This window comes from Dryobates pubescens, chromosome 8 (genome assembly GCF_014839835.1).
Source record: "Dryobates pubescens isolate bDryPub1 chromosome 8, bDryPub1.pri, whole genome shotgun sequence".
In the NCBI taxonomy this organism is placed as follows: Eukaryota; Metazoa; Chordata; class Aves; order Piciformes; family Picidae; genus Dryobates; species Dryobates pubescens.
This window is the reverse complement of record NC_071619.1, coordinates 6,887,348-7,464,063: the sequence shown is the minus strand read 5'-3', so window position 1 is coordinate 7,464,063 and position 576,716 is coordinate 6,887,348. Positions and strand designations below refer to the sequence as shown.

Genomic DNA, 576,716 nt, shown 5'->3' with positions numbered 1-576,716 from the left:
CCAGAGTAAGAAAAGCCTCAGAATTCCTTTTCCACACATTATCATCCATTCTTTGTGTAGCTGCTTTAGACATCTTTGGAGTGAAGGTTATACAAATTCTGTTCCTAGTTCCTGGAACAGGAGCTTGTTTCTCTGCAAACAGCTGAGACCCTGATATATATTTAACAAAGCACGGTTCAGAGGGGAGAATGCAATAGCTGCTTAGAACTATATATAATTCAAGCCTGATTGTTTGGAACCTCTGCTTGATAATAACATTGTGCCTTTGAAGATGTCAGTCTGTATTCTAAGGAAAATAGTGTGTTTCATATGAAGGCACAAACATCAGGGTTGATTTTACTTCAGCTACTCTTAAAAAAAAAGACAGACTTTTCAAATGGTCACTTCCAAGAGTTTCAAAGTACTTAGTGCAAATTTCATGCCTGCCAGTCAAAAAGGCAGCAGTCAAAGCCCCGCAGAGTCCATAATCGTCAGGGCTTCAGGGAACTGTCAATGCTGAGGTCAGAGGCAAAGTACAGCAGAAATGGGAAAACAATCATTTATGCAACCTACAGGTCTTGGTGCAGTTTCCAGTACTGTAAGAGTGAAGACTGGGAGCCTTCCAAGCACTGTATTTTTATTGGGTATTTAAATAGGCAATTAAAAGCAATATACATTAATAGAGCAGACCACCAGATGAATGGAGTATAATTTCTCCACAATAGGGTGCTTGGTTGCATGGTTTAGTTGGTTAGGTGGGTTGGATAATAGGTTGGAAGCAATGATCTTGAAGGTCTCTTCCAACCCTGTCTATTCTATTCTATTCTATTCTATTCCATTCTACTCTACTCTACTCTACTCTATTCTATCATACCTGCATAAACATCCACTTGCAACCTGCCTAAATCAGTAAACCTAGACTGAGGAAAGAAAGCTTTGGAAACTCATAATTAACACAGAAAAACAAACAAGCAAATAAACAACACCAAACCCCACAAAAAAACATTTAAACCATGATTTTTAACTCCTTCCTCATGATTTGCTGAGCAGTGATTTGTCATATTCAAATATCTGCAATGATACAGAGCAACCTACTGCTCTGGCAGTGTCGTATTCTTTCCTGGTGCCAGTGATGCTGCTTAAAAGCTCTGCTAAGTGGTGCCTTACCCTCACACACTCATAGTTGTGGCTCTTCAAAGAAAAAGCTATCATAGCCCAGTCTAGGAGCAAGAAACAAGTTATAATAGAGATAGTGGCTAAGACCAAGGACAGAAATGGATATTAAGGCGTGCAAAACATATATCCCAGTTAAGAATCACAGAATGAGCCAGGTTAGAAAAGAGCTCTGAGACCATGAAGTCCAACCTATTACCTAATACCTAACACCTCATGACTACTAAACCGTGGCTCCAAGTCCCACATCCAATCCCTTTTTGAACACTTCCAGAGATGGTGACTCCACCACCTCCCTGGGGAGCCCATTCCAATGGTCAATTACTCTTTCTGTGAAGAACTTTCTCCTCACCTCGAGCCTAAACTTCCCCTGGTGCTGCGTGAGACTGTGTCCTCTTGCTCTGTTGTTGGTTGCATGGGAGAAGAGGCCAACCCCCAGAAAGCTGTAGACAGCAGTAAGGTCACCTCTAAGCCTCCTCTTCTTCAGGCTAAACAACCTCAGCTCCCTCAGCCTCTCCTCATAGGGCTTGTGGAAAAGACAAGACCCCTAGGAAGTGAAGGATGTAAAATCATAGTTGCACATGTAGAGAGTAATTTGGAAGAACTTGTACTTAAAAAAGGCAAAAAAACCCAGACCAAGAGAAAGCTGGTAAAGACCTGAGGGGCTCTCAGTTTTATGCTTTCAAATGGGAAATGCATGTTGTTATGAAACAGCAAATACACTGGCCAGATTCATCACTGTGCTGAGCCATTTCTTTGCTGATGTAAATGCCAGTAAGTCCAGAACAGTAGCTGGGAGAATTGCACACCCTCAATTTTCTCTTTTCTGCTGGATGGCTGCATAACACACTGTTCCCAGCTACTAAATTATTTAGAACATCATCTGCAAACACCTGGAAATATATTTCTTGCTTGAGTTCAATCACTTGTTTTTTATCCCCTCTCTTTAATTTACTGGCAAAGAAAATAATAAAAGCTGTTATTCCAAATGACTCCTTCAGATCATTCTGAATTACTTCAGTAATGTGTTACCTCAAAGCCATTTTTTTTTAAAGCAATCATTTCTCCCTGTCCTATACAGGACATAACAAAAAATTCTGAAATTGGAAGTGTGTTTAGAGGCTAAACTTCCTAAATAGTTAATGACATATTGTTATAGTTAATGGAATAAAACTCAGGGGAATAATAATGACAAATATATCTGTGGTATGCCTTTGTGAAGTGGAATATATGCTGCAGGATAAAATTATAGTAACACTCTTCTATTCAAGGGAAAATTGTCTCTAGATCACTGCAGTCCCTAATGGTGTAAAAAGAGATGCCAGAGGACCTTCAGTGAAACATCAGCACTGAGCTGAAACTCATGTATCCAAATCCATGGTCCTTTCCCTAAACCAGATACAGCTCAATGAACATGCAAGAGGGAAGCTGCCCATAGGATAGGCTAAAGAGATGTGTCCTAGCTCTTAAGGTTTTGTGTTCTGGAATAAAAACCCATTTGGGACAATGTCAAAACACAGACCAGAAGTGAGGAGTCCTGAGGCAACTGATGGCTGTTTGTCTTGAGGAGCATGGAACTGGGTTTTGGGGAGAGGTCTTCCTCAGCCTCATCTGTTGGTGCTTCTTGCCTGGGAATGCATTCCCACAGCTCTGCCAGCTCAGGGCCACATGAGAATCTCTGAATTCACTTCAGAGACACCCAGCTGAGCTTCTGAGAGGCCCAAAGGCTGACACTAGCCTAGGTGAACCTCCTGGTGCAGAACAGGGAGCACTTTGCCCTTCTCTTTCCACCAGTAGCATGGAGGGAATAGTGAGACAGAAACCACCAGCTGGATGGGCAAGAGGGAGTCGTTCGTCATTGGAATGTGCTGCCCAGGGAGGTGGTGGAGTCGCCATCCCTGGAGGTATTCAAGAGGAGATTGGACGTGGCACTTGGTGCCATGGTCTAGTCGTGAGGTCTGTCGAGACAGGTTGGACTTGATGATCCTTGGGGTCTCTTCCAACCTTAGTTATACTGTGATACTGGAGAGGTGCTTGTGTTTCAGATGTTACAGTGAAAATCAGTAAAGGATGTCCAGCCACAGCCTGCAATGTCTCTGAAATGATTCAGCTGCATTTGACAGCTGCATGTTTTCAAAACTGTCTTTAATCGGCAAGCCTTTGTACAATTGGCTGTTCTGGAGCACCACATAAATGTTGGTCATAGATCAGGTACTGCCTTGAGTGTTGGAAAGACAGGGAAATCTCATTCTGCTCACTGGAAAGTAAGGCAAATTTGTAAAGGCCAATAGAAAAGGAAAAGTTTGTGCAGTGGTTAGCAGCACCATGCTTCTGGTCTGTATACCACTCTCTGTCACTGACATCTGCCAAAACACGTCTCAGCCATGGACATCTGTATATACAGAGAGTGAAGAGAGGGAACAAAGCCAAGAGAGTATCCAAGCTAAGATGGACAGAAATGCTCGCTACCAAGATGTGTTGTCCCATTCTTCAGTCACACTGGCGTGCACAAAGCTTGGTAACATAATTTCTCATTTGACAGCCTTCAGCTCTTTCTGAGGCTGCTGAGGAGCATCCCTGTGACAAGCAGCTCAGCTCACACTGGGAAAGACAAAAAGACATCTCTGTCAAAACAGTGGCCTGGTTTGTCAAAGCTGCTGGCCTAACACATTTCAAAATCCATATAATCTCACACACATGGAAACAGCATGAATTCAGAGGTAGTCATCACCTATAAAACATAACAAGGACAGTGAGAGATAGGGAAGGAACAGATGATGGTTGAATACTTAGAGTCTTGGACATCTACTTAGAAGCCTGAATTTAGAGCAAGTATTTGTGAAAATGTTGGCTTTTATAGGCATAGTAATAAACAGTGCTCTGAATTCTTCTGACTTGCAACAAATACCTTACAGCAGCAGCAACAACTTTGAAGCCTGCCTGCACTTACCCTGTTGTAGTAACATGGATCTTGGGCAGAAAAGGACGGCACTGCTCACACAAGTTCACAAAGGAAGCTTGTACAGTAGTAGACAACCATGACAAGCTCTCATCATTACACAGATTGCAGCATTTTTCAAACCAAATCAGCAGTCCTCACACCATCCAGCTCTTTCTTGCTTTGCCCTTGTTCCCATGCCATCCTCTACCTTGAGTCAGCTCTGACACAGGTCGGATCCCATAGCACATCAATTCCACTTAATAAAAGAACAGAAAATTACTTTGGCAAAACCTAAAAGCTTTAGGTAGGTTAGAGAGGGGAATTGGCTCTCCATGCAACAAAGTGCCAAAGCTGAGGAAGGAGAGAGAGGGATCTCACTCTTGTGTGTCAGCAATCTGTGACAAGCTCAGCTGCCTCTTGGATCCACATCCTGAACATCACTGCATAGAATGTAAGAGCAAATAGCCCATTTTGTCTCTGAAGATATCAGTGCAGACAAGGATGATGTGAGAGGGATTAGGAAAAACAACATTTGCAGGGGAAATATTTGCTTGCTATCACAGAACCATTTGATGATAGAGCTGTTTACCAAGAACCCTCACACAACAGTGTCTGAACAAAGCCATTACACTTGCTCTCAAATGAATTTCCATTTTCTTTTTGAGAATATAAATTTTCCATCTTTTCTGTTTGAAATAGCTTCTATCTTGATCAGCTGAGTTTGGTCACAATATGTCAGCTGCCTCACAAATCACACATCCCAACTTGCCAAAGGCTAACCGTCAGAAAACACACTGGAAAACTTCAGATAAAACACTGAAAAATAAGAGTCATAGAGAAACGTGAAGGCATTTCCCTCAGTATAGAAACTGCCACTTTAGCCTTAAATTCAGACTGGAAATTGTTTGAAGCAATCAAAGTGAGGGAGATTGGATCTGTGTGGAAAGGAGGTAAAGCCAGCCCACAGAAATGAACGTGGTATTCTTCAAAACGGATCAAGTTTGAAAGGCACGCCTGAAACCCCCACATCAAATTGATCTTGGCCAATATTTGCAACTATTTCTTCTGTGAAAGAGCTGCAGAGAATTCCACCAGGATGTTTTCCAACAGCTAAACTTTAAAGTGATTCAACAATCATGTGCAAACTGTGAGAGGAAGAATAAAGAGTATACCTGGCCCACCTAAGATTATAACATTATAAGGCTCAAACTTTATAAATCTGTAGCAACTGGCAAAAAGAATTATTCTGCCCTTGGGCTACTAATGAAAGGCTTGGTTTAGCAGCATTCAAAAGAGTATTAGACATTTATATGGCTAATGAGAGCATTCATGGTTATGTAAGAAGGGATAAATAAAATTAAAGCTATAAGCCTTCATCCTCCAGGGCTAAGGGGAAAAAAAATTCTTTGGTGGCAAACTATTTTATGAAGACCTGAGGTAAAATCTTGACCTTGTTAAAGTTACTTATAATTCTTCCCAAGTAGCTACGATTTTACCCCAACCTTGCTTAATTATGCAGCTTCCCCTGACTTCATTAGGTTATTCATCATCTGCAGAACTTCTTATGCTCTTTCACAGCACCTGAAAATAATGAGTATGGCTACAGATAAGCAGCTAGTTAGAATGTAGGTATAAACCAAGATGACAACTGCTGTTTTCCTTTTATGTCCATTTTAGAGACCTGGGATTAAATATCTGATTGGGAACAGTCATGCTGCTCATTTGGCTGGCTCTAGGACTTATAAAGTGCTTGGTATGAAGTGGCACCACAGTGCAGTACATTCCCCATCACACTGCGTCATCCTGCTCCCAGGGAGCAGCAATAGGTAGGTGTTGATTTATTCATGGAGAAATACTGCTCCTGTTCCACTCTGAATTCTTTTGCATTACCATCATAGCAGGATCCCTGAAAGTCCCCAGCGTTGCCTGATGTGTGTCATTAGCCCAGACTGGCATCTTGCAAGTATGGTTCTCCCAACTTCACTCTCTTTGTCATCTGTTCCCCGGGGAACAGACAAGTACCAAAGCCCATGTGGTGGCTTAAAAATTCTCTCAACATAAAATTGCCAGTTAGGAAAGAAATGAAGCTGCATTTATAAGCAAAACTGCAATCTAGAAATTAAATGCAATGAATATGTACAAAATATATGATATTTACACATAGGTACAATTTATAAACAACACAAGAACCCCCCTGGACAAACCAGGGGCCTACTAATATCTTTCCCCTCCCTGCTCCCTTCCCTCCCACTGTGCATGGAACAAGAGAAAGAGCAGAGAGTTGCTGTTCATTAATGCTTAGCCACAACAAGAATGCATTCAAGGCAAGCAAACCCAGCAGAAGCACAAGTTAGTATCTGCCAGAGCAAGGAAGCCAAAGAGAGAGAGAAAGCTAGTGTACAAAACTAACTTTCTTGGTAGCTCTCTGTCCAGTGGGATTATTTAGAACTTATCCTTGTTTTCCTTTTCACATCCAATAGTGATTTATTTACATTTTCTACTTTCTGTTCAAGATCTGTGGACATTTTTCTAGGCACAGCCTGAAACTACCACAGCCAGCTAACTCCTCCTCTATTTTCCTTCAGGTTTCCTACCTTCTTGTTTCCCTCACAGATATGCATGCATCTCCCTCCTGTTTCTTCCCCAGCGATTCCACCTCCAGCCAGTTGCTTTACTTCTGCTACAGATGTGGCAGATGCACAGTAAAATGACAAGGCTTATGCAGGGTGGGTAGCTCATGAAAGCCCCTCTGTTTCAGCTGGAACTGCTAGAGCGTAGACCCATGCTGGTCTTTGGTAGCTGTCATGCAGAGCCAGATGCTGAAGTTTCACTGCTTGCCTTGGTAGTGTATTCAGTTGTTTATAGTGTGACATCTCCAGCAGCCTACATAATTCATCATGATTATTCACTGCATTGTGATAGGATTTGGGATTACTCTTTTGATCTTTGTCACAGTATGAGCTGGGATTACACTACTCATGGAGCATGACTCCAAATGGTATGTAAAGAGGAGGAAGCATTCTCTTCCAGTGCTGCTGGTGACAGCATCACCTCTGTTTAGCCATGCACCATCTAGACTAGACTAGACTAGATCATCACCCAGTACCATCTAATTGACTAAACCATGGCACCAAGTGCCTCATCCAGTCTCTTCTTAAACACCTCCAGTGATGGTGACTCCACCACCTCCCTGGGCATCCTGAAGTATTCTCCCTAATAAAGCACTAAATAAGATCATTTAATACTAGAGACCTGAAGTGATGTATTAAATAAAACCCAATGCTTACTTCCTTTGTGTGCTTAAGCCCTATTGTGCCTTCTGTAGAGGTAGAAAGCAAGAGAAATCTAGTTGACAGTTAAGACATTTAACACAGAGTAAGAGCTGAAATGGGAAATTCTTTGTGTACCTCCTGCTTGAGTTCTGTATCAGGGGCAGAGAAGTTGACAAACTTGTGAGCATAGTGAAATACTTTTATAGTCTGCAGAACCAGACTCTACAGACTGTTCAGTCTTTTGCTGACTACCAAGAATCTTGTACAAATTGTTAAGGATCATTCTCAAAAGCTATCAGAGAAATAGGTGCACATTACCTTTTTTTTTTCCCCAAAGCTTTGAAAAATCTAGGTTGCTGTGAGCCTCTGATCACTAAAACTGAGCTTTCTTAACAGCTGCAAGACCTTCTGTATCCATGCATGAGGGTTGTACAATGCTGCTTTCAGAATCCAAGTATGACCAATAGCAAATTAAAAACCCAACAACAAACAAGCTACACCAACTTCATTTCTGAGGAAAGCTGAATGAAACCATTCATTTCCCTTCAGGATGTTCATCTTGGACTCGATGATCTCTGGGGGTCCCTTCCAATCCCCAATGTTCTGTGATTCTATGATCTTAAGAGGCAGAGATTTTAACACACAAGCTACCTTTTGTTTTTGTAAGGTGTGCTTTGGAGCTACCCTATCTGTTTATTGCTAAATATTCCTCAGAGATAGACAGCAAGATTAATGTGTATGTTGATTGTTACTGACTTTAGAGGTGATATCACAGAGCTGATAACTTCCTCTCTTGAGGCTAAATAAGCTTAGGGCAAAATTGCCTGATGGCCAGTCAGTGAAATACCATCACAGCTGGTTGGCCAAGTGTGAGTCAACAGTGACACTATGCCAGCTTTATGGACAATATATAAATAATTCCTTGAATGGAGAAGATAACTGCTCTGGAGTAACTCATGAGTTAGTTCCACTCTTGTTTCCAGCAACATGAAGCACTGTTTGTTCTTTCAACTCTATTGAAACTAGAAACTCCATTGGAACTAGAAAAACAAAGAATTGGCACAAATTTATTTTTTTCCCCAAAATAAGGGAGCATTGGTACTGTAGGAAGTAGACTTTGCTTGAGAAATCCTTTTATTGCTATTCTCTATGCCTTAGCATGGATATGAGGTTATGTAGTTGAACCAACATTCAATTCTGAATCTCTCATTTGTCACACTCAGAGATGATAGAACAATGCCAGGAAACAGAGCTCTCAGCCAAAGCCCATCTGCACTGTCATGAAGTTTCACAGAAGGAGATATCAAACATAAAATAATCTTGCTGTAACAGCTGGGAGGGAAGCTCTCAAGAGAGGGTGATGAATTGCAGCCCTGCTCCTCCTACTTGGGTGGCCCTAATTTCTTTGCAAGTCTCGCAGTGGTTCAGTGCCTCTTGGATGGCATCAAATATAGATTTCTTTTTCACTTCAGACAGGGAAAAGTTTCATTTCTCCTCCTTGGCTTGTACATAATGCTCAAATTTCTGAAGACAGAGCAGTAGCCTAGCACTGGCCTGTGCCTTCGCTTCAAATTCGATTTGACAAAAGGGAAGAAAAGACTAACAACCCCACATGCATTTTTGCTGTCTTGTCAGAAAGAGTAGTGTCTCTGACCAGTCTGGAGCTGTTATCACCAATTGCTTCTACCTCCCGGGGCAAGGAAAGAAACTGAAGAGGCAATAATGAAAGAAACTGACATTCCTCCTATAGGTTTTGGGGGTTTATCTGGAGGACTTTTTTTGTTTGTTTGTTTGCTTGGGTTTGTTTTTTTTGTTGTTTGTTTGGTTATTTGTCATTTTTGTTTGCCTGGGCTTTTGTTTATTTGATTTGGGGGCACTTTTTGTTTTGGTTGATTGGTTTTGCTGCTGCTGGTTTTGGTTTGGGCTCTTTTAAATAATAGCAGTAGGAGTAAGAATGATTCCTACAGGTAGGTAGTAAACTATTTATGACTTGGAATGAATCCCTGTAATCTACACTGAGAGTTAAATATGATGGCAATCCATCTCTTGCTTTCCCTCTGGCTGCTTGTCTGGAGCTGGAATGCCAAGTGAAAGCTCAAGTCACTTACTGAGTAAGGACTTTATTTTGGCTGGCTAGTCAAAACATTGGTGAGGTTTAACTAAGAGCAGCCATAAACAGTGTCTGAACAAACTATCTTTGGAATCAGGTGGTTTATTAGAGAGCCCAAACAGATTAACATTCCAATAACAGCAACTTTTTTTGCTTCAGCTTGGCAGTCTCATACTCTAAATGTATTGCTTTCATTTGTATCACATTTTTGAGGAATTTCAGCTAGGACCTGGGCACAACTGGTCAATGTGAAACTGGATTCCTTTGGGTCCAGTGGGGGAATTTCCAGCTAATGGGGAGACCCTTCCATTCTTCCTGAAATGCATTTCCTTCCTGTTTGTGAAGTGACAGTCACACCCTGAGCCAGCAAAGTGCATTTTCAGACTTGCAGCTTCTCTTCTGAATAGAACTTGACATCTGCTTATATCTGAGCGTAGTGCTGAACTTCTTCAGTGGTTGTAAGCCCAAGTTTTACATGAAGCCCACTGATAGGAGCACCTACCTGAGCTGAAGCCTGCCTGTGCCTACAATTTCCTCAACATATGAATTTCTGGCACCTCTGTCTCCAAGAACTTTTATAACTCTTAAAATATGGTCTGAAATTGAGCTCTTCATTAACATGTATGACATGTGCAGCTTCTTCTCAACAGTTGCTTACAAATTAGATGTATCAGGGACCATCTCTGACCTCCAGTTAATTATTTTATACCACTACTGAATTTCAAGAATTCCAGGGGGTATCTTTTAGAAAATATCTGCTGAATATTTGTGGAGCAGCAAATGACACAAGGTCAGCCATTTAATAGGATAGTATTAGCATCCTGTTCTGAGAACTCAAAAGCTACCCTCCATGCAGCACCCCCGGTCAGAGGGCAGCAGTGAATGACACACAGGGAAGAGGAATAATTTTTCCTTTTTCAGAAAGTTCCATGGCACAAACTTTAACAAATCATTAAGGGTATCTTTTATACACACCATGACTTAAAACCTGTTGACTTTCTCTCTGGACCAATAGAGCAGAGACGACTCAGTCAGGTGAGAACTTTCCTGAGCACAGCAAATGTAGAAATGATGGTATTTATGGGTACACCTCACCTGGACTCCTACTCCTGAATGTGGTTTGCCTTGTTTCACCCACCCCACGTGCAAACTGTCAAACAGAGGAGTACTCAACTCAGCAGCAATTTCCTCAAGTCCTAGTAGATAAGCAACCACCTTGGTGCACACACAACTGTTACAGCCTTGTTAAACCCTTGAGGGAGCTCAGTCAAATATTTGAAAGTGTCATGGTAATACCAGTAGCTGTGACAAAAATTGGGGTACATGAGTTTATGCCAGTAACCTTTATTTGATTGCCCATATATTTGTAATCTGCCTTTCAAAGACTATTCTGCACTTTTTATTTGATCTTATTCATTCTGTATCGAGCAAAGAAAGAAAGAAAATCAAAACAGCCCAAGAAGCTCCCAAAGAATTAACTGTGTTCCAGAAAACGTGATTGGAGTTGATGAAAGCATATACTCAACAGAGAAATAACTCTCTAAAGATACGGAATCATAGAATTGTCAGGGCAACCCCCCTACCATGGGCTGGGACACCTCACACCATAGCAGGTGGCTCAGAGACATGTCCAGCCTAGCCTTAAAAACCTCCAGGGATGGGACTTCTACCACCTCCCTCATGGGGAAGAACTTCTTCCTAACATCCAGTCTCAATCTACTCACTTCTAGTTTTGTTCCATTCCCCCTAGCCCTGTCATTACCTGACACCCTAAAACGTCCCTCCCCAGCTTTCTTGTAGGCCCTCTTAAGATACTGGAAGGCCACAATAAGATCTCCTTGGAGTCTTCTTTTCTCCAGACTGAACAGTCCCAACTCCCTCAGTCTGTCCTCACAGGATAGGTGCTCCAGCACTCTAATCATCCTTGCAGCCCTTCTCTGAACACGCTCCAGCATGTCCAGATCCTTCTTGTAATAGAACTGGACATGAAGTACCCCAACTTCACTGAGGTACGCGCGTGTTCCCTGCAAGGTGGAAATATGGGATAACAAGTCTGGGCAGGAAAATGGATTAGAAATACTCAGGAAAAAAACCCACATCCCTATCAGGTACCATCACACTGCAAAAAAGAACCACTGACATATCTTGCACATCTAATTCTCTGTCAAAAAAACAAAAAAAAAAAAGAAAAGAAAAGAAAAAATAGGTGAAAATTACTGCATTGAGTAGAATCTGTAAGGATAAATTGTGCTGAGCAAGATGTGGGACTGAAGGTGATTTCTCAGACTATGCTAGTTCACACCAGTGTTTTGTCAGAGATACGCAAACAGATCCATCTTCCATCCTCTCGAGAGCTTTCTCCCAGTCTTTGCTACCTGACCCACTGTTCTATCAACAGTTTGTCACCCTGCAAACCCTTAGCACGTCATCCACACCAACACTAGAGAACCTTTTGGTTCATTTGACTGAGAGAACCATCCCTGAAGCATTGCAGCAATTAGAATAATCCCTAAAGCAATAACAGGTTGGACTCGGTGATCTTTGAGGTCTCTTCCAACCTTGGTGATGCTGTGATAACTGGAGAACTGTATAAAGGGGAGAAAAAACAAACCAAACACCAAAAAAACCACAAGCAAGCAAACACCACCCCCACCACCCCCCAAATCCAATAAACAAAAGCCCTGGCAAACAAAACCAGAAAAACCCAACCAAACAAAAAATCCTCCAAACAAAACCCCAAAACCTACAGGAGGAATGTCAGTTTCTTTCATTATTGCCTCTTCGGTTTCTTTCCTTGCCCCAGGAGGTTGAAGCAATTGGAGATAACAGTGAAGGAGCTCCAGGCTCCACACAAAAATCCCACAAACAAAACAAACAAAAAACCCCATCCAAACCAAACAAAAAAAAATAACAAGCAAACAGACACAAAAACCTCCACAAACCCAAACAAACACCACCACACTTCAAAAAGTAACATTTTCAGGAGAACTTTTCCCATCAGCCTACAGAAGAGGAGGTTCACAGGAGACCTTATTGCTGTCTACAACTACCTGAAGGGAGGTTGTATCCAGCTGGGGGGTGGTCTCTTCTCCCAGGCAACCAGCACCAGAAGAAGAGGACACAGTCTCAAGCTGCGCCAGGGGAGGTTTAGGATGGATGTTAGGAAGAAATTCTTCACAGAAAAAGAGACTGGACATTGGAATGGGCTGCCTGGGGAGGTGGTGGAGTCACCATCACTGGAGGTGTTTAAAAAGAGACTGGATGAGGCTCTTGGTGCCATGGTTTAGCTGATCTGGTGATGGATGATGGGTTGGACTTGATGATCTCGAAGGTCTTTTCCAACCTGGCTAATTCTACTTCTATTCTATTCTATTCTATTCTATTCTATTCTATTCTATTCTATTCTATTCCATTCCATTCCATTCCATTCCATATTCTATTCCATTCAATATTCTATTCCACTCCATTCCACTCCATTCTATTCTGTTCTATTCTATTCCATTCCATTCTTTGCTGAACAAAGCAACTCCAATGGCATGTGACAGCTTCTTACAATAGCTTTAAAACAGCTTTATTTTGGTGTAAGTCTTGCTTTGCTTTGCCTGAACTTGCTGTACACCAACACCAAGAGACAAAAAGGTGGTAGCAAGGTTTAAAATGCTCAGGAATCCACCTCCAGCTTTTAAAAACAGTACTGAAGGCACTGCAGTTTTCATGGCTGCAGTCCAGCTGAGTGATCAGGAGACATCTCCAGACTTCACAGGCTGGGGACTAGCCCTCTAGGACATAGGCATTGCCTGCTGATAGAATGCACCGAGCTTGTCACTGCTCTGCTCCAACAGGCAAATACAAAACAATCTTTTATGCATCCAGCCTGACACACCATGCAACAGAAAGCACAGTCAGTCGCACACATGAAGCACAAAATAACAGAAGATTAATGAATAGAAAGGAAATAAATGAGGGGAAAGAAATTTGGGGAGAAAACACTGATGCTGAGACTGTCAAAACTGAATAACAGAGCTGATTGCTTAACATCTACTAAAATAAATCCTTGTGGTACTTTCAAAAAACCACAAATCACTTTCAAGCTCTGATTCAGAGTGCTGTGAAATCAATAGGAAGATGTCTAATGCCTAAGAATGTTAACAGATTAGAGCATGCAGAAGACAAACAAAAACATTGATTTTGCCCAAGGCTGTGCACATATATTTTTTTCACTTCACTTTTCCTCACAAGTGACAAGATACACTTTGGCAGACAAGGAACCTGAAACATTTGTGCACTGCTTTGCAGGTTATTACTGACATTTTCTACAGTGGTGCTCGCAGTTTTATTTAGAAGCCTTATTTAATTTAAGTGATTTTTACTTTAAGTGATTTTTCCCTCAGCAGTTAGTGCAACTTTTTATCCTCGCTACGATTTGATTTTTTCTGGATTGATCCAACTGCTACAAGGAACACAAACCCAGAATTATACAGTGAAGAGATTAGGAGTACTTCAAACAAAAAAAATCACCAGAGAACAAGCTTCTTAAAACAGGAAGCTGGGTTTTAAAAACATTCAATTTTTATAAGTATTTGTACAAATAACTTACTGAGACTGACTTAAATACCACAGAATCACAGAAACATTCAGACTGGAAAAGACCCTCAGGATCACCGAGTCCAACCAATAACCCTACTCTACAAAGTTCACCCCTAAACTATATCCCCAAGCAGAGCTTGGTATCAGGTTACAGTGTTACAGCCATGATAATCTGGCTAATTGAAAATCTCATTGATAACCTATGTAATGGTACCTACAGAACTAATCTCCTCCTCAGCTTCTGATTAAGAAAAGAAGAAAGAAAAGAAAGAAAGGGAAGAAGAGGAAGGAAGGGAGGGAGGAAGGGAGGGAGGGAGGGAAGGAGGGAGGGAGGGAGGGAGGGAGGGAAGGAGGGAGGGAGGGAGGGAGGGAGGGAGGGAGGGAGGGAGGGAGGGAGAAACAAACAACAGATCTGGCTTTAAAAACTCAACCAAATAAACAATTACTCAGCAATTAAAACAAATCATTTCCCACTAAATATAAACCAAACTATATTCACAGATTTAGGAAAGTCAGAAATAAATGTTAGTTGCCTCCTGTATGCTTTCATCTTCAAAAATTCCAGAATAACCACATTCTCTTGGCTAGAGTACCCCATATTCAACTGCCTCCAAAAAGCCACTTGTTATTTAACTAAAGGCTCACAGACATTATCACTGGAAACAAAAACATGGCTAAAGCAGGTGATTACCTGGAAATAGACTAAAAGAGCTGAATGACCAAAATATGGCAATATGTCATGCTGACTTCATTAACTTTCCCACCTGATCCACTTTATTCCTGGAAATTGTTCTTTGACCAGCTACTGTTAGTGTGGTTACATAGCTTTCTAGGCTGATACTTCACACAGGAGCATTAGTGAGCAGGCAACAGACACAAGGCAGTAACTCTCCAGGGAACACTGGAGCTGAACTCCTGCATATTTTAACCCAGCTGTCCATAAGGGAGTCCCAGCAGCCTGAAGGAACAATCTCCTAGACAGAATAGAATAGAATAGAGTAGAGTAGAGTAGAGTAGAGTAGAGTAGAGTAGAGTAGAGTAGAGTAGAGTAGAGTAGAGTAGAGTAGAGTAGAGCAGAGCAGAGCAGAGCAGAGCAGAGCAGAGCAGAGTAGAGCAGAGTAATGCAGACCAGACCAGGTTGGAAGTCACCTTTGAGATTGAGTCCAACCTATCATCCAACACTATCTAATCAACTAAACCATGGCACCCCAACCACCCCAGCCAGTCTCTTCCCACACACCTTCAGTGATGGTGACTCCACCACCTCCCTGGGCAGCACATTCCAATGGCTAATCACTCTTTCTATGAAGAACTTCTTCCTAACATCCAGCCTAAACCTCCCTTGGCACAGCTTGAGACTCTGTCCTCTGAATGATATCTCCGTGTCCTAACATAAGGGGTGCCCCGCTTTGGGGAGGGAAGCAACAGGTAGGTAAGCAGAGGTGCGTAAGTAAAGCACCCTATGAATCAGTTCAGATCACAATGAGCTACAACTTGCTTCCACTTGACAAAATGAGATCTGGGAGTATTTGTATTTGCAAAGCTGAGAGTAGGTATTAAAAAAAGGTAACGAAAGTACTCTGGACTTGTTGATTCAAGCTGACAATTAGGCCCTAGAAGGAGAGTAAGGTTGCTGTGCTTTCAAGTCCACTTTCCTTCCCAGCAGGGTGGTCCCTTAGATGTTCATTTCTTTCAGAGGCACTGATTTTTCTCTGGATCCCTGGGCATAAAGGGAAACCATATTGTAGGACTGCCGAGTGTGGCTGTGCTCTGTTCTCATTCCACATGAAAAACCTGGTCTACTCTCAAAACCTTTCTATATATTCTGTATATTTTTTTTTAATCAAAATATTCCAAGGTGTTCTTCTTCCCTCTGTTGTAACTGATAGGTTGTAACTGATAAGTTGAAAACAAACCTTTTGGTTTGCTGCCTTCTTTCTTCACCATCGTTCTTCATCTCTACTAGCATCCTGAAATAGATCCACAGCATCTCTACTTGCAACTCCATGCTACCCAGGTACCTCTTTACTAATGTGGAAGTTGTCCAAGTGCAAATAATTGGACTTTTAGACCAGAAGGGTCAGAGAACCTTATTTTGGGCTGCAACAAGGGCAGCCTCCTGTCAACAGAGCTTTCATTACGTTGAGCTTATAGAATATGTGATCCATCTTTGTTCAACAGTACAGTTCCTGATTCAAGCCTCAAAGACTCATTGCTGGTGAAAAAAGGGTGCTAACAATCTAATGATGTGATTTTTATTCTACAGCAGCAGAGCTCTTGAGGATTTATTAAGGAAAGGTGTTGTAGAGCACAAAATAATACAGACACTTGGTGAGAAGTGCTCTCCTGTCTGCCAACACCTTCAGGTCTTACCGTGGTTTAGTAAACAAAGTGAAGAACAGAAATTAGAGTATTCAGGCTGCATAGGTTCAACTCTCTTTCTACAACCCTCAAGCATGACAGCAGACAGTTAGGAACAGCTCAGCATAATAACCTATTTTCAGTGCTAAAGACTACTCCATCTGCAAACCATTTCTTCACTGAGTTCTTTACCTTACCTGTCCGAGGGAAAACAGTCCATGCTAGATAAATGAAAGCCATGCAGTTTATCTGTATAGAACAGAAAATGATAGGAAAGTAAAAATGCAGGAAAGGAAATCCAGTCACTGACCTCGTATAAGGGTTGGATAAATTCAGCTTTGGAAGAAGAAATACTTTCACATCTGATAAGGTGGTGGGCAAGTGTAAGGGACATATGAAGCTGCAGAAAGGCCAGGTGGCATTAAAATCATAATTACACTGTGCAGCCAAGTCTCACAGAAAACCCTTCAGTAAGATCAAAATAAATAAATAGATGAATAAAGAGAAAAAAATAGGAGTTGCTAATGCATGAATACTTTCCAACATGATTAAACAGGAAAGCTCCAGATAGATTGCTAACATGTTAATGGGTCTAAAGAGAAATACAGGTGGGATTTCTAGACAGGTGCCTAAGAAAGTCTCAGCAAGTGTCAATCTGAATCTTTAGTTGTCTTAAAGGCATGCATGCTCCATAGGTCTTGACAGGAAAGGTGTCTGGGTGTCTGTTTATTAATCCTAACTCCTTTCCCAGTTGGGCTTAGGCACGTAGATAAATAAGAACTGCATTCAGTCTTCACCTAAACCCAAGATTAACCAATGTAAACCTCAAAGCACAACCCCAGCAGAGAGCAGGTTTTGTAAGTGATATTATTTAGTTATGATTCCCTAATATCCATCCCATTCTGTTGATATGAGAGTGAAAAGTGGCCTAATGCTTTAAATATTTGATGGAATTTTGGGACTTCAGAATTTAAGCTCTAGTTAAAATAAAAAACACCCCCAAAGATATTTTCCTAAGCTTCAGGCCCCCTGATTGTCAAATGCTGGGTGGGTTTTTTTCCCCCTTTTTAAAAAGAAAAGGACTAAGTTTGGTGTCAGTTCATTTTCATCTTTCAAATCTCTCCTTGTAAAAGATACAGCTTTAAAAGAAGTGAGAAAAAGGATTTTGAAACTCCAAAAAGTGCAGTTTCGAAACAGCACAAAAGGAAACACATCAGCAGTACCAAAGGAATAAATTTTTGTAAAGGCCAGGGGAAATGTGTTAATATTTCCAGAATCATCACCATTTATATATGTATTGTCTGAAAATGCTCGTGGAACATGACTCAGCTTCCCAGATACTTTCATTTCTTTATGATGCTGCCTTCCCCCCACCTCCTTCCCCCCCACCCCCCTTCTCCTTCCCTTCTTGTTTCTTTGAGATAAAGTAACTGTTCTTTAGGGAAATGTCATCTAGGTCTAGCTGTGAGAAGATGAATCATTTGGCCATGAATACCATTAAAAACAGAAACAACTCAAACAATAACATCTCTTTGGAAATACAACTCAATTTTTCCGGTATCTTTTGTGTGCATTGCAAGCCCTGTTGCTGTTCACAGACTCTGGGGCCTAAATGTCATGCCTGTTGGCTAAAGCACGTTTAGGGTTATTCTTCTTTTATGTATTTGTATTGCGTTCTTCTTTTCTTCGGTCTAGAGTGACTCATAAAGATGTACATCTTTGGAGATGACTTAGAGGGTGGTGTGAGAGAGCAACATGTGCTCTTGATGAAAGAGACTGATTAATCCATCACACAAGTATTGAAAATAAAACACAGAATCACAGAATTGTCAAGGTTGGAAGGGACCTCAAGGGTCAGCTAGTTCCAACCCCCCTGCCATGGGCAGGGTCACCTCACACCAGATCAGGTTGCCCAGAGCCACATCCAGCTACCTCCACACTTAACAGGTGTGTCTTAAGAAGACAGTTAAAAATGCAAACTCACAAACTGGAAGGAATATAATTTCTGTACCTGTTTTTCCACAGCAAGAGCAATATTTCTCTGCAGCTAGCCAAGTACCTGGCTGCCTGGACAACTGTGTCAACTGCTCCATCCATTCTGTTTTCTAAGGCAATCAAGGAAAAGAGAAGCTCTAGATAGAGCTTGACACATCTTCTCAATTGCTTTTCTTCAAGAAGAAGGAGATAAACCAGAGTGGGACTGGCATTAAAAGTGGTCGATGCAGCCAGCCATCAAGTGTTAGAATATTCCCCTCTCTCAGGGCACTGAGTCCATCAGCCTCCCACTCCACAGGAGCCAGAGGCACAGCTCTGCTAACACCTACATGGAGAGAATGTCTGTGGAATTCCCATAGCAGCTTCCAGAGCCAAGCTCAACTGAGGGAGCAGCTGTTTCAGTCTCACCACTTTTTTTCCTGACATAGTTGGTTCTTTCAAAAACATAAGATAAAGAAACATATGGCATGAAGCAAGAGAATAAAACCAGACAGGCGCATCTATTGAGGTGGCTTACTGTACACTTAATCTTGCCAGAGACAGTGGTGAAGCAGATTAATAACATCTCAGTCTTTATTCCTGACACAAGGGTAATGACTGGGTTATGGACCTTTTTCCCTGTGAGCACTCAAATCTCCCATTCTCCACATCACCTCTTAAAATTGGTCACTTGCAATGGTGGTTCACTGATGAAGGAAGAACCATAACTAAAAGCAATAAATATCCAAAAGGATTCAGTAAGAGAATTTGGAGCTTTTTGAACATAAGGCTCCTGGAAGTGATGTGAAATACCAGAATTCGGGGATATGGAGAAGTGAATGATATTGGTGGCTTGGTTTGCTCATTCCCACAGTCAGGAAACACTGCAGTTTAACTCAGACTTTCAAAAGCTGACAAGCAACAATAGAAAACCTCACTCAACTAAAGCCCACAAACATTTAACCCCACACATATTCATCCCATCATGTATGGTTATGGTCATGGTGTGGTAACCATCTGTCATATGGTTAACCACTGATTGTTTTAGCCCTAGACACACTGGAGATATTTGTCTTTCTCACAGAGGAGAGAGACAGAACAGATAGATTTCCAGAAACAGACTTTGTCTGCTACTTTAAGGTACTTCTTGTCCATGTCTCTCCTTCAAAAAAAACCATCTTCTAGTTCAGTTTCCCACGTAGGGAAGATTGAGAAAAAGAAATGTAAAATCCTGCCCAGAAAGAACTTGCAAACAAGAACTGTACATCCAGAGAATGACACAAACCTCTGGGAGGCTAAGAGTCTCTGTCTATCAACTGAATCAAATATATCTGGTAATGCCTACTGCCAGGTACCTGAATCAGAGACAGCAGGCAAATAGCTCTGATTTCTCGTTGCTCAAGCCCTAAAAGCACATTTTTGAAAGCTGACCTATCTTGTCCTGGAGCTCATAATTATCCATACCCACTGTGAAAACTGAATGGGCAGAGCTTTTAGGAAACAGAATCCAAGAGTGTAACTCTTTACTGATGAAAAATTGAAATGATGAGGCATTACCCCTGTGAAAATACAGCAAGAAAACCTGGATGAAGGCTGAAACAAAAACTGTGAGAGAGGTTATTTCAGAAATTATGGAAAGGGCAGGAGTCAGTAATGACATGAAGAGTCTAGAGGGACAAGAGGATTTTTCTCTGAACCTTGCTTGTTTTCTGTAATGATATTTTCCTTTCATGTACAGCAGAGCTTCCATATGGGCAGTTGCTAATATCTCTGAATGAACCTTGGTGCCTAGTACTCCTCAAGCATTCTATGGCTTTTTCTATTAGTGAGATAATATTTGCTGTGCTCTCTGTCGAGCTAGAAAAACTCTCACGGGTATAGAACCAAAACTTGCGTTCCCTGTGTCAGGGCCTTCATTACAATAATAAACAAAGGCTATTTACTGTCTTCAACTAACATGTGCTTTATGGAGAGGGAGGATGCTTCACAGGACAGGTCAGGTTTTCCTTTTGGCATCAGCTGAAAAAAGAAAATTGACAACTCCTTTTTTTTTTTTGCTCTAAGCATCAGAACACCTCTTAAGGTGAGATGCATAACTCAGTTTGGAAGAAGTGAATAGCATGAAAGCTACCTGAGGAGTGGGTGTCGAGTGGAGGAGGCCAAGATCTCTTCAGTGGTGCTCAATAATAAGCCAAGGAACAAAAGGTTCAAACTTGAGCATGGAAGATTTCACCACAACATGAGGAGAAACTTCTTTACAGCGAGGGTGACGGAGCACTGGAACAGGCTGCCCAGAGAGGTTGTGGAGTCTCCTTCTCTGGAGACTTTCAAAACCTGCTTCGATGCATCCCTGTGCAGACTACCCTAGGTGATCCTGCTCTGGTAGGAGGGTTGATCTCAATGATCTCTGGAGATCCCTTCCAACCTCTAATGTACTCCGATATACTACGTACTTTTACCTGGCCACTGTCACCAACTGTGGCTGGTTGCCTCTTGCTCTATTGAAGCATTTATTTGAAAATCTATTAGAAGAGTTAGTTCATAAGCTTAAATGCATGAGATTTCAAAATGGCATATTTTGTTTTCTTCACTTAATTCATTCATGGGAAAAGAAAGCATTGAATTCCAGAGAAAAACACCCCTCACATCCTCAGAAAAGAAAGAAACCTTGGTTAAGAGCAGAGAACACTGGCTCTGACACAACAGAGAAACAGCTCTTTCTCCTTGTCTTTCATAGGTGAAGGACTGTGCACACATACACACATGAAGGACCACATAACATCATGAGGAGTTAGAGGAAAAAGAGAGAAAAACCCAAACACTAATGTCATCCTGTACCAAATAGGAAGCAAGTTGCATCTAACTCCAGGTTCTAACTACTGGATTTGCTTTCTCCCCAGATTAAGAAAAACAAATTTCCATTGCTAGCCAAAAGGAATACAACATCTGTCTACATTCAACCCATTGGAGATAGTTCCTTCAACAAGAGACTATTTGCATAACACGGTTTCCCTTGTCAGGTTCACAACAGCTGTGGGACTTATTAGACTGACTTTGTTTTGAATATTCAACAGAAACTTGCTAGTCAGCTGAAAGGCCTCATAGGAGTCAAAATGTACCTGAGCTAAGAATGATGATTTACACTACACCCCTGTCCAGATTTTGAAAACAAAATGCATTTTGTTCAGGAGTGTGAAGAATGGTGTGCACTTCTCCACTCAGTGTTGTGGTTCCTATCCTGCTTGGCTGAATCACCACGGAGAGCTCCGTGGCTCACTTGTCATTGCTTAAATCTTGCCCTTTTATAGAGAAATAAGATAATTCCCATTAAAAATAAAGGCAAATATTTACTAAGGCAACTATAAGAGAAAAGGACTGTGTGTACTTTTGTCATTAGTGTATATTATCAGACACAGCTGGAATAGGCAACTTGGCTGTGTGTAAACATGGCAGGACAGAGGCAATGCAATCCTATAACATCCTACAGAGCAAAAGACCATAATGTGATATAGAGGAATATAAATTTCATGTATTGTGAGCAAAAGGAGCCCTCGGTGTGATGAAAGCCTCTGGCTCCAAGGAAAGTGCTTGCTGGAAGATGGAAAAGGTCTAATCAGACTCAGACATGCTCCAGTGAAATTAGGTATATCCCCTCTGCTATAAGCAAGACCTACAGAAAGGTCCCCAAGAAAGAGGCACCTAGTAAGGAAAAAAGAGCTGAGTGACAAGCAGGCTTCCCCAAAAAGGCTACATGGGACTCAGAAGACAAGGGTTGAGAGAATACCTGACAAAAGCTCTGGAGACAGCAATGCCCTGCTGAGAGATAAGCTCTGGGCAGTATTAGGAGAAATGAGGAGCAAGGCAAGAATTAGAAATTTACACCATGCTTTGGAGAAGAACATAATTCTAATTATCTAGGGACATGACTTAACACTTGAATAAATTCAAAGACCTTTCCAAAGCGTAGCCTCTGCCCACACCTCACTTCCCCCAAGGTAAGGTGATGAGGCCAGCTCCTCTCTCTGCACTTGTTTGCACTCCCCTTGTCCCAAGAGCTGTCTCTCTACAGCTTTATCTGTAAGCCACACACTGGAAGGGGACCAAGAATACCCATCTGGGTCCAAATCATACATTTTACCAGCCTCAAAGTCTATCCAGATGGTAGTCATCTACTGCCAGTGATACACTTCACTACAGTAAATTGATGACAAGTCATCAAGCCATCCCTTTACGAGAGCAAAAAAGAGCAAGGCTATACAGATGTTGGTTTGTGGGGTGTTTGGGGGGTTTGTTGTTTGTTTGGTTTTTAAATAACAAGCCAGACAGGGAAACAAAAGTAAGAATTAAAGCCTGTAGGGCTGCTACAGAACACAGAGTCATTTGGTTTAAAATCAGGCAATTTGTTAGTACTTTCATTTCTGACAAATGGCAAATGCAGAGGCTGTGGCTACTTGCCAGCCCAGCCCACTCTTTCTTACCTGCTGTGAGCTGAAGTGTTTGCAAACTTTGCTCTTGCCTTCTCATTACTCCTTCTAGCCTGGCTCTTAAATAGTTAGGAAGTTTTATAAACATCCCTCATCTCTCTGTTCCCTTAGTATATGAATCTTCTCCTGAAGAAGATCCTTTCTTGATATTCCCCAAGTGATTTTAGCTCCTCTCACCTTTTCTTCCTTAGGCAAACTTTTAAGCAAACAAATAGAGTCCTGGGAAATCAGGTTTTGGCAAGGTTAAATCATTTTAGAGCTGGTGAAGCAGTTCCTTACAGAAGTTTACAACTCCTATCAACAAGTCTTGGCCAAAAGGAAATTTTGGGTGATTTCCACAGCTGTACACCATTACAGTGCACCAGATTTCTGATCTCACGCTCTGGAACAGCCTCTCTAGTAGCAGCTGTGAACTTCCAGATGTTCAACACAAGACTCTTGAAATTATGTTGAAATACAGAAATAAGCTCAGTAACTCAGGCATGTGAAATAAGATCACAGAATCACTATGGCTGGAAAAGACCTTCAAGATCATTGAATCCAATCATTATCTAACACTACCAAGGCCACTACTGCACCATATTCTTGAACACCATATCTAGATGGGTTTTAAACACATCCAGGGACAGGGATTCCACCACTTCCCTGAGCAGCCTGTTCCAGTCTTTGATAACTCTTCCAGCACAGAAGTTTTCCTCATATCTAACCTAACCCTTCCCCGGTGTAACCTGATGCAATTTTCCAGTTCTATATTTTTTTTCCCATCTCCTGAGAAGTCACACAGCATAAAATCCCTTTCCTTCCTTGTTAGTGAAAAGCTTTATGCAGTTCACACACTATTTGATGTAGGAGGACCCACAACATCATTTCATATGTGTAAATGCCTGCACTAAACCATCTCCTCCAGGATTTTCTGATATTGAGAGTCTGAGAACACAACTGTCCCTATCTAATTTCTTCATGATCCCAAAGCCACCAATGGGAAAAAGGCTGCAGGTTGCAAAGGAGGATCTGCAGAGCCAGTAGCAGTGTGTTGGCACACAACCCCATACAGAATCAGGATCACAGAAACATTCAAGTTGGAAAAGACCCTCAGGATCACCATGTCCAACTGATAGTCTACAAAGTTCACCCCTAAACCATATTCCCAAGCACCATGTCTAAATGACCTTTAAACACATCCAGACCTCTAAGCAATTCAAAAGTTTGAGTATAAGGGTATAACCCATGAACACTGAGTTTTACTGATTGGTTGGGATTGTCCCATAAATCAGCAGCAAATGACACTGGACAGCCTTGCACCCAACAGCTTGACCTGAGACTGGATTGTCCATAATGTTTTCAGTTTCTGAGTATTTTAACACAAGAAGAAAACACACAGCCCATCTGTAACAGCCATAAAACCAATAGAAATGTCATAATGTGTGTCAAGCAACCCAATATTTGGGAGCAATAAGTGTGATTTAAATACAGGAGCAGAATCAGGAAAGCAAAAGAAATTACTGCAGCAGATATCTTCTTTTTTTTTTTCCCCCCATTTCAGTCCTGAAAATAAAGAAACAAACCTAAGATCACTGCATTTCTTACTAGAGTTTATTAAAAGTAATAAATCCTGCCTATTTTGCAGTTGAAATCATGAATCTGACATTCCCACTATGAAACTGTTTTCTCAGTACAACAGCAATAGAAAATCTGTAACTCTCACCAAAACCAAGCCACCGCTGGCTGCCAATTGCTTGCCTGGTACAATGTTCTCATTTCAATATGGAGAAAATAAGAACTAGGAGATGGGAAAACTCTCAGGAAGTCATGGTTGGGTTTCTTGTTTGTGTTTTTGTTTGTTTGTTTGTCAGGGGTTTTCGGTTTGGCTGGGTTTTGGTGGTTTTTTACTTTTCCTGCTGTCGCAGTTTTATTTGCGGCAGCATCTTAGGTTGCAGGTGCAACAACTGCTAAGGGAATAAATGCCCAGAAGTCCAACTCTCAATGTAAGCTATCCTTGAACTCCAGAGAGTGATGGAAGCTGTACTGAAAACATCAGAGCCAGAAACACTATCCCAAGAGGTCTCATTATACCTGCTAGACAGCCCAGAAAGCAGAAGGAAGTGCTGTGGTTAAAACACAGAAGTAGGACTATGGTCAATTCACTCCTCCTAGACTGCAACAGCACATGTGTCTGAGTATAGTCTGCACTTGTGAAACAGATGAATTCTCTCTTTTTCTCCAGCCTGCTCTAAATGGTTCAACTTCTGCTCTGCTTTTTCAGCATCAGAACACATTTGGGAAGTCACCCTTGCTCACCCAGCCTGGCTTCTGTATAAGGTTTCCCTGCGCTCTTCCACTCCAATGTCTTTGCCCAGAAGGCAAACCTAAAACACCTAAAAGCTTTATACATGTTTTCTGACTTCCAGGTTTAAGTCAGGAATGTATTGTAATAACTGTTTTGGTTCAGACAGGAGTTTTGAAACAGCAAGTCTAATAGTTTTTAATTTAGTGTAAATTCTCTTGATACATTTCTGAATTAGAGGAGGCTTCAATTAACATAAATTGCTGGAGAATATTTAGATTTTCATTTTTCTCCAGCAGCACAGGCTTTAAGGTTTGACAAATGGGACAAAGTTTACTCACAGAGGTATGTTTGAAAACAATAGTTTTCATACGCATTTCTGAGGAGGAAGCAAGGTCTGGAGAGACCTCATCAGTAATTGGAAAAAGAAGACAAAACCCCAGACTCACAACAGCTCCCTAGGCTAGAGAAGCACAGAAATCCTTCATCTCTGCTTCCACATATCTCTTATCTAGCCCCTGCCTTGCCTTCATTGATGTAACCACTAAGGACCTTGCCTTGCAGGCTCCAGTAACACTCCTCACGCACAGAAATATGCAAAGCACCAGGACAAAAGGGTGTTCACAATGAATTTCCATCAGTGCCTGCTTATTGACTGGCAAGAGACAAGAAAAAAAAAAGAAAGTAATAATAATTAAAACCAAGCAGCAGCATTTTCTAGAAATTGCAGGCAATAAATGGATAACACACCAACACAATCTGAAAGCAGCAGAGGTGTATAGGTTGGTTCAGATGAGTGCTACCAACTTCATCCTTCAATTCCTAGCAGGCATAAGCCACAGCTGACAGGAGACATCAACATTATACCATCCCCCAGCTCCTACTTTTAAGGCACAAGAGCATTGAAAGTGTTCAGTTCTTTTTTTCTTTCTTTTTTAAGCATCTGTTTGTAGATCAGGCTGTGACCTCCCTATCTCTATAGGGAATTAATCTCCCTGGCTTCACCATGTGAGATTGACCAAAAAAAACCCCAACCCAGCATTCACTAATAGCAGTTACAGCATGGAATGTGCACAGGTAGTGTCCAGATTTTTACCTGAAGAGGTAGAAGATTATGGAACAGGTCACCTTGAGTGCAATCACTCAGCACTTGCAGGATGGCCAAGGGATCAGGCCCAGCCAGCATGGGTTTAGGAAGGGCAGGTCCTGCCTCTCCAACCTGATCTCCTTCTACGATCAGTTGACTGCCTGGTGGATGTGGGGAGGCCTGTGGATGTAGTCTACCTGGACCTCAGCAAGTCCTTTGACACCGTCCCCCGTAGCAAGCTCCTGGCCAAGCTGTCAGCCCATGGCTTGGACAGCAGCACTCTGCTCTGGGTTAGGAACTGGCGGGAAGGCCGAGCCCAGAGAGTGGTGGTGAATGGTGCCACAGCCAGCTGGCAGCCAGGCACTAGTGGTGTGCCCCTAGGATCTCTGTTGGGCCCCATCCTGTTCAGTATCTGATGATCTGGATGAGGGCATTGAGTCCATCATCAGTAAGTTTGCAGATGACACCAAGCTGGGGGCAGGAGTTGATCTGCTGGAGGACAGAGGGGCTTTGCAGAGGGACCTTGACAGGCTGGGCAGATGGGCAGAGTCCAACGGCATGAGACTGAACACATCCAAGTGCCGGGTTCTGCACATTGGCCACAGCAACCCCATGCAGAGCCACAGGCTGGGGTCACAGTGGCTAGAGAGCGGCCAGGCAGAAAGGGATCTGGGGTTAGTGATTGACAGCTGGTTGAACATGAGCCAGCAGTGTGCCCAGGTGGCCAAGAAGGCCAATGGCATCCTGGCCTGCATCAGGAATAGTGTGACCAGGAGGAACAGGGAGGTCATTCTGCCCCTGTACACTGCACTGGTTAGGCCACACCTTGAGTCTTGTGTCCAGTTCTGGGCCCATCAGTTTAGGAAAGATATTGACTTGCTGGAACACATCCAGAGAAGGGCAACAAAGCTGGGGAAGGGTTTGGAGCACAGCCCTATGAGGAGAGGCTGAGGGAGCTGGGGTTGCTTAGCCTGGAGAAGAGAAGACTCAGTGGAGACCTTATTGCTGTCTACACCTCCCTGAAGGGAGGTTGTAGCCAGGTGGGGGTTGGTCTCTTCTCCCAGACAACCAGCACTAGAACAAGAGGACACAGTCTCAAGCTGCACCAGGGGAGGTTTAGGCTGGATGTTAAGAAGTTGTTCTTCACAGAAAGAGAGATTGGCCTTTGGAATGTGCTGCCCAGGGAGGTGGTGGAGTTGCCATCACTGGAGTTGTTTAGGAAGAGACTGGATGGGGCACTTGGCGCCATGGTTTATTTGATTAGATGGTGTTGGACTTGATGATCTCAAAAGTCTCTTCCAACCTGGTTAATTCTATTCTATTCTAAGTTACCTCAGGTAACTTCTGTAAGACACAGTCTACTTTGGCCCATGACATTTATGTTTAGAACTACACTCAACTTGTATTTTCTCCAGAAAATATTTTCAGCTACTCAGGCTCACGTTTCTGCTCCATGAGTTCTAAAGGTGATATCTGAGGGAGAAAGGGAAGAAGTATATTTATATCCTAATTCAATTTTACAGTGACCAGAACTCTTCAGGCCTCAACTTCGTGACTTCTACAGCAGTTCAGCCTTTTACAAATGACGTGGAAAAATCAAAACAAACACTCTAAGATCATGAAAATCCACTTGCCTTTTTCAAAAGAAATCACATCACTCTGTACATAAAGGCAGACAGAAAACATTCCTGTAAACAATAGAGTCAAAGAAAAAAAAAACCAACAACCCAACCCACAAAATTTAATGCAGCATTTCAAATGCTGGCTTAGGAGGCATGGTTTGAAAACTAATTTTCAGCCCAGAAGGCCCCAAGTGGTAAACAAATTCCCAATACAAAAATGTTTCAGATGGAAATTGCACAAAATGAATGATGCTTATTCATGGCCACAGCAGGCTGAGAAAAAAAAAAAAAAATAAATAAAAAGTGTGATGGTTTGGGTGTTTGGTTGTTGGTTTTTTTTTTTTCAACCCAGCCCTAGAACATCTGATTTCTAAATCAATAGCTGTCTCTCGACAAGCTGAAGTGCTTGTGCAACTTCAGGCAGGTAATTATTTACAGGGATTGGATGAGGAACAAGCACATCAAGGGATATTGCTGTGTCAATCTCTCTTCTTTTATGTTTTATTGTAGCTTTTCTGTTGTCTCAGGGATTAGAGCTGAGAACTGATTTTGTCCCCTGGTAGGTGCAACATAAAGAACTAATCCACTAGGTACATATCTTTGATGTACATATCTTTGATTTCAAACTGTTTTAGCGTCACAGCTGAGGGGCAAAGTTTAAAGGAGAAAGACAGTTAAAAAGGTTAAAATCTAAATCTCTTTTCTTTTTTTTGACTGATGGTCCAAATTGAGCTAAGGTCCCTGGAAAGGCAATAAAGAAGATGCTGTTATGCAGCCTGATAATGACTTACTTCCAATAAAAAAATTCATTTGTACATTTGGCATGTGCATGGAGAAAGGTTCACAGGATCACAGGAGGTTAGGGGTTGGAAGGGACCTCCAAAGGTCATTGAGTCCAACCCCCCTGCCAGAGCAGGACCACACAATCTAGCACAGGTCACACAGGAACACATCCAGATGGGTCTTGAAAGTCTCCAGAGAAGGAGACTCCACAACTCCCCAAGCAGCCTCTTCCAGTGCTGTGACCCTCACGGTGAAGAAGTTTCCCCTCATGTTGAGGCGGAACCTCCGGTGCCATAGTAACACTATTGCATTTCATTAGAATACATTAACATGACAGAGAATCTTCTCTTGAACATGTAAATTACCTTGTGATGGTGGTGATTACATTAGGAAATGCGGAGTATCTCAACAAAGACAGGATCATCCAGAACTCCTGATGTGTCATCTCTGCCTACCTAGACAGCAATTACCCAGGAAGTGTGGTGAAGAAGGCAAAGAGGGGCAGAGGCAACTTGGCAGTGACCCCTGCAGACACAATGGAAGACCCCCTGGAATTCCACTCATGCACTGTTGACATGAACCAGGTGGAGATAAGATAAATGAACAATATGAAAAAAACCAAGTCATGCCTGCTTTAGCAGAGAGAAAAACACCACTGGAAACACTACAAGATGGAGTGATGCCACCCAGGACATCACAAGCTGAAGGGATGTCTCTCTTCTCCTCCCCACGGAAGAGGGAAAAGAACCCTGGGGTGGTAATTACCTCTCTTCACCTCTCCTGCTCTCTCTTTCTTCATTCACTCTCTCCCTTTTCTTTCTTTCTCTGTTTTGTTTGCTCCATTCTCTCTCTTTCTGATAATCTCATGGTGATATATGACCTCATTTGTGGTCTTAATTTCACTCACAGGAATGTTCAGGAAAGGGCTGTGTCTCCTTCCTAGCCTTCAGATCGAGACAATGACACAGTTACCAAACTCAAATTCTTCTATTTACTTCTCCATTGATGAAGACACATAACATACACTCAGCCTAACCACCAGCTGATATGGCCACTTCATATTTATTCCACTATTAGTAGAGTGAAACTATTATTTTTCACTGTTATTAGGGTATTTGAGGGATTCACTAAAACTCATCTGAAGTTTTATTTTCAGTTTTTTGAAAACATCTTAATAACCAAAAGATTTGGCTTTGTTTTTTATCAAAAGTATGATCTTCTCTTAATATATCTCTGTGTGTGTGTGTGTGTGTGTGCACACCTATCTATGTGTGTGTATTGCCTAATCCAACAGAATTTGCAGTGGGAAAATCCTATTCCATGCAGATCTAATTTTTTGCATTAGAGTTTTGGGGGTTTTAAGACTGAGAAAGCTTCTGTTTCCAGAATTTACTTTTAACAGCAACAAGTAAAAATCACATTTATTTTTGCTAGTTAAAATAACTTTCTAAAAACAAGCCACTAGGATATTTACTGCATAAGAGTAATATAGTAAAGAGAGTAGAGTAGAATAGAATACAATTAACCAGGTTGGAAGAGACTTTTGAGATCATCAAGTCCATCCCATCATCCAACACCATCTAATCAACTAAACCATGGCACCAAGTGCCCCATCCAGTCCCTTCCTAAACACCTCCAGTGATGGTGACTCCTCCACCTCCCTGGGCAGCACATTCTAATGGCAAATCACTCTTTCTGTGAAGAACTTCTTCCTCACATCCAGCCTAAACCTCCCCTGGTGCAGCTTGAATCTGTGTCCTCTTGTTCTGGTGCAGACCAACCCCCACCTGGCTACAACCTCTCTTCAGATAGTTGTAGAGAGCAATAAGGTCTCCCCTGAGCCTCCTCTTCTTTGGGCTAAGCAACCCCAGCTCCCTCAGCCTCTCCACACAGAGCTTGTGCTCCAAACCCCTCCCCAGCTTTGTGGCCCTTTCCTGGACACATTCCAGAAACTCAACATCTTTCCTAAACTGAGGAGCCCAGAAAGCTCTAAGCTTGTGCAAGACCTCCAGTTTCCTCCAGTTTCCTGTGCAGAAACTCTTGGCAAGACTTTCTTCACAAAGAAGCAAGCTCAGACACACAACCCTCCCGAGATACTGATACTTTTTATTAGAAGAGGATGTATTTTAATGAACTGGATACATTTAGTTCCTCTAGTGTTTTCTCTGGTGTTCACTACACTCCCAAGTGATGAGTCAAAATTTGCATTTTAACAGAGGCTGCACACTCTGTTGGAAAGGGATCATGCTCAACAGCTCATCAGAAGAATTTTGTGTATTATTTAGTGTATTTTAATTTCTTACCAAATTTCCAGTCCCTTGTTTAAGGGATACATAATGCTCTTATTAATGAACCTAAATTAACACCTGTATTTTTGCATTCAGTTGCAAGATGCTAGAATATAAACATGATGACCAGCTTCGCAGAGCAGTTACTTCACCTGTTTTGCACCAATCTGACCAAAGCAGGTAGAAACCTCCTGATCACTCAGAAAATGTGCTTATGCGACGGGGTTTTGACTCTACAAGACCTGTACTTGCAAAGAGTTTCAGCAACAGTTCAGCTACTGTAGAGAGTAATTAGGTGTGCCACCCACCCTGACAGCCAAGGCAATGCTCCTGAAGGGAATAGAATCATAGAATCAATAAGGCTTGAAAAGACCTCAAAGGCCATCAAGTCCAACCTGTCACCCAAGACCTCATGACTACTAAACCATGGCTTCAAGTGCCACATCCAATCCCTTTTTGAACACCCACAGTGATGGTGACTCCCCTGAATCTCCTCTTCTCCAGTCTAAGCAACCCCAGCTCCCTCAGCCTCTCCTCATAGGGCTTGTGCTCCAAACCCCTCCCCAGCTTTGTTGCCCTTCTCTGGACACATTCCAGGAAGTCAACATTTTTGCTAAACTGAGTGGCACAGAACTGGACACAGGACTCAAGGTGTGGCCTAACCAGTGCAGTGTACAGGGGCAGAATGACCTCCCTGCTCCTGCTGGCCACACTATTCCTGATGCAGGCCAGGATGCCATTGGCCTTCTTGGCCACCTGGGCATACTGCTGGCTCATGTTCAGCCAGCTGTCAATCACTATCCCCAGATCCCTTTCTGTCAGGCCTCTCTCCAGCCACTCTGACCCCAGCCTGCAGCGCTGCATGGGATTGTTGTGACCAAAGTGCAGCACCTGGCACTTGGACTTGTTGAACTCCATCATGTTGGACTCTGCCCAGCCTGTCAAGGTCCCTCTGCAGAGCCCTTCTACCCTCTAAGAGATCAACACCTGCTCCCAGCTTGGTGTCTTCTGCAAATTTACTGATGGCTGACTCAATCCCATCATCCAGATCATCAATAAAGATATTGAACAGGGTGGGCCCAGAATTGATCCCTGGGGGACACCACTAGTGCCTGGCTGCCAGCTGGATGTGGCACAATTCACCACCACTCTCTGGGCACTGCCCTCCAGCCAGTTCCTAACCCAGTGCAGAGTGCTGCTGTCCAAGCCACAGGCTGACAGCTTGGCCAGGAGCTTGCTGTGGAATGAATGGAAGAGCACAGAGAATGGTCTCCATGTATAACTGCACATACAGTTGGTCCCTAAAGTTAATTGGCTAGATAAGAACAAGCATTTCTCATTTTTGATGTCATATAATTTTAATTTCTCCTTCCCAAACTCAGATCATTCTAACAGAACTAGAATGGAGGATGTACCTATGCTTGCAGGCATGGGAGAACTTCTCCGGTGCCAGGCACATCCCTCTTTGCCCGGCACAGCTGCAGTTAAGGGAAGGCAAGCGTCCAGAACCAGAATTATTCCTATGGCTGAGAGGGCAGCCAGCCAAACCTAGAAACATGAAGAACACTTGCTGTGTCTTCCTATTGAAGAAATTCTTTCCACTGACAGAATGTTTCCTGTGAGTTTTCCAGCAGTCAACATAAATCCTAAGGAAGGGCTTGGGGACACAGCACAGCAAGCTTTCATGTGATATATGCCTTTACTGTATTCTCAAGTCATTTAGATTTTTATTGTTTATTTTCTTTATTGAGTGTGTAACAGAGCTTTGCCTTAAAACTAAAGCCATGGAAGTCTGATGGTCCTGACTGAGCGTAGGAAAACTGTTTGGAGGATGAAACTAAGGCTCGTACATGGTGCCTGGTTGTTGAAAAAAAGCAGTTTCTTACACCTTAAACTAGACCTCTGTCCTGCACACCCATTCACAAGCACATACTTTCTTCCCCATGTCAAATATCTTCTGACTTGGGCAACAAGGAATTTTACACTGGTACATTATTTCTAGTGACCCGGAGGGCAGAACTGGAGTGCCGTGACCTGCTGCAACCCAATGCAAAGGGTTATTTGTCAGGGTAAAAAGTTTTACAGAGAGATTTTTCTTCAAGAGAAGAAATTTCTGACAGGAATAATAAACATCCAGGTTACAGAGAAAAGCTGGTAACAAGGTCCCAGCATCCCCACTGTAGGAATCTGAGAACTAAATTCTATACTTGGCCCAGTTCTAGGCTGGTCAAGCAGACTAGACACCAATTGCCAGTTCAGTTACACAAGATGCACTCCCAGACCATACCTATTACATGAACTTAATCAAAAAATAAGACTGGTCACATCCTTCAAGTGGTTCCTGGATGTGAATATTATGTGAGGACAGTCCTACGATTCACTTCACAAATGTTCTCCTGATCTAAAGCAAAAGGATAATACAGAAGTACTCCTAGGCACCTTTCTTTACAGAAGGTGAGAGAAGACAATACTCAATGTAGAAAATGAAAAAAATTACAATTAGTTGGAATAGAATAGAATTAACCAGGTTGGAAAAGTCCTTCAAGATCATCAAGTCCGACTTATCATCCAACACCATCTAATCAACTAAACCATGACATCAAGCACCCCATCCAGTCTCTTCCTAAACACCTCCAGGGATGGTGACTCTACCACCTCCCTGGGCAGCACATTCCAATGGCCAATCACTCTTTCTGTGAAGAATTGCTTGCTAATATCCAGCCTAAACTTATCCTAGTGCTGCTTGAGACTGTGTCCTCTTGTTCTGGTGCTGGTTGCCTGGGAGAAGAGACCAACCCCCACCTGGCTACAACCTCCCTTCAGGTAGTTGTAGAGAGCAATAAGGTCTCCTCTGAGCCTCCTCTTCTCCAGGCTAAGCAACCCCAGCTCCCTCAGCCTCTCCTCACAGGGCTTGTGCTCTCCTCATAGGGCTTATGAGAGCAAAGCCCTCACCAGTTTTGTTGCCTTTTGCTGGACATCTTCCAGCAACTCAACATCTTTCTTGAAGCTGAAAACATTTTTTTTAAGATACATATTAAATCACTAGGAAAAGAAAAGCATAGGTGTAATAGAAATGTACTGAAGCAATGAGGCTTTTTCCATGGACACAAATATGACATATTCATTACAGATTGGCCAGCCTGACACTCTAAAAAAATAACAAGTCATGAAGTGCTAACACAACAAAAATTAATAGAATAGTTAACTGCTTTCTGCAGGGTTTTGGTGCCACAGCAGTGGGTGGAAGCCTGGGCTTATCAGGATAACAAGACACAGATATCAGTGTCACAGCCTTCAGCACGCCAATTCCAGGGGCAACATGAGGGCAAAAGGGGAACAGAGATGTAGGAAGAGATAAAAATGCTCTCCAAGAGGGCTAACCTGTAAGTTTCCTAACTGAACCACAGGGGAGACTTCAATGTCACAGAAGAGTATCTGGGCAATGGGAATGGAGCAACTGCCTGCATCTCCTCTGGATTTACCAAGGGGGAGAAATTAAGTGGTCTGGTAACAAAATCATCCATGGAGGCTTTGGATGTTCTTACTGCTTAGTAAAAGCAGGGAGGGTTTCTGTGCTTCTTCACCAGTGCAGTCAGCAGCAGCTTACTTGTAACATTTAACTGATACTGTACAACACAGAAAAACCAAATCAACAAACAAAAAAAACCAACCACCCCAAAATATTATTTCTAAAGTAAATTATCACCTGTGCTGCAATCATTTCAAGTTAAACACCAACAGCTGTATAAATCTACCATCCCTGACCTGTCAGACGTCAGCAAACAACTTCCCCCTTGCTTTGTGAGGTGAAGGCAGGGGAAGAAAGATCTTTTTCCCATGTCACCCTGGCTGCCCACAAGAACAAATCCTGCAAGAAGAACTACGAGTTTCCTGCCATATGCCCTGGAAACAAGCTCAGCTTACAATTACTGAAATCATGGACATTTTTTTGTAGGACGGTCATCACTCTGTTTTCTGCAGCACAAAGGCAACAGAGAGTGTAGCTCTCAATATCACAGGATTACAGGATGTAAGGGATTGGAAGGAACACAAAGAGATCATCAAGTCCAATCCCCCCTGCCAGACAGGACCTTACAATCTAGCTCAGGTCACAGAGGAACACATCCAGACAGGCCTTGAAAGTCTCCAGAGAAGGAGACTCCCCAGCCCCTGTGGGGAGCCTGTTCCAGTGGTCTGTGACCCTTACAGTGAAGAAGTTCCCCCTTGTGTTGAGGTGGAACCTCCTGTGCTGCAGCTTCCATCCATTGCTTCTTGTCCTATCACAGGGAACAAGTGAGCAGCGCCTGTGCCCTCTCTCCTGACCCCCATCCCTCTAAGGGCTCTAAGTCTTCTCTGTGCTGTCACTGAATGAGCTTGTATAGCCCTCACCAACCAGAAAGGACAGTCTGCCATCCCACTTGTGTTCCACCATCCCATCTTGTACTCAAAGGAACATGGCCTCCTCACCAGCACAGCACCAGAGGGATCACTCAGGACCCTGTAACCAGGAGCCCTCTCCCCTGAGATCCATCCCTGCCCACCTGCTTCCAGCAACCTCATTTCTGATCTCTGTAGCATCTGCTATGCTGGTCCTTCCATCAACTTCCATGCCTTTTTTAGAAGAATGAGCTTGTTTTCCTCACAAGCCCATTTTCATGCAATCAAAATGAACAGCATTTATAACCAGGACTGAGCATTCACAGGACACAGCATTCGCAGAGTGGGGCGCAAGCATAGAGCAAAAGGCAACTCGCACAGCTATGGTTTGCATATACATGTCCAGAGGCACTGGCTTCTGTTAAAAATTAAACCAACCCACAATTTGTAGCTGATCTAATTTTAAAAAAAAAAAAAAAAAGGGGTTAAAAAGAAGAAATATTGAAGAAATATTTTCTCTAAAGTGAAGCTTCACTTGCTGAATCACCCTGACATGACTATGCAACCACTTAGAATCATAGAATCAGTCAGGGTTGGAAGGGACCACAAGGATCATCTAGTTCCAACCCCCCTGCCATAGGCAGGGACACCTCACACTAGATCAGGCTGGCCAGAGCCTCATCCAGCCTGGTCTTAAACACCTCCAGGGACGGCACCCCAACCACCTCCCTGGACAACCCATTCCAGGGCTTCACCACACTCACGATGAAGAACTTCCTCCTCACCTCGAGCTTCATTCCATTCCCCCTAGTCCTATCACTACCTGATATCCTGAGAAGTCCCTCCCCAGCCTTCTTGTAGGCCCCCTTCAGATACTGGAAGGCCACAATTAGGTCACCTTGGAACCTTCTCTTCTCCAGACTGAACAGCCCCAACTCCTTCAGTCTGTCCTCACAGGAGAGGTGTTCCAGCCCTCTGATCATCCTCGTGGCCCTTCTCTGGACACCTTCCAGCACATCCAGATCCCTCTTGTAATAGGGGCTCCAGAACTGGATGCAGTCATAATGATTCCTTTTTTATTAATGATGAAAAAGGGGACAGATTCTGGTGGCTCCAAAATCCTTCATTCTTTCTCATGCATTATTTACATACAAGGATTCTCCCTTGAACCAGGACACACATTTCATCTCCCTTTTTCAATTTGAAACTACTTCAACTGCAGCTGCAAGACAAAATTTAAACACAACATTAGAAAAGCACAATTTATGGGTGAAATCCTGAATAACTTGTAGTGAAATAACTGACAGTCTTCAGTTTATGGAAGATGCTTTCTTACTCTTGTGTTGCTTTTTTTGAATTAGAAGATGTTTCACTTGCAAATCTACTTAAGATACAAAGTCTACTGAACTGAGACATTATAATCATATTTGCTGATTGCTTTAGCAGTTGTCTCCTGCAATCTTCTAAGCCAGTCATTAGACTCCCACTGACTGTGTCCAGGATAGGAAAAGAAAACATGAACATCCAACAATTATTTTTTTTAGTCCATCAATGCTCACATCCCACATTCACACTTACTAAGGTCTGAAGACACCATAGGCTGCTATTGCTATGCAAGGAAGAAAAGATAATGAGCTGACGGAGTTCAGCCTTCATTTTTAGCTCTTGACATCACCATGAATCAGAAATCCTCAAAACCCTGCAACCATGAGAGGAAAAGAGAAACCACAGACCCAGGAGCTGCAGGTTTAATCACTGTTCTCACCTCCTAGCTCCTCCTCAAACCCTGTAGAACAGCTCAGCATCGATAATTGTGTCGCAGAAGTGATACCATGCCCTCAGGAGTTCAACTTCCCTGGGAAAAAAGGCCAAAACTCATTTCCTCTCCCTCTATTACCAAAATCAAGTTGATAAGGGTTGCTTCTGATTGATAAGGATACCTTGCAGCTGCATGCACCAAACAAGCTATGAGTAAGCCAAGGATGGTTTACCCTCAGAGATGCAGCAGTAGCTGCTTTGGGTGTTGGGTTTCCTGGTGGTTTGGTGTGTTGGGATTTTGGGGAGCTGGGTTTCTTGTGATTTCTTCATTTTGTCAGGTTTTGGGGGTTTTTTGTTTGGTTTAGTATTTGGTTTTCTTTTGTTGTTTTCAGGTTTCTGATTAGGGTTTTTTTATTATTATTTGGTATTGGGGGATTTGTTTATAATTTTGTTGTGGTTTGGGCTTGGTTTTTTGTTGGCTGTGTGGTAGGGGGTTTGGTTTGGTTTTAAAGGCAGTTAGTTTATACATAGCTCTCTAATGAAACTCCAGGATCTGGTGCAGAGCATGAACAAAGTGAACTAATGTTACTGATTGCTATTCTACTGGGTGGATAGGTTAATAGACTAATAAGTGGACAATAGGATTAGACAGAAAGCATAGTTTGGAAAGGTGAGGAATGGTTTTTGAGATTTCTTACCATCTTATCTCACTTTTACAAGCTTCCTTAGCTAAACCAGCAAATAATGGTAATGCTTAGCTCTTTGTTCTCTACCCTCCTGCATGACCTTTATTACCTAGTCTAACAGGACAATATTCTAGCTAACTTTCAGTTGTAATTTCTTAGGTCCCTTTGGACTGTAACATATATTAGCATGATGATTGAATCTTAATTAGATCTTTTTCTCCTTGATTTGCTAGCTTGTTAGCATCTGCCCTTCTTCTCTCACCTGCCTCTGGCAGATTGAAGCCAACTTTTATATATTAGAACTACAGCCCAGTCAAAGTCATTCCTTATCATATTTAATTATTTCACACACAGAGAAGTATAACACAATCCAAAAGGGAGCTGGCACAACACTGGTAACCCTGGTCAGCTTTCCTACAGGAAGAGTGGCTGTCCAGGGTTTCACAGCCCTCTCCTGGTGGAAATGCAGCATCCCCCTAAAATGGAATGACAGAGAGAGTAGAGATCTGGAGACATATAGAAAAGTGTGCTAGTAGTAAGGACTGCTAATAACAAATGATACTGAACAGTGAAATGAACTGTTGATAGGGATTAAATATTACTTTTAAGAACAAATAATGCAGACAGTGCCTAAGAATGTGTATGCAATTATTCCTGTTGGCGACAGGCTGATAGCCACATGATCTTCTCCCTAGATGTGGTGGCAGGAGAGAGGTTTTTCTCTCTAGACAGGAAAAAACCCACCAAACAACCCTCTTCCTCTGAAGTTCCTCCATCTTCCTCTCTGTGAGGAGTTATCCACCAACCCTGGAGACTTGATAGGGTGCTGGAGTCTTGATAGGGTGCTGGGGACCCGATAGAGTTCTTGGTTGCATGGTCTAGTTGATTAGGTGGTGTTGGATGATAGGTTGGACACGATGATCTTGAAGGTCTCTTCCAACCTGGTTTATTCTATTCTGTTCTAACCGTTTCTACAGCCAGACAGCATAGCAAGGGACAGGGCAGAAGAACCCTTCTCAAATATAAGACAACCTTAGAGGGCAGATCCAAGGATGCAGGGGTTTCCATGGCCTCACTAGCAGGACTCCAAATGGACTAGGTTTTGCCTAGGTAATCCCTCCTCCCAAGAGTTTGGCCTAATTTGCCTCCAGAAATTCGACTCACTCCCATTTTTGGTCAGTTTAGCAGGCACTATGGCTGTCAAAGTATTTTAGTAGAAGAGCAGAAGGAAATAGTAAATCAGTCTGAAAACCCACCAAAAAGTGTGTCTTCATTGCTCACCAGTGAAACAGCTTTTCATCAGGGCAAGAAGCAATTGCTCCTCTATGTGCCAAGGCCAGCATCAGCAGCCATTTGTATATTTGTTTAGCATCAGCTGGGCTGGGCAGTTAGCACTTTGTACTGCCATTGAGCTATGGAGAAACAAGAGACTTGTCATTTCAATCCCAGCACTAGGCGCTGGTGGAGACCAAAATTCCGCCTGCAGTGTAATCAGAGATGTTCCTGGCATCGAGACAACTGTGGCTGGTCTTTTTCCCTCTTGTGGTTTAACTTTACCACAAAATAGCCAGATACCATGCAGACTGCTTGGTAGTCTATAGAATAACCTAGGCAACAGAGCTCTGATTGCATATTTTTTTTCTCTGCTTTTTGTAAATACAAGCAAGAAAAAGTAATTACCGCAGTGTGACCATCCCCATTTGTTCAGTGAGGCGTGGAGGAGGAAAGAATATCCCACTACTGAGAATAGCTTTTAAGTATATACATCATGTATTTATTAGCTTTGTTTACCCAGTAGAAGGACCATGCAGGTAAGCATTACTGTAGCTGGATGGATTATACAAATATATTTCTTAGTTCAAAGGCCCACTGAAGGGGGGGAGGGGGAAATAATGGTTCTCACCGAGAGAATGTTTTCCCAGCAAAATAGAAAACCTGGCAAAAGCTTGCTCTCATTTTTGTATTTACCACTTATTTATAATCTTTTACTTCTTCTAAGTACATGCTCAGCTTTTAATCATAGTGTAACTGCCCAAAACAAGTCAACACTTCCATTTTATCATCATAAAATCATAGTATTGTCACGGATCACAGTATCACTCAGGTTGGAAGAGACCCCAAGGATCATCGAGTCCAACCTGTCTCCACAGACCTCATGACTAGACCATGGTGCCAAGTGCCACATCCAATCTCCTCTTGAAGACCTCCAGGGATGGTGACTCCACCACCTCCCTGGGCAGCACATTCCAATGACAAACGACTCGCTTGTGAAGAACTTTCTCCTCACTTCAAGTCTAAACCTCCCCTGGCACAGCTTGAGACTGTGTCCCCTGGTGCTGGTTGCCTGGGAGAAGAGACCAACCAGGTTGGAAGGAACCTCAAGGATCAGCAAGTTTCATTCCTCTGCCATGGCCAGGGACACCTCACACTAGAGCAGGCTGCCCAGAGCCACATCCAGCTTGGCCTTAAAAACTTTCAGGGATGGGGCTTCTACCACCTCCCCAGGCAACCTGTTCCAGTGTCTCACCACCCTCATGGGGAAGAACTTCTTCCTAACATCCAATCTGAATCTACCCATTTCTAATTTTTTCCCATTGCCCCTGGTCCTATCACTACCTGACACCCCAAAAGATACAGAATTTCAGTATTATTTTCAATCGGGTCAGCAACCTGCCAGTACAATGGGCCACTGAGTTTTCAAAACCTTTTCTCCCTCAACTAAGGAAGAACACAAGAGATGACAGAAAGGTTTGCGTGGTCAAATAGCTTCTAAGAAACATGCCAGATAAAAATCAGTCAGGAAGAGATTCGTCAGCTTTGCAGCCATCAAAATGAAAGATCTTATTGAGGACTTTATTCATCAGGAATTAAGAGGAGAAATCATGCCTTCTGTCCTACTTGAAGATTTAGGTGGAACTTTCCATCAAAAGAGTTTAATTTTGGCAAAGATTTCCCTTGCCTCAAAACAAACCTCAAAACTTTCTGCCCTGACTCAAACCGAGGAAGCTAAAACCACTGTAGAGGATAAGCTTCTGAAATTTCTATTTAAAAACTAAAATAAAAATCAGTTTAAATATTGCATTAGAAATCAGTAATAAAGTTTTGACAGTCCAAATTTACACTTCACCTGCATTCTAGGATGCAAGATGTGCAAAAGCACAGCATCTTCTACAATGCACCAGCGGTGTTATGAGAAATTAAAGCATTTTAATAATACAAAGGGTAAGTATTTTCAAAGAAATGTTGTGCCCTGAAAAAAAACCAACATCTCCCTTTTCCTGTTGTGCTAAACATTCTAAGCAGCTCTTGCACCGCCTGGATTCCTGATTTCCCACATGCCTAATGCCTGCAAATGATTAAGTACATTTTATATTCACTCTAGCTTGCTAATAAACTAATTCTTTCTGGCAGCAGAAGGCACAAAGCCACCAATGGCTCCTTTCTGTGTTTTGCAGCAGAAAGGCAGCATAACACATTAAACTAGAATAGAATAGAATAGGAATAGGAATAGGGATAGGATAGGATAGGATAGGATAGGATAGGATAGGATAGGATAGGATAGGATAGGATAGGATACGATAGGATAGGATAGGATAGAATAGAATAGAATAGACCAGACCAGACCAGACCAGGTTGAAAGAGACCCTCAAGATCATTGCGTCCAACCTATCATCCAACACCACCTAATCAACTAAACCATGCAACCAAGAACCCTATCATGTCTCCAGCACTCTATCAAGTCTCCTGAACACCTCCAATGATGATGACTCCACCACCTCCCCGGGCAGCACATTCCAATGGCCAATCTCTCTTTCTATGAAGAACTTCTTCCTAACCTCCAGCCTAAACCTCCCCTGGTGCAGCCTGAGACTGTGTCCTCTTGTTCTAGTGCTGGCTGCCTGGGAGAAGAGACCAATCTCCGCATGTCTACAACCTCCCTTAAGGTAGTTGTAGAGAGCATTTGAAGGATGGATATATTTACATCCTAGATCAGACTCTGAAAAAGGCCTTTCCCTTATGTTTACACAGCCTACAAATGCTGCATTTCTGTACTTTGGCAATTTGGGCAGCAGCTAATGACAACACTCGGACTCCCCAGCTCCAGGTATATCCAGGCATAGAGTTAAGGACATTGTTCACCACTTCCATTTTTAAAATGAGGTAATAATCCTTGGCCAGCAGTAGATGATGGCACTAAGCTGGTTATGCAGAAGAGTATTTTTCATGCTGCTTTGCAAGGGAACAGGCAAGGAAGGGCATTGGCATTATCATCCTGACATTAGAGGGATGAAACAGGAGTAAGGAGTTAAAGGAATTTGTCTGAATAAGAAGTTTCTCATATGATCAGGAAGAGCCAGGACATTTTTTAAATGTTCAATCCATGCTGTCAAATTGTTCACCCAAGATTTATCACAATTTTTACCCATGGATATTAACAAAAAAAAAAAGTGCTTTGATTTTTAAGTCTGAATAAAATACATTGGTAGCAAAACAGTTTCAACATCTTTGGTCATTTCTACATCAAAAAAATATAGTCAAAAATCATAGTGGGCATTTCTCCCCCCCCATCAAATACAATTCAAGCAGGAATTCATACTTGGAAAACCTTTGTGTCATACTGCTCAAGAAGTTAGAATAGAATAGAATAGAATAGAATAGAATAGAATAGAATAGAATAGAATAGAATAGAATAGAATAGAATAGACCAGACCAGGTTGGAAGAGACCTTCAAGATCATCATCTCCAACCAATCATCCAACACCACCTAATCAACTAAACCATGCAACCAAGCACCCTGTGAAGCCTCGCCCTGAACACCCCCAGCGACGGCGACCCCACCACCTCCTCGGGCAGCCCATTCCAATGGGCAATCACTCTCTCTGTGTAAAACTTCCTCCTAACCTCCAGCCTAAACCTCCCCTGACGCAGCCTGAGACTGTGTCCTCTTGTTCTGGTACTGGTTGCCTGGGAGAAGAGACCAACCTCTGCCTCACTACAACCCCCCTTCAGGTAGTTGTAGAGAGCAATAAGGTCACCCCTGAGTCTCCTCCTCTCCAGGCTAAGCAACCCCAGCTCCCTCAGTCTCTCCTCATAGGGCTTGTGAACTCCAGGCCACAAAGCTTGAGGTGCAGGGAGTGCAGAAAACAGTGAAACATTGTCCACAATTTAAACAACTCAAACCTTCAAGAAACACTCACAGGGGACAAAACCCTTCTATTTTAGCAGGTTGATCACTTTTTAACTCTGCACTGTGAAAGGTGTTTTCTACTGACATCTGACAGAAAAGGTACTTTTATGAGTGAAGGAAAAAAGTCAGTAAATGATTTCCCTATTCTTTTGCAGACAATATCTTTCTGTCATTCAGCAAGTCATTTTCCATTAATGCTACCACAGTAATGTAGATACTTCTTTTTTTTTTGTACTCCTTGCAGAGAATATTCATCATTTATACATACCTTCACTTGTTTCTTTTCATCTCTCACTAATAAGATCCCCTCCAAACTTCCATTTGCTTTGAGATTCATGAAACTTTCATGTCATTCTTGTTCAGAAAGTCATCTGTAACTTTCTGCATCAGCCTCATAGAGGCTGAAGCAAGTTCCTCCTGAAATGAGTTCCCTGAGTTTTTCAGCTCTAAGTTGTTAGGCTCTCTACCGGTGATATGTTCCATAACATCAAGCACTTGTTCAAATGTTTGTTTACTAGGAAAAGGAATATTGAGCTACAGGACCATTTTCTTCTTATAATGGGAATGACCTCAAAAGACCTCCTATTCAGACCCTTCTTCTGTCAACTTATTGACAATTTGTTAATTACAGTCTCTTTTCCTGCCTTCCCTGAGGACTCTGTTTCCCCAAATTTCCCTCATTTTTGGGAGAAAATGAAAGAGGTTTTTCTCAAAACACCTTCATATCACAGAAACACTTTTGTTTCCCAGTTCTGAGTCTTATTCTTATAGACAATTTGGAGTCTGAACTGGTTTCCACCCTTGCTAGTGACATCATATGATGTTTAAGTGGCAATGAACTAGAAAATTTTGAATTACTCTTGCCTGATGTGGAAAGTTAATACTTTCCAACTGAAATACTTTGTACAGAAGTACACTAAAAGGTTACCAGCCCATACCAGGTGCTATTAGCAACTGAAAGCAGCCTTTCACAGAATCACAAAATTGCCAGGCTTGGAAGGGACCTCAAGGATCATCTAGTTCCAATCCCCCTGCCATGGGCAGGGACACCTCACACTAGTTCCCGAGTTCAGAGCCACATCCAGCCTGGCCTTATAAACTTCCAGGGATGGGGCTTCTACCACCTCCCTGGGCAACCTGTTCCAGTGTCTCACCACCTTCATGGGGAAGAATTTCTTCCTAATATCCAATTTGAATCTACCCATTTCTAGTTTTACTCCATTCCCCTAGTCTTTTCACTACCTGACATCCTGAAAGTCCCTCACTTGCCTTTGCCTTATGGCAAAGTGGTCATAGCAAAGCTCATTAGACAAGTTGTTAGCTGAAGCACTAGAGGAAACAGTTGTGTTTAAGATTTGTCCTTCCTTTTGCTGTACTGATCTTGCTAAAGAACTTCTGCATTCCAGCTTGCAAAAAACCACACAGATTGTTTCACATTTCCCAGAGACCCTATGCACAAGAAAATTAAATCTGGATTTTTGCAAACAAATGAAGCAGGATGCTCTAAACCTTTCAGTAGTTGCTTGTAGCAAATCAGAGTGTGGATTTTTCTCTTGGAGTACCAGCTTCTGGGCGTCAGGTACCATACACTTAAAGCAGACATAGCATTATGCCTCCTGGTCTGTGACCTACACTGCCAGCAAATCTTTTGTTGGGAAAAGTTAAGAGCAGGAGTTTGCCATCCTCTAGGAGCTCTTACTTCCATGGCCATCTGCCTTTTGAAACCCTCTCTGTTTCTGCCCTTGAAAACAGAACCTATGCAGCACCTAATTACTTTGCCAACACTACCAAAGTCATTTGCCTTTAGACCTGAGGATGGTGAAATCCTGCTGCAATAGTTTTAATTTTATCTATTTTTGTGTCAAGTCTCAATTCTCTCCCTTCACTCCATGTTATTATGAACATACAGCTTCACCCATTCCACTGGTTTTAAATCTTCAAAAGCCATCTTTCACAATGTGCCACATGATCATCAGTGATTGCTCAGTTACTACAAAAATCTATGTCTGAAACTAACCAAAAGCTTTCTTAGGAAACCAGCTGTAGCACAGTACCAGATCATTTTCCTCTACCAATTTATTGCCTGGTATAAAACATCAGGTTGCAGCTTCCTCATGAAAAAAACCAAACCAAACCAACAAAAACTATCCAAACAACAACAAAACAACCCCACACAGTTAAATCAACAGATACACTGACTTGTGTTTTTAACAATTAGTAACCCAATAATTTTGCATTTTCTTTCTTTCATAAATCTTGATCAAGCACACCCACCACAGGTACTTGCCATTCACCCTCTTTTTAAAACTTTATTGGTTTCCTTTTGAGAAACAAGGGGTAGGTCTTCTTTTCCCTCCCTTTGCCCGTAAAAGCAGCCTGGGTTTTTTTTTTCCCTAGTTCCAGTAAGAACAGCCTGTTCTTTATCAAATTATAAAAGCCTGTGTGGGAGAGAAAAAAAAAACCAACCAGCAAAAATAAGGGGAGGACATGGTAAATTAAAAGCGGTAAAGGATGCATGCTGAAGAAAAGAAAGGCAAACCAGGTTTAAATGCTCTCTTTGTACTTTGATGCTGACTTTTGAACAGCTTTATGTAGAAACTTACTGTTTTCTTTTGGGTTTCTGACAGATTTTCTTGGGCCAGCTCTGGCTCTGATGCTTGACAAGGAGACAGCCATTTTTACTGGTCCAAAAGAGATTGGTGGGCTTCATCCTGTTCCCAGAAAAAAAAAGAAAGGAAAAGGGGAATTGTTTCCTTGTAGCACTGATAACAAAGATAGGGAGTTTTAAACAGAGCCAGAGCCAGTCTCTAAACCTTGAGTAAGTGTCCAGTTTAGCTCCAGCTGCTAGGCTGCAGCAGAAAGTCTGAGCATGGCTACTGCCTTAGAGCTGTTACCGGCATATATCTATGTCCAAATATATTATCACTGATAACATTTTGTTTCTCTTTTTCCATTTCATATGCTTTTTTCCAATGTTTGGCTAAATCTATGAAGTTATGACCAAATTGTGTGAAAAGCATCAAAAGCTAAGAGAAGAGAAGAGAAGAGAAGAGAAGAGAAGAGAAGAGAAGAGAAGAGAAGAGAAGAGAAGAGAAGAGAAGAGAAGAGAAGAGAAGAGAAGAGAAGAGAAGAGAAGAGAAGAGAAGAGAAGAGAAGAGAAGAGAAGAGAAGAGAAGAGACGAGACGAGACGAGACGAGACGAGACGAGAAGAGAAGAGAAGAGAAGAGACGAGACGAGACGAGACGAGACGAGACGAGACGAGACGAGACCAGACCAGACCAGACCAGACCAGACCAGACCAGACCAGACCAGACCAGACCGGAAGAGACCTTCAAGATCATTGCATCCAACCTATCATCCAACACCACCTAATCTACTAAACCATGGCACCAAGCACCCCATCCAGTCTCTTCCTAAACACCTCCAGTGATGGCAACTCCACCACCTCCCTGGGCAGCCCATTCCACTCTCTGTGAAGAATTTCTTCTGAACATCCGGTCTAAACCTCCCCTGGTGCAGCTTGTGTCCCCTTTTTCCCCTTGTTTAGCCAAGCTTGATAGGGTACTGCTGACATCAGAAGCTGGTTCACCCACAGACAACATCTGGGATCCACTCGAACGGAAAGAGGATGTGAGGCAGAGAAGATGACACCTCTTATTTAACACAAAAACAATCCCAACACAGTTCTCAAGGATAACAAATGGGACAAGAGATACATAAAAGGAGATTGTTCCCTAGGTACAATTCTTACCACCTATCCACCAGATGCAAAGTACATTAATCCCTGAAATGAACACAGCTAAAGCTATAGGATCTGTATTAGCTGCAGGGGTAAGGCTAAAGTTGTCGGTCAGTTCTAGTTAACCGGATGACAGTTGTGAATGGGACAAATCTAGAACCTGAGGTTGGACTCTGGTCATCACTGTCATCTCCCACACCACTTCTTTAAATGTACTTTATTGCACAGATAGTGTAAGGGCTTTGAGGTAGCGCTTGGTGCCATGGTTTAATTGATTAGATAGTGTTGGATGATAGGTTGGACTCGATGAGCTCAAAGGTCTTTTCCAACCTGGTTAATTCTATTCTATTCCTTTTACATGCTGATAATTGGAGTGCTATTAAGTCAATGGGGGGAAAGGAAAAAAAGAAAAATGTTTGACTGATTTTGATTGTATACTTTTGAGGGTGGAAGAAGGTGCTGTTTTTCACAACAGGAACAACTTTTATTTCCAAATAAACCAGCAGTAGACACAAGCCTAGATTAAAGCTGTTAAGGCCGCTGAACTGCAGACATCTATAAACATTACTATATTTAGAGCAGTGCAAGTATATCTAAATCTCTTTTCCTCTTCAGAACAAGAAAGATTAGCTTAGCTAGCTTTATGAGCATAGCTATGTGAAAGAGAAAGGCAAGTAAGCCAAAGGAAATCTTTGGAGGTTGTTGTGCATTCACTCCTGGAGCATTCTGTAACTCACAGAACAGTAACTGAAGTGAGCAGTGCAGGCTTCTGGCTCTAATCACCAGCGAAAAGGTGAACACTTAAGAGAAACAAATTATATAATCAGTAAGAGTGCGTGTAAAGTGATTTGGGAAAGGGCAGCTTTCTCTCTAGACATTCTTGATGAAAGCTGGCAGTTGGCAGCTAGAAGCTCTAGGCACTGCCTGGCAGCTTTCAGAGAGCTATGCCTTTGAAGAAACTGCAAACCTGTACTGAGTGACGACAATAATCAGTCAGAAGAGAGCATGTATTGTACCTTATCGAATCAGAGTGTGCTAATGGTTCCACAGAGCCTTTAAAACAAAAAATATCCAGACCATTTGCATAAATAGCTCAAAAAGCATCAATGACAGCCATTAAAATGACTTACAGCACAGTCATTCACTATAGATAGACACTGAAATGAGGCATTTATGGGGGGGGGGGGGGGGGAACCACATTAAAATTAAGGAAATATAAACTTGTCAAGTACCTAAGGATCTTCAACAGAATACTTCTGGTCAGACAGGAAGCAGCAGAAGCACTACTGACAGGAAATATCCACTGGATTGTAAAGATCCCTGTTAGGGTGGTCTTTTGTCAGTGAGAAACATACATGCACACATCAGTGCTTCCATCAAAAGACAGGACTGAGCTGAGGAGCAGCTGAGCTCAGCACCTCTCCATATCAGGAGTGTCTTCAAGGCAATGAGGTGGCTCCATGCAAGCAGAACAAATCAAGAGTTTGTATTTCTGACATCAAGTCCAAGTGACTAATTTCAGAAATCATTAATTTTTTTGTCTTAACAAAGAACAAGTACATGCTCCTTGCAACCCCTCTGGGAAGCCAGGAGATGTATTCATGTCAGTGGTAAGGAAGAACACTGCTACAGCTATCATACACCTATTGTTTCAATGATGCTTTCTTTTCAGTTCCCGGAATTCTTGGAAATTCAACTTCAGATAGAATAGAATTATAGAACAGTTTGTGTTAGGAGGGCTCTTTAAAGGCCATCTAGCCCAATTCCCCCAGGCAGTGAGCAGGGACAACCTCAAAAAGAGCACTTTGCTCAGAGGCCAGTCCAACTTGACCTTGAATGTTTTCAGGGATGGGGCTTCTACTAGCTCTGATCAAGGGTTTCACCTCCCTCACTGTAAAAAGCTTCTCCCTCATATCTACTCTAAATCTACCCTCTTTTAGTTTAAAACCACTACCCCTTGTCTTATTGCAACAGGTCCTGCTAAAAAGGTCATATTTATCTTTCTTGTAGGCTCCTTCTAATTATTGAAAGACTGTGATAAGGTCTCCCTAGAGCCTTCTCTTCTCCAGGCTGAACAAGACCAACGCTCTCAGCCTGCCTTCATTGGAGAGATAAGGCACATTATGCCCTGTGGCTAAGCAAAATATTCCTCTGTTCATGACTTCCATTGCTTAAATTCAGAAGCATATGAGGAGAAACAAACAGCACCAGGGGCCAGACTAATCCCCCTTAAAGAGGAAAATCCAGTGAAATCAGCAGCTAAGCTGTACTCTGCTGCAGAAAGATTTTTGAACCTGCTGTCAACTGAGAGCAGTTCAAGCAGGGGTGTCAGGGGTTTACCCTTTTCATCTCTGCAACCAGCATACACAGATGAGCACAGCAGTGATGCAGGTGAGAGATGCTATCACAAATGTTTCCAGTAGCTGTTGTGTTGCTCATCTATTGCTGCCTCATCCATAGGCCTTACTGTCTGGTCAGCCTCAGCCCCAAACAGCTTTTTCCTTGGTTTGCTCCAGTGTTTCTGTGTCTAGAGTGCTGACCCTGGGAGAAAGGCCAGTCAATGCAAGTGGGTAGCTACATCTCCTGTTACAAGCCCACTATGTTGCAAGAACTTCTTCACTTCCTGCCTTTTATATAGGGTCTTTTACCTTGTATCTCTCTGATCTTCTGCTCTCCCATCCCTTCTCCCAGCCTTCAATCATGCATTGATCTACCTTTTCAACAAAGATCTTTGAAAATCATCCCTTCAGACTGACTCTAGGGATTGGTTTTCCCTGATAATAGCATCTAAGCTCCTGTTACTGTACACCGATCCCGGTCAGGGTTTTCCAACAATGCTGACATTGAATTAACTTGTCCTTGATCATGTTTCTCACCCCCCTGAAAGTTTTGGAGCTTAATGTTTTAACATACTGAACTAGAGCAAGACAATAGAAAACATGGTGCTGCAAGCAGGAGGAAGATTTATTCCCATTAGGAGAAATTAGCTACTAATAATTAATTTCAATTTACAAAACTGTTCAGGAAGATGCACTATAAAACCAGGCCTTGTTCTGCCTGGATAGAACAGAGACAAAAGAGCAGCTGAAAAATCTTTAGTCATTGTTTTGTAATTCCCTCATATTAACATGTTAAATATATTGTCTTCACTGATGTCACAACAGGCTTGCTATGCTAACCATTGCAAAGTCATTCATTATAGCCTACATCAGACATGTTTTGGCCTAGATGAGCATTTTCTTTAGAGAACATTAAGCCATTTCAGTGCATTAAACCCCTTCTGAAACTTCTTCTGATCTAATGTCAAAATTAAAGCCCTGTGATTGACTGTCGACTCAAGGTGGTTTTATTTGTCATGCAGGACACCAGGTGCTCAGCCAGTTAAGCTTACACCACAAACCATTTCAGTTTAGGCTATCCAACAAAGATGAATGGGAATTTTCTGGACTAGCCTTAAAAGCCTTTAAGAAGTTTACAATAATTTATTTCAATTTTTACAAGGAACAGTGCAGTAGGCTGGCAGAAAAGAGCTGCCACAGACTCCAAGATGCACCCCATGGTTTGATCAAAAGCTGAGTAAGCAGAAACACAGAAGAAAGTTGGAATCTTTGTAGTAAAATCATGTTGATTAATTATTCTACTGAATATTAGAGCAATGTGGTGCTTCTTTTTTTCCTGAATGGAATTCCCATCACAATTAAACTGAAAAGATAAGTGGCCCAACACTTCACAGATGAGGTGCTTCTTACTCAGCGAATTGCTCTGAGTAGCAGAAGCAAAGCTCAGCTTCAAGCCCTGATCCCATGAGAAGAACCATGAGGTTCAATAGTCAAAAGTCTTGGCATTGGCAAAGCCTCAGCATTGCCAGTGGGATCCTAGGAGAAAACTGTGATTTCTCAGGCAGACAAAACTGTATTTCCAGCAGGGTAGGTATTTTCTGACACAGTCCAGCCTAAATACTTGACTCAATCTGCTATTAAATCTGCAGAGAAGTAATGTGTTAAGTTTTGGATCAATGCCATGCAATCCCAGAATAATTTCTTACATGATTTGAGAATAACTGCTGAAGTGTTGTGCCACTCAGAAGTGGAAAGCTGAGCCAATTCAGTTAAGCAGATGTCTATTCTGTTCTCTATGGGTTATTTCATTACCTTCATTAAAGAAGCATTTCCTACTAGTGAATTACAAGATGCAGTTGATACTTGTTACATATAAAGGAAGAGGAGATGTTCCTTCATCTTCTTGAGACACCATCCTCCCTCCCCTCCAAAAAAACCAAAAAAAGCTCAAGTTTAATTCCATACTGACAGAAACTTAACAGCAAGAATGGCTGGAATTACATCCTCCAGTGCATGTAAAGGTGTCCCTGTTAGGGAACACTCTAGTCTGAAAAGCATCTTTTATAACATGTGCTGGATAGCCAGTGGTATCAAAGCCTCCAGCCAGGAAGAAAACAGCAATACTAAGGACAACACATGGCAAGCCTCTTATGAAGGAGCAGGGACTTCCACAGGCTTTAAGTCAGTGAGTTTCAGAAGAGGAAAGGGAAGCATTTGATGCAAAATTTGAATCCCATCATCTTTAATGTCCCGCTTCTATTTTAATCTATGCCCAGCTGCCTAACATTTTGGGTAGACAGAAAACTTCATCTCAGACCTTGGTACTTCCAGTCCTTTAAGCATATTACTTAGCTTGATTGCAGGCATTCATTCACCTGTCAGTGGACAAGTCAGAGCCTCTAGTGATGTAATTGCTTCAGGTAGGTAGAGGGACACATGCCTCACTGGCAAAATTTCAGCGAAGTGAACTGGAGAGAACAGCAATGACAGGTCCAGAAAATCTACAACAAGGCTTCCCAAACTGCTTTTGCTGTCTGCAGTATCAGCAAATACAGACAGCACCTGCAAGCCTTTAGCTTTTACAGGATGGCCACTCCTTGTACAGCATCAAGCTGGGGAATTCATGCTCTAAAAGCTAACACTTTATACAGTGGTATTTCAAGAACTGTTTGAAGAAACAGTTCCCAAGACTTGGAGCTCCCACCATAAACCAGCTTTTTTGCAGTACCATGAAAAGAAGCCTAGGAAGGCCACATATCAATAACCATTTCAGTTGGCTCTCAGTACATCAGTCTCTATAGAATGCAAGGAAAGACATTGTGTGCAGCAATTATCACATGGTTCAAAGCTTCACATGGGATCTGCTCACCAGTGCTCTTTGCTCAGGGGAACCATGCTTCCCAACACATATATAGCAAGTCCTGTCAGATGAAAACAAGCAGAAGTTGATCTGTTGTAATATGTACGCAGTCAAATGCCAGGTACCAGGCTTTTAGATTTAACAAGCAGAACTGAAATAAAATCTACAGACAGAGTTGGCAAACTGACCTCCTCTTTAGGAAGTTTTTCCAGGGTGCCATAGTTCTGCTTTTACTCTTCAGCTGTGCTAATTTTTACACCAACACTTGCAGTGGGCTTGTATTTCCTACAGAAGCACAGATAGCTAATATTTGTTCAGTTTCAGAGTAAAGCAGAGCTGTACTGACATTTGGTTGGTCCTTTTTGACCTTCCTCCAAAGAGTGCCTGAGTAGGTCAAACACCAGCTTTCAGACCAATACAGAGGCTTTGAAAAGCACAGGTTTCTGATCACCCAAAGCCTCTCATTTGATGGCCTTCATTTCCACAAGCCTCACCTTTCTTACCTTACCCTTTGATTCACACAGATGCTGACTTGAGGCATATACACCTGAGCAAAATTAAACACAGCACCAGGAAAGTAGCAGATGAGCTTCTGTTTACAGAGTCCATGGATCAGCTGTCTGTTAAGGAGCTGCTTTCCTCTGCCCACAACTGATTCTACAGCTTCATTAGGAAGCCACACACTCCAGCATTGTTTCACAGTCACAGATGTTCTACTTAAACCTTAATTAACTCACATCAATATCAGTTCAAACAGCTGCCATAAATAAGATTATTGCTCAAGTTACCAGGCTTCTGATGGCTACTGAACTCTCCTCAGCAGGCTTCTCCTTCTAATATTAAACACTTAATTCTAAACATTTTTTTCCCCTGTTAAGATTTTAGAAGAATAATAATTCAGAAGATTTGGCTTTCATTACACAACAAATGCAAATGGCAGAATCTGGAACAGAGCTGAACTGCTTCTTTCTAATAATCTTCGAGCCCATGCTTTACACCATCTATTAATCTTCTCTGAGGAGTCCCCTGTGATAAATTTGTAGGCATTTAACACAAGATTAGCTTTCATTAGATTACAAGCAATGTGAGAAATTCACTGCAGCATGAGGTCTGGGTCCTCCTCTTGGTGTGAGAAGGATGTAATTGTGCAGATCACTATTGCACAGTGGCCTGAACACAAAGATGCTGCTAGAAAACGACAAAAGCTGTTATGATTGTTTGAGGCTGTGCCTTTAAGACAAAACAGTGCTGGGACACTCTGGCTGAATGTTTTCGCTACTAGAACAAAAACATTCTGATATTCTAAACGAATTTCATTGGTGAATAGACAAAATGCAACTTTAAATTGTTGAGCAGTTGGAATTATTTTTCTCTCTCAGTTCAGTCTGGTTTGGGAGTTGGGGGAGTTTGGGTTTCAGCGTGTTCTCCCTGCCCGCTTTCTTCGCGGACTAGCTGGAGTTGGCCTTGAGATAAGCAAAAACTAATCCTGCGTGGGCTTTTGAAAGCTTTATAATGATTCCTTTCCTTAATAACTTGCCTTTCTTTCTCTCTAACCCCTTTTTGGGGAAAAAGGGAGGTAGGGGGGGAGAGAAGGGGTTATAGGGAGGGGATCCCTCCTTGGGGAGGGATTTTTGTTGTGTTATTTCTCTTTGCAGTATATTTCTGTGTATATATTGTAAATACCTGTATATATTGTGTTATATATAACCTGCTTTCCATATATGCTTGTAAATATATAGCTTTGCTCCTCCGACTGGGTTAGCTGTGGTTTCTTACTCTGTGGTGGAGGGAGAGCTAAGCCCTCTCTCAACCTACCACAGCTGTCCACATGAGATCACTGTAAGCAGCACAAGGCTGTCATGTCATTTAGCCTTCCTGGCTGCTGTCAACAATTCCAGTGCAAAAGAGAGGTTTTACACTTAAGCTGTCTCAGCAGAGTCTGTCAAAAGCAAGAGGTCCTGCCCACTGTTACCAGCTTCGTCAGTAATGCTGCTCCACAAGACACGTGCATAACAGTGATCCTGTTAAACACGAGGAGGACTGATCCTGGGCAGTCTCATCTGTCTGTGCATCTCAAAGCTTCATTGCTGGTGGTCTTCAGGCCTCACAGAATTATGAACAACACAATTGTTGCCAACAGTGCATTACACATTTTTTTGGTGAAGTTTCCTGGGTCTGGAAACAACAACAGAAGGTCCATAAGACCTTTCCTGGACAACCAGCAAAGCCAAGAATGAAGAAAGAATGTGATCCAGAGGGCCATGGCTGCTTTCTTTGGTTTGCTAGGTCAGGAAGTTTTATTTCCTTTAATGTTTCCTTTCTTGGCAATTCTGAAATAATTGGAAGTAGAAACAACTCATAAAATTTCAGCTCATCCCCGGAGATGTTATAACATGCTTTAACTGTAGCAATACTGACATACCACATGTAAGCCAACGACTGTCAGCTTTAGTTTCAGTGAAGCTGTGCAGGGTTTAGAAAATCAGGATTGCTGACCCTAATCTGCAACCAGAGCTTGTGTGAGAGTCAGGCACATTTATTCACTTGAAGATAATATTTAATTAATCTCACAAATAGGAGGTCTTGAGAAGCACCTATTTCCAGACTAGCCAATGTATCCTGTATCACACAAGCCACAATTATCTCTACAATCTTTGCCATTTTCTCTAGCAGAGGAGATAGTGGAGGCTGCTTTGAGAAAGGAGAGCTGTTGCTCAGTATTTTACAAACACAAAAAGATAAACCCTGCTCTGCAAAGAGCACACTATACTTGACAAAAGGCAATGACAGAAGAAGGTGGTTAATATTCAAAGAACAGAACTTAAGCATATGAAACAAGCACATTATTAGTGTATTTCATGAGTTGTACTGCCCCGAGAGTATACAGCTTACTTCTAAATTATGAAGTCTATAGTGAGGATATGCTTTGCCTAGCCCTTTCCCACCCATTGAGCAGTGTTGTATACACTTTTGATGCTTTACAGCAGAATAAACAGTGATAAAGCCATGTTATTTCCTACCCACTAGCCTTTAAAAAGTAGGGGAAGTAAAGAGCTTTTTATACTGTCTCTCCACCGCCATACTCCTGCCATTTACTTGGTTGTCATTCCAGAGGAGGCTGTGGGTGTACCCATCAGAAGGAAAAATCCATAGGAGACAATATGACCAAAAGTAGTCTACTTGGAGTGTGATTATACTGTTGCTTCTCACTGATTTGATGTGTGTGGGGAAGAAAAGCTAAAATAGATAGGACTGATTTAGTTTATTAAAGGATATGAGCATTCAGGATCAGATCAGGAGTGAAATGCCAGTTTCCACCTGTGATTACTCAAAGTGCTCAGAAAAGCTCATATATGTGCTATTACCCATAGATTATGGTTGCTATTGATTACTGTAATGGTGGATAAGTAGGTACTAATCGACATTCTTACAGTGGAGTCAATGATGTGCAGCATTACCATAGTAAAACTGCAGCAAATGGCTGGAACCTTCACAGTTCCTGTGTGAATTTGCACACTTTTGTGTATTGCAACACAGACAAGGCTAATCATTTACTCACGCTAGAGCTTGCAGGAGCAAGAGTCTTTTTTCTTAACAACATAGTTTGTATAGGATTGACACTTACATTTAGTCACCTTTTCAAGCATCTTTAAATGCTTAAAATTGAAGTGAACTGGGACCTCATGGTTTGATATGACCAAAAATGTTTTGTTCAAATACTACTTCATTTTTATTAAACGAGAGTTCACTTTTGACAACAGGGTTTAAATCTTTCCCAAAAGCAAGTTCACCAAGCCTGTTTCCTTGTGGGTATTTGGCAACAGAAATTTCCATTCGTTCCCTTCAAGAGCTTCCAGCTAGCTCATGTTTCAGGGTTGGATTTTGTTTTGTTGGGGGTTTTGTGGGTTTTTTTTGTGGTGTTTATTGGTGGTGGTTTTTTGTCTTGTTGTCTGATGCCATCAGGTGAATGATTTCATAGTAAAGTCCAGCCACCAGCACAGCAACAAGCTGGGCAGGTACTCCACGGTTCCAGTAGCTTCACAGTCTGACACAGCCCATTAACCATCTAATGCAGTAGAAGCAAGATTTTCCTTGTACTCAGATAGAGCTGCAATATATTTTTGCTAACAATAAGTTCACAGTGTTCTCACTTTTAAACATACCAGATGACTGATGGAGCTCTGAGCAAGCTGGTGGCTTTCTACAGCTATTCTATAACAATATACTAAAGCTTAAATGTCCTTACCTGAAAGTTTTGTTACATTCGCATGAAGGCAGCAAGAGATTTATATACTCTTGCCATTAAGATCATATCACCTCATCTTGCTGGTCATAACTTCTATTTAGCAGCAAGGACACAGTGTCAACACCAGCTGCATGGTCCCTAGGAAGCACAGCAAGTCCTCAGTAAATACCTAGTTGTGAGCCATAACCTCTGTGAAGTTTTGTACCAGTATGTTCCTCACAGAAGCAGTATGTTCCTTACAGAAATAATCCCTCATGGTTTTCAAGAATCTGCTTTTCTGTAGATTGTGAAAGCTGTTTGCTGTCAGAATCGCCCCTTAATAAACTACAAGGAGCAATATCATAACCAAATCTCCAGTCTCTGTAAAAGCCTCAGGAGCAACCATTCATTAACATCATCTCAACTTTAACAGGTCAGATGTGCAAAGACATTATAATCCTTTACCTGAAAGGGTTTCTTTTTCAAGTATCTCAAACTTTGGAGTATCTTTGCATCTTGCAAGTTGGCAGCACTAAGCAGGAAGATTCACGTTTCATAGACTATGAGTGACAAGAGTTATCAAAAGCTCACAGAAATTCACTTGCAATAGAATGATTCTAACTTGCATTACCAGCTGCTCCATTTAGTATTCAGTATCACTAAGGTTGGAAGAGACCTCAAAGATCATCGAGTCCAACCTGTCACCACAGACCTCATGACTAGAGTAGGGAGGACACTAGTGCCCACTGCAGGCTTGAACTCACAACCTTCCCCATTAAAGGTCTTATGTGCTACCAACTGAGCCACATTTACTTTCACTTATGGGGGGTGTCACCAAGATTTCCACATCTAGAAGCAAATATTCTCTGTTTCGATGGTATGCTAGAAAGAGAGAAATCCACGTTGGGTGAAATGACCTTTCTCAACTTGAAGTCCCTATAACCACAGTTTGAATTCCAAAGGCATTTTGTTGCTAAGGGTACAGGTATGTATTGACAGGGAGCTTCACAGAAAATTTTGCAGTCTTCAGCTCTAAAGTCAGAAAATTTCTGAGTTCTCTGAGGAAGTTGTTGGAATTGCTACCATCAAAAGAGTTTGCCCTGTTCTCAGTCTGATGAACAAATGATCTGCCAAGAGTAAGTTACAAAGATCCAGTGTTGGTAAACAGAAAGCCAGACTGTTTATTTGTGCCTTCCTTTCATCTTTTACACACTAAACAATCCCACTTCAGAAAGGCAACACTGCACATAAATATTTCTAAGTTAGGACTTCTTGACATAAGAGGTCACTTCAAATAGGAACTAGTGCAAATGTTATCTGCAGCTTTCAGCTGAAGGAGCACTGGAGTAATTCTTGGCTGTTTTCAGTGGATGCAGAGAAAAGTAGCATTAAGCTATGAGCATGCAAACTCCTGATAAGATGGATTAACTTGTAGAAGACTCATTTCTGAAAAATCCTGTTGCCTGGTGTTGAACTCTTGGTGCGTCTGCCAAGTCTAGTCTCACCTTCAGACCTAATGCTCAGCTTTCTCCTCCCTACAGCAAAAAGAAAGAGGACACGAGGCCTTATGCTATTCAATTCTTGCATCTATAACTGAAGCAACTGCAAATTTATTCCTTGTGTTTTTACTGCAGCCTCAAAGGACATCACAGCTACTGAAAATACAACATTTTGCAAAAGCAACCGATGAAGTGGTTTTAAGCTGCAGGAACTAGAAACTGAATACAGATATCCTAGATCAGTACCCACTATTTTGCTTCTAAAAATACCTGTTTTTCCTATATCATCTCTGTTCTCACCATGATTAAAACTATCCTCTTGCCATCTTTTCTTTAAAGCTGCTATATGTGAGAGAACACTCTCCAGAATCAGGCATCTAACAATCCAGGGAGGACTAGAGCCAGTCTTTACAGCAATATTAAGGCACAGCTTTTGTAAGGCTACAGTCCAGAAGAGTGATAGATTTGGAATGGCTCAAGCATCAGCTCAACATCTAGCAACCATGCTACAGCAGCTTGATCACTTCAACCAAAGAAGTGCCTCCATTGGCCTGACAGCTCTGAGTAGTAGGATGAAACAGTACCCACTTCCCTAAAAAAAGCTACAGAAGTGTAAGCTGAAAGTCTCCACCTTTGAAAGCTTCCAGAAAGTCCCACACATCACATGCCTTCTGGGGAGTGTTGGCAGAACTAGGAACCTGAGCTTCACCTGGAAGAATGAAGAAAGCTCATAGATTTTTCACTAACTTCAACAAAATTTCACTTCAGAGTTCCAATGCTAAACACAGGAACCAAAGTCAATGAACCTGACACCACCTTACTCCCATCAGTTTTGTTAGACCTTTGGAGTTGGGCAAGTTATGCAGTTTTGTTTGATAAAACTTACTTTCTGTGATGCTGCAAGCTCATGATGCATTGGCCATTGGAATGGGCTGCCCAGGGAGGTGGTGGAGTCACCATCACTGGAAGTGTTTAACAAGAGACGGGATGGGGTGCTTGGTGCCATGGTTTAGTTGATTAGATGGTGTTGGATGATAGGTTGGACTTGATCTCAAAGGTCTTTTCCAACCTGGTTAATTCTATTCTATAAGAGGAATGTTCCCCTGAGACACAAACATTTCAGAGCAGTCTGGAGAGAAACAAAGTGAGCAAAGAGATCCATTGCCATTTTCTTTCTTCAAAGCCTGACTGAAGAGGACTCATCCAGTGTTATTCTCTCTGGTAACACCCATGATAGCCATCTTTGGCCCATCACATAGTTATGCCTTCATCTATAGTTGTGAACTTATTTACACCACAACATTACTTAAACTCCTAGGAGAAACATCCACTGCATCTCCTAATACTTAATCAGGCCTTCCCAAAACCTAAATCATCTCAGACTTTGTTGTAACCACATTTGCAAAACTTTCACATTTGAAAGCAATTCAACGATGATCTGGTTTCTGTATCAAGATTTCCCACCACTGAACTCTGGCAACCCAGTTGGTGGTTTCAGTACAGGCTTAGCTTTGTTTTCCCCACAACTATTTGATATGAACATGAATAAGTATGGACAATGTTTTACCAAGAACATTTATGTAATGCCAAGAAAACCAGGAAGTGATAGTTTTCCACTGTACCTGCAACTGTAGCTGTGCAGTATGGCACAACCTAGGCAAAAGCAAAGTGCAATAATAAAGCCCAAGGTAAACTAGGAAAAAACCAAAATTGGATTTGATTTTAACATACTTAGTATAACAGCAAGCACTATTTTCAGCTCAAGACAGCTGCTCAAAATGAAATGTAACTGTTCATGCTTTATGGGTATGTTGGGGGGTTGTGTTATTGGATTTTTTTCTTTTTCCTCTTGATTTCAGTTGTGCAGAGCACGAGACTAAATGCAAAGAAAGGCATAGCTTGTAAGGGAAATGCCAAAACTGAACTGTAGTCAGAGCTGGGTGCACTCTCCCCACTCAGTGGTATAGATGCCAGGACCTCATAGCACAGGGATAGAATAGAATAGAATAGAATAGAATAGAATAGAATAGAATAGAATAGAATAGACCAGACCAGACCAGACCAGGTTGGAAGAGACCTTCAAGATCATCGCGTCCAACCCATCATCCAACACCATCTAATCAACTATGTTGATGTCTCATCAGCATACCACACATCTAGACATGAACCTCCAGAGGAGCTTTGTATAACTACTTTCTTCCATTTCAGAATCAGCATTTTCATGTGGCAAAGGGTGTAGTTTTACTGGGCTTCTTCCCATTGTTATTCATGCCAGCTGCTGCACAGTATCTTCTAAAGATTTCCTGTGATGTTTATCAGGAAACGCTTATGCTCGTCCAAAGATGGGGGGAAACCTAACAGTTGCATGGCCCTTAGCTTATTATTATTAGGATATGAGGAAAATGAGTAGTGAAAACCCCACACAGGAGAACAAGGGCCTGCCAAATGGACATTGATACATGGAACTCAGGGTTAACTCCGTCTCAGCTGTGTCCAGACCGAGAAACAGGAGGCCAGTATTGGTGCCAGGCTACAGAGCAAGCATATGGGCATCATCTCACTAGTGACAACGAAGTAATTTGGCAGACTACCATTGCCATGCATTCATTACCATCCACCACCTGCAGATCATCCTCCCTTTCCATTTATGTCACACTGATGCTCATTAAAGCTTTTCCTAGCTCTTGTCATCACAACTAGCTAATAGTGCTCCTGAGAGTGGTTTGAGCTAAAGTAGCTGGCTTTGCTCTGTTTAGTCCTCAGCATGTGTCCCACCAGCTGTGGAAATGGTAGTTGCTCTGAGACTGTCCAAAGGTAATTTGGAGTTTGGTTTGGTTTTGGTGGGGTGGGTTTTGTTTTGTGGGGTTTTGGGTTTCATTGGGGTTTTTTAGTTGGTTGATTGGTTGCTTGCTTTGTTGTAGTTTTTGTTTGCCGTTCTTTGGTTTTTAAACTAATTGGTTTTGAATCATTAAGAAACTATACTTCCTGATATGCTGCAGAATAAGGAAGTTGCAGGATTTTGAAAAGTGGAATAAATAACAGCTAACCACTTATATCTCAACTTGTATGTCTCTGTTTTTCCAAGACTTTTACACCAATTTGACCTCAACTGAATCATAGAATCAACCAGGTTGGAAAAGACCTCAGAGATCATCAAGTCCAACCTAATACCTAACACCTCATGACAACTAAACCATGGCTTCAAGTGCCACATCCAGTCCTTTTTTGAACACCTTCAGGGACAATGACTCCACCACCTCCCTGGACAGCACATTCCAATGGCCAATTACTCTTTCTGGGAAGAACTTTCTCCTCACCTCAAGCCTGAACTTCCTCTGGTGCAGCTTGAGACTGCATCCTCTTCTTCTGGTGCTGGTTGCCTGGGAGAAGAGACCAACCTCCACCTGGCTACAACCTCCTTTCAGGAAGCTGTAGAGGGCAATAAGGTCTCCCCTGAGCCTCCTCTTCTCCAGGCTAAATAACCTCAGCTCTTTCAGCCTCTCCTCATAGGGCTTGCACTCAAGACCTCTCTCCAGCGTCGTTGCTCTTCTCTGGACATGTTCAAGAGTCTCAATGTCCTTCTTATATTGGGGAGCCCAGAACTGGACACAGTACTCAACGTGTGGCCTAACCAGTGCTGAGTACAGGAAAAAATGACTTCCCTGCTCCTGCTGGCCACACTATTTCTGATAGTGGCCAGGATGCCACTGGCCTGCTAGGCCACCTGTGCACACTGCTGGCTCATGCTCAGCCAGCTGTCAACCAAGGAATGCTTAAGGGTCCTCTTTGCACCTCCTGGATTGGTTAGAATTGTTCCTTATGACAAAAGCATGAATTTTTCTGCCAAGTTTTTTTCCAAAAGGTTTGTGATCACTAAATTTCAGCTAGCTCAAATTAAAGTGTGCATTACAGTCCAAACAATGCTACAAAGAATTTCCCCCTCTGTACCCCTCTAGTATGCATACCACTAGCAAAAGAATAATGATGGGGAATACACAATTCAAAATTGCACAATTAAAAGGGCAAGAAAAACCAAAGACATTTCAAACCTAAGTTCATAATCCATAAAATACTCTTAGGAAGGGAATGGGCAAGTCACCTGAATTGGAGCTTGGTTCTTTGGAGTTTAACATGGGAAAGAGGAGGAGGGAAAGATTTACCTGAAACCCTATGAGGGAGTTACGGTCAGGGCTGGTGAGCAAAGGGCTGGCTAAGTATGACAGGTATGAAAGGGAACACTAAATTAAGTGGTTTAAGTGCTGTTACCTCGAGCATATAAGTGCTTTTGTAAGTCTGCAAGTACCAAAATGAATGCTTGGGTGAATTTGGTCTCACTACTGAATGGAGCAAAGGACTTTTTTCACTACACTATTAAGTATTGAGACACTACTCCTGAGTACCTATGTTAATTGAAAGGTTAAAAAAAAAAAAACAAAAAATAATCTAATTTCACAAATTCTCCCTATATTCCTTGGGAAAGCCCAGAAGCTTGGAAGCATAAGAACAGTTGTTTTCAGTAAGAACACTGCCATTGATCTGAGGAATAACTCTGTTCTCTGATTTCTCTGTTTTCTGATTTCCCCAGGGTCAAGCATCTGGTGAAATCAGAAAGTTTCCTGAAATCCACTGTAGGCTCTCTATACCCATTGATTCTGAGAGGGGGGCACGGTCATCTCCCTGAGATATTCTAATTTCACTGGCATTTTTATGATTGAAACTTACTGGTTATGTCTCAAATAATAGAAAAGATGACAGGACTAGAATACACTCTCTGTCTGTAACAGAGACTGTCAATTACCTATAAATATTCATGGTGCAGTTATGGTAATTAGTTCAAAAAAAGTAGTGATATAGCTATAGATGTTCCAGGAACACAAGTGGAGAGCCAGGACTGACAGATGGGTTATTTTTTTGCAAGTTACTTGTTCAGCATACCACTGCAGGAAATTCAGGGAGAAGGTAACACAATAGGATCATGTAACAATTATTCAAAATCTGTGTAGTTTAGAAGAAATTACTTCTCTTTTGTAGCTCTACTGTACTACACCTTTTACTTCTCTAGCAAGTTCTCTCAGGCAGTCCTCTTCAGAAAAGAGCAGCAGGAAGTTTCAGATTGTAAAACCTTATTCAATTCTATAACAGAGTTCTCTTTAAAGAGTTAGAAAGAAAAATACATTATGTTCTCATTCTAAGTACAGCTTTTTATAAAGCCTGGCCTTTACCTGCTAAGGAGATGTGGCAGGAAAGAGGTTGCACATGCTGTCATAGCTACACGGTACATCCAAATCTAGCCATGAAAGCTGCATCAAGTCAATCAGTTCCTAAAATGAGCAGGCATTTTTAATCCAGGACATCATCTTGTACCTGCAGACATCACTCCTGGAGCCAAGTTTCCACTTCAAATAGAGCAGTCTTAGAGTCATCATCCAGAATCTTTAAAGCATCACAATCCTAAGATAAAGGAAACTCTTGCTATAAGTGAGGGAGGTAGAGAGATAATTTCATTTTACACATATGGTCAATACAGGAAAATTAAGTCCTACCTTACTGTTTCAATGGTCTAATAGCTGTGGTACATTATAGTATATTAAGTAATACGGCCAGAGACCTAAAGTGCAAAGACATTCTCAGCTTGATAAATTATCCAGTGATACTGCTAAATCAAACATAGGAACCTGACACCTACACTCTAGCACTGATAGACAGCCAGGTAACATGATCTGGACTCATACCTCTACCTTGTGATAGAATCAGCAAATGCATTCACTTGGAAGGTAACCTTAGAGATCACCTATTCCAATCCCCTCCATAGTAAACAGTGACATCCTCAATTTGATCTGGTTGCTCAGAGCCCTGTCAAGCCTGACCTTGAATGTCTCCAGGCATGGGGCCTCTACCACCTCCCTGAGCATCCTGTTCTAATGTTCTACCACCCTCATAGTAAAGAGCTGCTTCCTAATGCCCAACTGAAATCTACCCTTCTCTAGTTTTAATCCATTGTCCTTGTTCTGCTGTTACATGTAAAAAGTCCTTCCTCAGCTTTCTTTGGGTACTAAAAGAACACTATAAGGTCTCCCCAGAGCCTTCTCTTGTCCAGGCTGTTCAACTCCATCTCTCTCAGCCTGTCTTTGTAGGAGAGGTGCTCCAGCCTTCTGATAATTCTTATGGACACCCACTAGACCTACACCATCAGGTCCATGTCCTTATTTTGAGGGCCCCAGAGCTGGACACAGTATTCCAGCTGAGATCTCACTGGAGCAGAGTGGCAGAATCACCTCTCTCAGTTTGCTAGCTTTGCTTCTTTTGATGCAGCCCAGGATGCAATTTGCCTTCTGGGCTGCAAGTGCACATTGTTGATTCATGTCCAGCTTTTCAGTCACCAGTAGCCCCAAGTTCTTTTCTTCAAAGCTGTTCTTTACCACATTCTCCCCAAACCTGTATTGATAAGCAGGATTCCCCCCATCCCAGTGCAAGACCTTGCACTTGGCCTTGTTGAACCTCATGAGGTTCACTTGGGCCCACTTCTCCTGCTTGTTTGGCTCCCTCTGGATGACATCCAATCCTCATATCTTGTGGCTGTGTGAAAATCCAAATCCTAGAGAGCCACAGCTCTCCATGCAGGGAGACTGAAACTGAAGGCTCACTGCAAGTGCTCAGACTGCAGACTACACACAAGCCACCTCCAGAGGAGCTGGCACCATGCTCTTACCAGGATCATCTGCTACAGGAGATGAACATAGCTTAGTGTTGTCTGTAAGTACCAGTATTCCCTATAAAACACAAAGCAAGTATCTTGCTTTCAGGACTGTGGAGGAGGAAAACTTAAAATATACTCTCTGTGTCATTACAAAAACAGAAGAGAGCAAGAAGATTTTAAGCATAAAGATTAAACATTAGTCACAGTATTGCAGTACATTAGAGGTTGGAAGGGACATCCAGAGTCCAATGGCCCTGCCATAGCAGGATCACCTAGGGTAGTCCACACAGCAATTCATCCAGGTAGGTTTTGAATGTGTTCAGAGAAGGAGACTCCACAACCTCTCTGAGCAGCCTGTTCCAGTGCTCTGTCACCCTCACTGCAAAGTAGTTTCTCCTCATGTTAAGGTGGAATCATCTACATTCAAGCTTGTACCTGTTGGTCCTTGTCTTATTATTACACTCTACTGAAAAGATTGGCCCTCTCCACTTGCCACCCACCCCTCAGATACTGATACACATTGATGAGATCCCAGTCTCAATCTTCTCAAGACCAAACTAAACATTCCTATAAGTTTTAGATCAACAGTATTGTAGCAAAATCACTCACATTCTTAACATTGGCCCTGTTTGCAATAGCTTTTTGCAGATACTTTATAGAACATGGTGCAGTTTGCAAAATCTGATGTTACTTTGTTATAAAAATTCAGGCCAATCATCAGTTCCCAGCAGAAATGTGTTTCAGAGTAGTGACATCAAAGATCTCAGCCTGGAGAAGAGGAGGCTCAGGGGAGACCTTATTGCTCTCTAAGTATGTAATGGGTTGGGGCAGATCCCCTCCCCACCACAGGCAGAAGTAACGACTCAGGCAAACGGATTGCAAAAGTGATGAAAGTTTAAATAGAAAGCAGTGAATGTTACAGAAAACCCAAAGCGCAGTGACAAAGAAAGATCCCAAAGCAAACCCAGAGGCATCCCATTCCCACCTGAGGGTACACCCGAGACCCTCAGGGCTCCTTCTTCCCCCTCCCTCTGCTGGGCTAGTCTCAGCTGGCCAGGCCTGAGACTGCCCATCCCCCTGTGGCCTTGGGCCTAATCAGGCCCATGGCCGGGAGATCTCTCCCCCAGTTACCAAGTCTCGGAGAGGGAAGGAAAAAAGGAGCCCTGAGGGTCTCGGGTGTACCCTCAGGTGGGAATGGGATGCCTCTGGGTTTGCTTTGGGATCTTTCTTTGTCACTGCGCTTTGGGTTTTCTGTAACATTCACTGCTTTCTATTTAAACTTTCATCACTTTTGCAATCCGTTTGCCTGAGTCGTTACTTCTGCCTGTGGTGGGGAGGGGATCTGCCCCAACCCATTACATTTTTGGCGCCCAACGTGGGGCCCGAGTAATTAAGTAATTAAGTTGATTTATTGCTTGTCTCAGCCGGAGAAACGAAATGAAGGTGCTCTGGGTTTTAGAACGTTTATTCTTCTCGGTTTGTGGCATGTTGGTCTACCGGTACTGCATCGGGTTGATGTTAGACCAGATAGGTAAATATTTAATGCGTAAAATCTATTTGTGGTTTATGCATAGGATCCAGCTGTTGTATAAACACTGTTTGGGTTTTTTTCGGCTCACTAATTATGGCAATAGAACGTCTTCCACTTTGCCGATCGAGATAAGGGAGTTTAACGCTTCAGGAGGTCAAAGAGTAACTTTGAGTGCTGGCTGGGATCTTAAGGTGATTTATTTGACAGGTGTAATCCTGCTGTTGCTGATAATTATTGTGTGTCTGCTGTGGGCTCTATATAGAGAGAGAAAGGTTTCTCGACCATGTTTTGTGATTAAACAAAAATCTAGAAAGCGTAGGCGTTCCTCTAAATCTGCCCCAGAGTCCTCGAGTGATGAGGAAGGGGCTGCGTCAATTAGAAAAATAGCAAAACCTATTGGAAAAGCAGCCTTAAATGCTCCACTCTATGACTTTGGCAAGCAGCCAGGGGCGGCTCCCATTCCCAAGATGGCGACCGGTAGTGAGGCAAGGTCATTTCCGTCCGCCATGACAGGACCGGAAGGGGCCCCCACGGCGGCTGATTTAGATCAGGACCTGTCAGCTTCTATCAGGATGGCTGTAAATTCAAACACAGCTCCAGTTAAACAAGTAGCAGTCTTAAAGACCAGAGGTGGAAAGGCCAAAGCTGATCCAGGAGCTAGTGGAGCTAATGGAGGAGAAGAGCAGGAGACTGATCCTGGTGAGGGAACCTCTGCTAGGAAAGTGCCTGCTGAAGATGAGGAGAAGATTTGTCTTAGAGATATAGCTGAGTTATTGAGATCATCACAGGATGGAGATGCAGCTAAGACAGCAGCTGGCAGTGGTGCTTTTCAGCTTAAAGAGGTCCTTAGGAGAGTGACAGCAGGATTATGGGGACAAAAGGTTCAGGAAGATGTGATAGATGGAGAGCAAGATGACATCACCGAATGCTCGTCACCGAGGGAGGAGATTCGCAATGTCCGCAAAGATTACCTCAGAGCAGATAAGGAACCCATCCTATCTTGGCTTGCTAGGTGTTATGATACAGGTGCTCCAGCTCTAATAGTTGGAGACAAGTCAGCAGCTCAGCTAGGAACTCTCTCAAAGGATAATGGAATAGATAGACATCTAGCCAGGATTCTCGGTAAGGTTAATCTGTGGATACGCCTTTTAATGGCAGTTTCCCTGAGGTACCCTTCCCGAGATGATCTTCCATGGAATCCTAAGCCCTGGACTACCATAGATGAGGGAATTAAGCGTCTGAGGGAGTTTGCCATTAGAGAGATACTCTATGGTGACCATGATACTCTGAATCCTGATGACATTCCTGTGGCAGCTGGTCTTGCTAAAAAGCTTATCAAACTTGCTCCTTCCAATTATGCAAACATTCTGGCAAGTAGAATTGTGGCAAGAAATTATGGTGGAGATCCTCCTACGGTTGGCCAATTCACCGATCAACTAAGACAATTGGATGATAGCATGACACGTGTTTCTTTGGTTTCAGCCATTAAAGCTCTGTCTAGTGAGATAAAGGATTGCATGAGAGAGCTGAAGGATGAAATCAAAGATTCCATATGCCAATTGGCACAAAGAGATAATTCCAATTCTTCCTCCAGGTGGGTGCAGGTTTCAGCTGTGAGGAATAGACATCCTCCAAGGAGGTCATTCCAAAACAGGCCAAACCAAAACAGACCACCAAGGCAATCACGTAGGACCATTTGGATAACTCTACGTGATCAGTTTGGTGAGAACATGAACAGGTGGGATGGCCAACCAACTTCTAATCTTTTCAGGAGACTGAGGGAACTGCAAAGTGGCAGAACCCAGGGTAGCAATACCAGAAGGGTAGCTGTTACTTCCACAGTTCCCCAGGACAACAATGACAGCTCCAACAGTGACTCCAGTTCTAACACTGCACAGTGTGCTCGTTGCACCTGTGGAAATGTTCCCCATAATTAGGGGTGCCCTGCCTCCCGCCAGGGGGAGGAGAGGGATAATGGAGATAACAGAATCTATTGGGATGTGTACATCCAGTGGCCTGGCACTTCACAATTTCGGAAGTACAGGGCCTTGGTTGACACAGGAGCTCAGTGCACCATATTGCCATCAAATTATCAGGGATCAGAGTCCATAACTATTCTGGGAGTCACTGGTGGATCTCAAGAGTTAAGTAAGGTAGAGGTTAATATAAGTTTAACTGGTAAGCAGTGGAAGAAGCATACAGTTGTGACCGGACCTGATGCACCTTGTATTTTGGGAATTGATTTTCTGAGAGAAGGGCGTTTCAAGGACCCTAAAGGTTACAAATGGGCTTTTGGAGTAGCTTCTGTAGAGATTGATGGACAAAAACTGAAGCTGTCTGCTAGACCTGAACTCTCTGATGAATCTGCAGTTGTGGGACAACACAAGATTCAGGACATTAAGTTGCCGGTTGCTTCTCAGACTGTGCATCACAGACAATACAGAACCAACCGTGACTCTTTGTTGCCCATTCAGAATCTGATTCGTCAGTTGGAGAGTCAGAAAGTCATCAGCAAAACTCATTCACCTTTCAACAGTCCAGTGTGGCCTGTGCGAAAGCCGAATGGAGACTGGCGTCTGACAGTGGACTACCGAGCCCTGAATGAAGTAACTCCACCTATGAGTGCAGCAGTACCAGACATGATGGAACTCCAGTATGAGCTGGAATCCAAAGAGGCCAAATGGTATGCTACCATAGACATTGCTAATGCATTCTTCTCTATTCCCATAGCAGAGGAATGCAGGCCTCAGTTTGCTTTCACCTGGAGAGGAATCCAGTACACTTTCAACCGACTGCCGATGGGCTGGATCCACAGCTCCAGCATCTGTCATGCAGTAATCCATGATGCTCTGGAGGAAGGTGGTGCTCCAGAACACATCCAGTTCATCGATGATATCATCGTCTGGGGTAAAACTGCTGAGGAAGTCTTTGAGAAAGGCAACAAAATCATGGACATTCTTCTGAATGCAGGTTTTGCCATCAAGAGAGACAAAGTGAAAGGTCCTACCACAGAGATCCAGTTTCTGGGAGTGCAGTGGCAGGATGGACGCAGACACATTCCAGTGGATGTGGTAAACAGAGTCTCTACCATGGCAAATCCCACCAACAAGCAAGAAACTCTACGTTTCTTGGGGATAGTGGGATTTTGGAGACTACACATTCCTGGATACAGTCAGATTGTGAAACCTCTGTATGATGTGACTCGGAAGAGGAACAGTTTCCACTGGGGACCAGAACAACAAGCAGCCTTTGACCAGATAAAGCAAGAAGTGGTACAAGCAGTGGGTCTGGGACCTGTGCGAGATGGTCCAGACATTAAGAACATTTTGTACACGGCTGCAGGTGACAATGGTCCAACCTGGTGCTTGTGGCAAAAAGCTCCAGGTGAGACACGTGGACGACCTCTTGGTTTCTGGAGTCGAGGTTACAGAGGTTCAGAGGCTAATTACACTCCAACAGAGAAAGAGATTCTAGCTGCCTATGAAGGAGTGAAAGCAGCTTCTGAAGTGATTGGAACTGAATCACAGCTTCTCTTAGCTCCCAGATTGCCAGTTTTGAATTGGATGTTCAAAGGCAAGGGTTCCACACCACATCATGCTACAGATTCCACCTGGTCTAAGTGGATGGCTCTGATAACACAGAGAGCTCGAATGGGAAATCTTGAAAGACCTGGTCTGGTGGAGGTGATCTCAAGTTGGCCTGAAGGTACCAACTGTACTAAACCTCCAGAGGAGAGAGTAACTCGTGCTGAGGAAGCTCCTCCTTACAATGACCTTTCAGATGATGAGAAGAAGTATGCTTTGTTCACAGATGGTTCCTGTCGTCTCGTCGGGAACAAGCGAAGGTGGAAGTCTGCCGTGTGGAGTCCAACACGCCGAGTTGCAGAGGCGAAGGATGGAGAAGGAGAATCCAGTCAGTTTGCAGAGGTAAAAGCTGTCCAGCTAGCTCTCGACGTAGCTGAACGTGAGAGATGGCCAAAGCTTTATCTCTACACCGACTCATGGATGGTAGCCAATGCTCTATGGGGTTGGCTAAAGAACTGGAAGAAGAATGGCTGGCAGAGGAAAGGAAAACCCATCTGGGCAGCCGACCTGTGGCAAGACATTGCTGATCGAATCGAGAGAATTCCAGTGAAAGTGAGACACATTGATGCTCACATTCCCAAGAGCAAAGCTACTGAGGAACAGCAGCACAACCATCAGGCAGATCTAGCTGCAAGAGTTTCTCAAGTAGACAAGGACTCTGAACTTGATCTCGACTGGAAACACCGAGGTGAGATATTCTTAGCTCGGTGGGCTCACGATTCGTCAGGACATCAAGGCAGAGATGCAACATACCAGTGGGCTCGTGACAGATCCATAGACATTTCCATGGATGCTATCACACAAGTCATCCATGACTGTGACATTTGTGCTGCTATTAAGCAGGCAAAGCGAATTAAGCCCTTGTGGTATGGTGACAGATGGTCCAAGTACAGGTATGGTGAAGCCTGGCAGATTGACTACATCACTCTACCACGTTCTCGTTCTGGTAAGCAGTACGTGCTTACTATGGTAGAGGCAAACACTGGATGGCTGGAAACTTATGCAGTTTCACATGCAACTGCACGCAACACCATTCTTGGTCTGGAGAGACAGATCCTGTGGAGACATGGAACTCCAGAGAGGATTGAGTCAGACAACGGAACTCATTTCAAGAACAACCTTGTAAAGAGCTGGGCAAAAGAGCACGGTATTGAGTGGATTTTCCACATTCCTTACTATGCACCAGCTGCAGGGAAGATTGAACGCTACAACGGTTTGTTGAAGACCACTCTCAAAGCCATGGGAGGTGGATCTTTGAAAAACTGGGAGAAACATTTAGCACAAGCAACCTGGCTGGTGAATAGTAGAGGTTCAGTGAACCGAGCTGGACCGGCACATTCAGATTTTGCTACGGAGAGTAGAAGGTGATAGAGTTCCTGTTGTTAGAGAAAAGAATCTGTTAGGTAAAACTGTTTGGGTATTTTCGCCCTCAGGAGAGGCTAAACCTGTCCGAGGGGTGGTTTCAGCTGAAGGTCCGGGTCACACTTATTGGGTAATGCAAGAGAATGGTGAAATTCAGTGTATTCCACAAAGAAATTTAACTTTAGCTGAAAGAGTTTAATTTCAGACTGTTGTACAGCTACAACGCGCCCAACGGAAGAATCCCTGAGGAATCTACAGTGCACGAACCCTGAGAACCCTGAGTCAACTGAGAGTCCCTGTGTTCCTGTTTGCCTTTTCTTCACTTCGTCTGCGGAGAGACAAGCTGGTTTCCATTCTCTTATTTCCTGACTTTTTTGGACTTATGAATTATCTACATCTGAGTATAGCCGGAACGGACTATGAACTTTACTCACGAACTGCAAATATTGTTTCCGATTGGATGGACAGTGTGAACAACCAATGAAATTGTTTAGAAGGGGTGGATAGGTTCCCTCACCAAGGCACAGCGTCAAACGGCCACAAAGTACCTGAAAGAAGGCCAATGGCATCCTGGCCTCTAACAGGAATAGTGTGGCCAGCAGGAGCAGGGAAGTCATTCTGCTCATGTACTCAGCACTGGTTAGGCCAAACCTTGAGTACTGTGTCCAGTTCTGGGCACCTCAATTTAAGAAGGACATTGAGATACTTGAAGGACATTGGGATACTTGAATGTGTCCAGAGAACGGCAAGGAGGCTGTTGAGAGGTCTCAAGCACAAACCCTATGAGGAGAGGCTGAGGGAGCTGAGGTTGTTTAGCCTGAAGAAGAGGCTCAGGGGAGACCTTATTGCTCTACACAGATTCCTGAAAGGAGGTTGTAGCCAGGCGTGGGTTTGTCTCTTCTCCCAGGCAACCAGCACCAGAGGAAGAGGATGCAGTCTCAAGCTGCACCAGAGGAAGTTCAGGCTTGAGGTGAGGAGAAAGTTCTTCCCAGAAAGAGTAATTGGCCATTGGAATGTGCTGTCCAGGGAGGTGGTGGAGTCACTGTCCCTGGAGTTGTTCAAAAAAGGATTGGATGTGGCACTTGAAGCCATGGTTTAGTTGCCACAGAGAGTTAGGTATTAGGTAATAGGTTGGACTTGATGATCTCTGAGGTCTTTTCCAACCTGGTTGATTCTATGAGTCAAATATTTACCAGAGATATGATGAAAAATAAAATAAGTAAAACCAAAACCAAACCAAAACAAACAAAACCCAAACCCACACTAAGCCAACAACAACAACAAAGAAACCCCCACAAACCACAGCTGATTCTAAATAAGTAGCAGTAATAACACTCTGAGGGGAAAAAGAAAATAAAAAGCCAGCAACATGCCATTAATCTCCTGCTCTGATTTGAAAGGAGGCACAGCATGCCTTAGAGCCAGGTGAAAGATTTTTCTTATTTCTGCTGCAGGTCCCTAGTTATTAATTTCCAAGGGAAGTCTACCATAGTCGAACTGAATCCCTGACAAAGCCACAGCTGCAAGTCTGTGTAGCCTAACTCAGTTCATGTTGACTTTTGCAGCAGAAAGAAATAGTATTTGGTCCTTTAGGATTCAGTTTCTCTTACTAGATTCATTTGATATGTATTTAGTCCAAACAGTTCAGCCAGATTCTTTCCAAAGGCTAGAGAAATGGAAACACATCTCTGGAGAACAACTCATTGCATTCTTTCTGGAGGTGTCACCTACCGACCATACAGGGAGCCTAGAAGTTTAGCTTAGGCTTTATGCATAAAAAAAGGAAATATTCCAACAAATGACATTTCTTGATAGTTTCATTAGTGACACAAGTGAGTTTAATTTTAGCTACCAACACGACAGTAAGTTGCTTAGTATACACAGAACGCGTGCAAGAATGATTTCATTCGTATGACTGTGTTAGTGGGTGTACTACCAATAAATATCCAAAGTGGAGGGAAAAACTCCTACCACCTCTGAAACAGTGAAAGGTTATCATACTCTAATAATCATGTCTCCAAAGGCTGACACTGGATTGCTTCCCTCCAGTTTCCTATTAGCATGCTGCTAATGGAAAATTGCAAGTCCTCTCTTTTGTTGGGCATCTAATGAACCCGATCTGTTTCAGCCAGCAGCCTATGGCTCTGTACAATTTTACTTCACAACACTGAATGTCAAGTGCCACTCCCATCCCTCCTTGTGCTCCTAAAAACCTAGCCAACTCATCCTCTGGGAGAAAGGAAAATGCTAACAACCAAAATTACAAATACTTCATTGTCTTATTACAATATGCTTATTTACATAAATGCCTTCTATTTCTCTTATTAGATCAGCCTGACCAAAACAAAATTTGCATTTAAATAGTACTACTGTAATTGACATCAAGTACCTGGACTGATTTTCATACTCTTATTTCCACACATAAGAGGCAGGGGGATGGGGGGGGAAAGCTTTCTCTGCTCAGAGAACAAAAGATCAGTATGAGATAATAAGCAGAGCAATCATTCGCATTTTAATTTTATTTTCCAAATTTTCCAGGGGCCCTGCACCTTTCTCCATTTCAAGACATATGGCAGCTAGAGAAACAAACAGCAGACAAAAATCAGGCTTGATCTAGCCAAAGGAAGGGTGAATCAACTTGCATAAGCTTTTAACCAAGACTAGAGATCCTCTTCCAGAGCATCATAGAATCGGTAAGGTTGGAAAAGACCTCAGAGATGATCAAGTCCAGCCTGTCACCCAACGTCCAATCCCTTTTTGAACAGCTCCAGGGATGGTGACTCCACCACCTCCCTGGGCAGCACATTCCAATGGCCCCTAAGTAAAAACACCACAGCCAAAAGTTGCAATAAAGGGAGGGCACCAACCATTGCTTTTTTGGGGTGTTTTTTAATAAGGGCAACTATGCACCAGCAGTCATACACTGACGTGCAGAAACACAAGTCCAAGTTGAAAAGGTTTAGTTATCAGAGACTAGAAATTCACTGGGAGGAAAAGCTGTCACTTTAGAAGTGAAAAAGATTGCTGCAAGAAGAGTTACTGTAGCTGGAGTACCACTGCTGCAGAAAGGTGAATGAATTACACTTTACAGGTAAGATACAAAGTCTTAGTCCCATTCTCCACTGGGGGGCAGTGGCAATGGAAGGGCAAGTGGAACAAGGACTAAACTCCACCAGCTACAGGAGCTAGAATAAGTTCATGGAAGAGTCTTCTGTTTTCAGGCAATTCAAGGGAAACAGCCCCTCTGAATACCAGCTAACTGTAGATTAGTAACCCTACAAACTGAAAGCATTCTGCAGACCTACGTTTTACTACCTGAAGGATACCAATTAGCAATTGCTTTGTCACCTTAAGAGAAAGTCCAAAACAAAAGGAACTAATGAAAGCTTTATGTCCTACAGCTCTGGGATAAAACAAAAAAAAATTATTGCTTGAATGAAGAATAGCAGTCCAGCAATAATTATGGGATAATGATTATGTTTTTATTTGAAGTTGTTCTTGCCTTTTTCCCTTCCTCTTCCACAGAAGCACAGAACTGTGTCATTGCCACATGACAAAGCTGCTAAATGAAGCATTTCAATGTGATGGAGATTCATTAATTCCAGAAAGCAAAATATGTTGCAAAATTCACAGAAGAAAACCTTGAAGCAAAGAGTTCTCTGAACACAGCTGAACTGCTCCAGCTGAAGCCGTGTTTCTCAATCCATAGGCCAGGAAGCACCTAAAAGGCTTGCAAAGGACATCCTTCTTCAGACAAGAGGATTACAGACATTTCCTCAAAGGATGAGACCAAGAACAGCAGTTCTGGTTATGGGCTGCAGGAGTTTCACCAGGAAAGGAAGGGTTAGTTGCCTCTGATTGCTAGTCACAACAGCTTTTAAACGTTTCAAAAGTATTTGGAGTGGGGAGGGCAGACAGAATATACAAAGCCTTAGACAGGTGGGCTGATGTATACGACCCTTAGAGAGCCCTTCTTTGTGTTAGCCTCAGTAACACATAAGCACAAGCATGTGAACTGAGTGAGAGTGATCTGCTTGCTCAAACGCTTTGTGGCTCAATAACAGAAAGAGGGTCCATGACTTCTAAATAAATTCAGCTCTCTCCTTGCAATGTCAAAACTTGGTTTGTGTTTGATTTCTCTTTTTTTCATGGTGTGGGTTATTGGGTTTTTGTTTGTTTTTAATCCTCATAAGGAGAAATAACATTTCTGGGGACAAAAAGAGAAGAAAGAAAAATCATTTCCAAATATCATCCAAAGCTAACATTTGTGTTTTTCCAAGGCATTTTCTAAGTAACCAAGATGTGATGAATATTAAGTTCAGACAAATAAAATACTGGCAAGGCTCAGACCTCAGCTTAACATCTTCCAGCTACTTGGCCAATCTCAATACCATCCTTTTTTCCTCAGTGCAGTAGGAGCTACTGCAAGGCATGTCTAAGACATACAAGTCAGGAGTCACTTCCACAGCCCAGTTCATTAGAATGCACTATTTTTCCATCCCATCGTGCCTGCTGTGACAGAATCCTTGTAAAAAGGCCTCGTTTGCTCATTTTGGTCTTGCTAGAGATGCCAGCTGTTCATGTAGTACAGTTTCAGGGTGTCAGTTCAGGAGTCCAACTGTACTTCACTGGGAAGCAGAGCAACTGAAAGCTAATCCTTTCCAAAGTCTGCCCTGAGATGCTGCTCCAGCATAACCATGTTCCAACAAGTTAAACCATCCTGGTTTAGTCCTGTTGCTTTTATTACAAACCCAGCAATAAACACCTCCAGGATGGTAGTCCTGCATATTCAAAATTCAATACTCCTCAAACATTGCTGGGAAACTGACTCCAGTCCACTGGAGGTAAAGGAGCTGTCAGGTTCCAGCATTAGGTTATCTTTATAAAGAACAATTTTATGCTGCATTTATAGTTATTCATTTACACAGCAGGCTAAACCCTTTCTTCCCAAACCAGAGCTGCTGAGCAGCAACGTGAGAGTCCATTACTACACACAGCTATTGTCCACCTCCTTTTATGTACCTTGTCACCATCATTGTGGCATAATTTCCCAAAGGAGTAATTGCCACAGCACCTTAGGAAACATTTAATCCACGCTGGCATGTTTTTAAAAGGGTGAGTCTGGGGTTTGGTTGGGGTTTTTTTCTGTGTGTGTGTGTGAGGAGGTGGTGGTGATGATATTGGGGTTTTGTTTAATTTATTTTGCTGCTTTTTTTCAGTTTTGTTTTTAAAACATAATTAATTCTGCTGGGTTTTCCATCCATGAAGAGAACATTTGTCTGGGCACTGACAATGTTTGGCAAACAGAACAGTGTAGGAATGCAAATGTTTAGTGTTGCCTAAACTGTTCTGCTGAATACAAGTTTCTGTAAGAAGGCATCTTTATGCTCTACAGTGCAGTCAGTAAAGGTCTTCCCAGCTTCTTTCTAACTTCTCTGTAGACAATTAAATGAATATATAATTAATCACAAGCCTTGTAATCCAAATCAAGTCCAATATCAAGACTTGCACAGGTTTCAGACTGCAAATACCAGGAAAAACCTCAAAAAATTTAAGTAGGTTATTTCTTTATTGTCAATACAGGACACTGGTCTTAAAGGACCAGTGTAACAGAGACACAGGTCTCAGGTACAGACTTTTGTTTGAACCTCTGCCTACTTCATACGTGCTTCATGGTGTCTTCTCTGGAGCTCCAAGCCTAATATTAGTTCATATTGTTTACCTCCAATAGCTTTATTCAAGGTTTTAATTCTAAAAGACATTGCTTACATTGCTGTAAAGATCAAGTGGGATGAAGCTAGGTTTTAAGAATGAGGCCCAGACTCCACACAACACAAGAAATCATACAACTACATCCACCAGTGCACAAATCTCATCCCAGACAGTCCTAAAGCACAGGTAAACCAGTATGGACATTGCCATCAGATATTTTAGTATTCATATAAACCTGTATTCTGAAAGTGTACTGCTTGATCTCAGAGTTGTCTTACTTACCTACCTTGCTAGATTCACACCTATTTTCAAATTATCTTTTGTTCCTCAAAACTTCAAGAAAAAGAAAGACCTCAGCTGCAAACCCCCCCTGTATTACCCAAGATTACCAATTTGATGTGTAGCCTTTGGAAAGCACGAACATGAGACAGGAAGAGTGAAATGCCCCAAGTCCAGAGCACTCTGCAAATTATATTAATGTCTTCTGATAACTTCAGATATGCTCAATATTACCTGACCATGATCAAAGACTTACAAGTACTCATTTGCAAACCTGGTCTTCAAATTCTTGCCTCTTCAGAGCCTCACATGCAGGTATTAGCAAAAGAATATGCAGAGAGTTATGGCTTGCAGCATGCCATACAAAATGTATTGGGAAAAAACCCTTCCAAAGCAGCTGGACTAATTAATCTCATTCCTCATGAAGAATTAGTGCCTAAGACTCCAGCAGCAGTAACTGTCTCATTTAAGTGCATATGAAAAGTGCTAGTGGTAAAACATTTCTCTGTAACTGAAATTTAAAGTCCACGAGTGAAAGTGCCAACGTACTCCTCTGCTGCTGCTTGAACATCTACTGCAGTTTTGCACTGATAGCTTTACCAAGAACCTGAGTCAAAAGAATGTTTAATTCTACTCCATTTTGGTTCCAAAGCAGCTTTAGTAGATGTTTCAGGTCTTTTATCAATAGTATATTTTGGGGGGGTATTCTATGTCTTAAAGACATGCAATCATTTAAATTGATGCCGTTTCCACTGAAGTCAAAATGGCCACATAGAACTCTCCATTGGCCACAAATCTGTCAGTCCAAGGACCTACTAAAACTTATGATGAAAATTAACTCTCCTTTCCTTTAGGATTCAAGTTTTCACTCATCTTTTACTGAGCCTTCATATCCTCCAGCTAAGCTATTACATCCAGGGAAATGATCTGCCTTGTTCCCAGAGCTACTGTGGGCCAATGCCCTTGCCAGTTCTGACAAGTACAGCAGTGATCACTTTTCTGCCAGAATATGGAATCCAGTTGCAAGCTGAGTTGTTGCTTTTTAAAGTCAGTTCCTTATCCTCATACTCTTTAGAATGAAATGATCCACAGACACACAGCTATTTCAAGGTTCCAAATAACAAGACTGCTCAGCTTTCAGTGCTGTAAATGAAAGCCTGCTTCATAGGGATAAAAAAATCAGTACTTATATATTTTAGCAAGTTCATGCTCCATACATTGATGACTCTCTTCACTCGAAGGCCTTTACATGACACCATTAGTTATTAGGTGATTTTTACAATTATTTTTAAACAAACCTGTCTTGGCCTGTTCTCCTTCACCCACATATCAAGCAATTAACTTCAGATTTGGCTTAGTGACCCAGTTAAATCAAGTGACAGGCACGTGGCTGTGAGCACTCAGCTTTGGTATACCATGAGTTAAAATTGTGCAGCCATGAAACCTTGCACGAACCGGAGTCTAGGAATTGCATCAGGTAACTGATCATCCTTTTCCTGTTTCTCCTTATTTGATATTTATCTGGTCAGCTCATCCTAATCAAGACAGAAACCTGGCAGCCAAGTCACATTTCTTGTGACCCAGTTTTCCCCCCTTGCACTCTGCATGCAAGGTGACTCCTCATTCCTTTTCATACTGGAAGACTCCCAAGAACTTTCAAATGTGACAGAATATCTCTATCCTGAGGACAACAGGACACTGTACTGCTGGCACCAGCTCTTTTGCTAGTCTCTTCTACAAGGCAAGTAAGTTTCAACCTGATGAAGACCAAACTCCATCCCCAACTCATTAATTCCACAGAAATAAGTAGCTTCAAGTCAGCTGAGGCACATCTGTATTTCAGGGAAACATGTTACGCTAGTCTCTATAACCCAATAGATATGAACTTTGAATGTCCATAACCGAGGATGAAACCATTAGCAGTATTTTATAGCACTTTAATTCAATCCTTTTCTCACTCTTCCTCCTTCTGCTTTTTTATATCCTTAATGTCTAAAGGACATGTTTAGTTCCCAGAGAATAGTAGGTTCTTAAATTACTTGGTTCCATTTGCAAGTCATCTTGTCCTTTCCCTTCACCTTGCATATCACCATCAATTACCTTATTTTTTGTATTCTGGCAAGTAATTTCTCTGTTCCTTTTTTACCCTTCCAGTCCTCTTTTTCAGTCTCCCAGCTCCTACTTGTCAGTATCATGACCACTCTATTTCGGATTCACCAGGAAACACCATCTCACTTTCCACCACTGCCCCAAGTCATCACAAACTGCCAAAAGTACCTCAGGAACTCAAGAGGATTTTGTCAACTTTAGTAGGAACTGTGGTTAAAAGCTTCAGTAAAGATTCTGAAAGATCTTCTCAAAATTATATCCAGTGATGTCCAGGCCCTAGTTCTTCAAAGACAGACAAGCAACCAACACATCACATCCAGGAGTTTGCAGCAGTGTCCAAATCAACACCTTTGGATCAGCTATTCATGGCCTTCTGTGGAGACAAGGGAACAAGAATCTTGGAGTTCATCTGTACTGGAGAATTTAAAGTCCTATATCCACAGAAGATATATCCACAGCTTTGTGGGGAATTGTTAGGCTGGTCTGTGGATGCAGGTTGCCCAGAGCTGTAGAAGGCTGAGAACAGCAGTCTTTATACAACAGTTAGAAAAGATGAGGAGCAGCCAAAGTTCCCCTTCACTGCACCTGTACAGGTATTTAAACACTCCCTGACCTGTTTCCATGGGGGGGGGGGGGAGGGGAATATAAAATAAATCAGCTGACTTGCATTACTTGCTTTAAAAGTCTGAGCACAGAGATCCTCACTCAGGGCACAGAGATCACCCAGGAATTTTGATATCCAGATCTTGTGGATTTGCCCTCCAAATTGCAGGCTTTCTTGAAAAGCCTCAAGTCTTTCAGGTGAATTGGCCTCAATACCAAGGAGAGCAGAGGTAACCAACACCCAGCAGACTGATGAGCAAACAGGTTTCTGTAGCACAGTATTTCACATGACACCATTCTTGCTTGCCACATTTCCTCTAGAAATTGTGTATTCTAAATCCCTGCAACTTTGGTTGACTAAATTCTTAGAGGGACTAAACAACTAGAAAAGATGACATAGAATCATAGAATTGTTAGGGTTGGAAGGGACCTCAAGGATCATCTACTTTCACCCACCCTGTCATGGGCACAGACACCTCACACTACATCAGGTTGCTTAGAGCCACATCCAGCCTGGCCTTAAAAACCTCAGGGATGGGGCCTCTACCACCTCCCTGGGCAACCTGTTCCAGTGTCTCACCACCCTCATGGGGAAGAACTTCTTCCCAACATCCAATCTGAATCTACCCATTTGTATTTTTTTCCATTCCCCCTAGTCCTGTCACTATCTGACACCCTAAAAAGTCCCTTCCCAGCTTTCTTGTAGCCCCCTTCAGATACTGGAAAGCCATAATAAGGTCTCCTTGGAGCCTTCTCTTATGCAGACTGACATGCACCTGGCAAAACCAACTCACATGTTGAATCCAGCTGGTTACAAGATGAGAACACAGAAGAATATGCATCATAACACACCTACCACACTCTAGCCCCCACACTTAGCCACAGAGAAGCAATGTGCCTCAGCTGTCATTTACACAGTGCTGTACATACAAATCCAATTGTTGGCTGGGTTTGAGGGGGGGAAAAAACAAAACAAAGCAACACTAAAATTTGTGTTGATCTACCGCTAGCAGGGGCTAGTAAAAACTTGAACATAACTGTAGATGATAACACTTAAAAGTGTATCACTCAAAAGGGAAAACTAAAAGCAGAGTTAAAGCACTGAAGTGCAAGGTCAGTTGAAAATGAACTGGTTAAGATGAGCTATTGATGAGAATTCTGATTGTTTCTCCTGTCATTTCTAGAATGAAGCCATCTGGAAAAATCTCCTGCAAATATTCACACCGACCAAACAGTCCCATTGGTAACAATTTGACAGGAAAAGCCCTGAAGTTGTGCAATTACTACTGCTAGAACAGTGGAATAGTCTATGACAATCTGCTCTGATGTGTGGAGAGAACAGAGCTTGAAGCTACTACAGCATCCTCGCCAATAGCTACCTGCAAGGAAGAGACTGCTTAGCTATTTTTAAATTAAAAAGGGGAAAGGAGGAAAGTCAGACAGTAAAAGAATCTGCATTCAGTCCTTAATCCAGGCCTGCAGACAAAAAAGCTAAGAGGTGTTGGAATAGACCTGGTGCAACTGCCAATCTACGCTGCCAATTTTTGCCTTAGAATGACTAGAGGAGGCAGCAATATGGGACAAAATGGCAAAGCTCTACAAAGACCATTAAAGAGTTGCACACTAGAGTTCAGCCAGCCATCCCACACAGAACCAAATTTAGCCCATACATCTTTTTCCATCCAGGTCTAAGTGGCAGAACTACATCCTTCAAGCAAGCCAGTGGTGCATGTGAAGCAGAAGAGGCAGTAGTGGAGGTCAAACCACCTTAGTCACTATGTCTCATTGTACCATTTGTTCCCTCTGCTTGTGCTCAGCAGCCTAATTCAGGCAGTTATTTGTCAGCCCACTTATATGGGCCTTTATGCAGTAAGATACTAAAGCCTGTGACTATAACCATTTTAAAGCCAAGCACAATAAAACAATGGGCTGCATCTGCACATAGTATTAGATTTTCTTTTGGTGAAATCAAAGCCAGAGAAGCCATCCACAGAACATACAACCCTGATGCAACATCCACATTCTCTCCCACATTTCTCGGCTCACTCTTTACCACCACATTCACCCAGATCAATCATTTTTTGCATTAGTCTCTGCCTGTTCTGTTCCCTCCTGCCATTAACATCAGGGAAGAAATTAGGCAACAGAGCAGCCAAGACATCTTTTACTTCAGCCAGGGAAAGCTTGGCATTGCGTTTCCCCTGATCTTTATTATTAGGGAACCCTAAAGCCTTAAAAATGTCATTACTGATGGACCTGAATAGGTTTGTAAATCTATTATACCACATATCACCTAGACAACTTGTCTTCCCAGGGTTTCACTTGCATGATCAATCAAGAAAACTGGAGGAGGGTGAGAAGGGTCTGGAGGGAGGAAAAAGGCCCTTCTGCCTGCTACTTACACCATAAATAATGGTGAAGAACAAGAGACATTCATTTTCTGCGTAGAATCAAACCCCCAGGGGTTGACCTCCCCTTTCCATAAACTTCACACTGACAGAGTGCAGTTTCATCAAAAAGCAAAATGAGCCATGAGAAATAAAGTCTTTGAGATCTATATATTGACATGAAGAAACTTCAAAATGCCTTGGTTTGATAATGCTTGGCTAACAAAATGCTTTTTAAATGCTCATTTCAAGCTTGGTGATAAATTTTCCCACAAAGACAATGACAAAAGTTTCAAATCTGATCTTTTTTTTTGTTTGTTTCTTTTGCAAAACAAAGTTGTTGTTGGGTTTTTCTTTTAAATCCTGCATTATCCCACTTCATGATGGATATGGTGATTTAAGAGAACTAGACTTTCCCCACAGAAATATTTTTTACCCATGTGCATGGCTCAGACTAGAGAAGGCAAGCCAGGGTTTTGCACAGGAGGCAACATTGTTAGTTTTTCTCCCCATAGTTTGCTGGGAAAGAGTGACAGCTCTTGAGCCCCATAGACATCTCATATGCATAGCAGTGGGAATCCCACAAGGGGAATGGCAGCTCTTCAGCCAGCTCAGGCAGAGAGAGACATTAATGCACTCTTTTGTCGAGTTCTGATACAATATGTTAGTTATTATTTGACATTCACAGAATTACAGAATTAACTAGGTTGGAAAAGACCTGAGTGATCATCAAGTCCAACCTATCACCCAACACCATCTTATCAACTAAACCATGGCACTAAGTGCTCCATCCAGTCTCTTTTTAAATACTTCCAGCAATGGTGACTCCACCACCTCCCTGGGCAGCACATTCCAATGGCCAATCACTCTCTCTGTAAAGAAGTTCTTCCTAACATTCAGCCTAAACCTCCCCTGGCACAGCTTGAGACTGTGTCCTCTTGTTCTGTCACTAGTTGCCTGGGAGAAAAGACCAATCCCCACCCGGCTACAGCCTCCCTTCAGGTAGTTGCAGACAACAATAAGGTCTCCCCTGAGCCTCCTCTTCTCCAGGCTAAACAACCTCAGCTCCCTCAGCCTCTCCTCATAGGGCTTGTGCTCCAAGCCCCTATACTGAAATAATTGAAGGCTCCCTCCCTCAGATACCTCCCTATTTTTCTGTCTCTTCCTTTATTTCAGCTGCTGATAATACTTCAACTCTTACTGAGTCACTTTATTTTCCCTTGTCTCCCTGCTAAGGAATTTTCTCCTCACTCAAGACATATGCAAGCCTTTCCTCTCCTCACACGTAGTCCCATTCTTAAGGGGGCAAGAGAGAGGAAAGAAGAGAGACGAAAGTAAGGAGATGCTTGCAGAAGTCATCTCTAAGGAAATTAATATGAGCAATGCTGCTGCTTCTCTCTAATCGCATTGTGTTTTATCCCAAGTGTCTCACTTAGACCATAACTAACAAATAACAACAAAAAAGGCCCCCAACCATAAGGCAAGTCCTGCAGCAATATCTCTGCTATGGTATCAGGTGGCAAAGTTCATCGGCCCCCATAGCTATCCCTAAGACTCAAAAAGAAACCACAATCTCCCTTTCCAATTTATTTCGTGCCAGTCAAAGCCTCAGGCCTATATTTAAATTTTGTAGTCTAGGTTTACACACAGAGATAAACCCCCACCAACTCCAGAGGCAGCTGTTTCATTAGAAGCTGAGTGAAAACATGTCAGCAGTTGACAACTGATTAGTGCCTTGTTACCCTGAAGAAGTGGAGAAGGTTTCCAGCTAAACCAACTTACTACATAAAATACATAGAGGCAGGTCAGCTAAGTGGAGAAAGCAGTTTTGACAGGAAAATGTAAGCCCCAGTTCCTCACTAAGAAGTGAGGCATTTTCATAATGGCAAAACATTGGCTAAGGGATCACAACAGCTTGGTTCAAATCCTAGGGGCATTTTCTTAACATCAGGGTCTCTCCAAGTGGTTATTGTGGAAATTTTCTGGAAATGCATCCACATTTTCTTACCTTGGATCATGTCTTGGTGGGTTTGGAGGGAACTGGAAGACATACTCCAAGCCATAACAAGAAGCATTGCCAAGACAATGAAAAATAAAAGGAAGAAGTATGCATGCTAGAAAGGTTTTGGTTTGCAAAAGAAGTCATGAGATATCATTTGTTGTTGTTGATTAAATTAGAACTTCATTCTCAGACCATTCAGGTGAAATATTTCCTCCCCATTCTTACATGATGTATTTTTATACCCCAGCTCACAGGTCATAAATGCCTCACTGCTTAGAAGAAATGACAGTAGTTAATGAAGCATGCAAGCTCCTATATAAAATTAGCTGCTTCCTTGTTGAAGGCACAAAAGCTCCTGAAAACTGTAAGAGGTGTTAGTAGCAGCTTCAAGTCTTCAGATCTTGGATTCTGCATCTGACTTTCAAATTCATTTAATTAAAGAAAAGGAGCTACTCCAGAAGCTGGTTGTCAGCATCTGGGTGATTTATTCAGTTCAACATAAGCTTCTGGGCCAGAGAGCTCTGCTCTAGCTCAGCCCATAGTAGATGCAGACTCAGTTCTAACAGCACCAGGAGAACACTATGCAGGCTTAAGTGATTTATTTTCTCCAGCCTTTTGTTTATAGATTAGGGTAACACTCCTATTATCCCAGAGGGAATAATACCACATGCAAATGTTGTACACAACTTGAACTTGCTCTAGAAGAGATGAGGAAGAAGCATGCATAAAAATTAGAGTTAATCCATCTCCAAAATAGAATTAGTCCTCAGACCTGGCTGCAACCGCCAAAGAGGACTCCACTCATATTGAACATGCCCCACAAATTCTCAGTTAAAGGTTTACCTCATTTTCATGCCATGTAAGCATGGAGGGGAACTAGTTTTAAAACCACAATTCCCTTGATACACAGCAAGAAACAGAGGACTACTCTTACGCACTAATCTCGCATCTTTTCATTGTGTGAGGCAACAGAGGCAAGTCAGACCCTCTGCAGTAGCAACTAATGAGCTGATCAGTTACACAATTATTTGCTGTTATTAAAAAAAGGATCATCACTATGGCAACAGGAGCTTCTATCAGATTTGATTTCTCCAAGACACAGAGTGCTTCTTGGGAGTACACACAGTGGACTGACAAACTATCAGAGCTTTTCATAGGGTCTCCTCGGAAATATTTTCACTTGTTTTCCATTGCAGAAAGTTCTGCTGCTTGCCAGTCATTTTTTTTACTAACTTCATAAGCCTCCCTCCATAGCTCCTCACAAAGAAGGAGGAGCAGAGAGAAGGAAGTGCCTAAAGCAATAGGGCTGTAACAAGATTTGTTGCACTTGTGGGACTAAATCCAAGGTGAGAGTAGTTTGTACGATGTCCCAGAACTCAGTTCCACTGTTCTTATTTCAGCCCAGCTTCCTTCCAGCTCACATCACCCCTTAAGTATCAGGGCCCTAGCATCAGACACTGCACTTCAAGGACTAAAATTCTTGCCTTTATGAAAGGTCAAGCCTGCATTCCAATGCCTTATGCAACGCCATGGAAATATCCTCAAAAATAATCAAGGGGTCAAAACGGGTACTAGAAGTAGCAGCACCAAAAGAAATGCTGATGCATTTTTATGCACAAATAGACTTACAGAACAAATGATGCAGACTGATGGAAGAGTGCCTGCAAAAAACGCACTTCTTTCCCTCTCTGCACATTTCCATCTCCTCCTTTGCTGGGCACAGGGAACCTGTGGATATAAACCTGACTATAATAGTTTACAGACCAGACAGATCTAATTCAAAAAAAAACAACCCCAAACAAATTAGTTCTTAGATCAGCTAGCTGTTAGAAGCTCACTGAGGCCTCATTTATTTCTGATGCAAAGTATTTGATCACAGTATGGAAGTGGCCCAGAGTTACACTGAACCAAGTCTAAGAAAGTCATGCCTTAATGTCTACCTGCAGTCACTGAAGTTACCTTAGATCACTACAATGTTGTTTCAAACTCAGTAATGACAACCCTGAGGCACCTCATCATTGTGGCAGCTTTGAGCACAGAATCACTACCTTGGAAACTACATTCTGGGGTATTAGAATACATAGAATACATAGAATAAACCAGGTTGGAAGAGACCTTCAAGATCATCGCGTCCAACCCATCAACCAATCCAACACCGCCCAAACAGCAAAAGTCTATGCAGTTCTTCAAGAAGCTAATGGGCAACATGGGAGCCAGGCAATTTCAATAATTCTAAAAAATAGTTAAACAATTTATGTTTTAACATTGTGAGAGCACTAAATATACATCAAGACACTTTATCACAAACAGAAAAGTGCATGCAGCCACATAGGCCTAAAAGTTTCCCATTTGAAGCCCAGAGGAATTTGGTCCAAAACCATCTAAGATCACTGAGTCAAGCCCAAGAAGAACCTAAGCCTTCCCAGGATCCAACTAAGCCTTCCCAGGATCCTTGGGATCAGCAGATTTGAGAGTAGCCAAGAGTAAAACCAGATTAGCAACTGTGCTGGGCCTAAAAACAAGTAGTATTTCATGGAAGAGATGGCCTGAAAATTTTTGTCTCTAAAGTAAGAGATTAAAGGAAAAAAAGTGAGCTCAGCTGATCAGGTTGTCCCTTGAAAAGGCTGCTATTCATGATTTCTGTTATGTTATATAGATCTGTAAGCCAGAGTTTCTGACAACAGTTCTGGTCAGCCATTCAGGAAAAAAAAAAAAATAGCCACAAAACAGCAAACAAACAAACAAAACCAACAACAAACCCACCAAAAAAGAAACAAATAGTAATTAAAAACAAAGAAACCAAAAACCATACAGAACATTCCACAAGTCTCATTAGAATGTTCTGGTTCAAGACAAAAGTAGATATTCAGACCAGATAATTTTTCCAAAGACAGAGAGCATAAGAAACAGTTTTCTCCAGTTAAGTAAGGAGGAACAAGTAACAAAAAGTGATTTCTTAAAAGCATGGTTTTAAATTCCTTTAACCTTTTAGCTTTCCTTCAAAACCCAGACAGTAGTTTATAGATAACAAGGGGAAGAAATATCTGTGCCTCCAGTAAGCTCCTAACACGTACTTGTGAGCTATACTTCTGACACAGACCAAAATAGACCTTAAGAGCTCTGGAGCACTAACCCAAGCATGGTTCTGCTTACTCCTTCTGGCCTGAAATGCCCACCTAATAAAGTAAAACAAAAGCACTTTTCAGACTCTTCTTGCCATCTCCTGCTGTCATCACAGAAGAGGGAAAAGAAGACATGGCACAGCAGTTCCCTTCTCCCTTCAGGACAGACCCCTGGGCCATTCAGGGCTTGGGCAAGAGCCCAGCAGTAGACTCTTTACACATGGGGAAAGCAGGTGGCCAAGAAGATCAAAGAAATGGAGCAGCTGGAGATCTTGGAAAACAAGACATTAATGTTTTCAGTTCTACAAGTCCATTTAGGAGAGTGCAAAGAAGACACCACTGGGCTGCAGGACATGGGAACAAGAATTTCTCTCACAGCATAACTAAATGCAGGTCCTTCAAGAGGTCAAGAGATCAGTGCTCAGACATAGTTATTCACAGAAGCACACCCTAAAGAGCAAGATACAGGTGTCTCCAACTGTACAAGGAATTTAGAATGTTTCACAGTCATAATACCAGGGGCCAAACACTAGTGGCCTACATTTGCATCATGCGTGCTTGAATACTGCCTGGGGCAGATATAAATCCGAGGTACAGTTTCAAAGTCACCAACACTGCTCTGGAGGTACTTCTAACATCATGAAAGATGACATTATTTCATCCTCCAGGATGTTGTAACACTGTACAGCACTAACCTGACACAAAATTTTGTCAGCTCATCGACCAAGACAGACTTCCCCCTTGCTCTTATTACAAAGGATTCTCCTGCATCACGCCCAACTTTTTCACCACACATTTTCCTTTCACTTCAAATCTGAGATGTCTTAAGTGAAAAGCACATTGCTAGTAGTATCACTTTTATTATTTTTCCTTCTTTTTGTTGGTACAAGTATGCATTAGCTTTCATTTGTGTCCTGCTGGGAAACAGGAATATGCCCTCCCAAATTTGGTTCCCAAGGCCTAGCCACAGCCTTACCTACCTTTCTGCTTCTGACAGCTCCCACTTAAAAAGTACTTTCATGTACATGCTGTACAGAAGCGCTTCTGCCCCCACAGTTTGCTCCATAACCACATTTGCAAGGAGCCACCTTTGCAAGTGAATTCTTGGAAGCAGGATAAGTTGGCTCAGGACCTGTATGCTCTACCTAGCTTCCAACTCTCTTGTTCTCTCCATCCTGTCACAACAAAGAAAAGGAGGTTTGGTGGGGGTTTTGTTGGTTTGCTTTGGTGGTGGTGGTGGTGGTTTTGTTTCATGTTTTGTTTTGGGGTTTTTTATTTGGTTTGGGGTTTGTTTGTTTTTGTTTTGTGTGTGTGTGATTTTGCTGTTCATTTTTTAGTGTTGGGCTGAAAAATAGAGGATATTAGAGGTAAATCACTACCCTTCCCCAAGCATTCACTTATGTCACTGCCAGACTCAGAGTACAGGGACCCTTAATATGGACATTAGTAATCAAAGCCTGGCGTGATGGAGCTGACGCAGCCTAGTGAAGTTATCTTGAACCTGACCACCTGAAATGTGCCAAAATATGAAAGATGTCAATTTACCAGTTGAGACTAGTGATAAGCTTCCATAAACTGGCCTTGAATATCTTCTTTCCATTGGCATCTTCTTTTAGAAGCTTAGTGGCTCTGTGTATAGAGGATTTAAGTGAAACAAGGGAGGAGCAGTGAAATAAAACACAATCCTTCCTTCTTACTGGTTGCTTACAGTAGCCCTGCTACTTAGCTGAAAATGTGATATCTCCCTGGGGTAGGATTTTGTATGTAGACACCATGAACCCTTTCCTTCCTTCCATACAACTAACAACAAGGCTGTCAGGCTGCATAAAGGGCCATCAAAGTGAACAGACTGACAGGGAATCAGAAGCAGCCCAGTAACCTCATCAGTAAGAGCTGGAGCAAAGTAAGAAGTGCGTGGCTTCTTCAAAGACAAAAAGGAAAACCATTAGACCAGCAACTTTATGTGAAATCTGCAAGGATAAGCCAATGTGAAAAGCTCTCCCTTGGAAGTTCTGTATGCTGGAGGGGGTTATTGGCTCAAGGGTGGGAGAGGGAATTAGGAATTTTTGTAGGAGGTGGGTGAAATATGTTTAGGGTTGTGCAAAACTTACCATAGATCATCCAGGTGAAGGACTCTAGAACATATCCAGTAGACAGAGGCTACAAGCAAGTGAGCTATCAAAAAACCTTCAGATGGGAATTTGTATCTTATTAAGCATCACAGAAAGCCACAGAAAACAACCTCAGGCCACTCTGGGATCAGCAGAGCTTATTCTAATTCATTTAGTAGGAAAATTCCAGTGGAAAACAGCCTGAATTTTTGACTGGAAAGCAGTCAACATGGAAAGAGTAAACAAAATAACCAGGTGTCACAGCCTGACTTAAATCACTGGGGGATATGAAAATACTTGTTTTGTAGAAGCACCGTTATACCCTTTGGTCTAGGTCTTCAGAGCTATTTATCCCAAGGCCTTTCTTTACATGCAATCAAGTAATAATTATATCTCAATACTCCACGCACAATGCAAGTGCCTTGCAATTTTCTGTGTGCATAATTAAAATTATAGGCCAAAAAAAAAGGCAGCTGTGGATATGAACACAATGTTTCAGCATTAAGTTTATTATCAGCAGGCAGGAGAGTAATTAGTTAATGGGCATGCAGAGTTTTTCTTAAAGGGCAAAGGCAATAATTGCTATTTCTTCTATTTTATATCGCTCTAATAGACATATTCCTTCCCGAGTACATCTCAAGATTTATTTCAGTTCAGGTATTGTTTTATACAATTTAAATTCAGGCTTAAAATTAGCCATCACCCTGGGAATTGGTAATGACTATTATTCCTAGTGGTTTTGTTGTTTGGTTGGTTGGTGTTTTTTTTTCCTTGAGAAGTAAATACCATACTCTTGAGCAGCAACTCACAAAAGGCATTAGTGATTCTAATGTTATCAAATGCACTAATTTGCCTGATTCAACTACCATTTCCAAAGCAAGTTTTTCTTAAAGTGTCCCTGACCACCCCATGATCCTTCATTCACACTGTGTTTAGTACACACTACAGGTTTTCTTTGTTGCTGTTGTCCTTTCTTTTGTTTTGTTCCAGCAATTTACAGGATCAGCCAAGTTCAGATCAAGGTTACCCAAATAAAACCACCAAAAAACCCACAAACACAAAAAAATAACAAACAAACACACACAGGCAGAGTAAACAGATCAGCAGCAAAGCTTCAGAGAGGTCAGGGAGTTGCGCTCTCTTCGCAGAATCACAGAATGTTAGGGGCTGGAATGGACCTCGAAACATCATCTAGAGCAGGCTCACCTAGAGCAGATCACACAGGAATGCATCCAGGTGGGTTTTGAGTATCTCCAGAGAGGGAGACTCCACAACCCCCCCGGCAGCCTGTCCCAGTGTTCTGTCACCATCACAGTGAAAAATTTTTTCCTCATGTTTCCATGGAACTTCCTATGCCTCAATTTCCACCTCTTGCCTCTTCTCCTGTCATTGGGCACCACTGAGCAGAGCCTGACTCCATCCTCTTGGCACTCACCCTTTACATCTTTATAAACATTAATGAGGTACCCCCTTAGTCTCCTCTTATCCAAGCTAAAGAGCGCCAGCTCCCTCAGTCTCTCCTTGTAAGGAAGACGTTCCACTCCATCATTTTTGTGGCTCTGCCCTGGACTCTCTCAAGCAGTTCCCTGAGGTGCTTCTTGAACTGAGGGGCCCAGAACGGGACATAATATCCCAGATGCAGCCTCTCCAGGGCAGAGTAGAGGGGAAGGAGAACCTTTCTCAACCTACTAACCACAGCCCTTCTTATCCACCCCAGAATGGCATTGGCCTTCTTGGACACAAGAACACATTCCTGGCTCATGGTCAACCGTCCATCCACTAGGACCCCCAGGTCCTTTTCCTCTTCACTGCTCTCCAACAGGTCAGTCCCCAGCCTATACATGAGGTTGTTCTTTCCCAGGTGCAAGACCCTACACTTGCCCTTGTTGAATGTCATTCCATTTCTCCCTGCCTGTCCAAGTCTCACTGAAGGACAGTACAACCCTCAGGTGTGTCAGCCACTCCACCCAGTTTTGTGTCATCAGCAAACCTTTCCATTTAGCGTTGGTGAGTCTGTTCACTATTTCACCCAACCAATACATGATTCACAGCATTATGTTTTTATATATGGGAAACTTTCATAAGAGTCACACACGTAACAGAAATTACATTATGACAATCCAGGGCCAGCAGGAAACTTTCCCAATAGGAGACTCTCCCATGAGAGGTGATGACTAACATCACTTTAGGGAAAAAAAGAGAGCTCCTGGTGTGAAGATGTTGAAGTTACTCTAAATTTCATTATGCCAACTTGTTTCCTGGCATCCCCAATGAACAGCAGCTCTATATGCTAAGCCTCAGCCGCTTTAGTCGGTAGCAGAGCTGCATTTGTCCAAGGGGGGTTCTTGTGCTGTTTATAAATTGCAAATATATGTAAATGTTGTCTATTTTGTACATATTCATTGCATTTCATATTTAGATTGCAGTTTTGCTTGTAAATATAGCTTCATTTGCTTCCAGCTGAGCTGGTCTGGCACTTTCACGTGGGGGGACAGGGGGGAATTTTCAACACAACATACTGACACACAGCCAACTCTCTGACCTCTGAATCTTGCGTGCCACAGGACCAAGATGGGAGCTCTGATCCTACACAAGCCCTATAAGGAGAGGCTGAAGGAGCTGGGGTAGCTTAGCCTGGAGAAGAGGAGGCTCAGGGAAGACCTTATTGCTGTCTACAACTACCTGCAAGGGGGTTGTAGCCAGGTGGGGGCTGGTCTCTTCTCCCAGGCAACCAGCACCAGAACAAGAGGACACAGCCTCAAGCTGCACCAGGGGAGGTTTAGGCTGGATGTGAGGAAGAAGTTCTTCACAGAAAGAGTGATTGGCCATTGGAATGTGCTGGCCAGGGATGTGGTGGAGTCACCATCCCTGGAAGTGTTTAAAAAGAGACTGAATGAGGCACTTAGTGCCATGGTTTAGTTGATTAGGTGGTGTTGGATGATAGGTTGGATTCGATCTCAAAGGTCTCTTCCAACCTGGTTATTTCTTTTCTATTCTATTTTTACAGCATGGGTTGGTTCCCAATAACTGATATCCCAGAGTTCTGCCCCTCACCCCTTGGGTCCCTGTCCTTTGCTAAGGTTACTGTTGTCGCAAAGCCCTTCTCAAACGGGAAGCTCTGAGATACATTAATCCTGCCAGGTAATGAGTTATATTTGGGAACAGCCCAGGTGACCCCTGCTAGGAAATTCAGGCTCCCACTCTGCCCCAGGATGACTGGTTTTACAAAAAGACAGTTCTGATTTCCAGAGCCATGGCTGCATTTAGAGTACAAAATGCTTGCAGTGCCATAGCTGCAGCAATCGAGGGGGAAAGGTATAATAATAATAATGCTCATTATCCAGCTGCTGGGGTGAGGGGAAGCTATACCCACCAGCAGAGTAAGAGAGGAGTTGTTCCAGACAAGTTTTTATGTCTGTTATCTATATTCTCCATCACTACCAGGCTTCCTTGTGTATATATACAAACGGAAGGTTTTATGTTCTCCTTCAGAGGCTGTTAAGTATTCCCTGTACTATTTCTAGACCTGCAAGAGTCTAGGAAGGTGTAAAAACATAGACACTGATTCATACTTGCTAAAGACTTCACCATTGTCACCTAATTATTGCTGGTACTAATTAAAATACTCTATGCAGACAGTCAACACTGTAAGTGACATTAGATTGAGAGCACCTAAGCGATTCATCGTATTGCTAAAACATGCAGGCATGTTTCTCGGCACCAGAATAATTTAGAAGTGACTTTTGCTGCCAGATAATTGCAAGACACTTTTCCTGCCTTCTTCTGTTTTCAATTTGTAATTACTGCAAGAAGTTTAATGGCAGCTGTAATTCTGTGCCGCCCCAGAAGTCCCCAGGGGGCAGGTCGCGAGGCCAGTTTCTCAGAAGTAAACCATTACAACTCACTCGCTATTAAGATCGGGATGCAGAATAAATGTGAAACAGAATGCAATTAAGAACACTTTCACCAAGAACCATTTCCTTCAGGACATTATTTGGAAATTCTGAGTGTTTTGATGAAAAGCAGTGAAATAAAAACCCACCAATCCCCCCACCAGGTAGCAAGGGCTACCTCTCAGGATTACTTTCGTGAAAAATTAAGCATCCACGTCAATTGTGTCCTCACAGTAGATTAGGCTGAAACACAAAGTTTACCAAGTTGCTTAATGTTGAGTCACATTGTTCAATTCGCCACAGACAAGTACCTAAATTTCCTGTGAAGTAGCTTTGAATAAGGAAAGACAAATTGGCTTTTCAGAGTATAGCCATTTGTCCAATAGAAATTAGAAGGCTGAAGGCTAGAAAATAATCCAAGGGTTTGGGGCTTTCTTGGGTTGGTGCTTTGGTTTTGTGGGGGTTTGGGGGCTTGTTAGTTTTGGTTGGTTGTTGCTGTTTAGCAGGGTTTGGTTTGTTCTTTTGGAGGGTGGTGGCAGTGGTGTTAAGTCCTACGAATGGAATAGAATTAGAATAGGATAGAATTAGAATTAGACTAGAATAGACCAGACCAGACCAGGTTGGAAGAGACCTTTGAGATCATCGAGTCCAACCTAGCATCCAACATCATCTAATCAACTAAACCATGGCACCAAGCACCCCATCCAGTCTCTTCCCAAACACCTCCAGCGATGGTGACTCCACCACCTCCCTGGGCAACACATTCCAATGGCCAATCTCTCTTTCTGTGAAGAAGTTCTTCCTAACATCCAGCCTAAACCTCCCCTGGGTAGGGGATTTGTTGGGTTTGTGTTTTGGTTTTGGGGGGGCTTGGGGGGAGTTTGGTTGGTTGGCTGGTTTGCTGTTGTTTAGCAGGGTTTGGTTTGTTCTTTTGGTGGTGTTAAGTCCTACCAGTAGTGTTTAATAGCCTTGAGCAGTTGTTTTTAGTCATTTATTGATAAAAATTAATTCTTTATTTTATGATACGATTGAGACTAATTAGAGAATCACAGAAGCAAGAGTATAAGCAGGATCTTGATACTTATCTGTTGTACATCTCTAACAAAAAACCCAAACCAAAACAAAAACATATAACTGGGATCAAAGTGTAGCTATAGAAACATTGGAACTGTCACAGTTCCTGGATGATCATCTCTTCCAAGACACTGGGCTATGTTTTCAGGAGTGATGAAAATATTTTAAATGCCATTCCTGATCATAGAATCATAGAATTGTCAGGGTTGGAAGGGACCTCAAGGATCATCTAGTTTCAACCATGGGCAGGGACACCTCTCACTAGATCAGGTTGTTCAGAGCCACATCCAGCCTGGCCTTAAAAACCTCCAGAGATGAAGCTTCTACCACCTCCCAGGGCAGCCTGTTCCTGTGTCTCACCACCCTCATGGGGAACAACTTCTTCCTAACATCCAATCTGAATGTCCCCATTTCTGGTTTTGTTCCATTTCCCCTAGTCCTATCACTACCTGACACCCTAAAAAGTCCCTCCCCAGCTTTCTTGTAGCTTGCTTAAGATACTGGAAGGCCACAATAAGGTCTCCTTGGAGCCTTCTCTCCTCCAGACTGAACAGCCCCAACTCTTTCAGTCTGTCCTCACAGGAGAGGTGCTCCAGCCCTCAGCTCACAAACATCATAACAAAAGCTTCAGGTACTTGATGGTGCCAAAGTATTCGGAGAGTACATTCCTAAATAGGAATAAGGTCCTGGAAAGCCCCAAAAGAAGAGTAATGAAGGCATGCCATCTGAAAAGAAAATGAAAATTTTACCTGTGACCCTGTTCTAAAGCCTATTGTTACCTTTCTTCACTCCAAGTTTCACATCAGCTCAGCAGATAAAAGCAGAGCTCTCTTACAAGTCACTCTTTTTATGGTTTTTGCCTGACAGGATGTGCATCCATAATACAGCACCTTTCTTTAAGGGAGTAGAAATACATAATGCTTAATCTTCACAAGGGCTTTAACAGCTTCAGGGAACAGCCACCGTTGCTTTCAGCACTCTGGGCAGGAAGTCTCCCACAACCAAGATGACTGTTCAAGACAGAAATAATCCCATATAATAATGCTGCACTTGGGCTTCAAAGTATGAAGAGAGCTGACATTTCCTAACACCAAAGCGATGAAGACAACATGGGTGTACTGTCTCGGCCAGACCTGCAGGCTTCACTGCCCTTTGGAATGGTGGAAATGCCTGCAGAAATCCATGCCACCCTAGTGACAGTTTGTGAGTGTTCATTAAAGACAGGGTTTTTCAGAAAGTTTTGAAATGCTGGAGATTTGGACACACTTGAGCACAACTTGTACCCAGACTGCCACAGATACTTTGGGGATGCTCAGCTGAACACACTAGACACAAGAAACTCATATGGGGCAGCTCTTGCTGGGACATCATTTTGTCAGGGCTTGAGATGACTAAAGCATTGAATCAGAGAGACACAATTTAACTGACAGCCAGCACTGCACTTGGAGTGAGGCATTCCTGCTGCTTGAGTCTTCCCATTGTTCAGCCAGGCCTCATGGGTCACATACCACATTGCATATGCAAGCTCATACTTTTCATTCATTTAAGGAGTAGCATTAAAATCCTTCAAAGTCCTTTCTCCTATGCTTCAAGAGTAAAAGGGAGTATTCTACTGCAAAGAATTAAAAGCTTCCCTCCTCCCTCTGTGAAAGAGCTTGGAGAACATAAAATGGAAGAAGATACACAGGTGTCATGTATTATTAGAGAATAGAGGAGATGCAATTAACTTACCAGGCAGATCCTTAGTTTATTAGACTTACACAATGCAAGGAATTCAGTGCAAACCTCCTCCAGCTCTGCAAGAATTTGGGTGACTGTAGTTAACAGGCACACAACTTGTACTTCTACAGCAAGGGAGTTTAGCCTCCTAGTTGAAGCAATGAATGAGAACTGAACAGAGCATTCAGTGCTGTAGTTTTTGGGTCTACTGAACTGATCTGTGTAGATACACAGTAGAGTGAGACCATGTTAAGCAAACCTTTAACAGGGGAAAAAAGCCAAAAACATTTCTTAAGGGAATAGTAAATTAAACACATGTTCAGAAGTCACATCTGAGACATGGTAAACAAGGACAGATTATTTTTTTCCCCATGCATCAGGGACTTTTGTTTATATGAAGAGGAAAAGTTACCCTCACCAGGTTAAAGTCAACACTCCCAGAACAAGGGGAAACAGCTGTATTCAACACAACACTATAAGGTTAGAAGTACCTACCAAGATAATAAAGCGGTCATCCATGCTTGCCACCTATTTGCTTATTTGCCCAACTTTTCAAAGTTTGCTTGCTGATAAAATTCTTTGCCCAACATTCCAAGCATTACTCACACAGCAGCATCAGAGACCAAACCAACGTTACTCATACAAAATTTCTCTATTCAGTCAGCCTCCCCCCTCCAAGAGCTCACTTTTCCTATTTAGCCTAGCACAGCATTTTCCTGAAATTGGGCATAAGGCTGACATTTTTTATGATGTACATCTGTTTAAGGCCACTTCATACTTACTAGATTAAAAGCAGCCCTACCACACACAAACGTGAAAGAGCCTTAGTTCCCTTCACTCTTGCTGCATTATCCTTCTTCTCTTTGAGAAAGGCCCACTCCCTGCTGGGTAACATGCTCCATTTATCACAGCCTGCAGAGAACCCTCTTACAGAACTTGTCTCTGCGCTGCAGCACCCCACTGTCTGCCCTGCAGGTGACAGAGGAGTGCAAGTATGTAATTAATTATACCTAATGCTTAACATATCAGCTTCCATCTATTAATAATCAGCTGAACAGCCAAACTGAACCAATTTGAAAGATGCCTGTTGTATTTCACTAAACTTAAACCTGAATAGAGAGTTGAACAAAATCCTCTGGCTACTACTATAACTAACATGCTGATGCAACAAAGTGGGGGTTTGATTATGATTTAATAATTCACAATACATTGACAAGAAACTGTCATTCAGCACACAAGGGGGAAAGCAACAGCACAAAATACAAAGCTCCTGTCTCCATGATACAACAGAGATTCAAGCACTAATAAGTGATTTGTACTAATTGAGTTCTGTCTTCACTATTTTGAAAAGTAGTTGGATACATTCTTTGTTCTTCACCTCTCACAAAGGTTGACCTGCTCTAAGCTTTACACCCTCCCCTCTGAAACCAGAGCAGGTTTCAATCCGCCAGGTCCAGTGGACAGCATATAACAAACCACTCAGTTCATTTGTCAATCTTCACCTCAGAGTTCAGTCTGTATCTTCCAACATCTTATCAATTGCAAGCAAAGGTTTCAAGTCACAAGTGAAGTGAAAATCAAATAGTTAAGATACACTGAAGGTGGAAGCAAGGCTTACATCCCCGGATAGCACTGCTTCTGCAGCTCCCATCACAAACCTCAGGTTAAAGAGAAGCTTAGCACAAATTTTGTAATTGCTTACTTTCTATTCTGAGAAAATAATAAAGTATGTGGGACAAGAACTCACTATGACATTCATGGCAGGTGCCTTGCAAATAAAAAATGTGATTTGTTGCTTTTATTAGAAGTCTTACCTAAGAGAGAGAATGTTCCCTGCCAGAAACAGTGAGGTGTCATCCTAACGGGAGAATCTTAAAGATCAGCTAGTAACCCACATTGTGAGATGTACACAAAACTAGCTCCTACAAAGCTGCACTTTGCTGAGGCTTACAATTACCCCAATGAACCTTGATATAAATACTCATACTGGAATATTTACTTTTTTTCCTCAGGAAAGATGAAAGGGATCCCATGGGTCTCTGCAGGTTTTAGTCTCTATTTTGGAACTATGCAGAGGGGCAGGCAGTAACCTAACAAGAAAAAGCTTGCCTTAAGTAGACTCTGAAGAGCACCTGGAGACAAATAGATTTTAGTTACCAAATCTCTTCTATATTAAGAAACAAGCAAAATACAGTGCTTGAAAGCTTTGCCACATCTACTTTTCACGCTTGCCTGGAGCTCTGTTACGGGCATCAACACCTCCTGTGAGAGATTAGCTTCTAGTACAAGCAATCCAAAGCAAGTAGGGCTATAAAGCAGGTACTGCAGCCTACTGGTTAGAACTGCTTCTGCAGACACAACTATTTTAATGAAAGAGGAACTAGCTCTCCTTTATTCAGCGGGGTGGGAAGCATCTATGTGTGTGTGGAGTTTCGACAACTACTTTCCTGACTAGATAAAAAGCTTCCAAACCAGTCACTTAACAGGATCCAGTGGCCAGACCTAACATCTAATTTTCATCAGGACTAATTACAAATTAGGTGTAGCTCACCACCAACACCCAACCAAGGCAGAATATTTACATCTATGCCATTCAGCAACACTGAGATTACACATCTGCAGAAATTAGTAGGTATTAAGAGTATTCAGGCTTGTAATTTGCTTGAGTACCTAAACTCCAACCATATCACTATTTTAGTCCACTCCCCACCCCCAACACGATCCTATAAAGCACTTACTTTCTTCCAGAAGTCGTGGAAAGTGCATGCACCTTCTCCCATCAGAACCTCATAGGAAAGTGTAGCCACTCTTTCACAGCCCAAAACTTTATTTCTTCCTCCAGACTCCATCTTCTTTGATGCAGGGGCTTACTGAGCCAACAACTCGGCTTTACCTGGAGCACGATAAGGAAGGTCTCATTCTGCAGGAAGGAGCAATGAGATAATCTAGGAGGTCAAACCACAGGAATGTGTGGTTACATAATGTAACATGGATAATATAGGAGTCTTTACAGAACTCAGGACAAAATGCATTGGAAGGTGACCTTAAGAGAAAAGGACTGGCTTCATACGGACTGGTTTCATATTTGTTAATACAACTTACTTGTTAATACAATATTAATACTAGTAGCACTTAAGATATACAAGTTAGATATAGATACTTAAAGAAGTATAGGATTAACTGAAGGATAGGACTAGGCTAAAGGGAAAGGAGTTTGCAGACCAGGTAATCTCTCCAAAAAAAAATTAACACAAGACAGCCTTAAAGTTCCTTTCCCTGCAGGAAAACTACAAGGAAACTTGATTCAAGTTAGCAGCTAAATCAGAGCGCTGTGAGCATGTTGGCTGATCAGCTGGAATTTATAGTCTCAATAAGGATAAGTGATTCACCTGGGTATATCCTCATTCTCAAGCTTCACTTCCAAGAGTTAGCTATTCATAGTTAGCTATATGCTTTCTTTTTCAGGTGCCATGAATGTGTTTGCAGAAGAAATATTTTGGGCCTCCTTCCAAGGCCACTGCAGAAAACAAAAGCATCCCCACAGACTTTCCTGGGCTTTAATCCTAAATAAATCATGAGCATTTCCAACCTGTCTTTTATTTTATCTCTGCTGGAAACCAAATCCCCTCTGAAAATTATTTACTTTTTCTAGGACCCTACAACCTCTGTGAACTCATGCCCCATGTGCTGCCAGTGCAAACTCAGATTAAGGCTCAAGCTCTCCACCTGTGAGAGTAACAGGGGGTCTGATTTTTAGTATCCTTCAAGATGATCTCTTTTTTACTTATGAATTTGCCTAGATGATAAAACATAGCATAGCATTTTCATATTGGGCTGAGCTTGGTTTTGGATAGGACTGATCTCCACATAGTGCACACAGAAGTTCTTGCCACAGCAATAGAACCCTAAAGCCCTCCAAAATATCTTCACTGACCTTTTCTCTTCTCTGTCAACCCATCCAATTTAACTTCCCCTTTAAGTACTTGCTTGTGCTTACAGAGAAGGTTTCCCCTATCTCCTTCTCATAAATTCATGTGCCTTTTTCTTGTGATTATCTAACAGAGTGGTCAAATGTCTTGTCTTTGTCTCTTAGCCACAATTAATTGTTTCATGTTCTACACAGAGTATTTCCTTTGATTAATTAAAACACACACACAGAGGAAACCATATAGTAATTTTATTGCTGTTTTTTTCACTAAATAGCTTTCTTGTGTTCTGGATATTATCCAGCAAGTGTTCCAGTTAATTTAAGAACTACAAAACAGAACTGCAAATTAATGCAAACTAGTTAATGTCATAGGAAAACTAACACCAGTGTCATCAGTTGCAAAGATGATCATGACATGCAATACATTACTCAAGGAATCTGCCTGCTTTTTTTCTGTTATGACTGCTGCAGATCTAAAATATGGTGCATTGTTTTGATGACATAATAGAAATGCATCAGGTTGCCCACACACTGCCTGAGTTGATGCAGACAATTTAACATTCAATGGATACATTTAAATCCTGTGTGCATTGTCATCCGTTCCAGGTGCAGTGGGCCAAACCGTGCATAACAGACCTCAGCATACAGGAGCCCTGCATCATTTGGAACACAGCAGAAGACTTGAATCTTTCTGCTGAGTCTGCATCTAGGAAAGACCTATCCTAACACTAGGCTAGTGCCCAGGTGGCCAAGAAGGCAAATGGCATCCTGGCCTGTATCAGGAGCAGTGTGGCCAGCACGAGCAGGGAAGTCATTCTGCCCTGTGCTCAGCACTGGTTAGGCCACACGTTGAGTACTGTGTCCAGTTCTGGGCCCCTCAGTTTAAGAAAGATGTTGACTTGCTGGAACATGTCCAGAGAAGGGCAACAAAGCTGGTGAGGGGTCTGGAGCACAAGCCCTATGAGGAGAGGCTGAGGGAGCTGGGGTTGCTTAGCCTGGAGAAGAGGAGGCTCAGAGGAGACCTTATTGCTGTCTACAACTACCTGAAGGGAGGTTGTAGCCAGGTGGGGGTTGGTCTCTTCTCCCAGGCAACCACAACAGAACAAGAGGACATAGTCTCAAGCTGCACCAGGGGAGGTTTAGGCTGGCTGTTAGGAAGAAGTTCTCCACGGAAAGAGTGATTGGCCATTGGAATGTGCTGCCCAGGGAGGTGGTGGAGTCACCATCACTGGAGGTGTTCAAGAAGAGGTGCTTGGTGCCATGGTTTCATTGATTAGATAGTGTTGGATGATAGGTTGGACTCAATGATCTCAAAGGTCTCTTCCAGCCTGGTTTATTCTATTCTATTATGGTCACTTTAACCCATGTGGGCAAACAAATGTCTTTCTTGTTGGATGTGGATAGGCCTCACGTTCATTACCTTGAAACTTCACCACCACAGTGCCCTCAGCTAGATTGCAGCAGGCCTGTGCAAGGAAGTCATGCCAGTGCAAGGAAGACAAATCTCTGCGGGAAAGGACTTGTTTCTATAAGGTTATTATTCACGCCCTGTCTAGCCTTGATCACCCCAGGTCTGCACAGAGTCATCTTGCCACCTGGCTCCACAGTCCAGCTTTCTGGAACCAGCCTTCCTCCAGAGCAGTTTGTTCTGATCACTGCTGGTTTTCTATGCCTCAAAACTAACCTCTGGATAATGAAAACTGAAGAGTTCATACAACAAAATAGGTCATAAGAGCCTGGCTTGGTCTGCAAGGTCCATGTGTCTTTCAAACTCCAAGTTTCAAACTCCCAAAAGGAAGCACAAACAACTCTTAGACCAAAATGAGTGTGAGACATAGAGCCAGATACCAAGGTATATGGCTGTGCAAACCCAGAGTGCATGCACAAATGCAGAGCTAATTTATTCTAAAAGTACTAAAGAAGCATATGTTAAATTCTTTGCACCTGGTGTTTCAGGTCTTTTTTCTTTGTTTAATCTTTCAGTGGTAGCTGCTGCTAGTACCAATAAAACATCATTTGGATAGATTTGGCACTTTAAATATCACAGACAAGACTTTTGTCACCGTTCCTGTCTGCACTGTTTTCTAAGTGGCATCTAAAACTGGTTGCCTTTTATTTTCTCACTAAAGTGTGGAGCTGTTTTCAAAAATAATTAGCTCACTGGGAGGCAAGTAGGAATTAGTATAGCAACTGACATCACAAAACCCACAGCAGTCCATGAGAGAATGGCTTTTGAAACAAATCACCTAAATCTTCATAAGGTCTTGATCCTGAGGAGTCAGAGAAAATTACCACAGAGATTTCCTGTATTAAAGGAGTAGCTCATATGCAGGAATCTACTGTAATTAAATTAAAAGTGAAAATTGCTTTTCTGTTCTATGAAATGACAATAGCCCTGTAGTGACAAAGACACAGAGTCCAATTCTCCTGTACCTGTAATTTTCCCCTTCTTGAAAAAAAAAATAGCTCAGAGACACTTCCATCAGCTGCAGACAGACAACAAGCACAAAGCAAATTTCTGTTTCTCCACCCTGCTAACACAGAGGCCATCACCTGGGTTTGGATCGAAGAAAAGCTCTCTAACATCTCGGGAGAGCTGCGACTGTGACTGATGTGGGGCAAGCAAACATGTTGTAAGATGTGTTTCAGCATTACTTATACCATGCATTTGAAGAATATATGAAAGTTGCAATTTTTTATGTGCAGTGTTTCACTTGCAGTTAAATGAAGTTTCAGTGTGGGGAAACATAGAATACATAGAATAAACCAGGTTGGAAGAGACCTTCAAGATCATCATGTCCAACCCATCAACCAATCCGACCCACCTAAACAACTAACCCATGGCACCCAGCACCCCATCAAGTCTCCTCCTGAACACCTCCAATGATGGTGACTCCACCACCTCCCCAGGCAGCCCATTCCAATGGGCAATCACTCTCTCTGCATAGAACTTCTTCCTAACATCCAAACAAACAAGCAAGCAAACCAACAAAAAACCCACAACAAATCAAACCCCATTTCCCTTCCTCTAATCCTTAAAGCGATTCCATTTTGTCCCAGCCTCTAGAAACACTGCCCTTTTCTCTGCAGATGTCACTTTTTAATTAACTTGTTTTTCTGAAGTTCCCAAGTTAAATGCTTATTTGGGAATTCCTTTCTCTTTCCTTGAAATTTAAGATAGTTTATAACTTCCTGTTTTCTCCAGATACTACAGGTACCTTCAATAAGAAAGCATATCCTTAACCATCCAGCTACCATAACTGAGTAAAGCTCCATTGACACAAATTGGGTCCCCAGAGCCCAGTTGAAAATTCATATACTACCAAACAATATTACCATCTAGAAGTGACATCAACAAAACACCTGAATGTTCTATGAAGAAAGAATGTGAGATACCTTCTCTCAGCAGTTCCTTCCTGGAGGGTACTGAGATGTCCTCTGAAGGGAGCAAGAGGTGATCAAATGGGTAGAAGCTGCACTCCACCCAACTCCTGAGCAGCTACAGCTGTGCTTCACAGCCCCCAGCTTCATGGGTCTTTTCTACCACCTGTCTGTTGCAAACTGGCAAGAATTACTCAGCAATCAACTTATTTCCCCAGCACTCAGAAACTTTGAGCCTGTCTCTTTCTACCCTCTGTCTAAGACTGGTCTGCCCCTGAGCCACTGTTTGCATCCCAGATGACCTTACTATCTGTCCATAACAAGCCCATAGTGAGCTCTGAGTGTTGCCTGTGTCCTTTTCTTCCATGGTACTTAGGTGCACCTGCTTCAGAGTGTTTTAGCCCCAAAAGAGAAAAACAGTCAGAAGCAGGAAATCATCCAGCACTGGGGGTTCAGTTTAATGGATTTCTCCTATGTCTAGGACAGGGCAGCAGTGACCATTTCAGAAGAACAGGACTGCAGACAAAGATATGATATTCCTAAGGGGTCAGTTCAGGAGACAGGCTACCTACACATCAAGTACGTGAAAAAGACAGGGTGATAGTCAGGCACACCTACAGATAGATACTGACACTCGCTGGCTGACTGAAATGCGTCTCATGGGCCACAGGAGTGTGAGAGGCCCCAGGGAAGGCTGGACAGGGTCATGAAGGGCCATTACTACCCTCAAGGGCCCGACAGCGTGACCCATCTCTTCATTTGAAAGGTGGCATTTGCAAATGTTAATGCCAACATAAAAGCCAACCTCAAATTACTTTCAATTTTATGTTCTCAGCAGCTTTCTGAGATCCCCTTGAACTACAAGTAGACTTGATGGTAATAATTTTTTCCCTTTTTTTTTAATCTATTGGTAGACAGCTATCATCAGTACCACATCAGGTAACTGACTCAGCTAACAGCTCACAAACCTAGGGAGTATTCCTTGCTCATCACTGACACTCAGTTAGTTCACCAGCTGACTGAATTATTGCTTGTAAGCACTTTTGGATTGATTCTCTTTTTCACCACATTTTGAGCTGTTTGAATCAATGCAGATTAGTTTATGTAGCTTAAATTGTGAGACATAACAGTATTGAGCTCAAAAACACCCAACTTTATGCTATTATGTTTTATATACTCTGCCTCATTTACAAGGCTACTTCTGACCCCTAGCTGGAGTGAAATACATATTCCAAAGTATTGTGTCCCATTTTACAGGAAATTAAGGTACAATTTAGATCCCTGACACCTCTAAAGTTTATTCCTTTTGCAGAACTGGAATGTTAATCCAAACCATGCAGATTTTGCTTTACCTCTGCTCCACATAAGATTTTTTTCAATGAAGAATCTTATTTCTTTAAGATTCACAAACCCAGGAGCCCGTTGATTTGTGTGATGCAATCTGTGCTTGAGAATGCAGGTCGTTGGTGAATTAACATACAAGACATCGAATCTGCATTTGGCAGATGTAGGCTTTTGTACCAGGGTAATGTATGCTGTGGTTTCTGGCCAGTCTCAGAGCTGCCAGACCTATATGAGTTAACTCTTAGAAGCTACAGTAGCTGGTTTCCATCTCTGCTTCTGGCCTCCCAGGCATCCTTAGGGCTCTCTCACATCTCTGAATTCATTGACTTCATTTATCATTGCCCATCACATGGGAATAACAATGTTTAAAAACATATTGGAAGGATGTGATAATGACGCATGTGATAATCACATTTGTCAAACCAAGCATATAAGATACAAAAGAAACAGCAAATGTTATGATACACTTCTATTCTTCTATTCTTCTGCAGAAGGCAAAGTTATCAGCTGCTGGGGTGAAATGTTTTGGTGGAGAAAACTTGTGTCTAACATTGTGGGATTATGAGCACAAGATTTCCCAAAAGAGAGCTGCAGCAAGGAATATTCTCTCTGGTACAAGGAGATGGATTTGCAGGGATCAAACAATTCACTGCTTTAAAAAGATCTGTTTGCTGCCTGCCATTGGTAGCTGCATTTCTGTTCCTGTAGCTGCATTTCTGTTCCTGAATTTTTCTGGAAGCACAAAATCTGGTTGTTCTAGAAGTAGCAAGAAAGAAACAATTCTATTTGGAAGGTCTTAAGTGACAGAAGATCAATATGAAATCTGCAGGAATACATTATTTTACAGTTGTCATACAAACATTTCTCAAGAATGAGTTCAAAGCTGGACTATCAGAGCAGCTAACAGAACAAATACATCTCAGTTTGGAGATTAAAGTTCCTGATTTTTGCCAGGTTTTAATAAGGCTTATTCTGCTCTTTCCATCATGCCACAATGAGTAGTTCTGCACATCACCTTTCGCATTGCAACAGCCTCCAGCGGTGCGACTCAGACAAGACACAATCTCTTCAGTTCCATCTTCTTCTGGAGAAGAGGAGTCTGAGAGGGGATTTAATAAACATTTATAAATATCTGAGGGCTGGGTATCAAGAGGGAGGGGACAGGCTCTGCTCAGTTACACCCTGTGATGCAAGGGGTAATGGATATAAACTACAGCACAGGAGGTTCCACAGTATCACAGTATCACTAAGGTTGGAAGAGACCTCAAGGATCATCCAGTCCAACCTGTCACCACAAACCTCATGACTAGACAATGGCACCAAGTGCCACATCCAATCTCCTCTGGAACACCTCCAGGGATGGTGACTCCACCACCTCCCTGGGCAGCACATTCCAGTGATGAATGACTCGCTCGGTGAAGAACTTTCTCCTCACCTCGAGTCTAAACCTCCCCTGGCGCAGCTTGAGACTGTGTCCCCTTGTTCTGGTGCTGGTTCCACCTCAACATGAGGAGGAACTTCTTCTCTGTGAGGGTCACAGAACACTGGAACAGGCTTCCCAGAGAAGTTGTAGAGTCTCCTTCTCTGGAGACTTTCAAGACCCATCTGGATGTATTCCTGTGTGACCTGTGCTAGATTCTATGGTCTTGCTCTGTCAGAGGAGTTGGACTCAAGGATCTCTGGAGGTCCCTTCCAGCCCCATACATCCTGTGATCCTGTGAACATTTCAAATTGTCTGTAATCCTTCTGATTTAGATGTAAATATTTGTTTCATTTTGGCTAAATTGAGATTCCATTCCCCATCTCCATCCTCTTCAATTTCTTCTGTTCTAGGCTACAGTCTGTGTTTAATGCAACATCCAGGACATGTGTAGACCATCTTTCCTTACTACAGATCCTGGCTTAGCCTAATTAAAATTAGATTGCATGCAAGAAAAAGGGCTGACATAGTAAATGCAGCATTAAATAAATACATAAATAAATAAACAGCCTTGTGAATCTTCAAAGCAGGCATCACAATGAACTGCCACTTTACATGGAACAAGCTGGAGTATGTAATTTGAATCAATATTGTGGGCATTTGGGCAGATTTCAAACAAAGATAAAAGCAAATTGCCAGCTGTTACCAAAATATCCCCTGTATGAATTCTCATTCCAAGGTTTACATGAAATGTGGCTTTAATAATTGCCCCACTATTTCTTATAATAGGCATGCCCAGTAATTATCCCAACTGGAACCACATCTTGCAGATCACAGTTGCTAAATGGAGGGATCGTCTGCAGTGCAGAATCCAACAGTATGAGATTTAACACACCCAAGTGCCAGGTTCTGCACATTGGCCACAGCAACTCCATGCAGTGCTACAGGCTGGGGTCAGAGTGGCTGGAGAGCAGCCAGGCAGAAAGGGACCTGGGGGTACTGGGCAATGGTAGGGTGAACATGAGCCAGCAGTGTGTTCAGGCGGCAAAGAGGGCCAATGGCATCCTGGCCTGGATCAGGAACAGTGTGGCCAGCAGGAGCAGGGAGGTCATTCTGCCCCTGTACACCTTATTGCTCTCTACAACTACCTGAAGTGGGGTTGTAGTCAGGCAGAGGTTGGTCTCTTCTCCCAGGCAACCAGCACCAGAACATGAGGACACAGTCTCAAGGTGCACCAGGGGAGGTTTGGGCTGGATGTTAGGAAGAAGTTCTTCATAGAAAGAGTGATTTGCCATTGGAATGTGCTGCCCAGGGATGTGGTGGAGTCACCATCCCTGGAGGTGTTTAGGAAGAGACTGGATGGGGTGCTTGGTGCCATGGTTTAGTTGATTAGGTGGTGTTGTATAATAGGTTGGACGCGATGATCTTGAAAGTCTCTTCCAACCCGGTTTATTCTATTCTATTCTATTCTATTCTATTCTATTCTATTCTATTCTATTCTATTTTATTCTAAGGTGGTCTTGGGATGAAAGGATTGCAGAATGTTAGAGGTTGGAAGGGATGTCCAGAGTCCAACCCCCCTGCCAAAAGCAGGATCATCTAGGGTAGTCAAGGAAGTCTCTAAGCACTGCCAAAGTTTAAAATAGAAGCTTTGGTCCTCAAGTAAAGTCACACAGCAGACTTGTGTAACCCAGAGCAGCTGATGCATGTGAAAAGTGCCATTGAAAGATAATTGCCTAATTAATTAATCAAAAGCTTCAGCAACATATGAACAGCAGAGTATAAAATGAAACATTTCATATATATATATATATATGTATGAAGGAGCACATATTCCTTCTTGGCAGCTGCTGGCATTCTGAACTCCCAGGAGGTCCTGCCAGTGCTCACTCTGAGGAATCTGAGATGAACTTCAGCAGTTTAAGTAATAGTCAGTGGGGATGTTCAACACCACGTAAGGGATTTACAGCCCCCAAATCCATTAATTTTAGAAGGAACTTCAGAATGCTCCAAAACCTTAGGGACCATCAAGCATTTTACCCTCATTTTCATGCATAAGATTTGTTTTCAAGGAAAGCTTTTGGTAAGAAATGTCATGGGGGAAAGCACTGACACACAGCTGTTGCTGCAAGCAATGAGTACATGACTTCTCATTGTGCTTTCTTGTTAGTTCTGTGTCCTGTTTGTAAAGGTGATTTTTGTATCAGTTCTGGATTGTCCATTGCAGGTGATAATAGTAAAGTGGGATGAAGAAGGATGGCTTGTGCAAAATGTGCTAGCAGAAGTTAAGGGCTAAAAGTTTTAAATCACTTGCCTACAGCAAGCAGGACTCTGTGACTAAGGTTTACTGCCTCTCCAACACAGCAATTTATCACTTCTGGCCGTACTCTCAGCTTGCCTCCAGCAGGTACAGTGCTACTAGATAGGAAGCAAAGGACAGTACAAGTTCGCACACATATTTCAGTAGTGGCAGACACAAGGCACTACCACAACCTTTAGATGTTTATCCTGGTCTTTCAAGGAGCCTAGGTGCTCAGATCTCAGCTTTTATTTCAGCTTATGCTAAATATGGGGATTAGCCATGTCAGCATCATTTGCTGTTGGGCTGCCAGGACAGTCATAGAAGATGTTACAGGAAATCACTAAGACCAGGGTACATTTGACAGTCCCATTTCAGATGCAGAGAGATGACTTCTACATAATCACAGAACCAGGTTGGAAAAGACCTTCGAGATCATCAAGTCCAACCTATCACCCAACACCATCTAATCAACTAAACCATGGCACCAAGTGCCTCATCCAGACTCTTTTTAAACACTTCCAGGGACGGTGACTCCACCACCTCCCTGGGCAGCACATTCCAGCGGCCAATCTCTCTTTCTGGGAAGAATTTGTTCCTCACATTCAGCCCAAACCTCCCCTGGTGCAGCTTGAGTCTGTGTCCTCTTGTTCTGGTGCTGGTTGCCTGGAAGAAGAGACCAACCCCCACCTGGCTACAACCTCTCTTCAGATAGTTGTAGAGAGCAATAAGGTCTCCCCTGAGCCTCCTCTTCTTTGGGCTAAACAACCCCAGCTCCCTCAGCCTCTCCTCACAGGGCTTGTGCTCCAGACCCTTCACCAGCCTTGTTGCCCTTCTCTGGACATGTTCAAGTCACAGAATCACAGAATCAACCAGATAGGAAGAACTCTCCAAGATAATTCAGGCCTTTCTGAAGTCTGTGAAGTCTGTCACTCTGGAGACTCATTGTGGAGCTCACACATTACAGCTTTGCACAAACAAGGCTGAAGCCCATTGCTCTGCTCAGCAGTGCCATGCCTCCCCTCCAGTCCTGTGGTTCCTCTCTGGGGTAATCTTATCTCTGCATTCAGGGATAGAGCACTGTATTGGTGCCAGCAATCACAAGAGCCTCACTCAAGGACACAGTTTTCACATTATTTAATTAGGTGGGGTTTAATATTCCACAGAAGACTGAACTTGAGATGTGGTTTGAAGCATTCATTAACATTAGCAGACAGGTATTGCAAAGTCCCAGTGGAAGTAACCTCACCTCCTGCTCTCTTCCTTATCCAGGCAACAAGAAATCTGCTTCTATGACTTTCTTCTCAGGGTTATTTCACTTGGTGTTTTCAGACAGTCCTCCACATGAGCTCTGCCAGGTGAGGTTTAGTTTGGATATTAGGAAAATGTTTCTTTACTGAAAGAGTGGTCAGGAATTGGAATAGGCTGCCCAGGAAGATGGTGGAGTCACTGTCCCTGGAGGTGTTTGAGAAATGTGTGGACATGGCACTTTGGGACATATTTTATAGCATGGTGGTCTTAGGTTGACAGTGGACTCACTGATACTTGAGGTCTTTTCCAAATGAAACAAAAACCTAGATGCCATGATTCTATAATATTGGAAGAAAATATATGTGTCATTTCTTCATAAAACATCCAAATAACATAGTTTATTTTCTAACAGAACAAATAGTAACAAGAAAATGTTGGGTTTCTGCCATACAATCACTTTCACAGGAAGGGAAAAAAAAGGGAGGGGAGCTTGAGGTACCTCCAATGTCCTGATGGATTTGTAGAGCTCTCCTCATGGACAATTAAAGTCATTAAACATGTCAGCTCGGTGATCATGCCAGGAAGGCAACCCAACTGCCTAACTCCTGAAGAACTGGAGAGAGAAAAAAACCTCACAGGCATTTAGGACAGTATTGTGATCAGTAGGAGAGATGTATTCACAGTGCTGTGGTCTGACACCAGGCAAAGATCTGACCCAGCCACTCTTGGAAAGGAGTATAGAGACTTCTGCAGCCTGTTAGACTGGTGACACACTCATCAGCTGCTTCTGAGAGGATGCCAGGGGGGAATAAAATGATGAGAGAATAAGCTATTTCTGAAGTCAAACTTTGGTTTTGAAAGAAATCTTAATTCCATCTAAAGCAGCAGGTAATAATGCAAAAGTGTAACATCACCCAGGTTGTATGGGGCCTGCTGAAAGGGGGTTAGAAGGGACTGTATATTACTGCATACACAAGGCTATCACATGCAAAGTACATCCATGCTGTCCAAATATCATCACTGAGTGAGAGCTGATACCTATTATACCGTCCTCTCCTATGAGGACAGACTGAAAGAGTTGGGGCTGTTCAGGCTGGAGAAAAGAAGGATCCAAGGTGACCTAATTGTGGCCTTCCAGTATCTGAAGGGGGCCTACAAGAAGGCTGGGGAGGGACTTCTCAGGATATCAGGTAGTGATAAGACTAGGGGGAATGGAATGAAGCTGGAGGTGAGGAGATTCAGGCTGGAGGTGAGGAAGTTCTTCACCATGAGAGTGGTGAAGCCCTGGAATGGGTTGTCCAGGGAGGTGGTTGAGGCTCCGTCCCTGGAGGTGTTTAAGACCAGGCTGGATGAGGCTCTGGCCAGCCTGATCTAGTGTGAGGTGTCCCTGCCCATGGCAGGGGGGCTGGAACTAGATGATCCTTGTGGTTCCTTCCAACCCTGACTGGTTCTATGATTCCTTTGACTGAGTCTCGCTTCCCACCATTACTGAAATCCTTCCCTTTTGCAGAAGTAAAGGGTAGTCCTGACATTTGCTTAGAAATACACCTGCAGCAGTCTGGGACAGTGTGTGATTCTGCCCAGCTCAGAGGCAGACTGTGAGAAGATTTGAGTATCAGAAACAATACACTTCATAATATATTTCACTATCAGAAACAATAAACTTCACAACTATATAGGTCACAGACAGGCCTGTTCCATGATAAATAATTCTTTCACATGCACTACTGGGCACTTCAGCATCTCATCCAAGATCAGCTCCAGAGCAGGAATGGCAGGTAAAAGAGAAGAGCAAGAGATACAATAGAAAAATAGGTAAATTATCAGGTGGCATATGGAAAGGGAAACAGACCTCTCCTGTATATATCCTCATGAAAGCAAAGAGATAATCTAGTTAGTGTGAATTGGGAACCTATTGCAGGCTGGTTGTAGGAAATGCATATCAGTTTGCCTGGGCAGGAGCAATTCCCACAGATGCTAATGAGCCTTTGAAACTCATAGCATTGTTTGATGCCACAGCACTGAGGGATACAGAAGATCTCACAATAAAAGCCATCCGGCATTTCAGCCTGTGTTTCTCAGCAAAGAACTTGGAGATCTGGGAATGAAATTCCCTTTTGAGTGAGTTATTTAAATGTGGGGTTACTTGGATTTACATCTTAACACATGTCCCTGGTAGCTGTCAGAGGCAGGATAACACTGAGGCTTCCTTCTAGCAGCACCAGTCTTGCATTTCTATACTGCAAAGGAACTAAAGAGTCACGTTGAAAGCTGGTTTATGAACTCCACAACATCAGACATAATTCCTGAACTTTCAGCTCCTATGAGCAAGTGAAAATCCTGCATTCTTGCCCTTCTGGAAACCAAATTCCCTCAACCACTTTGGAGATGCACTGTGCAGAATTAAAATCCTCCCCAGGGAGATTTTGTAGATACAGTAACACTGCTTAAGGATCTCTGCCAGCTAGCTCATGTCATTCAAAATCCTTCCGGAAATGCTGAAAACAAGTGGACCGGAGAGGCTGAAGTAAGGGAAATGTGAGAGTCGAGCAAATATACAAGTATGCAATAACCTTACTGAGAGTCCTGGGAGTATGGTGATTATTTGAGTCAAGAATCAGTTTCTAAGGCAGCAGAAACAGTAAGCTTGCTTTTTAATTTGTGACAAGCAGGAATAAAACTATAAAGAAGCTCTGATAACAAATTCATAATATGCTTCATAATGAATTCACTAATGGAAGTGAATTAAATACATATTTAGTATAGTTTTCTGCTGGAGATTCAATAGAGTAAATCCTGAAGCAGAGCCTAACATATTTGCATGAACTTATAAAGTGTTTTAAAGGAGTTCCTGAGCAAGACCCTAGAACCCAGACTTGAAACCTGAAACAAATATTGTTTTTCACAATTCACATATACAAACAGAACCAGAGGTTTTCTATGACAGTGCTGACACATTGTTAACTAAAAGAGAAGCTGATAGTGTTAAAAAACAAAAGGGGGAAGAAATTAAGAGAAAGAATCTGCTGGGTACTGAGAGTACATACAAGACAAACGAATAGAATAGAATAGAATAGAATAGAATAGAATAGAATAGAATAGAATAGAATAGAATAGAATAGAATAGAATAGAATAGAATAGAATAGAATAGAATAGAATAGAATTAACCAGGTTGGAAAAGACCTTCAAGATCATAAAGTCCAACCTATCAGCCAACACCATCTAATCAACTAAACCATGGCACCAAGCACCCCATCCAGTCTCTTCCTAAACACCTCCACTGATGGTGATTCCACCACATCCCTGGGCAGCACATTCCAATGGCAAATCACTCTTTCTATGAAGAACTTCTTCCTAACATCCAGCCCAAACCTCCCCTGGTGCAACTTGAGACTGTGTCCTCTTGTTCTGGTGCTGGCCGCCCAGGAGAAGAGACCAACCTCCACCTGGATACAACCTCCCTTCAGGTAGTTGTAACCTAACTGAGCTGACCCCAGCACTATGTTTTGCTATGTATGCAGTTTGTTTCTTTGCAATGTAAGAAAGAGAAGCGACTGGTGTTTGTGTGATGCTAACTATGTAGTAGCATTGCTCTACACATGCAAAAAGGCAACAGAAAACCTTCCCAAGATGTATGGATCCCACAGGGGATAATACAGAGAAGCCTACCTAATAACTAAATTCATTTTCACTTACTTAATCAAGTCTTGTAAGTTTTCCTGTCCCAATATTGTGTATAGGAAAACAACTGCTGTAAAATGAAATACATTAAACCAGTGTCAATCCTCTAATTTCCCAGAGCCAGTCACTGATCCAGTTATCATGCCAAGAATGCAAAGAATTCACTGAGCTGGGACCATTTAAACAAAACCAAATTCACTTTCTCCTCCTTCTTCCATCAATTTTCAGGTAGCATGCCTTGCATAAGGCAATAAGAGACTCATTGCAGCCATGCTGTAAGTGACTGCTATAATTTTGCATATATGCTGATGTATATTAAGCAGTAATATCGCAGCTTTCAGGATTGACAGATCTGTGCTTTGAATTTGCATTCAAAGTCCATGCAATTCTTTACACAGGTGCTTCAAAAGAAGGTCTACAGGAAGCAAAGCCAGAACATTCACAGTAGATTAAAACTCAGCAGGGGTGAATTCCTTTGTGGTGAAGAAATGAATTAAAAGAAGAAAATCAGTCCCACTTTTAATTCAACAGCAACAACAAAAAAAAGTAGAACAATCCTGACCTCACAATGTTCACAATTCTTGCAGCAACAAAAATCTTAGTGTCTCAAAGGCTGTTCATGTCCTTTGTCCAAGTATGGCCTAGAGAACTAGAAAATGCAAACTCTACAGGTCTGCTCCAGTTCTCAGCAGGAATAAAATAATGGAATAATTGGGGAAAGCCAGAAGGTCCAACACCACTATGTCCTGCCTTCAAGGAGGGTCATCTTAGGACAGGTTGCTCAGCACCTTTTCCATTTTGGTGTTTGCAGCCTCCAAGGAGAGAGATTCAGCAGCCTCCCTGAGCCCTTGCTGCAGTGCTTCACTGCCCTCACTGTAGGTTTTATTCTTCATATCTGATAGGAGTTTCTCTCCATGCAGCTTCTGCCTGTTCCTCTTGAAAGCAGAATATAGCACAAGCCATTGTTTTGGGGATTGAGGTAAGAGAAGGATTTGGCACATCATTCCAGATGTGGCTTCTTAAGTGTTCAGCAGAGGGCAAGAAGCACCTAGGCTCTAGTTAATGCAGTTTATGGTGCAGTTGGCCTTTATGGGCTGGGCAAACATTGTTAGTGCACGAGCAGTTTGATGCCCACCAGGCTGTGCAGGTAATTTCCATAACTAGTTTCTATATAGAATCATAGAATCAATAAGATTGGAAAAGACCTCAGAGATCATCAAGTCTAACCTGTCTCCCAACACCTCATGACGACTAAACCAAGTGCCATATCCAATCCCTTTTTGAACACTTCCAGGGACGGTGACTCCACCACCTCCCTGGGCAGCACATTCCAGTGGCAAATCACTCTTTCTATAAAGAATTTCTTCCTAACATCCAGCCTAAACCTCCCCTGGTGCAGCTTGAGACTGTGTCCTCTTCTTCTGGTGCTGGTTGCCTGGGAGAAAAGACCAACCCCCACCTGGCTATAACCTCCCTTCAGGTAGTTGTAGAGAGCAATAAGGTCTCCCCTGAGCTTCCCCTTCTGCAGTCAATTAACAGCACTGAGAAATAGAATAACATCTCTAGCACATCCTCTGTGCTCACTACAATTTTAGAATGTCCCAAGATTGCTTTGATATATCTGGTACCTGAATTTTCCAACACAAACAATTTTTTTTTGTACTGTCAGTATAATCTGGTCTGCAGTCACCTTGATCCAGAGTGGCTTTAGATGACACATCTGGAGAAGTCCAGCTGGAGATATAATTAATCCAGAGCCTTTCTCAAGCATCTGAATGAAAAAAAGAGAATAATTTCAGGAGATGAAGAAGTTGGAGTAAATAACTGATGCCCCTCTGCTTTTGATAAGTGCCAGTCTCTACTTTGAGTTTGAACTAGAGTCCAACAAGGTTGGCGAGGGGCTTGGAGCACAAGCCCTATGAGGAGAGATTGAGGGAGCTGGGGTTGCTTAGTCTGGAGAGGAGGAGACTCAGGGGTGACCTTATTGCTCTCTACAACTACCTGAAGGGGGGTTGTAGTGAGGCGGAGGTTGGTCTCTTCTCCCAGGCAACCAGTACCAGAACAAGAGGGCACAGTCTCAGGCTGCGTCAGGGGAGGTTTAGGCTGGAGGTTAGGAGGAAGTTTTACACAGAGAGAGTGATTGCCCATTGGAATGGGCTGCCTGAGGCGGTGGTGGGGTCACCGTCGCTGGGGGTGTTCAGGGCGAGGCTTGACAGGATGCTTGGTTCCATGGTTTAGTTGATTGGGTAGTGTTGGATGATAGGTTGGACACGATGATCTCAAAGGTCTCTTCCAACCTGGTTTATTCTATTCTCTTCTAAATACAAACTCTTCAGCTGGGTGTGGTGTAATTTATCTAACACCTGTATGAAATTGGCAGGTAGTTTGCCTTGAGTTCATCTATTTTGGCGAGCCTCTGTGATCCTAACATTCCTTCCTAAATAAGCAGCAACCACATTGAGGGCCTTTTAAATCACTCTATTCTGCTGTTTTAAAATGTTTCCACATCGTGCCTGGCTTCACCCTCCTGCTCCCAGCTGCACGCTGCTCCACAGAGCTCATTTAACCACTGCGCTCCCCAGGCACCTCCATTCTTCTGGTCCAGCCTATCTCTTCCAGCAGTTTCATGTCAATATCTGTCAGCCATCAGTGATGTCTTGGGACTGGAAGAGAGTGGGAAGATGTATAGAGAGTTCTCCCTTTAGGATTCTTCCTTGGTAAAATCATAATTTTAGATAAAGTTCACCTATTACCTATTTTCCCACAAAGCAAAGGGAGAGACAGTAGCAGAGTATGGGGAGGTAGCTCCTCACGCAGGCCTTGTGGTAGTTTTAGGCTATGCCTTTAAAATTTTTCACAGATATTGAGCAGCAAAGTAGTAAAATGTAAATAAATCACTATTGGGTGTAAAAAAGGAAAATAAAGATCCTTCTAAACTACCCCACTGGAGAGATACCTTCCATAAGAGTTGGTTCAAAAGACAATTTCTCTTCTCTCGCTTATTCGCTCTGGGAGAGATACTGACTTTGTGCTTCTGCTGGCTTCTATTTGACCTTGGCTGCGTTGTTTTGGCTAAGTCTAACCTCCCTCTGCTCCTGTCTCTTCTCCATTTTGTACAGGGCAGGTAAGGAGGAGGCAAGGAGGGAGATGCTAGAAGAAATTCCTCACAGAAAGAGAGATTGGCCACCAGAACGTGCTGCCCAGGGAGGTGGTGGAGTCGCCAGCACTGGAGGTGTTTAAAAAGAGACTGGATGAGGCACTTAGAGGCCATGGTTTAGTTGATTAGATGGTGTTCGGTGATAGGTTGGACTTGATGATCTCAAAGGTTTTTTCCAAGCTGGTTAATTCTATCTGTTCTATTCTATCTGTTCCGCTGGTCCATGGCCGGGGGGTGGTTCTTGTGCTGTTTATTAATGGCAACTACCTGTCAATCTTGTAAACACTGTATATTTGTACATATTCATGGCATTTCAGTGTAGATTGTAGTTTTGCTTGTAAACACAGCTCTTTCATTTGCTTCCAGCTGAGCTGCTCTGACAAATTTAATGGGGGGGGTGGGGGGGGGGAATTGTCAACCCACCAGAGGCCTTCATGATCTAGCAGTACTTTTTTACAAGGGTGGAAGGATGCAGTCCAGTTGCTTAACGTTTTCTTCTATGGAGAATTTTCAAGTGGGCGTTATTTTCTTCCTCACTGAACTGGTGTCATTTAACACTGTCTCAAATTGTCAAGCAGCTTCTGGAACTTCTTTTCTGATGGATGAGGCAATTCTGTCTTTATGTAATTCAGAGGAGACACATGAGACAATTAATATTTATAAAGCATTGAGGATGATCTGAAAGCTCTACCAAAACACTCCCAGTTTTTCAAACTCTCTGATGCTGCAGGTCAAGTCAAAGACTCATTTTCTCCCTTCATTTTCCTACAGCAGTTCTGTCCCTTTTGGGTTGCATGGAAACAGTCGATGCCCAGGAGCCAGTAACAGAGGGAATCTGAAAAGAGAGGGTGATCTAATTATGCTTGCACAGGATGGCATCCCATGAACAGCAGAACCAATGAATCGTTATTTCCTGTGTCTTTATGTTCTGTCTCCTCTAACCACCACCTCGTCGTACATCTTCCCCCATCTTCCCTTACATCTCTCCTGGAGCACACGATGGTGGAAGGAGTAGATGATCTGAAACTGCCAAGGGGCCAGGCAGCTGGCGTGTGCTGCTCAGCCACACGACTGCTGCGTCTTGAAGCAGCGAAGAAGTCGAACTGCGCAGTGATGATATTATGGCTTCTTATTACATCCGCAATTACTCTGACTCGTGTGCAAGTTGGTTCAAATTGTCTGGAAAAGAAGACAGACATCTCAGCTGTCTAAAGAACCTCATTTCTTTAAATTGCCAAGCACAGCCCCAAGCAGACGAGACTGGACTGAGACTCTCGAGGCCTCTCAATGATGTCTAGTTTTTACCTATGCCTCGCTTTTGCAAACAGCTGTTGGTGCCAGCAAAGATAAAAAGCTGCTCAGCTGAGCCTGGAACGGAGCGGAAACTGTCCTGCCCTGCTGCAGGGCAGTAACTAAAGAGATGCAACAGGGATCACAGTCACAACAGCAAAGGCACTGGACTGGAAGGGATGTGTTACAGCTGGCAAACAAAAGCGCCAGTCAGAGAAATATCATAGCCCATAGGGAAACGCGTGCTTATTTTTTTTCATCTACCATGCAGATGGAAATTATAGAGAAAGCGAGTGTTTGTGCATGTCTGTATCTCCACTCAACCATGCTGGAAAAGGGAAATCATCCAGAGCACAGATCTGTCTAATGCAGAACGATTTGATGGCACATGATGTAATTCAGCGAGCAACCTGAGGCAATCTTCCCCTCCACCCCTCCCACTCCTGCCACACAGGGCCCAAACACTTACTCCTTGCAGCCACCTTCAAATGTTGCTCATACCCCTTGTGGGGAGCCAAGGGGAAGTGAAGCAGCTGCTCCTAAGGTGGAAAGTTGGAAGTTGTTTAATTTCTTAACATGCAATGCTCACAACTGCTGTCAGAGACATTCAAATGATTGTGTCCCTGCAGTGTATGCCCCCAGGGATTGCCAGCTCCAAGCTCCTGGACTGCCATGCCTCAGATCAGAGCACTGGCATTCATGGGAACAGTTTGTCTTTCCTTCCCTGGTGCCAGCTCCAGGGTATTTCTGCCCCGGTGGTGGGCTACTTCAGCTCTGGTAGCTGGCAGAGATGTCTGCACTGTTTTGTTTTGCTGGGTTTGTTCCAACACACTGTCAAGTCCGTCCTCTTGTTGGCTTCTGTGCCCGGAACAGTCCTTTCCTGCTGTACCTACAATTGTAGGCTGTGACAGGCAAGATCCCTGCCTGCCACATCACCATGCTGTTGGTAAGGGGTCTCAAAAGCCAGCCCTCTCTGCTGCTCCTGCCTCTGCCACTGTTTGACATCTCCTGCCAGGCTGCAATGTGCTGCAGCTGATATTCACCACAGCATGCATGACATCTCTCTTCCCTCTTTTTATTTCTGGGACACATTCAGCCCCCTGAAGGAGGAGCTTTAGAGCTGTAAAAGGCTTTTAATCCTCAGCATCTATTTTGCCCACTGTGCTCAACGTCCTGTAGGGTGACAGAGAAGCTCTAGCCAAAACAGCAGGGAGACTTGGTGCACAGACCGAGGAGGCAAATGCTCGGGGACAGGGTAAGAATGGTTGTTCGTCCAAGCTGGTGTTACCCCTAGCATTGGCTGCACCACTGCTGGCAGGTGCATAGGGGAAGCTATCCCCCTGTATACTTGAAAAGCTGTGGGATATGAGAATCATGGAATGAGAGGAAAAAGAATGTAGGAAAGCAAAAGGGAAATGTTCACTGCAACAAGATAAGCCTGAAGTGGATCGTTTGGGGACAGATTAGTTTAGTTGATACAAGGGCAGTTCTGAGTTTTACAGCTGCCCTCCAGTGGCTGTGTTATAGAATCCATGGATCTCCTCCTGGCTTGATGAGCTGGTATTTCAGATGTGGAAGAAACAATTTTGAAGTTTTATTTGTGCCAGATTGACCACTTCTCTCACAAGCAGTTCAAGACAGAGGAGTTGATTCCTTGTCATTTTGACAAAAGGAATCGGATTCTGATCCCAAACACGTTAGTGGCAGAACAAGAAACCCAGTTTTGCTTCTAAACCTGTCAGCAGGACAAGGCTGCAAGGGCCAGGCCCAGGGAGTTAAATGCAGTCTCTTCCAGCTCAGAGCATGCCTTGAATTTACAGCTTCTGGATTGGCAGAGAGAACCATGTTCCTTCTCCCTTTTAAACTATCTCTAAGGCAATTGCTATGTTCTTGGATCTAGACCCACATAGGAGCTCTGCCCTGCACATCATCTGGGAGAAGTGAAAGGCCATAAGGATCCTGTCTCGGTTGCTTCATTGCCCACACTTTGCTTTTAGGGTAAGATAGAAATTACTTGAATTGCCACAAAACTTAAAGCTTTAAGGGTAGAAGTCTCTTTAAAATACTTGTGTAAGTTATTTCTGCCCTCCTTTCAACCTTTCTAGGTCATTTGTTGTTGTCATCAGCTTGTCTCACTCCACCATGCTAACAGTGACCGGTGGTGCTTCACAAGGAGCCAGACTGGGACTTTGATCCACCTGAAATGTAATCCAGAAGAAAAGGGGAGGAAGGAGGAGGAAGCTGCAGAATTTGATTCACCTGTGCTCCCAAGCTCCTGTGCCTAGGAATAGGGACATGGGCACTGGGGAGGGACTAAGGAGGGAGAGGGAAGGGGAAAGGACAGGATTTGCCAGCATCAACACTGCTATCAAGAAATGAGTGCAGACTGTATCTTCTGGACTCCACAAAGCCACTTGGACACCAGGGTAGAGGTGCTCAGCAGGGCATAGGCTATCTCCCTGTCCAGGCCCTGCACTTTTGTGCTGTGCAGTAGGGTGAACTGTGCTGCCTCCACTCCCCTGAGGGATTTCTTAAAGTCAGGGGACTCCTCAGTTAGGGCAATCTGCATTGTCCTGGTGGGTGCATCAGGAGGTTTTTGTGTTAAAAACACTGTGCTGACAAATTAGGCTGTTCACTGCTGTTTTAATCACTCTTCTTCCTAGGACACGAGTTCAAGAAGGTTATCTTCACAAGGAAAAGACTGCAGGACATTTTTAAATTGAATTAATGCTTCTAATGCTTTGCAGAATATTTAGGAGCTGTAGTCAGGCTATGAGGGCACCTTGTACTCACATTCAGGCAAAGCCTCGGAGTTCCCCTCCAGCATCAGAGGAAAGTTTACATCTAAAGGGGGACAAGCTGAGCTGTCAGCCCTGCTGGGCTCCCTGAAACACTCTATTATATGACACAGCCTCTCCTTTCCACCTACCTTGCAGATGGTTTTGTTTTCTGCTTCCAACAGCTGTAGAGGGTTATTCGTTTGCATGGGGTGGGAAGGTCTTGCATCTGGAACACATTGAAACTTGAGGCCTGCTCAGGTCTGGACTTGGGTGTGATGGCTTCATTTCTCAAAAATGCCTGTCCAAACCCAAGGTTTCAGGAGGAAAATGAGGGGAAGAGATTCTCCTCTAATGCAGATTTTTCTTGAAGCAGTGTAAACAGCACTGCATGCCTACCGGCATTATAGACGGTCTTTCAAGGTGGTGGTGTTTGTGTCAGGTGCCAAACAGCCTGCCTCCTGCACCTATAAAATCAGTCAGAGCAACAGATCAAATCAGCTCCAAACCAAATGCCTTCCTTGCTAAGAAAATATTGCATCTGGCTGCCAAGGAAATAATGTTTTGTTTCTAATGGAGAGCCTGGGGGCTCAGGTATGGGAATGGTGCTGCCCAGGCCCTCGACAGGAATCACAGCTGTAGATGAAACTGCATCACCATCTGCTGGATACACTGAAGATGGAACTGGGCTCACCCATGCTTGTCTATTAGCAAAATTACAAAATCCCTCTAAAGACAGAAGTTTAAAATGCCAGGATCAAAATCCTTTACCCTCTGTTTTCTGGTCATCAGGAATTTTTCTGCCTATAGACATAAGTGGCAACTAAAGATCTCCTTTGAGAAGTCTGTTTGTATTTATTGCAGCCCTGATAGATCTGTGAGGCAGTCCTTACTTCACCAACCACAGTCTGAATGTAAAAGCAACAAACAGCAGGGAAAGAGTGGGTTTTTAAGCAGTTTATACAAAACACCCTTATGTGGTTTATGCAGCATAGAGCAGCCAGACTCAGGGTTCCTCCTCTGTATGAGAATGAGTTGGGAGAAAGAAATCACTGGGCCAGAGCTCCTGTGGACAGTGAAAATAGCTACAGCCACACAGTCATAAACAGGGAGAACTGATTTTTTTTTTCTATTAAAGAAAACCAGCCTGAGCTAATTGGATCAAGAATCTCACTGGGGCTCCTCTTATTTATTCCCACTTTCTGTGATGCTTCTGTGTGCAGCCAGAACCTGGCCAGACTGGCAGCCATTTGTGCGGGCCACATGCCCCATCCTTGCCGTGCTCTGGCTGAGCAGGTGCCACTTGCTCCACTCAGGGACAGGGATGGGGCAGAGGTGTCCAGTGCAGACACACACCTTGAGATTGCCAGCACAGTAGGACATAGCACTGTGTAGGTTAATACCTGTGCAACTCTGGAGACGTCTGTACATTGTCCGCCCCTGCTCCCAGGACCTGGGTCCCACAGGCCACCACACGCTCACCTCCTGGGCACCGAGGGACTTTCTGACATAAAGAATTAAGTAGTCTTTCTAGGGTCACATTTGGAGACAATTTCAGAGCCAGGAGGCGAGTTCCATACCATCATGTACCAGTGATGTCCCTCCAATCCTCCAGTGCAACAGCCCTCCCCATTCTCCCTGCTGTCTCAGCCACTCACCTCTTTACAAGACCTACAACAACAATCCCCAACGACAGGACTAGGCTGGCTCCAGCAGGACCTGCTCACCAAATTTTCCTTCACTGAGTTCTCCTTCCAGCTTATGCCAAGCCTGCAGCAGGAGAAGGCTATTGCAAGAGCAATACCTCAAGCCTGCTGCATCGTTTAGATCTGATTTTTTAATAAATGAATTGAGGTTTTAGTAAGAGATAAGGAAGCCTTGCACTGTCTTGTTCAGGCTAATCCTTTAATGGTTGCAAATGACAGACAACTCGCTTCAACTTCTTATCTGGCATTTTGCTTTCAATTATTAATAACCAATTTGTACTTCATTTACTTTGCTCAGAAAAGTAACTACATGTATCACTGGTTCCAAGAGTTTCCAGTTATAATGCCTCCTGCATGGGTAAAAGGGTAACTTTATATAGACTAATTAAAAGACAAAACAGACACACAGCCTCCTGTCCCCCTTCACTCTCCTAACTCTCAGGAGTATATCCACAAATACCAGCTTCTAATATTCCTGTGCTTCCTTGATTCAGACTTCCTTAAACTACAACTTGGGTTAACAATTACAGCTGGTAAAGGGATAGAATTCTCTTAATAGCCAAAACAGTTTTCCCAGACTCTTGGACAAAAGGAAACATTTTGAAGTAGATGTGGCAGAACCCATACCTTTGAGGGGAGAATGGAGGAGTTCTAAAGCCTACACTGTGGTTAATTCACATGATATTTAAGTATTACCAAAATGTAAACACAAGACATGTAGACATCTCCTCACCTCCTGGAGACAGGGAACATTCACTTTATTACATTATTCTCTCTGGGGAATTAAAAACTCTTCCAAGGAATGTGCCCTGGGATACAGCTTCATTTCTTTGCACAGAACATACTCTTCTGCAGCAGAGCTTTGAAGTTCAGCTCATTGAGCCAAGCTCATCACTTTAAAAAACATCAAATAATATTTATTCACAATTACAAGTATTATTGGATTCATCAAGCTTGTCTCCATAAAGAAGAGAAAATTAATTACATTTCAATGACAGCTGAAAGGAACATCATAAACATTTAAAATCTGGATGTTCTGTTGCACCTGCTTGGACAGCAACACTGCACTGACTTAGGAACTGGCTGCAGGGCCAAACCCAGAGAGTGCTGGTGAACGATTGCCACTGCCAGTTGGCAGCCAGTCACTAGTGGTGTACCCCAGGGATCAGTATTGGGCACCACCCTGTTCAATATGTTTGTTGATAATCTGGATGAGAGGATTGAGTCCATCATCAGTACATTTACAGATGACACCAAGTTGGGAGCAGGAACACTGTGGCCAGCAGGAGCAGGGAGGTCATTCTGCCCCTGTACACTGCACTGGTTAGGCCACACCTTGAGTCCTGTGTCCAGTTCTGGGCCCCTCAGTTTAGGAAAGATGTTGAGTTGCTGAAACGAGTCCAGAGGAGGGCAACAAAGCTGGGGAGGGGTTTGGAGCACAAGCCCTGTGGGGAGAGGCTGAGGGAGCTGGGGTTGCTTAGCCTGGAGAAGAGGAGGCTCAGGGGAGACCTTCCTGCTGTCTACAACTCCCTGAAGGGAGGTTGTGGCCAGGTGAGGGTTGATCTCTTCTCTCAGGCAACCAGCACCAGAACAAGGGGACACAGTCTCAGGCTGCACCAGGGGAGGTTTAGGCTGGATGTTAGGAAGAAGTACTTCACAGAGTGACTGGCCATTGGAATAGGCTGCTCAGGGAGGTGGTGGAGTCACCATCCCTGGAGGTGTTTAAAAAGAGACTGGGTGAGGCACTTAGTGCCATGGTTTAGTTGATTAGATAGTGTTGGGCGATAGGTTGGACTCAATGATATCAAAGGTCTTTTCCAACCTGATTAATTTTATATTTCTGTGTGAGGGATGGGTTTTCACTTGTCACAATGTCCCTTTCTCAGTGATCCTCCCTGTAGAGAAGTGTGAGTGAGATTGCTAAGGCCAGCTTGAACTCCCCCCGCCCCCCGCATTTACCACCATGAAATATAACCACAATGGAGAAGATGCAGCCTTTTCCTGTCTGTTCTTTATGAAATTCATCTTGTGATTCTCACTTTCTAACCTGCTCCTCTTCCTGAAGGCTTCCTGTTCAGAGTTGATTGATAAGTGAATGCATTTTCCAGATATGCTTTATTGCTTTTTTCCCTCCTTTCCTTCTTTATTTCTGCAAAGAAGCAGTGAGGGGGGAGAAGTGGTCTGTAAATGAGGCACAAAAGCAGAGACTTATTGAGTGGGGAGAGCAGACTCAAGGGGCCTCCAGGTAAAAACAGTGTCCTTAGCAGAATATCATCTGACTAAACAGCTCCTGCACCACCCTTTTTGCACCCATCCAGAGCCAGGGACAAGACCCTCACCAGCCAAGATACCACCCAGAGGAGCTCAGCCCCAGTAAGGAGGCCCAGCCAGCACCCGTGGATGATACTGGAGGAGTCATCAATCATTGCCCTAACAACCGGGGGGCCACCAGGCCCCCCGGCCTTTGTTGTCACCACCACCATCACCCAGTGCGCACCAGGGGCACTCACCAGTGATGAGAGGAGGATCCCTCAACCCAGATGGGCTCAGCTTGGGGCAGCCGCCTTTCCTGGGGGGGATTAAATAGGGGAGTGGGTGGGGAGGGCCAAGTGGCCACACCTGGGGTGGGAGGAGACTCCAACAGAGCCCAGGTACTCTGGGATTTGAGGGGAAAAAGGGGGGAAATGGGGCAGGTGAGGGACTTTTAGGGTGGCAGGTAATGACAGGACTAGGGGGAATGGAAAAAAAAAAAACCACTAGAAATGGGTAGATTCAGATTGGATGTTAGGAAGAAGTTCTTCCCCATGAGGGTGGTGAGACACTGGAACAGGTTGCCCAGGGAGGTAGAAGCCTCAACCTTGGGAGTTTTTAAGGCCAGGCTGGTTGTGGCTCTGAGCAATCTGATCTAGTGTGAGGTGTCCCTGCCCATGGCAGGGGGGGGGTGGAACTGGATGATCCTTGAGGTCCCCTTCAACCCCAACAATTCTAATCATTCTAAAACAGTTTTGCAGTTTAGGCTGGGTGTTAGGAAGAAATTTTTCCAGAAAGAGAGATTGGCCATTGGAATGGGCAGCCCAGGGAGGTGGTGGAGTCACCATCACTGGAGGTGTTTTAGAAAGACATTAGATGAGGCACTTAGTGCCATGGTTTAGTTGATTAGATGGTGTTGGGTGACAGGTTGGACTTGATGATCTTGAAGGTCTTTTCCAACCTGATTAATTCTGTGATTCTGATTTTCATGGAAAACTTGGGGCGGGGGGGAACGGTGTGGAAACAATGACTTGTTCTACCTTCCCTTTCAAAACACCTAAAAAGAACTTTCAAAACCCCAAAGAAAGCCACTGCCTTCAGTGCAAAACCTTTCTTCAGATCTAATTCTTTCACAAACACCTTGCTAAAACAAGGAAGCATGCTGATTTTTAAGGAAACTGGATTTTCTGATAGGAAACCAATACAAATATTCATTGACTTAAGTTACTGTGTCTGGATCTCAAAAGGAGCTTATTTTCATATTTTGTGGGCTCTTTTTGAAGGAGAAAGCTGAGTCATCCAACCAAAGAATTGCTGTTAAGGAAAACGAGAAGGACCTGGGAACAGGAATGGTCACGAGGATGATGAGTCTCTAAACCTGCAGCACGCCAGAAGAAACTGTGGAAACCGGAGGCTATAAATGGCCAACCAGACAGTGAGACAAAGGGACAGATTTGTAAGCAAAGCTGCTGGATTGTGATAATAATGTTTAATGAAGGGGAAATATCAACACTGAAAAAGGCCTTTTGCCGCTTTCTGACAGGTAGCAGCTTAATTGGCCTTCTCCACCCTGCAGAGACAAGAGGAAGGCTGATTCAGAAAGGTGCCTAGCACCACTGCTAAAACTGGGCTTCAGCTAAATTTGGAGCACACATGCATTAACACAGACATAAAGTACAATTTTCCACAAATATGCAAAATGCTTAACTAGGCAACAAAACCCAATCTATCACCCCCTTCCTGACTCTCCTCTGAAGGAGAACAACAAATCAAAGGTGAGACACTGGTTTTACAGACATGCTCTAGCTAGCTGTTAAGCAGCCATCTTGGGTACCAATTACACACCGTACAGAGCTCACTGAAAGAGGTTGCTTTTGGGGGCATCCTGGAATTCTTCCAAAGAAAATGCATTATGTGCCACTGACAACTCTGTGGCATTTATAAATGTTGTTTTCTTTGGGTAGATACAATCACTGGTGCCTGAACTCCTGAGATAACAAAACAGTCAAGGCAGCAGTAAACCCAAAACTCAGGAAATGTCACTTGGGTTTCAGCATTTCCAAAGCAGGGTCAGAGCTAAACTGTTATCTGTTAACGATTAGCAGATTACAGGGTTAATTTGTAATTGTAATCTGCCAGGAAGTCTGGAAGGTGAAAATGCCAGAAGCAGGATTCCTTACCCATTTTCCAGAAACTTTACTGCTGCCAGAGTTAGGAGACCCTTCCACATTCCCCTATGAAAATGCTCATGCAACACCCAAGACACAGTGCAGAGGCACAGTGATGTTACCCAGTTTCTTCTCTATTCCTTTCCTTGTCACAGCTGGCACTCCACGGGCTTTTCTGGCCAGCACAGACACTAAGCAAACAATTTCACAGAGTATCCTTAACAAAGCCATCAAATCTGTACTAGAGCTGCTCCTGAGCTTGCGACTCAGGGATGAAGTCAGCCAGACCACCAGTCAAAGCAGCCTGATCAAGCTGCTTCTCCACTAACCCATTTCTGTTTCATCTAGGAAAGATGCCCAGACCTGGAAGGCTGAGTTTCACCTTCCATCCATTGTGCTCACCACCACACAGCATGGCACTACTGGCAAGGAGAGGAACACAATATTCAGAATAAGGGAAACATCGGTCTCCTTGACCATCTATCTGTGTTTCCCGTTGCTTACAGTAAAAAGAACTCCCAGTATCTTTTCAGGTACTGCAGTGATAGCATCTGAAACTGTTCAGGTATTTTAGATTCTTTTCAGCACAACTGAAGACTGGATCCACTACTTTTACTCAGCCTGGGTTTTCCCGTATCCAGGGAATAATCCAGATTCTTCTTTCACAAGGAGGGAAAGAACAAGCCTTTTTCTTCACCACCCTTCCATTTTGCTCATTGTCATCCTTCAAATAATGCTCCTCAAACAGAACATCGTATCCCAACTGAGACCTTACCAATCTGAACGGACTGGAAAGTTTTGCCCTGTGTTTGTCTGTGGTGTGCAGGAACCCGGTGTCTTTGCAAGATGTTTGACCTTTTCATAAGAGCATGCCACTTGTGACTCCTGCTCGTGATCTGCCTTAGTAAATCTTGATTAACTCATCAAAGTTTTCTTCAAAGAGTTGCTACACAGTCAGTTTATTTCCTGTCCTGTGTGTTTAGTTTTATTTCTCTGTTGTAACACCTTATACCTTCCCAGTTGAATTTCATCCTTCTTTTTGCCTTCAGATCTTTCCAAAATACATCATTACCATTGAGATCATAACAACCTCCAGTGCACCACCTGGCTCCCCCAGACTTTGTTACCTACAAATGGAAAAAGCAAACTGTCTCCTCCATTCCCCAAGTCACTAATGCAGATAGTGAACAGATGAGACTAGACTCCAAACAGATTCTAGTGGAATTGTCTCCACTACTAATAGTAATTCTTCTACTCCATAATTCTTCCATTCTGACTGTGAACTGTAATTTAAGGAGAGAAAAAAGAACCACTCAGTACCCATACAAATGCAGCTTTCCTTAAACTACAATTGCTTGGAAATTAAATACAAGACAGCATCAGAAGTAACATGTAAATTAGGAGCAAAAGGATGGGCTCATAGGTGTCACTGACCTCCAGAGCTAGGTTTCCTCATCTGTCAGGGATTGGTGCCCTGTGAAACACCTGAGATCAAGTGACTGCAAAAACTCTCAGCTTTATAGCATGATTACTGTGCTGGAGAAAACTCTTTTCATGCCAGTAACTCATAGCTATAAAGCCATGCATCTTTTATTGAAACCTGGCATTGCATAATACAGATCTATTTGTACGACTAAGAGTTACACAATGCTTCATTAAATACCTTTTGTTTCTATGTCAATGCTTCATGGCAGATGAAATCTGAAAGTCTCTCTGGGGTTTGTGGTCTCCCAAGCCTGAACTCCAACATAACACGCAGCAGTGAACACTTCATACATGCTTCTTTTCGAGAGCCAGGAACTTCCTTGTTGTGATGACAGCATCAACTACAATACTTTCTGTTCAATTGCATTAACAGGTGGACCACTTACAGAAAAATTAATAAGGATGGCAGCTCTCACCCAGCAAATGCAAATAGAATTGGGTCAGTGTGGGTCTTACCTTGGAAACAGAGGGCTGCTGAAAATTTGGTGTACCAACAGACAGAACAAAACAGAGCCCTCAGATCAAGTGATCCTCCTAAACAAGCCTGACAAGGTTTTATTGCAAGAAAACTGAATTAAGCAAAAAGCAGAAATATCTGACATTTGGGGGTTTAAAAGACTGAGAAATAGGAAGACATTTAGGAAAGAATACCATGTAGGGTCATCACCACTAAGAATTGGGTTTTATTCAAGCTATTGACAATAATTGAATTTTTGTTTCCTGCCTCAGCCAGAAGTTGTCAATTAATCGAGCCTTGCTTGCATGTGAACATTGCTAGAGGCCTCTTAAAGAATCAGTTGATCACTTTTTGTTTTCTCCCCCTGAAGAGTGAAAGTGCATCCCTCCTTCTCACTTTAAGTAACGATCGTCTACGCAGGTTCTATCGTATTAAAGCCCCACACCAATTGATTCAGATTTACCAGCTGCTGTCAGGATTGCTGACAGGAGCTTTATTGTACTACAGGTCAGCTTGACGTTGCCATGAGAACGGACAGTCTGCAGCATCAGAGTCACCCCAGACACCCACCACTCCCCTGGCTCCCTGTAAAGTGAGAGGCACATTTAAAGATGAAGCCACATACAAGAGCCTTGCAGGGGTGGGGAAACCAAGATGAAAAATGGCACCATCATTTCACAACTCAACAAAGAGTGACTCAGGAGTCAGGATGTCACCTCCCTGATTTGTGGCTCTGAGCAACCTGATCTAGTGTGAGGGGACCCTGCCCATGGCAGGGAGGTTGGAACTAGATGATCCTTGGGGTCCCTCCCAACCTTAACAATTCTAGGATTCTATGATTTTTAAATGGTTCTGTCACAGTCCATACACTGATACAGAGATACAGCTACAGTGCTGGTGGAGTCACCATCACTGGAGGTGTTTAGGAAGAGACTGGATGGGGTGCTTGGTGCCATGGTTTAGTTGATTAGGTGGTGTTGGCTGCTAGGTTGGACTCAATGATCTCAAAGGTCATTTCCAAACTGGTTAATTCTATTCTGTTCTACAATGAAAGATTTTCATGGTTTAATTTCAGAAACTGCCTGGAGTAAGGCAAAGTTGGTGAGGGGTTTGGAACACAAGCCCTATGAGGAGAGGCTGAGGGAGCTGGGATTGCTTAGCCTGGAGAAAAGGAGACTCAGGGGTGACCTTATTGCTCTCTACAACTACCTGAAGGGAGGTTGTAGACAGACAATGTTGGTCTCTTCTCCCAGGCAGCCAGTACCAGAACAAGAGTACACAGTCTCAGGCTGCACCAGGGGAGGTTTAGGTTAGATGTTAGGAAGAAGTTCTATACAGAAATAGTGATTGCACTTTGGAATGGGCTGCCTGGGGAGGTGGTGGAGTCGTCATCATTGGAGGTTTTCAGGAAGAGACTTGATGGGGTGCTTGGTGCCGTGGGTTAGTTGTTTGGGTGGTGTTGGATTGGTTGATGGGTTGGATGCGATGATCTTGAAGGTCTCTTCCAACCTGGTCTATTCTATTCTATTCTATTCTATTCTATTCTATTCTAAAGCTAGCAAATGAATTACTTTAGATTATTAAAAAAAACAAACAACAAAACACAAAACACCACCACAAAAAACCCCACACTTGTTAAATGTCATATTAGCAAACAGTTTAATTTATTAAAATGACTCCAGTATACCTCTGTGCTTCTACAACAGACACAGCATTACACATAACAGGTAACATGTGGTACATTCTCAAGGAAGCAGTATCAGCCTCATTAGCAGAGAAACAACAGCTACAGCATCATATTTCACCTCCCAGCTCAATCACCTTCTACGTGATGATTCTGATACTTCTCCGTGGAGCAGGCAGTCAGCTGAACACAAGTGTGTGATATGCTTCCTAAGCAAAGACAGGTGAATAAAGCCCTATACTGTGAAAGAGAAGGCAGGTGTGCCTCTGGTGTCAGTGGGAGTAGAAAGTAAGTGTATTAACAGGTTTATAATCCCTGGGGGCAGGCTTGGGTAGAGGTGGTGGCACAGGAAGTGGAATTCTACATTTTAATCACTCTGAAAACGTGAGACCTACAGGAAGCATGTGGGAAGATTAAGTTTCTCGTATCATGAAAGACCCTGGCCTAAAAAGACTTTCACACCTGAGTAAAATGCTCATAAGACTCATGTCAGTCTTTGTAAGAGAAGAGTCTTAAAATACACCTGTGGTAATTCAAGGCCAGTCCTTCCTTGTTTACTGGTTAACTTTACTGAAATTAACCTGGCATTCCGTCAGCACAGGTAACACGAGAGGTTAAGATAATCAGAAGACACTGGAGGTATAAATACAGTGCAAAAGTGTTGGGTTGACTGTTACAGCCTGATAATGTTATATTCTGTGCTTTATTTTCAGGGCCCAGCATCGTTACCATGTGTTTAGGACACACACACTTGCATGTAGATACACAGAGACACGCTTGCTGCAGAATGCAAAAGCTTCCAGGGCCATACGACTCACGGTGCTGAATCAAACCAGTTTTAGAGGTGCCTCCTCCCTCTTGCATACTAAATGGAATCATTAATGTGTCTTCACATGCATTAATACCCTACCCACGCACTGCCTCATATTAACCAGTTTTATTTTCTTCATTCTTTTAACATAAGACGTGAATATTCTTAGTTGTAACTCCTAGCCAGAACACTCCCAGCCACCACAGCACTCCTGGGTTTTGTGGTAACCAATACATCAGTTGGCAGAACACTCCAAATAAAATGACTCAAGTTTTTTGTTTGTTTTTGCTTCATATTGCTTCATTTTAAAGAATCTATTTATGTACAATCTTTGCTGTTAGTACACTTCAGAGCTACTGAAATGCAGTAAACTGTAAGAGCTCATTATTTAGAAGCACCTCATCTTTTTTTCCTGTTTTTGACATTAAATGGAAGCCATCAGCAACAACCATTGTATGAAACATTCATTAGGTTAACAAACAGTGCATGTTAGTAGTATGAGATGAAACTGTATTTCTAAATAGCCAGTAGACTTCACAAAAATTATGTGTGATGCAGTCGTGACCCTGCTGAGACAGCAGCAGGACATAAAACCAGAAGTGACTCTAGGGTCAGTTTCTATCCATATTAATGCAGCTTTGGTTCAGAAAGTCTTTTAAGTGTTGTAGAGCACCTGGTTTAGTGACAGAACACATGCGTCTCACAGTGCTAACAGGATCATATTAATCAACTATAAACTGCAGCTTCCCAATACTCATAGCATTTGATAAAAAAGGTACAGAAAGAGTCTGGTTGACAAACGTGCAGTACAAATGCAAGCTCCTTGGCCACAAACTCAGATCTGATGCATCAGTTTTGTGCTGGCATTAACAGTGCAAGTGCTGAGATTCAAGTATGCTTTCCCGGATTTATGTTAAGCAAAGAGAGGCTGCATGATGAAGGCTGGGGGGAGCTTTCTGCTCGCAAGGCCAGGATGCAAGGATCAAGAGTAGTGTTGAAATGTTTGATTTCCCTCACGGAGAAGGCAATCAAAACGAGATAAAGCACGTTTCACAAGCAAACCAGCTTCACATACCACCGAGTTATTGCTTCAGCTAGATCAGCTGTACTAAAACACAGGACCACAGGTTGCAATCGAACCTCTGCTCACATGAAGAGAAGATGAAATCTACAGTGCAAGTACTCCATGCAAAAGGATCAGATTGCAAGACCAGAGTCCTGATCCATAGGACAGAATTTATTCATCATTCAGTTTTGTCTATCAATTAATTTTGTTTTCTTAAGTCAGTTAGATTGGAGTCAAATGTACACCGCTCATGATGTTTCTGTCTTCCTAGAGGTTAGTACTTCATGCCAGTTTAGATCTGCTCAACAAGAGAATGCAATATGAACACTTGCTTCCAAGGAACTGCAGAAATTATTGCTGAAATTTTTAGGGCCAAAATTAATTTATTATTATTTTTTTCCCCATAAAATCAAGTTTTTACTCCATAAAAAAAAAAAAAAAAAGGACATTCTATTATGAAACAAACCAAAACAAAACCCACCCAAACAACAACAAAAAACCCCACCAAACCACACAACAAAGAACCAAACTTAATAGGTTGTTGTTGTTGTTGTTTTTTTTCAATTAAATAATAATCTAAGCTTTTACAAGCTATTCACATTCAGGCAACTGTCTCCTGACTTTCACCTGGCTGAATGGCAGACACCATAATGAACACAAGAACGCTCCTCTGACGCTCTTCGTGACAGCAGAGATCAGTGCAAATTACCACTGCACCACACAGCTGCAACAGTGCAAGGCGTGCCTGCTGACCTTGCTCACAATCACCTGCTACATGATCATCATTCTCAGATGTCTGTGTTACTCTCATTAGAATTTTGGCATTTATGTTAACAATTGTGAAAAACTATGGCTTCATCCACGAAGTATCTATCATGTGTAAGCAAAATTTTTTCATCTTTTATTTAAAACAATGAAAGTGAAGTGGAATCAGAGTTACTGTTTTATGCCATAAGCTGTGTTGCCACTAAATTCAAGATCTCAGGGTTAGCTACAGATCACTGATGTATGGATTTGTGCATCTGTTACAGTCCTTAAAAGTATATTCAAAATGTAACACTGATAAAACTTCATTCTGAATTTTAAACCTAATTCTAAGAGTTCCTCTTATTTTTTGCAAGGTGTTTGATTACTCGTATCCAAAGCGTCATCTGAGTATCACTGTATTACAACAGGATTGGGACTTAAGAAACCCATAAATGCATACATAAGAAGGCACTTGTCTTCCAGTAGTTCAAGTCAGAGAAGGCCTTACACAGACAGTGGCACCTTACGCTTTGAAGGATTAGCAAACGTCCCCAGGCTTTGACACGGTCTCAAAGCCTGTCTTCACGTCCACGGACAAAGGTGCTGTATGTGGTTTATATTACCATGAAGCTCATGACGAATTCCAGTAGTCTCTGCCTGTTGCGCTGAGGTAGGAACATAGTGCTCAGTTCCAAAATGGTGTCTTGTCTTTGTTTTGTCTGATTGAAAACCTAGAGCACAACATGTCAACATGTTAAAGGAACCTCCTTGCTTTTGTGATTGAGACTTCATCTCCCATATTAAATTTGCCCTCATTTACTTTTTTTTCTTTTCATAGAATCACAGAATGGTCTGGGTTGGAAGGGACCTCTGAAGGTCATCTAGTCCAACCCTCTCTGCAGTCAGAAGGGACATCCTCAACTAGATCAGGCTGCCCAGAGCCCTGTCGAGCCTCACTTTGAATATCTCCAGAGATGGGGCCCCAACCACTCCCTGGGCAACCTGTTCCAGTGTTCCATTACCCTTACGGTAAAGAACTTGTTCCTACCATCCTCTTGAAGGCTTAGATGGCAATGCCTGTAGCTATTAGAATTCATTCAGTGTTGAAGCCCTTCAAGTGGCACAGAAGAAGAGAAACTGAGAAATAAGCAGTGTGTATGATGAACAGCCTACTCCTAACAGTGAGGAATAAACCCCACATCTGAACTGCAAGTACAAGCACTTTGAAAACAAGAATTCAGATGCTTTGCTCTGAATAGATACTCAATAGATGCCACATAGTTCCACTTTTTCAATGGCAAAATCAACTAGAATTAACAGTATGGATTTGATATGTGCTTTCTTTATAGTTCTTACTGTCCCTAAGAAGAGGTCTTTGCTATAAAAGCTTCTCCACAGGCTAACTATTTTTAGATTACTTAATACTCCAAAATCCTTACCTAGCAATACTTGGCCTAAATGCTGATGTTTTCAAAATCATAATGCTAAATCCCATCTGGCATTCAGGAAGCCACAACGCTCCCATGAAAGAAAAACTCTTATTCTGCACAATCTGGATAGGTGATTCAGATTTCAAAATGCTCATGGTTAAACTGCAAAACTGATTCTTTGTTTTAAGGAGCATTTGCATCCTCACAGTGGACACTGAAGGTCTATTAGACTTAAGCAGGTCTTCAAAATTAAATTTGAGCTGTTGCTAAGCATAGAAGATGCTCTCAGTCTTTCAGCATGGTCACTAATATCCAATAAGGACATGGAGTAGAGCAGAGGAATTTCATTTGGACTTGATGATCTTTAAGGTCTCTTCCAACCTTGGTGTTCCTGTGATTCTGTGTGTGATTCTGAAAAACAATGTCTAGTCACCTTGTGCTCACCTAGACAGGTTTTCTCAGGGGCAAGAAGTGCCCTGATCTGCAATGTGTGCTCTTCTCCTACAGCCCTGAGCCTTAAGGAAAGCAAAATGCTCAAAACTCACAAAACTTTTGCAGGTACAGTCACAGATTCTTAACTGACACTCGAGATGTTCCCTGAATTGTCAAAACTGTGCTCATTAAAATGAAACTTAACAATCTCCAGCTTTGATCAGCAAATACTTACCCCAATGTCCTTAAAGACTTTCACTGCGTTTTTCACATGACTGTAGGTAGCACTCTCAGCTGCGAGAAAACAACACAGAACAGATATAAACAATCTGCCATTGACTTTGAGCTACCTTGTGCTAGGAGGAATAGTTCCAAAATTAGTTTAACATACCATAAACAGCAACATTCTTCTCTGTCCTGCTTATTAAGTGCCTGTGTAACTTCTGAAGGTATTCAGACTCTGAAACAGGACCACTAAAATTGTGCACAAAGATGACAGCAGAGCTGTATGCCTCCAGTAAAGGTCCCAATAACCTCTGCAGGAAAGTGATATACTGCTGATGCTCTTGAGACTGGCTCACCTGAAAAAGGGAAACAAGAACTGAAGCAACAGAGACCACTGCAAACAAGAAATGACCTGCAACACAGCATGTGACAAAACAGCAGCCAAAATAACTCTCAGTACAAAAAAGGAGTGTGGGGGCACAACATGTATGAAAATCTAGCCAAAAAGCAGATTAGTAGGAGGGACAAAATAGACACTGCACATCACAGATGAATGCTACTTGTTCTCTCCTCCATGATTTAATAACTATTTTCCTAAAATAAACTGAAAAACTTTAGGCTGTTCTGCAGCCAACAGAATGGCTGCCAAACATTTACACAGATGGACGTAAGTTTCCAAGCATTAGCAAGATGCTCTGAAGTTCTGTGTGTGTGTCAGCCCTGAGAGAAAACTGGTGATGTCCAAAATCAACATGATCAATCTGTGAGGTGAAATTTAGGCTGAAAATAAATACCAGCCAGATGTGCCCCTTTTAGAGTGTACACTCTCAGTCAAGAATAAAACATATAGACACTAAGATATTTGAGCCTTTCTCAGTTTTCATGGCACTAACCATTGTCCTTCCACTTTCCTGAAGGATTATTTGATGTGTCCTCAGCTCTCCGCTGCAAAGGGACTTTTTACTAGGGCTTGCAGTGACATGATGAGGGACAATGGCTTAGAGCTGGAAGAGGAGAGATTTAGACTGGAGATTAGGAAGAAATTCTTTACAGTGAGAGTGGTGAGACACTGGAACAGGTTGCCCAGGGAGGATGTGGATGTACCCTCCCTGGAGATGTTTAAGGCCAGGTTGGACAAGATCTTGAGCAACCTGGTCTAGTGGAAGGTGTCTCTGCCCATGGCAAGGGGGTTGGAACGAGATGACCTTTAAGGACCCTTCCAACCTAAACCATTCTATGTGTCTATGAAATAAAGTTGTTTTACTGACTGTAGTAAAATACACCAGACTAACATCATGAACCAGTGGGAAAAAAACCCTATCATTACCCCTTTCAAGCTAGCTGAGTACTTTGTACCTCTTGCAACGGCCTTCAACACTACTAGCCTTAAGATGACATTACCTTCAGGTAGCAATCTCTCTGCTCTTCTCCAAAATCACTGTCTTCATCTTCCTCATCACTTCTCCAGGATAACGGCTCAGGGAGTTTTTTATCCCATTGCTGTTCTGTAAGACCTGGGCTAACATCCTCCTGTTCATCCTGCTTAAATTTGAAAGACAAAGTGGTAAATATGTAAAAAATCCAAATCCAGGCAACCAGTAGGTTCATTCTGTAATCTCATTTGGCTTAATCAATCCATCCATTAACCAATATTTGTTGAACACAGAGATCACTATGTGTAAGGAGTAGTTCTTAGTTTTTGAAGAAGGCAGCAGAGGAAAAGAACTGGGTTTTTTTTAAAGCATGAGTCAATCAATTAATGAGAGATTTATCAAATTTCCATGGAAGCAGTAAACTGACATAATTTGAAGGGGCAGAAGCTAGCTACCCTGCTTAGAGAACAGGTTGCAAAAACACTTCCAGCCTCTCTGAAGTCGTGAAACGAAAACTGCTTCCAGTGTTTGCACTGCTTATGCAAATTCTTATCATTTCAGAAGCAGTAAGAAGGTACAGAGGTTATTTAAGAAATTTCCTGAGGGTATATAGCTCCATTTTTAAGCCTTCAAATGTTGCATGGGTGGTGCATATCAGACAACACAGACAAGTATTTATGTACTGCCTAGTAGTTACCTACATCCCAGCTATAAAAAGTAAAGTATCAGCTTAGCAAGCAAACCTGAGAGAAGGACCCTCAAGAGAGGCTTCATGCTTGGGTAGACAGTGGTGTACATCTACTGCTCTCCACACTTATTTTACCTATTTTATTCAGGTCCCTGCCTAATCCTTATTCAATTAGCATTTATTTTTAGATTGATCTAATGATGATTATAATCCAATAAATGACATGGCACTTCTTTATAAAAAGCAAGCAGTAGTAACTGCAGAGAAGGAGAGGGTTTACTATCCAGGGGTATCACGTAAATAGCACCTGTGGTTATGTGTATTAAAAATGCAAGCAGTAAAATTAGAGTGGGATGGTGGTCATTAATGAATACAGGAAGGACATGGACATCTTGGGAGTGGGTCTGCAGGAAGGCCACAAAAATGATCAGAGGGTTGGAGCACCTCTACTATGAGGACAGGCTGAGGGAGCTGGGGGTGTTCAGCCTGGAGAAGAGGAGGCTCTGGGGAGACCTGATAGGCACCTGCAGTACCTGAGGGGGGCCTACAGGAAGGATTGAGAGAGACTGTTTACAAAGGCCTGCAGGGACAAGATGAGGGCTAATGGCTTCAAACTAGAAAAGGGCAGATTTAGATTGGATATCAAGAATAAGTTCTTTACTATGAGGGTGGTAGAACAGCGGAACAGGTTGCCCAAGGAGGTGGTTGAGGCCCCTTCCCTGGAGACATTCAAGGTGAGGCTCAACGAGGCCCTGGACAGCCTGATCTAGTGGGGATGTCCCTGCTGACTGCAGGGAGGTCGCACTGGATGACCTTTGAAGGTCCCTTCTGGCCTGGACAGTTCTATGATTCTATGAAATAGACAAGAAGCAGCTTTAGCCTCTTTGAAACTGGATTGCTGCAAGAAGAAAGCAGCCAAATATGTAACTCCTTTTCATTGTGCTCCTTACATTTTGTTGCTTCCTCCTGGGCACCATGGTTTGTTTACTGTGCACACACACACACACAAAAAAAAAAAAAGCTTGGGAAACAAAACTATGTTGAGTCAGCTGCCCCCTGGTCTGCAGGTTTCTTTACACAATATGCCTCTGGCAGACTGCAGCACACAGCAACTCCACTACATCCCTGATACTGTGAGTTGTGCTGGCAGAAGAGGTTTACAATAATTTTGTGATCAATGAGAAGGAACCAAAGAATGACAAAAGATCTGGACTACTGACTCCTGTAGAGTATAAAACAAACATTCAGGCAGCTATGCTACAATTTAAAATAGATCCTCACTTTACAAGGCAGTAAAAATAAGTCTTCCTTAGTAGGTTTAATGATACAATGAGATTGCATACAGTCATTCACAGCACCTCTGGACGACTATACACAAACATCTGATGCTTTCAAAGGTAGAAATGAAGTAGTATCAGTCCTGGACCTAGTTGTTACAAACTTTCAGTAACAGTATATATTCAGAACAAGACTCCCAGCTAAGGATAAACTACCTACTACTGAAGCCAAGGACAGGAAACAAATCTCATTCAGTATCTCCACTGCCTTACCTCAGCCACCAGAAGGATGCCGTATTGTATCAGCCTTTCCACAGATTCATGGCAAACTTGATATATCAACTGGCAAGGCTGCACAACATAAAAGAAATAGACAGAAAAAAAATCATATCTTTACAGCAACACCAATTCCCTTTTGAGTTTGAATGTTTTAAATACAGCACTATTATTCCTTTTAAGCAAGTTAGTAAACTTTTAATACCATAACCCTAAAGCACCACTCATGTTTACCCTGGCAGACATTAGAAATTACAGTGGAATAGAATATTTAAAATTGGTCAAGTGTTTTGAGGAAATATATTACTACACTGAGAGTTAAACACACTAAATATTCTTCCCTTTCAGAATAGAATAGAATTAACTAGGTTGGAAAAGACCTTTGAGATCATCGAGTCCAACCAATCAGCCAACACCATCAAATGAACTAAACCATGGCACCAAGGGCCTCATCCAGTTTCTTCTTAAACACCTCCAGTGATGGTGACTCCACCGCCCCCCTGGGCAGCACTTTCCAATGTCCAATCAGTCTTTCTGTGAAGAACTTCTTCCTAACATCCAGCCTAAACCTCCCCTGGCACAGCTTGAGACTGTGTCCTCCTGTTCTATCAGTGGTCTAATTAAATGTTTGGGTTAACAAGTCTGGAATAAAATGATTATAAAACTGAAATCATTGAGATTTGTGACAGTGATTTTTTTTTTACTGTAAAGGAAAGCACACTTTCAAGAAATTCTGTGTTTTGCAACTGAATTAAAACACCCAACCTCTTTGACATTGCTCATAATCATGTAAGATATATTTTCTAATTAAAAATAATCATAAATTCAAAATGCACATCTGGCCAATGAAATTCATTTGGAACAATCTCTTCTTTTTTTGCTTTTTACACCCAGCTGTGGATTTGTTTATATTTCTCCACTCTTCTGCTCGAGAATCTGCAGGTAGCTTTTAAAGGCCATAGCCTGAAACTGCCACAATTATTAATTCTGAAAGCAGATGGATAAGGTTATTAAAGAACTCCACCATATGACCTACATTAGTGCCCAGACAAAAATACTGGATTTGGGTTATGCTTCTATCTTACAAATGCACAAGGCACAATGTGTACAAACTTAAGAACTGATTCAAGAACCTGTAGAATTCCATGTAACTTCTAAACTTGAGGGGAGAAAAAAAATATGTAGCACTTAACATTGCAAGTATATAGAGTCTTAAGTATGCAGTGTCTGGAAACTGAGATAGAATCATAGAATCAACCAGGTTGGAAAAGACCTGAGAGATCCTCAAGTCTAACCTATTACCTAATACCTAACACCTCATGACTACCTAAACCATAGCTTCAAGTGCCAGGTCCAATCCTTTTTTGAACACCTCCAGGGATGGTGATTCCACCACCTCCCTGGGCAGCCCATTCCAACAGCCAATTACTCTTTCTGTTAAGAACTTTCTCCTTCCCTTGAGCCTAAACTTCCTCTGGCACAGCTTGAGACTGTGTCCTCTTGTTCTGTTGCTGGTTGCCTGGGAGAAGAGACCAACACCCACCTGTCTACAACCTCCTTTTAGGCAGTTGTAGAGAGCAATGATAACATCATTGCTCTTCAGTGCTTTGTAACAAAACAAAAACCAAAGTCATGCCATGTTTAATATTGCCACTAAGTCCAAGGTGTGGCACACTGTGACTATTGCACTCCTACACAAATTAAGAATACCTTTAGAACCTGGAGCCTGAGTTCCCAGTGTAATGTCAATCATCTATGCAAACTCTTGCAAGTTGGGTACTTTCAAAGGCTTGCATTTGTTTAAGTAAAAAAAGTAATATTGAAATAGTTTGGGCAGGATGCAGATAGTTGTGCTGGTTTAATGACAGAAGTGACACAAAATCTGTTTGAAAGCATTGAGAAGCTCAGCTTCAAGTTAGGGAAGCTGACAGAGAAAGCAGCTTTTCTTTCTCAGGAAAGGCCTAAAACCAGCACGGCAGAAATGCATCGCGCACGTATTTAGCGTGCACCCCTGAAACCAGATCAACTCTTGTCTCACCTTGTCAAGGAAACAAGGTAGCAACAGGAGTTTGGCAAGGGAATTCACATGTGATCTTAGGCCAGACATCTCTTGGATGATCTGATTATCCTCAATCTCTTGATACCCATTACCCTCAGACTGTACTTACAGAACTGTGACTTACAGATTTACAGACTGTATCAGAACTGTGACACTTAAGAAAGCATCAATTAATTTTGAAGTGATACACACTGTTACACACAGAACAAAAACCTGAATCATAGACAGTTAATGCAATTACTTACCAAAGACACAGTAAATTCATTAGAAAGCAAGTAACACAAGCTGGCAGCTTTTCGGACCAGGTGCTCTTGGCTTATCAAACTGGGAGAAACACCATTGGTACCACTTCTGTACCTCCTGCTCTGAATTGCATGAAGGCTGCAGGCTACAGCAGAAACAAACAGAGACAAAATTTATTATTTCCAAAGAGTTTTAGAGTAAACAAAATTCAGAAATTTTGTTTTGTCTATTTCTAGGCTTAAAAGCAGTCAAATATTCCATTCAATTGAAGACTAAAGACAAGAGTTCATCAATATTTTGTTTCTGACCAATAGATGACAGATGAACCCAAAATCTCATTAAAACATTGCTGATGAAAGCAGAGTTTTGCCATGTTGGCTCAAAACTCTGATATTGCCTTGCCTATGGCAGTGACCAAAGCACTTTAAAATTGTTTTTGTTAGGGTAAACAGAGGCTGAAGCAGGGACAGAAGAAATATATTGAAGGAAATTACACCGAATACTGATGGCTTTTTGTGCAGATACTTTGATTTCACACATTGGACACAGTCTCAAACTGCATCAGGGGAGGTTTAGGCTCCAGGTGAGGACAAAGTTCTTCACAGAGAGATTGTTAGCCATTGGAATGGGCTGCCCAGGGAGGCTGTGGAGTCACCATCCCTGGAGGTGTTCAAGAGGAGATTGAACGTGGCACTTGGTGCCATGGTTTAGTAGTCATGAGGTGCTGGGTGGCAGGTTGGACTTGATGATCTCTTAGGTCTTTTCCAACCTTATTGATTCTATGGATTCTATGAATTACAAATCCCAAAACATACCAATAATGGCCTCTTTAATGAATACATGGAACACTCCATTGCTGTAGAAGTTGAGTTCAAAGACGGCAGGTATCGTTGTGCTGGGAGTGATGAAGAACTCGTTGTTGCGGCTAGTGTTTGTGATGTTCACACAGTTCCCCAACAAGTGGATGGCATGCATGACAACATCATCTGAATTCCCTGAAAACCCCAAGTCAAAGTCACGGGCTAAAACCTCCTCCTTCATGGAGAAGAAATCTTCTACCAATCTAGAAAGATCAGTTCCCTGGAAATAAAAGCAGAATCACAGTGTGAAACAAGTTTTCTGCACCATCTAGCTGTGTATATAGCAAACACATAAACAGAACACTCATGGTCAGTAACCCAGTGCACAACAGCCATGTTAGAAGAAAGTCCTATTCACTGAGATTTTCCTGTAATACTCCACAGGTACATACAACTATATTTTCAAGCCATGAAGCTATTTGAGTATGCAAGTATTATATTTGCTTCTTGGTTTATTTCACAACCTGCAGAAACCTGAGCTGTTCTTCAAGAACATGTTAAGAGATATTTCCCTTACCTATGCTATAAAATGAATGATCAGTTATCTGAGAATACTGTCATTAACAGAACTGTTCAACTGGTTGGAGACATGAGGAACTCAAGGCCAATGGCATCCTGGCCTGGATCAGGAATAGTGTGGCCAGCAGGAGCAGGGAAGTCATTCTGCTCCTGTGCTCAGCACTGGTCAGGCCACAACTTGAGGACTGTGTCCAGTTCTGGGCCCCTCAGTTTAAAAGGGACATTGAGACACTTGAACGTGTCCAGAGAAGGGCAACAAGGCTGGGGAGAGGCCTTGAGCACAGCCCTATGAGGAGAGGCTGAGGGAGCTGGGATTGTTTACCCTGGAGAAGAGGAGGCTCAGGGGTGACCTCATTGCTCTCTACAACTACCTGAAAGGTAGTTGTAGCCAGGAAGGGGTTGGTCTCTTCTCCCAGGCAACCAGCACCAGAACAAGGGGACACAGTCTCAAGCTGCACCAGGGGAAGTTTAGGCTGGAGGTGAGGAGAAAGTTCTTCACCGAGAGAGTCATTCGTCATTGGAATGGGCTGCCCAGGGAGGTGGTGGAGTCACCATCCCTGGAGGTGTTCAAGAGGGGATTGGACGTGGCACTTGGTGCCATGGTCTCATCATGAGGCCTGTGGTGACAGGTTGGACTTGATGATCTTTGAGGTCTCTTACAACCTTAGTGATACTGTGATACTAACTGAAATACTAGGACTCAGACTAACTGAAGTCCACTTGAATTTAAATACAGCTTTCTTCTTTTATTAGTATCACGCAATGGTAAACTGCATACTGGTTTTTTAATTAACCAAGGCCAAAGCAGCCTGGAAGCCTTACCTGCCTGTGTCTGTACAGCAGCAAACAGGCAACGATGTGGGTAGACATCACAGCACAGGACTTGTTAGCAGCTAGAGGTAAACAAGATAAACTTGTCACGCACCTCAGAAGTTCAGAACACCATTACAAGTGAAAGAGCACTCATTATTTACAAAAATAAACAGTGATAGTGACACAGAACTGCATATTCTGAACAAAACACAAAGTGCATTGTGTCTCTACATTAACAACATTAACCAAATTGAACTTGAACTAAGAAGGGCGAGTAAAGTTTAAATGTTTACTAAGCTAAGCACCATTTGGTATGCATCTCTTATGCCACAAACCACAGATCTACTGACTGAAGCCTGCACTGCATAAGCTATAAAACCTGGCTACACTGGTCCATGCAGCTTGGTGAGTTCATGCAAGCACGATTTGAAATAACAAATGCTGTTAAGACACTACAATAACTTCATATATGAAGTGGCAAGAAATCAGTGTATCAACACAACAGTCGCACACTTCAAGGTACAGAAAGTTCAGTATATTAGTGCAAGGAATACAGAAGTTAACAAAACAAACAGAATACAAAGCTTATCCTTAACCAGAAGGAGTTTAATTAAACTTCAAAGGGGAGGGAAGAGAGACAAAGAAATCAGCATTTGCCAAGAGAGGATGTGAAGTCATGAAATGATCACCTCAATGGAGAGATCTGGGACGTGTGACATCACCAAAGAGCAAGTTAGTTCATGCAGTCAGCAAACAAAACAGGTACTTGACAGTGATACTGTAACACTTACTAAACAAAATATGCTCAGCCAAGTTGGCTATCAGCTCTCTTCTGAAGGGCTCACTGGTGATATCCCTGGAGTTGGGCAGTGAGGCCTCTGTACCTTCATCCACAGTATCATTAGGTCTGCATACAGAATAAAAATTCACATTACAACATTTAGATTTTGATCAAAATGCAAAATAACCTAGACTGATTTGTTTGGTTGGTTTATACATTGACTGAACTATAATGAAAAAAACCCACTATGCAGCCTGGCAAGGGCACAAAAAAAGTGATGCATAACAAACTCCACAAAAAATGTAATAGCTATTAAATTTCCAGATTACTTTGTCACACTAAATGATAATCATAAGACCACTAAAGAAAAATTTCAGCGTTGTCCTATAGTTATTCATGACTTTTGACTTTAGATCATTTGCACTCCAATGCTCTTTTCTCTTCAATGAATATGGACAACAGCAGATTAAGCAAATCTGCCTAAAAGGCAGTTACCTGCCCAGCCTCTTTACAAGCTAGAAATGATCTTCTGTACAGACCTATAACTTGCTAAAGATAAATGACTGACTTTGCCTCTACTAGGACCACACAGGTTTGTACAAGTCCAGCAAAGATCTCAGCTAAAATGAGTATCTGTGTAACAAATGTAGATCCAGCCCTCAAGCACAGTTTTGCAGTTCTAAGTGACCCTCACCTCCTTTAGCAAGGGGCACTCCCTTCCAAGCCCTATTTGCTTTAGAATTACACCAAAACCCACCTGAAATATTTCTAAGCTTTAAAACCAAATCCTTTTTTTTTTTTTTTCCATTCTTGTTTCCCTAAGTTATTCCATAAACTTTAAAGTTACACCAACCAAGGTCACTGAAATTTGAAAAAGGGGAGGGAAAAAATTGAAAAAGGGAAAAAATAACAGAGCTGCCCAGAAAGAATGCAACTCTCATCACAAACCGCACAGTTACAACTGTCAAGAGTTTTCAGGTTTTCTATACACAATTAGATTACTCTTGGGGAGTTCAAGCCCTGCTCAGAACGTACACAAAGTAACACCAAAACAAACCCAGGCCCATCCTCCCTAACATCAAAAAACAGTATCTCTACCTTGATGGAAGTATAGCTGGTAACAAAGCTTGTTCCAAAGAACGTGGAGCAGGCACAGGCTTTTGGCTTTGGCTGTTTACATATTCCTGTTAAGAGGAAATTTGTTATTTTTTTTTGTACTTCTGTTCAACTGGTGATGTCATTACATGAAAATGGCAAGCATTTAAAACTGTAACTATGATTACAAATAGCTCACACTAACAGAGTAGCAAGAAGGTCACAGAAATTCAAACCTTTCAACAGTTTATTTGCGTGTGATTTTGGTTTATGAAAAGGTAAACTTTCCACAGCAAGGAATCTGTACTCCATGAAAAACACTGCAACAAAAACAATACATAGCCCCTTAGCACTCTGCTGGGAACAGCTCCTTGGAGACCAGCTACCCCATGATTAAATTAATGAGAACTGCCTTCATTAACATGACTGAGAGCAAAGTCTAATACTTATTCAGAACCAACATGGTGACTAATTATTGCTGGCTGCTGCCAGGATAGGAAACTTCTCCATCGGTAAACAAACACCAGGGTAGAAATTCCAGTTGCAAGGCCCCTCACGGTGTCACAAACTAAAGCACCCAGGAAGCAGGCAGGGTGCCTCATGCTTGGAATTCCTGCATTCTGAATTTCTCAAAAGCCAGACATCTCTCTTACACGTTAGCATTTACATTGTTCAGTTTTCAGGACGCTGTGTTCTCTAAGTTTCTACAAAGGCTGATGTGGGAAACTAAAGAGCCACTTAACCTGCTGGTCAGGAAAAGAGTTCCCTCCAAGGAAAGCTGCTTAAAAGACTTTCACAGCCAGCTCACTCTCTTCTCCTTCTAAGCCTGTGCTCACAGAATTGCAGATGCCCAAAAGTAACCCACAAAGCTCATCTCCTTTAGAAAAAATCTGCAGGGATGTAACTACAGCAATTTAAAGATCCAACATCCATTTTAAAATACTTACACATCTGTGAATCTTGGTTAAAGCATACTTAAACCATTTATGTCATTTATTGCCCCCTCTGGAGTACAAAAATGATTATAAATACAAATGAGACCTGACAGAGGTTCCTAGGAAGGTATAGTGTGATTAGCATTTCACTAGATTAAGAGAGCAGATAACCTTCTTTTCCTTATACTGATCCAAGAACAATTGTTACCTCCCTACCAAGAATAGCCCAAGCCTTCTCCTTTGCAACTGAGTTAATATTTTTCCCTACTATGCCAATTATAATGCAGTGTAGACGGTCACAATAATTTCATGTTGTGGTAATTGAACCCTCCAAAGCTCTCCAACCTCCTGCTTTACTGAGAGAAGTAGGGCAGAAAGAAGAACACCTAATTAATTTGAATAATGTTCTAGGAGGTTGTTGTTACAGTAGTTAATCTTATTAAAGTCACACTTGAAAATAAGATACACTGTAGCAGAACATGGCTTCGTGAAATGCACTAAGCTAAGCACAGTAGTAGGTTCTGCAAGCACATCAGAGAAAATCTAAGTGAAGGCAGATACTACTACACCAGCCCATTCCCTGAGATACTACACAACACTATTTGGTGAACTAGTGTCGGCAACAGTTGTAAAGTAGGTCTTTTAAAGACTATGCAGCTTTTTATGGCGTGTTATCCATACTTTTATAGCTACTAATTAGCTTAGCAATTCTAAAACTCCAGTGAGATAAATGTTCTTCCTCAACCACAGCGTTAAGTCTTTTAATTGCAAACTGGAGAACAGTATTCAGTTTCCTTCAACTCCAAATAGTTCTGCAACATAATTATTATTACATGCTACAAGGACCATTCTAAAGATTGCTTGTTGAAACAATCCAAAACAAAGAAGCCCAGCAAGAATACTTACCCTTTGCATCACCTCTGAGACTATTTCAGCTTAATGTAACTGTGTCCTAAGACAACAGGTATACTTTTGTCCCACCAGGACGGGCTTCACTAGATGGTGTGAGGTAATAGGTTGGATTGGATGATCTCGAAGGTCTTTTTCAACCTGGTTAATTCCATTCTGTTCTATTCTGAATTGGAATTAGAATTAGAATTTACCAGGTTGGAAAAGATCTTTGAGATCATGAAAGCCAACCTATCATCCAACACTGTTTAGTCAACTATACCATGGCACCAAGCGCCCTATCCAGTCTCTTCCTGAACACCTCCAATGATAGTGACTCCACCACCACCCTGGGCAGCCCATTCCAATGACCAATCACTCTTTCTATGAAGAACTTCTTCCTAAAATCCAGCCTAAACCTCCCCTGGCACAGTTTGAGACTGTGCCCTCTTGTTCTGTCACAGGTTGCCTAGAAGAGACCAACCCCCACCTGGCTACAACCTCCCTTCAGGTAGTTGTAGAGAGCAATAAGGTCTCCTCTGAGCCTCCTCTTCTCCACACTAAGCAACCCCAGCTCCCTCAGCCTCTCCTCATAGAGCTTGTGCTCCAAACCAGCTTAGTTGCCCTTTTCTGGACATGTTCCAGCAACTCAACATCTTTCCTATTCTATTCTATTCTATTCTATGCTATGCTATGCTATGCTATGCTATGCTATGCTATAGTGGTAGTGATAATCCACAAAGAGCAAAATCAATGTGTCCCACTACTGAAACATCAAAAAATATCAAATTTTGAAATGATCTTCAAAATACCCAACTTACTTTTAAGGAAAATGGTTGTGCAAAGTCCACTCTGACACAACCATAATTCTTCCGCAGCATTCTGAAGACTCCTCTAGCTATACCCCAGAGACTTTCATTCTTCTTAGGCTTACCCTGGAAAACACAGATGGCTGCTTAGCACTTTTTTTTCAATTTGCAGTGAAAAATTACAGTATCACAGTATCACCAAGGTTGGAAGAGACCTCAAAGATCATCAAGTCCAACCTGTCATCACAGACCTCATGACTAGACCATGGCACCAAGTGTTATGCTTAAACTTACAAGTTATGCTTAAACTTAAAGCGCATGCCACAGCAGACAAAACAAGGATTTGGAGGCACCTTTTACCTTTGATTTGTTGTGTCACGCATTTGCATTCAGAAGTATGTCACCCATACCTTAGCACTCCCTGTCAGAGAGGTTTTGTGATTCATAGTTCTGCGCTCTTCCAACACTAACACCCAAGTACAAGGGACAGAGGACAACTAGTGCAGCATTTAGCCATGCAACACATTTCCCTGCACATCAACAGAAAATCCCCTAGGCAAAACCAGTTGTAAAATCGTTCTCACCAGCTGTTCACTGTTATAGTGACCTTCAATTATGCGATCATAGGAGATTCCCACAGGTATAATTAGGACGTCGGGAGTAGCATTGGAGAAGAGAGCATCCACCACCACGGATAAAAGGCCTGCTTTAGCTCCAGATGTCTTTCCACTTCGAGACCGTGTGCCTTCCAAGAATATTTCTAGAAACTGCTGCTGTTTCAGCAATTCTTCTATGTGCTGAATACAAAAAGATGGGAAAAAGAAGGAAAAATGAAACAGTTACACTGGTAAAGTCACATTGGGAACATATTTTCAGTATCCATTTCCTTTGAAAAACACTGGAGGATTACGATTTAGCATGAATACTTGTGGAAAAAACAAATGCAATAATTAATGCTTGACATTAACCCAGACCAGACTGCAACTGAGCTTGCATGAATATAGAAGCAGTATTAATGCCATTTGTTCAAGAACAGCATGTTTAGCAACAGTTGATCTAGCCAATTTGCATACAACTCTCCTTCTGCTTACCCAGGACAACCCATCTTCCAAGATGCAAATACAGCTATTACACTGAATGGCACAAAGTATTACATCAGGCCATCATAGAATCATAGAATCAATAATGTTGGAAAAGACCTGAGAGATCATCCAGTCCAACCTATCACCCAACACCTCATGACTAACTAAACCATGCTACATCCAATTCTCTTCTGAACACCTCCAGGGACAGTGACTCCACCACCTCCCTGGGCAGCCCATTCCAATGGCAAATAACACATTCTGTGAAGAACTTTCTCTTCATCTCAAGCCTAAACTTCCCCTGGCACAGCTTGAGACTGTGTCCTCTTGTTCTGCCACTGGCTGCCTGGGAGAAGAGACCTGTCTACAACCTCCCTTCAGGTAGCCATAGACAGCAATAAGGTCTGTCCTGAGTCTCCTCTCCAGGCTAAACAATCCCAGCTCCCTCAGCTGCTCCTCACAGGGCTTGTGCTCCAGACCCCTCCCCAGCCTTGCTGCCCTTCTCTGGACATGTTTGAGCAACTCAACATTTTTCTTAAACTGACGGGCCCAGAACTGGACCCAGCATGAAGCATGGAAGCTAAGATGAATTCAAAACAGCACACCCAGACCAACAGAACTCACTTTCCCACTTACCACCTGACTAAAATACTAGAGAGATAAGAAATACATACCACGTGGAGCAAAGCTCTGTAGAGGAAGTCCTTACGACCATCAGGAGTCTGATCCAACCTCCGCCGAATGAAAAATCCTCCCAGCTTGCGGATCAGTGTGCTACATAGTGAAGAAGAATTGTACTCATTGCTTTTACTTGGCAGAAAAATACTCCACAGCTCCCAGAACACAACAGGAACTAAAATTACTTAAAATTCTCTGAGACTAAAATGTTTTACACTACTTGCACATGATAGGACCATACAAGTATTACTCTAACTTTAGAAACAGGCTTCTCTGTGCTGTCTTACTCCATTTCACTCTCTTGACAGACCACTTTCTGTCTGTAATAAACCACCTTGACCAGGAGACTATTGTACACTGAGCTGAGCTGGCCCAAGTCTGTGCTGTGCTGCACATGTAGCACAGCCTTTGTGCCCATGTTGTGCTACACATAGCCCTGCATAATCAGCTCAGTCAACTAAGCAGGCAGCTCTCACTCAGCACCAGCAATTATGCCACTTGCATGGCTTTGCCTTTATCTAAGTGTAGCAAGAAGTTCTCATGGGAATATCCTTTCTGCTTGAGAGAAGAAATGATGAATTGAGTTGGTTTTTTGTACAAAAATCCTGTATTAGCTCAAATGATCAAAATGGGATAACACTTTCTGCAGGCAGAAAGGGTTATGCACAGCACACTCTGCATGAATCACAGGCCTGCTGGAGGCTGCACAACTTGGGATTCCCAGTGTCTAAAGACATTGCCAAGGCTAGTATCTCTTTCTTTATACTGCTAGGCCTAATAGCATTTTAGCCAATGCTTTGTAGAGTCTGAATGCCTCTTAGTGGGATCATCAGTGACCAGCACCTACTGGTGCAAAACACCCTCTAAGTCAAGGTGTCTTCCTTCTTTCCTCGTTGTTTCCTGCAATATGTCCCCAAATCCTGCCTCACTGGCAAAGTGCTACCTAAAAGACCATAGGCTCTTCACCACCACAAATATAATTTAAACAGAGACCAAGTGGAATACTTTCCCCCAAAGAATTATTCACTCAGTGCTGTTTCTGCCCATTGGCCAGCTCATTAAACTTCATGACGAAGAGTTGTTCATTCACACACTTTTTCACATACTTACCTTTCCTTAGTCACCTACCCACTCTGACACTCCTAGAAGAGAGGAGTATCCTTCCTTACCCTACTTAGGCTATTAAAGAGCTTCTCAGAAGGATTTTGATATGCTCTCTCTGAGCATGTAATAGGAACTAAAGAAGTTCTACAAGCTGGTGCAATAATACTCAGATTATCTTACACCTGGAAAGAAGATATATTGCGCAATAGGTAGCACAATCCCTTCCCCCTCACTCCCCCATCAACAATTTTTTTCAAATAAGAGGTTATTACCTGAAGATGGGGATGTTGAGATTGTTCCCTGCAGCAATGTAGGGTGCTTTGATGTTATGGCAGAAAAGAATGAATGTAAGGAGCAGGTAATCTATGTGGGATTTGTGAACGGGTAAGAAGATAAGAGGCAAATTCATCTGACGGGGAAAAAAAGATAGAAGGCAGTTGGTAAAAGATGCAGAGTATTATTTCTTTTCTACAATCCACCTCTGAGATTGCTAGCATCATATTAGCAGAACTGATGGTATTTTCCAGTTACCATCACCCAGTTTGTTTACTTCTGATTTTCATTCAACCATGACAATAAGATAAAAGTCAACTGCATGTCTTAATTTTCATTTTTCAGTTGTATGCATTATGTTACCAATGATTAATACACCCAGTTCCTCCAGACCCACAGTACTGAGACAACAATCAATTAAAGGGATGTGGTTAAATCATCAGTGTCACCAATGTACTGCTCTTTCTCTCTATTAGGCTCCCAAAACATTGGAATCAAAAGATAGTAGAAAGTTTTAGGAACCTTTTTGTTTGTTTCATTTATCTACTCCATCTTTCTAAGACAAACCCTGCAAAAAGAATCAGCTCCCTGGAGTGCAAAGAAAATGGTACAACTGAGGAGTTATTTTGATAAATGTGAAAAAATATCAAAAGACTGGAAACAGATTGCTAGGAAGTAGTAGGAAAAGTTTACTTCTTAAAAAGATTTTTCTTCCAAATTAAGGTGAGGGTGAAGAATCCTAATTAGACCTACGATTTATTACTGGCTGCGTCAGCACAACAAAAGAAATCATGCTGGACAAAGCTTATCCAAGATAATCATTCAGCCTGACAGTTAAACTTTGATTCTGAAACAAAGGTGAAATCAGAGTTCACATAGAGTTTTAGGTTATACAACTGAAAGAGCACTGTATTTATTTAAAAGCACTATTTCACAGACATGGGACAGTTCTGTCTACAATCTGATTATCACATCGACTTAGAACTCTCTTAAAAAGAGAAAGATTTGAAAATATTAATAGAAACTACATCAGAAATCTACCTTAGTAAATTCTTTCCCACATTCCCTTACCTCTGTTGCTGCTTTCACCATTTCTATTTGACCTCTATGGATCTGAATATTCCAGAAAAAGCTGTTGAACAGCTTCAGTAATACCCAGCCAGTCAACCTGAGGGAAGAACAAACAAACTCAAAAAGTTTAATTCATCTTCTGCTTCTATTTTACATTGTTTCTGTATATTACTAAAGGCAAAGCCATAAAATTTGATTACATAGAATACACAGAATAAACCAGGTTGGAAGAGACCTTCAAGATCATCGTGTCCAACCCATCAACCAATCCAACACCACCTAAACAACTAACCCATGGCACCAAGCACCCCATCAAGTCTCCTCCTGAACACCTCCAATGACGGCGACTCCACCACCTCCCCAGGCAGCCCATTCCAATGGGCAATCACTCTCTCTGTATAGAACTTTTTCCTAACATCCAACCTAAACCTCCCCTGGCACAGCCTGAGACTGTGTCCTCTTGTTCTGGTACTGGCTGCCTGGGAGAAGAGACCAACATCCGTCTGTCTACATACATTACTTCCTATTAAAACAAAATGACAGTAAAACAAAACTGCTTAACAAGTTTTTGCCCATCAGCTAAGCCATGGCTAGCAACCACTTAACAGCACTGATTGAAGTATCACCAAGGTTGGAAGAGACCTCAAAGATCACATTTCAGCCTCTTGCAGTTATGACACAAAACTGAGTGTCAGCATCAGTGTGAAGGCTGTGCAAAGGGCAGAGACCACTTTACATCTGGGGCAAGTTAATGGCGGTTCTGTGTTCAACTATAATGGCTAAACTAGTTAGGCGACGTTAGGTGACAGCATGTATCTGGTCTTGTGGGACAATTTAACATAGTTACAAATAATACAGGGGGAAGGGAACTAGCAACATGACAAGAGACAAATTCATCCTTAGCAGTAAAAGTGGACATCACATCCCTCTGAGATATTTGTAACTGCAGGTTATGATAGTCGATGGCATACTAGAAAAAAGGTTTGTCACAGTCTAAGATGCTGCAGCTATCTGCTCCTCAACAAAGGATGCTAATGTTGGTCAAAGCATTAGCACAGAATCTATTTTCAGAAGAAAAATGGAAAAGAATGTATTTAATCTTATTGTAAGATTTTATCCCTTGGAAAGGCAGAGGGTTTCTGCTGCATCTGGAAATGAAGAATAACTACCGTTTCATTCATTAACACTAGAAAAGGACTTTTAATGAATAATGTATTATTTTTTACGAATAAATATTCATTACTTATGAATAATGTGTTACAAGCCCTGCTGGTATAACTTGGAGAGAGCTTGGCTGCCCTTCTACCCACTGACATCACTCATAAGATGTTTTCCTTACCTGATTAAAGCAGGTGACACATTTGCTACCATTTCCTGGAGAATTTTTCTAGCTTTTTTCTTCACTTTGTTGATAGCTTTAGGATCTGTTTGAGCAAAACCACCTGGAGCACTTGGTTCAGAAGCTTCCTCTACAATGGCCTTCTGGACTCTAACATTAAAAAGTAAAACTTATGAGACGGTCCCACAACAGGAGAGTGAAAGACACAGACTACAACTACTGGCAATTATCTATGTGTTACTACAGGAGTTAACTTGCAAGCATAAAAGAACATGCACACTGTAAGAGTGTACTCCAAATGCTTGAAATTCAACTCAGTAATGTTCTAAGGTCTCATTAATAGGTAGACAATGGATGAATGCACTCAAAGTTGACCACACAAAGCAGTGTATATGCAGTTCACAGGTACTGACATCAAGTGACTGCCAATTTTCAGAAAGGGTTAATAAGGTTAAAAATGCAGAAAGAACAGCTGAAATCTCCTCTTTGTTAATGCTTTCTTTTTCCTACCATGGCAATTTCACTTGCCTCCTTAGAGAGAATTATTGCAGTTGCTATTTTGCACTTTTAAGATACCTTCCCCTTTGAATTCCCAGTTTTACAAAATCTGACTGTAAGGGCTGTTTTCCCCATTTAAAAGATCTCTAAGAGAGGTTAAGTGGTTTAATACACCAGAACTGTGGCACAACACTGTCTGCTTTACTTTTCAACAGCAATACTCTCTTCTGCAGATGGGACTCGAACATTAAAAATTCAGGAGAATTAGCAATGTCAATGTAGGCAGCATGTGCCCTCTAACAAGTGAAAAGTAGTCTCAAGGAGTGCACATCCACCTGAATTTCCCTGTTTCCAGGGAAAACTGATACCTAAACAGCTAATCAGGGGATCAGCACACCATTTAAAATGTGGTATATGAATCTGAAAACAAGCCCCACAAAGGGTAGGTATTGCATGCTGTAGCCTTTTTTCCAGTTGCCTCACACTCTTGGTATACACTCAGGGTACTCTGAAATGCTGCCTTCCTATAATTTCTGAAACACTGACAATTTCTGGTGACAGCAATATGACTTTATGGATAATGATTATGATAAATTCAATAAAACAAACGTTTGAAGAGTTACCATATAACAATTTATTTTTCTCTGTACTCTCTGCTGTCCACCCACGGAGCATCATACCTTTGGAGATTCAGAATTCTTCAGCTCCCCTCTTTGCCTAGCCAAACCTTAGAAATTGCAAATTACAGCCCTGAAAGGCTGTGCTGAAAGATACTGCTACCTTCTAAAATTTTAAATAGCCTGATTTTCAAGACCTGCCATTTCCAAATTCTTGTATCACATTATAATGTATCAGTCATTAAAAAAGAAAAAGAAGTCCTTTCTTTTGCATCATCTTACCTGCTGTTATTCAGCACATTTTCTGTCAGATTCTTGGCAAACATACCCTTATGAACATCCCTCTCTTGCACAAAAAGGACGTAACAAAAGCGTCTCGCAAGCCACCCTCTGTACCTACAGAAATATGAAGGGTGTTTGAGTGTGACTTTCAAAATATTTCAGTGCCATAAAAAAAGAGTATTCAAAATACATTAACATACAATTCAGAAGCAAAAGTAAGTGGTTTTATGAAGGGCTGCCCAAAACCTTCTACATCTTCCAGCAAACTGCCAATATGCTAGTGTTACAGATTGTGTTACAGATTAAATAACCAATGCATAGCACAAATTATCTGAGACAACTGAAGTCTGCATTACTTCAATTCAGGGTGATACTGGCCTGAAAATGTTCATAGTATCACAGGAAAGTAGCTAGAAACCAGCACATACATTCTGTCTTGTCTGCTCAACTCCCTAGAGCTCAGCGAGGATAAAATAGGAGGCAGTGCTGATTTCTGAGTCAGTGACTTTCCATGAAGGAACACAAATGCCCAGCTAAGAGGTTTGTCAGCATCTTCCAAAAACACCAAGTCTTCTTGGGAAACTTGTTCAGGTTGTACACACAGGATATACTCTCACAGCCACTTCTGAAAAATGTTTGCCTTAAGCCACCAACCTGAGAAACACTTTCTTCCAAATCTTTGCTTCCTTTCTCTTGTTTTTAAACACCAAGCCCTATGTGCCTTCTACATACCCTCTCCTTGCAAAGTTTTAACAAGAGTAGAACCACTAAATAGTAAATCTCTCTAAGCATTTGAGTATTTAAGTAGCTTATGCAGCCAGTCTCTTCCCTTTAAATTAACCCTCCTCTAATCATACCAGCAGCAGTCACCTGAGAAAATGTTATTTTGAACCCTTTTCCTAATATCACAGAAGATGCATGTGACATGGGAAAGGACAAAACCCAGTCCTCAGCAATGAATATTCATTACCATTTTCTCTCTTTGCCACCCTCGCTCATCAGGCCAGGACTGGACAAGTCACCACTTATGCAAGTCACTCCACAAACCAAACAGAGCTGAGACTTGTGAACAGCAGAGCTGACATGAAGGGGCAAAATTAAGAGCTGAAAGGAAAAATTAAATTCTGGCCATTCCTAAAACCAGAGCACACAGTATTATGCAAGAGGACTGCTGGTGCAATGCATCACTAATGCTCTGGAGAGCGTCCCAAACCGAACCGTAGGTGGCAATGCTCACGTTGGTTTCCATGCTGGAGCGATGCCAAGGTCTCACTCCTCGTCATTACACACTGATCTTGGCTGTTAAACTTCCCTACCATATTTCAGTAAATTTATGCATGTGTTAAAGCCAGCTAGGAAAGATGTGAAGGAACCTTTACACTGCAAAAGGCCAAACCTCCTGAGCACAGAGGTAACTTGCAATAAAACTGAGACAAGTGCACACGCACAAGCCACCAGCACAGTCTGACACCTAACTGTTACACAAACATTCACAACATTTCAAAGAGCAGAATTTTGCTATTCATGCTGTCAGGGAAGTAGAGTTGTGACTGTTTCAATTGCTCTCCCATTCTCCCCTTCTCCTCAGAGTTTGAGAGCCTTATTATTCCAAAAAGCTGAGCGAAGGATATGCTTCTTTCTGCCAACAATTTTGGTAGCCATGAATTATATCACCACAACAGCATACAGCTACTGCAGGGATCTGTCAAGGTATAAAGGCTTCTACACTCATTTTACAGGTTAGATTTTTCTAATTATAATGCATTATATCTGTTTTCTAATCATGTAGCAAAGATAGAAGACAAAAAACCATGCAGAATGGAGCCAGCCAAGTTGTGTTATAAAACTGGCATATTCACACCTCAGGAAAAGGCTGTCTCAATATGCTGGCAGCTAAAGAGAATCTCTCTTGCTTCCTAAGGCCAAGAAACTGTGGCTATGTAACCCCAGAGGATTTCAGAACTTCATTAAAAGTGTCCATTTTCGGACTACAATGACATTCTGAGCTAAAGCTTTTTCATTTCAGAATAACTCATTAACCCATATTTTGTTGCCCTTATATTTCTAATTTGAGTAACTCTGACCATTCAAAACCACTCAAGCAGAAGACTTTTGGAACTATTTTTTTTTTTTAAGTTAAACACTATTTCTGTTATTTTTCTGTATTCTAAACTGCAAGCTCAACCTCTTAAATAACCTAATTAATTCAAATTAGAGAATGAACATCCTCTAACATTAGCTTCCTCCTTCTCAAGCACAGCACAATGCTGCCTTTCTTCCACTCAGACACTTTGGCTCGTTTCTTTCAGGCTGCTGGCCTCTCTTTGTTTGCTGTGACTATGGCAAACACTGCAAGACCTGCTTATGCTAATGACTACTGTAAAAACCTTAGCAAGCACTATTAACTTTTCAGAGAACAGAATGAAGATTTTTCTATGTATTTCCAGTATCTTTATCCTAGAATACAAGATAGCCTTCCCATAGTGCAAAGATACATCATCATTTTTAGGTCATATTCACCATCATTAATGAGCTGCACTCTGCCACCAAGGCAGAGAAGAGACAGTGTTGTAAGACATATTCAGATTTAATTGTCATTAGCGGTATTAGTCAACGTCTACACTGTGAGCCCGATCTGCTCAGTAAATTAAAATGCAGCCTGGAGTCATTCCTGAGCATGGGAATAACACAGTTCTTCACAGCATTGTGCTACAGATGCTGCCATTTTGCACTAAAGGAGAAAGGATTTAAACATGCTGTGTTTTCTGTGAAACAGGTTTGACCCTTAAACTCCTTGGCTATAACCCCAAAGGACTTTGTCCAGCTCCCAAATACACATGGCCAGATTTAACAAGTACATTACTTTCCTGAAGTCAGCATCAATTCCTGCATTTTAGGACAGTAGTATATATTCAATCAGTCCTAGAGTTTTCTCCTGTTGTAAGACCAGAACACATAGAATTTTAAGGGCAAAAGAAAGCCTTGCTACCTTACCTCGTGTGTGTTTCATTGATATATATGACATTACGTAGACCCAAAGAAGGAATACTGGAATTGAAGAAGTTATCCTGTAAAACCAAGTCAAAAAGGATTGGTGGACCACTTTGTTACATATGAGTAACTGTATCTTTACATTCACCAAAACATTTAGGACAATGCAATGTTTTTCACCTCTATTATAAACAAAAGCCAAAGCACAGAAGTGCTGAACTCGCTCACAAAGTACACACAAACTGCTCTGAAATGAAAATGACATTCAGAAAGTCCCTATTCCTGACTCCAATACTTTCAAAGTATTCTCTAGGCTTTACTGCACACAGGAATGGTTGTATGGGTTGCATTCCTCAAGCCAGAATATTTTACTGTATTCTGATGTAACATAAACCAGGACCTGTCGTAATGCAGAGCTCATCTTTGAGACAGAACTTTAACAAGCCACATTCAGCGTTAGTATAATTACAAGCCTTTTGGTGCTCAGTCTGTGACAAGCAGTTTGCCAGCAGATCAGGCATCACATAACAGCAGACCAAGGGTCAGGATATCCATCCAGGGTTAGGTGGCAAATCTTCACGTTCCTGCTCTGCCTGAACAACAAACTTAATCCTGCCTGCAACCTTCCCAGTACAGACTCTACCTGCCAGTGCACTAACTGTTCCAGGAGGCATTTTGGAGCAGCTCATCTTTAGATAACTGCTTCTTGGCAGGAAAAACTAAACTTTATCCTTTCATATTTCGAGACCAAGAGGCTAGTTTCGTTCTGCCCAAATAATATTTAATTACGAAACTGACACCAGGCCAGTCCTTCACCTCTTGACTTGTACCACCTCCAGCACTCATCACATCCCCTAATAAGTCAACCTCATTCAGGCAAGGCAGAAAACTAAGACAGCCACACTAAATGAATAAATAAAGCAGGTAGTTTTCTGCTTGGTTAGTGAACTTGATCAGCTCCCAAGAGAGCAGGGGAAGTACAGGGGGGATATGTAAGTCTTCCCACTCTCACCTTTGACAAGCTGATACTTTGTCCAACACTTAAGTTTGGCCAACTTCAAGAAATGTCTCACTCACTCACCCTTTTTCCTTAAGAGAATTATTGAAGCAGGCAGCTCAAAAAAAGTGAAATACCTAGAGTCTAATGACAGGATCTGCTTTGTTAAAGTCTACTCTAAAGATGGCACTTTCTCCTTGTGGGAGAAAGCAATAAAGGGCTTAATCACATAATACCCCTTTCTTGAGTGGGATCTCTGGATAGTTACTTAGTTTCTTATTAAGTGGACAAAATACAGAACAAGATTTTTACTTTTAAAGCATAATTCCTGACTTGAGCAGAGAGCCTAACTACTAACAGATTAATGAAAATCTATAAAGCCTTAAATTGAGGACTCCTACACAGACTTTTACAAGTCAAACCCTGTATCTGATAGAAGTAGTCTTGCACATATCACAGACAGCCTTCACATTATGCTTGGATCTCCATCCCACATTTCTATTCTGGCATAGGAACAACAACTTTTGCTTGGTCAAAGAAATGAGCAGATTTTCACTCCAGTCCAGCCAATCATGGAACTTAGTGCAGGTGCAACCAAGTGCAGCTTGAATCCTGGGGTGTACACACATTCAAATTGTATGATGAACTTGTTGCAAACTCCATTATGCCATCTACCAGCATTTAGCATCTTCAGCTCAAGGAAAGTCTGCCCAATGCAGTTCAATAAAATTCACATTTTAAATCAGTTTGTGCAACCTCTCTAGAGTCATCTTGACACTGTTCCCAGCAAACAAATATCCCCACCGCTGTAAGTGGCACTCCTTGTTTCCAGGCTGGCAAGAGAAGTCAGGAATCAGCCACCTGTAGGAAACTAACTTTTCTTCTCAAGCAAAGGACTGATCTCTTCAAGTTTGAAGGGAAGCACATTGCTTCCTTTCAGAAACGTACTTATTCTATAGATAGAGAATTAGGCATCCTAAAAGTAAGCTTTTACACTTTAACATGCATCCAATTCCCATTCTTCATCTAGCAGAGCAGATAATTTTTCCACACAATTTCCTAATTGTGTGGAAAATTTCCTAATTCTGAAGAGCTGGAGAGTTGTGGGAGACAAAGCATCACAACAGCTCCATGTCATCCACTAATTCCATAACTTCAAAGACACTTGAAAAACTGTTCCTTTATGAAACAATAACACTATGACCTCAATTTTGGAAGTAAGAAAACTACTGAAACTCTATTACACTGCAACTATGTGTTACTGTCAAACATAATCCAGTCTGTAATCTTCTTACCCGGCTCTGGGGAGTGCATACGTAGCAACATCGTCCCACAAATGGCCTTTTTCTGCTCAGCAAAGTCTCTTTCCATTTTAAAGTGGCAGATCGGAAGAGAGTGGGCCTTGAGTTACACTCTCCCTGCAGAGCAAAAGATCACTGTCTGAATATCCAGAAATACACATTTGACTGGCTACGTGAACACTTTTGAGTAAAAGGAGTTGTCAGACACACACAAAAAAAATACCACCACCACCACCCACCCTGGTCCAAAATTCTGTGAAGCATCATTTTTTTCCTTAAGATTTTTGTAAAACACATTATACTCTCTCCAGAGGATGTGATTTTAAAAACATAACACCAAAATCACGGTGTTGCATCTTTGTATCTTAAGTGCTGCAGCGTTTGCTGACAACACAAAACGTTAAAATACCTAACAGCTCTACTGAGAAGCAGCCAGGAAACTTGCTAGCTGAGAAAAGTGAAAGAAATTCACAGCAAATTACACTTTCAGTAATGTCAGAGTGATTATAACATGAGGAATGTCTTTTAAGCTTTAACTGGACATTACTCTGAAGACTTGCAAAAAGCCTGAATGTAGGCAAAACATTAACAGTTCACTCTGTAGTCTCTGTTTCAGCAGCTTCATGCAAAGTGACATGAAACAGGGAGCACTGTGCCTTCTCCAATGTTATGCTGTCCTTCTGGAGGTTATAGAGACAAAAACTCCAAGGTAACTGCATTCACAGAACACATTCTCTATGTCAGGACACAATGAAAATAGACTTAACAAGTTTTTACTAAGATATTGATTGTTCCTGTTAAAGTCTACTGAATTGTTGCTCAGAATGAGCACTGCATTGTCATTCTCTGAACCATATACATAGTAAATTTTTTATTAAAAATGGAAATTACAGAAACAGACCAAACCAAAAAGTTGTTCAAAGTTACATATTTACGTGGAAGAAAAGCATGGTAGAACCAATAGCTCAAATCAGCATAGGAGTTGGAAAACACCAATACAGAGAATCACATACTCAGCTAGAAAGCCAGCCCAGTCAGAAACAACCTGAAAGTCAAAAGCAATGCTGAAGATACCTGAAAACTAAAATGTGCATATAGCACATTTGGCAATTGAGTTGGCAATTATTCCAAGATTAAGTCTTCCATCTGAAGTAAATAAGCATCGAGCTGCCAAGCCTGCTCCAGTCACCTACCACTTTCCATAATGCTAACTCCAAAATTAACCACTAACAAAAGTCTTCCTTCTGCCCTGACTGAACTCACCACCATGTCCTTACAAAACCTCCTTCCTATGTTTACTGTTTTGCCTGCCTTTATCCTACTCTCTCACAGATCTCTTGGTTACCACAGCTTGATGTCTGAAGTAACTTGGATCTAGCTAGATAGCAAACCCAGCTGCCAGGACATCTGTTCTTTCCCTCAACCCTGACCATGTCTCCAATTCTTCCTCTGTCTCAAGTTCAAACTCCTCCTCTCCAGAGCCATGTCTAATTCTTCCTGACCTATCCTTCTAAACCAGCCAGTACTAGTTCAGTCCCCATGTGGCTCTTTTTGCTCCACCCAGCCCTCTCTGCTTACTGCCCCTTTTATCTCCTCCAAATCCCAGGACTCACTCAAGAGAGGACAGAGTCTTTTAATAGGCTCTTATTTATATCCACCAATTTTTCTCTGCCTCCCATATTGCATGAAAAGCTCCAGCTACAATGGCAACATGGCCAAGCATCTTTAGCTTCACATTCCTTTTCACTTGTGCACTTCAAACTGTTTCCTTTAGAATATCAATGAGTTTTGTTTGACCTCAGTCTACTGTAGAATGGGATTCTGCACATTTACTGCTATATAAAGCGATTAGTAACATCACACCAGAAGACTGCAAGACTATCAGAAGGTTTTAACAGGATTTTTCTTGTAGAGCAACGTTAGTCTTTGGCCCAGCACTGAAGTGCTGGCTCCTTCTTTATACTTCAAGTTATTAAAATTAATCTGTATCATTCAAGAGAGACATGATGCCTTATTTTCATTCTTCATAATAAAAAGTGTCTACTTTCAGCTTGAAGGAAAAAAATCAGACAAGTATGACCAGTAACAGTCACAATATTTTCTTACCCATTCTTCACTGGAATGCTTGCATCTACTGATACTGCACTCTGCTGAGGTGGATAAATAGGAAACATCTATTGTTCCAAGGGACAAAGCTGTCTCATCCATGACACAGGACTTGAAGTGAAGACCAGAAGCTGTAAAAAGTAACACACAAATATATACATACATATACACACACACAGAGAAACACATATAAACACAAAAAACCCTCAGGGATAGATATTTAGCCAACAAATTAGCAAACCATTATTTTTGTACCCTTCAGTAAAAGTTAGGCTCTGAGGAAGTTTCATTGCATTCAGAAATCAGCATGGTTTTAATATGATAAAAACCCCAGCAGATTTGATGCCCATGAAAAACAACATGCCAATCAGCTACCTGCATGTTTTTCTCTCCCTGCTCTTCTTCCCATTACAGCTCAGTATATCCCCTCTATGGTTTTCCACTTCAGTGCATGGTTTAAATCATTCAGCCGCAAGGATACACATTTCAGCTACTTTCAAAAGTTTACTATTCTCTTGCACTCCATGACCTCACTCTTTCACAATTTGCTTCTCAAGGACACCTCTTATCTACAAATAATTTCATTAATGGTCTGTCCCAGCCCCATCCCCAAGTATATTTTGTATGTCTGATCTAGCTGCAGTCAAACCAGTTTGCAAACTCCTTGGATGGAGGAGTGTTCTACATAACAAGCACATTCCTAAATATGAACATTCTGCTGACTAAGTGGCATTGCAGAGTTCTGGGATTAAAAAGTAGTCAAGAATTATAAACTTACACTATTATTTTAAAAGAGAAGTTTTATAGTCCACGCATATAGTAAGCCCAGTTAATAATGCTCAGTTGGAAAAAAAAAAAAAGAAAGACAAGACAAAAACCAAAATAAACTTAGCATTATATAGTGTATCTGCAAATGACTGCAAATTAAACTGCTTTGTTATGAAGAGTCACTGAGACAGGGATCCCGGCACGCTCGTCTGGAGAAGCTGTAAAGTGGCAATATCGCCTCTTCCATCTGTCGCCACACAGAAACTTGTACCACAGCCAAGCTAGGAGCCATCAGGAAAGAAACTGTTCCCATCCTGCATGCTAACATTTGCAAGAGCAAGGCCTAAAACTTTAGTTCAACGTTTTGTCTTTTTTTACTGTCCTGCACAATCAGACACAAACCTCTACTGCAATAGCTCCCCACGTACAGAGCTCTCATACAAACTGGGTTTGAGCTGGAATATCCACGCACATACTTATCTTCATGCAGCCCAAGGAGATAAGTTATCCTTTCTTCTTTGCTGGCTCTTACGCTTAATTTGCCTTTTTCATTCTTATTATTACTAGTGCTCAGGCAAATTAAACCACCCAACAAAGAGAACAAAAAGACTCATGAACGGTTGAAGAGAAAAGCGTCTTCCTTGTGCTCAAGGTGACCTTGGCTGTACCAGCACATATCAAAGATTAGCCTTTTACAATAAATAAATAAATAAAAAGGGTAATGAAAAACCTGCCTGAGCAGCAGCAACTCCATACGTACCTCTGACAAAACCTGCCTTGCCGAGTTCCTGCTCTCCGCCGCGGCGCTTATGCTGTTACCGGCTGCAGCACGCCGGCATCCTCACGGGCTCGGCACAGCTCGGGGATCCCTCAAGCTCACAGGATCTGCTATAAATAAAACGACTGAGCGCCGGTATCGGGCGCTGAGCCTCCCCGGGCTGGGCCGTCCCCCTTCGTGCGCCCAGCAGTCGCGAGGGGCGGGGGCGACCGCAAAGCAGCCTCTGGCACCGGTCCCCGCAGGGCCCAGCTCCCTCGGAGCCCTTTCACCCCCCAAACGCGGGGGTTTCCCGTGCCCACTTGCCCTGTTCCTCGGTTCCAGGGCAGCAGCGCCGCCGCTTCCATCCACTCCTCGCTCCCTGGGCACCCTGAACACGCACCCGAGAGCGGACACACGGGGCCGGTCGCTTCTCTGCCGCGCCGCGCAGCACACGCGCCCCGGCTCCGCTGCCGGCGGCGAGCCCCCTCCCGCCACGCGGCAGCCGCTGCCCTGCCCCGCCCCGCCGCCGGGGGCAGCACCGACGAGCACCGCCACGGCTCCAGCCTCAGCCTCGGCCTCGGCCTCGGCCCTGGCCCCGGCAACCGTGCCGATGCCTGCCTGCTCCACCGCTGCCGCTGCACCCCTGCCTGCTCGCCGAGCCGCGCGGCGGCGCCGGGCCTGACGCGACTTCCTGAGCGCCCGTCGACATGGCGTGGGTCCGCGGCCTCCCGCTCTGCCCCGCGGCCGCCTGCCCCTCGCCGAGACCCGGCGGCTGCAGGCCAGGGGCCCCTCCGCTGCTCTCCCGCTCCTTGGCGACGCCGTTACATCCCCGCGCGCCCGCCGTGCTGCCCGGCGCCAGCGCTGCCCCTGAGCGGCTGCGTCCGGCCCAGCTCTGGACCGCAGCCCAGCACAGCCTCTGCGCTTCGGTGCCAGTATCACCGGCTGCAGCCACCGCAGATGCAGGGGCATCGTTAAACTGCCGTATCCTGCACCAAACTGCTTCCCCCGCCCTCTCCTCCCCTCGAGAGAAGTGACTGACGATTATTTTGCTCTCAGAGCTGCTATAAACACCGGGAAAGTTATTTTAAATCGTGTTTATGTGAATTTACAGTGACTCTTGAGTTGCTACTGAATGAGGAGTTTGCAGAAAATTCGGGACGGGTATCGATCTGCCTGCCTGTCCTTGCTGCAGTACCAGTTTGCCTTTTACTGAGTCCAAAAGTAAATGTTGATTGAGATTGCCGCATATAAACAAACACGGGCTGAGAGTATTTCTTGGCTTTGGCACTCTTGGGCTATTTAAAGACACTCATGTAGCTTGAGTTGCAGACCTGTGGAAAGGCTAGCACTTAGATTTCTTCTTTGAATGTCCAAGTCTTCACAGTTATTGAAAACAGTGCAACACAGGAATGAAGTGATAAAATACAATACATCGTTTTGTGTTAATGAGAATACTCTGCTTACAATTTTCAGCAACCCAAGGAAGTATTCTCCTCCTAGAGGTCTCACATCTGGTCTTGCTTCCAGATGTCATTTTGAATTTCTTACAGATGAGAATTGTTAAGCAAGTATTACAAGTGCTCTTGACAGGTGGAAGGAGGTGCCTAAAATGTGATAGGCTAAACCCAAACTGATAAATGCATACGTGAGTTGCCCTGCCTCCCGCCACTGAGTGCCATCCTGGGGGCTAGCACTGGGGTGTCAGAGTTGATATTTTACAAAGAGCATTCTGCAGTTTATGGGTCAGAATATGTTTTTTCTGCATTTTGCTGCAAGGTGGACTTGGGAATATGAAGTGTCTACTATACAGTGCAGCATTTGTGTATAGCAAAGCACGTTTTCTAGGGCATCACATTTTGTATTAAAAAAGGACAGTCTCCAGTTGTACTTCTTATATTCACACACTAACGTTTTCTATCTGTTTTCTCTTAATCTGTGTTCATTTCAAATTCCATGAGCAGTTCCATGCGTCAGCTCTAGTGAAGCAGAGTCGGTTGAAATAGTGCCAAACACTCACTTTCAAGTTTTGCTCTCAAAAATCAGCATAGCTGGAATCTCTGGCCAGTTCTGAAATAGGAGCCCATAACTGTCCAGCTTTAGCACAAATCTTTTCACTTTGTATCAGCTTTTTCTTGAATTGATTTGCTGAAGGTCAGCCTGTAAAAGAGGGGCAGATTACCAATTTCATCTGGGTCTGGAGCAGCTATGTGGATTTGTAGCTGCTTTGCTAATTAGAGCCTAGCCCTGAGGCCATCTATATGGAAAGAAACAACATAAGGGGGTTCACTGACAGAGTCACAGATTTGTGTGATCTCAGTTATGAGATCTCATCTCAGCTTCACTTGTAATAATGAGCATTCCACTGATGTGGTGGAGTTGTAGACGCCAGAGAAGGAGATTTCTGCCTCCAATCCTGTGGCCCAGCGGTCAGCAAGGCCACATCCCACAGTCAGGATTGCACAGAATTTGTCCTAAGTGCATCGGAGGCATCAGAAAGGGAAACTCTGAACTCCATTCAGAAAAGTGAAATCCAGTGTTTCATCATGTATTTTTGCAACTCTGTCTGAATAAAGGGTAGATCACAGAAGCAATCAAAGTCCCAATATAATGCTGCAGCCCGCATCCTGATCGTTGATTCCAGCCTATGTAAGACTGTGTGCAATGGGGGAAGCCAGAGCTGTGACTCAAGAGGCAAAATTACCTCAGAAAGCGCATTGGAGGAGGTGATTCAACAGCTGGATTACATGAAAACTGAATATAGCAAGGATGGCAATGAATGGTTACATCCAGAGTCTAAGAAAATGCATGAAATGTGAGGCAGTTAAAATTCTTCTTAGTGTTGTCCACTGTTTTCATTGCTCCACTGCATTTGTATTGTCACTTGGGAAGTCTTAGCAGGCACTTTACACTAGAAAGGACCATAGGTATTGCTTATGCACAACTACCTTCTCTAGGTATGGAATTGCTTTGGTGGTTTTTTCTCCCCTTCCATGCATAAAAATAGGGAATCAAACAGTACAGTCATTTTCAGTGTGCTATAATGTAACACAGAGCAAACTCTCAGCCCCTATAGAAGATGAACTGTAGTATGGTCAGAATCTAATACAGGTCTTTTGGCATGTTTTTTTTTCCTTGCATGCTGTTACTCTGGTATATTTTTCAAGTTGCAAAATAGTAATTTCTGTGATAGAACTAATAAATCAGAATAACGGCCTCAGTGGCTTTATCATGACTTGACACAGTCTAAGTGCCATTTGTGAGAAAACTGCTGAGGTTATTCTCTAGGCTGTTTTGAAAATAATGGTAAATAGAATGTTTTACTGAAACACAGTGATTCTATGTGATAATAAAAACCAAGATGCTTCTGGGATGATTGTAAAGCAGCTTTCTCCTTTTTTCTAACCTTAGAAAATTCCTGGTTTATTGTATAAAATAAACCCAGCAGTGATTTTGTCATTCATCTGAAAAGGATGCAGAATTAGTCCAATGGCAACTTGCATCTCAGCAAAATCTTTTTACAGGATACACTTGTAGAAATCCTGAGGCTTAGTGGTATAATCTCATTTCAGTGTTGAGAGCTCAATGGTGGTGGTGTGTTGCCATGGAGTCAAACTAATAGGAAAAATTTTGGAATGCACCAAAGGAACAGGCTTTCAGATCTCTATGTGCTCCAAAAAGCTCAAATACTGCTGCGTCTCACTTCTAGAAAAGAGACTCTATCCCTCTTCCACTGAAGCCAACGGGAGGCTTGCCACTGATCTCAGTAGGAGCAGGAGCATGCCTAAGTTTTGCAATCCATCTTTTTAAACTTCTTAAACTGAGGTGTTTGCTGTGCCAGTGAGTCCAGGGAGCTAATTTACATATGATGGCAACTCAGCAGAGCCCTGGCTTTCTGTGAATAAGCTACTGACCACACCATGCATAGCAGCCTGCAGATGAGAAAGAGCTGGCAGGATTCTTTTGTTTAAAAATAATCATTAGTCCCTCTTCTGTTAAAATTCATCCTGAAGCTTCCAACAGAGTTCAACAAAGTACCTGTTTGCTAGACAATGCTGTGGGGAGGAGGAGCGGGAAAGGACAAGAGGGACTTCTTTATACATCGCCTCTACCCTGGGTCTGCACTCCCAGCTCTCTTCCAGCGATTCCCATGATGTCACTTTTAGTAATGGAGACATGTTTACAAAAGAGTACACAGCATCCTCTTTAAAAAGAAACTTTCATCCCAAGGAGTGCTACAAAAGTTAGGAGACAAAAAACTGCATGAGGAGTGAGTAAAGATCCAGACAAAGGTTCTCTGTTTGCAGTGACCGAACTCGACCTCCCATGACTATGAACAATAATGAATATGCAATAATGAATATGCAATTTGGCAGTTTGCAGAACTCCATGTCAGCAATATTGCCTTTAGCATACAATGCATTAAGAGCATCTAAGAGTGGCAAGTGGCCATGAAATGGACTGCTAAGATTGTGCATAGACCTAGTTTGGGTATATACTATATCTCCTTTCAAGACAAATCTATTTCATCTTCTATTTCTTATCTTTGAGAACAGATGGAAAACTCACTGAAGGTACAGTGACTCTGTCCTATGTACTATAGCACATTGTGCATTGTGTTTCTGTAATTTCTTCTCATTCAAAGATCATATTTATTACTGTAATTTGGGAAAGATAAGGGTATTTCAGACAGAGCTGCTTCTAACCTTTCCCTTTAATTTGTTACATTAGCACAAAAAAGGCTTTTATTCTAACAGTAAGGCACTACTGGCTTAAAACCAGTGTAACTAACTTGTACAATTGCAAACTTAGCACCATTTATCAAGCATTTGCACACATACTTGTATTACTTACAAATCAGAAAATCTCAGCTAGGCAAAGGAATTTGCCAGCATTTTAATTTAGGAGCATGGACAGGCTGCCAGAATTTGGAATAAGATTCTCCCTTACTCACTCAGATCTTAAACAATTATCTACCATAACAATGCAAGCTTCCCTGGAATAAGGGGGGCACTTTGTATGGGTGGTTATTTCAGTCCTCTGCTTTTGTTTGGTGAGAGTATTTGCACGACATTGAACTGACTGGTTTACTGAATATGAGCCCTCAATATTATTGGATACCTCAAAAATATTATTGGATACCTCAAAAATATTATCCATCTGTAAATCCCTAAAAATCAGTATGTGTAGGGGACTCTGGTTATATAAAGGCTAAATCCAGTTTTGTGCTTGCAGATATTTCAGGATTCATTAATGGCTTTCTTTTGTGTCACACTCCATGAACTTGTGGTCAACTACCCCACTGAAGACAGACGGGAGATGAGTTTCTTCTCATGTAGAAACATGAGAGCAGAGCTATTTTCTGTCCCTCCATAGAAACAATCAAGGAACAGATATAAAGAAATCTGAGAGCTAAGAGAAGTATGGACTATTCTGACAAAATCACATATTACAAATAAGAAATCCCAATCTCACCAAATTTGCTGTGACTCATCCTTGAGGGACAGCAAATTGTTCTAGAGTAACACAGCCCCTAATTATTATGAGATGTTAGGCAAGATATTGATGTCTTTCATCAATATCTCAAAAGGATAAGACAGTTTTCACTGCACAGGTTTGCTCTACTGAGCAGTTGTTGGTCTTAGATGGGCTCATCATATCTTATTATTTACAGCACTGTAGGTATTGGAAGTTGGGATCACATACAGCTCCTTCAGCCACCAGTGCACAAGAGTCTTTGCAGCAGAGGACATGACCCAGGTGTTGAATCACACAATGTCCCATCCCCTCCCCACTATTACAGGTATATGGGACTTTAGTCAAGGAGTTACCACTGGAAGAGTCTTAGTGCTTTTGATATGGAAGACATACGACCTGTGCATTGGGAATTTTCTCAGAACTTTGGGGACATCTTTTGCAAACACCTTGAGAGGGTTCGGAGAGTAACGTAATGATGTAATACAATGAACCCGATGCAAACTGCCATGTATTCCAATGGAGGCCTTACAATCCCAGCATTTTCCAATATCCTATTTGATTGTCTCTTCTGCAGATCAGCAGAGAACTACCTCCAAAGGGCAACACACCCTGCTCAAACTTATCCAGGGAAACACAATGGATTTGCTGGTTTAGGTTTTGTAAAGAACAAATAGCACCTAAAACTTCCCATAGATGTCTAGATTGATCTTTTCTGTGTCACTAAAAAGGCAAAACAAAACAAAACCAAACCCCAACAACAAAACCCAATGTCTCCAGGCTTTAATTTATCATACATCTATATAATTAACTTTATGTAACTGAACTCGGTGATCCTCGAGGTCTCTTCCAACCTTAGTGATACTGTGATACTGTGAAATTTTATCCATGAACACAATCAACAAACAGTAAACTATAACTTTTGTTTCAGTGTGACAAAATTAACTGAGAATTCTGGGGGGGGGGAAGGCATTTTTTTGCCTTTGGCCTTTTCTTTGTACTAATCTGCCTACAGCAGTTGTTACATTCCAATTCTGACATTCAAATCGCATTGAGCAATTTTCCCACAGTGTGTTTCCCAAACAAAAGCATTTTTTTCCCCCCACTCCCACTTGTGTGTCTCTTGGATCTGGAAACTGCAGAAAAATATTCTCATTTAAGTCCTAAGACCCAGCCAACAACTGTAGCACTGTGCTAGATTTCACAAGCTATCAGTGATCGTTCAAGCCAAATGATACCAAGAGACCTGGCAAAAGTATACCTTTCAGTTACTAAATAACAGATATTCAACTCATAACATAAAACCTTACTTCATTTGTTGCAGTTTTTTAACTATTTGGAGCATCACCTAATACTTTCCCAAGCACCTTATACCTTTGTGAGTGCAGAAATATTTTAACATGTATACCCTAAACTATTAAATTGCTTAATTATTGCAGGATATTCACCTGGAATAGCAAAGGCCTTGTAAAGGATCACAGTCACAGAACATTAGGGGCTGGAAGGGACCTCAAAAGATCATCTAGTCCAACCCCCGTGCTGGGGCAGGATCACCTAGAATAGGTCACCCAGGGATGCATCCAGGTGGGTTTTGAATGCCTGCAGTGAAGGAGAGACCACAAGCCTCTCTGGGCAGCCTGTTCCAGTGTTTTGTCACACACAGTGACAAGGTTTTTCCTTATGTTCACATGGAAACTTCTGTGCTCCAGCTTGCACCCATTGCTCCTTTTCCTATCACTGGGCGTCTCTGAGAAGAGCCTAGCTCCATCCTCCTGACACTTACCCTTCATGTATTTGTAATCATTAATGAGGTCACCCCTCAGCCTTCTCTTCTCCAAGCTAGAGACCCAGTTCCCTCCATCTTTCCTCATAAGGGAGATGTTTCACTGCCTTCAGTGTACTTGTGGCTCTCTCTTGGACTCTTTCAAGCAGTTTCCTGAGGTCCTTGAGCTGAGGGGCCCAGAACTGGACACAATATTCCAGGTCTCACCAGGGCAGAGTAGAAGGGAACAAGAACCTCTCTTGATCACCTGGAGATACATTCCCCTTCTAATACACCCCAGGATTCCACTGGCCTTTTTGGCCATTAGGGCACATTACTGGCTCATGGTCAAAATGAAGGCCTTTCCCCTTTATTAAAGAAGAGTGTATGTTACTAGCTTGGTATTTCACACATGACCAACCATTGCTTCAGGAGAATTAGATGGAGCACAGTATGACAGACTGGTTTCATAAAGCTGTTTGTGTCTTAGGACTAAGTCACTCAATAGCTCTTTCAGATTTAGCATAATGCAGGATCATGTATGTCTTCTTTATTCTTACTGCACTTTCCCCTTTCATTCTCTCCTTAGGAGGGTTAAAGCAGCACTGGATTATAGAGGTTTTTTGCTTGTGTAACCTTTACTTGCAATGAGTGGTTAGACTACATATTCCCTACAAAGTACTCTGGGCTGTAGGACAGAGATGTTTTGAGCCAAAACATCTTTTTGGGAAGAGGAGTGATTGATTAGGACCTAATCAGCTTAACCTGAGGTAGAATAGAATAGAATAGAATAGAATAGAATAGAATAGAATAGAATAGAATAGAATAGAGTATAGTAGAATAGAATAGAATAGAATAGAATAGAATAGAATAGAATAGAATAGAATAGAATAGAATAGGATTAACCAGGTTGGAAAAGACCTTTGAGATCATTGAGCCCAACCTACTGGCTAACACTATCTAATCAACTAAACCAATGCACCAAGAAGAGATAGTTTTATCAGCTGTTGCCTTTAGAACATCCATCTTGCAGAGACAAAAAGGTAGTAAAAACATCTCATCCAGCATAAAAAAAAACAAAAAATGAGGCAAATTGGATCACCTATCAGCATGGTTTACTAAAAGTGTCACAGCAGTTTAAGGAAAATAAAATTGGCTTAGAAGTCAGGTTGAAAGGCAAGGTGAGGAGCCTCCTGAAGCAACAGTGTCTTCCTCTGAGGATCTGGCAGGAAATACAGATCCCATTCCTGTGTTTTGTGATTAAACTTCTTAATTTTCAGACTGCACCACTCTGCACCACTCTGGTTTTATAAAATGCAGAAATGAATGAGCAGGCCAGCACCTTTTGCGTATGCATTCCGGAGTCTGCTTCAGTGGTTCAGAATAGGCTGGGCATGCATCTGCCTCAGGGTCTTCCTTGCAAAACCAAAAAAATCCTTCCCATTTTTCATCTGTGCTCCTGCAGTGCTTCCAAGATCCAACTGAGCTCTACTGCTCAAGCTGAGTGGTGCTTCCCCACCAGCTTTTTGGACAGAAGAACTTTCTCTGCATTTTAGCCTATAAGATTTCTCAGACATGTTTTTTGTGCACAGCTGGTATTTAGCATTTCTTGCATGACACAAGCTTAGAATGTGCTAATTAAATTAAAGAATACATTAAAAAATAATAATAGAATAAAAAACAACACTTGAGAAGCACTGGCCAGATTGGAAACCAGAGAAGGTTTGTGAGTAGTTAAGAAGCAATTTCTGGAATAGCCTTCCAAGAGGATTATGGGGCAAATATCAGCCTCAAGTCCAACCTTTATCATGGGACCATCCTGCTAATTTTGGCCATTCCTCGTTCAGCTTCAGCTCCTCTGGTAGATCATTAGTACATATAGACCAAGAGGTACCACCAGCACTCCCAGTATGATGAAACATGGAGGAAAATTTCATCGTTTGTTTACCCTAGGAACACTTGTTGCTAAAAATGTCTTAGTTACTATATTTTAACTAATACTTCAAGCACCAGCATAGATATGTTATCTGTTCCGTATCAGACCTCAAAGTGAGAGCCAATATATTTTGAAACCTGATTTATTTTCTAATGTACACCTTGTTAAAACTCAAAAAAATGGGCTCAGGCAGATTTGGGGGAAAAGTCATCCATACAGAATCATAGAATCATAGAATCAGTCAGGGTTGGAAGGGACCACAAGGATCATCTAGTTCCAACCCTCCTGCCATGGGCAGGGACACCCCACACTAAATCAGGTTGTTCAGAGCCTTATCTAGCCTGGTCTTAAACACCTCCAGGGATGGGGCCTCAACCACCTCCCTGGACAACCCATTCCAGGGCTTCACCACTCTCATGGTGAAGAACTTCCTCCTCACATCCAGCCTGAATCTCCCCACCTCCAGCTTCATTCCATTCCCCCTAGTCCTATCACTACCTGAGATCCTGAGAAGTCCCTCCCCAGCCTTCTTGTAGGCCCCCTTCAGAAGGCCACAATTAGGTCAGCTGGGAGCCTTCTCTTCTCCAGACTGAACAGCCCCAACTCTTTCAGTCTGTCCTCATAGGAGAGGATGGTATGATAGGTATCAGTTCTCACTCAGTGATGATATTTGGACAACATGGATGTACTTTGCATGTGATAGCCTTGTGTATGCAGTAATAAACAGTCCCTTCTAACATGCAGTGTAATTTTAATTAGGCTAAGCCAGGATCTGTAGTAAGGAAAGATGGTCTTCACATGTCCTGGATGTTGCATTAAACACAGACTGTAGCCTAGAACAGAAGAAGAGGATGGAGATGGGGAATGGAATCTCAATTTAGCCAAAATGAAACAAGTATTTACATCTGAATCAGAAGGATTACAGACAATTTGAAATGTTCACAGGATCACAGGATGTATGGGGTTGGAAGGGACCTCCAGAGATCCTTGAGTCCAACTCCCCTGCCAGAGCAGGACCATAGAATCTAGCACAGGTCTCACAGGAACACATCCAGATGGATTTTGAAAGTCTCCAGAGAAGGAGACTCCACAACAACCTCTCTGGGAGGTTGTTGCCTTTTTCCAGTGCTCTGTGACCTTCACAGTGAAGAAGCTCTTCCTTATGTTGAGGTGGAAACTCCTGTGCTGTAGTTTATATCCATTACCCATTGGCCTATCACAAGGTGAAACTGAGCAGAGCCTGTCTCCATCCCTGAAGGTGTTCAAGAGGAGATTGGACGTGGCACTTGGTGCCATGGTCTAGTCATGAGGTCTATCGAGACAGGTTGGACTTGATGTTGGACAGGTTGATCCTTGGGGTCTCTTCCAACATTAGTTATACTGTGATACTGTGATACTGTGATACAGATCCTGATTTAGCCTAAGTAAAATTAAATTATATGCAAGAAAAAGGGCTGACATAGTAAATGCAGCAATAGATAGATAGATAGATAGATAACCTTGTGAATCTTGATTCTTCTCATGTCTTCTCTATCTACATATTATTGTGTTTTATTTTGTGTAGCCTGATACACTTGGGGTAAAAGCATGGCATGGCAGAAGTCAGTGATAGAAGCCCCACAAAAGTCCCAATCAGAACAGAAAAGCTGCATCACACTGGTATATAGTAGGAATATCACAAAACATATATACAGCATTACAGAACAACAACCTGCTTGCTGAGACCTCTTTGAACTTCCACTGTACACTTCTGTATTAATCAAACATTTGATTTATACAGGGAGGATTGTAATTAATGCAAAATTACTGAGAGTAACCTTTGCAACCATGCTTACATTATCAGGTGTGATTTGTGCAGGATACCTCGTGGAGCGGCAAACTCTCATTATGTAACAGGCATTAAGAAGCAGTTACACAACTTAATGCAAACACCACTGACCCATGAAAGCCCATGGCACAGGCAGGACCTTGAGTAATCATCAAAGCAGTGCCAGAAAGCAAATTCTACCTGCAGAAAATGTGGGGGTTTCATGCTAAATGCATTTGATGAGATGCCCTGCGTTTTAGTTTCTGGCAGCCTTAATACAGAGAGGCTGCCATGAAGTAGCTTTTTATTGTAAACTTTTTGCCCTCCAAAACCTGTTAATACAAACTTTGACCAACACTGCCACAAAGTGTGTGTGCAATTCAACTCATATCTTTACTGACTGCAATAATAAACTTTTGGTCTAAAACAAACAGGTCATTAGCAAACAGATACTTCTTTGCGCTGTGGTTACTTGAGCCTCTCTCCTCCTGCCATCCTGTTTTTCACTCACTCTTAACATGCTTAGAGTTTGATGTCATGCTGCTTTCTCAGATTTAGTACAGGTGAAGAACATAATTCATTTCTCTGTGCACAAAGTTTATTAGTGTCCCTTCATTATAACTGTTCATTGAGGCAATACTTTTATCTTGGGTGTTAATTCAGGCCACAGGCAGCCATGGAGCCACGCCTGTGGATGCATACTTGCTCAATTCCAGAAATGTTATCCAAATCTCTTTGTACTGCCTTCAGAACATTTATTTTTCTTTAACTGATGTAATTTCTTGGTAAATAAATTTCATTTTGTACAAAAGGAGCATTCCCAGACCCTTTTTAGACACTTCATATTGCAGAAGCTGAAGTGCTATACAAACTATTTTATGGGCCAGGTTCTGGTCATTTTTATGTCAGTGGAATTTGGGATAATTCCAGATTTCTGCTAGTAAAGCAGAATTTTCTTCCTCAGCCATTATAAAAGACTCACATGCATGGCAAAAAAAAGAACTGTGTGATCAGAAATACTTTTTTGTAAGATGTGTAGTTTATCACAGTTTAACTACATCACATGTTTAGTAAACACTTAATTTTAACCACCATCAGGCCTGGAAGAAGTCATCTAGAAGACATATTCTGGTTTGTTATTTTTTTTTTCACTCTATGGCATTGCCAGCTTCCTCAACTGAGGTCTTAAAAGTGGTTTAAGAGATAATGTGTTTGTTTGAATGAAATATATTCAAACAGCAGTAAAATAACAGCATTGGAGGACTTGGGCACACAGAATTGGTGGGACAGGAATGCTGCAAGAAGGGCAAGTTTGTTTTTTTATCTTTTTTTTCAAGGTCTGATAAGGATCTGCCCATCCAGCTTTACTTCTAACCCACTAACCTCAGGAGGCATTTTATTTCCCCTGATGACTCTCCTATTTTTAGGATTCCACTTCTCTAAATATAACCACTTGGAAATACTTAAAATACATTCATTCAGTCACAGAATAGCCTACCCAACAAAAAGCCCAAAGACCAAGTTTAAGAACCACCTGAAAATCTGACCCTTCCTGCTTTACCTTTTTCATTGTTTCTCCCTCGTCTCTCCACACAAGGAAAATACACCATTCTTTTGGGGTTTCTTGGTTAAAACTTGCTAGTAGCAATAAATAGATAGATAGATAGATAGACAGATAGATAGATAGATAGATGATATAGATAGATAGATATAGATAGATATAGATATAGATGATATAGATAAAGATATAGAGATAGAGATAGAGATAGAGATAGAGATAGAGATAGAGATAGAGATAGAGATAGAGATAGAGATAGAGATAGAGATAGAGATATATCCCTCAGCTGGGTGGTGTGCAGTGAGCAAGATGCAGGAAACAAGTGAAAAATAAGTCAGCATCAAAACCATCTTGCTGGTCCAATCATAGAGGCAGTGGAAGGGTGGGAGTACTAACTGAGGGATAAGCAGGAGCTGTGCAAAGTAAAAGGCATGTATGTGGAATTGTGCTCAAGGGGTCATATCCTACTGCTTGTGAAGAACAGCATTGCTTCCTGCTGCTGAATGAGAACATAAACACAAGGGAGGGAGAGCTCCATGATGAAAGCAGACCTCATGATGAATGAGATTAAATCACAACTTTTAAAAGTACATATTTTACATGCTGATAATAGGAATAGTGTGGCCGGCAGGAGCAGGGAAGTCATTGTGCCCCTGTATTCTGCATTGGTTAGGCCGCACCTTGAGTACTGTGTCCAGTTCTGGGCCCCTCAGTTTAAGAAGGACATTGAGACACTTGAAAGTGTCCAGAGAAGGGCAACAAGGCTGGGGAGGGGTTTGGAGCACAGCCCTATGAGGAAAGACTGAGGGAGCTGGGGTTGCTTAACCTGGGAGAAGAGATCCGCCCCTGCCTGTCTACAACCTCCCTTCAGGTAGTTGTAGAGAGGAATAAGGTCTCCCCTGAGCCTCCTCTACTCCAGGCTAAGCAACCTCAGCTCCCTCAGCCTTTCCTCATAGGGCTGTGCTCCAAACCCCTCCCCAGCCTTGTTGCCCTTCTCTGGACATGTTCACAGTATCACAGTATCACAGAATCACCAAGGTTGGAAGAGACCTCAAAGATCATCGAGTCCAACCTGTCACCACAGACCTCATGACTAGACCATGGCACCAAATGCCACATCCAATCTTCTCTTGAACCCCTCCAGGGATGGTGACTCCACCACCTCCCTGGGCAGCACATTCCGATGACAAATGACTCTCTCAGTGAAGAACTTTCTCCTCACCTCCAGCCTAAACTTCCCCTGGCACAGCTTGAGACTGTGTCCCCTTGTTCTGGTGCTGGTTGCTAGAGAGAAGAGACCAACCCCTTCCTGGCTACAACCACCTTTCAGGTAGTTGTAGAGAGCAATAAGGTCTCCCCTGAGCCTCCTCTTCTCCAGGCTAAACAATCCCAGCTCCCTCAGCCTCTCCTCATAGGGCTGTGCTCAAGGCCTCTCCCCAGCCTTGTTGCCCTTCTCTGGACACGTTCAAGTGTCTCAATGTCCTTCTTAAACTGAGGGGCCCAGAACTGGACACAGTACTCAAGGTGTGGCCTAACCAATGCAGTGTACAGGGGCAGAATGACTTCCCTACTCCTGCTGGCCACACTGTTCCTAATGCAGGCCAGGATGCCATTGGCCTCCTTGGCCATCTGGGCCAAGCAAGTTCCAGCAAGTCAACATCTTTCCTAAACTGAGGGGCCCAGAACTGGACACAGTACTCAAGGTGTGGCCTAACCTGTGCTGTGTACAGGGGGAGAATGACCTCCCTGCTCCTGCTGGCCACACTGTTCCTGATACAGGCCTTTTTGGTTTGTTTTTTTTGCTACAAGTTATACCCAGTTCAGCCATGCTTGAAAACTCTGTATATATGTTGGTCAGGAACATTTTAAATGTTTTTTCTTAATGAAATAGGTTTCCAAAGTGGTTTGTACGACCTGCAGTTTGGAAACCACTGTACTGTCACACAGGCTATTTTCTTCCCTTCCCTGCTAATTGGCAAGCAGCCATTTTACCTCTACATCCATGGTACAAACCTCTGCATTACAATCTAAGGATCTATGAGTGCAGAAGAAGCTGGAAAATGTGATGAAGCATTTATTTACTATTGTCTCAATTATTTATATGCTCATCTCTTAATTTTTTTAATGTGTCTCTGTACTGGTTATTCCAGAATTGTCTGTCATCTGCAACATCCTAATTGTATTGCTTAACTAACAGATGAATAGGAAACATCATTCCAGAGACTTATTTTTAATTGTGGATTTCTCCTCCTCCATTAAAAAAAAAAAAACCAACAATAAAGGAACACATAAAAAGATAACTGTAAAGCAGGCAGTGATTTGGAAAGAAATCTCTGCCCCAAATCACTCCATTCACTTTGCCCCTGTAAGACTCCTGAGAACCATTTATTTCCCCCCCTTCCCTCTGCCTGCAAGTATCCTGAGCACAGCAGGGGCACTTCTAAATGTATTTTCCTTTTATGCAAACAATAAAATAATGACAAAACAGGCAGTGTCTCACCACATCCAGCCCAGTTCTGACAAATGTGAACAAGGACATAAATAAAAACTGCCTGGATGAAATATGATTCATATTTAGAGGAGAGGTATCCAGGAGACACACCAGGGATGACTCTGTCCTTTGCTATTTTATCTGCCTTGCTAAGGCATTTACACAGCTCCCATTACTATGATGGCAGAATTATATGGGAGCACATGCTATTCTTACAACACTCAAGTAGGGTGGGCAGATTACATGGGTTATCCCAGGTCAGAAGATTGAAACAGAACAGATCATTGCACAAGCTTCACGAGCTCTTGATCAGTAGAAGGTGTTTACTGACCACTTCTATATAAATCAACATCTAACCCCATTCCCAAATTATCCAAGTGTTTCTTGAGTATTTATAGTCAAGGAGCTGCATCTTGGAGGGTTTATGGGACATGAGCCAGTGGCTGAAATGAAGTGGTGTTTGACTTTATGTAGCAGCTTCTTTTGCACATCAAATGTGCTTCAGCTATGCCTGTCAAGAGAAATATATTTCATAACAAGACTTCTAAATTTCAGTTTTAATCATTTTAATCACAGAGTGCCTAGTAAGACTGCATTTCCCCCATTTCCCACATGGTTATGAAACTGAGTTAATTTCTATTAGAATCATTGAATTGTTAGGGTTGGAAGAGATCTCAAGGATAATCTAGTTCCAATCCCCCTGCCATGGGCAGGGATACCTCACACTAGATCGGGTTGTTCAGAGCCACATCCAGCCTGGCATTAAATACCTCCAGGGATAAGGCTTCTACCACCTCCCTGGGCAACCTGTTCCAGTATCTCACCACCCTCATGGGGAAGAACTTCTTCCTAACATCCAGTCTGAATCTACTCATTTCTAGTTTTGCTTCATTCCCCCTCATTCTATCACTACCTGACATATATATTGTAGATGAAGATGTCACTAACCTACTCATGCCTTTAGGTTTTCAAACTCTCAGAATAACCTTTAAAGCAGCCTTGTACCTGAAACTGGTTTGGATGCAAAACATACCTCTTTACATGCATGAAGAATTTACCCCTAAATTCTATAAATATATGAATATGATCTTGTTAGTTTACTGAAGCCAGCAGTGAGATTTCTACATGGGACATGTGCATGTTAGCATCTACTATGAGTGATGGAAGTTCAGGCTGATGGATGGATGTCACCTGTACAGGTACTCCTTGCTAGCTGCCAGGTAACACATTGTGTGCCCCTTGCTCCACAAACTCTGTACACCTGCTTTGCCACAAGTGGAGGAATAATGCTCTTTGTACCTTTACACCATCTTTTATGACTCCCATATCACATTTTACAGTCAGAAAGTATTATCATGTTTATAATTACCTTTATCTGTAAATTGGCAAAATACATACAAAGCTGGAAAGATGCTGGGAAAGATAATTAACTGTTACTGGGAGAAGTTCTTAAGACTGCTGAATGCTGAGTCCTGCAAGAGAAATCTATGGTCCACAGACACTTGGTTAACACACATCTATGTCATCACCCATGCAGGTTTTATGGCTTCCTGGCGCCTGGTAGTCAAAAGAAATGAGCAAAGCTGGACTGCTTAAAATTAGTAATGAGTTGGACAGCACTTGGCATGTTCACTATGTTGACATCTTTTCCCTTAAAATATCTAGTATTCCAGTTTAATCTAAATATTTTCCATCTAGTACCATCCTTCTAACACAATACATCACTGTCTCTCCCATCACTTGGGAGTTGTACTAGATTCAGCCATTGGAATGGGCTGCCCAGGGAGGTGGTGGAGTCACCATCCCTGGAGGTGTTCAAGAGGGGATTTGAGCCATGGTTTAGTTGTCATGAGATGTTAGGTATTAGGTAATAGGTTGGACTTGATGATCTCTGAGGTCTTTTCCAACCTGGCTGATTCTATGGTTCTATGATCCTAGATGGCTTTTAAAGGTCCCCTCCAATCCAAACTATTCTATGATTCCATGATTTTGCCTATATGAGTTCATGCTTGGTAAGCTTAGTCAGCAGTCATTTGCTTCAGATGTCATTCTGATTTTTCTTCTAGCCTTTTTATTTTCTAAACCAATTTTTTTTTTGTCCTTTATTTAAAGTCATAAGGACATGTTGTAGATACCTTGTGTTTGGAATACAAGCCCTATGAGGAGAGACTGAGGGAGCTGGGATTGCTTAGCCTGGAGAGGAGACTCAGGGGTGACCTTATTGCTCTCTACAACCACCTGAAGGGAGGTTGTAGACAGGCAGATGTTGGTCTCTTCTCCCAGGCAGCCAGTACCAGAACAAGAGGACACAGTCTCAGGCTGCACCAGGGGAGGTTTAGGTTGGATGTTAGGAAGAAGTTCTATACAGAGAGAGTGATTGCCCATTGGAATGTGCTGCCCGGGGAGGTGGTGGAGTCACCATCATTGGAGGTGTTCAGGAGGAGACTTGATGGGGTGCTTGGTGCCATGGGTTAGTTGTTTAGGTGGGTTGGATTGGTTGATGGGTTGGACACAATGATCTTGAAGGTCTCTTCCAACCTGGTCTATTCTATTCTATTCTATTCTATACTATACTATACTATACTGTACTATACTATACTATACTATACTATACCTAGACAAAATCTTGACAGAAAACCTGTGACCTGTAAGGGTACCAAAGGAAACGCATACAAGAAGTAAATACCATGAAATTCCAGATGCAAATGGCGTTTTCTGCAGCAGCAGCATTGCAGCAATGCAATGAAGGAAGGGTGTTTTCAGCATGTATGTAATAAATTTCAGCTGTTAGTGGTGACAATTGGAGCTTAGTAAAAATCAGAAAACTTGGGCTGGAATTGGTGGCCACAAGGCTAGAGTTTGGAATGGAATGGAATGGAATTAACCGTGTTGGAAAAGACCTTTGAGATCATTGAGTCCAACCTATCATCCAGCACTATCTAATCAACTAAACCATGGCACCAAGCACCCCATCCAGTCTCTTCCTAAACACCTCCAGGGATGGTGACTCCACCACCTCCCTGGGCAGCCCTGTCCAATGGCCAATCACTCTTTCTGTGAAGAACTTCTTCCTATCATCCAGATGATTTTGGGAAGTCCTGAGCTCCACCTTTTGTGTCTTCATACTGAAATACCTTGGCTATTTCATCTGTAATCAATGTGAGCTTTAAGATTAATTTAATACATTAACCTTAATATGGTGTAGTCAGATGTAAGAGCTAACCAGTTCTACAATGCCCTTAGCTGGTATCTTGGCCTAAAGGTGGTAGGATATTTTGCATGAAAGTGTGGATGGCAAGCATTATGTAAAGTTAGTCTTTAGGGAAACTTTTGTGGTCATTCAACTCTCATTTAATCTGGAAATACAACTTACTTGGACCCAATTACTTGCTGCAAAATGAAGATGTCAGCTCAGAAATAACTGCACTACTGCCTTATAGAGATGGAGGGCAGGCTCACATTTTAATAGTGTTAGCAACATCATTCTGTAGTTCAAATGCTTCCTGCCTTCATTTGCCCTTTCTGCAACATTTGCCCCAGCATAATGTAGCCTAAGATAGAATTCATGCACTGCATTGCATCTCTCCAGGCCTCTGCAGCTATATTCCTGAACAGACAAGCATTTCAAGTTTTTTTACTCTAAGAAATCCTTGGACAAATCTCTGAACATAGTCTAACTGTGCTCTGTTCTCTTTATAGAGACAGCTCTGCACATACACAGGACAATATTTTCACTAAATTCAGCCACACAGGGCAGTTTGTGGCAGAAAAGTATTAATAGATAAGATAGATATGAATTCAAGCCCTGACCCTCAAAACATTTGTTCAGCTGAACAGTCCCCTCTCAGGAGAGGAATCTCAGTGATGCTGAAAAGGCTTGTGACATACAGATTACTCACAGGAGCCATGGTGCAAGACTGGAAAATCACTTCCTACTTATTATGCATGTATGGTTTCTGGTCTCTTAATGGCAGGCTTACATAGATACATACATTTTAACTACATAGCAGTGGGAGTAACAAAAACCTACAATCATTCAATTCAAGTGTTACAGCAATATACTGAATAGATACCTCTCCACAACAACTGGGGTGAACTGGTAACTGCTGCTGGGCCATACTTCAAGACAGACTTTCTTCTCCATGGAGAGGAAATAGAGCAGAATGAAGGCTAGGAGGAGCTCTCACGTTTTTAAATCATCTCTAATTGTAACAGGCCTTCAAAATTTCCATTTCAACCCATGGATCTTGGAAAGAATAGGGCTCAAGGTACAGGAAACATAAGAGGCAATATGAATGAAATCTGTGCATGAATAAGAGGAAGTAAGAGGTTCACTGTTCAGTGGAGATGGAAATCTGATGAATAAGGCTGAGAATGCTGAAATGCGTTGTCTTTTCCTTTTCCACAACTATCACAAGTAACTACACTTCAGTGACTGTTTTGCTAGTTCCTCAAATACCTTGGAGTTGTTTTTTTCATATTCTGTTTCTTTATGCGTGCTTTAAAATATTCTTTAACCTGTTCTTCCTGGTTTCTATCTGAACCTGAAGCTCCCACTGCATAGTTAGAATAATTTTTGCTAACTTCCTGGACACGACTAAACTTTAGATTTAAATCCCTGAATAATTGTCAGGCTGAGAGGGACCTGGGGGTGCTGGTCGATGGTAGACTGAACATGAGCCTGCAGTGTGCCCAGGCAGCTAAGAGGGCCAATGGCATCCTGGCCTGCATCAGGAACAGTGTGGCCAGCAGGAGCAGGGATGTCATTCTGCCCCTGTACACTGCACTGGTTAGGCCGCACCTCGAGTACTGTGTCCAGTTCTGGGCCCCTCAGTTTAGGAAGGATGTTGACTTGCTGGAACGAGTCCAGAGAAGAGCAACAAAGTTGGTGAGGGGTTTGGAACATAAGCCCTACGAGGAGAGGCTGAGGGAGCTGGTGTTGCTTAGCCTGGAGAAGAGGAGACTCAGGGGTGACCTTCTTACTCTCTACAACTACCTGAAGGGAGGTTGTAGACAGACGGATGTTGGTCTCTTCTCCCAGGCAAGCAGTACCAGAACAAGAGGACACAGTCTCAGGCTGCGCCAGGGGAGATTCAGGCTGGATGTTAGAAAAAAGTTCTATACAGAAAGAGTGATTGCACATTGGAATGGGCTGCCTGGGGAGGTGGTGGACTCGCCATCACTGGAGGTTTTTAGGAGAAGACTTGACGGGGTACTTGGTGCTGTGGGTTAGTTGCTTGGGCGGTGTTGGATTGGTTGATGGGTTGGACGCGATGATCTTGAAGGTCTCTTCCAACCTGGTTTATTCTATGTATTCTATGTATTCTATGTATTTCACTTTCTTATCACCTGCTATTTGATCTCTTTTCATCTCAAGTAGTACACTTTTAACTTGCCTGTGTCTTCCCTTTATATTTTCATTATGCAGTCTTCTCTTCTTGCTTTCTGTATACACTCTCAAACATGTATAAGATGTGTTAGCCTTCCTCATTTTATTCCCATATTTTTGACTTTTATTCTCATCCTCAGATACATCTCCTTGCTTCATTTACATATATATATATGTTTCATTTTGATTTTCAAGTCACAGAAGTGGACCTGATGCAGCTCTGTCGATGCGGGAGGGTCACAGAGATACTCCAAATCAGAAGATTCAGTTTTCAGCCTTCTTAAAGATATTCCTAGAAGAAATTAGGTTATGAGATACCAATACCTAGGAAAATCCAGTTGCTGATATGATAAGATATGCCTAGTAGATATGGAGATGAGTGAAAACATATTTGGTGTTAATTAGGCACGTAAGTCTGGAACAGCAACACAGAAAACCGTTGTGGGTTCTTAATCTAACCTGGGACAGCACTGCATATATCATCACCACAATATTGTAACCCTAGCTCTAGCCCAAGGAGAGCTGTGATTCTATCACCCTGGCCATGTGTTAGACCTACAAGTTCTACAAGGTAGCAGATGTTACAATCATTGAATTGTTAGGGCTGGAAGGGACCTCAAGCATCATCTAGTTCCAATGCCCCTGCCATGGGCACGGACACCTCACACTTGCTCAGAGCCACATCCAGCCTGGCCTTAAAAACCTCCAGGGATGAGGCTTCTACCACCTCCCTGGGCAACCTGTTCCAGTATCTCACCACCCTCATGGGGAAAAACTTCTTCCTAACATCCAATCTGAATCTACCCATTTGTAATTTTTTTCCATTGCCCCTAGTCCTATCATTACCTGAAACCCTAAAAGTCCCTCCCCAGCTTTCTTGTAGGCCTCCTTAAGATACAGTTGCTCTAGTATACTCAGAGGCAACGATAACATGGAGTGGATGTTCTTAAAAAAGCATTAATAACACAAAAGAGGAGTGGACTTAGAGGTCTGATCAAGTTATACAGATGATTTGAAACACTCTGCTTTTCTGTCTGCTTCCTCTGTGCCTCCTAAAAAAATTGTTCTAAGTCCTGCTTAGTCCTGCTAATACTAAGAGATTATGGAGAGCTGAGCTGGACTGAAGGGCAAATGTGCTGGGTAAGTTTCATTCAGCTAAGCTTAGACATCTATATCTGTACCCCACTATGGAAAGAAACACTCACTTCTAGGGCACAGTTAATATGATCCCAAAGCAGATGCCTCCAACATTCAGGTGCATTGCTCATAACAAGCTCTGAAGAACCCTGTTTCTCCACACTCAATACAACATCAGTTTAAGGTCACTAGTCCAAATATAGACAGAACACTGACTTCTGGTGATGGGCAGGGTTAATCTAGAGGCACAGGCCTGACATGAAGCCCTGACATGTTTGTAGTTACCTGCTGGAACAGCTCAAGAAAGTCAAAGTCTGGACTTTCTTTCCCAGGTCATTCTATGATTCTATGACTTTGAAATATGAAACTGTAAACTTTAGACTGATCATCAAAGGCTTTAACCAGCTCAAATCTACTCAAGCAGATGGGTTTCCATCTTCCCTGTAGTGTTGCTTCAGTCCTCCCACTGAAGATGTCCAAAGATCTAGCTGTGGTGCAGCTAATTGTAGGTAATCTGCTCACCAGCACAATTTGCAGGTTGTGTGGTATGCTCAGCTACACCAAGCAAAAGGATCTGATCTTGAACAGGAACAAATACTAGCTAAGATTGCAGGAGATTAGTGATTTGAAGCACCTCTTGTGTGACAAAGATATTCAGGCTGGGATACCAGTTCAAACAAATTCCCTTAAACAAGGATGCCTTGGCATGTATGCGTTAAGAAGTCACTTTTCAATATTTGCTTTTTACTACAGACCAGAGGAACTGGACAGAACTACTAATCCACCCCAAATTCTTTCCCTGCAGAGACTGGAAGCTAAAAATACAAAGCAGAAGCTGAAGGGCAGCCAAAAGCACAGAGTAACACTTTCTGTGGCTGGTCCGTGCTGAAGGACTGTTCTCTGTCCCCACAGAAATGCTTAAATACAGCCCTGAGAGTGACAGTGGAAATGAGAAAAGCCTCTGGAGACTGCGGGGAAAAAAAAGTGGCATAGAATTATGTCTTTCACACTGTCCACAAGTTAAGACAAAGCCAAAGATCTAATCAGTGCAAGACGGTATGAGTTGATGGCTAATTTTCTGCCAGACAAACAGCAGGATCTTCTTCTGAATGACTGAGCCTACCAGCACTGTCTGAGGAGTGAAGAAACCAGTAGTGGGATTCGATTATGAGCAGCCTCAAATTGGATCAGAAGTTGCTTTACAGAAACCATTGTGCAAATCACAGAGCAAGCCTTAGGAGAGGTCTGAGGCACTGCAGAAATCCCTGTTGAACTTGACACACAGGCCTGGAAAGGGGCTTTGTGCTACACCAAAGTTACCAGAGTGCCTCCAGCCTGCCTACAAGGATCTACGAGCAACAGGAATAAGTGATTGTGACATGGCCATCTACCAAAATGTAACCAACACAAAAAATAAACATACCTTAGGTGATGAATCCTGGTGAGAAAATCGAGGGGAAATTACGTCCTGCCACGCTTCATACGCCTTTCAAAGACACCCAGAGCTCAGAAATACACAATAGACCCACAGTGAGCATGGGGAGGTTCAGAACAAAGTCCCAAAAGTCATTTCTTCAGAGTTAGCATCAAAAATGAAGCAGCCACATGGAAAATAAATAAATAAATAATAAAATGCATCCAAAGAAACTTACAGGAGGCTTCTGATTCCCTGCGCCAGGGCTGGCGTGCAGCAAGTACGTACTTGAACGTAACAGGATTTGTTCCTATCTATGGACTACTCAATGTATTTAGGTTTGAAATTGATCTATTGCACAATGCAATGAATAACACAGTAATAACAGGGGATAAATCAGTTTCCTTGGCACCAGGTTCTGCAGAGTAATAATCTGCATAGCACATGACTCACTGGCAATTCCCTTTCATATGCCAGCTTAAAGGGAAGAATATTGGAGTTCGTGAAATGAAGCCCATGAAGTCAGCTATATCCTATTCTGATAACCAGTTTATATAGGTGTTGGCTGTGAGCTAGATTGTCCACCAATGTGGGTCCTGAGCCAAAGATTGTTAACCAAAACAGAATGATGAATATGATGCAAATAACCCAGTATCTTTAGACAATTACATTTATGACCAAAAAAAATGCTATGACATAAAAGCAGAATTTAATTCTCTATAAAAGATTACAGAATTAACCAGGTTGGAAAAGAACTCAGTGATCATTGAGTCCAACCTATCACCCAACACCATCTTATCAACTAAACCATGGCACTAATTGCCCCATCCAGATTCCTCCTGAACACCTCCAGTGATGCTGACTCCACCACCTCTCTGGGCAGCCCATTCCAATGGCCAATCACTCTTTCTGTGAAGAGCTTCTTCCTAACATCCAGCCTAAACCTCCCCTGCTGCAGCTTGAGACTGTCCCCTTGTTCTGTCACTGGTTACCTGGGAGAAGAGACCAGCCCACAGCTGGCTACAACCAGGGTCATTTCAACAAGAACTGCAGAAGACATGCCATTATATCACAGGAGAATTCCTGGCCTCCCTGTGACATTCCATCAAGAAAAGTCTCAGCCTTGCTTTTTACTCCTGTTTGGGTTTGTAAGAACAGCACAGGGAGTAGAAATTCCACACAGGGGAGGGAGCTGGCGGACACAACAGACTTCCAAACATTGCATAGTTAATTACAGCCCTGGAATCACACTCAATTGATAGTGTGGGCCAAATAGATTCTGTGTTTGTTAATTGCTTGTTGCTAGGTTAATGTTACTTTTGCAGTGGTTAGAAAAGATCTGACTCAGAAATGAGCCACCACAGGAATGACAAGAATGTCAAACTGGAAAAAAATGCACTGGTCTTTCCTGATGCAGATCCACCAGGTGGTAAGGCAGTGAAAATGCAGATAAAGTATGTTATTAAGCTCATGCTTAATTAGGTATCTATTAGACATGAGCACCACAGCATCTCATGGGGAGCAAAACCAATGAAGTCAGGTCCACTGTGCAAACAGTTCAGAAAGACCAGATCCTTCTAGAGCTGAGAACCTGAGTGAGCAAATCATCATTCTCTCTGCACTGTTGATTCACATATCTGCAGGTGGGTGTCTAGCTAATGGGGGTACTTACACCCACAACTGAACACTTGCATGCCATCCTGATTGAGGATAATGCAGCTACACAGCATCATACCCTCACTGAAGAAAAACCCACGCCCCTCCATGGTAATTTTCTGGTCTGTGTTAACAGCATCTTCTCCCATTGCTCTGTGCTAATATAGCCCCCCTTCCTATTCCTTTCTCTCATTCACTTATCTGCTTGTATTTTGGTTGGGAATGGGAAAACCAGGAACACCTTTCAAAGTTTTTCAAAAACAAATGCTATGCAAAAGCTGTGTTAGTGCAATGTTTACCCAGCAAAGTCAGGAAATGGCAAAAGCTACCTGGCGTGCAAAGATGGGGGAGAAGTGCAAACAAGAGCAGTCATGCCAGACACTTTCAGAAGCATAACCAAAGGCAGGGACAGAGAGACCACAACAGATAAAATTAGTTAAAATGTCCTGTCCTAAGCACTGCAATAAGGCTCAAGGGATACTCATGTACATTATTGCCAATCTCAAGAGACTAAAAATGTGTTTAAATTTTCCCTTGCATTGTGTAAAAGAAAAACTTCTCACATCAGATGCAGCTATTCCCTATTTTGGCTACAAAACATTGTCTAGATCTCCTAAAAGTATCTCTCACTTTAGGGCAGAAATAAAAGCAGGATGCAGAGGCTGACTGTTCTTCCACTCCCTATCAGCTGCTATTTGGCTATTTAGAAACTCATTAACTTCCCCAGGAGACCTTGCCCTTAATTAGTGCTTTGGCTGATCACCCTGCTCCTTTCTCCTTCACCTCTGCCTCTTGGAACCTTCCACTGTGGTTAAATGAAACCCCATTTTTACAATGGAATTTTTTGAGCTGTCAGGATCTGCACACAACTGTTAAATTCTGTTCTGCCTCAGAGCTTAACAGACCACTCCAGAATTCTCCAGCTTGATTTGACACCCTAATCCTCCGTGTGTATGTGCATCACTCTTAAATCCCTCCCCAAACCAGGGTCTGTAGTTTCCCTTCCTTTGCCCTTTGTACAATATAATCTTTTTTAACTGTGATTGAAGTGTTGGCCATTCAGCCAACTCTAAAACTGATGCCAGTCCTGCAGTCTTTTTAACACAGTGAGAAGGAAATGAATGAAAAATTGACTCATTCCATCTTCCAAAATTATAGTATGTTTTGCTTGTAGATATGTACCCACAAGCTCCACAATGATGACAAAAGAACTTATCAGTATGATAGAAAAACCTCTTCCTTTCATTTCTGCCTAAATGGATATGGTTAGCAATGCTGAGTTCAGTAAGTATGGGAACTGAAAGATAAAGTGCAGAAAGCAAAATGACAGAAGTTGTGATTGCAAAGCCCAAGCAGAGTCTCATGCAGGTTGTTACACAGTTTAATGCATGTGATCAGTTTATGCCAAATGGTTTTTATTTCCTGAATTTCTTCCAATTTCTCACAGATACATTCCACATTCAGCACGGCTCCCATACCCTGAAATTAATCTCTTTGGATGACTGGACATGGCTTGCACTGGTGCTCAAACACGGGTGCACTCAGAGCCCAGCTAAAGCCATCCTCTTCCCAGCGACTGTGATAGTCCTTATTCCCCAAAATGAGGGGAAGTGTTGTCCTTGCACATGAACTATCAAAATTGTCAGTCCAAGGGCTATACAGTAGTAATACTACTCTAACATCTCTCTAATTAATATAATTACTGCAAATGCCACTTAAAGACTCTTATCTTATTGTGGATATGCACACAGATCTTGCACTGGCATTACAGGAAGGCAAACTGAAGCCATCATAATTCATTATCATAATTATATATTAATGACAACCCTAGAGGTTTTTTTCCAAAACAATGTTTGAAGAACATCATCACTGCAACAACAGAAATCCCAGCAGGAGTGAGGATAGCAATCTCCTAAGGTTATCCAAGCTGGAGCAATTAAATGAAATTGTAATCAACAGATTTCTCAGCTCAAAGACAGCCTGGTGAAAATACTGAAATACTTTAACAAAATCTGATCCCATGACATCCAAGGAATTTCTTCACACTATGTCTAAGGGAGGCATGAGGCCACAAGGCCCATTTAAAGCAAGAATCAGTAGCTTATTAAAAATGTTCCTGTTCTGGCATTGTTACCTTGAGTAGTCACTTATTTACCAAACTTGAGCTGCAGCTATGCTCCAGCCACTGTTTAAATATTTCCTGAATTCTATTGCTGTTTTCCTTAGGGTTCCATATATGTGTGTACCCAAACCACACTTGTCTGTTTCCTGCTTTCTCACACTATCATGCATAGATTTCCAGTTCTATATTATAGAACCACAGAATTGTCAGGGTTGGAAAGGACCTCAAGGGTCATTTACTTCCAACCCCGCTGCCATGGACAGGGACACTTTCCACTAGATCAGGTTGCCCAGAACCACATCCAGCCTAGCCTTAAAAACTTCCCACAGGTGGGGCTTCTACCACTGTCCTTTGTGGTAGAGTTTCACTCATACACTCAGGCCATTTCTATTTCTTGAGAACCAGTCTTTACAAAGGAAAACAAATAGGTGGATGTTTCCCTCCTAAGTAAATGTTTCTCTTCCTAAGAAAAGATCCTAAGCACAAGAAGTTCTTCCATCTTTGTTAGCATAACTGATCAGATTTTAGAATTGGCATCCCAAAGAACACTGCAATATTCCCCATTTCATTCTCTGAAGAACTTGGGTGAGAAGTTGAAATAATGAACTCTAAGGAAATACTGGTATATCCTATAGGTCTACTGTCCTGATGGAATGGAGCATTATCTACTTAGCATTTCTCTTTTTTAACAACTTAGGGGCAGCAGATCATCTTCAGAGTGAACACTGCTTTTCTGACTGGCCTTCTTTGGCAGTGTTCTCAGGGCAATGAATCTAAATTACCCTCAGAAATGGTAGAGGCTCCCTCTACTGGAGGGTGAAGACCAATCTGAATCATAGAATCAAAGAATCAATAAGGTTGGAAAAGAACTCAAAGATCATCAAGTCCAACCTGTCACCCAACACCTCATGACAACTACTAAACCATGGCATCAAGTGCCACGTCCAGTTCCTTTTTGAACACCTCCAGGGACAGGGACTCCACCACCTCCCTGGGCAGCACATTCCAATGGCTAACAACTCTCTCTGTGAAGAACTTTCTCCTCACCTCCAGCCTAAACTTCCCCTGGTGCAGCTTGAGACTGTGTCCTCTTGTTCTGGTGCTAGTTGCCTGGGAGAAGAGACCAACCCCCTCCTGGCTACAACCTCCCTTCAGGTAGTTGTAGAGAGCAATAAGGTCTCCCCTGAGCCTCCCCTTCTCCAGGCAAAGCAACCCCAGCTCCCTCAGCCTCTCCTCATAGGGCTTGTGCTCAAGGCCTCTCCCAAGCCTCGTTGCCCTTCTCTGGACATGTTCAAGAGTCTCATTGTCCTTCTTAGATTGAGGGCCCCAGAACTGGACATAGTACTGAAGATGTGGCCTAACAGTGCTGAGTATATGTGATGGGCTCAACCACCTTATTGTAAAGCAGTCTCACCGCAGGCAGCTTCACCAGAAAAGGGAACTTGTCAAAGATAGAACTAGTTTTTAAAAAGCTCTTCTGTGTGAAACTCAAAGTGCAATAGATTTATTTGGCAAATAGAGATGGAGAAGTTTCCAGTGTGGAGTAACAGTGGAAAGATGACCATCAGTTGTGCAATCCTGAATACCACTAGGTTTAGGCTCCTAAATAATTTCTTTTGAAATTATGAATTAGCCATCTGAATCACTTTAATCCATTGGTTTAGATGTATTTAGGTGCCCAGCCTCTCCTATGAGGACAGACTGAGGGAGTTGGGGCTGTTCAGTATGGGGAAGAGAAGACTCTGAGGAGACCTTACTGTGGCCTTCCAGTATCTGAAGGGGGCCTTCAAGAAAGCTGGGGAGGGACTTTTTAGGGTGTCAGAGTAGTGATAGGACTAGGGGGAATGGAAAAAAATACAAATGGGTAGATTCAGATTGGATGTTAGGAAGAAGTTGTTCCCCATGAGGGTGGTGAGACACTGGAACAGGTTGCCCAGGGAGATGGTAGAAGCCTCATCCCTGGAGGTTTTTAAGGCCAGGCTGGATATGGCTCTGAGCAACCTGATCTAGTGTGAGGTGTCCCTGGCCATGGCAGGGGGGTTGGAACTAGATGACCCTTGAGGTCCCTTCTAACCCTAACAATTCTATGATTCTAGAAACAGGAAGATTTGAACAAAATAGCTATGTCATTTAAAAACAAAACAAAAGTAAAAATCACATACTGGCCGAGCAGAACAAGCTATTAGCAGTACAATAGTCAGCCACATACATAAATCAGCATCATTGATCTCTGTGGCCTTTAATCCTGATGGCTCTTTTCCCAGGCCACCTAGGGCACTTTGTCCAGAACATTAAATCTAAAAGATAACTATTGTAGATAACACAGGTATATGCAGCATTTAGATACAAATATCAGGGAATGTCAATGCACAAGAATTATATTGTCCACTAGTCAGGATGTCCCCAGCTTTGGCATGGACAGACAGATAAGAGATAACAGGACAAGAGAAAATGCTCCTTCTTGTGTGATCTGTGCAAAATGAGCAGCAAGGACAATCCATGCATCAGGGAAGGCTGGGACAGGTCCCCTTGCACACTGAGCCATGGAAACATCCCCAAAGAAGGCAGAGCAATTAAATATCAAGGTACAGTTTCCCTTTTTCTTCTTTGAGCTTCTGGGACCTCTGAGCAGCAAGAGAGCATAGTTAGACCAAGAGTAAAGTGTCCAGGCTGGCTTTGATAGTGCAGTAACACAGGAAGCATTTCTTTGTCTTTGGGTGGTAGTGATTGAAATAGCTGATAAAGTGCAAAAGCCTGCACACATAACCTGGGGTCACAGCAGCAGCCTGATGCCAAGGACCCATGTTAGCTGACCACCACTGACTGCCCAACGTCAACTACTGTCTCCTGCTTGCAGGGCCTTTCCTGGCTGATGGCTTAGTCTGGTGAGAGGACAGAGGCAGAAGAGTGATCAGGAAACCACCACTGAAACCCTGCACAAAGTGAGGGAGTGTTGAAAGGAAATATTTACCAACAACACCTCATGCACAAGCATATTCCAGCAGCACAGACAAAGTCATGAAGTGAAAGAGACTGTAAGAACGTCAATGTTTGCTGAGCTCAATGGAAGTGGTAACAGAACAGAAGGGTGGTGGGAGAGGAAACATTAAAGGAGGTGTGAAGATGAGAAGGCAGCTTGCAATACCAGAAGGTGGCATTACATAGTAACAACTGCAGACAATGCGATTTTGCTGACATATTGGACAGACTAAGGGTTGCAACTCCAGGAGGAAAATGAAGGCTAGAAAGTGGAGAAATGAGCTGGCACAGAGATTTACCACACTGAAAGAAAGGGGACTGAAAGGTTTGAGGTCACTCTGCCACAGGGGATCTCAGCTCAGCTGGCTTCTGACAGGAGTTGAAGGAAAATGGGAAGATGTGGCATTTGTTGTCCTGAAAAGGAACATCTTTCCAAACTAGTAGTTCCTGGCCACAAGATTAAGGCTTGGAAGAGAACTCAATCATGTCTGCATGACTGAATTTATTTCACTCACATCTTCTCTTCCTGAGCACTGTAGGTTTTCACCTATTCTATTTTGAATTACCTCATAATAAATTATCTACATTATTAGTTAATGAATGTAGCCCCAAAGATTAAAGGAAATTATGTTTGCTTTCCTATGATTGCTTGCTCACCATATCGAAACAGGCACACTAAATAATAATTATTATGGCTAATGCAAATGATCAGAACAGGCCAATGAAAGGTCCAAGAGATAGAACAGAACAGAACAAAACAGAATAGAACAGAACAAAACAGAATAGAGCAGAACAGAATAGAATAGAATAGAATAGAATAGAATAGAATAGAATAGACCAGACCAGGTTGGAAGAGACCTTCAAGATCATCGCATCCAACCCATCAACCAATCCAACCCACCTAATCAACTAACCCATGGCACCAAGCACCCCATCAAGTCTCCTCCTGAACACCTCCAATGATGGTGACTCCACCACCTCCCCAGGCAGCCCATTCCAATGGGCAGTCACTCTCTCTGTATAGAACTTCTTCCTAACATCCAGCCTAAACCTCCCCTGGTGCAGCCTGAGACTGTGTCCTCTTGTTCTGGTGCTGGCTGCCTGGGAGAAGAGACCAACATCCACCTGTCTACAACCTCCCTTAAGGTAGTTAATATAAAGATAAGGCATATATAAGATAAGGATATATAATAATAGACAAGGCAGCACTCAGAGGAGTGTGAGGTTTCTTCACCAAATTTCATGTGAGTGAGTCACTTTGCTTTTCTGTGTCATGTGCTGCCTGTGTGTAGTACACCACTAACACCATCTCCTGGCCAGTCGGTGTATGGAGTTAAAAGCTTTATAAAGGTCTCAGAGTCTGGAGTGAAAGGTATTACAAACTTGATATTCATTGACTTGACTTATGCCAAAATAACACCACCCACTCCCCACCCTGAATTATATGCAGGGCGCTGGCATTTCAACTACTTATTTTTCTTTAATCTTTTATTTATCCCAAAGTTTATTTGTTCCAGACAGATGTATCTGAATACTAAAACAATCAGCTTACATTTTCCCAAACCAACTATTGATTTGTGCATATTTTGCTTTGGAGACCTGTGAGGAAAAGGACCCTGATACTAAGGAAAAGCCTGGGAAAACCCACCTTTCCCCAGTGTTTCAAGTTCAGCACATCAAACCTTACCACAAATCTGAAAGACCATTACTGTATTTTCTCCACCTTTTGCTGTCAAAGATTCAGCATTCCCTGTTCTTTTTACTCAATGTTTAGATATCAAGAACATCCAGAGATGCAATAAATATGACATCAGGAGGAAGGGGACAGGCTCTTCTCACTTGCTCCCTGTGATAGGACAAGGAGCGATGGATGGAAGCTGCAGCACAGGAGGTTCCACCTCAACACAAGGGGGAACTTCTTCACTGTAAGGGTCACAGACCACTGGAACAGGCTCCCCACAGAGGTTGTGGAGTCTCCTTCTCTGGAGACTTTCAAGGCCTGTCTGGATGCACTCCTCTGTGACCTGACCTAGATTGTATGGTCCTGCTCTGGCAGGGGGGTTGGACTTGATGATCTCTTTGGGTCCCCTCCAAGCCCTGACATCCTGTGAATAACTCTTCAACTTTATGTGCTTTTGGTACAGGCAAGCAGCCAATAGACTGTTCACTGATTGGATTTATCCAGTTGTTCTCATGCATTTTAAATAAGGCTTTAACATCATCTTGATCTTTCAAAACAGATCAAAATAGATAGTAGATGTCCAAAATTACATGTCCTGGTTTTGCTGGGGCAGAACCACAGACCAGCCATGGGACTGCAGGCCATTAGCAGCTCTGAGTCATCCAGGACAGCTGACTTGAGTTGGCTCACAGGTATATCCCAGACCATGAGCCTCACACTCAGTATAAAGGGGGAAGTTCACCTCCTGTTTAAGCTTGTCCGCTCCTTACTTCTTTTCCTTCTCTTGCATTTGCTGACTGCCTTCCTGTATATTGTGCTGGGCTAAGTATAATTTTGTATGGACACTGGTATACCAGGTTGACTACTTCATTAAATCTGGTTTTGTTTCAACCTGTGAGTCTCCCTTTCCTAATTTCTCTTCTCTGCTGGGGAGGGGTCATCAGGTGATAGAGCAAAAACCACAGATATGGCCTAAATGTAGAGAACGTGTTAAGGAGTTACCTTGAGAATTGCACAGGGGTTATTGCTCATATGTCACCTGGCCCAGTCACCTTTCATTTCAAATTTATTCAAGAACTGACTTGCAGCTCAAGGACAATGCCTTCTGACCTTTGGCTTTAGAAACTGTATTTCCAGAAACATCATCAGAATCAGTAACCTATTTGTGCTTTTAATTCAGGAACATTGGGTCAAATGCTAATTTTAGCTAATCTCAGAATAAACAAACAGCAGCAGAGCCTCCTGTGTTATTAATAGCACAATCAATGTGGAGTCTTCAGTGCAGTCTGTCCCAAAGAACTGAGTACTTGCAGTGGGTTTCTGAGGATAACAACTCTATGTCTTCCTTGGAAAGTATTCAAATTGTAGCCACAGTATCAGTATCACCAAGGTTGGAAGAGACCTCAGAGATCATCAACTCCAACATGTCACCACAGACCTCATGACTAAACCATGGCACCAAGTGCCACGTCCAATCCCCTCTTGAACACCTCCAGGGACGGTGACTCCACCACCTCCCTGGGCAGCCCATTCCAATGGCTAACAAATCTATCAGTGAAGAACTTTCTCCTCACCTCAAGCCTAAACTTCCCCTGGTGCAGCTTGAGACTGTGTCCTCTTGTTCTGGTGCTGGTTGCTTGAAAGAAGAGACCAACCCCCTCCTGGCTAAAACCACCCCTCAGGTAGTTGTAGTCCTATGGGATTCTCATAGAACTGCTGTGTCCTACTTTCTGGAATAGATTATAGGAAACATTATGTGAATGCTGTTGGTATATTACAATTGCAAACATTTTGCAGATGACCAAATGCTCTGTTCAGCTACCTTAGATTGAAATGATCACTTTCTGCATACTTCATCCAATTCCATTACTGTGAGCCACACCAGAAGACAGAAGCTGTCATTTTAAAAGCTATCAAATAGTACTTACAATCAGCAGACAAGATGGCCAAATTGATTTTCAGTGAATAGGTGCAATGACCACAGAAGAAAAAGCAATGGTGTCAACTTTCTCCCACTTGTCTATCAGAGAAAGCCTGTGAAAATCTCTGCAGTGCTGTGCCTGGGCAGTAACACAGCCACCTCTTGCATTTGGGGCTTCCGTGATGCTTGCTATCTTCTAACAGCATTTGCTATTGGTTCAGTGGTAAAGTAACAAATATACAAATATCTAAGTTGAATACACTCAAAGCTATGTCTTGTCAAAGTGGTAAGAAAAGCTTTATGGCATCTGAAGAGGAAAATCCACTGAGGCACTCAGCTGGTGATGAATTGTGAGTCATCAAGTCATCATTAATAAGCCATTAGGCTTATTAATGGCTAGTGTGAATAGTAAACAGATAAACAGAGGTAATTCAGGTGGTAAAATGGCCACTGAGATAAGTGTGAGTCCTCTGTTCCAAAAGACACAGCCTGGTGGTCCAGGCAATCATCCTGCAGCTTCCCAGAAAGCTTTTCTTATTCACAGGACATACCCATCCAAAGTTTGCTTGGATAGCTTCTGCTCCAAGCTGCTTTATGGTTTCAGTGACACAGTGAAAACAAGTGCAGTACGGCCAGCTCAAGAGCCCTACACTGAGCTTTGCCTTTCTGTGGCTCAGTTCCATCATCTGCAAAACAGAGATAACAGTACTAAGATCATGATAAGCTTTATTATGTTCACTTTACAGGCCTAGCACAAGCTAATTAATACAGTTAACTTTGATATATGTAACTCTCAAAGCCATGTAATTCTCTGTAAGAAAAAGATCCCTTTCAGAGCAAGAGGGACTGTCTCCAAGCAGGATGCTATCAGACTGCTGAAAAATCACAAAGTTTTTAAAATGGGAACACCACCAGTATAAAGGATACAGTGTGCTAAGAAAAATAGGTCTAAGAATGAACTAGCAGGATTATGTAGCTTGGGAAACTAGAACCGTGATTTTAATCAGCAGCTGCTACTGATAGAAGCACAGAGATGTGTGTTTGATTTGACAGGGCAGAACTACAGATACTGTAGGATTATTTCATAAGGAAAATGAATGGTGGTTAACTCTTCAAAGGATAGGAATTATGGTATTTCTAGAATCTGATCTTTACCAGCCCTTCATGTGTGCAGTCCTATCTGGATTCCACAAAGCAGGTTTGTAAGTCAGCTGGTTCAGACTATTGGAAGCTGGAGGCAGGCTCTGCAGCTCAGTTAAGGGCAGAGATGTTATGAAGGGATCAGGAGTACTCCAGGCTCCAAGGCCAACACAGACTGCAAATCTGAAGAAATTTTTCTGGGCTTGGGAATGTGAATGGATGGTGGCTCTTCCAAGCTAGGTGGCAATCAAGTCCTTTATTGTAATTCTGCATTTCTCCTGCTTCTGAAATTTATCACTTTGCCTCTGCAGGATTTTTTACTTTGTTTTTCTCTTACTTAGGCATATTTTTCACACAAGCAGCATACATGTAGGGACAGTTCCTCAGCAGTCAATGCAACTGCCACTGAGGGGCACCAAAGGAGAAATTTGCCTTTAACATGTTTTTGATGCCTCATTGCACTTCAGTCCTTTTTTTGTCAGCTTTTCCATAGCAAAGCATGTAGGCTGGGTGACCAGCATTATATATGGCCAGAAATCAGGCAGCTGCTACAGTCTCTTTCAAATTTGTTGTGACATACCCCAGCCCAAGCTGAGAAATATCATATTCCAGCACTTGTAGGACAATGCTCAGAAAACTGAGCATTACTGGAGCAAGAAGAGCGACGGTTAATGCGTCAGAGCCAGCAGCCAACCTATAAAGATTAAACTAAATGACACAAAGAGTCCATTCTACCTTCTTTCTCACCTTTCTCTTAAAATTTCCTGCCCCTCCACCCCTTGCTTGACATTGCCAAGAGATCAAGACCTGTTGTTGAGATAACAAGAACTAAAAGGCTTACAAGGTGTTATACAGGATGGCGTGGTTGAGATCCAAAAAAGCACTTAAGAACCTCAGAAGCCATTTAGGTCACTTTCAGGCAATTCCACAATGCTGTTTCCCAGCAATATTATTCTGCTACCAAACATTTAATCCATGAATATTCACCAGAAAATGCCTGCAGTTCTGCTATGGCACATACTGAGTGGGACAGCAGTGCTGATTACAGCTGAATCCAGCAGCCACAGGCAAGGAACAGCTGGAGGAGACAGGCCTGGTGGTCAGAGCTCTTGCTCAGGACTACAGGAGACCCAGATGCAATCTTCTCACCTGCAGAATTCAACCCTATCTCTCCCAAGAAGTGCTCTAATTTCTATCTAGAAGCTAGCTTTGGGCACTCAATGAATAATTTGAGGGCACTGTGCTAGCTGGAGTGGGCTCAGCCACATGTCTTGCAGAGCATGCAGGGGTGCTTAGACTTCCAAGGCAGTGTTCCTGGTTGGCCTCAATTCTGATGCCCATACACAGACACCCAGTGCCATTTCAGATGTCCTTGAGTATCCTGCCTGGCCTCCAGGTCCCACTTCAAAAGAGCATAAGTCTCATTCAGGTCATGTGTCATAGCTATGGATATCTTGGCCAACTTACACCACCTGTTAAGTTAACACATGCCTCACCTAGGCAAATGAATCAGGTGCCTAGCAAGTTTAGGCACCTCCCAATAATGGCAGCCCAAGGACATCTGCCGTCTTACATGATCAGTGTAAGTCATCGGTTTCAGTCTCACCTGACCTGTTTTACATGTTTCATGCCTTTATTAAACCAAGCCCAAATACCTTATCCTGCACAACTAGCTAGTCCCAAGACAGCCCACTAAATAAAAATAAATAAATAAAATACACTAAAGCAAGCACTTACCCACACACAGGCTTCAAGGAAACTCAGCTGGAAACAGATGTTTTGTACCAACACAGTAGTGAACTCCAGGCTGGCGTCTGCAGGAGAAGCTTCTGCAGAATATTATTGTGACTATGCTGGCAAAGGTAAATAGCAACAGGATCAAGCATTCGAAAGAACACAAAATATGATTATTTATTTCATCCACAACTCTGTGCTCGTCAAGATGTGCTGTTGCAAATGTCTGTGTGAACGTCTTGGACAGCAGAAATGTCAAGAGGATGCTTCTTCAGCTGAGAGTCTGCACTCACCCACACCCCAGGGAGTGCATGTAACAAGAGCAGAACTGTCTCGCCAAGTGTATGGCTGCAGGTAATTGCTGGGAAGTTATGATTCAGTGTTGCATAGTTAGACAGGTGATGCATACGGAAGTTTAGAGCAGCAGACCATCTCCTCCAGTGGACCAAACTTCCATTTCTGATTTTTATGTGACTCCCTCTTCCACAAGCCTGATTTCCTCTGATTTCTCCTGCTTCTGATTTATTTGATGCAGTTGTGGAAGAACGTCAGCCACCTGAGGACTTAGGGTGCAGGGTGTCTGTGGGTCCCAGATGCTCTGTAACACACCTGCATGGTTCTACTCCCTGCTTATAAGAATAGGATAGAATCAGAAAACCATTTAGGCTGGAGAAGAACTTTAAGATCAAGTCCAGCCATCAACCTAAGCCTGCCAAGTCACCACTAAGCCATGTTCCTAAGTGCTACAGCTACAGATCTTTTAAATACTTCCAGGGATGGTGACTCAGTGGTGCTGAAGTGAGTGACCAGCCACGTGCCTTGAGTAACTAACTATTGGAAAGGTATTTATTCCATAAAAAGCAAAATATTGCTGAAATCCGTGAGGTATTCATGACTTGAGGCAATAAGTCTGCACAACATAGCTCACTGTAGACTTAGGATCCAGGACAAGTTTGACTTTACCAACAGAGTGCTGCATTTCCAACAGCAGCCACCAGCTCAGATGAGGCTGAATATAAATGCAGTTACCACGCTTCCAGATCCAGCATGGAAGCCTCCAAGCCTGTAGGATAAATACAGTCCTTATCTCAGACAAAACTGAATATGTCAGGGTTTGGCACATGGTTGGAAACACCACCATCCATACATTGCAGCCTCTAGGGGACTATCACCAGATCTCACCCCTCCTGGAATCACAGTATCACAGTATTACAGTATCAATAAGGTTGGAAGAGACCTCGAGGATCATCGAGTGAAACAGCTGTCTCCATTAATTCTCATTACCCCACAAAGTCCTTCCATACAGCTAAGAGGCTTTTCAGGTTCATTGTTTTTATCCAAAACAATGCAAACTGGATTGCCACAATATCCCTTGCAGAGTCAAACGGGAGAACTTTCTCTTCTTCATGTAAGAACCAGACAGTAGATACCTGCAGAGCTTTCCACCGCAATGTGAGGGAACAAAGCCAGAGAGACAAGCTGCCCTTTGAGGTAAAATTCACAATAAGGCCTTCATTTGCTCTTTGTTGAAATCTTTACAGATACTTAGATTGCTGAGATTATTCAGTGGGTCTGGAAAGAATCAGGGAAATGCAACAATACTCAATGGTCTGCTTTGCAATTTAATGGATTTCCTTTTTCTGTGTGTGCAATTACTTAGAGAAACCTAACCCTTCTCCAAGCCCTCACCTTTGATCAGAGCACATATCAAATGCTGGTTGGTTTAGGTACATTTTGTGCTCGTTTCTTATGCAAATGCAAACTACTATACACCAACTGGCACTTGTGACAAATTTGTTTCATGGATTTCATCTGTTTTCTATCTTTCACCTAAAAGGACTATTATGCACATAGAGATTACTTTTCTGGGAGAAGATAACAAAGGATTTATTTTGTTTCCAAAATTATGGGACTAGATCCATCTTGGAGGAACTCCACTGAAACCTGTAGCAATTACATCAGTGATAATTTAATTACAGTATTTGCCAAAAATCATCAGAACAAAGCTAATCTGTGTTTCAAGTGCTTTGTTAATCTTACAGCGAGGTTGGCCACTTAGATCATTTCTAGCAAGGCACTCACACTATGCCTCATCAAGGTTAGCCAAATATTTTATGCTCCAAATCAGCCCTGTGTGGGCAGACCTGAGAGACCAAGGCCAGCTCCAGGGCTGAATCTGATCCCTTGGGCTTGAAGAATCAGTTTGTACAAGGTCATGAGGCCTTTCTCATGCCCCAGGTCACAAGCTTTCTTCTGTAAACCTTCTCTTGTTTCTGGGCTATATATACTTGATAACAGGGTGGGTCATAATGTCTCACCAGGAGCCCTGGTTTCTGGCTGCAGACCAAGAGGGCACTCACATGCATGGAAAGAAAAACATAAGCAAATTTTTATACAGTGTATATTCAGAGCTGGACTTCAGAAATAAAATGTGGGCCTCAAAGCCTGCAGGACTTGGGGTGAGGCTGTGAAACAGACACTTGGTGCCAATTCTTCCTTGTTTTAGGATTTCTGATGAGGATAATCCTATTCAGGTCACACCAAATAACTTACAAGCTTTGATTCTTGTTCAGTGGATTATTCTTTAATTCAGTTAAAACAACAACAAAGCCTGACTGAAGGATTTTATTCAACTTTAAATAATTTCATTTAAATCAGAATGTGAGGGCTTGCAGGACTTGGCTGACAAGAACAGTGAGAACAGCCTCTTATGTGCTCTGCATTGCAATCCTTATGAAGCTTCAGCTCTAGTCTCATTTTTTTAATCCGAAACTAAACACAGACATTTAGAGGGGTTTTAACCTTCTTTAGGGCTCCAGATCAGTTTGCAAGAAGAAGGAGTCACCCTAATTACTTATACATATTTTCCTGTCATTTATCTGCATGCCATCAACACTGGGTGAGGGACAGTAGCCCCTACGATGCCTGGTGTAGTCATTGCCATGCTTTGCTAATGCCAGCTGGCTTGAGACACTCTGTGCAGTGAATGCTCTCCTGAAGGTGAACCCACAAAGCTCACCCAGACAAGAGCTGAAAACTTTGAGATCCCCTCTGTTTTGTGACTCAAGACAGATATCAGAGCATAAGTAGCTCAACAGCACTGTTTACAGTCTGTTTACAACCCACAGTTTTAATACAGGCAGGTGAAATGGCACTAGGGACTTGAGTCCTTTTTATGAGTCTGTCACTAAAAGCTGACACAAACGGGAAGAAACAGGTCACCAGAAAATCTTACCAGCTGACCCAGACTGTCATACAGCAACCACATGACTGATGGTCATATGAAGAGCAAATCTGTTCCAGTTTTTGGTGCAGTAGTCAATTTTACACACTCTCTAGTCTAATATTTAATGTATGTTACAGTCTTGTATGCATGTAGTAGGTACTATAATTATATAGCATACTTCGGTTTCTGAAAGATCCTGCCCATACTCCAATTACATGCCTGTGCACTTTTAGAAAAAACATAAGTAGCCAGCCTCAAAGGTGGCATGTAATCTGTTGAAATTACTTTTAACCATTTGCATGGCACAACAGGTTAGCATTATCAACAAGCCATTCAGACAGGCGTCTCATCCCTATGCATACGTGTTCACTGAATTCTAGAACCCAGCTGTGGTTTCACCTCTGCAGGAAAATCTACATTTTCCTAAGTAACTTGTAAAGCAAACAAATTGGTTTTTTGCTAGTGTCATACCTTCAGCAAGCTGCTGTTCACTTTCAAGAGCTGTTAAAAAGCCACCACAGGAAAAAAAAAACCAAATAGCAGCAACACAGTCCTGTCTGGGGAAAGAGAACAGCTTCTCTACAACCTGTTGTTTTTTTTCCCTCCCACACTGGACAATACTGGCAGGTTGAGATTTAACCAGAGATGGGCTCCTTTTACAAGATTGCTTATATAAAGCGAAGATAACACCAGCTGGGTTCATTTGAAAGAGGACATCTTGGGAAGAGCTGACGGCGCAGCTATTGGAGTAAGACCGGAATGAAAATCTGAAATACTTTGCCCCTTCCCTTCCACGTAGGTACAATACTTAAACTTCTGGTAGAATGCATATGATTTCCAACCTTGTTGAGTCTATGATTCTATTATTATAATTACAATCATGTGAGTATAATCAAATGAAATTGTCACTGAAATGTACTGTGTCAGCCTTTTCATATACATATTTTTTAAACAGAGACTGAGTGAGAATGTGGGAATTGATTGTTTTGTTGGAAATACTTAATTTGGAAGGTTTGGGTTTTGTTTTTTTCTTTGCCTGAATGATGGGTGTCACTTCTGACAGTCTGGTCAGCGATGTGCATGTGAGGGCAAACACTGAAGAATGTCTACAAGCAAAAATATGAGAACTCCAGCCCAGTCCCACAGGCTGTGCATGCTTCTCCCTGTGGGAAACAGCTTGCAAGTTTGAGGCCTGAAGTGGAAATGCAAATATGTTTTCCTGAAAACTATACATTTAGCAGTAAAGGAGGAAATGCCTAATTTACCAGAACTGAGTTATGTGAAGTTAAGCTTATGTACATCAGGATAGCCATTACCACAGAGGAGAGTTTCAGCATGATATCTATAAGCACAACCTATATGTTATTGCATCATCTTTCTTCTTTTTTCAGATCCCAAAGTTTCATTTGATTATACTTGCACTTCAGGTTTAGACTCTTGAGAAGAACAGAAGAAAACTAGCATAATGGAAAGCCACCACTAAACTGAAATAGTAAAATTGCCACAATAGAAACCCAGAAATAACAGTCCTGGAACTATTTATCCTGATGATGCTGATAAGTTGTGATACCGAATATCGGTCATGTTGTTTGTTTCTTTCTCTAAGAAGAACATATTTAACAGTATCTACAGTTTCAGGTCTGCAGTCAATGCATTGCTTTTATTTCCAGTTTTAAAGACAGGTTCAGCTTTTATTCCCTGTGTCCTCAGATCACTGCAAGAAATGGTGACTCATACTATTTATCTGCTGGTCATCTTGGCTCAAGCCCTTGCAGGACCTTGCAATCCAAATAAAGCAGGTAAAATAATTTAATTCATCTATGCTCTTCTCATGTAATTCAACTGCTACAAGGTGTGTGTGTGTGGGGGTCCTATTTAAAAATGGAAAGGTTTTTTTCTTCAGAAAGGGAAACTGTGGATTCTGGAAAGCAAATCCTTACATTTCCTTTATTGATCTGCTTTCATCTAGCACAGTCAAGTAGATACATACCACTAAAGTCCTAGCTCCACAGAGAATAAGGCATATACTTAACTGCACAACGAACTTAAGCTCAAGCAGAATTCAGGCATAAAATGACAAAGAAGACAACAACAATTAGAAATTATTTGCAGTAGCACAGACTAGATGAAGCATATCTTTGCTGCCCAAGCTGGCCTTGAGTTCTGCCGACTGCAATCAGATGACTTGTGGGAAATGAATGTGCTGGTCTGAACTGAACATGAATGTGCTGGTCTGAACTGAACATGAATGTGCTGGTCTGAACTGAACCACACTGCCAAACTGAATAAGAAAAATCAAGGAAAAAATCTAACTGAATACTGCCTATAAACTCAAATGATCTGGTGCTAGACCTATATGTAATGTAGAACCACACAATCAAGAAATGTACTTTAGAAGTATGCTGTAAGTCACCTCAGTATAGAGGATTTGCTTCATATGTGCATGACTGGTGTCAGAGCACTGTTAGTAATTTAATGGTGTATCTTAAATTTTTAGCCCTCTAGCCATTTATTTCAGCACTTTCATTTGCACAAGCAGTTTCTCTGAACTGCAGGAATCTTCACAGTTGTGAAGTCTCCAGAGTTCCAACTCTGACCATCAACACAAACAGAATCAGCCTGCCTGTGCTGAAGGTGTGGCTGCCACAAAGAAGTGAGCTGTTAGGGACTTTCTCTGAGTATTCCATAAAAGAAATGGAAAGGCTGCAAAACGAGGCTTTTATCATAAAAATGAAAGTGTCAAGGTCTCTAAAAGAAGCAATTGAATAATTCCAGACAGAGTGCCTGTAGCAATTGGATTGGGAGTCTTTCTCAATTTTCAATAGTCAATATTTAGCCTTTAAATTCCCATCAGACATTCAAATCTGTACTGCCTGATTCTCTTTGATAAATGTTCAATTATCTATCATGAAGCAGTCAGTCTGTAAGTTATGGCATTCAGTACTCATGATCACAGAATCACAAAATGGTAGGGGTTGGAAGGGACCTCCAGAGATCATCTGGTCGAACCCCTCTGCTAAAGCAGGTTCACCTAGATCAGGTTGCATAAGAAAATGTCCATGGTTGTAGTACCAGTCACCATGTTTGGAAATACAGTGCACAGCTATTAACCATAGCTCTCAGCAGGGCTAGGATTTCACTATAGTTCTTTTACTATTGCTATTAGAAGGTCTAGGCTTCTCAGTTGATTTTTAGATCTTAGGTTCTACCTTGGGAACGTGAAAATGCAGTTTTGCTGGCACTGTAATGCCACTGCAAGGAGAGAAAGGGCAGAATGGCTGTTGTGACCTAGACTTAACGCTGCTGCAAAAAGGTGCAGATCTACTAAAGCATAACAAACAACCTCAATGTTGTTTTCACAGAATTGGTAGCGTAGCAGAAGCCAGCCCTGCAGATCAGTTAAATTAATCTGACATTTCACAGAATCACAGAATTTTAAGGGCTGGAAGGGAACCTCAAAAGATCATCCACTCCAACCCCCCTGCCAGAGCAGGGTCACCTAGAGCAGATCACGCAGGAACGCATCCAGGTAGGTTTGGAATATCTCCAGAGAGGGAGACTCCACAACCCCCCATGGCAGCCTGCACATGGAAGTGCAACCATTTTTCACTTCAGGTTTCTCAGCAGTGCCTGTGCTCCTCAAGCAGCTATTCCAGACAAATAAAAAAGTTACATGAAGTTCTACAGTGATTAGAAGGCAAAGGCCAAACTCTTCCAAAGAGGACAGAATTTAACAACCCAAAGGTCAGTTTTCTGTAGCTAAAGTTGCTCATGTTAGGGGACTTTCCAGCAAACACCCCCACTCACAGAAGTTTAATCCCAATTGAACGTAGGTATGCAGACCCACCTCTTTGAAAGAAAAACACCACTGCATATCACTCTAGGGGTATTGTTTTCCTTTCAGATGTAATTCTAGTATACTGCTATCCTAAAACCATCATTACCAGAATTCCAGAGTGTCCTTATGGATGGGAGGTTAATCAGCTGGCACTTGGAGGCATTTGCTACAATGGGATCCATGATTCGGGGTATTACCAATTCACAATCCCAGACCTGTCACCTAAAAACAAATCCTACTGTGGGACACAGTCAGAGGTAAGACTATCAAGGTCAGCATTTCTGAGCTGGCCTTGGAAGTTGGCTGGGCTCTCTTGAGAGAGATGCATTTGCTTCAGGTAGGAGTAGGCTTTAAGTACTGATGGAATGAGGAGGCAAACTCCATTATCAGAGAGAAGGAAAAATCAAACACTTGTGCTTTTATCTACAGACAAAATACTTCCAGGCTTAGTATTAGTCTGTGTTAGTCAACCATTTGCCCCTGTATTACATATAATGTGTAATACATGTATATATATTTTATATGCATATACATATGTGTGTAGTAAGGCATCAGTATAGGTAGTGCAGCATATAAAGAGCTACAAACCCCTGTTTTCCTGGGGATGGCATTTTGTCACCAGATAGGGTCTTCATGTTTTGTAGCACAAAACTGTTCCTGATGCCTCAAAGACTCAGTACTTCCTACATTTCTCTGTCCTGCCAACCACAGTTCAAGAACCCTGTTTATCACTTCTACAACTCCATCGTCTCCAATGACACCTCAATAATTGTGAAGAGCCAGCCAGTGAATTACTCATTCACCTGCTCATACAATGCCAACTACCTGGTGAACCAGGCTGCCTTTGACCAAAGGTATGTCCTCTTCTGGGATTTTGCCTCACTCCTTCTTCAGCACCACGTCTCACTCATACTGAAACTTTGTTTTGTCCCCAGGGTGGCCACTGTCCACGTGAAGAACGGCAGCTCTGGTTCATTTGAGAGTCAGTTGTCCCTCAACTTCTATGTGGTAAGTGCTCTTTGCCACCCAGCTTTTCACCTTCCACAGATTTCAGCCCAAGGGCTGGAGGGGAAAAAAGTCTGCTGCTCCTGATTTACACATTACTTGCCTGGAACAGATAATTACACAGGATTTGCAGGGCCCTTTTTTCTGCTTATTAACAGGGATATACTTAAACTGAACAGAGCAGACACATGCCAGCTTTTCTTTTAATCCCTCTAAATCAAGCAGATCTTTCTGCTAAGAGGTACATTTCCAACATGCTGGAACATGTTGAACATCTAAGAAAAAGAAAAACTTGACTGTAGTCCCACTGCTGCTACCACAGAGTCTCTATAGATACAGCAAAGCTCCATGTGTTTCTTTTGCAGTTTGCCTCCTGGTCCCCTCACCTGACAGATACTTTGTGTTCCCCAGAGATCCTTAGGTCATAGTGGAATTATGTTTCTAACAAAATATTCTTCCTGGATATCAAACTGATCTTTTCAAATGTCCTTCTCCACACACAGCTCTGTTGTGCTGCTGGAGCAGCCAACTCCTCATCCTGGAGTCTTTTTTTTCCCACCAAACCACAGTCAAGAGCACCGAAAGAGCTTCTCTATTCTAGTATGGCTAGAAAAACCACAACTAATAACATATTAATGTGTTAAATTTATAGGCCAGGTAGAGTAAGTATTTACTACAAGGTGGATGGATGGAAATCTCCCCTCCCACACCCTGCATTTTGGTCACCAATTGATCTCTAAACATTTTGTTAGGCTGTGGGTGCCACATTGCCCCTCTGGTCTTTTTATCTATGGCACACTGGTATTACATCCTGGTAAGGTTCCAGGAAGTACCCCACTGTTCCTGTCAGCTCCTGACAGAATGGTTCCAAAACCAAATGAAGGATGGTGAGCAGTGGATCCCTGGTACTTTGCATTTTTTTGCCAAATGACTGTTTTGCTCTAATGGCCATGAGGCTCTCAGGAGCCAAGGAGGGAATGGCTGAACTGTACTAATACATTTTCCCACCAAGCACAAGTACAGAACAAACTTGGAAAGCTAACAGACCACTCCTTTGTTAGTTCTAACACATTTTCACTGAGGGGAAAAGGTTTACTTCACAAATGTTCTCTCCTTTTGTTTCTGGATAAAATGCAAATTCAAGATCTATTTTGCCTTGCTATTCTCTCTGCCTGACACAGCCCTCTGTTTCTGGTGGGCCACACTTCCAGGTGCTTCATGTGCCCATTTCCTCATCCAGCAGCAGTGCTCAAGCTGCAGTGTAACCCAGTGGAAACACTTCATTCTCACCTGCCCTTTAGTCTGTGACACACAAGAAAAAGCAAAGGACTGCCTGTGATGCAGCATGAGGGGCTGGGACCTGAAGAGAAATCAGACCTTCAGCACTGCAATCTGATGCAAAGAAAAGCAAGCTGGTGCCCTAAACCAGTCCAGAGCAATGAAGCTTGGAAAAAGCAGCATTACAGCAGGTTCAATTTAGCACAAGCTAATAAGGGGTTTGCGACCATACTTCTGCAGGTTCTCTGCTTTGGGAGAAATCTTTGGTCAAATGAGAATTTCTCAAGGCACTTAACAGCCATGGATCACTAATCTGAATGCAGCCTTGATGTTGCAGTGGGAATACTGTAGTGCCTCACAGCCACCTTGCTGTGAAGTGAGGAAAGATACGTAAGAAAATCAGTACCAGAGAACTGAACACCACAGCAGGGAAAGATTGTCTAACAGCTCCAGAGCTACACAGATCTGAATCCTGCTGTGTACATTTAAGTAAGTAAAGCAATGCTATGACTAAACATGCTACTCTATATGCTTCTGGTGCTAGCTTCATTACGATCTTAGGCAATAAAAAGCAGCAGGATTTAAGGTAGATACGTCAGTGTATTTCTAATTTAGGTTTGTTGGGTTTTGTTTGTTTGGTTTGGTTTTTATCCTGGGCACCATGCACTGCACTATTTTGAGCAGGCTGGCTTTTTACTGGATGAATGACTATAGCTGGCAGAGCTCTTTCTGCACAGTTGTGCCCCCCTCAGCTCTCACCCTGCTGGCCACCACAAGTATCAATGGCAGAGTGCTGAAGCTTTGGGTAAAGGCATGTGATTTCTGCTTGTCTTTATTCCTTTTCCCTGACATGTGGCCACCTCCAGTCTCATTCCCATTCCATGCAGACATCTCCAATTTCTCACTCTCACCAGCCTGCCCCAACACCTCTGGTGTACCAGAAGCAGCAGGAAGCTTGCTTTCCACCCTTGTGCTAATATATACCACAAGACAAATATAATCAAATTCTGTCATTTGTTAACATTATAAACCAAATATGAGCAAGAAGATTTTTAAATGCCATCCTGAGCTTGTAAGAGTCCTGCTAACAGGTGTAGAATTTGGAGCTTGCAGGTCATGGGAGCCCAGACTTTGGGAGTCCATCCCCCCAGAGCTGTCTGAAGTTGCCACGTGCCTTTGCTTTGCATGTTACCAGTAAGGTGTCTTTCCCTTTGCCTCTCAAAGAATGCCAAGTTTTCAAGCATAAAAGAAGCTCCTTTCGTTGTCGAAACATCAGAAATTGGCTCTGACATATTCGCTGGAGTGGAAGCTAAGGGCTTAAGCGACAGGTAAGCAAATGTAGGAATGAGAATTAATAAACAGGCAATCAGGACATTTCTGGGTAATCTGAATTTGTCTCTCCCCAGGTTCAAAGTTGTTCTCAACAACTGCTGGGCAACTCCCTCCTCCGAGTATTTCTACCAGATCCACTGGCCTCTGATCACCAAGGGGTAGGTACCGGTGGGACCCAGAAGCACCTCTCCGCAGCCCAGTCCTGAGGATCACAGTATCACAGTATCACAGTATAACTAAGGTTGGAAGAGACCCCAAGGATCATCAAGTCCAACCTGTCCCAACAGACCTCATGACTAGACCACGGCACCAAATGCCATGTCCAATCTCCCCTTGAACCCCTCCAGGGATGGTGACTCCACCACCTCCCTGGGCAGCCCATTCCAATGACGAATGACTCGCTCAGTGAAGAACTTTTTCCTCACTTCGAGTCTAAACTTCCCCTGGCACAGCTTGAGAATGTGTCCCCTTGTTCTGGTTCTGGTTGCATGGGAGAAGAGACCAACCCCTTCCTGTCTACAACCACCTTTCAGGTAGTTGTAGAGGGCAATGAGGTCACCCCTGATTCTTCTCTTCTCCAGGCTAAACAATCCCAGCTCCCTCAGCCTCTCCTCATAGGGCTGTGCTCAAGGCCTCTCCCCAGCCTTGTTGCCCTTCTTTGGACACGTTCAAGTGTTTCAATGTCCTTCTTAAACTGAGGGGCCCAGAACTGGACACAGTACTCAAGGTGTGGCCTAACCAATGCAGAGTACAGGGGCACAATGACCTCCCTGCTCCTGCTGGCCACACTATTCCTAATACAGGCCAGAATGCCATTGGCCTTCTTGACAGAAAGCTGGGGGGGTGGGCAGTGAGGGAGCTCTAGAGAAGCTGTTCCACAGCATGGCAAACGCATTGATCAGTCTATGACCTCGGGAGACGTTTCACTGAAGCCAGGCAGGCTCTGACACTTGTCTCCATGCACAACACAGGTGTGCCTCGGACAGCTCCATCCTCGTGCACGAGAACGGGAAAACGAACCGGGCGACATTCCAGTTCAATGCTTTCCGCTTCCGTAACATCCCCAAGCTTTCCAAGGTCTGGCTGCACTGTGAGACACATGTCTGTGACAGCGAGAAGTTCTCCTGCCCAGTGGTAAGTAACACATTGGCCACAACAACCCCATGCAGAGCTACAGGCTGGGGTCAGAGTGGCTGGAGAGTGGCCAGGCAGAAAAGGACCTGGGGCTACTGGTTGACAGTAGGCTGAACATGAGCCAGCAGTGTGCCCAGCTGGCTAAGAAGGCCAATGGCATCCTGGCCAGCATCAGGAATAGTGTGGCCAGCAGGAGCAGGGAGGTCATTCTGCCCCTGTACTCAGCACTGGTTAGGTCACACCTTGAGTACTGTGTCCAGTTCTGGGCCTCTCAGTTTAGGAAAGATGTTGAGTTGCTGGAATGTGTCCAGAGAAGGGCAACAAAGCTGGGGAGGGGTTTGGAGCACAGCCCTGTGAGGAGAGGCTGAGGGAGCTGGGGTTGTTTAGCCTGGAGAAGAGGAGGCTCAGGGGAGACCTTATTGCTGTCTACAACTACCTGAAGGGAGGTTGTAGCCAGGTGAGGTCGGTCTCTTCTCCTCGACAACCTGTGACAGAATAAAAGGACACAGTCTCAAGCTGCACCAGGGGAGGTTTGGCTGCTGGATGTGAGGAAGAAGTTCTTCACAGACAGAGTGATTGGCCATTGGAATGGGCTGCCCAGAGAGGTGGTGGAGTCACCATCACTGGAAGCATTTAAAAACATACTGGATGAGGCACTTAGTGCCATGGTTTAGTTAATTAGATGGTATTGGGTGATAGGTTGGACTTGATGATCTTGAAGGTCTTTTCCAAACTGGTTCATTCTGTATTCTGTATTCTGTAAGCCTCTCTCCCAGCAAAGCAAACAGTGCTAAATTTAGACAGGATGTCGAGGGCAGAGACAGTGTCAGAAGCACAACCATACATGAATGCAGTGGCCAGTCATGCCCCCTGACCCTTGTCATGGCCACAGGCACTGGATGCAATATTGGGCAACTTGTTTAAACATATTGAGAAATAAGGTAGCCATTGAAAAACTCGGTTCTCATCGATACACCAGACTACAGCCCTGCTTGACAAACAGCCACTGTTAAACACAAGCCTGAAAAAGACAGATAAACTAGAGCTTTTCCATTTTACTAAATATCTGGGTGCTGAGGGTACCCTGAGGGCTTCAGGAGAACCTGGCTTAAAGCTCACTGCTTGTCAAATAGAACCTCAGACTCCCCTTTCCCAGTGAAGGTCCATTCTACTATCCTGCAGTGCTGCAGTAAGTTACTGCTCTTCAGCCATCCTATTCTGCATGAAACCAATTATCCCTGGAGAAGGAACTGAGGTCAAAGAGTGGGTTTCTGTGACATTAGGCGGGTGCCGTAGAGGCATGGGGAGGTGTGCGCTGTTTGCACCAAGTGATGCAAGAGTGAGGGTTACTAAAGTTCCTTTCTTTAAAATGTTCTCTCTCTCTCTCCTTTGTTAAGCCAGAGCTTAGCTATTCTTTCTTTCATGCAATGAATGTCTCATTGCTATAAAATTAACTCAAACTTTATTAAACCTGAAATAAAAGCCCAAAATATTCCTTGGTTGGCATACTGTCATTTCAGCAACAAGTATTTCTTGCTGGAGAAGAGAAAGCCTCACTCCCAGTGAAATCAACTCTTCTTTCTAAACCCTTTCTCTGCTGAAGAGATAAATTAAGATAGCAATTTACTACCCAGCCTCAGAACTAAGCAGGGGCCATTGGCTTGTGCACAACCTGCAGGGCTGACAAGAACAGCTTGCTAGAAATTTTGAGTTTCAAAGGCCAAACAAACCAAATAAAACCAAACCCCTTCAGGCTTACATTTGCTGTTTGCTTTCAAAGATTACTTCAACTTTTTATCCAGCCACAGCCCAGGGTTGAATGAAAACAAAAGCCAGTATTCTGTAGCTGTCTTTCTGACAGTACTGCCAAACATCTACACCATCCTTTCGGGCACAGGGTGGAATTCCCTCCTGACCCTCCAATGCAGCATAATTGCTCGCTCAGGCTGACATCCCTAGAGTCCACTTCCAACCCAAAAATGCAGCTGGTGGTCTGTTGCAATTAACGTTGAACCAAGCTGGAGCTCTATGCTTACAAGCAACTCATAACAAGAATTACCACACACTGAGTTTGTAAAATGAAAAGCCCACAGCTGGGGATCTGCAAAGGTCAGGGGACAGACAAGGACCTTTAATCTGTAAAACATTGCCTCCTATCCAGCCCTTGTCAGCTGTGACAGCATCATTAGTACTGGACATGAAATGATCTATATGGAAGGGATTTGGTGTTTCCTGTTTCTACCCACTGGGCAACACTTACAATTAGCAATAAACAACAACAGAAGTCTTCACAGAGGTCACAGGTTAAATAGATGGAGCTCAGCTCACCCTTTCTTTCTTGACAGGAGTTTTGTTTAAGGCAGGGTGAAAAGGGCAGCCCAGGAGGACCTGTGATTAGCAAGCAGACACTCATCTGATGTATCACAAAGGAAAAAACCACTTTGCACTGACAGTCCCTCTAAGGGCTATGGCACACCAAAATCCTCTGAAAAAGCACTGTACAGAAATCCAATAATACAGGGGGGAAAAATCCCTTAGAAAATATGCAGCAATGCTGACACAGATTTAATTTTCTTGGTTGGAAATGTCAGAACTGAGTTTGGATTTATTTATCTTTTAAATTATTTGTAATTGTTTTGGTATATGTGGCTTTCTGTCTGATCTCTTCAGATGTGTGACAAAAGAAAACAGCACATGGAACAAACTGGAGGTGTTTTAGTGGCAGAGATCTCTGTACGCAGTAAGTGATTTGGTTTCTGGGGTGCTTCTCCCTTTGGGAATTAATGAAGTTGGAAGCCACCAGTAGCTCACAGCACAGGAGCAACCAAAGGGAACCAAAGCCTTCTGCTAGAGCCCTTTTACCCCATGGCAGCAGAACTGTTGAGCAGAAGTTGGTTTCCTCCAGGCTCTGGACTGTGGCAGCGTAATAGGGCCACAAGGATGATCAGAGGGCTGGAGCACGTCTCCTATGAGGACAGACTGAAAGAGTTGGGGCTGTTCAGTCTGGAGAAGAGAAGGCTCCCAGGTGACCTAATTGTGGCCTTCCAGTATCTGAAGGGGGCCTACAAGAAGGCTGGGGAGGGACTTCTCAGGATCTCAGGTAGTGATAGGACTAGGGGGAATGGAATGAAGCTGGAGGCGGGGAGATTCAGGCTGGATGTGAGGAGGAAGTTCTTCACAATGAGAGTGGTGAAGCCCTGGAATGGGTTGTCCCATGGGTGGTTGAGGCCCCGACCCTGGAGGTGTTTAAGACCAGGCTGGATGAGGCTCTGGCCGGCCTGATCTAGTGTGGGGTGTCCCTGCCCATGGCAGGGGGGTTGGAACTAGATGCTTCTTGTGGTCCCTTCCAACCCTGACTGATTCTATGAATAGCTGAGTGAAACTCTCCTCATTAACACAGTGAGCAAAGGCACCCATCTGGTGTTAACAATAAATGGCCAAACCACTTACACACCAACTCAGCAATGTAGACTCTGCTCACCTGCCCTCAGGAACAGCCCAGACAAGTTCTGATCATTTGCACATGAGTGGTACAGGGCTCAAGCTTAGGAGCAGCAGCTTTTCTTCACACTGTGGGCTGGTACTTCAGCATACCCATAACTCTGATAGATGAACTCTTCCTGCCCATCTGTCCCGATATGCAAATTAACTGCAAACAGGTTTTCTCATTATAGACAAGGCTTCTTTCCTCTAAGTGCTGCCTCCTGCAGGCACCAGAAATATTTCCCTGAGCTGATCTAATTCTGCAGATCCAGCACATTTTGAAACAGGTTCTTGGAACAAGACATGCCTAAAATTCTCACTAGAGCTCTTTATATTCGTTTATCAGGTACACCTACATGAGCTTGATAGCCAGTTTAAAATTACAAGCACACACAGGACAGCATTTTTACAATTCACTATGTTGCACCACTAAAGCCTCATCCATTTTAGGAGATGAAAGAACTGAGGATCCTTTAATAACTTCAGACAGCAGATCCAGGAGGGAAAAAAATATCCAGAATTTCAAAATGTGGCAGATGTTATCTGCCCTGCTTTATACAAAGCACACTGCTGTACTTTGCCCTATCTTAAGCATGCCATCCCAATGTTATCTTTTTCTCTTCTTTTATACAGGCAAAGGTTTATCCAGATTTTGCACACACTCAGGTAAATAGCAAAGTACCACAATGAAAACATCCATTTCAAATATGGATTTTGAGTGACTCTGTCAGCATCAAATTCGTAGCTCAAAGAGCGAGCTGACAAATCGAGCAAACTTGGCAAAAGGGGGAAATGTTTGAAACCAAAACTTAATTTCTCAACGTTATGCACTTTGTTTTCCTCCTGTTGGCACATGTGAACAATAAAATCATACCCATAACTTTCAATGCTGAACATTACATTCCCTTATTTTCAGGCCCTCTTCCCCAAAAAGGGCACAGGCACGTTTCACTGGGTTAACAGAGATGTCTGAAAGCATTCCTGCTTGGAGAGGGTTTGAAAAAAGCCCTTGAAAGCCTATTTGTTAAAATCTGATATGGTGACAGAGCCACATTAGGGGCATTTTGTTGCATTCATGGAGTGGGTTGGGAAGAGAACGTGAAAGGCAGCTGACAGGGAAGCACTCACATTTAGCATGTGTTTCTCTTGCAGATATCATCTTCCACCTACTCTTTGCAATTGGATTTCGTGCTGTTTTATTATAAAGCACAGCCCAGCTGTGTTTCTTCACTTTTCCCAATCCTGTTTGGACCTGGACTTCCTTACTAAAGATGTTTATTTTACAGAGGAAAAATTACAGCCTTGACAATACCTTGTGCTCCATTTTGCCAGATAAATAAAACATTCCATGAGCTTTGTGCCTTGAATATTGGAGAATACCACAGCAGATTTGCCTCTCCTCAGTCTCTACAGGCATTTAAACTAGAGAAATCCCAAGGGTTATGTATCATACTGATGCCTCCTTTTAAAGAGTTTTGCTGCCAACAGTACTTGTTTCTGTAAGGAACATAGGCATATGCAAATTCAGCATTTTTCAATGCCAAATTCACCTTCAGGGTCCCCCTTAGCTGTCAGTCTCAGTCTGATACCTAACTCCCCTCCAGCCCTGGTCTTGCAAGGTCCTAGCTTGATCTTTGAAGCCTTTGAACAAGATGAAAACTAACCTAGCACATCAAGGATGGGAGAAAAGGATGCTTTTCATGTAGCAATAGTTAGAAGGTCCTCAGAATTAACTGCATGGCTTTTCAGCATTGCCAGTAACAATTCATTGGCTTAAGCAGAGTATGACACATGCTGCATAAGGTAGAACACTATTACGAGCACGGTCTCTTGCTGACAGGAGAAACTGACTGCTGGAGAGCTGCAAATTAAGTACATCTGAGGTTGAAAAGCAAGCTAATGAGCCTTACACTTCCTTGAAGACATAGGTGGTGTCAGATACAACAGCTTGAAGGCTCAGAGGAGACCTTATTGCTGTCTACAAATACCTGAAGGGAGGTTGTAGTCAGATGGGGGTTGGTCTCTTCTCTCAGGTAACCACCAACAGAACAAGAGGACACAGTCTCAAGCTGCACCAGGGGAGGTTCAGGCGGGATGTTAGGAAGAAGTTCTTCACGGAAGAGTGATTGACCATTGGCACGGGCTGCCCAGGGAGGTGGTGGAGTCACCATCACTGGAAGTGTTTGAGAAGAGACTGGATGGGGTGCTTGGTGCCATGGTTTAGTTGATTAGATGGTGTTGGATGATAGGTTGGTCTCAATGATGTTGAAGTTCTTTTCCAACCTAGTTAATTCTATTCTATTCTATTCTATTCTATTCTATTCTATTCTATTCTAAGAAATCACTAGAAAGGGAAACTGTGGTTTCTAATGAGCAGAACCTGAATTTCCATGCATCAGTAGTGGTAGGTTCTTTACTAAATAATTACTAAAGCAATATTGAACAAAACTCTTGAAAGTGTAAGAAAAATTGCTAGGCCTTTTCCGTGAAACTGCCAGGCTCCTAAATGTGAAAGAGAGAAGAATGACTGCAGCTGTTACACCTCATGTTAATGAACACAGTGGATGTAGCTGTGTCTTCACATACTGCAGATTAAGTACATTATAGACATTTTTGCTATTGTTTGTGGAGAGGAACTGTAAGCTCCTTTTTGAAACTTCATTGATATTGAGATCATATATGGCTAGAACAGTCACACATTACAGCCACAGTTTTTAGACACACACAGATCCCCCCTTCCCGTGGACTCTATTTGCTCCTCTCAGTGTAACCTCAGTCCTTAAGTATTTATATGTAACTAAGAAAAACAGAGCTGTTCAAAAGCTGAAATAATAGCAGCCAGCCTGACGAGCTGCAGTTGTGCTGGCATGCATTTAGCCATTGCATCCAACAGAGGGCACTCTCTTGACAGAATTGTCAGATTCTGACAGACCAGCGTTAGAAGACCTGGCACTTCCAAGTATTTTTTAGTGGTGTGAGTTTCTAAAGCACCATAGAGCGTTTTGATCAGAGATAATGACCCTGCAGGGTTGTTTTTTCCCCCTGATTTGCCTCCCTTTCCCCTTCTCTCCTCCAACTAACACCCCAAGATTCAACACCTGCCAAGTGGCTGTACCTCTTCAAATTCTTGTCCTTGCCAGATGAGATCAGTGGCTTCTTCTCCAAAGCCTGTTTCTTTTGCTTTGTCTTTGAGACAGTCCCTGCTCTCCTATCATGGCTCCTTTGTGCAGAATGCCTTGAACTGAGTTTCTTTGGTAGCCTGATTAATTTTCTTCCTGATTATGCAATAAATGTTGCTTTGGAACAAATCATACAGCATTGCAGCGGCTGTGAAGTGTGCCTGTGCATTCCCAGGCCACCTCCCTGCCTCCCGTGGGATGGAGCCTCTGGCCACACATATCTCGTGTATGTGTTACTGCACCGAGTGGGGCTCATGCCGAGCTGTAGAAACAGGATGGGCAAAGTCCTATTACCAATTCTTGTCTGGATCATTATCTCCCTTCAGCCCAGAAGTGGTTTACTGCAAAAAAACCCCAAACAAAACACAACTGAAAAACAGCTCCCAGAGGTCCTTGGAGCAATATATGAACAGATTTTAGCTCCAGAAGGCCTGTTCCTTAAGAAAGCACAAGCTGTCCATTCTAAATAGCTTACTTAAACAATATGGACTATCATTTACCTTTGTTTTCCCCAACATATATGGCTTATTGCTATTTATTGTACTAAATGCTGTTTATGATTGCAAAAGATTTGAGCACAAGATGAAGCTTGGCAGGCTTCATTTTAGATGCACTGTACGGTGGATCTTTTTCAGCTGGTAGGGCATGAAGATGCTCACCTTGATCTCTGCATCTTGAAGTCCAACTCTGGGACAGTCATGGAAACATATGGAAAGGAAGTTTAGTTACAGAGGATGCAGGTAATGTGTTTAGAGGACAACTTTCATTTCCCCAAAGATTACATTTTGGTTTGGTCTCAATTCCTCTTCCCATTTGGACAAACTTCTACGAGGCCTGAGTTTTTTACGTGCTTCCCTTCACATAGTTTGATATTGCAATGGTGATGCACAAGGTCACTGAGCTCATGGCAAGAGAAGTAGGGAAGAAATGAAGACATACAGGTGTCAAGATGATAACACTACAGGTTGCAGCACAATATTGTTAGTACAGTGACACACATTTACACAATGTTTTGTTCACTAAATATAGGTCACTTCTCACTTGCAAATGGTAAACACTATTAACCTGAGCAACCTTTGACAGTCACTGTGGATGCAAATAACGATTAAGAAGGCCTGTCAGAAATTTCTAATGAAAGAGTCAGTTGGATCTAACACAAAATCCTCAGAAGTACAACCCAGCAAGCATGCCACATATACAAACTGGCATTTTCCATCCTTGATGCTCTGTATTTTGTGTTCCCAAACAAGAAATGCTGTGGTGCTGCAATTCCTTCCCCTCCTGCTACCCCAGGTCCAATAGTGAGGAAGAAGGAGCAAGGTCTGAGACTGCCAAGAATTCATTATAGCCAGGCATTATGTATTATATCCTGTGCTGTGTTCCCATGATTTCAAATTCAAACTTGAGAATGAATCGTCAGTAGCTGGTTATGAGAGGACATGCAATCGATTGTGCTGCAGAGATGCCAGACAAAGTCTGACTTGTTATAGCCACCTAGTGCATCCCTTGTGAGCTCACCTCTGAAAAGAGTGAAAGCTACATCAGGGCTGCACACCTTTCTATAGAAGGACCTCAACGCAGTAGCACACTGCATACACTACCACAATTAGCAATATAGTACACAATTAAACACAGGCAATGTCTCAGAGCCAGATAGCATGTATAGAAACCCCTACCTTAATCCTGAACACCAACTTCATCTCTTTAGTCTGTAAATCCATGACATTTTGTCAGGAACAAGGGAAAACCCTACTCATCTCAGAATAGTATCGCAAGAGCCATGACTTGACACATACAAAACACATCACAGAAGTACATAGCCTGTTTTAGGAATGAACTTCTTCACTCTGTTTTGAACATCAAATCATTTCAAGTTATCTCCATCCAAAGGGCATCTGTCACTCACAGGTGCAGAGGGAAAAATAGCTATTGACAGATTGGACTCCACAGTCCTTTCATGCAGCATATCACTGTGGCCCTGCACAGGCCAAGTCCAGGGGCTACAGAGAAATAAATAATAATTCTTGTCAGTAACATGGCCCTGAAATATGTTTGGAGAAGAACTTGCAGGTTTAAATTGCATTCAGCAGAGTCCAAATGATGCAGTTCTGTATGACAGGAAGTGGAGAAAGCTTGGTGTCAGCATGAAAGACGAGGTCTACCACTAAAGCAGAGGTCTTATTGCTGCAAAATGTTTGCACAGCACTAGAAATTTACATGGTGATTAATCACAGAATCATAGAATGGTCCAGGCTGGAAGGGACCTCCAAAGGTCATCTAGTCTGACCTCCCTGCAGCCAGAAGAGACATCTCCAACTAGATCAGGTTGCCCAGGGCCTCCTTGAGCCTTACCATGAATATCTCCAGGGAAGGGGCCCTGATAAAACATTCTGAGCACTGGACATTGTCTATGTCCAACAATTCTGTCCTGGCATCTTTTAGTGAATACCTCCAAGTATTCTAAATCCAGTAACTAAGTTGGAAGATTTAACCTCCCTTTACAAACAGAAAAAAGGAGACAGAAGAATGACATGAACGAGTCACAGCAGGGAGGCAAGGCAGATTGGCACCCATTCCAGTAGAGGGGAAGGGTACTGGAAAAACAGAAAAAGTCATCAAGAAAAAATATGTAGCCAGATCTGACACTTCTGAGGATGAATTGTGACTGGAGAAAAACTGCAAATTTTTAATTGATTTGATCTGCATTGGGAAGAGAAATTCCATTTATACAGAAGATCAAAACAAAAAAGAGTTCTGATGCACAATTTACTACGTTCCTGGTGACACGCAGTAACAAATCACCAGCACCCATAGCACACACGAGACAAAACTCAAAGTTCATTTGCCTGGAAGGAAGTCTAGACCAACAGGTTTTACCTCACACTTGTGATAGGTGCGCCAGCATGCCTCAGTGGGTGGCAATCCTTACCCTCTGATGTACCCAGACCTCCACTCCTAGCTCACAACCAGCCAGGCTCTGGGGTGTTTACCTGTGTGAAGGCAAATAATGCAGTCCCAGCTTCTCTCTGGTTACGTGGCCTATCTCCAAAGTAATCACAACGCTCAGAAATTTCACAGACACAATACCTATAATAGTTGGCCCTGTTCAGAGTGGAGTAGAGAAGGCTCCAAGGAAACTTCATAGCAGCCTTCTAGTACGTGAAAGGGGGCTATAAGAAAGCTGGGGAGGGACTGTTTACAAGTGATAGGACAAGAGGGAATGGCTTTAATCTGGAAGAGGGGAGATTTAGACTGGATATTAGAAAGAAACGCTTTACAGTGAGGGTGGTGAGACGAACAGGCTGCCCAGGGAAGTTGTGGATGCCCTGTCCCTGGAAGTGTTCAAGGTTGGACAGGGCCTTGAGCAACCTGATCTAGTGGGAAGGTGTCCCTACCCAGGGCAGAAAGGTTGGAACTACATGATCTTTAAGGTCCTTTCCAACCCAAACCATTCTATGATTCTATGATTTCTTCAGTGTGGTTGATCCCACTGTGAATGGATGGGCTGCTAGCCACCATAAAAACATCACCTGGGAGTTCTACTTTATCAATCAAAAGAGCAAAACTATTCTTACTGCATATCCTTGATGCAGGGTGCAAGATGCAAGTAAATGTGAACCTTTAATCCTGCAGTGACTATTTTCCAAAACATAAAGAAAAGCAAAGAGAAAGAAAAAAAAAGGTTCCAGAGTTACTATATCAATGGCCCTTCACAGGAAAAAAGAGAAATGTTATTCTTTTTTTTCCCCCTAGGAGAGATTTCAACCACTTCACAACCTTCTTTGGCAGATGGGGAAATCAACTTCCATCCTCACCCCCATGACTAGATTATTTGCTACTAACCTGCCTTCCAAGTTATTCTAGCAAGGGGTCCCTCTCCAAGGTCAGCAGGAGAGTCATGAAAACGTATTTGCTGTTCCATGACTTTTTGCTCAATATCCAGATATGCCAGACATCATGTGTTTTAAGGATGGTACGGAAGAGACTGTAGAGGTCACCCCAGAAACAGACCACTTGAAGGGAGGAGGTGAGAGCACAGAAGTTGCAGCTCCACCAAGCACTGAGCCACTCTCTCCAGTGAAGCAGGGAAGTAGGAAAAAAAGTGTTCATTTATTTTGTGTCCACTGTTTCTTTTTATCCACTTCATTTGTCCTGATTTGTTTTGGAGATAGGCAGAAGTTACTGAAAGCATTTTCCAAAACTTCAGTAGGAATCACAGAATCATAGAATTGTTAGGGTTGAAAGGGACCTCAAGGATCATCTAGTTCCAACCCCCCTGCTATGGGCAAGGACACCTCACACTTCACATCCAGCCTGTCAGGGCTGAGGCTTCTGCCACCTCCCTGGGCAACCTGTTCCAGTGTCTCACCACCCTCATGGTGAAGAACCCCTTCCTAACATCAAGGAAAGAGATTAATAGACATCATGGAGATCACTGCCCATTATTCTGACCACTATTGCCTTTCTATTTCTTCCCCTGATTGTGATGTTAACTTGCATCCTCCATTGGCTTTCACTTTTTAATGTCAGGAATGTTAGAGCAACACTTTGATCACCAACACATTTGCAGAATGTCAGTCAAAAAACTCAGGCAACAGTGACAACAAATTTTGCCACCAACTGCACTGGTCCTTCCAACATATTGTTCCAGTTTGCTCATCATATTCTACAAGATCTTAATGTACCTACAGGTTACATATACAACAAGGTTACATTTGTTTATCATCTGATGCCAAGCAACACCGGTGTATAGTTTCAGATTCCAGGAGTTTCCTCCTGGTGGCTGGATTTCATGGCAAGGAAAGGAGCAACTTGTCTCTTCCACATTCCAAGCCTTTTCACAAGGTGCTGCAGTTTGATCATGCTTGGGTCCTCCTAACATGTCTCTGCAGAATCTATATGCACTGCAAATTATGTAGTCATCTCTCATGCTAGTTTCAAGGGTAATTTGCTGCAAGGAGAAATAATTTTGAAAGAAAAGAATTTTCTCCTCTGGCATAATTTAACTCTTGCCTCACTGGGGCAGAACAAAGGTTTGTCTAATTCAAATGCCTCCCTTTGACAGAAGTCACCTTGTGCACGGTGAATCTTAGGGTCCCCCATAACAACTATTGTAACCTACAGCTATCTTGCAAGACAGAGCTTTGCATCCTGGACAAATTCTATCACAGAATAGTATATAGTAAAATAGTGAGATAGTGAGAGAAATAAAATGCAATTACCTGAGAGAAGTGGGTGCAGGGGGGGGGAGAGCAGAGGTATCTACTTTATAGTAAGAGTAAGCACAACTTCAAAGGATGAGGCACTGTTGTGTAGTTTATCTTTTTGCTTATTTTGAGGCTTTTTTGTATGTAGCAAGATTAATATGGCCTATTTTGCTTCAAGAAGAGACTAGATAAACATGTGAAATTAGTAGGGGGAGTATTGACCACAAACACAGAAAACTATACAGGAGGCGCTCTATCACCCACGGTGCCTGAAGTCACCACTGTCTGTATTAAAGGAAGAGGTAAAACTTACTAGTTACTTAATTAACATGACATATGGTTTCAAAGGGATATTGATAGTCTTCATTCCTTGCTCTAAACCACCAAATATTGTCATTCATCCGCTGCTATTTCCCTTCTCTACAACAACTGCATCTGAATGGTGAGCAAACAACTAACCGCACATTTCACACAGTCTACAAAACACTTTTGATATCTGTCAGTTGAAAAGTACAACCTATTTGTGGTAATAAGCCTTCCACAAGCGAGTAAAATTCACCCTTCATGGCTTGCTTCTATTGACCACTTTTTCCCAGAGAAGAAAATTAGTCTCTGCTCTGTATTTTCATCCCAACAAGCTCTTAACGCGGTGATGATCCTTGCACTGCACTCCTCCACACACACTGGATGGCTGTAAGGATGAGTCCTTGTTTCTCTTATCATCTCTGAACACAGCTAGCATGATTCATCATGATCCCAAGTCCCCATATGGCTATTCTCATTTCAGTATTGTGCATAATAGATTGAAATTGCACATAACAAGAAAAGGGATGTGAAAAGACTGGATGAGGCAGCTAGTCCCATGGTCTAGTTGATTAGTTAGGGTCAGGTGACTTGATGATCATGGAGATCTTTTCCAACCTGGCTGATTCTGTGATTCTGTGATTCCTATAAAGGGTTCCATCTCCCCACTTAGGAAAGCTTCCAGGCTGAGGATTGTATGCCACCAGAGAACTATTAAGGAATTAATGCAAGAACCTACACAAGTAAGGATTTCAAATAAAAAGAAATTGCTGTTCAAATATGCAGAGGACAGACAAGAGGATATCATGTGAGTGCTGTGATACACTGGAGAGAAAGAGTGACCATGGTTGCTAAAACAGATATAAAACTGTCATGCTGTTTTGCTGAACTGCTTTAAATTTTGGGCATGGTGGAAGTGAGGGGGATTTGGATGGGTGCATGTGGTCACTTTTGGATAACAGAGCTTCTAATCAGTGATAGGATCTCCATCTAACATTAGAAATACAATAACATAATTACTAATAAGCTTAGGTTATTTCTATAATCTCATGGAATATTTATCAAAATATTTCTCAATCTTGTATAATATTTACCAGAATATTTATTACAGAGCTTCAATGATGAAGGGTGACATCGTTAGTAAGCAGGGAGATACACTACTGTATTTACTGGGAGGCGATTTGGCTGAGGCATCTGTGCACCTTGAATACTCTTCAGCTCCCAGCAAAGCCCAAGAAGGCATTAGAGCAGTTTTCAGGATAAGACTTGCTTTCCTGACCCTCATACTGGCTTTTTTTTTTTTGCTGGAACCAAGGGGACTTTAGTGGGACTTGAGACAGATGGAGTAACTACATCACTTTCCAAAGGTGCGTTGTGCTTGTGCATGTTCAAAAGAAACAGAAAGCACTGGCCGAGGGAGACAGGCACCAAAACCAGCCTGCCTGGGATGTATAGCTCTGTTCTCATGTCACAACTCTCTCCTCCGCTCAGCAGCCTCTCTCAATGTGCTGTGGGGTTTTTTCTCACCAGAACAAATGGGCTGATGAGAGTGGTCAAGGCATGACACCTATGCTCCTATTTCCAGTTTTGGATTACATCAGAGCACCAATTTCTGTAGACCTCCTGGAAGTCTTCCAGCAAGGTTTGTAATCTAATAGAAAACACCCAAGTCAGACAGATCACTGTTGAATTTCCTCAGCTGATCAGTGGAGGGAAGGAGAAGAGACATTCAAAAATTGTTTTCCTAGAATGCCAGGCAGGGGACAGCCTGCATGCTGGCTGAGGAACTGTCTGAACCACACAGGACTGGCACCAAGCCAGCAGTCTGTGATGCTGCTGCAGCTGGTCAGACTATAAAATCATTGCACCTTACTCAGCTTCCACTGCCTGCCTACCCTCCAGCAGCACCTCTCCCTAAATCAGCAATCTGAAAACAACCTGGAGTTAAGAGGCAAAATAAAAAGGTATTCTGGGAAATGTCTAGGGTAATCATGTCATTTTGACAGACCTGCCTGGATCCAGTTTGGAGGTACTGATCTTAACCTCATTTAGTGACAATTAAACCAGCACATTTAGCTCAGCTGCAAGTGATATTTGCTCAGAAGCCCTGAAACCACTACCACCACCCCCCAGCTACAACTGATGATGGGAAGCAGTCTGTTGGTTAACTCCAGTCATACACAGCTGAGAAGATCGCCTCACTGAATGCTTACCACATGAAAGGATTTTATTGCAGTTTCAGATTCACAGCAAGTGATCTTTGATCTCAGATGTTCCATCAATTAACTTCTTTATTTTACAGGTAGGCATTGCCCCATGATTTAACATTTTCGTTACTGGCATGGCATGCAGCAGGACTGCATCATGCTGGTAGGCCAAGTAAGATCATACCTTAACCAGCAAACCTAAACCAAAGTGCAACAAAAATGCAGCAGTCTCAAGATGCTTCTTGGGTTTAGCATTTGCCAAATAATTTTCAGTTAAAGGCACATTTAATTTTCAATAAATACATTCCAACTTTGTACCAAATGTGCTGTGATTCCACACCATAAAAATAAACAGAAAATCTACACCTAGTATCATCCTTCAACTGGGAAGGAACAAAAACATGCTAGAAGGGCCCTATGTCACTCTCACATGGAATTAGGGATTCCTGAGTCCTGGAGGAACCACACAGAGGTGCCTCAGATGCACTTTAGTTGGAGAGAAACTATTTCAAGCATGCAAATGTGGGTAAGTCACAAACCAGGAAAAGGCGGTGGCTTAATTAGGCTATCACATTGGGTAAGTGCTGTAAGCAGAGAGCACAATATCAAATTTGTTCCTCTGAAAAAAACAGAGCTATGAAAGGCTTTCCCAGTGCTCTTCCAAAAAAGCTAAACAGCAGATTCCTCAGCAGAAATGAAGGTGACCAGGGACACCTGCTCATAAGCTGGGAGAACACTGCTTTTTCTCAGAGCATCTTCCAGGAAGATGTCCTGAAAACCAGAATCAATGCACCTCCACTGGTGTGGGATTAGAAACTCCAGCATTTAATCCAATCAATCTACTAGAAAAGGCTAGAAATTAAGGCCAGCTCACTGCTAAGTTGTGAGAACTTTAACACATCAGTTTATTTGGTGATTTCTCCTACTGATCAACAGGTACATAACAAAGAACTTCAGCTAGACTTAGTTCATTGCTGCTGACCTTCAAACTGTTTCAAAAACAAGTTTCCCATTTAGCAGATCTGTTTAACTTCTAGCAGAACTGACTTGAAGATTAAACCAGTGATTGCAAGAGTGAAGGGGAAGTGAAGAAGCACACAGAATCATTTCCCTTCCAATTTGTCACAGAGCAGAGCTACTGATCAGTACTCATCTTATGTGAATTGAATTTGTCATCACATAGCAAATACTTATGTACAGAATTTAACCACAGACATGTCCCAGGAAAGCCCACTGGGCTGTAAACAAGGATACAAATATGTGTTGCTTGCTATCAGTTGCCTGATGATCGGTTAAAGATGTTGTGATGACAGCACTTTGTGGCAGCTGGAAATGACATCAATATTTTACCCGTTAATAGTCCTGAAAGTAAACTGCCTGGAGGTAATACAAGAAGGGGTTGCTTTTTATACCAAAGGATTGCCAGCCAGAGGCTTCTATCTGCTGTGCAGAAAAATTATGTCTTCTAGAATATTAAGCCAAATCTATCAAGTGCTAGCAAAATGACAGTGAAAAGCATTTCCTTAAGTGATGGTGAGTAGCAACCTAAACCAGCACAGAAACATCAGCAAACAAGACATCAGTGACAAGACCAAGAAAAAGCTTGATTTGTCCTCTTGTCTTCTCTCTCCTCTGCTTTTGTGGAGTAAAACCAATATTCAGAAATAAATATTTTACTAAAACCCTGTAAAATACTTATTAAAATGCTCTTTGTTGGTTGTTGGTTTTTTTACCTCCTGGTAGCTTTATTTCTGTTACACGAGTGTCTGGAGAGTGCAGAATGGGGAGACCACCTCATTACAGTGGTCATTAACTGATGCTGATGAACAGGCATGGTTTGAGCCCTACACAAACAAGTGAGTCATGGAAAAGCCCAGCAGGGCTAGTGCAGATTCTGTTCCTGCTCCACTCAGGCAATCAGCAACCTGGCAGGCAGGCACACCTCACCCAACACTCTTCATAACCCCTACCTACCTTTCAAGCCACAAACCCCCACCATGGTGGAAATGACTAAAATGCAGTTTCTGCCTTCTCTTCTTCCATTGAGTAATTCTGGCCTGGCTCTAAACATTCTGACAGATGGAGGAGGACAGTTTTCTGCCTTCTTCCTGATCTTCTGCTTTGACATACTTTTGTCACTTTTTGAACACTTTAGAGAAGACAGAAAGTTACCATTCTGATTTGCACTGTTCAAGTATCGAATGTGCAGTCAGCTAAGGTCATGTGTGGGGGTGACACAGGTCAATTTGTTATACTCCTAGTTTCATACGTGAACACTTTTCTCCTTTCCCTCCAAGTAAGAGTAAAATGCTTAATCTACAGTAAGCAGAGCAAAGTTCTCCTGCACAGTTAGGAAGCGCCAAGCAAAGGAGGAAAGAGTACATGATATCAGGATGGTCTTGGGGCCAAGTACAGTGCCAGCAAGAACTCTGTCAAAAGATCAGTTATTTGTGTATAATTTACACAGCTTGACTCAATGGCCTGTGCTTGGGCTGCCTATTGCTGCAATATAGAATGATATGCCTTTCTAAGGTAACATTACAGAAGATAGTATATCAGCATTTCAAAGAAGACATAATAATGAGTTTGGATAAGAGACATCTTCAGTGATCAGAGCTTCCAAAAACAGTGGACTTGCAAGATTCACATAGCAGCTTCCTGCAGAGCCTAGATGCAGACTGCAATATGGCAATATGGCATCAAATAGCATCCTGGCCTGGATTAGGAATAGTGTGGGCAGCAGGAGCAGGGAAGCCCTTCTGCCCCTGTACTCAGCACTGGTTAGGCCACACCTTGAGTATTGTGTCCAGTTCTGGGACCCTCAGTTTAAGAAAGACATTGAGTTGCTGGAACATTTCCAGAGAAGGGCAACAAAGCTGGTGAGGGGTCTGGAGCACAAGCCCTATGAAAAGAGGCTGAGGGAGCTGGGCTTGCTTAGCCTGGAGAAGAGGAGGCTCAGGGGAGACTTTATTCCTCTCTACAACTACCTGAAGGGAGGTTGTATCCAGGTGGGGATTGGTCTCTTCTCCCAGGCAACCCGTGACAGAAAAAGAGGACACAGTCTCAAGCTGTGCCAGGGGAAATTTAGGCTGGATGTTAGGAAGAAGTTCTTCACAGAAAGAGTAATTGGTCATTGGAATGTGCTGCCCAGGGAGGTGGTGGAGTCACCATCACTGGAAGTGTTTAAAACAGGGACCGGATGAGGCACTTAGTGCCATGGTTTAGTTGATTAGATGGCGTTGGGTGGTAGGTTGGACTTGATGATCTCGATGGTCTTTTCCAAACTGGTTAATTATGTATTCTGTATAAAATGGTCCTGAGTATAGATATTTAACTAGAAATAGCCCAACAACTGGATCAGATATCCACTTAAATTTAGAATTTTGCTTCATGTGGATCAACTATGGTTTTAAGCTACTTGTCATTCTGGATGGAGATGCCATTTGTGTTACACACAGTAATCCTTGCTGAGTGTTCCAACTTGTGCCCCGCTACTAGGCATGTAATGTAATGTAGTCCATAAAACAAATTGCAAAGAGGATGGTTGCAGTATTAGTCACAATAGCAGTTTTCAGTATTCATTAAGAGCCTGGTACCTGGTCTGTATTTTAGCACAGAGGGGAGCAATGTCTGCCTCACACACTCTATGCAAGAGCTATTAAGAAACGCAAATCATCCTTTAAACAGTAAGGACATGTGGCTTTGGAAAAGCTAGAGTCTTTGGCATCCACATATAGCATCCAAAACTGGCAGTCTTTGTCCAAGTACTTATGGCACACTTGAATGGTAACCATAACAAACTTGGATATATTTCTTTACTGCTAAAAGCTAAAGATGCACTAAGGAAATAATCACCACTAATCAACACTATCTTATTCTTATGTTCCATAGCATAAAAGACAAATATTGTCCAGGTAAGAAAGGTGTGTAATGCACAGCACTTTCTTACTTCCCTGGGTTAGAAAGGCTGAGTAAAATTCTGATAAACCAAGTTGATTTGTACATGGTTTTGCTCCTATAATGGATGCCCACTGAGACTTTGCAAGAATACCACCAACTGATTTGACAGACAAAGGAAAACTATATTTAAACTGAAACTTACTTCTATCAGCAGATGGTAGATACTTGACATTTTCCTGATGAAGGGTTGCATTATTTTGTGCTGTATCTGAGCTTAGCAGCAGTGATGACATTGCCTGGTCTGCTCTTTCACAGAGATCCACAATTCATCTGCTTAATTCTACACATCAACTCCGGGTGAGCTTCCAAGTAATGCAAGAGGTCCAGCCAGAAGATGTTAGTAAAGTATTTCTGCTAATCTCTTTAGAGGGACAAGGGACACAATTTTGACAGAAATGTCAGAGAAGGGCATTTTCCAGCTTTGCTGTCTAATCAAACCCAGACATAGGGATATTTCAGTCAGAAGGCCATAAAAAGTACAGTGACAAAAAGATGGCCTTTTATTTTGTGTCAGAAAATAGAGGGTAAATGTTATCCTGTAGTGCAACTCTAAATTGTTCTGTGGTCTTCATTAATCACAATTGCCTTTGGCTTCTGCATTTTATCTTAGAGATCCCTTTCAATAGTTTTCATATTTCATAGCATCATCATCAATTGCCAAGAGAAATCCTAGGCTATTATCTTATACAGTTGCCATACAGCTGAAAATTTACCCAAACTGGCCTCAATCACAAAAGCTGTGATTTTTGTGTTTTACAGGGCAAATTCATACCTGGAGTAAATCCACTGATCAACGAATCATAGAATCGTTAGGGTTGGAAGAGACCTCAAGGATTATCTAGTTCCAACCCCTCTGCCATGGGCAGGGACACCTCACATAGACCTACATCAGATTGCTTAGAGCCACATCCAGCCTGGCCTTAAAAACCTCCAGGGATCAGGCTTCTACCACCTCCCTGGGCAACCTGTGCCAGTGTCTCACCACCCTCATGGGGAAGAACTTCTTCTTGACATCCAATCTACCCATTTCTATTTGTTTTCCATTCCCCCCAGTCCTATCACTACCTGACACCCTAAAAAGTCCCTCCCCAGCTTTCTTGTAGCCCCCTTTAGATAGTGGCAGGCCACAATAAGGTCTCCTCAGAGTCTTCTCTTCCCCATACTGAACAGCCCCAACTCCTTCAGTCTGTACTCATAAGAGAGATGCTCCAGTCCTCTGATCATCCTTGTGGCCCTTCTCCAGATCCAGGTATTTCCTTAACTCTTCAGTTAACGTCTTCAAGAATCTGGAGCAACCCAAAATGTAAAGATTAGAGCTGTATGTGTGGTACTGCTTGATCTGGAACATTCAAAATCTCAGCACCTGTTAAACTCCAGAAATGTCTATTGTCACTGGGGTTTTCGCCAGATCTTTAATCCATACATATTGTTTGATTTCCTCTACCAAAACATTGCTGTCCTTTGTATTATTGGAATACTTAGATCAAAGATGACATGTAGATGTTTTTAGCCTGACATCCACACCAGAAGGGGCGACATTGAAACTGAAGAGCCTGCAGGATCGTTAGAGGATGTAACAGTGGAACAGATGACAGAGATTAAAAATGGAGGGCAAACATGTGGGATTATGTGTTACCTAAGTAACTCTTATGCAACCAGCAACAGATCAATATTTTCCTATTATGTGTCTCTCTACCAAGATTTATAGCCAGTAATTCCCAGGGGATAAAGAAGTTTTGTCCTAAAGTAGCCCCTGAGTAAAAATAAATAAATAAATAATCATTTGTCTGGGGGAAATGAAAGGAGGGAAAAAAAGGCAACCGAGAAGACAAAAACGTTGCAAGATGAAAGTTAAGCACTCTTGCAGAGAAGCATGCCATGCTGTTTGCACCAACCCTCAGACAGCACACAGAACTGCATATTACTCTCTGAAACCTGAGCAGGAGCCCAGTAAGATAGACATGAGCAGGAACAGCTACATTAGCTGCTCATGGACATCCTCTGCCTAGGCTTAGTAGTAAGGCTCATTAAAACACTATAGCAAGACCTCTCAGAGCATGGAACCGCAGCCCACACTTTCTAAAATCTCTGCTGTAACAGAAAACTGCTCAAGATTCAGGTTGTGCAAACTGGGGAAGAATAGAGAGGGACTTCCCCCAGCCTCCAGCAGGAATAGGCAGTCCTTTAAATGCATTGTCTTAAGATGACTGGAACCAACAATCACAAGGGCTCTCTGGATCAAAAGGTTACTTAGCTCTTCAATTTTAAACTGCATTTTAACTCTGGGCAATGAACCTCCACTAGAGCAGTTTCAGTGTCTGCAAAGCATATGGAAAAGTGGCTTCACTGAAAAAAAATCTCTTCCCAAGTCATTGCAGCTTAATGGGGAAAAAGCCATTTCAGACTGAATTTTTCCTTTACCTTATAGATCTCTAGCAAATCTGTACCATTTTCTATAGATCTTTAAAACCCTGCTTGAGGTGATCCTGTAATATCACCAAAGATACCACTAACAGACTAGAACACCAGTTGGTAGGCAGTGTTCCATTAAACCAGTGCCTTCAGGTTTGTAAGCTCGTGAGTAGGCAGGGTAAATCACTACGGTGAGTGCGCTGCACAAAAACAAGTTGTTATTACGTGAGGGTGTAGCTGTCACAGTATAAAAGATGGTTGAGTAAGCAGATTGAATAGCAAAGAGTGAGAAGCTAACAACAGGGCTAAGGAGTCTACAGGAACAACAACGGATACTCTGCTGAAAGAGGTGAGTTGCTGAAGAAAAAACCCACCTCGATTTTAAACTCAACATTGCTTGTTTTGTCCACCTCGTGGGCAAAGGTGCTCAGCTGATGCTAACAACTTCCTGTTGCCACAGAATTAAGACTTCAGTGATATTAAGAGAAGGCTCTGAGGAGACCTTATTGTAGTTGTCAAGTATCTAAAGGGGGCTACAAGAAAGCTGGGGAGGTACTTGTTAGGGTGTCAGGTAATGATAGGACTAGGGGGAATGGAGCAAAACTAGAAATGGGTAGATTCAGATTGGATGTTAGGAAGAAGTTCTTCACCATGAGGGTGGTGAGACACTGAAACAAGTTGCCCAGGGAGGTGGTAGAAGCCCCATCCCTGGAGGTTTTTAAGGCGAGGCTGGATGTAGCTGTGTGTGAGGTGTCCCTGCCCATGGCAGGGGGTTTGGAACTAGCTGATCCTTGAGGTCCCTTCCAACCCTAACGATTCTATGATTCTATGATCAGTGGATTTACTCTAGGTATGAATTTGTCCTGTAAAACACAAAAATCACAGCTTTTGGGATTTAGGCCAGTTTGGGTAAATTTTCAGCTGTATGGCAACTGTATAAGATAATAGCCTAGGATTTCTCTTGGCAATTGATGATGATACTATGAAGTATGAAAACTATTGAAATCTGCAATAAGCCCCAAGGGATCTATGGGATAAATGCAGAAGCCAATGGCAATTGTGATTAATGAAGACTATAGAACAATTTAGAGTTGCACTACAGGATAACACTTACCTTCTAAAAGATGCTAGGAGAATTTTATGGTCTTGTGTATGAGGAGTATCTTCTCCAGAACATCTAATTCCACATACCAGTCTTGACTGACAGCTACTATATGATAACTTGCTTTGTACACTTGCCCTTTGGGGATGGACATGGGGGGAAAGAAAGGGGATGGAGAAGGGAAAAGAGGAAATTCTAAGTTCCTAACTCTTATGACAACTATTTTATGCATGGATACCCGTGACATAAGGAATCAATGTGTGCTGGTACATATTTTTGAAGAGCATTTGGACATACTGCAAGACTGGAAGAATGCAAATGGCACTGCAACCCACGAGGCAAAAAAGGAGACCCCAGCAACAACAATGAAGTAGCACTAGGGAATATAACCTGCACCAGTGGCTACACAGAACTAAGTGAAGCCATCAACTGCACTGCCTGAATACATCTCCCAAGTCAGTTATCATAGGTCTGGGTTGGCTTGGTTTGGTTTGGTTTGGTTTTCCCTTATGTTGGTTTAGTTTTGGTTTTGGTTTGGTGTTGCTATTTATTTTTTTAAATAAACATGGATTGCAAAATTTGAAGAGAATGCAAATGAGATGAAATCTAGCTGGGTGTTACAGAGGTGTTTCCTAATGTGTCTTCTTGCAAAAACTCAACAACAAACAAACAAACCAACAAAAAAAGTTAATCCACCAGTGGGGACGACTTTTTAATGAAATAGAAGATAAGGAAAGTAAAGAAAGACTCATTTCCAGCACTTGGCAGAATCTCCAGAGCTCTGGGTTCTCTTCCAGCTTTGTTGGGAGGCTGAAGTCAAACACTTTCTGCCTTATCTCCTGCTCCACCTTTGAATGTGGGACACTCTCCTTACATTTGGTCAAAAAGCTGGGATCTGAATGCATTACTCCAATACTGCAATAATTGATGACATTACTTCTGACAAAGCTATTACAACAATATGTGGGTGTTAAAAATGAAGTATGGCATATCAGGAGGAAGTCTTGCAATGACCTATGCTCCACACCATGAGCTGAAACATGAGTAAGCTTAGGATCTCAGCACCCAGAAGCGGAGACAAATGGTGTTACCACATAACAATTCTTTTTTTGGGGAAGGACACACAGCATGTGGACCAGATACTGCTTACAATTATCTGCCAAAAACTCATAATTAATGAACCATTTCTCACTGGTGATACTGATTTGACATTTGTAGAGTGCATGCTCCTACATCAGAGGCACAGACTGCACATATGATATAGACATGTGCCCTGCTTGGATGCCCTAATTGCCTCAGGGAAAGTTTTAAGTTGGATGTTACCAGCTATAAGCAGAGATGAGATGTTGCAGGAATATTTTTGATCATTTGCTTTCCTGTTGCATACTTCTCCCAGGAAGCGCCTTCTTTGGATTGCTACAGTGAGTCAGAATGCTGTGATTACAGTCAGAGTGAATTCATTTAAAGCCAGAGACAGTCAGAGGAGCTCAAAGTGCAGTCTCGGGGCACACCATACTATGGCAGGTGTTCTATCTGAAAGGTTAAGAAAGGAGCAGGCTGTGTTCCAGAGAAGAAGGGCTCCAAATGGCTTCAAAGGCAGTCTCATCCCAAGGTACAGAGATTAATTTTGGCAGTGCACACTGTGGTCCTGATGAAAGAGCTGCTTCAGGCTTAAAACATACATAAGGCAACATGAGCTAGTACCTGAAGTGCCATCACAGGACGTACGAGACTGGGGCTGAAGACAGAGCCTGCTTCTGACTACTTAAAGTATTTCTCAGATACAAATCAGACAAACCCAGCTACAAAGTGCCAAGACAATGTGCTACAGAATTTCAGAGAAAAATATGCAGTTCTGTTCTGCTAAGATTGTACTCTTGCTTTTAAAGGTTTGAAAGATCCTCAGAGCAAAATAGAGATGAACCAGCTTTCTGAAACTGCTAGAGACAGAAGAAAACCCCTTCTCAACCAACTCTAACATTAAGATCTTCTAGAATTTACTGAGGAAACAGTATGAGCAGAAATTAGCTCCTTGTAAAAGCAAATGATAGAGCTGACTGCAAAAAGACTTTGGAAGCAACCATGGAGGGCTGAGGAACTCAGTACAGCTGAAGAGCACTTCTTGCCTGGGTTTGCTTTTACATGCTTTCCTTTCTTGTCATTTGTTAGAATGCACAGACAAACAAGCCCTCTTCTCCCCCACTTCCTAACAGAAAATACCAACATCATAGCACAAGAAACATGCTTCAAGATTTGGCTCAGGCACAAAGCAATCCACATCAAAGTCAGGTTTCACCTTGAGCAGATGGAAAGTCACAAGAGCACTGTGTTAACACTATGTTAACTAGCACAAAAAACTTACACAGAAGCAGCAATTTTCAACCTCCTTTCCACCTCAGACTTCCCAGCTTGCTGTCACAGTCTCATGTCATTTTAGCAACTACCAGCAAGATCACTGGAGTGTCACTAGAATTTCAGTATGTTTTACTGAGGGAGAAAGTCTTTGAGATGTTTGCACTGCAATAACCTATGAGTTCAGAGGAAGAAGAAACATGTCAGATGAGAAAAAAAATACTTGATAAAATCCTCCTGGCTCCTAAGAAAAATTCTTTTCCTCCAACTCTCTACTCAGAAATGTCTGGAAAAGGAACACTATTTTTTCATCTATTGGAAAGCAGCAGTCGAGATGGATCTTACCAAAGATGACATATGCAAGGCTGAGTTAAATCGTAGGCAAAAGCTTCTCCCATGCCAGCAGGTCCCACTGAAATTGGGAAGATGTTGGTCCAAGCACTATTTTCAAATGAAAGAACCTCAGAATCAAAGGACTGGAGGAAAAAAAGGAGAAAAAAAAGAGCATACCATAGAAATCCACACTCCAACTCAGCTGCTTTTGAACAATCTGGTGCAAAAGGGCTGAAACATTCTCCTGCTAAACATGGCAGGTGAAGGCATAAAGAGACTTCTTGGCATTGCAAACAATCAGTATAAAAAAAGCCAGGATAAAGTTACCTAAGGATGACTGGTCTGAAATTAGAGTGTTGATGGCAATCTGGATGGCTAAACCCAGCTTCTTAGTACCATGTGGGTAGGAAGCACGCCAACATGCTTGAAACACCACAAGCTTGAAGGTATATGGCCCATTAGCCACGGCATTGGCAAGGTTCACCAGAGCAAGAGCTACTGCATCACTGTAACAGACAGGAGCCATTCTTTGGCCTTGAAGGGCACACTGAGACCAGCAAGTCTTGGTTGCTGTAACCAAGTGGCAGTACTCCTGAGCCTCAGACGCTACACTTTGGTCTTATTCCTCTTTCTACTCTGCTGGCTCCAACTTCTTTGTCTGTCACCAGATCTTAATTCAAACAAACAAAAAACCCCAGCTAATTAATCAGAGCATTTTGGTTTAATTGTTTCAATGGAATCCTGAGTCTGTTTGGACTCAATATATATTGCAACTCAGGGCAGGTCAGATTTTACAGCTTGTCATGTATTGTTTATCACACTTCAGCTGGAAAGAAAACAAATAGGTATATGAGATGCAGTGCAACAGTAATTGAGAGGTGAAGCAAGTACCACTAGCAGTGGAGTGTGAGATTGCCTCAGTGTTAATATTCATCTCTCTCCATCTCAGCTATAAGTTGCATCATGTGTAATATAGGCAAGGTAAAAATTCTCTTCCTGGACAGAAGAGTCTGGCAGGTGATAGGGGAGAATAACAGCAATCTTAGTTATGGTTTATTTGCTTGGGTCTTTTTTTTGTTTCTTTGCTTTTCAAATATTTCCCTTGGTTCTCCAGTAAGAACTGAATGAACATATGCAGCCTTGTGAAGTACTGGACATACCCCTCTGCTCAACTCACCAAGAGACACAACATGCATTTTATGGAAGATGAGTGGTTTAATTTGCTTTGAAACTGAATGCAACCAGAACAGTTGAAGAAGTTCCAAATCCTCCAGCAACCTAGGTAAATAACTACAGATACAAGCAAAAGATCCAGGAGATGCAGTAGATGGAAATGGATGTCCTCTGTGTTGCTCAGGGCACCAGCAGTGTCCTGCAGAAAGGGGCTACCAATGGCTGCTCCAAGCATGTTTTCTGCCCAAACAATTTTCTTTGACCTTCACCAATACCACAGGTGACAAAAGGTGGAACAGGTTGCTTATATGTTCATGGCCAGCATGAATATTTTCTATCCTCTTGCATTCTCTTTATTTAGTACTGTCCCCTATTTCCTCCTCCTCCTGCCCCCACCCCCTTTTGTTAACAGTTTTAAGCACTGCATATTCTTTATTAGACACCACGGCAGGGATGTAGTGACCAAGTCTCAATTTATCTTGTTGACATGAAATATCTCATGTGCTCCAAAACAGATGTAATCCAAAGAATCTCTCTGGGCTTGCCCTGAACAGACTCTGACAAAACACAGCCATCTGCCCCATCTAAGGCCTAAAATCTTCTAAGAATTGCTTACAGCATGAGCAGTAGGCCCTCTCCAAATTATTTTGGGCTGTGACACAGGTCTTGAGGTAACTTAGCAGTATATCAACAGTCATCTCAGTGGGTTTCTGGATAAGATCTCATACTGTTACCAATCAAAACTAATTAGGTGATTGCAATTCAAACCACAAGGTCATATAAAGTGTAGAAATTTGTGATGTGTTTTTGTCTTGAATTCATTTGCTATAAGAATCATTGCAAGATGAGCTGCAAGTTGGGATCCTCTAATGTACCTCCTAGCCAAGCTAGGATTTGGTGCCATGGGTTAGTTGTTTAGGTGGTGTTGGATTGGTTGATGGGTTGGACGCGATGATCTTGAAGGTCTCTTCCAACCTGGTTTATTCTATGTATTCTATGTATCAGCTGTACCCTACATTGGCATATACTTACAGTGTCATCATAACCCAAGAAAAATCCCCATTCTAGTAACATATTTATTGCTGAGACCTCTCTCTATCCACAGCAACTTAAATCTGGAAAACATGCCAGCTTGAAACACAGGAGAAGCCCCACTGAGCACAATGGAAAGTCAAGTAAAATGTCTGTGCTTAAGTGCTCACCATGACAAGTTTGTTTAGTGATTTTTCATGACTTACCACAGGCTGAAGTGCCTTTTGAGAATTACACTTACTGTAGCTAAAGCAAAAACCATTTCGTTCATCCCTTTTGTAAGTCTCTTGCAGTGGTTGCAGTGTACCTGCCATAGCTGTGCTGCAGAGTGTGTCACACACCTGTACATCATATGCTGATTAATCAGGTAGGCAAAGGCATTTACTCACCTCATTCCAAACCCTTTCTAAACATGACCCAGGGGTTATAACTTAGCCACAGGAAATACTGATTGACTGAGTTTGAATATCACTACCTTCTTTCTCCATGTATTTCCCTGAACTGCAATATACAACCATAGCAGAGTTTTTGTTTGTTTGTTTGTTTCGAGTTTAGTAGCTTCAGCTGGCAAAAAATTGACATTTTATCTGCACAACCCCACTGAAAGCTTTGTGTGCTACTGACATGACCTCAAACACAGTTCCTTACATTCTGAACCTACTTTAAGGCGCCAAAACACAAGTGCCTTCACTACAATAAGCAACTTCAACAAGAGAGACATAATTTAATGGAGAAGAGGAGGCTCAGGGGAGATCTTATTGCTCTCTACAGCTTCCTGAAGGGTGGTTGTGGCCAGGTGGGGGTTGGTCTCTTCTCTCAGGGAACCAGCAACAGAACAAGAGGACACAGTCTCAAGCTGTGCAGGGGGAAGTTTAGACTTGATCTTAGAAAGAAGTTCTTCACAGAAAGAGAGATTGTCCATTGGAATGGGCTGCCCAGGAAGGTGCTGGGGTCAGCATTCCTGGAAGTGTTTAAGAAAAAGCTGGATGAGGCACTTAGTGCCATGGTCTAGTTTATTAGTTAGGGTTGAGTGACTGGTTGGACTTGATGATCTCAAAGGTCTCTTCCAACCTAGTTGATTCTGTGATTCTGTAAAGCCGGATTTAAAGCAATGCCTATTTTTGTGATCTTGCACCATGATGATAAAAAAAACCCTGCTAAATACTACCTCCAGTGGACTGTTGCCACAGATTCCTATAGAAATACATGCAGTCACTTTGGAAATTAAAGACCATGCCAGTACTCATCAGACAGCATCATTCTTTAGCCTTTGAAATCTATGCATCTTACAAAGTCCACACTTCTTATACTCACCCTGGCCTTTATCTGGGACAAAACTGACTCAGTCAAGGGTTGAACTGAAGCACAGGTAGAAAGAAAAGTTTTCAGAACATTATAGACATTCTGCATTGTTCCAATAACAGTATATATAAGCAGATCTGCTGTATTTTATAGGCTGGTAGTTACAGATGAACTCTGTATTGGTTTGTAATGGCACCTAGTCAACATCAACATCAATTATCTCTAGTCTCAAATGAAGAAACAGGCACTATATTGCAGAGTTTCTAAATTAGAGATGAAACTCAAATTAGGGCTCCTCAGAATATTAGAATAAGAGCTGAACTCAAAACACAACACATGAAGGACTGCAACAGACACCTTAGCAAACCAATGTATTTACTGCTCCATCATCATTAAGTGCTGTCTCTTAAAACAAAAACCAGCCAACCAAAAAAACAATCTCCTGGCTCTCATATTCATCTACATTTCTCTGGATTGACATTAACAAATCAAATCTTCATGGCTATCTATATTATAACTGGAACTTGGTTGTTTCAACAGAAGTTTAACCACCTAAACAAATTACAGCACTGTGATAACACTTAGAAGCAATTCAAGTGGTCTTTAAACTTTCCTCATCTAAATATTACACGTCAGATATTGCTCACTGTGAACATTAGCTTCTTTGCTCTTTTATTAGATCCAAAGTCTAAAGTCACTGAGAAAGATTTGCTCAGGTTTTTCACTTCCAGATTCCATGGCCAATAGTCAAAGTGTTTCTTTGTTATGGTCTTGCCCACATTGTACCCTGGCAGTAGGGGAGGTTAAGTACAGCGAAACACTTAAGTAAATATGTAAGCAGAATAACAAAGCCAAACTATGAAAATACTGATTCAGAAGCTTCAGTTCTCAGATCATGTTTCAGGATTGATTTTGAAAGTCTGGAGTTGATGCAGAAGCCAAGCTCTGCGTGGTCACAACAAAACTGTGTTGAGCTTCAAAGAGTCAGCAGATCCTCACGTTTGGCAGGCAGTTTTCATTTGCATCAGGAGTTAAATACTGTGAAATCTTAATGAGTTGCTGTAAGTTGGATCTAAGCTCATTTGTATCCGTTGTGCCTTCCCACTTCATGTTTCAACAGGCCCCATTATGTCACTGACCTTTAGAGGAGGACCTGTCCACAGATTTTCATTAGTGCCTTGCTGTCACAGCCATGCAGCAAGTGTTCTGGATGGTCTCCAGAGCTAACACGCAATATAAGGAGTTCAGTGCTCTTGAGATAAGAATGGTTTTACTTTGTTGGAGATGATGCAGACATACCTTCATTAATTTTTCATCTATGATTCTTATTAGATGGAAGAGAGATGCTCAGTGCCAAACTTTTTGGTTGTTTTTATGTTGGAGCTCACAAGAATTAGTCTTTTGGGGGACAAATTCTGATCTCGAATAGACCAATGCAAACCCACAGTAGTGCATCATTTCCAGTCAAAACCAATAGAATTATCTGACAGTTGTCATGCTTAGAGTCAGCAAATTAAGACACATATCAGATGCTTTTATTTCTGGCAAAGTGACTAGTGCCAGCTCATACCTGTGCATATTTAACACACAGTTATCTTAGAAGTCTGTTTCATCTGGTTTTAAAACCATAAATGCTTACTGGGACACTCATAACGCGAGGTGAATGCAAGGTTGTCACTAGTAACTTGGAAGTAGCAAATTCAATCAGATCCTTCAGTTTTATGCAGAAGCCATACCAGCCAAGAAATAAGACTGGTGCTGCTCTTGGGCACTGCAGATCATCTGCAAATATTCAGACACTTTAACTACACTGACACCAAACTTTACTACTGTCAGTAGTTACTGTCAGCAATTATTTAGGCAAAGGGTTAGGGTTTGTTTCATGTTTATCACTCAACAACCTATTGCATCTGAGTAATTTCACAAGACCAATAAAAAGAAAGGCTTCTTATATGTTACTTAGAAGTGACTAAACTCCACCTTTGTGTAGGAATGACCTTTAGCTCCACTCTTCACAGCTTAAACCAATTACACAACCTCAGCAAGAATAATTTTTGATCAGCATACAAGGATATCCCCCAGTTTTACGTTCACTGTCAGGTATTTAAAACATGCCTGTGTGAATCCTGCTGTCAGTGAGAAAGCTGGAAGGAACACTCATTTCAGCTTCTTTTGCTCTCTTTTGGTGCATATTCTTAATCAGTCAAACATCAAGTAAATTGCACAAAGGGAAAATAATTGCATTGCTTGTGTGATATTTGAAAGAAGTGGTAATGTGACTGGTGTTCATTCATTCAGATAAGCACAAAAAAATTCAGCTAAACAGAGAAGGCAAAGTACTGAGCTTTCACAGTATCACCAAGGTTGGAAGAGACCGCAAAGATCATCAAGTCCAACCTGTCACCACAGACTTCATGACTAAACCATGGCACCAAGTGCCACATCCAATCCCCTCTTGAACATCTCCAGGGACGGTGACTCCACCACCTCCCTGGGCAGCCCATTCCAATGGCAAATCACTCTTTCTATGAAGAACTTTCTCCTCACCTCCAGGCTAAACTTCCCCTGGCACAGCTTGAGACTGTGACCTCTCGTTCTGGTGCTGGTTGCCTGAGAGAAGACACCAGCTCCCTCCTGGCTACAATCCCCCTTCAGGTAGTTGTAGACAGCAATGAGGTCTCCCCTGAGCCTCCTCTTCTCCAGGCTAAACAACCCCAGCTCCCTCAGCCTCTCCTCATAGGGCTTGTGCTCAAGGCCTCTCCCCAGCCTCGTTGCCCTTCTCTGGACACATTCAAGCGTCTCGCTGTCCTTCTTAAACTCAATGAAAACTAGCAAAAGACAATTTGGATTATCAGACTCTCAAAACCCACATGCACAGAGACAATTCTGTCATGAATTCCTACTTTGAAAAATTATTTTGAGCCATAACCTGATCAGAAAGTTTAACAATCTCTAGCTTGATACAATTCACAGAGCCCCTGCTGGCCTACAGAGAATTCTTCATATCGTTTGTCATTTGTTTTCTTCATATTAGAATAGAATAGAATTAACCAGGTTGGAAAAGACCTTTGAGATCATCGAGTCCAACCTGTCATCCAACACTATCTTATTTTATTTCAGTCTCAAGGGGGGGGGGGGGGAATTGCCAGCATTTTTATTAACTGAAAGCATATTTTTCAATTTTTACAGAAAAAAAACCTCAAACCAAACAAACAAAACCCAACAAAAATCCCAACCAAACAAAACCCAAACCAACCAACCAAACAAAAAATACCCAACAAAAACCAACAAAACAAAACAAAAAATCCAACTATGTGAGTAGGTTTGACTTGAGCTCCTCTTTTTCAGAACTGTGACACAGGTGATGTTTCCACAGCTGACCTGGTCTGTTTTATGCTATTACTCATGTGCTTTGGTCACTGAGATCACAAACCACAGCATCACTCATTCAGAAACAACAAGGAACACAGATAAGCCTGCACTACAGAATGTAAGCCCATGTGTCTTCTAGGGCTTGTAAGCATGTTTTCTCACACCCTCTTTCAAAATATGCTGAAAAAAGGTTCTCCACCATTAGCAATTCAGCAAGACTTTTGACCAAGAGCCCAACCTACCTGACTCACAGATCATAGAATTGTCAGGGCTGGAAGGGACCTCAGGGATCATCTAGTTCCAAACCCCCTGCCATGGGCAAGGACACCTCACACTAGATCAGGTTGCCCAGAGCCACATTTAGCCTGGTATTAAAACCTGCCAGGGATGAGGCTTCTACCACCTCCCTGGGCAGACTGTTTCAGTGTCTCACCACCCTCGTGGTGAAGAACTTCCTAACAACCAATCTGAATAGACCTAGTTTTGCTCCATTCCCCCTAGTCCTATCACTACCTGACATCCTGAGAAGTCCCTCACCAGCTTTCTTTTAGGCCCCTTAAAGACACTGGAAGGCCACAATAAGGTCTCCCTGGAGCCTTCTCTTCTCTAGACTGAATAGCCCCAACTCTCTCAGTCTGTCTCCATTGCAAAGGAGCTCCAGCCCTCTGCTTATTCTTGTAGCCCTTCTCTGAACACACTCCAGCACATCCAGAGCCTTCCTGCAGTAAGGGCTCCAGAACTGGATGCAGTACTCCAGGTGGGGTCTCACCAGAGTGGAGCAGAGGGGGAGAATCACCTCCCTTGACCTGCTGGCTACACTTCTCTTGATGGCTTTCTGGGCTGCAAGTGCACACTGACAGCTCATATTCAGATGACAGACTGCTCAGAGTTGCTTAGGACTCCCAGAATATTTTTTAACAATGAACTAATCAATGGTCTTCATTTACTGGGAAGCAACTGTATGGGTGACAAAACACCGCAACATGGACTAATTTATTCTTCAAAAGAGGTAAAAGGACATGCACTTTAAGTATCAGGGAGAAACAGTGGAGAGGGGAAACCAGTTACAGCTTTACACATAGAGATAGCTTGGCTAATTAGATTTTTTCCCTCCTCAAGTGACTCTGCTATGCTTCCTCCCCACACTGGTCTCTAAGATGCATCTGGGAGCCAATCCCACAGATGTTGTCAGTCATTTCACCTCTTTTGAGGCAGTGAAGCAATATTTGCTTACTCTGAATGGCAATCTGCCCAACTACTAATTATTAGTATCTAATGCATACCTCATAACAGCATTAAATCAGCTGCTTGGTTTCCCACGTGCAAGAGGCATCACAGACTGCAGCCAAGACACTTGCATGCCAATATTGTCTCTTTAAATCAAGTTTGGAACTCTCTCACTCATTTTCTTTCATCCTTCTCAGACTAACACTTTCTAAAAATCTTTAAGGAGATTGCAATCAGAAGGTCTAGGATGATAATTAGTGTTGCACAGATGCTTCCACTTTTATTCATGTCCACTGATACAGGCAGGTTACCCCAGCCCAATCAAGAATAATTAAGATAAGTGAAAAGTGTTAATATTGTTCTATTCTTCAAATACCATCATTGAATGCTAGGGCTAAGAAGGGACCTCTGGTGTCCAACTTCCCTGACAGAGCAGGTTTGTCTAGATCAGGTTGCACAGGAGCACATCCAGGTGCATTTTGAATGTCTCCAGAGAAAGAGGCAAAGATATTTTTTCCCTTATGCTTAGGTGGAACTTCCTGTGTTCTAGTTTGTTCCTATTGTCCCTTGTCCTATCACTGGGCACCACTGACATCCTCTTGACACCCACTCTTAAGGTATTTATAAGCATTGATAAGGTACTCTCTCAGTCTTCTCTTCGCCAGGCTAAACTGCCCCAGGTCTTTCAGCCTCTCCTTGTAAGAGGGATCCTCCAGTTCCCTAATCATCTCTGTAGCCATCTGTTGGGCTCTCGCCAGCAGTTCCCTGTCTTTCTTGAACTGGGGAGCATAGAACTGTACACAACACTCCAGATGTAGCCTCACTAGGGGGAGAGGAGAACTTTGCTCACCTGCTGGTCATACTTTTATTAATGTACCCTCAATCATACAGGAGTCAAATTTCAGCACCAGTCAAACTAGGTCTGGATCAACAAAAGCTTCATGATCTTGACCAGTCCTGAGAGTATTAAGTGAGTGCTGAAAGGACTTTGGTATTTAGCCTTATTACTTGGATTATGAGAAGCGAACTTCTTTCAGAGATCACATCCACAGCCTTTGGAAGAGAAGCCAAAACACTCCACCTTCCAGCTTAGCCTGCATATCTCTCCTCACAGCTGAGCCTTTCTCCAGCAGCATTAAGCACTGCAGCTCTGTTGCTCTCATTACATAGACGAAGACAAAGATAAATCTTAACACAAGAAATCTCTGATGAAGCAGACATGTCCTACATGACAGTCCAGCGTGCACAATACCCTTTGCAGGTGCACCATGGTAAAATGACCAGCCTCCCATATACCCCAACTACCATAAAGTTGGGGAACTACGCTACTTCACAGACCTCTTGAGCTGCAAAGGAAACCCATGCCTCAGCAGTCAGATTAAGGAGAGGCCCCTACACAAAGCAGTAGAACAAAAACTAACAGAAAGTGTTTGCTTGCTCAAAGTGCAATCTAAGAGGCACCTTTTCTCAGTGGCACCAAACTTACTCAGTGTCCCATGCATGCATGAGAGCAAATGAGAGTCCTATGAAAACCCCTAGCGTGCAGCTTTCACAGGGCTGGGGCTGGCTTTCACAGTCTGCTCCTCTCTTCTAAGGCTATTGCGCAAGAGCTGTGTGCTTAACATTTCTAAGCAGACAAAATTGCTCTTCATGTTTGATCAGGAATAATTCTTTCTTTTTTTTTTCTTTTTTTTTTTTTTTTCTTTTTACCTTTGAACCTGCATTGCAACAGGTTCAAAGGTTACCTGGGTGCAGTGTTGTCTCTTTATTAAAGCCACACACCGATGATTCGGGGCTTAGTCCTGCCACAGGCGTCGAGGAAGCACCAACCCTTGAACACCCACTTGGAGTTGTAAAGCAGCAAGGGAAGGAAGCTGCGCCGGCCCCTCCACCCTCCCGCGGTGCTGAAGGAAGGTAAGCAAATGTCTCCTGATCAGAGCCTGTTCCCCAAGTGCTCGGCTTCCTGCTCCTGCAGAGAGGCTCTACAAGTGGGACAAGAGCCGTCATTCGCTGCAATGCCTGGATCCAGGGCACCCTTCTCCTCCCACTCTGGGCTGTTAAAGGCAATGGATGTGTAACTGGCTGCACAGTATTTAAAAAGGCAAGTTAGGGCTCGAGGGTGGCATACAGAGAAATCACAGCCTGAGTGAGAGCAACCATCTGAACACTCCCTGTTGTTACAGACTGGCTAGATCTTGAAACCTGACTACCATCCAGGCTGAAGCCATTTTCTTATCAGTTCCTTAGTTATATTTATTTAAAGATACAGAGTACGAGTGCCAGGCTCCCATTCAGACTCACGTTTAAAACAGAGTTCCAGAAATAGAAGAACCCTTTGATTCTACAACATCAGAGACAGGTTTTGAAATCTTCTGAGTAAAAACTTGTTATATGCTACATCATTCATACACACAAGCTCATTGGCAACATTTACTACAATGGGACCTTAATCCCTAACTAAGAACACAGAAACTGGCTATAATGCCCTTTCTAATGTGTTAAAAGTACAGATCTTAAAGTATGGCACACCAGACTGCTGCTGTTCCCTTGGTAGAAGTGCTTGATGTAATGACAGAGGTGGATCCACCTCCAAACTCTTGCTTGCATACAGAGCTGTAACAATGGAGAGGCTATCAGAGACAAAGATTAAGCAGAAATCAAGCTACAAGAGAAATGGCAAAATGCATGCTGCTCTTCCAAGTCCTAAACCCATCGTCCTGTCCATACTACTTTCTCTGAGGAACCCGTTTATGCTTCAAGAAGATTATTCATGTCCCGGTGCAGTTACTGTGCTTTATAAAAGCCAGAAGGTTGCCCTTGAAAAGGGTAGCAGAGCAGTAAAGAATTATTATTTTCCTAGCATTAAGAAAACCAACTGGAGTTCAAAAATTCTTCAAATAAAGTAAGCCCATGCTTCCCACAGACTCACAAAATTTAGATCCAAATCTTGAAGTGAAAACTGTACCCTGAGCCAGTGCTTCCTCTTCATTTATTTATATCATCTGCTATTTGCAATAGGTAGATGGGCTGTTTTGGCATCTTTGCATAGGAAAAGATCATGTTGTGCCAGGATCTTAGGGTTGTTATAAAAGCTCATCCTACCCATCCTTTATGCAAGCCTTTTGTGACAGTGATAACAGAAAGGAAACAACTTGAACTCTTTGTACACATGCTCTACCTACTGCTCATCTTAATTCCCTATCAGGAAAGGAAGATGCAGGTGTACATTTTATATACATGTACCAAAATGAGCAAAGGTTGAGTAATTCATGACTGCTCTGTTTTCTTGCAGAGAATGACTAGCAACAAATGAATCTGGAGTTTATTCAGATCATTGAGGTGCTATCAAAAATTAAAAGCCTCCAAATTTGCATGTTGCTTTTTATGTGTATTGGGGAAAGAGCATCAGCTGTGTTCTAATTTATGAATGCTAAACAGAACCTGTCATTAAGGAAAAGCTATCCTCATCGAGGCTTTTCAAGGCAATTTATGGTGGAGTTGTGAGATCCACTGAGGCAATAGAGAGATCCAGGCAATACAGAGTAACCTTATCAGTCCAAAGACCTCCACATCACATGCTGGGCTTCTGGCAGGCCAGTAAGGACAGTGCTCTGGGCATGTTCTTTCACACCTGCAGCCAAAGTCAATGCATCTGGAACACACAGCATTGCTACTCAACAGGTGATCAGAGATAGGGCAAATTTAATGCTTTTTCTCTTCCTCCTGGAAAAATAGCAGCCTAAGGCTAGATATCTGAAAAGAGAAAATCCTCTGAGAGTCACTCAAGAAAGGTGATAATGGAGCTGGCTGGCTGGGAGCCTGGCCTTCTTTCACTTCTCTGTAAGGGGCACTGTCTTTCTCTAAACACTGGTGCACCTGAACTGGCACTATTAAAGCTGAACCTCACAGCCACGGGAACTGTGGTAGGCAAAGCCAAAGGAAGAGGAGTTTCATGCAGAACCTTTTGTGACAGTGACAACATGAAAGGAAACAACTTGAACTCCATATATACATGATCTACCTAGTGCTCATCTTAATGCCCTAATGAGTATGAAACTATTTCTTTTTTATCTTCATGTAATGCTTACAGCAAAATCAGTGGCTCCAGCCTCAGTTTCCCTAAAGGTATATCTGCATCACTAAGTGATACCATAATGACAGTGTAAATGAGCTTTACTTAACAGCATAATGTTTATAGCAGCAATAAAAACATATCTGCAATTATTAAAGGCTTTTTCTTTTTCTTTGTTTTTTTAGCAAGACAAGGTCCAGGATAGGTTGTCTTCTGGATGCATGTTTCTGCTATGTTATCCCATCACAGCTAGTTAGTCTAGATAAGCAGATTATTCTGAAATCACACAGCATAGGGAAACTTTCAGCTGGGCAAAATGTTACATGGGAAAACAATTCCAAGCTCTAAGGTCCAAGGCATGAAAGAAAATGGATGGGTGAAGCTGCTCTCTTCCCATCCCTCCTATCCTGCAGCAAAAATCTTGTTGTATTAGACAAGTATCAGAGAGAAAAAGAGAAACTGCAGCAGCTATAGACCTTTAAGCAAAGAAATGCCAACAGTAAAGCCATAAAGAAAATCCCTGTCATAGCAGGAAACAAAACTGAGGTTTGAAATACGGTTTCCTGTTACCATGTGCAAATAATTGCATATATAAAAACTTACACCACAGCTGAAAGAACTAGGTAGCTTTTAGGGGAGGAACAAGAAAACCAAACCAAACAAACTCTCAAACCAAAACCAAACAAAACCCAAACCCAACAACAATAAAAACCCAAACCCATCAAGACCAAATAAACTAAAACCAGCAGCAGAAACAGGGATCGAAGCAGCAGCAGAAACAGGGATCTAGCCCATAGCAAGCACGTTACAAACACCCCACTCAAAGCATTTTGTTGGTATTACAGGCTACAAAGCTCTGCTCAGCTTAATGCCCACACACCTCTAGAGAAAATTGCTAGTGTTGTGAGCACAGTCTATGCCCAGAGAAAAGCACAGCAAATAGATTGTTGACAATAAATGATGATTATGATTTCAAAAGACTTTGATCTACTTTTCACCTAGCTCTTCAGAAATGTGCAAGCTTCAAGCACTTTTCATCAGCAAAAAAAACCAACTCAGCAACTTCCTCCAAGGCACTTCATTTATTTATTTATTTATTTTCTCCTCTTAATCCCTTCAGTTCCCCCATGCAAGTTCCACCCACTTACAAGCTCCCGGCATGCTTTTGTGCTTGGTGATTTATTTAAACTGGGAAGAGGGAAGTAGCTGCAGGTTTTAGCATGAGAATTACTTTTTAGGGGTTACATTCTCCTGGTAAGCCTCCCTTCTACTTGAGAGGGGGAAAAAACGGTTCTCATCCCATCTTCAAAATGGTAGGAATTTTGAACTCTTTTGTTTGGTTCTCATCTCTATATTTGCTCTGAGATTTTTCTTGTATAAGTAATGAAGTTCTGTTTTTATTAGTCTTATTGTTTATGGTCTCACTTGGTTTTGCTCACATAGGCAATACTATACTGAGGTGTCCTTATTGTGGCCTTCCAGTATCTGAAGGGGGCTACAAGAAGGCTGGGGAGGGACTTCTCAGGATCTCAGGTAGTGATAGGACTAGGGGGAATGGAATGAAGCTGGAGGTGGGGAGATTCAGACAGGATGTGAGGAAGAAATTCTTCACCATGAGAGTGGTGAAGCCCTGGAATGGGTTGTCCAGGGAGGTGGTTGAGGCCCCATCCCTGGAGGTGTTTAAGACCAGGCTGGGTGAGGCTCTGGCCAGCCTGATCTAGTGTGGGGTGTCCCTGCCCATGGCAGGGGGATTGGAACTAGATGATCCTTGTGGTCCCTTCCAACCCTGACTGATTCTATGATTCTATGATTCTATAACATATGTGCAAGTGCAGGGATTAGCTGCAAGGCTCAACATAATGAGTTATTCGGGAATCTGATAGAATCTCTTGGTAGCGTGCTATCAGTTAGATATTAACCTTAGGCTGAGTTAAGTTCAGATATGTTTGCTCTTTGCTCTTCAAAATTATACATAATAGTAGATAGTGATTAAAGGCATTAATAGATATATAAATTTTTAATACAACCATGTAGCTTTCTTAAAGAGTTATATCTGAATTTTCAAGTTGAGCTTTAGTTCCAGATCTTTAAATGATGCTGGTTGTGTGTCTTAGAGATAATTTCCTATTAACACAATGTAGATGAAGGCATCTTTTGCAAGAATGTGATCCTGTATTATCTAAGAGGATAAACAGCACCCATAGTCCTGATTGTTTTTGAACCATTTCAGAACTGTAAAGGGCTGTTTGACCAGGTTCTGTCTTTGTGAGTAGGGAGTTTTCCAGGAGTAAACGTTATATAAAAAATAGAGTCAAGCTTAGCATTTTGATTTAGGGCTTGTAGTCCTAAGTAGTGCCGTGCCGTGGTGTCATTGCCCTCTCAGTGGAGGACAGTAATATCAGACATAGTAAAATTCTTCATTAAAAAAGGCTTTTCTGTTTCAAGTAGACTGGAAGCTCAAGTTCAGCAGGCTTCATGAGCAAGGCCCAGAAACAGCCTGTAAGGTGCAGGCCAAAACCACAGGGCACTACGCTTCCTGAAAGTAAGTTACTAAGGTCTCATTCTTTCCCACCCTCTAGCAGAGTGCTTCTCAGCCAAGATCAAAGGGTACTTGCACTGTTTGACTCTCATAAGAGGTACTCTGAAAGCAAAGCTGAACTATAAAGTGTATCTTGGGCTTAGTGCAAGTTACTGTGGATATTGCTTTGTGGTTTTTACGTGGCGCTGTTCAGCATCTGAGCTTTTGCACTTTAGCTTCTCTCTGGATGCTAAAAGTTAGCTGTTCCTAAACCCTGCAGGACACAAGACTTCTCCTCACTGCTGCTGGAGGAAGATGGGATGTAATGCTTCCGAGGAGTAAGAACTGGCATAGTGGCTCACAGCTGCAGGACACCAGGGAAGAGCTGCTCTGTGTAAGCGAATGTGAAGAGTGAGCTGCTGGCAGTTAACTAATTAATGATCCTGGTGTGGTTGGTTCCTACTTGGAAAGAGTCAATGTTAGCATACTGATCTGCATTAGTAAGTTCTCATGATTGCCTCAAAAGCATATGAGGGGTTTGGAGCACAAGTCCTATGAGGAGAGGCTGAGGGAGCTGGGCTTGCTTAGCCTGAAGAAGAGGAGGCTCGGGGGAGACCTTATTGCTGTCTTCAACTACCAGAAGGGAGGTTGTAGCCAGGTGGGGGTTGGTCTCTTCTCCCAGGCAACCAGCACCAGAACAAGAGGACACAGTCTCAAGATGTACCAGGGGAGTTTTAGGCTGGATGTTAGGAAGAAGTTCTTCATGGAAAGAGAGATTGGCCATTGGAATGAGTTGCCCAGGGAGGTGGTGGAGTCACCATCATTGGAGGTGTTTAGGAAGAGACTTGATGGGGTGCTTGGTGCCATGGTTTAGTTGATTAGATAATGCTGGATGATAGGTTGGACTCAATGATCTCAAAGGTCTCTTCCAACCTGGTTAAATCTATTCTATTCTATTCTATTCTATTCTATTCTATTCTATTCTATTCTATACACAAACTGTGAACTTGAGATAAAGAATATAATTTGAGAAAACATTCTCCCAGGTATTGCATGACCATTGCTTCTGAAATTGTGCAAGTATCAGAGTTTGTTTTGCTGTCTGTAAAGCACTCTGTGATGGAGTTAGCACTGATTTCTTTCTTCATACATAGGTGCTTGGTAGTACAGAGCTCAGTCACTTTCTGGTGGAGATCATGTCCAAACTTGGAGAAAATACAGAATAACTGTGAATAGCTAGTGAATTAATCTCTCAAGAGGTTGAGGGAAGAAAGGGGTACAGTAGAAATGAGAACATGTACTCCTGAACTCAAGGTTGTAAATGGTATCACTGTAATCTCTTCTGATAAAAACTAAGCCTTTGCACTCTGGAGCCTAGTGTACCTTATCCTTGACCATTGGTCAGGTCAGCCAACATAAGCACACTTTAAATGTCCAGCATCTTATTGCACAAGAGGCCTAACAGGTTGCTTGTGACATCCTGAGCAGTGTATTTTTCTGCTCACAGGGAGCTGAGCCTTTCAAAACTCAGGGAGTTGTGGCATTCTGTCCTTGCCCCTTACATGTATGAGAAAGCAGCTGGTGCTCAGACTTGCCCTACAGCGCAAGGTAATGTCTGTTAAAAATGTTGTGGCTTTGTCTCATGCTGAGCTGAGTTTTCACTCAGCTCTTGCAGGTCAGTTATTCTGTGTGTATTGGACATCTGGATGTGGGTTAAGCTCTGGCTGTAGTCACTCCATGAGAAAGATCTAACTTAGCGCTTTTCTTTTCCCATGGGCAGAAAATTGTCAAGTACAAGCTCCTGTCCTCTCTGCTGGCTCTTCTGCTCTGAGCCACTTAAGTGGCTGTTGGAGGATACCGGAGATGATTAGCTAGCAATGACTTGGGATTCAACAAATAGTTGCAGTAGAAGCTTTAAGCATTCTGTGATTCTGTGATCCTATGAAATGGCTGTCCTAATGCTGGGAACTGAGGCATCTAGATTTGCTGACAGCCTTTCCACAGCTTGAGTAACACACCCTATGCTGGAAAGTAAAAGCAAACCACTATGACTATTCTGTAGAGAAAGCAGAGGAATTGAAAACCATTTTTCTGTACATTGCAAACAAGATCTGGGTGTCTGTGATTTTCTTTTGACACAACACAAGCTTCTGTAGTGCTGAAGGATGTTAGGGTTTTGACTCCCACATGTATGGTCTCATTTAGTGCTGCAAGCAGGCTAACAAAGACAGGTATTTTAAAACCAAGCTCATCACCAAGAAGCAAATGAACTTTTTCAGGCTTTAGAGATGAACTTGTTAACAGGACTTTCTTTAAATTAAAAACTTGTTTGGCCTAGCTGAAAATGATCCTTGACTAGCTATAGGGATGCTGGTTACATTACACTGGGATTAGATTACTGTCTACATTCTCTTTCTCTCTGTGCAAGAGACTTATGGAATTAATTCAGAATCCAAAGGCAAAAGCTTTCCTGCATTTAATAATTTTCAAGCTTTTCTCAATTTGACTGGGTGTTCTCTCTGGACTTTGTGTTCTCTGCTCCAAACATCATTACCCTCCATGGCCTGATGTTCAGTTTTCCTAGATGGCTTGGCAAGAACTGCTGGGATATTTTTAGGCTACGCCTTTAAACATTTTTCTTGGCAAATTTAATGTTGGGAGGGAATTTTCAACCCACCACAACTGCCTTGCATGTGAGTCAGTGAGGAGACAAGAATACTCAGATGGAAAGATTTTCACTGATTTATCTACTGCTGCAGAAAGAACAGGTTTGTCCCTCCCTAATGACTAGAACTGACAGTCAGTGCAGAGTGCCAAGGGCAGTTCCTGCCTGCCTTGCTCTAGGACAGTTCTGTTGGACTCTTAATACATGAACTCAAGGTCAGGAGTTTGAAGGGTACATGCTGACTAAGGCCTAGAATAGAAAAGAGGTCTAGGGAGTTGGTACTTTTCAGATTATATAGTTGACATGCTTTTGGCAGGCTGGACTTGAAGACCCTTTCTGAGGTACCCTTTCTTACCTTGATGTTGACCAGGCAAGGCATGCCTTCCCTCACCAAGGAATGTGTTAAGATTGCTGATTATCACAGCCACTGGAAACTGAAAACTACAAATCTATAAACCAGACACAGGCCATGTAATTCTGGTCGGTCTGGGATCAGAGACCTGAATTCTGACTTAGAGACCTGGCTGAATTTACTGACTGTGGAAAATACCTTCAACTTCAGACTTCACTTGAAGGATAACTAGAGCCCATTGCTCCAGAACACCTGGTATTCTTGTACAAGGATTTAGTTTGTTGCTAGCTGGCATACTATGTACTGACTGGGTTCACTAGATTCTGTGTGAAGGAATTTCAAAGGCTGTGGTTATTCACTTTGCCAAGTGTGATGTGTCATCCTGCACAGCCATTTAGATACTAGCAAAGATATGTTGGTGAGAGCTGAGTTGATTAAGATGAAACAGCCACTGGACAGTCACTGGGAAGTCATTCTGCCCCTGTACTCAGCACTGGTTAGGCCACACCTTGAGTACTGAGTCCAGTTCTGGGCCCCTCAGTTTAAGAAGGACATTGAGACTCTTGAACATATCCAGAGAAGGGCAATGAGGCTGGGGAGAGGCCTTGAGCATAAGCCCTACAAGGAGAGGCTGAGGGAGCTGGGATTGTTTACCCTGGAGAAGAGGAGGCTCAGGGGAGACCTTATTGCTCTCTACAACTACCTGAAGGGTGGTTGTAGCCAGGAGGGAGTTGGTCTCTTCTCCCATGCAACCAGCACCAGAACAAGAGGACACTGTCTCAAGCTGCACCAGGGGAGGTTTAGGCTTGAGGTGAGGAGAAAGTTCTTCACAGAGAGAGTTGTTAGCCATTGGAAATGTGCTGCCCAGGGAGGTGGTGGAGTCACCATCCCTGGAGGGGTTCGAGAAAGGATTGGACATTGCACTTGGTGCCATGGTTTAGTAGTCATGAGGTCTGTGGTGACAGGTTGGACTTGATGATCTTTGAGGTCTCTTCCTTATTGATTCTATGATTCTATTCTATGAGTAGATTTGTCTTGGTTGTTCAATTTTAAACATACCAGAACATTTTAGAGATCAAAATACTTGTTTCTAAGGGAGAAGGCTAAGGTAGGTATCTCCATCTCTTATAAGAAATCCTGCATTTTCAGGTTTTGCTTCCTTGCCCTTGAAGGAAGAGACTCTGAAGGATGCAAGCAACAGAACTGCTCCTGCATTTCCCATCTAGACTTTGACAGCAGACATTGACTTCACTACATCCTAGTGGAAAGTGACTTTCACAGTTTTGACTTGTGCCAGATCTCATGCTAAATATGATTCACTATCTGAAACATTTTCCTGCATAAACACTGCTTTCCAGTAAGAGCTGCTGCTGCTGAAGATACTACTTGTCCTGCAGACTGATATATGTAGTTGTAACAAATATGTGATTTAGTGATGTCCCTGATGTCTTAGCAACAGTCCCTCCAATTGGATGGCTATAATACTGAGGAGTTTTCGTACTTCCATTATTCACATCACTGAATTGTTGGCAAGTTTTGGCTATACTTAATTGGGGAATTACGTCTCGGTTGTCCCTAGGCAGATTTTGATTCCTGAGTAGAAAGAATTTACATCTGTCCCTTGTCTGACTACATCAAGCTTCAGATTTTTGTGGAGGTGGATGCAGCATGGATTAAGATTAATGGGAGGCAGGTGACTTGAGATCTCTTAAGAGTCTTAAAGCATTGCATAAGCATGCTTCATTATTGTGGCAGGTTTAGGCTATGCCTTTAGGGTCAAACTGCTGAAATTATTTATGGTATTGCTTAACAAACTACTTAACTAACCATGGCTTATAAGTAGTGAGTGTTTCTAACTCATGTCCACTAAACCTCCTGTTTGTTTCAGGTTCAGCTCTGGCTCCACTGATCCAGCACAATGATCTGGATTCTTCAAGTCTTGTTTTCACCGCTCCCAACACCAGCATTGATTAGTCTTATAGCATTTGGAGCTGGCATCATCCTGTGGGTGATAAGCAGGCCAAAACCTGTTTTGCCTCCTGTTGACTTGAACAAGCAGTCAGTAGGAATTGAGGTAATGCTTACTCTGCTTGTGGGTATGGACTAATTCTGTGCTTAATCTGAATACTGATCTATTCTGATTCTGGGCATCAATGGAAACTCTTCTGATATACATAGCCTTCTGTCACAGGTGTATAACTGAACAGTATGGCTGAGAGAAGGGAAGCCACTAAGACACTAAGAGCCACAAACAGCAGCTCTTGGCAACAGGGTTAGGTGGGATTTTTACCAGATGGCCTTGGACATCACTGAATTCCTTCAGTATTTTAAATGCTTTGCATCAGTTTTGAGGCTAGTGCTACTATTTACACTTCATGTAAATAGGCAGGTGGTAGTACTCAGTCTTAGTCAAGGTCTCTGTAATAACCTCTAATTCAGTAGTAATTTAGGCTACCTAGAAAATTCATCTGTGTATGACTGATGACTGAGTAGATCAAAATCAGAAGGGAAAAAGATATTTCCCTAACAATACTGAACTGCTTTAAAGGGGATTGCTGGGAGAATGGTGGAGGAACAAAGGACATTGCATCTGTTCTGCACTCTTTCATAAGTATGCTCTGTTCCTAGGGAGGAGCCAGAAGAAGTGCACTCTTGACAGACAATAAATTGGTTTCTTATTACTTTGAAGATGCCAAAACCTTGTATGAAGTTTTCCAAAGAGGAATGCATGTTTCTGGTAAGCTTTGCCTCTGCTAGGTAGTACTTGCCTGTCACAAGTAAATTAAACTATTTCAAGCTCTTTCACCTTACCTCTTGCCTAGTAAAAACTTTCCTAGCCTTCTGTGGGGTGGAGTGACAAGTGGCCATATGTATTTGTTTCCTCACCACTGATGTAGAAACGGTCTTAACTGGCAGACTGGGCAGGAAAAACACATCAGAAGCTTAAGATGGTAAAGCAGTGAAGAACGAGTGGATATAAGCATCAGGCAGTTGGAGGGAAAGAGCTCTGTTTTGTCTTGTGTGCATTGCATTGCAGTGTAAAATTACTGCCAGCTTACATGTGTGTACATGTGACTTCAGGGGTCCCATGTATGGAAGTATGTGATAGTTTGCAGGGTATTTCAATCTCACATGAGTTGTGAAATGAGAAAACTTTTGAAGTATTGATTTTAATCCTTAAAATCAACAGCTCTACAGTCTTGGTTTGGGCAGAGTACTTAACTGTAGACACTGCATTCCATGCAGTTAGCTGGATGACAGACTGAAAATATTCCCCAAAGTATTGCATTCAAGTGCTACACAACTTCAGACACTGAGCTTTACAGTGGCTTCTCTGAACTCTCCCATTAGGAAATGGCAACTGTTTAGGCTACAGAAAGCCCAAGCAACCTTATCAGTGGCTGACATATAAACAGGTGAGTATTGTACCTGTTGGATGATTTACTCTGGGATACTGCCTTGTGGCGCTCAATTGAGGGAAAACTATCTTGCAGGTTTTGGACAGAGCTCAATACCTGGGATCAGGGCTGCTGCAAAAAGGATGCAAGCCATCACCAGACCACTTTATTGGTATTTTTGCTCAGAATAGGCCAGAGGTAAGCAACAAATTGAATATTCTGGCACCTTGGGAAGAGAGGAGGGTCTGTATTTAAATAGCTGAAGGCCACATGAGGAACAATCGCAACTGGCTTTTCCCATTCCAGATGCCTTGTTGCTGACTATGCACATACCCTGCCTTTCATGTAGTACGATGATCTTGACCCCTCACTACTCTAACAATCTCAAGGACATGCTCCTTACACAACCCCCACTACTAATGTGTACATGGGCTAGTCAAGTTCTGTGACATCTATAGGTAATCCTGTCTTGTGAGATGCACTGTTTTCTCTCTTCAGTGGATCATTTCAGAGTATGCCTGCTACACTTACTCAATGGTTGCTGTTCCACTCTATGACACTCTGGGGCAAGATGCCATTGTACATATTGTTAACCAAGGTAAATATTGACTTACACTATTTCATAATGCTTTCTCTAAGAAGCTTTGGTTTGAGTAGACTGAAATTCACAGGAATTTGATGCAAAAGCCAGAGTAGCCTTAACCTTACTTCTCTTATACTTTTATAGACAATTCCTGTAAATTAAGTTCTTTTGCAGAGGACATGGTTCAGTAACTAGAAGCAGCCAGTGGGCTTCTCATGCTTTCTAGTGTCTTGAAGGCAAGTCCACTGAAGACTTGCCAGATCCTGTGGACCATCCTGAAATCAGAGCGGGCAGCTATTTGCTGTCTGAGACTTTGCAATCTTGAACTCCCACACTGCTGAATAATCAGGCAACACAGACAAGCATGGCAATTTAAGACTAGCTGTGTGTCTCTGATTTAAAGTTGTAGGCTGTAAAGAGTGAAGGAGGGAAGGGGTAAAGATATTACAGAATGGTAGCGGTTGGAAGGGACATCTGGAGGTTGTCTTGTCCAACCCCATGCCTAATAAAGAGACTTATGCCTAAATCTCTTTTATCTATGTGGTTAGAGCCTGTTGCTCTATGGAAGCAACAATTAGTCTGCCATCATGTAAGAAGATTTTGAGAAAGCTTTAATAGTTTCAAACTTCCCCCAGTCTTAATGAAGTGGGGGGGGGCGGGGGGGGGGCAAAAAATGGCCACTGCTATCATAACCTTCCAATCCATAAAGAGGATTTGCCAAGCAAGAGCACTTCAACAATTGTGCTGGTCAACCTTGCAAACAGGTCTTGCCTTGGGACTACACAGCTGTGACTTACTAGGCTAATGGGAAACAAGCTTGTTCAGGCAAATCCAATTCCTCTGCTGACTTCATAGGAAATGCTTTCATAATTGCATAGAACTTTCTTGCACATGCTGGGATGCTGAGGAATTGACTCAATTTTAGTTACCTCTTTCAAACAGGTCTAAATTTCTTTAGATTTAAGGAAGATGACTCAACCTAAAGAATGAGTGGGGACAATTATGAGCCTTTTTGGCAATAGCAAAAATTTAAATGCCAGTCTTGATTTTGACTGAAGATATTTGGCTTCAGTTCATCAGTGTTTGCCTTCACTTTGTCCAAAGTTGAGATTCTAGCTGTAGAATCATTTGGCCACGGCAGGAGGAACCTTCTTAGCACTGTAAGCCAGCCACTGAATCTATATGAACTGCAAACGGCTTTAGAGCAAACAAATGCTACATTCTAAATGTATGTGCTACTGAGCTGTCACTAGACTCATGTCTTCTAAACAGACTTCTGAAATGTAATTTTTTTTCTGTAGCTGACATAAGCATAGTGGTCTGTGACAAGCCTGAGAAGGCAAAGATCTTGCTTGAGAACTGTGAGCAACAAAAGACCCCAAAGCTGAAGATTGTAATTCTCATGGATCTTTTTGATAAAGAGCTCAAGGACAGAGGAACTAAAGTGGGAGTTGAAATTCTAGCACTGCAGGAGGTTGAGGTAGGTGACTAAAGCTTCTGCTTGATTTTGCAGAGGAATACCTTGCCAGTTAGACATCTGGACCTTCTTTGGCAACAATGACACTTTAATGTAAGCATTGTCCAGTTGTCATACCTGCACCTGAGATCTTGTTGAGTAGTCATTTTGATACTTGATATATTTAGCCAAATGGAATTGCAGAGTTCAAACCATTGTTGTGGACAGCTAGTATGAATTAAACTGAAGACTTCCTTAGCTTTATTCATAGTGTTTTTCTAACAGGATCTTTCAGGCTGCAAAGCTGACAGTTGAGTCTAATCAAAAGCCTAAGTGCAAATCACTGGCTGTTTTTACAATCCAGTACTAGGCTTAATCTTCCACACATGATGCACAAATGTAAAGTAAAAGAGATGTGGCCTACATCAAATGGGGTGAATGTTCCAAATTCATAGAATAGAATAGAATAGAATAGAATAGAATAGAATAGAATAGAATAGAATAGAATAGAATAGACCAGGTTGGAAGAGACCTTAAAGATCATCACATCCAACCCCTCAACCAATCCAACCCACCTAAACAACTAACCCATGGCACCAAGCACCCCATCAAGTCTCCTCCTGAACACCTCCAATGATGGTGACTCCACCACCTCCCCGGGCAGCCCATTCCAATGGACAATCACTCTCTCTGTATAGAACTTCTTCCTAACATCCAACCTAAACCTCCCCTGGTGCAGCCTGAGACTGTGTCCTCTTGTTCTGGTACTGGCTGCCTGGGAGAAGAGACCAACATCTGCCTGTCTACCACACACTCAGAGCCTTACTTTTCATAACCACAGGAATCAGCTTTTCCAAGCCTGTGTGTATTAAATTCAGGAAGACTGACATCTCTGTCTGAATGAGAGAGAGCAACAAAAGGCACCACAAACCCAAGTGTTGCATTTGTAATGCAATTACCTATTGATCTAATGTCATTGCATGTCTTTAACATGTATTTTCTCTCTAATACAGGAGCTGGGAAAAAACAACATCAGAGAACCAGTTGTAAGTATTTTTGTGAAACAATCATAAACTTGCAGAACTACTCTCTGAACACACCTCTTGCCACAGCTGCTAGTAGAGGAGGCTGGCAGATTTTTTTTAATCTTGTCTTTCCAACTGGAATTCATGGTTCATTCCCCTTTGGGAAGTTTATGTACACACCAATAAGTAACATAATTCTTACTCATGACCTTATGTGGCTTTTTCCCTCTAGCCTCCTAAGCCTGAAGATCTTAGTGTTGTGTGTTTTACCAGTGGAACCACAGGTAAGAGAAAATGTAGTGATACTTCCACACAGTCCCCCCTGTGCAGGAAAGAATAGCTTTCCAGCACACAAAAAAAAGAAATGTGACCACCACAGAAGGAAAGCAGTAAATTAGAACAGTGTCAAGCCACTCCTGCAGTTTTACTTGGGACATTGTCACTGCAAGTCGAGTACACTAACACAAAGCTTAGAGCTGGGAGGAAGAATAGCCAAGTTCATGTTATCTTACCCTATGAAAAATAGTCTCTTCATATTAAAGAGAGTAGTTGTATAACTGTCTTTGCTCTTATGCACAGGGGCTAGAGAAACATCTTGTTTCAACACTCTCTATGCTACTCCCAATTACTCTGTTGTTTCAGTAGACATTTCATTTATATAACATTCATAGAGGAAAAGGCTCAGGATGAGGCATATTTGTCATCTCTTAAGATAATGCATGCTGTGAGTGATCACAGTACCAAGATAGCTCAAACAGAACCAAACAAGACACAAAGTGACAGAAGCAGCAGTCAGAGCCACATCTGATTTTGCTTGGTCTCTCCAAAGGTAACCCTAAAGGAGCCATGCTGACACATGAAAACATTGTTTCAGATGCTGCTGCCTTCCTTAGAGCCACAGAGGTAAGCTACTTCTAACGGTGATCTCTAGGCTACGTCATTCAGTCATGAAACTAGCTATAATGTGGGCATCTTTTGCCAAACATTCACTCCCAGCCAACTTTCCTAAATACCTACATGTCAATGGGACAATAGTATTGCAAGAAATTCAGTTTAACATTGAGCAATGACTTGTGTACAGAAGTTATTCTAGAATGAGTCAGAGTCCCAAGTGCCAAGAGTACTGATCTACCCTATTGCAAGTCTTGCTAAACTAATCTTGATCCAGCATGGTTCAGTTGCAGCTGCAAATTTTGAAGAGGTGATGGATGAGCCTGAACATTTCAAATGACTGAAGCAATTCAAAGTACTCAGACTGATCCAAACTTTATTCACTTTCTACTTAAGAGTAACTCAGGCATAAGGACTGCTAAGATAATTCTATTTCTTCCCTTTCTAGAACTCAGTTGAGATTACAAGTTCAGATGTCTCCATATCCTATCTTCCCTTGGCTCACATGTTTGAGAGAGTTGTACAGGTATGTACAGATCTCTGCATCTGAGTATCCATTGGTACTTCCTCAAAATTTATTCACACAAGATCTTTCCTACCACTGGACACTGAGAATCATGCTGCTTTCAGGAGACAAATCATAGAATCAATAAGGTTGGAAAAGACCTCAAAGATCATCAAGTCCAACCTGTCACCCAATACCTCACAACTACTAAACCATGGCACCAAGTGCCACATCCAATCCCCTCTTGAACACCTCCAGGGACGGTGACTCCACCACCTCCCTGGGCAGCACATTCCAATGGCTAACAACTCTCTCTGTGAAGAACTTTCTCCTCACCTCAAGCCTAAACTACCCCTGGCACAGTTTGAGACTGTGTCCTCTTGTTCTGGTGGTGATTGCCTGGGAGAAGAGACCAACCCCCTCCTGGCTACAACCTCCCTTCAAATAGTTGTAGAGAATAATGAAGCTAGGAATTATCCTTGACTAAATTTAGTCTGGTCAATTTTCAGACTGTTGCCTATAGCTGTGGAGGTAAAATAGGCTTCTTCCAAGGAGACATCAGGTTACTAACAGATGACGTGATGACCTTGAAGCCAACAGTGTTTCCAGTTGTACCAAGACTGCTCAACAGAATATATGACAAGGTATGTGAGCAATTTTACCTAAATTAGCTGTGTTCATCTATCTAAGCAAGCATAGAGGTTTAATATTGATGGAATTAATATCACCGCTAATTGATTTACTCCTCATCAGGAAGAATTCCTTAAAAATCCTTTGAGGAGATGTAAAGAATCATCAGTGTAATGAGTGTAAGAACAGTATTATCCAGTCATGACTAGGCTAAGTCTGTTGCTGTTCAGAAGTGAAAAATGTGTTTACTTTTTGGAATGCAAATGAAACAAGTGCAAAGCTAGAAGGATCCCTATCCCTCAGCTATGACTAAGGTATGTCAGCCATGATGCAAATTAGCATTGCCCTTTGGTTTGTCTCCTAAACCATGGCAGTAGTAAAGACAGACCCTAGCACATCAAAAGAAGGTATGATCCCTCCTGACTAAGCACAAACTGGAGGAACAGATGTGAGTTTAGCCCAAGGAGTCACTGATACATTCCTTGCAGATACAAAGTGGTGCGAAGACCCCAGTGAAACGCTGCATCTTAAACTTGGCTGTAATGATGAAGACAGCTGAGATAAAACAGGGCATATTTCGAAATGACAGCATTTGGGATCAGCTAGTCTTCAAAAAAGTTCAGGTAAGTTACTCCAAGTGTAAATAAGCTGAGCAATGTAGTAGTGGAGAAACTGATGGCTTCTATTTTACTTGTAGAAAACAATGGGTGGAAGAGTGCGCCTAATGGTAACAGGTGCAGCCCCTATATCTCCCTCTGTCCTGACATTTCTTAGAACAACATTAGGCTGTCAGGTAAGATGTGTGTGTGGGTTGTTTGTTTTCTTAAACTAATACCTGTTTTCATTACACCCAAACAAGTGACACAGCTATAGTTCAGCCCAGCTTGTTCCTGGCAAGATTTCTGTCAGTCTTTGGGTTTTACAGGACACGTGATTTAAGTTAACTATAACCAGAAGAAAAGTCTGCAGGGCTGGCTTCAAAGGATACTACCAGAAAACTATCCTGCAGGCACTGGAAAAAGGAATTGAGCAGCAGAAATAGGAACATACAGCAAAGTCAGGCAGCTGCCTCTGAATGTGTGGCACTTCCTGACAGTCAGTGTGCTCCCAGCGTAGTACCTTTTTAGAACAGAGTTCAGAGAATGAGGTGACCAAAGCAAAGTTTGGATAGGTAAACATGAAGAATATCTGATTATACCACTAACACCAAAGGGTCTTACAGACTAAGATTGTCTTGGCTTCCTTCCTAAGAATATGATTTGAATACAGGCATAGTTGAGCTCTTTCATACCAAGGACTTGATGGTCAAAGAACATTGATCCTTTCTCATACAGATCTTTGAAGGTTATGGCCAGACTGAATGCTCAGCTGGATGCACTTTCTCAATGCCTGGAGACTTTACAGCAGGTATGGTAGCAGAGACTTGGAAACTCTCCCCCAGGTGGCAAGAGAAAGTTGAGCTTATGTGCTCTACTACTTTTAGTTCAATGAAAATTAAGTCTGGGTACTTAATCTTGAAGGGATTCTTGGTAGCAACAGTCATCTGTATGCTTAATAGGCATCAAAATGCCTTACTCAGGTATGTGAGAATCTCTTGTGCAAAGTGACAGAGGCGAGCTTAGACCCTGCCCCAGTGTACAGGAGAGTAGTGTCTGTACAGAGCTGAGCAAACTGAACTTCACAAATGGCTTAAAGAAACAAGCTTTAGCTCCCAAATAGCTTGTTTTACTTAGAATTATGAGCAAAATGTCAGACATAATACCTGCGTATTTTCCTGAATGAACTACCTGATCTCGAAGACTTAGCTTTCATTTTAGCAAGGGTGTTTTTATTATTGAGTATTCTAAATTCAAGCTCAAGTCATCATCTTTGAGAACACAATAACTGCAGAGCATAATGAGGATGAAATGTAAATGAATATGACAGTCCATGAGGGAATTCTGTGGATGCAAGTGTGGTCATCATCAATTACACCAGCCATGTACAGCAAAAAATGGCTCTTAGCATTGGGATCTAGCTGCTACTTATCCTGCATTAAGTGCCTGAAATGGCATTACAATAACTTCTTTGGACACTTGGTGTAAGACCCCTTTAATTGTAACTGGTTCTTGCTAAAGCAGTGAACAAATTGCCATTAAGTATCTGCTGTCCCTGAAGTCTTTCAAATGTGGGGGGCACCCAAGTTCTCCTATCATACTTCAAGGCATAGTCTTTCTAGCTTTGCATAAAAATAGGGTCAACTGCTAGCAGAATCCCTAAAACATTTTGTGTGTGTGTTGATTTGTTGTTTTTTTCCCTCTTAGGCCATGTTGGGTCCCCCCTAGCTTGTAATATCATAAAACTAGAAGATGTGGAAGAAATGAACTACTTCTCTTCTAACAATGAAGGCGAGGTAGGTACAACCTCCTGTGTGCCAGGAAACATTGAAACATTAGACTTGGTGACTAACAAGTGCTCTGTGCTTGCTGTAGGTCTGCATTAAAGGACCAAATGTGTTCAAAGGTTATCTGAAAGAACCTGAGAAGACAGCAGAAGCAATTGATAAAGATGGCTGGCTTCACACTGGAGACATAGGGAAATGGTTGCCAGTGAGTAATTGCTTAATACAAACCACCCCTTGGATGTGAATCCCTGGCTAGTTTACAGTAATCTGAAAAGCTGGAGAAGTGAATTCTAGGATAAAAGCCTCACACAGTACTTTTATCATTCACCAAGTAACTCCAGGCAAAGCTCCAAAGATCAGTTAGATTACAGGATCTCAAATAACACCGGCTAGGCCAATAGTTAAGACTATGTCACTTCCATAGCAAAGAACAACAAGATGTCTTGATTTCTGTCAAAGGAGAATAAAGGAGATGTCTAATCATGTCCTGAGCTAACTGGGAAAATGAGACAAAGTGCCCCTTTTCCCTGTGGGGACTTAAGATCAGTTCCAGATTAGCATGTGGCTTTCATAAAACCAAAGCAAACCTATTATCTTCTACTTATAGAAGCAAGACAGAGACTTGAAACTAACGGCCTCCACCTTTTAACTTCTAGAATGGAACACTGAAGATCATTGATAGGAAGAAGAATATATTTAAACTTGCACAAGGAGAATACATTGCTCCTGAGAAGATAGAAAATGTCTATGTTGGAAGTCTTCCTGTAGCCCAGGTCTTTGTGCATGGGGAAAGCCTGAGGGTAAGTGATGTTGGGAGTGAGTATTCTGCAAGACTCCTCACACAAGGAGTTCTGGAAGATCACAAATGTATGCATACACACGAGTTTTGGAACAGCATCTGTTTCTGAGAATGGCATGCTTATAGGAATACCCTTTCAGATTTAGCCTTCCCAGTTGACATTGAAGAAAAGGAGATCTTGGCATTAAGTTGCAAGCTGGGTTAAAGAGGCTAATCACATACTTGTATGGGTTTAGTGTGTCAGGTCCACTCTGTGGAGTTCAGAATTGCAGAATAGTTTGGGTTGGAAGGGACCTTTTAAAGGTCATCTAATCTAAACTCCTTACAATGAGCTGTCTTGAACTAGATCAGGTTTCTGGGAACCCTGCTCAGCCTGACCTCGAATGTTCCCAGGGATGAGGTATCTACCACCTCTTTGGGCAACATGTTCCAGTGTTTCACCACCTTCATCATATAAAACCAACTGACCAAAAAACTTCAACAAAGTGTTCTTACAGAACCCCTTTAAGTACAGGAAGGGCTGCTGGAAGGTCTCCCTGGAGCCTTCTCTTTTCCAGGCTGAACAACCCCAGCTCTCTCAGCCTTTCTTAAGGCTGTTTCTTCATTCCTTTGCCACCTGTGCTAGCAGAGTCTAGTCTTCAATCTGTAAGCCAGCCAAAAGTTATTACTGGAGTGGTCAGCACACACAAAATAACCCTGCATTAGTACTGTCAGAACTTGGATAAGTGACTGTGGAAATGAATGGGGATGCAGATGTTGCTTGCTACTGTTCACAAGGAAGTTCATGTAGACAGTCAAGGTAATTTCAGATGTCTTGGTCTCAACATGACCACTTCCACTTGTTTTCAGTCTTGTCTAATAGGTATAGTGGTTCCTGATCCTGAAACCCTTCCAGAATTTGCAGCAAAACTGGGAGTAAAAGGCTCCTATGAAGAGATGTGCAAAAATCCAGTGAGTGGTTTTATGTTTTTAATGGTTTTTCTTCTACCCACCTTTTTTGTAACTCAAACTGCCTTAATGCTGGGTGAGTCAGGCAAGCATCCTTACAGCAAAAGATGGAACTAAGTATAGATGTTTTTTGATGTTTCAAGGGGTATCACTACTTCTTTTACAATGAGAAGATAGACATGACCTTGTAGCGGCCTTTATGTGAGATCTTGAATGTTGACATATGTGCATGTATTCTTGCCAAACTCAGTCATACCTGAACTGGGCAATGGTTTTGAGCTGCAATTATGGAATGGCAGTTTTACCCACTCTGCTCCTGCTGTTTCTTCCAGGCAATAAAGAAAGCTATTTTAGAAGATATGATCAGACTAGGGAAAGAGGCTGGCCTTAAAAGCTTTGAACAAGTAAGTACTTCCAAATCCTGCAATGGCTGGGAAGCCTTCCTTCCTGTTACTGCTTGTACCTAAGACAGCTGCTCTGGACAACTGATTGGAGTAGGCCATCAAACATCGATTGGCTGCCTGTCTCTTGAGCAAGAGAGAGATGGCTGTAAGAGACAAGAGTAGCAATTGTCATGAGATGGGGTGGAGGTTCACTATAAGCTGTAGTTCCAGCCTACCCTCTTGCCCTGTCAGACAAAAAGCATTTGGCTTGCAGCAGAAAACAGTTTAGTTACTGGAGCTCCTGAGACAAAGCAAGTTCTTGCACTGAGCTCAGGGAAGTTTGGGAGGACTGTTGTTTTGTCCTCTAAGTAATCATGTAAGTGTCACATGCTAAGTTTTGGTTGGTTTTTTTTTTCTGTTAATAGGTTAAAGACCTGTACATTCACACAGAGATGTTCTCTATAGAAAATGGACTTTTGACGCCAACACTGAAGGCAAAGCGAGCAGATCTTGCTAAATTCTTCCAGAAGGAGATTGAGGCTCTTTATTCAAGTATGCAGGAATGAGTGGCAAATTCAGTTTCAACTGCTTGAGTACCCAAACAAATCTGTGACACTACATGACCTATGGAGAGCACAGGCATGACTGGAGGGGAGAAAGAAGAGCTTTAATACATTGTTTCTGGTGTCCTGGGAAAAAATGACTTTCAGATGAAGACAGCTATAGCGTAACTGACAACTGGCAGTGTTCATATCTTGTGGGACTAAGCATCAGCTGTCTAGGCAAAGCCAGAACTTTCATCTTCCTTAGACTGACTGAAGTGCAAAAACACTCAAGAGCCCCAGCCTTTAAAATGCAGCTGCATGAACTTCTCACTGTCAAAGGCAAATCAGTGTTTTCCTGCTTCCCTCTGAACTCCATTTTGACCTTGTGCAGATTGATCTGCAATCAACCTGAACTCTTTCATGCAGTTACACGTTTTGTAGCAGGGTCTTAGGGGAGATCAGTTCAAAAACCAAGTGCAGGAAAACAACTTTCCACTCAGGGTGCTGCAACCGCAACCTGTTTCAGCTCCAGCTGGGGGTTGGAGGTTATGAATTGGAACTTTGCATGTTCGGCAACTGCAGAAGTGAAGTTCCTAGCCCTGGAGCACACAGTAGAGGTTGGTTTTCATTAAAAAGAGCAGTCTGGCATCAACTGGTATACTTTGTAAATGTGTCTGTTATGGGAGTGTGGTATCAGATCAGGTTTTGCACATGTTCTGAAATACACTGGCAGTGAAAAAGTGCTACGCACAGAAATTGAATGTGGTAAGTGGAAAAGTTCAGCTGTCATTCCTAAGGATAGAGGATGCAATAAACTGTAACTGCACAATCAACCCAAAAGATGTGTGAATGACTTCTTTCTCAGCTGCAATGACTGTCAGCAGCAACCTTTACTGCTGCCTCAGTATGGATAGCTAGTCAGAACACAACCGCTGCAGAAAGCTGACCCCTGACTCTAAGCCCTAACCCTTAAGCCTGACCCCAGCCCTAAGCTTCCCACTAACCCTAATGACCTTAGCCCCTAACATTAATGACTCTAACCCTAACCTAATACTAACCTTTACCCTAACCTCTTAACTGTAACCTCCTAACCCTTAACCCTAATTTGTAATCCTAACCACTAATTCTAATCCTAACCCTAACCTATGCTGTCACTGCTTAGTCATAGCCCAGACCATGAGACAATAAAGTTAGTGCCAGATCAGGTGAAGCTTGTCTGTTCAACTTTTCTTGTAGTATGGCAGTATGTGCCAGTCAGTAGCAGAAATTGATTTTACTTCAGCCTATCACATGAAATAAGGCATCAGACACAATTTTCTAGGGCTAAAGTTGCTGCTTTAGAGAACTATTTAGGCAAGACAAGTACTGTTTCTATCTCTGGAAACACCTTCAATAAGCATATCCTGCCTCTGCAGATAGTTCTTCTGTCCCAGTTCTTCTGTCCCTGCAGTTGTCAGTCTGCTGTATCAGTCCAAAAGGCAATGCAATGGTAGTAAGGATGGAGAAATACATGTAGCTTTTCCATGCCAATTCTCTGGCTGCACCAAATTCTTACAGCTAGTCTTTGTTCCTTTCTGTATTTAATGCTCTTGGTCAGAAATCCCAAAATGAAAGCAACCAGTGGATTTGTTGGTCAAGAAGGACCCAGCCTTTACTGTAAGGTATCTCTAATTTTGAGTAGTAAGAGAAATGGACCCAAATACCTTTTCAGGAAACTGTTGCATCAATTACTGTACTTGTCATAACCTGAGGCCAAAAAGGTTTTAAAGACTGAAAGTGCATCTAACTATGCTGCTCATTTTTCCTGTGCATCCTTAAAGCAATGCGACTTAAAAATTACTGATGGCTTAATCTTTGCTTTAGATGAGACTAGGCAGAAAAAGAGGGACAAAGGGAAGAATGTATACTGAAATTGGTTTGGGGTTCTGATAAGCAATTTGGTTGAGGACAGTAAATTTAATGCAGCTGAGATGTGTATAGATGAGGCTTCATCCTGTGATGCCATCTGTGGCAGTGTCCAGAAAGTACTTTGTTTATTGTATCACTAAGTGAAACTTCCCTAGAGAGATCTGCTTGGAAGTTGAAGCCTGGCATCATGGTGAGTCCTTCAACAAGCAGCATTTAGACACCAATTGCAGTGCTCCAAGCAGCTTAAAGAGATCTGTTCTTTATGAAATGACTAGAGAAGGGGTACTTTTCCTGCCACATCTCAGAAAGTAGTAACTGTACAGGTCAGCTTCTAGTGCAACAGAGAGACCTTTTCAGAAGAGAAAATGCCTCAATCTCTGAACTTGGTTTGCTCTTAATAGTAATTGAGTCTCTTCTCACAGTGGCAAACTGCAATGCTTTAGATACTTCATGTCTGTGGCATTTGCTAGTAGCTGCCACAAGGAATTGAATGGGTAATGACACTAAGCAATAAATTGTGCACAGCAATTAAAGCATAAATTAGTGTGAAACTGGTCTTGGGTGCCTTTCCTGCCATATGATCTGCTTCTACAATATCAATCTGACATGAAAACTAGAGTACTTTAACTATGTTTGCATTTAAATGGTGTAAATATTACTTCAGCCTATTGTTTGAGCACGAGAGAAAGCTACAGCAGGCTTGAAACACTGTTGGTGTTTCAAAGATTTGAGGTAAGGGTGGCTATAGGTACAGTGAAGTCCAATTCTCTGCTATGCTTTTCCCATGATACTAAGACTGGTGCCAAAATAACACCCAGTCTTCTCCAATTGTTTTGAAAAGCTGTCACCTAGTAGCTGTCCATTATGAATTCATCCAGTTGGCCTGCAGTACAGATGTGCACACATGCTGAATAATGAGATACCATGAGTAATAAAGATATGATTCACACAAGGCAGATTGGAAACAACTCATAGGTACTGCATCAGGAATTAGACTGCCCTGATTTCAGCTCTCCAAATCATGCGAGACTTGCATACCATTCATTAAGTGTATTTTCTACTCCTATTAAACAATCCCTGTACATGCAACTTGAGAAGGGTTCAGAGGACAATATGAACTGTTAAGAACCTCATAAAGGGCATTTTTTCCCCTTTAAATAGCAGAGCAGCTATTTCAGGTTTCAGCAGAGTATGTAGTTACCTGTACTCTTCATCATCCTAGAGCCTGAGCTAAGCTAGTATGGAATTACAAGTCTATACTTGCTGTTAGATGGTGGAGAGGATGCAAAGCTCAAAATTTTAAGTAAAGAGAGTGATTTGTCCCTCAAGGAAAAAGAAATAGCTTAACAGAGCTAATTAATGTGTGAAAAAAGACATTTGCTTTTTGCTTCCCTTAGACTTGGCTTTTCTAGGGATCTGAACCTATTAATCACAGCTCTTCTGTGTTCTGCAATGTCAAACCTATACCTGCTCTTTTCCTTGACAAACAAAGGTCTTCCTGGAGCAAAAAGCAAGGATTAGGGAATTTAAAAAAAAAAAAGAATGGGATGATAGGAAAAAGAATGACAGAAAGGAAAAAGAAAACTACCAGTACAAAAAAAAAATCAGTCTTTAAACTTCATGCTATAATACAGTTGTTTCAGCAGTGAAAAAGCTTGCATTTCCTTGCCTGCAGAATCTCTGGCTGCCTTTAAGAGGTATGCATTGTTTTGTCTGTTTGTAGGCAAGTGCTGCTGAGTGAAGGTGTTGGAATGGTAAATAGAAACATGGGTTACCTGTGCTACAATGGGATGAGGTAGGAGTGAAGGCACAACTACAAGGAAATAGCACATAAAACTGGTGTGTGAAGGCATACAGATTCCATCTCAGATTGCAAGTGCACTTCTGAAGATGAGCTCCTGGGCATGCTGCCCAGATCAAAGTTGAAATAGACTTGAATACACTCCTCAACTACTAAAAGATATCCAGTCCTCTATAAATGGACCACATCTTACATAAATTCCCCTTCCAATAGCTAATGACCAACTGTGGTCATTACTGCTGTTAAATCTGTTTCTATCACACTGCTAACTGCTGCCTGCTAATAAAGATAGCAGCTATTTCATCATTTTAAAGTCAGGAACATAATGACTTAAGCTGCCAGCTTGCTCAGCTGGAAGACAAGCTTATTTTTGTAATCTTTCTTGGGTTCTAGACTCCAGGCACCTAACAGAGGCAGAGTATTTCATACACTCCAAAACAGCTACATCCCACCAAGTTACGGCCTTTCAGCTCTTGCTAGCAAGTAGACCAGGAATAAGACACAGTCAACTACCTCTCATGAAGCCTGCTTCTAGAAACTCTAAGCACTTGGCTTTCCAAGGAGGCAGAGCACCTGCTTGTAAACTACTGAAACTGAACAATCCTCATTGCCACAGCCCAGAAACAGCCTAAGATTATGGCCCACAATCAGCAATAATGCACAGCAGGCTGGAGGCAACAAAAACCTGGCTTTGTGCTGGAAGAGAAAGTCTGAGCAGGAGCATACAGCAGCAATGCTGGCTTGTCTGTATGTAGGTATTTCTATAAATGCTCATCTGCCTGAGACAATGCATGCAGGCGGAGGTAAACCAGGTCCTGGTTTTGAATAGTCATTTGCAAAAACTCTCAACATGTGACCTGTAACTAGACCAACTATGAGAGAATAAACACTGCTGCATTTAGAATACATTTAGAAAGCCTTCAGCTGGTACAGGCTACTCCTTTTAAAAGTCTTCCTTGTAATAATTGATACCAGATGCTACATAAAACCGCTTAAGGAACAGTGTTCATCACTTAGTAGCAACTAGGTTCACAAAAATTTTCATTCCTGGTACTGCTGCTTCAGTCTAAGATCAAGAACTTCAGTCTCTTGGGGCTTAGGTTGCTGAGGGCACAGATTAAGCTGGATGTATCTTCTTGTCAACAAAGGCATAGAACATTTTTAAGGAAGTGCTGAAGTCTTTCTAACCTTGAAAAAAAAGATGTCTAACAGTGAAATCTTTACTTCTTAGTTTGTATCCCCATGCTTATAAACAATGCCTTGTAGGATTAAGGAAAAATTAAATCCACAAGTGAATATGAATGTATCATTTATTTGAGGTGGACAATTCACATCATTAAAAGCCACAGGTAACAAATTTCATCTTGAATCTGAATCAAGTGTTTATTTCAGAGCTCTCAAGGGCAGCTTCAGAGAAAGTAAAATACAAAAGATAAGCAGCACACAGCATGATTGGATGCAGTTGAGGGAAAAACCTAAAATATGAACCCTCAGAATGCAATTTAAACAGGAAAAAAAGGGAGACCATTGTCTTTGGATGATAAAGATGAATCTTGAAGGCAATCCATTGAATGGCTTCTCCAGTTATTAAGTGTTCAAAAAAGTATGGGAACCATGGCACAGGCATATCAACCCCTTTCAGCTGCAAGGAAAAGAAACCCTTGTCCTACCATATTCATTGCATAAGTCTAAAGTAATACACAGAAAATTTCAAGTAAAGGATTGTGGTTTGAAGTAAAAACTCCATCTCTCATTTAAAAAATAAGAAGGCTATCTGTTCTTCTTCTCTCCATCCACTGGTTGATCCGTTTCAGAGTCATATTGGCATTTTTCCACACACCTCCTAGGGAACCAGCCTCGTTCTCTCATTCCACCTTAAGAGATGAAAAGTTACATTAACTTGGAACAGAACATGAGCTACTGTAGAGAAAAGACACAGGACTGGAATAGACATCAAGAGGTTACCTAGGCTATTTTCTTCTTCAAGGCAGTACATCTAAGTCATTCCTACCATCATCTCCTGAGGACGTGCGAATTCTCTCCCACTGCCTGAAATATCTTCAGAAATCTCCAAAGTTTTCTAGTTGTCTGCTTTCCTTATTAGGAGAAAAATCTTTCCAAATGCTCCATCTGAATCTTTCTGCCTAGAATTCAAGTTCATGACTCTTCTCTCTACATGCTGGAGATGCAGGAAGTAGCTAACCTTCTCCGCTACAGACTTCCACACCTCTTTCAGCTTTTCCTTAAATGTCACATTTTTTAGTACTCTGCTTATTCTCATTGTTTTCCTCTCAGTCCTCTACAGCTGATCTTCCTCTTCAAGATGCAGTAACTGTTTTAACTTGTGGCGGTATTTCAGCTGAGTCTCTGCCAACGCTGAGTAGGATGGGAAGACTACTTTGTGCATCTGGGAAGCTATTATGGCCTTTTTTTTTTTTTGAAGGGTTGACTCATTTTAAGATTAACATTGACTCTTTTCTCCTCAAAAGAGCTGCTACTCAATCATTAATTTTTTTTCCATCCTCCTGTTGTGCAGCTTGTTATTCCTTGCCTATTTATAGCTTTTTGCTACACATTCCTAACAAATCTCATCCTAATTTGAAGCCTAGTTCGACACAAAGCCAATGTTATTTTGAATTGTAATCCAGCCTTTCAGTAGACACCAAGTCCCCCATCCAGACCACATTTCACCTGATTTAGAAATGACATGACTACAGCACAGGTATCTCCTGTTAATCTTCATAATATGCAACATAATAACAACTACTACCACAATCATTTCAATGACTCATTTAGGTATGATGTCTGAAAGAGTTCATCTTAGTGAGCTGCCAAAGCAATTCCAGCCCATGAAGGAGACCTCCCATGAAAAGCACAGAAACTTTCCATGTAGCAACGGTTAGCTGCCTCTCATACATGCAATGAATGAACAATTGTTTGGAAGAGATGACAGCATCTAATGCACACTCTGGCAGATGAACTTTTAGCTCATTCATAAGCAGAAGGGCTAAATTAAATAATGTAGGTATTTCTGTGCAGGTAGCTGTGGTGGTGTCTCTCTGCAGACCAGCAGGAGTCTTTAATGTTTTTGATAGCTGTAGTTGTTAGTTTGGTAAAAGCATATCAAAGTCCTTGGAATTGATCTCAGACCAAAACATCTCTTTGTTTTTAACATCTACAAAGTGTATAGGTCCTATAAATATATGGGTTATTTAGATAGGAAATCTGAGTATGTTAAAGTCAGACCACTAATTGTCATTAATCTCTTCAGAGTCTAGAAGTCTAACAACTAAGAATATGAAGCAGTGCTGCCCTTCCAACTCACCTGTAAACAAGATACTACATGAGTGCTCTTTCAATCTGACAGACTAAATTAATGTTTATCAAAATTGGCAAATCTAACAGAAAGAGTAAAAACTGGATGTGGTTTTTGTGAGAACAAGAGCTAATGCCAGTAAGGTCAGCCATTATACACTTTGAGAGCTGAACATAAAATATTGTCCATATTTCTAGACAGCTATACAATGGATTTCCAATTTTCAACAGAAAAAGTGAAAATAACTGCTTCCTACCATCAGCAGCTGAGTCCAGAATCTTCTCACCATACATCCAGTGTCTGGGGAAGAAAGTGTAAAATGTAATTAGATGCCAGAATCATCTCAACATTTCTTTTAACCAAACAAGGGTGTGGAGCCACTAACTTTAAGCCTCTTGTGGCTAAAATCAGATCTCCTTTGCTCAGTGCAATTCTGGGTTCTTCAGTGCATGGTGTTGTGAAGAATGTTTTAATGCCTTTAGTCATAGGACAGCAGACGCCGCTGTAATCTTCTATTGCTCGATACCGCACCTACAGATGTGAACAGAACGCAGCAATGTATTATTGTAAGCAGCTGACAGCTTCATACCCCCAAAAAAACAATTCAAGCATACCATTAGATCTAAGCATAATGACAACAGCTGTCAAAGGGACTAAAATCTAAACTGCTTAACAGCGAAGCACAGTCATCTTTATTACCCCATTTCTCACTGTCTGAAAACCCAGGAACAAATGCAAAGAAAGCTAAACACAAGGTTTAATTAAGTAGAGGTTGCAGCACATTGTGTGGCAAACAGCAGGAGCAGGGAGGTCATTCTGCCCCTGTACACTGCACTGGTTAGGCCGCACCTCGAGCACTGTGTCCAGTTCTGGGCCCCTCAGTTTAGGAAGGATGTTGACTTGCTGGAACGAATCCAGAGAAGAGCAACAAAGTTGGTGAGGGGTTTGGAACACAAGCCCTATGAGGAGAGGCTGAGGGAGCTGGGGTTGCTTAGCCTGGAGAAGAGGAGACTCAGGGGTGACCTTATTACTCTCTACAACTACCTGAAGGGAGGTTGTAGAGAGACGGATGTTGGTCTCTTCTCCCAGGCAGCCAGTACCAGAACAAGAGGACACAGTCTCAGGCTGCGCCAGGGGAGGTTCAGGCTAGATGTTAGGAAAAAGTTCTATACAGAAAGAGTGATTGCACATTGGAATGGGCTGCCTGGGGAGGTGGTGGAGTCGCCATCACTGGAGGTTTTCAGGAGGAGACTTGATGGGGTGCTTGGTGCCGTGGGTTAGTTGTTTGGGTGGTGTTTGATTGGTTGATGGGTTGGACACAGTGATCTTGAAGGTCTCTTCCAACCTGGTTTATTCTATGTATTCTAAAAAAGTCTTTAATGGTTAAGTTTAAAAATCAAGAAAAGAAAGAGCCTCAGCAAGGACATTTATTTATGCTGGTATTTGAAACTAATTTCAGACCAAGCTTCACAAATACTTACGCTTCTTACTCGCTTGTCTGCTTTCTGTTTCAGTTGCTCGATCTATAAACAGAAATGTAGGCAGCGTTTAGTTTAAAAAGACTTGGGCATTCAAGAGAAAATTCATTCAGGTATTGAAAGCATTTAAAAGCAATCAACAAAGCATAAGTTTTTTGTCTGTCAAATGGGAGAACACTTGATGGAACTCCTGTTTAAGTATATGCTTTACTAGTCAGTTATTTGAAAAGCTGGTATATGATTGGCAAAGGAAGGCAGGCAGTTGGGTAGTGAGGATTCACTTGAGACATGATTGAACAACAAATACCGTCAAACTGTATTGATGACAGCCATCTCTCACTGGCCAGTCCAAGCCATCTCCCTCAGGAATCCCAGACCATGTAAACACTTGCTTGAAGTTCTTCCATTTACTTCCCATGTCATAGGGAAAAACAAAGGTCTCACCCGTTTGGTAGTATTGGATTCTGTCTTTGGCCTGGCAAAGAATTCAGAAATGCGGTACATAAGAACATACTCTACAAACTGCAATCAAGCAGGAAGTATTAAGAAGGCCAGGTCCATGAGACTGTGAGGCAAACATTTTAAGGCAAAAGCAGTGAATTCCTGCTATACTAACCCAGGCTTTTAAAGCTACTTACAAAGTTACAGGAGTTAGAAGTGTGTCTGGTTTGACTTCCCTGTCCTCCCTTCCACTTACTCTTTTAACAATACAACTAGCTTTACTGATTAATGCACTCCATGCTATGATTTTATTTTATGAAGGTTTTTAAGGCCTGATGCTTGACTATTTCTCAGTTACACACAAGGACTTCCACAGCTCAGGGTTCCTTCCTTAAGGATCATGAGCATAATTCAACATTTGCAGTGTCTATTCTATCACAAGCATGCTGTGATTCTGCCACATTCTGCAGTTGTGAACTTTTCATTCTTTCAGAAACAATGACATCTAGTGGAGTAGCCACAGAAGAGTTTGTTCTCTTTGCTGTTCTTTATTACAATCTGCAATACTGTGTTCAGTTTTCAGAAGGAACAAGAGCAGCCTGTTTTACAGCAAAAATTTCAACAAATTATTCCAAGTTCTCCTATACCTTTTTAACTGTGTTTTCATGCATTTATGTTCCATTGATCTATTACTCACAGTATATTAGAGATTGGAAGGGACCTCCAGAGATTGAGTACAACAGTCTAACGGCACTAGGTTCCAGCTCTACTTGATTCCGTGCAAAAAGGCATTACAATACTGAGGTACTTAGACACAGTCAAGATCCTCATGTTAATGTTGACACAGAATAAAAGGAAAACAAGAAAATCATGAAATGTTTGTGGATTTATACAAAATAACCTAGTGGCACAACTAATTTCTAATCATTGAGTCAATTTTGCTTCTTTTTAACTTAGCTTCTGCTGCTTGGCTGTATTCTGAAAAATCTTGTGAAAATCTCTGAAAAGATATGGGATTTAAAAAGACATACAAAGAAGACTAGGTATGTCATTATTTTCTAGTGCTTCTTCAACATCAAGGAAAAATCCTCCCAAGTTTAATGAGAAAAGCAGCATATTAGGAAAATCGTGAGCCCGAACATGCCATCCAGAATGGGTAGGGAAGGTGGACAATTAAAAGGAAGGTGTAAAGAGAAACAAAGACAACTCAAGAAAATATGTCTCTTAAAAGGAAATGTTTTCTCAATTTTCTCCAAACAAGAAAGAAAAATATATGAGAAATTATTAAACATTTCAGTGAATGTCAGAGGGAAAATTTGGTTGTAGGTGTTAAGTCAGTGGTGAATTGAAATCATAGAATCAGTAAGGTTGGAAAAGACCTCAAAGATCATCAAGTCCAACTTGTCACCCATGACATCTAGTTTAAATCCAGAGAGGTAAAACAAGAAGTTGAAAATTATTACAAGAATACTGTAATAGAAGCTTACCTTTTCTTCAATCCAGGACTCGATTGAAGTTTTGTTTGTCAAAATGACTTTCATCTGAAATATAAGTTAGGTGAAATTAGCACAGATTTTCTGCAGATATAAGCAAGTTAGGCTAAGAAAACTTCACTTAATAAGCTAAATTTGCTTTAAAGAACAGAACAACTTTTAAATGCTTAACTGAAATGTAAAACATTCAAAAATAAGATTCAGCATTGATAAATGCTGTCCTCTAGAATGATACAGCTAAGACAGTAGCACACAGTTATTTCAGTGTATACTTAAAATGTGCATTTTTTGCTTCCTTCCAAACATTGGAAGCAACATATCAGGTATGTTTATACCTATTTTCAGGGACAGGGCAATGTAATGCTGAAATATTAAGTTGTTTGCCTTTTCCAGAGAGTTTATGAACCCTTACATCATGTTTTCTTAGTTCATTAGATTTTCACTTTCAAATTCTGTGTTGTGCTAACAACAGAGAAATTGGGAGAAAGCAACATAAAAGCCTGGAAAATTTAAAACAGCAACATATGCTCTAAACAACTGCTCCTATCTCAGTCCCAAATTCTGTTTCTGCTCCACAAGCTTTTACCTTCTTTGTAACAGAAGCCATACACTTACCTGAATAATAAACAGCATACCGACAGCTATAGTTGTTCCTAACGCCAGTCCTAAGGCAAATAAAGATGCAGCAAATGCAGACAGTCCAAAGGGAATAATGGGTCGAGGGTCTCTTTTGGCTGCACTCATGTCAATCTTTACAGAGCTCCACCCAAAAGATATCTGCAGAGAGAAAACACAACTCAGCTCTAAAACATTCAGACTGCTGAAACAAAACAAGTCACTAATAGGGAATCTGGCTCTGAAACCAAGTGCTCAACTTCTGACAGGTTTATAATGCAAGAAACAAACAAAAAACCCCAAATAAACAAGAGGCATCCAAGACTTTTCAGAATTACATTCTTTGATAGATGGAAAGCTAAACTAAAGTCACCATCTTGGAAGCTCCACAAGTTAGGCCCAAAATCAGAGAAATAAATCTGGGCTTTGGCACATGAACAAAAACCTATCCACCAGTTTCAGAGAGAAACTGTTTGAATAGCACAGTACCCATTTTCAAGGGACACACAACACATTTTCCTCCCAAATCTTTAGCAGATAACAGTTCTCAACATTACTGCTCTGCAAATGCAACACACAGCCTTTATCTGTTATGCTCAGTTGATGTTTTCAAGCAGCTGATTGCAACCACAAAAGCTGAAATCAAAGCTCATAATCTTAACCACGGATCTGAGATAAGAGACACATTTCAAACAAGCTTTGCTCACTGTTAATACATTTAAGTTTTTCCATTTAAAAACAGGCCAAATAATTTATGTTTAGTTTAAAAATTAATGTTGTTTATTTTTTCCTGAAGAATTAGATACAATCAAAATAAAAAATGGCTAGCAGAAGCCAATAAACAGCATTTACCTTCTGTCTTGGAAACAAATAGCAGCTAGATTCTGTGCCAGCCAAAACACAGCCTGTCTCTTTCTCACTATAAAGTGATACTTTGAAACTGTCTTCAGGCAATACAATGTTCTGGGAAACTCACAGATTGACAAGAAACAGGAAAAAAAATAGAAGGCACTTTCTCTGAATCCTCCAAATAATAAACACACATCTGAGATGCAGAGAGCAGAACTGAGAGTACATGTTGCAGGAAAATAGTGATGGGTGTAAATTAAAAGAGGGTAGCTCTAGACCACCTACAATGAATACTTTTTTATGATGAGGGTAGTGAAATACTGGAGCACATTGCTCTCAGAGGTTGTAGATGCCCTATTCCTGGAAACATTCAAGGTCAGGTTATATGGGGCTGTGAGCAACATGATCTAGCTGAAGATGCCCTGCTCATTGCAGGAGGGTTGGACTAAAAGACCTTTAAAAGGTTCCTTCCAATCCAAACCATTCTATGATTCTCTGATGCTTCTCAGGAAACCAAATTGTCTCATACTTTCATGGATTAAATGCCCATCTGACTTAACAATATTTTAGCACTGAATTATGTTTTCTTACTCTGTTGTAAAGCTGAGTGTACATAGTCATAACAAATATGAAAGAAGCGTGAATGCATCCCAGTGGGGCTAAGAGAAGAAACAGAGTGAAAGATGCATGATTCTGGTATCCACAACAGTTGTTGATCCAAGGGCAGTGGTGATCCATCTTCATGACACATCTGTGAATAATAAATACTGATTAATATAAAGGCCATATATGATGTTTTTCCAAAAGCTCAAAGGACAGGTAACTTCCTGCTCTTCAATCTCCATTCATTCATTGAAACCCACCAATTTCCCATAGGATCAACACAGTACTTTCTTTTTTTGTTGCTACTCAAAGATATTTTATGTCCTAGAGCAAAAGAAAGCAAAACAAAAAGTACTCCCGTGCCCTACCCTCCCTAGTTACGCCTTTTCCCCTTCACTCAAACTTGCTGCCTGCTAATAAATAGCATATTACAGAGCCAGAGGCCTAAAACAGTACATGTAAGAACTATCAACACAATAATTAGCACTAATACTATTGCCAAATTTTAAATATCCCACCAGAAAAATAAAGAAAACATCAGATCCCCTGTGAACTCTTGCAGAAAGAACATACAGATACACAGAGGCATCTTTCTTTTCAGTAGCAGACCCTCTGAAAGCTTCGTCAGTTGCTACATATCGACCTCACAATATTGTTAAGTCCTTTTCAAAATCTGTTTAACAAGTCTAAACACCCTAGAGACACTCTTGTATTCAATGTAAGCTACACCAAAATAACCAGCTTTATAAGTGCAAAAATGTATCTGGTAACAGATCTGCTCATGTCACAGATTGCAATGACTTAATTTAACAGGTGTAAAAGTCACTAATTAAAAATCATGGAATCAGAATAACATTCCAATTCCTCTACACCAAACCTAAATGAGGGACTGAATTGCACAAACATCCACCTCCTCTGAAAATGTTACATGTTTTGGAAGCTCATCATTATCCTTTAAGCTGGTCCATTCCCAAAAATTCAGTTTCTCCCTTTAAAGAGTTAATTATTCTTAATTAGCATATATTCAGCTGCCACTGCTATAAGTTCTTGAACATGCAATCATGATTTTAAGCAAAGTGTTTCTGAAGAAGTTGCTAGGTCTTGGCTAGAAACCTCACCCTGTTCAGGTGGGCCACAAGAAGTGCCTCCATTTGTGCACTGAAACTTGCTAGCATGGAAGACTTTCAGCAAAGGCTCAAGTTACCTACTTCATTGCAACAGGCTAGGAATACATGTGGAACGAGTTACTTTGGCCAGAGTTGAAGGGAAAGAAAATTCCTGAAGCATATCAGCAAAACGAGCTGGGGGACGTGCTGCAGTTTATTCTGTTTTGTTTTACCCAAAGAACTTGCTTTTGCAAAGAATCATCATGTTCTGCTGCCATTTTCTGCTAAAATTGGCACTCAAGAAAAACAGTCTGATTTTAGATCTTGGGATGATGCAGCCAAATTACAGCACTACTGTACAGTTCCAGCCTCCACTTCCTGAGGCAGTCACAATGACTGCACATCTTCTGTTTACAGAAATAACAAATGAGTGTATATGCAGCAATATCCTTTCACTGTGTTCTCTAACAGTCCTTCAAAGGAGGGCCTGCCCTGTGAACCCAAATAAATGCAACTACAGCCTGGATTGGAGACAACTGAAGTGACTTGCTTTTTTCAAGCTGCACTAAATTCCAGGGCAGCTATTTTTAATAGAAACAGCCTTTACTTCAGAACAAGCCTGCTGGAAGAGTAACACATAGCAAGGCTGGAACTCTTCAAGTTGATTCAAAAGGCTTCTTAATTTACTAGGCAAACACCCCTCAAAACCCCCCCCCAACCTTCAGTGAAAAGTAAAGCAGTCCAAAATTTCCACTTAAATCAACATCTATATTGCATTTGGAAAGACTTCAGAATAAGCTTTTCTACTCTCTGAGCAGGTGAATGTTTGGACTAAGAACTCGATCTTTGAGGTCTCTTCCAACCTTGGTGATACTGTGATAACTTAAAGGTCTTAACGATTTTTAGGTGTTTAAATAGGCTTGCTTTCCTTAAACAGTATTGCAATGTTTTATTAGTGCTCTTAAGAAGATTTTAAGAGGAACTGATTTCAAGCTAAAAAGAAAGCATTAAAGAGAGATTTATTAAAGCAAAACTGCAGTAAAACCACATAGAAAACACACAACTAGGACGTAGAAACATCTGAAATGGGCACAGTGGTTCACATGGCAGTCCTAAAAATCAGCAGTACAGAACTTGGAAGAACCAACTATATTCATAGCCCGTCATTAGATGTGAAACTCCTTTAATAAGGACTTAAAACAATTTTAAATAATAACAGTACCTGTTACACTTTCGACAGTGGTGTGAACGTGGTGCCTTATAAGACTGACACACTTTACAGTATTGAAGATACATGCAATCCTGAGATTTTTCCTTCAACAGAAAAATAGGTGCATTAGATGTAGGTGAAACTCTACTGGCAATACATACCCTGGCACTTTCCTAAGCTAAGCATCTTTGCTTTCTTCTGACTAGGTGTGTTTCATAACCCAACGCTAATTAATTGTAGGTGGTGAGAAGAGAAACATATGAAATCTCTTAGCTGTCAACATAGCTATCTCACACTCTTGAAAGTGCTGGTTGATAAATCAACAGTTCTTCCATCTGGAAAAGTACAAGTAAGGTTTCACAGTGAGGTTCTAAGAGCAAAAAAACAGCATGACACCCATACAATTTCAAGAAAACCTTATGCACATTGTCTCTCCATAACATACCATAAACCACTTTAGGCTTACTGCTGGTAAGCATTAATGTTTAACTAGCTCTTTTACCACTCTCTCTTTTACACACACACACCAACCACAGCAAGATGAGGGAGAGATTGAGGCTTGTAGATAACAAGCTAAGAGCCAGCTATCCTGCTAGCACTACATCAGCATCCTCTAATCACTACTATTGAGAAATACGCCACAAGCAGAAACGTGATTATTAATCTTTATATTACACCACTCTAGTGTAATATAACAAACTCTCGCCGTTTGTCTTAAGGTATTTAACCTGTATCATTACTCTTCCCAGAGTTTACTGAAGCAAAGGAAAAGTTAAGGTAGACATTTGCATATTTATCTTACGTTCAACACGGTTATCATACGCGATTTTCTGATTCACGCCAAAGAATTAAATTGGCTAAATTAAGTTTGTTGGGTTTTCTTCCTAATCCTTATTAGTAGGAACAAGGTCTTCAATGCAACAGTGTCTGCATGAGCACGCAGCTAAATAATCTCAAGTTCTCACTCCCAGTCATCAGTACTCGTTTCCTGGTCTGCTTTGAACACCTTCATCTACTGACAATGAAGAAATATTACCCTTCAGCCCCAGCTCGCCGTAACAGGCAGAACAAGGAAGGCATCGAGTGAAACAGCAGCAAAGCAGAAAGAGCAGAAAGTGAAGGAGAACCGAGTGGCTCCACGGGCTGGCTGCATTTTTGCAGCGGGAGAAAGGGCAAATGGTAGGATCAAAAGACACGCGATTTCCACTGCTTTCCCAGCCCCTGCACACACTTCTTCCAGACAAGCCGGCCCCGCCACAAGGGCAGGCCCGCGGGTCGCCCTGCCCCGCACCTCAGCCCCCGCCCCACCGAGCCGCCACGAGGATAGTGCGATCGTGAGCCAACGCTTACCGGCGTCCACCCCAGAGGGACGTACCCCGGGCCGACAAACATGGCGCTGAAGTAGTTGTAAAGGATCATGACGGTCCAGTTGAGGAGCATGATGAAGTTGACGCTTCCTCCGGCAGTGTCCAGGGGCCAGTACCACAGCGCGGCGTCGGCCATGGCGGTGGCGGAGCACACGACCACCACCGCCAGGGCCACCAGCGGCCCCCAGTGGCACAGCCGCCGCGCCCGCCGCAGCCCTCCCGGCCCGTCCATGGCCGCTACCGGCGCCCGCCCGCTGCCGCCCGGCCGCCGCCCATGACTCCCGCCACGCTCAGTCCTGCACCGTCCCGCCGGATTCCGGGACAGAAGCAGCGCCGTGAGGAAAGGGAAGGGGAGGTGCCGGGACCCGCCGGACCTCGGCCCCGCTCCGCCGGCCCGGGGAGGCGGGAGGAGCGGGGCCCACGCTTGTCTCCGCCCGCGGGCGCCTCCCGGTCAGCCGCTCCCGCCCTCCCGGCAGTCCGATGGCAATAGGATCCTGCCGGGAAACAGCGTCCCACCTCCGGCGCCGCAGCCTTGTGCTTCCGATCCCGGAGATTATAAGGCTGGGAGGCGTGGGGCTGTGTGATCTCGGGTTGCAAGGCGTGAGCAGGCTGCCTCCTCCGTCTCCTTCTTTGGGCCTAGGGGCTACAGTTTTGAGCCCCTAAGCTAAGAGTGCCAAGGGGTGGCGGGGCGGTAGCGGGGAGCTGGGCCGTGCTGTGCGGGTTAAAGCAGCTGAGAAGAGGCGGAGCGTTTCGCCGGAACCTGTGGAGCGGCGCCCGGAGGCGGAGGGACGCCTTTGCGGGTAGCAGAACGCGGAAGCGTCTCGGTGCGGAGTGGCTGAGCGCTCCCATCCCGGTTGAGCGCGGTATATCCGCGGAGCGTAGCGGGGCCGCGGCCTCCCCCAGCACCGCCGCCATGTCCTCCGATTTCGAGAGCTACGAGCAGGACTTCGCGGTGCTGACGGCCGAGATCACGGGCAGGATCGGGAAGGTGCCTAAGCTGGTAGGAGGTGAGCGGCGGGCTCCTGCGGCGGGCTCCTGCGGCGGGGGGGCGACTCGCCTGGCTGCTCCGAGAGGCCGTAGTCGCCCGGCGCGCTGGGCTCTCACCTGCGCTGCTCTCCGACTTCACGGCTCTCGCTCCGCACCGCAGGCCTGTGATCCTCGTCTGTAAGAATCTCTCCAACTCCCGGCGCCTCCGGCCTCCCGGCAACAAGTGCTAGGGAAGGTGTTAGTGTGTTTTCGGCGTGGTGTCTCTGTGTCCCATCACCGGAATGTGCTTTCTTGCTACAGGACAGTCAGGATTGATTTCCCTGTCCCGTATTCCCTGCCCCAGCGAGCTCTTTCGTGAAATGTGTTATGAATAACCGGACAGAATATTGTTGGCTGGACAGCTGTAAGGATCAGCCCTTCCCTGCTGCGTTGCTGTGGAGCCACGCAAAGTTATGGCAGTGCAACTGAAAGGTTGAGCAAGAACAGGGGTCAGAGCTGGGAGGGTGTTCACAGTATCACAGTACATTAGAGGTTGGAAGTGACCTCAAGAGATCATCGGGTCCAACCCCCCTGCCAAAGCAGGATGAGTGTTTCCTGTACAAGTGTTGCTGCTGAATGCTTGTTATTATGATCGTGCCACAGCATCAGTAATAGAAAACAAATCCTTTTTTATGTGGCATAGACAGAACTGGTGCATGGTTTAATTCAAATCTGGGGTATTTTCCTGCTTACTGTTGAAACGTTTGATTTGGATAATTGACTGTGGTGACTCACAAGTAGGAGATTCAAAGAAATCACTGTTCATTTGCTTTAATGTGTTTGTGAGCTGCCTACAGCGTTCATGATCTGATTCATGATGTATTCTTGCAGTACAGACAATAATCTCTCTCTAAGGATGTTAGAGTAGAAAACTGAAAATGATCATCCCTTTAACCAGTCCAGCTGAATTGCCTAGTGCATAGTAAACTGGTGTCCTAGTACCAGACAGGGCTGAAGCTAGTGAATTTCTGGTCTGTTTCTCCTCTAGCTTAACTTAATGCCTCTTCTGTTTCCAGGTCACTATACTTTTCTGCCCGTGCTTCCTATGCACATCTCCAAAGCTTAAACTGTAGGAGTGGGTATCTTACAAGAAGGGAATAAACACACACTAATGGTGTATTTTTATGTTAGGAAAAGGTATTACCCATTCAGGACCAAAGAATAACATCCTACTTTGTGAGCGGGGAAATGCATCGTTAAGTGATGAAGTAGGGACTGTAAAAAGGACTTGAGATAGGTGGTCACCTAAACCAATGTTAATTCATAAGTCCAAACCAAAATCTGACATACATAAACATGGTTTTTTTGAGGAGAAGCCTGTGTGATTCTGGAAGGTCATGTCCAATTCTAATCTTAGCAAGTTAGAATGTGTTCTGATAAATTTGGGTTCAATGAGCAGTCACAGGCATGATTAAAGTACAGGAAGCTATGCTGAGCAGAACTTTTTGGCTGTTGAGCTTAACAGAAAGTTAAAATCTGCAGGTGCTTATGAGACAAAAAGCTTTTCTGTTTTGTAGTGAAGCCTTACAGAAGGAAGAAGGGAGAAATCCAAAGAGTTCCTGTGTTGAAATTTTGAACTGGTATAATTGAGCCTGCTCAGAGATGATATCTAACCCATAAATGGCTACTACAATTTACTTGTAAGGATGCAGTGAATTCCTCACAAATGTATTTAATCAAGGCAGTATTTCCTCGTGTTTCACAAAGGGATGTTCACTTCTAAACAGGGTAAATTTAAGGACCTCTTGTAGGAACAGAGAGACATAAATGCACTGCTGACTCCTCTTCCGAGAATCAGTAGTGCCACAGCGATTTGTAGAGAAGGAACAGAGATTTAATTTCTTAATCATATACATTTTGAAAGTAATTGTTGTCTGATCAATATTAGGAAGAATATTCTGCTCAGTAGTAGTGGAATCTTCTTATTCAGCCTTCCTTATTCACTTATGAAGACTTTGGAGCTTAAACATGAAATCTGTGAAGAGTATTGTCTTAAACAGTGACATGCCCTAGAAGCAGCAGGCTTTGAAATCATGACTCTTTTATGTAGCTATAAGAAGAGGGTTTTTTTGGTTTGAGAATTGGCTGTCCTCTCAGAGAAGAAATAGTGCATGTTCCCTGCAGAACGAGTAGTGTGGTACTGGGTAAATGGTCTCAAGATAAGACAAGTGTTATTTTTCTTATTTTTTTTTAAGATATGGCTTTTCCATATTAGGATTTGGCTCTGAGTGTACATGGTTTGATCTGGCTTGCACTATAGCTACTTCTTGCACTGTACCTTTATGAGTGACTGCATTGCTGTTCTGTCTTTGATTAGCAAAATACTCGTTGTGACTTCGAAACGTTTTGCAGTCATAGCTAATAGAGGCATTTGACCAGCTGGGGGAAAAAGTGTCTCTGAATATGCTGAACACTTTAATCAGAATTATTTTAAATACACATTTTCCCCTTGTTTCTTAATAGGAATGTTTGCAAGATCTTTGCTTCTTCATCACCAGTTCTTGTGGAAATGGCTGGGAAAGCCTCACAGAGAGAATTATGAGGTGGGAGGGGGATGTGAGGAGAGATGAACGTGAGGTGGCAGTTTTCAGCAGCACTGATTTGAGAGAGATTGCTGATGACCTTCTTCCTCCACGCTGGAAGAGGCAGGATGAAAGGCATAAGGACTTGCACTACTTCTGCATAATACAGAGATCTCCTGAAGTCTAGTGATGGTTCGTTTCCTTCTGCTGCCAAAGCTGGACCTGCTGTAAGCTTCACATTCAGTTGAATTGGAGAAATACTGGTTAATTATTTTTGCAACATTCCTGCATTTGCTATGATGCTGTCTTGTGTTTTGGGAGGATGATGGCTCAACAAACAATTCTGTTGTCAGAAATGCATAAACAGTTCAGCAAGAAATGTAACAAAGGCACTCTGATTCTACAGAAACAGTAAGCAGCAGGGACAATAGAATGTCTTGGGAAGAACTGTCTTCTGTTGAGGCAAATCTCATCTGGAGAATTAAAGAAAATTTTCTGACTAGAGCAATAGCTTTTAAATAGATGTTCTATCATGCTGCAGATCTTTGAAAAAATAAGATCATTGCCTGATATGCTTTATTAATGTTCTTTAATGTTAATGGTGTTTCAGAGAAACATCTGTCTTGTGATTTGTCCAAAAGTTTACATAAATGTTGATTGCTTGATCTGAAAGAGAGTTTTATCATCACAAATGAGGATACCTTATTCTTTTTCCAACACAATAACCTCTGGGTTGTGATGGGTTTAGACTTGAGTGCTCTCATTCTTGATACCTGCAATTTCTACTGGAAAATCACAGCACTCTATTTCAGTCTAATAGATTTAGCTGAAGAAAGTCTCACCTTCAATTTTCTACTGTACCCCTGTACTGGAGTTTACAGTCTCTGAGGTCTTTTCCAACCTTATTGATTCTATGATTATATGATTCTATTTCAGGTCTGGCTCATTGTGTTGTGCTTCTTGAACCCAGTTTTATAACCCAAATTGAGAATCACATCTATATTGCATAGCAAAATCTGTAAGTGGTCTATGAACTAAACCCTTTGCTATTCCATCTCTTCCTCAGCATCTACTAATAAAAAGAAGCAATGCACAAGCACTGAGACTTCTCAGTCTTAGTCCAGACTTTTAAATCTCTTCATTGGTTATGAGATCCAACTACTGCTGCATTATCTTTCTACACTTGTCTGCTAATTTCTGCCTTGCTGTAAGTGCTGTATTTCAGGGGACAAACAGGTGACTAATGCAAGGTCAAAGCCGAAGGAATAGAGGAAAACGCAGTAAAAGCTTGTTTCTTGTGAAAAAAAATGATACAACCTTGTTTGAAAAACACAGACTGGATTTCTTTGGTTTTAGTCCTTACCTAGAGGGGGGAAAAAGTCCACTGTTTTTTCCCCTGTCTTTATCCGTACTTAGTCAATTTGACCAGTTAAATTATACAGGCTACATGAGATATTTTCTTTGGGACATTTTATCTGGCAATGCTGAGGCAAAAATTCTGTTCTGATTTTGGATAGATTTGATGGAGCATTATATTTTGTTCTTCTGGAAGGATATTGCCAATTCTGTATTCTTAATAAAAAAATATGTAAACTCCCTTTTTCATTATTACATATGATGGAAGTATACTTAAGGAAATGATTAAGTAAGCAGGTTGGGAACTACTAAGACATAGTGAAGTTGTATGGTAAATACTATGAGGACCTTTAATTGGATTGTAACTTGTTTGTCCTGATCTGCAAGATTAGTGGCAAGCTTCTTTCAGTAACTCATTCTTGCCTCTTTTGCAGTCTCTGAGCAAGTCATCCTGTGGATATTGTGTCCTCCTTTCTCTGGGGATTCTGACTGTGAAATGTTTCCTTAGCTTAACCATGGCATTAAAACTGGAAGTAAATTGTTTGAAAACCATTCCAGCAAGGGATTTCTGATTGACAGTGTTGTAAAATGTCATGCTTCTTTTGTTCATATCAACAACTGGCCTAGAGGTATTGACAGTCCTGCAGGCAAGTGGCTTCAGGCAGCATACTCCCACCAGGATTTTACATGGATGCAGCTGAAGGAAGAGAGGAGAATGGAAACCAATGATTGATATTTTGGTCTACTTGCTTTTCCTTACTGAAGGTGGATCCTGCCACCCCTTCTTGCTTCGGCATTGTGTGCCCTAGAGGAGCAGCAGTTGCAATAAGTTCAGCTGCCTTTCTGGAAATCTGTGAAGGTATCCCTCCGAGGCTGCAGTGCCAGGATGTTACCCTGTGCCTGCTCACACATCTGTGTTTATAGGAACAAAGGCTGTTGTCAGCAGGCCTTGCTCCCATCACTTGCTGTGGTCACCACCTGGGTGATTATGTACTGACAAATCTGAGATGTTGTCAAAATGCAACTCTGGAGTTCTGTTGGAGATTAATTAACCATTGAAGATCATTTGAATAGCTCTCCAGCTTTATGGGAGCAGTTTCAGCCAGGCCTTCTTATGTACTTTCTCTAGCAGAAGTCTGTATTTTAGTGTCACTGTGGGTAGGTAAGATCTTGCAGGTCACTGGAGTGCTGTGCAGTTCTTGTGATCACAAGTACACACAATTTGTACATCATGAAATATCATCCCTCGAGCCCCAACTTTATTTTCCTAAATTTCATGTTACTTAATGCATGTGGAAATTGTAAACCAGTAAAACTCAGGGAAATCTGAACTTGCTGTAGTCCATTTATTTTCTGCTGCTGTATTTTTGAATTTTATTTCAGCTTCAATAAATTGGTGTTCTGTGTTTTGTATCTTACACTGGTTTTTTTTTCTTTCATCCATTGCCACCTTGCCTGCTTCCAAAGGGAGCAAAGAACAGAAGTGTTTGGGGCTGCTGGGTAGGAGAATCGAAATGTGCCTGCAAATGTGGTAAAGTCTCTTTTCTTTTGGGTTTAGTGATGTCAGGAAGATCAACCATTAATTACATTTTCTGACTTGGATGCCATCATGAGAACCTTGTGGGGAATTAAAGAAAGGCATTATTAGCAGAGGACTAAAAGTGCTGCACAGAAATGAGCATCTGCTGCATCTTCTGCTGTAGCAGAGTCCACCAGATGTGGCAGTGTGAATTCCAGATTTGTAAGCAAGATGCTGGTTTTCCGTGGTTTAGCTTTGGAGAGAGAATAACTTGATGGAATTCTGGGCCTCTTTCAAGGTTATGAAGGGAAACTCTGGGAGGGCTTAGAGGTGATCTCTAACTTTTAATTTGGGGGCAGAGGCAATTGAAGTGCCACCTTCTCACTTGTGTCTCTGGCAGAGTTCCCTGTACTCAGAGGCCTGCAGAGTAATTCAAGATTTTATTCTAGCTGTGTTTTGCCAGACAATACTGTTCAGTTCTTTCTGCTGCCATCCAGAAACACCTTGATTTGTTCATACAGGATATGGCGGAGTCAGAGCCTGAGAGTGTCAGCTTTAGGTGACTCTCATCAGCACTGGACTACTTGTGTATCAAGTCCAATCTCAGAAGGAGTCTTTGTTGCCTTTTCAGTTGGCTCTAAGATGTTTTTGAGAACTTGGGCTTCTCTGAGAGCAATTTTGTCATAGTGAAGGACCTCAGACTATAGTCTCTGGTTTTGTGCTGTAAATTTATTACTTGCATGTTCTAAATACTATAACAGCTTCTTGGTAGCCCAGTGAATTTGTTATTCTTGTGAATCGTGCAGTATGGTTTTCTCTGGGGTAGCTCGCACCAGAAGAAGACACAGTCTCAAGCTGCACCAGGGGAGGTTTAGGCTGGATGTTAGGAAGAAGTTCTTTGTAGAAAGAGTGATTGGCCATTGGAATGTGCTGCCCAGGGAGGTGGTGGAGTCACCATCACTGGAGGTGTTTGGGAAGAGACTGGATGGGGTGCTTGGTGCCATGGTTTAGTTGATTAGATGGTGTTGGGTGATAGGTTGGACTTGATGATCTCTGAGGTCTTTTCCAACCTGGTTAATTCTATTCTATTCTATTCTGTTCTATTCTACTCTATTCTTATTTTATCCTATCCTCACAAGATGGCCAGTTATCTGCAAAAATCTCAGTTATTTTAAAGGTGGAAAGATTATCTGAATCTGACCTGCTCTCTGGACAGAGTTCTAATGTATGTAACTGAAGAAGGACAGATCATAATGTTCATGTGTCCTTAAATGAGAGTGTCAAATATCTTAGGTAAATGAGAAGATGGATGGATCATGCAAATGTGATGCAGGATACTGTGGAACAGTAGTGGGAGGACTCCGCTGAAACACGACTTGTTTAAGCAGAGGATGCTTCTCCAGCAATGTAATCCTTTCTGAAGTTCCTTTTGAGGAAGGTTGCTTTAAGTGCATGTTTTACTTTAGGTGACAGACATTCTGGTTTAGTCTGCTAGCTGATTCCTGCCTGATTCCTGCCTATGGCACTAAGTTTGCTTAAAACCAGCATTTCAGCCTGATAGAAGCTAAATTATGTACATTTAGTAAAGGAAGTCCCTCTTGAAATTCAGTGGCTCGTGGCAGTGAGAAGATTAAAGGAGATCATCAGATAGTCCTCAGCATGTCAGTTTTGGGATACAAAGCGATCATGTGGAACAAGCAAAGGAATTCAGGCTAACAAAGAAACCCATAAAGTCTGAAGATACACAGATCAAAACTCTTGTGCCACCTTATCCACTGTGATCTCTGAGGAGCAACAAATGGAGATACTTTCATGTAATTCACTTTTTATCGAGTGAACCACTAACATAGATGTCTCATGATGCTCTTGGCTGCAAACAGTGGTCTGAAGGGTTGTATGTTCAGAATTTTGTTGCTACCATCATTGAGGCAAAGGGTGGATTTACTGTCTGAAGAGTGAAGGGTGTAGCCATGAGAGGGGCACGGGCAATGCAAAAGAATGGTACTATTTGAAGCCCCTGAACGCCCACGGTAATTAATCAACGTGGGGAGGTTTTGTTTTCCAGTGACTGAATACTCCTCAGAAAATCCCCTTTCATGCCAGAACAAACCAAGTGCTCAAGCAATTGGAATATTTGGCACATGTGACACTAAATCTTGGTTCATACTGGATTCTCTGCCTGAGAACGGAGGGTTAGAGGCAGGTCAAAAGTCAGGCAAGCTTTGTGTGGCTGGGGTGTAGACTTGTTGGGGAGCCTAGTGTATGCTAATCACTACATACAGCTTGTAACTGATTTTATTTATTTATATTTTTGTATTTTCATCTTTTATTCCAAATTTACATGTTTATTGATGCTAGAGGACAGTGGTTCTCTTGCCGTTCCCATGACATTTCGTTTTGTCTCTGTTGAAGCAAAAGAGACGGTTCCAGACGCAGCACAGGCGCAGCAGAACGGAAGCCTCACTTTTCCTCAGTAGCTGGATTCATTATGAGCGCGATGCTCAGTTTTTGTGCGTCTCATATTTTGCAAATAAATAGGATAAGCCTTTGTTCTTCAAGCAGATTTTCTTTTTTTTTCTCTCCATTTGATGTGAAGTATGTGCCACCTCATGCATTTGTACACACCCAGTAAGAGCCTGCTGAGGCACAACTCCTACACCTGGAGCAGCTTCAAGTGCTTTCCCAACTAGCGCATGCTGCATAACAAAGCAGAAGACTTCAAGGAATTTCCAGTGTCTTTGGTTGGTTTTAGTGTGTGATGATGTCACACAATAAATTCCTTGAGTCCGTTTTAACTGATCTATAGAGGCTCCTGAAGCTCTTTTCTTTATCTTTCTTTCATGGCAAGAGTGTAATTGTGTTGGTATTTTCACAATTCTGTTTCAGATGAGAAGAAGCAGATGGTTGCAAATGTTGAGAAACAGCTCGAAGAAGCAAGGGAACTGGTAGGTTCTGGCTTTTCATATGTTCACTAGACATTCCTAAGGAAAATAAAGGGATCATGAGTGGTAACATCCAGTGCACATGGTGCTCTAAAAATACTTCACAACACTGTATTAGAAAATGACTTTATTTTTTTAAATACCTCTTGTTTGAGGATATGAAATACTCAAGTATATAATTTTGTAATCTTGTGTTAAGTGATTTAAGGTTTGTATTATTGCTGTAAGTTGTGTTTGCTATTATTGCTGTTAAGCCTGCTGGAGGCTTTGGGTTGTGGATTTAGATCTTTTAATTTAGGATTTTGATTAAATATTTACACACCTGGCCTGTTTGTTTTGTTCTTGTGAGACACATGCATCATGCATCTAATTGAATCTGTCTGATTGTCTCACAGAGCAGCAGATGTTTTGTTCTCTTTTAGCAAGTGAGGCATAAAGGTATTTATTTGTTTGAGATCAAGGGGGTGATGGTAGTGTGGGGAACTGATGTGAGGAGAGTATATGTGTAAACCAAGCATTAGGTAGTGGTCCACACTGACAGAAGAAAGCTTTGGCTGCATTATTTTTTTAATTTTCATTTTGTTCTCATCATAGGCTGTCATGTCCAGCATCTGGATAGAATGTGAAAGTAAAGGAGTTGTTGGACCGACTCTTGGGTCCTGCACTTGGGTCACAACAACCCCAAGCAATGCCACAGGCTTGGGGAAGTGTGGCTGGAAAGCTGTCTGGCAGAAAGGGACCTGGGGGTTCTAACTGACAAGCAACTAAATATGAGCAAGCAGTGTGCCCATGCTGGCTTGTATCAGAAATGCTGTGTCCAGCAGGAGCAGCGCGGGGATTGTCCCCTTGTACTCAGCTCTGGTGAGGTCACACCTTGAATATTGTGTCCAGTTTTGGGTACCTCAATACAAGGGAGATGTGGAGGTGCTGGAGCCAGTGCAGAGGAGGGCAATGAAGCTGGGGAAGGGCCTGGAGAATAAATCTTATGAAGAGCAACTGAGGGAGCTGAGGCTGTTTGGTTTGAAAAAGAGGAAGCTGAGGGGAGACGTCATTGCTATCTACAACTGCCTGAAAGAACATTGTGGAGGGGCTGGTGCTGGTCTCTTCTCACAGGTGATAAAACAAGAGGGAATGGCTTCAAGCTATGTCTGGGCAGTTTTAGACTGGACATTAGGGGAAAACAAATTCACAGCAAGAGTGGTCAGGTATTAGAATGTGCTGCCCAGGGAGATGGTTGAGTTGCCAACCTTGGATGTGTGTAAGGGTTGTTTGGATGTGGTGCTTGGGGATATGGGTTAGGAGTGAACTTTGTAGAGTAGGTTTATTGGTTGGACTTGGTGATCGTTAGGCTCTTTTCCAAACTGAATGTTTCTGTGAGTCTGTGATTTTAGAGGAGTGGCTGCACAAAGGTGTTGGTGACAGCTGATAGTGACTTTTTCTCACATGACCAATAGTTCCTTGCCTCAAGATGCTTTAGTTTATTGCTTGCAAGTGAGTTTGGTTTATCTAGTGTCAGAATCATAATATGATTTTTAGGGTAGGGAAAGGAAATTTGTTCTCCTAGCCTGAATTGAGCAGTTTGAATCAGTTATTTGGTGTTGGATGATGGGTTAGACATGATGATCTTGAAGGTCTCTTCCAACCTGGTCTGGTCTGGTCTGGTCTATTCGATTCGATTCGATTCTATTCAGATTCACTTTTTCTAAGCAGCACAGGAAGAGAAGACCAGGTGCTTTTTGTTTAAGAACTGAATTAGTCTTGTAGACCAGAGCATTGGAATAGCATCCAGGTAAGCTGGATTTTGGGATGACTCCCTGCAGGTTTTGCCTGTGAGGATGGCAAGATACCTGCCCTGCCTAATCTGGTGTTCTCAGTGAAAAACATGGTAAAATTACTGTCCCATCTCAAAAGGCTGTTCTGAGGCTATATGTAGGCCTTTTGGGCACTTTCATATTCAAACAGCTGAAGGAAAGTAAAAATCTAGAAATGGTTTTGTGTTCTTTTTGCTACAACTTGTCATGGCAAAGCAGCATAGTGGCCCAGGGAGATTATAGCATGGGTGGTCTGATGAAAAAAACATTCAAATTTGGTTTTCTACCCAAAGTGAGGCTGGAAGGAGCAGAAATTGTGCTAATGGCTCATTACTTCTCTCCTTATGTTGGAAAAAGGTCATCTAAATTTGTATTTACTATAAGAGGTAAATCCTCTATCTGTATATTTATCCTAATGATGGTTTTCATTTAAGGGGCTGGCTTTTCTTTCACACTTTTGAATCTTGTTGCTAATGCTGCTAGACAGGTGCTTAACTCAATTACTGACTTTAAACAATTACTTAATGTGTTTGTGATTAATGTCAAGGCTTGGGCTTAGAAATCAATTTGAACAAACCTTCTAATAACAAACCTGATTAAAAAGATCCTCTTTTAAATGAAAGGCTACACTAGAAAAATCAAAATAAATCTAATCCCTTGATACTAATAGTTTTCCTGGTATCAAATTTGTTTCATTGTCCTGAGTAGTAAAAGCTGGCATTAGCTGATATTGTTTCATTTCCTGCTTGGCTAGGAAATTACAGTGTCAAATCTCACAAATATCATTGTAGAGATAATTAATTTACCTTGACTAAGCATTGTTTTAAAACACTGTCTGCTTTGTTTGGGTAAAATCATTGGTGTAACTGAGTTGATCAGTGTACAGAACTGACACACTATCACAGTACCACTAAGGTTGGAAGATACCTCAAAGATCATCGAGTCCAACCTGTCTCCACAGACCTCATGACTAGACCATGGCACCAAGTGCCACATCCAATCCCCTCTTGAACACCTCCAGGGACGGTGACTCCACCACCTCCCTGGGCAGCCCATTCCAATGATGAATGACTCTCTCAGTGAAGAACTTTCTCCTCACCTGGAGCCTAAACTTCCCCTGGCACAGCTTGAGACTGTGTCCCCTTGTTCTGGTGCTGGTTGCCTGGGAGAAGAGACCAACCCCTTCCTGGCTACAACCACCTTTCAGGTAGTTGTAGAGAGCAATGAGGTCACCCCTGAGCCTCCTCTTCTCCAGGATAAACAATCCCAGCTCCCTCAGCCTCTCCTCATAGGGCTTGTGCTCAAGGCCTCTCCCCAGCCTTGTTGCCCTTCTCTGGACACATTCAAGTGTCTCGATGTCCTTCTTAAACTGAGGGGCCCAGAACTGGACACAGTACTCAAGGTGTGGCCTAACCAATGCAGAGTACAGGGGCACAATGACTTCCCTGCTCCTGCTGGCCACACTATTCCTAATGCAGGCCAGGATGCCATTGGCCTTCTTGGCCACCTGGGCACACTGCTGGCTCATGTTTAGGCAGCTGTCAATCAGCACCCCCAGGCCCCTCTCTGTTTGGAAGCTCTCAGGCTGCCTTTTCAAGCCAGAGTTGCTGGGTAAGAGCCCTCTGGACAGAAGTCCTGGCATCATGCATCCCACGTGGAGTATCTGAATGTTATTTTTACCAGGTTTTTAAGAAGGGTGAATGTTGTGATAGCAGAAAAATTCTTTGAGCATAACATTTAGCATGGGCTAGAAGAGGTGAAGTTGGCATTTTTGAGTGAAACTCTACTTTTAAGAAGGAACACTTTTGGTGTGTTGTTTGCCTCGTGTGTGTTGAGGGACACGTAACAAAATTGCTGTGTTGTAAGTGCTGGGTTAGTTTTATCTAGACACTTTTTGATAATGCAACATATTTAGTGTTGTAGATGCTAAGTGATTGTTGCTTAGACCCTTTCTCTTGGTGCAGGGCTTTTGTGTTTGGGGGTTTTGTGTTTGGTTGGGTTTTGGGTTTTTTGTTTGTGTTTTTTTGGGTTTTTTTTTGTTTGTCTTTTGTGTGTTTTTTTTTGTTTGGTTTGTTGTTATTTGTTTTTGTTTTGTTGTTTGGTTTTGTGTTTGGTTTTTTGTTTGGTCTTTTTTGCCTTTTGGTTGGTTGGTTTTGGTTTGCTCTTTGTTGGTTTGCTCTTTGCTTTGTTTTGTTTTAGTACAGATCCCTGTTTTAATTCCTGGACTTTAAAATCAGAACAAAAGTGAAATTTCACAAACAACTGGCCAGAAGAATTTCACATGGAAAAGTTCCTCAAGGAGAGAGAGTCTTACTTTAGTGTGTCAGGGGTCAATGTCAGCAGTACTAGCTTACCTTGAATTTTTGAATTGAAGTAGCAGTGGCTGCTCTGCTTTATGCTGTATTCTGTGCTGGAAGTGTACTGAGTATTGTTAGATTAAACCCTTAAGGAGCTTCAACGATGATGCTTGGTTTATGAATTTGGGCAAGGGTTAGCTGCCAAACTGCTCAGCTTTACCAGAGTGGTGACAGGTTTGAACACAGCAGTAACAGTAGTTTGAGCTTCTAAGTTTTCTGAAGGAAGGTTTGAGTGCCAGGTTCAGTTTTAAGTAGAATTTAGCTCTGTTTTTAGCTTGTGTATGAAAAATATGATTTTGTGACCCATTAACATGAGGCCTGAAAGGGAAGATGTGTGAAATTAGGTTTCATTTAGGTTCCTACCTGCTTGGACCACTATTTTCTGCATGACTTTGCATGGAAATTTATCAGCTCAGCCACAAAGTGTGCCCATTTAATCTTGTGATGGGAAAAGAAAGAATTTAAAACATTGGTCAGCCTAAGTATTCATGCTTCATCATTTTCCCCTGGACCTTACACTGTCTGATACTGACTCTTTAGAATGCACATTTTGGATTTCATGGACTGTGATTTTCAGCATTCACTTGAGAGGGAGTTTCATTTTTATATGCTAGATAAGAATTGAGTCTTAAGATCTCCCAATTTTGCACATATAATTATATATGTGTATGAGAGGATTGTTTCCTATGTTTATAGAACTTTTGAGATCAAATATATTGAGATGAAATTGATAAGAAAGAAGCCATTAATTCCAGCTATCAGTTTAATTTAAAATACCCCTTTGGAAAGTTAAGCCTGAGCCAAAGAACTGAGTAGAATTAGAAATTGCTTTGTGTGTTTCATTTCATTACTGACTATTTAATTAAAGTCTGCTTTACAATTTATTATTGAATGTAATTTTGTATAATCAGAATAGATGAGGTGGAATGACTTTGGAGGATGTGGCAATTCCATTGATTAAATTCAGATGCTTTTCCTATGAGGCTGAAATTTCAAAGTGTAAACAAGCTATTACAGAGGAATAAACTGTAGCTGTCCCTTGTGAAGACCTCTAACCAGTAGCTTGGGACCCTAATTGAAAGGTATTTCTATTCCGATGCCATAGTGCTCAACTGAGATCAGTAGGAGGTGGGTAAATACTGTTTCAGGTGCCTGCAGCAACCAAGGTGAGGTATTCTTTTATCCTTTTTAAGTGGGAAAGATTTTAAGAGGCAGGTAAGGGATTCTTCAACTGTGCAAAACAGAATTCCCAAACAGACAGCACCATGTAGGGGAAGCTTCGTGACCCAGTGGGCAGTTAATTAGCAGGCAGCTCAGTGCTGGTTTATAACTCCTTTTGATTTTCTGTACCTCTGTGCCATATTCTTGCCTTTCAGACCCCTCAGAATTCTACATTTCAAGAATAAATAGATGAAGCTTTTGAAAGATATGTTCTGTCTCTGACCTATTAATGCATTTGACTGTATACAAGTTTTTGAATAGTATTGTCATTAAACCCTGAAATTCAGCTGTTTCCTATATCTCTCTGCAGACATGGGATGTAGAATTAGGCAATTACTTCAGGTTTATATACACTGCATGTGTATATAGACACACACACAGAGGTGTATACATATATATACACACATATGTATATGTATGTATATGCATATATATGTATAGGCCCCTCAGTTTAGGAAGGATGTTGACTTGCTGGAACATGTCCAGAGAAGAGCAACGAAGTTGGTGAGGGGTTTGGAACACAAGCCCTATGAGGAGAGGCTGAGGGAGCTGGGGCTGCTTAGTCTGGAGAAGAGGAGACTGGGGGGTGACCTTCTTGCTCTCTACAACTACCTGAAGGGAGGTTGTATAGACAGGCAGATGTTGGTCTCTTCTCCCAGGCAGCCAGCACCAGAACAAGAGGACACAGTCTCAGGCTGTGCCAGGGGAGGTTTAGGCTGGATGATAGGAAGAAGTTCTGTACAGAGAGAGTGATTGCCCATTGGAATGGGCTGCCTGGGGAGGTGGTGGAGTCACCATCATTGGAGGTGTTCAGGAGGAGACTTGATGGGGTGCTTGGTGCCATGGGTTAGTTGTTTAGGTGGGTTGATGGGTTGGATGCGATGATCTTTAAGGTCTCTTCCAACCTGGTCTGGTCTATCCTATCCTATCCTATCCTATCCTATCCTATCCTATCCTATCCTATCCTATCCTATCCTATCCTGTTTTTAATGTGCACACACACATGTGTGTGTGTGTATATAAAATACCCTTTTCAGCTAAGAGTTTCCAAAATCACACAGCTAGATGGAGGTAGGCTTTTTTTTTGAGCTACACTCATTTGCAGGAGGTTATTTAACCTCAGTTTTACTATTTTCTTGTAATAAAATGCATTCATCACTATTGGAATTGAAATGTGTTTGACTAGAATAATTCCTGGGGGTTTTTGGTCACTCATTGTTTTACATTAAAGGCTGTGGAAAGATTTTGGTAAATTGTTTCTATATTGCAGAACAAATGTTTTTCTTGATAACTGTTTGTGAACAATTTAAGTAAATTCATCCTAGCTTCAGTCACCTTTTTGGTTTACATCTCTCTTCTTTATTTTTGCTTGCTAGCTTGAGCAGATGGAACTTGAAGTTCGAGAGATACCTCCTCAAAGCCGAGGAATGTACAGCAGTCGAATGAGAAGCTACAAACAAGAAATGGGCAAACTTGAAGCTGATTTCGTGAGTTTTTAATGCATTTTTGTAAAGAAGGCATCTCTGAGGATTTCAAAAATACCTAATTCAGTTATTCAATCAACTGAAAGAGTATTTTTGGCTAGGAGGAGGGATGAGTTCTGCGTGTATCTTGCTGTATTTATGGACAGATTAAAACCGAATTGAGGAGGAGGAGCTTTTGTTTTTGTAGTAGTCTCATGCCAGTGTTCAAATTGCTAACCTTGTGTCCCTTTGTCCTGGATCTGAATTGTTTCTGTGCCACAAAACATTGTGAGTGTTCATGCTGTAGGCAAAATAGTCAGCTTTTAATCCTGTTCTAAGGAATGACTGCTGGAACATCAAAATCGATACTTGAGTTATAATGTAGGTAGACTCTAAGTGGAAAATAATGGTTTGTGTAAGACAACTTGTAGTAATGTGGGCAGCAACATGAAAAGCAATATCATCTCCAATCCATGGAATTTTTTTATGTAGTTTTTCTCATGTGCATTTAATGTCTCCATCCCTGTGATTTCTTTTCTATTGCACTTAGATTCCTCTTGGCTTATGTACAAATTGCTTATAAATACTACTCTTTTTTCAAGTAATGGTTGCAAACTAACAAGATTCCCTTATCTAGGGGCTTCTGCTGCAGTTATCAGTCCTTTTTTTTTGTGGCTAGGATTTGTACTGCATAGATTTACATAGAGACAAAATGATTTCCTCTAAAATCCTGAAAAAGTTCAAAGGAATTGCAAAGTGTAAGAAAATGCTGTGTTAATTGGCAGCAGCTCAGTTCCTCCAGGGTAGGGAGAAAGAAATAACTGGTGGCAGTATTTTCCGTTCATTGAAGAACTGTGTATTTTCTTGGGCTGCTGGCAGCAGTTTATTCCTTCAGGGGAGTGGAGTCAATGTTTATACCTGCAGCCAGGAAATCCAGCTGACTGTCACTCCTCTGTGCTTCTGCCAAGTTGAGGAGTCTCACACAAAAAAATGTATGTTAGAAGATGGTTGCAATTTTGTAAAGTTTGAGGAATCTTAGGATAAAAAGACTCACATCAAAATTTTCAGACAAGCTCATGCTGTTCCCCTGAAGGAAGTATGTATGGGCCTGCTGGCTAAACAGTGCTTTCCTAGAGAGAGCAGTTTCTGCACCGGTAGTGAATGCTGTTTATCTTCTCAGATGTGGGAGAATTTGCCCTCAGCACAGGTAGGCAAATGGGGGAATTGGTACTTCCATATTCCCAGGGAAGAAGGAAATGGGAGAGTTCAGAACTGACAGTGTTTGTAGAAGAGAAATGAACCTCTGTAGAAGAAATGCATCAGAGCACAAGGAGTTGCGTGATGAAGGAATGTAAGTGTGTGCTCAGAGCGAATGAGCAATAGCATGGGAAGAGGAAAGAACAAGTCATCATAATGCAAAAACCCCAACAGTCCAACTGCCAAGGATGGCAGTCAGCAGGAAATCAAGGAAAGAAAGTGAAGGATGGAGAAAAGTACTGAAAGAAAACAGCTTTTCTGGGAAATATCTCAGTTATATAGAAAGTAGTGTTGTTACAATTGCATTCCCTACAAAATTCCATTTTCTAGGTACAGAGAGAGTGATTGCCCATTGGAATGGGCTGCCCGAGGAGGTGGTGGAGTCACCATCACTGGAGGTGTTCACGAGGAGACTTGATAGGGTGCTTGGTTGCATGGTTTAGTTGATTAGGTGGTGTTGGATGATCGGTTGGACTCGATGATCTTGAAGGTCTCTTCTAACCTGGTCTGGTCTATTCTATTCTATTCTATTCTATTCTATTCTATTCTATTCTATTCTATTCTATTCTATTCTATTCTAATTCTATATTCTATTCTAATTCTATATTCTATTCTATTCTATTCTATTCTATTCTATATTCTATTCTATTCTATTCCCTAAGTTTGAATGTGAGGTTTTGAGAATCTTTTTTATTATTCTCTAGTTAAATACAGTTTGGTGGAAGCTACATAACAAATATTTCAGTTGTGTGTTTAAAGAGGGAAGAGGTGAAAGGAATGGAAATGCTATTTTGACTCTGTAAGATGCAGGGCTGCTGAAGGTGGAAAGTTGAAAATATTTGGTGAAATGAAAGTGCTTTTGAATGTTCTGGCTGAATATTGAAGGGCAACGAGGCTGGTGAGAGGTCTTGAGCACAAGCCCTATGAGGAGAGGCTGGGGGAGCTGGGGTGGTTTAACCTGGAGAGGAGGAGGCTCAGGGGAGACCTCATTGCTCTCTACCACTACCTGAAAGGTGGTTGTAGCCAGGAAGGGGTTGGTCTCTTCTCCCAGGCAACCAGCACCAGAACAAGAGGACACAGTCTCAAGCTGTGCCAGGGGAAGTCTAGGCTGGAGGTGAGGAGAAAGTTCTTCATAGAAGGAGTAATTGTCCATTGGAATGGGCTGCCCAGGAGGGTGGTGGAGTCACCATCCCTGGAGCTGTTCAAAAAAGGATTGGATGTGGCACTTGGAGCCATGGTTTAGTTGTCATGAGGTGTTAGGTATTAGGTAATACGTTGGACTTGATGATCTCTGAGGTCTTTTCCAGCCTGGTTGATTCTATGATTGTCCTCAGTGAGTTGTGAGTTTATATAGGAGGTTGAGCAGAACTTCAGGGAGAGCAGATGTAAGTACTTTTAAAATAAATCCTCTTTTTTAGGGAGAGCAGGTATATGTATTTGTAAAATAAATTCTCTTTTTTAGATGAAGGGAGATTTCTAGCTGGAAATCATAGCAATTTTGGGTTATGATCAGCTTGCAAATTTGTTGCTCAGGATTCTTGGCTCTTCCAAAAGGCATGCAGATGTGAGCTTGCAAATTTAAGTGTGTATTTTAATAAATGGAGTTGGAATCTCAGCTGCATCCTTGGCCTTGCTTGGCCTTTCTTCCTGTGTGAGGTAGCATGTGCACCGAGCAGAGGCCATTTCCCAATCATCTTGAACTGTGTGTTTCATTTGGAAGAAATCATGTCTGTGAAATGAATTGCAAAACATTATATAGAATAGAATAGAATAGAATAGAATTAACCAGGTTGGAAAAGACCTCAGAGATCAAGTCCAACCTATACCTCCGTATAAAGTCTTTTTCATGATGTTCTGCATCTCAGACATAAAGTGAATGCAGAATCAGCACTGGCATTTATCTTTCATATTCATCATATTAAACATGAATTTTGATCTTGTGGTTATTTGTATGCCTTTATAGCATCTGGAAAATTTGCCCTCAGCCAAGCAGGTATGGAAAACAGCAGCACAGCGACGTCGTTAAAAGTTAGGAGAAGGAAACAAGGAATGTGGTCAGTCCACTCTTTATTTGCAGGATGGACAACAATAAGGTTTATTTGTGACATGTAGTATCTAATTGGTGAGCTTATTTGATCTTAGCCAGTATGTGTAATACTGACAAAACACTATCACTTTAGTATTATATGCTACATGCTGTGGTATCTTAATATATAGTGTTTGTTTTCTATGCCAGAAATAGATGGAGAAAAATATGGAATGTTAAGCTGAGCTGAGCTGTACTTGGAAAAGTTATTCCAAAGAAGGCTTTGTAATCAAATAGAAACAAGTTGCTTTATATTCACTGATTGTTAGTCCTTGTTAATTGGAGTCGTGCCTGTAGTTATTAGTGCTCTGCAGTCCAGAGGTGTGCATGGAGACAATGACATCTCCCCCATGCACAGTATATTGCACAAGGTTAACCCACTAATTGCATTAAACCATATCAGAGGAGGAAGAAGCCACCTTGCTCCATCTTGGCTCCATCTTTTTGTGGTAACAAAAAAATAAAACAGTTCAATTTTGTCATTAAAAATACTCACACAGCTTAGCACTGTGAATATGGATAGGGAAAACTAGCAAAGCAAGCATTGCTTCTCAGCTTAAGCAAGCAATGGTTTCTGATGCTTGCCTCAGTGCTGTACAGTCTTCCATGGGGAGCAGATGCCAGGAGCCAAATGTAGGAATAGGGCAAGCAACAAGTGCTTTGCAAAGAAGCTGTACACACCTCAAAAGGCTAAGTTCAGCCTTGCTTTCTCTGTGCGATAAATGTATCAAACCACAATAAAACTGTGAAACTTTATGCTTTATTTTTTAACTTGCAGATGCAAATCATGGATTTATTATTTTCTTTCCAATAGTATATATAGTACTGCGTTTTTTGGAGCAGGAATTAGGTTGTGAAAGCTGTAGCCCGAAACCTGCGGTGGCTCTGGGACTCCTGCACTGACCAGGCTTGCTGGGTTACCGAGACTGTGGTAATGGCTCCCTCTTGTGGCGCGAAGTGGAGTTGTAGACCACGTACTTGTGCTTTCCTGGGTTGATTAAAGTCTTGGGACCACCAGCCAAAGACTGTTGGAAACTTATACCAATCTTCTAATAAGCAGCTATTTTTCTCCCCTGCACTTACCAATGCACCATTACATGGTTTAAGCTTCAGTTTCAGTTGTAGAATATCCCTGGTGACTGCCTGTTTGAATTAAGTTCTGAGTGGGGAAAAAACCCTTATATTGTATTGTAGTCTTTTAAGAACACGGACTGTAAGCATTCTTTTTTCCACATAAAAAAAATGTTTGATTTATTTGTTAAGTGGAAATTATATGCAACTTGTGATATGCAGTGGTAAAAGGATTTCCAGATTTTATAAACATGCTTTGACCTGAATCTAGCCTAGCTCATGTGAAGCTGTAACTACAGGAAATGTGTTGGCTGGGTGCTAGCATTTGTATTCCATGGATTCCATCCCGAGGATTCCATGTACTGGCTCAAGGTGAGGAAATAGAATAATCCAAGGTGACCATATTACAGGGTAATATCCCTATGACAAAAGTGAGTACTACACAGTCAGGCTATAAGTGGTATGGGTGTATTCAACAAGATAAATAGCCATCAAATAAAAGTGGAAGTATAGGAACTGTTCCTATTTGGGCACGGCAGCAGAGGCTAATTTTATAGGGGCCATGTGTTATCAATTCAAGAGGCAGTGCTCATTCCTTTGAAAGGCTCAGAACTGGCACTTCTTTTGGTTATTCTGACTTTCAACTTAAATGCAAACAAAACCACTGCAGGTGAGAAGTCAGATGTATGGACAGGTACATTACACAAAACTTGACTAAACATTTAAACATTTTTGGCATGAACAATAGCTTTATTTCAGTCAGAGGCTGAGATACATACTCACATTTCACACCTTCTGCAGGTTCTGTTTAAGATCATTGTTAAAATGGCAGCTGCTGTTAAGCTCTAAAAACATTTAAGGAGATAAGCAATGGGATTTGATAAAGTTAGCTCTTTTGACTCCGAAGTGCCACCTGCATCCAAAAGCTCACCTGAACAACTACTACAGCTGAGTCAGTTATAATCTATCTGCTTTTTGTAAATACTGCTAACCTCATTTCAGGTTCAGTCACCTACCCAGACAAATATTCATATATATAAGCATAATGAATGACATTTGTCAAGCTAGTGGCCTGTACCTTTATGGCCAGAGTCTTCCCTAGCTTTCCACTTGGAGCTAAAAGTTTAAAGACTCAGCTGTTGCTGCTGGATTATTTTGTTTTATAAAGTGAAACAGTATTGCTTTATTGTTACAACAGAGGGAGGTGATTCTCGCTCTCTGCTCTGGTGAGACCCCACCTGGAGTACTGTGTCCAGTTCTGGAGACCCTACTACAGGAAGGATCTGCATGTGCTGGAGCATGTCCAGAGAAGGGCTATGAGGATAATTAGAGGGCTGGAGCTCTTCTGCTGTGAGGACAGACTGAGGGAGTTGGGACTGTTCAGTCTGGAGAAGAGAAGAGAGACCTAATTGTGGCCTTCCAGTATCTTAAGGGGGTCTACAAGAAAGCTTTTTAGGGTGTCAGGTAATGTTAGTACTAGGGGGAATGGAGCAAAACTAGAAATGGGTAGATTCAGATTGGATTTTAGGAAGAAGTTCTTCCCCATGAGGGTGGTGAGACACTGGAACAGGTTGCCCAGGGAGGTGGTAGAAGCCTCATCCCTGGAGGTTGTTAAGGCCAGGCTGGATGTGGCTCTGAGCAACCTGCTCTAGTGTGAGGTTGTAGCAGTTTGGGCTGGGTGCCCTCTGCTGTGTTCATATGCAGGGGTACTTCCTGTGTCCAGAAGTCCAGTGCAGTGGGTGGACACAGGAACCTAGGTATTTCATCCCATGATTCCCTGTGCCACTCTAAGATCCAGTGCAGGGTCTGGCACTTCCTCTTTCTTCCCTGTCCGTCACCCGGCAACTTGGGGGAGATGTCTCCCTGCCTAGCTAGGCCCAAGGCTGGGGGGATGGGCAGTCTCAGATCTGGCCAGCTGAGACTAGCCTAGCAGTGGAGTTGGGGGGGGAGGGGGAGAAGGAGCCCTGGGGGTCTTGGGTGTACCCTCAGGTGGGGATGGGATATTTCTGGGTCTGCTTTGGGATTTCTTTTGTCACTGTGCTTCTGGCTCTGTAAACATTCACTGCTTTTCATTTGAACTATCCACCACTTTTGCAATCCGTTTGTCTGAGGCGTTACCTCTGCCTGTGGTGGGGAGGGGGTCTGCCTCAACCGGTCACAGACGTGTCCCTGCCCATGGTAGGGGGGTTGGAACTAGATGATCCTTGAGGTCCCTTTCAACCCTAACAATTCTATGATACAAATCCATAAACTATGTGTGGGGCAGATGTGTGTGTCTTCGTACTTTAATCCCAAGGATGTCACTGAAAACAGTTGACCCACCACGTCATGCTTACGCCTGCACCCTGCGTGGCCGGGCACGCACATATGCCTGTAGTGAAAGCCTGATCTTTTTGACAAATTTGGAACTTTCAAAGTCAGAAAGAACTTGAAATATCTGACTGTGGACTTTGGAGAAGTTGTTTTGTGAACTGGAGTTCCTCCACTGTGCCAGTTTTATAGATGTTGTCACCTTCTTGAGATAAGTAATCAGTCCTCTACACTGTACTCAAACAGCTCAATGCAGAGGCATTGCCTTTTTCCCCCCCTCTGCACCTTTTCTAATAACTTCTGTTATGATGTTTACTTGCTTGGCTGCTGCTGAATGTTAAGCTACCCTCTTTTCTATAGAGGCAAATTCCACATTATTTTCAGTTTGTTTTTACTTGTGTCCCCACTTTGCCAGATTTGTGGTGGAAGAAGGTGGAGGCATTTTACATTTTGAAAGGAGTTTATTTATACTACTGCTATTTTAAATGGGGGGAAAGCGAAACAGGAAAGAATCTTTGTTGGTTTTAAAAAGTTTTTTCTAATGCTCAATGATTTTTTTATAAAAGATAATGAGGTTATATAACTTAGATCCCCTGTAGAAAGCTTGCCCTAACTTATGTATATCTTAGGAAAAATTGTTTTATAGCTTTGTGTGGAAGTATGAAGAAGGAAGGAAATCTGTTTCACCACGGAATTACAAGTGATGACTTGCATTTCTTCAGAGGAAAGTGTGCAAGATGGGAGTTAACATGCTTAATTTGTAATTAACTTCAGTGGTTGTGATTGCCTTAACTGAGATTCCACAGAGGCCAGACCAGTGAAGCACATCTTATCTCCTGGGTTTTACAGTTCTGTAGATAACTGCTTACAAAGAATCCTCCCATGTTTGACCAAGAAGATGCATCTCATAACACAGTGTGTGAAGAGATAATATCATAGAACCATAGAATGGTCTGCGTTGGAAGGGACCTCTGAAGGTCACCTTGTCCAACCCCCTCTGCAGTAAGCAGAGGCATCCTCAACTAGATCAGGTTGCCCAGATCCCTGTCAAGCCTCAATAATATGCTGGGTAACCAAACAACAAATTTTTAATGTAAATAAAATTAATTCTTTAACTAAATTATTCTCTCAGCCAACTTCACCTTGATAATCATAGAAGAGTCACTGTGTTTCTCTCCAGAGATGTTGCTCATCTTATTGACACTTAGGGATAAGACTGTTGAGGTTTGTGGCACACTGTCTTTAGGTCCTTCTGCAAGTCAATGACTGTTACAGTGGAGGTGATACACATGATTTTAAGGAAAAACAGTGTGGAGCCCTGGACTTGGCTGAGTGGTTCCAAATAAAGGTGCTTTTAGGAAGTAATTTGGTGAATCTGGTAACTCTTGTGTCTGGCTAGAGGCTGTGAATGAAACTCATTTGCTTCACGCCTCTTTCTTTCTGCCTTCACACAAAAAATGTTTCTGTATTACATTAAGTTTATGGCAGAATGAAATCCTCCTGTAATGTGAGAGAAATTCAGCATGACATCAGTTCTGCCTTTTTTTAACCTGACAGTTCTTGGGTATGTCTGGATGCTAGCCCATATCAGCCTTTCCTAGGTGGAGAACTTAATTTCTCTGTTTACCATGTAATGCTTCTTACATTAAAAATTCTGCTTCTTAAAGAAGTAGAATTAAATTTGTTTGCTGTTCCTTCTAGCAAGCAGTGGAGGAAATAATGTCCACTCAAAATTCCTCGTAGCCAGCTGCTGAGTTAAATGCGTTCTTATACAGAAAGTGAATGATGCTTTTTGAGGAACAGAAAGGAAAGCTTTAATGTTTCCCACTTTCTTGGAGATTTCTTTCTTGGTTTAGTCAAATGATACTCCCCTACCTGTCATGCAAAAAGAATCAAGCTGTCATTGTCCTGCTTTTGATAGCAGCAGTCAAAAAGGTTCTGCAGTTGGAACATAACTGTGGGATGCCATGATGAATAAAGCGGAATAGAGGGTGTCTCACTCTCCCTTCGTTGTTTTGCTCACCTGCGCTGGTAAAAGTAAAAGACTGATTTGGTTCCTATCATAAATTAGAAACATAAGATTTCCAGAAAAAAAAAGCAGACAAGATGAGCAAAAAACCCCCATGATTTTTACATGCTTGCTTTTCAGAGGACTGCACTCTCGAGTTCCTTCCCATGTTATCACTCTTCTTTCTTTCTTTTTCCGCCCCCCCTTCCTTTTCTTCCAGCTAGAGTGAGGCTAATTTGTGTTTGACTGCAAAATAGGGAGAGACATGAGCTACTGATAAGGCAGAAAATAAGGAGAAAGTAGCGGTTTGACACTGGAAGGATTAATTAGAGCCCTTTTCAGGTTTCTTGATTTGTTTGTTCGGGGGATGGCACTAGATGGCACTGTTTGTTTGCCAAGCAAGCCTTTTTTTCTTTATTTCCCCCCTCCCCTCCTTCCCCCCCCCCCCCCCCCCCCTATTTTTTTTTTTTTTGCTTTGGTAGTAACTGAAATTACTGTTTCATGAATAAAATATTTCTGGGGATTTGCATTTCTATATTGGCTGAAGATACTGTGTTGAATGTTTTATTAACCAGCCCAGTGCAACTGTCAGCCTATTAAAGAGATCCAATGGACCCTGTTTAGCTAAATAAACTAAATAAATCCAATTCGTCAAATTGTGTTCCTGGCTGTTTATTTTCCATCCTTTTGATGTACAGTTTATTTTAAGCTAAAGCCACACAGTTTTAAAAATTAATGTGAAAAATAGAATTTAGTGTTTGAGACATGAGGAGACTAATTGCCATGGCCAAAAATAGCTTTCCGTGATGGTGAAGTTGCTGCCTGGTAAAGGGTGAACTTTTTATGGGTTACTGATTAGTTGTCCCATGTCAGAAATTAGTTTGTCAAACAAATAGTTAATGGCCTTTTATTGTTGTTATTTTTTTTCCCCTCCTTTCTGGGGGTTGGAACTAGATGATCCTTGAGGTCCCTTCCAACCCTAACAATTCTGTGATTCTGGGCTCTGTTGCCTTTATGAAATGAAACTTGAAACATAAAGCATGGCTGTTAAGAGTAGCTTTTTCTACCCAGCTTCAAGAGGGTTGTGCTTCATCTTGATGTTTTTCTCAATCAGAATTCAAGGGGAAATTTTTATATGATCACTACATATTAAATGCTTGTTGAAATTCCAATTGCATCATAGGCAAATATTAGAGCATTAAAAACAATCTCTCTGCATTACTGAATATATTCTATGTCTGATTGTCAAACAGCTGTCAAACACTACAAATAATAGCATTCATTACATTCTGCTCGTACAAATAATATTGTAGTTACCTTGTTGGGTTTTTTTGCTGTAAACCTTTGCCATAGAATGGCAGGAGACAGGCTATAAATTTATGGTAATGGTATTGGCATAGTAAAAATTCTTCTGTGCCAGTTTAAAATTCCTGTAAATGCAAATGTATTCTGGACTTGTTAATAAGCCAAATGAAGAAACAGTGATGGATGTATTCTCTCTTTCTTTCTGATGCTTTCCTTAGCTGCTTTAATGATGTTATGTGTTAACTTCCTTGTGTTTTACATGAAATTGAAGTTGGCAAGTATCATGTTTTGCATAGTTGTGTTTTTATGATGTCAGCTTTCCAAAAGTGAAATACCGGAATTTAGAAACATAATGTGGTTAAATTCTGTTTCTGGCTTTTCCTGCAAGAAATCCACCACAATGGATTGAAAAAGCTTTGTGAGGAGCTAATGTGTTAGTATTAATTTGGTAGTGCCAGGAATTCTTAGAGATATTCGTTCCATCCGCAAATTCTGTCTTTTTGTTGTTGTTTTTTTGTTTTGTACAAATTACATGTTTTTGTGCCTTCCCCTAAAGTTTAACCCAAGAACAAAGTAGATATTTATGCAGGTATCTCCAGTGGTGGATAGAGCCCTATTTCCTTGTGTCCTGAAAAATACAAAAATATCTTAAATATTTGCAAGTTGCTAATATTTACAAATCCTGTTTAATAACTGAAGAACACAATCTCTGCTTGTTTGTCTCTCTGACAAACCCCTTCTCTTTTGTGCTCTAAGCTGGTTCTTTTTAACAGACTCAAAAATAACTTTATGGCTCTTTAAAACTGGCTATCACAGGTTGAAGGAGATGGACTTTACAGCAGTGAAGATTTTGTCTTATTTCTGGATTAAGGCTTAATGAGGAAGGCATACAAAGCAAAAAAGAATATGCAGCTGGAAGTGTATTAGAATGATTTCCCCCCCCTCCCTTCTTGTAATGTTCTTTACTATGTGAAGCATATGGAAATATCTCTGTTCTTTTCTTTGGTAGCTTTTTATTTGTATTCTGCAATCATTTAGTAGCCAGCCCCAAGTACAGCCAGCTTCCCTTAAAGCTGCTGTACAAACCACAATAAAAAGTGGTTCTTGGCCGCAGAGTCTGCTGAAGCCTGGTATTGTTATTCAGTTGAGGAGAAAGCCCCTGCAAAGGTTCTGCATGTTTGACAATTTAATGCTTTAATACATTTAAAATATGTGGATCAAATACAGCACCTCCCTTACTTTTTGTTCACTTTTAATAAACTGCCTTTAGGGTGCCAGTGCTAAGAAAATAAGCCTTGCCCAATATTTAATAAATACTTCAGAGGTTTTATTCCTACAATAGCTGATCAATGAAAAATAGAGTAGAAATATCAAGAACAGATAGTGAGGAGGAATATAGCAGGTGGTTTCTGGGATCAGCGGTGGAGCAGAGTAATTTGTCCTGCTGTAGTAACAGTTAACCATTTCTGATGGTTTTAATGGAAAAAAGGTTTGGGATAACGAAGTATATGGTGCTTGGTCTATAAAAAGAAAGCATTTGAGAAGTGTATGTGTGAGACTTTTGGATGTTTCCCATTGATTGGCATTTGTGTTTACTTTCTGAATCCCCACAGCTGTCCAACGTGCCCTTAGTTTGCTTGTTTAGTTAGTTAGTTAGTCAGTTTATTCTCAAGACAAGTTAAGACATGGATAAGGAAGGGCAGTGTTTGCCAGCTTACCCTCCTGGTTAGCATGGAGACATGTTTGGTAGGGCTTTGGAAAACACTGAATTGTAATTGCAGGCTTTGCACCTCTTCACCAAAGACACAAATGTGAATTCTGACAGGTCAGAGAAAAGGTTTGTGTTGTGTCTGGTGGGTCTTGACTTGAATCTTAGATAGAAAATGCTGCTGCATAATGAAGGCAGCACCTTCCTTTCCACTCATTCATGAATATAAGACTTGAAGCCATTATTATATCAAACTGTAACCTTTGCTAGGGTGTATCACCAGCTAAGGAAAAAAAAATGTGGTGTTTAATGTTTTATTTAAGACAGAATGATGGCATTAATATAAAAGCAAATTACTTTGTCTCAAAAGGTGAAAACTAATTTTCCATAATGATGGTTGGTATTGGGACATGTACCTGCAAATATTTTGACAGAGGGATCTCTATTTGCCTAGCACAAAAGGGTTTCTCACCCTGAGTGCAGTTCTTTAGCACTGTGATAGTGAGTAATAAGTAAATAGAAGTGCCCAAAGAACTGAATTGTTACATTGATGTGTTTCTTGAGATTATTGTTATTTTCCTGGGTTAAGAAATATAGGTTAGAGTCAACATAATAGATTGTTCCCTTGGCAGCTGTCTTTGGAATTACAGGGTTTTATCAGTTACAATTTCTAGTACCCTTAAAATGACTGAGAAGTATTTATCTAGGCTGAATGTGATTGGGAGTTAAACTAAAAAATGCTAAGATGTAGTTCTAGGGTTAGTTTTTTTCTTTAATTAAAAAAGAAATGTTGGATGTGTAATGACTGTGGTATTGTATTCAATTGTTTTGTACTTCGATGTTAGCACTACCCCTAAATGACTATATGATGTTCTCTTCTTTTTGCTCAGTCTTCAGGCGAAATCATATTCTGTGGTTCAGTTGTGTAAGCTTCCCACAAAGTTAGTTCAGTCAACTAAATCAAGGTAAAAAGTTACAGAAAGGTCAGGATTAAGTTAGGGGTTGCTAACCTGAATCGCTTTTCCAGCCTTTTTAAGCCCTTAGTGCTCCTTTTGTCTTTTTCTCACCTTCTGTCATGTTGTCCTCTTGTTAGATCTCTATTTCAGTTGAAGGCACCTGGGCTACATCTTTCTTCTGACCCATACTTGGAGTCAGTTTCAAAGGTGTTATTAAGGTCCCCTTTTTCCATTCATGAGCTATGTGTCCCACATTCAGCGATGCAGATTGGTGGCTCAGTACTTGTGCCCTGTAGACATCTTGATTTTAAATGCATGAATTTTAGAATGAACATAAGAAAAAATTGCTCCTCTCCCTCCCTTTTTTTACTTTTCCTTTCCTGCTTCTCTTTCTATGACAAACTTTAAAAGTTTTCACTTTCAGTTTGTACCTTAAATGTACTCTGTTGCTGAGGTCATCTGCTCAGCTCCCTTATGATATGGGACCGGTTTGTAAGCTATTTGGATGTTTTAAGAAATTATTTAGCTGAGGACTTTTCTCCCACCTGGGGCTTCACATACAGTGGTGGTGGTTGTTTTGGCAGTGCTGTGATTTTGAAGGGAATCTCCTGGTTTTCCTTACTTACTGCATGCCAGTCTGAACAGGATTGCTTTGTGAAGAAAATTAACTGGAAACTGCGTTTCAGATGTGCACCAAACCCAGAAATAAGGCTGTGAACCAAGCATTAGTGTTTCAGAAGGCATTGAACCATGTTGAAATGAGGATGTTTGGTCTAAGAACTGGGCTAAATCCACTCAGTGATAAAACCTGAAATTGTGTACTCTGCAGAAACAATAGTGAAAAGACTCCCATAATGCTTCTTATTCATTTGTAGTTAAATGTATCCTTTTGGGACAAGACTATCTCTCAAGGTCCTTCCTTTGTAGAAGATTTAGGCCCCTTGGAAATTTCCTTTCTGCTTCTCAGACCATATTTCAAACAAAGGAAACTTGACTGCATGTTTCTGTAGCCCAAAATCTGGTTCTTAGTAAATTTGGACTACTTTAACTTTCAAGATCTTCTGCATTAAATTTGTTATATCAGCAAAAAAATTAGTGGCTGGTAGTCATGACATTTCATATCTGAGTCCCCAACTGCACTCTCTGAATTTGGTGATTTTTGATGCAAAAGTGACAAGACTTGGTAAAATTCCTGTTATCTAAGCAACAGGAAATCCAAATGAGGCCTTTGAGGGCACATTCAGCATGGCTGGTGGATTCTAGGAGATCACTGTCCTTATCCCTGCCAGGTTAAGTTTTACAGAAGAGTGAAGAGGCCATGGCATGCCATACTCAATGCCCCTAGTATAAAATATTAGTATCAACATCTCCATGTTTCATGTGGAGGTGTAGAGTGGGACTTGCTGATGAAAAGCCTCTCTCAGCAAGGAGAGATGTTGTCCAATGAGCACTCTATTCTCTATTTTGCCTTTAAAAGTCCTCTGTGATAGTGTCTATAATTTGGCCTTGGTTTAGCTTGGGCAGGACTATTTGAACTATTTCCATGCATTCAGGTAAGCACAGTGGCTTTTTCACCCCCTGTAGAGCAAGCTGTTGCAATCTGGCTGCAATGACTGGCTGATGTGAGATGAGATGCTTGGCTGTGTTAGTGGCAGGGTGAGATGAAATTCTTGGAATGAGGCTCTGCTGCCCTCTCTTGCATTTTGGGGGGAAGTATCTAGAAAGAAATGAGACTAGGTTGTCCTAACATTATAAACCAAGCAAGTGGATCTTTGATAGCAGCAATAATTGTGGCAATGCCAGCGACAAGCAGTGTGAGCAATCTGACAGTGCAGGCCCAGAGCCTGACATGGTGGTTGGCCATGCTCAGCATAAGTGCAGAGCCAGCTACTAGTGTACCAAACAGTGCTGTCTTGCAGCATGTAACTAAAGCAGGACACTGGTAGCTATAAACATAGCAAGTTATCTTGGGACAACAGGACACACACCTGCATCAACAAACCTCGCGTGTCATTAGTAGTTGGACCAGTAACCTATAATAGTGCGACGTGTGGTCACTCATAGGGAACCAATGAGGCCATGCCAACAAGGCATTCTGAGTTTATATAAGTTGTAGAAGTTCCCCTGCTATGCACTTCTGCCTTTCCTTTCCCTTCTTCTTCTATGCTTTGCTTTACTGTGCTATACTCGCACCATAAGCCTGCAATACTGGAACAATAAAGGAACAATACTCAATCATATTGGTCAGCTGTATTGACTCCAATCTCCATCCCATTAAATAATCTCGAGGGAGTTGAATCAAGCACCTTCTGTAGAAAGTGGCCACCAATGTATTGTTTTGCTCGACTCCAGAGTTGTAGTCAAAGTTTCTTGTGCCTTGTGTTTTACCTTTTGCGCAAGCTTGGGTAGGGAAAAAAAGGGCTTTGTTTAATGTTTAAAAAAACAAACCACAACCAAACAACAAAACCATAAACACACATTTGTTCACCTCCCCCCCCCCCCCCACCCCCCCAAACCAGCTCAAATTAATTCCAGATTCTCCAAGAATTATAGTCTTGTCTGTAAACTCCACTCTTGGACACATCACTTCAAAACCAGCCATATGAAGAAAAATGTGTGATGCCCCTTATTGACAGAGGAAAGCCAATCAATCCAATTTGATTCCGGGAGCTGAAAAATATTTTAATAACTTTTTGACGTCTCCCTGTAGTCCTTATTTACCTTATCAATAGTTGTGGTGACATGTGATTGTCAAGTTCTTATATTAAACCAAACTAATAAATTAAACATGGTGTGTTTATACCTGATGAAAGCTGACGTTTTGGAGAGGCGTTAAAATATACTGACAGGTCTTGTTCATAAACTCCTTTGGCATAAATATGTAGATGACATCTTTAGATATTGTTTGTACATAGGCTGATAGGCAGGAAACGTTGACAACGTAACAAATGCAAATGTCAACCCCACAATTTAACCTTTCTGTGTAGGCAAAGATGTTAGTTTTAAGTTACATGTATCTTTTAACTTTAGTTTCAAAGTTTTTTTCGAGCCTGTTATCATTGCTGTTTCATGTGCCACCGAAAGTAACGCTGCAATAAGAAAGATTTGCACTTAAGAGCTTTTCTCTGTGGTGCTCCTACTTAAATGACTGCAGCTGAGAGGGTGTTTCTTCTAATTCTTTTCTATTTTCCCTCTTTGCCTAGTACCTCCTGAATCTCTGCAGTATCGTCTATTTATTCCCGGCTTGCCAGGGATTCAGGGCGTGCAAATAGGACTCAAGGGCAGTAAACCAGTAAAACTGTTTTAAAATATTGGAGCAGTTTATTGTAACAAGAGACACATGGCCTTGACTTTAGCCTGGATCAAGGTTGCTTCTCCTGCAGAATTTTTCTGATATGACCCTGGTCTTCTCCATGGTGATGTAAATCTACTCTGTGTTATCCGCCTCATTTTTTCCCCTGCATTCTCTGCAGTCTGCAGTTAATGTCAAATCTTGCAAAAGTTATGCCCAATTTTGGATGGTCAGGGTCATGAGAGCTTTAACAGCCTTGAGCAGCTTCCCTAGCTTGCCCATGGCTCACTGGTCTCTGCTGCATGGATGCCATGGCATGTTGCTCTTCAGCTCCCCATGGCCCTGTCCAGCTGTGATCCTTACTAAGCTGAACCCTGGATAAAGTGCTGGCCTGAACTTGCCTATATTGGAAGCATTGCAGCTCTGCCTGATGTCCCAAGTTACCTGTAAGTTCCCTGTGCTTGGTCTTTCTGACTTTTAAAACTACTTGATCTAAACAAGAACAAGAGGACACAGTCTCAAGCTGCACCAGGGGAGGTTTAGGCTGGATGTTAGGAAGAGGTTCTTCATAGAAAGAGTGATTCTATTCTACTCTACTCAAGTAACGCTTTCCTATCACACACCTAGGTGTATCTATAGTTTAGTGTCTGAGTGCGCCATGTGGGAGTGTTTTGTGTACCAGCATGAAGGACCTCTGGTGGGATTTTGTAGTTGTGACTTAGAGCATGCATTGAAAGTATCAAGTGTCTTGCACTGCTTTCAGAATGGGAATGCCCATTTTGATCCTGATAGCTGTAAGACAGTTTCCTACTGAAGGTTGTAGCCTGAATTATGTTTCTTGACTACACCTTTTAGTCTTGTGGGGAGCTTTAAAATTGATGCACTTTCACACTGTCCATTTTGTGTCACCCAGGCTGTTGACTTTGTCTTTTGGTGACCAATCATGACTAAGATGAACTTTTGCATGGTGTTATGGCTGCTGTTTTGTGCAAGTCTTCCTTTGTCACAACTGGAAGCGTTGGTAGATACTTCATGGTGTTTCACACAGCTCCAAGAACGAGGGAGTGGTTCCATATTCACTTTGTAATAGCTGAGGATGTATCTGTGAATCTCATCAACCCTTTCCTCACACCTTGGCAGGCATGCTGTGCTCTGCGTGTCCAACAGAAAGGTGAAGCTGCAGTTTGGGAGGGGGAGGTTGGTGTTAATTGGTCTGTGATGCTGGACTGTTAGAGTTAAGGCTGTTGCAGGAATTACAGTTTGTGAAATTTTAGTGCTGGTAGAGGAAGTTATTACTGGTTTTGTTGTTTTTTTCCCTTGTTGTAAATGAGTTAAAGGATGTCCATAGTCAACAACTGGCCCTCTGTTATAAGTCAAAACAAAAACGTACCAGCGGTTTTGGTGTTCTCAAAGTGCCTGCAGAGGTAGCTAATGAAAGTCAAAGTAATGGGAGTTTGGTGCAGGCATATAAAATTTAATAGTTTTGGAAAGCTTCAGGTATATTAAAAATAACTCTTTTCTAGAATAATTAACTACTTTTAACTTGGTATTGAATCAGTCAGCCAATTAGTGCAGTCCTGTTTTGTGTTGTGAAAACTTTGGTAGTGCATTAATGAACACCAACCTTTTGAGCAGAGCTATTTCTGCAGTTAGACTGATACAGATGATGGAGGTAGCTCTTAAAGGTAGCTCTCAAGAGCATTTTTCAGCTGTATATTGTTTTCTTTCTGCTAGTTAGATGGACAGATTTGGGATGTATATCTGTGATACTGCATAGTTGACAGAAAATCCTCTAGTACTTGACTGTCCAAAGAACATGAAAGGTATACTTTGCTTTGCAGCAATCATATTCTGTCAGATGGTTGCAGTGACTTTCTTGAAACAGTTGGATAAAATTAATAAGACTTAATGTAAATGAAACTCTTACATTTGGTACTCACCTGGTGTTACCTCCGTGCGATACCAAACAATTCTCAGTCGTGCAGTAAGTGTGTTTTGCATGGCTCTTACTCCAAATCTTTCCCCGGGGAAATCACTGGAAGTTGTGGGACAAAGCTCTTTCATGTGCTGTTTAGCCACCATTGACTTAGTTCCCTGACTTATCTAACTAGGTGGCTTCATTTAATCCACTTCCATTAAACAGACTGTAAATTACTGCCTTGTACCACTAGAAGTGATTTGTTTGGAGGTTTTTTTTATTGGGGGGGGGGGGGAACCACCCACACAACAAACCCAACAAACAATTTCTAAACCAGTACTTGGGACTGTAGTTCTGAGATTCCCAACAACCCTGGCAGGGCCTGGGCACCAAAGCTGCAGTGTACATTTGGAAGTTGCTTTTAATTAGCATTCTGGTTCTTTTGCTTTATTTAGCAGCTTTTCTGCTCGGTGTAATACCAGCTTGCTTTTTCCTCCCCTAGGTTTCGTGGTGGGGTTTTTTTGTTGTTGTTGTGCATTTCCTGCTTAAGAGAATGTTTGTTTAAGTAGATGTAAGTGCAGTGAATTTCCTGAAAGTTACTCATTGGGGAAATTGAAATGAAATTTTAAAATATCATTAGGAATGCAAACAATAAATTCTTTCATTTGCTGTAGGCGTCTTTAGGTTGGAAGGACTAGAAAAGGTTCTGGTTAATTAGAAGTAATTTGTTAGAAACCTGAATCCTTTTTTTTTTCATTTCCTAGATTAAAACTCAGTTCCCAGCTGGATGCTTATAAGTGCAGGAAATGTAATTGTGAGATGATTAACTGCAAAAAGATGGATAATTGGAGTTCATATGGTATGTCAAATATGGCTAAACCAAAAGGTTTTCTGCATGTTGAAAGAGATTGGCTGGAGTCTAGATTGCAGAATATTGAACAAGGAGTGTTTTCAGAGATTAATAATCACAGGTTGCTGTAAAAGGACTGGGCAGAGTTTGGCTGAAAGAGCTAACCCCTCCCAGGCCTTTCCTATTATGGTGGGGTTTAATTAGCATGTTTTTGGTTTTATCCTTTTCCTTTATTCTTATTAGGTGAATTGGAGATTAGGAAGCACAGTAAACATCATACATCTAACACCAATGCTTAGAGACAAAGATACCTCCTCCTCTCTACTAGGAAAGGTACAGCCTACCATAGGGTAACAGCTGAACAATCCTAGTGGACTTGTATGTTTGAGTCTCTTGTGTTCTTCCCTCCCCTCACATCGTGTCTTGCCTCACAATCACTATGATTTTTTCTATAGGGTTTTGTTGTTGGGGGTTTTTTGCCTAATGTTTGTAAAATTCTCTTTGGGTCACTTTTTGCATTCTTTTTAAGTTGTGCTGTAATAATACTTTAAAAGGTGACACATGGAGTATAAATGGCATCAGTGGCATTTTGCTTTCATTATCCCTCATAGATGCTTAGCAAAACAGTGCCTGGTGTTTTGAATTACTTCTGCTTTACTTTAAAATGGGAACTTATGTTTGAATAGCCTGTTGTTCTGTTAGCTACTGCACTTCAAACTGCACAGTTTTATTATATTCACTGTATTTTAGGATCATATAAAATATTTGTTTCTTGCCCCACCACCACCACCCCACCCCCAGCTCCCTACTCCCAACCTATAAACTTCATCTCTCGGTAAGGAGTTTCTAACCCTTGGAAATACTGCTTTACAAATGCAGCTAATGACCCAAATACAGCTTGTTTGTTGTGTAGGAGTTGTATTAAAATAACGTGCTGTATGTGTATTGTCATTAATGATATGCTCATTTTGATAATGGAGCTGCAGTCTCTTAGTATGTAGTCCTTGGGGAGATGCTGCATTTTTTTTAACTAAGTATTGTTCTGGCTCCTTTCCTTGATTGGCCCAGAAATAGCAATCAGCTGGGGAGCAGGATGACATGCCTCTTAGCGATCCCTTTTATCTTTGAGATGAGTATCAACATTGTATGCTTCCTAATGGAAGTGTAATTTAATGAAATCTATTGGGTAAACATACTTCAGATGTTCAAAGGAGGTGACAAAATTTTTGCTGGCAGCCAGGACCTGGCTGGTTTCCAGCTTGCCTTTAGCTGCTATGCATAGAGCATTGAGAGAGGCACTTAAAATAGGAACACAAAGTATTGTTTCTATTGTGTTTTGGGTTGTGGATTTTTCCCCCCTCTGTTTTATTTTCCTTAATTTTATTTTTGTGGTATTTGTGCCCTCTGACTTGAAGGCTTGCCTAGTAAAATGCTGCAAGAGGTCAGGTTTTCCCCTCTCCCTCCAGAACGTAGATAACAGTTTTAAACTCAGGGGAGATTACTGGCACAGAACACACTGCATATTGGGGAAGGAGTATGTGGGGGGGTGAGCAATCAAGGCTGCTGTTAGTAGCTCTGTGAAAGAGTAAGTTACCCTGCAGACTGGCAAAATTAAACATCCTGTTATAAAGATTGTGGCAGAACACTTTTATCAATAATAATTGCTGATGCAGAACTGTCCTTTATGAGGGTTTATAACAGATGGCTGGGAGTGGAAGGAAAGCTGCTCAGACTTCCACATCCATTGCTAGAAACAAGGTTGCTAAAAGGAGACAGTTGTCCCTCTTACTATTGCTTCTTCCTCATTATAGAGCACAGTGCTCCTCCCCCTTCCCACAATTTCTGGTGACAAACTTGGCAGGAAGACTGGAAAATTATATCAGCAATGTTGTCTCTTTAAGTGGATATTTAACTGGGCAGCTGATAAATCTTATTGCTCACATCCTAATGATTTGACAAGCTGTAGGAAAGTGTTTGAGAAGAATTACATCAGCATTTAGACACATTTAAGGGTAATCAATGTGTCTTCGAAACATGGAGTTTTCTTCTTTACCTGTAAGATGTAGGACAGGTAACTACTCTTTGAAGACTTCCACGGCGGGCAGCAATGGTGGACAAAGAATGTGCCCCGAAAAAGATAGGTGCATCATTTGGGTTTTGCCCCTCTTACTGATATTGGTTGCTAAATCAGAGTTTTTCATTGTGGCCTACAGTGATCCTGCTTAACTGTGACCTGCTTGGTCCTGCGAGGAAGTCTCATTCCCAAGCTTACCTTGACACTGTCCTATGAATGTGCAATGTGATATAGTTGATCTTTGTGGGTTTGCTGTGCAACAAGTGAATTCTTTGGGCTGGAGGAAGTCATGATCTGCCAACAGGGGTCTTGTTAGAGGTATTCCAAAGTTGAGTATAAAGGCAAGGGTTAAATGACTAACCCTTTTTGTACTGTTGTTAAGCTTATGTTATATGTGAGGACAGTAACTTAAGCATCAAAATGAAGTAAGATATAAATTAAGAGTGAAACATATTGGTTGTGTACAAATAATGGGGAAAAACACCCATGGAAGATTGAAGAATAAAATTAGGATAGATCAACATACCTGCTATTTCTTTAACTGCAGGGTATAATGATGATACAAAATAAATTGTAATTGTATTGAACTGCCTCCATTCAAAGTGTCTTTGATTCCTGGGCCAAAATCCTTATTACTTTAATTCTGACTATATTTTACAAACTTTCTAATGGTGCACAAACTTTGTGCAAGTCTTTTTTTGCATAGGTGTCACCTTTATGTGTGTGTGTGTGTGTGTGCATGTGCAATGCTGTGCTGTATATGGAGTACAGGAGGGCCAGCTTAGCTTGTGGTGGCTGTGGGATGGTTAAAACTGTATAGAATTTAAGGTGATTCAATGTATAAACACAGCTTACATAATTTTGTCCTTGCACTGCTTCTGGAGACTAGCGAGTAAAGGCAGGAAATGGGCACAATTACAGGCAGCAGCAAAGTTTATGTCTTTATACACCATGAACCCCGAATAATTAAAAGAGGACACAGTCTCAAGCTGCACCAGGGGAGGTTTAGGCTGGATGTTAGAAAGAAGTTCTTTGTAGAAAGAGTGATTGGCCATTGGAATGTGCTGCCCAGGGAGGTGGTGGAGTCACCATCACTGGAGGTGTTTAGGAAGAGACAGGATGGGACTCTTGGTGCCATGGTTTAGTTGATTAGATGGTGTTGGATGGTAGGTTGGACTTGATGATCTCAGAGGTCTCTTCCAACCTGGTTAATTCTTTTCCATTCTTTTCCATTCTTTTCCATTCTTTTCCATTCTTTTCCATTCTTTTCCATTCTTTTCCATTCTTTTCCATTCTTTTCCATTCTTTTCTAGTCTCTAAGAGTCACCATGCTTTCAACTCAGCAAAATTAATTCAGCAATGGTTCAGACAAAAGTAATTTTCAAAACAAAAAGTTTGGCAAAATTGTGAAGTGTCCTGGCTTTAAATCTGCTGCTTTGATACTATCCTTCATGTGAAGTCCTCCTTTAAAGCGAAGGGTTTCTCTGTGCCTTTCGTGGAACAGCTAGCACTAAAAAATGGGTATCTTAGCGACCACTTCAACGAAAGGACATTGAAAGGATATCTCAGTGTCTTAATATATTGTTTTTCTTCTGCAGTGTTTTCTTTAGGCACAAATACATGTAGTGCTACTGTACCTGGAGTGGTTGTTTTGTATATTGTGGATGTGCATGCAGCCTTTAAAGTCAGGTTTCAGGAAAATCGTGCTACAACTGGAGGAGAGAAACACCAGATCTGCAGCGATGTGGTTGCATTTACCATATCTGTTCTGTGGTGAAATTAGGCTTGCAGGAGGCCAAGCATCAGATCTTTCAGTTTAATTCCCCTTCACTTAGTTATCAATTGAAAGTCCAGGCAAGATAGCATTTATTAGCTTCCTGTCTCCCATTTGCATTTAGAGGAAGGTGCTGACTTAAAGCTTTTTTTTTCTGTCTTGATATTTTTCTGAGTTTCTCTTCAACCAAGGAGATAATTAGGTGCTAGACTGCATGCTCTAGGTCTTTTTCTTCATTTCTTTCCTCCTGATTTGTTTCTTCCCTTGTGGCAGTCCATGCTGCAGCTGCTTTATGCCCCAGTACAGAAGATTAAGCTGCTTCTGAGGCCACCATCAAAAGCTGCTTTCTCACTGGGTCTATAGGAAGATGCAGAAGCATTACTTCTGACTACTGCCATTGCCATCTTTATCATCTCTTTTTCCCCATTGTCAAGCCATCGTTTGTAGCTGCTATAAGCTTTTACCTGTGGCAGCTTAAAAGATATAGGTTGAGATTTTTTTCAGAAAGGACCCTGAAGAAGTCAATGTTCAGTGCTTGATGGCTTTCAGAGCTGAGCAGCTTAGACCTCTTAAAAATTCTAGTCTTATGTCTTTTCAGGTGGGATTTTTCAGATTCTCATGAGTAACGTGTAAAAGGAAGATAGGTTGAAACCTGTACCTCATTTCATGGGTCAGGAGGTCTTGTTTTTTTCAGATTATATAAGTGCTTTTGAAATTTCATCCTTTGACAAGATCTTGTCTCAAGAAACATGTTTCAGTCTTAGCAAGGTAACATTTCAACAGCTATGAATTCAGAAAGGATCACTTACCATTTGGAGAATTACATTGACATGTTTTCTTTCATGTGAAATTCCAGTATGGTTGAGCAGCCAATATATCCAGAGGCCTTTTGGGTTAGTGGGTATGCCAGCTGAAGTAATAAACCTAGAAAATTATAGCACAGCTAATCCTTAAGTCACTGGAGAAAGGGGTAGAAGTTACATCAAATATTTTGAAGTGTCAGATGTTGCAAAGAATGAGAAATGCAGGAAAGATTGCAGTGTAACTTTTGTTACTTTGAGAAAGTCTTTCTTTGGGGTGAGATCATCTTATCCTGGGGTGTGATTCAGGATGATTCTGCAATCTGTCTGTTTGTCTTTGCACTGCTCTTACACCACTAAAAATCCACCTCTTTTTCCATCTTTACTTAAAGGAAGGAGTTTTTGTCTTCTAAAAAAAATGTGGGGTACACAGATGGCAAGACGAAGTGAAATCGTAGCTGAGGGAAAGATACAATAATATAGAATAGAATAGAATTAACCAGGTTGGAAGAGACCTTCAAGATCATCACATCCAACCTATCATCCAATACCACCTAATCAACTAAACCATGCAACCAAGCATCCTGTCAAGTCTCCTAGAAACCAATCAAAACATTGTTGGGGTAAAACCTAAAGGTAAAAGCCTAGCACCAAGTTGCTTTTTCCATTTGATCTCCCTTCTGGAGAGAGTCAAAATGAGCCTTGAACTTCTGGGATACCTCTTTCCTGTATTAAGATCCATGCTGTTTTATGCAGTTGCAAACAGCTCACTGAGAATAAAATTATAGATACTGCAGGTGATTTAGTCTAAGAAGTATAGTTCTTGTAAAAATTTCCTGTGGGAGTGTAGTGATAAAGTTGAGAGACCTGAGCTGCCTTAGGAAAGTCAATCTAGTGGCACATCACTTTTGAAACCTCTGTCAAACATTTGACTTAGTAGTTAGGAGACTGCCATGAGAATGGCTGTATTAGGTTGGACCAAGTTGTTGTTTCTCCATGAGTGAACAAGAGGTCACTGGAGAAGAATGCAAGGGTAAGGCAGATGTGTGCCAATGCTGGTCTTACACTCTTCCAGCCTTTCTCAGTTGTGACTGAGATTTCTGAGAGAGAAGTTGTGTCTTAAACCTAGGACTGTATCACCAAAACAGGAATTAGTTAACAAAGTTTTGGCTGAGAAGTTAAAGCTCAGGGGAATTGAAAAAAAAAAAAAAGTCAGAGGAGAGCATCTGCAGAGACTGAGCCAGCTGTGTTTTTCCCTAGATTCAGAAAATGCTGAGAATGCTGAAGAAGGATGGAAATGTGTAAATGTTTGGGTTTTTTTTCTCTTGTTTTTCCGTGAATGTTTTTCTTGGAGTTGGCTGAGTCTCTAATGGTCATCGCTTCGAGGAGGTGAAGGATCTGAAGACCTGTGGTGGCAAAAACTATTGGGGCTGAGTCTGAAGGTGAGAGAAGAGGATAGTTCTGCCATGAGCAGCCTCATGCCTTGGACCTCTTCCCAGACTCTGTCAAGCTTAAGAAGGAGTGAGGATGCATAGTGTCTAGAAACAGATAGTGCAGCAAATAAAACTACATAATTTTGGCTCATATTATGATTCCTTCACTTTGTTCAATTCATTTCATTGTAGTTGAACAATATTATTTTGTGGGTAGATGTAGTGTTAGCAGTAAAACTTCCTGTCTAGTAAGATATCAGGGCTCTGAAGTTTGTGTTTTCTGCATGACATGGATTTTCATGTTTTGTGTCTTAAGGCTATTATCTAGTTAAATTGGAGCAGATGTTTGGAATTACACAAATGAAAATATCTGGATCCAAAGATGTAATTTTAGGAAATACTTCATTATGCTTGTAACTTGCACTTCTGTTTATTCTCTGTGTGTGTGGTTTGGTTTTATGCATATGAGCACCATTGATTCTCTATCTGGATAAGCATTTAGCTTTGGGTTCTAAAATCACAGATGTAGGGCTCTCGTAAAGATACTTAGAAGTGCAATTAATCATTTATCTGCTAGGTGTCAGCAAAGGTTCTCTTTAAGATAAATAAATTAATAAAATTATGCATTCATACACTATATATCTTCAGGTTGTATGGCTGAAATCTGTTTGGAGGCTGAAAAGGAATTTCTAAGGCTATATTGAGGGAAATAAACACTAGTCAGTGTCTAGAAGATACAGCTGCACTTCATACCCTTCACTTAATTAATTGATATCATTTTTCTTGATGTATGCAACTTTGAACCCCTCTTTAATTAAGCTCAATTAACAAGTTTACTATGTATGGAGAAGATTTCATAGATTTCCATTCAGCAAAGGTTTTTAAAGCAATGTAAGTTGCTGTGCATAAGAGAGAAGGTACTTTCATAGATAAGGTCAAAACCAGGTAATAAGGGGTGAGAAGAAATGGTCACTTTTCACAGTGGAGGAATCTCAGCAGTGATGTTCCACAACTTCTTATTTGTGGTGTTCAACATATTGGTAGATGATCTCTAAAACAAAGAGGAAGAGTTGACAGAGTTATTGGTGATAGTAAATTGTGTAAGACAGTAAAAGAGAGGGTACCGAACAACTGAGCATTGAACTCGCAGATGAGACTCGCTCTAGATAGTTACAAAGTGAGGCATCTGGCAGGAAACTAGTTGTGCCTTTCCATTCCCAGTGATGAGGAAGTGTTCTTGTTTCATTGAAATATAGGGTCCAAACTCAACAAGGGCCAGAAAAGGTATTCAGACTTTAGCCATTAAAAGGAAAGGAATAGAGATTGAGACAGATAATCTTTCTACCTACATACATTTATGACTCCAGTGTGTTGTGATGGTTCTGTGTTCCCCAAAAGTACAGCAGAACCCAAAAATAGTTCTTCTACTGATAATGAAAGTTCTGGAGCAGGTTGGCTTGAAGAACTGGGTAATAGACAGAAGTTCTTCTTATATAGAGGGATGATTATATAAATGAGGTCAGCATCAAGCAGTTACACACCATTGCTTATAGTATGTATTAAGTGGCATCAAATTAATCTACACCAAAAAAAAAAGATTAAAAAGCAAGAGAAAATTTTTTTCACACAAGGTATTATTATACCATGGAACTCACTGCTACAGAACATTGTGGAAGCCAGCAGGTTACTTAGTTTCAGCAACATTTTCAAATTCAAGGAAGAAATACCTTTGCCATTAAATATGAAGGGAGAGCATCAAAGCTACTAAGTGTCTAATCTGTAGTCCACCATAAGATGTATGAGCAAAGAGAGTATGCCAGGGTCATGCACTTTTACTCCTTCTGTGGACATCTAATACTGGTTCTTACTGGATACTGCATGTTAGATGTGATAGACTTTTGATCTGAATTAGTGTGGCCAGTATGGCCTTAGACCTTCCAACTACCTGAAAGGATGTTGTGGAGAGGCTGGTGCTGGTCTCACAGGTAATTAGTGATGGAAAAGAGGGAATGCCCCCAAGCTGCCACTGGGTAGGTTTACATTGGACATCAGGAAGGATTTGTTCACAAAAAGAGTGGTGAGGCTTTGGAATGAGCTGCCCAGGGAGGTGGTTGAGTCACCAACCCTGGATGTGTTTAAAGGTCATTTGGATGTGATGCCTGGGGGTATGATTTAGGGGTGAACTTTGTAGAGTAGAGTTATTGGTTGGACTTGATGATCCCAAGGATTTTGATGATTTTTTTTTTGCATGGATAAGAAAGTGGTCATTACTCCAAACTAAAAGCTTGTGATTGTGACAGATGTGTTGGTTTGTTTGGGTTGATAGATGATACATTTCACTTCAGCTTATACAGAAAATAACTGAGACTTCCTTTGTTCTAGTGTGATTGCTAGCTCTGGCAATAGTGTAACTTAAATGGGGAAAACACTCCGAATACTTCTTTGGGAATGCTAACAAATTTCATCTGTTTCCATGTCCCTGTCTTACTCACTTTGCAGGAACATTCTTGAGAAAAGCTCTGTAAATGGAAATATTTCAAAGTTTGTACGCTTTGGATTTCTGTGCCTACTCAAAGGTAATGCAAATATTAGGCTGTACTTTCATGTGGTATTGGCTATGCATAACTCCTCCAGCTGGGGATCAGACTCTTACCATATGATCTTTGTTTGTAAAATGTAGCACTTTAAATATATACAACAACCAACTAGCAAACTACCTGGAAATGAAAAGATTCTGTTGAAAGAGTTCCTTATGAATTTAGTTTTTTTTTTTTTAACCAGTTTGGAGAAAGTTGAACAGAAACTCCCAATTACAGAGCCAGACATACACTTCTTAGGCCCTGTGTGGAGTCTCATGTTTGTCTTTAAATATTGTATACACCTTGAGAGTTCATACTACCCATTCTGATAGTAGTGATTACTGTTCTTTACTTCAATATGGTTTTTTTTAAGTGCTCTGCTAGAAGTGCAACTTCTTTCTGAAATAGTACTTAGTAGACTATTGAGTGTGATAGTTCAGTAATTATTTTTTTTTAAATATAACTATGTAACTGCACCATCAGCCTGGTATTTCCCCTCTCTTGTATTAATAAGAGTGTTGTCTCATATTACTGTGTTAATCGTAATTCAGTAGAGCTCAAATAACTCCCTCAGGCTTGGTGGCCATACTGTGGCAGATGCTTAGAAGTCAGAAAGATGTCCTCTGCACAAAGAGCTTAACTATCTGACCCTTGCATTGGCTTTGCTGGTGAAGAATATACCCACTTCGGCAGTATCGAGTTTATGCAACAATAGAATTGTGTTACTTACTTTAAAATAAGCCAGCACTTTATTTTCCTATGTTATGCTCCTAATAATGAAATTTAAAACCTTTAAAACCGAAGTACTTGATCTTTAGACTTTCAGCCATGTTCCTCTATTAATTGCTGTGTCAAAAGAGCATATTGAGGCAGTCACATAGCTGGTGTTCATATACTCCCTGCTCGTTCAATAGGAAAACATGATAGGAATGCTGTCACTGTGCGGTGAGGGAAGATATTTTCACCAAATCAAGTCTCGTTAGAAAGAACATCAGCCATGGAGATCTGAAGGGGTTTATTTTGTGAAGTTCTATCATGCCAGGGAAGTTGCTTTCTAGCATTTTTTGTTTAAAAAATAATCAGTTGATCAGTCGCTTCCCACCTCCCTCATATACTTGTTCACCAAAGGATTTCCTCCTGTGCTAGCCTTCCAAAATTCAAGTTGAAAGACGCAGGTAGATGTTGTTTACTTGTCCTTCAGCTTCTGAATTCCACATAAAAGGGTGACAGTCCCACAAAGAAGGTATTAAAACTTGGCAGATCCTGGCAGAATGGTGTTTTTTCCCAGTATATGAGAAAAAGACAATGACCACAGGAAGCAGGTAGCTGTGTGCTTCTGTACGTTGAATAACTTCTATCAATACAGCTTGTATATTCTTCCATAGCTTTTAATCTAGAGACATACTAGTTGTTTTGGTTTTTTAATTCATGTTTTCATTGCAAAATAGGCAGGTATTGATTGCAACTAATCATCATCACCAGAACGGTGGCAAACCAATTTTGTAACGGTGTGAGAAATTTTGCACTACCAAATGTCTTATTCAATGTCACAGGGGGCAGTGATAGTGTCATTTAAAATTGCATTACTTGGTTGTTTTTTGTTGTTTTTTTTTCACATTCCATTTACTAAGCAGGACTACAATGGCCATAAATATGTATCTGGCAATTATATTGTCTCTATTAGGTACGTTATTTTTCATCTGGCTCTTTAAATAATATAAAGGGGGAACTTCTTTATTGTAAGGGTCACAGATGACTGGAACAGGCTTCCCAGGGAGGTGATGGAGTCTCCTTCTCTGGAGACTTTCAAGGCCTGTCTGGATGCGTTCCTCTGGGACCTGAGCTTGATTGTATGGTCCTGCTCTGGCAGAAGGGTTGGATTTGATGATCTCTTTGGGTCCCTTCCAGCCCCTGACATCCTGTGATCCTGTAAATACATAGTTCCTTTTCTAGACTTGTTCTGATGTGATCATAGAGATATCTGACTGTCTAATACAAGCAGCAACAAGGGCTGACATTACACCTGTCTGCTGGCCATCATGCTAGTTTTTCAAAGTGTTTGCAGGATTCGGAGAGCAAAGGGAAAGGATGGAGCAGTGGAGAAGTCTGTTACATTTACACTTACTACAAATACAGTGGAAGTGGTGAAAAAAAACAACTCTTGGGATCTCAGACTCATAACTAAGGTGCATTGTGAGACGAGAACTCTTTGAATAGGGCACTCTATTGATCAGGCTTCCTGTTGTTTGAGCTAATAGAAGGCGGCAATACCACATGCTTTTGCAGACGGACCAGCCCTACCAGAGAACTACCTTTTGAGAGTCAACCAGGTGATGTGGCATCTGTGAAACTGAGATACAGCCACTGAAAGATAATGAATGAAGATCATAAAATCATAAAATAGTTCAGGCCAGAAGGGACCTCCAAAGGTCATCCAGTCCAACCTCCCCACAGTCAGCAGGGACATCCCCAACTAGATCAAGCTGCCCAGGGCCCCATTGAGCCTCACCTTGAATATCTCCAGGGAAGGAGCCTCAACTACCTCCCTGGGCAACCCGTTCCAGTGTTCCACCACCCTCATAGTGAAGAACTTCCTGATATCCAATCTGAATCTGCCCTTCTCTAGTTTGAAGCCATTGCTCCTTGTACTGTCACTGCAGGCCTTTGTAAACAGTCTCTTCCCAGCCTTCCTGTAGGCCTCCTTCAGGAGCTGGCAGGCTGCAATTAGGTCTCCCCGGAGCCTCCTCTTCTCCAGGCTAAACACCCCCAGCTCCCTCAGTCTATCCTCACAGCAGAGGTGCTCCAACCCCCTGATCATTATCATGGCCCTGAGTGAATTGCAAATATTATCTGGGAAGCACTTAGGGGTAGAGGCAGCAAATAACTTTGCTGACGACATCCTCAACTGCATTCAGCAGACAGAATCAAACTGATTGTGACCGTTTGAGGCTGCGCCTTTAAGGAACAAACAGTGCTGGGACACTCAACCTACCACACTGGTAGAGATTTACAGTTCCTTGCTTTGCTTTCATGATGTTTTTGATTAAATACAGGGTAAGAAGCACACACAGCCAGTATGCAAAAGAGATGTATATGTTAACATAAAATAATTGGTTTGGGAAAACTCTTCCTGTTTGCAAACATTCAGGGGTCAGATTTTATATTCTTATTACTTCTGAGGATGTTAACTCCTTGACCATGTGAAAATAGCTTAGGGGATGTGTGGGTCTTCTTTTTTTCCTTATGAAGATAATGTTAAAAACATTGCAACATAGAAACCACATCTCATTGCTTCCCATATTGCTAATGAAGCAATGGAGTTATCAGATATGGAGTTCAAGATCATTGTGGAAAATATTTTCTTGAACAATTTGCCTTTTTAATGTCCAGTGCATTTACAAATTTGGATATAGCAGTGTGAGAATCATTCTGTGTTTAAAGTTTCCCTGTAATGTCATAAAATAAGGGGAGGGAGGTGGTTCGTAGTAGATTCTGACCCTATAGCTTTGAAATCACTATGTACATAAAATAGATAATGGCATAAGCCCAACAGAAGTTAAATCAAAAATGTGGCCGCTTGCTGATTTCCTTTTCAAGTATTACTTGTTTGTTAAGAGTGTATTGAAAAGGCTTTAAAAAAAATTGCCAAGGGATGACCTTCAAGCACATAAATATTTCTTTACTTCTGCTTGACTACGTGCCCTCTTACCATCAGTGTATTTTTTGATGGTTTGGTGTTTTTCAACCAGGGTGGTAGGTTTTTTTTTTAACTTTTAATGTCTACTAGTGCTCAATTTTGCATTATTATTATTTCATATTGCTATTTTGGCATCATAGTAATTTCTGAGGTAGGAAACTACAGAGACACAAAGATGAGGCCTTGAGCACAAGCCCTATGAGGAGAGGCTGAGGGAGCTGAGATTGTTTAGCCTGGAGAAGAGGAGGCTCAGGGGTGACCTCATTGCCCTCTACAACTACCTGAAAGGTGGTTGTAGCCAGGAAGAGGTTGGTCTCTTCTCCCAGGCAACCAGCACCAGAACAAGGGGACACAGTCTCAAGCTGCGCCAGGGGAGGTTTAGACTCGAGGTGAGGAGAAAGTTCTTCACTGAGCGAGTCGTTTGTCATTGGAATGTGCTGCCCAGGGAGGTGGTGGAGTCACCGTCCCTGGAGGTGTTCAAGAGGAGGTTGGACGTGGCACTTGGTGCCATGGTCTAGTCATGAGGTCTGTGGAGACAGGTTGGACTTGATGATCTTTGAGGTTTCTTCCAACCTTGGTGATACTGTGATGAGGTTGCAGCTCCTTTTGTTTGTCAGGGAGGGGGATGGACTGTAAGTGAACATACTTGAGTTTTTTCAGCTGAGTTTTAAAAAAAAAATCCCCAAAGGAGCAGGGAAAAAAAAAAGAAAAACAATTTAGACAAATTTCATTCCAATTAGCTTGTATATGATACTTTGGGGTTTTGTTTCTAAAGTGCCATAATCCATAAAAGAAAAATAACTCTAAGTTCAAATGCTAAGGTCTGTGTAGCGTACTACCAAGTTTCAGAGGGAAAGTGTTTTGAAGGTCTTTTCATGGATAGTGTGTTATGGAGTGGGGTCACTCAGAAAGGAGTAATTACTGAGTGATCAGAAGAGTTCTTTGAAATGATTGTGCTAGACCTTCGGTGCGCTTTGTGGAAGAACAGAAATCAGTTTTGTTTCTAGGCTGGGCTAACAAAACATACTGTGTTTTTGCAGCTACTTCGCTCTTTGCCCCAAAAGGTGCACGCATCACCTCGGCAGGGCACTCAGCCTCTGTAAGGTCATTGCCTAGAAACCAGATCTTGGAGTTGTCAGAAGCACAACATACTGCTGCACCATTTGACCAATTGCAGAAGTGTAGGTTTTGAACTCGAATGAGTCTTTGCTCAACTCCTGTCGTGGTACTACCACTTGTTAAATAATTAATTCCTCTTTGGTTGTACCTCTTTATGTGCTTTTATAAACTTGCTTGTATTATTTGGTGTTGCATTTTATTTCTGCTCAGCCTCTTATCTTTGCTTCAGAGCGTGGAGTTGCTAGAAAGAATTAATTTGGGGTGTACTTTTTCACCCTTTGCATAGCGTACATACGGAGAATCTGTGATCTGCAGTAATTCTTACTCATTTAAAATATAGCAATTTATTCCTGTCAGCACAGGGGATGGTTTGTTGTTTTAAATTGCTGACTTTGGGGTTTTTTGAACATCTGACAAAAAAATCTATTTGCATGACAGCTCAGTCGAGATAGGTGCTCCGTATTGCCTAACAGTGCAGTTTGGGGTCCCCAAGATAAAAGTTGACTGAATGCCAAGATTTTAGTAGAGCTTGTTTGTGCAGATAACAGAAGTAATCCGTATTCCTCAGGTCTATAAATGAAACAGGCAAAGGAGAAATATGTATACACATCATTCTCTTTGAGATAGTCGACTGGTAGTTTCTTCTTATTAACTGGGGACTATCTAACCCCTGAGAACAATGGAAAGCTGTCACCAGGGATGTTCCTGTATGAAATTGCAGTAATTAGAAGATTCTTATAACACTTGTCCCCCTTTAGCAGATAGTGCCTAAATAAATTATTCAGTGGATCGAGTTCTTGGCTTTCTGGCAATTTCTGCTCTTACAGGGTTAAATCTGTTTAGAACCAAATTGAGATTATTGTAAATCTGAAAGTTGATCCATAATAGTGACTAAGTCTTAACTGTGCTTTCCAGGGTGATACAATTGAATGTTTTAGTCTTAGTGGCCATCTATAGGAATATTGCTTAGGAAAGCATCTACTGGTTTCTAATGATCTCTTGCAAAGATTCTTCTAGGATAAATTAAGATATTGAAATCGCCCCTTCATGATGAGGTGTTTTGGTCAATACTCTGAAGTCCAAACTAGGAATCCTAGTGGACTTGCAAACATTTTTTGCTAAGCTAGTGGTTAAGGTACAAAAATTGCTTTTCATCCCCAAATACAAGTATTACCCAAGTCAGATGTATGCAATTATGTACCCCTCTTTTGCTGCTTAACTGTGGACTGTCTTACATTTTGGAGTTAATGCCCAAGTATCACTCTTCTGGTTTACTACAGGACAAGTTTTCCCCAGGTTAACAGCCATCCAAACCAGGAATTTAGTCCTGAAGATCTCTTGCTTGTAAAAAAACTGTTACTTCATGGGCATCTTTGTAGGCAACTTGTGTATGCACTGGTACTTGAAAATTCTCTCTTTTGCTTTATAAAGATTTGTTTTTAAATACACAAATGTACTAATAAATTCCTTATCCATTTCCTTGTAAGTATCTCTTGAAAGACTAATTCTTGCTTATTTCTCTCATATCTATGAGATATGAGAGATCTAGGAGGTACGAGAAATTTCATATTCTCATCTCTCATGTGCTATGATCATGAATTTTTTATGCTTGCAAAATCTAAGTAAATAAATAAAAGCATAAATAGTTCATCATGGAGTGTGTTCAGTATCAACTGGAACCATATTTTCTTCTTTCCATGATCTTTCAGACTGAAATACTTTTCACCTGTTGAATTCTTTCATACCTTTTGTTGAACTTCATCTCTCTTGCAGAAAGGTTATAATGAAGTAGTTCCAACATGCAAACTGATGTTCAGTGAATTTTTAAAACAAGGGCATGTTGTTAGATTTTTGTCATCCTGCTGCCAATAAATGCCTATTTGTGGTCACAGTCAGCAGTTCTTGTAATATGTTAGGTTATGTATTATCAGGTATCTTGGTTTGTGGGGAAAATGTGCAAGCTGTGACTCAAAATCACCTAAACTTTTTCCTTTGAGGCCACTGCTTCAGAAGTCTTTGAAACGGCTGTGATCCTGTTATAATGATTGCCATTGTCCTGTAGAGCCATAAAGCTGCCCATAGTAACTGGACAGTGACAAGTGACACCGTGGGCTCTTCAGGAGGACTGCTCTTGGTTTCTTATGGGCTGTGATCCTGTGTGGGGCTTGAGAGAGGGAGGTTAGGAGAGGATCCAAATATCTGAGTAGAGGGAGGAACAGGTTAAGAATGGCAAAACCACTGGTGGGCAAAGGAACAAAATACAAAGTTTCAACACACTTTATGGTAAAAAGAATATGGTGGCGCTGAAGACAGCACGTGACAAAATGGAGCAAGAAGGTACAAGCTGTGAAAGGTGTCAGGCAGAAGACTGAGGAATGAACCTGAAAGGGAAAGAACAGTGGCTACATCACCTGAGAGTTCAGTAGAATGGTTGCTGGCACCCTCTGTATCTATGGGGAAGTCATTTTTAGGTTGAAATTTTAACCTGAGATCATTACCTTAATTTGTATCTGGTTTTGCATGCTTCAGAATCAAAAATACAGACATGTTGCACACTTGAATGTTTTTTATTCCCTTCCGTTCATTACTTTCTTTCTGTGTTGGTTTTGTGTGTCAGGTTCGTGAATTGGAGTTGGAAATATTTTGTTTGCCATATGCTATCAAACTTTGTTTGCCTTTCTATCAGATCATCTGTATTTGATGCTAACAGCTTTGTTATACCAGAAGTTCCTAAACTGCGCCACAGAAGAACAGCTGGTGGGGTGGAGGGACAGATGTTTGGTCAAATGGTACTGGGCCTTTCTTGCACTTCAAAGGAGCTAAGCAGAGATGGAATATGACTGTAGAGTATATGTCTAGTTTTCTAATCTAAGCAATTTGAATATGTGCCATATTTTATTAAGCGATTGGGAGAGCAGGTGACCTGTATGATCACAAATTGCACATGCTGTAGGTAGAGAAGAGCACAGGTGACCTGTGAGAGACTTGCACCTCACTGGTTCTGTGAATTTAACAAGTAACAGGGGATGATTTCTATTGTGAAAAAGACATTTGCATTTAGAAAAACAGCTTATATTTACCCGAGTTCTGCCTTTTAAGCCTAGTAACCTGGAAAAGAAAAGATTTTTTCCAAAGGTCTGAAACCTTTCCCCCTTTCTATTTTGTAAAGGACACTTGAAAATTCACTACCATTGCTTCCAGTGTAACAAGATCACATCTACAGAAGAGCAATATAAAGACATACAAAAGTGGTAAATCCCAGCATGGAAAACTTCAGATAAGCATTTCTTGGGCTTAAATAGCACTCTGCAAACATAACAATGAATGATTCCCTTCAGCCTGGTGTTTATATCCATTTTTAATTTTATAATTGTAACTGCTCATCTTCCTGCTTGTTTCAGTTACCACACCCAATTACCAAATCTTGGTCCCTAAGTATACAGCATTCTTTCGTCAGTATGCAGTTTCTCCAAGCTGCTTTCAGCTTTGGGCTATTCTGCTCAGCAGTTCATCTGCCCTTTTACTCACATCCCATAATCTCAAAAAAATTGCCTTGCATCAGCTGATGCATGAAGGGTGACAGAATCACAGAATGTTAGGGGCTGGAAGGGATTTTGAAAGATCATCCAGTCCAACCTTCCTGCCAGAGCAGGGTCACCTAGAGCAGATCACACAGGAATGCATCCAGGTGAGTTTTCAGTATCTCCAGAGAGGAAGACTCCACAACCCCCCTGCGCAGCCTGTCCCAGTGTTCTGTCACAATTTCCTCATGTTTCCATGGAACTTTCTATGCCTCAGCTTCCATCCATTGGCCCTTGTCCTGTCACTGGGTATGACCAAGGAGAGCCTGACTCCATCCTCTTGTCACATCTTTATAAACATTAATGAGGTCACCTCGCAGTCTCCTCTTCTCCAAGCCAAAGAGCCCTGGCTCCCTCAGTCTGTCTTTGTAAGGAAGATGTTCCACTGTCTTCATCATTTTTGTGTATTCCTGAAAATTCAGATGTAAGCCAATTCTAGGCCAACTTAGTGACATCTGCCTTTTGCACTGCCACCTTGCAGCTGTTCTATGTACTGCTCCCTGTGCCTGCTTGGCTGTTCCTGGAACATGGTTTTCAGTACTCTAGTTTCAGTATTTCATACAACTCCATTCTACTGCTTCTCTCAAATGCCCATTATTAAGCTTTCATATTTCATTACTCAATTTGTCTTTACACATCTACTTAGCTGGCTAAGTTCACCAATTTGCCTATTCAGTCAATGGAAATTCCTCCAGAATGTGCACGAGATCACTCAGACTCATTCCTTCTTAGATTCACCTTCCAGAAGAGCCTAGTGCTTCCTTGTAACCATTCTGTGCATATTCAAAGATCAGTCTGATAATTACTTGCTAAATTAAAAGTGGGTGGGTGTCACTGCCCTTTGCCTTGATATGTATAGCAAACATTGGCATCTCTTTGCCAAATTTGCTGACAAAGATTTTGTACCTTGCAGACCCTTGTTTACCACAGAAAAGAGAAGAACAAGGTAGGAGCACAACCTCTCCCTCCAGCTAGGATGACAGTTTTAAAATAAGGATACTTCAGCTGTATGAAAACACTTGATGCAAGTTCAAAGTAATCCACAACTTCACTGTTTGTTTGGATGTAGGAGATCTAAGTGGGATAAATTCTGTTGTTTATAGAATAGGTTCACACTTGGACTTAAAGGCAAAAGGAACATGTCTAGATTGTGGCATCAGGAAAAAATTGCTGTGGAAGACCAGCATCTGTAATGCAATTCCATAGTTGGGCTGAAACAGTTCTCTTTCTTGAATTGCTACCATTACCTTTTTCAGTTCTCCCTCTCCCTGGATTTCTATGAATAGATAGGTAAAGCCTCGGAAGGATGGCAGGTTTGGGCTTTCCAGTTAAAAGTACAATTTTGATACAGAGCTCAGTTCTATTAATAAATTATACATTTTGTCCATTGTCAACTCCAGAGTGAAAAACAAAAGGAACCCATAAAGACAGATCTCATTTTGGACACCTAGAATGAGGGCAAAGCAGATAAATGAGATGTTTCCAAGGCAGCTGAATTGTCCCACCTACATCTGTGCCACTCTGATAGGATCTATTTTGAACCAAAGAAACTTAAGCAGGCCTCTCCAAAAATACTTTTTAGTACATGAGAACCTATTTTTAGGCACTGGCCTTTTTTTTTCACTGAGCATATATATTTCACTGTCTCAGAGCCATCTTTCCACCTGTGTACCAATACATGGCTTTTAATTTTTGAAGCTAATACAAAGAAAAAGGAAACTTCAGTTCATCCCTAAAAATATGAACAATAATAAATATGAAAAACTATTCAATAAGAGTAGCAGAGGGTAATTTCAGACTTCACCATTAAATACAAGACAAAATAAGGTTTGATGCAAAGAACAATTAAATAGAAAAGCAGTATAATTAAGGTGGTTTACATACCAACATAACCACATGGTGCTCATTCTCTGTATTTCAAGTAGTTTTGACCATAAGTACATTAGTTCAAACTATTGATTAATAGAAAGGAAAAAGAACAATACTTTGCATATAACACAGCCCAGTCAAAACTGACTTTTTGGATCTTACTGTTTGTGCTTCTTGAATTTACTGTTTTTGCCCTGACATGATCTAGCTGGGATTCCTTTCTTTCCTTCTGGATCACACATACTCACACACAGACACGTTGACTTGTTTACAAAAAGAGAAAATCTGTCAGAGTTCAGTAATTTTAGTGGATAGTGTTCACAATTGGGCTTTGCAGTTTGTAGGCTACTGAAGGAGTAAATCTGTACCTTCATTGCTCCCCACCAGGCACTACTGGGACAGGACCAGTTGCCCCATGCTGTGTTAAATCAATAGCTAATATGATAAAATACTAGCTCGAAGTTCAGACATGGCATTTTCTGGTTTTATCATAAGCTGATGATTAGCAGTTCTTGCTTTAACACTACCTGAGATTAAAGTCAGTAACTAATCCACTGCCTATAATTTATGTAACTAAAGTCATCCTCCTTTTATACTGCCTCAGCTTTTGAGTTCCTCAGCGTCTCCCATTCAGGAAAAATACCTATTAACAGTATTCTTTTTCTTAGAAGTACATAGAATGGATGAAAAATTGTTATTATAATCCATATATCTGTACCAAAAATAGCCATGCCAACCACTGTCCTCCTTGGTTTGTTTCTTCAGCACTTAAGTCTTAAGCCCTGCAACACAATGCAAAAGCAAGGCAGCATATTTATGCAAAATAATGTATTTACAAAATATCTGTCATTTAAAGTGTCTTTCTGACAGGCAGGCTTCAGCTAACTTGTTATTTCCCCCCTTACCTCTAGCATAGTCAGAAATTCTGCCTCTAAGTGGACCAACACACAACAAAAGGAGTAATGAGAAACAGTGATACTGGCAGGAGCTCATTTCCCAGTAAATATTGATGTCCAAACGCAAAAATTTCACTGTATATTTCTGTTTCGTCCCTGCTCCTCTGTTGTCACCAACAATGCTTACACATTTCTACTGATCTTGTTTAGAGCTGCCTAGATTTTCACTGTCAAGGCAATGTAGTGTGAACCTTAAGGAAAACCTCACTCTATGTTAAGACTACATAAAGACTGCCGTATCAGGCAAAGCTTCAATTAGTCCAGAACTTGTACAGCCTCTTAGAGTGGCCATTAAGAGATAACAAGGGGAAATCTTAAGGAACAGAGCTGGGATGGAATGATTCTCATTCCAGTCTATGCTGAGTTTCTGAGGAGCAACAGTTCAGGGTGCTTAAGGGACAACTAAGGTCTTCACACTTAATAAACCTTGATAGTTACTGCTTCCATAATACTTCTTTTATTTAAATAGCAACTGAATGAGCACTCATGCATAAGAACAAAGGTGCTCAGGTCTCAATATTAGGGCAAAGATTAAATTAAAAAGTTAGCCAAGCTCCAGAGAAAGAAGGAAACAATTAAAATATCAATCAAAAGCAATTAATTTATATCACAGAATTTCGTAACGTCTCTTCCATGGGAGCACATATTGGCAATATGAATTTAATTCAGAGGTTCTCCTCTTTACAGGGTAAACTCCAGAGTAAGAGAAAGATTATCTAATGAATCGCTTCATTCAGGTTATTTAAACATCAGCTACGTTGGTCATCAGTTTGAGATGGAAGTAGTTTAGTGGGCAGAAGCTGTTACTCTTCATGACCCACATAATATAGTGTCTTGTATCCTCATGAGGGTTTACCTGACCTTCGTCGCTGCCCTCACCCCATAATGAAACAAAAAGTGTGTTTGATGATGATTATTGAAAAGATTTATGGGCCTGTGACTTCTACTTAAAATGGGTGATAGTATCTCTGCATTAATTTCACATTAGCACTTGAAGTTTCATTTCTCTCTGCTGTTGTAGGAAGCTGATGACATCTGATGGCAGAATACAGGTTTTAAGTTGTGCGTTTTTCTTTCAGAGTTGCCTTCAAGCTTTTTTTGTGTGTGTACATGCAGGGATCATAGGCAAGAGCAGGAATGGCTTTAAACATTGACTTTTGCTAATCAACATGTATTGCTGAATTGATTCCTTCCATCAGAAATTTCATAGGATTTGTAGAATTCCTTATTTTTCCTTTTGGAGAGAAATGTATCTGCTTTAGTTTTTTCTTTTCATAAGGAAATGCTCAAAAGTCTAGCATTGCATAAGGTTGTATATTAGCCCTTTGTAATAATTTTCCTGCTTCTTACACACACTCAATGAAAACAAAAGCTACTTCAGACCAGGGAAAAACCCTTTGAAACTGCAGTGTGATGTAACTAGTCTGTTGTTCCTCAATCACTTTTGCATAGAAATGTAGAAGGTTTGAAAAGTTAAGTTTGAACACCATTTCTCAGCAATTTCAGTAATATTATTTCCTGAAGAAGAGGTTTTCTGTTTGTGTTTTAATACAAGGTTTGAAATTGTTAAGTAAGGTCACTTCATTTTCTTCTAATTTTTTTTTTAACATTGTCTTTTCCATTTCTGCTCAGCCAAAAAAAATAAAAATCCCAAACCACCTTAAGTATCTGTTCTGAATGGCAGACATGAAAACGTTGATTCTTCAGTATTTAGCAGTCTGCTTGAGGATCAGGTCACTTTTTTTCCACCTTGCTTTTAGCAAGAGCATTGACAAAGCTGAGTAGTTTCAAAGAGCACAAAAGAAAATCTAATTTATTCATACAAGTTCTTTCTGGTTATACTAATCTCAAGTATTTATTTACATCTAGAGTAGGGCCAAACTCTGAAACAGATGCCTGAAGATTTTTTTTTTTTCAAACCATTTTTATATACTAGGAAATCCTAATGAATTTTGTATGAAAACAGATGTTTGTGGATAAATAAGCCTTTTTGTTTGTTTATGCTTACTCTGCCAAAAAATCTGTTTAATCTGTTCCTAAAACATTGAGACAGAAAAATGGAGAGGCTGAGCCTTTTGTCTGAAATGCACCTAAGTTCTCTTATTTGTTCAGTGGACTACTTAGCATTTAGGAAGGAGGAAGGCTATTCTTCAGTTCAGGTATGAAAATGTGCCGTACTTTCTATCAATTACTTGCTTGATTGTCGAAAGTGCATTGGAGTGAGGGAGCATTGGCTAGTTCTGGCCTTCACTAATGGGAACATTTCAGCATGTGGATGGTAATTAAAGTATAGAATGTGGAAAATTAGGCCAAAATTGAATAGAAATGAATAAGTATGTGCTCTGTTGTGCAGATGTTGGAAAAAGATTATTTTGGATACCTCCTTCTATCTACACCGTATTTGGTTACCATGTAAAAATCAGTCATACCCCATGTAGATTGTTTCTCTTCCCATTGCCTTTTCTGTTTTTATGTTGTGATGTATCTGTATAGGTAGTAATTTAGCAAAATATCCAGTCTGCCAGGTGTGGAAACTAGCTGATTGTATTGTAATACCAGATCATTACTTAATTCATATGCAACCTTGCCTAGCACATGGAAAGCATTATAAATCTATTTACAGTGTGGCTGGTCTGATGATAACATTGTATTAAATTCCCAGGTGAGGCAATTTAAGCAATTGCTTTGCCATGTGTAGGCCATGGAAATTAACTTCTCGTATGCTTTGGTAATAGACAAACTTCATTTGTATGCTCAGATTAGTAGTATAGCAGAATTCTTACAGTCTGCTTACATGTACCCTACTTCACATGTAGAATCATACAGAGGGGTGGTACTACAGATCACAGATCTTAATTAGTTTAAGCTGAGTTAATTCATTTCAATTCTAATTTAGCTGGTCTTGCCCATGAACACATGCAGTTCTACTGGGAAATGTTAAGGCTTGGGTCAAGTAGACAGATTGTTTAAAGCCAAATTGCCAGACAGAACTGAGCAAGTGTATCTGTTTGAACAGGGCTTTAAGGAAATCACCCAATCAGTATGCAAAAATCCTGTTCATAAACCAAGAGAGTTCTGCCTGGAATCAGAAATTCTTCCTTGTCAGAAGGTCTGGATACTGTAGTACATTTAAAACAGCCCCTGAAACTTTCTTCCTCTCAAAGTTCGTGCAGAAAGTAGCTTAACCCTTTTGTGTTGCAGTCTGTTTGTGTGCCTGCTACATTCGAAGGCAAACACATGCACTGAGTTAGAGGCACTTGTGGGCTTAGATTTTGTGTCTAGGAAATATAAAATACAAGGAAAACTTTTGTATTTGGCAGACCTTTACAGACAAAAATCCTGTGCATAGCACCTCTTAAACCTATATTGAGCCTCCCAGAAATGCCTTGGATTGCAAACTCTGTAAAGCTTCTGTCTTTTCTAGAAACATACATATAAAGTACCAGTAGACAGTGGTAACTGACAACTAAGACTAAAAATGTTGACAATTTCTTGATTTGCCTGGTTAGCTTATGTATAGAAGTCATTAACTATTTATAAAATGCATTATGAATTGGGTTCCTTCAAACTGTAGCAGTGTGTGTGACATTTCCAGCTCAAACTATCATTCTTGCGTTTGGCTAAAGGATGTATTTATAAACAGCTGATAGTGATGAACTAAAAAACAAAACAAAACAAAACAAAACAACTAAAAATTATTTCATTACTGAGTTCGAATGAACTGAATTATTTTTGATAGACTAAAAAGTGTTAGCCAATATTGCTTCAATAAAAATAAGAATAGTAATTCAAAATATTGATATTTTGGACAAATCCTGGAAGAACAAACGGACACTTTAGTTCAAAGGCCTTTCCTTTCATATTATTGATTCATTTGGTAGGGAAACTGTGATCAAAAGTAGTATCAAATTATTTATTGACTATGGCAAAGAGTTATAGCTAATTGTAGTGAAAGGGTTATTTCTTTTAATATAATTACTGATTTTCAGATCATGAAAGATTATTGCAATGAAAGCAGCAATGATACAAACATATTTATTAAGTTCAGTGCTGATGATATAAAGGATTATAAAGGGCTTCTAAAAATTGTATTGCTGTTAAGATTTATTTCTTTCCTGTGAAGAATATTCTTTTTCCTTTCTTCCAAGCAGGCTCTTATGAATGAGAATATCATCCAGTCAAATCTTTCAAATAAATGGTGTGCAACCAAGGACCATCTCAGTCTCTGTATATAATTAGGCAACTTGCTCACTAGAGAACAAGCTCATGAAGCATCATGCCCCTCATCTCAGTCTAATAATGATAAATGCATTCAACACTAACAGAATCAATGGGGCTGAGTCATTTCATGAAATTGGGAGAGGCTGAACTACTAGATCTCAAATGGGAAGATCTTAATCAGAAAAGATTAGATATTTATTGGTATATATTTGTAATTTCCTTCCTTGTTTGATGTGTATCAAATAAAAATAGGAAAATAATGTAATTGAGCAATCTATGCCAATTTGTTGGCTTTTTGGTGAAAAAAGAGAGAAACAAAACCTAGCTCCATATGATATTCTTGCATACTGTGGAGTGTTTTAGTCCCCCATAGTGATGAAATGAATAATTTAAACAGGCAGCTCTGATACCACAGCCTGTTTAAAGGTTCTCATTTCCTTTAATGCTGTAGTCTACTTTAGCTTGGTTAGTACGAAACTGTGACAGCTGAGATCTCCAAAAGATTTGGCACAATTCAGCCCTTGTAGTAGGCCCATGGTATGCTTTGTCCTGGCTACGTACATCTGTAGCTTTAGTATATCATCTAGATCTGAACATGAGCAACTGAATCACAAATTGGTAAGCACTGTAATGATGATGGTGGTAATAAAGGGTGAACTACACAGGGTAAAAAGCTAAAATGTGCTGCTCTGAAACGACCAGTACAAGGCTTACTGCAGTGCTAGGTTCCTAGCATAAGGGGTGACCCACTTCCGTACTTCTTTGCACAAAGGTAATGAATTTCCTTGTGCTCATTATAATTTCTAGTGGGTTGTTCCCTGTGCACATTTTGTAAGTGTGCCTTTTTTGCCATGATTGTCCAGTTAGGGAAGGTTTGAGGAGGGATTTGGTTTTGCTGAGTTCATTCTAGCAGTGACTAACACAGCAGAGTGTGAGGGAAGCTCTCTTCAATAAAGGAAGACCCTGCAGCTTAGATCTTGCTACTCTTGAGTTTCTTTCTCTGAGGAAGTGTAAAACTGATCATAACCACATGCAAATAGAAAAATATTTTAGATGTTAAAAATCCTTTTCCACTTTTAATGGTGATTGTAGGGATATTAACTGACTAAGGGCCTATTATTTCACCAACAGAGAAATTGAAGGATGGGCTGATGCTTTTTTTTATGGACCTCTCCATTGTTCCATTGAACACTCTGGTAATCTTCCGACATCGTTTTCCATTGCTTGGCACTTGATCTAATTTATAATCAATATGATGCCAGTTCATGATCCAATCTAATGCTCTTAAGCTGTGAATAACAATTACCATAATAATCTAATGAATCTCTTTTGTGGTGTTTCCATGAAATGCTGTAAGCCAGTGTTTCCTTCTACTGTTGTTTTCTCTCGTTTTTTTCTGCCCCCCTCTCTGATTTCTGGTCCTTTTCCAGTAAGGCTTCAAAGCCTCAGCAGCATAGAAAACACTTGTTAATTCTCTACATCTTAAAGTTCAACCAGTTCTGTCAAATGTGTTTTGTTCAGGTTTGGTTTTGTTTGTTGTGGCTTTTTTTAATGGGAAGAGCTCAGTCTTCCTTTCCTATTTAGTGGCATCACTGCTCTGTTACGCTGAGTTCTGCATCCATCTAGCAAGCATTCTTCAGAACAATGCATTTCTGCATTTCTTCAGTGCTTTTGGTGTTGGTGTATGTTACCTCTCCCAGTTACTGGATTGTCAGAGTTGGGATCACACAACCCATATCTTGAGCTTCACTGAAGCTTCTTTTCCTTGCTAAAACGTTAAGGATGTGGCTGTCTTAGAAACGCTAAGGCTTTGCCAGGCACATTTGTCAAAATGCAGCAGGAGAAGAACTTTTTAATAACTTTTACTTGCAGATTTTTTTTTTATTTTTTTTATCAAATAGGTATCCATTAGGGGGCTCTCGAGGTTTAAGATGATCAGCCTTGATACCAATGGCTTCGGAGCTTTACTTCCTAACCCTTTTTTCTTTTTGTTTTACAGAAAAGGTCACGAATCGCCTACAGTGATGAGGTGCGGAATGAGCTCCTAGGGGATGACGGGAATTCCTCAGAGAACCAGGTAGGATGCTAATCAAGAAGCCCTAGTGGGTGGCTGGAGGGTGAAGGAGGTCACTGGCACACTGGGCTTCTCAAGCTGCTCCTTAACAGCATTAGCAACAACTCATGTGGAAGTGATACTGTTTAATGCAAAGCTGGGGTCTTAATCAACTTCAAAATGTTTCTTGGAGATCTTACATTTAACCCTTTAACTTGTGATCACTGTCTGCTATCTCAAAAAAAAATCTTTTCTTCTCTTTTATTATTTAGTACTTAAGAAATAACTTGAAACGCGCTGTTTGCCGACAAAGCCAAGGTCTTCACCTCAAACACATGTAAAAGGAATGAAAAAAGTACATAATGCAGCTTTGATAATAATGCAGTATAATTAAATCAACACTGGCAGGCAAAACAAATGAAAGTGCGCTCTCAGAATTAGGCAGTACCCCACTCAGTTTCCTTCTGTGATTCCTTCCCTAAACATATTTTCTTTCCTTGTACCAAAACCACAAGTTGTACTAATAAAAGCAAGCTTTCGTCATGTGTGTTGTACTAGAATGCAGAGTGCCATCCATCTCTTTAAACGAGAGAAAGCTTGATAATCCTGAGGCTTTTTTTAAAAGTCTTGTACCCCTGTTGTTGTTCTGGACACTGTAGTGAGGATCCTGCTAGACTGCTGAAAATTAGAAAAGCAACATTATATTCATGGGACTTTGACCCACCTGTTAATATTATTTTTGGTGCTGAAACTTGCTTGACAGGCTCTAAGCAGAATGTTTCCTTTCTCTTTTGAAAATCACATCAGCTGTAATCAAAGTTGTGCATTTTGAGTTAGAATTCTGGTAGTCAAGTTTTCTTAAATATCAGATTTTTTTACCCTTGTGACCAGAATTTTCGTTATTTTTGATAGTGAAAGTGAAAATTGTTTAAGTGTTTTCTTGATAAATGCAATATTAAATAAGGAAATGGGTCAGAAAATATTCCCAAGTTTCTGGTGTCTTCTACTCCCTCTATAAGGTCAGTTGCACTAAGGATAGAAAATAAATAAGGACTTGGATGCTTATCCCAGTACACTGAATTTTAAACCACAGAGTCCTTAAGCATTAAGCCTGTACAATATTTTAAATATCCTGTATAAGTTTTAAAATCTGTAGTACACTAATGCATGTATTAATGGCATTATACACAGGACACAATTTGCCTGTGTAAGACTGTAGTGTATAGCAGCTCTAATATCTATGTGAAAAGTTAAAAGTGTCTTAATCTTCATGTTTCTATATCATAGCAAAGGGAGATTCCAGAATTAGAATAAAGTAAAAGAATTTTTTTTTTAATCCCTAAATAAATGTATGGAAATGATGATTTTAGGGAAAAGAGTGTCACGATGGTAAACTCAGTCCTGGGGAAATGTTAGGTTTCTCATTTATTTCTTTTAAGGTGCTGCTATTTTTGCATTTCAAGAAAAATTTGTGTGAATTCAGACATAAAAGGGCAATTGTGATAAGAAGCTTTACTTATAACAGAATATCTTATGTGTAGGGATGAGATAAAATATTTTATTTTCACTTTTTAAGGAATGGTTAAATAACTGGTTCATGGGCACTTTTTGTGAGTTATGATCTTTTTTTTTTTCCCCCTAAACTTGATGGAAGAAGCATGGTCTCATCTCAAGGAACCCAAGAATACTTTCAACCATTTGTCTTTTTTTTTTTTCCCTTCCAAATGACCACTTCTTCAATGGAAGAAAATTTTGGCTGGTAAAGGAGTTTTACTTAACTTAGTCTTTTAAGTAATCAAAATCCTTTTCTTTAATCCAGCTTGAAATTGTTACCCCTCTACATTTGAAAGTTCTGAATTTCTTTTTTTTTATTCCTTGAAAAGTGTTATGAAATATAACCTTACAGGAGCCACCTGACTTCGTTTCAATATGTGAATGCCAGTGTGCTTTGTTTTTTCTACAGATTAGGTTGTTCCCGTATTCACTCTCAAAATAGCCTTTGGTTATACAATATCATTATTTGTATTTGTACTTAATATGCATGCAGTTATAGGTACAAGCACCTAGTGCAGAAACTTCAGTCCAATGTTGAACTACTCAGAACATACAGCTATCAAAATCAGTCTAAGATTTGGGTGCATACCTTACACTGAACACGTTGTATCAACATACATATAACTCAGTAACCCCAGATTCAATGCAGGTTCACTCCTGGAAGTTACTATATCAATAGAATACTTGGACTAGATGACAAAAGGATCCTCACATATAACTTGCAGCCATGTAAGATATTTGAAGATGTTTCAAATACTTGCTTTCATTCTATCTGGTAGAAATAATTACAGGTAGTGGACTTACCCTCACCCAAATGTTCTTGGACTTCTCAATCAATTTGGATTAGGTTAAATTAGTTAAATTGAAAAATGATGGTTTGTTCTCCTCATTTGAGTCACCAGAGTGTGAAAGGGAAGAGGAAGGATTCCCCTTTTGACAAGGGAGTTGTTGAAAACATTTCTCAGTTCAGAATTCCTCCTGTACCAGTCCACAAATATTGGCAAAATATGCCAATAGAAATGCTGAAATTCTGGTTCAACTGAGGTGTTGCACAAGGGAAATGAGATATGAGCTGCATGGCTTAGGTATGGTCTTTGTCATTATGGTAAACATTTGCATAATGTTTGTGGTGGAGTGAGAAGACAAAAGGAACTTAATGTACATTGGCCTAGTATGACCATATTAAGTATTTGGAAATAAATGAGATACTATTGGAAAAATAAACAATTTGCATCTTTTCTTTAGTCAGCTTCTGGTTGAATTGGTTGACTTTCAAAGGTACAATTACAGCAAACCACAGCTGAGTTATAAGCAGTAATGAATAGAGCCATGGAGTTTCCAGTTGTTCTCCCAAGAAGAAAGATCGAAGTGCAAAGAACAGATTGAAGAATTAGGAAATGAAGATTTATGTTTTGTCTTCTTCCTGTTTCAAAAATGTCTCCCATAAGTAGCAGTCAGTACATGTAGATGACAACTTAAGTGACATTATACATTGTCTTCTAATGATTATACCAAGATTTAACTAATTTTACTAGATAAAACATGTAGAAATTTCTTGTACGAAACTAAGAATTATCCAATTCTGCTATTCAAAGTGTCTTTGGAAATAAATGCTTCTTTGTTTAATGAGATAGTGATATAGTGCTCTTAATGCAATAGAGTTTAGTAAAAGCATTGCTTAATGCACCTTGATTTCTTCTTAATTTGCATCATATCAATGTAGTCAGGTAAGGCACATGCAGAGGTTGAGAAGCAGGAAGTGTCCCTTCTTACTTCAACAACCCCTCCCTTGCAACCCCAAAATCTACTGGGCGCATTAGGTTGTTATTTATCTTCCAGGAGAGGTCTTGAACAGTTCTGTTGCTTTCAAGTCTTCCTTGCCATTCTAGCCATCAACATTTAGTAAATCCCTTGCAAGTTTTGAGTTTTCCAGCCAATGATATGCTACTTAAAGTCGTGGCTTCGCTTTAATAATCCTAAAACTGGTTTATGTGGCAAGTCAATATAATTTTTTTTATTTAGAAAGTGTATGTTGGGTTGTTCAGAAATCCATCTCAACCAAAATAATGGCAGGTACAGTATTAACAGCTTTCTTGAAATACGGTCATTTTCCTTTCTCTTTCACAGCTGTGTTCATTAACAAGTTTAAATGCATTTGCATTAGGTTAAACTCTGTGTCCGTATGCACGCATCGCAGATGTGATTTGTGGCGAACAAATATTTTGTGGCTACTTAATTTCTGACTACAAAGTTGTGATAATATGAGAAAAATTTGGTTGGGTTGTTTTTGGTTGGTTTTTTTTTTTTTGCCTTGCTGTGCATAAAGTGTGTCAAACTTCAGCTACAGACCAGGGGGTGAAGTTGGTCAATTTAATTCCCCGAGATCTAAAGAAGGTCGGTATCATTTCATATAGCCCTGGCAGAGCAGATCATTACCAGACACAAATCTGTTCGTTACATGCCGAGGGTTTATAGCAAAATAAATAGACTGTCATCATAAGTTCAGAAAATTGTGTGTTCGACCCACGATAATGTGTAAAGGGCGTTTAATAGAGTTCAGCATTTATTCGTTATCTATATGCGGACAGAGACGGCGGTAGCGTTATCAGCTTTTTTTTTTTTTCTTCCCCCTCTTTAAAAAAAAAAATCAGTAGTTTGCTCTGTCACGTGGTGTGTGCCTCACACACAGACAGACACACACACACCCCCCATCTCTCTCCCTCTCTCTCCCTCTCTCTCCGCGGCTCAGTTTTGATTTTAGTCACAGCAGAAGGCTTAGCCACAAGAGATTCCACTGGTTCAAACCAGCGTAAACCAGATTTATTCTATGATTTATTTATTTATTTGTTTGGGGGTTGTTACATTTTGGTTGTTTGTTGGGGTTTGGTTTTTTTTGTAGCCTACAAAGGAACAGATTATGTCTCGGATTGAACTCTGTATTGTGAAAAATAGAAACCACTCACTAGATAGGTAGATAAATAAATAAACACAACCTTTGTTTCGCAAAATACGCCGATTATAAGAACCTAAGATGGTGGCTGCAGACAGCTTGGTGCTGCTTGCAGTTGAGCAGGGAGCGTCACAAAAAAATGATGTGTGGAAACGGAGAAGTAAGGGTAACATATTTTCATGAAGAGCATTGTTAAATGAGGGAAAAAAATACATCTTTTGTTAATTTGAATGAATATCTTTCAGCCAATGTTAGAGAGCGGAGGGGGAAAAAAAAAAAGCCCCCTCTCATTTCTTAGCTTAGCTGCAAATCCCATGCAGAGCTTAAATTCAGCCATGCAGCACAAACAAGATAGAACATTTTTGTTTGGGACCTATTGAAAAAACAAATGTGCAGCATTTTAAAACTCTCATTGATTATAGCAGGGTGGCATGCCCAAGCGGGCGCTAGTGCAGGAGAGTAGTTTTAAACTTTGGCCCTTTAAGTATCATAGTCAACTGAAGAATGGTGGCCTCAGAAAGAAAAGATAGCTATGTGATCAACTCCCAGATCGTCTCTTTCTAAAGAGCCTTAATGTTTGCCTTTTTGGGGAAGAAAGGGGGGGAAGATCTGGAGAAAGAGACCAATTTATGATAGGCCAAGCTCTTGAATTTAAGCGCCGGTTTGGCGGACAATGCCGTTTTCTTTATACCAATTCTAGCAAAGTTCCTTTAGCTACATACTGAAGAGCCATTTCAGTTTAAGTCTGTGTGGTAGTAGCCCTCCTAATTACGTCTCGTTAGAGCCTCCTTGCCTGTTTTGGTGTGAGGCGTATGTTCAGTCTTAGGCGAGCCATATGAAACAATAGAGAATAATGGAGGTTCTTTTGTTTCCTTCATGCTGGCGAGAATTTATGAGTTGTAAACATTTCCCAGCTTACACACGTGTTGAAAATTAGTGTTATGAAACTGGGGGTGAAGTATCAGCATAAACTGAGATAATGATGTAGCTGTTGTAATTTGGAATTCAACTGGAATCGGTGAGAGAACTGTAATTTTTTGATAAAGAGCCACTCTTGTGCAGACATTTGTTGTGAGTAATTATACATTTTTATTCCAGTACAAATAACTTACCAGTCTCTCTGAGGGGAGAGCATATTACAGCATAGCTTGATAATCAGACTGGGGTTTGATTTAGTTTTGCTGTAAACCTGCCAGAGCAATATTAGCAGTAGTATTAGATTGTCTTGATTTACAAGCAGAAATTGATAAATTTTAATTGTATATACCATATAAGTATGCACACACACACACACACTGTGTGTATATATAGGTGTATATATATACACATACACTGTATAATGGTCTAGGATTAAGAATCTGGAAGGGGTCTTTTCTGAGGGAAGTATTTTTTGTGTTGTTCCTTAGTCTTTTGTCTGTTTTTAAATAAGCTATACAATAAATAATAATTCTGAGCCATTTAACTAAGCTGCTTTTCTTTCTTTTCTCTTTCTTTTCTTTCTTTCTTTCTTTCTTTTCTTTCTTTCTTTCTTTCTCTCTTTCTTTCTTTCTCTTTCTTTCTTTCTTTCTCTCTTTTTTTTCTCTTTCTTTCTTTCTCTTTTTTTCTTTCTTTTTCTCTTTCTCTCTCTTTCTGTTTCTGTTTCTCTTTTTCTCTTTCTCTTTCTCTTTCTCTTTCTCATTTCTCTTTCTCTTTCTCCCTCTCTTTCTCTCTTTCTTTCTCTCTTTCTTTCTCTCTTTCTCTCTTTCTTTCTCTCTTTCTCTCTTTCTTTCTCTCTCTCTTTCTTTCTCTCTCTCTCTCTTTCTCTCTTTCTCTTTCTTTCTCTCTTTCTTTATCTCTTTCTTTTAACTGGAAAAAAAATCCTCTGCGATTCAATAATAAAATTAGATGAGATAGTTACAGTAGAACTCAGCTGTATAAAAATTGAGACACTGGTTACAGGCTGTAAAGATGTAGTCATCTATTAATAAGTTAGATCTGGTAGTAAAATAAGAAATCAGCTGTCACAACTAAAATATACAGAAAACATTCTGAAAACTTGTATATACAAAACCACTTCAGCTGTACAATCTTCGAAGAGAGGAATAGTAAACTTGTTTTTTTCTTTATAATATAGACTTCTATGAAGTCATTCCCCTTTATTTCATGATGGTGTCTTAGATGTGGTTTAAAAGAGAATTTCACACTATTCTCTTTGTTTAATGTGACAGTGTGAGAAAGTGATCTTTATTCGTTCAAAAAACTCTGCATGTAGTCTATGTTTAGGTTCTTTTAATGTGTTTGTCTGTGATTTTTAAATGCTAAACATGTAAACAGATAAATTGTCAATGTTAATTCTGTATCCTGTCACACAACTGATCTTTCTTTCCTGCCATTTCTTTCCTTTTTATCTTTTTTGTGCGTTCATGTTGCAGTTGATAAAATTACGTGAAGAGGTGAGTACTTTCTTGCTTTTTGTTGTCTAGCTTTCCCTTTAAAGCTGAGTTTCTAAATCTGAAGTAGATCTTTTTATTCATTGTTGCAGGGAAATCTACACAAAGCAAAAATATTGATTACATTGCTTTAAAATATTCACTGTTGCGTCTCTTTTTCCCTAATAATTGTGTACTTACACAGGAATCTCTAGATCAAACCTTAGAAATTAACATTCTTTGATAGTGGAAATTTTTTAAAGGCACTAGAAATAGAAGGGAAAGAAAACCCCAACCCTGTTATTTGATCTCTGCTAGAATACCATGATCAAATCGGGTACAGTAATAATCGTGTCTGCATCACAAAATCTTTGATAGGGTAAATACATTTATACACCGGTATTGAAAGTGAAAGCATTGCTTTGTAAAATCATATGCTGAAACACTGTGAAAATCACACAGATTCACAGTGGTTTGAGTTTGGTGTGAGGTACTGAAGCATATGTTGGATATTGTGTACCAACTGAAAATACAGTGCAGGTAGACCTACACACACATATCAATATTTATTATTTATTTGTGAGTGCTGTAGATCTGTAGGTGTAACACTAGAGATCAGTATTCCAGAATACCTTTCTTCCAGTTATAAAATGACTCATAAATATTTAGAGAGAGAAGCCTGTTTTAATGGTCAGTTCCCCAAATGTTTCAGTATAGATTTTAATTTTTTGTCTGAAATTAATCTCCTCTGTTGCTTGCTGCTGTAGCAAAGCAGGTATCTGAACTGAACTTTTAATTATTGCCTGATAGCTGCCAAAAAAGAAAGTCTCAATAAAGTCCAGACTGCTTATAGGTCAGATTTCTGAAGTGTTTTGTATGGAGAGTTGGAACCGCTGAAGTATTTGAATAAATATGTTTAGAAGCACGAATATTTTAACATCACATATTTGTCTGGTATCTCCTTTTTGAAATGTGTGCCCAGACATATCAGTAATGAATACTGAGCTCTGCAGGAAAGGATTTGTAAGTTTTAGAACTGAGGATGACAAAGAATTGTGAAGTAACCAGATTAAGGACAATTACAATGAATTCTGAAAAACAGGAAGGTATTTGTAATATAAAGATTCTTTCACTAGTTCCCCAAATGCTTTATTTTTTTTCCCCTCTTCTTCTGGAGCTGATAGTAGTATGATAAATCTACAGAGTAAAATAGTTAACAAATAAAATAAACAAAATAAACATGTAACCACATGAAAGCCCTCCCACCACTGCTGAGCTCCCCTCCCCAACAGTCCCAGTATTTAAACAGATGACAATATTGTTGCAAGGGTTTGTATAGCCTGATAACTGAGATTTTTTTCAGAAGCTTCATCTGTCATCCTTTTAACAGCACCTGCACGTCTGCTCCTGTGCTTTTGTAAAAGAATGTAGTAGGATCATTTTTGCTTGCAAATAGAGAGAATAGTTTTTTAAACATAAAGAATCCTCATTTGTTAATTTACTCTGAAAAAATGTATCATATATAAAGAGCAGGCTACTACTTAACTGCTCTTCTTATTTAAATAGCTGTGTGGGGCAAGAAGGAAATTCAGGATGCTATTGCAAAGGACTGCAACTTAGGAGCTGTTCTGAACTCAGTCATACCATTTGGAGCTTAGAAATCCTCTTTGTTAGCCACCTACATATTTTGACATTGCTTCTGGTAATTTTCTTTTTGCCTTTCCCTTGCTGACCTTGAAAGTTACTTTTCCCTCTCTCTGCATGTTGTGAGAGCATCAGCAAATAAAACTAAATAAAAGGATGTATTATTTTTTCTAGATCAAAATTGTACAGGCAAAGGGGAAATAATTTTAAAACCAACTGTAAGCATTCTGTTCTCTGCACTTTGGTACACACTGTGTGCTGGATAGGTTGTAATTGCAATGGTGTTTTTATACCCGATGCAAAATGCACATTAAAGTTTAAATGAAGGCTAGTACAGTGACTCAGGCATAATTCCTAACTCGTCACATAGCGAAACATCAAGGCATCCCCAATTATAGTTCTCCTAAGGAGGTATGAACTGATCTTAAAAAGAAATTGTGCTTTGCCTTACTGTTTGTTAATAAAACCTGTGCTTCCTCTCATTACAGGGATCTTTTCTAGCACACTTGCCGTACACAGGCTTCCACGGAGGCTGTGTCGCTCTGTCTTTTTTTGCTCCTGAGATCTCAGTTTGAATCCAGCCCACATGGAATGACTAAATCTCTAGTGATAGCATGCCACTTTGCAAAACTTCCTTATGTAACTCCTGATGGAAGCTGTTTCTGAAGCTGCAAGACACTGAATCACCTCGCTACACACCTTACAGAGAGCTGGGAATACTGTAGGAGAAGGAGTTTGGGGAGGGGTGGGAAGCAGTTGAAAGCTTCAGCTGCTACTGTAGGGCATTGATTTCAGGACCAAAGAACAGGGTGTCTCCAAACCAAAACAATGTAAATAACACCACCCTTAATAATAAAAATTAGGTTTCATTGCAGAATGGTTTGGGTGGAAAGGTTCTGCAATCAACAAACAGCTCTGAGTTAATGTTAGCTTCGAGTTCACAGGGCTTTAGCATTCTAATTGCTCACAGCAAGACAGAAGTGAACTGTGGGCTTGTAATTTACTTTTTAGATTAAACATGGCTTATATAGTATATATAAAATACACAGTTAAATGCAAATTCTTTCTGTTGGGTGGCTCTTCCACATTGTAATGTGAAATCTGATTATTTCTCCCCCGCTCCTTGAACATAGCAGGATAGTCTTTTCATTTCCAGGATACCACTGCAGCGCTGTACATCTGTTCTGTAATTATAATGTTCTACTCCTTGTGCTCACTCCCAGCTTATGTTTTGGGCTTTTTAAAGTATGTCCTCTCTAACTTATAGGAGTCTTACCTTCTAAACTCCTTTATATCCCCTCCCTGCCCTCCCCCCATCCCCCACTTTTCCTTCTTGAGAGACATCTATGTAATAATACCAAGTTTCTGATTTATTTATTTGTTTTTTAGCAAGTTTAAAATCAGTATTTGGAGAAAAGCACTGCAGGATTATGCCTTCTTTTTTTTTTTTTTCTTCTTCTTCTTTTTTCTTTTTTCCTTCCAATGGGCAATGAAGAGGAACCAGCAGATGTTATGAAAAGATGCCCTTTTAAAAAAAATTAAGCAAAATTAACACTAATTATCTAGATTGACCATGAACGCTAAGAGCGCGCGCCACTCTGGTTGCTGTCGTGATTTCAATTACAGCATCGTAACTTATGGTTTTAAATTTTGCTAAGTGCTTGTGCTGATTTTTCCCTTTTTGTTGGTGGCCTGCCCCCCATGAATGCAAAAGGCTTTTTTGCAATTTACTCTTAACCTATCCACTGTGTATTAGACAACTCTATTAATTATTATAGACTGTTATTGCAGCTTTCCTGACCTTCACATTGGGTCCTATCTGTGCTGATCTAAATGCATTGTTTTAATGATTTCCAAAAAAAGAAAAAGAGAGGAGGGAAAAAAAAGGAAGAAAAAAAAAAATTCAAGGCAAGCTTTGATGTGGCTTTAGCTGCCTCGATCGTCTGGCCGCATCTCAGAGATGTGTCACCTATGCCGGGAGGGAATAGGGAAATCACGTTTTGAATGGTAATGATAACATACTAATCACTTCCTTTCTTTGAAGATAGAAGCGAGATATTCTGTCAGCATCCCTGGCTGCTAGAGCTTGGAGGCACTGGTCTAGGTGTATTAGCTTAAGTGTGCATGTCAATACAGCTTGCATCTCCCAAGATCCATAGGGGCTCATTAGAGCAAGGTAGATCGTTTCAGTAGACAGCCACTCAGATAATATGTATGGCACCTCCTTTTTTTATTATTATTAGAAAGCATTTCTCCAATTTTAAAATGACATCTGTCAACAAGGCAAAGTTGTAGGAAATGTTTTTTGACAAACACCCGAGCTGTTGTTTTGGGGTAAAGGGGTGCCCGGAAAGGTGTGTGTCTGATTACTGCGGGGAGGGGGCTTGTATTTTTTTTGATGGCTTGATTAGAGCTTGTCTAGGATCAAATTTCCAAAGGAAATGAGCTCACATGTTGAAAAGTTGATGTTTTGTATACAGAATAAACTAATGAACGTAATCATTTCACTTTTTCACTATTGCAGACTTCCCTAGTGAAAATGTATTGGAAGACACATTTTCACCAGAGCTTAATGTTATCTCATAAATGGGCAAATGACTTCTGAGAAAAATATCTTATACCTGCATGGGTGTATGTTATTTCTGTACTCATATATATAGGCATAAAAGATGTAAATCAGGAAGCCAGTGTTTTGTTTCTACATCTTTTTACATCAAACAGTCTGAAGAATATTCATGCTGTTCAGTATTCCGTATGAATAGCTCATTGTTTTTATCACCTCACTTGAGTAGTACACATAAAGGAAATGTGTATCCTCTGCTGAAAATTAAGTTCGTGGTAAAGAAACTACCCCTTGCATTTAAAGCGATGGTTTCATCAAACTGAAGTTGAATAGAAATCATGGGTGCTTGCATACATGTGTCACAGGGAAATCTATTTTGGAAACGCTTTGCAGAGAGGTTTCCCGCATCAGAGTCACGTTCTGTTTTGTGAGCTCATCTAATAAGAGGGAAGCACATATTCCATCTTTCAAAACAAAAGTGATTGGTACACATAATTATGATTGATCACAGGACCTGCCTCTTCCAGTGGTCCTTGTAACAGGTTCTTCCATAAAATACACGTGGATATTTTTATGTTTTGGAATATGAATGCACAGTTAAAGGAGGCGGGGGGGGGAGAACATTGTAGGCTGCTGCCTGATTCACTTTTTTTTCTTTTCCTCTCTCTCTCTCTCTCCCCTTTTCTTTTTCAGAGGGCACATCTGCTCGATAACACAGAGAGGCTGGAAAGGTCATCTCGGAGACTAGAGGCTGGATACCAAATAGCAGTGGAAACCGGTAAGAATTCTGAGAGTGAGCAAATTGTCTTGCTTATGCACAGCAGTCTTCACAACACATGACATTTCAGGGAAACTTCAAAGGCGAAACAGAGACAGCAGCCCGAGATGTGGTTTACATATTGGGGAGACAATTGGGAGCTTATTTGCGCTTATCTTTTTTCAAGTTAAAAGGCATGACATCTACTGAAAACAGTTCCTGAGGTTTAAAAGTATACATCTGAAAAGAGATGGAATACTTTGTCTAAATTCTACATTTGTCTTAATATGCAGTTACATGTTGTCAGTTTACCCACCCGCAATGATTGCTAGCACACACTGCAGCCTCCAGTTGTTTTTGTCTCTTACTTTTATTCATATATGTAAAAAAATAAATAAATCTAATCTTAATAAATGTTGGAGATATTAACCACAGATGATATATAAGAAGGCTATCAGCTCAATTTTCTTGCAATCAGTTCAGTGACTGATTATGCAGCTGTTTCCATGCAATGACAGAAGTAAACAAACCGTATCTGAAAATATACAGATAGAATAAAATGGAGAACCGAGGCTCAATTATTGAATTAATGATTCTTTTTAAAATCTATTGGCTACAACTTTTCAGTTGGTATTTACAAAATATTTTTACTAAGGTTTTGCAGTTCATAGTGGGACTGTTGGTTGGGTTTTTTTAAGCAGCAATAGTTAAGCTTCCAAGAGTCTAATCCGCTTTAAAAAAACCATCTTGCACAAAGTTACAGAAAGTTTCAGAAGATGTATGTTTGAGCAGTGAAGTAATTTTCTGGCAGAGAGTCCCAATTGATTGATATATTCCAATATCTCTTTAGAATTCAAGCCTTATTTCAGACATAAATTTTAAGTTGAACTCTAGTAGAGTTAACTATGGCTATGTTAAATGAATGGCATTACCAGAGTTGCTTGCTTTTTAATTATTCTGGGCTTAGTACTGCGCACAATAATGAAGTGGATGTATGGAACATACATTTTGGAGAGGACAAGGAGAACTAATTCTCTTATGCCAGAGGATGACACATGAGTACACTTGGACCTGTGACAGCAATGAAGTCTGCTCTCCTGTGGATTTTCAGGTCTATTAGAATAGAATAGAACAGAACAGAATAGAATAGAATAGAATAAGCCAGGTTAGAAGAGACTTTCAAGATCATTGTGTCCAACCCATGATCCAACACCATCTAATCAACTAAACCATTCATAAATCAACTATGACCATTCATCAATGGTCATAATTTTGGGTGGGTTTTTTCATTTTTTTGAGAAAGGAGTGTTTCAGGCTAGTCAAAAATGTTTCCTGATCTACTTTGGCTGAACCTGGGATTTTCATGAAGAAACAGAGAAACAGTATATAAAAATTCAGACTGATCCTTTTGGGGAAGAGATATATTACATACTTTTTTTTCCATCCCATGTGGAATTTGTTTTATAGAGATGATGATCATTTTAACTTCCGTTGCATATCTCTGTGGTGATCTCTGAGAGATACAGTTGGAGTGCAAATGTATATTTAAATGGAAAGGGTGTCTTTCAGCATCAAAACCAGGTGAAACTGCATTGAATTCCATAGAATCACTTTGATTCACCCCATCTTCGCATCTGCCTTTACTTTTCATCTTGAACAATTATATATATAAATATAGATCATATATATTCTTCCATAAAGCCTATGATGATCAGCAGTGTGGTGATGTCATATGACATATTAAATAATTTGGAGATGATGACTTTGGAAATATTAACTTAATTGTAATGTAGATTTTGGCAGAAGATTTGGATTACTTATATTTAGTTCCTGGCATGGATCATGATTTAGGTATGAGTGAATTTAGGTTAAGTCCGTGCAGTAGAAGAACTTACTTTTGGACTTCTTGTATGACCATTCTGTGTTGAGGTGTCATAATAAAAGAAAATAATATCTTTTGGAGTTTCAATTCATTATTAAGTTAACTCCTCAGATCTTGTTGTACCTTAATTATTACTTTTGTTTCATAAAGATCTTTACATATCACTGGTGAGGCCACATACGGAGTGGTGTTTCTTGCTTTGGGCTCTCCAGTACAAGAAAGATACTGACTTACTGGACTTAGTCCAGTAAAGGGCCCTGAAAAGAATTGAGGAACTGGAGCATCTTTCATAGAAGGAGCAGCTGAAAAAGCTGACAGTGTTCAACCTAGAAAACAGAATGTTCAAGGGTAGCTCATCAATGTTTGAAAGCAGCTGATGGCATGGAATGAAGAGGAAACCAGATGCTTCTTAGTAATGCCCAGTGATAAGACAAGAGGCAGTGGGCACAAGTTAAAACCTATGAAATTCCATCAGAACACAAGGAAATAATTTTCACTGCGGAAATATTGAGGCACTAAAATAGGTTGCTCAGGGCAATTGTGGAGTCTCTGTCTGTGAATGGAGTCTCTCTCTGTGCACATACTCAAAATCCAGGTTGGCACAGTCCTGGCTGTAGGTGACTTTGCTTGAGCAGGGCATTGGACAAGATGACCTCAAGAAGTCCCATCTCACCTCAGCTGTCCTGTGATTCTGTGAGGAGGTGGAGTATCTATTCTGCTTTATTCATATGGTGGTGTTTCACAATTACAGATATGTATGTTGCTTATTATAATGAAGCTGAATGATTTTCACCCCAGGAATAAGTCGCATTTGGGTCTTTCTTATTACCTTAATCAGCAAAAATACATATACTATTTTAACCTGCCCCTGTGATCATCTAAGGATTAATCTGACATCACATAACTAATTTAATGCAATTTCACATTACCATTCCTGAAACTTACCATGATAAATTGGAAGCTTTTTTGCTGTTTGCATCTCTAAATTGATAAGCCCTTTCATCTTATGTACAGTTGTTCATACAAGCTGAGATCTGTTGGAAGTCCTGACTTCTTTCTTTGAGCAGTGCCATTGATTCATGAGCTTCACTGGTGTCTGAACAGGATGCCACTTATGTCACCATCTCGAAGACACAATCCAACACTGGCTGTCAGGCTTTCAGAGTTGGTTTGCTCTCATTTGTTGATACTGAGGATGCTTAAAATTATGCAGAAGCCTCCTGAAGGACTGTCCGTTCACCAGTTCTGTAGTACTCAAGGCCTACTGTGAAGAGAAGAACATTATTCTAAATATTCATTGGGGTATGTTGCAAATTTAACAGGCATTTGAGTAGCTGATTTGGAAGACCACTATGTTTATGAAAGCATTTGCGTTTTAGTTTGCCTGAGCTGCAGAGCACAAACCTGAGGGACGCAGAGGGAAACCACTGTTTTTTTGAGTCTTGAAGGTCTCCATTGTTTGTACCAAGCAGGGAAAGTTTTAATCATGACTGATAACACTATTGTGATAACACCCAATATTTTAATCAAAATATTGTTTTAAAAAAGGCTTCCTGTGGTTATTCTTCTGGTTTTATATTATTGTCTGCTTTTCTGGTAAGGAGCAGACAAGCAAATTCAAACCTGGCTAGCAGGCATTTCCAACATTACTTCGGGTGCTAGAACTCAACATTTTTCATTTCAGCTCACTTAGTCTTGACCATATAGCATCAGAATATGAGAAAGATTTTTTAAATGCATTAAAATTGCTGGTTTCAGTCAAAAGGAGAGTCTGTTTAATTAATCCAAATTAATCACAAAGTTCTTTTTGTTTTGGATGGGGGAGATTTCCTAATTCCTTTCCCCCATGCTTGGATTTCCACAGCATCAAATTGAATTCTAGAACTTCTGTGTTTTGCCTGCAGAGTGTAGTGTAGTAAGGCATCTCCTTCTTTGTTTAGTCTTAGAGATGTCTGCTCAAACAGGAGTGTTTTGAATAAGGCACAGTTCAAAATGCTTCATTCATCTTCAGAGATAAAATTGGCATGCAAACGTAAAACACTTGTCAAGGAGAACCATTGTAATCTGGAGCTGAATTGCTTTTGGTAAGTTCTTCTCAACTGCCAGATACTTTTTAGGGAAGAAAAAATATCCTGGTGTTTACATAATACAGACTTCACCTTGTTTCATGGCAATGTAAGACAGACATCCAACCGTTGAATGCTGTCCAGGCTTTCATGGCAAAACTGCATTGCAAGTGTTTATTTTTAATGGTTTTCCTTCATGAACCTGAGCTATTTCTACAGCTTTCAGTACATGTTACTTGAGAACAAGTGTTGAGTTTGCTTTTCTGAGTGATGATAACTGGATATTATGCTGTGGCTCTGAGTCTGTCTGCAAGATCTGTGCTACTAGAAGAGTTTGTATTTTGTAATCTATCTGTTCTTTGCATCAAATCTTTCAATTTAGTCTTAATTTCTTTTTTAATATCCTTTTTTTTTTTTAATATGCAAAACCATGGTGGTTGAAAGAAAAGAAATCAAAGGAAGGAAAACTCTCTTTTTCCATTTACAGAAAATTCTTCTGAATCTGGACTTCAGGTTGCTTAAAATGTATTTTCCATCTCCCTTACTCCTTGGGAATCCCAGGAATATGTAATTTTGAAACAGTTAAAAGAGAAATATCTGTGAGCAAGAGATTTTGTAGCATATTTTCCACCCTTATGTGAGGTGAATAGTTCTCAGCACTGAGGGATCCAAGCAACTTTCAGTGGCTTTCAGTTATTGTAATGAACTACAGTCCCTTCCTGGCCTGAGCCAGAAAAGTATAATCTAACATAGCTGTCTGTCCCAGCTGACAGACATGTGGTCAGACCTACCTCAAAATACTGGCAGCTTTTGAGGTAGAAAGCAAAGAGAGTCTTGTTAGACAATGAGTTGTGTTTACCTCTTTCTGAAATAACAGCACTTGGTTTATCTGGATGCAGAAGTAAGTGAAATAAGGTGAATGCATCAGTGGAAGTGTGTCAAGGAGTGTATATAGAGCAGTCTTGAAGGCCTCAGTCTTCAAGTTTAATGACTTTAGCATGAATAAGGAACTGCTTTAAAACACCCATAGACAGAAGTAACGGAATTTGAGATGCTAGCACATTGTCCACAGAAGCATGCCACGAATTTGCATTCCTTTGCTAATGAAATAACCTTTACTAATGAAACCCCCAAGCTCCTGCTCTGAAGGACCATCCTCCCCCATGTTTCATGGGTTGGTTGTGCTGTTCAGCTGTCATAAATGAGATGCACATGAGAGCTGACATAAAATATGTGAACTGACAAAAAAGTAAAATAAGCGCATCCACTGAACTGATTCTATTCTATTGTGATTGCAAGAGATGGAGATTGGCTTTTCAGGTAGACAATACAGTAAGCATTGCTATGATCAAACTAAACAGTGTCTGCTCAGCTTAGGAACAAAAATGAATGGTTCTAACATCCACCCAATGTTACTTTGACAAAATAACAGACCATAATGTTCATAAATGTAGGGCTGTGTTAGGCTAGTGATAAGTGTGTTGCTTCTTCTATGTTGTATTTTCATGCAGTTAGTAATTTGCTGGCATTAGTTAGTACTGCTTCACACGCCTGTTCTGTCTTCAGGTACGTGCATATTCCAGTTATATTTGAGTTCCAAATAGCTACAAGTAAATGGAAACCAAGTTTTGAAAACCAGGGCCTGACTTCAAGTGCCCCTTGCTTTAAATAAAAAAAAGAAGTCTATTCCTGTCCCAGATATTTACACTTAATATCCACCTGTTTCATCTCTAATGAATTATTCATACATGTATATGTGAATACTGTATGTAAAACCTTTCATTAGAGGAAGAGGGTTTCTGAGTTCTGGAGCATATACCAATATCTCCTCCTCAGGTGTTTCTTTGATATGCCAGAACATTTTTCTACTGAAATCTTAATCCAAAGTTTCTGCAGTGAAATGAGGTTTTATGCCGTTTCCAGTCACTATCAGAGAGCTTTTTTGTGATCCCTGCTTCTTCTGCTAGCAATGGTGTTTCATGTTTCACATATAATTTTTTTCCTTGCTGGCTGATTTCTATTAAAATCTGTTTATTGTTTCAGAAATTCATTTTGAAGTGGCATATTGCATTCCCACATCTCTAAGCCCTCTGCCCTTCTTCGTAGTCCAGACCATAATGTGGGGAGGAGGAAGATACAGTGAGAGATTTTTGTTTCTGAGGATGTCAGGCCTCAGGAGTATCCCAGCACAGTCACAGGAGGAGAAACATGTTCAAGTAGTGTTGAAATGTAATGAACAGTCAGAAGCAGCATCTAGAGGGCATGGAGAGACCTTAGTTTCCATTCCTTAGTGTTTTACAGTGCAGCTGTTGATACGAGCAAAGTGTTTTTCACACCTTCGGTTTGAATATCGCTTGCTGGTTCATTGGTTGTCCAGTCACAAAACTGCTCCCTCTGGCTTTGTATCTGCCACCTCCTCCCTCCTTGTCCTCCTTCCCTCCCTCCTACCAGCCTTCTCAGCTTTGATCTTCTCCAGATATCTCTTTAATACTTTGTCTCTATCCACTCTTGTATATGTTTATTCAAGTGGTGGCACCATCCCCATGTTCCTTAGCTCTGCATTTGCTCTGAAAGGGCTTGATTCAAACAGCACTATGGGACCTGCATGCTTGTGTCCATCAGTTTACTCAGTAACCCACCTAACCATGTCTGGTGGTATTCAAAGGCTGTTCATTCTGCTCAGTGGCCCTCTGCACGTAAGTGTGTTCTCAAATGCAGGATACAGGGGTTTCTGAGTGTATTCCTAAATTTACAAATACATAAAGTGCTTACCATAAGATAAGGAAATGGTGACTTTTCCTTATTTAAGTACTGTCCTCTAACTGCTTCAGAGTACCACAAAGATCCCAAAGTAGTTTTCCAACTACTTTTATTTTTTGAAGAGACGGGGAAAAAAAATAAATCTTATTTTGTAGAGATTTTTTTTACAGTCTATGCAATATTTTCAGACTATTTCTGTTAAAAGCTTATCTCTTGGGTACTCAGCACCTTTCAACTGGATTTCCAATAAAATGAATGCTTATCTTTCCCCTCAGTAGATTTGGGATTATGCTGTTAATTCAGCAAATAAGGAATGTCAAATCTGTGCAGTAGTACAGGCTTGCAAAGGTGTAGGAGGAAGAAGAGTGATCCAAACTTGGTCATTCTGTCCCCTCCTGTGGAAAACGTCCCAGATTATTTTAATGTTCCCTGATGTGTAGGAATTGATTGTAGTGGCACATGTCATGGGACGACTCAACTTCAGTCTTGTTAGGAATTGGTATCCAGTTGAAATAAGCTTGTTTAAGACTGGGATTTGGATGAGTGAAACATTGATCAAAGTCCATAAATACCTGAGGGGTGGGTGTCAAACGAAGGAGAACAATCTCATTTCGGTGGTGTGCACTAATAAGACAAGGAACGACAGGTTCAAACTTGAACATAGAAGGTTTCACCTCAACTTAAGGAGAAACTTCTTTACAATGAGGGTGATGGAGCACTGGAACAGGCTGCCCATAGAGGTTGTAGAGTCTCCTTTGGAGACTTTCAGAACCCACCTGGATGCATTCCTGTATGGACTACCCTAAATGATCTTGCTGTGGCAGGGGGGTTGGACTTGATGATCTCTTAAGGTCCCTTCCAACCTTTAATGTACTGTGATACTGTGATTGCAGTAACTTCTTAAAGATACTTTTAAAATATGTAACAGAAGCATAACTTTGAGATTGTGGATTTTTATTCCATGGTAGAATCATAGAAACATTCTGTTCCATATATCAGAAACTTTATGCTTAAGTGTTTCCCATGTGCATTCCAGACAAATAATGAAACAGAGTGAGATCTGTGTACATTTTCACAAATACCTTGCACTTGTCATAGTTCACCACTGAATAATATTAACATCTGTTTCATAAACTGAATCCAGAAGATAAATTTTAAAACATTATGTTACAATCACCCATTGCAATAGGTGGACAAAAACTGTGAGGTCATGCCTATAGGAAGGAAACATTCAACTTGTATGACCTGAGAAGCTCTCTTCATCACATTTCATATTCTTCCTGAGAAGAATAAGTTGCAGAGGAACGTGTCTGAAAAGTTTCAGATAGTTGAGAACCTCTGCTTAGGCTTTGATGAGTAGAATTCAAATCTTGATACTTTCCTTTTACTCCTGATATCTTCTTTTCATCCTATACCACAACCACTTCTTTCAAACTTTTCACCAGTTGATTCCAAGTGATAGTGACTTGGCAGTGATGGAAAATCTGTCACAACCTTTAAAAGAGCACAAGTGAATAAAACTACAAGTCTGCCTTTTGACCTGCAAATAGGCTGGATGTTAGGAAGAAGTTCTTCACAGAAAGAGTGATTTGCCATTGGAATGGGCTGCCCAGGGAGGTGGTGGAGTCACCATCATTGGAGGTGTTTAGGAAGAGACTGGATGGGGCGCTTGGTGCCATGGTTTAGTTGATTAGATAGTGTTGGATGACAGGTTGGACTTGATGATCTCAAAGGTCTTTTCCAACCTGGTTAATTCTATTCTATTCTATTCTACTCTACTCTACTCTATTCTACTCTACTCTACTCTACTCTACTCTACTCTGTTCTATATAAATACCCTGCTTATTTAATGACTTCATTTGTTGACTTTGTTGTCCACAAAACATAAACTGTGTATTTCATTAAGAAGACAGACTTTAATGAGTTGTTATTTGGATACCTAAGTAAAGAACATGATTCTCAATAGTTTTTATCAGACTTTTTTTTCACTACATGGGCACTGCTGAATTTGCACAGCATGAAGTCTTGTTGGGCAAAGACTCTTTGTATTATGACTTACATCAAGAAGAAACTTGGATGAGCTTAGACTTGAGAAAATAAAATTCACCCTAGGTTGTTTTGGGGTTGTTGGGGTTTTTTTAATTATTTCTTTGTTTGAAGCCTTCTACTTCCTGTCAGGCTAACAGTGTTTTCCCCCTGTTGCACTAAAGAACAAAGTTTAACATGAAAAAATGTATCTGTATTGAACATGCTCTTCTAGGTAAAGCCAATATTAAAGGGTTTCCATGGTAAATCCTCTTTCAAGTGCAGTATTTTGCCCTTTTACAATTTAGAATGAAGAGTTAGAGTTACACAATTATTTTTTTTCCCTTTTTTTTTGAGGGGGTGGGGGGAGAAGTACAGGAAGGGAACAAGTCCAAACTTCTGCCCTGAAGTGAGACAGAGATGCAGAGGATTGAAAAACATCGTTCTCGCTACAGTATCAAATAACTGCAGAGGAGCCTGTCTAGACGTTTATTGATATAGTTCAAGTCATACCATACTACTTTATATTAATGATGTTACTACCTTGCCTATAGAGTATATTTTCTCCTGTAATTACTGGCATTTGTAGTCCAAAACCAAATGAATTAATAATCAAATTGTTGCATGTGTAAGGGTACAAGTTTGACAAGTACTGAATGTTATGGGAATTCGTTCACAGTTTTAAATATCTGCTTGTGTAATGAGTATCAATTCAGGACATAAGCTCTCATGTTATCAAGTAAGACTGACCATCCCAAGTCTCTTTTTAAATAAAAACTTTGTGGTTTGTTTAAGTGGATTTTGTTCTTGCTGCCTTGCTTTTGAACAACGAGGCTTACCTCAGCCAAATAGAAGATAAATTAATTTTTCTTGATTACTAAGTAAATGTCTACATTATAAGGTTGAAATGAATGCCATTCTCATAGCAAGTCAGAAGTTCCATGTAGTCTGTTTCATGTCAGAATGAGTTCAACTGCTGATCTGCATGACCAGTCACCTTTCTGAACTAGCATGGTTGTTTTCTTTGACTTGTTACAGCCTTGTTTTGAGAAACTACTGCTAGTTATTGATTACTCTGTTGTGAGGAACTGTGAATTCAGAAAAGTGTTGTTCATGGCTTTGAAAACTACAATTTCACCATTTGATATCAATCTACCATAGGCCACTTATACACATCTTTTTCTGTGTTTTGGGTTTTTTTTAATACATCTTTTCATGGCTATTTGCACTAATTCATCTAGTTCAGTGGAGGGTCTTCCTACTGGTTCTGTGATTTTTGTGCCCCTTCCATATTTTGCAAGCTCTTCCCTTGCTCCTAATTTCCAGCATCAGCTGTCTGCCATTTGTTATTCACCTCCTATTACCTCACTAGCTCCAGAAATGTAGATGTAAAATTTAATATGACATTTTATACTCTTGGCCTAATCATCACATTTTTTATAAATACTCATGGTTGTAAACTTGCCCAGTTGTTGACAGGGCATAAATATTTACATATTGAATTGCAAGCATGTGTGCGCACATGCGCGAAGAGAGAGTTGTCTGCTTTGCTGAGTACATTTCCAAGAAGGTTTGCAAGATAAAAACTTGTTTGCATGAGTAAGGTCAAGCTCAGTGTAACGATATCTGAACCTAGATATTATGAAGAGCTCATTGTTGTGGTTTACATTTTTTGTGAACTAAGTCAAACAGATAATTTTGGTATCTTGCAAAGATAAACATTGGTGCAAGGGTAATCTCTTACATCTGTTTGGCTGGTCTCTACTGTGATGAGTTTTTCCATACCTTATGGCATCTGTGGCACTATAAATGTGGAGACTTTGGAGTGTTCATCTGTTTGGGGCTTTGGTTCCTGCTTAGTGCTCTTGCAAGATCTAGACAGAGAACGTGCAAAAAACAGGTAGACGAAGAGAATTGTCCAGTCTTTGTTCTTTTCTTTATTCACATAGATGCAGTAATTCTATGTTTTTATTACATGTGTCTTGAAAGTATGAATCTGATTTTTATAATTGAGTGTTGTAAGGTTTCCATTTGTGGAATGCCTTGGCACATGACTGCTCCAATAACTGTTTGGAAAACCACCTTAAGAAATTTCGTGGAAGTGCCTGATTATATTTGCTTTACTCCAAACATTTGCTATCCTAGTGGCATACTTTTTTCAGTAGTGAAATATCAAGTAGAGAAGCACTAAGAATAAAATGTAGTTACCCCATGATTTTTTTCCCATTGTTTTACTTCCTTTTTTTTTTTTTTTCTTTAAATAACTGCCTTCAATTTTGTTGTGGGGGAGGTATTTTAAATTGCTTTTAGAAGGAACAGTATTTTCTTAAATTACTTTAAAATGGATAATTGGTGCCTTGCTCTTTAATATCTTTATGGACGATCTGGATGAGGGTATTGAGTCCATCGTCAGTAAGTTTGCAGACAACAACAAGCTGGGGGCAGGAGTTGATCTGTTAGAGTGTAGGAGAGCTCTGCAGAGGGACCTTGACAGGCTGGACAGATGGGCAGAGTCCAGCGACATGAGATTTAGCACAGCTAAGTGCGGGGTGCAGCACATTGGCCACAACAACCCCATGCAGTGCTACAGGCTGGGGTCAGAGTGGCTGGAGAGCAGCCAGGCAGAGGGACCTGGGGGTACTGGTTGATAGTAGGCTGAACATGAGCCAGCAGTGTGCCCAGGTGGTCAAGAAGGCAAATGACATCCTGGCCTGTATCAGAAATAGTGTGGCCAGCAGGAGCAGGGAGGTCATTCTGCCCCTGTACTCAGCACTGGTTAGGCCACACCTTGAGTCCTGTGTCCAGTTCTGGGCCCCTCAGTTTAGGAAAGATGTTTATTTGCTGTATGTTTGTAAAGAGCAATATTTAGTCTTAATTCTCCACTTAGATATGTAGTTATTTCCTTAATCATATATTCTAGAGGTTATAAAACCTTACAGGGTTCATAACAAATAACACCTTTTATTCATCTACAACATTCTGCATAACACAATTTCACCATTATATAGACGTTTTGTGTGGAAGCTGCTATGTTTGGGTATCAAATAAATGTTTGAATATTTGCTGTGTGAATTGAGGACATTTGAAGCAAAGTTTTTGATACAGGGAGGTAAAATGCTATGTTAATGCTGGAAATAGCTTTATATTGTTTCCCGCTGTGTTGAATCTTTGCTTGCTCAAATACTCAAAGAAAGGTCCTGATGCCAAAACCCAGATGACATGTTCTCCATCACACACCCTCTACTCTGCCTGGGTAAGACCACACCTGGAGTATTGTATCCAGTTTTGGGCTCCTCAGTTCAAGAGAGACAGGGATCTGCTAGAGAGAGTCCAATGGAGAGCTATGAGGATAATTAGGGGATTTGAACATCTCCCCTATGAAGAGAGACTGAGAGCCCTGGAGCTGTTTAGTCTTGAGAAGATTGAAAGGCGATCTCATCAATGTCTATAAATACCTGAGGGGTGCATATCAAATGGAGGGGTCCAAGCTCTTTTTGGTGGTGCACAGTAATAAGACAGGGAACAGCAGATATAGACTCAAACATAGAAGGTTTCACCTCAACATGAGGAGAAAATTCTTTACAGTGTGGTTGACGGATCACTGGAACAGGCTGCCCAGAGAGCTTATGGAGTCTCCTCTGGACACATTCCAAACCCACCTGGATGCATTCCTATGTGGACTACCCTAATTGATCCTGCTTTGGCAGGAAGGTTGTACTCAATGATCTCTGAAGGTCCTTTCCAACCTCTAACATTCTGTGACTCTGATACCTACAGCACAGATCTGGAGTCTGAGTATGAACAGTTTTAGTTCTGTACAATTTGCAGGATATCAGTCTTTCTGTTACAGCTTATTCATGCATAAAATAACAGTTTGGGGGTTTTTGCTTTGCATAATGATAAAAAGCTCTTGAGCTGTGAAGTTCCACAAATCTGCTGAATATTATTAAAAGTTATGTAGTGTCCTTGTTAGCCATTTTAAGAGCTTGCCAGTAGTGCACACGGAGTGCCTTGTTTGTTTGCCAGGTTAATAGCATCTTTTCACACAAATACAAGTCTTTAGAAAATTGATATGTAACTTCCCTGTTTTGAGGTGTTATGTTATGGACCACTTGTAATTACCAAGCTGCAAAAGAAAAATACCTTTTTAGTGTTGGCATTTCCTGACATTTATTTCCTTCTCTGTCATGGTGGAGTCACCATCATTGGAGGTGTTCAGGAGGAGACTTGACAGGGTGCTTGGTTGCATGGTTTAGTTGATTAGGTGGTGTTGGGTGATAGGTTGGACATGATGATCTTGAAGGCCTCTTCCAACCTGGTCTATCCTATCCTATCCTATCCTATCCTATCCTATCCTATCCTATCCTATCCTATCCTATCCTATCCTATCCTATCCTATTCTATTTTCCAGGAGTACACTAGAGCTTCACTGATATTCATCTGTGTAAAATATCAAGAGAATAATTGCTCACTTCTCATTTTTCTTTAGAGATGTGGGTGCTTGAGTAACAAACTACAAACCAGAAGAAAACTTTGCCTGATTTTACAAGGGCCTGATACAGAGCTCGTTGAAGGCAGTAGGAAAGTTTCACTTGATTATGCTGGAGATCATGCTGGAAGGAATGAGGCATAAGAGAAATCAGAAGGTCCACTTCTTTTCTTATGAGCCTTATTTTAATTTGGTAAAACATGTTAATGTCCCCTTGATATTGAGTAGCCTGTAGAAAGGGTTCGTTTTTGATGTTGGGAAGTAACAGCATGAATGAACATTCTGGACTTGGGAGACTTGAAGTGCAGAACTGAAGATGGGGTTCGTGAAGCCAGTAGTTCTAAGTTAATGTAAGTGTTTGAAAACTGTTTGAAAATGATCCAAGTAGACTCTGTTCTTAACTTTTAATGTTTTGGAGTTTTTGTATCATGTCAAATACAATGCTTTCTTATCTCCAAAGATTAACTTTGCCCACTTTGCCTATGTAATATTTATATATGGACAGGAAATGGAAGTCAGTATCTAGATTTGTTGACCCCTGAGATATATTATTGACCTCTGTGAGTATTAACTTCTCAGATCAATAAATGCTGTTATTGACCTCAAAGAAAAATCAATAGCAGCCTGTTAATTTGCAAACTATGACTGCAAGAAAATGGCTCACATTTTGTTCTTCATTATCACCTATTTATATCTATATTTTAACACCTTCAGTATTTGCACCCAGAGATCATCACGTCAAAACATTGCAGTCCCAGCTGCTAGAAGGTTGGGGAGACAGGCGTTATACATTATGGAATAACTGATGAGCACTGCATGTTATTTCCCATACCTCATGAAAATAATACCCTGAACAGTTCTGTATCACCTGTGTTGTTTTTCCTTTTGAAAAAAAGTAGTGCATTTCCTTTTAAAAAAGGTAGTCCATTTCATTTTGTTTTCTCTGGTGTGCTTCATCAAAACATTGCACAGAGCTACTATCTTTTAGCTGCCAAAAGAACATTCTACATGAAGAATAGTAAGAGGGATGAAAGACCAACTGCTGGAAACTAGGAGAATGAAAGTGATCACTATAGAGATCACAATTCATATACAGTAGATTTTTCCTGTTTGCATGAGTATGACAGGTTTCTAGGCAAGAATCTGCTCTGCAGAAGGCTGGAATATAACTCTGTGACTATATAACAAAGGGGAAAAGTTTTAAATGACAAAATATTGGTGAAGAGGTGTTGTTTTGTCTCATAGCAGGTTTTGTATATTAACACTGAAATGTCAGGTTTTGCATAGTTTGAAAGGCCTAAAAATTGCCTGTTGCTGAAATTCAAATGTCATAACAGCACTTCTGCTTGTATATCACTTTGATATTTAAACTTAAAAACCTCATAAATGATTTAATATTACTTTGGCCTTGTTATGATCTGACTGCCAAAAAAGGCAGAGGCTGATTTTTATCTGGTCTGAAGAGCAGTGTTTTCATTCACAGAAGACAAAGCACAACTCTGTCAGCCTATTACAGTCATTAATTATGTCTGATAGATCTGTAGTGATCTTGGCAAAATGATTGCTATGTTTAAAAATCTTTTCCTTCATTAGATGACAGCATGAGAACTATTCAAATGCAAAAATAAGGCAGTAGTTCAATTTTTCAAATAACCAAAGTGGGTGGTTGCAGGATTTTTTGCCACTTTGATGGCTGTGTGCTTTTGCCCTTTAATATCGTGAGCTCCCAGAACTTAATTTGTTTATGTTATCCTGTCGAGAGACGGAGTCAGTGATACTCATTCAGTACATGGGCAGACCCAAGCATAATGAGGTTAATTAAAAACAAACAAACAAGAACCCCAAACCAAACCAAAGCCAACAAAAAACCTAACAAACTTAAAAGCAAACAAAACACCAACCCAAAATACCCCACCACCAAAAAGCCAAAAGCAGCACCATTTAGATTAATCTCTGAGGTTCAGGTAATTGAGACCACTGCCGATCTGGGAAGATATTGGTGGTGATTATGCAATATATTTTCTGCCTTACTGAAGTCCTGAATGGACAGGAAGGGCAGGATCTGTAAGCCTACACAGATGTCCCAAATTGTAGAACAATGTCCCTGCTTTTCTCTGCTGTTTTGAGGCATCTTTGAGTAACCAAGAAGTTTGGATCCTTCTACCAGTGACCAAAACAGGAGGTCTGCATGGGAATGTGGCTTATTTGGGGAGGATGGAATCTTGGTGGTCACACTGGAGGAGTAGAGAGATCATGCCAGTTAGAATTATCTCCTTTCAGCCCACACAGATTGCAGAGCAGCATCCAGGTATTTTAAGTGCCAAACTGTTCATGGTCTATCAGAATTTTAGTAGCAGAACTGGGAATACAGTCTGGGGCAGCCAGGCAAATTCTTGCTTGTGAGCCAAATGTGGCTCCTTGACTCTGCAGACCGCTACTTTTTCAACCTGAAAGTTACCTAGTCTGCTCAGGAACACTGTACTACAGTAACTGGATCTGAACATGAATCTAGGTCCCAGGATTACAGAAGATGGTGCTGGTGACAGTTCTTGTGGTGCCTTAATGGCTGTCTGGCACCTGGTGGATTCTCTGCTCTGAAAGCATTGTCTTATAGGGTGTTCAAGAAAAAGCCTGACGAATTCAAGCTCCCAGTCTTCTGCTACAAGCTTCCAATGCTTTCTTTTCTATTTTAATGTTCTTTATAACCACTAGAACTGTTTACTTAACTGATGAGAAAGTCCTAGGACTGATACTAGCTCTAATTTACCACCACCCCCCAAACAAAAGAGAGAAGGAAATTAGAATAGAATAGAATAGAATAGAATAGAATAGAATAGAATAGAATAGAATAGACCAGACCAGGTTGGAAGAGACCTTCAAGATCATCGTGTCCAACCCATCAACCAATCCAACCCACCTAATCAATTAAACCATGGCACCAAATATAACAAATATAACACAATCCACAATGTTTTAATTTTTTAAAAGTCTTGTTAAGACTTGTTAAGCTTCTGTGGTGTGCCAGCAGGAGTTTGGTTTGTGGCTATACAATCACTGAATTTAACTTCTCAAGAGATGTCACCGACAACAGAGTCTGATTTCCATAATTGAAACGTTTTGAGGTTTTGCACTCATGGTCAGTGGGGCACAAGCCAGTATGGTGAGATGAGATGTTCTGCTTAGCTCCTCTGTGAATTACTTTTACTCTCCACAATTTGCTTTATTAAGGGAATTTTCCATTTGCTTCCTATTTTGGGAAAGAGTATCTACGTTATTAAAGTATGTGAAATATTTGATGCCATAAAATGGATCTATTTTAGTTTGATAAACTAGAAACACGCTGCACTGTGAGGGTCATAGCTTATAATACATACTGTTAGTACTTTTTCATTTTTCTATATTAGGAGATTAGTGAAAAATAAGCTCTATCAATTAAGTTTTATTGCAAAATTATCTTCAGATGTACAGCAGTGAAGATGATATTGAGTGATAACACTAGAGTGGATTTTGTATAAAGCAATTACAGCTTGAAAACCACAATCTGAATGAAAATATTGCTCAGGGTTTTTTTTGTAATCTAGCATTAGTACCAAAAAAACCTCTTCCTTTTGAAAGTGCTTAAATTACCTCTATTAAATACAAGACATTCCTAAGGTGTTTATGTGTGCTATTGACTGAAAAATACTTTCCTGATACCTGATTTCACTGCTCATGCTTGGGCAAATCTGTAAAGTACATATAAGCATGTGGGTCCACCTCTTTAAGATGATGCTGTGTTTTTAATATTTCCCAAAGATATTACTTTGATTAAATAAATAACAGAGTTCTGAATTCAGAACTTATTTTATGGAGATGTACTTTGATGCTGGGAAATATTTTTCATTCTGAAAAGCAACAATTTACCCAGCGAGAAGCAGCAATTCTTTTTCACAGTGTAATGTAATGCATGTAGCCATATATGTTTGCTTTAGATGTTAGTTCTGAGGTTGGAAGTTCATTGAGCTTTGCAAAATGAATTTCAAGAACTTGGGAAGTGAATTGTTTAATTCTGCTCATAATAAATGAAATCTATATGACTGCACAAATCATTCCTATCATAGTCTTCATTCTGTCATTCTACCTTCAGCGGGACAGGCAGCCCCTTAAAATACACAAAGGACACTGTTACTTTGGAAAAACAAATCACGTTGTTCAAGAGCTGCAAGGCAGTTCAGTTCCTATTTATGGCAGAGGGAATTATGCATCTAACATTCACTGCTTGCTTACTTCAAAATGTTTTATGGAGTGAATGTACAAGAGAAGTAGCTCTATAAAACACCCCATCTGGAATAAACTGAACAGTACTTTAAAGAGGGTCAAATCATTTCAGAAGTGTATCAGTTGTAGTTCATTGTTTCATTGTAGATAAATAGCTAGTGGCTCTGACCAAATCTCCAGTGATGCCAGCATGAGCCAGGACAGTTGAGTCAAGTGGTTACAGGTTTCCATCCTTTCAAATTGATCAAATTGAAATAGCCCATTAGGAATTGATTTAAATCAGTTTAGATAAGCTCAGTCTTAGTTGTGGCCCTTGAGGCTTTGGCTACTGAAAGTTCACTTGAAGCTGGACATACAGCAGCTCCACAGGCCATCAACTTTATTAGTGTGGAGATAAGCTGATTAGATGTTGTCAATCAAAGGTGCCAATATCTCAATTGAGTGTCTCTCCCAGTCTTTCTCCCCTTCTTTGTTGCCCACTTCAATGCCTGGGAGAAAAAAAAACAAAAACGAGAGAGCTAGCAAGAGAGAGATGTGTGGTATGCATCCCTCTGGTTGTCACCAAGCAGGGTGCAAGGGTACTGTGATGATGTGATGACTATATTAAAGAGGACATCAATTTGTTTTAAAGTGTTTTGATTTTTTATGGTGGCATTAAGAGAGTGAACATTGTGGTTGCAGCTTTACTAGAAAGCAAAGACTTCTAGAAGGAGGGGAGGGGGTGGGGGGGGAAAGGTGTTTCTTTGAAACCTACTGGGTCTTTGAGTCTTGCTGTGCCAATGGGCGCTTAAGTGCTCCTGTAACTGGCATACTCTGATCCACCACCAGCTTAGGTAACTATTCTCCTCTTCAAATTACCCATTTATGTAAAATGAAAATATTTGAGATTGTTTAATCCTCACAGAAGTAATTTTAAATTGTTGTTAAATAGAGCCCTTCTGGGATGTATTTGGTTATGCCAATAATGAGCATGATGTATTGCAGTAGTCTGGGAAATTACAGCAAGAATTAGGGTTGGGTTAAAACATATACAGTGACCCTCTCTCTGAAAATTAACTGTACATGCACTGAATAAATATATGCAGGTGTGTGCATCTCTGCTTAGTACAGTAAAAAACCAGGTAAACAGAACATCAGCTGTAAAAATCTAACAGTGCAGTGCTTCAGCTTCTGGCTTCATCATATAGTTAAAGATGGTATAGAGGAAAACTGGGCTTTTGTTCTTCACATCTGAAGTTTGCTCACACCATGCCTCCCTCATACTTCAAATGCAAACAACAGAAGCCCATCCTTTTCTTCCATCACCCTACGCTCACCACCCAATGAAGGCTAGAGCTACAGTGCTGCAGAACTACATTGCCACACTGGATTATCTCTTTATCAGTTATTCTTCACTCCACTGTATCAATTTTCCACTAACCAATCAGACACTCCTCTTAGAAAAGACTGTTTGACTATTTCATCTAGATAAATATATTTATAGCTACACTGATCCAAACAGGCAACTTATGTGCTACATGTCTTGGGGACAGAAAGGGAATTACTTGCTCCTTCCAGGAGACTTAATGCTGCTATTTGGGGAAATTCTAGTAAAAAAGAAAAATAGTGAAGATTCACTTGGACACTGGAGTTCAGCTATAACTCTGTCATACGCTGCAAAATGCAACACAGAACGGAAAGATGTTGTTTTCTAATCACACCTTTGCTTCCTGCCAGTCATTCTTGCCAGCCCCCTGTTCAGTCTGCATGTGGGGGGGAAGTTAATTGCCCAACTTTAGCCCAAGACAGATATCAAAACAGTAAAGCTGTCTGCATTATTCAAGCAGGAGGTTTCTTTTGCCACCCTCCAGAAAAGAAAACAGTAAGTTCCAAGCAGGTTTAAAGGCATTTACATGGAAAAAGTTGTAGGGAAGAATAGTCTTACTGCAGCTAATGAGAATTACTCTTTTTTTTTTATATGGGGTTGTTGAGCTTTTGGTTGGGGCTTTATGTTTGGAGTTTGTTCTGTTTAATGCACTGTTAACAGCTCTGATGCTGCAGTTACAGTCAATTGGAAGTAAATGGCTTTTAGAGAAATTATTGAAGGATATCTGTCTGGTAGACCACTAATCAAGTGACACATCTTTTTCCTCAGCTCTTTCCCATATTAAACCCACTAAGTCATTGAAATCTCATTTTGAAGGCTAAAAAGAAATGTATTTGAGTTCCAAATTGCCCTTTGATTCATCTACCTTGCCTTCATTAGTCATTTTTTTTTCAGACTGATGTTTGTTTCTAATGCAGTTCTCTTTGAAAGCTCTCTTTTTTATACTGTTGTGTGGAACTGCACAGAATGGAAATGAATCAACAATACAAAACCCATGGTGATAATATGTGGTAGTAACATAGTATTTCATGATAAGAGTAGATAGTGTGGACATGCCTTCCAAAATACTGTGTACATCATTAAAAATGGAAGGTGCTCAACTTGAAATTATAGATGGATGGAACATATGTTTTGTCTTGGGATTCCAAGAGTGGTAGATGTTTTTTATCTCCTCTCTCAGTCAAGTATCAAGAAGAGGAGTTGAGCTCTGTCCTGGTGGCTGAGTCTAATGTAGTTTCATTACTGTGTTTCTTTGAGCAGACCCTTCAGTTAATACTTAAATTCAGCTTAATATAAGGCCATAGAGGGCAGTAAATGCAATTTCTAGAAAGATAAGTTAACCAAATAAGCAGGGATTTTTGGCAAGTTTTTACTTCAGAGTTACAACTGCTACTGAAGTTATTTGAAGTCTGCATCATATGTGTACTGTCTTTGGGGATGAATGTGCCTAATGGAAATCATAATATGCCTGTAAACTTCCTCCCATTGTTCTTTAATAAAAGCAAACCTAGAACACTGCCAGAAGGACTTGTATGTTAAGGCTCTCTTTGACAGCAGATTTGTAAACTTCTTGTTGAAAAGTGCTTAAAAGTCATTTAAGGGAGGGTCTGTAACTTTGAGGCCACCATCTTGAGAGAGCGGTTTCAATGTAGTGACTCAGTTTGGGATGAAAATGAAAAGCTGGCATCGCTTAGTTGATGGTTTGGTTTTTTCCCTTTGGAAGCTTTATTGCTAAACAACCAAGAAACCCACTTGGTTCATGGCATTGTTACAGCTCAGATGTGAAAACATGAAAATATCTTCTTCAACATACTCTTTTACCGTTGTGCTTGGTTTGGTTTTGCTTAGTTTGGTTTTTTGTTTGTGTTCTTCTTTTTTCTTTTTGTTGTTTTTTTTGGGTCTTATTACTGATAATTTCATAATCAGCTCATGAATGTATTTCAGTGAGATAAAGAAGACAACTGGAATGAGTTACTCTCTGTACATGTACTCCATGTACCCCTTTCGCAAAGTTCCCCAAGCCATCTTCTATTTACTGGCTGCATTGGTGCTGATTAGTGCACAGAAGTATATTGCACATATGACAGTAGAGGCTAGGTTAAAGGTATCCTTGGTGAACTATCAAACAGAAGTAAAGATGGTTTAGTATTAAAAAAAAATAAAAATCAATATTTGATTTATGTTCCTCCTTGGAGGTTAGTCCATCTTCAAGCATTAGAGGGCCACAAGCATCTATTTTCTCTGTTTACCCTGCAGCTTGCCGCTTTTCTAGCCAGGGAGAGATGTAACTGAATAATGGAACGTAAAGTTACAATTGCCTGAGCTTCCTTTTCAGAAGACTCTCGGTTTTCATGAATTTGATGGAAAATGTAATTCAGAAGAAGATAAAAAATCCTTTTTCCTTTTAAAAATCATATTCTTGAATTGTGAAGTAAAAGAAGTCTTACTGCTTTTGGAGCGACGTTCAGATACTTTTGATCTCCGCATTTTGGGAATTCTTATTAGCTTAAACACAGTCACTTGCAGGAAAAGTCTTATGAGGAGGGAGGATTTTTCTTAAATGGAGGGGAAAAAAAGGAAAAAAAAAAAAGAAAAACAAAAAAGAGAGAGAGGGAAAATCTTTTCCTGTTTCTTCCCTGAGGCTGAACTGTTTATCACTCTATCCTTGTTCGATAGAAGTGAATTTTATAATAAAATTTTCCCTAATCGGGCTCTGTCAGTGAGGTTTCTTATCGTGGGGAGGAAAATGACACCGATCCTATCGAAAAACAGAGACGATGTCACAGTGTCCCCAATCACAGCTACTCAGCTTCCATATCTACCTTCTCCACAAACACCAAGCACTGCTTTTTCATAAGAACATCAAAACCTAGCGAAGTCATTAAAATTGCACCCGCGTAGAGTTGCAGGGATCAGCCGCACTAGCGCAAAATGGGATGTGGGAAAACAGACTCTCTAAATGTGCTAATTCCATTGTCACGTGTTTACGGCTTAATTTTAATCAGTTAAAAAAGCCACACATTGCAATAAATTGGCATTATCTTCTGTGACACCAGAGGACACAGTTGGTTCAAGGATTTAGAGGGTCGCTGGCAACAGTATATAGTGTTACAGACAAAGTATTTTTACGCTTGAACTACGGTAGCTAAGGTGCAATCCCCAGTTAAGACTGCAAACAAAGACTATAACCCACACAGTACTAAGTTCAACATGCAGACCACCTTCAGCCTGGAGACAGTGTAGAATGCTAAACTGAATATTGCTGGAGAACATTTTCTAATTTAATGGTTAAAGGTAATTTGTTGGCCAGTATAATTGAGGTTGCAGTTCAGTAGCGTTCTCTTATGTGTCCTGTACCATAATGAAGAAAGATCTATTGGAAAAAAAATCCCTTTGCTGTATTTCAATTTGGTTTCTAAGCTGATGGTGTTTGTTTTCATTGTGCCACCAGATTTCTCCCTCAAAACTGTGCATTGCATTCTCTATTGCATTTTCTGTTCCTTTACTCGCAGAAATGAAGGTAAATCATCCACCAAGGACGTAAATGTGAATAGTAGCAATACTGCTGCTTCCAATTAAAGGTTTATGGAAAGTTAAGTTTTCTAATTAGGCAGTATCACAGGTCACATGGGAGTCGCACACGGTATCTGTCTCTACTCCTCCCATTTTCTTTCTTTTCCTTCCACCCTCCCCCTTAGATTTGTTCTTTTACTTGAATATGGCTGATCAAACTGTTTATAAGCAGCAGGAGAATTATTTTCTGTAGAGCTCTATGATCTAACTGATAAACACCCATTTCAATAAACCCACATCTATAAAAGTTGTCTACTTTTATTTCAATGGATCAAACATGAGAAAAATGTGTATGGCCAGTTTGCTTCTGGAATGAGCAAACAGAAAGCAACCAAAGAAAGAGCTGGGGTAGGAATTTAGCTTATTATTACTGAATAAACAGCTCTTTTCAGGAGGTGAGCAAGTCCATGGCTGAACACAAACGTCTGTTTGAAACAGCGCTGAAGAGCACTGCTAAATAAGTGCACAAAGTTAATACTGCAAAACCCAAGCCGTGTTTAGTGTAGGATGCAAGTCGTCGCTCTGCTTTTTCCAACGTTTAATATTTTGGCTTGGACAATGTGGTGCCAGGTATGTGGCATATCATTACCAGCTCTTAAAAAAAATAAACATGAAAATGGCCAAAGGAACTATTAAAAGTCAGTGATGGACAGCATTAGCATAGTGAAACCAGTGTACGGATCTCTTCTCCCTGTAAAGAAATAGGATTGTGTGACCCATTTGAAAACAAACCTACAAAATTGGTTTGGGGGGAGAACAAAGGGCCAATATTATCTGAGCTCGAGTTAAATACAGGATTTCATCATTAATTGCATCTTGTGAAAAAGAAGAGATGCTACCCATGAAATAACAAGTTCCTTAAATCTATTAAAAAAAGGATTTGCACTCTTCAAATTAACATATGCATAAATAAGCAATGCCCCGATACAAGTTTGCTGTCTGAATTTTCTAGGTTTAATACCTCTTTCTGTGCTTCCAATTCTCTTACTGCTTTGGCTGTGCAACATGATGCAAGCTATGTCTTTTGCACTTCTTACCTGTTTAAACATCTTGAGTAAATATGTGGGGTCGTTTTGTTAGAAGAATGGTAGGGGGGGAAAGAATTGAGTTTAAATATAACCCAGTTTTCTATGTCTGGATTAGCAGCCAACTCTGCATGACAAAAAAAAATAATATAAAAGGACTTCTTTATGCCAGCATGCTTAGCTTTATAAAGACTTTATTCTCTAAAACAAAATGCAAACATCTAATTGTGCAAAGATTTTTTTCCTTTACAGTTTTTCCACTGTATTTCTATGAGTATGTGCTTCTATGATTTTGGAAAGAGAGTGACACATTGTTGGCTGTTTCTTTAAATATCTATTTATTTTAATGCTTTTCATTTTGGCTTAGAATCTGACAAATCAGCTAAGAGTGTGTTTCTTTAACTAAACAAACTGCACTGCTTGCAGGTTTCTGTAGTTAAGACAACTTAAGATTGTTCAACCTACTTGTAGCAAGTGACAGAGGTTGTGACATGTAGCTGGGTTTGGGACGTCCACTTTGAATGAGCTGCCTGGTGCTTTAACCAGTCGGAAAATTATTGTCCAGCTCCTCAGTCTCTCTCTCTCTCCTTTCTCTCAAAACTCCCCAATTTTTACAGTCCACACTTACATCCTGTGCTGTAGCTGTTTTGTAACTGTGTTTAGTAGAATTTTTACTGAATTTGATTGCTTTGAAGGCTGGAGTGGGGAACTTGAAGAGCTGGTTTATATTAGATCCATATACAGGAGAAAAGTATTTGTTGGTGCTTCTATTTGCATTCTTTTATGCTTATGGCTATAAACTAAGGATTTCCTTGCTATTTAGAGCAGATTAGTAAAATATTTTACCTTGACTATATCACTTTAAAAACAAAAGAATAAATCTAAGGAGGTGTTTTTGTCTCTGAAAAGAATACAAAGCAAGCAATATATTAGCACCCATATGTGCATTTTAAAGGTTGTGAGGTGAAATAATGTTTTATATTTCTATCTGCTTTCTGCACTACCTTTTTAACAGAGGGTGAGTGAAAATCATTGTTTGAGATGTAGTCTTGCAGAAAAAAACCATCAAAATTAATGATGCTTATTTATTAATTGTACACAGGATCTTGTGAATTTCGTGTTTTATGATACAAATAATCTCATTAATTTAGATCTGGAAGCATATTTATTGTATTAAAATAGCCTTTAATTTATGCAGCTTATCACTTCTTTTATTTTCTTCTTAATTGGAGGTACATTTACTTATCTAAATGCAACAAAACCTGAGGCACTCATTTGTAAACTTCTTGTGTTCTACTTTTGCACACATAGGCTGCGCCATTGAGCCACCAGTCAGATAAAACTGTTTTCTTACTTGATGTTGTGTAATGGGTGGAACTAAAGATGTACTTAACAGAACTGGATATCAGCATCTTTTTACATTTGTTACCATAATGGAATTTGGGGGAAATGCAGGATGTTTCTAAGTACCTACTTGTAGCGTTAGTCTCTGTCTTATAAGTTTGACCCTTTTGGATTATTTTTTTTTCCCAACTATAAATATGTGTAGTTACTTTTTAATGCAGTGCTTGTATCACAGTTACTTGTTCTTTTGAAATGTGTAGTAATTTCCTATTAAACACTTATCTGCATATCAGGGATGGTAATAATAAATTCCACCCCCACCCCCCAAAAAAAAAAAGCATCTGACTGTTTTTTGAGTGAGAGGTAAAAAATACAGTGTTAGTAATATGCAAGCAGTAAAAGGTGGCTTTCCTGAACAAGATTTAAACTTAATGCATTTCAAAAAGGCACCCATAACTCTAATTAACTTTTTCAAAAACTGTAAAGATACTTTTGTTAATATACAGATATATTTGCATGTCTATATGTTTGTATAGATATGTATACACACCCCCCCATCCTTTTAATGTAGGTATTGAATTTTAGCCATACTGTAAGATCAACCAATTAACCTCTCTATCTGTGAAAGGGATTTTCGAACTCAAAGTGAATATTATTGCTGCTCATCTAATTGAAGATGTAAAATGTCCTGTAAGACTAGGCAAAAAGATTATTCTGTTCTGCTTAATTTGTAATGCACATTAGTATTGTATTTGCATAAACACTAACGACATCTAATATGAGGGGGAGCGGGGCAGGATCTCTGAGCAGTGTGTTCAGTATTTTGAGTTTCCTGCAGTTTGTTGTCCTTCAGTATTAGAGAGTTGGCATTTTGATTTTTATTTTTTAATACAATGTATGGAAAATACAAGATCTAAAATGTGAATCTGTGATCCACTGTTGAAAATGTCGTGTTTGTCTCAGAAGACCTTCTGTTTAGAAACGTGGTTTATTTTTAAGTGCCTGTTTGTTTTATGCAGATTGCCTCTATTTTTTCTGGCTATTGTCATAAGTGGTTTTGCATGTGGCTCTGTGTCTGCGTGTGTTCTGTTTATGAATCTTTGTTGGAGAAGATAGTTTTATGTGGGGGAATACATGTGATCTCAAATCATTGTTTGCATGGTTGAAATCCTGGTTTGCATTATTGTGGCCAGTTTTCCTTTCTTGTGATTTGAGATTCAGGGTCCAACTTCCCTGACAGACAAATTCTGCTTGTCCTGATAGGATGACTTCTTATGAAGCAGAATGTATTTTTATGTGGTCATTTTTCAAAAGTCTTTAATATTAATTTAAAATGTTGTAACAATGTGATCTAGTTTGACTTCAATGTTACTCCATCAGGGTTCTACCTGTAGTGATGCCTCAGTTTTTCATTACCAAGGTATAATGATGTATTCTCAAAATGTGCTGTCACTTAAATGTGTATGTACTTAATTTTGTTAGGAGACATATGTCTGTGGTCAATAAAAAGCATAGCAGAAATTACAGTGTAAAGAGCAACAGAGTCATTAAGCTTGAAGCATAGCTACCTTGTATACATAAAATAATTCCAAAGAAATCAGGAACTCTTCCTTGTTTTCTGGTATGTAAAGGGATGTTGCATGAATGATGAAGTGGCATGGGCCAAGGTTTATTTTATGGCAGTGCAGCTATGGTTAAGAAATCTGCAGTATCTGCAACTCATGTGTATGTATAATGTAGTTCAGCAGATCTCTGCCCTTGTAATTATTCTTACTATATATTACCTTGCAACTTCTATTACCATAGTACTAATGATCCTTGTCTTGGATGGAGGCTTGTATTATTTGCTGTGCAAATGTGGGGGGAAACATGCTTCCTATTCCCCAAACCTAGCAATCAGACAGGGGAAGATGGATGAGGATTAAGAAATTTAAAAGGAAAATTAGAATAGAATAGAATAGAATAGAATAGAATAGAATAGAATAGAATAGAATAGAATAGAATAGAATAGAATAGAATAGAATAGAATTAAACAGGTTGGAAAATGCCTTTGAGATCATCAAGTTCAACCCATCGCCCAACACCATCTAATCAAGTAAACCATGGCACCAAGTGCCTCATGCAGTCTCTAATAGTGATGATAAGCATCCTGGACAGGATCTTGATGCATCTGTGGCCTTCATGTGATCAGTTTTGAGCTGTTCTGTTGTTTTTCTGTCTCACAAACCTAGTATCAATGAAGTTTCAACAAAGGGATTAAGAAAGTTTGTAGAAGAGAAATTGTAGTTGTAAAGGTAACAGAATGGTAATTGTAGGTGGGTCTGAAAATTCTCCCCACTGTGATGAGCTGAGAGAGAGAGAGAGAAGGAAGGGGTATCTGCTTGCAGATTTGACTAGTGAAAAGTTGGTCTGTTTGGCTGGCCATACACATTTGCCAAGATATTGACTGATATACTGAATAAAAATTGATAAAGCACAATTGCCTTGGCTTTGAAAATGAGCATGAAATTTGATGTGAGAAGGAAAGGGAAACTGAAGGCGGGAGTGAAGGAAGTACAGGAAAGCACTGCAAAGAGAAAGCTGCCCAAACCACTTGCTAGGGGGGAAAAATGGTTTTGTTAAGGCCAGGGAAAAGATTGAGTAATCAATGCAAAAGCTGATTCAAGCCTGGACAGAAGATTTATGTATCACTTGACAGGAGGGTTTCTATTTCATTGTTAACCTGGAAAGGAGGGTTGGACTGGATGATCTTTGAGGTCTCTTCCAACCAGATGTATTGTGTGATCTACAAGATTTTAGACCTAGTCTGGTAAAAAAACCTTGAAGTTTACCTTTAGGCGATGTAAAACCAACAATGGTACCACAGCAAAGGAGAAGGAAGGTAACAGGGAGAGTTAAGGATGGTAGAAAGTTGAAGAACATTGTTTCAGTCATGTGGATCTTGAATGAAAGACTTAATATATTTGGATATGTCCCTATAAAAGAGAAATCTTCCTAGAACATGTATGTTTTTTCTTTTCCTTTAAAAATAAATTCCACTGTTCATAGTCCCACTTAATTCTGATGTCAGATAAATGTTTAACACAACTTAAGCAGGGGGCTAAAATTGGTCAGACCAGGTCCACTGTGAAAACCTTCATCTGTCTCCAGCAGTATATGGAATACAAAATTAACCAGGTTGGAAAAGACCTTTGAGATCGTTGAGTCCAGGCTATCACCCAACACCATCTAATCAACTAAACCATGGTATTAAGTGCCTCATCCAGTCTCTTCTAAAACACTTCCAACAATGGTGACTCTACCACCTCCCTGGGCAGCACATTCCAATGCCAGTCACTCTTTCTGTGAAGAATTTCTTCCTAACATCCAGCCTAAACCTCCCCTGGTGCAGCTTGAGACTGTGTCCTCTTGTTCTGGTGCTGGCTGCCTGGGAGAAGAGACCAACCCCCACATGGCTACAGCCTCCCTTCAGGTAGTTGTAGACAGCAATAAGGTCTCCCCTGAGCCTCTTCTCCAGGCTAAACAACCCCAGCTCCCTCAGCCTCTCCTTATAGGGCTTGTGCTTCAGAACCCTGACCATCTTTGTTGCCCTTCTCTGGACACATTCCAGCAACTCAACATCTTTCTTGAAGTGAGGGGCCCAGAACTGGACACAGTACTTGAGGTGTGGCCTAACCAGTGCTGAGCACAGAGGCAGGATGACTTCCCTGCTTCTGCTGGCCACACTATTCCTGATATGCTAAGCAGTGTGTTATGATAGATACAAGAGGAAAAGTCAAAGCTATGTGTTTATTCTCCAGATCATCAGAAACTTGTGCAAAGAAATTTTTCCAGGTTTTGTTTTATTTAGGCAACTGATTGCACATTCTGATAAAGTGCAACTGCAGTGAGATTTTAATATTGATATTATTTATTGAATAATTTATTGGATATTTATTGAAATGCTTTCTTTTGATTATTTTTTTTTAACAGTTCAGTGTTGCAATGATGCATAAACGATGCACAGAGGTTTACATAGCAAATGGTCTCATTTCTTTCTTCAGAATTTATTTCAGGTCCTGCAAATGCTTGCACCACTCTACACCCACTTAATCTCTTGCTCTCCAGATTTCTTCACATTTGCATCCTCTATTATAAGAGCCTTATTGAAAATGTTGGGTTTGCACTCTAAAGATTCAGGTTCATCATTATCTGCTCAAAACTTTCTGTGGTCACTGTCTTGGATGTGCCCTAGAGAGGGAGAGTAATTTGATGAGTCTGTATTTAAACTTATCTCTAAAGTAGAGAGGGAAACTGCTGTCCTACCTGATGGAGGGAAATGATTAGACGTTGACACAGTTCATAAATTCATAGATTTTGAGAAGAGAGGGCTGTTAAGTCATCATCTCACCTACTCTATAAAAGAAAGGCAGTGAATCTCACCTAATTATTTCAGCATTTAATTCGGTAAGTTGTATGCATGAAAATGTCATGTCTAGAAAAACACCCACTGTTGATTTGAAGACATCAAGAGATGGGGAAGTCACCTCCTACCTTAGTAATCATTCTGATAGTGAATCAGTCTGCATTTAAAGGAGTTGGAGATCCTATTTCTAATCTGAGTCTGTCTGGCAGCAAGGTTCAGTTCTAAATTAGTTGTATTCCCTTTCCTGATGGACTGGAGATTGCATGAGCAACTGGAACCTTCTGCCATGAAAATATTTAGGAATATCACCAAACATCTTTTCAGTTTCATTATGATAATGGAATTCCTTGAATCCCTTGTTGTAAAAAAGAGTTCTTTGTCCCCAATTTGTAAATCTTTTCTGTGGCCTTTCTCTGTACTCTTCAATTATTCAACACCCTTTTTAAAATATGGAGAGGAGAGGTAAAGCACTTTCAGTTCAGTTTGGGTTTTGTGTTTCAGTGGAGTATGATTCACAGGTGATTCACAAAGATTATGCAAGACACCATGAGGCAGCTTCTGTGTTGCTTTTATGTTTTGTGTCTGCCACGTTATCACAGTGTGTCATGCCAGCTCTGGTTTACTTTTTTTTGTGTATCTGTAGAAAATGTGGTAAAGAATCAAGAGTAAGGTAAGGTCTCCTGAGCACCCATGTTTTATGTTTTCCCTCTCCTAAATATGCAATTCCCACAGTTGAGAGCAGCAGAAGACCAAGCCACATTTACAAGTACTATAAAAACTTCTGCCAACTATAAAAGTTGGTCCCATGAGTGGTAACCCCGGTTTGCTACCTCTCTCTCATGCTGATGGCGCTGTCATCTTCATTGCAGGTGCTAGTTGTGGTGAGTTGAAATTTCCCCCCAGCATTAACCACCACACTAGTGTAGACTAAAGAGGGCAAACCCCTCGTCCTTTGCATAACTTTTCCATCCTCATTCCCCTGCCACAAATCCATACTGTCATCATGGAACTGGGCAAATGACTGCAGCTCCGTGTCTTACCTGGGGTGATTGGTTTATTTCCTGCCTATGGATAGTGCTGATTCTTAGTAGTTCTTTTGTATTGTGGTTTCATGGTGATGTTAGAGTTTTAAATGGGAAGTGGCCTACAAGGCAACAAGTAGCTCACCTACTTGAGGACACAGTCTCAGGCTGCGCCAGGGGAGGTTCAGGCTGGATGTTAGGAAAAAGTTCTATACAGAAAGAGTGATTGCCCATTGGAATGGGCTGCCTGGGGAGGTGGTGGAGTTGCCATCGCTGGAGGTTTTTAGGAGAAGACTTGATGGGGTGCTTGGTGCCGTGGGTTAGTTGTTTGGGTGGTGTTGGATTGGTTGATGGGTTGGGCACGATGATCTTGAAGGTCTCTTCCAACCTGGTTTATTCTACGTATTCTATGTACTTTTCTGTGTGTTACAGTTGTGTCCTTCTGGCAGAAAAAAATTTAGGCATCCAAATTTTTTTCACTTGTATGAAAGATTGACATCTGTGCTGCATGCTCTGAATTGAAGGGATCTGTTCTTTTCTGAAGCAGGAGCATCCTGAAGCAGTCCTGTTTGGAAATTTAATAAGTGCTGTGTGCAAGGAGGAAGAATGGAGTGATAGGACAATATATCTCTTTTCAACTGCATCTGATTTTTGTCACATTGAGGAGCAGCTATATTAGGAGAGGCCAAGCTTGTGGCATAAATACAACTGTTTAGTAGCATTCCTGCACTTAGCTGCAGCAATTCCAGTGCGTGTTGTAGGGCCAGAAATGATGGTCTAATTGTTGGCAAAAATGGGCATGTAAGTTACATTGTCTTGGTCCGAAGGGTCCGTTCACTTGGGGAAGTTGATTGTAGAGAACAGGTTAACAAAGGCAGTGCTGGAAAAGATTTGTTCTAGCCCTACCACTGCGGTGTATGAGAAGTCAAGTTCTTTTTCTCTTTATTAATTTATTTTTCCCTTGCTCTGTCCACTGCTGTCAAAGTCAAAAGCTCATAGTGAGATGAGGTCAGCTGATTTCAGCCAGTGCCTTGTCTCACCAGCCTGCATTTTTACACATGATTATCCAGTTGCTCTAGAGCCTAAATTTCTGATACTGTCTTGGGGTACAAATAGTGCAAGTAGTAAAATGGTTACATTATTGTCTGTTTTTCAGCCACACAGTGTCTTTTTCATAGACTTTCACCACAATAGCAAAAAGAAAAATAGGACTATATTTGTAGGTGTGTAAATGTGAGGTATCTATCCTGGGTCAAAGTGCTTCCATCTACTTCAGCTTGCTTTCTTCAGACATGTGCAACATCGCTTGACTGGCAAGAAAGTATGAAAAGCTCTGTCTGGTTTATCGCTACCTGTCTTCATGGAAATTACATGCCAGGTCTTTAACAGGTCAGAATTTACTTAAACTCTGAAATATGGTGTTTCAGAAAGACAAGAACCATCGTTCGTATCTGTATTAACATCTCAACTAGCACTGAATTGTAATGAGATTTCCCAGACCGTCTCTCTTCTTGTGTTTCTCTCAGCTAGAACAACCATCTGTGTTGTTACAATACCTTGTAAAGCTAAAAAGGGCTTAACTTTGGATTTCTGTTTTTTAAATGAAGCAAAAAGGAAACAGCTTTATCTATCAGGACTTGTTTCAGTTCCTTTGTGTTTATCCAGAGCTTCTTGGTGGTGTGAATTAAAGAAGGGAGATTCTCAACTAAGGGCAGCTGGCACAGCTTCTTCTTATTTTTTAACTCCAGGTATTACATTGCCAGTGTGTGAAGTTTTGTGCCTTCTATTTCTATCTGTGCATTGCACTGAGGATATTTGAACTGTGTAGATAGGGTTGTCAATGTCCTCATTATCAGGTTGGGTTCTAGGAGCCCATTTGCTATTATGTGGTTTTATACCAGTCAATAAAATCAGTGGATTTGTGCTGGTATACAACTGGAATAACACAGTGATGGGTGAGGCCTCAAAAACCAGCAGACAGCGCAGTACCTCCGGCTGCCCAGAGAGGTTGTGGAGTCTCCCTCTCTGGAGACATTCAAAACCTGCCTGGATGCATTCCTATGTGGACTACCCTAGGTGATCCTGCTTCGGCAGGGAGGAGGTTGGACTGGATGATTTCTGGGGGTCCCTTGGGAGCTCTGTGATTCTGTGATAGCAGCTTCCATTGGCCTATGTAAAGAAGTTTCTTACTAGTTTATTCAGACCTTGCTTAAACTTAGATTTTGTATGTGAATCATATAATCAGAATCTCATTATGGTTTTTTTCTCAAAGTTATTCTCAAAACCTGATTTAAATTGCTGGATTCATAGAATTTATAACCCACACTGCTCTTATGCTTCCCTCACCCATTTGGGTTATGCAAGGGATCTCAGAAGAGTATGTCCTGGTCATGATACAGTGCTGAGGCACAGCTGGGTGAGGTAAGGGCAGGGGAGCAGGCTCAGCTCAGAAATGCCTCACATGCATCTTTTCCAAACCAGTTTGTTTTCTATAACCACATTCGTTAGTATTACTATTTTAATGTCTCTATGTGCACGTATTCCTGGTGTCAGGATTGTGGTAGCATTCAGTTTTGTTGTCCTAAATGCTGCAGCTCATGTCTGCAGTCCTCACAGTTCAATCTTTTGGTCCTGTGCATTTACCAACCACTCAAGCTCTGTGCACTATTCACATATATATTATGTAAAATAAAATAATAATAATAAAAAAAATGCATTATTAAGACTCTGGGGGCAGTGAATGGATTATTACAATTTGCCTATCATAGTAATGACACCTGTTAGAGGTGTGATACAAAAGGTAGTGACAGGCAGTGTAATTTAGTAATTGGAGCTATTGTGCTCTATAGCTGGTCAGTTCACCAGGCAAGTACAAAGAAACCAGTGTTAAGGCTAAGCAGGGGTGGGTAAGCTTAATAGAGAGAGCTGGTGATTTACTGAAAGAAACTTTTGGTGGAGGGCTAACTCCCAGGGGGAAGGAGTTAGAACTGGGTGAAAAAGAAATAACAAAAGTGTAAAAATGGTACAGGTTTTTCTGTTTCAGTCCTTAAAGTGACAGTGAACTTCTGGTGATGAGCATGGCTTGCTCCTGTGGCCAAAGGAGGGTGGAGGGGGGAAAAGGAAAGCTTTATGAGATGCTGGGTGGGGGCTTATTTATTGCAGCTGCAGAAGTGAGGTAAACCCAGGTTAGTGGTTGTCTCTCCATCTTGCAGTTGGGTTTGGCAGAATTGTTTCCTTATCGAGGTAGCGCTCAAGGGGTGACATAGTCAGAAGGTAAGTTCAAGAGGTTGCAGGAAGCCACTGCTGGCAGGTCATAAGCTTGTGCTGCATGTGCATATATGATGTGGGTGCTCATTTGGATGGCAGGCTGCTAATATTTGAAACATTAACTAAAGTCTGAAAAGTTAGCTAAGGTCTTCAGTGGCTTTTTTTCCTGGTATGTAGAAGCCATAGTATTTGGTTTTTGGTTTTGTTGTGTGGCTGTTTTTAATGTTAGGCACAATGAAGCTAATGATACAAGGCTAATTTGTTAGTAGTTCCTTTGTAAAGGTGTTTGTTTTGTAAGCTATTTGGAGCACAGACCTTATCTTCCATACTTTGGACACAGAGGAGTGAATGCTCAATAATTTTTTCTTAATCCCAAATATCATTGGTTTCGATCATTTTGTGAGCCAAAGAACCACACAAAGCCTACACAAATTAATCTTTTCCCCGATGCAATATCCCTGTAGACCTCTAACAGACTATGTAAAATGCATAGCCATTAATTAATTTTCTGTAATTATGAGAGTGCTAAAACGCTTATAGGCTTCTTATACCAGACAGATCTTTTCTTTCTCTTTTTTTTTTTTCTTTTCAGTACCTCGAGGTTATCTTTATCTCTCCTCCATCCACCCCCCATGTGGATATTTGATTTTCCACACAGCATATTGGTCTTTCTTCACCTGAACCTGTAATTATTGAACAAATTGTTGTCACAATGTAGAACCCCTTACACGTTTACGAGGATGCATTAGAAAACAAAAGTCTTGAAAGATAAGTAGTGGACACAGCACTGAAACATGTTAAGGCCAGATTGACTCATTTAACAGCTATAAGAGAACAAGGAAGTAGCCTGAAGTTAACAAAGGTCTGCACAGCAGGGCATTTATGCTAGCAAATACTAATTCTCGTTTGCTAAACAGTATAAACAGATTTGCAGGAAACACCAGGCATCCTATTTAAAAGGATTAGGTGTGCCACTTACCTATTGTCTGGGCTGAGGAATGTGAGGTGCTCAATATGTTCCTTGTAATTAGCCCAATTAGGCAGACACACCCTTTGTGCAAAGCCAGTTACAGGGCACTTAATCCATCGATTGGAAAGGGTTTTTTGTTGTGGTGTTTTTTCTTTTCTTTGAATTTAAAAGTTTGTCCCATGGTGTTACTTGCATCTTTGCTGCTTCCACACCTAAGTGTTAAAAGTGCGTCAGCCAGCCGGCTGATACAGAGTGCTTGGTTCTTACGAAGTGTGCAGACTGGTGTATTGACAGTCACCCGATGGGAGTGCTGCAAGAGGGAGGGAATACCAACCAGCTGTGTAATCAGAGCAACACCAAGTGTTGGTAAACGCCCATCCCCATGGCCTAATGCTAAGTGCAGGGTGATGCTTCTTTATGTTCAGAGTGCCTTGTCCTTATTAGTAACTGGGTTTGGGGGGGTTTGTTTTGTTTTTCCCAGCAAGAGTTAAAAACATGTGATATACCTGCTATTATCACTAATTTCTGTAGGAAGTGAATCATGTTACACTGGAGCTGCAGAAACCCCCATTTCCCTTGTATCCTGCCTGCCATTCAAGTAGTAAAGGCCTTTTCCAGGTTTCTTCTGCTGGTTCAAGGGTCAATACAGCAGAGTCCCTCTGAGACTTGGAAGGAAATCTAAAAAACCAGTCCCAAAGGCACCCTTCTAGAAAACTATTGCAAAACAAGTCTGTATAAAACCAGAAGAATGAGCTGGTATTCATCTGAGTATTTGCATATTGTCTACAGGCATCTGAATTAATTGCAGGTTATATGGCAAAGTTACATCAAGTTTTGTGCCGATCAAAAGGGGCTGAAGCAGCGTGTCTCTTCCTGCACTCTGCTGGCTGGAGAGGAGGCTGATCCCGCTGCTGAGCACTGCCTTCCCCAGGAAGAAAGGCTGGGTCCATATGTAGCTGTCAGGATGGTGTGTGCAAGCTTAGGGGATCACGGCAGGATATGGAGCTTCTGAAAACCTCCTACCTGGCTGTTAGGAGCTGTTTCAAATGTAGACCCTAAGGGGTCACTGTACTGCATTGGGCTGGTACAAGCTAATTCCTCAAATACTGATGGTAAAAGCCTTGTCTAATGCATCCTGACCTTCAGATCTGCCTGTGCCCCCTCTGTCATCATCAGTACCTGTTTTACCAGTGATAGCATTTTAGAAATCCATCTCAGGCTATGTAGGGACATCTTTGTTCAAAGAAGCTTCTCAGGGTTGTAAAAAATCTCCCTGGATATAGAAATATGAAGCTTACAGAGCGCAGCTAGATTTGGCACTGGGAATGGGAAGAATGGGAAGGAATATCTGGTCTGTGACACTGATGTGGATCGTTCCACTCGTGCCTTTCAAATGAAATTATTGTGCATAAAATTATTATATAAGGTGCAAAAGAATGTTTCTTTCCAACAGACAAGAAATTGGATCAAAGGCAACACACCTTTTCTGGAGTAGAGCCTTTACTTCTCGTGAAATCACTGGGGCTCCTTGGTGGGTTGAAGGCAAGGATGTGGCTACAGCTGGGCTTGTGGCTGCCTTCAACCTTCCTGGAGTCAGACTCACTGTTTGTGTACGGTGTTTAAAGGGTAATAGCACTAAACACTGCCCTCACAAACCACGGTAATTACTTCTACTGCTGAAAAAACCCAGAACATGAACAAAAATACCATAGAAAAGCTATTTCTAACACTAGTGCTGCTCTTTATGGCTAAGTGGCAGCCATCCTTTTTTCCCCCCTAAATTATGTGTTCTTTTTTCAAGCATTTAGATGATGCAAACCAGATTTTTGTGGCAGCATTATTGCTCAAAGCCAAAAGAGCATTCAAGGAAACATTGTATTTCTCCTAAATTGCCATTTATTCAGAACACTTTGAGTTGTTATTCTTTTTTTTCTCTCGTTCTCCTGACAGATCAAGCAGCCATTGAACCTTTATTTCTGAGTAGAAGTTCAGTAATAATTTTAGTAAAACTAATAGCTAACCTCTGCTTTTGGAGGTGAGAGTATGCAAAGATCTGTCTTTTTTCTCTATTTTTAAAAGGAAACCTCCCCAGGAAAATTGTTTTCCCAGTTTGGCAGTTAAACTTCCTGTTTGTTTTGACTTTTTTTTCCCTTCCTTCCCTTGCATGTAGTATTATAGTAGAAATTGTGTTGCTGTAATTGCATTCTAGGTAGTGTTCTAGAGTTATTTTTTGATTTGTTTATCTGTTCTCTGGACTGATGCTGTTAAAAAACCAAACCAAACAACCAAGATTGTGAGCATTCATTAGAAGAAAACTGTGAATGCCTTTTCGTTCTTCACATTGCTTTTTATTCACTTGGAGTGTTCCTCATAGTAAGTTTTTAGTGGAGGGAATGTTCCAGAGGAAAGAAATGGTAACAGATAATCATGCAGAGGTATGTAATTGCAAATATTTGTCCCAGGCATGTGAATACAAAAGTTCTTTGGGGTTCATCCAGTCAGCAAGTAAGAACAATAACAGGAGATGGAGGTGATTAATCAAGTGTTGCAGAGAGAAAAATATGAATTACAAGTAATCAAAACAGTATCTAGGACAAATAGTTCACAGGCAATCCACAGGCCACACATGTTCATATGAAGAAATTACTGAATTGTTTCAAGGTGAGGACATCTGTATATGTGAAGACCTTTGTATGCAGTCATGGGTAGAGGAATGTACTAATGCATTTGCATTTACTTTATAAATGCTATAAAATTCCTTTTTCAAACTGACTTCAAGCTTTTGCATTAAGAAAGGAATCCAACTGTCAACGCTATCCAACTCTGTTCAACTCTATCCCTTGGAAAATACAGTATCACCTTTGAATGTAATGCTGTGGTTCATTTTAAGATGTTGAAACCTAGACCAAAGGATCAAAATAACATTAATATTTCTCTTTGTGTAACTTTCTGGAGGGGTTTGTTGGTCTGGTTTTTGTGGGTGGTTGGTTGGTTGGTTTGGTTTTGGTGGTTTTTTGGTCATTGCTGCAGTGTTTGTCCTCTTGTTCTGCTGCTTGGCTTCTGCATAACTGCTGCTGCCCTGCTAGCTGTAAAAAGTCCCCAGGTTTTATAGGGACATTTTCTGTCCTTCTTGCTAGGCATTGTAACTTTTAGCTCAATAGTGTTTAATTCAATTACAGTGAATTAAGTTTACCTTAGGATCTTTGGAGCCCCTTAGAGGGCTGGTCTGATTAATTACTGTGCAAAACAGATTGTTAAAATAACTAGGTTTTATGTCGTTTCTCTTTGTTCTTTTCCTTAGCTTCTGTAATTCATAGACATTGATACTGGATGAGCGAGGTTAATGTGGGAGACATGTTCCCACAAGCTCATTGATTCTTCTGACACTCCCCCCCCCCCCCCCCCCCCCCCCAGCCAAAAACAGGCTCCCATGGGTGGGAACTCTGTGGAACCCCTTCCTGGGCTGTAACATGTGCCATTTAAAGTGTGATGAGTTTTGTATGTCAATCAGAAGTAGCTGACCGGCAGAGGAATCAGGATGGCCTTATGTACCAGTCACTAAGAGTTTAGTAGCAAACAAACTTTGTAATGCAGAGAACAGGCTGAAATTAATTTTATTTATGGTTTTAACTGTATCAACTTTTAATTGCCAAAGCTACAAAATATACCCTACTCATCATCAGTGCTCTTGATCTTTGTCATGCCTGGGATGGTATAAAGCAGCAGGGTAAGGAGTCATCCAAGCTCCTCCTCAGAGTGCTGTGCTTTTCTATGGGTTCACACAGGTCAGGGATTTAGTGGTTTGTCTAAGTGGCTATGGTCCTGCTCCTGAGCCAAACCAGACAGGCCTTAGTAGAGCGATGGCATCTAGTTATACACTTCCTTATATGACAAATAAAAGTGGCTTATACCATTCTTGGGCAAATTTATCCCATGCCTCTGCAAGCTTGGCAGGCTCTCTGGTAACAAAGTGAACATCGTTTTGAGCCAGGCAGTGCAACAGGGTGTAAGGGTCACTTTGAAGGGAAGGGAAACCACCTGTGTTGGGCATAGCTTATAATTGTGCTGGCTGTACAGCAGGAATTAGAAGGGGGAAGCCACCATGTGCTCTCTGCTAAGAGAGCCTTCATGTGCCCTGTGTGGCTGGAGGTTTAGCTGCACCTGTAGCCCCAGGAATGGGGGCAGAGGAAGTCTCATCCCAGTGCAGACAAATTGCCAGACTTCATCCTTGCTCAGTTCTTGCCTTCGTTCTCCAACACAGAGCAAAGCAAATGAAATTTGTCCTCCTCTGAGGGAAACCAAGCTGGGTAATTCAGGCTTATCATTCTTTATATGTTGGGGTAGGCATGTCCAAAATTATTCCAGGTCTGCAGAGGTGGAGTCCAGTATCAACTGCTTCAAACAGACTGGGAATTTCCGAGCCTAAGTGAGGCTTCTAGGGACCATGCAACCTCCAGTTTGTGACAGATATGTTAATGGAACCCTGTGTGTATTGTAGGTCTGATTCACTTGTAGTTTATCTGTGCTTTTAGTTAAAAAAATCTTATTTAAGCTCTGCCATTTGCAATTTGCCTTTGATGGGTGGAGAGGTGGTGAAAAGGGAGGAGAGCTGAGATGTTACTTCCTTTCCTCTCTTGGGGCATAGGCCTCACTTTATGAAACAATTGAAAGTTCTCAGTAGTTTAGTCCCTTTTTTTTGAAGTGCAACAGAAAATCACTGCTTGCACTGATGTCACCAAAGAAAAATGAGCTGGTATTGAGCTGAAAAGTGCATTAAAAGTTTATGGAGCTTTTAAAAAAGTTTTACCGTGAGCTGCAGCAGTGGATTTTAACTTGAACAAAACCAAACCAAGTGTTAAACCTTTCCACATTTAGATGTTGTAATGGTAACTGAAACTTTAAAAGCAATGTTGAGAGAGGCAAAGCACATAGTGAAAGACCCTGGCAATGTGCACTGGAGGGGGATCCAGAGCATTTAGGCGGGCTGGGGCAGCCGGAAATGGATGCTAAAACTCGTTTAAACTAGGCCGGTGCCAGGAATTTATCACACATCTGTTTTGCCTTGATTTTATATTTAATTATCACCTGCAAAAAGTCTGATTTCTAAGCATTTATTATGAAATTAATAAAAGAGTTTACAAGGCAGTGCTGTAGTGCACTCCGGGGCGTGTCCTGCTGGAACAGTGCCGTTTCCAGAATTGTTGAAGTTGTTCCTCGTAAAGTTAGTGCTTCAGTTTGTGGGCAGTGCAGAACAGTATCTCAGGAACAATACTGCATAGTTCTGGTAGTGCTACCTGGCAGAACACTAGCTGCCATAAGTGGCCCCAGAATGACCAAAGGCTGTACATATAGCAGGCTTTATTCTGGGCCATAGGTGACATGACACCTAAGTTATACTAGTTATGAAGGCTTCCTGATCACAGTATCACTAAGGTTGGAAGAGACCTCGAGGATCATCAAGTCCAACCTGTCACCACAGACCTCATGACTAGACCATGGCACCAAGTGCCACGTCCCATCTCCTCTTGAACACCTTCAGGGATGGTGACTCCACCACCTCCCTGGGCAGCCCATTCCAATGAGGAATGACTCGCTCGGTGAAGAACTTTATCCTCACCTCAAGACTAAACTTCCCCTGGTGCAGCTTGAGACTGTGTCCCCTTGTTCTGGTGCTGGTTGCCTGGGAGAAGAGACCAACCCCTTCCTGGCTACAACCACCTTTCAGGTAGTTGTAGAGGGCAATGAGGTCACCCCTGAGCCTCCTCTTCTCCAGGCTAAACAATCCCAGCTCCCTCAGCCTCTCCTCATAGGGCTTGTGCTCAAGGCCTCTCACCAGCCTTGTTGCCCTTACATAATCACTGCTGTGACATTTGCTTACTTCTTTTTTGGGAAATTCACACAGAAGATATATGTTAAATATGCTCAGATGTAAGATGTGTCCTTATATATGTATATATGCAGGTTTAAGGAAGTAATCCTAGAAGATGAAAAAACCTGAAGATGAGGAACTCATCTGAAACTAAAGAAATATTTGAAGACTTTCTTAACCTGTTGCTATATTTTCTCAGCAGTGTAGGTGACAGGTGGTATGAGGTTAGATAGCTTTTTGAGTGTTGTGGTTTTGGCTATCATTGTGTAGGACTCAGGCATCTTTTAGAACATATTGAGCACTTCCAGGTAGTAGCAACCCTAGGTTGTGTGCAGTGTGCAGCCTCTGTCAAGCAGTTCTTTCATTTACTGCTTCTCTTCTTTTAGTTTTTAATTTGCTTTTACTTTCCATAGTGCATCCAAAGATGCTTTCTCCCAACAGGGAATTTGATCCTCTCAGAAATCTAGGACATACTTAAAGGGTTTCTGTCACTGCATGGCGAAACATTAGTAAAAGTTTAAGCCTGGGAGTTTGAGAAAATTTAATTAAACAAGTCTCTAATGCCTATAATTGCACGTGGGATTATATTACTGGGGTAATTGCAGGATGTTGGGTGCAAAACATATATGCCTGAGTTTCTCTTAAACTTCTATTCCTTATTATTATTTTGTTATTCAATTAGTATGGTGCCTGAAGGCTGCAACCATAATGAAGACTTCACTAGACTGAGTGGTGTACTCGTGGTGTGGCTTAGGATGTGAATGGATATGATCAATTCAGTTGTGACAGCTTTGTGATTTGTTTTGCAGATGAGTAACTATTACTGATTATGTATTAATTGCTACTTTGTTGCAATCGGTTCTGACCTGCAAGAGTGATTTGCACTGATGTATTTTTCTCTGTAATTACAATAGTTTAGAAGTACATAATGGGACAAGAGTTGATTACATCAGCTCATGCAGTGAATGGATGGCCCTGGGCTTTTAGCAATCTGATCAACTGCTTATAGGCAGAGTCTTGGGGCTGAACCTCTGAAAACCAGGTACATGCAGTATGGGAGCAAAAGGCATGTTACAGGTTAAGCGCAAAAGGAGAAACTTTTCAGCATACAGTGTTCTGTCCCACAGTGCTCTTCCTGTATTTTTATCTGCTTGTTCCCCTAATTCAGATCTAGAAATTACAAATACCTTGTGGACTAAAATTTCTGCCTCTGCTGTTCCAGTCAGAGAGTTGTTTTGTGGTATGGGCCATTGCTCAAAGTGCTGTGGCAGCTTTTCCTTTTGTGGAAAGCTCCTTCCTTAAGTGCCTCATGCTGCCCAGAAATGCAGAAACCTCTCCACTATTTTGAGTCAGCACCAAGTCATTCAGAAACTAGCTGGCAACTTACCTAGTTCTTTGTAGTGCAGGTGAAGTTACTGCTTTCTGCCTGGAACCGCCCTGAGTTGGCAGGCGCAGTCACTTGCCAACGTAGAGTCCTGTGTAGCGGAGCAATCGGAACAAAGGGCAACATCTCTGTGATTAAGGTTTATGAGGTCTGTGTTCAGATACACTACCAGATTCTATGTAAAAGCCCAAAATGAAGTAATATAGAAACAGATCTTTCCAGAGATGTAGGCATTCCAAGAACTTCAAACCCAATCAGTGCTGATTTTTTTTTTTGTCCCCCCAGAATGCTGTCTGCTTATTTGGAAATTATTTAATGCTATGTCAAATGGATAATTGATTTGAATTATGATCTGATATGTTTGCACTTCCAGTTCTGTGCTCAGCATATGGACTACTCTTGTGCCTTTTCTCCCATGAAAATGATCTGTTTCTATTTCAGACAGGACTGATCGTGGTTTTCCTGTTGTTGTAGTCAGCTCCAAAAGTATGTTATGGAGTAAAGGGCATGGCTGCTATTCATTCACAACTTGCATATATAGATGAGCACTGGTTCTAGTCTGTTATACTAATGAAATTAACAAATGCCTGCTCTTTTCCCCTTGTGACCAGAAATTGTCTTGGCTTCTGCCAGAATTTCAGTTTATGAAGGCAGGACGAATGTATGATGTGGATTTCATTATTTTTGTTAATGCTCTTGATTAACTTATTTCTCCATAGTCTGCTGCTTAAAATTTAACTGTGCAAGTTTTCTCTGACAGTAACAAATGCTAATAATCATGGGATTTATTAATGTTGTTAAATAATACTATTTCTAGAAATCTATTTTGTTCCTCAGTGTTGTAACTACATAATAATTTTGTGGTTTTGGTGTGAGAAATGGTTTCCTGAGGACCACAGTCAGTTCCTTTTGTTTATCCACTTAGCAACAAATTCTTATTTTTTTTGTTTACAATGCCTATCTGCCTGACACTGTCCATTTTAAACCAATTATTTTACCTTTTGAGGTATAAATATGCCATCAGTTTTGTTGTAGCCATGGAGGCCAGAAGGAGGCTTTATCTGTATTGTTCTCAGAGTGTATTCTTTCTTAAAACTTAACATGATGAGTTTGAAATGGACTGCTTCTGAAAAAAATGGTTCCTCCTTTTGCTCAGTACATCCCTGTACTGATCCTACATTAATCTGATACTTCCTAACAAAGAGATATTTCCATTCTTTTTTTTAGAATAGAATAAACCAGGTTGGAAAAGACCTTCAAGATCATCGTGTCCAACCTATCTTCCAACACTATCTAGTCAACTAAACCATGGCACCAAGTGCCCCATCAAGTCTCCTCCTAAACACCTCCAGTGATGGCAACTCCACCACCTCCCTGGGCAGCACATTCCAATGGCCAATCACTCTCTCTATGAAGAACTTCTTCCTAACATCCAGCCTAAACCTCCCCTGGTTCATCTTGAGACTGTGTCCTCTTGTTCTGGTGCTGGTTCCCTGGGAGAAGAGACCAACCCTCACCTGGCTACAACCTCCCTTCAGGTAGTTGTAGAGAGCAAGAAGGTCTCCCCTGAGCCTCATCTCCTCCCGGCTAAGCAACCCCAGCTCCTTCAGGCTCTCCTCACAGGGCTGTGCTCCAAACCCCTCCCCAGCTTTGTTGCCCTTCTCTGGACACGTTCCAGCAACTCAACATCTTTCCTAAACTGAGGGTCCCAGAACTGGGCACAGTACTCAAGGTGTGGCCTAATCAGTGCTGAGTACAGGGGAGAATGACCTCCGAGCAATGATGTGAAACACTGAATTTGGAGAAGAAATCTTATAAAGAGTGACTGAAGGCGCTGGGGCTGTTTAGTATGGGAAAAAGGAAGCTGAGGGGAAACCTCATTACTCTCTATAGTTACCTGAAAGGACATTGTAGAGAGGCTGGTGCTGATCTCTTCTCCCAGATGGTTAGTGATAGAACAAGAAGGAATGGCCTCAAGCTGTGGCTGGGTAGGTTTAGACTGGACATTAGGAAAAATTGTTTCCCAGCAAGAGTGGTCAGGCATTGGAATGAGCTGCCCAGGGAGGTGGTTGAGTCACCAACCTTGGATGTGTTTCAAGGTGGTTTGGATGTCGTGCTTGGGGATATGGTTTAAGGGTGAACCTTGTAGAGTAGGGTTCTGGGTTGGTGATCCTGAGGGTCTTTTCCAACCTGAATGTTTCTGTGATTTGTTAGCTAGTGGTCTGGAAATAGTGAAAAGGTGGGAATTCCATGTGTTTATGCAGTGCCTAGCCTCTTGGAAAGCAAATATTAACATGCAGCTTTGCATTCCATCAATGCATCTTTTGAATGTTACAGTTGTAGACTCTTAGAACCTTAGTTCTGAAGATGTACCATCTAGAAATTAATTGAATTAGACCTTCAGATTCTGACTTCAATTTGTACTGTCACTAGTCAGAACAAAACATACTTCTGAACTAAAAAAAAATTAATAAATTAGTATTTCAAATTAGATAATAAATTTGTATTATCCTGTGATGTAACTTGATGCAGAATCTGGTACAATTACAGCCATTTTGACAAGTTTATATAATAACTCTAACTGCTGCTGAGCATATCAGTTGGTGAAGCTTTTCTTGCACTCCGGCCATTGGTGGAATTTAAAGTATGCTACAGTAAGGTACACACAAGTCTGTTAAGGTTGCTGGTGTGCTTTGTGGTAATTAGAAAATCATCTCTTGTGAAACACACATACCTTCAATTTTTACAGGAGAACATTGCACATGCAGTATTTTTTAGTGGTAGTGGGGTTAAGGCCACGAGGCTGGTGAGAGGCCTTGAGCACAAGCCCCACAAGGAGAGGCTGAAGGAGCTGGGATTGTTTAACGTGGAAAAGAGGAGGCTCAGGGGAGACCTTATTGCTGTCTGCAGCTACTTGAAGGGTAGTTGTAGCCAGGAGGGGGTTGGTCTCTTCTCCCAGGCAACCAGCACCAGAACAAGGGGACACAGTCTCAAGCCGTGCCAGGGGAAGTTTAGGCTCAAGGTGAGGAGAAAGTTCTTCACCGAGAGAGTCATTGGCCATTGGAATGTGCTGCCCAGGGAGGTGGTGGAGTCACCATGCCTGGAGGTGTTCAAGAGGGGATTGGATGTGGCAGTTGGTGCCATGGTCTAGTCATGAGGTCTGTGGTGACAGGTTGGACTCGATGATCTTTGAGGTCTCTTCCAACCTTAGTGATACTGTGATACAGGCACACTTATTTTCCACTGCAAAATTCAGAGGCTTTCTCTTAAATATCAGAGACCAAATTAACCTTCTTCATTTTTTTTAGCTAGTGACATGAATTTACATCATAAAGTTGTGTTCCTTTATGCTGTGTGTGGTCACTTTACAGAACATTGTGTTTCCTGCTTAGAACTCGTGTGTTGAGTTTTTCAACATGAAGATGGTGATGCCTTGCTTAAGGTGTTTCTAGTCACAGATCCTTAAGTGCTAAGGAATGTCATAATAAGCTTGACTTGGAGTTGTGTTCAGATTAAGGGAAAAAAAGGAAAGAAACATAAAAGGTGAAAACAAGTTTTAAAAAAATCATGAAACTAAAATACTGGACTTGGGCTCAGGAGATCTGAGTTTGGTCTTTTTTCCTGTTGCATCCATCCATCAGACCTTGCTTAGGCCACTTAGATCTTTTACAGTTGTTTAAACCTGTTTGCACATATAGTCTTGTCCATAATCTCTTTTCCATGTCTCCTAAATGGTGTAAGTGGCTGAAAACCCCAACTGTCTTTATCCTGTAGCTCTATATAGTGTATATATATAATCTACTGTACTGTAACTGTGCTGTGAATTCTTTGCAGCAGTAGATAGGCAAAGAAAAGTATGTAACAGCTCTTAATATAAATTGGTGTGGCTCTCCCTTAGTCATCTAAATAATTCTATATGATGTGGTTTTGCTGGGGCAGAATCCTAGGCCAGCCCTGGTCTGCAGGCCATTAGGAGTCAGCCAGAGCAGCTGACCTGAGCTGCCCTACAGGTGTATCCCAGACTGTAAACATCACACCCATTACAAAAGGGGAAGTTTGCTGAAGATGAAGGGCTTCCTTCTTGAGCTCAGGATCTTCCTGACCCTGCATCTCTTCCTTCTTCTACTCTTGAGGACTACTTTCCTGTTTATTGTGACAACCATACATTTGCTGGACTGAGTATAACTTTGTGTTCTTTATACTGGCATTGGTATTAGTTTGGCTCTTTCATTAAACCCATTTTCTCTTCAACTCTGGGGTCTCCTCTCCTTTTCCTGATGCCCCTTCTCAGCTGAGGAGAGGTCATTTTATGATAGAGTAACTGCTGTAGTTTAGCCCTGGGTGCACTCTAAATGTAGATACTGTAATATGCAATAACTGGGGAGGCAGAACCACAAAAAAACCCACTAAAACCAATGGTCATGGAGAATTTTCCCCCCCAGATTAATACTAAGTCTGTTTTGATCAGTTAAAGTAATTTATTTTCCTGTAAACCACAAAAGTGTCAAAGGGTGAGTGGGCAAGTAAGACCTTTCTATAAACCACAAAAGCATGGAGTATGTTTCACTGTCTTCTGAAGCTGATTGTAGCTAGGTATAAGGTAAGAGCAGACCCTGTTATTGCCATTAAACCCTTAGCACATCCTGTGCACATTGTCAGTGTTAAGTCAGTCACCAGGTTCTTAGCTTTGAGAGGTTTTTTTTTCCTCCAGGCTAGATTTGCTGAAATTGGATTTGTATGGCACATGGTCCACTTTCTGGGATCACTTGTGACTTCTGATTGAAAAAAGTCACCCAAGTTCTCAAGGCCTTAGAACATTGACAGTGGCTTTGATCTTTCATGTGCTCTTCCTCTCCAACACTGTAATTGTGGCTTTTAATCTTTAGGAGTTTTTTAAGGTTTCTTAAAAGGATGCTGGGAGGAACATCAGTTTGCATATGTTGGCTTATAGGACAGATGTTCTGTGGCTTCTTCTGAACTTGATTGCACTGTTTCCTGCTATTGAACTCGGTTCTAATATCCATTTTTCATATGTAGTAACATATTAGTTCTGTCATTAGAAATGTGCAGCCCTTTCCAATTACTCATTAATGGGCCTTCCTCCAAGAACATTTTCATACTGAGATACCAGGAAAGTTGAGGTGAAGTCTGTAAACACCAGAAGTTTCACCTAAGAACCCAGACAGTAAAAAGTGATTACAAGGCTGTGGACGTGGATCCCATCTTGCCAAGCTCACTTGTCAGAGCACTTCAGAAGGGAGAGAGTAGGCAGAGAAAAGGAGAACAAGGACACTGTAAAATGGCATCAGTTACAGATTTTGTTGAGTTGCTTCCACGTTCTGTTACTGCATTAAGCCTTGGGCAACATGTTCCAAGAAGTGCCAATTCTGTACTGAGTTCCAATGAATTAAAATATGAAGTCACTTGCAAACCAAGTATAAAGGAGGATGTGCTGTTGTTGTTCTTCCAAGTCATGCCATTTTAAGCTCATTTTTGAAGATAAAGTGTCACATTAGAAGCATTTGATTTCTGGTTTCACGGAAATGGTGAAGTATGTGCTTTTAAAATTATGGTGATTTATATTTTTATTCCTTTTTATAGACTTAATGCATGGATTGAGGAGTGTTACCTTAATGTTAGGGTGCTATTTAAGTAAAAATGTCTGCTGTTCGTGAGGCAGTAATTTTGTACCCAGAGAAATTAACTCAGCTGCTGAACATAAGTTTTCATTCCACTTAGACACATTTATTATATGTATTGTGTGTCCATGTGCCTCCAGACATGCATCTGAAGCTTGCTTTGTTGTACGTTCCCAAACAGGAGACCATGGCTGCAGTGCAATTCAAGGCCATCACGTGGTTGTGTAGTTTGAGGAAATGCATCAAAGGCACTTATATGCAATTTGGGGGGGGGATTACTGTCTTGGATGACACAACATATGGAACCCATACATTTTTCTTTACCTGGCTTGTTCCATTTAAACTCATGGCGCCAGGCTTTGAAAGCCAATATTAAACCCACCTATTTTCCTCTCTCATGAGATGAAAGATGTTCAGTGTGACAGAAGATCCTTAACTTGGCCACAGTGGCATCTTCTAGTTGAACTTAGCAATGGCTTGAGGAGCTTTGGTAGAAATACATGGAAGAAGATGGTATTTAAGCCAATCTGTTAGAGTTTGGCCCTTATGCAAGATCCTTCCTTACAGTATCACAGTACATTAGAGGTTGGAAGGGGCTTCCAGAGATCACGGAGTCCAACCCCTCTACCAAAGCAGGATCCCTTAGGGTAGTCTGCACAGGACTGCATCCAGGTTGGTTTTGAAAGCCTCCAGAGAAGGAGATTCCACAACCTCTCTGGGCAGCCTGTTCCAGTGCTCTATGACCCTCACTGTAATGAAGTTTCTCCTCATGTTGAGGCGAAATCTTCTGTGTTCAAGCTTGAACCTGTTGCTTCTTGTCTAATTATTGCACACCACCTTGCATCAGCAAGGCAATGGGAAGTTATTCAGACACTGCAGGTAGTGTTACTAAAGACATGGATTGACCCAATATGGCAGAGGATTTTGCATAGTATTAAAATACCTAAATGTTCCTAGAAGTAGGTGGGTGTTACATGGGGAATATTGTTTTCAGTTGGGCACTGGAAACTTGGTTATGTTTTGGAATTCTCAGAGGAGAAAGCCTGGTACAGTGTCTAACAGCTAGTGACAGAGGTGATGTCTAAATTAAACATTCATGCTCCTTCACATGACTATTTGCTGAAATATTTATGTTGGAATATATTTCATTCTTTTTTATGATGAAAGTTTGCACAAAGTATGCATGTTTGTTTATGCCCCAGAGATTAGGGTCAGTGCTATGATGTGAAAGGCAACTGATTAGATGCTACTTTGGCTTAACAATTATGTATTTATTTATTCATGAAGGTTCCAAATAAGTTTAAAAGTATATTATTATTTGTTACCTTAGTAAACAAAATTGTGTATCTTGAAATCTCCCAGGCTTCTGTAAAATGATAGCTACTGCAAGTAAAGAAAAACAATGGCTAATGAACTATTAAAAGAAGACAATTTTATGCCACAGCAGCTCCTAGTCAGAAACTTTAAAAAGCTATCAATTCTTTAAAGGTTACCAGTGGGTAATTGGCAACCCTATTGATTGGCTTGCATTGGTCATGGCAGATGTTTGGTTAGCATAGCATTAGGACTGACAAATGCAGCTGAACTTTTGCAGAATTTCCCCACCTATTGAAGCTTAAAACTTTTTTCAAATCATTTCATAGAATCAGTCAGGGTTGGGAGGGACCACAAGGATCATCTAGTTCCAACCCACCTGCCATGGGCAGGGACACCCCACATTAAATCAGGCTGGCCAGAGCCTCATCCAACCTGGGCTTAAACACCTCCAGGAATGGGGCCCCAACCACCTCCCTGGACAACCCATTCCAGGGCTTCACCACTCTCATGGTGAAGAACTTCTTCCCCTTAGTCCTATCACTGCCTGACATCCTGAGAAGTCCCTCCCCAGCCTTCTTGTAGGTCCCCTTCAGATACTTGAAGGCCACAATTAGGTCACCTTGGAGCCTTCTCTTCTCCAGACTGAACAGCCCCAACTCCTTCAGTCTGTCCTCATAGAAGAGGTGCTCCAGCCCTCTGATCATCTTTGTGGCCCTTCTCTGGCCACCTTCCAGCACATCCATATCCCTCTTGTAATAGGAGCTCCAGAACTGGATGCAGTTACTCCAGGTGGGGTCTCACCAGAGCTGAGTAGAGGGGAAGAATCACCTCCCTTGACCTGCTGGCCACACTTCTCTTAATGCAGCCCAGGATCTGATTGGCTTTCTGGGCTGCAAGTGCACACTAAGAGCTCATGTTGAGCTTCTTGTCCACCAGCACCCCCAAGTCTCTCTCCTCAGGGCTGCTTTCCATCCAGTCACTGCCCAGCCTGGATATGTGCCTGGGATTGCCTCGATCCAGATGCAGGACCCTGCACTTGGTCTTGTTGAACCTCATGAGGCTGGCTTGTGCCCACCTCTCCAGCCTGTCAAGGTCCCTCTGGATGGCATCCCTTCCCTCCAGCGTGTCTGCTGCACCACACAGCTTGGTGTCATCAGCAAACTTGCTGAGGGTGCACTCAATGCCACTGCCCATGGCACCCACAAAGATGTTGAACAAGACTGGTCCCATTTGGTCACCAGTGTTTCTGACATGCGCTTCTTGCCTTTCACTGACAGATACCAATTTCAGTTCCAGTTTCTGTAGGTCCTCATGTCTAGCTTGCAGCTTAAGTTTGCAAGTTTGATGTATGTGACAGTCCTGGTGTTCCCTGAGTATGAACACATCCCCAAATCTTTTCACTTACTTAAAAAACCTTTTTTTATTTTATCATAGGTTGGTTGTTTTTTTCCTATTCTAGTGCTGCTTCAAATATTTTTCAAGTCCTTTGCCTTTTTGCATTACTTCTCCTTGTTTTATCATGCCAGTGGCTTTCCTTCAGAAACAACCTTTAAAGTAATTCCTGAGCTATCCCCAGCTCAGTTCTTGTCTCCTGTTCTTTGTCAGGATATTAACTACACAGTTGGTCAGCTAATGATGATTGCCTCCATCACCTGTAGAGTGGTTTTGGCTATTCTTCCACATATAGCACCTCAACAAAAATTAACCCTGCTCAGGTATTGTGGGTGTGATTTCAGGCTACAACTAGGCTAATGGTTAGCTGCCACTGGAAAGCACAGGTACAGACCTTCTTGTTTATACAATAATAGGTAATTTACTTAATACACACCTGATTGTTTGCTGAGACCTCTTGATGTACTGCTAAGCTTAACTGTGCAGCAGAAATCAGAGTAGGCATAGTGGTCAAAGCCCCTGTCCTGAAATAACTAGCCATCACATACAGGGGGGGAGCTACAGCGAGGTATGGGTGAACGCAGGGAAAATAAAAATGGACTGCCTGTTTCTGTGCTCTCCCATCCTGAGCTGTTGCTAGCACAAGCCCTGCCATGAGTCAGTACAGCCCAACTGCTTTCTCCAAAGCCTGGCAAAACAGTAGGATAAATTTCTGGAAAACTTCCAGTGGGAAAGATGTTGAGTTGCTGGAACATGTCCAGAGAAGGGCAACAAAGTTGGTGAGGGGTCTGGAGCACAGCCCTATGAGGAGAGGCTGAGGGAGCTGGGATTGCTTAGCCTGGAGAAGAGGAGGCTCAGGGCAAACCTTGTTGTTCTCTGCAACTACCTGAAGGGAGGCTGTAGCCAGGTGAGGGTTGGTCTCTTCTCCCAGGCAACCAGCACCAGAACAAGAGGACACAGTCTCAAGCTGCACCAGGGGAGGTTTAGGCTGGATGTTAGGAAGAAGTTCTTCACAGAAAGAGAGATTGGCCATTGGAATGGGCTACCCAGGGAGGTGGTGGAGTCACCATCACTGGAGGTGTTTAGGAAGAGACTGGATGGGGTGCTTGGTGCCATGGTTTAGCTGATTAGATGGTGTTGGGTAATGAGTTAGGCTTGATGATCTCAAAGGTCCTTTCCAACCGGGTTAATTCTGTATTCTGGAAGAGTGCCCAGCTCTGTCTCTACTATTGCAAGCCACGTGAATTAATTTCCCATGTCTGGCTATCAGTGGGTTTATGGCCATTTTGCTTCAGGAGCATGATACAAAGTATGCATGCCTGAAGTTCTTTCTGACCAGAAGTTTCAGTAGATGTCTTAAAGTTTTGGAAGAGTGGTTTGGGTTTTTTGGTGCTTTGTTTTGTTTTGTTTTAATTATTATTGTTTGTTTGCACTTTGGTTATATTTTTCTCCTGAATTTTTTGATTCCTCAAACCTAATTGTTGAGGAAAATTATAATTTTCTTCAATGATTTATGAAACTTTAGTTCTTAACTTTATGCTGCCTTTCATTCCAAGGGGAATGGGTTTTTCCCTTTGACTTCTCTTTGTTGGAAATCTCCTCGAGGTCTCTTCCAACCTTAGTGATACTGTGATAATGTTCCATTCACGATGGCATGCTTAAAACAGTCGCTGCCAATTCATTCTGAAGAAAAGAATCACTAGCTTCTGGCATCCCTAAAGAAATAGTGATGTAATAAAAAAAACCCGTTTACATGACTGACACATTCGTTACCTGTAACAATTGCAAAGTATTTCTTGAGTCTTTAAGCCATTTCATAGGGGGTTTATATTTAAGTAGTGCAAGCTATTAAAATTGCCCGTGGAGATTTGTGGGAGAGGTTATCTGTGGGCCTCTGCTAATTAATTATGATATATTTTACTTCCGTGTGATTTGTCACTACCAGTCCTGTAAGGACTACGGGAAAAATCATTTGTTTAATCTGACTGGGACCTTGTGGCATTTAATTGTAAGCATAACTGTGATACAATAAATCCAAATGAATTTGGACAGTGATTAACAGGGAGCTCCTTGATATGGTAATGAGATTAAAAAACTGGTTCCTAAGTGTTTCTGTGGATTTCATTAACATTTTTGCAACTAAACACTTTTTAGGGTGAGAGTGGTGGCTTGTTGTTGACCAGTACACATTGCTGGGTGAATGTAGCCTGTGTGAAGATGTTTGTTTATTTCCGTGGGTAGCATATAAATATTTATGTGTATGTATATGTGTGTGAGTCTGGGAGATGTACAAAGAAAATACAATATGGAAGGCTTATGCAACATTTAATTATGATGAGCCAAACAAAAATACACCACAGAGTTAACCTTATTAGTGCATATATTTCAAGCATCCTAAAGTGTGCTTGTTAACTAATCACAAAGATGCTGTTCCTGCTCTGAAAGCTTATTATCTAAGACACCTGCAAATATTTAGACATCTGTGTAGCTTTACTACTGTGAGTAGTTCTACTGATTTTTGTTTGTCTGGGTTTGTAGGTGTTGTGCCCGAATTTGTCATTACATGGCAAATTTACAACATGAAAAAGAAGGAAGGGGTGAGGGGAAAAATACCCCAGAAGTTTGGTATGGTTATTCAGAGAGCATGTATGTTGATCTTCTCAGGTGCTTTGTCACATGTTGCTAGAAAGCTGACATTTTAAAGAATATAGCTGTAATTTTGCTATTTAACAGAGCTATAGTAAAACTAGAGAGAAGATAGGTAGTGACAGGACTAGGGGGAATGGAATGAAGCTGGAGGTGGGGAGATTCAGGCTGGACATGAGGAGGAAGTTCTTCACCATGAGAGTGGTGAAGCCCTGGAATGGGTTGTCCAGGGAGGTGGTTGAGGCCCTGTGCCTGGAGGTGTTTAAGCCCAGGCTGGATGTGGGTCTGGCCAGCCTGATCTAGTGTGAGGTCCCTCCCATGGCAGGGAGTTGGCACTAGATGATCCTTGTGGTCCCTCCCAACCCTGACTGATCCTGTGATAAGGAATGTTTTCATTTACAGCATCAAACTGCTAGTGGACTTCAAGGCAAAGGAAGTTTTTGTTTGTTTGTTCTTGCAACTTGCTTTCTGCTTTAGTCTTTTTCCAAAGCTTGGCTCATCTTCCTCTGTGCTGATGATTAAATGGACTTGATACAATCTCCAATTGTTTGATCATCTTTCTCTTCTTTATTCTTTTAATACTTTTATTGATGGAAAAAAATAAAATAATCAGATTAGCTGGAAGATTGAAACCCTCATTCTTTGCAACCAACATTCATGTAGCAATAGTGGTTTTCATATTCTGCCCTAGGAAAATTCTTTTCTCTTCTCTAGAAGGAAAAGTGGATCAGTTCCTGCAGTTTCTCCATCCCTCAGTGTCACGATTGCTAACCAGAGGTCACTATCAGTTTTCATGGTAACTTTGTGTTTCTTCACCAGTAGAAATTAGACTGCACCACAAAATGGACAAGTAGCAGAGGTTAGTATTTTGTGACTTAATAAACAGGCAAGACTTGGTCTGAGACTTACTGTGAACCCTCTATGTGTCACATTTTCCTCCAGACTCCAACTTGGGGAAATCTTTAGTATGAGAAACATGATATTTGTGTGCTTTTCTTGTTCATCTGTTTGTTTTGTTACATGAAAGGAAGAAGCTACAGTTCAGGTGGAAAGGGAACTGCTTAATACTGTCTTATGGGACTCTACAAATGTCTAACTGTTTTATCTGCCTTTGTGCTGAGATATGGAGCTCAACTTAATGCCAGTACTTGCACGATATTCTACAGCCAGCAAGCTCCACCAAGGAGGTTTCTTTATGCTCCCTTGTAAGACTGTCCACTGCGTTCTTTGGGTCCTTTATTTCTTTGTGTCCCTTTATTCCTTAGCTCCCTCATGTTTGTGCGGTTCATGAAATCCTTAGAGAGGGAGCTTCAGTGTGTCTTCCAGCTGATGCAAGGGCAGTCCTATCACCAGCATAATACAGGTTTCTTGTTTCCATTCTTGTCGAATTAGAGAAGGGTTGTGATGCATCTAACCCTCCCCCCCTCTCCCCAAGGCAGGACCCATGATGTGAGCAGTTTAGCTAGTTTGGTTTTGGTTTTAATCTGGGTTGTAACTTCATACTTGGATTGATTTTTATCTTTGGGGAAGAAAAAATGGGATTGTTATACTAACAATGAGCTCTCTTTGCCTTTATTGGGAGCCCAGATGAAGAAATGGTGAGAACTGGCCACAAGCAAAGCTGCACATAGGCTTGATTAGAATTGGTGGTGGTGTCCCACAAGGCCCTGTGGTATTGTGGTGCGGCATTTTTATTCAAATGAGGGATTTTACTCAATCAACTATCTGAAGGTGTTATTTGTATGGGACTTCTACCGCTATGTGCTGTTTATGTAAAGGTTACTACAGCTGCCCAACCTGTTTGCTGCATGGCTTGTGTAACAGAGCTTCCATCAGCAAAGCTTAATGTATTGACAAACTTCTGTCAGCTGAGGGTTTGGTGTCTAAAGAAATGGGATAAACAAACACATACTGATGGTAGTGCTAATTCTTCAGCACAGCAATGGTTAACAGTAGTGGTTAAACAGACAACAGTCCATTGTTTTGATTACAGCCATTAATTTCATGCAGCCTTCATTGCAGTGACATCACAGTCATTATTGCAGGCTGTTTGCAAACTCAAGAACGTAGTAGTGCCGTTAGAAATTGTTCTCCTTTCACATCTGTGAAGTTTTTCCTCACAACCACGAGACTCAGAAATGTTTCTGAAGAAAGATGTTGCAACTAAGAACTGCAGCTGAAGGTGAACACTGCATCCAAATCTGCTTCTGTGTTACCGTAGAATATGTAGAACTGTGTTCAAAGATTGCACAACAACCGTAGCCTAAATGCAGGATTTCTTTCTTTCTTCCTTTCTTTTTTTTTCTCTTAAGAGACACATGATAAAAGGGCTGTGAGCTACCTAGACCTCAGAGTTGCTTAATAGCGTGTGGGAGCTAGATGCTTGCCAATTTTAGAGCATCAGTCTATCTGACTTAACCACATGTAGACTTACTGGCAGGTCCTACTCCAATCAGTGGTGCAATTATTTACTCCTTAAAGAGAAAACAGGCTTACATTATAATGACCTTACAATAACTTTCAGTTTTATGTGGAGAAAAAATAAACAGTTGTCATTTCCTTGTTATTTTGTGGTTGAAGTCGTTGCCACAAAGGTTTTAAATATTTACTAACTACTATGTTCTCTGAAATTTCTCTGTTTAAAAATACAGTGAATTTATTCAGGGCAATCTTTCTGCTGCACCAAGCTTCGTGATCTGGATTATAGGACATCATAAATGAATGCCTTTCCCCTTCATTTTTCTCGGTATTACTTGACTTCCAATCTATCCAAACTGTTTATTATTTTTAGTGTTTTAACTCCCAGCTAAAATTTCAAAATACAAAAGCTATATTTTTTATTATTATTAGTAATACAGCTTTGTTCCTAGGGGGGGGAAATAGTATTTTTGGCAATGGATGAAGAAATAAGTTTGGCACTGTCATACCTGAAAAAGGATTTGATGTCAGAATATTCTGTCATAGTTAAATTGTGTTGGTATCAAGGAAAATGAGAAAAAAAGGAAAAGTGTTTACTTGTTTCTTTTTGTGTTAATTTTGTTTTTTTTCAATGTGACCCAAAGAGAAGAAATTGTTCTCATCTAACTAGAGCTTAATTGCTTTCTATTTTTCCTACTTTGGTTGCCATTGAGGATGAGTAATTCTGTTTTCCCTTTGACACGTTCTTGCTTATTTCCAGTGGTTACTTTGAGATCTCCAGCACTCAAAGGACATTAAAACCTTGGCTATTGTAAGGGAAGGAAGCCATTCTAGGACAGTAGTATGGCACAACTGATCTGGCAGAGCTGGCCACAGAAGTGATTAACTTTGAAAGTGTGTTTGTAAACCAGCAATTGTATCACTTCAGTTTCTAGATTCTTCTAAATGTGTGACTCTTGAATCTAGTCAGTAGTTGAGCTTTGTCCTGGGAAATGCCACCATTTCAGATCAGAATGGAAAGGGGTTTTTTGTATTATTTCATTTTTTCCTCCTTGCTGAGCAGGAGGCTCTGCAGAGTTTTGGCTTGAAAACGCTAGAAAGCTTTGTTTTGTTTGGAAATCTTGAAGTGGAGCTTTTCAGTGTTCCAAATGTGTTGAGCTGTTTCATTCTGGTTTGACCTTAACCTTTGTTAAGCCAAATTGCTACAGGGCAGTGGTGGGCTGTAGGCCTAACATGTAGGCTTGCTGCTAGTGCACTGAATGAATTTGGTTTCTCAGAGGTAGTGCATCTCCATGATCCATCACTTCAGTTAGATCACGTAACAGATTACAGAGTTTAAGGTACGATTCTGGATTCACCCCATTTTAATTAGTTCTGGCAGAGAAAATGTCACTTTTTATTAGTTGGAACTTAATACCCAAAACCCTTAGACTGTGGGAAAGAAACTGTGACTGCTTCTAAATGTCTCTGTGCCAAGTGAGCCAAGTTTCAGACAGTTTGTCTGATTCCTACCTGTAGTAGATGAGGAATGCTCATACACATTTTGCCAGCGCTGCTGTCGTGAGGACGGTGCCTCAAACTGGAAAGCAGGAGCCTTAGCAAGGCACATGGTGGGGAAAGTGGGGTAGGGGTCTGATAATTGCATCTTAAGTCACTTCAATCATCTGCCAAGTAGCCTTATTCTCAAGATATTTCTGGATAGAAATAATCTTTTCTGTGCTACTCTCCCCCTGTGAAAATGAGAGCACAGTAGCTCAAGCTAAAGTTCCTCACTGCCAAAAGGAAACTTTTTGGTTTGCTTTAATCTCTGGTCTGTTTTACTCCAAGATGAAATTAAGGCAAAATTTTAAACTGTCAGTAAATTTCTTAGCTGGCTGTTAATATAGAATCCTATAATAAAATCAGCTGGGTTGGAAGAACCCCCTAAAGGTCTAGTCCAACCCCCCTGCAGTGAGCAGGGGCATCCTCAACTAGAACAGGTCGCCCAGAGCCCTGTCGAGCCTCGCCTTGAATATCTCCCGGGCTGGGTCCTCAACTACCTCTCTCAGCAACCTGGCTTAGCATGAAGAACTTCACAATATTTACTGTGCTGTGCTCTACATAAAATTTAAATTTGCACTGGTAAATGATACCCTTTTAAAAAAAGCCCCACTCCTTCAAAACCTGTGTGCCTTCCATTATACCACAACACTGCATGAGCAGAGGCTCTCTTCTGTGAGGAACTCTGTGTGTGAGCAGACTGCTGTGCCCTCACTGATGGGCTCCATCCAGCACTGCTTAGCCAGGCTGCAGGAACTTCACCCAACACTCCTTTCAGCTGAATGAGTAGCAGCATACTTGTGTTGTGAGTGAGTAAAAAAAGGCACTGAGACTATTGAGAGCCGGAGCCAGGAGCACTTGTGTGCTGTTTGCTTTCAAAAAATGGGGTTTAGCAATGAATAAAGTGCTGAATGAGCAATGAATAAAATGCTAGAACATCTTTTTGTAAATTACTACTTTTTTTTTTTTGCATATGTAAATACATTTATTAATTTTTTTATCTAGACATTTTTAATGCATTCAGCCTAGTATTTCTCATGTTCGTGAGGAGAAAGTGCAAACAGAACTCAGCCTGGCTTTGTGACTTTTCAGAATCCTCCATAAAACAGTACAAAGGAAGCTGCCCAGTACAGAAGTGATATAAAAATATTTTCAGCCTCCTTGCTCTCCTTTGAGTTTGGATAATCACCATATTATTAATTCCTGAGGTGACAGGTGCCAGATATGTAATAGCGCAAGCGGGTGTGGAAAAAATGTAGTAGCCCTCTTTGTGGTGATCTGGAGAGATGTAGCCCTTGGTCAGCTGTGGTTTCTTTTTCAGGCAGTGCTCCTTTGGACTGGAAAGGCTTGAAAGGGAGAGCAGAAATTTCCTCCTTTGCTTTTGCTATGGTGCATTCTCAGTTGGTTATCCAAGATGTGTGAATTGAGAGTGATGTACCTGAAGCCCCAAGTTTCACTCTGTGTTTAAGCATCGCAGTATAGGTTGAGAAGTATATACATTGCACTAAACTGGGACTTGTGGGGTGGGTGGTTGTTTTGGTCTTGGTGACAGAAAATGCAGGTCATCTTGGGTGGGGAAAGTAGGTATATTTTTATGTGGAGCCCAATACTAACAAGTAAATATTTACCTTGGAGCAGTAATGTCATGTTACCATGCTATTTCACTGCAGGAATAAGTAAGAGGTAAATGTTTGCTTTTTAGTTACTGTCCCTGGAGCTTTTAATATAATACTGTTTAAAATCCTCATTCATATCATGAAAAGGCAGGCTTTTTACAGAGAAGTCAACAAAGGCAACAGCAATTCAAGTTTCCCTTAAGGCTCCTCCATGGTGCTTAGGGACATGGTTTAGCAGCAGATTTGGTAGTGTTAGTTTAGTGGTTGAACTCGATGATCTTAAAGGTCTTTTCCAGATTTGCAGTAGCCCATCCTGGAAGAACAGCTTCTAATGATCTCCTTCTTGACGTTTATTATATCCTCAGCCTTTCTACCTCAACTACTAATATCACTGTCAGCTGGAAGGAATTTTGGCTGTTTTTCCAATAGGGACATCAGTTCAGTGGAAGTGGATTTCTGCCTCAAAAGGTTTATTGCTCAGCAGTGACTTATGCCATCATTGCTTTCCTTCCTTTCTGTTATTGTCTTTTAGGGGAATTAATTCAGAATCTCCTGCTTATTCTCTTGCTCCCTGTCCATCTTTTTAGTCACCTGGATTATAACAAAGAACCAAACCAAGTTTATCTTCAACGCAATTGAATTTGATGCTTTTTAGGCTTGCTCTACATACAAAAATGAGATGAATTTTGGGTGTGCCAGTCACAATTAAAAAAGATACTCCAAGTATATTGCCTTATTAGACATACTTTTTTCCTAAGCACAAAAGACAGCGAGTGGTTGGTCATCTCTGCAGCTATTGCAAATGATTGGCTATGTCTTTTGACAGAAGTGGAATTTTATTTTAGGTGACTTAATCATGGACTCTTGATAGAAGTGAGAATAATGATAGAGTATGGTCTATGACCTTGTCCTGTCAGTGCCAATAAAGCAGACTATGCATTCAAATTTCAAACAAATGAAAGTTTCTGTCAGTAATCCTTGGGGTGATTTCTACAGCTTCCTTGAGAGGAGCTCTTCTAAAAACTTCCTTGGAACAATATTTAAAGAAAAAGCTATCTGCAGGTGAAGGGCTTTTAATGAGAGTGCAGCCCAGCATGGTGAGGGCAGCAAATCTGCAAAAAGGCCAACAACATCCATGCCAAAAGCAATGACAGGAGAATGTTACTGTGTTTGGGCACAAGCATCTGGTAGCAGGCAGCAAACCATGAGTAGATTCTGTGTGCTGAGCTAGTCAGGAATTGTTATATTTGTGTACAATGTTCATTTGCTAAGCTCTATGGTCAACTTCATTACTCTTCATTTTATTCATTATTATGTCACTGAGCAGTAACTTGTTAAAAGATTAAAAGTTCCAATTGGTTGCTCATGCCTAAGGTAGTAAATGCTTTGCAGCTCTGGCAGTAATTTGCTGACATTCTGGCAATTTGCACTTAAATAGTTTCTGCATGCACATATACATGCATGCAAGCCAAGTGTAAATGCTTCTAGTTTTTCAGAAATGCAGCACAATTAGCTGTTGGTATAAATGATCTCATCCTGCAGTCCTGATGCACACACACCACCTCTTCTGTTTCTTTGGAACTGACCAGCTTAAAATGTCTTTAGGAGAGGTCCTAGAAGAAGAGTATTGGTTTTTCAAAACTAAAAACAAGACATGAAGAGGGGAAGATCTAGTGCTCCTATTAGATCCAAGAGGCAACAGTTATTAATTTCCCTTGATGCTGACATAATCAAAACTTGCTCCCAACCAGTTTTTCAGATAGATTGGATGTGGTTACATACACATGCGCAGACACACCTATGCACCCACAGTTCTAAGTGTAGGGTTTTGTGTGCATGTCATAGAATCAAGGTTGGAAAAGGTCTCTAGGATGAAGTCCAACCACCAACCCAACACTACCACAACCACTAAACCATGTCTCAAAGTGCCACATCTACGTGTTTTTTGAACACCTCCAGGGATGATGGACTCCACCACTTCTCTGGGCAGCCTTTCCAATGCCTGATCACTCTTTCAGTAAAGAAATTTTCCCTGATACCCAATCTAAACTTCCCCTGTCACAGCCTGAGGACACTTCTTCTTGTCCTGTCACTAGTTACTGGAGAGAAGAGACCCAACACCTACCTCACTACAACCTCCTTTCAGGTAGTTGTAGAGAGGCATATTTTATATATAATTTATGTATATTATTCAGGCAAGTAAATTTTAAATCCTGTTTTACCCTTCTGCTGATACTCCATGCATATTTCTTTCTTACATTTGCCTTTCCAAATATCATTTGTGAGTAGTCACAGAATCACCAAGGTTGGAAGAGACCTTAAAGATCATCAAGTCCAAGCTGTCACCACAGACTTCATGACTAAACCATGGCCCCAAGTGCCACGTCCAATCCCCTCTTGAATACCTCCAGGGATGGTGACTCCACCACCTCCCCGGGCAGCACATTCCGATGGCTTCACTCTCTTGGTGAAGAACTTTCTCCTCACCTCGAGCCTTAAACTGACAGTTCTGTACAAAATTGTTTTTTGATACCAGGCTGCTGTGACCTCAGGTTTAGTATGTATGGTCACACTTTAGTGCTTCATAGGCAGCAGTTCCATGAGTATATCTTGCAAAGCAGAATCAAGTGTCAACGAGAGTAATTATTCTCTGCTTAGAGAATAGGTATTTCCTCACCCAGGCCTGTAAAGTCGTGCAGTACTACATGACTTCAGATTCTGTGAGGATGATGTAAGGCAGTAGCCTTTTCTTTACTAAGTTACATTGTAGATTTGGACATTAAAGCAGATTTTTCAAAACTAATTAATTGATTTATACAGTTTGCTTGTCTTTACACAGTCATCAGTTGTTCCTCTCTCTCTCTTTCAAGCAAACAACCAAAGCACTTCATCATTTAAAACTAGACCAAGGTCTTATCTTTTAAGAGTTTTTGGAGAATACAGAAACAGAGATGTGTCTTAAAAAAAACAAAAAAGAGGAAGGTGATTTAATTTCATTGAAACTTCTTTAGTTTCATCATTTCACAGTATTGAAAGCAGAAAATGAAGTGCATTCCTACCACTTAGTGTATAATTACACGCAGTACTGTTGGCTGAAGTCCTGCCACACACATCCTGTAATGGAAGAAGTAAGAGGTGAAATTGAGTAAAGAAAGCAGAACTCTGCAGGCAAGAGAGAATATTTAGTCTTGGGGGGGGGGAATTGTATAGTTACAAATAAAATTAAGGAGGAGAGAACAAAAATTGTGTGTGTGTGTGTGTGTGCAAAAATTGCGTGTGCCACCAGTTAAGGTGTTAATTGAACAGTCTGCACCGGAAGAAATGGAGTCTGAATCATCACATAGACAAGACTGGGATAAATCTTCAATCAACAGATATTAATTGAATGGAGGTTTCTTTAAACACACATTTTTGAAAGTGAATGAGAGGAAAACCATTTTCAGTTGAACGTTTCAGTGGAATAGGAATCATGCATACTTCATGAACAAATTTTATTTGAAGGATCATCTGGTTTTCTTTTAATTAGGACAAATGCCAACAAAATGGTAGTAAACAGTCATCTAAGTTAAGGTGTAGTATGTATTGAAACAGACTCGGAGAATTGGTAACGGAGACGTGTAGCCATCCGCAGCTGAAATCAGTTGGTTCCTATGGCTCAGACTGCTGAACTCTGGAATTTGTTCTTAGTTGATGGAAAATGATCTCATAATTTTAGTATGTGTTTTCCCTGGTGAATGGATGCCCCCAAACTACCCAAACAAATTTGCAGGTTGTTAACCATTCCTATAAGTAAGGGAAGGAGGGAAATTAAATTTGCAGGGAGTTGTAGTATCCTACAAATTAGGTCCATTTATCTCAAAAATCCTGAGCATATATGAAAAGGAAATAAGCTGTTGCTCAACACTTAGTAATTCTTGCACTGAATACTCACTTGAAAATGTTTTGTCACCTTTTATTAGCACGAAATTTCTTTCATGCAGTAGAAACACTTGGCTTATACCCGAGATAACATAATGATGTGCCATAATTTAGCTTTAGAGGGATGAGTAATACCTTCTTATTTCACTACCCATTTTTTCCCCCCCCAAAGTTTATCAGCCAATCTGATTTAAAATGTTCCTTTTCTTTCCAATTCTACTTTACACAAAGGTGGCATTCTCTCTAAGAGCACATCTGGAAAGTGAAACTGTGTTGTAAAGCTATATCAGAGCGAGAACAAGGTGCTTCAGTTCATGACTTCTGCCATTGTTTTAGCTTCCTGGAGAGTCTCTTGAATACATACATTTTCAGTGATTGAATTGCTTTTCTCTGAGGACCAAAGCTGTAAGAAGCTTGTTGTGGATATTTCTCAGAGCTGATACTTCTTGATGATCCATTGTATTTGCCAAGGTTAGGTTAACTTTTCCCTAGGTTATCTGATAAACCTAAAAATAACTAGGTTTTGTTTATCAAATAAATATAGCAGATTGTAGGGTTTGAATGAGAAAGTGGTTTGATTTGTGTGTTTGTTGTTGTGGGGTTTTTTCCCCCCTCAATTTAAGAAGGACATTGAGACTCTTGAACATGTCCAGAGAAGGGCAACAAGGCTGGGGAGATGCCTCGAGCACAAGCCCTATGAGGAGAGGCTGAGGGAGCTGGGATTGCTTAGCCTGGAGAAGAGGAGGCTCAGGGGAGACCTTATTGCTGTCTACAACTACCTGAAGGGAGGTTGTAGCCAGGAGGGAGTTGGTCTCTTTTCCCAGGCAACCAGCACCAGAACAAGAGGACGACACAGTCTCAAGCTGTGCCAGGGGAAGTTTAGGCTCGAGGTGAGAAGTTCTTTACAGGGAAAGTTGTTAGCCATTGCAATGGGCTGCCCAGGGAGATGGTTTAGTAGGCATGAGGTCTGTGGTGACAGGCTGGACTTGATGATCTTTGAGGTCTTTTCCAACCTTGTTGATTCTATGATTTAGTAGTTTAGATGGTGGGCATTTTCCCCTCGACTCTGCATGATAATGGATTGAAAAAGACAATATAAGTTGCAAGACCTAAAGCAGTAGCAAGGAGTGACAACATTAAAGCATCTCTTTTTTCCAGTTGTCAGAATTTCTTCTTTTGGCCTACAGAGGCAGAAAAGATGCTCAGTCTCCCCAGGACATAAATCCATTCTCTCAGATAAACTCACAGACCATTCCACATAAGCTAACAGTGACTGGCAGGGGATAAGCTGTTCCAGATTAGATGAGAACCAAGCACTTTCTTTTTACTGGCATGTAAAATATCTGTTGAAATCCTGAAGTCAGTTGTGAAAATGCCAGGGATTTTTTTGAAACCAGGATAAAGCCCTCAGGGATTTGTGGCAAGAAGTGGTTCTGCACTGGTCAGTGAAATACCCTGAAAAGTCTCAATGCTTTTCTGCATAAGTGTTTTCCATTTGTCTGTGAGAGAATACTTCAGAAAAAGCTAAACCAGAAATATCTCTATTACTATGCAAAATACCATAAAGGAATGCATAACCACCACCAAGCTGTGAGAACTCAGGGTCCTACCAAGCCATTGCTTGTGATTTGAAGTTTGCAAACAGGTAGATTTCGAAGATGTTTTCTTTTATCCTCATTCTGTTTTCCTACATTAAAGAACCTGGAGGGCAGAATTTTGCCCATTTTTGGGGGGTGCTGATATAATTATTCAGCTGCAGTTACAGGCAGTGGGCTAGATCCAGGAAAAGAGCAAGCATTTAGTGTTTGTAGGAAATCACTTATTTGAAGTAAAGCTTTAAGTAAACCTTAAGTAAACCAGAAACGCACAGCTCCTTGCTTTAAAAAGAGCTATAGAGGAGTACTGAAATGAAGTGAGACAAATTGGTGGTACTACCTTGTCATCACTTTCTGTTGTTAGTAGCTGCAGGAAAAAAAAAAAAAAGCTTGTATTTCTTTCCTCTTGTTCTGTTTTCTTTCTCTGCCATGGCTCTCCACTTGAATACACACTCCTCTCCACACTTTTTCTCCCCCCAGCCTCGTGCAGAGATGTACCGGTAGGCGTTTAGTTTTTCCAACTTTAAATTGATTAGAACACATTAATTTTTAAATAAGTGTCACACATCCTTAACCAAGCACTAAAAGGTTGAGAAGGCTTCATGGTGTAAAGTCTGATCCAAAAAACTCAGTGAGGAGAATTTTAAAAATGCGGGCTGCCCTTCATTAGCCCTCATGATATCTCTTGACAGGCGATGTGTGCGTACGTGGCCATGCCAGGCCAGGGCAAGACCAGCTGCCATGCACCATTTACCCTCTGTCAGCAGCTTCAGTCAGAGCCCGGGCAGTACTGTACACACGAGTCTGTCATGCGTCAGCATCAATTAGGCTCACTTTGCTGCGCTAGGGAAAAGCAACAGCCTTACCATTAACCATTTTTCTTCTTTCCTCCCCACCCCCCCACCCCCACCCCCATTTGACTCTCCAAGCTAACTTGTTTGATTTGGCTGAAGGGTTTTTCAGAGCAGTTCTTACGATCATTGCAATTTGTTGTTTTAAAGCAACTCACTGATTCAGGCTTTTGCCGCAAGAAATTGGATTTATCTGCCCCGTTGTTTAAACGGGGAAGTTACGCACAGCCTGTGCTCGTGCAGCCGTTGCAATTTTCCCCTTCACTTGGTCTGAAGAGGTGTTGATATCTGCCTGTCTGTGTGCATATATGTAGACTTACATACACACCCATGCACATACAGACTACAACAGTAAACTTTAAAGTGTAGCATGAGGCCAGGGTACCAAAATATTTCATTGAAACCGACCTTCTTGTTTTATATACTCCACATATTTTCAAGTGTAGATAGGCCTTTGCATCATTGTTTTTCTGGGTATATTATTGCTTGAAGAGCAAGGCTAAAATTTCCCCAGTTTTGTGACCATGTGTGGTCATGCCTAAATTTGACTCGCTATTTTGTGGCTTTTCACTGCTATTATGGAGGGGGTGGGGAGCAAGACGACCACCCATGGTGTTTTCTGGTCAAGCGGTGCAGTGAGCAAATGAGTTCGCTGATGTGCAAAGAGTGTTAAGAGCACAACCTCTTCTGGCAGTTTTCAAGCACTTTCCTCCTTCCTCCCCCTCCCCAAATTACAGCTTCTTTCTCCATATAAGTATAGAACACCCATGACTATTTATATAATGAAAGAGCTACTGTGTACTTTAATGGATAGTTAAAGGCATTTTCACAGGTCTGTATCCACATGGGATTTATAGAGGACTTATAGGCCTGGTCAGTTTGTAAAGTTGTGATAGCCCAAGAGACTGTTGTCAGATGTTGGTAACAAGACAGTGTCTGAAAAGAATCAAAACAATATAAATCCTGTGAGATCTGTGGCAGCAGGATGGGTTCTAATGGAGAGGAAGACAGGGTCGACCACCACACAAGAGAACAAGGAGAAGAAAGTGGGTTTTTTTCTTTCAAGCTTGCAGCACCAGCAGGGGTAAGCAGGTTTCTAAAAAGAATCTCATCAGCGGATCAATCCAGTGTAACAGATGGAGTGCACAGATATTGTCTATCAGATTCCCATCTCATGTGGCAAACAAATACATTGTTGCAACTGTTAGCAGCAAAACTTTTCCCCTTTTTTTTCTTTCCCTTTTTTTAACATCATAATTACCAGGAGTTGAAAAGAGCTGTGGGTTAATGATTTCCTAACAATAACTATAGGGGGTTTGGTTGATGGTAACTTCCCCAAGGAATACATTAGCAGGAGATACAAAGTCACTGAGCATCTTGAATGGAAAGGTTTGGATGCATAGAAATAGCTGCCTATAGCAGTGAATTTTGTGGAAATTTTCCTAGGAGAGAGAGACTGGACAGGATCTTCATCTGCTCTAATTAGCAGCTTTGCACCACAGACAGCAGAGACCAAACCAGTCCATAGGAGCTCAAAATTCAAGGCTTTGTTGCCTTCATAAAAACATGTGTAAGAGAAAGGTTTGGGGCTGAGAATGATTCGCTGTGCATGCACAGTTACAGCCATAAGAAGCAAAGTGGCTATGAGGCTAGGAGTTGATTTCCCAGTGTTAATGACTATTGCTGTTGCTAATTAGATGTTATATTTTTTTAAGTCTTGGTGCAGATGTCAAAGTCTGGATGGAAATATAACAGAATCATAAAATGGTTTGCGTTGGAAGAGACCTTTTTAAAAGTCATGTAGCCCAAACTTCAAATATGTATTGGGTCTCTCAACATCTTCTGCATTGTTTCATTAATCCTGGTACAGAGAGAGTGGAAGTGAAGTGATAACTCTGGGGATGGGCTAATGGCTTCATGGCACACTCCATGTTGGTGCAAATGCCGTGGGTTTAGAGGTGATGGGTATTGTGGGGTTAAATGGTTAAGCTTTCAACAAGAACATGTCACAATTAAGTGTTAAGATCAACAATTTGGGGGCCTAGTGAGTATGTAGTTCTGAACTAAAAGACCATAGTTTAGTTACAGAAAGTACCTCAGAGGTATAGCAAGATCATCTAAAAAGTTTTTTGAGGCTCAAACAAACCCAGTAGGTATGAGGGTAGGTTAGTTCTGTGAACTACATTCGAAGGCACAACTCAGTTGCCCAGACATACAAATCTGTGGCCATTAGAGATGATATAGGGTATGTCTCACTCTTCACAGTATCGCAGTATAACTAAGGTTGGAAGAGACCTTGAGGATCATCAAGTCCAACCTGTCTCCACAGACCTCATGACTAGACCATGGCACCAAGTGCCACATCCAATCCCCTCTTGAACACCTCCAGGGATGGTGACTCCACCACCTCCCTGGACAGCCCATTCCAATGACGAACGACTCGCTCAGTGAAGAACCTTCTCCTCACCTCGAGTCTGCCAGTCCAAAGGGACACAGAACTCACATAGATCATTTATCTGTAAGGTCTGTCCTGTGAGGATGACTTTAATAATGTTGTCTTTCCCATGACTCTACAAGAGTATGTTGCCATGAATTTTTCTTCATACTTATTAGCATGTATGACATTATTCAGTACTTTTTGCATGTTCTAGGCTTGTCATGTTTTATCATCACTGGAGCCACTTCAAATACAAATTGTATTCTCATTTGGCTTCTATTCAGAGCCCCCCACCCCAGTATTTCACTTTAGTCTCCTCTTTGGTTCCGAGAATTCTAAACCAAAAAGCCAAAATAGCGTTTACACCCTTGCTTCCTCCAAAATATCTCTTCTCCTTCTAGGCCTATTTTCTTTGCACACTAACCCTGTAATTCCATCTCTGCAGGTGTTCTGTTATAGTATCATAGCCAGCCTTTACATATCTGTCTAGTTACTGAATAACTTCTGGGAAGAAACAGCTCTCCATGCCCCTCTTTAGATGCTTATTAATCAAGCCCTGGCTTCCATTTCTGTCCCACAAGAATGGCATTTAGCAAACACTCTCTGACATCTCTTGCCCCATGAAGATGATGGCCTATTTGCCCTATTTTGTCCCACCCCCCAAATACCCCTTACCCTGTATTTGAAAAGTATGGGAGGGAGCTGGAGACAGGTACATATTCACCTAGTACTGTACAGGTCTCACAATGAACATCATTCTGTAGTGCTCAAAGCAGGAATATGAGATGTGCAAAGATTATCTTGCACCCAAAACTACAGTTCTCTAATCACAAAGGTAAATAAAGCTCTCTTCTCTAGATACAGTATGGGGTCTTTGAGTTGCCTTTAAGTGCTGCTGATTCAGGCCCTGACATGCCTGCTAACCTGTTAAGTGTCATGTCAGGACAGCTTGGTTTTATGTAAATACTAACAAAGAACCATATCTAAGGCACAGGCAAACTTGCCAAGAATGTAAAGGAAGGCTGAGTGTGTCCTTCTGAATAAAGCATTCTTGAATATTACTGACAGGTTTTCAGAGAGTTGTGATTGTTTGGAAACTACTTTCGTGGAAACATAAGAATTAGCGATGAGTGACTTCATTCAGGATTCTTGTCCATCTGCCTGACAGAGCAAAAACGCCTTGCTAGAAGCAGCATGTTTGGAGGGCTAAGGTGAGCTCGATAAACTGGGCAACTAGATGACAACATCATTAGGGACATAAATAAAAGAGCTGAAGAAGAGCCAATGTAATGACAATAGGAGATATAAATTATCCAGTCAGCTGTTTGCTGGAATTCACTAAAGGAAGTAAGGCTGTGCTGTTTGGTGGAGGTGGATATATTTTACATATATATGTAAATCCACATATGATTCTGTGATATTTTATATATATATATGTAAATACACATTATGTTGTAAATAAAAGGCCAGCAAGTAGACTTGGAATGAATGGATTGTATGAATTTAAATGGATTCTGAACATATTAGTATAAATACCTATTCTCAAATGGCATTAAAAATTGAGGCTATAAATTTAGCAAATAGACTTATTTCTATAGAAGCCTAATGTGGTTCTGGAAGTGGCATAGACTGATGTCGACAGAAGTAGCTTTACCATTTTCAGGTAGAATGTGCTCTTTCTGAAGTAAGTTTTGGATATAGAGTATCATAGCCAGACATCTACCTCCTGCACCTGCTTTTCTTGAATCAGATATTTAGTTACCTAGTAATAGTGCAAGTAATTATTCTCAAGGGGAAAAAAAATGCATGTAGGAAAACAAAAGGCTACTTTGAGACTTACAAGATTCAGCTTAATGAGTAACCAATGTACCATTTTGTAAGTACTTTATTCTGAAATACCATTAAAATAGTAGTATTAGGCTCCCTTTGTTCTCACAGTCTTTGGTTTGAAATACAAATAGAATTTAAGATGCTAGGTCATTTGGTTTATTTGAGTAAATAAAGCTTGAAGGAGGTGGTTGTATCTTTCCAAACCCATTTTTGGGTCCGAAGCAAAGCATGGCTCAGCTGGAATTTAAGAGTGAAGCTATATTAGGAAGTATATGCCCAAAGAGGAATAGCTTTTTAGCAATTTCTAGCTTTGCAAACCTTAACCAGTTTACTTTCAGTTCAGTTCTATAGAGTTGGTAATTCATAGTTTTACAGAGTGAGCTTTAGAAAGGGTAAGAGAATACTCAAGTCCTCAGAAAGCCAGAGGCAGCCTTGGAGTTCTGTAGCTCCTGGTCTTGAGTATTTAAAACAGACATTTCTTTTTTATAGCCTGCAAGTTGTTTGTAGGTAATAAACTATTGAGTGGTTAAGGCCAGGTCTGGACAAGCATCTTTACTTGTGTAATAACTGTAAACAGTAGGTTGTATTTCTGTGATGGGAGTAGAAGTCCCATGATAAATGAAGACGTAAATAGCCTGAAATCTCACTGGAAGTGGTTAGGTGGAAAATTAATAACAATTAAAATTTGACAAAGCACAAGTAGCAAATGAATTGCATTCCTTCTTCCTCAAGGAACTGGTAGAGGAAATATGAACACCTGATGTAGAAGTGTTTGCCAGGTCATTAAGTTCAAGAGAAGGCTCAGGAGACCAGAACGTTGGGAAAATTAGGCTTCAATACATTGTTATGGGTATTTTAAAGACCTCCAAACAGCTCAAGCTTATATTCAGAAGTGGAGCAGCCATATAAGTGAAGCTGGGGGGTGGGGGGAAGTTGCTATAATATCTGTATACAAGAAGGAAAAGTGGACACAATTTATCTCTAGTGCAGAACAACTTGTAAAAGGGAGCATGGTCCAGTGCAGGGTATGGAGCCAGAAGGATCGAGAACTCCAATCTGTTCCAAGCCACCGACGCTGTCTGACCTGGGCAGGTCACTTGACTTTCTTGTGCCTCTGTCAATCCAGCTGGAAAATTGGGTAACAAAAGCAGGACCTTGCTGAAAAACAGATGCTCCATCTGAGCTGAGCTGTCCTGGATAAACAAATTGCAAAACATTGATAGATACCACAGCAAAACAAAGATGGGCTTGCGGTCAGTAAGGAAGAATGAACAGTGTGGGAAGGATCCGGATGACAGTCCTGAGTGCTGGAAGAAAGGGATTTGTCTCCAAGTTCACAGGTGAAATAAGGAGCTCACAGGATGGGTGCAAAACTGGTTAATGTCAGAAATTAGAAAAACTGGAAAGACAATGGCATTTGGAGTCATTTGTCCAAGATGTGAAAACAGCCATAATCATTTATCCCCTATGGTGAAAATTGAAGTGCTCTAGGAGATAAGCATCCTGTAACTCATAACCAGATAGCTGGATAGGACTATCAGAGACCGCATGTAGTTCACCGGTATCTCTTAGTGATACATTTTAGAGCTTTAAGGGGACCCCATTTGAAATCATATGGACTTCTTTTTTTAATTTCCTTGAATTTACATCTCAGTCTTGGATCCCAAGTCCTTCAGAAACATGCCTTACAGAAGCCAGCTACACAGGCTTTGAAATTTAACTGAACCTACAGGTTCAAATCTGGCTAGAGATAGAGCACTGTGTTCGAAGAAAATATGACAGAACACAGATTCCAGATTCCTGGATTGCTAGAGGCTGACTTAGGGTGCCTTTTAAAAATGTTAGGCAATGTGCTGTACAAGAGAGATGCATTTATTTCACTGTTTAAAATTACTTTTTCAGTACCTCTAAAAACGTGGAGTATGTGAATTTTATGTGGAAAAATTATGTTGATATTTTTAAGGAAAAAAAAACTTTGCTTGTAGCTTAATAAGAGGTCTTTGGCAACAGGATTCAGCAAATAGGTTCTTTCCATGACTCTGCTAATAGTTGTTGAACACTTGGTGTGCCATTTTGTGCCTTTTTGCCTCAAATTCCCTATCTGGAGATTGGAAATTGTGTAGAGATTGCATGAAGATTGTATAGTGCTGCTGCTGAAGAATGTCAGCTGAGAATTAGGGTTAAAGTAAAGCATGTGTTGTTCATGATTCATTGCAATGAATTAAGAAGCACCCTCATGTCATTATCTCATTGTGGTGTTTATGTTTTTGCTCTGCTGACTGATGTGGATGTGACAGAAGGAAAAGAGCAGCTACGTGTATGCTCATTAAGTGAGGAAGGACGCTCCAAAACTGCTGTTCCAAAACTGCAGCTTGGGATGTAATTAAAAGAGTTTTTCTTTGGCCTTTCTGGTACTCAGAACACGTGAAGGTTAGTTTGCAGATGCATTGATCCTTGAGGTCCCTTCCAGCCCTATGATTCTATAGCAACCTGATGTAGTGTGAGGTGTCCCTGCCCGTGGCAGGGGGGTTGGAACTAGATGATCCTTGAGATCCCTTCCAACCCTAACAATTCTATGATTCCAAGACTCTTAGAAAGATCTTGAGCAGGATAAAGTACTGGGTTCATCTTAATCACTGAGCCTTAGGGTGGCAGATAATTTTGTAGGCAGAAATATTGAAAAGCCACACTAATATTCAGGGGGAAAATATTTCCAAGAACCTGAAGTGTGTTTTGTTTGAGATGTGTGCCAGAACCAAATGTCCAGCAAGTCATTAGTTTCCTGTCCTCAGTCATGGCAAGGAAACTTCTTGTTGGAAGATGTGTTATTATGGCAGCAACGGAATTGCTTTGAGAACCATCCAAAACCAGTCTCAAGAGCTGCAAAGAAAAATGCTAACTTCTCTGTACACACTACAACTGGTATTTTCTAATTAAGACTTACTGTCCTCTGGGTTGTTGTGTGTTATGCTGCTAGGTGGACCTCTTTCTTCTGGTGTCCCAAGGAAGTGAAAATACGCTGCACTGTCAGACAGGCCAAGGGAGTGAAAAGTCGGAGGCAATAACTGAACTGAGTTCTTACACTTCAATATAGTTAAAAGGCCTTCTTTCTGCCTGTTCTTTTTTCTCATCCTATGAATACGCCAAGTTGTTAACACGCACACATATGTACTGATTTTGTCTGGGATGGAGTTAATTTTCTTCATAGTGGCTGGTACGAAGCTGTATTTTGGATTTGTGCTGGAAACAGCATTGCTAAAGTCATCTCTGTGTCATCTGTTGCTGAGCAGTGCTTACACAGAGTCAAGGTCTTCTCTACTTCTCCCACCACCCAACCAGTTAGTATGCTGGGGTACACCAAAAGTTGGGAGGAGACACAGCTGGGTAGCAGACCCCAGCTGACCAAACCGATGTTCTATGCCATATGACATCATGCTCAGCATATAAGGATGATGGGGAGAAGGAGGAAGTGGAGAACAATCAGAGTGATAGCATTTGTCTGCCAAGTAACCATTACATGTGATGGAGCCCTACTTTGCTGAAGATGGTTGAACACCTGCCTGATGATAAGTGGTTAATTAATTCCTTGTTTTGCTCTGGTTGTGTGTGCAGCTTTTGCTTTACCTGTTAAACTGTCTTTGTCTCAACCAACTATTTTTCTCACTTCTACTCTTCCAATTCTCTCCCCCATCCCACTGTAAATGGAGTGAACAAGCAGCTGTGTGAGGCTTCCTTGACAGCTGGGGTTACACCACAACAGTCCTTTTTGGTGCCTGGTGGAGGGTTGGAGATAATAGCAGGTTGACCAGAGCATATTAGAAGGGATTTATTTCTGTTAAGAGTTGTGGGTCATGATATTGATTCATCTGTTCTCGATGTTAGTTTGTCTGACCTGCACCATGCTCTTTTTTTCCTTCTTTTTTTTTTTGCTGTACACATTAAAGATTGGTGTTGACTTTTGCAGATTGCTGTGCTTTGCAGTGATTAGTTGTCTTTGGCCTGGGAGATTTCTTGTTAAAACACCGACCTTGAGTTTAGTCTTATATCTGGACTCTCTAATGGAGCCGTTACTGTACTTGGGGTACCATCTCATGGAGACAATTAACAATTATACTTCCTCCTCTGATAGGTTATTTGTGGAGAAAATACAGAGCAGCACCTTTGCCACCTCCCTCTGTGATATTTTTTTCACCCCTAACGATAACTTCTCAGTATCTTGCACATCACTGAGTAGTTAAAGAACTTCTGTTGATATTTCTTAGGAGTATTGCTTCTGTTTTGTCTAAAGTTAACAAGTAATGTAGGGATATCACAGAATCAGTCAGGTTGGAAAAGACCTCAGAGATCATCAAGTCCAACCTATTACCTAATACCTAACACCTCATGACAACTAAACCATGGCTCTAAGTGCCACATCCAATCCTTTTTTGAACACCTCCAAGGACGGTGACTCCACCACCTCTCTGGGCAGCACATTCTGCTGGCCAATTACTCTTTCTGTGAAGATGACCCAGGCTCCATGAGAGTGTGATTATGGCTGGCACTGAATGTGTGAGAATGTGGGCAGGTATCTACAGAACTTCTCCAATCATCTGGGCTTCACTCCCAAACAACTATGGGATACTGATGAAGTGATAGAGCACTTAAAAAAAAACCACGTGGTGGCTATTCCAAAGTACAACCTGTGACAATGTCTCTGTATTAACAACACTGTTTTCAGCACAAATGTAAAACATAGCCCCACACCAATTACTATGAAGGAAATTAACTCTATCCCATCCAAAATCAGCACTGTGATTAATAGACTAGATGCAAACAGCCAAAATGAGGAGGTGGTTTTGTAGTTAAAAGGCAGAGCTCTATTCAGTTAGCATCTCTGCCATAGGCACCCCAAGTAATCCTGGTCAAATCACTCAGAGCTTTCCTTTTTCTAGGCTAACAAACAGTTTCTCAAAGAGATGTCTGCCATCTCTCCTTGGGTTTACAGCTGCCAAGGTCTGGAGTTGACTTTATCCAAGTATATTTTGTGATACCTAGGACTGTATTGCTCCGATCTTGTTTAAGCCTAGCTTCTAAATCTTGTAATAGTTCCATTAGAGAAAAATGTCCTCTACTGGGAAAAATGCTGCCTAAAGCATGAGGCAAATACTGCCTTTGCCAGTGCACCTGGCAGTAACAATAGACTGTGAACTACAAAGGATGACATACTGCAATTAGTTTGTGAATGAGCTATTCAAGATACTATCTAAGGGACTGGGGATGGATTTGATGTCTTTGTATTTGTTAGCATCGACAAGGATCAGTTTAGAACTGGACTTCGAACAGTTAAAGAGGCAATAACAGGGCTATTCTCCTTACTTAACCTAATTTGCAGTCATTTATGTCCCATCTTTCTCAAACCATCCTCGGGGACTCCTACACCAAATAGGCCAGGATTATTAGTATGTCACAAGGTAACATGCCCAGAGTGGCTGTCACAGCAGAGATGCGCAGTGGGGACATCCCAGTACCGTCCTAGGCAAGTGGTCTGTCTGTGCTGAGGAACTGAATAAATTGCAATAACTGAAGTTTTCAGCTTCCTTCATAGAAGTCAATTCTTGCAAGACTAGTTGTGAGCAGTGAGGAGCTGGCCCTTCTTGCTTCAGCCTGGTAGATTGCCATAAGGTAACATAAAATAGATTGCTCTGGTAGGCTGTCACAGCAATGTAATGCAGTTGCAAATGGGAAGGGCAGGTGGTCCAGACAACTGCAAATGGAAAGGTGTCAGCAAGACAATCTTCTATTAAGAAGTGATGCAATTAAGAAATGGTTTGAGGACCCCCATATTAACCCATAAAGCAACAGACACTCAGAAGGAATCGCCTTCTCACTGACTTTTGCCTGCTGAGCTCTATTTTTCACCCTTGGTAGAAGCGTCTCTCTTCTAATACATTTCTCTGTTTCTCTCTGTGACAGTGAATCTTGCCAGCTGCTATCAGAAAGATACAAAGACTGAAATGGGATAAAATTTTAAAAAAATGAAAATGTAAAAGGTTTGCTGTAATTTCAAGGCACAGTAATGATGGGTAGAGACTAAAAGTGGTATTGAACAAGTCAGAGATGAAGACATCTAGGCCAGTCTGAGTTTACTAACTTGTCCTGAAATGTTTTGGGTTGTTTTTTTCCTCAGGTATGGGCCTGGGAGGGGGAAAGCTGGGGCAAGTCCTCTGTTAGCATTGCCTTGAATGGTCCAGCTGCTTCCTGTCTCTGTCACAAGGCAGAGACAGGGCAATATTTGTGGCTTTTGTAAGCACCCACCCTGTGCTTGCCAGCGCAGAGCAGACAAAGCAAATACAAGAGCACTTGCATCCCAATTGAAGCAGCACTGGTCTTGGATGGGGAACTGTTTGTGGTTTCATCTGAAAGAATTCATTTCTAGCTCTGCCACACAGCTAGGGAGAGGCTTTAAGCTGGCCAACCCCGGTGTCTCTGTTTCTCATCCAGCTGAACATGACAGTGACACTTGTCTTCCCAAGGGAAGGATATTGAGGCCTTTGGCTGAAAGTCATCCTGGGTATGAAACTGCTCATGTGCTGATATGTGAAGTTGGCTGTTTGACCTGTAGCCAGCCATGCACATAAGTCTCTTTGGAGACAGCAGGACTTAAACATGTACTGGAGTTTAAGTGTATGCTGAAATGGTTTGTAAATGCAGGTCTTTGTGAATAAGAATAGAATAGAATCAACCAGGTTACTTGCACAGCAGGATGATTAAGATCATGATCTTGGATATTTCAGAGGAGGTTTTATCTTTCCCATTGGCTCCTGTAGCTCTACACTTACTGCAACGTTATTTTAATGGAGGGATGGGGGGGCAGTTGTATTTATAGTGAAGGCATGGCTTACATGGCCTTAGGTTTTTATAAGTCTTATTGAAGAAGGAATGGGGAAGGGGAAGAAGAAATCTAACTCAAATGCTCTCTATTAGGGAACTGCAAAGCAACTGTTGCATTGCATATTAAGGAAAACTCACTTAAAAAGACAAAATGATATTATTAGAAGCAGATTATAAAGCTTCTGCAATCAACTTTTTAAATAAGAATGAATTGTAAGCTGAAGTCTCTGAAATGCCAGTTGCAGTCACTTGAGTACATGGGTCATGCTGAGCTTCTGCTGGAGAGTTAATGAGGAATTTTGTAAGGTGCTATATATCACTTTAAGAAGACATGATAAATTGCCACTAATGGTATTGTGTGTATAAATGGGAGCTGGTTTTGCTCTCCATTTAGTTCTAGTGATTGGGTGGTACACCTGGAAAGACTTGTATTTTAATGGGCCCTTTTTAGCACTTTTGCACCTCGTATGTTCTGGATTATATGTGATTGATGGCTTTGAATGTATGGGAAGGAAAGATATGTAGATCTTAATGCTTTTAAACCATTTGTTTCCCAGTCTCTGTAAAAGGTCTCTCTGTTTTCTGGGTAATGGTTTATACTTCCCAAGTAGAGAGAAGTATGGTTCTGAGCCTTTGTCTTATAACACCATCAGTCCAGTGTTTCTTTTTATAGGAAGGTCGTTCAGTTTATAATGTTCTTATGATAGCTGTTTTCACATCAGTCACTAAAGACAAATAAGAGGAGATTTGATAAAAGATAATTTGGTGCATGAAGTAGGTTTAAAAAGAAACAAACAAAACACAAACCCACCAAAAATCATAGCTCGCTTCACTTTTGTTCTGGGCATTCTCCTAACTCCAATTTCATACAGGAAGATCTCTTTCTCCTCCCCCCAAATCACACCAATTTCTTCACAGACAGACACCTTTCTCCCCTCTCTCCTGCTGGACCCTGTCAGTGCTTACTTTGCCCAAAGAGGTTGCTGTGGAGCAGGGTTAAAGCATTCTCCTCTGCCCCTCTAACCTAGGGAGAGACAGACCCAATCTGGAAATCAAAGACAGGCTTCCCCTGTGTGGAAGTGCAGACCTTAACTGCAGGCTGGCCCTGCAGTGGTGCTTCCTCTGTGCTCTCCACCAGGATGGGCAGAGGAGACTCTTGGGTTATTTAGTACTGATATCCTGGTGCAGGGTTAGTGATTAGCTGTTGCTTGGTCTTAAGCATCCACACGTCTGCTGCATGTTTCTTGTGTGTGCAAAACCCAGTTCTTCTGAAAAGAAAACTCTTAATACTGACTGCAGGCATCTCCTGCAGCTCCCCACATGTGCCTCACTCCCATGGCCTTTTGCCCTTCAAATCCTTGGGCAGATTTCGAGCTGATGTTAGCAGGAGAAGTACAAACTAACTTTTACTGCAGCATAGCTTAATACTGCAGGGTTGAAAGGCAAGTGCATTAACCTCTGCTGCCCCGTGTTTTAATACATTCCTAATTGCTGCGTGTTCCCTGTGCTTTGTCACTTGTAGCTGAATTTTTCAGTTTGTGTCTTTTCAGGCTATTGTTGTCTGTAAAGCAGTGCCTCCTCTTAGCTGGATTGCTGATGTCTGTTTCTAAAGTGAAACAAAGGAGCAAATATATCCTCTAGCATTTCTTACCCATGCTGCTATTTGTTGCCTTAGGACTGAAAGTGCATAGATAACACGTAAAGATCTGCAGGCTTTACGTGTCTGTCTTAAGCATTTTGTGTATCTGTTGTTCAGGAGCTAGATTGATGTTCTTTAGAATAATAAAGCCTAGCTTAGCTTGTATTTCTCAGTTTCATGCCCCTGTGTCTGTCATTGTCAGGCTGCAGTTTCAGCTACAGAGAGATTAAATGACTTCAAAATATTTGTGATTTTTAAATACTTGCTTGTTAAAATTAGATTTTCTGAACAATTACATTAAGGTACTTTGTACTTCCCTTCAGTAGCTCCTGACAGAATCACAGGATTGTATAGGGTTGGAAGGGACCTCAAGGATCATCCAGTTCCAAACCCCCCATGGGCAGGGACACCTCACACTACAGTAGGTTGCTCAGAGCCACATCCAGCCTGGCCTTAAAAACCTCCAGGGATGAGGCTTCTACCACCTCCTTGGGCAACCTGTTGCAGTGTCTCGCCACCCTAATGGTGAAGAACTTCTTCCTAACACCCAATCTGAATCTACCCAGTTCCAGTTTTTTTTCCATTCTATTTAGTTTCCATTCATTGCAGGTTAGAACACATGGGCCAGGGTCACAGAGGCAGGAAGGCATCCAGCAAATGTCATCAGGAGTTATGTGCCCAGGCATCTTTGTGACCTGATCAGAGTCAGTGCCAGAGTCAGCCCATCCATGTTCCTGCTGCTTAACAATGTCTCCAGCAAGAGAGAGCAATCACTACCCTCATGTTGTGAAGGACACAATTAAATGACTTCTCGGATGTGTGTCAGAGCAAGGAGCCAAAACTGGTTCTCCAAATTCAAATGCAGTGCTATAAGCACAAGACTAACTTTTTGGGTGCTGGATCTTCTGCCAACTTGTGAAATTGTTTGTTGGGGGGAAAAAACCCAACATTTTAAGCTAGCCTAAGTGTATAGAATACAGATTAATTTGAAACCTGGGTTACTAAACTTCTAGAGTAAAATAAGTAGAAATGAATATGTGCAGAGGTGTATTCCACTAATTTTTGCTTTCCCCTGTTATTTATGTTTGAAGTGTGATGCTACTGCCTGCTTGTGCAAAGTGTACCAACCCAACTTAGATTTCAACTGTAATACAAAACAATTAAATGCTGGGAGAAATGCAAAAGAGAGGGAAAAATAACTTCTGTGGCTTGAGAGCTTAAATTTATTAAAACAAATTATTATCAATAGTGCTTTGGAAATGAAAGGCAAATTTGTTACTTTGAAGCTGAAATATTGCTTTTGTGTAAGACAGCACAGCTGGGATTTTACACGTATATATTTTCATATTCCAGGGATCAGTTCTGGGCCCCATCCTGTTCAATATCTTTATTGATGATCTGGATGAGGGGATTGAGTCAGGCATCAGTAAATTTGCAGATGACACTAAGTTGGGAGAGGGTAGAAGGCCTCTCCAGAGGCACCTTGGTAGGCTGGGCAGATGGACAGAGTCAAACATGATGGCATTCAACAAGTCCAAGTGCTGGGTGCTGCACTTTGGCCACAACAACCCCATGCAGTGCTACAGGCTGGGGTCAGAGTGGCTGGAGAGTGGCCAGGCAGAAAGGGACCTGGGGGTACTGGTTGACGGCAGCTGAATATGAGCCATCAGTGTGCCTAGGTGTCCAAGAAGGCCAATGGCATCCTGGCCTGCATCAGGAATAGTGTGGCCAGCAGGAGCAGGGAAGTCATTGTGCCCCTGTACTCAGCACTGGTTAGGCCACACCTTGAGTACTGTGTCCAGTTCTAGGCCACTCAATTTAAGGACACTGAGACTCTTGAACGTGTCCAGAGAAGGGCAACGAGGCTGGGGAGGGGCCTTGAGCAAAGCCCTGTGAGGAGAGGCTGAGGGAGCTGGGATTGTTTAGCCTGGAGAAGAGGAGGCTCAGGGGAGACCTTATTGCTCTCTACAACTACCTGAAGGGTGGCTGTAGCCAGGAGGGGGTTGGTCTCTTCTCCCAGGCAACCAGCACCAGAACAAGAGGACACAGTCTCAAGCTGTGTCAGGGGAGGTTTAGTCTTGAGGTGAGGAGAAAGTTCTTTACAGTGAGAGTTGTTAGCTATTGGAATGTGCTGCCCGGGGAGGTGGTGGAGTCACCATCCCTGGAGGTGTTCAAGAGGGGCTTGGATGTGGCACTTGGTGCCATGGTTTAGTGTTCATGAGGTCTGTGGTGACAGGTTGGACTCGATGATCTTTGAGGTCTTTTCCAACCGTATTGATTCTATGAATATTTTTCTCTGAATTTCATAACATCAGTATCATCTCAACTTAGAGGTAGTGATGTCTAATAGAATAGTTGTGGGTTTGGTTTCAGTATATCAGTGTATTTGTTCACTGTAAGTTCTAGCACAGGAAGTCTGTGTTTGTAGTAATTACTATCTTTTTTTTTTTCATTGCATTGGTTCATATCTTTTTAATACCTGAGAGTCTGTTAACATCACTTGTGAAGAGTCATGTCTTGAAGTTTGGGGAGCCAGGATACTTTGTATCTGGGAGTAAGGAAGGAAGGAAAGAAAGAAAGAAACCTAGATTGGTTGAGTAGTGTGTCTTAGTTATACTTTCAGCTTCCTTAATCAGGCAGACAATAGCTCCCAGGTTACATTTGTAATATAGCTAGGGATCCTTGAGAATAAAAATCATGGCTGCACTGCAAACGTGCTAAAAACCCAAGAAATCTACTGTAAAAAATGTTCCCTGTCCTCCTCAATGTGCAGAAAAATTCCCTTTCATGGAAAGCAATAGACACTTGAAGCAAATAATGGGAATGCATTTGAAATAGCAGCTGTTGGTTTGGACTATTTTGGGAAATGCTGTTTGGTAGATTTTGAAATGAGGAGAACATCCTCTGCCTGCACAGCAAGGTAAGAAATCTTCATGTGGAAAATAGTATGATGAAAGTCTGTATGGTGTTGAACCACAACCTTGTGAATCCAGAAGAATTATGGAACTGTTTTGCTTGGAAGAGACCTCTAAGATCAAGCCCAACCCAGTACTTCCATGCCCACCACTGAACTGTGTCCCTCATTACCACTTCTGTATGCCTTTTAAGCACCTCCAGGGATGGTGACTCTGCCACTTCCTTGTGTGTAAGGAGGGCTGTGAAATATCTGTGAGCTTGATGTTTGCTTGGAGCACAGTGGAGTGGAAGATCACATAAAAACAATTCAGAGTGACCTCCCCTGTGTCATGTTGCATTGTCTGCAGAGCCAGGAACTTACCCCAGCTCTCAAGTGTCTCACCTGCTCTAAGCAAATCAGTTATTTCTTCCATAATACATTTAAACAGGGACTCTGTACTACAGCCAAGCACAGTGAAAAATCTTATCTTAGGAAAAAAATCCTGGGAGTTAGCTTAGAAAAGGGGGAAGAAGCAAGACAGACAACTTGCAATCCAGCCCTCATATGATGGTTGCCCCAGGCAATTTTGTGATGCCCATGGAAGCATATGATATTCATTGCATAGGCCCATCATTAATGACAACTCTCTGGAACCCTGGCTTATGTTGCTTTCACTTGGGGCAGGTTAGCTAGAAAATTGATCCAACTTTATTAAAGAGTCATTTTCCTTGCTGTCTGGCAGTGGTCTCCAGAAGGATGTTTTGTCTCTTTCACACTTGGCGACTGCTTTAATAGGATCTCAAAACTCTGATGCCCAAATTGAGTTTCACATAGCAAAGCTACTTTGTGGCTAACTTTTTGTCTCCTAGCATGGATGTTTTACAACAGAGCTCAAAGAATCCTTCCCCACTTATGCTGCAGGTGAAACTATTGTTTCCAGTCACGTTCCTTTAGTCAAAAATAAAATACCTTTACAGAGGGTTAATTATCCACCCCCCCTTTTTTTTTTTAACATGCATTATGCACATACTATAAACAAATTGTGATGCTTAGTGTATGGAGCACCATTTCTCACAGCTGGCTGCTTTGCTTGGGCTTTGATGCAATCATCATATTCAGCAGTAGTAAATACTCTCTTATTCTCAGTTCTTACTCTCCCTGGGTGAAATCTACCTTCCATCCAGACTGAACGAGTTGTGAACAAAAATACCAAAGGAGGAAAAAACCAAAAAGAAATCCTCCTTCTCTTCTAGTTTGGGGGAGCAAGGCCTGTGTGTAATAAAGGAGCAACTTTATTTTGCTTAAAGGATTTTTTTAAAATTCCCACTTAGCTGCCTATTGATCAAAGGATAGTGGTTTAGTCAGCCTGATGGCTTAGAGGGATAAGATCTGTGAGAAAGAATCTTGCCTCTGACTGACTTTATTGTGTAGGCAGTAGGGGATTCCTTCCAGTGGTTTAAAAAAAAGAAAGACATTCTATATATATATAAAATATATAAAAATAAATATAAAATTTGTCTTTTGGAGAAGTGATAGTGAGAAACAGGTTTCAGGACAGAGCAGGTTTAAGTGGAGATTGTAAAAAACATTCTCACAACATGTTTCTTTAAAATTATCTGCCAGCAAGCCTTTGTAACAGCAACTGAATATTCCCCAAAGGCCATCAGTCGAGGCCAGATGTTCATTAGTGATGTGAGCAGAGGCCACCATCAACCAAGGTGAAGTCAGGATGGAGCCTAGTGTGAGAACTGTGTTAGGATGGTGGGGGTGGGCTCCTGTGAAGACTGTGGTCCGGGAGGAAATCTTGCAGCCCATAGCTGTTGGTCTTGGTGGTATAAAAGGATGAGGGGAACTGCCCAGGATACTGTGAAGTGAATTGAATTGACAAGATGCTCTGTGCCTATTAGGAGTGTGCTGGGCAGATGAAGGGGGTGATGCGCTGAGGAAGGAGCCTTGACACGTTCTTCCAGTCACCCTTGGGACCTACATTAGATTAATGAACAAAATACGAGGCTAAAGTAAGGATGCTGTTCCTTAACACAGATGCCCTTACACGCACTGAATTCTCTTTTAGGTGGACTTAGCGTCGTATGAGAATTCAGGGCTCAGCAAAGTGTTATGCTGAGCTGTGGCTTATGATCTACCTTAAATGCAGACTAAATTACCTTGTTGGGTATATATGTATTTAATAAACTAATTGATTTTAAACAGGAGTCAAACAGATTATGCATTTCTAGCTTTGGTTTTTGCACTAGTTGATCTTGGAATTAATATTTGGTAATTAAAGACAGTATCTTGATTTTCAGCAATTTCCTTGGGGAATGGTCTTAGAACTGTCTTCCCTGCCTAAGTCTTTCTCTGGTGGTACAGAAGCTTGGCAAAGACCCTGCAGACATGTGAGGTGCCAGACCTTTTAGAAAATTCTTACCTTTCTTCACACTTAATTTTGGATGGCCTATAGAGGAAATGGAAGTAAATTTTTAATATACAATACTTGAGACATGGAAAGGATCCTACATCATATGAAGTGCCCTACTCCCCTTTCTCCCAGACTTAAGCATTTTTTGTGGAAAAATAAAAGAATTTATAAAGGTGATGGGCAAACACTCAGAGCCATTACTTCTCTCTGAATCATACCTCCTTTTTACTAGGGGGCTGCAGAAGGACGCTGTGTTTGAGCAGAGTGCAGAATGGTGTGGAGACCGACAGTGCTCAGCCTGAGCAAGCCAGGCTCAAAGGAAGCTTGGGCTGCAGCTTCCCAACTGCCTGTGCTGAAGTTATTCTGAAGTGTAAAATTATGGCTGAACCTGCTTTATAATAACCACATCCTGAAATATTTTGAACAGACAGTGTTTTAGAGAGTCGAGCATTATAATTTGTATTTACCGTGGAAGTTTTTCCCCTCTTGCAAATTATTCTAAATGTTTCCCAGGCTGCAGGACACACTGGTGAAGTTATTTTCTTGTTTTGTTTTGCTTGCTGTCTCAAAGCATGGAACAAGCATGTTACCTCCCATAATTTAAGATCTGCCATAAGCAGTTCTTTAGCTACATTTCCATCTTCGATTGGTTGATACTTGTTTGTTGTGATTATAATACCCACATACACTATAGCTTTCTGTATGCTTAAAAATAGACTACAATGTGGGTATTATAATCTGTTTGTTCTTTCTGTCTACCAGCTCCCTTCAAATAGTTTTAAATGTCTTCTGAAAGAGTCAAGCACTTTGCTTGCCCTTGAGCGTGTAGCATACATTCACCGCAAAGGCATCCGAATGCCTTTGTGGAGATCCCCTTTGTGACTTCTCTTTTGCAGTCCAATCTTCACTCTCACGAAACATGGCCAGAAATGGAAAACTGCAGCAAAGCTTTGGGGACCTACAGCTTGTGTGGTAGGGACCTGGCTGCAGCAGATTATAAAATAGGATCTTTGGGGTTCAGATGATCCTCCGTCCCTCTTCCTCTTTTGTTAGTTTACTTGGGAATAGGAATTTATGTGCACCAAGACAATGCAATACTATAGGTAAGGCAGTCTTAAGCGCTAGTCAGTATCAGAATTTTAGCTTTATATTCCTCTAGGCATGAAGCTCACTGTGCAGCATTATTTTCCCACTTCAGTTATCCATTAGCTTAAGACTTTCGTAACCCAGGAGGACACTTAAATCTCTCTTCAATCATTATGCCTCTGAACACTTTCCCCTAATGTCTTAGCTTTCTTTTGGAATCTTTTGTCTTACAATTTTTATCCTGCATTTACCTGCATTGAATTGCATTTGCCATTGTGCAAGAATTTTCCTCAAAAACTCTGACTGTTTAAGGTGTTGCCATGTGGGGAGATAGAAAAACATGTGCTGTACTCAACCATCTGTCAGATACAGAGAACGATGAACCCAGTGCACTGTGGCTTTCTGGCTGTCCCTGCGTGCATCTCGATATGAAGCATGTGGGGATCCCTAAGCTTTGCTATCTAAATGCTGCTGGGTAACACTCTCCTTTGTTTTTGCTTCCTGCCACCATGGACTGTCTTACTGCTTAGCCACAGAGAGGATTGCTGTGACAGCAGCCAGCCTGAACCACACTGGCAGATCCAATGAGAAACCGAATCAAGTGAGGGCAGTGCCAAGCAGGGCAGTGTGCACAGCTGCGCCCACTGGGCTGTGCTTAGGCTCTCGAGCAGAGATGTTGGCCTGAAAACTCTTTCAGAAATCATCACTAAAGTCACATGGATTTGTTTATGCATAATCTTTTTTTAAAACAACAAAACAGTTTGTGCTGTCTCCAGGAGTCATAGGAGCCAGCTATTTCAGAGTGTTATTTACTTTTGTGATGTTTATCTTTCGGCCCACTGGTGGGTGTGAACATCACTGGGTTTACAGTGTGCAAAGCAATGACCTAGGACTATTTTTACATCAGTCTCTTTTTTCTTTTTTTTGCTATTTTAGTTTGCACAAACATTTATTTTTAATTTTTTTAAGGATCCCTCAGAGCTATAAAAACAATGTAGCCCAACCTGATGCTTCAGTGTTGAGAAGAATAAATTGAAACACCCTATATTTTTCCATATGAGAATTAAGTACTGTGTGAACGAACCAATATAGCTATGTAAGGCATAAAGTATGAATGGTTTCAAGTAAAAGTAGAATAAACTTGGCATTTTTAACCAGGGATGAATTAAATGAACACCAAATAATTCAGAGTAGCTCACTCATCTCTCTGAAGCTGTGGAGATTACTTGACATATCATATGCACCTCTCAGCATTTTAGGAAAGATGCTGAGTTGCTGGAACGTATCCAGAGAAGGGCAACAAAGCTGGGGAGGGGTTTGGAGCACAGCCCTATGAGGAGAGGCTGAGGGAGCTGGGGCTGCTTAGGCTGGAGAAGAGGAGGCTCAGGGGAGACCTTATTGCTGTCTACAACTACCTGAAAGGAGGTTGTAGCCAGGCGGGGGCTGATCTCTTCTCCCAGGCAACCAGCACCAGAACAAGAGGACACAGTCTCAAGCTGCACCAGGGGAGGTTTAGGCTGGATGTCAGGAAGAAATTCTTCATAGAGAGAGTGAGTGCCTATTGGAATATGCTGCCCGAGGAGGTGGTGGAGTCACCATCATTGGAGGTGTTTAGGAGGAGACTGGATAGGGTGCTTGGTTGCATGGTTTAGTTGACTAGGTGGTGTTGGATGATAGGTTGGACGTGAAGATCTTGAAGGTCTCTTCCAACCTGGTTAATTCTTCTATTCTAATTCTAAGGTGCCCCTGCTGACTGCAGAAGGGGTTGCACTAGATGACTTCTGTAGGTTCCTTCCAACCCAGATCATTCTGTGATTCTGTGTGATTCTATGAGACCCCTGAATACATGGGTATCCTAAGAAACTTAAATTCCATGCATAAGAGTATAGATGTCATTAACTAATGCCACTTTGCCTCTGACCTGTGAAGCAGAACATCAGAACCAAGTTCTTTGTCTGGTGGAGCATTAGCTGCCATCCTTGAGACTGCAAAGACGTGCTTGCTGAGGGAAAGTTCCTCATGTATTATGCTGTTTACCTAAGGGTTATATTCAAGACACTCTCTGAACAGCTTGGCTGATTATTGAAAAATGCCTTATAGTAACTTCCAGCCTAAGTTGATCGATAGTAGTGTGCAGCTTTACAGGGGAGAGAGGGAGGGAGCTATTTAAACATTGAGAGCCTCCGGGATAACCGCAAATGAAAAAATAATGCAGAACAAATATGTTGAAGGGTTCAAGAATATCTTGTCTGTGCAGGGGAGGGGAAAAAAAAAGGTGGAAAAAAAAATATTAAATTGCAGCAGAAAAACCATTTGAATTCACTATTAATAAAGTGAAGGTGGATTTTTCCCTAGACTGAAAAGGGAAGGGGAAAGGGGGGTGGAGGGGGAAAGAGCAAACCCAACAAATTGTAGTGCTCTTTAATGCAGAGAGAAGCTGGGAGTTATCTACACACATCCTTCTATAGAAAGCTTATCTTCACTGTAAGTCTTTGACATGTTCTTGGTCTGGGGCCCTGTACTAAGCTTCTACCCCTCTGTAGCTGAGTTCCCCAGTTCAGGCTCATTCCCCTCTCCCTAGAACAATTTAAAGCTACTGATGTCTGTGGCAGAGGAACACCGGAAAAGGAAGTCCTCATTTATCTCAACATCTGAGAACATTTAACAATGTGAAGTGGAAGGGTCCTAGCACCTGAAAATGTTGCTTTTTTTTCCTTCCCTCATGAACTTGCAATAATTAAAAACTAAATGTTCCAATGGCTTATTTTGATAAATAGAATTTTGTCAACATTCATATGCTGTGATAGAGAAGACAGGCAGTGTTCTGATTTGTTGGTGGGAATGTGAAGAGAGAAAAGGAGAGCAATGATGCTGCAGAAAAAAAAAAAAGCCTTTTTTAACAGAAATTAAGTTTCAAGATTCACAGAAGCCTTGTGGCAGATGATATTCTAAGAAACTGGAAGTCAGGAGAGATACCTGTGTCACTAATTTTTTCTGACTTTTGCAAGAACCATAACCTTCCTGCATCTTCATTCCCTAACTGTAAATAGTGACTCTGGTTTTTACTTCATAATGAAACCATCAGGCTCCAGTGTCACATTCTTATGATAATTGACAAGACAGAGGAGGAGACAGGAGGAGCTGTTGGGGAAAAATGCCTGAAGGAGGACAATGTGGGAGGGGAAGAAATGGGATTATATGTAATGGAAAGTGGGAAATAGGTTGCTCTTTTCCACAGAGCAAGATGTAAGGTGAAAAGTAATTTCTAATGGAGGAACATGGAAAGCAGAATGGCTCTCTGAAAGACCTCTGAATCCTTGGAGTGAAAAGTCCAAGTCTAGTAGTTAAAAGTCTAAAGCCTAGTAGTGAAAACGCTTTTCTGGCATGTGTGATTAACAAATGGTGTCGGTAGAGGAGGCTTCAACTGCAGAGCCAAACAGGATGGAAACAGGATAGACACCTTTAGTAGATCAATTGGTATTAGCTTTCAAAATGTAAAAAAGTTTGGAGTACTTGACATCCTTTCTTATCAGTTGTTTGGCACACATGTTAAGCAGCAGGCTGTACTTCCATTATTGCCAAGGGTGAAATGGGAAAGTAATCAGTGTAACTCACTGTTGCTTTGACTGGTTTCTCCTTTGTTTCAGCTGTGTTTGTGACCTATGGGCGATTGCTGGGAAAGAAGTGATGATTCCTCGTGTGAATGTTCCTTAAATGTAGTTCCAGTTTAGCTCTGCTTACCATACTGTGCAGAAACTACATCTGTGTAGGAAAGGTGGAACTCTGAGAACAGTCATGGAAGTGTAGAATTTACTTTCTTTGTCTTAAATCGGCATCTGAGAAGAACAATATAGGAATGTGTCTGATTGTTGTACAGTGATACAGGAGGGATTCTACCGGTCCCGGGAAGGTGTGGATCTGGTTCCTGACAGCACTAATCAACACTGACTGCTGCCCCTGAGTTGGGAAACATATTTTAGGAAGTCTCATGACTGCAGCACAGGACTGTAATTTTGTTTGTGACTCATGCTGAGATACAGTCCCTGCGTGTCTTTTTGTCTGGGCACCTAATAAAGCTCAGGCCACACCTGTTTGTGGATACAGCAAAATGGCAGGGAGCTTATTTTTATGCCATTGATTCTGATGAATGCTACTTATAATCAACACCTCCATGAGGAACTGGCTTGTGTGCAGAAATGCTCTTTAATTGAAGGGTACATAGCAGCAGCACAATGTGGTCCCAGTGTGTTTATCTCATGAAAGCCAGAACCATTACAGTTATAGAATAAACAAATGCTTTGGATGGATCATATGTTTAAAAATCATTATTAGATATATATTATTTTCAAGACCATTCTTGCTTGTAAAAAGTGGAATGTGGTCACTCTAGAATAATGAATTCTGTGAAGGGGCCAGATGATAATTCTGGGAAGTGTTCCTGTGCTACAGAATATACAGGTCATCATGATTTTCTGATGAGACAGAAAAATGACTTGCAAGAAGCTGTTAGGTTAATTACTCTTTAGAAAAGGGGGTTAAATCCTAAGAAGTGTGCAGCACTCTGTTGACAGAATGATGTTTGCTGGCAGATTAAAACAACAAAAATATTTTGGAAATGATCAGGGGAGGAGAGCAGGGGGGGGGAATAATTTTTAAACAACACCACAAATTGGACCAGTGAATTTTGACAATGGCTTTTGAGCTGGCGGGATTCTAGTGTGCATCAAATTAAACTGCATTTTAATGCATCAGTTTAAGAATGAAGGAACAATTTTGAAAACCACAGTGATAGAGATCTATGGGGTGGTTGCTTTATCTTTTTGTCTTTTCCCCCACAGACTGTGACATGGATCTCAGATGATGCTTCCACTGTCTTTTGCCTAGAGCACCTTACTTTCATACCGAGCTGTATTCAATTGTATTAGAAGTACTGTCTATTTTTACTGCTCGGTGCTAACAAATTAATCTTCAGACCTCTATTTACTCAGTTATTGTAGTCAACATTTTTTGTCTAAACATTTGGGGGTGTTTTTTAGCAGAACAGTTTCCTCCTCCACCCACCCCTTAGCATTAGAGGTACGTGTGGTGCTTACAGAACACACACACACTGTATGTGTATGCTGCACATCGTGGCCACCATAGAGCTTATGGTCATCAATCATGCAATTGTTCTTTAACCACTGTTTTTAACAGGCATTCGTTGTATAAATGGATCAGGTTATTGACCTTTGCCAGCAATTGCTTGCTACATGTCATCATGGCTTAATGACATTATCAAGGAACATATTCTGTATTGTAGATACTTTAAAAAGGGTTCATGCATTGTCTCTAGGACACATAGCAGGCTAAAGGATCTTGAATTAGTAAGTTATTTGATTTGTTAAAATATGCAGAGCTTTTCCAGGTACTTACAGAAGAGAAGAGTGAAATATTTTTCTTCCTGGGCTTTGCTTTTATAGAAAAGAGGAGTTATTTGTCAGATTGGAATACTTTGTTTCTCCTTTACAGTCTAACCTTCTACCTAGAATAGAGTGGTGCAGTCTTCTGAATATCCTCTGAAAATTGTTTCACTGCTCTACAGAGCTCCAGCTGCAACTCCTCCATTTCTAGGAATACTATAAATCTAATTGGCACTGTAAAATCATTATAGTACATAATAGAGGGAACTTTTGACTAAAGCAGCTATGTTTTTAATGAAGATAAGAGTTTGCCAATTAAAATGGATACAACATTCTTTGTTTATTTCTGTGGGCTGGGAAGGAAATCAGTATTCTATAATTTTTTCATTCTGGTTAAAAATTAAGGTGGTACTGACTTTTCACATCCCAAACTCTGACACTGAACTATTCAACTGACTCTTGCTAAGTTTTTCCCTCTATATATAGACCCACTCTGCTTTATGTGGCTCCTCATGTCACAATTTCAAAGCTGATTTTTCTGTTCCCAGGAAAAGATACACACATCACACAAATTACCCAGGCTTAGAATCCTGTTTTTTCTCCTTGTTTGTTGCATTAAGATTTGGACTGTGTAGTAATTGGAGAGTTCTTAAAAGCTTTAAAATGGGTATTAATCAATAAATCTTCATGCAATTATTAAGTAGCACTACTTTCCCTTTACAGTGGAGAGAGCCCCTTAGAAGAACTGGTAACCTGCAGAACACTTATGGCCAGAATGCAAGTGTTACCCTGTTGCTCTGAAGTCATTCTGCTTTTAATGCAGAAAGACTTTTTTGGTACACTGTAAAGATCTTGCTGCTGTAAGTGAGAGGCCTCAAGCACAAGCCCTGCGAGGAGAGGCTGAGGGAGCTGGGATTGTTTAGCCTGGAGAAGAGGAGGCTCAGGGGAGACCTTATTGCTGTCTATAACTGCCTGAAGGGTGGTTGTAGCCAGGTGGGGGTTAGTCTCTTCTCCCAGGCTACCAGCACCAGAACAAGGGGACACAGTCTCAAGCTGTGCCAGGGGAAGTTTAGGTTCAAGGTGAGGAAAAAGTTCTTCACCGAGAGAGTCATTAGCCATTGGAATGGGCTGCCCAGGGAGGTGGTGGAGTCACCATCCCTAGAGGTGTTCCCTCCCTGGAGGTGGCACCCTCACTTGGTGCCATGGTTTAGTCATGAGGTCTGTGGTGACAGGTTGGACTTGATAATCTTTGAGGTCTCTTCCAACCTTGGTGAGTCTGTGTGAAATATTAGTCTTAGTCTTTGCTTTTCTTCTGCTGTTCATTTGAGATCCTGTTCTTCAATATTCCAGCATTCTCTCTCTTTCCATTGCCATAGTTAAGTACCTTTTCATGTCATTTAATTTTAATGGGGTTTATTAGCAAGTTTTCGTGATGCTTATTAACAGCTTCCCAGTGAAAAGATGGAATATAAAGTACAAGGAATGGTCTTGAGGAAAGGCAGAATTAAGGTGAGAAGTGCTGAATTCTTACCCTTCCTTTTGACTGTGTGACTTAAGTTAGTTGCATCCTTCTTGTGTCAGCCTCTGAGCTGAAAAAAAAAAGAAGAAATTATAAGAAGACTTTTTACTCCTGGGAGTATTGTGGGAGATCTCTATGTTAATAGCTACTCTTCATTATTTCATGTAAAATGTCCTGATAATAGAAATTAAGTAATATGTGGGCACTTGCTTGTTTTGAATAGAATAGACTTAACCAGGTTAGAAAAGATCTTTGAGATCATCGAGTCCAACCTATCACCCAACATTATCTAATCAGCTAAACCATGGCACCAAGCGCCCCATCCAGTCTCTTCCTAAACACCTCCAATGATGGTGACTCCACCACCTCCCTGGGCAGGCCATTCCAATGGGCAATCACTCTTTCTGTGAAGAATTTCTTCCTAACATCCAGCCTAAACCTCCCCTGGTGCAGCTTGAAACTGTGTCCTCTTGTTCTGGTGCTGGTTGCCTGGGAGAAGAGACCAACCCCCACCTGGCTACAACCTCCCTTCAGGTAGTTGTAGACAGCAATAGTCTCCCCCGTGCCTCCTCTTCGCCAGGCTAAGCAACCCCAGCTCCCTCAGCCCTTGTAGGACTTGTTTCATAGTTTTGGATTTGGAAAGAAAACACTAATTATTTGTCCAGGAATTCTGCTTTAAGGCTATAGAAATTCAACAGTTAATACTGGAATGGAGGAAGCCTTCCTATGATGTGACTGTAAACCAGGTATAACTTCAAGGAAGGAGGGGCAAAAAGCAGGTAGACAACTGGTGCGGTGAAGAAGAATCAGGACATAAAAGCATTATTTTAGAGTTTCTTCTGAGTAAATCTCCTCACAGCAGCAGCTTCCATTCTTTCTCTCTTTTTTCCTTTTTTTTTTTTTTTTTTTTTGTTGCCAGGGTTATATTTGATTGCTGGCTTTGACAGCTCGCTGTTGGCAATAGGTTTCATAAATGTCTAATCCAGCTGGATTGTTCTGTCTTCGCATTTCCTTCCTACATCAAAAGTGTATACTGTTACAACAACAACAACAAAAGAACCCAGAACCCAAAAAAACCCCACAACAACAGCAACAAAACTCCAATAACAACTACAAACACACCCCCCCCCCAACCAAACAACAACCACCTCCCCAGAAATAAAGAAATAAAACAACAACAAGGGGAAAGAAAGGAGAGAAAAAAAACCCAAACACCTGGTTTCTTCTATTAGGGGAATTAAGATAAACCAGAAAATGAAATCTTAATAATTAAAGCCATGAGGTCTGTGGTGGGGGTGTGTTTTGTTTTGTTTTGTTTTGCGGGCAGTGGGAGAGAAAGCAAAAGCTCACAACGCATCTGTAACGTCTTCAAGATGGATTTAGAGCTGTGATTTCAGCGTCAAGACCTAACAAACATTGCATACAAAGTGCAGTAAATGCAGTATTCATAAATATATATGCTCTTTGTGACTTCATGTCAGCAGGGTTCTGTAGACCCTCATTTGTATCAAATAAACTTCAAATGGTAAAGAATACGTGCCAGCCAGGGACAAGTATCGCTTTGAATTGTTTCTTGTGTATCGTAGCTGAAAGGGGAAACATGGCTGGCTTCCTGTTTGTCAAGAGCGAAAACCAGGCATGTTTTGTGTAATTATTAGGAATAGTGTCAATTTAATAAATTATTCACTCGTGACAACAGGATTTACATTCTCTTTGCTGATAGCTTGTGGGGGATTGTGTTTGTTTTAGGAAGGTAAAGCCTGACAGTAAGGCAGTGTACATTGTAAATCATGTCACTCCTGCACTGCAATGGTGAGGTGGCGATAGCTCGTTTCTTGCAGTACCTCTTGCCTCCATCATGGATGATGCCCACATGTGCTCGCTAGATGTTGTGCCGTTACCAACTCATTCTGGGACCTGACAGTCACAGATTGCTCTAGCACAAAGATTTGTGGTTGTAGCTGAGATTTCCATGGACTTCAGAAGAAATTACTGCTTGGTGTATCAATGGAGAAGAGCAGACAGATCAGTGATTGCAGGAACATGATGAAACAATGATTTGCTTATGCTCAGCTCCTCTCAGTCACAGCAGCATGGGAGAAAGTGCAGAAATGCTTGAGTGAAAATTTAACAAGTGAGTGGTATCTGAGCTGAGAAAGGAATGAATACGCTGATAGCCTATGGGAGAAGTCAGACCATGAAGGGACTGTGGAAGAAATGTAGCTATTGTTTAATGTGCTGAATTGGGGAGGGGCAATGGCATGAACAGAAAGAAAAAGAAGACCAGTATGGTGCAAAATAAAATGGTGTTTGTAGCAGTGTTCTGCATTACCATAGCTGGTACACAGATTTTTGTCAAGGATAGCAAAAAGGACGTACTAATTCATAAAAAGAATGAGAGCACAGCAGAGAGTTTTAGGAAGGTGAATGGATGGAACCAGGCTGTTCCCTATCGATGTCATGCGGAAAGAATTGCACAGCTTGCCCAGAAATGCGGACTGAAAAAAAAAGGAAAAGTACTGAGTAAAAAAAGATGTTGAGGCTGAGTGGAAAATAAGATGATCATGTTGCATGTCATGAGAATAAATGGAGTGGAGACATGTTGGTGGGACAAGGAACTGCTGTGTTGTGTTGAATTTGAGTTGAAGGCTAAGCAATGAGATGGGAGAGGAAACAGCAGTGTAGCAGAGGGAAATCTGTCACTTATTTAATAGTAGCTGAGTTTGTGCATGAGATTCTCCAGATGTAAATCAACTGCAGAACTGTGGGGAGGATGGGAACCAAAGCCAGAGCCTTATGCAGCCCTCACAGAAAGGGCAGGATTTGGGTGCAAATGGAGAATGACATAATTGGTCATGCTTTCCCTTTTGAAATTTCTAAGGAGCATAGGAGCTCTGATCATCCAGCAGCTCTTATCTGGGAGACATCCCTGTGCTATGACTGTAGTAGAAAGGCAACGCCATGTTTGAGGTTGGATGGTTTGCTAAATGCTGCTCGTCTCGTGCACGTTGTCCCTGGGATAATGGATTTCTAAGAGGAATCCCCACATGTGCCTAAGGTTGACATGATAGCTTGAAACTGAATGGGAGGCACCAAAAAAATATGATTATTTGATGTAAAATGTCCTGATAATAGAAACTATGCAATATGTGGGCACTTGCTTATTTTAAATAGAACAGAATGGAAGTAACCAGGTTGGAAAAGACCTTCAAGATCATCAAGTCCAACCTATCACCCAACACCATCTAATCAACTAAACCATTGCACCAAGCGCCCCATCCAGTCTCTTCCTAAACACCTCCAGTGACGGTGACTCCACCACCTCCCTGAGCAGCCCATTCCAATGGGCAATGACTCTTTCTATGAAGAACTTCTTCCTAACATCCAGCTTAAACCTCCCCTGACACAGCTTAAGACTGTGTCCTCTTGTTCTGGTGCTGGTTGCCTGGGAGAAGAAACCCACCTCTACCTGGCTACAGCCTCCCTTCAGGTAGTTGTAGACAGCAATAAGGTCTCCTCTGAGCCTCCTCTTCTCCTGGCTAAACAACCCCAGGTCCTTCAGCCTCTCCTCATAGGGCTTGTGCTCCCAACCCCTCCCCAGCTTTGTTGCCCTCCTCTGGAAATGTTCCAGCAACTCAACATCTTTCCTAAACTGAGGGACCCAGAACTGGACACAGGACTCAAGGTGTGGCCTAACCAGTGCTGCATACAGGGGCAGAATGACCACCCTGCTCCTGCTGGCCACAGTGCTCCTGATCCAGGCCAGGATGCCATTGGCCTTCTTGGCCACCTGGGCACAATGCTGGCTCAGGTTCAGCCTGCTATCCACCTGTACCCCCAGGTGGAATCCTAGTAGAAACATTGTTCACCCCTGTTTTACAGACAGTGTAAACAGGATTTGAAAAACAGATGACTTACCAAAACCATCAAATGAGATCTGTCATCAGCTCATAGTCCCTTGCTTGTAGTCACGCTGTTACATTTCTTGGGAATTCAAAAGAAATAAAATAGAAATAAATTTTAAAATAATAAAAAATTTAAAATAATTTAAAAACAAAACCAAGAAACCACCAAAAACAACCCCCAAACCAAACACCACCATGTCTTCAGCAATTCCTCTTCTAAAACCCATAATGTGGTGTGAAAGAGGTTGAGGCTTTCCTCCTTGATAACACATTAAAAAATGATTAAATTTTTCTTTTGTCATTTAAGCAGGTTCTTTAAAATCCCATAGTTTTTACCCACAATAATGCAAGAACATTTAATAAGTCTTAAAATATTCATAACACACGGAGATCATTACTCTTGAGACCTTTGTACAAAGCAGCGAAGTGTGTTAGACATATGGTAGAACCCTCTTCATTTCTAATTTCTTGCTATGATTATATGAAAGAAAGGAAAATTCTCTGTTCTCTTCCCCCACTGCAATCTGCATGCCATTGTTTTATCTGTTGCGGGCCAAAGTCATCTCGTGCACATGTTTACTGAAGAGCATGGAGAGTTAATCAGGCTTGAATTTAACTCAGTAAATGGAAGCACAACAACGATTCTGTTTCAGTTTTCCATGCAGTATTCCAGGTTAAAAAATAAAAGAGGAAATAATCTATCCCTATATCCCGCACGACGTTTCCAGCCCATACTGCGTTGCGTGACAGACGCTGGTACCTGGTTTTTATATTATTGGTAATTAACTGAAGCTGTTAATTGCTGTGGCATTGAGTAGTAAGAAGAAAAAAAAAAAAGGAAAGGGGAAAAAAAAAAGGAGAAAAAAAAAAAAGGAGAAAAAAATAAAGAAAGGGAAAAAAAAGAAAAAGAAGGGGGGAAAAAGAAGGGGGAAAAAGGAGAAAAAATAAAGAAGGGGGAAAAAAAGAAGAAATAAAGAAGAAGAGAAAAAAAGGGGAAAAAAGAAGGGGAAAAAAAGGAGAAAAAATAAAGAAGGGGGAAAAAAAGAAGAAATAAAGAAGGAAAAAAAAGGAGAGAAAAAGAAGGGGAAAAAAAAGAAGAAATAAAGAAGGGGGGAAGAAAAGAAGGGGAAAAAAGGAGAAAAAATAAAGAAGGGGGAAAAAAAGAAATAAAGAAGGGGGCAAAACAAAAGAAGGAAAATAAAGGAAGGGGGGAAAAAAAAGAAGATGACAAAAAAAGGAAAGGGGGAAAAAAAAATCCCCAACAGTTGCTATGTCCTGCACTGGAAATGTATCATAACTATCAGAAGCCCTTGTCACAGTACTGACAATTTTGTTTTAATTATATTTCAATGTGATTGTCTGAAGTCAAGTGGAACCTCCATGGATTATATCTAAAATAAAACTGTGGTTACAGTATATGGTCATAATCCCCAGATCTGTTGTGTCGAAATGACAGTATAATGAGTAGAAGTTAAAATGTCCTCTGCTTTCAAGTCATCATGGTTGTCATTTGATTAAATAATAGTGCATTCTGTTTGATGTCTTGGCTTTATTATTCAGAAGCACTTCAGTCTATGTGTCCTACCTTTGTGTGATTTGCTCCTGGCAAGCAGGTATCCATATAGGTTCTTATTTACACACCTGCGAGGGATACGCTGTACGTTGAGCTTGCGTGTGTGTGCTGCGTGAATATGGACTTTTAATTATTCCTCTTAATTATGGTGCATTCACCCAAAAAAAAAAAAATAGGATATAAAAAAAAAAAAAAAGAAGGAAATCATTGGTCAGGTACAAAAAGAAACTGCTTAGTATTTGAAGGAATTTGATAATTTTGTTGTAGTTCATAGCTTGGCAGGTGGTAATAATGCTATGCCAGCACTGTCAAAATATGAAAATTAAAGTGACGATGGGTTTTAATGAAATCCATTTGACAAATATAATTAAGGTGTTTTAATATGAAGCCCTGTAATAAAGACTACCGGTGGACTCCCTGAGGTCCTGACTAATTGTGTAGATTGCTTTTAAGCTTTGAATAGTTTTATTGGATAATGAACTGTTAAGAAGTGTTAGATCTTTCTTAAGCAGAATTTGGTTTGAAAAAGAAGAGGAGAGACAGGCCTGAGGTGTGGCATTTTAAACATAATTAGAAGAGAGATTTAAGTTAACATCTTTGATCTTGCTGTCAGTTTTTGATTAGAGCTGTAAATGCTTTAATCAAGTGCAGTGTAGTCATTACATTTCTAACTGTTTTTAAACTGCGAAATTACTGAGACACTGACATCGGCTTAACACTTCTTGAGAATTTCCAGCAAAGTTGTGTTTGCAAACTGGGTGTTTGCATTAAAATGCCAGGCTGCAAAAATGTACCAATTCAGTTGATGGTGGGATAATTGTGTTTTGATGCTCAAATAATCTGGAACTATTTTATGAGACTAAATGCAATGTCCTGGTTTTGACAAGAGTGTGCCATTTCAGAGTTCATTTAAAAAAATAATCATTTCTAATATATATTTTTTTTTCAGTAAAGAAAAGTAGATTCATGCTAGTAGTTGCTATGAGAATTGCTATCCAAGAAGCTAAGGGCAACATTTAAATGCCTTCCATAGGAATACAGTAGTTTTCATGATACATACTGTGTTCTGCCAATGTGGATTCCTTCACACTCATTTTAGAGATGGGGAGGCATGCACAAATATTTGAGACTTACACCAGTGGCTAAATTGTGTTCCTTCAGATCCCTACCTTGCAGTGTTAAGGTATGCAGTGATCCTTCTTTTTTCCCCTTTTTTCCCCCTTCTCTCCCTATTTTTCTTTTTCTTTTTTCCCCACTGGCATTCAAAATGGCAATAAAATGTGGAGGTGGCCATGAGCAGTGGTATGTAACATCAGTGAGGATGGTGGGCTGGATGGTACCTGCCCATAGGTGGCATGCCTTTCATTTCAAATAGAGAGCCCAGCAGTTCAGGGTCCTTTCCTGGATCTGGCCTTGCCTCCCCACATTCTTGATTTTTTTTTTTGAGCATGACAGAAAATCGAGATACTTATCTCTTTACTGTGTTGAGCTAGGGACTACTGGGCATGCTGTTTTGCTTGTGTTGGTCCTCTAGAAATGCAGAAATAAGGCACAACAAAAAAGAACATACCTAATTTGTTCTGTCTGCAGCATACAGAGCGTTCACGCAAATAAACGTTAACGGTGGCCTGCCAGCAACTCCTAGAAAGTTGTTAATTACATTCCAAGGCAGACAACCTGATGTCTTTGGCATCACGTCCTGCATGCTAACGTGTCTGAGGGCTGGCAGACCACAAGAGAGTGGAGATGTCATCTAAACCTAGGGCATCCTCACAGAGTCTGTTCAGCTGCCAGCACCTTTTCATGGCACCTCCAGTGCATGTTATCTCTGCTGACTGCAATTTAAGTAACTCCCAACAGAGAGAAGCTGTCTTTTGGGTAACACTGACCCAAATAAATCATCAGGGACTCAAAAGATCATGTCCGGTGGCTCTTGAAGTGCTGCAGGCAGCTGCTTCAGGAGAATTCAAGCAAAAACTACTGCCCATGCAGTAAGCTGCTCTGTTCTGGAGTGGTTTCTTTTGTGAAATCTCCAGGCTTGCCCCCAGTTAAACCATACAGCACTAGTCTCATGTGGAGATGCCAAAACCACCAATAAGTGTTGCTGAGCTCCTCCATCAGAAGAAAGCATGCTTGCCATCTTAGACACTTACTGAAAAATCAGGGTCTCCAATAATTTTTCCTTGAAGGGATACCTTAGAAACAAGTCATGTCCATGTGCAGTAAAGGCCCCATGAAGTCTACCTCCTAAAGACCATCCGAAGAGCTTAACTTGATTCTTAAAATATGATTCTGCTCTGAGGAGTACTGTAAACAATCTGTTATAGGAAAGACTTTATTTTTATCTCAGCAATTTTCAGAAGTATTTTCTTTGACAAGTATAAGATCAGAGACTTTTTTTCTTTTTAATAGACATAGCCTTGCACACCCAGCTTGGATTTAAAAATCAGTCTGTGTTCTTTCCTTGTTCTTTTCTTGCATACCTTCTGAAAGCAGTGATTTGCCAGGCCATCAGCTATTTTTTCACTGTTCTCTCTGTAGCCTTGTTGCAGGCTTGTTGCAGCAGTGGTTTTCTCAGCATTGCTCTGTGTCTAATCGAAGGCAACATTGCAGATGGAAGTAACTAGCACTTAGCTCATGTGTGTGAAAAAGGAGCAGAATCCATAGCTGCATTGGTCCTACAGGGTACAACTAGAAATATAAACAAAGGGAAAATGGCTTGAGATGGGCAGGTGTAAGTGGAGGAAGACAGGAGTCTGTAAGATTTGTGCTGTCTAAGCAGCACAGAGATGTTTGTGTTGTTATTCTGTCCTTTAGGTGCAGGTTTTTAAAGTGCTGTATATTTTGAATGAACACAGATTCTAATTGATAGGTGTAAATAGCAGTATGTATAAAACCCAGACTCAAAATGTATTATATATGCAAACTACTAAACTTCATCACCAAACAATGGAATAGCTAAGTGAGCATTTCTAGAGATCCCTCCAGAGACCAGAATAAAATTCTGGGGCAGACCTAGAACTTGAGCTGCAGACAGCTCAATAAGCTATGGACTGTTGCTTCCCTCTGTTCCTTGCCTCTCCTACTGCAAGTAGGATCTCCAGAGTCCTAATAGAAGAAACATCCTTCCCTGCAAGCAGAAACACTATCATGATAAACCTGGTGTACTTTACACATCTCACAGTTTTCTAGTTGTAACTTGCCGACTGAATAAGCTAACAAAGGGGTTTCTCTTCTCCAAATTGCCACATCTTTGGAGAGGTATTACAGTTTCAAGGGAAACTGAAGTTTTGTGAATGTTTTTAATTAATTTTCCCTCCTTTTGTAGGTCAGCTTTTAAAAGATATTGGAAACCCTGAACAATAACTTTGCTCGGTATTTTCTTTGTTTGTTTTTTTAATTTTTCCAAACCTTGGTGCTTTCAGCCTCCACCTGTGCAATACAGTTCTTTTAGATGTCATTTAGATTTGGAGAGATTTGGGAAATATTGAAAGAATGAGCTAATAAAGCATAAAATGGTCTGGGCTGGAAGGGACCTCTGAAGGCCATCTAGTCCAACCCTCTCTGCAGTCAGCAAGAATATCCTCAACTAGCTCAGGCTGCCCAGAGCCCTGTTGAGCCTCACTTTGAATATCTCCAGGGACTGGGGCCCCAACCACCTCCCTGGGCAACCTGTTCCGGTGTTCCATCACCCTCATAGTAAAGAACTTGTTCCTAACATCCAGTCTAAATTTGCTCTTCTCTAGTTTGAAGCCATTCTCCCTCATCCTATTCCCACAGGTCGTTGCAAACAGTCTTTCTCCATCCTTTCTGTAGGCCCCCTTCAGGTACTGGAAGGCCACTATTAGGTCTCCCGGGAGCCTTCTCTTCTCCAGGCTGAACACCCCCAGTTCCCTCAGTCTGTCCTCATAGCAGAGGTGCTCCAACACCCTGATCATTTTCATGGCCCTCCTCTGGACGTGCTCCATCAGGTCCGTGTCCTTCCTATATTGAGCGCTCCAGACCTGGATGCGGTACTCCAGGTGAGGTCTCACCAGAGCAAACTATTGTGGCAGAATCAGTGCTCTGGATCTGCTGGCAATGCATCTTTTGCAGCCCAGGATGTGATTTGCCTTCTGGGCTGCAAGCTCACGCTGTCTGCTCATGTCCAGTTTCTCATCCATCAGCGCCTCCAGTCCTTTTTCTCAAGGCCGCTTTCTAGCACCTTCTCCCCCAGCCTGCGTTGACAGTGAGGATTGTTCTGGCCTAGGTGCAGAACCCTGCACTTGCTGATGTTGAACCTCATGAGGTTCACCTGTGCCCACCTCTCCAGCTTGTTTCCTCAGCCTATTGGAAATATGGCATTGTGTTAGTTTTGCCACACTTGTAATTTATGCCAGTTAAACCCTTGTTTTATCATCTATTACTAACTTCTAGGCTTCTGTTTGCACCTACCATCTGTGACAAGCATTTCATTGTACACGGAGGGGGGAAAAAAATTGATTTTACTTCCTTTTACCGTACCCAAGAAAAGGAAAAGGAGATTTGCAAATGATAAATGGGGAAGTTGACTAGCTAACTAATAAAGATTTGTCTTAATCAAGTATGATTTGTCAGAACAGGAGCGCACTGGGGTCAGGGCACACGCAATGAATAATACAGCATTCGCTGGAGAAAAGGACCAGGCAAAAGGCCTCATAAATATGCTGCGATTACCCATTGCTAATTCGTATTCAAAGAATGAGTTGCACTGAAGCCAGCTTCGAGGTTGCTGAGCTGTTCACCTGCTTTGAGGGCTTTCTGGTGTTTAAGAAACTTTTTTTTTTCCCATGTATATATCTATATATATGCTGTTTTCAGAATGCTTTATTTTCGTACTGACTGCTACCCTTTTTGGTCAACGATTTTAAGCATTATTTTTTAATCATCCTCTAGGTTTTGCTGTATTTTTGTGATGTCTGGATGCTATGTTAGCTCTATTTTCTGTTGTTTAAATATGTATGTGAATACAGCAGGAGATGGTTCCATTCACATTTAAAATGAATTGTTGAATGGTGCAAGAAAGGTTAAAACACTCTTCAGCTCTATGGCAGTATTATAGATCAAACAAGCATGGACTTTTTGCTTGTGTTGCCAGCTTTCCTGACTTTCTAATCTGCCTGTGGATTCAGGATAAACCTGGTACATCAAGATGTTAGGGAAAACCAGAACAAACTCAAATGCCATTTTATTTGGCTCTGGCTTTGTTGTCAGGTGTTGACATCGGTTTTTTTTGCTTCAAGGAGTAATTTCTCAGGTGGTAACAAGTGAAGGATATACTATTCTCACAGGTTTTCTGGTGTCCAGCAGCTAAGATGCTGCAAAGAATCTCGTTCCTCTTGATAAGTTTCAGCTACATAAATGGATCGTGAAGAACTAGCAGATTCTGTTCTTCATCTTTGTACTGTTTAAATGTTGTGTCTGGTGGTTTTGTGTAGTCACATCAGTTTGAAAAAAATATTTGGCTGCACACATTGATTTTTAAAAATGTATTTCAACATTTCAAAACAGTTTCTTCTCTTTTGAAAACCTAATGTAACTTTGTTTTCTGTTTGCTAGTTGGCTAATAGTCTGTCTCATCTAGTTTGTGCTCAAGTCCGTCTTGAAGTGCATTTATTGCTTTGAGGATAAGTCAACTATAAAGGTAGAGCCAACTTCACAAGGCTTGAGCTGCTGAATGCAGGAGTCTAAATTGCCAACTCTCTGCCTAGACAATTTAAGGTTTTTAAATAACCAGTACTACAGAATCCAAAGTAATTATTTACACTGCTTTGAGTTTATAACAAAATTAGTAGATGGGGCACCATTTTTGATTAAATTATGACTATGAATCCAGCCTTAGATGGATTTGCAGGATTCAAGGATTACTGATGTGTCACCTCAGTCCGTTTGGAGTCAGGTTTAATTGAGTGATGGTTTGTGGGTCAGGTTTTAGAGGATGTGCTTCTGCAATTAATTTAGATGGAATCAGGATTGGTACACTAAATTGCTTTCAGAAAAGTTTGACGTTGGCAGTCTTGTAATGAAGCATCATCCACTCCCTGAACCAAGCTCAGAACAAGCAGGGACTTCTTCCAACTTGACAGCACTTAAGGTAATAGGAAAAGAAGGGTTCTGAGGGTTGCTTCTCAACTTCACTTACATAAGTGATTGAAACAAGGGTAGCAAGTTGTTTGCTTACTGATGCACCAAGCAAAGATTTCTTGGTCTTTAGAACTTAATTGAAGGAAGAGCGGCAAGGAAAGAAGATGTACAGGGAGGAATTTGAAGCAGATGAGCACTGCTGAGCTGGTGCATGGCTAGAACAATGGCTGGACTTCAATGTAGAGAAGCACTCAGGAGAATCAAAGTCTGCCACCTCCTGTGAATATTGCTGTGAGGATGTTACTAAAGGAGCTCAGATAGATGGGTGATGGGAGTAGACAGGAGGGGAAAAAAAAACATCACTTAGTGAGAAATGAGTAGTTTTATACCAGCAGATTGATGTAAGTTAGGATTTCAGAAAAGGTATGAAACCTTAGAAAGAGAAAAGGCTACTGGAGGTGAAGTTACTGGGTCTGTCATATATCATCTTTCTCCTGTCTTTTTGCTATGTTCTTCTAATTCATCTGCCTTTTTTTTTTCTCCCTGCGGAAGGACAGCATAGGCCTGGACCATGGGAGGTGTTGGTTATTAAATGCTGCCAGTTTGTTCTTAAAGGCATGTGGCATCTTCCTCAAATACTTTTTGTTCCTTATTTTGAACAAAGCACAAAGCCTGAATTCTGATTAGGTGTTCTGGATGTTTTTTTCTTTCTGGTTTCCCTGACCTCAAGATCAGCAGACCCCTTTTGCTGTTGACCAATGAAAATAATTTCATGAACATCCAATATAGCTTATAGGGACCTTTTCCAGTTGAAAAATGTTTGTGTTTTAAACTTGGGAGACATCTTAGACTTTGGAGGATTAGGAGGTATTTTAAGGTGGTTTGGTTTTTTTTTGCTTTCACAGTGAGACTGGGTGAATTCTTTTATCCTCTCTTGCAACTGAACTTCTGCCAGCTCTGGAAGTGTTGTGTCCTCAATGTATGCCATTGATTGTCACTACTTTCTACCTCTCCAGCATTTGCTTCTCCTGAAGAAGCCAAGTAGTCCCTATAGCATGTAGCTAATTTTTATTTCATTGTGTTAAGTGACCACTTAACAGCACACAGATTAACTTTTCTCTGGCAGGTTCTTGAGGCATTTGAGCACCAGTGAAATGTGGGAGCTGTTCTGTTAATGCTCTACAAATTTTCTCTCTGTTGGCTTATAGCCATTATATTATCCTTCATTTATCTGCATTAATCTGCACTCGACATTTAATGACTTTAATGATCTAAATCCTCCTGTCTCTAATTATATTGGCTGTTCACTGTAAATATATATCAACTGTGAACTTGTGAAATTATAGGACTTTTACCTGTGTCCCTGCACTTAAAGATGTCATCACTTACTTTATTAACTTTCTGCTGTTAGAAGCATAAAGCATTTGACTCAGCCCTGAATTCTTCTATGTCCTGCAACATATATTTTCCAAGTTTGTAAATCTGCTTGCTGTCACCTCTGAACAGCTAACTTTTAATGCTTTTCTAGCCCTTTTCCCCCCAGAAACTGGTGTGGATGGTTTCTCTTCTTCTTCTATAAGCCAAACATTTAACCTGTCCAAAAATGGAGTGACTTTTGGAAAAGAAGTGTCCTAGGCTTAAATATGTTTTACTGAGTTTCTGCCTGTGTCAGCATAGTTCTTCTTCCATAATCTTTTAGCTATGTCTGAAGAGCATGAGATACGTGTGTACCAAGGCAACAGGGAGCTGTGCTCCCCAAATGGCTTTATGCAGTGCTGAGGATCTCACAGCAGAAGTGTTCTCCACTCCTACCCTGATGCCTTCTCTCTTTGAGTTTATTTCATGAGTCTGTAGAACAGACATCATGATTTTTAATGTGATCTTCTGCTTTTCCCAGTGTAAATTAGTTTGTCTTTTCTCATCTCTTATTACATAGCTCAGACACATGCATTGTATGTATGAGATTGGGCAAATGTTACTTTGAGACATCCTCTCCATGGTTTGGTTGTTTTTAAGCTTTTTGTTGTTTGTTTGTTTTACATTTGAAACTATATCAAGATATCTGCTGCCTCTTAGGGAATGTGTTTTTCTAAGAAAAATGAAAATTGGTGACTTTGTCTTCAAAATTCATTAAAATGTGTGTGTGTTTATCCAAAAAGCTTGGAGAGGCTCATTCCATATCATCCCTATCTCTTGAGTGAATATATTAGTCATTGTTAAAGAGAAGGGGGGGGAAAAAGTATTATTGACTTGAATGATTAGCAAACACTCCTTCAGAATCAGTTTAGCTGATAAAGGAAATAAATACTTAAATGGCTGGAGGCAGAAAAAAAGGAAAAGAAAAACCAATGAAGCACAACTTACTTTGCATCCTTGCTATGTGTGTACGCATTAAAAATCAAGCTTTGTGGAACATCTATTAATTATGATTTGCACATGCAATAAATACAGCATATAGGTTACAGGCAAATTCAAAAGGGCATGTTCAGGAATGTAAAGGATTGCTAGAAGCAATAATGGGTTTTTTTGAGTTTTAACTCAGTACAGAAGTTGAAGACCATGTGCTTGTTTTTGCACACATGGAAGAGAAGGAAAACACAAGGGGCAATGGGTGCAAGTTACTCCTGAGGAGATTCCAATTGGAATCCTGAAAAAAGATTTCTCCCAATCAGTACAGTGAGACATAGAAACAATCTCCCAAGAGAAGCAGTGGATTCCCCTGCACTGGTCATTTTTAAGACTCAGCTTGACAAGGCCTTGGGTCATCTCATTTAAACTATCCTATCACCTAGAAAGGTTGGACCAGAGACCCTTCCAACCTGGCATTCTGTGACATGAAGTGGGAGGTTGGGGTTGCATTTCATGGGGTTTTGGGGTTTTGGTTTTTCCTCAGTTGGGAAAGTATCTTCATTCTTCTATTTTGTTTCAGTGCTTTGGCATTAGAAATGCTATCTTTTTTGGCAAATACTCAGTCTCAGAGAATCAGGCACCATTCATGTTGGACCTACATGAGAGCAGTATTCAGCATTCAGTGCTGAAGGGGTTGTTCAAACACCTTTAAGTTAGAATTTTTAAGGCTTTAAGGCTGATTCTTGTTAATACTAAGTTATGTACTTTTTCCCTCCAGATTTTCTTTTTCTGTTCACCACAACATTGTTTAAAATGGAGATAATTGAATATTCCTGCCCCCTGTCAGTGTATGGATAATAATGATGTAAATGCTTCCACCCTTCTGCTTCTCATAGTGTAGCTGTAATTTTGACACATAATTTTATGCCTCTCCTTGGGAGTTTCCATTAGAAGAGGCAGCACCATGCAGCCTTTTGTTAGGCCTTGGGGACTGCACTGTACTGAACACTGTCTGTACATATGGGCTAAAAGGATGGGATAATTCCCAAATAATCGATGTTGTTAAGATTCTGTGGAAATAACACCATTACTGGCAACATGCAACACCCTTCAGTTTGCCTACTGGTCTTAATTCATGCATCTGCACTACTGTATGTCTTAGAAACCTGACCTTTTCACATAACCATAGTAGCATTGTTGATGATTTGCATTATAAGTAGTCCGGAAAGATCTATACAGCGCTGTAGCACTAGAAGCATGATCCTGCTACATAGGTGAAGGTTTTAACTGGCAGGAAAACATCAGAGTCCTGGAGAAACTTGAAAAATAATAGCAATCAGATAACAATGGTAACAAGCTTGTAATTAGCTGTGCTGTGGGCTAATGTTACTTTTTTTTTTCCAGTCCCAGGCACCTTCAGTTGCAAACCAAGTGAGGCAGCATGTCTTCCTATCATTTATAAGTGCATTTTCTTTATTTATTAATGTTTTCATTTGGCTGGCTTGACCTTCCAGCTAAAAATCAAGTTTCACTGTCATCAGTGAATTTTCTGAGTAGAGTGAGGATATGAAGAGGATGTGTGGATAAAGGTGTCAATTTATGTTTGCAAACTTACTGTGAGATTATGTTACCTCTGTTACGTCTCTTTGTTCAAACTTATGTTGTTATTTTAGCCCAAAAAAGGCCAAAGATCATCAACTAAAGTGCATGTAGAGTAAAGCTGCTCCTGTAAAATTGATGATCCATCCAATTATTTATCGATAGAGGCTGCAAGGAAGAAATGCAACTATCTCAGTTCTCAGACCCCTCTGCTAGGTTGAACTTCATGGCTGAAGGTTTAATCCCTAAGTGTCATATCAACAATTCATTCTGTGATATCCTGGCTGACATGCTCTCCTTCCTTATTTATTGATGTCTTCAGTCATTGACAATGAGAGGAAAATACACTATTCGTCAAAGTGATGGTGTTTTACCCTCACTTACAGTTGATGCTGCTGTCACACTGATGGTTGGAAAATAAACTCAATCATTATAAAAAGCTAAGAGTGTGAACTTGCCAGTGACAGGAAGAAGATGAAAAAAATAAAACCCACAGTAATGTGCTTAAAATTGGGGTAATAAAAATAGAACTGTTTCCTATAAAGACATCTTTTGAGCTTTGTGAGGTACCAAGCCATTTTAGCCATGTAGAGTTATTCCATTGGTGAACAAATCTACTCCTCACACTCCACTATGTCTGTGCAAACGTATGTGTGATTTTTGTCAGTGGAATGCAAGTTATCATTTCACCTCACACTGCTTGCTTAGTAATTTGTTGATTTTATTTTAGAGGATTTTGCTTTGGTTTATCTCCCCAGATTACATTGACTGCATGTACATGTTTGTGTATTATGGTATTTTGAGTGGTTGGATGAGGAATAAGCCCAGTATAGTTTCATCTAGTAATTCCTTTGACATGCAAACATAGGCAAAGCTCTCTTGAAACACTTTCTTAGGCTACCATGTGTGTAGCTGTAGTGCACCTTACAGCTTTAACTCAATAACCGCATATCTTACCACATTTCACCTTTGGGAGGCATTGTATATACAGCTAAAAGTAAAGAGCAGCAAGCCAAGAGGGACAAGATAGCATAATGAGGATGTCAATTTGTGGTCAGATATCTGAGGAAATATTTATCTTACTTGTACTGTACTTGGCAACAAATAGAGAAATATATATGTAATGAATTTCCTTAGACTTTATCTGGCAGAGCGTGTGCCCTCTGCTAAATGGATTTGGGGGGGGAAAAATGCTCATCTCAGATTTTTGAAGTCTGAGGTGATTGGGTTTTGTTTCCTGAAAATGAACTGCATCTATTAAAACCCACAAGAATAGTCATGTTTGCTCCACTAACAATTCTGAATGATCAGTTTTCTTGAAGTTCTTCAAATAATTACATTTTAAGATCCCCCTCATTCACCAGAAGGAAAGCAAGGCATGATTTTTGTTGTTTATGACAAAAATATAAATAACTTTTTTATAGTCTTACTCAATTTTGTTGTGTATCTCTGGCAAACTAGCTAAGTAACCTAAATGAATGTGGACAAAAATGCTGGCTGTCTCACACGTGTTGTGTGTCCTGAGGCAAGCTACAGCTGCTCCAGTTCCTTGTGCCTGTTTCCCCATCTGTAAAATGGAAATGATTTAACTTATTTTTCTCCTTCAGGGAAGTACAGGGAGGGTTTCTTAATGTTTCTGTAGAACTTTGAAGATTAGAATCTCTTCTCTCTACTTGCTGCTTAAATTTCGGTGTTAGAGGAGCATTTAACTGAAGCTGTTTGAAGAGTAAAGTTTTGGCATCTTGTGTTTTCTTTGTACCATATCTTGAGGCCTCTCTACTATAATTTTGCAATCCTTGGTTCAGCAGGAAGCTGTGGAAGCAAACAACCCCTGTGTAAACAAATGGTGATGACATTAGATTAATGTATATATCTGCTATTGAAAACAGCAAGAGATCCATTACAGCATATCTCTAAGCTTGCCAGAAGTAGTCCATGGTGGAGCAAAGCAGACACCTGCAACTGGGTTTAACCTGAAATAGCTTTTATTTAAGTATTGTTAGTAAGTGCTGAGAGGCACAGAGAGAGTCGATTTCTTCTAATATGACTTCTCTCAGTCTTCAGAGGTCTAAGGATGGCTGGTGATTAAGCAAAGGCTTCCTGACTTCCTTTAAAAGTGAAATTATGGAGTGTGCATCAAGTCTGAAAAACTAGCACTCAGAGCAAGCCTGAAAGTCTTCTTGCTTTTGTTTCATAGGATCACCATCTTTGGAGGTGTTAAAAAAACCCATGTGGACATGGCACCTACGGGCATGGTTTAATGGCCATGGTGGCATTAGGTTGATGGTTGGACTCGATGATCTTGGAGGTCTTTTCCAACCAAAACAATTCTATGAATCTATGAGTTTCCAGGGCTAGGCACCACGAATAATTACAGGGGGACAGCTTCTCTTTTGGTTGAGCCTCTTCAGTTTTACGTTGCTCGACAAATTTAGTGTAATGATGTCTTCCTATTTGCAGTTAGGTGTGATGAGGCCATCATGTGTATTAAATGCCATTGTTACAATCTAATCTGGCATTTTTAGGCCTTACAGTCATAAACTATATTTTTATTATTTTTGTTTTTTTAATGCAGAGCAGATTGGACAAGAGATGCTGGAAAACCTCAGCCATGACAGAGAAAAGATCCAGCGTGCTCGGGAGAGGGTAAGTTTGATAATAAATAATTGCGGGTCTCAGATTGTCTTTGCTTTGAGCATGCAAAAATAATCAGGCATATTGATCAGTTTTGTATAAATCAGCTGCTGTTGTGAGGCATAATCACCATCTGCAATGAACCACTTAAAAAATGTTTTGTGTAGGCACAATCCTGCAAGGCCTCTTCTACTAGGAGTCATGCTGAAGTCACCAAATCTGCTGTTGGAAGCAAGCTTTCTGTTACTAATGTCATAGTTGGGTCAATTTTCTGTCCTTAGAAGGGTTTGTTTTAGTGTCCATTGCAAGGACTTCTTGGACTCTGTGAGTTCAGTGTCATGGCTGATCTTCTAATAGTTGATCAACTGTACTCTTTGTAGCTGCAAATGCTAATAATTGTCTCCTTAGCCAATTCTGTGTCAAAGTACTGCTGCTCTGTCACTGCAGTCAGGATAAGTTGTCTATGTAATTTTAGGCTTAAGTTGACTCCATAGGGATCAATTCTACTCTGTAGAGTTAATTAAGATAATCAGAAGCCCATCCCACACATACAGCTTCTTTGAATGTCAGTCTAAGAAATTTGACTTCTCTGGTTCTGGTTTTTGCTCACAGAATCAGGAGTGACTGCACCTGTGAATAGCTGTCTATCACATGTTGATCAGATAATTTATTTGGTGTCCAATTTTGCCAAGGCCTCTAGCTGACCAATTCCACTTAAGAAAACTCCTTTATCTGTCCCAGGGAGTTTCTTTGCCTGGATAGCTTCAATTGGTAAAGCTGCATATGACAGCTTGAATGAGGCATTTTTTGTCTGTTGTACCACTTGCTTCCCAAAGTCCTGTGCATTAGCTACTCTAAAACGTTAACTATAACTAAATCATTGAATGTAAGTAAGGATTGTGAGCATTTACCAAGTGTCCTTCAGGCAGCTTCATGTCTTAATTCACCTCCACTCCTCACATGGCTAGTGACTGCTGAGTCTGAGATGATTTTCTGTTTCTAGCTGGACAGGTAAAACCTCACCAATGGAGATGAATAGTGTGCTGACCCTACAAATCCTCTGGAAAGAAAGAGAGTGTAGTTCCAGTGACTATGTGTACACATGGTTTGTAGCACAACTTTTTCCTTTTCTGTGCTTTCCACTAGAAGAGCAAATTTCTGTAATGGCAAATTTGTGAGCTTCAAGGAGCAAGAGTAAAACCAAGGGTGTTCTGGGAAAGTACACTCCATCACTGTGAGGTGAAAGACCTCTTGTCACAAATTGAAGATCTCGAATTCCAAGTTCTTATAATATGCCACTTAAAACACTTTATTTGTGGAATTCAGATTTCTCATGCTCAGATGTATAGTCAGGGATGATCTTGGACTACTTGGGCAGTTTTCCATTTTCTGGGCATTTCTTAAAGGCCAGGACAGAGGAAGCTCTGTCAGTGCCCAATAGCTCTACCCTGAATTGATGGCATTATTATTATTATTAGCCAGGGAACAAACTTGTCTTCCGAAAGTCAAATGTCAGCTTGAGTTGTGATGGCCAGTTGATGGCCTTACAAACAAAATTTAAATGAGTTAATGTCTCACTCATTTGGTTAAATGTGCATATAAGAATTTTCCTGTATGCAGAGTAATTTTTTTTCCCTTGTTTTTTTTTTTTTTTTTAACCCAAAGAGGAGGGATGAAAGTTCTGCTACAAGCCAGACAGGTTAAATGAACTATACAGGTCTCTTGAAGATGCAGCATTTTCAGGAAAACCTCTAATCAAAATACGTCTAAGGCAGGCAAGATATCAATATCAGCATCTTGCTCATCTGCCTGCCTTATTCTTAATTGTATCTTTTAAAAGCTTTCTCAAATGCTGTGTAGATTTGCCATAGAATAGAATAGACAAGGTTGGAAGAGACCTTCAAGCTCATCATGTCCAACCTATCATCCAACACCACCTAATCAACTAAACCATGCCACCAATCACCCCATCCATTCTCTTCCTAAACACCTCCAGTAATGGTGACTCCACCATCTCCCCAGGCAGCCCATTCCAATAGCCAATCACTCTCTCTGTGTAGAACTTCGTCCTAACCTCCAGCCTAAACCTCCCCTGGCACAGCTTGAGACTGTGTCCTCTTATTCTTGTGCTGGTTGCCTGGGAGAAGAGACCAACCTCTGCCTGTCTACAACTTCCCTTCAGGTAGTTGTAGAGAGTGATAAGGTCACCCCTGAGTCTCTTTTTCTCCAGGCTAAGCAGCCCCAGATCCCTCAGTCTCTCCTCATAGGGCTTGTGTTCCAAACCCCTCACCAACTTTGTTGCCCTTCTCTGGACACCTTCCAGCAAGTCAACATCCTTCCTAAACTGAGGGGCCCAGAACTGGACACAGTACTCAAGGTGCAGCCTAACCAGTGTGGTGTACAGGGGCAGAATGACCTCCCTGCTCCTGCTGGCCACACTGTTCCTGATGCAGGCCAGGATGCCATTGGCCCTCCTGGCTTCCTGGGCACACTGTAGGCTCATGTTCAGCCTGCCATCAACCAGTACCCCTAGGTCCCTCTCTGCCTGGCCGCTCTCCAGCCACTCTGACCCCAGCCTGTAGCACTGCTATTTGATATTAGCATTGCTAATATCGAAGCATATTTCAAAATGTTTTCACTACAGCAGGTCAGTGAAACTAGGCAGTGCCATCATAAGCCATTTATCAGATTTACATGCTACCCATTCTTTGACTTCTGCAGTACACTGGTATTGACAAAAAAAAAAGAGAAAAGAAAAAAACAATGGAAGGACTACAATCAGATGTTTCAGTTTTAAATAAAAACAAACTTGCAGTATGAAACTCTTTATGTTGGTTTTTTTCTGCCAGTGCAGGAAGAAAAGGGGGTTTTTTTTTAGTGTTCTCTTGGGAGGCAGCTAGAGCTCTTCCAACAATGTGTGTACGTGTTTGTTTCTTTCTTAATATTTCTTTCTCTTATTTTGTGGATTATTATTTTTTATTACCATAAAAATATGAGGTCGTCTTGCTTAGAGGAGTTTGTCAAACCTCTAAGATTCAGCTTTCCCTTCCCAACTATCAGTACTGATTCTAGCTGTCAGGTAGAAACCTGCAGCAAGAGTGGAAAGTTAGGATCAAACACACAATGGTAAAAAGGAGAGAGTTACTTTCCTGTGAAAAGGGAGGAGAAGCCCCAAGTGTTAAATGCATCTTTATGAATAATAAAAGACCAATGTAAAGCACACATTTGTACTTCAGATTCCCTTCTAGCATAGAAAATAAGTTGGCTTTTTAATGAGCCTTTTAAAAAATGTGACTCTCTTCCTTGTGTTACTTGTGTCAAACTGGGCTAAACTGCTTTTCTAGAGCTTGAATTGTCTAGGTGAGTCAGGAAAAAATGAGAGAATGGCCTCCCTGGAATAGAATGCTCATCTTTGTTCCATCATAGCACAAAATGACAGAGATCTGAGAGTCAGTGCAAACCTTCCCACTGAACACGATGTTGCTAAGAGCAAGTCCTGGTTGGTGTTATCCAGTCCTAGCTTATGCTTGGCATTTTCTTAATACCCCTTCAGTAACAAGGAGAGAATTTATGCAAAAACAAAAAAAGGTTGTTTCATTGACTGTGCTGCTGATTTCAGTGACAAATATTACATCTGGCTGCAAATATTTGCCATGTTGAGCTTCAGAATAGAAACTGGTTTTAATATTGCTGCTGTGAATACGTTCAAGATCTAATACTGGTTTGTTATGGTGAGGGTGATTTGTCTTTGGAAGATTGCCACTTTCCTTGGCAGTCTTCCTCTTTTGATGGATTTGTTACACAGGATACATTTTGTCTTTGACGACAAAGTTTCTTTAGTAAGAAGTCAGTAAGTCAGGTAATCCTTTTAATCTGATTTGATAATGAAGAAGTAAATAACTCGGCTTTCAGAGGAAAAAGAATGTTTTCATGTATATACACACAGCTGTGTTTTGAGCCATGTCAGAAACTGTGATCCCTGCTATTTCATAACTGCCACTCATTACATCATCATTAACAGTAGATGCTGATGTCCCACTGTCTTTCAAGACCTCTAAAAAAGTCCAAAGATGTCTCTCTTTCACCTCTCAGTAGCAAAAGAGGCAACAGGGTTGTTAGTCAGTTCTTGCTGTTCACTTCCTTACTAGACATCATTGTGTGAAAAACTAATAAACACAAAAAATGGAAGGCAGGTTTTAATACCTTGTAATGTGAAGTTAATGTGCTTCATAATTTTTCATCTTTCCAGTTCCTTTTTTTGATTCAGTTTTGCTTGTACCTATTTTGCAAGGTTTTAGACAGCTGTAGAACAAGTCAGCTAATTAAGTTTAGCTGTAAAGGTAGGTTTCCTGTGTCCCAATAGACCACTAAAAATGTTATTTTCAGCAAGCATGTGATCATTATATGCAAAAATATGTATTGTGCAGCTGTGCCTTATGTAGATGCTGCATACTGTTCACACAGTACTTGGACATCCATCCCAGTTGTGGCTACTGTAAGGTCAGGAGAAGTTTTGTATTTAAGGGACAGTATATGGATGTTTCCTTCATGCAGAATGAGTGAAAAGACATTGTTCTATATGACTGCCTTTTCTTTAACCTACTGTCCTTGTAAAGGACCTGGGTTCCATTTTTATGTAAGTGAAAACCAAACAAAGCATTCTAAATTTCAGAGCTTCTATGGCATTTTTACATGAGGGTTTGTTGTGGACTAATCCCAAAACTGACTGACTCAAATGACAGTATAATTATCTGCCCTCTGTACAGAATGGAGTTACATATGCCTTTTACCTTTAATGGGACTCTTTTCTTCCTAGCTTAGAGAAACCGATGCAAACCTGGGGAAGAGTTCCAGGATTTTGACGGGAATGTTGCGAAGGTAAGGCCAAGGTAGGGACACTTCTGATCTTTGTCTTTTTCTTCCTCTCTTCCTCCATGCCTTATCTTTAGTTTTCATTTAACCTCAGCATTTTGCTGACATACCTGACTTCTGTACATGGGCTGCTATGTAGAATAACTTCTAATGAATGCTGGTAGTAAAGCAGGCATAGTTATATAGAAGGCTTTATCACAGCTATGGAAAGAGTTGTCTGTAACTTGAGGGGTTAACCCTTAGTCATTTCTCATCTTAGTTTCTTTGTATTTAGGAAGCTTTTGTGGATTTAGAAGGGTTTTTTGTGTTTAATGATGATTTCCTGTGTTCCTTATACTTGAATGGTTTTGGTTCTTTCAGGGGTTATTAACTGTTAGATTTTTAGGTGAGGAAGTTTGTAAATATTTTGGGGCAGCATAAATATGGAACAAAGGTCTTCTGAGTAGATGGGGCAGACGTGTTGTCAAACCTTGTGGTTTTAGCATGGTTCCAATATTATGAAAATTGTCCCTGGGATAAAGCTGAGGTGATGGTGAGACACTGGAACAGGTTGCCCAGGGAGGTGGTGGAAGCCCCATCCCTGGAGGTTTTTAAGGCCAGGCTGGATGTGGCTCTGGACAACCTGATCTAGTGTGAGGTGTCCCTGGACATGTCAGGGGGGTTGGAACTAGATGATCCTTGAGGTCCCTTCCAACCCTAACAATTCTGTGATTCTATGATACAGAAAGGTAAATTTTGCAACATGCTAAAATCCTATGTAGAACTGCAGGAAGGGAGTTGTCCAGTGATTGCTCACCCACCTTAAGTTTACATTAGTACCTTCCCAGGCTTTTTTTTAGATTAGTGGTATCTCTGGGTATGTTCTTTACCCAGTGAAATGACACCTGAGCTTCTCTTTGTCGTCCTTATTACTTCAGCTATTCAGCTTCCTAAAGAGGAAAAGCATCCATCCCTCTGGTAGATGGTGTCAGGTGCTATGAAAATACAGTTTTAAAGGAGTTTAGAGCATGCTCAGAAGTGTTCAGTATGAAATTGCCCTTTCCATGTGCCTTTGTGTTGCGTAAAGACTTGATGGGGTGCATAAAGACTTGATGGGGTGCTTGGTGCCATGGTTTAGTTGTTTAGGTGGGTTGGATTGGTTGATGGGTTGGACGGGATGATCTTGAATGTCTCTTCTAACCTGGTCTGGTCTGGTCTAATCTATTCTATTCTATATTTGCTTAATGAACTTTTCCTATTAAAAAAAAAAAAGGTAGTTTTAGCAGAGTATTTGATTTATCACTTGGCTTGGAGACTATCAAAACTGGAATTTAATGAGTTGTTCTTTAGTCTGTTCAGAAAAATGTCTTTGTTAGTTCCTTGTATACCCAGCTGACAAAGGTGCAAATGACCGAACCTCTTGCCTGCGTTCCACAGATTTCTTACAACTGCAACTGCAAACCGTAACATATAAAATTCTCTGATTAAGAGTAATATGTAAATGACACAAGCTAAATTCAAAATCCATGGAGAAAGGAAGTGGCAATTGAAAGGGATGGTTCAGTGCCTGTAGACAATCAAAATAAACTGTACCAAAAAAAAAAAAAAAGATGAAGTAAAGAAAAGACACAACCAAACCCAAGTCTCCCCAGGAAGGGCTCTGCGACATGAGCTGTAACAAATATTCTGCATATGTCTCCATTTTGTCAAATCTCATTAAAGGGGTTTCTTGCTTTATGTCAATTGAGCTGTCCAAAAATCATTCATCATTTTAGTGTAAAAAAAATAAATATATAAAAATCATGCAGTTATTTAAATAATATCATATTAATGTTAAAGTTCAGCTGTCACTTAATAGTATGGCTTAATCAGACATAGCATTTAGGGAAAATAGTTTTTTCGGGCTTTACTGGGCTTTCAGGTTGGCAGATTCAAATAAGGATTTATGGGTTTCTAAACCAATGTATTCTTTCCATGTTTATGCTTGAGGTACCTCAGCCTTTTTCTTTTTTTTCCCCTTTCCTTTTGCAGCACCCTGTAGTCTGTTATTTTCAACAACATAAAGTATCTCCTCACACATTGTGTTTGAATACATTTGCAAGTAATTTGGAGAGGCTGAAACAAAAAACATATGCCCCAACCTTTGACTTTGTTTTGTGTTTGGGAACCACGGTTAGGAGTCCTAGTTTGTAAGTGTTCCATAAGCCAAATGAAAAATACAATCTTTCTGAAATATACTTGGGCTGCTCTTTTCAGACAAAAGGATTATGTAGTCGAATGCCAAGCCTGCCCTCTGTGAGTCAGAGGGGCACTGGATTTCCTTTTTCTTTAACAAAAATGCTGAGCTGAGCCACCCATCTGGATAAAAGGCAGGCTAGGATTTAATCTTAGTTCAGGTAAATGTTCTAAAAGCGATGCCTCAGTGTAGATGCGACTTGGAGCAGGATCACAGAAATTCAGGGGCTTGAAGGGACCTCAAAAGATCATCTAGTCTAACCCTGCCCCCCCTGCCAGAGCAGGATCACATGGAAGATTCTCAGGATATAATTTAAAATCATGTAATAGACCTATGGTGAATTTAACTTGTTTGTGAATTTTTGGCTAGAAAAGTCGAGCATTATCACAGCCTCAGCATCATCCCAGCGTTGTTTAGTCACATGACTAGTTGTAAAATACAGATCCCAAGAAGTCAGAACAAATTAGATAGACACAACTGTAAGAAAAATAATTAGCACAGATTGGCAGTTGTGTCCTAATTTCTGCATACTTCAGTACATAGCACATATTTCAATTAATTACTGGAACCAATAGAGAAGCACACTGGAGGACTGTTCTTCACATCATCATTATACAGAAAAGTTAATGTTAAAATGAATACTGTTCAACTTAGTTGCTGCTCCCACAATATGTATTTGCTGATGTGCTTGAAGTCATATGCCGGGCTAACACCCTATGCGTCAAAGTAATGCCTATTTCTGTGTTTAATATCTGGGAAAGGTAAAGCAGCATCTCTTCTGAATCTGGCCAACTATATGAAAAGATCAGATATTTAGATAGCTAGAGGGCTAAATTACTCCCTTTGTCTGACCTAAATTCCCATGCCATGTATTTGTGCATAAAAATGTTCTGGAGATGGGGAAAAAAGCAAGGACAGATGCTGTAGAGAGCTATAGCTAGCCAAGGAAATCAGTGGCATAATCGGGACAGGTCTTCCTTATCCTAGTTTGCTGCTATAACAATGCAAGGCAGCCAACCATGTGTAGTGGAATTTGTTGTCTGCTGGTATTTTGGTTATTTGTGTAAGGGGAATTTTTGTAATAAGTGTTTCTAAATATTTTTTTCCTTTGAAATGATCTGTAAATTCACAATGGGTTTTTGTTGTTGTAAGTAAGCTTATTGATATTCCTCTAAACATTACGTTCCACCTATTGGCATTAGGCTGGTAGGTTAATATTGGCATGTTGATAAATCTCAAAGCATTGGTCATTTCCTTTCACATTGGATATCCTGATATTTTATGACTCCTCTTTGAAACACTGAGGCTGTAACAGCAGCTCAGTGTAGTTTCAGTTACAGAATTTTCAGATAGCTTTTAGCATAAGGAAATGGCATCTTCCGTGGTCATCTGCAATATTACCATCTCGCACAATTATGCCTTGGCCTTAACCCCATTGTGAATTGTAATAGAATAGAATAGAATAAACCAGATTGGAAGAGACCTTCAAGATCATCATGTCCAACCTATCATCCAATACCACTTAATCAACTAAACCATACAACCAAGCATCCTGTCAAGCAACCCCAGCTCCCTCAGCTTCTCCTCACAGGGTTTGTGCTCCAAGCCCCTCACCAACCTTGTTGCCCTTCTCTGGACACGCTCCAGCAAGTCAACATCCTTACTAAACTGAGGGGCCCAGAACTGGACACAGGACTCAAGGTGTGGCCTAACCAGTGTGGTGTACGGGGGCAGAATGACCTCCCTGCTCCTGCTGGCCACACTTCCTGATGCAGGCCAGGATGCCATTGGCCCTCCTGGCTTCCTGGGCACACTGTAGGCTCATGTTCAGCCTACCATCAACCAGCACCCCCAGGTCCCTTTCCACCTGACTGCTCTCCAGCCACTCTGACCCCAGCCTGTAGCTCTGCATGAGGTTGTTGTGGCCAGTGTGCAGAACCCGGCACTTGGAGTGTGTTAGAAGCAGAGAAGAATATGTTCTGAAAGATCTTCAGTCTTTGGCCATATCCTAAGCCAACAGCCTAGAAGAGCTGTGAAGAAAATAATTTGGACTGTCTCCAAGCCACACACAGCCCAGTGGGGAAACAAACCTTAAAGCGAAGAGATAAAAAAAAAATCAGTACATTTGAATCTTTATCCAATTAGCAGATAAATTCTATCTACCCCCTTCCAAATTGCAGGAAAGTGTTTTAGAAAAACAGCTACAACCCCCAAACCAGCCTTTTATTCTCTCTGGTTCACCAGGAAATTTTTATGTAAAAAATTCTTTTCCAGTCTTTGGATTGCACGATTCTGAGTTGTTATCAATAACGCTTTGAGAAGCTCATGAACACATCAGCTCTTACTAGTGACTTTCAAAATTTGCTTTTTCAATAGGGCAATCACACTAGCTCCAAATGATGGAAATGAAGCAGTTAAGTATTTAGCTTTCAGGAAGTAAGTTGTATGACTTGCCCACAGCTACATGACCAATGTGGCTACTAAAAGAAACAGAGAATGCCTCCCAATCTGTGCTAGCTGTAGTCAAGCTTCTTTGCTCGCTTACCAGAAAAATTATGGTAGCCTTGCTTCTTCTGTCACTTTTATTCATACTTCCTTGTACTTTTGAACTCAAGGATAGACCGGAGCTCACAGTTGTTTTTCAACATTTCCTAGAATCATTAAAAAACTTAGGTTGGAAGGGACCTCTAGAGGTCACCCGGTCCAACCTCATGCTCAAAGCAAGTCTAATTTTGAGCACATCTAAGGATGGGGATATCAATGCCTCTGTAAGCAATCTGTTCTAGTAGTAGCTGAGATAAACAATTTTTTGGAATGTCCCAGCATCCAACTTGTGCCCATTGCCTCTAATCCTAAGCAGAAGTGACTTAAATGTTTCAGAATTGGCCTTCAGAGTTTGGGCCTGGGTTGCAGTTGTTCGTAGCAGTTCTGTCTAACAACTTCAGTTTTGAAGAGGCCCTTGTGGTCATTAGGCTGAGATGACATTCAGTGTAGGGTACTTCTTTAGTGTTCTGTCTCCACTTACTGACTGACCAGGTGGCCATTCAGCTGTGGATGCACAATATTTTTTTTTCATTTGCTTTCTCACACTCCCAGAGATGTGAACAGTAAATTGTGTCTGTTCTGCATTCTCTCTGGACTACAAACCCCACATTTCTATATACAGAAGAATAACAGTAAAGACAGTCATGTCCTTGTTGAGGCAAACCAAAACAAACAGTGAATGTTATCGCTGGCATTTCCCCCTCTCTCCCTACCAAACGCTGTTTCCATCCCCAAAGAGGATTTTATTCTGAGCTAAGGCCCATCTCAGTATCAGTCATGCTGGCTGTTGAGTCATATCTGACTGTTGAGTCACAAGTTTTCTGAAGGAAGGTCTTCACAGTGCAGATACAGAGTGAAGTTTAACATAGAGTTAGAATTGCCTTGTTTTCACGCAAATAGAGGAATTCCTCTTTCCAGCAGGAACCTTGTATGTTTGGTCTCAAACCAAATGAAGTTTGAGTAAAAATTGTTTTAGCAACTTTTTGGTACATGAATTTTTATCTTAAGATGTATGGCTAGACTGAAAAATGACAGAAATGGTAAATCCTTTAGCAACAAATCTGCTCCGTGTTGAATATTTATAGCTGCAGCTGTTTACTTCAGTAATGTAGACCTTGATTCAAGAACATACTTAAGCATATGGTTAGCTTAAAGCAGAGGAGTAATTCCATTAACTTGAGGGGCTGAATAAGAGGAAAGAGAGTGATAGAATGATTCTGGGTTGTCTCTTGAGGCAATGCAGCTTTTATTGTGCTCCTTGTCCAATTACAGAGCAAACTCTGTCCTTAATATTTCTGTTGTTAAATGGGAACCATAAAATAAGCATAGGGTATGTCAGTGTAAGAATACTTTAAAGAAAAATTCCTGACTTAAGCACTTTATTATTAGTTACTTGGTTATTCTGATATTGTCCATATTTGTTTCTTAATTTGCAACTGATCTCCACCAATTACAAAACGTTGAATCTTTTCAGAAGGAAGCCAATAAGGTTTGTGTTGCTGTTAATCACAAGATATATTCCAGATAAAATCTTGGCATTAATTAGTACCTAGTGATTCCTTACTTTATCTCTGACTTCAACAAAGAAACAAGGTTTCTTTTTAAAGTGATGGAGAAAACATCTGGAAAACATAAGTATAATGTCAGCAAAATTCCTAAGGGTAAAGCATTCTTCATCACTAGGAGTCCAACCAAAGACCAGGAAATGTACCTCTAGATCTGAACAGCAAGAATTTGAAAATACTATGGGATACTGTGGGTTCCCTGCTCTCAATTTAGGTGTGTACATAAGATGCATCTCTTATTTTTAATAACAAGCCATCTTATAGACCTTGCTCATGTGTCTTGGACAGTGTTCTGTATGTCCTTGCCAAAATGCTTTTGAAAAATATTGCTAACATTCAGTGTTACAAATACTTTTCAGCTTATGCATCATAGAAGGTGCAGAAGTCTTTTGAGCTGCTGTATAACCACCATGGCTACAGCAAGCAGTACACATAGAGAATTCCAAGTCGTATACTGTAGGTAATGCATGCCTAATGGAATGGGACCAATTTCAACACTGCAGGCATGTAGCTATGATTAGCTTAATGCCACCTCAACCTTTGCAAACCTCCTGCTCCAACAGCTGAAGTGACACAGAGTGAAGTTTACTTCAAACCTAGAAAAAAAAAAAGGTGTGTTCTGATTCATCTTTACATTTTCCTAGCTTAAATGCATAGGACAAAATAAGTCAGTGTTTTACTCTCCTTGTATCTAGGCAGTTTTAGGAGGATATGTCCTTCATTCACTGAGATGGAAGCATTTATATTGCAGCACTGGGGTGTTTTTTTTCAGATTGGCAAGCCTTATCCATGTGTCAAGCTGCCTACACTACATCCATTATTAGCAGGACTCTCTGCATTCTTCAGACAATATTTCCAATTATCTTTTTTTCATTCCTTTTATAAATGTAGAATGGCCTTTGTTCTGTTGTCTCCATTCCCTCCCTTCTATCATCTGGAATTACTATCTTGTTCCCCCCCCTTCTATCTATTCGTGTCCAGCTGAACAGCTGGAAAGAACATTATCTGAAGCACAGTTGTGTTTCTGCAGGAAAGCAGGATCCCAATGGATAATTATCAGAGCTAGTCCTAGACTGCATATACCAAGAATGTAAAGCCTCAAGATAGGTTAAATATCATGTAACCCTTTGTGATTGTTCTCGGTATTGAGGTATACTAACTACCATTACACAGCTAGAGCCTGTAAAGGTTTACAGTGTCATGAGTGAAACAAAAGGCACTTCATAGCATTGTCATGTCTGAACCACAGGTGATGTCCCATCACATGCTTTCATGAGAGGGCATGTCTTAATGGCAGTACAGTCGGTGGAGTGCTTTCTTGCAGTAGTTAACAGTAGTTTCCAGTTGGATGAATTTGCTCTGACGTGATATTCAGGAATAGTGAAGGCAGTGAAAATACTTTTAATGTGGTGAGATTTGTTTATGTGGATCAGGGTGAAGCAGGGAACCTGTTAGCAAAAGCTGAGATTGGTAATTGCTGAAATAATTCAAGATGACTTCGTTGATTTCTGAAAAGTTAAACTCTTTAAGGCCAGTAGTAAATGAAGTACCATGTTGTTTCTTGACACCACTCACAATAGAACGCTCACAGAACGCTGTATGCCAAATGCTACACATTCCATTTACTAGAGAGTGTTTAAGCCATAGTTCTTAAACGTAGCATTTTCTGATCTGTGTGGTGTGTGGCTATGTGGGAAATTTCTTTCTATCCACAAGTTTACCACAAGAAATGAAATCCACTTGGAGGTGAGCTCAGAAAAGTCATTCCCTTTGTGTTAAGGAAGGTTTGCCTGTTCCTGTTTCAATCCTGGCAGACACTCATGTGGCCTGCTCTGCATTGATGAACATTCCCCATCTCTTCAATCCAACTGTTCCAAGTTTTCCTCAGTGTTTATCCGAAGTCTTTCTTTGTGGGTTAGACAGTGAGCTTTTGTGTGCTGATGCATTGGAGATTTCTGTGCTCTTTCATGGCCCATGACTTCTGCTGTGAAGAGAAGTTTCTGATGAAATGTCAAGAATTAGAAAACATAAATAATAGTGAACAGAATTAAATTATAGTTTCCCATTTTCACTAAGCCTTTTGATGGGATTTAGGAATGTAAAAATGGAAGACTTGGATAGCGTTCCAATAAACAAATCCTGGAAGCTCAGCCTCTCCAATCAGTAGCTTCACCTGTAGTTGTCACTGAACTTTGCAAATAGAAACACCATAATTAAATCATCCTCATGATGTTGTGTAACTGGATCAATCCTAGGCTGTATACTAAGCTGATGAACAGTAAACTTTGAAACTCAAAGAAGATAACTTTTAAACATTTTAAGAAAAACATATGCACTGGGTTGGACAGGACTTCTGGAGGCCATCTAGTCCAACCCCCCTGCAGTAAACAGGTGCATCCCCAATTAGATCAGGTTGCTCAGGTCCCCACCAAGCCTGACATTGGATGTCTCCAGGGATGGGGCTTCCACCATTTCCCTGGGCAAACTGCTCCAGTGTTCCACTACCCTCGTAGTAAAGAGCTTCTTCCTAATGTCCAGCCTAAAGCTACTCTTCTGTAAGTTTAAAACCATTGTTCCTTGCCCTAATGCTACAAGCCTTTGTAAACACTCCCTCCCCAGCTTTCTTGTAGGCCCCCCTTCAGCTACTGGAAGGCCACCCCAGAGCCTTCTGTTCTCCAGGCTGAGCAATCCCAACTCTCTCTGCCTGTTTTTGTAGGATAACACACAGAATCTCACAGAATCACCAAGGCTGGAAGAGACCTCAAACATCATCAAGTCCAACCTGTCACCACAGACCTCATGACTAAACCATGGCACCAAGTGCCACATCCAATCCCCTCCTGAACACCTCCAGGGATGGTGACTCCACCACCTCCCTGGGCAGCACATTCCAATGGCTAAATTTCTCCTCACCTTGAGCTTAAACTTCCCTTGGTGCCGCTTGAGACTGTGTCCTCTTGTTCTGGTGCTGGTTGCCTGGGAGAAGGTACATTAGGAGAGGTGCTCCAGCCCTCTGACAATTTTTGTGGTCCTCTGCACCCTCTCCATCAGGTCCATGTCCTTCTTTTGAGGACTCCAGAGCTGAATACAGTACTCCAGATGAGGTCTGGGCAGAGCACACTGGCAGAATCACCTCTCTTGATCTGCTGGCCTTAGTTCTGGGCAGTTGGCCTGTATTGATAATGAGAATCGTTCTAACCCAGCTGCAGGATCTTGCATTGGCTCTGTTGAACCTCATGAGGTTCACCTGGGCCCACTTCTCCAGGTTGTCCAAGTTACTCTGGATGACATCCTGTCCCTCTGGCATGTCAGCCACACCACTCAGCTTTGGTGTCGTCTGCAAACTTGCTGAGGGTGCACTCGATCCCACTGTCTATGTCATGCTGAAGATATTAACCAGAATTTCATCAGAATTTTAAACTTATTTCTCCCACCGTTGCCTGCAGACACACCAGCATTTTGGACAGATGAGTATTTGGAAAGGAAGGGTAGGAATGGGAATTGTTTTAGCTAGTCTTCTCTCACATCTCTGCATGAACTTTGTTAATCTTTATCAGGTAAAGAAGCTCTTTTGTACATTCGAAGTATGATTTCCAGCAGCGCTTGGCACTCTTCTTGCCACTCTTGATTGAAATGGTCGGCTTTTACTAAAAGCAAAATTTATCCAGCTTTCCAGTATGATTCTGATCACACACCAAGGGATCTTTAAGAAAACAATGAAGTCATCCCACTGATTTAATACTACTCTGATATCAGAATTTTGTTCTTATTAGCTAATCTTTTAGATTAGATCATTTTCAATCAAGCTCATAGTAGCAGGTCAGAGTTTTGGCTGTGCTCAAGAAACAGAAGAGATTAAGTGACCAACAGGAATGAAAGAAAGCTCAAGATTTACTGAGTACAATTTTTGTTCAAATCACACAAGTTCTACCACAAAATCCAGAGCTTGAACTTGCAAGTAGTAGTAGTAGTTTGAGTAGTTTGCTCATCCATAGCTCTCATATTGAATGAGGATCTCTTTTCGTTTGAACAAAGTTTGTTTGGTGTGTGGGGGGGAGTGTTTGTGTTGTTCTTTTAGTTTTACACAGAAGGACATAAATGGTGACTGTGAGAAATCAACAGCTAAAGATAACCAGAATCACTTTGAGTTTGTTGCACATAAATTAGTGCTGCCATGGGACAAGACCAAAGCTGAGGGAGAATTTATATCCTTGGACAGCATGTAATTATGCTGTATTGGACCTTTAAAACTCTGAAGAAGAAATGCTCACACAGTGCTAACCTGCTGAGCATCTGTCTGAAGAATAACAGAGTCATGAATGAGAAAGTGTGGTCTTATAGTAAGAGCTTGCTTAGTTTACTTGGCAATAGAAAGGTTGAAAATTCGATAGCTTTGGGTGGCCCTTCAACTAATATGGAAGACTTGAAACTAACCAAGAAGGCAAAAGAGTCTGTGTGGACACTGAGCAAAAAGGAAAAGCTGGAAAAAACAACAACACACTTTTACCACCTGTAGTTCTAAAGTAATTAATTGCAAATAGTTTCAGAAGTATCTAGAACAATATAAACAAGGGAGAAACTCTTGCAACCTGCTTGCTTCAGCCAAGCTGATCAATTTTCATGCTCCTTCAGTCTTGGAATCAGGACTATAGCTCAGATTTTGAAGACTTGAAAAATTAATCAATGAATTTGTAAAGTCAAGCACTACAAGTAATTAGAATTACACCTAGTATTGGTATTATCTAGTTTAAAACCATAGCATCAGATTTTTTTTCACTGACCTGTATACCTTCTGCAAATACTAAAGTTTTTCCATGAGTGTTAACCTGGCTTAGCTTGCAGGATCTCACTATGCAGCATTTATTGCCTGGGAGCTTTTGTTTAGTTTGGACTTCATTAACTAAGCTGTAGCCCAGAAGCGGTTTTTAATGTTTGCAAGCTAGAGCAAAGTCTTCATCTTGTCTTATTTAGTAGATCTGCTGATAGTTTAAGGTTGTAACACTTAATGGATATTATTATTATTAAATAAAAGCTGTATCTTAAAATTATTTTTGCACTAACTCTCTGCCTTCCTCCTGATAAAAATGCTTGGGCAAGCAACAAAAAAAAGCACTGTATGTTTCTCTGACCTGCTCATTGTGGCTGCAAACAATGTGTTTAAATATTGAATTAGTTGAGAAACATGGTTCTAAGTATACCCAGTCTTGCCTAGGTGTTGGAAGCATATGGCCTACCTTATCCTTGCTGAAAAACTTCCTTACTGCTTTCTGTCATTGCTGTATTTTTTCAGAAGCAATTTTCGGTGCAAATGGCACACACATGTTGATCATGAAGGTAGCATTCTTTCAGTACAGCCTTAAGCTAATTACTCTTAGTGGCAGTGGGGCTTTCTACCTCGTTTGTGAACTGCTATTTATACTAGTACACCAGTACAAAGCAATGTTTCACGTTACCAGTTTACCAGACTATTGCACCATTGTGTTTTAATCCACTGTAGGTGGATGGAGAATATGAGCCATCTGGTTTATTTATGATACAATCAGTAAACAATATATGCACTTTACACATTTGGTCATTAAAGATGCCCATATTGTGGGACCCTGTATTTACATTGTAAATTGGTGTATTCACACATCAGCTTGTTCTGGTTTAAAAGGCTTGCTGTGTTCATGAGATGGTACAAAGCAAGCACAGTAACTGCTCGAGCCCAGCGCAGGTGGTCGAGCTGGTTGCCACACAGATCAAAAGTCAAACGACTGTGAATCTGCCTTTGAAATGGCATTTAGAGAGACAAGGCTGGTCTTATCTTCACAAACAAGAAAGTTATAGATATACATCATTAAGTTATGAGAACAAAAGGGGGTTTCATAATCACTCAGCATCAGAAATCCAGTACTGCAGACTTTTGTGAAGGCATCTTTGGAATATAAAGACCATCTTATTTTCCTGGACAAAATTCAGAGGAGCAAGGCTGAATTATTAAATATTAAAAGGTTCAGAGATTTCAAAACTTTGGAGAGATGTTGCTTTCTCTCATAGTCAATTTTATTTTGTTTTCAGCAATATCTAAGAAGAATAAACCCGGCAGCAATGAGCAAAACCCAATCTTATTCAAGGGAATAAGTGAACGGGTGTGTTTTTGCTAGAAACAAAGGCAATGGCTTGATATTTCAGTTTCCTCAAAGCGTCCCTGTTCACTGATAAATAAAATCTTGTTTGTTAGCACATTTTTAAGGAGGTGGAAGATCATAGAATCTCATATTAAAACAGTATTCTTCATTTTAGTGTTCTACATCGCAGCTTGTGCTTAAGATGCCTAGAATTAAAGGTATTTATTGGTGGGCTCAGTTTCATTTATCATGGTGTTTTATGAGGAAGCATAATTAGGTTTATCACCAGGTGAAGCCCTGACTGCCATTGCCAGTAGACAGTGAAGGCAAAAGACTTAATGGAAGTGATGTGGTCTAGAGTGAGTTTGCAGGTCAGCAAGGCTGGAGGAGGAGTCTTCAGTTTAACAACATGCAGCAATGAGCCTGCTAGTAGAGGTGGACCTCTGTGAAAGCCAGTTCTGTAACTCAGTTTGAGATTATCTTTTAAAGCAGTTGAGTGGCTGTCAGGATGAGATCTTAGTCATTGCTTGTTGTATGCACACATGAAAAAACTAGCAGCAAAATATTAAGACATAGAAGATTTTATTTCTTTCTCTTTTTTTCTTCACTATATGTTCAGAGGCACTGGATATATAGTAACAAAGTCTGCATCCTAAAATGAAGTGCATTCACTTTCCATTCAGCGCTACAAACATGAGAACAAGAACATAACTAAGTGTGTAAGTGAAGAAAAGAAAACAACTACTTTTGTGAACCATTACATACTTTGCAAATATACAATCTTTTATATTTTAATAGTTAAAATATTTTAAACAAAGTAAGACTTGGTTATAAGTTTCCCTTTTGTAGTCTTTTCATATCTGTATTACATACGTCCAGTTCTGGAGCCCCTATTACAAGAGGGATATGGACATGCTGGAAGGTGGCCAAAGAAGGGCCACGAGGATGCTCAGAGGGCTGGAGTTCCTCTCCTATGAGGACAGACTGAAGGAGTTGGGGCTGTTCAGTCTGCAGAAGAGAAGGCTCTGAGGTGACCTAATTGTGACCTTCAGTATCTGAAGGGGGCCTACAGGAAGGCTGGGGAGGGACTTCTCAGGATCTCAGGTACTGATAGGACTAGGGGGAATGGAATGAAGCTGGAGGTGGGGAGATTCAGGCTGGCCACGAGGAAGAAGTTCTTCACCGTGAGAGTGGTGAAAGCCTGGAATGGGTTGTCCAGGGAGGTGGTTAAGGTCCCATCCCTGGAGGTGTTTAAGACCAGGCTGGATGAGGCTCTGGCCAGCCTGATCTAGTGTGGGGTGTCCCTGCCCATAGCAGGAGGGTTGGAACTAGATGATCCTTGTGGTCCCTTCCAACCCTGACTGATTCTATGTAAATTGAATATTAAGCATTGGCATGTTTTGGTATGCTTCATGTTGCATTGCTTTCTGATTTTAAGGTATAAAGTAACCAACTTCATCTGATGAAGGTGTTGAGATTTATTCTTTTTTTTCCCATCCCAATCTGTGAAAAACAGTTAGAAACATGACTACTGATGCCTGAGTCCTAAGCTTTGTCCTGGTTATAGCTTGGGAAACCACAGACACATCTGGTTTTGTGCATCTCTAAAACAAGGATAATGTTCCATATCCCAGCAAAACATTCCAAGAGCAAATGCCCATAATTAATCTGTGCATGGTCCTCACATGACAGCCCGATGAGAGTTTGTGACTGATGGACTAACTGGTAGCAGTGCCTATCTTGATTTGGAGTCATGGCTTAAATATATTTAAGAGGGGTGAAAGAGAAGCATGGGAAGAATCTAGACTTAGAGGGGTGTGGACTGTCTGATTTCCCCTCACAGTCCATGATGAAGTACATATCTAATGTCCCTAACTACTGAATTTAGATATGAGAAAGGGGGGGTTGAGGGGGGCTGGTACCCTTCGTTGTCTTCTCAGATATTAGAGCTATGAGGGCTAAAGGTGACAAGCTTAATTTCCTTCAATGACTTTTTTGGTGTGTTGCTGAGGAAAAAATTTGGATTGGTTTGACAAATAGAATTGATGCATCCCTAGAGATATGATGATTAAGTGTATATATAGAAGAGCAGGAATGTTAAACTTGATGTGCTAGCTTTTATCAGTCTCTTCTCACTGCTTTTGTCAGAAATTAGGTTCTTCTGGCTTGTTGTGGACTGAGATGTATTATTGCTGACTGCTGTCAACCTGCAAACAATCAGTACTTTACAGGCATTTGTTAAGTACTTTAGGGTTCCTCAAAGAAGAAATATTCCCCTACAAATGCAATGTTTTATGACTTTACTATCACAGCTCTGTTGTTTCCTTGTTCACAGAAGGTGTGAAGGAGAGATGTTTAGACCCAGGAGTAAATGTAGACAGCCACTTCTTCCTTCTGGTGAAAATTACCTTTAGCAACCATCACTTTTCCCTCTGGGGGAATAAAAATAAACATAGTTTCTTGCAGAATGTGGATGGGTAAATCCATTAAGATAATCTAGGAATGCCTGAAAGTCCCATGTGTAGTAACTTTATGTCCAAAAACATACTGATGAGCCTTTGAAATTCCAGTGATTTGCTGTTCAAGGTCTGATTAAGGAGGAAATAAAACTGTGGATTTCAACTGCATTTTGTTGAAACATGCAGTGACCTGATGATCCTCTTAGCTGTGAAGTTAGGAGAGAGTTTATTAGATAGTTTGTATAGCAGGCACATGTTAAAATCTAGGGTGAAATGAAGTTTGAATGTGATAGCTGGTGACCATGCTGTAGAGCACCCTCCTTATGAAAAGTGTTCTTTCCGGGATGTCTCTTGTGCTGCTGCACTTGTTTGGTCATATTTTAATGGTCATCTCTGAATTATTGATGATTTATTAAAGCTCTAGCAGCAAGCAGTGGGGGGATTAAGCTCCCACATGCCAGTTCCATCAGATGATTCCTCTTTGAGGAATCCAAGTGATCAAATGAGATGAGCCATTTATAGTTCTTCAAACAGGAATTGCTCACAAGTTCTTGTTTCTCAGTAAATTCCTCGTGTCCTCTTTGAAGTAAGATGGAGTATTTAGAATTATGTGATACATGTCTGTGATGTTAAGCATATTGTAGAATTCTTTTTGTACATAAGCCATATTAGTAGTGTTCCAGATGCTTGGTAGTTAGCTAAGGAAATAGGAACGTCATCTTAGTGATGTACACTGTAAACAGGCAACAGATAGGTGGGGTAGGGAATGTTGAATGAACCCAAGGAAAAGGCAGTGATGGAAAAAAAAAAGAGTTGTCACTATTTCAGGCAGTGGTTTTTTTGTGAAACCAATGGAATGGAAAATCTTGTGCCCAATTGCCTGCTCTCTGAATCCAATAGGAGGACCAGGTGCACAAGATACCAGATAAAAGCTCTGTTTTATAAATTCAGAGGCTATCTTACAGCAGAGTTTCTGTTTTGTCCTCTCGCTCCGCTGACCCAATTAAATACAAGTTTCATAGGAAAATATTGTGGCTGAACACAACATGTGGATAACAAAGATGGGTTGGGAGAACTATTAAAGCTGGCCTTCCTCTCTAAACTATTGAGTTCTAAGACTGACTTTAGTTTGAGACTCACTGTACCCTACTTTCTTTGATCTGCACCCTGAGAATATGTAATCATCATTTAAAGGATTGAACTCTTGTGAGGAGGGAGCTAAGAAGCGGCCCCAGAGAATGCTTCTCCACATGGAAAGCCACCACTCCTTGATTTGATGGCTTCCATTCATTTTTCAAGGGGGCCTCTTTGTCCTGTGTTGTTACTTACTTGGCTATTCTTTTATTTCAGTCTTAATTGTCATTAGCATGTTTTATTGGGTTTTTTCCTAATGTCATCTGGGGAGTAGTAGTTTATTGCATATTGTTGTGTTTGTCTAAAGGCAATTGCACAAGCTTGAAATCTAATCCTTGTAATCTTTCCTACTAGGGAGAGCCTGAGATAAATACTGCTGTATGCTTGGTGGGAGTGGGTCTCTACTTTTTGATCATCCATGTCTAAATGTTGAGTAATACATAAGGGAGAATGTTCTCAAAACATTCCTTAGATGATTATTAGATTATATTTTATGTTTGATAAAAACTGGAAAATTGTGTAAATATTTGCTTAACATCCCACCCCTAAAGCAATTTATTTCCTTTCTGGCCTTCAACCCTCTTGCTCGGTGGAAATGAGATCAGTCACTTTCTGTTTATATTCCATTTCACTTTGCAGTTTTCATGTACATGTAGTGTGATTCCCCACTGCAGAAGAATATTTAAATAATAAGTGGGGAATAAAGAGGAAGGAAAGGGGAAAGTCATTTATAAATATTTTCTAGTATCTTCCCACATTTGAAAAGTAAACAAGTGCTGTGATTATACTACTAGCACGTGGCATGCTAATAACTAGTGTTAAAATAACTCTAAAATACAATCTTGTTCTGCAATTGTTTGTCACAGTCAGTAAAACCAGTTCACACCTATAAGGTTCCTGTAGCTACAGTTCAAATCAGCCATGAAATACCTCATTTGTACAGAGGAAATCACTGTGGTGGTAGAGTTTTCAAGAAGTGCTGACTTTTTTTTTCACATGGACAACAGTTAACATTCCCGTAAGTCAAGTGTTTAGCTCTTCTCTGGGCCCTGTGCTCTTTAACATCTTTATTGATGATCTGGATGAGGGCATTGAGTCCATCATCAGTAAATTTGCTGACGACACCAAGCTGGGGGCAGGAGTTGATCTGCTGGAGGGTAGAGAGGCTCTGCAGAGGGACCTCGACAGGCTGGACAGATGGGCAGAGTCCAACGGCATGAGATTGAACACATCCAAGTGCCGGGTTCTGCACATTGGCAACTCTGACCCCATGCAGAGCTACAGGCTGGAGTCAGAGTGCCTGGAGAGCAGCCAGGTGGAGAGGGACCTGGGGGTACTGGTCGATGGTAGGCTGCCTGCCATGTGCCCAGGCAGCCAAGAGGCCAATGGCATCCTGGCCTGCATCAGGAAGAGTGTGGCCAGCAGGAGCAGGGAGGTCATTCTGCCCCTGTACACGTGCAGTGCATGGTTAGGCCGCACCTCGAGTACTGTGTCCAGTTCTGGGCCCCTCAGTTTAGGAAGGATGTTGACTTGATGGAACGAGTCCAGAGAAGGGCAACGAAGTTGGTGAGGGGTTTGGAACACAAGCCCTATGAGGAGAGACTGAGGGAGCTGGGATTGCTTAGCCTGGAGAAGAGGAGACTCAGGGGTGACCTTATCACTCTCTACAACTACCTGAAGGGAGGTTGTAGACAGACGGATGTTGGTCTCTTCTCCCAGGCAGCCAGTACCAGAACAAGAGGACACAGTCTCAGGCTGCGCCAGGGGAGGTTTAGGTTGGATGTGAGGAAGAAGTTCTATACAGAGAGAGTGATTGCCCATTGGAATGGGCTGCCTGGGGAGGTGGTGGAGTCACCGTCATTGGAGGTGTTCAGGAGGAGACTTGATGGGGTGCTTGGTGCCGTGGGTTAGTTGTTTGGGTGGTGTTGGATTGGTTGATGGGTTGGACGCGATGATCATCATCTCTTCCAACCCGGTTTATTCTATTCTATTTGAAGTTTCTACTTGGGATTGATAAAGAGTAGGGGTCTTAAAGATGCACATCATAATAAATGCTAGGTCATGATTAGAGTACAAGGGGCTTAGGGTAACATTATGTTGTGGAAAAAGAACAATCAGAGTCAGTAAATTAAGATGCGGAGGACACTCCTCTGCACCAGCCAGTGTTGAAGCATTTCTGTTGTATATTGCAAAATGGCTGCTTCAGATGCAAGAAGTCCTGGAGTTTCTCTTGAGTCCTCTTTCTTTCCCACCATGTTTTTATAATTAAATACTGGATGAAGATTCTTTTTCCTTTCCTTTTGTTTTGTTTGGGGTTTTTTGCTTTAAATGTGTTACTTTTGCTTAATGTGTAGCAGCTGATTTTTGCTCTGTTGGCTCACTTGGGCACAGAGACAAACCTCCTTTCAAGGAACAGAGTTCCAACATTGTTGTTGATTATTTTAATGGGAAACCATCTGTGTGGTAAGGCAGGCTGTCCAGCTTCACTCTGAGAGGGGGGGGGAAACCAAAAGAGATGCAAGTATTTCAGTCAAAGGTGAATCCCTTCCCTCTGTAATGTGAATGGACTCACAACGAAAGCAGGCATAAAGGCATATGTCTCCTCCTCACACTCACCGAGACCTGATTTTCAAGAGCAGCCAGCCAGTGACAGACAGTCCCTTGGGGAATACAACTGCCCTTCCACAGAATATAATCCACACTTGTTCCTTCCCATGAAGATGCAGTTGAGATTGCAGCTCCTTGAGGGGATAAAGGACCAGTTTGCTTTCCAAGAGCTTGTTGCCCTTCTTCTTTTCTAGCTTTCACCATCTTACCTTCCCAAAGTTTGGGTTGCATTTCTCGCAGGAGTCTTGTGCTTCCTCTCCATTACCTACTTTAGTTTTTGCAGCCTGTCAATCTGAGATGCTTTAGACATCTTTCAACAAACATACTCACTTAGAATCATAATGTGGTTACCCTGAAAAACAAAAGACAGTCTTTCTTCCTTCCTCTTCATGAACCAGAGATATATTGTGTAAAAGCTTGGTGTAAGCTCACAATAACTCTTTGTCATCTTTTACATCACTTGCCAAGTAACTACTGTTGTGGTAACAGCTGTAACCAAGCATGGTGTCAGCTAGTTTTGCCATAATATGACTGGGTGCCAGTATTTTTAATATAATGTGAAACACACTCCTAGGCAATGAAACATCTGATTATTAAATGTCTTGAAATGTCATCTGGATTTTTCCTTTTTTTTTTTTTCTTTTTCTCTTTTTTTAATCAATTCAGATCTCAAAACTGGACAGTGTTGTGATTAAAAGAAAAAGAACAGAAAATTCTCTCCTTATAGTAAACATTTCCAAGAAAAAACTCTTGCCCTGAAGCAGACAGCTCTGCCCAGCTTACATGGACAGAACAGCAAAGGGGCTGCAAAGGCTGTAGGGGTGGAGGTTACAATTGTGGCTACCAGTTGCTTGCTGCTCTTTACTGTAACACTTTCTCCACTGACAATAGCTCTTACTTATTTTTAGAATTCTTGTTCTGAACTACTTACAAAAGCTAAAAGGTAGGATCCTGGTGAAGCATTTGTTTTTAATACATTGCTTACATTGTGCTCTAAAGCATGGTATTCAGCATTATTGCTAATGATTGAAGCATTAGCATTTAATTGTGTGAAGCAATTAAAAAGCACATTACTACTTCTTGGGCTGAGTCCATTAGTAAAGCAAGCATTAGTAAGGAATATATTGAAGAAGTTGGACAAGGTCATAAAATTATGTGTACAAAGAGCACCTAATGCTTCTTTTCCAAGCCTTTAAGAAGTAATTTTAAAAAAAAAATAAAAAATAGCAAAACCTTGTGAGGTGAATGGATAAAAGGCTTTCTTGGTTTGGTTATGTCAGTTTGGCTTTTTCCTGTAATTGCTGGGGTTGTTTTGTTCCTGAAGAGGGAACGGATGCCAAGCTGAAGAGGTAATTTCTGAGCAGTGTTTCAAGATATTGTGAAAGTTCTCAACTTTTCTGTAACAAGAAAAATAACACTTCTCTAATGATGTCTGTTTATTGCATATTGTTCTTCTGTATGCAGTTCAGTTCAGCTGGCAGCAAGTACTTGTGAGAAACCCAGGGCTGAAGAAAGAGTCTAGGGGAACCCTACTAGCCCTGAGTACCTGAAGGCTATGTGCATGGATTCCTCTGGGTGCTATCAAGCAGTCCTTACATCACATCACCATGGATGAAATTGAAAGAGATCACTTCATTTGATCCTAGGTGTCCTTATATTTGAATCCAAACAGGAAACACCTTCTGACAGCATGAAGTGGATTGGAGGTGTTGATAGTCCAAACACGTCCAGATGTCAGTCTGCTTGCGTCATCTGGGCTGGCTGTGGGGCTTACTTTCCTTTGGTAATCTTAGGAGTTACTTGCACGATGAAAGGTTCACTTTTTTCTGACCCATAAAGAGTCATAGCAGAGATTTGTAGTTGTAAAGTATCATTATGTCCTCAGAAGAAAAGAAGTTTTTACCAGGGAGGAGCTAGAATCAAAACCCTAAATGCATATATTTCTAAACCTTGGAATCTGTATCCACATCTGACTTGTACAGATTACATGTGCCAGTGGTGCATTAAACCAACGTATGGCATGGAAATTTCCCTGAAAGTTTAAGTATTCCACATCCAGGTGCAGTTAAAACTAATTTCTGCAGGCCCTGCTAGACAGTTTCCAAGGGGAAAATTTGTTTAATATCAAGCCAAATCCACTGTCTATTTTCACATCTCTACTTACTGCTTGATCTTGTGCAGAACAGAAGCAGCAAAGGCAGAAATAATACAGTGTTTCCTAATATGACTCATTTGCCCCTTACCTTGGGAAAAATACCAACTGGAACCAGGAGAAGCAAGTTCAATAGAATAGAATTAACAAGGTTGGAAAAGACCTTTGAGATCATTGAGATCCATGCAAGTTTTGGCTTCTCTAGTGATGCTGCAGTTGTGACATTTTAAAAGGCTACAGTTACTTTCAGTCCCAAAGCAAGGTGATGCTTCACACACGGTTGACACTACTGTTTAGCCTGACAAGGGTAAATTTTGGGACAAACCACAGGAAATGGCTTGGAGAGGTGGAGAATATTAAGAAAATATTACACTGCTACCTTGGAAATGAAGTGAAACACCTCAGGCTCCATTTGCCCATGCCCGAGGAGGTGGTGGAGTCACCATCATTGGAGGTGTTCAGGAGGAGACTTGATGGGGTGCTTGGTGCCATGGTTTAATTGATTAGGTGGGTTGGATTGGTTGATAGGTTGGACGCGATGATCTTGAAGGTCTCTTCCAACCTGGTTTATTCTTTTCTCTGCTAATATGTAAAGCCATTGTTTTGATTTTTTTTAATTATATTTTTTCCCCAAGAAAAATCTTACAACTGCTGAAAACAAACTCGAAACATACAGTCAGGTTTTGTTATATCACAACCAGACGAGTCACAGGAAAATCCCCCTCTTCTCATGGAGGGGCTTTATTTATCTATTTTTCTGAGAAAGCATTTCTTTCCTCCTTCCTCTGTCCTCTGACACCCTGGTCTGGGACTAATTGTGCCTTCTCTCTCTGAGATTTGAGAGTGAAAATTGTTCGCCTTTTTTGTTTATGGAAGAATCTGCTCTAGCTGGGAAGCCAGACCCAGCCATCGGAATAGAAGTAACACTTTTAAAGCTGATGGATTGTATTCACTTTGGTATGTAGAGAATGGCAACAGCAGTCATTAGTATTGAGAGAATTCTGTTCTTTCTGTGTCTCTCTGCCCCTGTTGCAAGATGAGCAAGGACTGACCTGAACTTTTGTTTGTTTGTTCTGCTGTGGGGTTAAAGATTCACACTCCCATCCCCAAGAATGTTTTATTCTGTTTTTTTAAGGAGGGAATTCAGCTTTTGTGGAGGCAAAAGGAAAACCCTTGCCCAATAGAAGAAACAGCTGAACAAGACCTAAGATGATACAATTTGTGTGTGTGTGTGTGTTTCTTTTTCCCCCAGCTTTCTACCTGTGAAGAAACACAGTATTTTTAGGGTGAGGAGCTATTTTAGAAAGCAGTGATTGAACAAATAACTGCTTTAAGGCCAGCACTAGAAACACTTGCCAGTATAGTAATGTCAGTTGGAGGTGTGATTTTTGGCTACATGTGTTTATTGGCAAAAGCCCTAGTGTAGACATGGCTGTACCAGGAAAACAGAAAAAAATGGGAAAGAAAAAAACCCTTTGGCCAGTATATTTTGTTTTGCTTGGGGAAGGTATAAGCTCTAACAACAAAAGCACTTTTTTTCTGCTAGTAAGTTGCAACTCCAGTAGAAGCTCATGCCAAAATAGTTATACTGTGGTAGTGGCAAACCCTTTTCATACACTAGACTTCTGAGTCTGGTAGCCTAACATTAGCAGCTATCCTTCTGTAATTGTTACCTCTAACAGCAGCAACATCTGAAGGTGATTCGAGCGGCTTAGACTTTGTGGCATGGTAATGATCTTCAATTTACAGATCTGCATTTCACTTAGCCCTCCTACTTAGGACCACAAACAAAATTATTCTTCACACCGTCTTTTGCATGCAAACCATTTCTTTACAGGTCTCTTTCAATGGCTTTTTCCTAGCTACAACTCAAGTAAGAAAAGGGTCTGAGTGCTTTGTAGCTGTCTAAATCTGAAGAATGAGATTATCTTTGGATTTATTTCCTGATTTGTTACACCATAGTTTAGAGTGAAACATGGTTCTTCTAAATGTAATGTAGTCTTCACTCCTAGGTTTTGAAAGCTTCTGTAGCAGTCTTTTTCTTTAATGTCTTGAGTATGTTGGAGTTCTGGGGGAGATGTGATCATTACCTTGTGGGACTATGTAGTCCTATATAGAATCATAGAATCTTTAAGGTTGGAAGAGGCCTTTAAAATCATCAAGTCCAACAGTAACCCAACTACCATGACCACTAAACTATATCCTGAAGTACCACATCTATACATGCTTCTTGAACACCTCCAGGGATGGTGACTTCGCCACCTCCCTGGACAGCCTGTTCCAATGCTTTACCACTTTCTCAGTAAAGAAGTTTTTCCTAATATCCAATCTAAACCACTGGCACAACTTCAACCCATTTACTGTTGTCCTGTCACTAGTTACTTGGGAAAAGAGACCAATGCCAGTCTCACTCCAACCTCCTTTCAGGTAGCTGTAGAGAGCAGTAAGATCTCTCCTTAGCCTTCCCTTTTCCTGACTGAACAACGGTAGCCACTCCTCATACAACATGCCCTCCAAACCCCTCACCAGCCTCATTGCTCTTTTCTGGACAAGCTCCAGGAGCTCAGTGTCTTTCTTATATTGTGGTTCTCAGAACTGAACACAGAACTCAAGTTCACAGGGCCTCCATGTGAATTTTTCTTCTACTTCACTCACATTAAGATGTAAAAGAAGTACGGTTTTCTAATCCTGAAGCACACTACATCAGCCATCTTCAATACATGAAATCAGAAGGATAAATGCTGTTTCCAGGTCCCAGTTTCATGTCACAAGAACATTTCAGCTATTGTGTAATCTCTCCAGAGTGCCCTCTCACTAGGAGAGCAAAAACAATACTGTTCTCAATACTGTTAGGGAGGTGACACTTGGAGATGTTGTGCAGTCTGCCCTCAGTGATCAGTAATCTGCTTATTTTCCACTGGTATTTCATGCCAGCTAGCTTTTATAAGAGAACACCAACATTTCAACCTCAGTTGCTAGACTTTTTGTCCAGCTACTGCTGCCTTGTTATGATACAGTACAAGGTTGCTTGTTTAGTTTTCTCTTTACTTTTGCTTTAAATTACCTCTGACTTCACTGGGTGTAAAATTCAGCCAATGCTGAATGCTTTGGAATATCCCACCCTTCAGTTGGTTTTGGTTTTGTTGTTGTTTTTTATGTCCAGTGTAGGACTCGGTAATATGTACTGGCATAACATCTTGCTGGAGCTGAACAGTGATTTATTGTGCTTATTACTGACATTGCTAAACCACAGACAGGCATCTTAGTCTTGGGAGGGTGGGGGAACCTAAACATTAGGTTAAGGCCCATTAAAAAATACAGTTTATGTGAGTCTAGTAGGATAAAAAAACTAAGCATGGTGAGTTTTAGAGGGTTCCCTTTCTAAGTTCATGCTTTTCATAGGGTTTTTTTTAAGGGTTTTTTAAAAGAGAGAAATAAAGGAACTGCTAGAGAAGGTCAGTGTCTAATAAATGTTACACATAGCTGAAGCTGTCTTTTCATTATTCTTGGTCTTTCGGTCTCAGTGCTTATCTTTTTCTAGGCTTGTGAAGCATGAAATAAATTAAAATCAACAGTTTTTGTAGAACACTTGGACTTTCTGGCATTTTTTTTCTTTGTTGCTCTGTGACTTGGACAACAAACTTTGTGAACTGAGTAGCCTCAGTTTGTTAATCTCTCCCTTGGGCGCATCCTTTCTTAGTTCAGCAAGAACACAAACAAAAACATCTACTGCATGTGGTCAGTACTCAGTTTGCTGGGGCTCATGTGTCTTGTTGAAACCAGAATATTTTCTCTCTGAGCCCAGCCCCTTATTCTTGGTAAGAATTCTTAGTTTTCATTCTGGATTTTTAGCTGTTAACCTCTTTGCTTCAAAAACCAACTGAAAAACCCCACAGTATATTTAAGGAAAATTCAACATTTTCCATGTTCAAACAGCTGTACTGCATTTGTTCAAATACAGAAACCCCCCAAACAAACAAATAAACAAAAACCCCAAGGAAGCAGAAAATCACCTCGCCAAAACCAAACATGAGAAATTTCCTGCTCAAAAGTGCAACTTTCAGGAAACTTTGGGTAATGAACTATAAACAGGAGGTTTAGATGGAATCCCTGTTCAATCCCATTCTACAGTGTCTGATTGCCAGTGCCTGAGGTACTTTGTAATCAGAAATGTAAAACACTGACTAAATTCTGGCATTTACAGCTTCATTCACAGTTCAAGCAGGTTGCTAGCAACTTTATGCCTGCAGATGACAAGATAAAAGAAAGTCTAAAGCGGGGATATGAGGGAGTTCCTCCACCCCTCTTGCTGCAGCACAAACTCTCTCAGGTCAGCTATACCTCAACTGTTGAAATCTAAGACAGGTTTTAAACAAACATAAAACTTATCACAAGTATTTATTCTTAGGGCACCTAGGAGATGAAATTGTAGTATAGCAAAGGTTTGCCCTACAGCATGCCCCTTACCACAAGAGCAACAAGAAAGAGCTGGGCAAAACAGTGGTTTCTGGAAGAACATTTAATTGAAAGCTTTTCCCTTAAAAATATCATCTTTCCAGAAATGCAGATGTGCATGATAATCCTATAGGAATATTGGTATTTGGCCTCTAGGATTTTAAGAGTCCTGTTCCCAAGGTTAAGATATACAGAGAGCCAAATTTTATTTGAAACTATTATACAAGACAGATATGGAAGCTCATGGAGTATTACATTGCAAATCACATGTTAAAGAGAGACACATGGCCCTTGAGCTATAAAATGTGTAGAGAAAGGAACAATATTTAAAAGATATCTGCAACCACTTGTTTTACTCATTAATCTGCAGTTCACAGAGAATTATTTGCAGAAGAAAATGCCATTATAGGGTGGTTTTTGAAAAGCAAACAATTATCTGACATTTTCACGGCAAACATAACTGTGTAACAATAGCAAAACAAATACCAATGGTGAGCAATGTTTCTCTGAGTGAATGTGTTGAACAGCTGCCACTTTCCACCCTAGAGACCTCTCTGCATATCTATATTGGATGGAGTGATTCCTGCAGCACATTTGTAACACACTTTGTATTGCAGGGGGGGTTAAAAGGAAGAGCTGAAGCTATGATGCTGTGCCTTAATGTAGATTTCATCGAATCAAGGGAGACTTCTGCTATTGACATGGCAGGGCTGTTGCTTGTGAACAAATAGAGAAGCCTGAACACGCCACATGGCGAAACTCCTGACCCAGTGCAATACCATCACAAGGTGCTGTTCTCTTCTACTCTAACTCCCATATGTGGGCAGTTCCACTCACTGGGAAATACGGTGTCCTATCTCTCTACACGTATCCCTGTGACAAAGTATTTTCCTTACCTGCACCCTCTGAAATGACATGAGGTGATCTCAGGTATTCACAGTCATTCTGAGACTTCTTGTTTCTTACCAGATTTAGTCATTGCAGCTTTGAAAACAAGCACTCAGAAGAATTAACATTAGTCAGATGTTACCAACCTAAGGGGATTGTTCTCTTCTCTTGGTCTGGGTGTTTTATATGAGTGCATTACGTTCTGTCGCTACATGTATTTGAGGGTATTTTGCACAACACACTTCAGCCTACTCCACTTAAAAGCAAGAGAAAAAGTATAATGAATAGCTTTGACTATCATAAGTCATTGATTTAAAAGAGCACTGGTTACTTATCATTTGACTGCAGTTTGTTAATACAACCCATCAAACAATCATTGCAGTTAAACAGTTTTTCCTCCTGAAAAGCATTTGCATTTTCAGAAAGACATGCATGCTTGCTTCTTTTCCCTGTGCCCCCAAATAGCATATATAATGTGCTGGTTAAGACACTTCCATGAGTTATGGGAAATCCAGCTGCAATGCTCACTCTTTTTATATTTAGATCAGAGTCTGGACTCTGAGTTTCCTAAGTCTCAGTAAATGCTGCACTCCAAGGGTTCCCAAACTCAGTGTGCTCAGTTTATGCCCTCAGAGAAAGTAAGAACAACTAACTAGACTCATGGCTACATTCACAGCACAACCATAGGCTTTTTTTTTTTTTTCCCCAATTCTGAACACTTCCAACAGGAGAGCTATTAGAGACCTATTCAAGCTGAGGGAGTTGAGTCTGTTCAGCCTAGAGAAGAGAAAAGAAGGCTCTGTGGAGACCTTATAACAGCCTTCCGATAGGATAGGATGGGATAGGATAGGATAGGATAGGATAGGATAGGATAGGATAGGATAGGATAGGATAGGATAGGATAGACCAGGTTGGAAGAGATCTTCAAGATCATCATGTCCAACCTATCATCCAACACCATCTAATCAACTAAACCATGCAACCAAGCACCCTATCGAGTCTCCTCCTAAACACCTCCAATGATGGTGACTCCACCACCTCCCCAGGCAGCACCTGAAGGGGGCCTACAGAAAAGCTGGAAAGGGGCTTTTATAAAGATATGTGGTGATAGGACAAAGGTTAATGGTTTTAAACTAGAGAAGGGTAGATTTATATTGGACATTGGGGAGAAATTCTTTACAGCAAAGGGTGGTGAGATGGTGCAACGGGTTGCCCAGAGAGGTTGTGGCATGCCTGGAAGTGTTTAAGACCAGTCTGGATGAGGCTTTGAGCAACCTGGTCTAGTATGAGGTGTCCCTGCCTATGACAGGGGGTTGGAGCTAGATGATTTTTAAGGTCCATTTCAACTCAAGACATTCCATTCTGTGATTCATTCTAGAATAACTCAATGACTGTATGTTCAGATAAGACATCAGTTTTAGGCTGGGATCAATTAAAAGTGGATGTCATAGGCTTCAAGGTAACTGTTACCATAGTTTGGGCCTGATCCTCTCTTAGTTGTTTGGGTAAACCCTGACATGAGACATCCCTGGGCATTACCTAGTGGGTTGGGAGTCTATCTCCCAGCTCAGCAGGATTTTTGCCTACACAGAATCCTCTTGTTAATGGCTGGCTGGCTTCCTGATGCCTGGGCTCTAGATGTGCATGTAAGTACTCGCACTTTTATAAAAAGACTATGGATAACTGATTGTTACTTGAAAAACCCAGAAGCAGCTTGTTAGCTGCCAAATAGGAGGCCTGGTAGTTATTCCTGCTGCAATCATCTCTCTCTGTGCTTCAGGATGGTACCGCAGCAGATCACAAAGGGTTGCGTGAGCTTCCTACCCTTCTACGTATGGTGGCATAGCAGCTACCTCTTGGCTCTGAAGCTTGCTCTTTGTTAAAAATAAAATCTGCTTAAGCATCACCCTTTTTGAAAGAATTCTTCAGAGTTCAAAGTAAATTATCTCAGGGATGATGATAATCGTTGGCCTTTAATTGAACTGTGGTGCTTAAAATCTAGAAACCAGTTCATGGTTAATCATTTCAGTTCATCAGAAACAAGATTCAAGTTGGGGCAATTAGACAATTGCTTCATTACTCCAACTGTCTAATGATGTTTCACTGATCTTTCACAAATGATAATACAGGAGATGAACTGTGTAGTTTGAGAATAAGTTATTCCAGTTTTAGATAGTTGAAAAGTGACTTACCAAAACTGTTAATGGAAGTTATTCAAGATGTGCTGTCTAAATCCTTTCCAATTAGTGTTGAGGTCTTGAAGGGCCAGTCTTAGCTTTTTATTAATATGTTCAGTTTATTAATGTATTTTTTTGATATATGCATAGTGTGACTGTCTGGGACATCTCAAGAGTTGCATAATTATTATCCTTTTAATTTGTTTTACTTGAGTTCTACTCCTTAGTCTTGCTTAAAATTCAGAAATATTTCATAGCTTAATAACTTAATAACTCATTAAAAAGCCATGACATGTACTTGAGGTTACCACAAGGGCTATCCATATTTAACAGTAAACTTGAGATAATTCATTGACAGCATGACTGTCATTGACCAGCTTAAATATTTAAGGTTGTGTTTTGACCTTTTGCCTTACATTTGAACCATATGAGGAAACTGAACTAGATTGTGTACAAAATTAGGATCTTTATCAGAATGTTATGGCATTGTGAAACAACAAAAAGTTACTACTTTGCCTAGTAATATGACTATATAGAGAGAGATAATTGATATGATATACAGTTGTGTAAAATTTTGTTCCCTTATTCAGTTCTAGAGAAGAGTCTTCCTCTTCCTTATTAAAAATCCATTATAAAGAGAACTTCTGCTTCCAATCTCAGAGCAACATCTGTGGCAAACAAATTATTGCCTAAATCTGATATATCATTATTTGTATCTGAGATACAAATGAGGTTTTTTGAAAAACAGAACCAATTAAAATTGTTTATGGTGGTTTTCGGGTCTTTCATGCATTTATTTTGCCACATATAAAAAGGGCTTGTTTTGGATGCTTGAAGTGATGTTCTCTTGGGAACCTCTTTACTGAGATCTAATGTACAGAACCAAGACTCAAGGTGAAATAACATCCTAGAGTCAGAAACAAATTGGAAGCTTTAGAATGACCTTTTGAGTTGTGGTGGGCTTTCCTGTGAAAATACAGCATGCCTTTATTCTCTGACTTCTCATGCTTTTCTCAGACCATCAGCTGCTGACTGTAGAGGGTTTTCCTGAGTGAACAAAACAGTAGTTTTGCACCCCAGGCAGCTGTGTTTATACCTGGTTTTGTCTGTGTTGGTGGACACTTGTGATGTTCCTTTAGGTTGGTGATGTGATCAATTGCTTCCCATTCTTTTCCTGTTGACATCCATGAAGTATTTAATTTCAGTGAGTTCAAATGCTGTTCTAGAAACAAAATAGGCATGTTTTAATTAGCTTATGTCATAAAAGGTAAGCTGTCATACAGCATTTAGGAGCATTCCACATATTTCCATTACCGTACTGGTTTGATTTAACTTGGTAATTGTATTTATGCAAAAAGGTGCAATGATAAGCTACCCATGGAAAGGGCTAATGACAAAGCAGGATGGAAGGAAGATGGGAAATTGCTTTATTCCCTGGCAAGGCCTCTGTATTGTTGGCCTTCCAGTAGACAAGCATCCTTGAGTCCCATCTGCTAGGTACCCTTCCTTCCCCTTTACTGTCTGGCAGTCTGGGGATGGCATAACTTGGTGTCTAAGGGGATCAGTAGTCCGAATAGTGACTCCAAAACAGTTTCTGATGTGCATCTGGTGCAGCACATCTACCCTTCCCACAAAGCTAGATGTAACTTTGAAGAATGTAGCTTTGTATTCTTCTGTATCACACTTGCAGCGATAACTAGCCTGTTGCTGCAGTATTTTAATACAGTGAAGGCAACTCGATCCAAGTTCCCCAGCTGTTCTTGTGGACAGCCAGTGACCCATAGCCACATAATCCACAGTGATTTAAACTGACAGTTTGAGGTTAGATGCTTATTGTCCCTGAGATGTTTTGAGACTGGGCAGTGATCTCTAGGTCCTAAATGTTGCAACCTTTCCTAAGCAGTTCATTATTTCTGAGACTTCTCCAGAGCAGATGCATATATTTCTAGCCACGTATAGCGGTCCGTAGTGTATTTCCTTTTCATAGCCCGCTTTTCTCTCTGAAAGCTTTTACCATCCATGAAGCTGCTTAGAATCTTCCTGTATCTTTTGAGTTTTATAGGAAGTTAGTTAATTCATTTATTACCAGGTGGATTCTGTACCTCACCAGGTGCCTTCCATACTAGGATCTGAGCATGCCCTGCTGTGCCGTGCTTAACACTGGCCAGAAAGGCCCACACGCTCTTTTCCATTGAATGCCAGAAGCCTTTGGGGGATGTTATGTTATTGCCTTGGAGAGGAAACTGTGGAACCACTTAAGGTCTTGTAGCTCATGATAGTTAAAAAGCTTAAGGCTGCCCTTGAGTATTGGTTTCAAACACTGTTTTTTCTCTAGTAAAGTCTAGAGCGTGGCATGGAATCAGCATCAGGATGCACTGTGAAGTGATAATTGTGGTCTGGTTATGTTATGTCATGGCAAGTTCTTACAGTAGTGAAATTTGAGATATCTCAACGGGAAGATTTTAGGCTCCCTTAATTCTCTAGTACATGGTTCTCAAAGGCCTTTGCAGACCCATTTAGCATGCATAGGATCAAGTGTTTTTTCTCCTGGCACCTGTAGCTTGGTTCACATTCTTCTCACCTTTTCTTAATACTAACCTAGTGCCAAGATGTTTCCAGAACTGCTCTGCTCTCAAAGACCTTTTCTGCTAAATTTTGTTCTGAGGAAGTACAGGAAGTGTCTTTTACTATTTGCAAGTTAAAAGCATATCCAACTTTTGCCCTTCAGGAGAAATGTGGCCTGTTTTTAAGAGACAAATACAGAATGAATCAGAAGTTGAAGGTGCTGTGCATCTAATTTCTGAAAGATTTAAGATCTTAAGTAGAAAATTTGTACTGTGGCTAATCCAGCTTTATTTTGGTGAAAGCTAGTGGGAAACACTCCATTTTGCAGAGAATGCAGCTATAATATAGCCCAAAACTCTTCTTAAAAACTAGAATGCAACTGCAACTTAGCTTCCCCTAATTCCTGGAGTGATCCAAGATTTTTGTCTGGCTGTGGAGCTTTTGCTCTATTTATGCTATAGCTTGTGGAGCGTTATGCTATGTACTATAGCTTTATGCTGTAGCTTTATGCTAGAACTGTGGAGCTTTTGCTCTATTTATGCTATAACTTGTGGAGCATTATGCTATGTGCTATAGCTTTATGCTGTAGCTTTATGCTATAACTGTGGAGCTTTTGCTCTATATTTGTGCTATAACTTGGAATTACTTTCTAACTATTTCCTAAGTAAGCACAATTTAACCACTTAGCAGACTGATTTAGAGGCTGAATTCCAATATCCTTGTTCTGTGAATAGTTCCATTGGCTTAGCTGACTCTTTGGGAAGTAAGGAAGTAATTCAGAGTAAAAGTGATGGACCTTGCATTTAGCTAGTTATAATTAGCAGCCAGGTGAAATACAGCTTCTTGCAGAAACAAAATCAACAGTGCGCTTCACAATTCTATCCTCAAGTGATATAATCACTAATGTAATGAGAATTTAAAACTTTGCATATGTTTCTTAGCCATTGCACATCATGAAGTACTCAAAGAAACCAGAGGATTTTTTCTTTTGTTAAATGGCTAGTCAGCTAACTCTCTAAGGCATCTTTCATTGTAATCAGTGTAATTCAAGTTTTGAAACAAATTTCATTCCCCCAAATTAACTGGCAAGTGCATGAGGTGAGAACACAGCTTAAAATGCCCTACCAAATTTATAAACAGGTAAGACAAGAGACAAGGAATGTCTTGAATTCTCAAGAGGTCTGTTAGGTTTGTGACAGTACCCCAGGAGCCGCACTGCAGAGTTGATCCACATCAGGTTCTCTAAAGAGTAATTCAAGCACATTTTGATACATCCCAGAAAGGAGGCAGAAACACCTTCCTTATATGAGGGGTTTAAAATGTGGATTTGGGGTGGGTTTTTTCTCATTTTTTCCCCACTATTAAACAGTCAAAATGCTTTTGTCAGATAAAGCAAGAAATGGAGTGTTGAACCTAGGAACCTCCTGCATACTATTCCTGAATACATTAGCATTAAATATTTTGCCTTCCAGACAATAAATTATGAAAAGGCTCTTTAAAGTAAGGATGATAAGGAAGGGATGATGGAGGCCAGTTAGATGGTGGTTAAGACATTTGCTTGTAGTGCTTGCAACCTCACTTCAGACAGTCTGTGTTTTGTGAAGAGTTGTCTGTTCTCAGCTAAGTTTCTATATGGAAAAGCCTAGCACAGTGGCTTTGCTTTGAAAAGGTCATGGACTTAGATGCTCAAGCAGAATATTACAGGTCTGAATGAAAAGAGTTGACAGAGCTGTGGGAAGAAGCTTTTCTTCACTGGCCTTCCTTTTCAGGAGGCTTAAAATGATCCATATTTTCAACCAAACTTTTTTTAAATGATGAAATGAAGTTCATTAGGTTAACTTTGATGTCAACTGTAGGCAAGTGTCATGACAACTCATCCTTGAGACCTCCCTGTCATGCTTTTGCATTTCCACTTGGGAGGCTGACTTTCACCACACTAATAATTGCTTGCTAGCAATAGTAATGAGCTCTATGTCTTTGGTAAACAGCAGATCAAACTGGTTTGACCCATTCATACTCAAACACGAACTCAGTGAACCAATTGGTAGTATCAATGTGATTTAAATACGACAGTGTTACCCTGGATAGATTTTATAAGGATGAATAGCTGTTGCATTTCACATACAAATTCCAGAGTCTGCATTGAATGTTTATCTTAAATTTGTCTGTAAACTATGAAACCTCATTTCAGCCACATAGTTGCCTTTTAGTATCCTTGTCCATCAGCTGCAAAAAGTCAAACAAACATTAGGAGCTTCAGCAATGGGTCCATTTTAGGAGTGTATAGTAAACTTTTTCATCCTAATAAAGTTTGTTTAGGTATCATAAGCTGATAACATTCTAATGCATGAAGAAAACATGTTTTCCTTCTTCTGAATCAGTCAGTGTTTCCCTGATAACTATCTTGCTGTAAAATATAATGAAGTCAGCTTTAGTTTCATGAGCCCTACCATCGTGCTGACAAAGTTTATAAAACAACTGGGTGTATACATTACAATAACATTTGAAAAAGAACAAGGGGATTATAGAAACTTATTTAATGAGACATGTGGAAAAGATAGCTTCTAGATGATGACACTGGAAGAAACATTTTGCTCCTCTAAAAAGAAATAGTGAGTTTGAGTAAGAAAATCTAGTGTCAGCAGAGCTCTGAAGCTTTGTCTCACAACTCTATTCAAAATTACGGAAAGTGAGTATTCTTTCTGTAAGGTTTTGAATCACCCTCTAAGTTTCCATTGCAGAAATCTTTTCTGCTGTGCTAGGTAAAAATCCGATCCATCCCCACACCAGTTTGCTGAATCCTATAGGATTTTTCCATAGGAATAATTAAAAACACTCAGCTTTTTCGCTTTCTGACATAATTCTTAAAGAGCCATGGTAGAAAAATAAGCCTTAGAGGAGTGGAAAAAAAAAACCTTCTGAATGAAAGCTACTTGCTCTGTGTCACATGTGTGTCCTTAGTGAGGAATTGCGGGGCAGGTTTGTGAGCTCTGGCCATGGGGTGATGCTGTCATTGCGACTGGAGCTATCTTGCATTTCTGGGTAGCCTGGAATAGGGCCATGCACTGATGTGTTGGGTCTGGTGTTTACTTGGGATCTGTTTGCATAACTGAAGGAATGGAGGCTGTGTAAACAATTCCCATTGATTATGACAGCTAATGCCAGCTCAGCAGTATCAGACACAATGCTTTATATTTCAGACTGATATTTATTTGTTTTCTCACTATGCTGGAGTGTTTATTAATAAGATTTAGTATGTAAATACTCTTCTCTAGTGCTCAGTGGGGAACATATTTTCCTCTTAATGGGGTTTTTGTTTTGTCCTAGTAATACCAGCTGAAGAGCCATCGATGGCACTACCTTGTCCTAATTCTAGCATTATTACTGCCTGTGTATCCTGATGCTATGAGTCATTCAAAAAATAAATAAGAATTAATTCAGTGTCTCAATGGAAGGTGATGACACAAATATTGTAACAGGACCATAAATTGATGGCCATTGTCAAAACCACAGTGACTTTGTTGTGCTTTGACATACAGACCTAGATAGAGGGAATCAACAACTGCTTCCCACTACGTTGTTGTCAAGGTGACATTTCCCCTTCTTTAATCAACAGACTGTTTCTTAAGCTGTCTCACCCCCTTTCCAATCTGCCTCTCCGTTCCAGTAGCCATTCTGGTATTGTCATTGAATGCAGATATATTGCATGCTTGCCTGAGGAGTTTTTCCTACTAGTATATCTCACTCTCGGGAAATCTTTGGTGAATCTGTTGCCATATTTTGTTTGAGAAGGTGTTTAACTCACTGTAGTTGGCACCAGTCCCAAACAAGGTCAGTGCCAAACTTGGTACTGATGCCAGTGGTCTGTTATCCCTGGCAAAGCTACTCTGCTTCTCTGAAGGACATGAGCTGAGTCAACAATAGTGTGTTTCCATCACTACTGCTACATTAACTCTGGAGGTTTTGCTGGAAAAATAATGTTGGCAGGGTTTGGTTTAGGGTTTTTTCCTTCTTGTTCCTAGCTAGCATAGCAATGCCAGAAAAAGGTTCTTGTGGAGACTAAGCATTAGTGCTCCACAACTTGTGAATGCAGCTCATCAGTGAGTCCTTCAATCTGACCACCTGTGGGATGCTCATAGAGTCCTCTGCAGAGAGTGAGCTTAGAGTGCTGTTCTGTGGATGCAAAACTGCAGACCTCCTAGCCTGGAGCTATTGTCCTGCTTTCATCACTTCTGAGCAGAGCAAACTTGAGAAGTCCACTGTAATCTCTACTCTTCTGGTTTTCTGAAGTGCTGCAAATACTAGCAGGGGACTCTGGCCATCACAAGCTGCAGGTGGTTCTTAAACTACTGGTCTTTTAGCAGTTCCACTTCAGCTAGATCAGACCCATGCTCTTTCCAACCTGTCTCTCACTAAAGAATATATTCACATTCAGAACTTAATATTTGCTGTGGTTGGCTGGGCTCATTCTCACTGCTCAGTGGCAGTGAAATCAGGGAAATTAACTGTGGGAAAAACAACACTACCAATGAGTAGGGCTGGTGTTTGGATTCTCCCACTCCTTCCCCCTCTCTCTTTCCATGTGGCTGGGAGTGTTTAACATTAAGGTTAAAAAAAGAAACACTAGCTTTAAGCTCATGAGTATCATGTGTGATGTGACACAGTTCTTAGTGAACATGGTCCTGCAGTGCCATAACTCTGCTTCACTCACAGTTCAGAAGTTCCTTCCCTTCATGTTTTCAAGAACCTTACCTTTATTATCTATCTGTGGTTTTCTAGACTGAGGTTGACTATGATAATATTACAGTACAAATTAAATTCTACTTCCAGTGATTTTCCCTAGATCTTGTTTGCTGCTTTCCTGTACAGGTTACGACATCTCACTATTATCAATTATTAGTCTTTTCATTTATTTGGGCAGTTTTAATGTTCTAGGAGAACTCATTTTCTTAATTGGATGTATATTTAGACTGTTGCATAGCATTTAACTAATTATTATTTGTTCTTTACTCTTTGAATGTGTTGAGTTCTATGGTTCTGGCACCAGTGCAAATACAGTTCTACAGTCTGAGTAAAGTAAACTCCTGTAATTTCATGGATAGTTTCAACCTTAAGTCTTTAATTTTTTTTCTCCTGTTTGGCCTTAATTGTGTAACATTTCTAGTGACACTTCACCACTAGTAAAGTCATAAATTTGTGACTCCCATAAATTCAGAAGTTTTCTGAAGTCCATGAAATATGCCACCAGGAAAACATTTTATATATGTTAGTGCATTTAAGTGTGCATTACTGACACTGCTTTCAAAAGGATTTCTCTGTTGACAATTCACCCTTGATTAACTGTGGGCAAATGCCATGGTCGTGCAGAGGAAATCTGCCACTCCTGTCTACTAGAGCCCTGCTTCCAAGTGTGAGAGTCATAAATGTGAGCTAAGCATAGGAGCCAGGTAAAAGAGAGGCTGTGCAGGGACTGCTTTCCACCTTTTCTGCCAAAGCTGCAATTCTCCAGCTTAAATAGAGGAGCTTAAATTCCACCTATATGTCACACAGATGCTACCTGTTTTCCAGGGGTCTAGATTTAGTTAACTTTGAGATGCCAAACATAGGACTATAGAATTATTTTGTTTGGAGATCTCCAATACCATCAAATCCAGCCGTTATTTAACTTTGCCAAGTCTGATGTGAAAACATGTCCATTCTCACCACATCCCTGCATCTTTTAAACACCTCTAGTGATGGGGATTCAACCACCTCCCTGAGAAGCCTATTTCAGTATTTGATAGCCCTTTCAGCCACAAAGTTTCTTCTAATATTCAATCTAAACCTCCCCTGGTGCAACTTGAGGCCATTTCTTCTCATCCAACCACTTGTTAGTAGGGAGACCAACACACACCTCACTACAACCTACTGTCAGATGGTTGTAGAGAGTGATAAATTCTCCCCTTAGCCTCCTTCTCTCCAGACTTCACAACCCAAGTTCCTTCAGCCACTCCTCATAAGACCTGGTCCTGCCCCTCACCTCCCCCTTTCCCCAACCCTGTTACACAAATCAGTGTTTCAACCTGATCTGACACATCTTCTCCAATTGTTGCTAAGCCCAACTTGGAAGGGTAGGTGGCAGGTTATCCTTCAAAGCTTCAAGCTGATCTGTGAGCTGGACCCTTGCTGCAGTCCTTCTTGTCCCACTGGTAATTTCCATGTCTCTGGACCACCCCTGTGAAAACAGACAATACAGCATTTGTAGGCTTTGGGATGAGTACTTGCTCATATTTAGAACTCGGTGTAATTCTAATCTGTGCCTGTTTCAACTTCTAATTATTACTTTTTCCTTTGAAATAGGCTTTTTCCCCCCCTTGTGTCCCAGCTCAATTCACAAAGGAAACCAGGTTTATTCATGCATTATCCCTGGAGCTTACAGGCGCATTCAACAAGCTAGAATGGCTGAACCAGTTTCTGCTCATGGCTGTACATGCTGCCTTTCTTTAGGAAGTTAATACAACCACTGTGGTGATAGCCAAATGGGATGTGCATTGGTTCCTCCACCACTGTTTATAATGCATTATATTAATGTAGCTTGACGTTGGTTTAATTTACAGTATAATACTGGTCTGTAAGCTGCAGCTGTTCACAAGTAGATCCATTCCCACTCATCCACTTCTCCAGTAAAGGCAATAATCCCCCAGAGTCCAGCAGGATACAGCTTCAGTCAGTCCAGTGTAATCTGCTGTCACGTCTTAGTGCTTTCTGTCCATCTGAGTCTCCATGGTGAGTCCTGGTCTTGATGGTCACTCGGAAGGTTGACTAGGAAAAGCTTTGGCTGGAGCTCACACCAGACCATAAGATAAATAAGTGCTTCTGAGTTAGGGGCTTACGTGGAGGTAGTCTGCAGGAACTTTTCTGCATTTCAGTGAACTGGGTGACTTGGTAGAGTGGAGCTTTTGGTCATTTTGGTCATTTGGAATTATTTCATTCAGGAGAGAAGACGCCGAATCTACGCAATAGCTTCTCTTCGACAAAACTGGCCTTCCTATTGAGATGTTATCTAGATTTCCTGCATGAGAGGTGGAACAGAGCCAAACATTACATGACTCAAAATAAAAAAAAAATTTTAAAAAAGCTTTAAAATTGTGCTTGTTTTTTCAGAGGACAATTTACTTTTTATGAGGTGGTGAGAAAAAGGAAGGAACTATGTGACAGAGAAAGAGACAGAGACATTTTTGTATTAGGGGTATCTGAGGAAAGTCTTGCAGGAGATTGTTGGTTTTTTTTTCCACACAAAAGAAATGTGTTGTAAAATCAGGAGTATATTTCATTGTGTTTGTCATATCCATCAAACTGTGCTGAAGGAACAGCAATCCATGCCTGTATATAGTGATGCTGGATTACAGCAGAGCTCTGTAAAACTTACTAATTCCTCCTGAAACCATAGGTGCACTGTGGTTTTATACCTGACTGTAATCTCCATTTTGAATATTGGTCTAACTCACTGTGTCCATTCGTATTTCCATTTTGGAGTGAGATTTCCTGGGAAGGGAGAAGGTGCTAACCGTGCAAAATGACAGGCTGGCTCCTTTTCAAAAAATGCTTCATAGCACAATAGGATGGGAGCAGCTTTTGAAATCCCATTCATTCTGGCTTCTTGACACAGGCTTGGGGTCTGCAACAATAAGCATCCCCTGAGATAGAACAAAAGGCCAGTTGTTCCAGCACAATCCTTTAAAACACTAAGTTTTGGAGAGTGGGGAGGGAGCTTGAGCAAGGAAGAACAAGCAAGGCAAGCTCTCCTAAGATTGGTTGCTTCCTTACTGAAATAGACCACAGAATGAAAGAGAGGCTTTCTGCACAAGAGGAGGAGAAACCATGATTAACTAAGTTAGGAGTGCAGTCCCATCTTGGAGAAATCAAGTCTAAGCCTCTAGAGTACCACAACATGGTGCATCAGTGGCATACAAAAGGCTGTACCTATTTTGACATGTTGTGAATGCTGTAAGGAGACTGCAAAATAAATACAAAAGTCTGGGTGCATTTGCTACAGGTCTTCCCTTGCCCATGAAGAGTGAAGCATCACAGACTGCTCATGAGGTGGGGGGATCTACTGAGGAATCTTGCTGTCTTAAAGTCCCGAGCTAGCAGCCCCTGTGTTTTCTGGTACTGCTTGTGTAAGGAGGATATGGGTGCAGTTTTTCCATAAAGAAGGATGCATGATGTGACAGTCTGTTGTAGTTTGATCTGCAAGATTAAAAGTAATATACATTTGTAATACATAGTAGAGGTCATGAGAAGAATTGTTACCAGGGCTGTGACATTTGCAAACCCCTGTTTTAAAGTACCAGTTGACAATAGAATAGAATAGAATAGAATAGAATAGAATAGAATAGAATAGAATAGAATAGAATAGAATAGAATAGAATAGAATTAACCAGGTTGGAAAAGACCTTTGAGATCATCGAGTCCAACCTATCACCCATCACTTTGTTTTGGTTTTATTTATATGCATTAACTGACAACAGAGAACAGGATTGTGCCATCTAGCAATAAGACACCGGGCTGGAATATGTTTATCTGGTTGAATTTTTAACATTTTTTCCTCTCTCTCTCTTCTCACTGTATGAAATGTGTTTTCTGCTGTTTTTTTTCCCTTCCCCCCAAGTGAAGGTGACAATTCTCACTAAGTGTTGGGAGATCTCAAATTTAAAATCTGTAAATGAAGAGTATTCAGGTACTTCTGTTGTCATTATTAGCACATCACTTCTGTATTAGATGATTAAAACTGAGTCAAACTATCAGATCCATGTCATTTTAAAATAAACACATTTGTAGACTATGAGCCCTTTTGCTAGGTCCTAAAAAGACAGAATGGTGCCAGGGCTACACAATTTTTTAACACTTCCAGGGACTGAGATTCACCACCTTCCTGGGCAGCCTATTCCAGTGCCTGACCACTCTTTCAGCAAAGAATTTTTTCCTAATATTCTAATAACCTTCCCTGGTACAACCTAAGGCCATTTCCTCTTGTGCAATCAGAGACCAACACCTACCTCACTACAACCTCCTTTCAGTGAATTGTAGAGAGCAATAAGGTCTCCCCTCAGCCTTCTCTGCTCCATCTCCCCAGTTCCCTCAGCTGCTCCTCATAGGACTTGTTCTCAGCTTTGTTGTTCTTCTCTGGACACGCTTCAATAACTTAGTATCCTTCTTGTAGTTAGTGGCCCGAAGCTGAACACAGAATTGAAGGTGCAGCCTCACCAGTGCCAAGCACAGGATCACATTTACTTCCCAACTCCTGCTGGCCACACTATTCCTGATACAGCCCAGGACACTGTTGGCCTTTGGCCACCTGAGGACATTGCTGGTTCGTATTCAGCCAGCTGTCAATCAACACCTTCAGGTTTTTCTCTGCCAGGCAGCTTTCCAGCCACTCTGCCCCAAGCCGGTATTGTTGTATGAGGTGGTCGTGATCCAGGTGCAGCACCCAGCACTTGGCCTTGTTAAACCTCATACAACATACCTCGGCCAATCAATCCAGCCTGTCTGGATCCCTCTACAGAGCCTTCCTACCTTCAATCAGATCAGCACCCCCACCCAATTTCATGTCATCTGCAGACTTACTCAGAGTGCATGCAATCCCCTCACCCAGATCACTGACAAAGAGATATTGAAGAGAACTGGTCCCAGTAGCAAGCCCTGGGGAATGCCACTTATGATGTATGGCAGTTATCCCCCTCTTCAATGAGAAAATACAACTAGGTAACAGCAACAGTCTCCAGCTGATTTCTTAAACTCTCATAGTTTGGCTTCCTGTGTAATCCAGGGCAATTCCAAATTAAATTTGTCCCAGGGAATCACAGCAGAGCAGTGACTACAAAGATCCTTGTGCATCCTGGTTTAGTAGCTTTCTCAGTAAATGCTCTCGTTTCTATCACAAAGACCAGAGGATCCCTGTAACTCCGAGAGGCAGTGATTGTCTGATAGCAGGTCTGTGGTTTTAATTCCTAGTGTTTATTTTTCACCTTAGATCTTGTACCGTTGCTGCTGGGACAGTGTCATAGCTTGTGGATTGGTTACAAATCCGTCTTTATAATTGGCTTTTTTTGGTGATCCAAAGGAGAAGAGGGCTGTGGGAAACTGGTGATTTTGTGCAAATTCTAATGGTGCTTTTCAAGAGCTAAGTAAAAGATGGTGTATTTCTTTCCCATGATGATCCTATGCTTGCCTTAATTGTTGCTATTTACAAAGTGCCTTTCATGTAGTTGTTTACTCCTGGTTTTAAGCTGCAGTGGTTAGCAATACAGGGGGACACAGGCAAGCTACCATTACTCCTGTGTGGAAACTTCTAAATTTAGCAATTTAGCTAGCAACTATTTGCAGCAGAAATGTAAACCGTACTGGTTTACTCTCGGTAGTCAGAGCTGCAAATGCAGGTAAAAGCCAGTTAAAATTTGATGCTTGGCCACATGGTGTACTTTTGAGAACCCCAGCTGTCTGAGGTGTGAGAACATCTGTGATTGTCAACAGTTCATTAGAAAATTGCTGGCAATAAAAAAATGCCAGCCCCTCCTCTTCCCCAAAGCAGTTGGATTCCTGATGGTCTCTCTGTCCTCCGTATCATTTTACTGCCTTCACAGAGAGGCAAAATTTGCAACAAATTTTTCTTCTGTGTTTCCCTCATGGTACAATGATCTAACATCATTATTCACTCCTTACTTACACCAGATTTGAATATGCCATTGTTTCTCAGACAATAAAAACATCATTTGCCTAGCAGTCATCGCATACGTTAAATCTTTGCCATATGTGTATTGCATTCCTGTGTCATATTCCTTGGACAGAGCCTGGGTAAATTCCTTGAGCTCTAATTTTGGTTGTAATAACTGAGAAAGCTTCCATTCATAACTGGTCAGAACACTGAGTTAATACTTTATCAGAATATTTGGCACTAGTTTTATGATTGTGATCCTCTAGTATGGGACTATCTAGCAGTTTGCACATTATATCAAGCCATGTGCAAAGAACCATTTTTAGGCTTACATTTTAAAGAAGAAAAATAAAATAGCATGGTCAGTCAGACCTGTCCATAAAGGGAATCTAAGACAGGCTGTGAGTCTGGCTGGAGGATATTCTTGGGCTTTACAGGTCTCTTGCTGCTTGGATTCTTCTTCTCTTTGAATTTTTGGCTGCCTGCAGTAGAATTTCCATTGCTAATGTTGTCTCTGTGACACATAGTAAGGGGGGTAGGAGAATGGCCTACTATTTAGTATTTCTTTTTCACATGTTACTGCAGCTCCTCCTTATTTGGCTTTAGACCTGAGGATGAGATCACACATGCACAGAATGAAATCAGTAGAAACATATCACTCAGCCATGTTTACTGCCAGCATTTCAAAGTGCCAAATCACATTTTGGGTTTTCAGTATCACCTTGCAGCGTCACAGGCTGCTGCTATTCCCTGCTATCTACTCCTTGAGCATTTGTGCAATGTTTATAAATACTTTCACAGAAGAACGTACATTTTTAGCTACAGAATGTTGATGGCATCGACCTATCGTATAAAAACAATATAGTGCTTCTGATTCAGTGGTTCTGAGCTGTAGACTTCACTATTAGACATTTGAAATGAGCCAATTATAAAAGCAAAGATGGTTTAACTATGACATTTGTTCATTGTTTTTATCCTCAGCAGTTCAGTGTAGGCTCTCTTCATAATGAAGGGCTTCACTGAGTAAAGAAGGTTTCCAGTAGTCACCTTGGAACTGGGTTAACAGCACACAAAACTCCCCCTTACTAACCACATGCTTGGTCCCTTTATATCTTCCCTATATACAAGTCCTTCTTCAATTTGTTTAAATGAATTACTGTAATTTGGCTCTTGTGGACTTGGAAGAAATCTAACCAGGCTTTATTTAGAAGTAGAGTGGTGCATACAGTCTCCATCTGAAATTAGGGCCATGTTGTACAAATTATCATATAAACACAAATTAAGAGAGATCCTCTGCACTGATGAATTTGTAATCTTGGTTGTCAAGACAAAGAATGGGAGAAAGGAGTAGTATTGTCTCTGCTGCATGCTCTGGATGCACAGACTGTAGCTTACAAGAAGTGTTGCAGAGAATGTATTACAACATCTAGAACTGAACTTTCAGGTATATGAATACGCTGTCTTACAAAACTGACCTCTGTCTTGTCAGTCATTATAAACTCTGCAATCATTTGAGGTTGATACAGTGCCAAGCCATACATTGTCATGGAAGCAATATAGCTAATGTTAAACAGAACTGTATTTCTCCTTCCCTGCAGATGTGTTAGAGAAAAAGCATATTTTCCCTTCTTGATATACAAACTGCATCCTTGCCACACTGGTAGAAAAAGGATCATTTTAGTATATTCATGTTTTGAAGTTGCTGCCTGGTTCTGCATATCTCAGCAGTCTCCATCCATTTCTAGGATAATCTTTGTGTTAATGGTATAAATATGTTTGTGAACATGCTGCATAACTTGGTTGTGTGCATTGACTTTGGAGACAAGTTTTTTCTTTCTTTAGGTTCAGCTGAGCCTGCTTGCCTTTTTTTTCCCCCCTCTTTCCCCCTCCCTCCTCCCCCATTTTTTAATTTTTTTTTTGGTATCCTCTTAAGTGAATATCTTGGATGTCAAGAAGTGACAAAAAACTCAGTAGATGTAGGATACTGACATATGTACTCCAAGGAATCTAGCCATGGTGTATAAGACATTACCATCTCTTTGCTGTCTGTGCCATCCATTCACCCAAGGTTACCAACCCTACAGCATACCTGACAAAATTGAATGTAGGGGGGTGTGCTTCAGCCTTTTCAGTGCAGAGATCAGAGACTTAAACTTAACCTTTGCTGACAATATAAGCTGAACCACCAAGCCAACCGTTCTGTGGTATCAGCTCTGCTGTAGGGGAAGTGACCAAAGGCTTGGCACGGCAGAGGACAATAGTGTGTCTAAAAGGCAGCTAAGGGAAAAGACCTTGCAAAATCAAGTGCAGTGAGATCTCTGATAACCAACACATTTGAAGATATGCAGTGAGAACCCTTTCTGAGAGTACTTGCAGGTATTGTGCAGTTTTGGATGCCATATCAAGCTCAGAGGCTGTGTGCCCCTTGTGCCGTAATTTGTACCTCAGTGGTAATGAATTGGGTTGTAATCTCCTGAGACAGAGTGGATATTCCTGTAGTAATAAGATTCGAAAATGTTAAATTTTTCAGTGAAATCTGTGGGATTTGCAGATCAGAAAAGGCTGTTGAGGCATTTTGTATCCTGTTGATATAATTTATAAATACTGGGTTGATAGCTGTAGGAAAAATGGGGGGGGGGGGGGAGTTGGAAATCTCATTTCCAGATTTGGGGGTTATTTTTGCATGAAAAATAATGACAATACAGAGGTGGCTGATTAAATATTTTACCAAAGGACAAAATGCTGCTGCTCTCTGTGCTTGGGTATTGTATTTTTTATAATTTTTTTTTGCTTCCTTGGGAACAGGAGGGAAAGGAAGAGGAAATTAAGAGACATTTTCAAATGTCAATTCTAGTTCAAAAGTTCCACAAGCAAACACGCTTGACCAAGACATCGAATTGTAAAGTTTGATATCCCATAAAGCTAAACAATCAGAAGTAATGCTGCCAATAAAAGGCATTCATTTATTTACTTGAGTTGCCCATTGTTAGCACTAATAATAGATTTCAACATATTGAAATTGCCAGATAATTCTTTTGTGACTTTTATGCTGGATGATATTGTTATTTAAATGAACCTGCAGACCGCACTGTAATGAAGAAATGCATGTTTTGCCTAACAGTTATCAACCAGCATTCCAGCAAAATGAGAATTTTTACCTCCATTCATTCTGAGACGAAGCTGGGGGTCACTGTTTTCAATGTGGACCCTTTAAAATCCTTTCAGCAGTGAATAATTATAAGCCACAGCTTCTGAAATTACCTGTATTCACTGTAGGGAAGAAGAAACTTTTATCTCTTGTAATGAAGTACACTGGCTCATTCAAACTTTGTAAGACTTCCTTAAAATGGTGGCTGCATTGTGCTGATCTGGTATTAGGTGGAGTAATAAACCAAACTGATTTTTAAACACACAGATACCCTTGTTCATTCATTTTTCCTTTCCTCCATTGTTGGATCCATCTCGTCAAATAATACAGATGGAAAAACATAGGCGCTCTCGTGTAAATAACCTTATCTGTACAAATTGCTGTTTACTAAAACAAATGTTATTTCATTTGGAGTTTCAAATGAATTTTTTGCACTTTCACTTGAAGATTGGGGGTTTGAAACTGTTTTGGTCATGCTAATTTTTCCTATATTAAGTTTTAGGAAAAGATTTTCTTTTTTATAGTTCAAAACCGCGCAGAAGATAGGGATTGGAAACATGGCTTGCAGCAATAGGCTTTGGACTTCTCTCTTTGTTCTCAGAAAAACAAACAGGTTGGCAATATTCATTGGTGTAAAAAGCAACAGAAAAGTCATTATCTGGGGGGTAATTTAAAAAAAAAAAATAAAAAATGTATATACAAGGATTTGTTAATTATTGCCAGGAAAAAAGCGTGCAGTTTTACTTCTGAAAATGCGCGTTCCGGTTAATGAAAAACATTACCCTGCAGCCTCTGTGGGGTTTTTTTCCACTTGTAAAAGTGGTTTGGTTTTTGTTTGGTTTTGGTTTTGTGGTGGTGGTGGTGTTGTTGTTTTTAAAGAAGAAACTAATCTACACATTCCTAAATGGGATGTTTAGGCAAGGGCTACTTCAAGCCTCATCCGTCATGAAATCAGCAAGGGTAGAGTTAAAGGTTGAGAAGTTTGCTTTTGAATTCTGATCAAGTAAAAACACCTTTTTTTTTTTTCTTTCCCCTTTTTTTCTTTGACTAAATAGCAGATTTGCTTTATTTGTTTGATTGTTTTAATCAAATATGCTTTTCCTGTAACTTGAACGATTCAGAGACTTGATTCCCACACTCAGCAGATGTTTTCTTCCCTATTCTGGACAGCACCAGCGTGCTTCTGTTAGCATCACTCAAAACTCACATAATCTCAAAATAAAATCTATCTTTGTAAATAAGAGGCTTTCACAGTAGCTAGAAGTTCTAATCCTGTGTATGAAGCTGTTTGGATTGAGAGATGCTGCTTCATTATTTCTCTAGCAGAGGAGGAAGTGGAATCTGATAGACGATGTTGCTATTAAACTTGAGTCTTTTTTTAACCTCCTGCTCAAGTACCTGTGTTAATGGATGGGCAACCAGGTAGTTTGTAGCTGTATATGTCTATCACCCAACTTGCTAAATATTTATTAGACCAGAATTTTGCCTGTATGTTTAGTCATATTTGAATATGGGCCATATGTTCAGTACTCTGAGAGGCTGATCCATATTTCATTCAACTGTTTACTAAACTTTATGTCTTCTGTCCTTGTACTCAGGCTCCCAAGCTGTGGTAACACACACAACCAGGCGTCTAGAAGAGCAAACATAATCCTTGTTATATATCCAGCAATGTTTTTGTGCTGTGAAATAGCTAGGACCAGGACCTGTTGGCAGTGTACAAATACAGAGCAAAGAGTTGCCCCTCCAGAGAATTTACATCCAGATGGCTGAGGCATATAAAGATATTTTCTCAGGGTAACAAGTTGCCTCATGTCAGCTGACAGGAATATGCATTCTCAGCAAATGCAGAGTAATTCAAGCTGATTTAGCTCTTTCTCCTGTGATGACTTTTAAACCCAGCGACAGGAGACAACAGGTGGATATTAGCAGATGGGGAAGCAGAAGAAGAGAATAAGAAGGTCGGCTTCATAGGTAGTGGGCTCAATATTGCAGCAGCACAGCCATTGTCAAGCTTTTTTTTTTCTGGCATCAGAGTTAAGAGGAGGCTTGAGAGGGGATTTGAAGGAGGATAACGAGGCAGCTTTGTGGACATGAACAAGGAGCTCTACCCAAGCATGGGGGCAGCAGGGGAGAAAGCACAAAGATCCTTGCTTGAAAAGGTAACAAATGGGTGATGGAGCCTACTGTCAGGGGCTGACTGGAGGTGGGAGCTCTCCCCTCTGGAATAAATGAATGAGAATAGGTTGGGAGGGGATTAGGCTGAGAATGCTTTGAAAGAAAAAGCAAGTAGATTATGTTTATATAACAGAAAAAGGGAAACCACAGCAAAGAAGAGTAACAATGGTCAAAGTGATGAGCAAAGAAAATGCTGCTATCAAAAATATTCTTCAAGCTTTTCCAAAGCTGCCCTTTGAATACACAGAAGGAAGAGGTGCATTGTAATGATGGCTTTGTATGCATCCCTATCATAACCAACTACTCACAGTTGCTTTCTGAAACTGAGAAATTATCACTAGAAATTTCCTAAGCCTAGCATCTACCTTTGAGCTGAGCAGCTGTATTGTAGGAGCCAGAGGAATGTTCCCGTTCTTTATTATAAGGAAACAGTACAAAAGTGTACTTTCCTACTCAAGAAGAATCAAATAGTTAGTGCTCTCTTCATTTTCTTTTTTGCTTAATTATTACAAGAGTGGACTTGTTGCTTTGTTGATTTGTCAGAATCACTTGAAATTCAGTCTGCTAAACCCACTCGTTTTGTTACGCCCTCAGATGTGCAGCTTTCATTATTTGCTTCGCTAAAAAAAATTGTAGACTTTTTACGCAGGGCGTTTACTACCAGGCATCTGACAGCAAAGCACATATCTGTCCTTAGGCAACCATACTCCTCATAATCTGAAAAAAAACCCACCAAAACTATAACTGAGGATGTGCTGCATTCTTATGTGAACCAGCTGTTGTTGATGCAAAGGCAAGAACAGATGATCTAAACTGGCCTGTTAGAGCGTAATTCTTTCCTGGGTGGGCGACCCAGAATTTAGCTTGACCTCATCACTTCTGTACTCTGTGCCACTGGAGATCAGTGGGTTACACTGGTACATCCATCCTTCTTGGAAGAGCATAGCCAGCACTGCTACTCATGCGGCCATTGCCACCTCATATCCATATTGCTACGCAGAAAGTCCTTCCTTAAGTCTTTTGCTTTTGCCTCCTGCGCAAAAGACACATCTGCAGTTTGTTAAGAAGAGAAAATAGAAAAGGTTGATGTCAATGCTGCTAAATGGATGAATACAGCAGTGAATAGTAAGCTGTGTCTGGATGTTTTGGTGTCGGGGTGGCCTTATTACTGTACAAACTTTAGAGGGGATTTTGTAATCAATTGCAAAGCTGCATGATGGTTTTGACGTGTGACATATATACAAGGGTGCACTAATCACTGATTTTATATAATGCTTAGCCCTGTTGTGAACACTGCCATTTGTTTAGCACACAAATCATATTAAGCCAACCACCAGCTATAATTTTGGAAATTGGTGGAATATTCCTATAAAGAAACACAAAAGATTGTAAAGATTGAATAAGTTCATTGTCTTAGTGACCAGTTGGGGAGGGGGAGGCCGTCCTCTTTAATTTTCCCTTCTTTTAAAAATACTTTGTGGTTCAGCAGTGCAGACACTGCATATCTTTGTATCCCCACACAGTCACCATGTTAATAGCTGTTTGCTAGCTGTGGTCAGTTAATTTAAAAAAGCTGGCACGCTGGTATTATAGGTTGCAAGAGATTATTCTTGAATCAAATGTGGTATTGTTGCTTCAAACCGAACCCCCACCCCGTGACAAAATTCATTATAGCTCTTTAATTTATAATAGTGTTTGAAAGGATGAACCTGAGATTATATGAAAGGAGATTCAGTTTCTTAACATTTTCTCAAGCCGTGCATCATTCTTTTCCTACTTTGCTCTTGCTACATTTATGGACTCAGTAAGGGGTTACTGATGGTTGGGGGATCTGGCTCTTCTTTGTTCTGTTGCAAGTATGAAAATAGATCATAAAATAGTCACTGACACGATGAATGTGGGTGTGCTTCTAGTGGTTTCAGTCCACTGGGGTTGAGAGATGGTATACCCAACCTTCAGTTCTCATTTCTGGGAAGTTCTTAGTCCTGTGGATGCTATCTGATATACCTATGTGCACAGATGAGCATGATACCACTTCAATGTAGATAAGGAGAGATTTTGTAGACCTCCCCTAAAAAGATCAACCATACACACTGCTGTTGTGACTTTTCCTGCTACTTTTGACAAATATGGAGTTTCTGGTCAAAAAGAGGGAGAAAGAGTTATATACAGACCTAGTGTCCATTGCCTTTTTCTCATCCATTCAAATAGTTGTGAGGCTGTGTCTAGGGGAGCTGTGGGCGGTGGATCCAAATATCTGCTGCTATGAATAACTTGGATTTGGAGATGAATAAGTGCAAGAAACAGAGACACTTTCCCTGGAAAAGTCAGTAAATAGAAGATTCAGCTGTGTGAAATGTGAGTCTTCAGTCTGAATTAGAGAACAGGATCTTGCCCTTTCAGATCAGAGGAGACCATGGTAGTTATGGAGCTGTTGCCTTTTCTGGAGTGAGATGAGTGTGTCTCCATTTGTCCTGGTTTGGACCCAGCTGGCAGCTAAGCCCCACACAGCTGCTCACACACTGCTCCCCCTCCTCTGGTGGGATATGAAGGAAAATGGGGTGAAAAAGGAAGAAAACCCAGTGGGTCGAGATAAGGAGAGTTTAACAGAACAGCACAAAAAGAGAAGAAACAGCAGGAATAACAATAATACTGATGAAATAGTCTATAAAGGGAGTGATACAAAATGCAGCACTGAGCCACAACCTGACCCATCCTCCTGAGCCTGACCCACCAAAGCCACCCCACCAGCACTTGCCCCAGCTGGCTTATATAGCAGGTATGAGGTCAGTATGACAGCAGCTACTCTCCATTGGCTGGTTCAGTTGCCTATCTTCCCTGTGGCCCCTCCACTTATTGTGGGAAAAACTGACCCTGTTGTAGCCAAACCCAAGGTACCATCTCTTCTCTAGTTTAACATACTGGATTCCAATCATACTTGATTCAAGCTGATGTGAGCTTAGAAAATTTGCATAGAATGAGAATATGGATTCCCACTGATTGCGGTCTCTGACCCTGGGCACAGAATCACAGAATGGCTGGAGCTGGAAGGGACCTTAAAGATCATTCAGTTCCAACCCTGCCTGCTATGGGCAGGGACACCTCCCACTAGCCCAGGCTGCTCAAAGCCTTGTCCAGCCTAGTCGTAAACACCTCCAGGCAGGGAGCATCCACCACCTCCTCAGGCAACCCACTTCAGTGCTTCACCACCCCCACAGCAAAGAACTTCCTCCAATGTCCAACCCAAATCCACCCTGCTCCAATCCCAAATCACTGTCCCTCATCCCACCATCACAAGCCCCTGTAAAAAGTCCCTCTCTGTGCACCTCTGCACAGAATGTTGTCTGTCATACGCTTGAAAGCCAGCACATGGCTTCCCTATTCACCACATAAAGCAAGGGAGACATAGTCCTATCGCAGAACTTAAGCATCTGTAAGGGATGCAGAAGTAAAACCTGTACCATTTTAACTCCCTATGATTGAATTCTGCACACACATAACTGGCAAGTGTTATGGAAAGGAAAAATATCAGTCCTTCAGGCCAGTGAGAAAATTCTCTAATGGTGATTTCCAAAACCAGATTGCTTCCATGAGGAATTTAGGAAGAAAAATGTGGTAAGTTATAGTCACCATTAACATTTGTTGAACATTCTACTTATTATTAGTGTTTCGTATACTTCTGGTTCAAACATTTCATGAAAAAAAGAGTGGAATAAATGGGGTAACACTAACCAGATGGTCCTGTATGTGGAATTTCTAAAGCTTTTTGTGTACTTTATGTCGAAGATAACAAATCACACAGGTCAACTGCTAGTGTCAGCTAGTGAGAAATGATTGTACTTTTTAAGGAGGAAAGGCTCTTTGGGTCTTGGTTGTATCGGTGTCAGGGATTCGATTTTGTGATTTTTCACGTGGAAACGAAGATGCTTCCAAGTGAGACACACTGCAGAAGAAATATTTAAAGAGAAGTTTGTTTATATTCCTAAAACTAGGTTATCTTAGACACATTTAGGTTCAGGACAGCTCATCCTTGCTTTTCATTTAATTATGTTTCTATTTTATCTTTGGCATCTGCAGAGGATAAAATATGGGAATAATTAGGAATAGAGCTAGCTGATGAAAAATTAAGACTCTGCAATATTGCTTCTTTATATGTTGTTCTTAAGGTTAAAAAAAAGAAAGTCAGAAAGACAATCTGCAGTATGTTTTGCTTTTTGATAAGTAGCTTCATATATTTTAGCATTTCCTGAGAGTATCTGTCTGATCTGTGGCATATCTAAGTCATCCATCCCTCTAGTATCTTGTCAGGTCACTGTAGTCCTGCTGAAATATTCTGATACAGAATTTCATCCAAATAAATAAACAATGTATGACCGTGCCATCTATAGTCTAGACAGCTCAAGGGATTAGTAATTACTTATATAGCCTTTTACTTAGGGATTAGTACTCAAGATCAGACTCAAAATGTCACTTCTAGCCACAGGCTTGGCAAGTTGAAACAGTGGTGTCTTTCTGATCCTTCTCAATGAGGTAATGTCTAAGTCATCTGTTGCAAAGTAGAAGTAGAAACTGCTGTAATGCAGTTTGAGCAATCAATTCTAGAAATCCAATTATAATATTTAAATTCTAGAATTGATTTCTCAAACTCACTTTTATATAAGGGCAATGAGGCAACTTTTAAACTGCAGTCTACCTGTTCCATGAGTGCATATGAAATCAACTTCCAGATACATAACCAGAAAACTTCCATTAGTATTACATCCACTAGAAGAGACAAGTGTGGCGTAGTTTCAAGTATATATGCCAAAGGTTGTCGCATCACAGGAAACGGCAGCAATGAGATGAGCAATTCAGAGCTAATGATCTGTCATAAGACTTTCCTACAGCTCAATAGATACATCTAGATAAAGATCCAAGAGCTACTAAAGGGGAAATTTCCTTAAAATGGAATTGTTTACCTATGACCAGCTTCTAGATAGACTTCAGAGAAATGAACCATTCTATAGGTGCAGCCTTACTGTGTGCAGCAGTGATCTTAGATTTCTGATGTAAAGTTAAAACCTCAGCTTTGGTATAATTGTTTTCTTCAAATCAGTCTTGGGATCAGACATTAGTGTGTTCATGCAAAGGAGAGTATGTTAGATTTCCTGCTAAGGGTGGGCCTTCTTTTCAAACACAGACAACACTTTACCCTTTGAATAACTCCATAGACTAGGATTTTCTCTTCTGGAAGATGTTTGCTGTTAGTGGCATAGAAATTTCACTTTTGACACATGTACAGTGAAGCAATGTAGAGGTTTAAAGAATCCCTAAGCATTTTGCAGACTGGTGCCATTTTCTAGAACCAGACATAGAGACAGTAAAAGAGCCATAGGCAGAGAAGCAAAGATGTTCTCCATGATTAAAGTAAAAGCAGATTCTTATGGGCCAAATGGTGGTTTATTAATCATTTTAGCCCCAGTGATTGTGATGCAGGATGGATGGAGAAGTGTGGGAGGACAGTAATGTGTGTGTGTTGTGTTACTTGTAATGTAGTGACTGGTATGCCCATGCTATTTCCATTGGCATGAAATGACCATGCCAATCCATTTATGGTTCTCATTGCAATGTCTCTACTCATCATACCTTCCTTGCTGAACATGCAATGGAAGCATTGCTTCTAGTAGATGGTAGTGCACTCTCATAAAGGTAGAGAGCCTACCTAAGGTTTGTTAAGCCGGGGATCAGTAAACCTACATGGGTGATGCTTCTTTCAAATTTGTGAGGAGCTACAAAATGCAAAGGGATTTTCTGAAATGCTGTTTGAAATAGTAACAGGAAAGAAAGCAAGTTTTCCCTTATATTGTTTTAGGGGGATGCATCATATTTTGCTGATAATTCTAGACTAGTGGTAAAGATTGGGTCAAGAAGCAGCATGTTCTCTTTTGAGCTCCGTACGTTCGTGAATAATACTTTCTGTTGTGCACCTACATCTATGTGTTTATGCTTTGGCTTATGTATTTATGCTTTGGTTTATGTATGTGCAGACTTGTGCAAAGGGGCATGCCTTAAAGTGTTTAATTTTTGCTTGTGATGTTACACATGTAGTTATCTCTGTTGTTGCATTCTTTTTTGAAAAGTTTCCTTGAAATAAGTACAGAATTAGGGTGGGAAAGACCCTGTTTTGTCTGCATATGCCTTGGTAAATGCCTGTTACATTTACCTAGTGTTATATTTAGACTGGAGCTGAAGAAATCACTAAAACAGGTACCTGGATGCTCCTGAAAGTGATTCAGTGTGAGAGTTGACACAGAGACAGCAGCTCTCTGTTACGAGTTCCTGGTCAGTGACTGTAGCACTGAGCTCCTCTGACGTGTGACCCATTGATGTGTGCAGTTCATCTCTTCTCAGGCTACTGGAGTCACTGGCCTCTCCTCTCTAATTATCACAGCCTGCACCCTTCACACCCAACATGTGCACACACATTCCACTTAACCTCACCCAGGCTGGGTGCCCATCATTCAGAGCTGCCTGCAGTGTTTTCTTCGGATGGGAAATCCTTTCGGCTTGTGGGGAAAGGACTTGGGCACCAGGTTTGCATCTTGCAGGTCCAACTGTGAAGCCCCCACAGGCAAAAAGGTTTCAGTCTAGGGCTGAACTGTTGTAGAATAGGCATAGTAACTCGGCTGTGGACATAGAGAGGATGGAATTGTACATATGGAAAAAGTTTGCTTGATAGTTAAAGCAAAAAGACAATTTTGTTTATTTCAGTGACTCAGCTCAGATGATTTTACAAAACTTTATGATGTGTTGAGGTACTGCAGTAGAGGATCAGACAGGAGATGTAATAAAGGATTATTTGCCAGGTATTCCTGGTTTTTTGGATTTTCTAAAGGCAGCCCACATTCTGGAAGCTCTCCAGAAACCTGGGAGTAGGGTTGTCCTCTGCCCCGAAGAGCTCAGATTCTCAGCTCTGATTCCAGATGCAGAAACTCAGTAATCCTGACTGAATGTTGTATCGTTGGTCACTAGCAAAAATTGGGATTGGGATGTTTGCAGTGTGAAATCTCTTGCTGATTTGAGCCCTGATCTTATGAATGCTTACCATTGTGCTTATTGTTATGTAGATGAATACTCCACTGAGTACTCCAAGTTGTATACATAAATGTTTTCATAAGTCTTTGAGATCTGGTTTGGTAAGTGCAGGCACAACAGGTATAATGCACAGTCTCAGCTGCTTCTGAGATCCTGAATCTCTGCCTGGAGACCGATATAGCAAGCTTTAACACAAAAACTCTCTAGATGAAGTTTTTCATATCATGTGTGGCAAGGGCAGTTGGTTGGGATAGATTGGAAGAAAACATATCCCATCCATTAGCAAAGAATGCAATCATCAGGGAAGGAAGAAGCCCGACTCAGAATATGTGATATGACTCAGAATTGTGTCCTCGAGTCATTATGCAGACAAAAACCTCACCAACCTCTTCGGTGCAAGTTTTGCATGTGTAACAGCTGTCACAGTCAGAGCATTAATCAGCTGAAACACCACACAGGTGGAGGATGAGAAACCACCTTCTGTGCTAGAGGTTGAACATAAAAATTGTTTTTCCTGGGGTCCGTCTGTCTGTGCTGCGCTAGCTACAGCAATGCAGATCTCCAGTGGAGCTCTGTTTCTCCACTGGCATAGGAAGTTTTTGTACAAAATCCTCTTTTAAGCATAGAGGAAAATAACATAGATTGTATTTAAATGCTAGAGAGACCATGATTTTGCTCTAAGCAGTGTTTCTCTTCCTAAAACTATTGCACCAGAAGACACACATTTTATTTTGCTCGATATATTAGTGTACTGTGAACTCTTATCAATTGCATACAGTTAGTTAGATAAATAAACAGCTTACTTTTGATTGTGTGTGTTAAAACACCCCAGGTTATTTTGCTAAATGATGTCATTTAGCACTCCCTGCTGTGTATAATGACTATCTGTGAAAAATAGAGATTTTTTTTTCCTTCTCTCACGCGTCCACCCCCCAACAAAAAATCCTGATCAGAATAAGCACATCCCTTGAAATATGGCCACTTTCCACCTCCTCTCAGTTTGCTTCATGTGATACAAGGATATGCAATGTGACAACAAATGAAAGATAAATTAGAATGATATTTTTTTTCCGATGGATTGCTCCTTGTTCATTTTGGATGATAAGAATTTAGGCTTAATTTTTGACACGTTCATTTAATCAGCCAAGTTCCCTAATTTGTATTATTACAGATAATTGCCGCCATATATTTATCCTTAAAACTTTATTTGTTCAATTAGAAGGTAGATTTCAGCCTTTATCTTTGTGGGTAACTGATCCAAGACAGTTTTATGTAAATGGCTTAATTAATTGGTACCCTTCAGTTGAAACAGCAACTTACAAAGGAAGTAATCCTTTTCGAGTGGCATAAGCTGTTAAAAAAAAAGGCAAAGAGGAAAAAAAATCACAATACTTTTCTCAGGCACCTTGGCACACAATTATAAGTTATTTGACAGAAGTAAATGTAATAAACTGCAAGGCATCTTCCAAAATTATGTCTTTTCAGTGTAATTAAAATAGCATCAACTCTAAGTGCAGTGGCTCTGTAGTCTTCAAGTCTACGTTTATTAAAAGACTTAATTATGCAGAATTACAAAACTTTCTTATAAGTGGTTCAACATGTTGGTGGTAAAGATGTGATCTGTGTGGCCTACTTAGTAAGTTTACAATCTCTCTCAAGTAATTAGTTGTTTCCGAGTGTTTTGTGTGTGCTGCTCTCCCTTTCAGGCTGTCCTTGGAAACCTCTGCCACACAATGCTCTTAGAGGCTGTAGTGATGGAACATTTTCGGTATGGCCATCAGACGACAGCACCAATCACTCCAGGTGACTGTCTGTCACTGGTGCTGTTGTTTTCACAGCTGGGCTTGCTTGGTTTTCAGCTACTAACTGGTGTTCTGAGATACAGGCTAGAAAGCAGAAGAGAGTTTTGGGTGTTCTTTCTTCTGTCATGCACTAAGGTCCATTTGTTATAGAAACCAAGCCTTCAAGGACTGCTTTCAATGATTCCATGCTACTCTACAAAAGTAAGGGGCATTTCATAGTGGAATTAATTTATAAAACCTAAAGGAAGATGGTTGATATCCCATTTGTGATGGTAAATCTCTGCCTTTCCTGAGCAGATCAAACTGGCCTTGGTTCTCAGTGTTTGCATGATACAGTGTGGACTTCCTTCCTAGGTTTATGCTTTCCCTTCATAAAAATGGTGGCAGGAAATAATACATGATCTTTTTAAAGCTAACCAATTTTTTCCTTTCATTAATAAGAGAAGTTGAAAAATGCACACTGCAGTTACTTACCTTGTCTGCTGCTTGCTGTTATACTTGTATCCAAATTTCATGCCAGACTGGTGATCCTGGAGGAGGGGGGAGAGGGTGAGTGGGTGAATGAATGTGTCTAGAAATGTGGCAACTTTTCAGTAGAGATGCTCCTATGCCGTCCTCATTATTGTCCCATTTTATTTGGCAGAGTGACTCTTTTCCCCTTAAATGTGCAAGGGTTTAATTAATACATTCCAGTTGTCAAACCCAGTTCAGCTTGATGAGCAGGAGAGTGTAGAAAAGCTAGATTATTTGTTTGCATCACTAGGCAATGGGGAAATACCTCCTCCACTGGTTTTCTTTGCGAGTAGTGACAGCAGCGTTCTGACAGAGACAATGGGATAAAAACTGTGCTGGAAGGACTAGAAGAATTAATTTGTAATAGATAATTGGATCTGTATGGCAATGATATGAGTTTGGAGGCAACTCAAACAGAATAGCTCTCTAGGTTTTCAGGTTTCACTCTGTCAAAGTAGTGTCTTGCATACCTTTTGCATTTTAAAGTTTAAATGAGAATATACATATTTCAATTCCTTAGTTAGCTGCCCCATCCATTGTCTGACAAAGGTCTGCATATGATTATTTCTATTGTTATGTAAAACTCAAGAAATAAATATGCTGTATGTGGAGAAAGTGATATGGTGTTGGTGTTACTTTCCTCTCTTGCAAAAGTTACTTTTGCTCTTGCACCAGCCTCCAAGACAACTCAGTCTAGAGTTTTGCAAGACTCATCTTTGTTGCTGACTGATCCCACAGCAGATCCTGGGAGAAGGGTGTAGTTCAGTGTGTTATGAGAGATTGTCTCATCCAGTGGAAGCATGTGTCCCTCCTCTGAGGATATTCAGTGTCAGGTTAGAGATGTTACATGAGTTCAGTTCCATAGACAGCCAGCGATGAAAGCAGAGTGCTGCAGGGATTGACTCCCAACAGCTCTGGCTGCTAAGGTGGGCTTCATGGTGCCTGTGCCGGGTGCTAGTATTTCGGAGTTAGAAAATTTGTCCCTAAATATATCTAGGTGCAGTAATCAAACCTAGAGGCCACACATCACCATGGCTGGTAACAGAGCAACTAACAAATGGTGACAGTGCATTCTTAAAAAAACCCCACACATATGTTTTAGTGGAGGATGATCAACATTGTTCCCCTTCTTTTAAAAAGGTCTTACACGTGATCCCTGAAATTATAAACCTGGGAGGCACCTCAGCATAAAGAAATATGGTTGAGAGAATGATTAAAGATCAAGTTATAAAGGGCCTAGATGAGGATAATGTGATGGGGACAAATCAGCACGATTTCTATAGCCTGTCAGATTTCTTTGAAATAGTTAACAAATAATGGATAAAGGAGAACCAGTGGATATAATTTATTTAAACTTTCAAAAGGGTCGGATAGAGTCTTTTAAAGGAGGCAATTAAGGAATCTTGCTAACAATGGGGTAGGATGTAAAGTCTTGTCATGGATTTAAAACTGATTTAAGGACTGAAAGTTAAAAGTAAGATTAAATGTCTATTTCTTACTGCTAGAAGGAGACAATAATGGGTGTTCAGGAGTGGGGCTAGGAATGGTAGACTTCAGGCTTTTTAACGTATATATTTTATTAAATTGCTATTGTGCATAGAATATAATTAGGTAGCATTCCCTAGGGAATAGTGTAGGCTAGTATTAAGGATCTGTGTTACACAGACTGCTCTAGTGCTGCCGTGCTGTATTGAAAAGGAAAAGAAACTGGAAAGTGCGGTGAACAATAGCAACAATGCGGCCCCCAAAAGATGCTTCTCCACTGCCAAAAAACATCGTCTGCTCCTCACACCACCTAATCTAAACTACCACAAGTCATGAAACACACCACCCCCAACGCAAGAAGAGAATCAAATTTCAGTCTTAAATGTCCAGGGAAGTTTTAGCTGGCCTTTGGTGAACTCATCACATCTGCCCATTTGCTGCAGTCGGGTTTTGCTACAGTGGATCCGAGATCTCTGCCAGTGCTGGCACTGAGGCACTCCGTGCCCGAGATAGCCCTAGCCTGAGGAAGGAGTAGGGAGAAGAGGGTATTGTAGAATAGCTCTACAAAACTGGACTAGTTCAGTGGCTAAGATTTGCCACAGAAAAGGTAAACCAAATATATGCCACAGAAATATGCATGCAGTTAGAGTGAACTTGTAAGCCCTGAATCTGTCATAAGTTATCAGGTAGGTGACGCTGGTGCCATCCCACTCAGGTCCATGAGGACACCTCCAAGTGAAATAACTGAGAAAGAGATGGGAAGTTTTGCTCTGTACAGGGTGTGTCCATAGTTTAAAGAGACTGTCTAGCCCAGATAACAGGTATCCTCCCCCATCATCTAGCAAAGATGGGAAAATTTTTCAGAACAAGTAGAGATGTTGAGTAGGAAATTCCAGGGAGAAAACAACAACAAACAACAACCCCTATTATTATTTAATATGTGGAGAAGGGTGATCAGTTATGGAACAAATACTACAACAAAAGCTAATCAGATGTTTACATTTACTATCCTGAAAGCCAAATGTCACCTATATTTAATGAGTGGCAAGAGTGGGGATGGAGAACACTTCTCTAGCCGGGTAACAGAAATCTCTTGGCACAGGGTATTGCTGCTGACAGCCAGTTCTTAAATCTTGTAGCAGGGTGCATTATCATAAAGAGTATCAGCTAACAGAGTTAGCTAAGGTCTGACTGGTACTGAATAACACCAAATAAGATCACTCACATTAGTCACTCTAGCCCCAGATTTCTGCAGCTTGAAGTTAGTTTGCTCCTGATGAAGGAGACTATCAGTAATGAAAGCAAATGCAGTGGACTATATTTAAGCACAGTAGCGGAATGATATTTTGATGGTTAATTTCTTTGATCTTCTGTTGAATTTTAATTTGCCTGCAGTGGTTTCCCAGTTTCAATTAGTACACAAAACAAACTTTGCCTCTTTTCTGAGATTATGTTCTTCATTATACGTTGCTGTAGTTTTATGTGTTGTTGCCAAGAAATCTGCTTTTGACAAATTGCACAGGAGGCATTTTGAGATTGTGATGGAGTTGATTGAGTTTGGGCCAAATCCTGTACACTTTTATCACTGAAGACTGAAATACAGATGCTCGTTACACTAAAATATATAGAATTTGCTTTGGCCCTGAAAATCTGTGTCACATTTTAAAATAACCAATTTGGGTACAATTTGAGTTAAGTGGCAAGTAAACAATGCAAATGAAACTGTTTTGTTAGCTAGAAAGCAATTGAAAATCTGCAACTAATTATAAATTGGCAATATGCAAGTCTCCAGGAAGCTGAAAGGAATACTTTGCTGATACACTGTTTAGTTACATTGGAAATTAACTTACCCTGCACAGTTTGTGCAAGAGAATTTTTTTTGTTGCTTGTCGTAACTTTAGGTTCAAAAAATGAAACTCAGATTTCGTTTGGGGGGGGGGGGGGGAAGTGTATATTTTTTTTAAATCAATGGTAACTCTTAGGTTATGGGGGGGGGGGTTAGTTTTATTTTTATTATTATTTCACATGGGCCTTGAGGTTCAGCTTTTGTGTGTGAGTTTGAATTTCTTCAGTGTTTGTCAGTATTCTAAGTTTTGATTGGCACCTTCATTGTGTTTTTCAACTCATCACCTCCACACATTTCTCCTGCATTTATGTAGCTATACAATACCTTTGAGAAATAAGAATGTGTTGTCACATACAAGAAGACATTCTTTGCTTGCATTTGGTTGGAAAAAAAAAAGTATGGGATTGGCTGGAAAGCATCTATTGTCAATGCCACCTAGATCTGTAACACCAGGAGCTAGTCAAAACACCCAGATAATTGTCATGTGGATTTGTGTGCCATGTGCGGACATCAGGTTTTGTTGAACATCAGCTTTTGTTGTTGAAGAATTAGTATTTAATAGGATAGTGTAAATACACTTCTTTTCTTTTCTCTTTTTTTAAGGATAAATCAATGTATTTACTACAATTCAGTTTAGCAACCCTTGATGTATATAACATAAATCAAAAAGCATTTTTCAGAATGTGGTGAAGGAAGACAGAAGGAAATCTTAGTCTTAGAACACCTTGATATATCCCGTATCCTAGAGCAGCAGGCCATGCTGGCAAGCTTGATATTGTGTCTATCTTGTCATCAACAGCCCCAAGAGTCTCCACAACAGATAGGGACCCCACACTCTGTCCTCCTGCTTGAGGTAAACATTTTCAGTCTCCTCCAAACTCAGAGTTGTTCAGGTAAGCTGCAGAAGATACCAAGTAAGATCAGCAGGTTTTGGAGTGGAAAGATAATGCTGCATTTATTGTAGTATTATTCTATATTATGCAAACTACAAAGATTACAAATTACTTCCTTGGTTCAGATAGAGTATCAGTAAGAGGAGCCATGGGGAGAACCCTCAACTTACAGTGCCAGGCTATCATTTTGAAGTTGTATTCACCTGCTTGGCAATCACCTTCTTATAAAGCATTTCACTGATCTATACCCTCCTTTAATAAACCTTGATTCAAACAAACTTCAGCCTTGATTTTATTGCAAGCCTGTATTGTTTCTCCATATGCCAGTGTTGGTTAAGTAAATGATACACTCTTCTAATATTACATTTTTAACAAGAAGTGTTGTATCCAACAATGAGTAGAGATATATTTTGACACTTCCAAACTAACACATAGAAATAGTTCAGCACTATCCAGCAATGCAGTGTGGGTTCAGGTCTGATGCTTGAAAAGCTGGGTTAGGGGGCAAACAAGCTGAGTAGGGGTTTCCTATTTAAGCCTATGCCGAGTTGATCTAGACAGTCTGTCATTAAGAGGAAAATGCTTCAGTCAAGGAGCAGGAATAAACCTCTCTTCTTTCTCCAGTAAACATTCCCAGACAGGCCAGTCTTGTTGCCCTTGTGGAAGTAGCTCCATTCATGCAATTTGGGACTCCAGTCTGTGACTAAAGGTTACAGGATGAAATCCATAAATACTAGGCTTTAAAAAGCAAGCCTGCATCCAGAGCATTTTAATAAATAGTGAGCTTGGGTCATGGGGAAGGAGGGGATAAAACGCTGAGGGAATGGAGAATATGAGTCGTGACATCCAGACTGAAACAAATTTTTGAGCATAAATCACAATAAAAAATTTTAAGGGCTTGATCCTGCCTTTGGCTATACTGGTATATATTGTTACATATCCTGTAAAATCAGCTACTGTTGCATATTATGTGGTCCTGTGCACCCACATAATTAATCTCTGAGATCTAGGGTTATATAGTCTTTATTTTTTTAGGTCCTATAAATGCTGCTGGACTTGGCTTCTGAGAATGTTGAACAGATGCAGCAAAAATTTCTTAACACTTCCTACCCCACTTAGAACCCCCAAATAATTAGTGGATGTGTTGCGTCTCTCAATAAAGACTTCTTAGAGAGCTGTTTGGTGAGTGAGACCACACAGAACGTGTCATTGTTGCTGCTGCAGGTTTCGAGTTTATTTGTATATTATGGGTACTGTATACCACATAATAATGAAAAGCTATATGCTCCGGTCTGCTGGTTCCCTACACAGCCTGTGTGATTACAAATTGTTTGAGTAACAGTGGACTATTGAAGCTCCATCCAGATGTGCATGTTGCTAATTATGAGAAGGCCCACAAAGGCGGATTATCTCTTTTGTTACCGTTTCCACCCCAGTTAAAAACAGGAAAAGTGAAAAGCATGTAGGCTGCAAGTAAGGAGCAGCCACACATGTTGGAGATGAAGACTTTTCAGAATTAATTCCCAGGGAAGAAAGTCTCTTGACCTGGCAGAATGCATTTCTGGAGTGGAACCAGATGCAGCTCACTGCACAGGAGAGACACCCTAAAGTGGCAGCTTCTGAAAGAACCCTCAAAACAAAAACGGCATAGCTTCATTCACAGCAGGGAGAGTCCAGGTAGAGAGAGATTACCTGAGAAGACCAGTGGTGGGGAGAGGTGAGCTGAGCTATTGTAAGTTTTCTGGCATACTTATTAAAAAATATTACAATAATGTGATGTGAAATTTTGGAAGGGCAGGCAGGGGAGAATGTGATCTTGTCTTTCCGTAATTTAAGCCATATTCATTTAACAAGCTGGAGCACTGTCCAGAGGCGCCGTCAGGATGAACAGTTCTCAGACTGTGAAGACTCAAATGTGTTTCCAGGCACTGCAATGGGGTGACAATGTTTTTACATTGTCTTCTATAAATGCCATCTCCTGGCTTTGGAAAAGAGAGAACATCATGTCTAATCATAAAGTGAGCCACAGTCACTTTGTCCCTTCATCCTGAGTTGCCATGAATTGCATAGGAGGTGAAATAGAGAAGGTAGAAGGAGAAAATGCCAGTGGCAGAAATTCAGTGCGAGATCCAGACTGTTTGAGAAAAGCATAGGAACAGATGAAAGAAAGGGTGTTGAGTGGCTTAGCTACCTGTCTCCTTAACGGCTTGTGATGAGGAGATAAGTAGTTTAGCACCCTTCACTCAGATTTCTTTCTTTGCTATTTTCTTTTTTATTTTTTTTCCCCTCAAAAGGTGAGGATTAAGCTTCAGAAAGTCTGGCTCTTGCTGCTTCTCTGGAAGAGAGAGAGGATATCTGAATTCAGACTTAACCCCCCTTTGTACAGTTTAATTTCAATAAAAATGATGAATTTCCTCCTCGGTGATTAATAGCCAAGCGTGGTGACATACAGTAACTATGAGCTTGACCTTCTAGGCAAAGGATAACTGCGATGTTAAGTTGATTACACAATTTCCTCTGAATAAGTTGACAAGCAGTAAGCATGGTTTCTGTGACTTCTGATCTTGTAAACGCACACTTACATGTGATTTGACTGTTGCTCTGAAGCAAGGCTTGCCTTACGTGGGAGACGTGTTAAATAAACTCCAAATGGCCTAATGCGAGACCTGGAATCCCAGCAGCCAGATCTGTGCAAATGGCCTGGTCTCCCAGGGAATTGCAGTGTGAAATACTCTGGACTAGAATCCTCAGTTTATCAGAGAAATTTCACATCCTCTGAACATCTCATAGGCTTATGAAGCAGGCTAATGCATCTTCTTCCTTCTCTTCCTTGGACTTGTAGACTGAATTCTTCTGTGTTACATGAAGTGAACCTTACTTTCTTTTCTATCAATGTTTCCTCTCCCCCACAAAAAAAGTGAGTGTGCCAGAGATATTAGATCTGTCTACTGTGGTGGGTTGAAATTTTCCCCTCCCCAGCATTAAATTCACCAGACCAGCTCAGCTGGAAGCAAATGAAAGCTGTATTTACAAGCAAAACTGCAATCTACACCGAAATGCAATGAATATGTACAAATATACAGTATTTACAATATTTACAGGTATTTACAGTTAATAAACAGCACAAGAACCCCTCTGGCCAAGGACCAGGGGAAGCTACTAGCTTCTCCCTCCCTGCCTCCCCCTAATCCTCCTGTACAAAAGGGACAAGAGACAGAAGCAGAGAAGTTAATACCAGTCACAACAAAAGCCATGCAGCCAAGGTCAAGCAGAGGCAAGTTAGTATCTCCCAGCCTGAGGAAGCGAGAAGAGAGAAGAGATTGTTTTGGTACACATAGTGTAAGTCCCTTATTTCTCCAAAGGGATCGTTTAGAACTATCATTATTTTCCTTTTTACACCCAATATTGATTTATTTACACATTGAGACTCTTGAACGTGTCCAGCGAAGGGCAATGAGGCTGGGGAGAGGTCTCAAGCACAAGCCCTACGAGTAGAGGCTGAGGGAACTGGGATTGTTTAGCCTGGAGAAGAGGAGGCTCAGGGGAGACTTTATTGCTGTCTACAACTACCTGAAGGGAGGTTGTAGCCAGGAGGGAGTTGGTCTCTTCTCCCAGGCAACCATCACCGGAACAAGAGGACACAGTCTCAAGCTGCACCAGGGAAGAAAGTTCTTCACAGAGAGAGTTTTTAGCTGTTGGAATGTGCTGCCCAGGGAGGTGGTGGAGTCACCGTCCCTGGAGGTGTTCAAAAAGGGATTGGACGTGGCACTTGAAGCCATGGTTTAGTAGTCACGAGGTGTTGGGTGACAGGTTGGACTTGATGATCTTTGAGATCTTTCCCAACCTTATTGATTCTATGATTGTATGATTCTACCTCTTTTTGTTCAAGAGCTGTGAAAAAAATTTTAAAGGCATAGCCTAAAGCTACCACATCTACATAGGGCACTGATAGGATGTTTATGTAGATATAAAGACAGCCTGCATAGTAGCTAAAACTTAATGCATACTTATCTCAAGCCTCAAAATCTACAGGGGAGGACACCTTGCTGGTATTCCTCTGAGAGTGAAGGAAGGGAAAGGAGTATTGGTGAGAAAGCAACCCCCTCCATAAGTTGGTCCTGTGTTACAAATGCAAAACTAGCTATGATTTTCCCTTGTCAGAAAGTATGAGAGAATCACTGCAAGGAATCACAAGTGTCTCTGCTGTGGGGTGCAAATACACTGTCTTCACTTGCCCTGGTATTTGATGAGCAAATTAGCTGGAGAGGGAGCAGCTGTGATGCAGTGAAGAGGACTATGTATGGCAGAGCTGCTCCCTCATGTGATGTGGAATGCCCTTGTTACAGGCAGGGCTAGGAGAGGGCTGTAGCTCCATTGGTCACATGGTAGATCTGCCCCTGGCTGCAGGGGAAAGATTCATAGAGAAATCTTCATTTACGTAAAGAGAAAAATGCTACTACTTAACTTCAGAATATTGCTTTGAATCAAGCACAAGCTAAAACCAATTTCAGAAGACCACCTTTCCCAGTCTTCAGTCTCCGCTTTCACCAGAGATCTGTGGTTAGCATTTCTGACTTTCTCCTAGTGGGGAAACATCCCAGAGAATGATTCGTCTGTTGCACATGCTGCCTCTGCGATTTTCCTTCACAAGCTTATGCATCCCATGGAGATCCCTAACCATATGTGCTGTCTATGGTCCTAAGGTCCCTATGAACCTAGAAGAGTTCTCTTCCCAGCAGGGCACTGCATCTCCAGCCTATTCTCAGTTCTTTACTTCCCTTCAGGCTTCAAGCAGTGCTTTGCAATAGCTGGATCAGCACCAAATTCAGGCTATGCCCAGCATAATCCCTTTGACCCATTCCTGTCTGATTCAGCACATATGCAATTTCCCAGAAGCTGGAAAACGTGGTAAATCACCTCCCACTTGCAAAACCCAATCCCTTGATATTACAGTGCCTCCCTTCAAAATTACTGGCTAGGTTCTGTTTCTGTAGTTTCTTTTTCCCATGCTTTGGAAAGGAAAGTATGTTAGTGTGCTTCACCCATGGTGGGGCTGTTCAACAACCCACAACCTGAAACTCAGGACACCCCAGCCTCACCCAAATCTGGGCTCAGAAGTGAGAGGAAATTACAAATGCTACCATTGCAGTAATGGATTGTCATGGATAACTTCCTTTCCTTCCTTTCTCTGTCCTTTTTGTGAAGATTTTTCTTTTTAAAGGATTCAATTGAAATGTTGCCTGTCTCTTCCAGAAGGGAGGCTGCAGAAAAAAAAGAGATCATCTCTGTTAAGGCAGCATGCAATCCAGTAGGTACACTAGGCTGTCTTGTCCTTTCTCTGTGATAAGAACTACACTGAAGTCTGCTGTCATTTGTGTGTACATGTGAATATCTTTCTGTAATAGAATAAGAGTGTTTGCTGCTGAAGTGCCCAGCCAGTACACTTACTCCAGGAGAGTGACAGGATAAGAGAAGTGGCAGAAACAAAGATAGGAAAAGAGATTTTTGCACTAACAAGTGTGAACTGATAAGCTTGACCTATATGGAAAACGCAGAGAATCCTTAGTGTGCCTGTCAGGCCAAAATTAGCTGTGCTGATTTGTTTTCAGCAACACTGAGCTATAAGAACCTTTTATTATTTTCTCATTTGTGGAAGAAAACTGCTGGCTCACTGCACTCCACTCATTTTTAGCAAACTGATTCATTTAGGCATAAATAACTTTCCTGAGTGTTGAAGGCTAGGGTAGGAATCAAAAGGATCTATAGTGCTGGACAGGGAGATATTGTGTGGAGGTTTTATTTGCCACATGGATAAGTTATGTGTCACCCAAACTGAGTATCCAATCATCTCCAGCATGTCATCACAACTGCAACATGCTCACCATGGCAAAAGGGAGGGAAGAAAATACATATTTCTTTCTCAAGTATGCACAGCTAGGAGACAGTTGTCTCATTTTGCATCTTCCTCCAGGGTGGGTGTTAGAGCCATGTCTCTGCATGGGAAATGGTGGCTGTTTCATTCATATAGGATTGAAGTGTGGTGTTTTAAATAAGAAAAGTTGAGCACTGTTCAGCAAGTAAGCACAGCCTTTTGATTAGAGTATGGGAAGAGAGAAGTAGTCTTTACCTTATTGATTTTGGACAGTTTGGAAAAACTTGAAGCTAAGGAGGCAAAATCTCCTTATGTTCAGGCTAAGGTTCCAGTTGTGTGTATTTATTTATCTAATTCTTCCTTGAGGGGACCAACAAAAGAAAAGATTATTTACACAGTACTGGCTGGCATAGAATAATAGTCTGGATATCACTGTGGAAAGAAGGAGAAATGTCAGTGCCTAGGTGAGATTTAGATACTTTGGAGTCAGAAGGGGCAGTGAGCATCCCTGGAATGCCCTCTCCAACTCTTACGTCAGAGGAGGTTGCTGTACATCAGTGAGGATGATGAAAAGGCAAATGAAACTTGTCTTTGAGTTGGTGAAAGAAGGAGACTCAGAAAGGTTAGTCCCATAAAGTAGGAGGACATAATAGAAATTACTTAGAGGTTGTAACTGCAGATATTGGAAGGAAACAAGCCTTTGGGCTGCAGAGAATCCAGCAAAAAGGAGGCCAATAGCATGAGCTGAGTAAATCAAACTTGGAATGAGTGCAGGAGGGATGGAGAGAAGCAGTCTAGTCAGAGGTAAAGATGAGACTCAGCAGACAGTGCAGTGATTGTATTAGGCATATCCAAAAGAGCAAAGAGAAGAGGAAGTTGACATTAGGTTATCTGAATTAGATTCCAGTGAGGGTAAGGAGATGTGATTCAAGGGGTTGGTTGTTAAATAAGGATTTCCTCACTTAATTTTATCAGATCTCACATCATCAAGCCAAATCTGGTTTCATTTAAATTGATCTTAACAAATTGCCAGAACAGGCATTGTACCTAACATGGCAATAGGAGCAAACAGTGCGATCCAAGGGCAGAAAGGAAATTTTCTATGCTAAGCTAAGTTTTTATTCTTCAAAGGCATCCCAGGAAAAGTCTTCCCTCAAAAGAATTTTCTCAGCCACATTTCAGAGTTTTGCTTCCTTTTTTGGCTGGTTACATTTATATTCCTTGTATGTTCCTTGTTTCCCTCTTTCCTTTTTTTGTTTTGTTTTGCTTATCACTTCTCACAGCACAAGATGATAGAGGTACCTGTGTCTGCACCAAGAGGCAGTGTGTCATTACAGTCTTGGAGGGAGGCTGGCCACATGGGAGGTCTCCTCCACGTCACCATTTTCCTCCATCCATGGAACTAGCGTGTATGACTACAGGACTTTGCTGAATAGGGTCTTGGAAAAATCTAGCTGTAAACTCACAAAGCCTGGCTTTGTGTCCAGAAATGGTGTTTCCACACAGTATATCTGATTTCCATAGCTGTGCACTCTCCTAAACAGCAGCCAAGGCAAGCCCCATGTAACCACGTTAAATTCCTTTCTTTCCTCTTTCCTCAGACAATTTGTGTAAACCTCTCTAAAGAGACAAACTGACACCACTTTGTCCAGAGAGTCAGTGTTGATTGTTATTAATTACTTACAACTTAAAAAAAAAAAAGTAAAATGAGGCCAGGTCTGTGCTGCAGATTTCTATCAGCACAGCTGTTCTGGTCAGACTGACACCTCTCAGTGAGCAAACCCTACACGTGTAGCTGCAATTATACCTCAAAATGGTGCTTGTTTTGCTTGCGGGGATGATTTTACTATGCCACTACAAAGAGCAGATTTGCCAGTGTAAGTTTACACCGCCCCAGGAATGCTTTGTCTGTTTACTGTGCTGGTATTCCTTTATCAGTAAGGCATTTGCAGTGTAGACATGGTCTTATTTGGAGGGCTGGTTTTAATCCTGACACATGCTAAAGTGATTACACTGCTGATTGAGAACTCAATAGAAGGACTCCAACTGATTTGCTCTGGATCAGGGCCTGAAAGAAGAGGAATTATCTTGTGGTTTGAACATAAGGGTTGGAGTTCCTCCTGCACATCCTGGGTTTGATATTGACTTCATTTGTCTCTGCCTCTAAAATTAAAGAATTTGTCTACCAGAAGTTTTGTTTCATGTTCCTGTTCCAGGACACAAGTAAGGCATATCTCCCCAAATGGATATCCACAACATTTAAAACAAACAAAAGAGAAAAAGGACACATAAAAGTCTAGCTACTTCTGCAGCTGTTCCAATGGCACAAAGTGCTGTTGTGATGAAGGCCCTGGTTCCGGGCCAACCTGTGTGACTGCTTTGCAAAGGCTCACCTGCATTAATAAGGCATGTATCACAGTTTGAGATACATTGCACCACCACATTTCCCATGGGTGTTTCCTTGTAGCCTCAATGCTCTTTCCTCTTTGTGTTTACAGTATCCATGGGCTCTGTTTTAAGGCCATTGGACCTCCTGGAGGTCAGAGTCAAACTAGAGGAGGTGCAGGTTGTAGGGATTTGAGGCTCCTTCTACAGGGCTTAAAAACTGATGAGGACTGTGAATCAGAGAAGGGTATTTTCCCTACTGACTGTAAAACAACAGTGGGCTATCACTGCAGTTGCAAGAACAAAGCAATGTTAAAAAAAGACAAATCTAAGACAGAGTTCAGGTCAGTAGTTGCCATGTCTTCTGGTACTGTAGCACTTACACAGATGATGGAGACACATCCTGCCTTCAGATAGTCAGCTTCATTTCTGTATCTGCCTTTTGCAGATACATTATCAAGCATGTTGAAGCTGAAGGATTCCATTCTCTTTGTCTCACATACCCTGGGCTATAGACTAAGCAGGTTCCAGTTGTGACATACAACTCCCATGTGTTGCCAAACATGTGAGATCACACCAAGGAGTAAATCCTTACAGGAAGCAGAATTAATGGCAAATAGCTATTACTCATCATATTCCTTTCTGAAAGTAGTGCATCCTTTAAAGAAAAAAAACCAACCAAACCTTTGGGAAATGGAAAACTAGCATATAGAGCAGAAATCTTTATCTCTAAGAGAAGCCAAATTTCAGGTTTTTATGGTTTAATACAGAATTTTTGGACTACGTTTCACTCTGTAATGTACTCTCTGTAGTTTGCTTAGTCTCTGGCTCTTATTACACATATTCTCTCGACTGTCATCTATCGACACAGGAGACAATATGTCAAGAGAACCAAATTCTATGACAAATTAATGCATGGAAGAGGGTTTTTTTTCTTGGTTGTGTGATGTGCCAGAATGATTGATTCCAGAGAAACCCTTAAAATTCCAAGGAGTGCTTCAGAAATCAGAGCATTCTGATACTGGCTGGCTACATTTAAGGCTACTAAAATTATTCAGTTATATTTTTACCTGAGATGAAGTACTTCTTGGCACTATTGTAAGCTGCAAGAGTGGAAAAAAAGCTATGCAAGAGTTGTTCTTTTTGCACACTGAGAGAAAACAAACAATGGCATGTCTGGTGTAACTTTGTCAAGGTCTGGTAAAACTGATCACAGTTTAAGTAAATAAAAATGAGCCTGCAGTGTGTGCAGCAAAAAAACCTGGTTGGACTCCCTGGCTCTAACCCTTAGTCCAATGAATAAAAATCAAGAGCATGGCAGAACCTTCTTTTTAGATCAAGTCTTTGTCAATTGTAATAGCATTAACTCTTAGCATTGGCTTGCATGTTCCAGAGAAGAATTTCTGTGCTTTGATTTGGCTTATTAACAGCACTTTGATTTGCTTGATAACTAATGTCAAAACATAGGCACAAGGTCAGTGAGGTCTGTGTTGATGGTCAAGGAATCAGTCAAAATCACAGTTAAAAGACAATATCTGTGCTACAAAAAAAAACCTTCTGGACCTAGTTCTGTGGTTCATCTTGGATAGATTGTCTTGCATATATTATTTGTCAGTATTTTCTCATTGCTGTTATTCTGAGTGCTTGTTCTGAAACCCCACTTTTCAGTTGATAATAGCTTGTGAAAATATCCATGCAAGAGGAATAAGTGAAAAGATCACTACAAAGGTGGCAACTTTTATTTTTTATAATGCACAAGTAATTGGGAAACTTATTGTTTTATTTCCTCAACATCACTTTCACTGGCAGCAGTGCATGAGGGAAGTGTTGTCCAGGGGTTTCTACCTATGGTGTGACTTTCTTTTGCACTCATTAAACTGGTCATGGGGCTGTATTGCCAGGGAACTAGACTTACGTAATGAGCCAGCAAAATCTGACATATAGTCAGAAGCCCTTGACAGCAGAACATCTCTTAGATTACAGATAGGAAGTAACCTTGCTCCTGCTTGGTGATGTCCAGCTTTGAAAGGCAGCCTGCCAGGTTGTTACTTAAATAGAACTAAGAAAACATAAGGATCATACTGTCATTAACGTTCTCAGAGAGGAGCAACCAGGACAGGCTTAAGCACAACTGGTTTTGTAAATACCTTCTATGATTTGAGTTTTCTTCTACAGCACTTGCAAGTGTAAGCAAGTGAGCAAGCACAGTCACAAGAAGCTTACTGTAGTTGTGTAGTCTGCTGTTACACAGCTCTGGGTAAGAACTTTTGGGGGTTCTTCTGTGAGCAAAAAAGCCAAAACCAAGAAAGATAGTTACATTTAGTGAGAAATATGGAGAGCAGTGCTGGGGGAGAGAGAAAGGATGGCAGAGGGAGAGCACCCCCAGGGAATTCGAAGTGCACATGTAAGACTAGAACATATGATCCTTCTTTATTATTGTCCATTCAAAATTACAATGTGTTCCACTTAAAGTAGACATGCTAATAAAAGAAGAAGAGTCATTTATAGTGGACAAATTCCAAAGACCAAAGCTGCCTCCTCATTTAAATTCTACTCTTTTGTCAGGGCACCCTACTGACATAATTCTCTATTGTTTCTGCTATTATCGCTTGCTTAATGCAGGACATAGTGTCGGGAAATTCCTGTCTGGCACTTACAAGGTGTTTCTAAAAAGGGGAACAAAGGAGTCAAGAGCACATAGGGAGCAGGAGGAAGCTGTGAAGGGAAGTGGCAGCAGAGGCGGGAATTCGAGATAGTAGCAGGAGCTGGAGGAGACCGGCAGAGAAGACAACAAAATCAAGGCAAGGGGAGAAAGAGCTGGGTGCAGGCAGAAGCTCTCAGCATCCCCTCTACAATCTTAATTAATACAAATCTCTTAAGAGACTTGGGAAGCTGCTCAAAGGTGGTGGAAATGCAAGATTTCTGAGTATGGAACAGAGAACAGTCAGGCTCCAAGAGCCTCTCAGCTGGGGGGCACAGGCTAAAGCAGGAGGATCTCCTGGGGGAGAGAAGCTGGGTTGTTCAAAAAACCAGGGGAGCAAAGATTTGAAAGCTGGCTCCAGGATAGTCACTCTAGGTTTGAAGCAAGGACTTGTGGTGGTCAGTGAAGGCGTAGAGAGTTGGTGTCAAGGCATCCACTTCTCCTGGTAGGCTGGATATGAGAGGCAAGACATCCTAGCTGGCACTACCCTTAACATAAGGAAATTACACTCCACTGTCATTTGTTAATAACAATGTCATTTTCTGTCATGTAATTAGAAAATACATCTTGCTTTGCCTCCAAGCCCTGTGGCCTTATTGCATTTGCACATTTTTCATAATATTTCAAGCGAACTGACCAGATAACATTAATGAATATATTAGATAGGGCAGGCGCTTTTAAGGAAAAATAATAAACATACTTGTATATTAAAAAGTTAATTCAGTCTGGAGCCAAACAGGTAATTTTCCCTTCAGCATTTTTTCACTCAGCTAAGACAGGTTGGACTAGGAGTGCAGTCACCCTGTCTACCGTGCTTGGCTTGGCTTGCATACCAGGGGCGAATTTTCTTCAGAGACAGACAGCAAGATGATCTGATTGGCCTTGGTCCAGAGCATGCTCACAAAGGGCCCTTTGATGGAGGGCTTCTTGGTAAGCGCTGTACCAAAAGCTGCCTGCCACCCTCCTTTCAAAGATACCCATTTACAGTAATTCAGGGAGGGGGAGAGGGGAAATAAATAAAGAAAAGTGAAATAGGGGTTTGCCACAAGAATAATTACATTACTGGGCTTGGAGAGGGTAGGGAAGAGGAGGGGGTAGTTATTAAGTAAACTGCTGGATGTTGAAGTAGCTGTTTGGCAACAACGCAAGAACATAAGGCCTTTGCAATTAAGCTCATTAAAGCTTCATCATTTTGCTTATCAATCTTTTCTGAAAAGGGTGGGGTGAAGCACCATATATTAAAACATGGCTGCTTGTACAGATAAGGAGTGATCACTACCTGCTTGACTTTCCAAGCTGCACTGTAGTACCCAGCCTCTGATGGCATATGTGATTAGCTGATTTAACTCCCTCTCATACACAGGCAAGTGATTAATAAGAGCTTGTTATTGTGTCCCTGCACTCCACTGCTAAAGCATCCAGTCCAGCCAACTGCTACGTCCTTGACTTTATCTCATTTGATATCTGTATGTGGTCTTCTTAACTGTCAATTTTGATTCCATTTGTTCTCGTAGCAGTGGCTTTTGGAAGAGTGTTTACTGAAGTCTCCGTAGGTGAAGGTGAACTAAATTATCAGAACCAGTGCTTCCTGAGTTTGTGAGGAATGTCCCCTGACTAGAGTCCATACTATCTCATCAGAAGCTTTGAATTTCAACAGAAATAACAGTGACCTGAAGACACATTAGTGAACTGAGGTCTCTTAGAGACCTCAGCCTGCCTGGCTGAGGGACAGCAAAGTGTCCAAGTCAGCTGGCAAGCCATCAGAGCAAATGCTTTGGTGTGAAAATCTTGCAGGAATAACAGCAGCAGCATTGCTTTGTGCTTTTCAGCTGCTTCCCCGGGCACAAAGAGTGAGATCTGGGAAGAAATCAGGCCTGCCTTCCAGTAATGTAAAAGATAGTGTGTCTCATTACAGTTTATTGCAGGTAGTAGGTGTGTAAGAACAGCATGTCTGATAGACATATCCCTTGTCATCCAAGAGCTTCAGAACAGTGTAGGTATGACCTAAGCCTTGCAGCATCCATTTCTGATAGGTGAGCCTTCCCTTCACTTTCCAGTTGGAAAAGTTCTCACACCCAGGGAAGTCCAAGAGGCACACTGCGTATCTGGGACATGACTGAATCCAGAAGTCCTGGTTCTCACAAGTCCAGTTTCTCTAATATGGCCTTGACCATGCAGCTCCATTATTTTCTCTGTTGTTTAACTTGACAGCAACTCTAGTGAGCTTCAGAAATTTCTTGCAAAAGCAATCAATTTTTTCTTGCTTTATTTGTATCCAGTACCAACTCTCTTTTCCATATGTGGTACTTAGTGCTGGAGAGGTGAGACCTTATTTAGAAATGGCTCTTTCTGTAATAAGCTTTTGAATGACTTTTTCTGTTATCATCACAATATATTGTCTACATAGTGTTAAAACTAATTTTAACTGTGAAAGAAAGGAAAGGAAACAAAAAAAAAGAGATGCTTGGGGAAATACTGATATGAAGAGAGGTATGGAAGGAGTAGCACCACTAATACAAACATGTAGGTCATATTGCCGTGTGGGAATGGAAGCCAGCTTGAACTTTAATTCTTGGTTTGATCAAGGTAGTGTAAAACCAGACCCCAAAGGATTTCCAATGGAGAAACTGGATTTATATTTTACATATGAGCTGTAGTTGAAGCCAAATGTTCATTCCACTCAAATTGTGTAGGTGGATTACTTTACTTCCAGCCTTGAAGTATCATGTTTTTAGCTGCTAATAAACTTAATAAAATCCATTTCTTATTTCCCCTGGTGTACTGTGTTCATGAGCCTTGATGTGCCAACAGAGCAATGCTGTCCAGAAAATTCATTTGTCAAGAAACAGGCAAATGATGTGTATGAGTAAGTCAGAAGCATACATGTACCACTCTTCCGGTGGCATTGCTCTTACCAGAGCTGCCAGCTTCCTCATTTGTCCTGGCTTACAGCTGGACCAAGGAGATGAGGAAGCTTTACAATTGTCACATCATCAGCCTGACAGAGAGCTAAGATAGTAGAGTTTGGGTTTTAAAAATTACTCATCCCTCAATTAAAAATGCCTTTCCATACCAACAAGCTCCCTGCTTTGGCTTGGCTCCCAGAATCAGACCTGCATTTTCACACAATGTGTGATCAGTCTGAGGGGTTCGTTGCCACTGGAATTCACTGCAGCCAAGAATTCACAAAACGGAATGAGGGATTAGACGCTTACGTAGATAACAAAAATATCTAGCAATTTTGTAGCTAATACAAACAAAGTACTGGCAAGGAGATAAAACCTCATTCTTGAAAAGTTTAAGATAATGTCTAATATTTAGAACTGGGGTGAGACTTCCCGGGGGACAGGAGGAGGTAGGTTGGCACGCGGTACCCTTGAGCTTTACTTTGGCATGTTCAGTCATGGATACTGAGTTAGAAAATGGAGCAACTGTCTTCCTAGTCAGTACACATTTTCTGGTGTTCCGTGCTTAGCAAGATGAAATAATCCAATAAAAGGCCTTTAGCCCACAGTGTTACCTTTAAATTTAGTCATTGACCAACAAAAGGAGCCAGGTGAACTAAGACATCAGTGAGGGTGAGCGATGCAGTGAGGTAAACATTGTCTTAAAGACTTGGAGATACAGAGTTGAATTGCACCTCTGCTACAGGCTCCCTGTTCAACAAAGACTAAGTTACTTCTTTCAGCCCCTTCATATCCCCCATCTGCAATGACATGTCACCTTTTTTAGAATGTGGCTGTGGAGCACTGCTGGGGCACAAAGAATTAATCACTTCATCTAATGGATTTATTGGGAGGAGTAGGAGGAGGAAATAATCTTTTAAAAGATTTAGGGTAAACAAAAGACTCAAAAAGAGTGAGAAACAAAATGCTTTATGGTAACAGGGAGTGGGAACCAGACAAGAAAAGAAAACAGAGGGGGATAATAGGTCTCAGGTAGAGAGGAAGAAGTAAGATCTTAGGTAGAAACCAGAGGGGAAAGGCAGGATTGAGCATATAAACAAAGGGTTTAAGAGAAAAAGCAATATTACTTTTGAAGCTTTTAGTGCACATCTGACCCAAATCATCTGTCCTTTCAGAGTCAGCCCATCATCTCCCTTGTTTAGACTTTATTTTTCCTCAGAGAGCTGTAATCCTTACTCTAAAGGGTTCCTGACTTGGTGGACATTTGTTGTGTTAGTAAATGGTGCTATTGAAGTCAGCAGACTTGTTAAAACTTGTGCTCTTGCTGCAGCAAATGGAGTTTGCAGTGAACAGGGAGTGCAAGCCCCATCATTCCTCCCGGTGTGTGTGTAGTGTGGAAGGGGTTGAGGGGGCTGGGGGAAGGGGCAGGCATCTTGACATCAGTTTTCCCACCTCTCTGTGGGCCGTACCAGAGGGTTTATCATAGAGTCTCTTTGTAGGGGAAACAGAGGTTATCGAGAGAATGGAGAGGTTTTTTTCTTTCCAGCAAAAGAAAATTGCCATTGAAAATTCTTTTCAGAACTTCATACAACCCCAGGCAATATTTCGTCTGCACAAACCACAAACAAATCCATGCACATGCATTTAAGGAAGGATTCCAGACTCATCTAAACAGGGAACTGTCGCAGGGAACTGTAGGCTTGCAAGGAGCACTTAAGTCACCATTGACAGTGGTGGGCTCTGTTGTCTGGTCAGTCAGCTCTTGGCGGCCAACCCTTTTGCGTCTTCAGTGAGAACTGTTCTATCCACTTAGTAGAAAAGGTAGAGGAAGGGGGGAAATGGAAGTTAACCATGTTACATTTAGAGTTTCTCAGTTCTCTTCTGCAAATGTTTTTACAGAAAAAATGAAGTTTCTTCTAAAGATTAAATCCACAAACAAGTAACTGCTGGGCATGAAGCGATTAACTCTACCAACGCAGTTGCATTAAACAAGCATTTACCAACTTTTTGATAGTATAGGAGTTTTGTTTCCCACTGGGAAAAAAAAGAGGGGGGAAAAAAAGTCTATTGGCTTTAAGAGATGTTTCTCTTTTGGGTTTCCCTTTTTACCCACTCTGCACTATATCCCCTGATAGATATTTATTTCTTAGAATATTTCACTGGGGTAAAGTAACACCATGGGTGGTTTTTTGCACACCATTTTCATTACTTTTGTGTTGATGTTACTAGGATGAGAAAGAGTCAAGGTGCCCTTAGTCTGTACCCTGATTAGTGTGTGCATGAAGGAGAAAAAGAGAAAATCGAACCTGTTCTTCAACATGTAGGAGCACTAAAATCCTGAATAATCTAATGCAGAGCTTCAGATTGAGCTTTTGCATCTGTTTCTTTTTCCCTGAAGAATCTGTTGGCCTGAAGTTATGGAACTCCCTAATGAAATTGTTGTGGGGGTCTTTGCAATCCTGGAAAATGAAAAACTAGAAAATTGCAGCACAAAGCTCATGTTTGCTAAAGTGATCAACCTTAAATGGTGTGCAGGGTTATCTCAGAGTATAATCAGCATAGCCAGTTTGAATAGAGCTGTCTTCAAAACAGAGATCTGCTGGTAAGATTTGTTTTCATTTAGGTCTTACTTTCAGCAATAGGATTACCCTAAGGTCTATATATCTACAGGCTCTTGTACAAACAAGCAGCTTAAACAAAACTACCATTATTATACTGATTTAGGGAGAAAGAAAAGCCTTGTTTGGCTTATTGAGTTAAGATCATATGTGTGACAAATAAAGCCTTCCTTTAAATGTAAGTTATGTCCCATCCAATATAGTAAGTTTCTTGAGCACACAAAAAAAAGGAAGAAAAGTTACAAAGGCCAACATTATTCTGAATGCCAATTCAATTTGTAATCTCCAGGTTTTAATCCCATGGGCTGGTGAAATACGTGCTATTTCATCCAGACAGGCAGCAAGACAGCCGATATCACCATATTTATCACCATCAGGGTGATATAATCAATTTACTTCTTGCTTTAAGAACTAGCCTTACACTTCCTTTTTCTACCTTTCTTACTCAATAGGCTTATTAAACTCTTTTCAATGCTGATTTATTGCAGCCATGGATAATTTGCTCTGTGTTGCATCCCTTACAAGGAACTTCAATAGCTCTTGTCATTCCTTTGTCTATTATTATTGTTATTATTGTTATTATTCAGAACATCAAGCTTTATTTCCTATTTTCAAGTGTCTTGTAAACAAAATGGAATGTGGAAGTTCTGAGCTCATTTAGCAACTTGTGATCTAATGAGGAGTGGCTAATCACTTATGGTATGGATGCCATGGGTTTTGTTTCATACAACAGCAAGCAGGGCATGCATGTTTTCCTGTGTTCCTGTCACAGGAGACACTGCAACCAGTCACACTGCATACAGTGCTCCCAGTGCAGCTGCGAACTTTAAATTGGTTTGTGACCAAAGAAGGGATGAAAACCAAGGTGGGAAAGTGCAGTTGAGCAGAACTCAAGTGATTTTTTTTTTTTGTGATTTTTACTTTTTTTTAACATATATGTAGCTTAGATACTGAAACTGAAACAGGAAAAAAAGTTTGGGGAACTGTTTTGAATTGGCACAAAGCCAGCTGGGTAAAACTACTCGTTAAATGAATGTGAATGAACTCTTGTCTCCTGTTCTAAGTGCAGCCATACTGGGTCAGGCCTTGGGGCCCACAGAACTGCTTCTTTGCAGAATTCATGCAAGTGGGTGAAGTGGGTGGTTGGGTACATGGATTTCCAAGTGCATAAATTGGCTCACCAGTGTAGGAGGACCTCTGGCAGCATGGCCCTCTGGATGAAAGCAATCATACCTGCAGTAATCACATTGTCTGTTGTCACAATAGCCTTTTACAATATTTTAAATGTTTATGTATGTTGTGCTAGCAGGATAGTAATGTATTTAAAAGTGTCAACAACTGACCTTGGGTCATTGGTGAGAACTTCAGCATTTGTTGTGGTCTGCTTGCTGCTGGTGGTTGGGGCTGAAGAGCTACAGTGGACTTGCTGGTGTCACCTAGCTGAAAGTAAGTTTCACCTTCACCGCTGAACTAAGCTGCAGGTTGTGAATATTATTTAGATGGAAATTATTTCCTTAGAAGAAGTCTGACAGAAACATTTCTTATTTTCAGGCAGACTTTTCAATATGTATTTTGTATTGTTATTGCTTTTATCCTTAATTTGGGGCTAAATAAGATCTGTCAGTGTCCCTTTAAATTTATTCCACACTGACTAATTTATTTCACCTAACTTGTTTCAGGACAAGTGTAGAATACTTACAGCACAAAAGAGAAAATTCAGATCAACCTCAGTCTGCTGAGAAATTAATCAATTTGCAAGTTACATCTAGCTTAATTCCATCATTTAAAGCAGGCATTGAGTTTCCTTTCCCATGTCACATGGAGACTGGAAGGTACAGCAGGCTCCATTGGTAGAGGACTAATTCACTTGCCCTGTGCTCTCTACAGAGGTCATTAAGACACTACACTTAGAAAGCAGCTGCTTTTTGTGTGTGTGCCAGTATCTCATTTTCCACATATGTAACAGATCAAAACATTTAGATTGGGTTGATCCAGTCTATCATGACGAAAGAATTTTGCAGCAACACAAGTAAATATCAGCCTTGCTTGGAGGGAGGATGCCTTTGCCCTGATCCTGAGAAACTATTGGTGGGCGCCATCCCAATTAAAGCAGACTGGGCCGTGCCAGCTTTGCATGGATTCTTTTCCAAAGTCAATTAGCTGCAGAACATTTGATAGAAAGGAACAAATCACTGAAAACTCAGTGCCATACAATGTTATCATTTATGTTCAGTGCCAGTCTAGTGCTCAAGAGTGTTTCTTTTTGTTATGCCTCTGTAGACCTTCTGGGGAAAAAAAGTGTTTCCTGCTTCTCATTTGGCCTATATATTCTAGAGCCACATTGTTCAGCGTTATCACCTAAAGAAGCAGTTAAGATTAATGTGAGATAGCACACATTTGACTATAGAAAAGCAGCCAGAGAAGCTGTACAACTGTTATGGTCTCCATCCAAAGTACATTTATGTGTAGGACTGTTTTTCAGAAAATTTAATTCAAACGTGATTTTTCAACTGCCCTGTATTTCCATTTACATTCTTCATCCTCTAAATCTGTGCCACCATATGGTTGTCTACTACTGGCCAGAGTTCCTGGGCCCAGGTCTCAAGAATATGAAAACCGGAGAACTAAGAAGAGGAAGAGGATGCTTTGGCAAGTTTACGTCTGTGGGTTATGTGTAGTTGGCTATCGCTGTGGTACCCCTTGGGATTATCACCTGCCAAAATCCAAAGCTCCGTTTCAGAGGGGATTATTTCAAGGAGCAAAAGCAATTACTGAGTAGTGTAGCAGGCAGTGCTTTGCAGAGTCATGCAATTCATTGGAATTTCTACCTTGTGGGGGTTGTGTGCCTGGGAATTACTGTACTTATTCATGTACAAGTTAAGAAACCTAGGTACACTGAGAAAAATACTGTTGTTTGGATACTAATACAGACAGTTATTGCAACGCTTAAAAATACAATCATCAAATTAGTTCATGAAGGAATAACTTTGAGGGGAGAGGGATGAACAAGAAAGGATAATAAAAGAGAGGGGGGAAATCAGGTTTCTTGTCTTCACTTCATTGGTACTTCATTGAAAAAAAATAGTTTGGGTTTTTTTCCTAGGATTGGTAAATGTTGCCAGTCTTACACAAAAATGATGATAAGTAGTATAACTGCATAGCAGACCAAAGCTGGGAAACATGCTCTGTGGGTGTCACTGCAGAAAGTTCTTGGTGGGGACAGGCAGCCAGGGAAACACTGTGGCTTGAGTAAAAGGGCTGAGGCCAAGCACAGCTCAGCTGTGCCAGCTGTGTGCAGTGGTGGCTGGAGTGAGGCTATGGGGGTCTGAATCAAGAAGCAGGGCAGCGGGGAAAAGGCAAATAGGCTGGATAGTGCTGCAGAGCTGATAATTAACATTTCTGAAGATGTTACAAAATTAGAGCCCTTGGATGTCTCTGTAGTTGTATTCTTCTATATCGGTCAGATGCAGTATATAGAATGGCCAAGAACTTAATGAAATTCTGCATTGCCATGCTCATAAACAACTATTTCTCCTTCTACAGTCCCCCATTCATATGAGTTTCTTAAGACTGGCTAATGAGATTCACGTTTATATCAGGATGTTTAACGACTCCCAAAAGACCTGGAGCTTAGTTTTAAATCTCATCAGCAAAGCAGAGCAACTTCCAGCAGTACAGTGCTTCCTGGTGGAACTTGCTGCAAAACTGGCTTAGAAAGAAAAGAGGATGCCAGCATTAGATCCAACACTGTTGCTTTTGACAGGTCCTAGATGTTCAGTCTCTGCCTTCTACGTATTGAGCTATGTCAGCATTGCATTGCTCTGTGTGTTATGAGCTGCCACCCGTCCTGAGTCCTAGTACCAGGTCAAGACTTGGCATGAATGTTAAAGTTCAAACTCTGCTCTCATTTTTGTGTCTTTTTTTGTACATAGAAAATGAAGGTGTAGGAGTTTAGATATCATACTTGAAATAGTTGCTTGGAAATAAAAAAAATACTGCCTGAGTTGACTTTAAAAACTGCATCAGCATTTCACGGTGACTGACTGGCTGTTCAGAAAGTAGTGCATAAAATACTCTCACCACACAAGAAAACTCTAGGATGATGCAGGACCCAGAAACTGTAGGGGTTTTTTTTTACCCAAGCTCAGCATAACTCCATTCTGCTAACAAGCTGCCAGACAATGACATATGGTCACTTCAGATGGTACATTGCCAGAGGGAGAGCTGCAAGGCCCCAAGCACTTCCCTATTGTGTTCAAATTAATTTCAATGAATTCTCAATCCTAAATTTTCAGATATGAACAGTGCTTTTGACAATAAAGTTTTGGGTGCTGAAACTGACCCTGTAAAAGAAAAGTCATGTTTTGAAAAGACAGACATTCATCTGATAATGAAAAGCAAGCCTTTTTGTACTTGACTGAGCCCTGAGAAACTCTGGCTTTCCACCTCACTTAATGCTCTTGAAAATACATTCTAATTCCCAAGCAGCTCTTATATTTGATGCATATATACTTTACAGATGACTGTATAGAAAGGGATATTTTAAAACAAAGTCATCTGGCTTATTTAAAATGTAAAGTGAGGAGTGGTGCTCAGAAGCAATGAAATAACCTCAAAATTTGAGGTCAGGTTATAAATGCAAAGTGCAACTTTTTTCCCCCAAAAGCTCATGGGTCCTTTTGGGGCAGGAGGACTTAAACAAAAATTGAAAACTTCAACAGAAGTTGTTTCATCAACCCACAGAACCATTAAAGTTCCTAAAAGCCCTCCTTCTGAGTACAAAGAGGTTGATCCCATAGAGGAAAGAAATTTAGAGCTGTGGAATTAACTCGTCCTCTCTGTTGGCAACAAGCAGTACAGAGCACTTGAAGTGTCATTTCTTGAAAACCTCTGTGATGACCAACCATGCAAGGTGACAGTGTGTGTCCTCCAGGTGAGAGCTTGCTCACAAGGCCTGGTGGTGAAGGATATCACACATTATAGTCACACCTTGTTTTCCACATGAAAATGTTTGTGCCCCATCTGTTTGCTAGCACTTCCTCAGATGGGGCAGGTTAGGTTGCTGTCCTGGGACCCTCACAAACCTATCAACAGGAGCGGGATGGGTTAAATACCTTGAATAGGTGGTCTAGTAAGATGTTAGAGTTCATCCACCAAAGAACAGGCAGCAACCTTGGTCACAGGTGGGCAAAGCAGGGGTGTAAAGCTCCCCTCCCCTCCTGTGAGATTAGTTCTGCCAAGGCCCAGGGCAGATTATTCTCATTATTCCCGTGCTACATCACAGCTTCGTTTTTCCTTACCTTCCCTATCCTAAAATGCAAAGGCTGTCACAACTCAGTCTCAAGGATTGATGTCTGCCCAAAGGTTGTGCCCACAATTGCACACCTTCCCTGTGCAGTGTGTGTCAAGTGCTGGACCAGCTGGCTGCCCGACCCTGCTTGTTGCTACCCGTCAAAGCTGTGACCCTCATTAGGAAAGCTGAATGCTCCCAGAAAGTACCACTGGGGCAACAAATCAGTTGTAAGATCCTATTGATCTGTTACATTTGTTTTCAACGTGCAAAAAAGGAGATTCTTTTGTTCTGGGGCTGGCACCAAGCTCTTGCTGCAGTAGGTTCAGTGTGTCTCCGGACACTGAGATCAGGCGCCTCGCAGCCGAGTCTGCAGAATATTTGCTTATTACAGGAGGAACTGAAAGAACCTGGAATTCACTAGTGACTGACCTCTTACTTCTTGAACAACTGTTTCCCCCCTTCCTTTTGTTCCTGTTTTAACCCCTGCCTTACAAGCGCGATTTAAATCCCCCTTGCAGACACAGGATAGGGTAGCACAAGCACACAGCAGTCACCATTTATCAAGTGCAAATGCCTGCACCCCTTACGCTGAGTGGTTGGTGGTTGCTGGGCTAGGTTCCTTTTTCAATCAGACCTGGAGTAATTAAACAGCCACGGCAGTAATGCGAATGCAGATTTTTGCACATCCAATAATCAAAGGGAGGAAAAAGAAGTCTGAGGCTGTTTTGATTTTAATCATGTTTGATTTTTATTTTAAATGAAAGCACAAAGGATAATTTTTCTGTTGCTCTACCTGTGACTCCTTGAATCATGGTAAACGTGCATTATGATCTTCTTAAAAGAATAAGAACATTCCTTGTTAATTAATTTATACAGCTGTCAGTACAGCTTTCTATGTTATTCATACTCTAAGTGTTTGACTGCCATAGATTTTCTAGCAGCTCCTGGCAAAGCTCCAGTGAAAGCCTGGGATTTATTAGGCTGACTTGGTGCAAAGTCTATTGATTGTGGCCTCGAGGGTAATAACTAAATAGAGCTGGAGCAACAAGTCAATAACACCATTGTTGCTACAGACTCCATTCACTTGAGGAGTTAGATTGTTTTACAGTGGCAAGGAGTAATCATGAGCAGATCAGCATGTTCAACAGGCTCTGTACCATGTTAGTGCTGGGGACTGTTTTAAAGCTTTCAGCAGGACCGCAGGAGGAGCGAGGTGGGGTGCAGGGATAAAGAACCCTGTAAACTCCTTCATTAAGACTAAAAGGTTTCAACATTAGCTTTGTCATCTTGCAGTGAGGAGTCCTGTGCATGCGTTGGTCCAAACTGGTATTAAAATCCTCTGCCCATCAATCCATCATGGAACAGTAGAAACTTGTTTTAAACTGACGATGGGGAAATGCATGCGGTGTGCACGTCTGCGTGTGCATGTGTGCGTGAGTGCATGCCCATATACCTTACCATCAAATAGCGTTTTAGCCAGCACAAACTTCGCCTCTGTGCAGCACTCTTTCCTGGCGGTGGCTGACAAGAGGCTCCTATTTTCTCAGATTGAAATTGAGGAAGTGCTTTTGTTTATCGCTTCTGTAATCCTCCCGTGTGTTTGTTTACTTGCAGAATTCTTTATTTGGCGGAAACATATACCAACCTGCTAGAGGAGAGACGTTTCTTTCCTGAGAGCTTTATCGCTTATTTGACAGCCCTTAACAATGCACTTTGTATTAAAGAGCAGATAATTGTGCAAAGTTGGAATTGGGAAGACAGGAGTTGGAAAACCAGAACTGGTTGGTTCTGCACACGTGCTCGTATCTGTCTCCAGAAGCTGCCATTACAGCTTCTGCCAGAAATAACAGTAATTAGAATTAGTTTCTTCCTAACACCAGTTCATAGCAGCCTGCTCCCTGGAAACATGAAAGATGGTACAGAAAGTAATATAAGAACCACATAATATTTTTAAAAGGCGGATGTAATTATGCTCTTTAAAACAAACTAAGTGGTCAAGCAGTAGGCTTTTGTGTATTCAGCAGTTCCACAGACCTTTCCTCCCTTTGCCTGTTTCTTCTTGGAAGTCAGGTTCTCCTTTTTTACAAAGACTGTTTCTGAGACCACATTTTCAGGAGCAAAGTTCTCTTCCTATATCTGAAATAATTTTAAATACCCAACATTTTACACACAAAAATATTTTTTTCTTGAATGTGATGGCAACTGACACCTAATGACAGTTGATTTTTTTTTTTCCTCTTTCTTCATTGTTTCTCTTGCTGCATTATAGCTTATGGTATTTGAAGCACAAAAAGTGGTGGAACTAGACAGGAAAGCCTGCAGCCAAATATTCAGGAGGGTACTGGGCTTCTCTTGGCTATGGCCAGGCAATTGAACATTGCCGTCATCATGCGCTGGGGCGGATCTTTGAGCAGGAGAGATGCAAACATGTGGTAGATGTGTCTGTCTTTTTATTTATTTGTTTGGGGGTTTTTTTCCCCTTTCCTTAAGTAAGCAGAGAGCTTGGCAAGTTTGCAGTGCTTGCTTAGAAACTCATTTAAAACTTGGAGAGGAGTGAACTGGATTTAAATGACGCTCAGGAATCTCTTTACCCCCAGGCCTCAGAGGTAGCCTCCCATAGAAAGAAATGTATCCGATGGTTCATAATCTGTATTCTATCAGGCTATTTTAATGAGAGGTCAGTAAATACCATATATTTGTAGGCAAACAAGCCAACACTGAGCGTTTTCTTTATGACTTCCATGCAGTCAGAAGAGCAGCTTTCTGGCAGATGCTTTCACTTTGAATGAAGAAGTTACATCTACTCTGCTTGGGTTCAGTTCTGCAATCTGAGCAATTTTTGACATATCAATCCAGTCTAAAACTTAATTAGCTGTGGTATAGGAAGTAAATACGTGAAAGAAGTTTTGTGGAAGTCTTAACACGTTTTCATTAAAAAGACCAGCGTTGATTTTCGTGGCTGATTGCAGTGTGGTGTGCTGCCCCTACGTGATTAGACATGTATCGGGAGCACTGCTTGCATCCCATTTCCAGTCTTTCATAAAGAAGAGAGCCTGTTGAAAGGAAAAAAAATCCTTCCCAAAATGTAAAGGGTGACATTTCCATTGAGTAATACTCTTGCAGTATGAGCTGTAGATTTACAGGAATTGGTGACCAAACAGTTGAAGTATTCCTTTCCCCCTCCTCCTTTCTCCTCTCCTTTTATAAAGTGTCTTCATCAATCAAAATCAACATAAATGAATAATGGAGGCAGATAAAATGTGAAGAGACAATAGTGGTGTTGTTTAGAATTGACGGCCATAAATCTATTGTATCCTCAGAGACTGCATGAAGTAAGTACCTGCTCTTGCCTGCCACCACTGCCATTTAGCCCGTGATTCCCAATATCATTTAAGCAAGTGCTGATGTCCCATTGAACCTTCAGCCCATTAATGCCTGCTTTATTTTAGAGCACCGGGGCTGCAATTTGGCAGGGGGACTTGAAGGGTGAAGGTTTGGAGTGACAGGGGAGTTTCCCCTCTCCTCATTCATTTGTTAATTTGAGATGACAGAAATAAAAATGGTGTTCTTAGGAGCGGGTCAAAGGCTTCTTTAGAACGAGCAGAAAACAAGGAAGCTGGTGCAAAAGGAGTTACAGAGCGCATCATTTAAAATCATTAATATCTGGGGCTAGCTGAGGTTTTCTCTTTAAGAAAAAAAGGGAAGCAGATCTTGATTGGTGCTGCAGAGGCATGCACAAGCTGGAGAAGCCCAACAGAAAGCAAAAGCCAAGAGGATTATGTACCTCAATTTCAGAGGGTACAATTTGTGGTGTGGATTTTGAGTCCTGACATTGTGATTCAGATACGATAGAGCTGAAATCTCACAAGCTGTTCTTGTAGGATTTTGACACGGAGGAGCAAGACCCTCTAGGGTCAGTTGCTTTCTCTGCCATTTTGAAATGTCAAATCTCCTATGGAAACTTTTCTTCCTTCCTTCATGTTTAGGAGGCCCTTCTAGTTTTGGGTGTCTTTCGAAAGCAAGCCTGTGGGAGCAAGTGCAAATATGATTCTTAGGCCCAGGCTCGCAAATTCAGGAGGTTTAAAGTTCCTTGCTTTATTTTTGGTTCTTCTGTAATTGTTTGGCAGAGCATGCCAGACACGGATCGCTTGCTCAGGGCTCATTAGCACCGACAGCATTCCAGCTATATTAGAATCTGTGAATATGTCTGCCTCAACTGTATTTTCATGCCTTTTATGATTTTTATTCTCCCTGAGCTAAGGGGGAAAAAAAAAAAGAAAAAAAGAAAATAACAACAAACCAACAAAAAGCAAACCACAAAACAACACAAATAACCAACTACCTGGCAGGAAGGATTGATGACCTTTCTGATTGTACTGGGAATGCTCTTTAAAATCAAAATCTGAATGAGCAGAACTCCAGCAACACAGCACATCGCTGTAGGGGCTTGAAGGTGCCACTTCTGTTGTGAAAACAGTTTATTTAGTAGTTAGTGCCTTGACTTTTCTGTCATTGTACTTCTGACAGATGATCTCTTGCAAGTGATGAACCCTTAGCCTTAACAAAGTACTGATCCCTCTTTAACATTTACTTAATTGAAGCTTAGACCAAAAACTATATAGTGTAGTATTTTAAGAGTGACTGTGTAGCACCTTTCCAAGTTTGCATGCCTGTCAACAGGATGTCATCCTGTAAGTGTGAATGAATGACTATTTCCAGTTCAAGTTTCCATTCCTGGGCAAAAATAGCAGCAAGTACACTACACTTCCAGAACAGATTTGATTTATTATTTTTTTTAAGCTTTATATGTCACACCACAATAAAAAGTAACCTATGGTTATTTCTTCATTTGAAACGTTCTATACATCCAGTGCCGAATGAAAACCATTAAAAAGAGAAGACATTGCTTCAGATGGCTGCATAAAATCACAAGGAATAGTTTCTATTCTGTTCTAACTGAGCAGGCTGTACTTTGTAAGGATACCAGTTATATTTAGCATTCCTCAAGGCTTCCATTGTTGAGGGTTTGGGGTTGTTTTTTTTCCACAACCAGCATGAAGCACTGGAGCTTTAAGCGTCCTGTCATGTTGCTGATGTTCTCTCGAAGAAAAGATGTGTTCCTCAGCTGTTGCACTTACTTCAGCATTTGTGCCTTTTCATATGACACTCGGCCAACTTCTTTAAATTGCGTAAGTCCCCTGGGCAGAGTGATGAGGGCTGAGATTTTTAAGGGCCTTGAAGTATCTAAATCATGGCTCAGGCTGTCTAACTGCCTCCAAAAACCCGATTCTTGGGTCTGATTCATTTAGTCTAGGAGTCATAATTACCTAACCTAGTCCTCACAATAGGATTTCAGCTTCTTATTTGTTTTTCTTTTTTAATTTTGCTAACACAAATCATTCACAAGGAGTTGGCAGGTTATTGTGGTGGCATGCATTAGGGGTGGGTAGAAGGTAGAAAGCAATAACCAGGATTATAAATAACTGCTTGATCTGTAGAAGTCTAAAATCGCATCTTAAATTTGATTAACTGTCTCAATATCTAGTTAATCATCTAAATCCTCTATAAACTATTTGCAAGTGCACCCTTGACATAGAGCATGACTAGTTTGTCTGTATTTTGTGAAACATGACAATTCCACTGAGGAAATGGAGCAGCACTTCTGCAGTGTGGTCAGTGTAATTGAGAGGGCAAGCTCGGTGTTGCAGATTTTATTTGTGGAAAGCAAAATAATTCCAGATTTTAATTGCCTTGCACAAATCTGTTGTGCAGAGGTAGTATAGAGTAGCCACACTATTCCTCAGAACAAAGGAGGCAAAAGAAGGTGAAAGGAAGAAGAGGTACAAGAGAGCTAAAACATGAAAATGGAATGATTTCAGAATAGTTTGGATCTCAGTGCTGCAGTACAAAACCATCAGCATCAAGAGCAGAGTCTCCTGGCCCCAAAAATACTCCCTCCTGCCTCTATGCTGCCTCCAACTGCTTTCATGGGCACTTCTGTTCTCCAGTCAGTGTCTTGAAATGGAATTGAACTCCTCTTCCACCCTCTTCTTTTCTTTCTTTTTTTTTTAATTTATTTTTTAAATCCTGGATCAATTGCTTGATCTGATTCATCATATGGACTCTCGAGCTGTTGAATCAGCACTACTGGAGTTGACATGCTGCAACATGGTAGCAGAAATAAACACCGGGAGGAGGTGGAGGAAAGGACAGACCTGAGTATGGCTCCCAAAATTAGTACTGCTCCTGGATGCTTTGCGTCTCGGATATGTGGTTTTGGCTTGCGTACAGGGCTTGGAGTCAGAAGATTTAAAGTAGAAGCTCTCCTCTAGACTGTGACACCCTTAAACTTCCACTTCACTGTCTGCTAATTGGGAATAACACTAGTTAGCTCAGTGATGTGAAGATTGACTAATGATTGTTTAACCAATTAGCACATGACAAATAGGAAAGACTCCTTTTTACACTCCTGAATTTTGCTGAAATTGTTCTCTCATGCTTACACGCTACATTTCATTTATAGCAAAATAGGAGGTTTTGACTGTGTTCCTCCTACCAGAAATGTTGCTAGAGCAAAGACAGGCCCCTGGTTTTGTGACCCATTTATTTATAGATCTTGCTATTGGAAGCCAATTTCCTGCAAACAGATCCATTTCTGTGGAGCTCTGCTCGGACGTGGAGTCCCCCGTGTTCCACGCAGAGATTGCTCCAGAATAAATGCCTTCTCCGGTTGTAGGATCAGCCTGGCAACCTGTAAACTTAATACAGCCTTCAGCACAGAGTGAATTTGCATGTGCAGGAGGCATTAGTGACTGGGCATCCGATACTTGGCAGTGTCGCATCTAAAGACTTGAGTGACAGGAGAGATGCAGCCCCAGCCCCAGTGTCCTACTGAGTTGTTTCCTCTTTGGATAATTACATTCTCAGTTTTCTCTGCAATTTTAACTGGGCAGGGGAAGTATCTGTCTTCGTACCCTCATTTAAAGAGGTGATTCTTGTAACCATGCACCATTAAACAGCTGCCACATCTCACCCAGGAGCAGGCAAGAAGACTTTTTACATGATGCTCATATCTGGTTTGCATTCTGAGCTGCATGAATCCACAGCAATGCTTCATGGGGTATCTGGGAGCAGGATTTGACCTGTACTTGGGTTCTGGTTCACATTCAGCGAGTAGCTCTTGCTCAAGTAGTTTCAGGGACTTCAGCAGGACTACTGGTGTGCACAAGGACTGCAGAATCAGGCCCCTAAGGATCCTTAGGAATGAAAGGTATCCTGTAACTGTAAGGTATTATTATGATGACTGCTCTGGAGAACACAGAGGTATTGAAGTCAGCAAAATAAATTACAGAGTTAAATGTATAAGTAAACCAAGAAGCGACTGATGTTTTTTTGCATAGTAATAATCTCCATAATCACTTCATTTGCACAGCTATTTCATTTCAAACTTTAGGCATAGTTTTGAAGCACAATTCAGTGGAGATTTTTGCTGTAATCTACAAACTTTAATGAAAGCTAATTGGAGGACAAATTTTAATCTAATTAAAATGTGACTACATAAAGCAGGGAGGATGAATGAAGCAAAATGCTCTATGGGGCACAGTTTTCAAACAATGATTATCCTGAGTACTAAGTCAAACGAAGCTTTTGTAAAATGATGATCATGAACGTTGCCAGCACTGAACAACCTTGAGAAACTGCAAATGAAAGTTTCAATGTATTCAGCTTAAAAAGAGTGGACAGTCAACTCACAACCACATAAGGACTTTAAAATAAATAAATAAATACATACATACATAAACCCAAGCAACACACAGAGTCTCATCTGAAAACATAACAAGTAAATTAGCCAAAGGTGTACATTCCATTTAAGTTCTCATGATCAGCAGATGCAAATGTCTGCAGTGCACCGATGAGTTATGAGCCCTAATGAGATTTCAATGCTGAGCAAACAATAAAAATTTATGCATTGCATAGTTTTAGTGGCCTTTGGCTTCATGGTTAGTGTTACACCCTTTCAACAGCTTTGGTAATATAATATCCAGCTGGCTTTGGAGGTAAGGAAAATTTGAGGGGTGAACTGAAATTGTGAGAAATAACTTGATTGATTGCTTTGTCAGAATAATGCATTTCCACGGTATAATTGTCCACAGTAATCTTAGCCCGGGTACGGATACACAACTTCGAGTTACGTTCAGACACAAATTTTGAAGGATTCAGGTGAAGGATGACTTTTCCAGCATTTGAGCAAGGCCATTTCCTGTGCTGGGGATGTGTCCAGGGGTCTTGCAAACAGCCCCTCTAACAAGAACATTCCTGTCATAGTCAGGTAAAGGGGAGAATTGAAAAGCTTAACACTTTTCCCAACAACTGTCATGCGTTGCAGGAAAAGAAGCTGAGCACGAGCACAGAAAGACACACACAATAGATATGGAAATAAATGGTATGTAGTGGGGGGGGTGTGAGTGTTGGGGAGGGGGTGGTGGGTTAATCAGGGAATTCAACTGGTACAGTATGAGTGAGCTATGTATTAAATTTAAAAGACCCGTTTGTGGGTTAGGCTTTTATGAATCCAGAACTTTCACCATAATGATTGCTTGCATTACCCTGCCTAATATTAAAATCTTAGCATGTGATTAATAGCAGATTCCCTGCATACGTGTCACAACACACATCTGCAGCAAATCTGCCAGTATATTTCTGTGCTAGTTTTACTTTGGGGCCATAAAGTAATTCCTGTTTTGTGAATGAGAATAAACCTATTATGCACTAGGTTAGCTACACCCAGTTTCTTCTCTTCAGGGAAAAAGAGCTGCTTATTTGATACAGCATCTCAAATTTCAGTGTTCAGAAGTGAGTTTAAGCCTTGGCTAGATTTACTTGAGCAAGCTGTTGGGATTTGCCTTCACCGTTTCTTAGTTCTACATTTTCCAAAACCTTCTGTGCAGAGAGCATTGGGAAACTTCTGGACAGCAGTAAACTAGTGGACTTAATTACAAAGTGTTTATTGCTAAATTTGTTAATGAGTCAACATGCAAAAAAAAAAAGGAAAAAGAAAAAGATATATTTATCCCTGTTTCCTCTTAAAACAGTAGTAAAAAATAACTTCAAAACCTCTTTTGCTTAAGCTGTTTGGTGATGCAGTTTTGTTGTTCACAAAAGCCCTTTTTCCCCGTTAGCAAATAACTACCTTTCACTTTGCCCCAAGGGAGCAGAGCATAGCTCAAATGAAGCTTACCCAAAAAAAAACCCCAGAAGTTTTCCCAGTTGTATCTCAGTCTATGCATATTCACACAGGCATGCAGAATAAAAAGGAAGATGCAGGAGCGTTCTCCCAGCCTGCCCTCTGAAAAGTCCTGTCGACCTGTTTCACTCACCGAAATCAAAACAGAATCCCACAAAAACAACTTAAATGACAACAAGGAAACATTAGGAAAGCAACATCTGTTTTGCATTCCTGGCATCAAGTCTGCCCTTGCAACGCTGAGTCTGACACAGATGTACAGGGTTATGACACCACTGAGTACCGCTTGATTTAAAATGGTGTAACTGAGAGCAGAATCAGGGCCCTGAGCTCTTACAAGGCTGTGCAAAACTGTGGCTCTTGATCTCCTTTGCAGATGTGGGACTCAAACCACACTGAAGTTTTAGGCATCTTTCTATTGATTGATGCAGACTGGAGAGCAAGTCTTATTCCTCTACCAGCAATTTAGAATTTATTATCGACTGTGTATTTTTTCACTGCGTGTGGTATTGTCTGTAAAATCACATTGCTCTGTCACCTCCCAATAGACTTCCATTGCGAGAGTGTAGCCACGTTCAGAGAACCTTTCAAATTAGATTACATAACTAAGCTTTTCAGTTTTTAAGTAAAATAAAACAGTAGCAAGGAGAGAGAAATTTAAAGGCAAAACCAGCTTTGATTCAATTGAAAGGAATTGGTGGTTAGGGAAATTTGGGAAGCCAGAGCTGCCAAGAGAGGCAGCATGATTGCATGAGATGGCACAAAGGGAGTAATTCTCTCCCTGTTTGATTGCCCATCCGTAGTGGTAACAAGGGCAAAATTATCTCAACTGATACCTGGCGTAACTTGAGTGTCTCCAGCCGAGCCGTGTCAGATGCAGGGACAAGCCTGCAGTGTTTTCACCCACCACTAGATGTCTGTGTGTGCTCTGTAAAGTTCTGGAGGGCATGATGCCCCTGGTAGGCACGAGAGACCAAACTGGATCTCAAGTTGTGGGGGAAGCCTATTCGTTTGGTTTGAGATGTCTGACATCACTACCTGACTTAAGCCAATGTTTAAAGCAACGTGTATGGCCTAAAACTAAATTTCAACCTTTCTAATTTGAGATAAATAAGGAGAAGGTGCCTTTTGTGGTCCATAGCTGTTTAAGACGAACTGTTTCCTTGACGGCTGGGTGAGGGGCTCAGATACATCTTATGGTTGAGAAAATTTCAGAGGAAGTGGCTGAGATGCAAAAGAGGTTCATCTTGTTTCTCTTCTGAAACAGTGAAATGGCAAAATGTAAAACATCTGCTCTGTAAGTGAGCTGGTAAAAGCTCACAGTTTAATCCTGCCCTGTACGGGCCAAACCACAGTACTGCTGGAACCGTACTTTCACATGTAGGATGCACCATGACTGGGTGCACAAAGAAAGGCTGTGCATCAGATGTCAAGTTTAGGGGGGTTTGTTTGTTTGTTTCTTTTAAAGCAAAACAAAACAAGATCAGATCTGGATGCAGAAATCGATTGCACAGTTCTGTTTATCAGGCAGTCCTCTGTCTGACCAGGGTACCTGCACCTGTGACCAGCTTTTTGGCAGAGATCTCCCGAGAAAAATGCAAAAGTAATCAGCAGAGGTTTTGCCTTTCATTTATCTCTGTCATCCACAAATAAGGTACAGATAGTATCAGGAGCAATGGAAGGTACATTCTGATATTATTTTCAAGATTTTTTTGTCTAGACAGAGAGGAGCAACCACTTGTATCTCTGTGGAACACATACAACCCCCCTCCACACTCGCATCCTAGGCTGAAGGCCAGAGGGAGGTAGTAGGCTGTCTATATTAAAAAAAAAAAAAAAAAGGAGAGAGAGAGAGAAAAGAAAAGTTTAAAACCACCACCTACTCATCAGGTGATTGGAGACTGTGGTTGTAAAATGTGCTGCAGGCAGAAGTTCTGAAAAATCCCAGAAAGTGTTGAAAACATCTCTAAACAAGGTATTTTTCTCCTGCACCTTTCTTGCTAAAGGTCCCAAATGCTGCCAAGAAAACTAGTGAGAATGTTAGCTGCCAAATAAAAAATTTATGACGGTGTTTGGCAAAGGATTGTATCACTGCTTGTTTTATACATTTCCACAAGGCTCTTGAAGGGCTGTTGGACACATACAGCTCACTGATCACTGTGCTTTATCTGTTCTTTAATATACTAAAAAAGCAAGCTCCAATAAAGTATGATTTAAACAATGCATTATTTTTCCTTCTTTTAATATCCTCCTGTAGGTGCTTTGCTATGGTGAGAATAGAATTTCTAAACAACATCCATATATAAAAACATGTCTTAAAAGCCCTTTACCTGACAATGTGACTTGTTATTTGAGTCACTTTCGTAGTAAAAATACATGGCTCTTTCAATTAAAAATGTATTGCTTTTGCAATTGTACTTGTTATATGTTGGAGTCTGGACCAATAAACTGCCTGTTAAAACATAAAGAGGGCCATTCAGTCAAAGTTGTCTGCCATTTATGTTTCAAAAACCAAGAAAATAATATGTTGGAATTGCCTTGCTCACTGATATCAATTAGGTTTTCAGCTGTATCATTAAATTAAAATTGGGGGAGAAAAATGTTCTGGTGAATTTAGTGGAAAAAAATATGGGTTTGAATACAGAGTTAGCACAGTGACAGCAATAATTAAGCTGGCCCATGCTGAAGCAACACCCTTAAAAATGTTTTCCCTATCTGAGGAAACAAAATTGTCTGTCTCTTGTCTTTTCAAACCAGTTATCAGATTAGGCTTCCAGCTGATAATTAGCGCTGTTTAACACAGATTTTGTCATTCGGAAATCTCAAAGCCTGAGTGCTTTACTTTTTCTCATTATCATGTGCTGCTGGAGGTGGGAGGTTTGGAGCGTGGAGCTGCACCTCCCTGCACCATTTTGTAAGGAGGCAATGAGTCTCTCTTTCTCTCTGGTGGCCAGGAGCTGGTGGTCCATGGTCCTGGCATGCTGTCCCTTTCAAAGGGGACAACCAGAGCAAAAACAAGCCTGTGCTGTCCAATGGTCCCTCGGGGCCGTGCAGCTCTGCACCGTGCAGTGTTCACGGCACAGCAAATATTCCAGAGCGGCCAACAGCACTACAAATGCTCTGTGTATGCTTGTGTATTTCATGGTATTTGATATAAAGTACTCAAGACAGACCAGCATTAAGAGGATTATTTCAGACAGCATTAGGAGTTAATTTACAGAAGATTAGCTCTAAATCAGGCAGATATCATAAGCAAATTAGCATCAGTTGTAAGAGATTCAGAATCAAAACGTGTGGTGGTTTTTCTCCCTGTGCATAGCGTGGATGAGTAGTATCTTGATCAGTTTCCCATACTAAGGTGTTGCATCTCGAACAGTGAAGAGCAGGTATACTTCTTTTTCCCCTGCATGCACACTATTTATTATGGTGCTGTTTATTGGCAGTGAAACTGCTTAACTCCAAATACCCTTCCACTGCTGAATATTTTATGTTTTGTGCCGTTTCTTCATTGAGTAATGTTTTGTTTGGCCCTAAAAATGATGTCTCTGTGGTGTGTTATAATATTTTTAAATAGGCAATATGCAGCTTTGCTTCAGAGTGACATACTTAATCCTTCTCTTTTTTTTTTTCTGTTAAAATGAGTCACATTTTAATGCCAACTCATAAAAATGAAGGAGTGTATAAAATGCTATGTACTAGGGTGAAGATTACAGCTACTTAAAAATAGCTTCCTTAATATTCAAGCTTGTAAATTATAAATTTGGTTTATTTCCACAGGAGTGATGGTTAATTTGTATTTTAAAAAAGCCCCCCAAAAAACCAAATTCTGTTGTTCAATCAGTTTTCCAGATGTAGTTTTCTGGCTGCAGATAGTGAGGCATAAACCTATCCAGTCGCTCCTTGGTATTGTGGATTCGCTTGCCCAATTAGTGGAGAAGACGATGAAATCGATTGGGCCACAGTATTAAAGGCTGCACCCTGAGTTGTCCTTAGAATTCTGAAAGTTTTGAAGTCTACCAATGGGATTCCCATCCTTGGAGAGATCTGAATTCTGCTCTCCAAGAGGTATTAAACTGCTCAGTCTTCAGCTCACTCTTGAACATTTGGGGGTTTAAGTGAGGAGGGAAGTCTGGGCAGTGCTTCACGATTTTTTTTTTCTCCTTTCTTGATGGACCAAATTCCTCTTGACAAGGTTGGCCTAGGGTCACAAATGTCTCCCTGTGTTCACTGGAAGAGGAACCTTCACTCCTTCCATGAGATCACGAAAACTTCCACCCACTCTAAGGCAGATTGGGCTTGCAGGTCCCTCCAATTGCAAGAGCTGTGCAAGCGCTCTTGCACTTTGACTTTGTACCCTATAGTTTTGTAGAATGCATGGAGGCTCGGAGTGGTTATTAAACCAAGGTGTCTGAGGTCATAACAAAGTAGAAGCACTTCTGCTCCCCTAATAGAAATACTGTAACATGCTGAAAAGAAAATGCTTTAATAGTGGCAAGTATCTGCTGTCAACTAATTTGATAGTTCTGTATCAGGTAAATCATTGGTGAATACATCGATTCTTTTTATTTTTCACTGTTCTGTCTTCACTATTCCCAGGTTTTCTCTGAACCAGTTGGGCAAAAATTGATTTTTATTTGTTCCACTGGCCTTGTGGAAAATTAGCTTATGAACTGGTTTTTATAGGAAGGCTCAAAGCACAGAACAGGTTGAAAAATAAGCCTATAGCAGTCAAAATTGTCGTCTGAAATGTCTTCAGACTGGAAGGCTGAATTTATTGCTCAAAACAAGTACTAGCATTGTGGAGGTGTGCAGTCCTGCTCATTATCACTGGAAAAGGGGGAACCAAAAAGCACAGTAAAAAATTAAATTTTAATAATGCTACTGATATTTTCTAAATCCTTCTTGACAGAAAGATTCTCATTATTTTTATCTGTCTCAGAGTAGGCTCTTTTAATGCCATCTCATAAATGGCCTTAGCCATGATTGTTTTCCTTTCTTTTATAGCATTTGAAAAAAAAAAACAACCCTGAATATATACCAAAAAAAAAAAAAATATATAAAAAAATTCTATTCTATCATTCAAGAAGTGCCATGAAATGGTAACATTTTGGATAGCACATCTTCAGGAGCAATTGCTGCAGATGCCTTCAGGTTTTTACAAAAGAGGTCAGCGTTATTAAGACAATTGTAGAAAACTTGCCATACAAAAAGATGCTCAGTCAAATCTGGTGTGATAAGGGGGGAAAATGATGCAAGCAAAGTGTTTGTGTCCAGTCTTCAGCCTTATCACTCTTAAAGGCTGTAAATTAGTCATTAAGTGAGTCAGGGCAAAAGATGTTGCTTTCCTTAATCCATTTAAGATACATAGTTTAGTGGGTTCTAATGATTATGAAAGTTGATAAAAGGCAGACTTTAGACTTTTTTTTTTTTCCCTCCTTAAATTGCAGAGAGTGTAAATTTCACTATACTTATCATAAAAGCCAATATGTGATCGTGTATGTTCTTGTTGTGTTAGAGCTTGCATACTTTTCTTGTGCTGGAGAAATAATTGCTTTAGATTTCAGTGCTGATGAGGGGGTTGGGGCTTCTTTTCTTTTTTCTCCCTATTAACTGTTTGGAGACCAGGGCTTCATGCAACCAATGTACTGATGAATGCCATTAGGCTGACAGCTGGGCTATCCACCCTCCCTCAGAGCTCTTTCTAAAGCGCTCATAATATTTGCTAAGGCCTATGGTTCTTAGTCATGCTCAGGTGACCAAATGTCTGATTTGTTCTTCTTGATACTTCAGCACCCTGAGAAAGGCTGGTTGGAGATTAATACAACCTTGACTCCCTCCACTTGCAGTTGCCACTGCGCATGTGATCTTCATTTAGACATGCCAAAGAGATCTGGTGTTGCTTCTGCTTTGCATGAAATGAATTAATCCCTTTACAGTTCTGGTTGGTGAGTTTCAGTGTCCCTGGAAGCCACCCCCTGTTCCTCCTAAAGAGTGATAATCTAACCGGTTCCCTCTGTGGAAGGGACAGAAGAAAGCTGAAGCTGCATCAGAACTGTGGCAGAGGAATGTTCTCCCTCACAGTCTTTTGTCAGCAGAAGAACTTTTCAGAACTTTGCATCTTTCAGAAATGCCTTCCCATGTGCTTTAAAAATACACAGTGCATTCCATCTGAGACAGTAGAAGGTGTACAGTACCCTTCCCTTTTGCATTTTTATCTTGGCTCCCATAGACATGAGGTTCTCCTTTAAGGCTTTCCCTGTTCTCACAGTTTGCTTGCTGAAGTCTACATACACTTGTTTTCCAATCGTTCCTGTAGATAGCTCTCCTTCCTGAGTCACTCAGTCCCCTCTTGACTCCTCCCAGATTCCAGCAATCACCTGGGTACTATTTGCACCTCCTGAGACTGCCAGTTCCTCCTGCAAGCTGTGATAATCCTGATGGCTACCAAATAAGACTACACTCCAGTGCTGTTGATGTGGTTTTGTCACATTTGGAATGTATTGCAAGACTCCAGTTATTAAGTAGATAGCTCATTTAAGTGTTTTAACTATCAGATATCTTAAAAATAATTGTAGATGTTAGTCTTAATGGTAAGGCTGTCAGAGGATGACCACAGCAGGCTGAAAAAACATCGTTCCTTGAGCCAAGGAGGTCCACGGTGTTTCAGGAGCCCTTCATCCCAGAGAGGGATGTCTCTGCTATCTCTCACTCCTCCAGAAAAAAATGCTAAAGGAGAGGTCTGTTTGATTCTGGTCTGGATATCATGTGCAAATGTGGGATCCATTAAAGGGACATGATGGATCAAAGTACTTACTGGCTAATTATTTACAAACATCTCCTGCTTTACTGGCAATATTTCTGATTAATGGGAGATTGCAGACACTTTACAATATGGTAACACATTTCCTGTATGATTTTGCTTTCAGAGTTAGCAAGCTTTCTTCCTTGGGTGTCACGTTCAAGCTTTTAGGGATATTCATCCCTGTTTATCTGTAGGCACCTAACCTAGCCAGCTAACTTAGCTGACTACCTCCCATGGGATATGTATGTGGCCAGGAAGAAGTGAAGGCAGTTCAGAGCAGGACTCTAGCTTATATACTCAGGGAGCAGAGAGAGATTAGCCAGATATAATTTAGATGTTTAAAGCTGGATAGTGTGACTACCTCCCTGCACCTGTTATTACATGACTCATTCTTTCTTTCAGGACCCAGGTGGAAACACATTGATGTGGTTTGAGTGTAATATTATAAGTAGAGATTGGTATCCATGTTATTACAAGTAGACAGTCCCAGCCCTTGAGACTAAACTTTAAAGCTAGAGGATGTAGCACTGTAGAACTCCTCAGCCCTATCAATATCTTAAGCACCTGGTATGCCCTGTCTTTTCAAACCAAAACATGCTAATCAGACAGAAAGTGGCCATCATTTTTTGTTCTCTGTTCCTCCATTTCTGAGGCTTTAATTCTATTATCTGTGAAGTTCTGAGCAATTTTTAATGGATTTTTCTCAAGGTTTTTTACACATAAGAAACTATAACCTCTGTCCCTAGGGAAAGGAAAGGCTCTCTTGGGAAGGAATTCAGAGAACATCATATAGGCTCCTGCTGGGATTGGCCTGTCTGCAGCCTGGAGATGGAGCCCAGGCAATGTGGTCTTTTTGGCATGAAGTGAGCCGTGGGGGGGGGGGGTGTCTCTCCTCTCTCCACCAGCCCCAAGACCATTTTCACCTTTAAATATACAACGTCAATTGCAATCTAATTGGCTTTTCTGGATTGAGAACACAAAGAACTTGGACTTATTTTCAGAGTTTGAGGTGGGGGGAGAGGGAAAAAAACTTGAGTGTTTTCCAAATTCTTCACTTTTTCCAAGGCCAGCTAGAAGAGGGCCAAGGAGCTGTGTGCAGCTTGTGCAGATCCTTTTTCACTTGTATTTCCGTTTGTTAATTTCAGTCGTTAATGATGAAAAATGAAAAATGTCAGATACTTCCAACCAGCTTAAACTTTGCTAGGCAGGGCTGTCTTGCTCTTTCATTTCGGTAGGTTGCCATGTCTTTATGTTTTGCCACAGCCGGCCTAGTTCTTTTCAGTTGCTTTTATTTAAGAAAAGCATTCTTAAACCTAAAGATGGGCAAGATGAAAAGTTACTTGAACAGCCCCCAGATACCCTGAACTTAGAAATTTATCATTATGTATCTAAGCCTTTGCTTTACCAATCACAACATTTTATTCCCGTGTGGGGTCTTGTGCTTCCATTTGAAAGCTCCTGGTGTATTGTAACGAGGATGTCCTTATATATAGTAGTAATGATGTCTGTCCACAAAGTACCTGAGTATAGCTATATTGATTTAAATTCACATTTAGTTTTGTCTGGCATGTATTTGCCTCTGTGACTAAACCTTCACTTTGTCTTAGTCTGCTGATTTGCACATGAATATTGGGCACTTAAGAGTCACTTACCATTGATGTGCATGCACCTATTTTCTTGCACGTTAGCAAAACCGACCCATCACCCACAGAAAGGACACCCCAAAAAATTCAATAACCAAGTATTCAAAGTGATCATTTAAAATGTAGTCTTGTGTATAGAGAACAAGCCTTTCTGCCCAGTAAGCTGATAGGAATCACTTCTAGTTACATCTTAAATACAAGTATTACAGTGGGAACACTGTTGGACAGTGCTCCATCATAAATCAGTCTGTGTTCTTGACGCTGTTTTTTGAGATGCCTTCTTTAAGAATAAAGCCTTGTGTTGTAATGAATGTGTGCTAACTGCCAAGCCATTTGTGGTTTGTTTTGGGGGGTTTGGGGTTTTGTTGCTTTTTTTGTATCGGCATCAGAGTTGAGATTGTGTAAGAAATTTTTGCAGCATTTTATTTGTAGTCTTCATTATTTCAAGTCAAGGACACGAAACTCTTTATGCACCCAGAGTGTGTACTGGTTCGTTTATATCCCGTATTTTGTTAACATGTTACCGTGATTGCTAATTTTCATGACAATTGTTATTGTACCATCAGTGCTTAATGGCAAGGCATCATTATTCAATGCTGGTCAATCAGGCACTAAGACATGTGCAAGACATCAGGCTGAACCCATATAGATGTCGTGCACTCCCCTGCTAATGAATGCAGTTTTGTAAAAAGGTTTAAACACGGTTGGCATCCTTAATGTAAGGTTTGCAAAAGCTTGTTTGGGAACTGCTTTGTGTTTATACGGAGCAGATCTAAACATGTCACAAACAGAGTTAGACCTTTTGTGTGCATGCGTATGTGAGGCTGTGGAGAAGAGCGAATCATTTTGGATGTTGAAATGTGGAAAGGCAGCACAATTTCTGCCATGACAGCAGCAGGGGGAACTGATTTGCCAGGGACAGCAGTGTTTGGTAATAGGTGTGGGACTTGTTCTGCAGAGCTGTGGTTGCCGTGTGCATCACAGAGGCGATCCCTGAAAGCCGACAGTGTCATTTGTCAGCTCACAAGGTTGGCACTGGGTGGGGGGAGGAGGTTAGGAAGTGTAACCAGAAGCCAGGATAGAAGGTCAGGCATTTAGAAAGGAGGAGCAGAAGGAAACCCAACAGGAGTGGGATGTTCTTTCTGCGTTGTTAGTCCAGCGTGCTCTTCCAATGTGTCAGTTAACATTATCCTCACATCTGCTTTAGTTACTGTTTCTATGTGGTTTTGCACCCAAATGTTTTGGGCTGCTATCCATGATAAACTAGATGAAACTTGGTTTAAAAGCACAGATTTTTTGTCTCTTCTAATTCAAAGTAGAATGAGCCCTTGTGCTCCTAGAGTTTCGAGTATGAAAGGATCAGTAGACATTGGCTGTTAATGAGCTCCAGTGTGCCGGGCTCCAGCAGAACTTGGTGTGAATTCAATGCCTAAGCTGCATCGACTAAATGGTTAATTCATCTCATATCAACAGCACTATGATTCATAATGTAAACTTGAGGAATCCTTGATGTTTCAGTCACACATTCCTCTTAATTTGGCCATGCATTCTTTTAAAGCTACAGTGTGCTAACTTAATAAAATGCAGCATGCAAATGCACAAGTTTTTGCCTTCAGGCATTTTAGCCATGGATGTTTCAATGGGTGTCTTCTTTCAAGTATATATTCTTTCTTAAATTATTTACCCTGTAAACATGCTTTGCATTTCCAAAGAAGAATCTGGGCTTCCTTATTCACCAGATTTTGTTGCATTTAAGGTGTAATAGAGTTAAAAGACTATCTATCATCTGCTTTTTGTGAGCAGGTTAGCCTTTGGGATTTTTATTGTAGTGAATATTACTCCCTGTTTTCTTCTCCTTTGGTATTATCACTCCCTCCCCCCCTTAAATTCCTTGATGCTTTGCCTAGAGCAATACCCACTGGCAGTGTCTGGCTGTGACAGTACTATAGGCTTTGCTACAGATGGGTCCTGCCAATGCCAACCATTGTTCTACCACTGTGAGCTGGCTTGACTGTCTTGGATCACTCGAAACTCCCTTTCCTCTTGATTTGTTCTTTACTCTGAAGGGTTGCCCTTGCCTGTTGACTTGGAGATCTGAAATGTGCTGACACCCAGAACTTGTGATCTCTCCCTGGGCAGCAGCTCCCAGACTCATCCTTCAACATGCATGGCTGGCTAAGCCCTCCTCAGGACCGTCCTGCTGCTACCAGACTGCTCTGTCATTCTCCTCATAGCCCCATCCTTCCGGCAGTTTGCAGTTAGTTTAATTTTACTTGCTCACTTGAAAGTAAAACAGTAAAACTCAATTTTTATTATTTTTTTTTTCCTAAAGATATAAAATTAATCTTTTAACTGCGAGCTTGAATATTAAAAGTATATAATGCTTCGGTGTAGCAGGCTGTTGATAACATCCATCCTATTTCATGATTAATTTGTTCCTTTTAATATGATATTCTTCTGCTGCAGCGAGCAGACTAATTCAGATTCCTAGAAATGGAACTTTGATATGTATTTCCTAGATTCACACCGTAAGTGAGCCTTCAATTAGCAGGTACAGGTGGCAGCACGCCCCCCTCAATGTTCTCTTGACAAGGATTTTAGTGACACGGACGCTGATTAAATAATCTTGCAGTCAGGTGTGCACTGCCAGACTATCAATAAATAAAGCTTATGCAGGATTTGATTATTTTCTTTTTTTACATTTTTCTTTAAGCCATGGACCATGAGATGCTCTTTCAGTGGGCCAGAGATAGGAGGTTGATTTAAACTCTCAGTATGTTATGTATGCCTTTGCCTAACTATGTGTTGGATTAAGCGAGTTTCACTCACAGTTAATCCTTTGTAAATTAGCATTATGGATGCCTTGGGGCCCACATCCCACAAATAAAATGGTTGTCAAGCCAGCTGCACTGTGTATTACTTAAGGCTGAATGTTTTAAGAGTTTTCATGCTTTTAATCTATTTCACTGCTGAGTTTCAATTTTGCTGAGTGTCTTTTCAGGAGTGATGAGGGCGAGTGAGTAAATATGTATTCTGGTTTTCCTGCATTTGCCTGGGCAAATCGTTTGTTATCAGGTGTTTGGCAGAGAATGTCACACCCTGCCACAAAAGAGAAGCTTGTAAGTTCAGGTGTTAAACCGAAGTGCAAACCAACAAGAACCCAAAGCCCTTAATTAGCTTTATTTTGTTAGCCTGCTACACTGTTGTTTGGGTTTGGTGGGGTTTTTTTCTTAGGAAAAAAAGAAATAGTGAGAAACATCCCTCCCTCCTCCTCATCCTTTTTGGCAGAGTAAATATTGCCTGTTAAGTTTGAATTAGCTGTCATCGCAAAAGAATTAATGCTGTGGTTGAGCCTTTCTAGTGAGGAAGGGAAAAATAAACGAGACAGATCTTAGTTCAGCTTTAAGTGATAAATGAGGACAAAGCAGCCCCATTCATCTCCTGCTAGGAAAGTGGACATAAACACTAAAGCAGTTTTGCGGAAGACGTGTCAGCAAATGTGATCATTTTGTAACCTGTCAGGAGGATAGAGCGCTAGTCCTTTTAGAGTGTCACAGGGGAGGGTGTCTGTCTGATGTGACAGTTTTCATCCATCCATTTACTGCCTTTTCTTTAGGTGGGGGGTAAGGAAGGAGAGAGCTGGAGTGGGTTAAAACTGCATTTTTCTTTACACTTTCCGGTATAATTTATATGCATATCCACTCGCATCCAAATGAGAAACATTTACCAAAGAAAACTCCCCTCTGCTCTCCAGAGTTTCTTCTCTCTTTCGCTGCGTGAAAAACGCTCGTTTTAACGCATTGCATTCCCTGGCTTCACGTTGGAGCCTTGTGCTCAGTTTGATGTTTCACAAAACACAGTTTTTACCTCTTCTTAGCATTGTTTGCTTGGTGAAGGCTTTGGTTTGGTTTGTAGAAGCATGAGAAAAAAAAAAACACACCACAAAACCACCACAAAAAAGGGTGCTTTGGTTGTTCGGGTTTCAGCTATACCTCTGCAATTCTCATTCCATGCTTCGTATACATGCATGTGTTGCAAAAGTTCCTGTCTTCTGAGGAGCCTATGAAAATGCTCTCCCTCCTCTGTGAGAATGGAATAACAAACACTGAGTTCTTGGAAGTCCAGAATGCTGCTGTAAAATGCCTCAAATTCTACAGTTTGATGACTGACTGACTTTAAGTGACCCATTAATGTTAGACAAAAATCTGAAACGATGTGATTTTTTCCCCAATATAAATGATTGAACAGTATTAGGGACTTTCTACTTCTGGCATCTTTTGATTATTACTAATATCCTTTTTGTTTTTTTTGTAATACTACACAGAAAGTGTAACATTTGCCTATTACCATAAGTAAAGGTATGCTACAGAGACGGGAGATGCTTTTACAACATAAGCTTCACAGTTTGACACTTGCTTCTTTATATCATCCTTTTCTTCAAAACTATCTTTTATACTTTTCCCTTGGTATTTTAGTACAAGTAAGTATCTCATTGATATGTGTTTCCTTGAAGTCTTGTACCTTAATAGTAAAATCCCTTGAAAATTAATAAATTGTTTCTGTTCAGATTAAAAAGGGGGGGGAAATAAAAGCTGTGAAAATTTCAGAGTGGTTTTAAAAATATATAGGGGTATTTACTACTAAAGACCACCCTGCTTGGGTTGCATCAGCTAAGGAATAAGTGCTCCATTTGTTCTTAGAAGGTTGATAAATTGTGACATGATGTACTTCTGTAATTCTAATATTGTATATAAGAGTATATCCCATTAAGAAAAGTCTCACTCTTTTCTGAGTGCAAAAGCTGGGTTTAACAGCTACCGAAAATGTGTTTGGAAGCACTGTTAACTGAGAGAAGTAAAAAGCAACGAGGATACAGGGGATGGCACAAGAAAGCCCAAATTTGTGGGCATGTGTCTTTTCTCCAATGTATATTGATGTGTGCTCCTTTTTATGTTTTTTATATATATTCTGCTGCTTTGTTTTATTCACTTTTTTTGTCTGTCTCTTCTGCTTTCTTTTTTTTTTGCAGGATCATCCAAAACCGGATTTTGATCGTTGTTCTGGCAGTCATCATCATCTTCACTACCATGATGGCTATTTTTTTTTCTGTCAAGGGACGCTGATATCTTTGTTCTTCGCTAAACAGTAACAAACTGCTTGTTCTGAGTAATTAAGACAAAGTGGTCACATGAATCATTCTCTTGCACTGACAGTCTCCCTCTCTTTTCCACTCTTCAACTCAGGTGCAAGTGGTGTAAAATATTTTGTATTATTGATGGCATAGTTGATGGCATGTGGGGTTGATTTTTTTTATTATTATTTTTTTTTCTTACTTTTTTTGTCTTTATCTGAGTGTTTTCAGAATCATGATATTTTGGGGGAGGGTGAAGGCTTGTTCCCCTATAAAAAGACGTCGTGTACATCAAATTCTACCCCGCACAATTAGCCTGCAAGTTGCCAGAGTTTAGCGAGGGAAGAGGGGTCTTTGCACTTTTCCTGTGCTATGGAGGGTGTATGAATATCAAGCAGTATCTGACCTTCTGTGATATAGAATATAAGTAAAGCAGAGACCAAATGATGTAGAAAGTGATCCTGTCTCCTGTGACTAACTCCCGGTCATGAATTACCGTAACAGGCATAACCCTGTTAAGAACAGTAGTTAGTTTTTAAACTAAAGCAACCTTCAGATGATGTTTAATATCTGATATGAATCCAACATTCTATTCAACTTTTTTTGTTGTTATTGTTTAAATTAGGCCTTCTTTTCTGCTTAAATTAGGCCTTCTTTTCTGCTTACTCAAACCAGTCCCGCTCTGATCAAGATCGCGGTGATGCCTCACTTACCCAAAACCTGGTTGTGACCACAGCCCGTCTGCTGAATTCTGTTTTAAATCTTCCAGTGTTGATATCTGTACTGCTAAGCATACACACTGAGCCCTTACTGAGGCTGTTTAAAGATGCTTATCTATTCGTTGCCGATTCAAAAAGTGATCCTAAGTAATAGTTGAGTGACAAATAGGTGATTACAGTGCATTAAACAAAAATCTAGATTTATAATATTGGCCTGACTGTGTTGAGACTGCATGTTGGAAATATCTCTAGTGTGTTAAATGCTGATGTGATGTTCCCCTTTCTAAACAGAAACTGTAAAAATGTTAATTTATACATGCTTTTAGCTGATATAATATATCATCATTTCATCTACCTGTGTGTAAATGAGCTGTGTTTCTCTTTTGCTATTAACTGTGCTTCCCCTATAGTCAGGTCTAGGTCATTTGGCTTATAATTAAGCTTACAGTTCCAGCAAAGGTCTATTTCTGGTGGTTGTGGTAAAGTAATTTTCCTGATAGCTTTTAAATTCCTTATATGCAATCCCTCACAAATTGAGAGGGATTTTAAGACCTTGAACTTACTATGTAAAATGTTTTCAGAAGGATATGCAAAGAAACAAAAAGCTGGTGGCTTTCAAACTCCCCCCAAATTATGTAAGAAACCAAGCACCAAATTCTTATGTGTGCCTTAGTACTTTGGGGGGTTTGGCATCCCTCTGCTGATTTGCGGTGCTGTCCCTGGGATTTGATTTGGGGATAAGCATAAGGGAGTTGATTTTGGCCCTAAATATGCCCCTTGTTTTCTCCACATGGAACCAAATAACTCAGCTAAAAGGATGTTGGTACCGGTGCCACAACTGAGACATTGAA

The 576,716-nt window shown here is 41.2% G+C and overlaps 5 protein-coding genes across 9 annotated transcripts; 3 read left to right on the top strand and 2 right to left on the bottom strand.

The window, feature by feature from the left end:
• Positions 1 to 130,035: 130,035 nt before the first annotated feature.
• Positions 130,036 to 163,688, bottom strand: GPAM (glycerol-3-phosphate acyltransferase, mitochondrial). Of its 2 annotated transcripts, none has more exons than XM_054163515.1 (22): positions 163,673 to 163,688; positions 163,276 to 163,403; positions 161,748 to 161,878; positions 159,636 to 159,758; positions 157,347 to 157,420; positions 154,353 to 154,466; positions 152,956 to 153,105; positions 151,617 to 151,713; positions 150,545 to 150,681; positions 149,165 to 149,264; positions 147,993 to 148,205; positions 147,421 to 147,534; positions 144,780 to 144,865; positions 143,692 to 143,807; positions 142,910 to 142,980; positions 141,524 to 141,788; positions 140,711 to 140,853; positions 138,404 to 138,481; positions 136,194 to 136,334; positions 134,959 to 135,148; positions 134,803 to 134,861; positions 130,036 to 133,436 (listed from the first exon to the last, which is right to left on the bottom strand). In XM_054163515.1, the coding sequence occupies exons 3-22, from the start codon at positions 161,847 to 161,849 to the stop codon at positions 133,320 to 133,322; spliced, it is 2,490 nt and encodes an 829-aa protein (XP_054019490.1). In that variant the 5' UTR covers positions 161,850 to 161,878; positions 163,276 to 163,403; positions 163,673 to 163,688; the 3' UTR covers positions 130,036 to 133,319. The 2 variants fall into 2 exon arrangements, with proteins under 2 accessions (XP_054019490.1, XP_054019492.1); XM_054163517.1 differs by having other exon boundaries at positions 136,194 to 136,331.
• Positions 163,689 to 204,410: 40,722 nt separating this feature from the next.
• Positions 204,411 to 216,430, top strand: TECTB (tectorin beta). Its single transcript, XM_054163581.1, has 10 exons — positions 204,411 to 204,496; positions 206,602 to 206,792; positions 207,247 to 207,389; positions 207,471 to 207,543; positions 210,043 to 210,146; positions 210,225 to 210,308; positions 211,122 to 211,284; positions 213,955 to 214,024; positions 215,401 to 215,433; positions 216,324 to 216,430. Exons 1-10 carry the CDS (start codon positions 204,421 to 204,423, stop codon positions 216,428 to 216,430), a joined length of 1,044 nt encoding a protein of 347 aa, XP_054019556.1. The 5' UTR covers positions 204,411 to 204,420.
• A 39,020-nt stretch (positions 216,431 to 255,450) lies between these two features.
• On the top strand, positions 255,451 to 267,587 carry ACSL5 (acyl-CoA synthetase long chain family member 5). The gene is made up of 20 exons (XM_009908156.2): positions 255,451 to 255,609; positions 256,164 to 256,272; positions 256,887 to 256,951; positions 257,030 to 257,131; positions 257,432 to 257,531; positions 258,818 to 258,996; positions 259,986 to 260,018; positions 260,230 to 260,281; positions 260,827 to 260,900; positions 261,337 to 261,414; positions 261,903 to 262,037; positions 262,512 to 262,646; positions 262,721 to 262,816; positions 263,358 to 263,430; positions 264,327 to 264,415; positions 264,495 to 264,611; positions 265,063 to 265,206; positions 266,055 to 266,156; positions 266,486 to 266,557; positions 266,962 to 267,587. Exons 1-20 carry the CDS (start codon positions 255,454 to 255,456, stop codon positions 267,100 to 267,102), a joined length of 2,052 nt encoding a protein of 683 aa, XP_009906458.2. The 5' UTR covers positions 255,451 to 255,453; the 3' UTR covers positions 267,103 to 267,587.
• A 4,560-nt stretch (positions 267,588 to 272,147) lies between these two features.
• On the bottom strand, positions 272,148 to 283,591 carry ZDHHC6 (zinc finger DHHC-type palmitoyltransferase 6). The gene is made up of 10 exons (XM_009908227.2): positions 283,252 to 283,591; positions 281,914 to 282,005; positions 279,574 to 279,733; positions 278,134 to 278,295; positions 277,513 to 277,566; positions 275,892 to 276,059; positions 275,588 to 275,629; positions 274,492 to 274,637; positions 274,363 to 274,406; positions 272,148 to 272,664 (listed from the first exon to the last, which is right to left on the bottom strand). Exons 1-10 carry the CDS (start codon positions 283,498 to 283,500, stop codon positions 272,561 to 272,563), a joined length of 1,221 nt encoding a protein of 406 aa, XP_009906529.2. The 5' UTR covers positions 283,501 to 283,591; the 3' UTR covers positions 272,148 to 272,560.
• A 481-nt stretch (positions 283,592 to 284,072) lies between these two features.
• On the top strand, positions 284,073 to 575,390 carry VTI1A (vesicle transport through interaction with t-SNAREs 1A). Of its 4 annotated transcripts, none has more exons than XM_054163881.1 (9): positions 284,073 to 284,275; positions 292,578 to 292,636; positions 299,399 to 299,509; positions 344,349 to 344,426; positions 351,318 to 351,338; positions 356,215 to 356,299; positions 465,115 to 465,185; positions 469,990 to 470,051; positions 575,045 to 575,390. In XM_054163881.1, exons 1-9 carry the CDS (start codon positions 284,182 to 284,184, stop codon positions 575,136 to 575,138), a joined length of 675 nt encoding a protein of 224 aa, XP_054019856.1. In that variant the 5' UTR covers positions 284,073 to 284,181; the 3' UTR covers positions 575,139 to 575,390. The 4 variants fall into 4 exon arrangements, with proteins under 4 accessions (XP_054019856.1, XP_054019858.1, XP_054019857.1 ...); XM_054163883.1 differs by having other exon boundaries at positions 469,990 to 470,062; XM_054163882.1 differs by lacking the exon at positions 351,318 to 351,338.
• Positions 575,391 to 576,716: the final 1,326 nt, after the last annotated feature.

Coding starts and splice junctions, on each gene's coding strand:
- GPAM (XM_054163515.1), bottom strand. CDS start 161,849: ATGGATGAGACAGCTTTGTCCCTTGGAACAATAGATGTTTCCTATTTA. Junction 138,482..140,710: donor ATGAATTTACTGTGTCTTTG/GTAAGTAATTGC, acceptor TATGTTGTGCAG/CCTTGCCAGTTGATATATCA. Junction 136,335..138,403: donor GCATCCTTCTGGTGGCTGAG/GTAAGGCAGTGG, acceptor TTCAAATTTAAG/CAGGATGAACAGGAGGATGT.
- TECTB (XM_054163581.1), top strand. CDS start 204,421: ATGGTGACTCATACTATTTATCTGCTGGTCATCTTGGCTCAAGCCCTT. Junction 207,544..210,042: donor TGTCCCTCAACTTCTATGTG/GTAAGTGCTCTT, acceptor TGCCTCTCAAAG/AATGCCAAGTTTTCAAGCAT. Junction 210,147..210,224: donor GCTAAGGGCTTAAGCGACAG/GTAAGCAAATGT, acceptor GTCTCTCCCCAG/GTTCAAAGTTGTTCTCAACA.
- ACSL5 (XM_009908156.2), top strand. CDS start 255,454: ATGATCTGGATTCTTCAAGTCTTGTTTTCACCGCTCCCAACACCAGCA. Junction 258,997..259,985: donor TAGCACTGCAGGAGGTTGAG/GTAGGTGACTAA, acceptor TCTCTAATACAG/GAGCTGGGAAAAAACAACAT. Junction 262,817..263,357: donor GAACAACATTAGGCTGTCAG/GTAAGATGTGTG, acceptor TTTCTCATACAG/ATCTTTGAAGGTTATGGCCA.
- ZDHHC6 (XM_009908227.2), bottom strand. CDS start 283,500: ATGGACGGGCCGGGAGGGCTGCGGCGGGCGCGGCGGCTGTGCCACTGG. Junction 277,567..278,133: donor GTATGCTGTTTATTATTCAG/GTAAGTGTATGG, acceptor CTTATATTTCAG/ATGAAAGTCATTTTGACAAA. Junction 276,060..277,512: donor AGTCCTGGATTGAAGAAAAG/GTAAGCTTCTAT, acceptor ATTCTTTGCCAG/GCCAAAGACAGAATCCAATA.
- VTI1A (XM_054163881.1), top strand. CDS start 284,182: ATGTCCTCCGATTTCGAGAGCTACGAGCAGGACTTCGCGGTGCTGACG. Junction 299,510..344,348: donor GCAAACTTGAAGCTGATTTC/GTGAGTTTTTAA, acceptor TTTGTTTTACAG/AAAAGGTCACGAATCGCCTA. Junction 351,339..356,214: donor TGATAAAATTACGTGAAGAG/GTGAGTACTTTC, acceptor TTTCTTTTTCAG/AGGGCACATCTGCTCGATAA.